Here is a 564,921-nt window from a genome sequence, read left to right on the forward strand (position 1 = left end):
TAAGTGTTCCTGTCTCTTTCATTGGTGTAGGTCTTTCATATGATAACAGGAAAAACTGACAGTACATCAGGGACATGGCTGGGGGAAGAGAGCTGTGAAACTGACTATTTACAAAGTGCAGTCAAATGCACAAAGTAAAATGACTGAACCCCACCCTAATTTGCAATGCTGAAATCCACTTTTAAAAAATCAGAAAGTTCTGGAAGAAACCACCAGTAACAAGAAAATATTACATCACATATAAAATCTGCCTTATAGTGAGAGACTAAATATGTTCAATTTATTTAGCTTAGCCAAGAGAAGTTTAAAGGATGACTTGATTGTGGTCTATCGGCACCTACATGGAGAGAGAATTTCTGAAAATGAAGGGCTCTTCAGTCTAGAGCAGTGGTTCTCAAACTAGGGCCGCTGCTTGTTCAGGGAAAGCCCCTGGCTCACCGGGCCATTTTGTTTACCTGCCGCGTTCACAGGTTCGGCCGATCGCGGCTCCCACTGGCCATGGTTCACTGCCCCAGGCCAATGGGGGCTGCGAGAAGCAGCGCGGGCCGAGGGACGTGCTGGCCGCCCTTCCTGCAGCCTGTTAAGAAAAGTTAGCACATGTGACTCCATTTTGGTTTGGGGCCCACCATTGTCTAAATGCCAGCACATCATACACCAGGAGGAGTAATCCTTAGATACCGAATCCGTGTGAAAATCCTCCTCCTTGTCTCCAGCCTGCCTTGATTTGCAGTATCTGGTTTTTGTCAGCCTCTGACTCCCTGTCTCTTGGCCTTGATGTGAGGCCTCCCATCCTGATAATAAAAGTTACTGATGCATGGCTTTAGGACCATGCTGTATAATTAACATACTGGTATAGCACGAGGAATGCACCAAGCAGGGATAGGTGGTAGATAAGACAAGGGTTTGTTTATTGGCTAAGGTTTCCGATGCACGAGGGCAACATGCTTTGCTAAAAAGTATATAACCTTTGTATAATCTGTATTCAGGGTCCCCTCCTGGCTAGCAGGGGGGCACCACGCTCGAGCGTAATAAACTTAGTGCCTTTTGGGAACTCTGCAGTTGTGGACTTTGTTTCTGTGCCTCAGCCTAGATTCGAACTGTGCGTGTCCTATCAGGTATAATTCGCAGCACTTGTGTGCGTGTCCTATCAGGTGTAATTCGTAGCACTTGTGTGCGTGTCCTACCAGGTGTAATTCGTAGCACATGTGTGCGTGTCCTACCAGGTGTAATCCGTAGCACTTGTGTGCGTGTCCTATCAGGTGTAATTCGTAGCACTTGTGTGCGTGTCCTATCAGGTGTAATTCGTAGCACATGTGTGCGTGTCCTATCAGGTGTAATTCGTAGCACATGTGTGCGTGTCCTAACAAGGTGTAATTCGTAACAAGCCCCCATTGGCCTGGAGCGGCAAACCGCGGCCAGTGGGAGCCGCAATCGGCAGAACCTGCAGACGCAGCCGGTAAACAAACCAGCCCAGCCCATCAGGGGCTTTCCCAGAACAAGCGGCGGCCCTAGTTTGAGAACCACTGCTCTAGCTCACTCAACAGATATGGGCTTACTGCAGCAATTTCTGGGTGAAATTCTATGGCCTCTGTTATGCAGAATGTTTGATTTGATCATCACATTGGTACTTCCTGGACTTAAAATCTATTAATGCTGTGGCGGTGCATGTCACATGGCCATTTTGTACTATATTGTGAAGTGTTGATCCTGCATTTATATACATCAGACACACAAAGTATTATCTCCCAAGGCAGCAGCTGAATAGTGGAAAGGCTGAGGTGATGCTAGTGAGGACAAGGCAGAACTTCCCAAGCACTCACTCTCTCTCTAACCTCACATTTTGCTGAGGGTGTCTGCTCTCAGATTGTTAAACAGCCTGCAGTTTTGGTGTTAGGCTGAACTTCTTCCTCGCTACTTCTGCACACCCAAATGGCCATATCTGTGAAAAGCATTCACAGGAAGACTCTGAGGCTAAGTCTTCTGTTTCTTTAAAACGGTATCAGGAAGGGCTACGGGAAAGTTCTAGGCTGCACCTAGGGTCGGGGATAATACTGTTGTCCTCATTCTACTAAAACTCCTCATTCAGCATTAGAAAAAAGAGACTGTAACATAAGTGGTGGAACTAAGGGTGCAGGGGAGGGGGGGGCTGCAGCACCCCCAGGTTTTACACGGGGCCCCAACCACCAGCCCCACACCTGGAGCTCCATTCTCCAGCCCCACGCTCGGGTCCCGGCCGCCATCCCCGCAGCCCGCTCCCTGGCCGCTGGCCCATTGCCTGGGGCTCCTCAGCCAGCACCCTGCTCCTAGCCCTGTGCCTGGCCCCAGCTGTGGCCCCAGCCCCCTTACCCCTGTCCGGGTACCCCCCCCCACTCAGAGACATGGCCCTACTCCTGGCCCCAGCTCTGGGGGAAGGGGGGGCACAGAGAGAGGTAAGGAGGGCATGAGGTAAAAAGTAATAACTGCTTTCAGCACCCCCACTCTTAAAAGTGTTCCAGTGCCACTGCCCTGTAATTCTCTATTATCACACAACAAAAATGGCGTCCTCTCGTGCTGAATTTGGACTTCGCCACCATGATCCGTGCATTTGCATCATCTAGCATGGACTGAACACGGGGCACAAAGGGAAGTGAGGACTAGGCCCTTGGCATATTATGAAAGGATCTTTCTGGAGAAAGGCAGCTTGCCTCTTCACATGCAGCAGCAGCTAATACTAGTGCGTTAATACTTAGCCCTTCCCTCTAAGGGCTTGTAAACCTTGTATACCAGTGCAAATCCCCAGTGTAGATGTGCTGCACAGGTGTAAAGTGGGGCTTGCACCAGTGTCATTTATCCTGGCTTTTGCTATATCGGTGCAAAAATCCCCACAGTAGACTGTCCTTATGATCACAAAGCACTTTACAAGTGTGGGTCAGATTTACCATCCCATTTCTACCACTGTGGAAATGCGGTCGTGGGGAAATGAAGAGACTTGTCCACGGTTACAAAAGTCTGTAGTAGAGCTGAGAATAGAACCCTGTTCTCCTGATTCCCAGTCTGGTGCCCTATTGCTGGTATACCCTGCCTCTAATCTCTATATTGCTGCGTTTCATAGCAATGGAAACCCTGAGGCCCTAGTGGAGTTGAATGAGTGTGTTAAAATAGCTAATGGACCTGCTTCTTCAGCTAACTCAGGAGAGGGCTACTGAATAGAGTTGCCAAGTAAGTTTGAAATGTTTCCTCTTGATTCCACATGTATGATTTTGCTGATGACAACGGGGGTCTTCTCAGGCCTCCTGGGATTGTTACATGGTCCTGTTACCTTTACCCTTCCCCAAAAACCAGTAGGCACTGCTGATGGGAATGTTGGAACATTTTAGTCCTTGCTACTATTACATCATCTTCTCCTAGTCATCACTTCTGAAGATCGGCACGGGGCTCAATGTTATTCAACGTTTTCATCAAAGATCTGGAAACAAATATAAAACCAGTGCTGATAAAATTTGCAGACAAACAATGATTGGTGGAATGTCAAATAATGATGAGGACAGTCAGTGACAGGCAATCAGAGCAAACTGGATAGCTTCAACTTGTAAGTTAAGGAAGAAGCACTGCAGACCAGACCTTAAAAAAAATGGAAAGCAGAAATTCTGAAAAAAATTTAGGGACCACAGTGGACAAGCAACTCAACATGAGCTTCAAGTGTGATGCTGTGGCAAAAAGGGCTAATGTGACCCTTGGATGCATATGTGAGGGTAGGGAGGTGATTTTACCTGTCTATGGCATTGGTGAGACTGATTCTGGAATAGCGTACACATTTTTAAAGGGATGTTGAAAAGTTGGGGATGGTACAGAGAAGAGCCACAAAAATGATTCAAGGACTGGAAAAAATGCCTTACAATGAGAGACTTAAAGAGCTCAATCTATTTAGTTTGTCCAAAAGAAGATTGAGAGGTGATCTGGTTACAGTGTACCATAAGGTGGAGAAAATACCAGATAATAAATCTAACAAGAACCTGGAAGCTGAAGCCAGGCAAATTCAAATTAGAAATAAGGCATTATTTTTTAATGGTGAGGGTGATTAACCGTTGGAAACAACTGCGACAGGAAGTGGTAGATGCTCTGGCTTTTGATGTCTTCACATCAAGACGAGATGCCTTTCTGGAAGATATACTTTAGTCAAATACAATTTATTGGACTCAATGCAGGAGTAACTGGGTGAAATTTCATGGCTTGTGATATACAGGACATCAGACTTGATGATCCAATGGTCCCTTCTGACTTTAAGCTCTATGAATCTATGACTCCTTTCTGTTTTTAAGCTTTTAAAACCATTCCCTTACTTGCTTCGTTCTCTAGCTAAGATTAGAAGGAATGCAAAGTTTTTACCTAGCTTTACTACAAACAGGGCATGTTTTAGTTATCCAATACAATTCTGCTTCAGCAGTTGGCATAAAGCTACCAATAAATAAGAGAATCTCAATTGTGCTTTATGGATAACATTTCCACAACTTCCTGCTGATATCCTCTGAGCTCCCCGAGGTATGATCTGAAAGCAACTAAGCAGAAGAATATTTGCTAGATATTTACATAGCATTTTCCCCAAATATAGTCCAAAGAGGTTTATTTCCCTATTGTCTGGAAGCTTTTATGAAGCACCATGCTGACATGCTGAGCCATAATATTTCCTACAGGTGGTATGTATTTTGTCCCTGTACAGATTGTAAATTTAATCTAAACTGGTTTAATAAAAAAGTTTAAAATTCACTGTAGATTCGTAAACTGTAGGTAATGCAACTTAATACAAAAATTATTCTTACAGGAGAGTTTTAACATAGTAATTCTGCTTGCATTAGACAAATGAACATGCCACCTAGAATATTACTGATAGAAACATTGTTCACAGGGGCTGTGGATAATTCAGAAGGAGGCGGCGCAGGGAAGGTTCAATTCATCAGGAAAAAAATATTTGCAATGAGTAATTCTGCCAGCCTTAATCCAGATCAATACACACAGTCAAATACATCTTTCTAAGTCTCCCAAGGAAATTGGGAGTTTCATCGCTTACGATATTTAAAACTAAACTGGACAAAGCGCGGGTAAACATATTCTCAGGCAACAATACATTGCTAGCAGAAGGATAAGCTAGATAAATGTCTCAGGTTTTTTCCATCTCTGATTTTCCTGACTATATTTGACTACACAACAATAGGATCATCAAACTAGTTTGGTGTAGTTGGGTTACAAATGTTAAGGCCAAGTAATTCATCCAAGTGGAAAAACTAACTCAAATACTGCTGGAAAAAACAGCGTAATGTTCCTGCTCGAGCTAGTGTTCCACAGATCTTGACGTTTGCTGGGAATGTGTGATAGGTAAGTGCAGTAAGTACATATTTGTGAAAGGACAGAAGAGGTAACTGAAAAGGGAGAAGCTCCTCCAGCCTGGGAACAGAACTTTTGAGATTTCACTTGGAAGGGATGAACTTGGTAATATTTGGGGTGCATAAGTTTTAGGAGCATTCTAAATGTTTTGGGAAGCCACAAAATTATCTTAACTATAAAAACACCCCTCCACCCCAATTCCACACCCAGATCCCATCTGTAGCTTAGGGGGAAAAGGCCATGCTGCAGATGAAAGAATTTTCTGTGGCTGGGGAGAAACACAGGGTAATATTCTGCCAGAGTGAAATTCATCCTGTGCAGAGGGCCAGCACAACGCCCAGGTTCCAGTTAAGTACCGTTTAATAAACCCTAAAAATAGGATTTCATTGATGCACAGACTTTGCACAAGGGTGAATTTCACCCATATGGAGAAAGAGATAGGATAGTTTGATATTCTGAAGAATACTTGGGAAGCAGCATGGTCAATCAAAAGAGCACTAGATTAGAATCAGAAGCACTGATCTGCTAAGCAATATAGGGCAAGTCACTGTACTTCTCTGTATCTTTCACTGTGTGTCTTTATTATCCATTTACACTGTAAAACTCCTTGGGACAGGAGCTCTCTCTATGCATTTGGACAGGGCTTAACACAGCAGGGACTTGGTTGGGAGCACCTCAACACAACAGAAATGATGACATTACTTGATTGTAATGTTTTCGTGAAGAAAATATAAAGCTTTACATTTTCTTTACACTGATTACATTTTGAAAATGCTAAATTTGTGGCTCTTATTCTTAGGTCCTAAATGGCTACAGAAAGAGAAAAAAAAAGTTCAAAATTCTTGCCAAACTATTCCATTCAACTTTCATTGACGAACTCATGCAAAATCATCTTCTGAGAACATAGTGAATTGATTTAAACAAACTGTCGTCTGTACATAATTGCAAAAAAAATTAAAATTAAACTCACCTCTAGGTAATAAGTGCACCTTGCTTAAAATGAATAGCAGCAATTTAAATAGTTACTACAGAAAGGGAGGAGAAAAAAATAAACTGTATTAGGTAAAGCTCATGGTTTGTTCTTCTGTAGAGTAGATTCAGGATAAGAATCAAAATGGTTTTAACTAATTAGTAGTGGATTTTACCCACCGTTTTCCCCTTTACATGTTATTATTCAGCTCTAGAGGCTTTCATGCCCTGTCTCCCTCGGAGGTGAAGCTTCCACTATGGCCAAGAAATGGTACATGATAAACTCTTGGAAGCTTTTTCAATGCTCCACACACAACCAATATTTCAATGTCTACGGTGTCTTCCAATAAGCCACAGAAGAACTTTTTGATTTAAGATCTTCTGAAGCACAAGTGGGCTTAAATACGAAATCTACTTACCAGTGTAGCAGGAGATCCTGGTTAGCTATGAGGAAGCAAGTTACTTCCAAAAATACAAGAACAGATAAGACTGACAATTTGAAATTGTCAGCTGTTGGAGAAATGAAGCCTACTGTAGAATACATGTCTCTGAGCAAAAGTTCCTAATTTAACCTTTTTCCCCATAGTCACTATCCACTGCAAAAAAAAACACACAGGGGAAAAAGCTTGTGATCGCTTTAGCTAGGATTAATAAGACAAATAGAGCCAGAGGGAAAGAATGCCCAAGGCATCAAACACCAGGAGGCAGTTCCTGAAGATAATCTGTCACGATGACTTTTTTTTCTCCTGATGCATGAGTTTGCATCTGCCATGTGGTTTCCACATCAAAGAGAAGAGAACTGAAAGGACACGGAGGACATTACAGGGCACTTCCCTGGCCAGAGAGCCAGCCACATTTGATCTTAAACCCAGTGTAGTATTTAGTTTTTAAAGGGCAGTATAAGTTGAAGCATTTCTAGTCACTGCGAAAGCAGATTTAAAAGAGGAAATATTATACAAATAGTTCTAGGGGTTCTGCTGCACTAAGCAAACCAGCAAATATCCACCTTCTCCAGCCCAGACCACTCGGAGAACAGAACCATATGTTCTGCCTATATAATACAGCCTGCTCTGTACTGGCATTTTAAGTCTAAACAGCTGTACAAATAAGAAACTGTGCTCTCAATAAATCAATGTAGTATTCATTGAATGATCTACTGTACTTAAATGGCCCCCCATTACCATATACCCACAGTGGGCTACATCCTCATGGGAATAGATAGGTGGCCCAGAGTACTTCACCAAGGCCTGGGCCAGAGACTTTCTATTTCCAAAGATGCTCCTTTAAGGTTCCTTCAGTCTTATGATTTCTGGTTTGCCATGCTCTTGGGGGCAAACAGAAACACAAGATTTAGCATATCAAATTAGACCAATAGTCCATCAAATCCAATATCTTATCTCCAGTGCTTATATCAGGTGTTAGGGCTTTATTTTACTTCCTCAGTGACTCCCAAGAACATCAGGCTGGCTTTTTTTATTTTTGACCATTAAACTATTACATCTCTATTAAGTGCTGTCCCTTTTCATGCCGCACCTCTGTGGTGAATACAAACACTGAGCAGAAAAGAGTAGCTGCTGGAAGAGTCAGTCAGTCACCTAAAGAAAGGAGCACCACGGAGTGGTACATAATGAAGAAACATGGCATTTCTATAGCTACCTAGATATCTGTCTCTTGAAAAACAGGAACTGAGGTTTCAGGAGTTAACCCCAGACACTCCTGTGCTTCACACCTCCATATGGCCTTAGAAATATACAGCTTTTGAATTCTGCAAAGTTGAGAAGGGTAACACTGATGTATTTTAATTAAGTTATTTAAAGATTACTTCTTACCAAGAGCTGCACACCATGAGTAGATCCATTCCAGCATATAGATCCAGCGACCTAATAAAACTTTTGACAAGCTTCTTACAAACGGTAAATTCCCCCCCAGCAATATGAAAGCAGGAACATTTGTTGGATAAACACATAAGAAACATAAATACCAGTTGGCACTGCATGTGATAGTACTAGGCAGGGAACGCGATATAAATAAAATGTAACATGGCAGAAATGTATTAATATCTGCAAAAGCAGCTGAGACTGCTAAAACTGATGAAAACAAAATCTGTGTTGAGTGGGGAAGCAACGAGAAATCAACAGAAAAACAAAAGCATGGTTTTATAACACACTATTATGTGGATAGTGAAAAATCCAAAATGCCAAACAAAAAAGAGAATGAGTTTGTTGCAGTTCAAATACATATCTGGTACAATCCTATATCTAAACATCTGTCAATTTTTCTTCTCAGAGAAGAGTTTGCCCAATGGGACAATCCTCACTAGGTATTCTGGAGATACAAGTCATTGGGTGGTCTCTTACAAGAGCCAAACAAACTATTCATTTATTTATTTAGATTTAAATAGTAAAGATACAAGGGTCTAGATCAGTAGTTTTCAAACTGCGGGTCGCGACCCAGTAATGGGTCATGGAATGTAAGGCACTGGGTCGAAGCGGTTCTGGTCAGCACCACCGACTAGGCCATTAAAAGTCCCGTTGGTGGTGCTGCCCGGCTAAGGCAGGCCAGTTCCTACTTATTCTGACACCGCGCTGTGCCCCGGAAGTGGACAGCAGCAGGTCCGGCTCCTAGGCAAGGGGACCACAGGGCTCCACATGCTACCCCCACCCCGAGCACTGGCCAATTGGGTTGGGATGGTGGTGCCTGCGGGCAAGAGCCATGCGGAGCCTCTTGCGTGCCTCTGCCTAGGAGCTGGACCTACTCCTGGCTGCTTCTGAGGCGCAGCGCAGTCCGCAGTGCCAGGATAGACAGAAAGCCTGCCTTAGCACGCCCGCCGCGCTGCTGACCGGGAGCCGCCTGAGGGAAGCCCGTGCCCCAATCCCCTGCCCCAGCCCTGAGCCCCCCCAACCCAGAGCTCCTCCTTCACCCTAAACCCCTCATCCCCAGCCCCACCCCAGAGGCTGCACCCCCAGCCCAGAGCCCTGACCCCCTCCTGCACCCCAACCCTCTGCCCCAGCCCAGAGCCTTCTCCAACACCCTGAATCCCTCATTCCTGGCCCAACCCTGCAGCCTTCACCCCAACCCTCTGCCCCAGCCCTGAGCTCCACCCCAGCACCCCAAACCCCTTATCTCCAGCTCTGTTGGGTCACAGACCTCAATAATTTTCTTCAACTGGGTCGCCAGAAAAAAGTTTGAAAACTACTGGTCTAAATGCCCTAACACCCAAATAATTTAAAATATAACCCAAGCAACATTAAACAATTATACTGTTTGATCCATTTTCAACCTCTTTCTGGGCTCATTGGACATATATTTAGTTCTTGGTCAGATCATGCAGATACTAAAAAGTGTGAGCCGTAATTTTAAGCTGTGAAAAAATTTCTTCTGGCCAGAAAGTGAAAGGACGGGCCTTAAATACCTATTCAACCCTGAGTAATGGCTCCAGCTGCCTCCAGAGACTACGGGGCAGGGACATGCTCATGGACAAGGGTCAGTGGGCATGCCTACTCAATGGAGAATCCACCAGATACACAGCAAATTGCCCCCCCCAAACTATTCAGACCAGAAAAATACATGTTCAAACGAATTAGAATAAGAATCCCCCTTTATCCAGCTGCCAAACATTCCTAAACCACCCACCATCTCATATGATATGACGGTGAGCTTTGTAGTATCTTCAGGACCAAGAGTGAGATGGCAGTTCTAGAGTCAGAGACACCTCCAGGACATTCTCTGGATAAACATAATGTGACAAAGCAGATTTTGGAAAAGTTTGTAAAAAGGGGAAAGGGCCCCCAAAAAGTAAGGGTAAATTGGAGGACATTTTGATTGGCATGGGGAGAGATAAGGCTTGATACCACACGGGGCAGGGGATGAGGGCCTAGCTAGAAAGAAATCACACTGAAAATTCTGAAATACATAATGGTGCATCTTCATAAATCAGCCAACAAAGACATTGGGTAAGGGTGATTGAGACAAACATTAGTGAAACCTCGTACCACACATTCTTCATGGAGTACAGTAGCTCTAGAATACCAGCAGAAGTAACTGGGTTCTAACATGCAGACTCAAATGCCAGTCAAGTGGGAATCATTTTTGTGACGTACCATGAGCTAGTCTGTAGGTATGACAGTCCAACTATTGACCTAGTAAATTGTAATAATGAGAATTATTAAATGACATGACATCACAGTGACACCTGCCCAAAACTGAGCCTAAGGATCTCCCTAAATCCACAACAACCAGACTTGGAACATTTAGATAACTGGCAGGTGGAAAACACTTGGTCCTTTAGATGACAGCTGAGAATCCTGACAAATTCTCTGTTAGCGCCACCATCAACTAATTCCTTAGAACCTTTCAGACTGCAGCCATCTTTTTAAATCAGCTGTGCACAACGCAAAGCTAGATGAACCAAACAAGCAGGTATTTGAGGGTCTGAAAGACTGGAGGTTCTAATCGTATATTGATGACATATGGGTGTTTTGAACGTGCAGAAAAGATCATGAATCAGAGCCTAAGATGCTATGAAAAGCAAGACAGGACAGCCTAAAATCCAGTTTTAGGAATACAGCAATTTCTGTATAATAACCAGGAATGTATTTTGAGTCAGGAAAGAGTTGCTGGAACAGGGAGAAAATGGAAATAGATTCTTTGATATAGTTAAATATATGGGGGGAAAAGTCATACCCAGGTTGTCATCAAAGCTGACATTCCGCAATTACAATAGCAGAAAAGAACCCTGGATGGCAGAGAAACTAAAAATTAGCAAAGTAAAAAAAAAAAAATCACTAATTGATAGTTAGGAAGAAACATTAGGACTCTAAAGAGTAAAAATATCTGTAGACTGATCAAAATCAGGAATGAGAGCCAACGTTATGCAATAATTCTATAGCAACACTCTATGCACCGCAGGCTCTGACAAAGACATATGAAATTCAAGAGAATAAAGTGCCATCAATTGAGATACGAAAGCAAGTCGCTGACAAGGACTAAACTACTCATACCAAGATTTTCAATGCCTCACCATGGTTACAGAGATTGTAAAAGAAGTAGTAGCTGTGGTATGTTAAATCTAACAGCTATGCAGGAAAGCAACATGGAGAAAGTGGCATCAAGTGTTCTTTAAAGTGAGGCTACTAACAGCGATTATATGAAAAAAATGACACCTTCTTACTCAGATCTATTCCATGTACATAACTGAGTTGTATCTAATCACTTCATTGACAACAAAAATAGGTTGCACTGCCCTTTACCTCTGTTGGCCTCACTTGAGCCAGCACCGCTCAGAGAAAACAAGCTGGATTCTACTTCTTCTTGTGGATCAGAATAGAATCGTTCCAATCATTCACACCAGCGTGAAACCACTAAGGGAAATGGTATCACCAGTGAACTATTTTGAAGAGAATGTGTCTGCACAAACTGAGAGGCTAAGTTCACATTGTAGGACCTGTATCATTCGTGGGGATGCAAGTAAAGGCAAGAATCAGGCTTGATTCTCAGAACAGAGAGACTGTTTGCAGGGCTGGCAGTTTAAATGAGAGCAGTTTTTTTATTGTTAAGTGAACACATTTGTGGTGAAAATCGTCAAAACTCAATAAGCACAGAACCTCACAGTGGCATTTTTATAGAGTCACTCTGCAAAAGAAATCACATTTTAAAGACACAGGGCTTTTTAGGGGAGTGGGGGAAGGTCCATTCGTAAAACCCTCTTGAAATGTTGCAGGGAAATCCCCATATAGCACAATCAACTTCTAAACTCACAGGACCAGATTTTTAGCTGGTGTAAATAGTCATGGCTCCACTGAAGTTACTGCCTCTTTACTCCAGTTTGAGGATCTGGCTTGCAATGTTTAGAGAAACTGATAACTACACTCCAAAAGAGATGTCTCAGTAGCAGATGGGAATGATGAAGTCATCCAGAAGGCTAGAAGAGATGAGATTCCACCTGGGAAATTTAGAGGCCCCCAAGACAGTGATATATCAGAGCCAAAGCAGCATCACTGATCATTCAACCAGAAGAGCTTTTTGCTGTACTCCCCCAACAAAACTTCCCTGGAGTCACAGATCTCCATTTGGAGAATGGCAGCCAGCCAGCACAATGCTCCAAGGATTTTTCCATTCACGTGTACATGATTTTCAGAGAGGCAGATACTTTAAAAAACAAAACAAAACATAATTCAACATCAAAGATGTTTTCAGTCTCTGGTCTTATTTTGTCAGATTAAACAAACTTTTTAGCTACTGTATAATTGTCCTGATGTTGGCCTTTATATACGGTAGAGCAGTCATAAACATCTTTGGTTTATGTCTTTATACCTAGGAGAGATTTAATTCTCCTGTGCCGGATCTGGCCTGCGGGCCATAGTTTGCCCAACCATAGGGAGCAGTCACCATCAGACCACGCACCTGGATGCTGAAACATAGATACCACTGAGCAACACGGTAACAGGGCCCAACCCCCTACAGGGAAGGTGGGGGCTTACCTGAATGAGTCAGAAGGTGACCGAGACTGAGAGTATTTCTAGACAGCCCACAGAAGTGAGCCTCCCAGCCTGGGTCGAGAGACTTGGGCTTGTGCCGGCACTCTAAAAATAGCTGTCTAGACAGCACTGCCACGCTGTGGGTTCAGACTGGAGCTCGGCCTGGTGAGGGGCTGAAGACACTGTGCTGACGGGAGAGAGCTCTCCCATCGGCATCATACAACCACCTCTGCGAGAGGCAGTAGCTATGTCAGAGGGAGAAGCTCTCCCTGCCAACATAGCGCTGTCCACTCCAGCGCTTAGGGAGGTGGACTATTCACACCCCTGAGTGACATAAGCTATGTTGACATAACCTGCAGTGTAGACAAGCCCTAAGAGTGAGAGTTTGTCCTGTAACTTAAGAGGAAAGCAAATCTAATTTAGCTTGCACTGAGGTGTCAGGTTAGATGAGACTAACTATGTATGTAGGGTGCTGTTTTGGAAACCTTTTGTTTTGAAATGCTTTGTTCCAACTGCTCTATAAAAGAGCTTTGTTTTAAGAAGGTTGTGGGTCACAGGATCAATGGTTCAAAAGGAGGATCAATCAGGTGCCCAAACTGAGCCAAGCACACATGGTAATAAGCACTCAGGCGCTGGTCTAAAAGTGGAAGAATGGCAAGATTCCACCCAATGCAGCCAAGGGCTAAAGGCCCAAGACCTGAGGTGACTGCTCTCAGAGCCCAGAAAGGAGACAGAGTGCAGGCAGCCCCACAGCCATGACAAATGCCCATTAAAGAGCAAATGATATTGACAAATTAAAGATATAAAGGGAATAGGGTAGAATTTTAGGCGAATGAGACTTTGATGCATTCCGTTTTCAATCAAATACACTTTTGATTGTGACTTTTTTTTTGTTTTTATCCATTTCTTGCAGCTGTAGACAGGTATCTTAGAAATGTTTTGGGATGACTCTCCCTTTATTTTTTTCATTCTTCTCTTTCTCTTTCCTATTTTCTTTTTTAATCTCTAGACTATTTTGCTAAAGTTATTTCCTCGCTCCTTTTCCATCAGGCTATTTGATCTGCTTCTTCCATCCTCTCTGATGGCTTCTCTTTGGATGGAGACCCAGCTGCTTGCTGTAACCACCTCCACTAGTTTAAACAGCTCTTACTGTTCTCTGAGCCTGTTCATTGGAGCCACTTCTGTTTAATTATCGCCTGTCCCACCTGTATAAGACTCAGTCTGTCTGCACCAATTTTTCAGCTGTATGTTTAGGTTCCTAATCTGCTACATTTCTCCGAAAAATAAAATACCGGCTAGGACAGTACAGAGGCTGTGTTCTGTGATTATATATTATGAGAAGGGCTCCCCCTTTTTGGTTACTGTTGTTCTGATAGCATTGACTAGCTGTTGAATGTGGTATAATAGATAAAAAATGTCCCTATGCAACATGATGCTGAAGTTTCCAACCGAGTGGAATGAGGGTATATTTGATCTACCTTCAACTGCAGTTCTGCTTTGAAAAGGGATTCTAAAATTAACATTGTGGGGTTCCATTTTTATTGCTCTTCAAAAAACCAATATCAAATTTGCTCAGAGTACAAGTAAAATTACATTTTTTTTCCTAGCCGCAAACATGGGATCAAGTTGGTTTCCCACTGGCATGCACAGCATCACCAGTAATAAATATTCCAGAAGCCAAGTTCTGCCTCATTTATACCTGTTCAGTCGAGTAAACAAGTGTAAATGAGGATAGTAGCTGGTCCTGTACTTGGAACTTGGCTTACAATTGTATTGATGATGCAAAGTCAGAATGAACTCCAGTTCACTCTCAGCTGTTTTGTTTCTGCTCAGCTAATTAGAGTAAAAACTAGAGCTGTCGATTAATCACAGTAAACTCACGCGATTAACTCAAAAAATTAATCACAGTTTTAATTGCACTGTTAAACACTAGAATACTAATTGAAATTTATTAAATATTTTGGATGTTTTTCTACATTTTCATATATATTGTATTCTGTGTTGTAACTGAAATCAAAGCATACATTTTTTATTATAAATATTTTCATTGTAAAAATTATAAAAAAAAGAAACAGTATTTTTCAATTCACCTCATACAAGTATTGTAATGCAATCTCTTTGTTGTGAATGTGCAACTTACAAATGTAGATTTTTTTTTGTTACGTAATTGCACTCAAAAACAAAACAGTTCAAAACTTCAGAGCCTACAAGTCCACTCAGTCCTACTTCTTGTTCAGCCAATCGTTAAGACAAACATGTTTGTTTATATTTATAGGAGATAATGCTGCCCTCTTTTTATTTACAATGTCACCAGAGAGTGAGAACAGGCATTTGCATGGCACTTTTGTAGCTGGCATTGCAAGGTATTTATGTGCCAGATATGCTAAAAATTCATATGCCCCTTCATGCTTTGGCCACAATTCCAGAGAACATGCTTCCATGCTGATGAAGCTCATTAAAAAAAAATCTGTTAATTAAATTTGTGATTGAACTCCTTGGAGGAGAATTATATGTCCCCTTCTCTGTTTTACCAGCATTCTGCCATATATTTCAGAAAATAAGACTCCAAATATACAGGGTTGAAGTGCGGCTTAAGAGAGGGCAGCATGTTATTGCACTGCTGCTGATGCAGACCAGGAAGCAGATTGTGACTTGAAGTGTTTACCTACACTAGCTGGTGCATGATACTGGGAATGGAACCAAGGCTCCAACCACTCTCCATCCATCTCTTGGAGGAGGCAGGACTTAGTTGACTCTGTTCTCGCCCCCACTCTGGAACTTGTGGTATGGATAACTGGTCACAAGGGAGAATGGGGTAAGAAGGTATCATTTTACAAGGCTGTTTTTCAAGAGTAGAACTGCACAATAAACAAATCAGTTTGGGTTACATTCTCAGGTCCTCCCAATCAGGACCAAGGTCCCATTATTCTAGGTGCTGTACAGAAAAACACAGACACTGCCCAGTTATCACTTTGAGGGTTGACAGGTTCTTGTCCCAAGATCAGACCCAGTACTATTAAAACTACTATGTGGTTGGGAACCCCGGTTTGCTCGGCTGCAACACTCTCACTATAGGAACTCTTCTATATTTCCAGATAGGTTATTAATACATTTAGCAAAGTCACAAATGCTCTAACTCAGTGAGATAGATAGAGAGATTACAGAATGTACATCTGCACATCCATATACTCACACCAACCCCTGCAGGACGACCTGAGACGTTAACCATCATCATCACCTTTCTCCTCATCAGCAGTGGCCATCATTCTGGCCCTTTCCAAGGGCTACATCTTTCTCTCCTAACCACACAGGCTGGGATGCAATTTTTATAATATGTTACCCTGGCACCACTATATCTAATGCATATTCAGTAGGGGTTTCTCCCCCTTTTCCTTATTTGTATTTCCTCATCCTACTAACGTTGAGGTGTCCTTCTCCCGTAGGTTAGTATATTGATATGTGTACTGTTCATGATCACACCTGTCACCCCTTCTTAAGCAGATTTGCGGTTATTACTTCCATGTTCCTTGCGATAGCATTTACTGGAACCTCCTACCATAGAGCAAGTTCTTCTTAGTTCCTAAAATATAAAGGTAACTGTTGATCTGTGCCAAGGGTTATGGCCTACTTAACAACACTTACGCTAACTTATGCTTCAGCTAATGTCTTACAGGACACAAGATACTGTAGGTTTCTTGCGTTACAACTGAATATAATGCGGCAAGGCAGTGAATATAGTAAATGCAAGCCTATGGGCTACAGCAGTGGAAGGGTAATGATTAAGTGAGATATACCCAGATAATCCTGGCAAGTGACCCACATTCACATGCTGCAGAGGAAGGCAAAACCCCACAAGGTCACTGCTAATTGGACCTGGGGGAAAATTCCTTCCCCCAATAGATGGCAATCGGGTAGACCCTGAGCATGTGAGCAAGAACATGCCAGCCAAGTTCCTGAGAGTAAGAATGCTCAGTGATACCCCAGAGCCCTGACACTCCCTGCCCAATGTCCCATCTGCAGCCATTGCCATCTTTGATGCTTTAGAGAGAGAAAATACCTGCATACATTGGGAGAAAAATCCCTTCCTGACCCCTGTTGATGGCTGGCTGAAACCCTGAAGCATGGGCTTTTAGGAACATAAGACATAAACCGGAACTGAGCACCAGGGCTGCTGGAACCCCGCCTTCCCCCCATCACAAGCAATCCCGTCAAACAATCAGATGCATGAATGTGACGAGCTCGCTCTCAAAACTAATTGTTTGTCCCCCACAACTTCTATTGGAAGGCTGTTTCAGAACCTCACCCCTCTGAGGCTTAGAAACCTTCTTCTCATTTCCAGTGCTCTTGGATCCCTCACTGATTCAAAGCTTTCACATAGCAGCATCCACAACTAACACTTTCTATCATCCCTGGTTGGCTAGGAGACTCTGTCCCATCCTGGTGCACGTTGATCGGGCCTCAGTTATTTATGCTTTCATCAACTCTGAGCTGGTCTATAGCAAAATGACAAACTTGAGCATGTAGCCTTCAGTGCTTAGGAAACTGCAACGAATACAACACACTGCAGCCCATCTCCTCAGCCACACAGGCTACTGTGAGCACATAAAACCTGTTCTCCACTCCCTACACTGGCTTCCCAGAGCGTTTCAAATCAAGTTAAGGCTTTTGTCCTTATCTTCAAGACATAAGAACATAAGAGTGGCCATAGTGGGTCAGACCAAAGGTCCATCTAGCCCAGTATCCTGTCTTCCGACAGTGGCTAATGCTAGGTGCCCCAGAGGGAAAGAACAGAACAGGTAATCATCAAGTGATCCATTCCCTGTTGCTCATTCCCAGCCTCTGGCAAACAGAGGCTAGGAACACCATCCCTGCCCATCCTGGCTAATAGCCATTGATGGACCTGTCCTCCATGAACTTATCTAGTTCTTTTTTGAACCTTGTTATAGTCTTGGCCTTCACAACATCCTCTGGCAAAGAGTTCCAGAGGTTGATTGTGCGTTGTGTGAAGACATACTTCCTTTTATTTATTTTAAACCTGCTGTCTTTTAATTTCATTTGGTGATCCCTAGTTCTTGTGTTATGAGAAGGAGTAAATAGCACTTCCTTATCTACTTTCTCTACACCAGTCATGATTTTATAGACCTCAATCATATCCCCACTTAAGTCATCTCTTTTCCAAGATGAAATGCCCCAGTCTTATTAATCTCTCCTCATACGGAAGCCGTTCCATACCCCTAATCATTTTTGTTGCCCTTTTCTGAACCTTTTCCAATATACCTTTTTTGAGATGGGGTGACCACATATGCAAGTGGTATTCAAGATATGGGCCTACCATGGATTTATATAGAGGCATTATGATATTTTCTATCCCTTTCTTAGTGATTCCCAACATTCTGTTCACTTTGACTGCCACTGCACATTGAGTGGATGTTTTCAGAGAACTATCCACAATAACTCCAAGATCTCTTTCTTGAGTGGTAACAGCTAATTTAGACCCCATCATTTTATATGTACAGTTGGGATGTTTGCCAATGTGCATTATTTTGCATTTATCAACATTCAATTTCATCTGCCATTTTGTTGTCCAGTCACCCAGTTTTGAGAGATCCTTTTGTAGCTCTTTGCAGTCTGCCTGGGACTTAAGTATCTTGAGTAGTTTTGTATCTTCTGCAAATTTTGCCACCTCACTGTTTATCCCTTTTTCCAGATCATTTATGAATATGTTAAATAGCACTGGGCCCAGACCAGACCCCTGGGGGACACCACTATTTATCTCTCTCCATTCTGAAAACTGACCATTTATACCTACCCTTTGTTTCCTATCTTTTAACCAGTTACCAATTCATGAGAGGACCTTCCCTCTTATCCCATGACAGCTTCTCAAGAAGCTTATCCCAAGACACTTCATTTTCTGAGCCCATGATATCTAAAAGACCACCTACAGCTCTGCGATGAAAACCACAGTGAACAATTTCACTCCTGTGGCACAGCAGAACTTTCTACAATAAGGATAAAGCTCATCTGTGTGGGAGACTGAACTTTCTTGGGGGCTGATCAGAGACTGTGGAATGAACTCCTCCAGGATCTAATCATCCTCACAAACCAAACCACCTTCTGCTCCAACTGCAAGGATTTCTTTGACCTTGCCTTCTCTAACATAAATATATAGCAATGTGTATTAACCCCCCAAGCTCTACCAAAACAAGACACTCTATTGCACACACTTCTCTTCCTGCAGAGTGGATGAGAGAACACTACATGACAGATGTTAGTCACATTGCTTAATGCAATGCTGGAAGGTGCTCAGATTCTGTGGTGGTGAATGGGATATAAAAACCTATATAGAATGGAATGGGAGGGAACCGAATAGAGGGGTAATAATAAAATGGATGAGGGTAATAATAATAATAAAGACAAATTGTCACAAAATGCTATTTATGTGCACAACTTGATAGCTCAGGATGTTTAAATCTCTGTACAAATGAATAAAATCATCTGTCTCTGACTGCCCATTAACTTAACCAGCATTAGCTGGCTGGGTTCTTGTAACCATCAGATCCTCTGTAATCTCATTTCTAGCTGGTAGTTTTCCAGTCATATCTTATTCCATCTCAGCCAGCATGCTCATGAAGCACCAATTTTATTTCCACTTATCATGTAAGCTGCGCAGCATTTAAAAAAGAAACAATATGTAAGTTTCGGTATACTTCTAACTGAAGGCAGAATGGAAGATTTTAAGGAAGTGTTAGAGTGAGATTATTTTATACTTTTTGGAAACTCTTAAATTGAATATTTCAAAATGGAACTAGGTCTAGAAAAAATACAAAGAAAAAATGAATTTGTAGAAAGGCTGACTCACCGCCCAAGCTCCCTTGGTGGTTGGGCAGGTGTCACAGGTTCTCCTAGGTTAGTGCTGCCTGCTGGCAGTTGCTCTGGTCCTGAGATGGTCTGCCTCTTCTCGCAACTCAGCCCTCCAGCTAGGTCATGCTTTAGTAACAAAGTCCAACAAAAAAACAATCCACTGTCCTTGCAAAAAATCTTCAGCCCTGCTTCTGGGCCCCAATGCCCACACGCCCTTCTCTCATGGTCTCTCAGTCATTCTTGTCCCCTTTTCAGGGGCCTCACACCACCCTCCCAGTGGCTGATGGGAGGGCCTAGGCCCTCCCACTACACTGGGTCCAGTCCAGGGCCCCTATAACCAGCAGCCAATCTCAGACTCCTTGCTTCTGCCTCCTTGGACTTTCCTACTATAGCCCATCAGCAGGTCTCTCCCATGGCCGCTCTACGTTCACCCTTCTCTCCATGCTAGGACTCCCAGAGCTCTCTCCTGAAATCCCCCAACAAAATCCCAAATTAAGCGTACAAACGTAAATCCACTTTTGACTGCCTCTAGCTTGATTTGTCTTTCCTATCGGTTCCTCAGTTGAATGCCTCCTGGGCTGTCCTCCCAAAAGTCCAGATCCTGCCCTATTATAAGGGCTTCCCATCACTGGAGCTTGCTCTACCCAGTGGATCCCATGGCCAACTCTCCCCTTCCAACTCTTCTTTCTTGACCTTCCTGGTCTCTCAGCTCTAGTCCCAGAGAGTGATTGCAAAGTTTCTCTCTGTATTCCCCATCTGCTCCAGACTTCCTCTCTTTATACTAACCATCCAATTTCTTTTTCAGTTAGGACTTATCTATAATTGGGCCAGGTCCACCTTCCAGGTACAGCCAAGTATGTTCATTGGCCTCTCAGGCCCACATTAATCCTTTCAGAGCCAGGATGAGCTATGTACCCCATCACAGAAACCTTACAGTCTGGGGTAAAAATACAAAAAATAGAATAGCAAAATACAGTTAGCAAAAATATATATATTTTAAAATGTCATTGGTTCAAAACCTTGAGGTCCTTAATCAGTCTTTTCTAGGAGCAAAGACCTCAGGATTGGGGTCATGTTTTGTAGCTTCACAGAATGGATGGGGCTGTTGTTGGAGGGCTTTCCCTTCACTCTCTCTCCCCTGGTTCTTGTCATACACACAGAAAGCAGAAGACCAGAAGTCCGAAGTGCAGGCAATGCGCTGTTTATTGGGGTTAGTTCCAAGCAAGCATATCCATAGTTCTACACGCCAGCAGAGTCTGGTTCCCAGATGTCCCAGAGGCTGTTACCCCATGTCCCCCTTCCCAGCTCTGATGCCACAGAGCCTTGCCTGTGTCCCCATTCCCATTTCCCACCTCCTTCTTAACAAGCCCAAATATACCTGCAATGCACGCCCTTAGTCCCACCCCTTACGATCATGTGTCTGAGGTCTTTATCCCACCATTTTTGTATCCCATGAGAGGGGTAAGGAGTGATTCACGGTTGTGTTCTGGCCAAGGCTAGGCTTTTTTTGGAGGGGGCTTTTAGTGTTTCTTATGCCTGCCCTGCCATCCCACCTTGCCCCTCCTAACTGGTGGCTTGAGAGAAGAGCCAGGCAGCCTTCTAGTGTATGCTCATATATTACACTCCCACCATGCCCCGTAACACTTTAACTGTTCTATCCCTTAGCTCTTCCTAGTATACTAACAAACCCATCTGACCAGGCAGAAAGACATTGTGTGTGAACAAGCAACACACACACAATTAGTATAAGCGTATAAAAAGATAGAATTTTGGGTTTGATCTCAGGCTGACAAACAGGCTTATATGCTGACATCTGTTTTCCTGCGTTCACATAAAACCCCATTGAAGTCAATGCAGTTCCTCCTGCCCCCAGGTGTTCACCCATGTGAAACTCCTTGTAGGAGCAGGATCTGAAATTGTACATGTGTGAAAAGTTATTCAGCAGCATGTTTTGTTTTTTTAAAAAAAATGCTGTTTCATTCATGTGCAAACAATATTCTCAATTAGTTTTTTCATATCTTTGAAGTTAATTTAACTTCCCTCCCCCATATTATAATTCATGGATATTAGTCATATTTGTCAGGATGAAAACTACCATTTGAAAAGAGGAACCAGTACCTTTGGCTTCACTTCATGTTTTATATTTGTGGAATGCCAGTTTAATTTGTCTCAGATATCCAAACATTTTAGATGAATTTATATATGTATGTCTAAGTAATGGCCACAATGCACATTTACATCCAAGTACTTGCTCTCTGGATATTGGAAGAGAACAAGGGAGTTTCAATTACTGGATCCAAGATTCTTTTAAAAAAAAAAAAACCGTTAAAAAAATGACAGGGTAAAATGTTCAAAAGGATATAAGTGATGTAGGAACTTCAGAGCCATTTTCAAAAGTGACTTAGGCACTTGGCCAGATTTTTAAAGGTATTTGAATTTCAATGAGACTAATGCCTACATTTAGGAACCCAAGTCTCATTTTCAAAAGTCACTTAGGTGCTGCAACGCTGAGTGGAGCAACACCTAAATTCTTTAAAAATCTGGGCCTAAGTCACTTTTGAAAATGGCACCTTGAAAAACACCTAGGTTTTACCCCCTTGTGATTTTGGATGCCCTACTTAAGACACCTTAAAGAGGCCTGATTTTCATAGGGTAAATCTGTGAAGTTTATGAAAAAATTAAGCACCTAAAATTACTAGTTACTAGCACAGGCTTTTAGGTTTCAGATCGAGGGTCTGAAATTTAATGTTAATTTCTGCATCAACTGGCCTCCACAGCCAAGATTTTCCAAAAAAAGGGCATAAAGGTATGCTTCTAATTCCATATATAAATATCCTGATTTTCAGAAGTGCTGAGCACCTAACCACTCAGACTTCAGTGGGATCTGCTAGGTACTCTATACTTTTGCAAATTAGGTCATTAATTGAGGTGTCTACATATGGATTTAACTTTAGGCACCCAATCATAGAAAATCTGAGCTCAAGAGTGGGATTTTCCAGATGTGCCTATGTGACTTAGGAGCACAAGTTCCATAGAAAGTCAGAGACATGTTCTTAAGACACTTAAGAATGTGAAAATTCCATGCCAATCTATGGGCTACCTCACCATATAAATATGGATGAATTCTCCATTATTGCATATTTATCTGAGATGTTATGTGGTGAAAGCTGGACAGTAAATAAGATGAGTACTTGTGGCACCTTAGAGATGAACCAATTTATTTGAGCATAAGCTTTCGTGAGCTACAGCTCACTTCATCGGATGCATCCGATGAAGTGAGCTGTAGCTCACGAAAGCTTATGCTCAAATAAATTGGTTCGTCTCTAAGGTGCCACAAGTACTCCTTATCTTTTTGCGAACACAGACTAACACAGCTGTTACTCTGAAACCAGTAAATAAGATGTTTTGTAATCTTTATTTAGATACAGAACACATCAGTTACAGAAACTAGACAAAGTCACCCTCTTTCTTGCCCAATGTCTGAGGATAGATCATTTACAGACAAGAAAATGGTCCAGTTATTTGTAGTGCAGCCAATGATTAAGTTACATTAAAACAGTTAATACAATCCTGTTAAATATAAGTGTACATACAGTACATAAACATACTTTTCTATTCCTTATTAGGAAGAAAATAATTCCAATGGCATACTTTTTCAATTTAAATTAATGAGTTGATGATAAAGTACTTCTATGCCCATCTTAAATACATATTAAAGCAAATGATCTTCACTTAGTCTGCAGTTTGTCTACTTGCATCTTAACTGGTTACACTTGTTACAGTACTTTAAAACAAAATAACCATCTTATTTTTTTAAAAAAAGGAGTTTGTCAGATTTCCTATCATTTAAAATCTTTGGCAATGTTTCCTTGGAACGTACGCAGAGATGGGGTCCCCCTATCGAGGAAGGGGAAGAGCATATTTGGATACTGACTGGCTAACCTAGTGAGGAGGGCTTTAAACTAGGTTTGAAGGGGGCAGGTGACCAAAACCCAGACGTAAGTCAAGAACATGGAGACTGGGAGAAGGTTTGGAATTTGGGGGAAGCATGGGCTATTATAGCAGGGATAAAGGAGAGAAGACAGAACTGGGGGGTGGGGAATCAAATGAGTATCTTAGATGTTTATATACTAATGCGAGAAGTATGGGGAAGAAGAAGGAAGAACTCAAAATGCTAGTAAACAAACACAACTATGACATAGTTGGCATCACAGAGACTTGGTGGGATAATACATATGACTGGAATATTGTTACAGAAGGGCTCAGCTTGCTCAGGATGGACAAGCTGGGGGGCGGGGAGTAGAAAAAAAAAGGATGGAGCTAGGCTGTTCTCAGTGGTGGCAGGTGACAGAACAAGGAGCAATGGTCTCAAGTTGCAGTGGAGGAGGTTTAGGTTGGATATTAGGAAACACTATTTCCTAGGGTGGTGAGGGTGGTGAAGCACCGGAATGTGTTACCTAGGGAGGTGGCGGAATCTCCATCCTTAGAGGTTTTTAAGGCCCGGCTTGACAAAGCCCTGGCTGGGATGATTTAGTTGGGGACTGGTCCTGCTTTGAGCAGGGGGTTGGACTAGATGACCTCCTGAGGTCCCTTCGAACTCTGATATTCTAGGATTAAAAAAAAAAAGGGAGGAGGTGTTGCCTTATATATGAAAGATGTATACACTTGGAGTGAGATTGAGATGGAAATAGGAGACAGACTTGTTGAAAGTCTCTGAGTAAGGATAAAAGGGGCATAAAATAAGGGTGATGTCCTGGTAGGGGGTCTACTATAGACCACCTAACCAGGAAGAAGAGGTAGGTGAGACTTCTTTTAAACAACTATCACCATCATTCAAAGCACAGGGCTTGATGGTGATGAGGGATTCAGCTACTCAGAAATCTGTTGGGGAAACAATACAGCAGGTACAGATTTTCCAATAAATTCTTGGAATTTATTGGAGACAATTTTTTATTTCAGTAGGTGGAGAAAGCTACTAATGGAGAGGCTGTTCTAGATTTGATTTTGACAAATAGGGAGGAACTGGCTGAGATTTTGAAAGTGGAATGCAGCTTGGGTGAAAGTGATAATGAAATGATAAGAGTTCATGATTCTAAGGAATGGGAGGAGAGAGAACAACAAAATAAAGACAATGGATTTCAAGACAGACTTTAGCAAACTCAGGGAGTTTGTAGGTAAGATCCCATGGGAAGCAAGTCTAAGGGGAAAAACAATTGAAGACAGTTGGCAGTTTTTCAAAGAGACATTATTAAGGGCACGAGAGCAAACGATCCCACTGCATAGGAAAGATAGGAAGTATGGCAAGAGACCACCCTGGCTTAACCAGAAGATCTTCAATTATCTGAAACTAAAAAAAAAAAAAGTCCTACAAAAAGTGGAAACTAGGTCAAATCACAGAGGATGAATATAAACAAACACCACAAGTATGTAGGGACAAAATTAGAAAGGCCAAAGCACAAAATGAGATCAAACTAGCTAGAGACGTAAAAGGTAAGAAGAAAACATTCTACCAATACATTAGAAGCAAGAGGAAGACCACGGACAGGGTAGGCCCATTACTTAATGATGGGGGAAAATAACAGAAAATGTGTAAATGGCAGAGATGCTTAATGACTTCTTTGTTTCAGTTTTCACCAAGAAGGTTGGTGGTGATTGGGCGTCAAACATAGTGAATACCAGGGAAAATGAGGTAGTATCAGAAGAGGTTAAAATAGGGAAAGAACAAGTTAAAAATTACTTGGACAAATTAGATGTCTTCAGGTCACCAGGGCCTGATGACATGCATCCTAGAATACCCAAGGAGCTGACTGAGGAGATATCTAAGCCATTAGCAATTATCCTTGAAAAATCATGGAAGATGGGAAGACTGGAAAAGGGCAAATATGGTGCCCATCTATAAAAAGGGAAATAAGGACAACCCAGAGATTTACAGACCAGTCAGCTTAACTTCTGTACCCAGAAAGATAATGGAGCAAATAATTAAGCAACCAATTTGCAAACATCTAGAAGATAATAAGGTGATAAGTAGTAGTCACCATAGATTTGTCAAGAACAAAGCATGTCAAACAAATCTGATAGCTTTCTTTGATAGGGTAACAAGCCTTGTGGATGGGGGCGGGGGGGGGGGGGAAGTGGTAGACATGGTATAGCTTGACTTTAGTAAAGCTTTTGATACTGTCTTGAATGACCTTCTCATAAACAAACTAGGGAAATGCAAACCTAGATGGAGCTACTATAAGGTAGGTGCAAAACTGGTTGCAAAATCATTCCCAGAGAGTAGTTATCAGTGGTTCACAGTCATGCTGGAAGGACATAATGAGTGGGGTCCCTATCTATTTAATATCTTCATCAATGATTTAGGTAATGGCATAGAGAGTATACTTATAAAGTTTGCGGATCATACCAAGCTGGGAGGGGCTGCAAGTGCTTTGGAGGATAGGATTAAAATTCAAAATGATCTGGACAAACTGGAGAAGTGGTCTGAAGTAAACAGGATGAAATTCAATAAGGACAAATGCAAAGTACTCCATTTAGGAAGGAGCAATCAGTTGCACACATACGAAATGGTAAATGACTGTCTAGGAAGGAGTGCTACAGAAAGGAATCTGGGAGTCATAGTGGACCACAAGCTAAATATGAGTCAGTGTAACGCTATTGCAAAAAAAGTGAAAATCATTCTGGGATGTGTTAGCAGCAGTGTTGTTAGCAAGATACGAGAAGTAATTCTTCTGTTCTACTCTGCACTAATTTGGCTCAATTGGAGTATCGTGTCCAGTTCTGGGAGCCACATTTCAGGAAGGATGTGGACAAATTGGAGAGTCCAGAGAAGAGGGACAAAAATGATTAAAGGTCTAGAAAACATGACCTATGTGGGAAGATTGAAAAAATTGGGTTTGTTTAGTCTGAAAAGAGGAGACTGAGAGGAGACATAACTGTTTTCAAGTACGTAAAAGGATGTTAAAAGAAGGAGGGAGAAGAAAAATTTCTTAGCCTCTGAGGATAGGACAAGAAGCAATGAGCTTAAATTGCAGCAAGGGAGGTTTAGGTTCGACATTAGGAAAAGCTTCCTAACTGTCAGGATAGTTAAGCACTGGAATAAATTGCCTATGGAGATTGTGGAATCTCCATCATTGGAGATTTTTTAGAGCAGGTTTGACAAACACCTGGTCAGGAATGGTCTAGATAAAACTTAGTCCTGCCATGAGTGCAGGGGACTGGAGTAGATAACCTCTCAAGGTCCCTTTTAGTCTTTGATTTGGTCATATTTGGAGTTGATGATCTCTCAATAGTTTTATTGAGCACAACATGGTCCTGAGACCACAGACTTTTTTTTTAAAAATGACTGAGCAGGCCAAACAAACCTAATATGTGAGTGCTGAAATAATAAAAATCCTACACTGTAGGTGAAAAATAAAAATGGTATAGTGGAAAGCCTTTAAATATATTAATAAACAATTTAAAAATCTCTTAAGTGACACATTAATTTAAATTAAATACCACCCATTAGACAGCAGTACTGACCTAGAGACTAAAAAAAGCTACTTCATACTCATGGGGTCAGTGGCAAGGAGTCTGAGTGAGAGACTGCTGAATGACACCATTAGGACTGATGGGATGTGCCATGGGCAGGCTTTATGGTGAGATCTGTACGGGTTCACACTTGGGTCAAGATTTCCAAAGCTGGGGGCCTAAAGCTAAGCTTCTAAGTCCTTATTTAGGCACCTAAGTATGTGGTTTGATTTTCAAAAAGTCTGACCTGCATTCACTTTAGGGAGTACTCCTGGGTGCTTTTCAAAATCAGGTCACATCTTCAGGGACTTAAATAAGGATGTGGGAGCCTCTCTTTAGGCACCCACCTTTGTTAGCCTTGGCTTTGGTAAATAGCATCAGGTGCACATCGACCTGTACTAGCCAAAGATTACCACCATGTTCTGCACTGGCCAAATATTTCTGGTCCAAATCCTTCAGCATGTTGGCAGAAGCACAATCTCAGAGGACTTTGCTATAATGCAGCAGACTGAGAACAGATGATATGAAAGGATTTGGCAATTATGCATCTTCTAAATACACACACAAATAGAAAGAGCTGCCAAAACAATAATAGAGAAATCTAAGTTATGTTTACCAGTCGTATTAAAAATATATGTAGAAAATGTTCAGGATCAATTAAAATAAATCTCACAGCAAAAAATAAATAAAAAATGTGTTTTGATGCTACTGTCTAGTGTACCTTTTTTGTAAACAGGTTTCGTCACCAAACATATATTGAAAAACTTGGCTGCAATATCTCCTCGTGATGGGGCAGGACTCACCCCTGCAGCACCTCCTGGTGGTCGTCCAGGGAATTAGTGTTTCCAGCCTCCAGAGCGCCCTCTGCAGGCCAGTGTCCCGCTTGCCACTGGGCCTGAATCCCTCCTGGACCCCAGTGCCCCTTTCAGGCCAGGATGCTTCCCCCTGGCAGTACCCCCACAAATCTGGGTCTCCCCTCCCCAGGGAACCCCCACCCTCTATCCCCACCTCACCTCAGTCTATGGCCACTGCCAGTCATCAACTAGCCCCCGATCCCTGGGGCAGACTGCAGTGTAAGTGCCACTCATCACCGGCAAGGGGGGTTTGGACCTGCTGCCTTTGCCTACCCCTGGGCCACCCTCTGCAACCCCACTACCCTTCTTGGCCTTTAACAAGGCCTGCAGCCGGGGTGATGGGGTTTCCAGGCTGGAGCTCCCCAGCTCCTCTGGCCTTCCCCCAGCCCTTCTTCAGTCTAGGTACCCTGCTTAGCTTCTAGGCAGCCAGGCCCTTCTCCCTCAACAGCTATAGGGAGAGTCCTCTGTGGCTTCTGGTCCACTGCCCTTTTATAAGGGCCAGTTGGGCCCTAATTAAGCTGGCCACAGCTGTGGACAGCTACTCACTCAGCTTCCTCCAGCTGTTCTCACTCCTCTTCCTCCTGCAGCCCTCTCCAGGGCTGCTTAAACCCCTTCAAGGCCAGGGCGGGGTAACCACCCCACTACACTCCTTTAGAAATAGCTTAAAGGCTTAAATACTTGACTCTGAAAAGTTAAAGTTACTTTTTGCCTGTCCAGTCACTGCCCTTGTATGGTCCTTGGTGGCACCTTAATATTACAGGTGCTGGGTATGTTAGTAACATACCGTTACATCTGCATTCCTTTAAAGTGCCTGCCAAGTATTTGTTTAATTTTGTCCATGCTGAAATGAAAATGAGAGCGCTGCTTAGAACAATTGTTTGAAAAACTACATGCAGTTCACACCATATGCTACTATACTGAATCCCTATTGGAAACACTTATAAAATGGACATGAAAGCCTATAATGCTGATGCCATATGGTAGGTGACTGGGGAAATATTCTGAAGGCAAGAAATATATTAGCTATTGCTCTGTCTTAAATGTGCATGGACATGAGGGGAGAGGTTTTATTTCCTCAAGAAATGTTATAATTAAATATATTCTTTAGAAAACCATTTTTATAAGAAGAAAGTTTGATAAACTCTTTTAAAAAAAATCGAGAGTTTTTTCAATTAAAATAACAACAATTTGGTTTGGGCATTCAGAGTGAAATTCAATAGAGGGGGTCCAGAAAGCCCAATACAAGCCCTCAAAATAGAGCTTTCTAATATGAAGGATTAAGTGGTGCACTGGCCTGGAGCAAAAGGATGACTTTCCCCCACAGTTACCAGCTTTCCTGGATACTCTTTTTACTTACCAAAAATGGTGGTTGGGGAGAACCAAAATACAGTAATGTGAACGTTAAATACTAATGAATGCAGAACATAATGCAAAAATAATTACTCCATTGTATATGCTGCTACAATACAAATATAGACAGTCACTCTAATCTTTTAGGAATAGGTAGAAAAATACAGCATTTCATGTATTTGTACAGTTGCAGTTAAGGATAGATTCTCAAAAGTGTTTTGTTTAGTTTTTTAGGACAGCAGTTACCAAAAATATATCAGAATAAATTACTTACATCATTATTTGTGAACTTGGATGTTATCTTGTTATCTACTTCTGCATCATTACAGAGTACATTTTTTCTGATACATGATGACATTCTGTGACACCACATACAAAGCCCAAAGGCCATAAAACACCAGGTTTTAAAAATTACTTGTTCTATGACTGGAAGTAGCATACCCTGTCAAAACTAAGGCCTTGATCCTGCAAGCTGTTCCACATAGTTGGGATAGGGATGGAGGACTTTCCTGAAGGAACTTGGTATCGTTTACATACTTCAACTAAAATGCTTGTTATTGATCTGGATTGCACAAAAAAGTGACCTTGTGCCTAATGGCACATAAACTGACTGACACTGGTGGTCTGCAGTACACGCGCTAAGCATTAAGTCCTTGACCCTGAAGGCCTTAGGTCTTCAGAACTCCATTGATGCCAGTGTGAAAAGACTGCAAGAACAGTCATAGTAATTTTTCAAAACCACATTGATTTAAGACATACTAACGCCCATTAATCAGAGCGAAGAACCTATAGTTGTTGAAAGGAAACACTTCCAGATAGTAAGTCTACAGGTCCCTAGAAACATTACTAACAATCCAAGCTATATATATTGTAACTATTATCCACTGGGGATAAATTCACCCCTTCACTGAGAGCCAGCAGAAGATCTACACACTACTTAAATCCCACCTCAGCCCCTTAAACAGGGCTTAAATGAGATGTAAGTGGTGCATAGGCATCATGTTGGTGCTGAGATGCGTGGGGTGGATTTCACCCTTTTGAGTAGGCATTTTGATTTTCTGACGAATGATATTTGGTTGCACATGCAATTCATATATAAATATTTCCCACCCTGACACCTAAACAATCCTTTCCTTCTCTAGATAGAGCAGAGGAGGCTTGAGAGACTTAACACAGAGATCTGGTCTGAAGGAGTTACAGAATGGGCAAAGGAGGAAGAGGAGGAAAGAGGTGTGTTATTGTTCAGAATTTATTTGTTCAGTTCATTTGAATATGGCCCATACCGCCGAGTACAGGCTCTATCATGATCTTTTGCTCCTAATCAGAACCCACACCCAGGAACAAACTGATTCTTGGTTCTCTCACCATTAATTGAAACCAGTCACCAAGTGCATAGTGTTCAAATCTTCAAAGGGGCTCTCTGTAGTGTTAACTAAGACTGTCACAGCAGGATAAATGATCTCTTCAACTGTCACATATGTCCCTGTTATAAAGCCAACGACTCCAATAACAGCTATACAGATGTCTTTAAGTATCATCCACACACTTAAGTTTTCCTTGTAAAATGTGAGGATTTCAACCAAAGGTGGCAGGATCAATGCCAAAGTGCTGCTGCTTACGGCGCCAACAAAAGAAATCACCAGGTCTAGGTGAGGGATCAAGACTGCTACAGCACCTGAAAGAGATAACAAGCATTTTTTATCTTAAATTTAGCATCTTCATTAAAATAAAAGCTTGACAGCTACATAAGCCAGTGAATCACAATGTAACAAATATCGAGCAATTTACCACTCATTTTTAATTCTAATCAGTGTAGAGCCCCAGACTTTACTAACAAATAAGGATAGTCTTCAACACAAAAAGAAATGAATGCACTTATTTCTGGGTTAGATAAGTTTCAGTGATAATGTAAAGTACCTCACTTGATTTTCAGATCCCAAAGTGAATTTGCAGGGCTGGCAGTTCAAAACATAATCTTTTTGTACATGTGGAATAAACAAAGTTTGCTTTGCAAATCATTGAGACAAAAGAGATCTGAAATTGCACGGTGACACTTCTACACTCATTTTTTTCAAGAGAATGACAGGTCGAGGGGAGACAGGCTTTGCAGTGGAAGGGGAGGCTGTAAGTAGCACAGGCTATGCTGGGCAAACAAACAAACACACACACAGAATCACCCTACAAACTACATCAAATTTGAGGCCCTGGTAAATGATATCCATATTAAAAAGTAACTTAAAAATTAACCAAAATGGATATACAATTTCCTGACCATTTGGGATCCCATGGCCACCGCAATCCCGTTTTATTTGGACATCTGTCTCTTGAAAAATATCAATCACTAAGACTGTTCAGTTTGTAAAATACCTTTGACAGGTTACCAATTTACCAGACAAAGAGTTCAGTCCAGACAGACGTATTTAGAAACAGGAAAGACTGAGCCTTCCAGCACCGGGTGGTTGGTCTTTGTCCCAGTACGTAAAATTCTACAAACTGAATTCATTGTTACAAAAGAATCAGGGCCTCTAATGTTTTTAATCCCTTTGTCTGGAAACTGTAACCAAGATGTCCTAGTCACAATTTAGAACCATACAAGTGTGGTAATGAATGCTTTCAGTTCTGTATTATAAAACAGTTAAGCAGAGGCTCCAATCTAATCTCCAGTGAATGGTAGGGAAAGCTGACTTTTCCTTTCACAAATGCATCTCCTTTTGGCTGGCAGAGATTAGCACAGACAGTCATGTCAGCTGCCTCCTTGGAATAGCTAAATGGAAGGAAGGGAAAGGGGAAAACCGGTATGAAAACCTCCAGTATGACAGGAATCATCCACAAAACATTTTTTGCTCTTCATTTTTATATTGCGCCACATATTTCCCAACCGCCACCTCCCTCAACTCACGCACCTACACTCAGCTTCAGTACAGTGCCTTTGCCTTCAAGAAAAATGGTAGTGAAGTAATGTTTATAGTATATGGCAATAAATAATGCAATGATTGGAATGAAGATACCTTTAGGTAGCAAGTGAGGGCAAAACCTAACTAAGTGCACCAATGTGATCTTTTCTCAGCCTGACAAGCAGCACTTTGATTTCAAACGGAACCTTACAAGTTTTGCAGACTAATATCCCAGATGTAGGCCGGTTTGGGCATATGTCTTGAATTCTGAGGACAGCTGAAATTAGAAAGGCAACTTTCTAAAATAAATGTCGTTCATGTATCACAATAAACTTGCGGCACTTACCACTGCATGATATTTGCATCACAGCAAAGACCTCAAGAAGTTTCAGAAAAGGATTAGGCTCTTTTATGATTAAGAATAGCATCTCTAGATACATTATATAACAAAGACTGGATTTATGACCCTTCAGAATATTACAGGGCTCTCCTATTATGCCACCCTATTAACGGAAGATAGCTGCAAAGTAAATGATACAGACGTCTTGTGGCAGCTGTGGTTTGTGAATTCCACAAGGTTATAAAAGAGAATGCACTGACACTCTGCCCAGAGGGAAGTAGGGGGAAAGACAGTGGTCCTAGAGAAAACCTTAGGTTCACCCAGATACGTGGAGAAAGCTTAGACTCTGTTTTATGTTGTGATGTTATTCAGTTCACAATAAAGTCCAACACCTGAAAGTGGGTATTTGCCCTTCTATAGTGTGGAGCAGATTTGGGGTGCCACCTTCTTACACACTCCATAGATTAAAGTTTAAAAGGCTACCAATTCTCAGGCTTCTTGGCATGAAGTCATTTCTCCTGTTTAGGACTGGATGGCTTTAGTAATATGGGGTTAGGGGATCCAGTAACCCTCGATTCTGGATAGCTGTAAGAGCCAAAAGTTTTGTGTGGAGGATAAATATAATATCTACTTTAAGTGATGAGTCCAAGAGAACAGTAGAGCATGTAAGTGCAGGTGGCTTGCATACTGAAAACCACTCTGAAGTGAGTAGCTGTACAGCATATCCCATTATTCACAATGGCTGAGAACACTTAAGTTTAGTTCAGTCCCTAATTTAACTCTCTATTCCTTGTGTAGCCAAAAGTCCTACTGAAAACAATAAAGTAGGCACCTTGGGTGCACAAACAATGCAGAATTGGACGCTCAGGTCTGGACATAAGAACATAAGAATGGCCATACTGGGTCAGACCAAAGGTCCATCCAGCCCAGTATCCTGTCTGCCAACAATGACCAATGCCACGTGCCCCAGAGGGAGTGAACCTAACAGGTAATGATCAAGTGATCCCTCTCTCTATATTGGACAATTGGCAAGCATTCTTAATAACTTAATACTTGTACCGTATTACATAACATTACAGTTTTCGAAAACTGAAGTTGAAATGTTTGTGCTGTGTGGTAAAACTCACAGTTAATAAATTTGTTGAAGACTGATGGAGAGAGCTGCACATGGAGAGAGCTGCACATTTTATTGTCTTGCTAGTGAAATGGATGCAGTGGGAGTGCTCATTCAATATAGCTTCTTTAACTTCTGTAACAGACCCCTTTCAGTGCAGCAGAAGTGCTGACAATTGAAAGGGTTATTCATTACTTATATTTAATTGGAATGTTTGGAAATATTCTTGATTAAAAAAATAGTGAAAGATTTTTTAAAGACAGAGTTTTTTAAAGATAGAAATACATGAAATTAAAATATATACATTGTAATGGTTCCTTTAGACTGGAGAAAGGCAGAAAAGGGGGTACTTTGGATTAGATTACGCTAAATCAAAACTCAATCCGGATTGTTTGGATCCTGGTCCTATTTTATATCAATCTCTCCTTTCCTCCAGGACAGGCAGACCTATCTGGCCGATAAAATACAAGGCTGTAAATAGACTCATCAAATATGTGTAGTATAAAAACCTCTTCCTAATACACTGTGATAATCATCAGAGGGGGAAATTTACCTGCCCCTGGAAGGCCCTGATGTACAGGGGTACAGATTGAGTGGCTCCATATCCTCCATGAAGCAGGGAGATAGTTTCCTTGGTGATCTCTAGGAGGAAGAGGCATGACTGCTGAAGGGGACTATCCATAGGGTCCTAAGGGTTAAGAAAGAATCCAGCTGTACACCCCAGAGCAGATAAGAAGAAAGTATAGGGACTGAGTTGTAGGGGTAATAAGCAAACATCACATACCGGTGGCACACAGCATACTCAAGGCCTATATTGGAAGCGTCTGTCACCACTGTTATTACAGACATGTACCTGAAACCATATATTCTGCTGAAGATTTCAAATGAGAGGAAATGTAAACAGGGTGGTAAACAAATAGCATATAATTATGTTAATGAGATCAGTTAATAAGTGTATAGCACCTCAGCAATGTAATGCACCTGGAAAAACAACGATGCATGTGTTTTTAAAAAACTGAGAGGAAAGAGAGTCCTTTGGTTAAGGCCCTAGACTGGGACTTGGGAGATGTGGGTTCAATCCCTTCCTCTACCACAGACCTTAGATAAGTCACTTAGTCTCTCTAAACTTCAGTTCCCCATCTGAAATGTGAATAGTACTTGCTTTCTCCTGCTCTTTGTTTGTCTTGTCTAGTTACAGCATAAGCTCTTTGGATAAGAGACTGTTGCTTACTCCATGCTAGGCACTTACAAACCCAATGAGCCCTGACCTTAGTTTGGGCTTCCAAGTGGTACTGCAATACAAATAATTAAAAAAAAACCCCAATAAGAATCATTTGATTTCTACCTCTTCATAATGATTTGACATTTAATATCTTAGCATGAGATAACAGAGCAGAAACCATAAGGACTGTTTCATGCATATAGATTTGTAGATCCCAAGGTCAGAAGGGAACCATTGTGATCATCTAGTCTGGCCTCCTGCAAGTCTAATGCCGGTCCTCCTTGGTGGACCCTCGGAAGCACAAGCCCCCACCAGGGGGCCCCAGGCCCCTGGTTGAGAACCACTGGTCTAGCAGAAACATTTCAGAAGTGAAACACTTCATATTTAACTCTAAGCCAAATTAGAAAAGAACAGTTTAGCCAAATAGATCTGTGGAAACACTCACATTTAACAAGTTACAGTTAACTAACTGGACATTCATCCAATAGTTCAAATTCCCACATAGCCACTCTGAACTGGAATAGGACATAATTTTTCATTTACACTGCTATACATTCTGTTTTCTGTGTACTGCGGCTTTAAATGTTGGCAGTCTCCATACATTTTGCAGGGACAAATATATGGCGGCTGACATTTTGTTTCAGTTCAGGTGCAGAATGTTACACAATAAGCACCTACATTCTCTCCCTTAGAGACACTACATTAGTCCTTTCTTTGTTGTTTGCCTTAATCTGAAATAAAAGCCACCTAGGCTGAAAATTACATATTTTAACCTTTTTGTATGAGAACACTGTATTTTGGGACTTGTAAAGCTAGCCATATTTCCAGTGTGGGTGTTTTAAATAGATCCAGTATCACATTTTTACATAATTTAAACTGTTCTTTTGCTAGCTTGGCTTTTTTAAATGAGAAATGTTTTGACTCCGTCTTTTTTCATTTCTGCTTTGGAAAAGTGGTAAGAATGAAACCTGTAATCATACTGATGGGAAAAGCAGCTAATACAAAATTCTTTAAATGAAAACACAATATCAACAGGATTTTAACTCAATACCTTTAAAATAAAAAGCAAGAAGTTTTGTCTTTATAGCATCTATGGTGAAGATTTTCAAAAGCCCCACTAATTTTCAGTGGGATTTGTGATCCTAAATCCATTAGGCACTTTAAAAAAAATCTCTTCCTATAGGACTTCCAAAATAGCGTTTCAGGGATGGGAGTAATCCCATACTAATGCACAACAGACATATAATGAGGATGACTAAGCATAAAAATGAATATAGGAGCAAGCATATTTCTTAAGCTCTGTCTACATAGGGATTTTAGCAACTCTTGTAGCTGCACCATCCAAATTGCTACAAAGACAGTTTAAATTCGTGCAGCATGATATGCACCAGTACAATTTACCCTTCTTTCTAGCTACAGCAAATCATTTTGCACTAGTGTAAACTGTCTCTTCAGTAAGGGTGTTCATTATGCAGTTACCCTTGTGGCTAAAATGCCACTGCAGACAAGGGCTTGGTTCACACCAAGATTCCCACATATGCAACATTTAATGATCAAACATAATTTATTGCAGTTTGGTTCACAAAAACACGTTAAACCCATGACAATGAAAGATAATTTTCCCAAATGTAGTTTTATATTTTAACATGAATATTGCAAGGGCACCAGTTTAAATTATTTAACTATGCATTGTCGTAGTGATTAGGTCTATGGAGAAAACACAAGAGAATAAGTTCTACGAGTTGGATGGTCATGGCTATACCCAAAATTCCCCAAGTAGATTCCTTTAATGATGGTAATGCCCTTTTTTCTAACCTGGCTTAAGTCACTTTTGTGACTTTCAGCATAGGAATGTACTAGGAATAGAAGGGACTTATATAACGAGCTACGTTTACAAACATTTAAAGGGACACTCTCAAATCAGATAAAGAATTTATTCTAAAGCTAGAAAAAATCAGGAAGATCACAACCGACATGTGGAGAACTTTGTGGGATGCCCAGGGGTACTAAGATATTCACTAGCCTAAGTACAGGAGACAGCCTCACAAAGATGCCTGACATAGGCTTGAGTATTCAAAGTACAGCTAGCTGGGATCATGGTTCTGTGACTGATGTGCTTGACAGAAGAGCAGATTCAGGAAGTTTACAAATTAGGCTTTTTTTCTTACTCTACAAAAAGGAAAGTAACCAGTAGAAACATTCCTTTAGGTTGTCTGCAGAGACACGCTTCAAAAGTTTGCATCCATGGTTCTTCCTGCCAACATCATTTCACAAATGTTAAAATTTTATATTGCTATACTGCCTTCCAGATACCAAGAAAGACCCCAATCCTGCAAATGCATCCATGCAAGTGGACCACCCATGCCCAGGGAGAGTCTCACTGAAGTCAAGGGGATTCCATTCAGGCACAGGGGTATGGCTGTGTGAATGCAGTTGCAAGGTTAGGGCCAAAGATCACAAATAAAGGAAAATCACTATTTTATAAAAATGATAATATATTTAGAAAGTCACTGCAGTCACACATCTATTATATTTCTCTTAAAATATAAAACCAAACACACAATAAATATATCTAACCGGTCACCAAGAAGACAATTTAGGTTTCATTTTGACCAAACCTAACTATCAGAATTTAGGATTTCAATAAAAGCTCTTCATTTTTAAAGGAATAATACTCCCTTACAGTCTTTACAACTCAAAATGTTGCCACATTATAGGTTCATCTGGGTACATTTCACCAAATCAATCCCCTGTCATTGAAGGGGCCTTGGACATTGGCACACCTTGATCTCTTCTATTCTCTGCCTGCGGCACACAATAATTTGGTCTCCAGAGGGCTGTGATACTTTAATCTAATCCAGATTACTGGGCTCAGTGCAGTAATAACTAGGTAGTGGTTTATGACGTGCAGGAGGTCAGACTGGATGATCTGGGTGATGGCTTCTGGCCTTAAACTCTGTGATGCTCTAATATGTAAACTAGAATGTGAAACTGAGCAGAAACCAATTATTAACCTGAAGTGAAACTGACTAATCTATTTGTATTGTCCAAGCTGAGTGTGCAAATAGTAAATAAAATCATTACTGGTCAAGACTAAAATATTTTTAACTTTTAATAATTTATGGAGTTATTCACACAGGTAAGAAATCTTTAAGCAGGGGTTTAACATGGTGAATTTTAAATAGACCACATGCCAATAAGCAACAGTGATTAAGAAAATCGTTGCTTCTGAATACAGGCACTAATTATCATAGGGCTTGGGTTTTTTTTCTGTTTATTTGTTTTAACTCATCTTAGGTACATTCATTAGATGATTTCTTTAAGTCCTATTCTGATTTAAATCTTGGGCAAATAACAATTGATTAAATCCAAATTTCTTAAATTATATTTTTACAAGTATCAATGCCGTGTCAAAAGCAAACCTGATAAAGAATAAAGCAGGAAATCTATTGGAAGCACACTACACAAGGTAAAAAACTCTACTTACATACCTGCGAGAAAAAGGGATAAGACTAGCAACTAGGACAACCACACACATCATATTGTTCTGTTTTATTCCCAGTGGAGTAAAGAACGCTTTCATCATTATCTTTCAGCAACATACTGTAGGCTGAGAGAGACTGAAATTGCTCTAACTCTACCCTTCACTTGCCTTCACACTGCTACCCACTGTTTTTGATTGATTTATCCTACGTTAACAGGATTCATTCAGGTCAAGCAAGAGCAGATAGAGTAAATGTCACTGTTAATCTTTCATAGTGAGAAGTAATCAAGGACACCCTACACCCAAGCAACAAAAACTTTGTAACCCTCATAATAGTCTGTTCCCTGAACTAGTGCACTAGTCCCTTTCTCTGTACTCTGTGCACACTATTATATGAGGGGTTGTAAAAAGGTGGGGATGAGTGTATTTTAATAAACAAAGAGTATATAAAGTTTTGCACCAAGGACCTTTCAGAAGGTGGATAAATATCACTGCTCCGTATTCCAGATGAGACAATTAGGTGGTAAATGATTTGTCCACTTTGACAGCAACTAGATGGAGGAGTCAAGGCCAGAATTTTCAAATCCAGGTGCCAAAAGTTAGGCATGCCAAGATCCTGCACCCACGAGTTCTATGAAACCCCCATTGGATGAGTTTCCTACTACTTGCACTAGGAGTCATCATCTCTCTAGCTGCCCGTGCTGTGTTTGAGTATTTAAGAGGCAGAAGTAGTAAAACCTTGGATTTCTGGGATTTACACAGACCTTATGCAGATATCCCTGGCTTGGAAGCCAGAGGGAGTTTTTAAGACTGGCTCAGGGAAGTAGTTAAGTTGGGTGCACAGGGCTCTAGACTAGGAGTCGGATAAAAGGAGCCCAATTTCCAGAGATGCTGTGTGTGGGCACTTGCCACTGACGTCAAGGGAGCAACAAGTGCTCAGCTTCCTACAGTAGGGCTGCTTATGCAACATGAAAAAACTGGATTCAGGAAGGTAGGGAAGACCCCCTCATGTTTGGCCATCCTCCCCATCTGAGAAGAGGGAGGATTCAGCTTCTATCTACTAGAATAGAAGCCTTCATGTGTGTTCTGGGGTGTGTGCATGTGTGTTCATGGATGTTCCTCCATAACAGAGCCATGATAAGGGCTGTGGCTGTGAGGGCCCTCCCCCCATGCATAGACCTCTGAAGGGTGGTGCTGACTGTGGCCCCATAAGGCAGCACGTTTCAGAGATAACAACCATTCAGAAGAGTGTGCCAGCTCACACCTCTTAAAGCTACCGTGTCATGCTGTCTGCAGACTCAGGAAATAAAGGCTGCACCAGTTACACTCAGGGCATATCTTCAAGTTTTTCTTTGCAACATTGAAAACTAGAAACTCTTTTTAAAATGAAAGTTGAGATTCTGATGTGACTGTTTGACTCCAGGAATTGGGGCCCTTGCCATGTGCCTATGCCCTATGTACTTGACCTAACTGCTTCCCTGAGCCAACCTCAATAAAAAAAACCCTAACTGGCTTCCACACCAGGGAAGTCTGTAAAAGGTCTGTGCAAAGCCTGGAACCTCAAGTTTTTATTAATTCTGCCTCTTAGATACTAAGCTCAAGCACAGCCTGGGTAGTTAGAGAAAGATGGTTCTTAACAGTGCAGGCTGCAAGAAAAACTCTTATCCTGATTGGTTTCATGCAACTAGTGTGTGTAGATGCTTAACATAGCCCACTGTGAAATATGAGCAAATGTTTCACACTTCACTTGACTGCATTCTGTGTGTTCTCATCTCACATATGGTTGGACTGTCTTCTGTGAACTTCAGTACTGTAGATTAATTTGGCTCTGTAGCAAAATTCTTTCAGTGTTGCTACTGACACTTTAAATTAAGAATCCATCTAGGCATACTTAAGTGAGATAATTTTAAATGACTGCTATATGCAACTAGAATCAATATCACAAAGCAAGCTATAAAATGCATTATTAATTGAGTCTAAATAGATAATGTTACAGCTATTACAGAGTATGGACACTGCTCCATAAACCAGTAACTCACCTCTTAGAAACCCAATTCTATGAGACCCATAAAAAGTTTGAATTAACACACACACAAAATATGCCATCCTACGCTCTGGATTTCCCACTGCATCTGATAGAAGAATTGAGGCCTAATCCGAAAAGCACCTACCAATAGGACCACTCATGAGTAAAATTACTCATGTGTAAGTGTCTGCAGGATGAAGCTCTGAGATCATAAACTTTTCAGGACAGTGCAAAGCTCAGTTAGGAAGCTATTTGCAGTGTAACAACAACGTTACTCAAATCACAAACTCACGAACCATATATATCCTATTCTTAATTACCAGTTGATGGTGCTCTTCAGATTTACTACCTATATACATATAGACGTATACATAGACACTATTTTTCTATGAAACGCTGGTAACAATTTTTATCTGGGCCACTCAAAGACTTTTTATAAAGTGTTACCAAAGTGTTTTAAAAAGTTGCAACGTGCCATTCATGCTTGTTGCTACCAAAGCCCCACAGCATGTTGTAAATTCATTGATTACAGTACACTCCTGTTTATCTGAAACCCCATTATCCAAACCTCCGCATTCTCCAAATCCCTTTCTTGTCCCCAGCATGAGGTACATACTACAGAGGGCATGTATCTCATGCTGTGGGACAAGAAAGGGATTTGGAGAATCTGGAGGTTCAGATAATAGAGCAGAGACCCCTAGCCAGGACTGCGAGGAGGAGAATAAGCCCCCTGCTACAGAGGAAGCCACCCACTGCTGAATGGCTCCTGCCCTCTCTCTTATCCAAACTCCCAATTATCTGAATAAAATCCACGTCCTCCAGTCCATTCGGATAATGGGGAGTATATTGTGATTGATATTTCTGAACCGTGGCCCCTCGTGTCTACTCAGTGTTTTATTAACACGCAATATAGAGATGGAAGATATAGATGAGAAAGTTTAACTGAATAAATACACACATAAAACGACACCTACATTTTGCTTTAAGATTTGATCATATTCTGCTTGTTAGTCACTCTTCAGAGCGAGCAAAAAATATAACTGTAAATGTAAAATTCAAATTTAAGTTACTACTCAACTTTAATATTAACTACTAAACTTTAGTCCATAAATACTGTATGTGTGTGGGAGAACCAGTACCAAAGACATGTCCAGTAGAAGTTATAATTATGATTCTTTATCCCTCAAGCTTCTTGCATTATCATTTCATAACCAAATTCTACATTCCTCTAAAGATAATTAAAAGGAGCAAATCATGAAGATAAAAATCAAAAATATTTTTCTATGCAGGCCTTTCACCAGCAGTAGAGCCCATCAAGTTGCCAAAAATTATGTTAATTGCTCTAGATAATTTATTTTCTTTAATTACCTCTTTAGTTCTATAACTTATTTAATAAGAGATTAAGGAGAATAATAAACAAGGATATTAAATTATAGAGCAAGGAGGTTCTCTTGAGTAACTAAGCTTTCTGCTCTCTCATTAAAAGTCTTTAACCTGTGTTTGTCTTTTTTATGTGCTGCTGTTCCCAATAGAATGGACACATTAATCTGGTAGAACATAGCCTATCAAACAGTAAGTGTGCTCAAAACTGACACAGAATAGTGCAATGACAGGAAGAATGATACAGGGCTCTACCTAATGCATTTTTCAACTGCATTTGTGCGGTAAAGCCTCCTCTGGGTTTATATCCTATTCCTGAAGAGCAGGAAAGCTTCAACCAGCATCTGCAGGAGACCGGCACTGCAGGGGCACTAGCCTGGGCCCAGTGGTCTATACCAGATCAAGGAAGGATGCAGTGAATACAGCCCAGCAGAGCTGACAATAGTGCTCCAGGGGAACCAGTCTGAGGGCTAAGTGCTGTATCTCAGAGCCATGAAGACTCTCAAAGGTAGTGTCAAGGTTCCTCCCCCACGCTGAACTCTAGGGTACAGATGTGGGGACCTGCATGAAAACCTCCTAAGCTTACTTTTACCAGCTTAGGTTAAAACTTCCCCAAAGTACAAATTAATTTTATCCTTTGTCCTTGGAATATCCACTGCCACCACCAAACTCTAACTGGGTTTACTGGGAAACGTAGTTTGGACACGTCTCTCCCCCCCAAATCCTCCCAACCCTTGCACCCCACTTCCTGGGAAAGGTTTGGTAAAAATCCTCACCAATTTGCATAGGTGACCACAGACCCAAACCCTTGGATCTGAGAACAATAAAAAAGCATTCAGTTTTCTTACAAGAAGACTTTTAATAGAAATAGAAGTAAATAGAAGTAAAGAAATCACCTCTGTAAAATCAGGATGGTAAATACCTTACAGGGTAATTAGATTCAAAACATAGAGAATCCCTCTAGGCAAAACCTTAAGTTACAAAAAAGACACACAGACAGAAATAGTCATTCTATTCAGCACAATTCTTTTCTCAGCCATTTAAAGAAATCATAATCTAACACACACCTAGCTAGATTACTTACTAAAGTTCTAAGACTCCATTCCTGTTCTATCCCCGGCAAAAGCAGCATATAGACAGACCCAGACCCTTTGTTTCTCTCCCTCCTCCCAGCTTTTGAAAGTATCTTGTCTCCTCATTGGTCATTTTGGTCAGGTGCCAGCGAGGTTACCTTTAGCTTCTTAACCCTTTACAGGTGAGAGGATATTTCCTCTGGCCAGGAGGGATTTTAAAGGGGTTTACCCTTCCCTTTATATTTATGACAGGTAGCTAGGGTGAACAGATAGCAAGTGTGAAAAATTGGGACAGGGGGTACGGGGTAATAGGAGCCTATATAAGAAAAAGACCCCAAAATGAGGACTGTTCCTATAAAATCGAAACATCTGGTCACCCTAAAGGTAGCCCAGAAAGAGGGTGGAAACAGGGGCGCAGGCTGAAGAGAAGCCCTTAAGGACAGAAAAACTTTTTTGTTTGTTGGGACTTTTAGCTGGGCTTTTGCCTCACTAGAAGGGGTTAAGTTTTGATTGACTTGGCTAGAGGGTTAAGCCACTCCTGCACAAGTTGGTGTCTGGGAAGACGAGGAGACCAACCACAGAGGAGGGAAACTAAAGCAGGGCATGCTTGCTGTGCCATGCTCAGCCAACAGGGAGCACTACAGAGCAGCCACACCTCAAGACAAGTTAGTAGCAGAAGTGGGGTCACAAGACCACGCTTCCATGAAGGAGGGATTATGGGGCAGAGAGATAGAGATACCTTCTTTGCCTGGGAACATTCATCTTCCCAGGCTGGTGTACCAGGGGGTGAGGGGGAGGCAGGATGGGTCTGGTGAAGCCTTTAACAAAAGTGTGGAAGACATTCTGCATCTGCTCATGGTGCAACAATAAGAGAGAGGCAGGCAATCTTCCTGCAATTTCTGGAGGATTAACAAAAGCAGCAGTGGCAGGATGTACCCCAGCACTGGCCAGTGAGAAAAATCCTGGTGTGCTTTAGGGACAGCAAGGTGAGGCACATAAAGATGGTTTGCCCCTTGTAGAGGAGAGAGAGCAGCTCCTCAGGGCTCATATGCTTTCCCTATGGGAAGATGAAACATATTAAGAGACTGTCCCACTAAGAGCTTGAACTTTGGGGAAAAGGACTGTAGCAATGAAGTGATTAGGGACCCCAGAAATAAGGAGCAGAAATTGAGCTTCAAGACACACCTGAGACAGATGGAGGCAGAAAGGAACTGATTTAAAGAACAACTGATCCACAGGCAGGAAGCAAAAAGGGATCTGAAGAATGAGATTTCTGCCCTCTACCAGCAGGTAGCAGCTCTGTAGAAAGACTTAGGGCCATGAACACAGAGAAAAACTGTGCTGATAAAGGGGTGAACACAGAAGGGGTGGAAAGGACAGTCTCTGTAATCTTGGCAGCCCTGGGTGTGGTAGACAAAAAAAGGCCTATGCAATATTAGAGTGCACAACAGTGAAAATCCTAGTTTTGGTGCAAGAAAAGCACCAGAAGGAGGTGCTCCCGCAGAGGGACTGGCTAAAAAGAAATCTGGAAGAGATGCACGCAGGCCATAAAGCAGGAGCTGACCAGCTTCAGAATGGGCAAGGAGAATCAGTGTGTGGAACCAGCTGTCTTGGAGGAAGCCAAACAACAAACCCTTAAAGAAAAAAGGAGCTGGCGGCTGGGAAACAAACAAAAGAAAAAGAAAGAAAGAAAGAAAGAAAGTCCAAGTAATGCTGCTGGAAGATAATGTGGAGGGATTGTAACTCAAGCTTTCACTATGGAGAAAGTGTGCTGGGGGAGAGAAAGGTTAATCTCAGAAGTTGTCCACCACCCCTGTAGCCGGGTAAGAAAGCAGACTGTCCTAGCTCAGCAGATGAAATAGTAGATATTGTAGAACCTACCTTAGGGGTAGGAAGGCTCTAGGGAGCGAGGACTTGTCAGAGTGACTGGCCCGTTTATGGGGAAATGGGCCAACCACACCTGTGTCAGAATTAATTAGCTGCTTCCTAGCCTGAGGGAGTGGGACTAAGGAGGACCAAGTGATAGATTAATGGACACCTAGGTCTAATAACAGGACTGAGAGTGAGATCAGTCTGGAGTTGGAATCATAAAGACTCTCATAGGTAGTCCAGAAAGGGGCTGGGACGAGAGCCCAGAGGGCATGCTGAATGGAAGCCCTGAAGGACCTTTTTGTTTGTGGGCATTTTTTAGTTGGACTTCTGCTATACGGGAAGGGGTTAAGTTTTGCTTGCAACTTGGCCAGAAGGCTAAGCCACATCTCCAGCACAGACTAGTGTCTGGGAAGGCAAGATCATCAACATCAGGGAGGGAAACTGAGGCAGGAAGTGCCAGCCATGCCTCGCTCTGCCCTACAGTACCCCAACAGAACAAGTGCTGCTGGGCAACACTTCTGCCACTGACCACATTTCTCTCTGCTACCAATCATTTACTCTCTCAGAATTGTCCCAAACCTTTGTGTTCCCTTCATTCTGACCAGGAGTTGAGGAAACAAGTTAGACTCTTTCTTCTTTATGCCCATGCCTCTTTTCCTAAGCTTTCTACAAGCAAAGAGATGTGTATATGAAAAAAATTACATGAATGGTGCCATAAAATAGCAGAATGCGTATATACCTTGAAGACCACCTCTTGAGTGAGGGGAAATGAGGGTGAGAGCTAGGAAGGGAAAAGTAAAAGGGTAGCAGAAAGGCAGCGAGGAGAGATGAGAAAGCAAGGAAAATATAAAAGAAGAGAATATGGAAGGAGGAGTACAGACAAAGGGGAAGAGTCCTAAATTGAACTCCCATAATAACAGAAGGGGTGGGTGTGGAAGGGAAAAATAATCACGCTAATAGCCATAGTTTTATTACTCCTTTTCTGTGCTGGACGATAAAATTTAAACCCCTCAGTGCCAACTGTCAATAAGTTCACTGTCATGTAACAGCACCTCCTGACAAACTCACTACACCTAACACATTGCTGACATAGTATTTATCGATAAAGAATGTTGTGTAAGGTGTTGAATGAAAGCTTATATCATCATGGTCATCACAAGCATTGTGAGAGATATGTGTGAATGTTACTCAAGAGTTGTATGTATGTACTAAAACAATGTTTAAACAACGTAAGCAGGATAGATAAACAGTTTTTCTCACACAAAGGACTGTTGATTTACCTGTCTGCCTAGGTCTCTGAGGTAAATCTAGCAGTGTGTAAATCAACACAAAAAAGCTTTATTTACATATCACGTCAACAGCAAAAGCACGTTAACAGGAGAATGAAAGACAAAATGGCGTCAGCACACGAAAGAAGAAACAGCAAGGGAGAAGAACTGTGTCTGGCGGTACACTTCACAGAGATGCATTTCAACTGTTTTCTGGACTACAGTAAAACCTCAAAGCTATGAGCGGCAGAGTTACGGACTGACCAGTCAACTGGACACTTTGTGAAACCGGAAGTAACCAACTGGGCAGCAGCAGAGACCAAATAAAACCAAGCAAATACTGTATTGAGCCTGAATTGCATCTTAAAGGTAGGTACATAGGGGCTGCCTGAACCCCACCCCACCCCCATGCATGGGGCAGCCACTTACAGCTACAGTAAGAGATGAAGGCGCTGGAGCTACCAGCCCAAGGTAGCCGGAGCCAGCAGAGCAGGAGCAGCACTGGGGTCTGTGCTGTTTTCAAACCCCTGCCCCCCTCGGCCGGGAGGGAGATGGCTGTTCTCTCTCTTTCTCACACACACACAACCAGAGGTGAAAGTAAGCCGGTCTGGTGTGGTCCGGCTTACCGGCAAGAGCCAGTACGCCGTGCCGCACCAGACCGGCTTCCACGGCGGTGATTTAAGAACTTTTAGAAGTTGGTTACAATTGCTGTTTTGATCTCATCACTCTTTGCTTAATATAAATTAAGCATTATAATAAGAAAATTCACAAAGCTGCTTTATGATTCTACAGTGTGTAGCTGGTAGCTTCAAGACAGCTCAGGAAACAATACAGAATTTTCCTTTTCCTTTATGCTTTCTGTACTAGTGCATTTCATAGAATTTCAAAAGTTAGTTTTCAAAGTGTGCCATGATTTTACAGTCTTGTGCTTTTGAACCTCTGTTCATAGTTTTATACAAAAAAGAATTGTGTCTAGAAGACACCAGATCTCTGCCTAGCCTTGTCTACACTGGAAAAATTGGTACCTTCATCACAGTAACTGGTACGACTGGTGGTAGCAACTGTGAAAGAACTGGTGTCAACACAATTCAAGTGTTTTTACCATGGTATTATATGGAAGAGATTCTTGCATATTTACTTCTTTGTTAATGAAGAACAACCTGTTCAGGTTGTTTAATTTTGAAAAGAAAGGTACTGAAGCACTTTATGCCATCTTTTGCCAAAGCTGTGAAACCCAATCCTTACATATTGCTTTAATAAGAGTATATGAAAGTCACACAATTAATGTTAATATAGGATTTGCATTAGGGAAAAGACATTGCATTTTAATAAAACATGAAATATACTTAGTTTCCACCTCCCAGAAAGGCATTAGATACAGAATGAATGAAGGAAAGTTGTACAAATTATACTTTGCCTCACAGCAATATCTGTAAAAGTGAAGATACATTGATCGAGTAACTGAATTGTGAGTAAAAAGGAGTACTTGTGGCACCTTAGAGACTAACAAATTTATTTGTGCATAAGCTTTCGTGAGCTAAAGCTCATTTGTGAGTGTTGCTTTTAGCTGAAAGTCAATTCCTAGTTATGTAGAAAGGGTATGTTTACACTGCAATCACAGGGTGCGATTGCACTTTATGTAGACATACCTGAACTAGGTATAATCTAGCTAGCTCAGGTCCCAGTAGCAGCGAAGCCGTGATAACATGGGCTGTACAAGTTGACCTGAAACCCTGGGTAATTGCTCAGAAGGCTTGCCCATGCTGCTGTAGCTTCATTACTACCAGTACCCAAAGTAGCTATTACATTCCATGACTTCAGTATAGATAGACCCATAAGTGTAATGCAATGTGACAGCGCTTTGTTTTCAGTGATGCAACACTCAGAGAACAGAATCTATATTTGCACCAGCAGTTCTTCTAAGCTCTCAGCAAGTTATTCACTCAGCAACTCTCCTGTCTGCAATTTTACTGTGCATCTTTCTGGTTACACAGCATCACTGCTGGATCTAATGCTGTTTATATGCTAGTGTTTTGTTTGTTTCGTAGTTTTTATCTAGAGTGCTAAAGAGATAGTTGAAAAGGAGACTAATGTAGACTATCAAAGGATGGAGTTGTAATAGGGTTGCCAATCCTCCAGGATTGTTCTGAAATCTCTAGTAATTAAAGATTATGTCACATGATGAAACCTCCAGGAATGTGTCCTGCCAAAATTGGCAATTCTACATTCTAATCAGCTTTGTCTATAAAATGCCAATGTTAGTTAAGTTTCAGAGTAACAGCCGTGTTAGTCTGTATTCGCAAAAAGAAAAGGAGTACTTGTGGCACCTTAGAGACTAACCAATTTATTTGAGCATGAGCTTTCGTGAGCTACAGCTCACTTCATCGGATGCATACTGTGGAAACTGCAGAAGACATTATATACACAGAGACCATGAAACAATACCTCCTCCCACCCCACTCTCCTGCTGGTAATAGCTTATCTAAAGTGATCATCAAGTTGGGCCATTTCCAGCACAAATCCAGGTTTTCTCACCCTCCGCCCCCCCCCCCCCCCAACTCACTCTCCTGTTAGTTAAGATAAATCTTTCACTTTTTAAATCTAGGCTATTTATAGCCTAGCAGATTACTGCGAAATAGCTACTCAAGATAAAAAGAAAAGGAGTCCTTGTGGCACCTTAGAGACTAACAAATTTATTTGAGCATGAGCTTTCGTGAGCTACAGCTCACTTCATCGGATGCATGTAGCTCACGAAAGCTTATGCTCAAATAAATTTGTTAGTCTCTAAGGTGCCACAAGGACTCCTTTTCTTTTTGCGAATACAGACTAACATGGCTGCTACTCTGAAACCTACTCAAGATACTTTCCACTAATCTGCATGTTAAGATTTTGAGATAAAGATATCTGAGCTTTTCAAGATGGTTTGATCCCCATCATATTCATGGCAGTCAGGTCACCTGAAACATTAAGTAATTGCCTCATAAGTGTTTTCCTCTCAAAAAACTGAATTTCAAGTAACCGCAAGCAAACTTTGTAAGTGACCTAGTGATCAGGGAGATTCCTGCTCCTTTTAAACAAAGAAATGAGGGGACTGGGACTTTGGCACCTAATTCCAATTGAATTTCAAAGAGCTGCTGAGTGCCAAACTCCTTCAGGTCTCTTTGAAAATTCCAGCTGAAGAGCAGAGTTGTGACTCTGATTTAGCAGGCTCTCTCAATCTGACAGTTAGGAATGAATGAGAATTCCCACATGCAATGCACCAAGCCAATATTCACACAAGAGATCAGAATCTGGCACTAAGGGAGCTAAGAGAAGAGTTATACAGATGTCATCTCTAGGGTCCTGCATTCTAAGGAAATTCAGTAACTGTTCCTACCCCCACTAACCTCACTTCTTGTTTTACACAACGTGTTCACTCTTTTTAGGTTTCAAAGTAGCAGCCGTGTTAGTCTGTATCCGCAAAAGGAACAGGAGTACTTTTGGCACCTTAGAGTCTCTAAGGTGCCAAAAGTACTCCTGTTCTTTTCACTCTTTTTAGACAGTTTTCAATACCATTCTATTTCTTTCCAAGACTCTTCCTGGTGCATCAAAATAGGAGAACAGAAGCAGCTTTAGAGACTTCATTCACCTAAGCAACCATTAAGTTCCAATGGTTCTTCAAATCATAAAATAACTTCTGAATCTATGGAGATAGTCAGACATATAGAGCCTTTTCCTTTAGAGGCTTCTGAATCCATCTCTCCTGTTACATACCAATCCTCTGCTCCCCACAACAAGACCTGTTAAATATTTAAAATTGGAGACATTGGATCCCCTACATATAATGGCTGTTTTATGCATTTTCCCCCACATTATTAAAACTGTATCCCAGTGTGGATAGCAATTTGGAGGGACACAATCCGAGTAAGGAATAGAGACCTTAGTCTATTTATTATCCCTGTTCTATTGTAACAATTGTATTTTAAATTAGAGAAAAATTTTGTCCTCTTAAAACCTGTAAAATCTGTAAGCACTAATACATCACCATGTATGTATACATTTGGGAATGTGTATTGAGATTCTGTCCAGCTCCTGATTCAATTCAGTAATGGATTCTGTACTATTCACACAGGGTGTCCATGGAATTCAATCACAAAAAAGCACAGACTGGATTTAAATGAGCTAATTCCATGTTTCTTGAATACTTCAATCTCTCCCTTTCTTGGGGATTTTGTCAAAAAGAAACAGGCAAGCTCTGCTGAAAAATTAAAGTCCACTTATTTAAGCCTTTGAGAAAATATAGAAATGCTTCCCAAAGCTGCCAGTACATACCTTGGAGCCATCAAAAGGGCAGATCTTACTTTTATTCTACCCATTAAGACTGCATGACTGACAGTCTTGCAGCAACCAACTACGTGAGTGTTAAAAAAGATTGAAAAAGTAACGTGAATCTCAGGATATTTGTGTAACTAATCACTGAAGGATTTGTTGAAGTAGAATGAACTGTACACACTGTGGCAAGACTGGGAAATACTAGAATTGGAAGGTTTCAGAGTAGCAGCCATGTTAGGTTAGTTTTAAAAATACCCCAATTAAATTCCATGTGAAGTAATTACAATAATTTTTTTCTAATCTTAATTTAACCAAAATATTTTGCAGTATTGTATTGCCATAGCTCTGGAATTCAGGAATCTCCTACTCCCAGTACTAAGGGCCTGCTCCAGCACACACTGCAGTCTGCAAAGGCTTTTCCACTGACTTCAATGGGAGTGGGAGCAGGCCCAAGTCAACACACATTAAAACTAAGCAATTGCAGACATACAAACACTTAAGGGATTTTGAGCTTTGGCACTAATTAGATACACAAATGCTAGGGTGGTAAACAGGTCCTGGTATCAAACATTTTAAAGGAAGGTGAAGAGTCTCATTTAAGTCAAATACGACTGTGACATGCAGGAGTTGAGGGTGAAACTATCTGCAGTCCAACTTGCGGTGATTTGGTATTATTGCTCTGAAATCCTTACCTGGCCTAATAGTGAATTTCTCTGACAACTTCTTTTTAAATAGAGTTATTTAAGTTAAGCACCAATGTTGACACAAGAACAGGTGGATATAAACTGGCCATCAATAAGTTTAGGCCATTATCTTTGAAAACTCGTGGCGAACGGGGGAAGTCCCAGATGACTGGAAAAAGGCTAATGTAGTGCCAATCTTTAAAAAAGGGAAGGAGGATGATCCTGGGAACTACAGGCCAGTCAGCCTCACCTCAGTCCCCGGAAAAATCATGGAGCAGGTCCTCAAAGAATCAATCCTGAAGCACTTACATGAGAGGAAAGTGATCAGGAACAGTCAGCATGGATTCACCAAGGGAAGGTCATGCCTGACTAATCTAATCGCCTTCTATGATGAGATTACTGGTTCTGTGGATGAAGGGAAAGCAGTGGATGTATTGTTTCTTGACTTTAGCAAAGCTTTTGACACGGTCTCTCATAGTATTCTTGTCAGCAAGTTAAAGAAGTATGGGCTGGATGAATGCACTATAAGGTGAGTAGAAAGTTGGCTAGATTGTCGGGCTCAATGGGTAGTGATCAATGGCTCCATGTCTAGTTGGCAGCCGGTGTCAAGTGGAGTGCCCCAGGGGTCAGTCCTGGGGCCGGTTTTGTTCAATATCTTCGTAAATGATCTGGAGGATGGTGTGGATTGCACCCTCAGCAAATTTGCGGATGATACTAAACTGGGAGGAGTGGAAGATACGCTGGAGGGCAGGGATAGGATACAGAGGGACCTAGACAAATTGGAGGATTGGGCCAAAAGAAATCTGATGAGGTTCAATAAGGATAAGTGCAGGGTCCTGCACTGAGGACGGAAGAACCCAATGCACCGCTACAGACTAGGGACCGAATGGCTAGGCAGCAGTTCTGCGGAAAAGGACCTAGGGGTGACAGTGGACGAGAAGCTGGATATGAGTCAGCAGTGTGCCCTTGTTGCCAAGAAGGCCAATGGCATTTTGGGCTGTATAAGTAGGGGCATAGCGAGCAGATCGAGGAACATGATCGTTCCCCTCTATTCGACATTGGTGAGGCCTCATCTGGAGTACTGTGTCCAGTTTTGGGCCCCACACTACAAGAAGGATGTGGATAAATTGGAGAGAGTCCAGCGAAGGGCAACAAAAATGATTAGGGGTCTGGAACACATGACTTATGAGGTGAGGCTGAGGGAACTGGGATTGTTTAGTCTGCAGAAGAGAAGAATGAGGGGGGATTTGATAGCTACTTTCAACTACCTGAGAGGTGGTTCCAGAGAGGATGGTTCTAGACTATTCTCAGTGGTAGAAGAGGACAGGACAAGGAGTAATGGTCTCAAGTTGCAGTGGGGGAGGTTTAGGTTGGATATTAGGAAAAACTTTTTCACTAAGAGGGTGGTGAAACACTGGAATATGTTACCTAGGGAGGTGGTGGAATCTCCTTCCTTAGAAGTTTTCAAGGTCAGGCTTGACAAAGCCCTGGCTGGGATGATTTAATTGGGGATTGGTCCTGCTTTGAGCAGGGGGTTGGACTAGATGACCTCCTGAGGTCCCTTCCAACCCTGATATTCTATGATTCTATGATTCTAGGCTTGAAGTTAGATGAAGGCTTTTAATCATCAGAGGAGTGAAGTTCTGGGACAGTTTCCAAGGGGAGTAATGGAGGCAAAAAATCTCAGTGGCTTCAAGACTGAGCTTGCTAAATTTATGGAGAGTATGGTATGATAGGACCGCCTATGATGGCACGTAGCTGATCTGCGATTGCTAGATATAACAAATATCTCCAACGGACAGAGAGAGAGAGAGCTCTGAGTTACTATAGAGAATTCTCTCTCAGGTGTCTGGCTGCTGGGTCTTCCCCACATGCTGAGGGTCTAACTTGATGGCCATATTTGGGGTCAGAAAGGAATTTTCCCCCAGGTCAGATTAGTGTAGACCCTGGGTGGTTTTCGCCTTCTTCTGCAGAATGGGGCAGGGTCACTTGCAGGTTTAAATTAGTGTAAATGGTGGATTCTCTGTAATTTGAAGTCTTTACATCATAATTTCAAGTCTTCAGTAACTCAGCCAATAGTGATAGGTGTGTTAAAGGATTGGATGGGTGAGGTTCTGTGGCCTGCAGTGTGCAGGAGATCAGACTTGATGATCATGTTGGTCCCTTCTGGCCTTGTGGTATCTTAGAGACTAACACATTTATTTGGGCATAAACTTTCGTGGGCTAGAACCCACTTCGCTTATGCCCAAATAAATTTGTTAGTCTCTAAGGTGCCACAAGGACTCCTTGTTGTTTTTGCTGATACAGACTAATACGGCTATCACTCTGAAACTTTCTGGCCTTAAAGTCTATGAGTCTATGGGGCTTCATCTTGTTGCCATTGACTTCAATGGAGGAGGACCAAGCCCACGGTAAGTAGAGAACCACACACACACACACCCTCTCTCAAACACTAACTGTGATTGTGGTTTTCATGCCTCCTGCAGTCCACTCCTTTCTTCCCACTTTTTTCCCCCTGAAGAAGTGGGTTTTTTACCCATGAAAACTTACACCCAGATAATTCTGTTAGTCTTTAAGGTGCCACCGGACTCCTCGTTGTTTTTGTGGATACAGACTAACACAGCTACCCCTCTGATAATATTTTTGTTAACTGATATAGATTTTGTCATATTAAAGTTAAAAATGTTCATAAATATTAATAAAAATATATCGGTTCTGATGGTACAAGATTAGACGGTGATGAACATGTCCTCTCAGATCAGCTGATTATATAAACAAACCACTACTAGTGGCTAGTGCTGGATCAAGTGCATGTTGAAAAGTAGAGAATTGTTACATTTTAGTGTCTTTAGAGTTTTATGTCTAGTTGACTAAGGAATTATTTATGTGTGAGAATTCCTTATTATTATCTTCATATGGTAGCTAAAAGAGGTGATTGATTGGTTGGTTGAGCCCTAGCTTGGTAGCTTGGCCATCATCATAGGCTTTCGTAGTCTATAGGCCCAGATTCAAGGTGAAAATTTGTGACAACAATCTTGTACAGTGAATTTTGTGAGGATACACGTTTGAAATTTTTGGACATTATCCCTCTGTCTGTATCCATATCTGTGTTTACTATATATATATGCCATCCCTTTGTCTTCATCAGCCTGTTATACCTTGTGTGCTTGAGTTTTGATTCAGTGATAAGGATAATAACCTGTCTGTTTCATTTTGTGTTCTTAATTAGTATTACTTGGTTTTAAGTCTTTTCAGCATTTGGGTACCATTCGGCATTTGTGTCCATGTGTACAGTAGAAGATTTCAAATGTAGATAAGCTACTTATTTACAGCAGACTATTTCAAGTGTGGATATGCTACATATTGACCAGATAGATCACTATGAAGAGGAGATTTGAAAGTGGTGCAAGCAAGAGACGGCGAAAACAACTGAGGGAAGCAGCAGCTAAGAGCTCAAAGCCAATAACTTCATTTCTCAAACCACTGGAAAATACACCTTACCCAACAAACAATGCTACAGATAATGAAAACTCTGCAACTGCAACAGGTGATATTTCAATGCCAATATCTGAACATGAAGACAGTAGTCAAGAAGGAGATGTGCCAACAGTAACAGATGCAGCAGAAGATCCTGTGTATGATCAAGAAACTCAACAGTTGGGGACATGCAGTATTCTTCCCTCCTCCTGCAGATCCTACTACTGCTAGCAAAAGCAGCAGCTTCTGCCTATCTTCATGCAGCCATGTATAACTTAACAAAAAGGGGTTCCAAGACAACAAAAGCTTTTAAAAAAAATCCAGAAGATGATAGTTTACTCACTTGAGTGCTCATTTTTCTAAAAAGTAACACTAGTTAGTAAAATGTGATGAACTGCACTCTAACTGCATGCAATTCCCATCAATGTCAGTGGGATTTCTGCATAGCTGAAGACTGCAGAACTGGGCTCTTATCCTATTTAAAAAACTCAGATATTATGAAGCTCTTTGGTAGGGACCATATGATTTGCAATATAGCCTGGTTTATTATTATGTGTATTAATGGAAGCGTTTCAAATTTTGCTCTGATTTTAGATGTAATGTTAATTTAAATTGATGGTTTTCAGGGCATAAATTCTAGATTTTCCCATTGTATCTGTCACAGGTAGGCCAACCCCCTTAGCCCAGTGTATCACCCAATACGAAGGCTGTATTTGGTCACAAGCCTGTCCGACCCCTTTTCGCCCCAATAAGAAGCTATGTTGCAGGAAAAAAATTCCCTGATTCATTTCTCCCTTTCAGAGCCTATCAGAAAGGGGTCAGAGTCTGGAGGAATGAACACCACTGACAGGCTGTTTTAAAAAAAGACTAATGAAGGCTGTGTAAATTAAAGCATGGAGATTAGGGGAAAAAAACATACTGTTGCTTTTAAAGGCTTGGGTCAGGAGAAGTCAGGGTGGGGACGAGAGATGGCTCAGTTAATGTGGAAAACTTTGAATATAAGAATAGCCATACTGGGTCAGACCTAAGGTCCCTCTAGCCCAGTATCCTGTCTTCCGACAGTGGCAAATGCCAGGTGCCCCAGAGGGAATGAACAGGACAGGTAATCATCAAGTGATCCAACCTCTGTCACCTACTCCCTGACAGTCAAAAACTGTCAAATTGTTTTGGGATAGGGACTTTTCATTTATTACGGGTTTGCACAGTGCCTGTGCAATGGGGTCCTACCCACTGTGGTGCTATAACAATATAAATAATCAATAATAATGCTTCAATATTTATATGATGTGAGCACACACAGGACTCAAACAGGATCCAAGTGCCTTTGTGTTAGGTGTGGTACAATACAAAGTCTCAGTCCCTGCTCTCCAAGCTGATTACAAGCCATTTTCAAATCTCACATCTATTCCTCTTCTGATTTCAGACAATGCTCATAAAAGCTGAGCCATCTCGTCTTACTCCTGGTTTTTCATGCTGTTTTTAAATGCTTGGATCAGTCTGCTCATATTGGGCTGTGAAAATGCTGAGAGTCTGAGCCCAGATAGTTGGGTTTTTTTTGTACTTTACTGTATGATAGGTACTATATGTTTATTGACATAATAGCAGATGGCCTGAGGATTTATTGTCACACAACAAAAGTAAACTCACAAATAATGCACATAAAGAGAACAATCATACTGCTGTGTGATGACCAGACTAATACTTGACAACAGCTGCTGTCTCAGAATAGGTTGGTTGGAGCCTGCTGTGTTAACGGAAGATTTAGAAAAGGCAAACTGTCCCGTCACTGAAGCTGTTCTGTGAACAAGAAGTTTCCTCTCAGGTGTGCTACTGTGTGTCTGTAATGCACAAACCTGTTGTCATAAATATAAAAGGAAGGGTAACAACCTTTATGTATGCAGTAACATAAATCCCTCCTGGCCAGAGGTACAGAATCACTTACCTGTAAGGGGTTAATCAGTTCAATTAACCTGATTGGCACCTGACCAGAAGGACCAATGGGCAAAGAAGATATTTTCAAATCTGGGGTGGTGAGGGGTTTTTTGGACTCTTTTGTTGTTCCCTCTCAGGACAAAGTGAGAGACCAAGCAGGAAAAAAACATCTCCTAAAAAGATCCATCTAAAATTGCAGAAATTGTAAGTAATAGCAAGGAAATGCGTTAGATTATCTTTTGTTTTAGCTTGTGAATTTTCCCTATGCTAAGAGGTAATTTTATTCCTGTTTTGTAACTGGGAAGCAAAGTCAGAGGGGATCCTCTGGGTTTTAAATCTTTTTATTTACCCTGTAAAGTTATCTTCTATCCTGATTTTGCAGGTGTGATTCTTTTACTTTTTTTTTAAATAAAATTATTCTTTTAAGAACCCGATTGATTTTCAGTGTCCTAAAAAACAGGGATTTGGTCTGTGCTCACTTTATTAACCTATTGGTTGGTATATTATTCTCAAGCCTCCCCACGAAAGGGGGTGAAGAGGTTTGGGGGGATAGGGCTCCAAGTGGCCACTCCCTGAATGTTTGTTTAAATCACTTGGTGGTGGCAGCAATACCGTCCAAGGACAAGGAAAGGAATTTGTGCCTTGGGGAAGTTTTTAACCTAAACTGGTGGAATATAAGCTTAGGGGGTCTTTTGTGCGGGTCCCCACATCTGTACTCCAGAGTTCAGAGTGGGGAAGGAACCCTGATACCTGTACATAGACTAACAGCTGTGTGACAGGATCCTCCATATAACAAATGGCAATACATTTAAACCTGTCTGCATCCAGTCTAGCTGCCTCTAGAGTAGTGGGATCATCAAAACGAGAGAAAAAGTCTTGAGTAGATTTACTCATGAACATAACATTTGGTATGAGAATTCACACAGCACATTTTTTGCAGTTTGAAGATAGCACCATTACACAGAGCCAGACTCTTTTATGCAGTGAGCTGCAGTGGGCAAGGAGGCAGATTATTTGCAAGATAGGGAAGAGGCAGAAAAAAAACTCATTCATAAAATTAGAGATGCAAAAGACCTCTTTAGTTACCTATTCTGTCCTACTGTCAGGGTAGGATTTTTTTTTATGGTACAAGTAGTACTACCACCACAATCTGTAAGAAAGCTTCCTCACATAGTAGCTTCAGTGTATAACTATTGCTTGATTCCAGACTTGGTTTGGAAGAGAAACGCCTAGTGATTAGAGGAAGAGAATCCAGAATCCTGGGTTTTATATTCCATTATCAATGACTCACCATCTCATTAGGAAACAATCCTAGAAGAAGTACTGATAGGTTTGCTCAATCTCTGACTTCCATGGTTCTGTTTAAGAAATATGCAGGAAAGCCATGCCTTCCTAACTTATTGAAAACCGTCTTCAGTGTCTGTTTCAACTCCTCGACACCCAAACCAATCCTTTAACTAAGGTATGAATAAATATGATTATAAAAAACTCAGCTAACTACTAAAATATTAGAGTGAACTGAGCAGTAGAGAGCACATTAAATGAGACTTAAAATTTTCCTCTTAAGTCTTGCATCAGCAATTGAAAGCATATTACTGCCACTAACAGATCTAGGCATCAGTCCATCCTGCAATTGGTTCAATATGGACAGACCTATGCAGAACTCTGCTTCTGTCAATGAGTTTTTGCACAAGCACACAGGGCCACCTGCATGGATATAATTGCAGGATCCAGGCCTTAATTTTTTGGGTCAGTTCTTCTCATTACACATGAAGCAATTTCTACAGTCAAGTGGCATGTAGGTAAGGCACTGCACACAGCACTATCAATGCTTTGTAATCCCAATATAACATCTTTTCTTATTCCTGTACTCAACCTTCCCAAGGTCAGTTGTGCAAAATTATATAGAACTTCTGTGACACAGAGAGGTGAATTTCAATTTCTTCTTTTATAATGAATGACAGTGAAAACTCTTAAGTAGCTTGCAAAAGAGTCCCCTTAGGTTTTCCTCCCAGATGGTGGGTGACTTTGGCCATGCCCAGTTATTTACACTGGGTGGCTCATGCACAGGCCCCAGTTTCTTACTTTTTGCAAGGGAACCCTGGCCTTTGCAGGCCTTTTTAAGTCCCTTCTGATGGGGAATCAAAAGGAAAGTTAAATGCCCCAGCGCATCAGAGAATAACGTCTTCCCGGAGCCCCTCAAAGGGGAAAAAAAGCCAACACTACAGCATCTGTGTGCCGGTTTTTGAAGAATCCCTCTGGTTGGGCTGCTGAATCGGACTCACTGTCAGGCTTACCCTGGAAGTCTGCTGCACTCCTGGAATGGTTGGGGTGGAGATCGCCTGGCTGGGAGTTCCCCCTACGCTTAAGGAGTCACTCCAGCCATTTCCTGCTCAAGGTTCTCTCTCCCGCAGCTAACTGCAGTTTCCTCCTTTTTAAAGGCCTCCTCCCTACCATAAATGACTGGCAGGGCCAGAGGGGTGGGGCTAGCCCTGGACACAGGGCATCTCCGGCATCTTCCTCATCCGTGTGGGGTCTATACACCTCACCACATGGCTACTAAAGGAGCTGGGCAGGAGCTGCAGAGGCTGGAGCTGTGCGGGGTGGCAGCCCCCAGCCCAGGTCTCTGAGCCCAGGCAGGAGCCACAGGGGTGGAATCCCTGAGTCCTGGCTGGAGCCCGGGAAGCTCCCAGCCCCGGCAGGAGCCACGGCGGGGGGAGCAGCAGCCCGGAACTGCAGCAGCAGCCCCCAGCCCGGGTGCCCCGAGCCTGGGCAGGAGCCATGCGGGGAGGCAGCCCCCAGCCCCAGCCAGAGCCACAAGGGGCAGAAGCTTTGAGCCCAGCTCTGGGGCTGCTGCAGTGCAGAAAGGAGGGTAGTACACCCTCCCTTCTGCGCTGCCTGTGGACGTAGGTCTGATCTCCCTCCAATAACAGCCATGTAGGGGAAGGACAAGTCCTGTCTCTCCCCAGCCCAACTGATTTCAGGGAGAACAGATTTCACGGGGAAGGGCTAATTTCATGGTCCATGACATGTTTTTCATGGCCGTGAAATTGTTAGGGCCCTACTAATATACTTAAACTCGTTACTGTCCTTAACTGTGGTGGATACCGATTTCTCCTTGTGTTCCTTTGCTTCCCTTGTCAATTTTCTACAATTCATAGCTTCTGATTTATATTCATCACTATCAACTTCCTCTTTCCTCCATTTTTTTAGATAGATAGGTAGGTAGATAGATGCTTTCACTTCCCCTCTAAACCAGGTCAGTTTTTAAACCAATACAGCCTTCTTCCTCTATTGTGGCTTTTTAGCTTCTAGTAAAGTGTTCTTAAACAAATTCCCAATCACCATTCACAGTTTTCTGATTAAATTCTTCCTCCCAGTTGTGCTGGCTCATAATTGTTTTCAGCTTTGTGAAACTGACCCTTTTAAAAGCACCAAGTATACATATATTACTAGTCTGAACTTTATTCTGTTTGCACATTATAAATGTGATCACATCATGATCACTTGTACCTAACCTACCATTACATTTTAGTTCTGTGATCAGTTCCTCTTTATCTGTCAACAGTAAGTCTAATATAGAATTCCCCCATGCTTGATGCAACACTTTTTTAGTTAGGAAATTGTCATCTATATATAATATTTAGAAATTCCAAGGATGTTTTAGTATTGGCAGCATGAGATCTCCAGCATATGTCACCCAAACTGAAATTCCCCATGATCATACAGCGTTTTCCCAACAAATTCTCCCTCCAAAAATAGTCAAAATAATAGAGTAAGGAAAATCAAACAATTAGGGAATTAAAGAAAAAGACAGCAATGAATATAGTACTTGAAAGCTCAATAATCCTTTGATTTTTCCCATTCCATCCCAATTGTACCAAAAACAATCCTAGACTTAGATCAGGACAATACACAGGGATAAGATTTCATGTTAAATACCAGAAATACTTACAGATGTGTAGCAATATTAAATAGCAAAGTTTTACATTAATAACCATAATCCTCCTAATAGAAAAAAAATTCTTTCCCTCTTCTTTACATCAAATCCATGGTACAGACACCTGGTTATCTTTTTGTGAAGGCAACAGAGTTACAGAAGGATCTGGCAAATAAACTGCCAAGAAAGAAATATTTTGACCAATCATGTCACAGCCTGCCACTGGATTGAATATTACTAATGGCAGATCTCATTCAAATAGATGGGAATTCCCCCCCCCCCCCGCATCTTTATATGCTGAATGATATGTAGACATATGCATGTCAAATATTTCACTTCAATATAAAATCTAAAAGGATATATATTTTTGTCTCTAACCTTTGAGTGTAGGTAGATAATATACACCCTGCTCAATAAACTCTTTTTAGTGCATATATGTACAATTGAGTAACATTACTTATAGGTGGAGATATGTAAGTAGGATGGCCTTGGAAAATCAATTTCTTAAAGCGTTTTACTTGAAATATAAAAACGTGTTAAATATATTCAATCATCATTATGGGCATTTCTAATTTAACATATTTTTAATCCTGGTTTGTTTGCTTTTACCAAAGCTCCCATTATTTTCTGTATGAATATGCTGTCCGTCTCAATGGCTCTAAAAGCATATTATATGTTAGATAATTTTTTTCAGATTATTTGCAAATCAGAAATATAAATCCTATCTCCAGGCCCACTGAAATCAAGGGCCAAACTCTGATTTCAGCCAGTGCAGGATTTCACACCAGGTCTCTCAATATCCATTGATTTACACTTTTAAATTTAATCTTCCAATTTTTCTTTCTTAACATACAGAAGAATAAGTTGCATTACAGTACCGGAGGCAGATAACTAAGAATGTATTTTAGTAGCTTACGTCTAAGACTAATGTTAAAATTTTGAGAAATGAATCTCCAAATTGTTCAAAAATCTCCAAAATGCTGATTCACTAACATTTTACCAATGAAACCATCAAATTTTCTCCCAAGTTTTCAAAGAGGAGTTCTATTTCAAAATCCATCTTGTGCATGAGGGCAGAATACGTTTCAAAAACTGCACACGTCCAGAGAAAATATCTGTACCTGAAGAATTCAGGTTGCTTTCAGGGAAGTGCTGTCTTGGAATCATGAGATTTTTCTACTTTTTCCTTCACAAAGCTCAGCTAATTGAAATTTATAGTCTAAAAGAGATATTTTGTTGACTTTTAGGATTGAACTTGTATATTTTCTTGTTCTGTAGGGGCCTCATACCACTCTCAACAAATCCTCAAATCAAGAAACAAATAAATTGGCTGTTAAAATCCCCCAGCAAATGAACTCAGCTAGCCACAGTCTTATAATGACTTTCAATACTTTAACCAGCTGCACACAATATAAATCTCCATCTCCTAATTATATTTGAAAGCTAAAAGCCAAGGAAAAACAAATGTCATTGGCTTTCCCTCCCGAATCTGCACAATCTGTAAATAAAACATTCCAATACAAATTGACCTTTCCCCAAACAAACTCCTTTTGCTGCCCCCTTGCCACAGAGTTGCACAATAGCTACCCGAACAGTCCTGATCCCAAACAATCCCAATGAGGACGAGGAAAGCCAACAATTTAAGCAAGGAAACTGATAGCAACATTATTCTTCATTCTAACATGCAATATTGCTCTCTCCACTCAGGCTTTGTCTTCACTAGGAAAAAAGGTGCATTCTTAACTCAACTATGGGAAAGCCTAGTCTTTAACGACCTCCTAACTTATGTGTAAACAACAAATTGCCTTGTCTTCATATGGATTTTACCTTGAGTTGACTATATTTTAATACATCTTTCTGTCCTAGAGAAGACAAAGCTTCAGAGATCAGCAGCTGAGTGTGGCTAGCCTCAGGAGCTTCACTATGGGCAGTAGCAACGGACTGAGATAGTTTTAATGTAGGTTTAATTTTCTGTAAGATTGCACTTGCATTATCATCTCTTCCTTAGGGACTAGGGGGGGTGGAATGTTAAAATTAGTACAGTAGGTGTCAGAAAAATATGATTTTTAATAATGATTATGTTAAATTCTAAAAATTAAGCGGTACCTCATTTCTAATTTATTGACACTTCTTCCTTAGTTTCTCGTATTGCGAATTACATGACCCACCAGAATAAACATATCTAAAGCCCCCTTGAGAAAGCCCTCATTGATCTGGCTGACCCACGTAAGATGAGATATATGGTCATTCAGAATCATCAGAGAAGAAAGCAAGTTCTTTAAGGAGATAAAAGTTGCACAAAGTCACAAAGAATCCAGGAAGACCATAGATGGAAAAATGACTAATGCATACCAGCCCATTAGAAACATTTGAAATGTAGACCTCCTAAACACCGTAACAAAAGACAAACAGACTTTTGAATGTAGCCACAGCAAGAAGATGACCATGAAGGTAGTTATCAGGTCAGTAATTTTGCCAGTGCTTTCTATGAGAACAAAACTACCTATCTAGGAACTTTTATGGCCCTCCTTACTGTAGTATTTGGGGAGCTAAAGAAGCTCATGTTCGTGGGGGAGGGATGTAATGTTTTGTCCCTTTAAGGTTTCTGTAAGAGGGTTTCTTAACCATGACCCAAAATTGGGTCACCAGAATGTTTCAAAGGGTTGGGTGGCAGCTCCTGTGGCTCCTGTCACACAGGGCTGGCTTGGCTCCGGGTATTATGACTTGGTGCACAGAGTCACAGTGCTGCTCAGGTTTGGCCCAGCCACCCCTCCATCATAACAACAGGGGGCCAGCCAGGCCAAATTTGAATGTGTAGTGCTTCAACTCCATGAGCCCTAACTCACACAAGTTTGGCCCAGTCAGTCCCCTGTCAGTAGGGTGACCAGATGTCCGGATTTCGACTGGAACACCCGATTGAAAAGGGATTCTGGTGGCTCCGGTCAGCACTGCAGACCGGGTCGCTAACTGTCCAGTCAGCAGCGCCGTGCAGCAGGGCTGGCAGGCTCCCTGCTAGCCTCCGCGCTGCGGGGCTCCTGGGAAGCAGCGGCATGTCCCCACACTGGCTTCTACACATAGGGACAGCCAGGGGGCTCCACATGCTGCGCCCGCAGCTCCCGTTGTCTGGGAACCACGGCCAATGGGAGCTGTGGTGGCGGTGCTTGTGGATGGGGCGGCGCACAGAGCCGCCTAGCCGTGCCTCCGCATAGGAGCCGGAGAGGGGGACATGCCGCTGCTTCCGGGAGCTGCTTGAGGTAAGCACCACCCAGAGCCTGCAGGCTCGCTCTGCAAACCCTGCCCCAGGACTTCCCCCAAGGGACAGGACCTGCCTGCCCCACCCCAGGGCCTCCCTTTCCCCAGAGGCAGGAACCAACTCCCATCCCATCCCATCCCACCTAAGGCAGAACCAACTCCCATCCCCAAACCAGGGCCATCCCTCTTCCCTGGAGGCAGGACCTGACACCCCCTCAAGCTTATTTACTGGGTCACAGCCAGCCATCAATATTTACAAATGGGTTGAGACCCATTGCTCCGCAGTACTGTTAACCACGTACCCCAGTACTACTGCAAGAGCTGTGATAATGCTGCTATGGTTGCTGGAGCTCAGCTAACAAAGAGTATTATCCCCTTAACCTTGTGTCTGTGCCTAGCTATTTTCCTATAAGTAGTGCTTACAGTACTCTGAAAACAGTGTATGGGGAGTGTTATAATCGGGGAGCAGCAGCTGCTTTGGTAAAACAGTGCTTCCATCAGACAGTGAGCACAATTTACATTTTTTTGTCCATGTCTGTTACCCCCTGTGACCACCACGATCCACACTTTAAGTATGGTCTACAAGGCATATCAGAAACGTGGTGGAGAGCTAGTTTCTTGGAGAACACCAGCAAGTGTTCTGCAAACTAGTTTGGGGATCTCCAAGATGTGGTGTTCTTTACCTCCTGTCCAAAACTGTTGTGTAGTGTTTCTTCATTGCAATTCAGTGGTGTGCGGGGTGATTCCTGCATACATAATTTGTAAACCCTTGAAGGATCCTTTAGGATACAATGTAATACTATCTATACAATGTAAGATATTACTGTATTATATTATCTCTTAATTAGTGGGCATTACAACAGTGATTGTCATCAGTCTTGAAAGTATCGTCTACCAAAAGCAGAAATGATGCCTCCTGGAAATGTTCCAGTAATGATGTAAAAGCCTGATAAATGAAGTAAGTATGCCTCCGGATATAGCTTACCTATGGTAAGCACTTAATACCTGAGGATACTGCGATCTATTTTATGGCACATGTGGAATCATTATCTAACTTTCCATATGGACAAAAAGCAAGCCTTGACATTTTTTCCAACAGCTACACTCGAGTTAATGTTTTAAAAAAGGGATTTAGAGCTTAACCATCAGAAGACCCCAAAGAGGCAAGTTCTCAGATAAAAATCTTTAATTAAAGTTTAATTAAATCTTGTATTATTTACTTTACTGAATAATTAATCAGTGAGCAGACAGTTAAAGGTAATAGGATTTTCTGTTTTGCTGATATAAGCCACTCTTTTACCCAGAAGTTCAATGTCAACATAAAAGGACATGCTAAAGGAGACAATATTACATCAATGTTTAGCTTCAATTTGGCTGTTTAAATGTTGGGGCATATTAGTTAAAACTTTCAGAGAATACCATCCCTTGAGCCCTAGCAGAAAGAATTTGCAATTCACAACATAAAATTCATAGGAGAAAAGAATCATCAAGAAGCTCCATCCCTCTGATAAGCACAAGCCACTCGTTAGAAAACATTCAACTTTCAGACTGATGGTTTAAGACATTTACTTAAATAGTCCAATCTTTAGCCTCACCAGAATATTAAAGAAAAATTAATTATATTTGCCATCATGTACTTGTCACAGCCCTCACCAAGCTCACTAGGCAGCTACATTTGGGCACCACACACTACCATGCCCTATACGCTTTCCTGAGCTGCAGAAAGCTCCAGCATTGTTTCTTTCCTTGGCCTCTATGGCATACTTCCTGGGCATAGACTCTGTCTGGTATCCGGGGTGCCGGTACTCTGGAGTCCTGAGGAGGGGTCAGGGCCTCAATCGGAAGAGGCATGGCCTCTAAATCCTCGGGCCCTTTAAATTAGGATTTAAAGGCCCGGGGCTAGGGCTGTGGTAGCAGCAGCTGGGAGCCCCGGGCCCTCTAAATCACCCCCTGAGCTCCCAGCTGCAGAGGTGGCTGGGAGCCTCTGGCACGGGGGCCATTTCAAGGGGGCGATTTAAAGGGCCCGGGGCTCTAGCTGCTGCTACCGCAGCGGAGCCCCAGGCCCTTTAAACTGCCAATAGAGCCCTGGGAGCCCAGCAGCAGGGCCTGGGGCTCCGGCTGCTGCTACTCTCCAGGGCCCTTTAAATCATCCCCAGAGCCCTCCTGCCGGAGCCCTGGGGTAGCGGCGGTGGGGCTCCGGCGGCTATTTAAAGGGCCCAGAATGGTAGAAGCAGCGGGAGCTCCGGACCTTTAAATAGCCTCCTGGGGAAGCCGGTCTGCCCTGGTATGGCACACTGACTCTTGCTGGCAGGGGTGACAGGTTTGTAGAAATTTTGGTGGTCCCCAGAACCTGCCCCTGCCCAAACTCTGCCCCCCCAAACTCCACCCCCCACCTGCCCAAGGCTCTGGGAGGGAGTTTGGGTTGGGGAGGAGGTCTGAGATGCAGGCTCTGGGCTCTGACAGGGGATTGGGGTGCAGGAGGGGTGCAGGGTGCAGGCTCTGGGAGGGAGTCTGGGGATGGTAATGGGTGCAGGGGTGAGAGCAGTGGGGTGAGGCTGGGGATGAGGGGTTTGGGGTGTGGCTGGGGGCATGGGCTTTGGGGTGGGGCAGGGCTGGGGATGAGTTTGGGGTGCAGGCAGGCTGCCCCAGGACTGGAGCCAGAGTGGAGGACTCCCCCCAGCCCTCTCCCCGCCAGCAGCAGCAAGCTCTGGGGTAGGGGCCTCCCTCTACCCCTCGGCAGCACACTCACCCCCACCACTGTCACTGCGTATGCTCTTAGGGCCCCTCTCAGGTCCAGGAATCTCCCTCGCCTCCCCTGTGGTGGGTGCCGTGGAGGGGGGGAGGCCATCACATGTGCACCTCATCCCCTGCTGCTGCTGCCCCTCACTGTAGCCTCACTTGGGGTGGGGGATGGGGCTGCCCCTTGCCCAGCGTGGGGCAGGAGTGGTGACTGTGGGCAGGGCGGGCGGCTGTTCTGGTGGACGGTCCTGCCGGAAAATGAAAGGTTCTGAGGGGGAAGGGCAGGGTAAGGGCAGCCTGACCTGGCAGTAGTGGATGGGGGGCACTAGGACTCTGTGGCGGCAGTTGATGCAGGGAGGCAGCATGGAGCTGCATCTTTCAATGCCATGCCCTTCTCTCTAGCTCATCCTGCTTTTGATAGTCCTTGGAAGTCTGTTTGTGTTCAGGTAGATGGGACCCCTCCCCTGCCTTCTCATCAGGCTCCTGCAGCAAGCTCCCCCAGCTTGAGCCATGAAGTGACCAGTGTGTGCAACTAGAACCCCTCCTGCCCTTTTAATAAAAGTTCTTGTTCCCTCTGTCATGTGACTCCCTAGATGAGCCTCATCAGGTGATCAAGTTTCCTCCCTCCCCCCCAGATGATTTATTGCTTGGTCACCAGCTCACCTGGAAGAACCAGTTTTCTTAGTTTGGGCAGGTCTTTGACCAAAGCTGAAGACCATCAAAGTTTAATGAACCTCCATTGCTAGCCCTCTGCAAGAATTTCTCCTAATACCTTCTATGTTCCAGGTCCAAGATAAAACCATGTTGACTGGCATTAATTATGTTACCATCCTTTAGTTCTTTACTATTTGCGTCCTATATCAGCCATCTCATCCAAGATTGATGTCAAGCTAACCAGCCTATAGTTACTTGGGGTATCACATTTACTCTTTGGAGTAGTTGTAGACACCAGTGAGGACAGAGAGAGAGATTGGAAGTATGGTCAGAAAACAAAATGGGGCCAAATTATGTTCTCAGTCACACCAGCATAAATCTATACGTCAGTGGTTTATGCTAGTGCAGGTATAGCATTTGGCCCAGAGATTGGATTACCTAATAAGCAGGCCTAACATCAATAGTTCTATGAAAAGCAGCTTCATATACTAAGGCTCTTAGTATGAAGCGATCAATATAAGCATGTACAGCAACACGATTATTAATATCTAATAAGTTCAGACTGTCATCCATCCAAGACTCAGATTGGTTTATTTTTAAAAGTTTGGCAAATCAGACTAGCAAAGATCATTTTTAAAAATTCTCCAGCCCTTGTACTTTAAATTGTAATCTCTCAAATATTTAAAATGTAGTCTTGCCAGGATGTACTTATGTAACCCGACAGACCCCGGTTGTCGGCATTGAACCTGGGGCCTCTGGAGCTTAGTGCATGAACCTCTACCAGCCTTAGCTAAAAGACAACTGGCCCTTAGCTAAGGCTGTAGAGCAAACTCATTAATCTCTCTAAGTGGTGTCGGTGCCACTAGAGGGTACATAGCACCACACCCAAGAGGTGTGTGGGTTACATACTTCCCCTAGCTGATAAAGTGTGTCCCAAGCTTCAAAGACTTCCCAATTGAAATACCGGTTGAGCCTTCACTTGTGACACCGACTGACCCTGGTCGTCAGTGGGTGGGATTGAACCTGGGGCCTCTGGAGTTTAGTGCGTAAAACTCTATTGCATGAGCTAAAAGCCAACTCAATTCTTAAAGATTTTTTCACAGTCACAATACTCAAAGATTCACAATACTCAAAGATTAGTTCATCAGATTTGTCGGGCTTTAAGAAAAGAAAAGAAAAGAAAAGAAAAGAAAACTACGTTGGCCAAGACTAATTATAATAAATTTCACCATGAAAGGAATTTTTCCATAGAAAGCTGTAAGGGGAATGAAAAATTGAAATGAAAGTGGAACAGTTATGCCAATATGGGCTCACTTTGGTGACACCACAATACATGTTAGAAAATCTCTTGCAATAATTACTCTATTAATAGCTAACAGGGTAATTTTCCATGGTTAAAATAAAAAAATAAGAATGGAATAGAACAGTTTAACTAAGATGGTAGCTGAACTTATACCAAGAGATTTTTTAAACAAACATATATTGTATCTAAAATACAGTATAGTACAATTTCATTTACTCAAAGACCTTTCTGCATAAATAGCTAAAATCATAACAAATTCAATTTGAACTAAGGTCAACATCTCACAAGTCTTACCTACATATAAAGCATGCACATACAGGGCAATGAAAGTCTTAAACTGAAAATAGACTGGTCTATACCTTCCAAAATGTAATATAAAAAAAATCGAGGACTTAGGAGGAAAAAATGATCTTCAAAAAAAATCTTCTAAACTGGAGGCACCCTTGAAAAATAACATTTAAATAAAAAAGTAGAAAATTCAAATAAAAAATAATTTACTTTGTCTGCATTCCCGTTTGGTTTTGTTTACTTTGCTTGCATTCCCTTTGGTTTTTCTGTATTCACAAGGGACTTCCCTCTTTGCTTTTTTCTACTTGACCATGCAGCAAAACCATAAAACAGGTATGTGTGACACTTCATGGTTCTACATCCCATGCTTTTCTGTTTTTTTCCCCGCATTTATGATTTAATTTAATGGAAAGGAAATGATGAAATATACATGAGGAGTAGGCAGAATTTTTAGAGATACAGAAGAGCCTCTCTAATCAGCACTTCTGTAAATTGCCAGCCCACAACTCTGTAATGAAAAGAGATTTCAAGGTTTCCAATTTAATAATGTCTACCCACTCTTTAGTCATAATGCCTAAGAGCTGCTGCTGCCTTCATGCTCACACCAACAGTCAGCCCTGCTACAGTGGAAACCAGTAAAAATATCTGCAGCAGCCTCCTTCCCCATCCCTTCCAGTAAGAAAGGAAAATGGGCAAAGGTTGGCACTAAATTCTCCCCTCAAGACAGGCAGTAGTGGTCCACCGTAGTGGCTCCCCAACTTTGGGTTGGAAATGGCAGTGGCCACTCTTTTAAGAGTCACTGCTAAAGGCTTTTAAAGGCTCCCCACCTAAGTCACTCTTGCTACTCCCTCCTGTGGTAATAGCACTCCTATAGACAATGGTGAAATTATCTGCCTCCCTTCCACCAAAGCCCCCAACCATGCAGGGGTTGGCACCACCATGTTGCATGAAGAACACATGACAAAATTACCATACTTAGAGATGGACACAAGGGGGCGGAGTGTTATGTCATTCACTTCCATCCATTTCTTTTATCTGCACTCCATTTCTTTTCTCCTCTGTTCTATTCCCTCTATTTTCTGTTCTCATTCTGTGCATTTTCTATCTTTCTCTTGCCTACTCACACCTCCTTTCTCAAATTTTTATTTCCTTGTTTCATTTCTCTAAGCCTCTTCCTCTATTCAATCCCACCCCCATTTCCTTGGTTGCCAGAATCCTTTTTAAGGTGGAAAATCCTCAGGGAAGGCCCATGACTTCTGTGTTTATACTATGTCTAGCACATTGTAGGTGCTATCAGAAACAACTGGTAAATATTCATATCCTTGCTCTCTCTCTCCCCACATTCCACTTCCCCCCTCACGCCCCCCCCGACCCACTAGTGACTAGAATCCCCCCCATTCCTCTCCATTTGCTCTGGTCTCTTCTCTTCCTTAGGCCTAGCTCTAAGGCTGCCTCTGCTCCTACAGTATTTGAATGGTCTTTTCCTTCTATTTGTCCATGAAGAATGGTAACCTAAATGCACAGGGATAAGCAGTCTAAACGTAAGGAAACATAGAGAGGATCTTCTTCCCTAAAAGGCAGGATCAGGAAAAACAAAATATAAACAACTTTTTGTGTTTTGGTTTTAAATTTCACTGAGTACAAGGGGTCATTTCATCTAGGGCAGACCAATACCTGAACTGGTACTTAAGGATGATCCCAAAGGTTAGAGCTGCCACTTTTCCATTTACTTTTGTGGAAAAAAAAAATCAACGTCATGACATGATATTTATTCATCGCCTCTCAATGCAACATTTGCTGCCTAATTAGAATCCAGAAATTTTTGCTGCTTTTTTTTTTTTTTTTTTTTGCAGGACAGCCCTAGGGAAATTAGGACAGCTGGCAACAAGAGCTTTATGAAAGGTTTGCATAGTACAAATAGAACCCATTCGGAAAGCAGGATGCATTCTAGGTTCTGTCACTCAAATTACATGACCCTCAGTCCAGGATTGGGAAACTTCAAGCACCCCTAACTCATGTCAAGCACGCTCAAGTCCACAGCTGCCACCCCACATACCCATGCAGGCCCTGGTATTTGCTTACTTATCTTTTGATTTATTATTTAAAGATAGACTCCTGGAGAAAGATACTCACTAGGTCTTCCCCCATCACTTTCTTTATGGGACCAATTGCTTCCCCAATGCCAGAAAAGAGCCTTGTCCCTCAATAGAGCAATTAGAGCAAGGAAGCACCCCTGATAGGCCAGCCAGATCTCTATTATGCATTACAAGGTCACTTGCAACTACAAAATCACTAAGAGATGCATCCAAGTAACCTAACACAACAGGACAGAAGCCCCATAATTGCAAGGTGAGCAGCCCTCAGCGGTGAAAGAACAGGTTAAGGACTATTTAGAAAAGCTGGACATGCACAAGTTGATGGGTCCAGATATAATGCATCCAAAGGTGATGAGGGAGTTGGCTGATATGATTGCAGAGCCATTGGCCATTATCTTTGAAAATTTGTGGCAATCGGTGGAGGTCCCGGAGACTGGAAAAAGGCAAATACAGTGCCCATATTTAAAAAAGGGAAAAAAGAGAACCCGGGGAACTACAGACCGGTCAGCCTCACTTCAGTCCCTGGCAAAATCATGGAGCAGGTCCTCAAGGAATCCATTTTGAAGCACTTGGAGGAGAGGAAGGTGATCAGGAACAATCAACATGGATTCACCAAGGGCAAATCATGCCTGACCACCCTGAACGCCTTCTATGATGAGATAACTGGCTCTGTGGATATAGGGAAGGCGGTGGACGTGATATATCTTGACTTTAGCAAAGCTTTTGATATGGTCTCCCACAGTATTCTTGCTAGCAAGTTAAAAAAGTATGGATTAGATGAATGGACTATAAGAAATCTGGCTAGACTGTCAGGCTCAAAAGGTAGTGATCAACGGCTCGATACCTAGTTGGCAGCCAGTATCAAGCGGAGTGCCCCAGGGGTCAGTCCTAGGGCCTGTTTTGTTCAACATCATCATTAATGATCTGGATGATGGGATGGATTTCACCCTCAGCAAATTTGCGAATGACACTAAGCTGGGGGGAGAAGTAGATATGCTGGAAGGTAGGGATAGGGTCCAGAGTGACCTAGACAAATTGGAGGATTGGGCCAAAAGAATCTGATGAGGTTCAACAAGGACAAGTGCAGAATCCTACACTTAGGATGGAAGAATCCCATGCACCGCTAAAGGCTGGGGACCAACTGGCTAAGCAGCAGTTCTGCAGGAAAGGACCTGGGGATTACAGTGGAAGAGAAGCTGGATATGAATCAGTAGTGTGCCCTTGTTCCCAAGAAGGCCAAAGGCATATTGGGCTGTATTAGTAGGAGCATTACCAGCAGATCGAGGGAAGTGATTATTCCCCTCTATTCGGCACTGGCGAGGCCACACGTGGAGTATTGCATCCAGTTTTGGGCCCCCCACTACAGATGGGATGTGGACAAATTGGAGAGAGTCCAGCGGAGGGGAACAAAAATGATTAGGGGGCTGGAGCATGTGACTTATGAGGAGAGGCTGAGGGAACTGGGGTTATTTAGTCTGCAGAAGAGAAGAGTGAGGGAGAATGTGATAGCAGCCTTCAACTACCTGAATGGGGATTCCAAAGAGGATGGAGCTAGACTGTTCTCAGTGGTGGCAGATGACAGAACAAGGAGCAATGGTCTCAAGTTGCAGTGGGGGAGGTCTAGGTTGGATATTAGGAAACACTATTTCACTAGGAGCGTGGTGAAGCACTGGAATGCGTTACCTAGGGAGGTGGTGGAATCTCCATCCTGAGAGGTGTTTATGGCCCGGCTTGACAAAGCCCTGGCTGGGGTGATTTAGTTGGTGTTGGTCCTGCTTTGAGCAGGGGATTGGACTAGATGACCTCCTGGAGTCTCTTCCAACCCTAATATTCTATGATTCTATGAATTAAAGGCCAGATAGAACTTACTTTGTTCTGGTTACAACATTTAAATTGACAGCAACAATATAGGTCAATGAGGTTTATTATCCATCTGGCCCCTGGAAGATATATACCGTAGATTTAGCAGAGATAAAATTACAAAGCAAATTGGAGATTGGATATCCGAAGATTATTAGCTTTTAAACTACATCACATAGACAAAACCCAATGTTCTCAGAGGACTTCTGTTGAGAAACATTGATTTTTTTTAAAAGAAAAAACAAATCCTATTTGCTGCCATTGTAGTTTTACTAAAAAAAAAACTCCCACTAACTCAAGCCAGCTGTCAGTCAGCTCACCATGGACAGCTCTGCTAACAAGCCAGTAAGTACAATCCATATAAGTTAAATGTCAGCTTTAATCAGTGTCATGAGTTATATCCATTGATTTACCTGCATCTGTTTTAAAGTTATTTCCCAGTAATGTTAAAAGCTATAAAACACAGCTGTAAATTAAAATGAAAATGTCATGATGAGGAACAGTGTGAGTTAATGCACTAACCAATCACATCAAAAGTGTAGCTTAAGTGTTCATTTAAGCCCTGATTCAGCAGAGCACTTAAAGCATGTGCTTCAACCTGGGACTTATGTGTGTGCTTAATTATTTTGGGGATTGGGTTGGACTTAACGTGCATTTAGGAGCTTCACTGAATTGTCACTTTTGGGCCTGATAGAAAGCCCAGTGGGCTTTGGGTCCAACCCTTAAATCGTAAGTGAAAATGAAGTTAATCGCATCAATCTAGTTCTAATGGGACACCACTCTATGTGATAAAAACAGCTGCATGAATGGCGAACTCTGCCCATGACAGGCCCCAGACTAACTGAGAGGGCTGCTGCAGGTTAAAATTGATGTGATGTGTGTGGAAGGTTGAACATACTTGCACTGTCCATACTAAAGTATAGCCAAGGATAATTCCTCGCTTTCATTTCCTAACCATAAAATGTATCCAACTCTGGAACAATCTCCCAAGGGAGGTGATTGAAATGTTTTTTGGGACACGTAACAATATATAGGACAAAGAACTCAAGAGTATACTGGAAGAAACAATCCTATATTGAGGGGGGAAAGGAAGGAATGCCACAATAGGTCTGTTTCATCTTCAAAGTCTATGGCCTGGATCTTGCAAGTTACTCTGTATGGGTCGAACACTGTGCCTGCACCAAGCCACAGTGATTTCAGCGGTGCTCTGGACAGTCACTGGGGGTCTATTCACATAGAGTATGATGCAGTATTTGGATTGAGGTGGGGGAACAGTGGGACAAGGCTAAGATAGTAAAAATCATGTAAAAAGGAAAATTAAACATTTATCCAAATACCTTAACACTCCAAGGATATAATTCATTTTAAAATTATGCATTTCTTAATTTGTTTAAGAAAAGCCAATTTCACCCTGGTTGCTCTGAAATGATACAGCACACCGCCTTTTTATGACAACAGCTCTTCAAATTCCTAACTTTCCTGCAGGCTAGCAAAGCCATTATAATTAAGTCACAGAGGACTCAATTCTCATACACTTCCATAAGTATCTCAAAACTTGTAAAAATTAATTTCAGTGCCCCTCATGATGGATGGTGGGGAAAGTGAGTAGGGGAAATGTAACAAAAATTAAAAAGAACAGCAAAGCATGACCTAAGGCATTTGGAGCAAACATAAAATTGTTCCCACCCAGCAACCTCCCCCCCCCCACTCTTTAAAAAATAATAAAGTAAAGGAGACATTTGAAAGCTGGTTGTAGAATACTGGAGAATCTGTTTATCAAGCCACTAATCATGAAAAGCACTAAGGCATCATTAATTTTGCAGTTTTTATGCTTATTCTAAGCACTGGCAGAGAAAATGCCTGGGGTGACTAATTCCAGCTATAAAATTTAAAGAAAGAAAGAAGCAATCATAGAATCATAGAATCTCAGGGTTGGAAGGGACCTCAGGAGGTCATCTAGTCCAACCCCCTGCTCAAAGCAGGACCAATCCCCAACTAAATCATCCCAGCCAGGGCTTTGTCAAGCCTGACCTTAAAAACCTCTAAGGAAGGAGATTCCACCACCTCCCTAGGTAATGCATTCCAGTGCTTCACCACCTTCCTAGTGAAAAAGTTTTTCCTAATATCCAACCTAAACCTCCCCCACTGCAACTTGAGACCATTACTCCTTGTTCTGTCATCTGCTACCACTGAGAACAGCCTAGATCCATCCTCTTTGGAACCCCCTTTCAGGTAGTTGAAAGCAGCTATCAAATCCCCCCTCATTCTTCTCTTCCGCAGACTAAACAAGCCCAGTTCCCTCAGCCTCTCCTCATAAGTCGTGTTCCAGTCTTCTAATGATTTTTGTTGCCCTCCGCTGGATGTTTTCCAATTTTTCCACATCCTTCTTGTAGTGTGGGGCCCAAAACTGGACACAGTACTCCAGATGAGGCCTCACCAATGTCGAATAGAGGGGAACGATCACGTCCCTCAATCTGCTGGCAATGCCCCTACTTATACAGCCCAAAATGCCATTGGCCTTCTTGGCAACAAGGGCACACTGTTGACTCATATCCAGCTTCTCGTCCACTGTAACCCCTAGGTCATTTTCTGAAGAACTGCTGCCGAGCCATTCGTCCCTAGTCTGTTGCGGTGCATGGGATTCTTCCGTCCTAAGTGCAGGATTCTTTTGTTTCTCTTTTATTGAGAAGAAAAAATACACAAGGATGTTGGCTATGAAATTATACTTTGATGGCTCTGAGTATTTTCTTCATTGCTAATTGACTTCAAGAGTCACAGTTAAAAGATCTTAAATATTTTCAAGCTATGCTTTTGCTACCTACAGCCTTTGTAGCTTTCAAAGAGCTACTTTTCTTCTTTCAAACATATTGTAAAAGAAACACTGTGTCCATTTTGCCCTTGCACAGCAATTTTAATATACGCATGCTGCAAAACATTTTCATTATGTATAAATTAGGAAATGCTTTGGGAAATAAAGCTTTTTTTAATTAAAAATCTGAATTTCAGAACCTCCTGCTGGTGGCAGCCATCTTGCTAAAAGGTCTTATCATTTGCAACAGCTGTAGTACTGTTGCAAGAGATTGCAAATTAATTTACATACTGCTTTGTTACTGAAGAATTTTTACTCAGTAAACATATTATTTCATTATTTAAACTTTAGAGATCCTCTGATGTTAAGCTAGTAATAAAGCAGGATAGAAATTGGTTTCATAATCTTTTATGCTGGGCCCCCACATGGTTTGTCTTAGTGAGATCACACCTAGTTACATCCTGGGCAGGTACAGGTATCCTACTTACCTCTACAAGGTGCAAGAAGCAACAGGAATTTAGAGGTAGAATACAAACATAGGCCCCCGAACCTGCAGTGAACACCATGTAGTTGGATGGAACCCTGTATCTGCAAGGAGCTCGGCAAAGAATTGGGACCATAGAGTGCCTCCGGCTGCATCAGTGACTATTCTCTTGTTTTCTCTGCCTAGTACAAGGCCACCAGCAGAAGACTATCTGCACAGTTTATACTTTGTAGACTTGAATCTATTGATACTATATATATACCGTTGGTCTATCTCACACCTTAGGGTAGTTTAATTCAAAGGTGTTACAGTTGAGTTACCTCCTTGGTTCCCTAGTGATCCCTTTCATGGCCAAGACCATGAAAACCTGCATATACTATTGCAGACAGTTCCATTATAAGGTGACACTTGCTAGACTGTTACCCATCAGCTAGCTCTGTGGCTTCTTCAATTACCCTACTTGTAGGTTAGCAATCTTCAGAGAGAAGGGTCAAAAAGCTCCTAGAATTTCTTTTTTGCATGTTAGTTCACAATTACCTGCTTTTCCTGTTTCACTGTCGGAATAAAAAATACAAAATTCCAAATCAGGAAATAGAAAGCGGGCATACAAATGCATTTAGTCAAGATTAATAACTGCAATACGTCTTGGTATTTGGTTCTGTATTCTGTGTACATTCTTGAGCAAAAAAACCCAACATTTTGGGAGGAATTTGTTTTTTGACAGCTTATTCTGAGTCTTTTTTTTTGCCCACAGAATTACTTCTCCCCCAAAGTCATGTATACTCTCTTTCCCAGGAGCACATTTCACATCCATTTTTATAGTGTACAATCTCACAACAACCTGGGATTTAATTGTATCTAAGTGACTTTCAAAACGATATTAAGTATCATCATCATAATAGCTCTCTTTACCAAGTATCGAATTCATTGTTGATTAGTCAGAGGAATTTATTTGAACAAGTGCTGACTTTCACACCAGAATTTCTTAGTATTAATTTTTTCCTCAATGGTAAGCTTCTCCTTAACTGAAGTGTATCTTTTCCAAAGTAGGTTCTTCACTAAACATGGTCTCTGTGTGTATATAATGTCTTCTGCAGTTTCCACGATATGCTATGCATCCGATGAAGTGAGCTGTAGCTCACGAAAGCTCATGCTCAAATAAACTGGTTAGTCTCTAAGGTGCCACAAGTACTCCTTTTCTTTTCACTAAATATGTGTAGTCTGATTTTGAGAGGTGCTGAATGCCCCTGGCTCCCTCCATACTAGGATGAAGGTCAATGAGAGGAGGGAGAGCTTTGTATCTCCGAAACAATTCTCAACACTATACAAGCCTTTGCTGGCTCTATGAGGGGCCAGGTAGAAGGACACAGACCAGGATGATGGGTTAATTGGCTGTTCTAGCCTTTAGGCTCGAGCCACAGGAAATAGTGCATGACTGAGCAACTCAGGTCACTGCAATCTGACTGGATGCTGGTTAGGATATGGGATAATTCTGTAAAGCCCAGGGATATGGACATGGATTGCAAACAATGCTGCTGTGTCTGCACTGAGCTGACAGTACTTTAAAATAGGGCTTTATCACGCTGTCTTTTACAACATACATCAGGGAATTAACTGCAGGAAATGTTGGTCAACTTGGCAGTCCTCCACTGGAGAAGGGGAAGGTGCTCTAGGTGAGCTACCCCGGTGTGAGATTCCTGTGCCCTATTCTGGAAAGCGAAGTTGAGTGACAAAGGATATTTAGAGAAAGGAGGGCACATTAATAAGAGGAATCTCTGCCAAATGACTCCTTCAGACTCAGCTTTTCTGTCACGCAGGCTCAGCATATATCTTTCAAATGCGTTTTTCCTTGTCGAGGCAGCTTTAAAGGAAAGACATTTATTTCATTCAGTATTTATGTCAAGTATTTTATAAAATATACTTTGTCTGTGGTATGTAAACCCAGACCATGTCTTTGGTTTTTATTATCATACTACTGCTTCAACCCTCCCTCCACCTTTCCTTCCCTCCAAAACCTTGCTGGTACCTTCTCATCAGCAGAGTCAAATCCATTGCCTACTTTTAAACTGAACTCATGAAGATTTTTCTTTTCTCTCTTATTTAGATTGTAAGCTCTTAATGGCCAGGACTGTTTACTACTCTATGTTTGTACAGTGTTTAGCACATTGGTTCCCTATTGCTGGTCAGTCACGAGGCGGTACTACAGCACAAAAATAAATGATAATAACAACAGATTACCTTTGCAGAAGAATTTAGTCTCCATCCCATGGGCCAGTGGGGAAGATAGGTAAGAGAAAATGAGGAGGGGTGAGCAGTCAGGGGATAGGGGAGATAAAAGCAGAGGGTATGGGGAGAAAAAGCCATGAGCATGGTTGGATAGGAGAAGGCGGATGAAGGGCAGGAACTGGGAAAGTGGGAGTGGATAAAAGCAGAAGGGGAAGGGGTCTAAAAGGAGATGGTGACAGGAAAAGGCGTCAGAGTGGGGCAGACAGGAGCAGAGGGGAACAGGGAAAGTCTAAGGATACCAGTGCAGAAGGCTGCCATAAGCAAATAGCTGTGATACGAATTGGCAAAGTGCGTGTCTCATTCCCCCTCTAGTGTCTGATCCACATGCAGGATAACTGCTTACTAATGTTACTAGTGAATCCACTAAATCAAGTGGCAGAGATCTGTGCTATTGATTTAAATGTCTGAAGCCTGAGGATGAACCAAACTGGGGGATCAATATAGTTGCACATGGTGGAGTTTCTGGGGTTTTTTAGTTTGTTGTAAAAAACCATAGGAAATTATGTGTGTGTGTGCGCGTGTGCATATTAACATATATAATTAAGTTATACTTAACCACACAGAGGATGCAAAGCACTCAGAAATTAGGATATGCCAGAATTAGCTTAGCCTATGCAACTTTAATGGGGCCCCCTGTGCACATGCATTCTGATATACTCTTTAATTACATATCACAAACTATTTTTTCCACAGGACCCCTGCCTCATTCAGAGAATGGGCAGTTAGTCAACATTTCTTTATATCCTCCATAGTCAATATGTGGCCCCAGGCCTATTTAAAGCACCCCGTTCAAACCTTAAACTGAATATAAAATTATTAATTTCTTCCTGGATGCTTCTATAGGGCTAGATTCACAAAGAAACTTAGGCCTGGTGATTGCTGTATCGCCACGCCTAACTTTTATATGCCTGGAAAATCACTGGGATTCAACACTAAGCATTAAACACCAGAACCCAGAGCTGATTTAGCTAGCAGCAGGCGGCCTTGAATTGCTGGCTGCCAGGAGAACACAGCACTAAGCTGACAATAAGTCAAACCTTGAGTTCATTTTTGATAAGGGTAATTAATCTCTAATACAAACCGGCTACTGGTTACCACTAGAGCTCCAAGATTGCCGACTCTTGTGAAACATTCATGTATATTGCACTTTCATAGCATTTTTAAAGGCTCCTCACAGTTCCACCTGAAGCTACTAGAAGCTGCTGATGGCAACCTTGGCTGGGTGATCTGGACTGCAATTGAGTCTCTGGCCAACGAGCAGCTGTCTCCCATGCTGGCCAGGTCGTGCAAAGCCTCAGTTCCTTAATCCCTATGGTGTGCGCAGAGCAAGAAGACAGAAACTGGACCAGGCAGGAGAACTAGCAAGGAGAAGGACCAGCAGAACTCCAGGCAGTGGTAGCTCCACCCTCCCTGCTGTAGTGGGGACAAAGGAGAAAAAGGAGGGGTGGATAGAGGGAAGGGGAGGGGAGAGGTTTAAAAAGCAGATGTGTGTCCTTTCCCCGGCCTACAAAGAAGCAGTTCTTTGAGGTATCTCTCCTTCCTTCCCCACTACTGCTCGGTGGTGAGTCATAGAGGGTGTGAAATGGCCAAAGCCACAGAGGCAACAGAGGAAATAGCCAGATAAGCCAGGGACAGGGTCAGAGGAGTAGAAAGGGCACAATGTTTGGAGGAGGCACAAGAGATGCAGGGAGAAAGTGCTCAGGGGAAGCAGAAGCTGAGGAGCATGGGAAAGAGATGGAGATACTGTCAGTGGTGGGAGCAGGAGAGGTTTCCTCCTCCTTAGTCAAGAGGCAGTATTGGTAGTGGGATAAGAGGCAAGCTGTGTCTGTGCATTGTGTGTACACATTCCAGGTTAATCTGAAATACACAGATGCAAAGGAGCAGAGGGGTGGCATTTCCTGCTAAGAATTAAAAAAATCAGAATACAGATAAAAGCAAAAAGCAATTTAAGAAAACCTCATGATTTATAAACCATTTGTGATCGTTTTCCAGGTTTCCTGATTTAAGAATTTGCAGGCTTTCAATGTAACTCATTCAGATTGCTCCTAAAGTCTGATCTACCTAGATTATAAACTCTCTGGAGCAGGGACAGTCTATTTCTTGGGTGTGTTTATAGAGCCAAGTACTACGGGGCCCTGGTCCTTGTCTGGGGCTCCTAGGTGCTAGTGCAATGCAAACAAATAATAATCTCATTCCCTGTCTCCTTTATAAACAACTGTTCTGGACTTAACATGCTGCAGGAGACAAGAAATGAAATGAAATTAAGACATATGAAAGAACCAGAAGAAGCATTTTTTGTCTGGATGAAGTCCTTTGCAGGTCTTATATGTAAGGCTAATTTTAGTCATGGGTATTTTTAGTAAAAGTCATGGACAGGTCACGGGCAATAAACAAAAATTCAAGGCCTGTGACCTGTCCATGACTTTTACTATATACCCCTGACTAAAACTTGGGGGGGCAGCTCAGGGGGCTGGCCCTGGGGGCGCCACAGGTACTGGGGGGAAGCACTGTGCGTGCTCGGGGGGCGGGGGAGAGGGTGGCCTGGGGAAGTGCCACTAGTGCTGGGATGGGCACAGCCAGGGGGCGCCGGTGGTGTTGGGGGGCAGGTGCGGCCCGGGGGGGCACCTCAGGAGCTGGGGAGGGTGGCGCAGCCCGGGGAATCGCCACGGGTGCTGGGGAGGGAGGCACGGCCCGGGGAAGCGCAGCAGGTGCTGGGGGTGTGTGGCCGGGGGGTTGCTGTGAGTGCTCAGGGGGAGTCACAGCCTGGGGGGCACCAGACGTGCTTGGGGGGTAGTCGTGGCCCGGGGGAGTGCCTCGGGTGCTGGGGGCGTAGCCCAGGGAACTGCTGCAGGTGCTCGAGGGGGGCTCGGCCTGGGAAGTGCCACAGGTGCTGGGGGTGGGCATGGCCAGGGGGCACCATGGGTGCTGTGGGGGGAGGCACAGCCCAGGGGGGCACCTCAGGTGCTGGGGAGAGGGGTGCAGCTCGGAGGGCATGGCGGGTGCTCAGGAGGGAGTTGCAGCCTTGGGGCACCGCAGGTGCTGGGGGGAGTCATGGCTCGGGGGGTACTGCAGGTGCTCGGGGGGGGAGTCACGGCCCAGGGCGGTGCCGCAGGTGCTTGGGGGGGGGGAATGCCATAGGTGTTCGGGGGAGGGAGTCGTGCCCCAGGTGCTGGGGGCAGGGGTTGGTGGGGCTGGGGCTGGTCCCTACCCAGCTCCTAGCTCCACATGCTGCCTCTGCTCCACCCCAAGCCCCAGCTCTGCAGCTCCCATTGGCTGGGATCCACAGCAATGGGAGCTATGGGGGCGGTGCCTGCGGGGGCAGCATGTGGAGGTAGGAGCTGAGGGAGGGGGAGTTTCTGTCACCTTTCCGGGGAGCTCCCCCCAGGTAAACACCACCCTGGACCCAAGCCTCCAGCCCTGAGCCCCCCACACCCAAACTCCTGATGCCAAGGGGTGGGGGGACCCGAGACTGCCCCAGCAGTAGCCAGTGCGACTGGCACAGGGGCTATCCCAACTGCTCAGGTGGCTCCCAGACCAGCCACACCAGGCTGCTGCAGAAGTCACAGAAAGTCACGGAATCCATGACTTCTGTGACAAACATGGAGCCTTACTTATATGTAGCAGATACCAATGTAAATGTCAAGCTATAGGGGCTGTCGTAAGTGGAAGATGTTAAATATTGCTCCTTCTGCCTCAGACTGCTGTAAAGGTTCATTCCACCCTCTGATATGCTTCAAGAACCTAATAAAATCATATCCTGCACTTACTATGAAGATATCTGCAGTACCATATTTTACAAGATTATCAGAAATATGCATTGCTGTTTTGGAATATTTTCTTTACAATTGTGCATAGTTAATTTGGATGTAGTTTATTTATCTGCTCTTTTTAGTCCTGTGTATTCCCAGTTTCCTTGTGGATTATATATGACTATCATATTTATGATGCATAAAATTATGACTAATACAGGGTAATCACAATTAAATTTTACCTAATTTACATAAAATTGGAGTCTCATATGGTGAACTCAAACTGAAGAATTTATGTAGTATATATGCTGTTTGTGTAATACTGTATAACTATATACAACTTTAAACATAATCATAAAAATATTGTTCTCCATTCATCTGAAGAGTAGCATGTGCTCTGTATGTATGGCCCTGTCATAAACATACAGCTAAGTGTAGCATAAAATCCCTCCTTTACCTGTAAGGGGTTAAAAAGCTCAAATAACCTGGTTGGCACCTGACCAAAAGGACCAATAAGGGAAGAAGATCCTTTCAAATCTGTGGGGGGAGGTTTTTTTTGTTCTCACTTTGTTGTGCTCTCTCGGGACAGAGAGAGGGACCAGGCAGGAAAAAAACCCTCTCCTAAATCCCTACCTGAAATAAGCATCTAAGATTACAAAAATTGTAAGTAAAGCAAGGAAATGCATTAGATTATCTTTTGTTTTAGCTTGTGAATTTTCCCTATGCTAAGAGGGAGGTTTATTCCTGTGTTTTGTAACTTTACATTTTTGCCTAGAGGGGAATCCTCTGTGTTTTAAATCTTATTACCATGTAAAATTACCTTCCATCCTGATTTTACAGAGGTGCTTCTTTTACTTTTTCTTTATAATAAAGTTCTGCTTTTAAGAATCTGATTGGTTTTTAGTGTCCTAAAAACCCAAAGGTCTGGTCTGTGCTCACCTCGTTTACCTATTTGGTTGGTATATTATTCTCAAGCTTCCCCAGAAAAGGGGGTGAAGGGGCTTGGCGGGATATTTTGGGGAAACAGGAACTCCAAGTGGTCCTTTTCCTGAATCTTTGTCTAACTCACTTGGTGGTGGCAGCAATACAGTCCAAAGACAAGGAAGAATTTGTGCCTTGGGGAAGTTTTTATCCTAAACTGGTAGAAATAAGCTTAGCGGGGTCTTTCATGCGGGTCCCCACATCTGTACCCCAGAGTTCAGAGTGGGGAGGGAACCCTGACAGGCCCCCATTCCTTTCCGTGGTGTAACTACCATTTTAGAATGTTTTGGCAAATACCCAAAAGACTAAGAAAATCCTAATCCCCACACTTCTGCTGTTCCCATCTCTTATCCTACACTCCAAAAGAGACTGCCCATTCCATTGCTTTTACAAGTAATGAAAATGCTATAAAAGTTCTACTACTACTATGCAGAATTATTAGCACAGTTCTGGACTTCACACAGTGCTGGATACATTAATGGCATTATTAAAGTGCCTCAAGATGAATGAAGAGGGGACATAAAAAGTTAAGTGGTTGTTGTCATAATCTGGAATAGCATTCCTATTTCATATGTTGACATCTCTACACTTTAGACTTATAAATGCTTATGGGTACATATCCAAAGTGACGCGCAAATATTTAATTTGGAGATTTTGCATTTAGTTGTTCATCATGATGTCTGTAAAAAACCCAACTGGAAATTTACATAAAACATTATTAATGTTTAGGTATTAATAAGAGATTGTTAATATCTTATTTGTTAAATAAAACATACAAGTTCCATTAAGCCTCAAACATTGCAGCCAAATTCCCAAAGAGAGCAACTTTCCTTAATTTATTTGTAGGATATTGTAGCCTTGATCATTTCTGTCTGAAGGTTAAACTAAGAACAAATATATTATTGTAAGTCGTTAGTAGCACTGGAGATGAAATTCACAGTATAAAATGCAATCCCTCCTCCCATTCTTAACAAAGTTTACCAGACTACAACTGGCAAGTAAAATACAGCAAGGCTGGGGTTTCTAAATTTCCTTCTAATAGTGTAGTTTGACTGACTTCTATTTTTTAAAAAAATCCTTGATTCTGTTCAGCTAAGGTTTTTGGAAGTAAGTATCTATGGATGACATAAAAATAAAAGGTTTAATTTCCTGCCCCAGTGATATACAATTAAAAGAAGGAGCAGGGGAGGAAACATCTGGGGGTATGTCTATACTACAATAAAACACCTGCGGCTGGCCTGTGTCAGCTGACTTGCAGGGTGTCTCACAGCCTGGGCTCCAGCTCACACCTGAACGTCTGCACTGAAATTTCATAGCCCCACAGCCCGATCCCAAGTCAGATAACACGGGCCAGCCACGGGTATTTTATTGCAGTGTTGACATACCCTGAGCGGGAGCTGCAGAGACTGCAATATGAAGCACTCAGACAGGCTGTCTTGACTCCTGGCTCCATAATATTTTATTATCTCATCCAGCTTGATGGAGGTTTAAGCAGCTTTTTGTGCAAATTTTCCTCAAGGTTTGAAAACAAAACAAGAACAAAAACACCACAACCTTCCTCACACCAGGTTTTATCTCAGTAGATGGCACTTTTTAATAGCGGCACACTACTAGCTCTCAGTTCAATTTACAGAGTGAATGAAGTGTGAAACTGCCTCAGTACAGCAACTGAAACGAAGAGCACACCAGTCTGAGCATTTGGCCATAATGACAATATATCTACTGTTTTAATGGAAACCCTAAAGCATTGACTAAAGACATGAAAGAGGAATGGCATGCTACAAGAAAAACAATCTCTCCTGCTTTAAAGAAGATAGAATTCCCTGTGGCAAGCTTCATTGGGAACTATATAATATAACAAATATTCAAAAGTATCAGTGAATTAAGAAGTGCTTATTTCTCCTATCATCTTAAAGACTTTGTACTATGTAAGAAAAATAGAGCTTCAGAGTCTCTGAAAGCAATATAAGCTGGGTAAATTTAAATTTAACACTGACTCAAAGTAAATCAAATAATACAGTTTCATACCAGAATTAAGAGTTGAAACCATCAAATGTTTAATTAATTAATAGTATGAAAAGTAAAGATGACAAAACATTTGGTTATTGATACAAATAATCAAATGAAACTGAGATAAGATTATTATTTCAGAAGTTTTGATACCCGGCTCTGTCTGAAGTGCTCTTAAGGAAGAGACATTTTCAGGCTGAAGGTAAGAGACATGCAGTCTCTGATTAGAGTTACTTTTGGGTCAAAACATTGTCCTCAAAATCTAGAATATGAAGTTTCCTGTGCCCAAGAGCTATTGGGTCAGAAAAAAGCACACAGGCTCATTTACACAAAACTGAAAACTTCAGGATTAAATACATAGATTCTGTAACAAACTGTGTGTGCGACTATCTGCAGAAAAGTTGGTTAATTTTAATTTTGTTTTAAACTAGTTGTTAAGCACCAACATGCTTGGTTCTGCACAAGACTTAGACAATCCTGGCCTGCACCAGCTTCCATTCTAAGCCAGAGGTTAGGACCATGCCTTCGCCGTGTTTGCACAGCACTTAGCACAATGAGACCACATCCTGACTGGAGCTCCGTGGTGCTACTTCAAATCAATATCAAGTAATAATAATGAATTCTGCTTCCTGTGCCTAACAGAAGAGATGGAAACTGAAAAGTCAAAGTTCAAACAACACCTGAAATAAAAGGGAGGAATGTGAACCTAAGACAGTCTCTCCAATGGTATCCCACGTAGCAAAACAAGTAGCTTTATGTATCTGGAGAGTGCTGAACCCAAGACTCATAGTAAATTCTTGTAAAATAAAATAAAACTCACCAAATAAATGAATGGTCACATCTCATAGGAACTGACTTATTGGATCAGTCCACCTAGTCCAGAGTCCTGTTTCTGACAATGGCCAAAACCTGATGCTTCAGAGGATATTGTAAGAACCCTTCAGATGTGGGATAATCTCCCCCCCCACACCCATCGTTCTCATCCTGGTCGCTAATAGTGAGAGATTGGCTTAAGCCCTGAAGCACGAGGTTTAATACATGTTCTGTGATGACAGGTTTCAGAGTAACAGCCGTGTTAGTCTGTATTTGCAAAAAGAAAAGGAGTACTTGTGGCACCTTAGAGACTAACCAATTTATTTGAGCATAAGCTTTCGTGAGCTACAGCTCACTTCATCAGATGCAGCCGAATAAATTGGTTAGTCTCTAATGTTCTGTAATGTTTTTTGTCAGTAATCATAACAACTCTGGATACTCCTGATATCCATATAAATATCCAGTCCCTTTTTGAATAAGAAAAGTGTTCTAGGCATAGAGGACTTCAGTATGGGGGAAGGGGTATAGAGGTGAGAACAGAAGGTGACAAAGCAGGTATCAAACCTCTGATCAGATGAATTAGCTGTAGTGAAAAACACAAAGAAGGGTGTGGGGCAATGGGGAAGGAAGTGAAACAAATGAAAAATAGTGGCAATGGTAAAGGAAGCAAATTGTTCAGTGATGCTGTATGCAACCATAAAATAATGAATAAATTATCATTATTATTTAACATTGATATTGCATTTCCACCAATTAGGTTTAGGCTCCATTTTGCTATGTACTAACATAATAAATGATAAATAAATGTTTAATTAGTTCATAAGGCCCTCTACCCTTGGGGTGAAATCCTGGCCCCATTGAAATTAATTGCCACTGACTTCAATAAAGCCAGGATTTCACTCAATGATCTTTGTGCTAACTTCCCATTGACATCAATGGGGAATCTAGTGCAGATTGTAGGGACCATGCAGGATCCTCCTGATCCATGTCTGGGTCTCCCAAGCACTGCAATTCTACAAATAATAAATAGTAATAATAAATTTTACACCAGCTCACAGACCATAATCAAAAGTGGAATTCAACCCTCTCTTCGTAATGAGAGACACTCCTGCTTTATTTGTTACCATTCTAGAAGAGTCCGTGCCTTGAAGTGTTTATAAGCGAGATAACATGCAGTGTGGAAGAAAATACATATCCAAATCCATTGTCAAAAGCAGTGATTGTGCCTCCACATAAAAGACATTTTTCAGTTTTCAATAATTCAGGAGTTGCACATTTTTGTTAGAATGCCACAAAGGAAAAAGAAACATCCTACTTCACCTGATGGTTCAACCGCCTGAAAATTATACATTTAAATATTAAGACTTTTAGAGATGACATTCAAAAGCATCCAAAACAATTTCATTTTTGGCATTCTAAAAAACTAAGCAAAAAAATAAATTTAACATAAAGAAGAGCCCTGCTTCTACACGACAGTGTTACAGTCCAAAGGGGCGTAACAGAAAATCTGACAAAGATAAATGTAGTGGTGCAACTGGACCCCTCTGTATTTAGAAACCATTCCATCTACTTTAGTTAAGTATAGAGGATAAGCCTGAACTGCTCAGCACACCATAATCAACATGCTGGAATTAATTAGTTGTGTCTGAACTATGGAAATGCGATGTTTGATGCGGGAGCAGCAGCAGAGTCGTGGCAATAGAAATATATGAATAAGCATCATATTTTGTATTAGAAGGGCTGGCACAGCAACTGTAGAAAACAACCATGGGATACAATATGCTTCTGGCAGTTTTAGGTATTATGCAAGCATATATCCTTTTAACAGTAAAAGCCAACTAGTTTTTACCCAAGCAAGCTTAAGTGTGAAGGTTGGAGGAAGAGAAAGAATTACTACAAATGTAGTGCCTGAGAAGTCTGGAGACCGGTATTGTAATCCTGTCATTGATTTTCCTCTAAAGTTTTATTCAACACTTAGCTATTACACATGCCAAAAAATAAATTAGCTTTGAGAGTTACTTTAGAGATGAGACTATATCCTGGATCTACAGTTTCCCTATGCAACAAACCTCGATGCCAACTCTGCCCACATATCTACACCAGCAACACCATCACAGGACCTAACCAGATCAGCCACACCATCACCAGTTCATTCACCTGCATGTCCACCAGTGTAATATATGGCATCATGTACGAGCAATTCCCCTCTGCTATGTACATTGGCCAAACTGGACAGTCCCTACGTAAAAGGATAAATGGACACAAATCAGATATTAGGAATGGCAATACACAAAAACCTGTCGGAGAACACTTCAATATCCCTAGACACACAATAGCAGATGTAAAGGTAGCCATCCTGCAGCAAAAAAACTTCAGGACCAAACTTCAAAGAGAAACTGCTGAGCTTCAGTTCAGTTGCAAATTTGACACCATCAGCTCAGGATTAAACAAAGACTGTGAATGGCTAGCCAACTACAAAAGCAGTTTCTCCTCCCTTGGTGTTCACACCTCAACTGCTAGAAGAGGGCCTCATCCTCCCTGATTGAACTAACCTTGTTATCCCTAGCCTGATTCTTGCTTGCATATTTATACCTGCCTCTGGAAATTTCCACAACATGCATCTGACGAAGTGGGTATTCACCCATGAAAGCTTATGCTCCAATATATCTGTTAGTCTATAAGGTGCCACAGAACTCTTTGCCACTTTTACAGTTTCCCTATGGTCAGTATTAAATTTCTGCTAAAGAAGTAACTGCGCAATTTGTGCCTGAAGGAAGATCCAGTCTAAGCATAATTGCTAATACATGTAACACTCTCTCATGCATGTCAAGGGAGGTTCACTGCTGCGCATTAATAAAAGAAGCATACGTACAACAATTAGTTTCCTCAAGAAACTTCTATTAAAAGGTTCTAAACTAGTCTTTTTAAATGGGTTTTTATTTAACACTTACACATAATAAACAAGAAAATAAAAGCAGATACAAAAGTCAACAGTCCTGCATGATCACATATAAACAACTGATTATACTTGAGAGACTTTGAGAAAATAACCAAATGCAACAGGTTGTATGCTCTTAAAATACTCTACGTTTCAAGATTACTGTCACTTGCCACGTGCTGTAAAATGACAAACTTTAACTGACTTCTCTAATTTTTGTTTCAAGAACGTGCTTATGTCATGAATGAAACCCAGCATGCTTCGGTTCTGTTTTTTATACTGCTGTCAGTTTTGTACTGATTGTTGTTTGAGTGGACAAACCCAGGGTTGTGAGTTCAATCCTTGAGGGGGCCATTTAGGGATCTGGGGCAAAAATTGTGGCTTGGTCCTGCTTTGAGCAGGGGGTTGGACTAGATGACCTTCTGAGGTCCCTTCCGACCCTGATATTCTATGAGTCTATAACTTAAAAAGAAAAATTAAAACGCTACCAAACTTTGGGGAAATTCAACTCCAGATATGAGCTTCCTAGCTGGCCCAGACCTACACTGGTCTGATTAAAAATGTATTGAAGTTGTTGGGACCAGGTTTTCACCCTAAGTATTGCTTGCTTAAAAGGCATGGTGGTTACAATTTTCAACCTTGGGTGCCTAAAGTTGCTCTATAGTAAAGTTCCACAACTCCATATTCAAGCACATAAATAAGCAGCCTGACTTTCAGATGAGTTGATCACCTGCAACTTCTACGGATGTTTAGCACTAATGAGGTAAATTAACCATACCCATGGCACACGGTACAGATATAATATCAACTGATTTAAATGTACATATCAGGAATTTTTCATACAATCAAGGCTAAATGGCACTTAGGCACCGAAACAAATCATAAATGGCTTCCTTGGGGTGAACTGACATGTAAAATTACTTGTGTGTACCCGGTACTATAAAAGGTAATTGAAATGAGGCCTCTGAATGTCTGTACTTAATCAAGTATATAGACACAGAACAGCAGTGGCACAGGGGCCAGCAAACAGAGCTAAAAACAGGGGATTTGAGTGGAGGTAGGTTGAAGGAGAAGGGATGCAAGCCCCTGTTCCTTAGAGGCAGCGAGCGAGCTCATGAGAGTGAATTTGTTTCCTGCGAGTTTGTAAGGGGAGTTTGGAGTAGTGTCGTGTGTGTGTGCATGTGTGTGTGTATGACAGCTACAGAGTCTGCAGTGACCCAAAGAATGGAAGAGACAATGAAGATGACTAGATGTGGAAGCTGTAGGATGTACATTACTCTAGAGACAGTACCTAAAAGGTGCTTAATTTGTATGAAATGCCACCTAATAGATCTGATCGAAGAGAAAATATGACGTTTGGAGATGCCGCTAGAAACTATGGTTGAGTTTTGAAAGGGATTTGAGTGGATGATGAAGGGAAGAAGAGAGGAGGCTGAAGGGAAACCTCAAGACTTCCAGATGCATGCTGGACCAGAGAAGTGTGAGGTAGATTGCTGTATGAGAAACGTGGCCAATGGGAGCATGTGACTATGAGAACAAGGCAGAGGAAAAGACTGGCAACTTGAAAAAAAATAGAGCTGAGGAACAGGTTTGCTGAGTTGGAAAACGAAGGGGAGAGGCAGACAGTAACAGAAGATGAGAGAGCAAAGAAGAAGAAAAGACCAGCTAGTCCTACAAAAAGAGGGGAAATGATAATGGTGATGGTCAGAGTCCAGAGTTCCCAGGGGATAGAAGACGACTCGTAAAAGACTGCAAGTGTGAACAGAAGACAAGATGACTTGCAGTCAGAAAGAACAGAAGGAGGAAGGCTGGAGAATCATACCAACACCAGGAAGAGGCACGTCTACACAACTGGGGACTATTACCAAGAAGAAAAAACAGGCCTGTCACTAGAGCTGATCTGGAGAACAGAAGGGTGTGCTGTCTGCCAGAAGCTAAGATATGGGATGTGTACCTGAGGTGGAAGAGGATCCTAGTGGGAGTTGTCTTTTTTCATGTGGGATCAAATCATACTGCTAGATTCTCACTGGGACACATCAAAGCAGACGATGCCAAGCTGGGGAAGACACTTAAAGAAATGGAGGCTCAGGTGAACTTCAGTGGAATTCTACCTGTCCCTAAAGGAGGAGAGAGAGAAGGTGATACGAGATTATGAAGATCAACACATGGTTCAGGCAATGGTGCTATAAGGAGGGCTTTGGGATGTTCAACTGCTGGGAGACATTCATTGACAGAAGACTGTTCTCATGGGATGGAATGAGTAAGGCGGGAATTAGATTTCTGGGATGGAGATTATATGTGCTTTAAACTAGGAATTCAGGGGAGACGGTCAGGAGATGATAATGTAATCTCTATGCCTGATTCTAATACTGAGTGGGAGGAAAACCAAATAAAAGGGTATACAACAATAGAGAAAGGAACAACAGATGGTAGGAGAAAGGACAAGAGGAAAGACAGTGCCAATGCCACTGACCATAACAATCAGGTAGGAGATTCCAGCAGTAAAATGACTGTACCTAATCAGATCTGGGTGAAGCCAAGCAGAAATGACTAAGATGTCTGTACACCATTGCAAGGAGTTTGGATAACAAAACCAGAAGTAGAACTACAAGGTCATGCATTTAGAGACTAACAACAAGAATTTTTGCTACAAGCTGGGGACTTACCAGTTGGAAGCAGCAGCGGAGAAAAACCTGGGTGTTCTGATTGATCACAGGATGACTATGATCTACTGGTGTAATGCAGTCATTAAAAAGGCTAATGCAATTCTAGTGTGTATCAGCCGAAGTATTTCTAGTAGAGATAAGGAAGTTTTATCACCAATATACAAGTCACTGGTAAAACCAAATCTGGAACACTGTGTACAATTCTGATCTCCAGTGTTTAAGAAAGATTAATTCAAACTGGAACAGGTACGGAGAAAAGTTGGATGAGCACAAGTCCATGGGGCTGGATGCACTGCATCCGAGGGTGCTAAAGGAGATGCTGGATGTGATTGCAGACCCATTGGCCATTATCTTTGAAAACTCATGGTGGTCGGGGGAGGTCCTGGATGACTGGAAAAAGGCTAATGTAGTGCCCATCTTTAAAAACGGGAAGGAGGAGGATCCGGGGAACTACAGGCCAGTCAGCCTCACCTCAGTCCCTGGAAAAATCATGGAGCAGGTCATCAAGGAATCAGTTTTGAAGCACTTTGAGGAGAGGAAAGTGATCAGGAACAGTCAGCATGGATCACCAAGGGCAAGTCATGCCTAACTAGCCTAATTACCTTCTATGATGAGATAACTGGCTCTGTGGATGAGGGGAAAGCAGTGGACGTGTTATTCCTTGACTTTAGCAAAGCTTTTGATACAGTCTCCCACAGTATTTTTGCCAGCAAGTTAAAGAAGTATGGGCTGGATGAATGGACAAGAAGTGGATAGGTGATCAACGGCTCGACGTCTAGTTAGTAGCCGGTATCAAGCGGCGTGCCCAAGAGTCAGTCCTGGGGCCGGTTTGGTTCAATATCTTCATTAATGATCTGGAGGATGGCGTGGATTGCACGCTCAGCAAGTTTGCAGATGATACTAAACTGGGAGGAGTGGTAGATATGCTGGAGGGTAGGGATAGGATACAGAGGGACCTACACAAATTAGAGGATTGGGCCAAAAGAAATCTGATGAGGTTCAACAAGGACAAGTGCAGACGGACAGAAGAATCCCATGCACTGCTACAGAATAGGGACCGAACAGCTAGGCAGCAGTTCTGCGGAAAAGGACCTAGGGGTTACAGTGGACGAGAAGCTGAATATGAGTCAACAGTGTGCCCTTGTTGCCAAGAAGGCTAACAGAATTTTGGGCTGTATAAGTAGAAGCATTGCCAGCAGGTCGAAGGATGTGATCATTCCCCTCTATTTGGCATTGGTGAGGCCTCATCAAGAGTACTGTGTCCAGTTTTGGGCCCCACACTACAAGAAAGATGTGGAAAAATTGGAAAGAGTTCAGCGGAGGGCAACAAAAATGATTAGGGGGCTGGAGCACATGATTTATAAGGAGAGGGTGAGGGAACTGGGATTATTTAGTCTGCAAAAGAGAAGAATGAGGGGGGATTTGATAGCTGCTTTCGGCTACCTGAAAGGGGGTTCCAAAGAGGATGGATCCAGACTGTTCTCAGTGGTACCAGATGACAGAACAAGGAATACTGGTCTCAAGTTGCAGTGGGGGAGGTTTAGGTTGGATATTAGGAAAACTTTTTCACTAGGAGGGTGGTGAAGCACTGGAATGGGTTACCTAAGGAGGTGGTGGAATCTCCTTCCTTAGAGGTTTTTAAGGTCAGGCTTGACAACGCCCTGGCTGGGATGATTTAGTTGGGGATTGGTCCTGCCTTGAGCAGGGAATTGGACTAGATGACCTCCTGAGGTCCCTTCCAACCCTGATATTCTATGATTCTATGATTCTACCAGGAAGTACAGAGGAATGGAGAACCTACCTTACAAGAAGAGACTTAAGGAGGTTGGCTTGTTTAGCCTAACAAAACAAAGGCTGAGGGGAGATATAATTGTTCTCAATAAATACACCAGAGATAAACGTGGGAAAGGGAGAAGAATTATTTTTAAGTTAAGGGCCAATGTTAGCACAAAAGAAATGGATATAAACCAGCCACCAACAAGTTTAGGTTTGAAATTAGACTAATGTTTCTAATCATCAGAAGTGTGAAGTTCTGAAACAGACTTCCAAGGGGAGCAGTGGAGGTCAAAATCTGAAATTGATAAGTTTATGAAGGGAATGGTATGATAAGGTTTCCTACAATGGCATATGGCCCATCTGAAACTGCTATTAGCAAATATATCCAATAGCTGGAGATGGGACACTAGATGGGGAGGACTCAGAATTCTTTCCAAGGTGTTTAGCTGGTGGGTCTCACCCAAATGCTCAGGGTCTAACTAACTGCCATATATGGGGGAGGAAGGAATTTTTCCCCAGGTCAGATTAACAGAGACCCTGGGTTTTTTCGTTTTTTGCCTTCTTCTGCAGCATGGGGCACAGGTCACTTGCTAGTCTGAACTAGAGTAAATAGTGGATTCTCTGTAACTTGGTCTATAAATCAAGAGTTGAGGACTTCCGTAACGCAGCCAGAGGTTATGGGCCTAGTACAGGAGTGGGTGGGTGAGGTTCTGTGGCCTGTAATGTGCAGGAAGTCAAACTAGATGTTCATGCTGGTCCCTTCTGGCCTTAAAGTCTAGTGCCATGATTTTAGGAACAGAGAACTCCTGTGTGATTTCAGAGTGCATCTGGTTGGGATTAGAAAAAACAAAACACACGATTGGATCAAGGTCCAAGCTTTCTCAAGAAAGTTTTTTAGGATCTGGGGTTTTGTCCAGCCCAATATAGATCTAGGCTCACTATGATCAATATTCATATTTAGAGTGGAATTTCCTCAAATTTCAGTAGCATTTGAGCTTTCCTTTTAAAATGCCCACTCATAAAAATAATCACCACAGATTTCCAAATATGGCAATGATGAATTGATGATACTAAAAGTTTGGCTGATTAAGTATATTACAGCTACGCACTTACCTTAGACTTTTGTAAGGCACTAGAGGTAATACCAGAAAACATTCTGATACAAAAATTAGCACTATACAATAAACCATGTGTTAAATGGATTAAGAACTGTCTAATAAATGGATATCAAAAAGTAGTTGTAAATAGGGAATCATCACTGAATGAGGGTGTTTCTATGTGGGTTCTGCCAGGGTTGGCCTGATGCTATTCAATGTTTTTATCAAAGAACTGGAGGAAATATAAAATCACCACTGACAAAATTTGCAGATGACATAAAGATTGGCAGAGTGGTAGATAAAGAGGAGGACAGGGCAGCCAGACAGAGCGATCTGGATTGCTTGGTAAACTGGGCCCATTCAACAAAATGAGTATTAATACAACCAAATACAAGGTCATACATCTAGGTACAAAGCATGCAGGCTAGACCTACGGAATGGGAGATTTGAAAGCAGTGACTTTGAAAAGGATTTAGGAGTCAAAATGGACATATAGATGAATGTGAGCTGCCAGTGCAAAAAGGGCTAGAGAAATCCTGGGATATAAAAACAGGTGAGTAGTGAACAGGACTAGGAAGGTGATTTTACCTTTGTCAATGACAGTGCGGACACTGATACTGGAATACTGCATACAATTCTGGTGTCCACATTTACAAAAGAATGTTGGAATACTGGAGAGGATGCAGAAAAAAGAGACAAAAATTATTCAAGGGCTGGAGAAAATGCCTTACAGTGAGAGACTTAAAGAGCTTGAACTGTTTAGCTTATAAAAAAGAAGAGTGAGAGGTGATTTGATTACAGTGTAAAGGTACCTTCGCAAGAAGAAAACACCAGGTGCTATAGGACCTAATAGAGAAAGGCATAACAAGAACCAAAGGCTAGAAGTTAAACCCAGACAAATTCAAATTCGAAATTAGGCACAAATTTTTAACAGTGAGGGTGATTAACCACTGGAAGAAACCATCAAGGTAACTTGTAGATTCTTCCATCTCTTGATGTCTTCAGATCAAGACAGGATGTCTTTCTTTCCTTTAAAATTAAAGCACTTGAGGATGTTTCTAACTTTAAGCATTGACTTCAAATCAATTTAAAAACATTCTTAAATGCTTTCCTGAACAAAGCTGCTTTTATGGATTGTGGCCTCTGTAAAGGGTTCTAGCTCAGTGCCGTGAGAAATAATTAAAAGTTGTCACGAAAGATGTTAATTGTGTAATTTTGAGAACACTTTATTTTGTTTCTCAAGTATTTGCATGCAAAACCCAATCATGTTTACTTCTGAATTTGATTCAGGACAAAATTTTAGCTACTTTTCAATGAAAGATATTTCAGAAAATATTAGAAAAATTCTGTGGTCCTCTGGTTCTCAGTGCCATTTTATTTGCAGAGCTCGTGCAATAAGGCCCGAGATGTAGGTTGCCACATACCATTCTGTGATCTCTTACCCTGCTTCTTAGTTACAGCCTCTACACTCAGAACAGTATATAGCATGTGTAAGGTCCAGCCAGTAACAATGTTATTATCAGCAACCTGAACTGTGAACATATATGGCCTCCGTGCTTGGAGGAGCTGAGATGTTCAAGAAAAGTACAAAGCATATGGCTACAAACAAAAGATTATTTAATTGATAAAGACTAAAACCACAGTGCAATTGACAGAACAGATTCCAATAAAACAGAAACCAGCCAGCTATGATCATATAACCTGCTTTTTATCAGTGGCCGTTTAGCTAGTCAGATTATAGGCAAAGAATAGTCAAGGCAATGCAGTTTCAAAACAGCAACAAAGGACAAACTGACAAACCTTTATAAATAAACATCACATTCTGTGTTTCACTCTAAGAGGTAGTATATTCAAAAGCTAAGGCACTAGAACTTAGGGAGGGGAAAAAACCAAAGTATATCGTCTGTAGATGCAGTGCTGATAGGCCAAGAGAAACCATATAATAAAAGTTCATATAACAGAATAATAGTGACAGGCCTTACACAGGAATAATTTCTGTATATTCAGATTGAGTAAAACTCCAGAAATCAAATGGCAGCTATTCCTATTGGGAACTGGCAAGATCTCAAGGAAACAGCAAACTCTGAACATCCTGGAGAGAGACCTCTCTCTACAATCAGGAATCACGACCTGGTTAAAACAAAAGCGCAAAGGAAGCTGCAATCCCTTTATATAAAAAATGGGACCAAACAAAGCAATAATCCTTAGCCATAAAGCATATAACAAATTATATATCATAGATTAGGGTTGGAAGAGACCTCAGGAGGTCATCTAGTCCAACCCCCTGCTCAAAGCAGGACCAACACCAACTAAATCATCCCAGCAAGGGCTTTGTCAAGCCAGGCCTCAAAAACCTCTAAGGATGAAGATTCCACCACCTCCCTGGGTAACCCATTCTAGTGCTTCACCACCCTCCTAATATCCAACCTAGACCTCCTCCACTGCAACTTGAGACCATTGCTTCTTGTTCTGTCATCTGCCACCACTGAGAACAGCCTAGCTCCATCCTCTTTGGAACCCCCCTTCAGGTATTTGAAAGCTGCTATCAAATCCCCCCCGCTCACTCTTCTCTTCTGCAGACTAAATAAGCCCGTGCCCTCAACCTCTCCTAATAAGTCATGTGCCCTAACCCCCTAATCATTTTCATTTTCACTCTCTCCAATTTGTCCACATCCTTTCTGTAGTGGGGAGCCCAAAACTGGATGCAATACTCTAGGGCTGGCCTCATCAGTGCCGAATAGAAGAGAATAATCACTTCCCTTGATCTGCTGCCAATGCTCCTACTAATGCAGCCCAATATGCCATTAGCCTTCTTGGCACCAAGGGCACATTGTTGATTCATATCCAGCTTCTCTTCCACTGTAATCCCCAGGTCCTTTTCAGCAGAACTGCTGCTTAGCCAGTGGGTCCCCAGCCTGTAGCAGTGCATGGGATTCTTCCGTCCACTTGTCCTTGTTGGACCTCATCAGATTCTTTTGGCCCAGTCCTCCAATTTGTCTAGGTCATTCTGGACCCTATCCCTACCCTCCAGTGTATCTACCTCTCCCCCCAGCTTAGTGTCATCTGCAAACTTGCTGAGAGTGTAATCCATCCCATCATCCATATCGTTAATGAAGATGTTGAACAAAACCGGCCCCAGGACCGACCCCTGGGGCACTGCGCTTGATACTGGCTGCCAACTAGATATCAAGCCATTGATCACTACCTGTTGAGCCCAACGATCTAGCCAGCTTTCTATCCACCTTACAGTCCATTCATCCAATCCATATTTTTTTAACTTGCTGGCAAAAATACTGTGGGAGTCTGTATCGAAAGCTTTGCTAAAGTCACGGTATATCACGTCCACCACTTTCCCCATATCCACAGAGCCGTTGTCTCATCATAGAAGGCAATCAGGTTGGTCAGGAATGACTTGCCCTTGGTGAATCCATGTTGACTATTTCTGATCACCTTCCTCTCCTCCAAGTTCTTCAAAATAGATTCCTTGAGGACCCGCTCCATGATTTTACCGGGGACTTAGGTGAGGCTGACCAGTCTGTAGTTCCCCAGATTCTCCTTCTTCCCTTTTTTAAAGACGGCACTATCTTTGCCTTTTTCCAATCATCCAGGACCTCCCCCGATCACCACGAGTTTTCAAAGATAATGGCCGATGGCTCTGCAATCACATCAGCTAACTACCTCAGCACCCTCAGATGCATTGCATCCGGACCCTTGGACTTGTGCATGTCCAGCTTTTCTAAATAGTCCTCAACCCTGTTCTTTTATCACTGAGGGCTGCTGACCTTCTCCCCATACTTTGCTGCCCAGTGCAGCAGTCTGGAAGCTGACCTTATCTGTGAAAACCCAGGCAAAAAAAGCATTGAGTACTTCAGCTTTTTCCACATCGTCTGTCATTAAGTTGCAACAATCAAAGCTGTCCCCAAAATGCCTCCATATTTCCTCCCTGAAGCCCATGAAATATTAATTCACCATAGATAAAAGTGCATTTAAAAAATAAAAATTGGCACCATTAGAGACTGGACTGAGATCTGGTCTTCTGCAGAGCTGTGCAGGAAAGAGAATTTCTGTCCTGCAGAAAATTTCACATTTCCAAAAAATTTTAATTCTGAATCAGAACAAGGAGTTGGATCTGTGAAATTTTCCATCGGAGCAACATTGTCAAAAAATTCCATTTTGGGAGAACCCAAACAGATTTTTTTTTAAAATTTCTGGGCCCATCTCCCTATCCCTGTATCAGGAGGAGGCAATGACTGAGTTCTGCTTCCATATTACATGTACTGTAATTAAGGCCCTGATCTTACAAATTACTCCACCACGGTTTCTTGCAAGATTAGGGCCCAATTGTCTACTTTTGAAACTATTGTATGCATACAGTATGGAAGAGTTATTGATGCCATCAAAACCTTAACTTTTCATGTCATTGTCATAATGGTCCAATATATTTTCATCCACTTATAATCTTTATCTAAGTTTTATTGTCTCTAATTTTATAATTTTGCTATTATCCATGGACTGTATACATTCCTTTCAGCAAGCAGCACAGCTGTTCCTAGACGCAATTCATGAGATGAGGCAGTTAATTATGAAGAAAATTTCACTGTAAATTTACTTGGCCTAGATTGGCTAGTCCCTTTTTTATTCTTGTATGTTATACTTAAACTGCCGTGTGTGGGTAATAACATTTGTTATACACATTTCATATAAATAACTTCCACAGACTTCTGGCATACACAGAGCAGTACACATACAAGATACAGATGCTCCCCGACTTACACAAGTGTTCCATTCTAGAATGCCTTGCGTAACTCGAATTTTGAATAAGTCAGAAATGTATCTATAACCATTATGCAACCCCCCCCCCCCCCAAAAAAAAAAACAACAACAAAAAACCACCTCCTATTTCTAGCTTACAGAACTTTTTCTGTAAATGCGGATTTGCGTAAGTCAGGTTTGCGTAGCCCGGGGAGCATCTATATTACGCAAACCTAAGGGTATGAAGTTGTGTGATATAGTGTTATTTGATAAACTGTATGTGATAATGGCATTACAGACTGCAACATATACACAAGGGAAAGAATTAAGGTTGTACGGGCAACCTTAACTTTTTATTTCTTGACTTTTGAGTTCAAGAGAGAGAGCAAGGAACAGTATAGATAATTGCAAGTCAAAAGCAGAATTTAATACAAAATTACACACCGTGGAATAAAGGTGCTTGACCTTTTTAAATAACCGCAAGTTTTCCAAAAAAGAACCCATTCAATTTTTAAGGCTTCACGCTGCCATGGTTATATCAAACATTCATAACCTAAGTAGTTTCTGTAACATCCATACAAATGTATTTCTTGAATGGGAAGAAAACTCAGTAACAATTGTAGACTGAATAATCATTATTGTTAAATTCTCTTTGGGATTATTTGGTCAAATTTTCATTTATATTCTGGAAGTTGGATTTGATTAAAATGTAAATACCTCACACATATTGCATTTGTCATGTTCTCCCTCTTCATTCTGACTAAAAGTTAAGTTGAAAATGGGAAATGTCATTTTAAGTTAACATATCCAGAACTGATATGCATAATAATTAAACTGATCTTAGTTTTCCTGCATATCCTAGTTTCACTGTAACTTTCTAAGCAGAGTTAAAAAGAAAAGAACTCATAATTTTATTGTATCTATTTAAATGTAAAACTTTCACATAGTTTTTCACATAAATTGTTATAAGAATCAGATTCAGTAAGCAGAGGCACAAATAGAGGGACAGGTGGTGAGATGTTCAAATTAATTCTCCATTCTACCAAATGATACTTGCCATGTATTTGTGCTTCTCTAAGCTTCTCTTGCCAGTGGAGGAGGTTTTGGAATAAACTGATAAATTAAACAGTAATAAATCATCAGGACCAGATGTATTCACTCAAGATTTCTGAAGAAACTCAAATACGAAATTGCAGAACTATTAATTGTGGTATGTAACCTATCACTTAAATCAACCTCTGTACCAGATGAGTGGAGGATAGTTAATATAATGCTGATTTTTTAAAAAGGTCTTCAGAGGTGATTCTGGCAATTACAGGCCAGTAAGCCTAACTTCAGTTGAAGTTAACCAGGAAATTGGTTGAAACTATAGTAAAAAACCAAATTATCAGACCCATAGATGACCAAATTTGTTGGAGAAGAGTCAACATGGCTTTTGTGAAGGGAAATTATGCCTCACCAATCTATTAGAATTCTTTGAGGGGGACAGCAAACATGTGGGCAAGGATGATCCAGTGGATTTAGTGTACATAGACTCTCAGAAAGCCTTGGACAAGGTCCCTCACCAACGGCTTTTAAGCAAAATAGACAGTCATGGGATAAGAGGAAAGGTCCTCTGCTGGCTCAGTAACTGGTTAAAAGACAGGAACCAAAGGGTTGGAATAAATGGTCAATTTTCAGAATGAAGAGAGGTAAATAGTGGGGTCCCTCAAGGATCTGTAGTGGGACCAATGCTGTTCAACATAGTCATACTTGATTTGAAAAAAGGGGTAAACAATGAGGTGGCAAAGTTTGCAGACGATACAGTATTACTCAAAATAGTTAAGTCCAAAGCATACTACAAAAAGTTGCAAAGGGATCTTACAAAACTGGGTGATTGGGCAACAAAATGGCAGGTGAAATTCAATATTGATAAATGCAAAGTAATGCTCATTGGAAAACATAATCCCAGCTATATATACAAAATTATGGGAGTCTCAATTAGTTGTTACCACTCAAGAAAAAGATCTTGGAGTCATTGTGGATAGTTCTCTGAAAACATCTGCTCAATGTGCAGTGGGAGTCAAAAAAGCTAACAGAATGTTAGGAACCATTAGGAAAGGAATATATAATAAGACATAAAATATCATAACTATATCATAACTTTATACATGCATGCACACCTGGAATACTGCATGCAGTTCTGGGTACCCCATCTCGACAAAGATATATTAGATTTGGAAAAAGCACAGAGAAGGGCAACAAAAATTATTAGGGGGATGGAACTGCTTCCATACAAGGAGAGATTAAAAAGACTTGGACTGTTCATTTTAGAAGAGAGATGACTCAGGGGGGCTATGACAGAGGTCCATAAAATCTTGACTGCTATGGAGAAAGTGAATAAGTGGTTACTTACCCTTTTCACAGGGGTCACCCAATGAAATTAATAGGCAGCAGGTTTAAAAAAATCTTAAGGAAATACTTCACATAATGCACAGTCAGCCTGTGGAACTCTGTGGCAGTGGATGTTGTGATGGCCAAAAGTATAACTGGCTTCAAAAAAGAATTAGTTAAGTTCATGTTGGTTAGGTCCATCAATGGCTATTAGCCAAGATAGTCAGGGACAAACCCCAAGCTCTGGGTGTCCCTAAACCTCTGACTGCCAGAAGTAGGGGACAGATCACTCGATAATTGCCCTGTTCTATTCATTCCCTCTGAAGCATCTGACACCAGGCACTGTAGGAAGAAATTACCATTGGCCAGATGGAGCACTGGTGTAACCCAAAATGGCCATTCCTATTTTATGTTCTCTGGTTCATTTATTGTATATGTGAGGGAACTGCCTTACACACAGAGTATTACGGGCTTGATCAAATGCCCACTGAAAGACTCACATGGACTTCAACAGGCTCTGGGTCAGGCACCACGTGCACACATTTTTTTGGCAAGAAGATGCACAAGCAACAATCTGGAAGGAAGATGCTGGGGTGCGCACTGCCAAAGTACAGGGTGGAGGTTGGTGAATTTTGGACAAGGGAAAATACTGTTCTGCAATATAGTTCTCGCAGTTGCAAAAACTTGGAAATTTGTTGATTTATAATAAATCCCCCAAATAGGTCACTCAAATGGAAATTTTTAGGAAATAATCTAAAGCATCATTTCCAAAATCTGGGAAATCCCCCAATAAAACTTATCATTGTTATGAAGTGATTCTGCTGTCACTGCCAATGTTGTAAATCACTGACATCAATGGTACCACACTAATGTGGGAACAGAATCAGAATCCCTTGTGTTTCTAAAGTCCATTTCATCCTAATTATTCTTAAGTACTTTATACACAAATTGATATATACTAGTTCTTTGCTGGGACCACTAAAATAGAGCAACTTTTGGAATTACACATGACTGTTCAACACAGCAAAATACTATAGCAAATAATACCAATTGATGGAATTTAGGAAGGAAGAATGTAACAACTGAAATTGGAATTCAGCCAGAACACCAATGTTGACATTTGTAAGGAATAACCACATACAGTTTGGAGACTGGTTTTTATGTCTTGAGATCTAGTACAGACTAATAGGCTAAGCTATGCATTATGTGGATGACTGGCAGTTTTTTACCTCTTGTTTCCTGATAGGTCAAGTCCGACAACTGAGTAACAAAACCTTTCGGGGGGAGGGGGTGAAAGGTGACAACATTGATAGATCTAATTTGAAATAGTTAGCAAAATATGTCAGATTGGTGAAAAAAAATTCTTAATAGTTTCTGTCATGAAGTCATAAGTATTGTTGGAATAGGTCTACCAGAGCTACACTAGTCAGTGAGTAAGAAATACAGTTTCCATTTCACATCACAAGCGTTAAATGAAATTTAACAGGTCAGAGCACAGTGTGGATGGAAGAAAAAAAGAAAGATTCTCCTGCTACAAAAATGAAAATAACATCTGTAACAATAAAAATAGAGCTCTAAGTTTATTTAAAAGTTGTCACATGGAGTTCTGAGCAGCAGGAAGAACAGTATATACTCTTACATTTTATTTAACATTTTATGAATTGTACACAATCACAGTGATTCAGGAACAAACCTGCAAATATCATTCTTCAAGATGCTGGAGACAAAATATCAAAGGGGTTAAAAACCCACTGACACAAAGGATATGGATAGTAAAAGTGGGAGAGACACCTGAAAGAACACCCAAATCTTAAGATATTTCTCTGAGGGTTTGAACCTCAGTACCCCATGAAAGTTCAATGACCTGGGTATTCTGGGTATTGGCATACAAATGAGTACACTGCAAACCTCATTCTAATTTAGAGCTCCTGTAAGTTTCAGATATGTAAAATGAGAATGAGAGCTATGTAGCTAGCAGGAGTATTGTGTATCATTTATTTCATACCTGGCATTGACCAAGTTGAAATAAAGACACCTTCAATGTTTCCAACTCTTGTGATTTTATCACAAATTCTGCAACTTTAGCCCCTGCTGCAGGCAGTCTCACGATAATGCAAAAAACTCCAGCCTTTGTGCAATTTCTGGTAACAGAGAGAGAAAACCCCACATGGCAAGGTGTACTAAACTGGAACGCCAGACTCCATGAGTTCTAGTCCTAGCTCTTCCACTCTCTGCTGTTAATATTTCTGTATGCTTCACAACCCTCTTCCTGAACCAAGACCTCATACAAGTACCTTGGAGTAACTATCATTCATCCATTTCACAGATAGTAACGCATTTGCACAAGTTCACTTCAGACAGCACTTGGAATAGAACCCAGGTCTCTAATATAAGACAGACAAGTCTCACCCACTTTGCTACACAACCTGTCAGAAGGATCATCCCAAATTAAATGTTTCTGAAACCCACACCAAAAGTGTGACTCTGTTATCTTCTAGTGGCTGGACCACATACAGTTGTTTATGAATCTGCTGCTGCTTCCAAACTAAGAAATCTGATTTTTTTTAGCTCAAGTGATTGAGGCTGATGTGTTTACCCAAGCAGGGATGTTGTTACATTGTGCTGTCTGTAACCACTAGAATATAATCTGCACCCAGAGCCAGAAAAAGAAATGAAGAATCCAAAATTTCATTAATCACTATAAATTTACAAGTTACATTGTAACTGTCATATATACATTAGGAGTGGCTGGGGGAATTCAGGAAGTTAGAAGACAAGACAAAACATGATTTATTTATTTTTAATCTCCTGATTTTGGAGTCAGTCATGCTTTTTTGCAGTCTAACTCATGATCTTTGAATGCCTGGGATTGGCAATACCGGATCAAGTATTGTGCTAGTGCTGTACAAACGCATAGAGATACTCCCTGTTCTGAACAGTTTACAATCTAAACTGAAACAAGACGCAAGAACGGATTGCAACAACCAAAACAAGGAAGTGGGAGGTCAGATGATGGTAAGGAAACTATGATCACACAGTTACATAATCAAGCATCCTATTTGCTACTTGAAGTTAAAAATACAAACCTTGTTTTCCTGCCGATTATGAAGCTCATTCCACTGCATTGGCCCATATAACCATCTCTCCCCTCCCCCCTTACTACCTAAATTGTTGTTTATGGCACAAAATGCTTTTTGTGGTGAGGGCAGAAGATTAAGTACCTCACCTTTCAGAGCTACTATCATTTACAGATTATAGGTAAAAATAAAAGACTTATGATTTTTAATGTTTACAGTATACTGGTATGAAAAACATTAACTAAGAGGATATGAAGTATTATATTAGTACGTAATCTGAACACATCCAACATTCCTACTTCAAATACATGGTTCTGAAAAGTATAGTGTTGTGGGTCTGGATACAAAACTTTTTCAAGCTTAAGACATTTTTCAAACTAATGTAATTAGAGGGATCAAAATGTGCTAGGTAAAAGCTAAGTATTATTATCACTCTATAATACTAGAAATGTATGCCAAAAATGGTCAATCCTTAATTTGCTCTTTTTAATGAAGTTACAAACCTGTAGGATTCTGGTCTCTTTTGCGACAGCTGATAAGTTATTAGTGGCAGTAATTCTCTGATTTATCACATAAATGGAGTCATGTGCAGTAATTACATTTTGCTCTTTAAATACATTGAGTTCTATCTTTCAAGAAGTGATGGTCTTGTAGAATCAATCAGAGTTAAAATGTGTGCTGCAAGGCATCTCAGTGATACTTAATCTCAATTTGCACATCTTGGTAGAAACACTTTAGACCAGTGGTGGGCAACTTGCGACCCGCAGGCTGCATGCGGCCTGTCAGGGTAATCTGCTGGCGGGCCACCAGAGAAGTTTGTTTACATTTCCATGGCCGCCCGCAACTCCCAGTGGCCGTGGTTTGCCGTTCCTGGCCAACGGGAGCTGCAGGAAGTGGCGGCCAGCACATCCCTGCAGCCCGCGCCGCTTCCCACAGCTCCCATTGGCCGGGAATGGCAAACCGCAGCCACTGGGAGCTGCGGGTGGCTGTGCAAATGTAAGCAAACTGTCTGGTGGCCTGTGATTTACCCTGATGGGCTGTGTACGGCCCTCAGGCTGCCCACCACTGCTTCAGACTCTGACAGCTAAATTCTCCAATAATTCTGTCTGTACTGAGCATGCTCCATCATGGGGCTGAGCAGCACTTTTCTTGCAATTGCTCTGCCCACCAGCTGAGGTCTGCTTTGGCACAGGTCACGGGACCTGAGAGCTTGGAGACTGTCCCTCCTGTGCTCTCACTGATCCCCCTTTCTGTGCCCAGGCACAGTAGAGGAGGAGGAAGGGCCGTGCTTTGAATGTAGAGGAATGAGGAATAGGAAGGAGATGGAAAACAGGGGGAAGAATTGGAGCAGGAAGAGAGTGAAGGAGCTTGGGGGAAGGGAGCAGAAGAGTAAGGGCTGGGGGGAACATAAGCACAAATTGGGAAGAGAGCAGCAGCTTGAGGATGGGGGAATTGGAAAGCAGCAGAGCAGGAGCAAGCTTGAGTTGGGGAGTAGAGTAGGGTTCAGTTGTAGGCACAGGGGAGACAGGCAGGATTTAAGGGGCAGGGGGAGTTGGATAGGAGCAGAGAGGGAACCAGGGAGATGGGGACAGGCTGGAGGCACAGGGACAGAAACATCTATAACCACTAGCGAAAACTCCATTACAGAACCTGGAATTGAACCCAGGAGTCCTGAATCTTTACATTCCTCTGCTGTCAATAAATAGTTGTAAAACCCATTGTCAAAATGACAGGTTTCAGAGGAGGAGCCGTGTTAGTCTGTATCCGCAAAAAGAAAAGGAGTACTTGTGGCACCTTAGAGACTAACACATTTATTTGAGCATAAGCTTTCGTGAGCTACAGCTCACTTCATCGGATGCATGCAGTGGAAAATACAGTGGGGAGATTTTATATACACAGAGAACATGAAACAATGGGTGTTACTATACACATTGTAACGAGATATTCTCATAAAAAAACAACCTTCCACACAAACTTCCTCATGGCTGGACTTTACAAAAACTAGACAAGCCATTTACAACACACACTTTGCTTTTCTACAAAAGAAAAAGGACACTAAACTTTCTAAACTACTACATGCCACAAGGGGCCACAACAGTGGTTCCCTTAACCCACCCAGCAATATTGTCAATCTATCCAGCTATACTCTTAGCCCAGCAGAAGCAGCTGTCCTATCTCGGGGCCTCTCCTTCTGCCCCTCCACCCCCATGAAAATGATACAGTACTGTGGTGACCTACAATCCTATTTTCAATGTCTTCGACTCAAGGAATATTTCCAACACACCTCTGAACAACATACTAACCCACAGAGAGCTTCCTACCAACACTACAAAAAGAAGGATTCTGGGTGGACTCCTCCTGAAGGTCGAAACAACAGACTGGACTTCTACATAGAGTGCTCCCGCCGACATACATGGGCTGAAATTGTGGAAAAGCAGCATCACTTGCCCCATAACCTCAGCCATGCAGAACACAATGCCATCCACAGTCTCAGAAACAACTCTGACATCATAATAAAAAAGGCTGACAAAGGAGATGCTATCGTCATCATGAATAGGTCAGAATATGAACAAGAGGCTGCTCGGCAGCTCTCCAACACCACTTTCTACAAGCCATTACCCTCTGATCCCACTGAGGGTTACCAAAAGAAACTATACCATCTGCTCAAGACACTCCCTGAAAAAGCACAAGAACAAATCCGCACAGACACACCCCTAGAACTCCGACCAGGGGCAGTCTATCTGCTACTCAAGATCCATAAATCTGGAAATCCTGGACGCCCCATCATCTCAGGCATTGGCACCCTGACAGTAGGATCGTCTGGCTATGTAGACTCCCTCCTCAGGCCCTACGCTACCAGCACTCCCAGCTATCTTTGAGACACCACTGACTTCCTGAGGAAACTACAATCCATCCATGATCTTCCTGAAAACACCATCCTGGCCACTATGGATGGAGAAGCCCTCTACACCAACATTCCACACAAAGATGGACTACAAGCCGTCAGGAACAGTATCCCCGATAATGTCACGGCTAACCTGGTGGCTGAACTTTGTGACTTTGTCGTCACTCATAATTATTTCACATTTGGGGACAATGTATACCTCCAAATCAGCGGCACTGCTATGGGTACCCGCATGGCCCCACAGTACCCCAACATTTTTATGGATGACTTAGAACAACTCTTCCTCAGCTCTTGTCCCCTAATGCCCCTACTCTACTTGCACTACACTGATGACATCTTCATCATCTGGACCCATGGAAAAGAAGCCCTTGAGGAATTCCACCATGATTTCAACAATTTCCATCCCACCATCAACCTCAGCCTGGACCAGTCCACACAAGAGATCCACTTCCTGGACACTACGATGCTAATAAGCGATGGTCACATAAACATCACCCTATACCGGAAACTTACTGACCGCTATGCCTACCTACATGCCTCCAGCTTTCATCCAGACCACACCACATGATCCATTGTCTACAGCCAAGCTCTACGATACAACCACATTTGCTCCAACCCCTCAGACAGAGACAAACACCTACAAGATCTCTAGCAAGCGTTCTTACAACTACAATACCCACCTGCGGAAGTGAAGAAAGAGATTGACAGAGCCAGAAGAGTACCCAGAAGTTACCTACTACAGGACAGGCCCAACAAAGAAAATAACAGAACGCCACTAGCCATCACCTTCAGCCCCCAACTCAAACCTCTCCAACGCATCATCAAGGATCTACAACCTATCCTGAAGGACGACCCATCACTCTCACAGATCTTGGGAGACAGGCCAGTCCTTGCTTACAGACAGCCCCCAAACCTGAAGCAAATACTCACCAGCAACCACACACCACACAACAAAACCACTAGCCCAGGAACCTATCCTTGCAACAAAACCTGCTGCCAACTGTGTCCACATATCTATTCAGGGGACACCACCATAGGGCCTAATCATATCAGCCACAATATCAGAGGCTCGTTCACCTGCACGTCTACCTATGTGATATATGCCATCATGTGCCAGCAATGCCCCTCTGCCATGTACATTGGTCAAACTGGACAGTCTCTACATAAAAGAATAAATGGACACAAATCAGAAGTCAAGAATTATAACATTCAAAAACGAGTCGGAGAACACTTCAATCTCTCTGGTCGATTACAGACCTAAAAGTTGCAACTCTTCAACAACAAAACTTCAAAAACAGACTCCAGCGAGAGACTGCTGAATTGGAATTAATTTGCAAACTGGACACCATTAATTTAGGCTTGAATAGAGACTGGGAGTAAAACTATTTCCCCATGTTTATTCCCCCCCGCCCCACTGTTCCTCACACGTTCTTTTCTACTGCTGGAAATGGCCCACCTTGATTATCACTACAAAAGGTTTTTTTTCTCTCTTGCTGGTAATAGCTCACTTTACCTGATCACTCTTGTTACAGTGTGCACGGTAACACCCATTGTTTCATGTTCTCTGTGTATATAAAATCTCCCCACTGTATTTTCCACTGCATGCATCCGATGAAGTGAGCTGTAGCTCACGAAAGCTTATGCTCAAATAAATGTGTTAGTCTCTAAGGTGCCACAAGTACTCCTTTTCTTTTTGTGGATACAGACTAACACGGCTCCTCCTCTGAAACCTGTCATTTTGACAATGGGTTTCACAACTATTTATTGACAGTCTCTAAGGTGCCACAAGTACTCCTTTCCCATTGTCAAAATGCGCCTCTTGGCCATCCCCTGTCGTGCCTGGTCCACATAGAGGATAACAGCATACTACTGCCTCAGCCATAGATTTCCTTTGTGTTGCCCAGGCAACCTTAATGATGACATTTCCACACTTTTCAGTGTTTGACTTTGCAATCCTAACATTCTTGTAATGGTAAGGTATATTTTTGTTGTGTTTCAGAGTCGTAGTCGTGTTAGTCTGTAACCGCAAAAAGAAAAGGAGTACTTGTGGTGTTAGTCTCTAAGGTGCCACAGTTACTCCTTTTTTGTTGTTGTTATTGTTGTGTGTGTGCATATGAAATATCAATATGTGTTTGGAAGAGTTATTTGCAATGGTGTCTTTTCAGATCCCTTTCAGATCGGAGTAGAGGACATGTAGATATTTGCTTGTACCTTCCCTTTTCTAATCATTGCAGTTATTGCTGAAACCACTCCCCATTTAACAGGCAGGAGTCTATAACCAATTTCAAGAAGCTATGCCCTTCAATCTTCACTCCTGAAATAAAAAACTAAAGTCACACTGAACACCTTATACTACTTGTTGCAGCCACTCTCAATTCCTAATGTAACAGAGGATCTATGGTCTTAAGTTTCATTGTGTGAGAAACTAATAAAATTTTGAACAGGGTCACAACATCTTAGCTAGATCTGTGCCCAGCAGAGATGGAGATTGGGTGTATGCAGCCGGAAGGGTAAACTAGCTAGCACATAAAGTAATAATGGCATAGATCAAAACTTTACCACCATCTTTAGACTAAAGAAAAAGAAATCCTCACACTTTGCACATGCAGCTTGGAGGCAGGAAGTTTGGAGAGAAACTCCTCAAAGTAATCAGAAGGAAATTGTAATGTGCACTTCCTCCCAAAGGAAATTAATGTATAAACATCAGTGAAACTTCACCCTGAGATGGACTCCAACACTTGCAAGAATGGGTGGCATGGAGAGACATATCTGAACATGTAAGTTAACCCAGCCGAAAGGGTTAGGTAAGAGATATCTGGACACAGCAGAAGAAGTTGGTAGGTGGACAGCTGGGATACTGAACAGCAGTGTCAGAGAGAGAGAGAGGGAGAGAACAGTTTTCAGGGAATCTAACCTATTCACTTTTCTTTTTTCTCTGTAATTAAGGTCTAAATGAGAAAGTTCTACCGGTTCTACCAGTGTAACTCCCCATTTGGACACCTTATTCCAGTAGAAGAGTGGATTTTTTCAGTTTATCTTCCTCCCCCCCCCGCTTCCAAAGAGACATAAATTAAAGCAAAAAAAAGGGCCACCCTTACAGAAAGTGTCTCCATGGGATTTATACGGCTGTAAATGTATCAGTGTAAATCCATATGTTAGGTTATACCAAAAAAAAAAGAAAAAAAAACAAGGCCTGAGAGGAGAATGCCATATCTTGTTTCACTTAGGAAAAGTGATATGTTAAGCAAGCCACTTATTTTCTTTTAATTCCTTTTTCTCTCTGTTTTTAACAAATCTTGGTTTCGCTTTTTATTAGTGTTGTAAGGGTAATTTCATGCAGACACCCCCAGAGAACAAAGAGCCCCATTAAGTTCTAAAGAGATGTAAAGAATTTCTAGCCCCTACACCCTACCCTCAATGAGAGTGAAAGAGCCCTGACAAAGGTTTTCCTATCCCATTGACATAAGGCTATAGCAGGAATACAAGAGGAGAGACCAAATGACCAGGCAGGAGACTAGAAATGGCAAGGGATATTGGTCACACCTCCTCTGCACCAATTAATCTTGATCACAATGTCGGCCAAGAAAAAAAAAATCTGTCAGTCTCCACCTTGCCCCCACTTATGAGGAACCTGAAATTTTCATCTGGAGCCAAATGTTCCAGTTGTGCCACATTTTACTTATCTTGTGAGTATTATAGTCAATGATATTCTTATGGATGCCTAAATCAGCACCAAAATTAACAAAACGAGTGTCACTTTCAGCAAATTGAATAAGTAAGTCTGGGTGTCATAATGATACTGAGCTCAGATCATAATGAGCACTTGCTTTGCACTATGGTTCCAAAGTCTGGAAATTTGATATCTTCCATGTTTGTTGTCTTAAAGATTGCCAGCATCTGCTTTTTGCACCCTCCCTCTACTGTTAAAGCTACATATAGTCAAGGCCACCAGGTGCTGCTGCTTTCCTTCAGGAATTAAGCTGGGTGTGTCATTTGAATTCCTATGAAATCATCATATGTGTTGAGCTATGTAAAGGTTCACATCAGGTTTCAGATTTTAGAAACCGCTTAAGTTGTTCTTTCTTCTGCAGCTGACCTGTGGGAAATCCTTCAGCCTACCACATACAATGAAGAACTGCAATGAGAAGAAATGGCCATCTTTGAGATCAGGCTTGAAACCTCATATTGAGAAATACTCTCTGTAACTTCAGGGAAGCCACAGTTCCTTTCCCTTCATCTTGATTGTCTGCTTTCCTCAAAAAGAAGGTGAATGACACAGCTGAAAGGGAATTGTGGGAGGGTGAGGGAATCTCCCTATAGAGCTGGGGCTCTATAAATTCAGCTTTCCTTCTAATTTCTTTCCTATCTAGCCATTTATAGCACATTTAACACAAAGATGTCTGAATGACCAATATCTTCAAGAGTTTGTTTGCATTCCAAGTGAGAAGAAGCAGAGTTCTGAGATATTTTAGGTGCATCAAGCTGATTTACTTTATTTGCATTTATTCTTTTTGTGTTTGCTTTTGCTGAGCAACTTAAATACATTCTCTTCTAATTCTTACATCATAAAATACCTCTTTTGGAATTGCCACCAATAATTCTGATCCCTGACCATCTTTGCCCTACAAATTTTCTGTGTGACAGTTTGCTATTTGATACATAAATCAGCAATTATAATTCCACTTGTAAGCTAAGGTGATTAGGAACTTATGATAGGTCTTGAGTACCAGGAATACCTAGAGTCGGTCAGTGGTGAAGGACAATTGTGGGTATTCACCGAGGGATTTTTAATGCAATTCCTGTCCAAGATCACTCTTTCTCACACGTTGTTCAATGTTCGTGAAAAGCTTCTTATAGATACTGCCTCTAAATAGGTGTCAAGCATCATTAATATGCAAATAATACGCAACTATATGTCTCTTCCTTGTGGATTGTGCAAGTTCAGTGTCCGCTCAGAAGGAATGGCTTGGATATGAAACACATCCTCTCACTAAATTTCATCTCTGTTCCTCCCAGTCCATTTTCAAAAACACTACCTTAAAAATGTCTCTGCTCCCAGGAATGTTTCGTCTGACAATTGTTGTCCTCCATATTTATTACCTATTCCACCTTCATTCCTTTGTTTGGCCCTTTCTTGTAACAGATACCCACCTGCACTCCTCATGTTTTAATCACTTTTGAGGTGGTGGGTTTTTTTGAACAGTGGGATAGCTTTGATTATAGTTTTATTTTATGTTTGATTTTGTTGTACAGAAACAGAAATGTCTTGGTGGTGATCTAGAAATTAATCGTATTGTTATACATTTCTAATAGCTTAGAGAGCTCCTCGATAGGCCATTACCTTTCAAAGGATGAACATTTAAGTACCATGATGGATTACTCAAAGACTCATGAACGCAGATCTTCAGTTGGGATAAATGTTTGTAGCACCCCTGAAGTCAATGGAACTATGTCAATGTACATCAGCTGAGGATATACCCCCAGGTTTTTACAGAATAAGAACATGTTTTGATATATTTCACTGCACTTATGTTAGAAACGACATCTCTAATACTCCATAGCTTAATAGGCTTCTTTCGAGCTTGAGTCACACATTCCCAGTTAAATGAAAAATTAATTCTACTGCATCACATTTGATTTTTAAGATAAAACACTGGTGCAACAGAGGGAAAAATTATGTAGAACACAAATGCTACTACAGTTATTTCAGTAAGTTTCTGGCTACACTGTTTGAGCAATTTCAACATGGGACTTCTTCATTTTAAAAAAAAATCACTGGTATTACCCATTGGTAACTCACAGGAGTGTTGAAAGGTTTAATTTTTTGCAAAGAGTTTTGGGATCCTTCATGAAAGGCACCAGGCAAGTGTGTGGGGGGGGAAAGGCAAAAAGAAGAAGCTAAGAAAATTACTAATTCAGTGATATAAGGAAACTGACTGGGACCGTAGACGAGAAAATCCATTTAGATAATTATTGTGGATAAATACATTTCGAAAGGGTTCAACTGAGAATTTGGACTCAAAAGACTGAATATGATTTTATAAATTATCCATGTTATGAATACTACATTATGTTCAATGGCCAGGATTTTCAAAGATGATTAATGATTTTGGGTGCTCAGATTGATCCATTTTAAATTAAGCGGATTTTAGAGGGTGGTGCCCAGCAGTTTCTGAAAATCAGGACCCTATGAGGTGTGTGTTGAGCACCCAAAACTTGAGGCATCGAAAATCACTTGCACAGTTGTGCATTTGATTTTCGCTTCCCAAGTGAAGAATTTTGCACTTGTTTTACTGAATTTTATCTTGTTGATTTCAGACCAATTCTCCAATTTGTCAAAGTCGTTTTGAATTCTAATCCTGTCTTCCATCGTGCTTGCAGCCCTCCCAGCCTGATGTCATCTGTAAATTTATATATACTCATCTCTATATTATCCAAGTCATTAATGGAAATATTGAGATGTACTGGACCCAGGCATGACCCCTACAGAACTCCATTAAATATACCCTCCAATTTTGACAGTGAATCATTGATAACTACTCTTTGGGTATGGTCTTTCAACCAATTGTGCACCCACCTTATGGTAATTTCATTTAGACAGCATTTCACTAGCTTGCTTATGAGACAGTCATGTGGGACTGTGTCAAAATCAGGATATATCACATCAACTGCTTTCCCTTGTCCACTAGGTCAGTAACCTGTCAGAGAAGGAAATTAGATTGGTTTGGCATGATTTGTTTTTTTACAAATACATGCTGGCTATTCCTTATAACTCTATTAATTCTCTAGGTTCTTATAAATTGATGGTTCCAGTATCTCCCCACATATTAAAGTTGGGCTGACTGGTCTATAATTCCCCAGGTCCTCTTTTGTTTCCCATTTTAAAGATAGGTACTATGTTTATCCTTCTCCAGTCCTCTGGGACCTCACCCATCCTCCATGAGTTCTCCAAGAAAATTGCTAACAGTTCTGAGATTATTTTAGCTAGTTTCTTCAGTAAACCTATGACGAATTTCATCAGGCCCTGCTGACTTGAATATGTCTAATTTATCTAAAAGTTTTAACCTGTTCTTTCTCTATTTTGGTTTGCATTCTTCTTTCCCCCTTGTTGTTCATATTAATTGTGTTGAGTATCTGGTCACCATTAACCTTTGTAGTGAAGACTGAGACAGTCACATCTAATTATAATAATAATTATTATTTTGTTATTATTAATCAGCCATATGAAGAGATGAAGAGTGATACAAACAGCCGTCTTAGAAAAGGATCAGCCATTTAAGCCATTTATGTTAAATTGAACAGGATTAACTTTGGGAAATCTGATTTGAGGAGAGAGAACCGAGTGTGCCTTGATTAACTTGACCATGTAAGCATTTAACCCTCTCCCAGGGTGATTATAGCTATTACAGCCTTACAATGCTGCACATTTCCCTTTACTTGGCTTTTGTATATATCAGAGAGACTCTGAATCAGAAGGCAAAAACTCAACCATTATTCACTGATTTTAAGGTGTTTTGTGTTGCTGTAACATAATATATGTGTGACACTGAAAGGCAGACGCTATGAGTATCAGAATAATTAGTCACATAAAAATCTATATTTTATTAATATGATAGCTAAGACTACCCAGGACATCCTACTTTTAACTATCTGCAATAAGCAGATTCTCTGTAAATGAGTTGAGAATGCCCCTTTGTCTCTAGATCCTGAGCTATTCAGGTAACGAACCAACGAAGAGGGATTTATTGCACTGCAAGATCATAACAGCAAAAAATGTGTCATTTGTAATGAGTCATATCTATGGTAATTAGTAGTAATTCTCCAGACCTCAAAAGCAACTGATAATTAGGTCTCTCTTGAGAACACTTGGACAGGGAAGTAGGTGGCAGGAAATAAGGATGGCAGGAAGAAAAAAAATTGGCTCAGCATGAATATACATTGCCGGCTTAGTGACCAATACTTACAGGGGAGTTCCGGGACAAAACAGCCAGTATCACTGTTGTATTTAATATTTCTCAGTAACTGAAACCATACATGTTGGGAGGAGGGGAGAGAGAATAGGGAAGACTATTCACAGAGAGCAGGGATAGCAAAAAAAAAAAAAAAAAAAAAAAATCCAGTTTGTTTGACAAGTACTTAATTTGTTAAGAGATTCTTTGTAATTCAATGACAGGTTTCAGAGTAACAGCCGTGTTAGTCTGTATTCGCAAAAAGAAAAGGAGTACTTGTGGCACCTTAGAGACTAACCAATTTATTTGAGCATGAGCTTTCGTGAGCTACAGCTCACTTCATCGGATGCATACTGTGGAAACTGCAGAAGACATTATATACACAGAGACCATGAAACAATACCTCCTCCCACCCCACTCTCCTGCTGGTAATAGCTTATCTAAAGCGATCATCAAGTTGGGCCATTTCCAGCACAAATCCAGGTTTTCTCACCCTCCACGCCCCCCCCACCCAAACTCACTCTGCCGCTGGTAATAGCCCATCCAAAGTGACCACTCTCTTTAAAATGTGTATGATAATCAAGGTGGGCCATTTCCAGCACAAATCCAGGTTTTCTCACCCCCCCCCCCACCCCCCTCCAAAAACCACACACACAAACTCACTCTCCTGCTGGTAATAGCTCATCCAAAGTGACCACTCTCACTTTGCTAGCATAGCTATGTCGGTTACTATTATGGGGTGGAGGGATCACACCTCAACCACCATAGCTATGCAAGCAAAATCTCTAGGGTAGATGCAGTTATACTGGCAAAAAAAAGTCCAGACCAATTACCAGCATTACACTAATAATAAATGTTTATAAAACACTTTTCCCCCCTCCATGAATGATCACATCCATGTAGGATGTGAAATTATACTCAAACAGAATGTACTATTTTGCTCTTAACAAAAAACATCTGAAATAAACGGCAAATAAAAGGGCTTTTGTTTAAAGGCTATAGAAATGCTACTGTAATTAATCTACTTTACAAACAAGCAGCAATCACAGGGAATCAATTTTAGTGGTACTAAAAATTCACAGTGGCAGTACACGCAATTTAAGAATGACCAATAGTATTCATAACATTTATGTAACAGTTTCCTGGAAATCTTGTCTGATTTCCAATTTCAGAATCAATATTTAATTCTTCCATTACTAGACCTTATTCCATCATAAAATTATGTTGCGAGAACATGGGTCAGCACTCAAGTCAGTCAATGACAAAGTTAAGCTTGCATGTACAACTGCACCAAAATATACCTTCAAGAAAATATATAGTGTGCTATTATACTTCATATGAAAAAACTAAAGTGATTTTGTTCTGTTAAAACCACTGGTATATTTAAAATAACCTCCTGTCGCAGCCTCTGTATGCAGTTATTGAACCTGGACATCATTTTTAAAACTTCACTGCTTAAATAAAATATTTTGGGGATAAACATAGTTTACTCTTGAATTTAAATCAATTACATACATTCCTAGAATCTGCTGTCATATCACAAATTACTAAGTAGCTCTGTCTGTTCAGAGAACCACAATCTTTTTGTCCTGAAGCCAGCTATAAACATGTAAGACTTCATTACAAATCACACACACTAATATTTTCAAAAGGAACACCAGGCTTCATTCAAATGTTTAGTTGCGGGCTATATTAGAAATACTGACATTATAGGACCACTGTGCCTGCGTGGAACCCCACCAATAGGTGTGTCTAGCTGCATGCATCTGATTTCAGTAATGGGACCATAGTTAGAAACATTTTTCTGAAAGGCTATAAATAAGATAGAATTATGACCACTCAATAGTAGATAATAAGGCTGCAGAGCTATCAGTTTAAGTTATACATATCATGAAAAGCAAGCTTGAGTGGTTTGTTAATTTCACTGAAATTTCTAGATGGAATTATACTCAGGCACAATTTGGGTGTATTTATTTATAGTAGCTACTAAAATATATTAATATCTTTTCTTCAACATATTCCATCTCACTTCCTCTATATCTCTTCCCTGTTATTCCAGGACATTTAACATCTTTTGCATCCTTGTCTATTTTGCTATCTTTCTTCTCTTCTACCAGGGATCCACCTTTCTCCCATTCCTCTATGGAGATTCTTCCTGATTCCAGACTTAGCCACCAATATTATGACATAGAATCTGTAAACAGTCACATCTGTGGCCTGACCCAAAATCCAGTACAATCAATGGTGTCTTTTCATTGATCTCAATTGGCTTTGGATCAGGCCCATAGCTGGGAAAATGCATTTTTTATTTTTTAAAAGAAGTATAAATCAGGAATTTAAATTGGAAAATGTAAATTCACTGTTGCATGGTAAGCATGAGAATTCACATAGAAGAAAATAAACCCTACTATTACATTGTAATTTTCAGCTATTTCATGCACGAGGATGACTGGGAAGAGATGGAGTTAAATGGAGACTCAAAGTAATTACCATTTGATCTGTAAGACATAATTGCTATCTGATTATACAGTATTTAAGTGTAAATACACAGTAATCACACAGGGCTTAATTCAGCAGAAACAGTTGTTGTGTCTTTTCTAACTTCAGCACCATAGAGTATAATCCAGATTTAGAGCGCTTTTTTTTCCTAACCTGTGAAATTCAACATTGAAAGACGACGTTTTCTAGTACTGAAACAAAGTTTTTTGGGGGGAGGGGTGACATTTGAAGTACCATATCACTGTAGAGAGCACTAGTTACTTGATATCAAAATCTTTCCGTACTCTAAGGGCCACTATAACTCGTACACACAGGCTACTCATATATGGGCAAGAAATTCGGTGAGTTTTGTCTTGCCTAGTTTCCAAAGGATTCTTCCCCTGCACTATGGGAGAAAGTAGCAGGAGGACTGGTGTCTTAGAACAGTGGTTCTCAACCAGGGGTACATGTACCCCTGGGGGTACGTAGAGATCTTCCGGGGGGACATCAACTCAGCTAGATATTTTTTTAGTTTTACAACAGGCTATATAAAAAGCACTAGCAAAGTCACTACAAATTAATATTTTATACAATGACTTGTTGATACTGCTCTATATACTATACGCTGATATGTAAGTACAATATTTACATTCAAATGGATTTATTTTATAATTATATGGTAAAAATGAGAAAGTAAGCAATGTTTCAGTAATAGTGTGCTGGGACACTTCTGTATTTTTATGTCTGATTTTGTAAGCAAGTAGTTTTTAAGTGAGGTGAAACTTCGGGGTATGCACAACAAATCAGACTCCTGAAAGGGGTACAGTCATCTGGAAAGGTTGAGAGCCACTGTCTTAGGACAATGGGAACCTCAGAAGTCTCTGTGTTCTTGCACTGGCTCCCAAACCTCGCACACCCCTCTGATCAAATTGATAATACAGCCCTACAATGACCAGAACCTGAAATTCAGGAACCTAGAAAAAGGATCTGTGCTTCATCCGAATTATTTGATGAAGGACTGGTAGGAGATTCATACTCTTGTTACATTTTAATTTGACTTTTTCTTGGCCACTTTGGTGGCTTGGGAACAGTTCCAACCCCTTGCTTAGTCAGAGTGAGTTCAGATAGCAACACAGCAAATTAGGGACCTGACTGTGCAGTGAGCACTGTGTGGGGGCAAGGCTCCTCTCCGCCTTTTCAGACAAGGTTTGCTTTTTTCCGCCTTCTTTTTCTCTCTCATTTTCTCTGAGAGTATTTAAACCTGTATTTTCTTTGTTTTCTATACTTCACTCTTTCTCATTTCCCCTGCCCCTTGTTTTTAGCTTCTCCCCGATCCTCAACTCCCCAGAAGACAATACACTGGTTGGTCAGGGAGCATGTCCACTGAGTTTTCACAAGGTTGAGCCACACACACGTCCATAAACTGATTTGAGAGCTATGGGAAAAGGGCTGTATTGATCACTTCTGAGATCTGGTAACAGCTTACGATACTTAGGGGGAATCTGTGTGTAACCTGGTTGTTACATGTGGCTTTGACCCAAAACCAGACCAACCCAAAATGAAACTCATGGTGCGTGTACATAAGGGTACAAGGCTATTGAAGCATCACTTCCGTCTGTCCTGAAACTCAACAGTATGCAGACAGGAGGAGAGGAGAGCTGAGGGGCTTCTGTAAAACTGGATTGTGGGTGGGGACAGAAGCAGCAGACATTCTTGTCTGGAGGAAGAGGAAGGAGCAAAGTGTTCCTTCTTTCCCCTAACGTGGGTTTTCAATGGGTCTTAGAGACGTAGGTATTTTCTTGAACTCTTTGTTGGTGCGCTGCAATCCTCCAGATGCCTCCTCATAACCTACTTTCAAGTTGTGCCTCTCCATCTGAGCATCAATGTGCCAAGACATTGCAGAAGTCGGTATCAATCCACTGCAAGAGATGGTCAAAATAAAAATTTGGGAATGACTGTTCTTAAGTGATCAGTGCCCTATAAATACTATGGACAAACTGGACTAAATGGAATTTAATGACTGTGGCCGGGCAACATCCGAGAGACAGAAATGAACAAAAACAGTAAGGAATGATCTTTAAATAAATCTGAGCGTTATCTGCAAAAGAATGGAATGCTAATCCATGACATGTCACCCACAGGAGCCAGGCAAATGCTAGATAATAACAGATCCAAAACAGAACCCTATAGGATGCCGGAAGAAACTGGAAAGAGAGCAAAATTTAACAAACAGAAACAGAGATTATAGATGATTGGATGAACATGATCCAAACCAAACAGGTGCAGTTCTTGTCAAGCCTATATAATAGATTCCAAATGAATCAGCTGGTTTGCACAATATGAAGTATCAAATGCAACAGAAATGTTCAGCATCACAATGGCAGCTAATATACCACTGCCAATACAGGAACAAATTGTTCACAACCATAGCCGGCAGGGTCTCTTTGCTTCAACGTGGTTGAAAACTAGATTACAACACTCCAAATGACTGTACACAAGAAAATTGATTAGCTTTGGATGCTTCTAATATACCCTTACCACTAAGGGACATGAATCAGGACAAGAACTTGAAAGTATGTCTGGACGACCCAGTAATATCTCCCCCAAGAGCAGAGGCTAATGGAACTGGCATTTAAGATCTCCAAATTTTAATTATCTGAGTAATAAGTAGAGTTTGTTTGTATATTGCTGGACAATGTCTTATTGTCCAAGGAATTAGCTCTCAGACATCTAGGTCTACACTTCTAAACTAGCTCTCAGATGTTTGAGACACCCAACTGTAAAATATAAGGGCCATATTCTGTGAGGGTGAGACTCAGTTCGAGTTATGTCGCAAAGCATTTGCCCCTGTGTGGAAGCATTTGGCAGTGTGTGGAACCAGATCACATAACCCGGCTGTTAATCTCCAAATGAAACATGCAAGATAATGAATTTAAGGCTTTATTTTCAGATGAGAGGATAAAGGGTAGGCTCACAGAAATGCACTTTTGCTAACACAAATTGTCATGGGCAACAGCATCCATCAGTGCCTGTCTGCATATGCATTTACCCATTTTGCATGTGCACATATTTTTTGACAGCACTCTCACAACCTGTTCCAGTTCTGCTCTCTGAATGGATACCAGTCTGTTCTGATGGGATCCAACTGCTGAATCCCACATGCTGCTACGTTCCCTGGGTCTGGATCACTGTTCCTGCTTGGGCTCAGTCAGGATCAATTCCCAAGCACAGACCCTGTGTCTCACACCCCTTCTGCAGTAGAAACCTGCAGTCTGGCTGTCTATACCTTGGAACCAATGCCTCAGCTCTCCCAAGTCCCCAGTTGCTTAGACACTTCCCCTCCAGAGTTCTCCTGCCTGTGTGGGCTCTGGTTTTCCTAGTTATACCCTCAGCAACCTCATGGCAAGAAAGCAAGGCTTGGAAAAGAAATTTCTTACACACAACTTTTATTCTTAAAAGAAAAATACAAGAGAGTTACAGATCTATGGAAAACAAGCCTACTCCTGTACACAATTAGGGACCTGACTGTGCAGTGAGCACTGTGCGGGGGCAGGGCTCCTCTCCGCCTTAGTCTGGCCTCACCCTCTTTTGTGAGTCTCTGAGGTTGGTCCAAGTCAATAAGGGAGGGAAGGTCCCTCCTGTCTCCACTCCTTTTTTGGGGGTCTCCAATTTTGGTGATGAAATGGTTCCCCTTGGTTTGGAGAAGCACGCCTTTTAAACCAGTCTCTGTCCCCTCTGGGACAGGTGATTAGGTGAAGAAACTGCAGGTGTCCCAGCCATATAATCAGGCCATGGAGGACAGGGGCAGAATCCCAGACCTTCCATCCTCTTCTCGCCAAAGAGGCTTATATGAAGAGAGAGTCCATTCAAAGGAAATGGCTTACTTAGACTCTTCTGGCCCTAGTGGCACAAAAGGCAACCCATTTTTCCCACTGCTATCTGTTCAGAGCAAGATGTTAGTCTCCATCAGAAGTTGTTTCCATGATGGTAACTTCCTTTTTGATTGTCCTGCAATAGGCCATACTTTGTCCTCCATGCTTTCGCTTCCCTCCAAGTGGAATCCAATCTAAGACAAACCTTGTACTTCTGCTACAGGGTAGCCCATGGCCAAACCACTGTTGCCATCTCTGTCTGATTATCTAATCCACAGTCCGCTGACCCATGTGGCACAACACTTCCACATTGGTTACACGATTGCTCAAATGAATTCCAAAGATTCTTCTCAAATAAAGCTGGTGAAGTGCATTCATCTTCCTGTTGTGTACTTCTACCTTCTGCCACATTTCTGAGGCATTTCTTGTGTTGGAAGGACAAAGGCAACGGCCCTTGTGGGCAGAAACTCCATGTAACGTCTGGTGGCTGAGGAGGGCTAGGGTGTTGTCCAGAGCAGTAGTCAAGTTGTGCGGGTGCTTGGGTAGCTGGCAGGTCAATCTATATCAAACGCAGTCCCGGACAATGGTTGGAGTTCTCTCAGGTGTCAGGAGCTGGACAATCCAATCCAAAGGGGCCAGGTCAGTGGGTTGGGGAAGTACAGGTGGGTGAGACAACAAGGTAGGGTCATGGAAGGTAGCAGGCAAGGCAGTCTAAGCAGCAACTAGCAGGCACTGTTCTGTTGCTTAGACAGCTGCCTCTTCCTGTTGGGGCCTTTAGATAGTCCACGTACCCAATGAGAGTGCTGCCTGTCCATCCAATCAGGGGCCTGGCTGCTGTGGGCCTGTAGGCCTTTAGCAATAAGGCTATTGGTCAGGGGCAGCAGTTCAATACACCGCTGTGGTGCAGCGGCTAAGGATGCTGCCTAAGGACCTGGTGGACCAGAATTCAATACGATGGCCCGGACACTCCAGAGTTCAAGCAGATGAACGCCATTCAATGCTTGATTGCCTGGTCATGCCTTTCCAGGCATAGTGAAAAGTTTCTTCTACAAAATTGAGGCTCTGATTCACAATGACTGTTGCAAATCATGTTAATAAATCAAATGTAATTTACAACTGGACACAGATGCATTCCCCAAATTTTCAAAAGCACAATGTGCATTTATAAGAGGCTGGTCCAGGGGTTAGGGTACTACAGTAAAACTTGGGAAAACTGAGTTTAGTCCTGCCTCTGAGTCCTGCCAATTCTGTTACTCACACCTTCTTGTTAACTGTTTGAAATGGGCCATCCTGATTATCACTACAAAAGTTTTTTTCTCCTGCTGATAATAGCCCACCTTAATTGATTGGTCTCGTTATAGTTGGTATGGCAACACCCGTTTTTTCATGTTCTCTGTGTATACATATCTTCCTACTGTATTTTCCACTGCATGCATCCGATGAAGTGGGTTTTAGCCCACGAAAGCTTATGCCCAAATAAATTTGTTAGTCTCTAAGGTGCCACAAGTACACCTCTTTTTTTTTGCTGATACAGACGAACACGGCTACCACTCTGAAACCTGGGATTTTCATGTCCATCAATAATTTATTTTAATCCCTTACAAATTCTCTATGGGACAAGAGTATTAAGCTTTTATAGCGTGATTTTAAAATATTAGAAGCTTAGATTTTATTTTTGTAATTATATAACATCTTTATTCTCTATTTTGAAGCAGCTAAATTGCAGCAGTTACCTATACAATTATCTCACCCTCCCCCGCCCCCTTTCCATTTTTCAGAGAGATAGGGAATCACCATATTGTTCAAAAGGAATAATAAAGAAGTATAAAGAGTATGTAACTTAACAGAAAGTCCAGCATGCCAACTTCATATCCCCTTTGATTCATATACCTCCCTGCTTGATTTTAGACAGATGAATATGTTTAAATCTGGATAATTAAGCTTACCTGTGTATTTAAATTTAGATTCATACTTACATTTTTTGGATGCTTAACATTATTTCACCACATATATCAAAAGCACTATATAATCATAAAATAATAAATGAAAAATCATGCTTTATATTCCAGCAAAATAAACTAATATAAAGTTCTGGACCCAAGCCTAGTGATAGATCCAAGTGCAAACATTAACTATGATTTTATTATATTTGTTACCAAAAGAAGGCAAAGGCAGAAGAATTATCTTTTGTCTTACATTGATTTCTACCCAGAACATTTACTGACTTATCAACAGAGATTGCTACTGGCAAATACGTTAGTAGATGCGGCTTTGTTCTGTATCTTTTAAAAGATCGGCTTTCATCTAGAATGAAGAAACAACTGTGCTGTTTTTAAGAAAAACTGGCAAAATTTTGGCAGATGAAACTGATACGAAAATAGACCAAACATCTCCTTATTAATACCAAAGAACTTCTGTCAAAATTGGAAGGACTAAAGGACAGATATGCTTAACCCCTTAGGTTTGCAGACATTGGGAATAGGACAGGAGAATAATTTGCTCACAGTGGAGGGTTGAAATTTTGTTTATGATTTGTAAGGATCTCTGCTACCAGATCACAGTCTCATCAGCAAATAGTGAAAATTCAAGTATTTCTTTGAAAAAAAGCTCTCTCTCTGTGTATGTGTGAATGATTTCTACCTTGCTCAAATGAAAAAAAATATATATTTTTAAGAATCACCTTAACCAGTGTGCTCTTTCTCAATATCCCCTTTCTCATGCTATGTGTTTTATGCTATTTGCAGTGGATTTAATATATGGGGACCAGATCTTTGACCCTGCTACTTCTGCTTTGCACCATTCCAGAAGACCAAAGGGGATGTGAAGGAAGAGATGAGGATTACCACAGTGTGAGGGAATTTGAGTATGAGGAAGAAAAAGAGGGAAGGCAGAAGGGTAATGAAAATAAGAACACATAGTGACACAGAAGCGCAATAACTTGACAGGATCCAAATCATCTTAATTTTTAAAAAATGAAATATAATCAACTATCCCAAATGATGCACAACCAGGCTATTATTGGTTGACTTATCTTTCTGTAGGAGACAGAGCAGAGATGGGGTATTTGAAGGAGAGTGTAGTGGCCTTGTGTAATTCATGAAGGCTGTTCCATGCATAATAGGACAGCAATAGCAAATATTTCCTTGACTTCCTATTTCTTAATGGCCAACAATCGGCATCAAAATTTAGGCTGCCCTGGACTAACTCTTACTACCCTTGCACACAACAATGCTCTGCGCTATCAAAAAAGGACTTAAGTGATTCTTGAAGTGCTTATTACCATCCTGTGGTTTTTTCATACAGCACAGAATTTGAATGTGCTCTTGTCAGCTCTCCAAAGAATACTGGCTGAAGCCCTTCCTTCTTTGACCACATTTAACCTGTAAATGATCACTGATGTCCTTTAATTGGGAGAAAGGTTGAGCAACACTGTGCAAGACAGACAAATCGAAAGAGTGTCTAGACCAAGACAAGCCAGTGAACCAAAAAGAAAATTACTTGTTTTCAATGTTTCTAGTGACAAGCCTTTCCACAAGTTCTCAGGGCTGAACTATAGATTTGCATTTACTGCTCAGATGCAGACAACTTATTTTCCTTATTTTCCAATTTTATTGTTCTCAGTTTATCTGACGCCTTTCAGCATTGGGACCGAGTCATTTGGGGTTTTTTTCATACAAATATCACAGTTCCAATAGAACTTTATCACTTCTCCTGCAGATGTTTTGCTAGAAGCCACTGTGTACAGCTAAATTAGACTGAGGTTAAAACTGTGAATGCTAACTAGAACACACACTTTTGCATAATGAGCAATTAAAGAATCCTTTTCTGGCGAGTAACAGTTGCACCAGCCATCTTCACAATATGTAAGTTTGCAAGGAAAATTGCTCACTCGTAAGGATAGATTGTTTTTTTAAATTAAAATGTGGACATTGTCAGAAAATTGACTAATGGCAACTTCTTATTATTAAATAGACTTCACCTCTGTGTTTTTCCAGAGACATATCTACAAAGTTTATTGACAAAAATACATTTTTACTACTTTTTTAACTTTAAAGGCAGCAGAGTCCTGTGGCACCTTACAGGCTAACAGACGTATTGGAGCATAAGCTTTTGTGGGTGAATACCCACTTCGTCGGATGCATGTAGTGGAAATTTCCAGAGGCAGGTATAAATATGCAAGCAAGAATCAGGCTAGGGATAATGAGGTTAGTTCAATCAGGGAGTGTGAGGCCCTCTTCTGATTGAACACCAAGGGAGGAGAAACTGCTTTCCCTAGCCTGATTCTTGCTTGCATATTTATACCTGCCTCTGGAAATTTCCACTACATGCATCTGATGAAGTGGGTATTCACCCATGAAAGCTTATGCTCCAATACATCTGTTAGTCTATAAGGTGCCACAGGACTCTTTGCCGCTTTTACAGATCTATACTAACACGGCTACCCCTCTGATATTTTTTAACTTTGTTAGCCTTGCCAAACCAGCACACCTCTGAAAGAATGAGCTGGATTGACATTATCTTCAGCAAACTGTTAATGAAGTTCCAAATGCAGAATCTTACCAGTCATAACGCACAAGCTTATAAGAACCTAGCTTTACTGTTAAGCACAATTTTACTCTGAAAAATTATTGTGTCAGAATGGCATTGTGAGAGGTCTTTTAGCCAACCACCGTTTTTTTAACATATGATCATCATGGCCAAACCACCATTTTAAAAAGATGAAAAAAATATTAGAAAATGGTTTATCAGTGATTTATAGCTAGAGTTGCCAGTCTTTAAAGAAGTCATGCTGAATACTTTCATCACTATTGCCATTCTTACAGTGACCACAATGTGCTAGACACTATACAAACATGAAAGGCAGCAGCATCTGTACCCTATGGAGCTTACACTTTAAAAAGACCAAACACAGAAAGCCTTTTCCCATGGGCAGGATGTGACTTTGCAAATTCTGATACCAAAAAAAATTATAAAATGTAAAGAGAAACAGACTTTTCCCTAGTCTGTTTTCCCAAGTCTGTTTCCCGTTGCCACAGTCAGTTTTGTAGAGTTCTCAGTAGAAGAAGCCTTGAGGTGGGATTTCAAAGGAGAGAAGGCAGGAGATGGGTCATAAAACAAAAGCCATCCTCTCAACATCACATTTACTTACCTTGACAGATATCTATCTTCCTATAGCGAGACAATTCCAAAGAAACGAAAGAAGCTTGTGATTATGCTAAGAGTGCTTTTGATGTTCCCCATAGTATTTTATTGACAAGGCTTTGATGTCAATTAATTAAACATCAGTGAGAATAAATATCTAATCTTACACTATGGGCTGCAATCATCAAACTTCATGATTCATTTGACTCTTAGATTCATAGATTTTAAAGCCAAAAGGGACCATCTAATCATGATCATCTAGTCTGACCTGCTGCATAACACTGGCTAAAGAACTTCACCCAATAATCTCTTCATCAAAGCCATAATTTCTGCTTGAGCTATACCATAACTGTTAGAATGATATCCAGTCTTGATTTAAAGACATCAAGTAATGGAAAATCCACTGCATCCCTAGATAAACTGTTCCAATGGTTGATTACTCTCACTGTTAAAAAATTGTCTCTGAATGCATCTAACGTCAACTTCCAAACTACTGGTCTGTGAGTGTTTCAATCCTTGTTTCTGGGCAATTGTCTTAGCTTTCTTTAGGAATATGGCGTCAAGAAGCTCCTGTCCTCTGATTCTACATCACTTCCAAATAGCATCAGAAAGTTTTGTAGAGTAGTAAGCAATTTTTATTTTTTTCTTTAATAAATAATAGGTATGATATATGTTTAACAGTACTATTCGGTCATCTGCTTCTTATGTATCCAACCTGCTGTCCTTTGTCTATTTAGATTATAAACCTTACAGGGTCCCACAACTAGACAAAAGAAAGGTTAGCCCAACAGAGAGATGCCACTGCTAGACACCTTTCAGGATTCTGAAGCCATCCCATCCAGCACAGACAAACTGTCCAACTCTTCTGACATGGGAGTTTGTACAGAAAGAAGGAAGTGGACAATGTCTACTTCTTAGAAAGTCACCTAGTACATTCCAGATACTTTGTAAATTATAAATTGTTTTGATGCTGTTAAGGAGTAAACAATTGTTTGAGCCTTGTTGTAAAGGATACTGTAAATGTATAAACAAGGAGAGAGCATTCTAGAATTGCAAACCCTTTTTCAGAGAAAGCCCTGATTTCCATCCTAGATGAGAACATAGACGAGTTAGCAGTTCCAATATTACCCATCTTAAATGCTATTGTGGAGCATTAAGTAATAGTGCCCTGAAGCAAACTGTCATATATTTTACAAGGCTTTATATACAAATATAAAAACCCTGATGCATACTTGCTAGATAAATGGCAACAGAGAGAAGGCATGACTTATTCTTGAAGGTGAAGCACCTGGAGTTGTCACGGTCTTCAGTAGCAACAATTTGTGAGTGGAAGGCCCTATATAAAGCTGTGGTGATGCATCCAAAGATCACTGTGGAGAGTTCTGCATCCAAAAGGATCCAGCTAGTGAAATACAGGAAATTTTTGTTTAACTAAATCTATAAATAATCATACCACCATAAAGCCAAAGACTTCCCATGTGTAAAAATACAGCATTGGTCTTTCTTTTTATATCTCTATTTTTAGTTCTGATAAAGTTAGTGTCCTCCACTGATGTTTGACACATGATTACTAGTCAGCTTTCGAAAGAATAATTCCATTAGGCATGGAGTGCATGAGGCCTTCAGCTAATATATTTATTGATTAACATTTGAGAATGATCTGATGAACCCACAGCTGGGGATAGATTTTCATAAGCGTTAAGCTCCCATATAGGCATATAAATGAAGTGGTCTGATTTTCAAAGGTGCTCCGTAACCATCAACTCCCACTGAAAGCAGTAAGTGCTGCTGGGGGCTGAACATTTTCAAAAATCTGGCCACTTATTTAAATGGTGAAATGAGAACCATGGGGTGCTAAGATCTCTTCAAAATGTGGCCCAAAATGTCTCCCCCCTCCTGCCCTCAATCAACTGATATGTATGGCCCTGCAGCAAAAGGCAACTATCGGACAAGGGGATGAAGACTGCGTTTGTGCAATCTTAACATTTGTAGGAAAGGGTAAAGACGCATGCTCTAAAAGGGGACAGCTCCACAGAAGAATATTTATAAGCTGCAGCCTGTAATAAGCATGATCCATCTAAATGTGAAAAAGATGTTATTTCTGTAATCACAGACAAAGCATATCTCCTGAACATTTGAATTTCCAAATACTTTTTTAGTTCCTTACAGACTTGCGATAGTTTGATAACTAAACCTACTTTCTCCCAGGAAATCCTGTTTATCTGCAGTGCCTTTTATTAATCAGACCCATGCAACATGGTATCTTTTTATTCCTTTAAGCACACCACTTTAGTTCAATTATTAGAAATTGCTCTAAATATACCAATCACCCACTGTATCATTTCATTTTAAAGTGAGGCTGGTTTCACAGATTTCACTGGGTGAAAGAAATGAGGGCCAGTTTCCATTTTACACTAATCTTGGCCTATTTTCCTGTAATTTTTGTTTTTTAAATCTTGTTTTCACTCCGTTCCCTCACCTTCTCATTATCCATTTTTGTCATCTTTCTGGCAGCTGAGAGAAACTCATTCAACCTAATGCCATGTCTGCTTATGACATTAGCAGCAGGAAAAGTCAGTACTTGTTGGTGAAGACATGGCCGTTGCCATTCAGTTTTGTAAAGCGGCACATACGTTTCTGATACTACACAAGTGCTTTAAAAACATTTAGCTTGTTTCAGGAGCAATGGGGTTCTGAGAGTAATTAGCATTCAATCAGACATTTTTTAGGCTTAGGGCAATTTCACTCATACAGATTTTAGTAAATCATCTAAAATGTTTCCCATGACTATTGAAGATTCTTCACCAAGATCTCTTGTAGACATTGAATTTGAGAGTAATATCATTTGGCATGTGTTATTAATTCCAGTCTTTTCTTGCTTAGTAATTAGTAAGTAAGTAATCCATCTTCTATATAAAGATCTGAGATTTTTGCTATAGCTATTTATTCAAATTGTCCATCTTTTTCCTGGATAAGTCTCTTAATATTAAAAGTATTTTTTAAAGTTTCCATGTACTATAACATTATGCAGGATTTTTACATCTCCCTACTTCCTTATCCCTGCCATATCAGTAGCTTATTGTTTAATTCAATAAATAGAAATATATACAATCAGGACAAATAATTTCACACAGTTAAACCCGGCCAAACCAAAGCAGTGAGTTATAGAGTATTAATTTATTAAATCTGCAATTTCAGCCTAATTCAAAGGGAAGCAAAGTGGTTTAATGTGTTAATCCCTCCCCCTCCTCCCCCAGGCTAATGTTACTGAATAAATTTCTACAAACCGACTCACTTCAAAAGTATTCTACAGTTTTACATCATAGTCCTTCATATAGTTCTTCTCTTAAAAAAATAAACCACATTCACACAGTTTTTTTCTCCTATATTCAAGATTACATTTTAACACACAAAAAACCACACACCCTTTAAAAGAACATTAAAGTTGCAATGTTCTCTCTGCAGCTATATTTTATTTTTAATAGACTAGGCTCACCCATTTTAAGTTAATGGGAAAGCACATTGGCTAGTTGTTGTTTTTTTCATTAACGGATATCAAATAAAATAGAGAGGACGCACTCAAGGTAAGCATTAAGCACTTATGTACCAAAGAAAATCCATTAAAAATATTATTTAAGTTGCAAAGTTAAGCATTCAAAAGTGAGGAAATACCTGGTTTATGTTTGCCCATTCAACCTCAGTTCTGCCATTCAGCAACCATTGTGCACTGAGTGAGTCAAGGGTATTATGGAAAAAATAGTATATCATCATGTGATTAAAGACTGTCTTGTAATTTATATGTTCAAGGGACAGAATTAAGGTTGAACAGAAACTGTAAATCTAGCATTACCAACCAACCTAACACACTGACTTATCAAACACATTTCTACAACACTGCAGCAACAACAGAGAACAGCAGAATGCTAATAACCCCTCCTAACACACACACTTTGAATCATCTCCTGGGTAAGAAGGCTGTTTAACTTTTACTTCCATTCCCCTCTCAACAGCTTTCTTGGGAAGGCGGGTGAGGGGGGGGGGGGTCCCTCTTCCCTCTGCTAGACTGAGCACAGGGTGAGAAGGTAGATTGCAAGCAGCTTGCCCTCATCCCTATTCTTTGCTAGCAGTGGGACTAAATTGCTACATTCACATGCCGGACTTGTCCTTTAAATTTGGGTAGGGTGGTGTCTAAGCTAGGGAAATCCCTTATGGAAATCTCTCTTTTGCTGCAGAATATTGAGTATGAGTATGACAACCCTTAAGGTTGTCTCCAGGAGAATTCAGAAGAGGAGAGGGGGTTCAGACATCTTGCCGATCTCCTAGAAGATAAAGGGGCATGATGGGTTCTTGAAGAGCCCAGGAAGAGGTTTGGTGTTCCCTTCCTATCTTCTAAAGGTATTGATTGGGGGGTGGAGTTTAAAATCTTCTGGATCACACCATGACCCCATCCACATTGTATCAAAGAAATAGGAACGCCAAATCCTATGCACCCCCAATGGCTGCCAGCAAATTATATGCAGTGTTGTTGTAGCCATGTCGGCCTCAGGATATTAGACAGACAAGGTGGGTGAGGTTATATATCTTTTAAAAGAGATCCACCTTGTCTCTCTAGTAAATTATATGTGATTCTGACAGACAGGAAACTTCTAGGGGACTTTGCATAAATAGTACTGTACGACATTGCTAACATTTAAAATCAGTAGGAGGAGACCTATATTGTATTAGCATCAGGAAACAATTAGCCACATATGTCTTCTCATACCGACTGTAGGATAATGGGCTCCTAACACTATATAAATCTAAAAATTAACCAAACATTTCATGAAGATATTTCTATTCATGTTTGGTTTCGTTAATCCTCCCAAGCAATCACAACCACCAAAAAGCACATAACTGGTTTTTGACTACCAAAATTTTTTTACTTTGATATTATTTGATAGTCAACCATATTCACACTTCAAATACTTGTCATATTGCTTTAAAAATACTTCAAGTCTGGGTGTATTTCAACATATTTCCTATAGCTATGACATCAGTCGAAAAAGTGGTACATGGTACCAATGGGTACAGAAACAAAATAGTTGGCATCTTTTGTTTTCACCTTCCTTTTGTACAATTATAATTAAAAAAAATTAACTATGATAAGAGAGAGAAAATTCACCTTCAAAGCCTGTGCCATGTTTAACTCATCACATTGTAACTCAGACCTGGTCTACATTAGACACTTTTACTGGAAAAGCGCTGTTAGTTGGGGACACAGGAAAGTAGTAACTTTCACAGTTCAGGTCAACTGCATCTGTATTCCCCCTCTGTAGTCCACCACAAGCATCAGCTTTAAGCTCCCAGTTCCTCAGTTATCACCTTTCTTGGACAGAAACCTGTCTCTCTCTCTCTTTCTCTCCCACCAAACAGGAGTTTTCCAGGCTGCAAAGCTCACTGTTTACAGTGTGATAGTCCCAAAAAGTCACACTGACTCAACACGCCTGAGTACGTGCTCTGCTTTCTCTCCAGAGGCTATGAACAGCATGATGGTCTGCAGTTATAAGTTATCACACAGCTAACAAGAAAGCACATTTATTCTTAAGGTGAAAGCATTGCAGAGAAAACATATTAAAAACAATTTTAAAAAACCCTACATGGAATCATGGAAATGTGGGCCTGGGAAGGGACCTCGATAGGTCGTACAGTCCAGGCCTCTGCACTGAGCAGGACTAAGTATTATCCCGACCATCCCTGACAGGTGATTGTCTAACCTGCTCTTAAAAACCTCCCATGATGGAGATTCCACAGCCTCTGTAGGTAATTTGTTTCAGTACTTAACTACCCTTACAATTAGGAAGTTTTTCCTAATATCTAACCTAAATCTTCCATGCTGCAATTTAAGCCCATTACTTCTTGCCCAATCCCCAGTTGATAAAAACTACAGTTTATCACCCTCCTCTTAATAATCACATTTTATGCACCTGAAGACTGTTATCAGGTCCCCCCTCTGTCTTCTCTTCTCCACTCAATTTTTTCAATCTTTTCTCAAAGGTTATGTTTTCTGCACCTTGAACCATTTTTGTTGCTTTCCTCTGGACCTTCTCCAATTTATCCACATCTTTCCTGAAATGTGGCACCCAGAACTGGACATAATACTCCAGTTGATGCCTAAGCAGCACGGAGTAGAGCGGAAAAATTACTTCTCGCATCTTGCTTACAACACTCCTGCTAATACTTCCCAGAATGATGTTTCCCTTTTTTTACAGTATTACATTGTTGACTCAAATTTAGTTTGTGATCCACTATAACCCCCCAGATCCCTTTCTGCAGTACTCCTTCCTAGGCAGTCATCTCCCATTTTGTGTTTGTGGAATTCCTCTCTAAGTGTAGTACTTTGCATATGTCCTTCTTGAATTTCATCCTATTTATTTCAGACCATTTCTCCAGTTTGTCAAGATCATTTTGAATTTTAATCCTGTCCTCAAAAGCACTTGCAATCTGACCTCCCCAAGCTTGGTATCATCTCCAAACTTTATTAGCATACTCTCTATGCCATTATCCAAATCATTTATGAAGATACTGAATTGAACTGGACCCAGGATAGATTCCTGTAGGATCCCACTCAACATGCCCTTCCAGCTTGACTGTGAATCATTGATAACTACTCTCTGAGTACTGTTTTCCAACCAGTTTTGCACCCAGCTTATAGTAGGTTTGTCCGGGCTATATTTCCCCAGATTCTTTATGAGAACGTCATGTGAGACAGTATCACAAGCCTTACTAAGTTTGAGATATATCACATCTAGTGCTTATCCCAATGAAAAGGCTTGTTACCCTCTCCAAGAAAGATAGTAGGTTGGTATGATATGATTTTCTCTTGAAAAAATCTATTTTATCACTGTGACGGTGTATGCACACCCTGCCTCCTGTCGGGATGGATAGTGGGTGTGCTGACACCGCGGTTACTGTCTACCCAGACTGTCTTGTGACTCACCATGATGAGGTCCAAGGGCAGAGATGAAAGTAAGCCGGTACGCCCCGGTATGGCGTACCAGTAAGAGCCGGTGCGCCGTACCGGAACCTGCTTTCCCAGAGGGCAATTTAAAGCCCTGGGGTAGCAGCAGCGGCGGGGCTGCGGCAGGGATTTAAAGGGCCCCAGAGCTCCAGCCCCCACTACCGCCACGGCCCTTTAAATCCCCGCCGCCGCTACCCCAGGGCTTCGGCAGCAGGGCTCAGGTGAAGATTTAAAGGGCCCTGGAGCTCCAGCCACTGCTACACCCCCCCTGGGGCCCTTTAAATCCCCGCCTGAGCCCTGCTGCCCGAGCCCTGGGGTAGTGGCAGCGGGGCTCTGGCAGGGATTTAAAGGGTCCCGGAGCTCCAGCCGCCGCTGCCCCCCTGGGGCCCTTTAAATTCCTACCTGAGCCCTGCTGCTGAAGCCCTAGGGTAGCGGCGGCAGGGCTCCGGAGGGGATTTAAAGGGCCGGCGCGGCAGCAGCTGCTGGAGCCCCAAACCCTTTAAATCTCCGCCTGTGCCCTGCTGCCCGAGCCCTGGGGTAGTGGCGACAGGGCTCTGGCGGGAATTTAAAGGGCCCCAGAGCTCCAGCCGCCGCTACCTCCCCGGGCCTTTAAATCCCCGCAAAAGCCCTGCTGCCGAAGCCCTGGGGTAGCGGCGGCGGGGCTCCGAAGTGGATTTAAAGGGCCAGGGCGGTAGTAGCGGCTGGAGCCCCGGAGCCCTTTAAATCCCCAATGGAGCCCAGCTGCCGAAGCCCTGGGGTAGCGGCGGCGGGGCTCCAAAGTGGATTTAAAGGGCCAGGGCGGTAGTAGCGGCTGGAGCCCCGGAGCCCTTTAAATCCCCAATGGAGCCCAGCTGCCGCTACCCCAGGGCTCGGGCGGGGATTTAAAGTGCTCGGGGCTCCGGCAGCCGCTACCACAGCAGAGCCCCAGGCCCTTTAAAGCTCTGCCAGAGCCCAGAGCCCCGGGATAGCGGTGGCAGCTGGGAGCCCCCCAGGGCTCCTCAATGATTTAAAGGGCCCGGAGCTCCATGCAGCTGGAGCTCTGGGCCCTTTAAATCACCCCCGAGCCATGGGGTTCCCAGCCACCTCTGCAGCTGGTAGCTCGGGGGTGATTTAAAGGGCCCTGGGCTCCTAGCCGCCACTACCGCAGCTGGAGCCCTGGCCCTTTAAATCAAGATTTAAAGGGCCCGGGGATTTAAGGCCCTGCCTCTTCTGGTTAAGGCCACACCTCTTCTGGTTGAGGCCACTCCCCCTGCTCAGGACTCCGGTGTACCGTAAGTCCTTTAACTTACTTTCACCCCTGTCCAAGGGTCAGAGTCAAAGCAGTGGTCCTTGAGTTCAGGGCAGCCTAGCCTAGCGACCAGAGTCAATACCATAGCCCCTGAGTTCAGGGGAGTGTGGCCTACTGGCCAGTGTCAATACCACGGTCCTCAAGTGCGGGGTAGCGTGGCTTAATAGCCAAAGTCAATACAGTAGCCCCTGAGTTCAGGGCAGCGTGGCCTAGTGGCCAGAGTCAATACTGCGGCCCTCAAGTGTGGGGTAGCGTGGCTTAATAGCCAAAGTCAATACAGTAGCCCCTGAGTTCAGGGCAGTGTGGCCTAGTGGCCAGAGTCAATACTGCGGCCCTCAAGTGTGGGGTAGCATGGCCTAACGGCCAGAGTCCATGTGGTCACCCTCAGGTACAGGGCTGTGTGGCATGGCCAATACCCAAGGAAGGAAGCGGTCCGCTTAGGGGGGCCCGGACCCACCCGACTCCACTGAGACCCAACCCAGGGCCCTAACAGTGATGGAGTGGTCTGCCACTGGGTCAGCAAGGAATCCCACCAAAACATGCTGATCTCACATGGGTGGGAGATACCACTCGTTCACCTGCCCTGGGTCACCTCCTACCGCGCTTCCTCAAGCTGCAGTCAATGGGGGCATTGGAGTCTCCAGTCTCCTCAGTCCAGATAATTCCCTGAGGCTCCACTGGCCACAGATCTCCTGTCCGATCTCGGGACCTTCGGCTCCCGCAGGCAAGGGTTGTGATGGCTCCTCAGCTGGAGCCTCCTCTCCGGCAGTCAGCCCAGACTGAACTGGGCTGCTCCCTTTTATACTAGCATAGCACTTGGAGCATGCCCAGTACAGTCTGAGGGGTGGAAATTCCTCCGCCCATAGTGTGGGGTTAACGCCTTCCAGCCCAGTGCAGAATATGCACACCCTGTCACAATCACCTTACTATTTTATAGGTACTTACAAATTGATTGTTTGATTATTTGCTCCATTATCTTTCTGGGTAATGAAGTTAAGCAAGCATACTAAAGAGCTTACCAAAAGTCATCCCAACTATAACCTCCATCTCTGGTAGGCGACAATCCTTCAAAACCCATGATTGGTTTTCCCCATGATTACAAGTTCATAACTGTCTCAGACTCAGAACCAGAACAATCATGAGTAGTTCAGTCTTTCCTTTATACAGCTTGGGCTTTTGAACTTAGCCTCATGTAACAGGGGATCAGCAGACAAAGACCCACTCCTCAAAGTGTAGCTTCAAAAGGAATTTTGCAAATCTAGAGGGAATTTGCAGTCACTTCTCCCTGGATATTCCCCAGGAAAACCACTTAACGCTTTTTGTTCCAGAAATCCATTCTTGTTTGACAAATTGTTCAGTATAGTAATTTGAACCCCCAGATCTCACATCTGTCAAAAGATACTTAAATTTAATTCAATTAGGTCTCTCAAGGATATGACAGGAAACTGCACAGCTGCCCCCCCCGGGGGGGGGGGGGGGGAAGAGGGCACGCAAGTGGGGCAATTTGTCCCAGGCCCTGGGACCCACAGGGGACCCAGTGAGAATGTCTGACGTCTGAGGTCTGAGACAGGGAAGGGGGCGGGGCGAAATTGCTTTGCTCCAGGCCCCCTGAATCCTCTGGGCAGCCCTGGGAAACTGCCATATCTCTTACAGTAACCACTATGCTCCAACAACATGTGACAATAGCCAACATCCTAAATGCCTCCAAATCAGGGTTCAGACCAAGCCACAGCACAGAGAAAGCTCTAGTGGAGCTAAAAGACCTGTGTCCCTCTGGCCATGTTCACTCTGCTGGACCACCACCAGTACTAAAATGTCAGAAGGCCTACAGAAATTAGCTCTTGGATGAAGAGCAGCTGGCACAAGCTGTATCTAGGCAAAACTGAAGTAATGCTGGTCAGAAAGGGGAACTGCTTCAAAGAACTGGCGAAGGCATTGTCTCCACCTTACATCAAAGTCATAAAGCCCCCATTTGTTAAAGCTGCGTGAAGGCTTGGAATCCTGCTTGACTCATCCCTGAGCTTCGATTACCAGGCTGCATCAGTTTTCAAAAATGCCTGCTTTTCCTTCCAGCTTTCTAAGATACTTGATGCCTTCCTCCCAGACCAGGTTTTAGACACAGTAATCCATGTATTTGTCAATGCCAGACTGGATTACTGTTACTGCTTATATCATAAGCTGAATGTGAAGATGATGCACAGACTTCTGCAGGTACAGGGTGGCTGGCAGCCATCTTCATGGCTTAGACCACCAGAAGCAAATCACGCCCATATTCAAATCACTCCACTGGTTCCCAGTCAGCTTCCAATGCCAGTTTACGGTCTTGGTCCCAATTTTCAAAGCAATTATTGGATCAAGTCCCAGTTACATCAAAGACCAAATTTCAATCTATGATCTGCTGTGACAGCTGCATTCCTCTGGGACTAGGCAGATCACAAAGACCAGGATGAAGCATGTGAGAGGTGGGGCCAAAGCATCCTCAATAGAGGGGGGGCCCGCTATCAAACAACTTTCCAAAGGAGATCATGTGATTTCCAAATTAATGTAACATTTCCCTTGATTTTATTTTTTGTTAAATGTTAAACACTATGCAAAATTCCTCCCAGCCACCCATCAATAAGAACAACACTTCAATAGAGAAAAATCTCAATTAGAGTAGGAGTGATACTAGTTTGACACTACAAGAAGTAGAGTAGCCTGCTATACCCACAGTACAGCCCAAATCAAATCCTTGCTAAACCATAGCAATATTATTCTATTCAGCTCTTATGCTCATATGGCAATTCTTTTTGAAGAGCTCTTTGCTTTAGAAATGAAGCCTTATTCAGCAGTAATAAAAGAAAATAATTACTTTCTGCAGTAATTCATGTTGACTTAATTATGACTGGGAATAGCACATTTCCCTACCTCAGTATGTGAAGGGCACTAAAAGAGGACTTACCTAAATGCAAAGTATTGGTTGAATTTTCATTCTAATTTAGAATAATTTATGTATGATTTCTCCAGCATTTAATATTTTTAGAGGCCTCTCCAATTGTTTTCTTAGGGTTTAGTATTTCTAGGACTTGTGGTCCTATTTGTTTTAAACAACTTGAAGAGTCACATTCAGTTAATTTAAAAAAGCCATCCTACACATTAGTTACCAATTTCCATATATATTCCTACTTTATGTTGATATCAAGCACTGTGCTCATGTTAGTCTTATCAATTATTTATTTTCTGTGCATCACTTATAATTTTGATATCATGCAGAAGGACAATTATTTGGACTAAAACAATTCCTAAGGACAATTTATGTGTTTGTTTATTATGATTATAAAAAACTAGGAGAGAAGCTGTTCTAGATTTGATTTTGACAAATGATCTGAAATAAACAGGATGAAATTCAAGCAGGACATATGAAAAAATACTACACTTAGAGAGGAATAATCAATTCCAAAAATACAAAATGGGAAATGACTGCCAATGAAGGAGTACAGCAGAAAAGGATCTGGGGATTATAGTGGATCACAAACTAAATTTGAGTCAACAATGTAATACTGTAAAAAAAGGGAAACAACATTCTGGGATGTACTAGCAGGAGTGTTGTAAGCCTGTAGCAGTGCATGGGATTCTTCCATCCTAAGTGCAAGACTCTGCACTTGTCCTTGTTGAACCTCATCAGATTTCTTTTAGCCCAATCCTCCAATTTGTCTAGGTCACTCTGGACCCTATCCCTACCCTCCAGCATATCTATCTCTCCCCACAGCTTAGTGTCATCTGCGAACTTGCTGAGGGTGCAATCCATCCCATCATACAGATCATTAATGAAGACGCTGAATAAAACCGGCCCCAAAACAGACCCCTGGGGCACTCCGCTTGATATCGGTTGCCAGCTAGACATCGAGCCATTGATCACTACTCATTGAGCCCTATGATCTAGCCAGTTTTCTATCCACCTTATAGTCCATTCATCCAATCCATACTTGTTTAACTTGCTGGCAAGAAAATTATGGAAGACCGTATCAAAAGTTTTGCTAAAGTCAAGATATAGCAGGTTCATCACTTTCCCAATACCCACAGAGCCTGTTATCTCATCATAGAAGGCAATCAGGTTGGTCAGGCATGACTTACCCTTGGTGAATCTATGTTGACTGTTCCTGATCACCTTCCTCTCCTCCAAGTGCTTCAAAATGGATTCCTTGAGGATCCTTACCTCGGGCGGCTCCTGAAAGTGACCAGCACATTTCTCTGGCAGTGGGGTCAGAGGGTCTCCACGCTCTGCCCTTGCCCGCAGGCACCACTCCCGCAGCTCCCACTGGCCGCAGTTCCCGGCCAATGAGAGCTGCGGAATTGGCGCTCGTGGTGGGGGCAGCACACAGAGACCCCCCTGCCTCTGCCCAGGGGCTGCAGGGACATGCCGGCCGCTTCTGGGCGCGCTGCGGAGCCAGGACAGGTACGTAGCCTGCCTTAGGCCTGCTGCACCGCCGGACTTCTAGTGGCTAAAATCTCCCGGTTTGGCTTCAGTAGTCTCCGGGAGATACAGGGAGGAGGAGGAGTTTATCAGCGAGGCCCGGGGACCCCCAGAGGTCCATGGACCCCAGTTTGAGAAACGCTGTTTCATAGCAACAATATATGGAGTCACATGGGGCTTTTGAGCATTAGCTGTTGTAGATCAAGTTGTACCTAGATTTGTTCAGCTGTGCAAGTCAGTTACAGTGCATGGCCTTTATTAGCTTACTTATAACAGAAGGTAGCTTTGTTGCAGAACATAGAAGCAGGTCATTATCTTATCCACCTTGCACAGCATGGGCTACTAGATGAGTCATAAGCAAAAGGAACAAAATTAGAATGAAAATAATATTTCTTTTAAGAATGCAATGATATTATTCTTCCCTGAGCTTCTTAAATTATAATTCAACTCTAATTGACTTCCTGATCCTTCTTCTGCCACCTTAATACCTTGTCTGAGTTGTAAGATATTCCTTGGTTGTAAGAATTTCATTTTAAAATGTATTCGCAGAAGACATGGCCAAGATGCCACATCTAATTTACAACATTTTCCTGGGGGCAGCGAAAAAGTGGTTCTGAGCAGCTGATGGAGCAGAATGGATTTGATTATATATGAATGTTAAACATAACTTTACTGCAGAGCCACAATCAAACTAAATTACTATTACTATTATGTCACACATAAAACAAATTCCTGCTAGACTTATAGCGAATCTGAATGATTTATTTTGAACTGGGAGTAATTCTTTTCTGTCCTGCTATGTAGTCAAACATCCTACACTTAAGTAAATTTGATAGGCAGAAGCTCAATAAGAGAGAATTTTTCATACCATTAGGGATAATTTTCAGAATTTTACCATTGGCATAATCAGAGACTAGGTGTTAAAGAGTATCTTTGAAATGCTACATGCATACTCGTTTTAAGTGGTGTATTCTCAGCCCAGGCTACTAATGTTAATTAAATTAATAGCTTCATGTTCTGGGCATTAGCTAAACTTGATACTCTTAGGAAATGCTAAATACAACAGTTGTGGGGAAACAATGCAGTTTAAGTTGCAGCAAGTACAACAAAAACTGGTTCATCTGCTGCTCATCAAAGAAAAAGGACTTTGGAGAAGACAAATTTCAAACTGCACTACATTGAACTGCAATATATCACAGCTCCAAACCTAAACAAAAACATGCTTTATAATACAATTATCATTTATTATTTGGACCAATAATTTCCCGAAATGTGCTGGGTGCTTTCCAAACATTAGGGAAAACAGTATCTTGACCAAAGAACTTGTAAATGGGTAAATATTTCTAAAGGGCCCATGTGTGCAACTCATACTCACCTTGATAAGAACTTATTCATGTGAATTCTCCCATTAACTTCAGTGGGATTCCTTGCATGAGCCAGTGCTCATCAAGGTGAGTAAAGACTGCTCAAATGAGTACATAATCATTAAGAACATAGTTAAGTCTACTGCAGTTCTTGACTAACAGTAGCAGGTTTTTACAGTCAACAAGAAGGCTGGTCAGCAGCCATTTGAAAATGACTCTACACAATATGGGAGTTGATATTAGTATAGCTTCTGATGTTTTCTTGTGGCTTTTGCTAAATTATCTCCATCATGTTATTTTCAACTTTTGTTAAAGTCAGACTAAAGTTCACATCCCACAAATAACTCCCTTAGGCACAGAGTAGCAGCATGTCATGTGAGAGAACGATGGTCTTGTGATAAAAACATTGGACTAGAAATCTGGTTTTCATTCCTGGCTCTGCCACATAATTCCGGTGTGACCATGAACAAGTCACTTAACCTTTCTGTGCCTCAGTGCCCCTTCTGTAAAATGCAGATGATTACACTTCCCTTCCTTCCCAGGGTGCTGAGGATAATCCATTGTTTGTGAAATGTTTGGACATTATGGTGAAGAGCACCAGAGAAAAAGCTATACGTAATTGTATAATTATGCACACGCTACCTTGGTCTTCACCTACTATTACACATAACAGAGGCCCCAAGACAGAAGTTTGAGGGAAAAAATGGTTATTCACCTTCTCGTAACTGTTGTTCTTTAAGATGTGTTGGTCATGTCCATTCCAATCAGGTGTGTGCATGCCATGTGCACGACAGCCAGAAGATTTTTCCCCTAGCAACATCCATACGGTTGGACTGGGCGCCCCCTAGAGTCACACCTTCATGGCGCCCAATATAGGGCCCTGCCAACCCGCCACCCTCTCAGTTCCTTCTTGCCGGCTACTCCGACAGAGGGGTAGGAGGGTGGGCATTGGAATGGACATGAACAACACATCCCGAAGAACAACAGTTACAAGAAGGTGAGTAACTGTTTTTAATTCTTCTAGTGCTTGTTCATGTCAATTCCAATCAGGTGACTGACAAGCCCAAGTTCAGGAGATGGGGTTGGAGTCATCCACTGATTGGAGAACTGCTCTTCCAAAGGCCGCACCGTCTCTGGCCTGCTGGGCGATTGCATAGTGCATGTTGAAAGTGTGTATGGAGGACCACGTCGCTGTGGTGCAGATTTCCTAGGTAGGAACCTGTGCCAGGAACACCGTTGAAGAGGCCTGAGCCCTGGTGGAGTGTGCAGTGATCGAAGATGCGGCACCCTTGCCAAGTTGTAGCATTCACGAATGCAGGACATGATCTATGATGAGAGAAATTGAGAGGACACAGGAAGACCTTTCATTCCATCCACCACTGCCACGAATAACTGGACTGATTTTCTGAACGGCTTTGTTCTCTCGATGTAGAAGGCTAGCACTCTGCAGACATTCAATGAGTGAAGCCTTTGCTCCCTGCCGCTTGAGTGAGGCTTAAGGTAGAATACAGGGAAGAAGATGGTCTTGGTTGATGTGAAACGGGGAGACAACCTTCGGGAGAAAAGCTGGGTGAGCTGAACCTTGTCTTTATGGAATACAGTGCCAGGGGGCTCTGATATCAGGGCCCTAAGCTCAGACACCCTCCTAGCTGAGGTTATCGCTACCAGAAATGCCACCTTATATGAGAGAGAGAGAGAGCAGGGAGCACATCACCAAAGGCTCAATGGTGGCCTCATAAATCTGGATAGGACCAAATTGAGGTCCCAAGCCAGGACAGGCTGCCTGACCTGCGTGTATAGCCTGTCGAGACCTTTAAGGAAATGGCTCACCAATGGGTTGGCAAAGACCGAGCGTCCCTCTGCGCCTGGATGGAAGGCAGAAATGGCCACCAAGTGAACGCTTATTGAAGACATAGACAGTCCCTGCTGCTTGACGTGGAAAAGATAGTCCAGTATTAGTGGCACTGAGGGGAGCGACGGAGATGAATGGTGCTGCGCTGACGAGACTGAAAATCTCTTCCACTTGGCAAGGTAGGTAGCTCTCGTGAAGGGTTTCCTGCTGCCAAGGAGAACTTGTCTGACTTGATCAGAGCAAGAAAGCTCCACTGGGTTCAACCATGGAGCTTCCACGCCATGAAGTGGAGCAACTTGAGGTTCGGGTGCTGGAGATGGCCATAATCCTGAGTTATTAAATCCGGGAAGAGTGGCAAGGTGACTGGAGCTTCCACAGACATTTCCAGGAGTGATGTGTACCAGTGTTGGAAGGGCCAGGCTGGAGCTACCAATATCACCAAAGCTTGGTCCCTCCGAATCTTGAGAAGCACCTTGTGAACGAGAGGGATGGATGGGAACGAGTATAGGAGATGGCCTCCCCACGGGAGGAGGAACGTGCCTGCAATGGAGCTCGGGCTGTGATTCAGGAAGGAGCAGAACTGCTGACACTTCCTGTTGCGTCGTGTGGCGAACAGGTCTATCTGGGAAAAGCCCCACTGGTGGAAGTTTGAGTTCACTACTTCCAGGCGAAGGGACCACTCGTGGCCATGGAATGACCTGCTGAGATGGTCCGCCAACTCGTTCTGTACTCCAGGGAGGTACAATGCTTACAAGTGTATTGAGTACTCTACACGGAAGTCCCACAGCATGAGGGCTTCCGGGCACAGGGGAGATGAGTGTGCACCCCCCTGTTTGTTGACATAAAACATCCCCGTAGTGTTGTCTGTCATGACTGATAAACATCTCCCTGTTAGGTATGCTTGGAAAGTCTGGCATGCTAGGCGTACCGCTCTCAGCTCTCTGACATTGATGTGTAGAGCGAGATCTGCCTGACACCAGAGGCCTTGTGTTATGAGGTCTCCTAAGTTTGATGCGTCTGTCACTAGTGAGAGGGATGGCTGAGGGCTGGTGAAGGGGATCCCGGCACATAGTACCTGCGGGTCGAGCCACCGTAGAAGGGAGTCAAGTACCGGGCGAGGCAGGGTTACAATCCTGTCCAAATTGTCCTGGGCTGGCCGATACACTGACACTAGCCATGACTGAAGAGGTTGAAGTCTTATTCTGGCATGTTGTACTACGTAGGTACACACAGCCATGTGTCCTAGAAATTTCAGGCAGTTCCATGCTGTGGTGGTGGGGACGAATGATGTTGCCGAGGGTCAAAATCTCACTTTGGGGAGTAATGCCCTGGCCTGTGTCGAGTCCAGTACCGTCCCTACAAATTCTATCCTCTGAACCGGGGACAGCTTTGATTTCCCCTCGTTCAGTAGCAGGCCCAGTTCGTCGAAAGACGCTCTTCTGAAGGCAACTTGCCTCGCTACCTGAGCCCTGGATCGGCCTTTGATCAGCCAGTCGTCAAGGTACAGGAACACCTGTACCTGTCGCCTGCGCAGGAACATGACCATGACTGCCATGCACTTGGTGAACACTCAAGGTGCTGCTGACAGGCTGAACAGGAGGACTGTGAACTGGTAGTGAGTGTTGTTCACCACAAACCTGAGGTATTTTCTGTGGGGCGGAGTTATCGCTATGTGAAAGTAAGTGTCCTTCAAATCGAGGGTGGGATACCAATCTCCTGGATCTGGAGAAGGGATGATGGAAGCCAAAGAGACCATGCGGAATTTGAGTTTCTTCATGAGCTTATTGAGTTCTCGCAGATCTAGGATGGGCCTAAGCCCTCCTTTGGCTTTCAGTATTAGGAAATATCGGGAATAGAAGCCCTTTCCCTTCTGCTCCTGAGGAACCTCTTCCACTGTCCCTAGCGAAAGGAGCAAATGCACCTCCTCTATAAGGAGTTGCTCGTGAGAGAGGTCCCTGAAGAGGGATGGGGAATGCGGGGTGGAAGGGCGGGAGGGCACATAATTGGATGGAGTATCCCCTCTCTACCGTGCAGAACACCCAGCGGTCCAAAGTGATACAGTAGAAAGGGGATGCACGGTAGAAAGGGGATAGTCGGGACAAAAAGGTAAGATGGGGTAGATCCAGTTCTCGATCTGGTACGCCATCCTCATGAGTGCCTTCAAAAGGCCTGTTTCTGGCCCACAGAAGGCTCGGTCTGGCCAGCACCCTGGCTTGAGGACGGGTGTGGCCTCTTCCTGCCGCTCCTATTCCTCCTCCAGGCACCGTCCTATTGGTTTTGCTGGTAAAACCATGGAAGAGGTTGCGGCCTGAAATGCCTGCGTTGTGTGCCGAGAGTGTGTATACCCAGGGACTTGAGGCGCGAGCTCCGCCAACCCAGGGTTGGATTGCGGGCGGAGGGCTGCCTCCATGAGGATAAGCCTAAGTCTCTGCTTGTGATCCTTAAGGGTCCTTAGCCGAAACCCTTTACAAATGAGGCACTTGTCCTTTTGGTGACTCTTGCCAAGACACTTAAAACAAGAAGTGTGCGGGTCACTTTTTGGCATCAACTTTCCGCAGACTTCACACGGTTTGAACCCTGGCGACTGAGGCATACCCCGGTGGCAGAGAAGAAATGGGGGGGGGGTAACCCCCACAACGAAAACTTAGAGTACTACTACTATTAACTTAAAGCAAAAACTACTACTAACTATATACAAAATACAACGGGACACTGCTAAAGGCACCTGGAAAAACAAGAGTGAGGGAAGTTCCAGCTAGCCATCACGGGCAGTAAGAAGGAACTGAGGGGGTGGCAGGTTGGGAAGGCCCTATACTGGGCACCATGAAGGCGCGACTCCAGGGGGCACCCAAGCCAACCCTACGGATGCTGCTAGGGGAAAAATCTTCCAGCTGTCATGCAGGCGGCACGCACACACCTAATTGGAATTGACATGAACAAGCACTCGAAGAAGAACTGGGAATTTACATGACACAGAGAAGGCAAACGCAAAACTTCCCCTGTACCAGGCAGAAGTTTACAGCTTACTCTGAGAGCTTGAAAATCACCCTTGTGTCTTGTGAACACCAGCAAACTACAGGTAATGTTCAATTTTGTTCCTATAGTTTAGGTCAGGGATCGGCAACTTTTGGCACACAGCCTGCCAGGGTAAGGCCCCTGGTGGGCTGGGCCAGTTTGTTTACCTGCAGCGTCCGCAGGTTCTGCCGATCGCAGCTCCCACTGGCCGCGGCTCGCTGCTCCAGGTCAATGGGGGCTGCGGGAAGCGGCAGCCAGCACATCCCTCGGCCGGCACATTTTTATAGCCTGTTGAGGGAGGCCTCAGCAAGAAAAAGGTTGAGAACCCCTGCCTTAAGATATATCTAGGCCACCATACTAGACATCGTATCTGTCATTTCAGGTAGAATGTGAGTGACAACACATCTCTTCATTATGAGCTGATATGAACAGGATTTATACTTACAAAATATAGACCATTTCTAAGAGTGAAGAGGACCCTAAGCAGACTTTTTTCAAATTACTTCAAATATAGGCCCTAATACAGCATAAACCATGCACACGCTGAATTTTAAACACGTGAGAACTCAGATTAAAATCCATGTGCTTTGTAGAATTATAGCCATACATTGTAACAATCTGTGTGTGTATGTATGTGTGTGTGTGTGTGTATGACTGAAATTAGTATAAATCTCTGTCTGTGTGTGTGTGTGATTGAAATTAGTATAAATGAACTCATTAGATTAAAGAACTACACAACGCTGTAAACTTCATTTTAAAAAATCCTTCAGCAAGTCTTCAACACCAATTTTCCTCATTAAGTCAAATTGCACAACCACAAAAATGATCATTATCGCAATATTACTTTATCTTATATTTTCAAAGGCCATTACACATCTCAAAATCAAAAGTCAAAAATAATTAATGTCCCAAGCCAGTTTTAAAAATAAACATCATGTTTTTACTTCAAACAAGTAAGGCTGTTTGAACCACATATATTATGTGGTCCTGATAATTATCAAATGAACTCTTATTAGCAGAAGTCTTAACATTTCCATCACTCCTCTCATTCAGAAGCATAATGTTTTTACAAATGAATCACTCTACCCACCACTGAAATGCAGCCACCTGTGAGGTGGACTGCTGCAGCTGTTACAACAGTACACAGAAACAACATGAAACAGATTAGGGCAGGCAGTGAAGAATGCCATAGCCAATTGAAATTACAGGGGAAATTTAAGTAGGTGGAATATAACTGTTTAAACCATAACACTTGAGAAAATACCGGAGTCATTCCCCTGCTTTTGTGATAAATGCCATGAGATCCTTAATTACTCTGTAATTTATTTACTTATTTATTACTTATAATTTATTTACTTATTCAGAACTGAAGGTATAGAAAATTAATGTTCCTTAAAGCCATTGTGTCAGTACTGACTTCAGAGGAGACAGTGCTATAGAAGCTGCTCAAATTCTACTTCCTAATTAACCCTAGGTTTCCAATTAGTTACCAGGCCAGAGCCTGCTTTGCTTATAAGAGATAAGACATATTTCTGCACAAATCCTAAATTACAAGCCATTTCATAAATGTATAATAAATTTGTGTACATCACTAATTTGTGCCAAATGAACATTTACATGAAATGAAGCAAAATGTACCTTTCTCTATTCTCATACACCACCTTCCTCCATCCCTCACTTCACCTTCTGCTTGATACAGCAGTGAACTCAATAGCTTTGTTTAAAATATCACAGTAATACTTGTGATATACCCCATTCAACATTACAACTACACCCATGAGATTAAATGGGAGAAGTTAGGCTGTGAGGGAATAAACCCTACAGCAACACAAATAATTATGTTAGTGAGCAATCGTGGTAAGAACAATTACGAAAAAAAGCACAAACAGTAAATTGGTCTCTGGCTTTTCTAGAGCAGTTATCAGCATGCTAAATAGAACATGAACATAGGTGAAAGGTTCTGTACTATGAAAATCCCTCTAAATCTTTTCTATGAAATACTAGCTTTCAGGCACAATACTCAGAATTTTAAAATGTTCTTTTCATTTAAGAAGGAAGGGTGACACAGTGGTTGGGGCATTAGCTGTGTTCATAGGAGATCCAGGTTCAGTTCCTGCTCTGCCAGAGACTTCCTGTGGGACCTTGGACAAGTTGCTTTGCCTCTTAGTGCCCCATCTTTAAAACAGGCATCATAATGCTTCCCTATATCAAAGGGGGCCCCAAGAGGAGATTGGCACCACCAGGATAAAACCCAGGGAAAATGGCATGAATAAGGCCCTACTTGAATTGAGGGATGATTGTCAAAAAATTGCAGCTGAGTGGCAGACAAGTTATGGAAAATTGTAGAAAAGTCATAACGGACCCTATTATTTGTGGAAATAAATTCCATTGTTACTTTTCCATGGTTTTCCGCTGAGAGAGGGGCCTCACTCGGCCACCTGGGACTGAGAGTGAGGGCCCGGGGCTGAGAGCAGCCACATGGGGCTTACAGTGAGGTCTCCCACGCTCAGCTCTGGAGCAGCCAGGGTCCCACTGTGGGCTTCTGCTCTCAGCCCCTGGGTGGCCAGGGCTCCCGATGTCAGCCCCGCACAGAGTAGGGTTCCCGCTGTCAAAACTGAGACGGAAGCCTAATATTGCAGAATCTGCAATTTCCACAATATCACAATTAGAGCCTTAGTAATGAAATAATTCCCCTTCGACCAAGTTGGTGACAGGTTACCACTTCATTTAAGCTCTTTGGATAAGATATCTCTGAAACATTGCCTCAAATGTCAGCCAAAATGCTCCACAAATAAAAGCTCCAGGCTCTAAATACAGAATCAAAGCATGCTGAGCTGCATCCAGTATAAATATGTACCACATGACACAAAGGCTCGACAAGACAGACTGTATTAGTACTAATCAGTGGGTATAGTCAGAAGCTTAGATATAGAAAAACACCTTTTGGCACCTGCTAGTGTTTTATTCATGCGAACTGCAGGCGGTCTGCGCTCAATCATTTTATCAAAATTGGTGTACCGGGATATGGTATATCAGCAGGCAGCACATTCAGCTGACACACTAAGAGAAAACTCTGTAGCACATGTAGAACTTTAGAAGCATCTGCTGTAAACAGCAAGTTTTATAATTAAAAAATGGACTGCTTAGTATTGAGAGAGGATTAGCCCTTTAGCTTCCACTTTACCAGAAAAGTGCCCTTTAATAAATAACCAGTTCACAGCACAGTATTGTGATTCAAAATAAAATTTTCCTGAAGTAGAAAAGATAATCTAGGTAATTTTGTTGGAAAAACCCCAGGACATTAAAAAGCACTAACTTTGAGAAAAACGACAAGAAGTTCATATCTTGCTATCACAAAATTTATTTGATTCATGAATAATTACTGCAAGCAGAATAGAAGCTATGATTCTCCATCATTTGTTGGAACCAATATATAAAACATGTTTAAAGGAAGAATATATGTTGGAGGACAAACCCTGCCCTCTGAGATTTGTGTTAATCTGAATTATTCCATCAAAGTCACAGGAGTAACTGATTTTGTTGTCATTACTCTGGATTTTCAGATGTGTAACAGAGTGAACAATCTGGCATGACAGCTCAAAAACACTGATTTATCTGCATGGAATCTAGTTGCACTCCAGAAGGATGGTGTTACGGTTAAGACACTGGATTGGCAATCAGGAGATGGGTGTTCTAATTCCCAGACTTGCCACAGACTTGCAATGTGACCTTGGGAATGACCGTTTGGCCCCCTGCTTATTACGGCTCGAGCCCGACTGGGCAGAGGGTGGAGGTGGGTGGCTCAGGCGGCGCTTGTAACCCTTGGCTCATGTATGGGGCTGGTCCTGCAGAGGCTGACTCCCCTGACCCTGCGGCTGCTGCGGTTTGAACCACGCTGGGGCTGGGACATAGAGACTTAGGGTTTTCAGGGTGGTATGGGAGTCCTTGAGGCCATGCAACTTGCTGTCTGTTTGCTCTGCAAGTAGGTCTTGGCCGTCGAAGGGCAAGTCCTGCAATGACTGCTGGGCCTCCGTGGACAACCCAAAAGAGCAGCCAAGAGACTCGTCACATGGAGATAGTGGAAGCCATGGTGTGGGCAGCAGCATCAGCAGCATCCAACGCCGCCTGGAGGGCTGCCCTGGCCACAGTCATGCCCTCATCTAGGATCGCTCAGAACTCCTTCTTGGAAGCCTTGGGGAGAGACCCTTCCAACTTGGCCATGGTTTGCCACATATTAAAGTCATTTCAGCCAAGGAGGGCTTGCTGAAGGCTGGAAGATGAATAAACCTTATGTCCAAAGAGATCCAGCATCCACGAGTCTTTATTTTTCGGGGTGGCCCTAGGTTGTCCTTGCCTCTCCTTGTGGTTAACTGCCTCAACCACAAGGGAATTAGGGGCTGGGTGTGAGTATAAGTACTCATGCCCTTTGGCTGGCATGAAGTACTTGTGTTCGGCCCTTTTAGAGATAGGGGTCAGGGAAAAGGGGGCCTACCACAGGGCATTAGTGATTTTGGAAACCCCTTCATGAAGGGGTAGAGCCACCCTGGTAGCAGCCGAGGAGCAGAGGACGTAAAAGAGAGAGTCCGAGGGCTCTTCCAGTTCCTCTGCTTGAAGCCCCAGGTTAGAAATAACCCTCTTTAAAAGTTCCTGGTGCGCTTTGGGGTCACCCTTAGGAACTGGGTGAGGGGGCCCTGTGATAGCCTCATCCAGCAATGACGAGGACGATGCCGGTGCCGCAGGAACCTCCACATCCATTGGTGGTCCAGCAGCTTGCTCCCCTGGGTCTTCCTGGACCTGTGGGATCTTACCCCCCGAAGCCTTGAGCACCGAAGGGGGACGGGATACTGAGACCGCTGGCCTCTCTGAGGCTCCCGACACCGATCAGGCAGCCTGGGAAGGTTGGGTGAACCCACAAGGATTCCATGGATACCATGGCACCGGCCACTGCGCTTGGGGCCATGGGACAGGTTTCAGTGCTAATAATGGAGTCGGCACCACTAGTACCGGGGCTTGTCCTGCAGTTAGGGAACTTTGCTCCGAGCTGGAGCTACCAGCAGAGTGGTTGGTACCGGGCAACCAGGATCAGGCTGAGCAGTGGCTCTTATCCAACTGGTGCCGGCCGCTGCATTCCAAAGCTGACCTATCTGAGCAAGACTGTCTTGGTCTGGCTCTCAGGGACCGACGGCGTTTGGTGGATCTGTGTCGGATACCCAGTGATCCATGCCTCATGCTACTCGATCGGTACCGGGACATCAAACGGGACCAGGACCTACTATGGGCCAGTTGCTGAGAGGATCGTCCTGAGTAGGGTGACCTCCTTCTTGGAGACAGGTGATGACAGCCCATCAATCGGCGGTCTCTGGTGGTGACCAATCAGTTCTGGAATCAGTACCAGGCCCTTAGAGCGGTTGCGGCCGGTCCCGGAGTTCTTGTCAGATGGCGGATGCCTCAGAGGGTCTGTGCCAATGTACCAGCGAGATATGCCTCGAGTCCCTCGATCGGTGCCCCTGGTGCGGGGACTGAAGAGGGCTCTGCTGAGCCTGCCTCTCTAGTCCTGAGGCGTGACTGCTTCAAGCAGGCGAGTGATGGCGGGACGTCCCTCTCGATGGGGATCGGTACCGCTGAGGCGGGGACACACGCATAGGTCCCAACACAGGTTTTCCCTGAGACCGGGGTACTGTGGGAACCGGTGTGGGCAGCACCAGGAGCATCCTGATCTCTTGAGCTGTTCAAAAAGCTTTGGGCATCGACAGCACCTGAAGCTGGCTAGGGCCTGCACCACTATCTGGGGTCGCAGGCGAACCATGGGATGGGCTGCACTGCTCAACTTGAGCTGGAGCCCGACTTCCCGAAGGGGGTGTTGAGCTGCCCGGCACAGGTCGTGGCTCACTCCCAGCCCTCTCCTCTCCCTTACGGGAGGTAGAAGATCTTCCCCTCCCAGTCTTTTTCAGCTTCTTCCCCGGAGCCGTGGAGGGGGACTGGTGCCGGCTCGTGGACCGTGCCAGCAGAGCACTGCGCACGGAGGCCGCGATGCTCGGTGCAGAGTCGGACTGCTGCTCTGGTGCCAGAGTGAGTGCCAACTCCTTTAGAAGCGCTTTCAGATGGATATCGCACTCCTTCTTCATCCTAGGTTTAAAGGATTTGCAGATACGACACTTGTCACTTATGTGCCCTTCACCTAAGCACCTTAGGCAGCTGGTATGTGGATCGCTGATGGGCATAGGCCGTTTGCAGCAATCGCAGGGCTTAAAGCATGCCCTGTCCCCCGGCTGAGTCCCATTTGGGACTAGCTAAAAGTTGAGAACTGCTACTAAGGGTAACTAAGAAACTACTAACTATATACAACTATATTACAGGTTTTCAAAGTTCACAAGAACAGAAAACAAAACAACGCTAGCCAAAGCAGCAGATGTTCCAGCACCATCACTGGCAGCAAGAAGGAACTGAGGTTGGGGAGAGCCGGCGGCGCCCCTTATATCATGCCATACGAGTGCCACTCCAGGGGGTGCCAGAGCCTGTCCCCTACGGATACTGCTGAGGGAAAAACTGCCGGCACCCATGCATATAGAGAGCCCACACACCTAATATGGAATGGACATGAGCAAGCACTTGAAGAAGAATCTTATCTATCAACCTGCAATGAATGTTATACATTTCCCAAACTAACGAGCATATCTGCTAAACTTATACTTAGGGCCCTACCAAATTCACGGTCCATTTTGGTCAATTTCATGGTCACAGGATTTTAAAAATAATAAATTTAATGATTTCAGTTATTTAAATCTGAAATTTCACAGCGTTGTAATTGTAGGGATCTTAACCCAAAAAGGAATTGTGAGGTGGTCACAAGGTTATTGGAGGGGGTGTTGTGGTATTGCTACCCTAACTTCTGCAATGCTTCTGGCTGCAGCGCTGCCTTCAGAGCGGGGGAGCTGGAGAGCGGCGGCTGCGGGCCGGGAACCCAGCTCTGAAGGCAGAGCCATTGCCTGCAGCAGCACAGAAGTAAGGACGGTATGGTGTGGTGTTGCCACCCTTACGTCTGCGCTGCTGCTGGCGGGTCGCTGCCTTCAGAGCTGGGCACCTGGCCAAGAGCAGCTGTTCTCCGGCCACCCAGCTCTGAAGGCAGCGCAGAAGCAAGGGTGGCAATACTGTGACCCCCCTAAAATAACCTTGCAACCCCGCCCCTGCAACTCTTTTTTGGGTCAGGACCCTCAAAACCTGTATAGTATAGGGTAAAAGCACACAAAAGACCAGATTTCACGGGGGAGACCAGACTTCATGGTCCGTGATGCATTTTTCATGGCCGTGACTTTGGAAGCTGTATACTGTAAAAAGCATTTGTTATTTAAGGATTGACAACACTGTTTAAGGTAGAAATTTTGTATATTTCTCTCTCTTGGTACTTTTGGCTTGTTATTCAAAAGAGTCTAAACGTACTGTCAATAGTCCTGCTCACTTTCTGATTTGTCTCTAATACTGTATGTTATAACTATGGAGTGACTCTGAAATTTAGTTTTAGTTTTACTTGTCCAAAGTACACATATATTACAGCACTACAGCTCACAAGGGCAACTACCAACAGCATCAAGGCAAGTCAGATTAATTAGTAATAATGAAACAGACATTTTGAACTATTCAAAATATTACAGGGAACTGACTAGCACTGAGTATCTGTGAAGTTACAAAGGTAAAGCAATTCCCATTGCCCCAATAACTAAATAACTATAAAGAAAAGGAGTACTTGTGGCACCTTAGAGACTAACCAATTTATTTGAGCATAAGCTTTCGTGAGCTACAGCTACTATGAAGTGAGCTGTAGCTCACGAAAGCTTATGCTCAAATAAATTGGTTAGTCTCTAAGGTGCCACAAGTACTCCTTTTCTTTTTGCGAATACAGACTAACACGGCTGTTACTCTGAAACCTGTAAATAACTATACAAATTAGAGAGGCCAACCTGCTACTTTTTCCATTCCAGATCTTATCTTCATTTCCCATAAATAACTGGATGCCCTCTCTTATCCAGACAAAATTGATCATATTTGGTGTATGGCCCAAAATCCAGAAGAAGGATACAAGCAACCTTAATTCAACATTATATTTGCCATCTCTGGGAGCTCGATAAATACCTATGTCACATTGAGAACACATCCCTGTTTCTTAGATTAAATTTAAATTCTGAACTTTCTTATGGAGAATTAGAAGTATTCATGTCTGAGTCACTAACATGAAAAACACACAAATCTACAATGAGAAATCAATTATTATGGATACCACCAAATTATACTCCAGTTAAATCACGCATTTTGTTTATTTTATTGATTGGCAATTTATAAGCATTTCCTGTGGTTATAAGTCACCTTGTTTAAATTTCCCATTACACTTCACGCACAAATTTCAAAGCCCACCTAAGAGTCTAATTAATTACTTAGTTTTTTACCCCTAAGGTGACTTTTCAATTTATTTCTCACCTAATACTCTTCTTCAAGTACGACAAATTGTTACTCAAAAATACCACCTGTGATTAGTGCATCTGCCACATCTAAGAAAATGACTGCATCACTTAATACTAAACACATGCATCAAGTCCTCTAAAGCAGTGGTTCTCAAACTAGCACCGCCACTTGTTCAGGGAAAGCCCCTGGCAGGCTGGGCTGGTTTGTTTACCTGCCGCGTCTGCAGGTTCGGCCGATCGCGGCTCCCACTGGCCACGGTTCACTGCTCCAGGCCAATGGGGGCTGCAGAAAGGGCGGCCAGCACGGACCTGGAAAAGATACCATACATGGCAATACATACCAGAGTGCAAGGAACTAGAAATAGAGGGAGACCAAGGATGTGTTGGATAAACATGGTGAAGAATGATATAGAACAAAAAAGGTTTAAAGACGAAAGAAGCCATGAACCTGATACAAGAAAGAGGTAGAAAGACTTCATTTGGCCCTATCATCACTGTTGAGCTGACATATGGGAATCAGAATACTTTCGTGTGCCAGTATTGACTAGTGGCCTGATTGTCAAAAGTGCTGAGCTCCGACAGTTCCTGTTGGTTTCAATGTAATAATGCTTCTGAAAGTCAGTGGCACAAGAACAGCACTACCAAAAAGGTTGAGGTTCAGAGAAATACTTCAGTGTCCAGTCCATGAATACCACAGTCTTTGTGCTTGGTGAATAAAGAAGCAGTAAGTGAACCACCCCGTGATACTATGGCAGCTTGTACTAACCAATCTGAAATGACTTTGGTAGAGGCTGTACATCCTGCTCTCCCAGGCAGGCAGAAGTCAGTCTGGCACAAGAGAAAGTAAATCTCAGCTGGAACAGTGGAGAGCAGAGGTCCTGAAAGAATAAAATGTTCACAGCCTAGGTGATGTTCACCATGTAACTGGTGTGACAAAGTTCCTCCTCTGGTGGGTCCTGCGCTTATTGGCGGATTTGCTTGCCTCAGAGGTTCACGGCAGCCCTCAGTTTGGCCACTTTCGTGGCTCAAATCTGCCATTCACTCAGTTAGCCTCATCACTGGCCAGTATGGGGAAAAGGAAGAAGAACAATCCCCACAATCTCTGCTGATCCACCTAGTGGATCGGGGAACAGGCCAGAGACCTTCCCCTCTGGTGGAACCCACAGTCCAGGTCAACTCCTCCGGTATCAAGTAGGGAGTTGGGAGGATGGAAGGAACCCGGGCCTGCCCTCTACTCCGGGTTCCAGCCCAGGGCCCTGTGGATTGCAGCTGCCTACAGTGGCTCCTGTAACAGCTACGTGACAGCTACAACTCCCTGGGCTACTTCCCCATGGCCTCCTCCCAACACCTTCTTTATTCTCACCACAGGACCTTCCTCCTGATGTCTGATAATGCTTGTACTTCTCAGTCTTCCAGTAGTATGCCTTCTCACTCTCAGCTTCTTGCACCTCTTGCTCCCAGCTCCTCGCATGCACACCACAAACTGAAGTGAGCTCCTTTTTAAACCCAGGTGCCCTGATTAGCCTGCCTGTCTTAATTGATTCTAGCAGCTTCTTGATTGGCTGCAGGTGTTCTAATCAGCTTGTCTGCCTTAATTGTTTCCAGAAAGTTCCTGATTGTTCTGGAACCTACCCTGTTACCTTACTCAGGGAAAAGGGACCCACTTAACCTGGGGCTAATATATCTGCCTTCTATCACTCTCCTGTAGCAATCTGGCCTGACCCTGTCACACTGGTTAATCATAGAGAAGAACAATTTGTAAAAATTGCCAAGCTACTTGGGATCTTTGCATGAAAATCTATATACACACTCACCTATCATAAATTATCAATGGGGGATCTATTGCAATAAAACATATGTTCTGCATCATCCTATGTTAATTAGTGTATGAGAATCCAATAAAACCTTACAAGACAATTAAAGAGGTGTTGTCAACTTAAATGTGGAGCCCAATAATTTTTAAGGCATACCTTTTTAAGACCTAAAATCAATGGAAATATTTCCACAATTAAAAAATTCCACCCAAAGAAATATTTTAGAACAAATAAAAATCCACTGTTGTATTTGAAATACAAACACTGCAACACTAAATATCTGAAAGAAAAAGTGAAAACTTTAATTTAAAACACATCTGGACTACCTAGAAGTATGTATGTATCAAATCATAGAATCATAGAAGATTAGGATCGGAAGAGACCTCAGGAGGTCATCTAGTCCAACCCCTTGCTCAAAGCAGGACCAACACCAACTAAATCATCCCAGCCAGGGCTTTGTCAAGCTGGGCCTTAAAAACCTTTAAGGATGGAGATTACACCATGTCCCTAAGTAACCCATTCCAGTGCTTCAATACCCTCCTAGTGAAATAGTTTTTCCTAATATCCAACCTAGACTTCCCCCACTGCAACTTGAGACCATTGCTCCTTGTTCTGTTATCTGCCACCACTGAGAACAGCCTAGCTCCACCCCCTTTGGAGCCCCGCTTCAGGTAGTTGAAGGCTGCTATCAAATTCCCCCTCACTCTTCTCTTCTGCAGACTAAATAAGCCCAGTTCCCTCAGCCATTCCTTGTAAGTCATGTGCCCCAGCCCCCTAATCATTTTCGTTGTCCTCCACTCTCTCCAATTTGTCCCCATTCTTTCTGTAGTGGGGTGCATAAAACTGGACGCAATACTCCAGATGTGGCCTCACCAATGCCAAATAGAGGGGAATAATCACGTCCCTCGATCTGCTGGCAATGCCCCTACTTATACAGCCCAAAACGCCATTGGCCTTCTTGGCAACAAGGGCACTCTATTGACTCATATCCAGCTTCTCGTCTAACCACATAATCATACATCTATAATACACGTCCCCTTCTCTTTGGTATTTTATATCCACACTTGTCTGTCAGTCAAGTCCTTCACTCAGAATGTAAACTTCTTTGGGCATAGACCTCAGAACATGTGTTTTTTCTGCAAGGCATTTAGTACCCTTGTGGAATAATAAAACAACAGCTTAATTGGTTTTGATTTGGGAAATCCAAAAAGTAAACCAACAACATAATGAAAAGTTAGATGAATTTGTCAAGTCCTCTCTCTTAATATCCTAATATGTTATTAGTAACAAACAATTTTTGTTTTTAGTATATGATTCTTAAGTTAGCAGAGCCCCTTTAATCAGTATACAATTTCTGAATAACCTGGACATTTCTGCATATTATGTCACTGTTATCCTGCATGAGGGATCAAAGAACATTTTTACTTTTAAAACCTGGTTTCAGAAAGATTGGTGAGAGCAAAGCAATGTTTAAATGTTGAAATCAAGTCCTGATTATAACTAGTGCCTCGCAGAAGGACAAAACTAGAAGGAGGGTATAAACACAGAAGCAGTGATAACTATGGTAGCTAGTTATGAGGTGGTGTTAAAATTGGAACAGCAGTTTAAATACATATACAGGTGCTACGCTAAGGCCTGATCTACACATAAAACTTATAGCAGCATAATACATCAATCGGGGTGTAAAAAACCATATCCATTAGTGACATAGCTACGCCAACAAAAAAAAAAAAATGCAGACACAGGTATGCCGACAGAAGAAGGCTTCTTTCGGCAAAGCAAATATCATTCAGGGAGATGGTATTCTTCTAACAGCAGAATTCCTCCTTCTACCAGTGTATGCTGTGTCTGCACTAGGGGGCTATGTTGGTACAGCATAAACTCTGTAGAGTAGATACAGTCTAAGAGACAGCTCTGTAGAGTAGATATAGTCTAAGAGACAGGTTCTCTTCCCCAGAGAGCCTTCAACCTAATAAACAAGTAAAAAAAACCACAAGGAAAACAAATTTGGACAAACAATTCAGAAGAGGAAGGTATGGCAAGATCAAAAGTGAGGAAAGCAACAAAGCAAAAATTCTGAGAAGCACATTTTATTAGAGGATTTTAAACAGAACTGAGTGGACAGCTGGTGAGGAGGAATTGGGATACTGTTCCATACATAGCAGGCAGCACAGCAAAATGTGCAAAGCAAAGAGTGGGAGGAACTGATGAAGGTAGCAGTAATGAGAGAGCGTTGGAGGAGTGACAGGGCCATAATTTAAAGCTTTTGTGTAGGGAGAACATGGGCTGCTCAATGATTAAAGAAAGAAAGGAGGGGAAATTTATTGGAGAGAGGAGGTAACAAGACAAGAAATGGTAGGGTAAGGAGAGAAAAACAGGAAAATGAGAAATGGAGTTCAAGACAAAAAAGTGGGCAAATGTGTCCCAATTCCTTCATCTTTCCTTTTCTCCAACACTATCTTTTGCTGAAGAAGAATTCTGAACCTAATCAAATATTGAGTGTGTCCCATGTCCCTTTCCATAAATATTTGCCAAAAAAGATGGTGACGTGCTCTTTCTGGCAAGCTGTGTGGAAATGCTGCAATCCCAAGTGACTCAGTAGTGAATGGTGGTACTGCCCATATGATAGGCCAATATATATCACAACAGCCAAGAGAGTAAGCCATCAGGTGCATTACATTTAATCAAGGACATTGCTACCAATCTCACTTTTATATTTTCAAGTGTTCCAGTACAACCCTGAGCCCTTCATCAGGTCCATTCTACAATCTCCCATCACTGGTAAATTTAGGCAGAAGCAAACAGCAACCTGGTCTAACTTTACAAGCTCTCACTCATTCTCTTTAAACTGTCTTTAGACCACCACCCCACCCCAAAAAACGTTTAGCATTCTCTCATTTGAAATCATTGAGAAAATGTTGATCTTGCTGTGAAATGAAGAACAAGATATTTAGTCTCAACAAAAACAGCCCTAAAACTCTGCAAAACCATAGTTCCATACAGCGAGCCAAGATGTTAAAAAAACAACAACATGTAAATGTACCACGCCCCCTTCATCAGTGGCTTCTCCCTGCTCCCCCCTTACCTATCATCCAACTGATCCCCTATATAGGCCACTACTCCATTACCCCTCCAGTTCTCCCAAAGTCTCCCACCTCTGGACTCTTCCCATTTGGTGACTACAGGCCCTTCATTTTCCTTCCCACAGTGGCTCCCATTCCAGCTTCTTCAGCTGCTGCCCCCTTTCCCTTTTTCATCCCCTTTCTGGAGGCTGTTGCCCACTTTCTCCTTTCCCAGCTACTGAGTACCCAGTGGCATGAATTAGAGATAATGTAATAAAATTAAGGCAATAAAAACTGAGGCTAAATATCAAAGAAAGTTTTTGGACAGCAGGATGGATTAGACAATGGAGTCAGCTCCACAGGGAAGTGATGAAGAGACATGCAATATTTAAAATCAGTTTGCCACTGGCTTTTCTGGTCAGAGGCGCCCTAGAATGCATTGTGTATTTCTGGACTAGGAAGTCCCAAAACGTACTATGTTCAAAGAGTGGTCAATGCCCATCAGACACTTCAGATTTAAGAAACAATTATGGTATCAGCACCAGGAAAGGGAGTAGAATGGGATGCGAGAATGTCACAGCATGACGGGAAGTAAGGGACCTCTTGGGGTTGAAAGAAATGAAGTTGGGACTGCAGCTAGGCCTATTGAAGCTCATGGAAAGAAATTCCACAGCAATGTGAACCTTGGAAAAGTTTCAGTGAGTTCAGTCAACATGGGAACAACCCAACTAGTCAATCACTGACCTTAAACTTAACGGAGTCACAATGCATGACCAACTTTGCTGAGAAAATAACAAACACTGCACAGTTCTACCGGAGATTTGCACTCCCACTAAATTGTTCAAAGGAAACCCTTCAGATCTTGTTCTTTTATCTTATGCAAAGGTGAGGATTCTGTACCCGGAATACTATTTTCTGTTTTCGGGGTGCCAATAGCAAGTTAGGTGATATTAAACAAAACCAAAGGGCAATTTCCTCTCTTGCCTATTCAAATTATTTCCTTACCATCTGATATTGAGAGCAACCATTTGTTTTATTGGACTTAATTACAAAGAGTAATCATTTGTGTAACACTCTATACTAAATGAGTGTTAGCCTGCATGTTGTATTTCCCATATACATTGTACATGAATTAGCCCATTCTCACTGACACAGGTACTAGACGCCACTTAACAACTTTTATGCATTTTAACTATACCTAGTGTAGTAGGAAGAGAGCCTGAGACATAAGCCCTTTCGTACATGTTTTGATCAAACCAACATGTACAAAATAATGGGTGACAACTAGCGACGTCAGGAGGCAGTAACTAACTATGTCATAGGGGCAGTACTAACTAGTTTGTATCAGGGTATAAATACATATCTCAAAGGGTGTATCTTTGTCTGGGCTAGGAAGGAATGGAAAGTCCCGCCGTTCACTGAGTTGGTCCATTGTTGTGGGCGTAGATGTATTAGCCATCCGGTATAGTCTGCTGGATACTAGTACTGTGCTTCGTTGACAATAAACCTGGTTAGGTGCTTTTGTCCCTTAACGTATTTTGTGGTCATTGGGCTGTTTGCTCAAGGTCTGTCATGCCAGCTGTCTGTGCAGAGATGGGGCGGCATGCAAAGGAAACACACACACGTAACCAAACATCTATCTACATCTAACCACACCTGGTCCAAAAATGATTTCCCCCCCATGAAAAATTTTGATTTTTTTTTTTTGGTAGAAAAAATATCTGAATTTTTGGTTTTCAGCAACTGCAAAGTGCCAAAAATTCAGTTTTTGATTCTGACCAAAAAAATAAACCGAATTCATGAAAAAACATAAGAATGGCCATACTGGATCAGACCAACGGTCCATCTAGCCAAGAATCCTGTCTTTCAACAGGGGCTAGTGCTAGATGCTTTAGAGAGACTGAACAGAACAGAGCAATTATCGCGTGATCTATCCATTACAGTCCAGTTCCAGCTTTGCAGCAGAGGTTTAGGGACACCAGAGCATGGGGTTGTGTCCCTGACAATCTTGGCTAATAGCTATTGATGGACCTATCCTCCATGAACTTATCTAATTCTTTTTTGAACCCAGTTATACTTTTGGCCTCAACAACACCCTATGACAATGAGTTCCACAGGTTGACCATGCATTTTGAAGGAAAATTTTCACTCTCTCTTCATTTTAACCCTTCCAGGCTATTTGCCATCTTCGGTGATGAATGTGGAAGGAGGAAATAGATTTTGCTAGACCCCCTTCATTGTCTTCACAACACCAGTTAGCTGGGCAGTCCCTCCCCCCCAGTATACAGGAACATTGATGGAAGTACCAATGCACTAGTGACTCCTACATATGGCATTTGAAGTGGAGAGGACGAAATGGAGTCTCAGATTTCAACTTCCAGAGGATGAGGGGAGGGCTGGCCAGTTAGAGAACTCTCTCTAGGCATTTCGCCCACTAAGGTGCAAAATAGCACTCCATGGGCTGGTAGTGCTCTTGGCCAAGCTGCATAGGTTCCGCTAGGTATGTGTCTTCAGAGCAGCAGGGTCAAGACTTGGTCCTCAGGATTTGGCAAGGTAGATGAATGATTTCTCTATGCAGAGCATCTACTGTTAAGTCACACACAAAAGAAGTGCATGTAGGACAGCATGGATTTTGTTTAACTCTTTCATTAAATTACAAACAAAATCTTTCATTGTAAGAAAACTGTTTCGAGTGTCTTCTGGTAGAACTAGCAGATTCACTGGCAAAAAAATATTTGCCTTGTCAGATTCTTGATCAATCCTACCAACAAAATACTGTTATAATAATATGAACCAAACATTACATTGATCAAGTCACTGACTTGTTTATAGAAAAAAAAACCCCAAAATACAGAGTCACTGAATCATCATCTTAGATTTACCAATCCCTGCTCCCCCACAAAAAAAAAAAAAATCTAATGAGAAACATTCATTCTTTCAAGCAGATCTCAAAGAAACGTAACAGTGAGCATTATTATGAAGGTTGTATGGTGTACTTACAGGTCGAGCAGACCAAGAGTATCCTGACCATAAATTCACAGAACAGCTTCCATTTTTGCTGCACTTTCGAGGTAATTGCTGGAATGATGATCTCTGCTGGAACGTAGTACTGAATTGAATAGGTCACAAAAATCCCAAAGGAATACAGAATTTTCACGGATTGATACAACCTGTTAAAAACATTTATACAAGAGTTGCGTCAGCTGCAAATATTTTGTAAAAAGCTAGTTTTCCGGAAGAAAAGGGGGATTGTTTCACATAATGAAATACTTGGGGAAGATTGCTATATATAAATAATTTTAAACATATGGTTTGATTGGATGTTTTATTCCTCTTTGCTCACCCTCCCTATGTTGCTTTTCTTCCTAGGCTCAGATCCTCTAGGAAGGGACTATGGCCCTAATCAGCAAAGCACATAAGTACATGAGTAGCCCTATTGCCTTTAACAGGGACTAAGGCTATGTCTACACAAGAGAGTTTACAATGGCACAGCTGTACCGATGCAGCTGTGCTGCTGTAAGATCTCTCATGTAGCTTCTCTATGCGGATGGGAGAGAGCTCTCCCGTCAGCATAATTAAACCACCTCCAATGAGCTTCAGTAGCTCTGTTGGCGGGAGAAGCTGTGCACACCACCACTTATGCCGGTGAAACTTATGTCGCTCAGAGGTGTGTTTTTTCATAAGTAGTAGTATAGACAAACTCTAACTCATGTTCTCAAAGTTAAGCAATGCTTTAAGCCCCAATCCTGAAAACACGTATATACATTTGATTTTTCTCATACAAGTAGTCCCATCAGAGTCAAATACATCTTGCAATGCCAGACTTCAGTGGGGCAAAGATCTCACATGCCTGCACTCTGCATAGGGGTGAACATGTTTGTACAGTGTCGAAGACAAACAGTACCTCGACACGCTACTGCAATACAAACACTTCATAATAAAAATGGGATTTGAACACATGGTCTTAAATTTTTAAGAGTGAGTAGTAATTTTGGGTGCCTAACCTGACCTTAAAAGGGCCGGATTTTCAGAAAATGTTTACTCGCCCTCTAAAAAAAATCAGCCCTTTTAAGGAGTCAAGTTGGACATCCAAAAATTGAGGCACAGTCTCTGGTCACTTTTGAAAATTGAGGCTGTAGTTTTAGAATGACTTATTTCAGACATGATGCTTACATTATTAAGCCATTCCCTGTTGGTTATCTGAGCGTTAAATATGTTCTTATTGTTTAATGCTCTGCTTCGTTGTGCTCTTTTTGAAGCACTGTGACACACAAAGTGAGCTTTATAAATCAATAATAATAAAGACGCTAATAACGATAAGAGTGAATAACAGGAAAAAAGCTGTGTGAAAAGACAAAGGGGGTTAGTAGGTCTCTTATTTACCGTAGCAGGACATAGTGGGATACTCAAAGCACAACTAAAAGTACATCAGCATAAAGTCTTAGTGATATTCCCAGTAAGCAAACAAAAAAAGATATCTCTGTGCTACAGTCACAGTTGCTATGAAATTTCACATTATGACTGTAATGCTAGGACACAGAGCCAAAGAACCAATAACCACTAATCAAATAATACACATAATGGAATCGAACTTTTACAAAAGAATGCTGTTAAAGAGGAGCATGTTACAAGTTAGACAAATTGTCAGGGGAAAGAAGATTCAAATGTAAGCCTGGTCTACACCTTGAATTTAGGTCAACACAGCTACATCGCTCGGGATGTGAAAAATCCACATTCCGGAGCCAAATAGCTATGCCAACCTAACCCCCAGTATAGATGCAGCTAGGTCAACAGAAGAAGGCTTCCGTCCACCTAGCTTGAGGATATGGTGTTCCCACACCACTAGAAAAAAGCTTTCCGTCCATGTAGGCTGCGTCTGTGCCATGGGATTATCCTGTCATAGCTACAGCACTGTGACTGTGCCAGTATAGTCCCCATTGAGTAGATACAGCCACATTCTGCACATCAGTAAACCTCTACATAGGGCCAGGCAGCTTTGGGCATTTCTAAACCCAATGCAAACTGCCAGACACGGTCTTCCAAATTTCTCTGAACACACCTTGTAGTATTAAAATCCTATGCCGTACTGGAAAAAAGGGAAAATCATGGAGGAAGCAAGATTTAGTGTGGTCTTGGACACCATGTGAACTCCTGGAAAACTGTTTAGTCACCTTGGCATTGAAAGTTTGTGCCCTAGGGAAAACGACACATTGCCACAGACATCAGGCTAGATTCACTCCTATACCAAGGCACCACTTGGCACAGAATTGTGCTGCGGCATCAGCGAGTCACGTACACCTCCCCGATTCTCACTGCCAGACCCAGAACAACTTAGAACTGCAGCCCAGCAGCTCTACGTTGTGCCACTTTTGTGGGGTCTTTGATGAGCCCTATGCCAGTGGATGACTGGCCCAAAAAAGCAGACCTCCAACAACAGGAGAGACGAGATACAGGCACAGATGTGCCCAAAGAGAGTTCCCCTCTGATAAAGAATTCGCTGCTGAACAGCTGCATTATAGCCCCTTGTGCAACATTTAACCAGACTGAAAACCTGACCATCAGGACCTATGGGCAATGCCTAGTTAAAATACATCTCTGTTTTATTTGTAGGGGCTACTTTAGATTTTAGTGGCACACACAAAAAAAAGAGATATCCAGAAGTAATTTTCCACAATAACACCATTTATATCTTCTGTAGCAACTGGGTAATAATGATTTCTTCCACATTACTATTGTCCTGCTTTACATTAGCTGGCCAAACAACATTAAGCAGATGAAAAGATACTAAATTGTTTTTCCACTGAATGCATCTGATGAAGTGAGCTGTAGCTCACGAAAGCTTATGCTCAAATAAATTGGTTAGTCTCTAAGGTGCCACTAGTACTCCTTTTCTTTTTGCAAATACAGACTAACACGGCTGCTACTCTGAAACCTGTTTTTAAAAGGGATGCTATCATCTATATATCTTGTTGAGTTAAAAGATAAATTTATTGTAGTCTTAAATTTTATGACAGAGTTCCCTAGCAAAGAAAGAAGAGGAGTCTAACCAATTACAGCAATGGGCACCACTGCGAGAATCTAGCTATATTACAGGTGAAACTTTCTACATAGAAGAAGCAGTCAATGTACAAAACAAACAAGCTAAAAAAAAACCTAGAAAAAAAATTCTCTCTCTAATTTCTTTCAACTATAATATTATTAGGTGTTACTTATAACCAAAGTATAGGTAAAAAAAATGTTCAAAGAGAAGTGTAATTAAGTTGACTGTGTCCTTTGAAACAATATGTGGTTCAATGGACCTTTTGTTCCACAAAATATCCTCTACATCTCCAAATACACTAGTGATTTGGAATCTTTTGACTTTACAGCAGCTGCCCTTGCAGATTAACAAAAATATACCAACAATCCTCTCTTGTTTCATAGTAAAGGAAAATATAAGAACATAACAGCAGCCATACTGGATCAGACCAATGGGCCACCTAGCCCTGGTCTATGCTAGGACTTTAGGTCGAATTTAGCAGCGTTAAATCGATGTAAACCTGCACCCGTCCAACCGATGAAGCCCTTTTTTTCGACTTAAAGGGTTCTTAAAATCGATTTCCTTACTCCACCCCTGACAAGTGGATTAGCGCTTAAATCGGCCTTGCAGGGTCGAATTTGGGGTACTGTGGACACAATTCGACAGTATTGGCCTCCGGGAGCTATCCATTGTGACCGCTCTGGACAGCACTCTCAACTCAGATGCACTGGCCAGGTAGACAGGAAAAGAACCGCGAACTTTTGAATCTCATTTCCTCAAGAAAAAAGGCGCGAAACGATTGTCTGCTGCTGCTTTCACGGAGGGAGGGAGAGAGGGAACGGGGGCCTGACAATATGTACCCAGAACCACCCGCGACAATGTTTTAGCCCCATCAGGCATTGGGATCTCAACCCAGAATTCCAATGGGCAGTGGAGACTGTGGGAACTGTGGGATAGCTACCCACAGTGCAACACTCCGGAAGTCGACGCTTGCCTCAGTACTGTGGAAGCACTCCGCCGAGTTAATGCACTTAGAGCATTTTCTGTGGGGACACACACACTTGAATATATAAAAACGATTTCTAAAAAACTGACTTCTATAAATTCGACCTAATTTCGTAGTGTAGACATACCCCTAGACCAGTAGCCTGTTGGGCTAAATGCTTCAGAGTGAGTGAACAGAACAGGGCAATTTATTATGTGAGCCATCCCCTGGCATCCAGTCCAAGCCTCTAGCAGTCAGAGGTTTAGGAATACCCAAAGCATGGGGCTGTGTCCCTGACTGTCTTAGCTAATAGCCATTGACAGACCTAACCTCTATGAACTTATCTAATTCTTTTCTGAACCCAGTTATACTTTTGGCCTTCACACCTTCCCCTGGCAACATGTCCCACAGGTTGACTGTGTGTTGCGTGAAGAAGTACTTCCTTTTGTTTGTTTTAAACCTGCTGCCTACTAATTTCATTGGGTGACCCCTAATTTGTGTGTAATATGAAGGGCTAAATAACACTTCCTTATGCACTTTCTCCACACTATTCATGATTATATAGATCTCTATCATATCCCTCCTCCCTTAGTTGCCTCTTTTCTAAGATGAACTGCCTATTTAACCTCTACTTGTATGGAAGCTGTTCTGTACCCCTAATAATTTTGTTGTCCTTCTCTGTACTTCTTCCAATTCTAATATATCTTTTTTGAGATGGGACAACCAGAACTGCACTGGACTTGTATAGTGGCATTATGATATTCTCTGTCTTATTATCTATCCCTTTCCTAATGGTTCCTAACATTCTGTTAGCTTTTGTTGACTGCCGCTGCACACTGAGTGGATGTTTTCAGACAACTATCCACGAGTCCAAGTTCTCTTTCTTGAGTGGTAAGAGCTAATTTAGACCCCATCATTTTGTAGGTATAGTTGGGATTATTTTTTCCAGTGTGCATTACTTTGCATTTATTAACACTGAATTTAATCTGACATTTTGTTACCCAATCATCCAGTTTTGTGAGATCCCTGTTACCTCTGTTTCCCTAGAAACCAACCCAGGGTTACACTTACATTGTTTTTATTGACAGGTTTCAGAGTAACAGCCGTGTTAGTCTGTATTCGTAAAAAGAAAAGGAGTACTTGTGGCACCTTAGAGACTAACCAGTTTATTTGAGCATGAGCTTTCGTGGGCCACAGCTCACTTCATCGGATGCATAGCATATCGTGGAAACTGCAGAAGACATTATATACACACAGAGACCATGAAACAAAACTTCCTCCCACCTCACTCCCCCGCTGGCAACAGCTTATCTAAAGTGATCCTCAAGTAGAGCCCTTTCCAGCACAAATCCAGGTTTTCTCACCCTTCCCCCCCCCCCCAAACACACACATACAAACTCACTCTCCTGCTGGCAACAGCCCATCCCCCTTTGAAACCCCTCTTTATAATGCGCATGATAATCAAGGTGGGTCACCTCCAGCACTAATCCAGGTTTTCTCACCCCCCACCCCCACCCCCCCCCTTTTTCCAAAAACCACACACACAAACTCATTCTCCTGCTGGCAACAGCTCATCTTACAATGTGCACAGCAATAATCCAAGTTTAACCAGAACGTCTTGGGGGGGGGGTTTGCAGGAAAAAAACAAGGGGAGACAGGTAGCCTGTCTCCCCTTGTTTTTTTCCTGCAAAAACCCCCCCCAAGACGTTCTGGTTAAACTTGGATTATTGCTGTGCACATTGTAAGATGAGCTGTTGCCAGCAGGAGAATGAGTTTGTGTGTGTGGTTTTTGGAAAAAGGGAGGGGGTGGGGGTGGGGGGTGAGAAAACCTGGATTAGTGCTGGAGGTGACCCACCTTGATTATCATGCGCATTATAAAGAGGGGTTTCAAAGGGGGATGGGCTGTTGCCAGCAGGAGAGTGAGTTTGTATGTGTGTGTTTGGGGGGGGGGGGGGGGAAGGGTGAGAAAACCTGGATTTGTGCTGGAAATGGCTCTACTTGAGGATCACTTTAGATAAGCTGTTGCCAGCGGGGGAGTGAGGTGGGAGGAAGTTTTGTTTCATGGTCTCTGTGTGTATATAATGTCTTCTGCAGTTTCCACGATATGCTATGCATCCGATGAAGTGAGCTGTGGCTCACGAAAGCTCATGCTCAAATAAACTGGTTAGTCTCTAAGGTGCCACAAGTACTCCTATTGTTTTTATTAAATGCCGCTATTGGATCAAACAGAAAAGGGATGGGGCTTATTCATGCACGCATACATTCATACCCTCATGCACCCACATACTGGCAGAGAGTTACTGGAGACAGCAGAGGAAGCCGAGAAGCCGAAGCATAGTAGATCTGGTGTGTCCGCCTGCGGTCATGGATCCGGGCCAGCGAGCAGGTCAAAAAGCAGGGGGCTTGTGTGCATGCCTTCTTCCTTTTATTGGAACTGAGCGGCTCCTGTCACATACACTGAGTTTCCCTTCTGTGTCTGTCACCGAGAAGCATTCCCAGGCCTCGTTCCTTTCATGCAAACCAGGTTCTTCTTTTCTTTACGGCACCCCATGATTGCCTTCTTAGGGCAGATTGCATCAGACACACCTGGCTCCTGGCTCCAGGCTTTATTCTGCTTGCAGTTCCTCTCCGCCAAGTCCCACATACACTCCCTTGTTCACACTCCCTTATCTTCCACACACACTCCCTTGTTCACACTCTCTCTGATTGCGAGATGAGGTATTGCAAAGCTTGGAGGTTTATACAAGTGATAACTGAAAAGGTTACAAAGCTTGCAAGAGTTAGAAAGCTTAAAAGGAACAATAACTAAAGTTACAAAGTTTGCAAAAGGTTACAGAATTTAATGATCATACTTGCAATGACTGAAAAGTTACAAACCTTACAATCGCATTCTGTTGGACTGAGCGGAGGCTTTACATAGCAATCCCTTGGTAACTCTTTGCCTTGAGGGTTGTACTTAACTATCCAGTAATTTTGTATCATCTGCAAACTTTGCTATCTCACTGTTTACCCCTTTTTTCAAATAATTTATGAATATGTTAAACAGCACTGGTCCCAGTATAGATCCTTGGGGGAGCCCATTATTTACCTCTCTTCCCAGTGAATAGTATATACCAAGGAGAAACTATCACATAAAAAAAAATGCACAAAATCAAGAGGAAGGTTCACTTCTGACCACATGTAAACTTTATCTCAGTTTCAGGCAGAGGTGAAAGTAAGCCGGTATGATCCGGTACGGCGTACCGGCAAGAGCCAGTATGCCATGCCGGACCGGACCGGCTTCCCCAGGCTGGCGCTTTAAAGGGCCCCAGGCTCCACACAGCAGCCGGAGCCCCGGGCCCTTTAAAGCGACGCCTGAACCCCGCTGCTGGAGCCCCTGGGGTAGCGGCAGCAGGGCTCCCGGCCGCGCTTTAAAGGGCCCTGGGCTCCGGCTGCTGCGGGGAGCCCCAGGCCCTTTAAAACACACCCCCAAGCCCCTCTGACAGAGCCCCGGGGTAGCGGCAGCAGGGCTCCCGGCCGCGCTTTAAAGGGCCCTGGGCTCCGGCTGCTGCGGGGAGCCCCAGGCCCTTTAAAACACACCGCCAAGCCCCTCTGACAGAGCCCCGGGGTAGCAGCAGCAGAGCTCCGGCTGCGCTTTAAAGGGCCCAGGGCTCCGGCTGCTGCGGGGAGCCCCAAGCCCCTCTGACAGAGCCCCGGGGTAGCAGTGGCAGAGCTCCGGCTGCGCTTTAAAGGGCCCTGGGCTCCGGCTGCTGCGGGGAGCCCCAGGCCCTTTAAAACACACCGCCAAGCCCCTCTGACAGAGCCCCGGGGTAGCAGCAGCAGAGCTCCGGCTGCGCTTTAAAGGGCCCAGGGCTCCGGCTGCTGCGGGGAGCCCCAAGCCCCTCTGACAGAGCCCCGGGGTAGCAGCGGCAGAGCTCCGGCCGCGCTTTAAAGGGCCCTGGGCTCCGGCTGCTGCGGGGAGCCCCAAGCCCCTCTGACAGAGCCCCGGGGTAGCAGTGGCAGAGCTCCGGCTGCGCTTTAAAGGGCCCAGGGCTCCGGCTGCTGCGGGGAGCCCCAAGCCCCTCTGACAGAGCCCCGGGGTAGCAGCGGCAGAGCTCCGGCCGCGCTTTAAAGGGCCCAGGGCTCCGGCTGCTGTGAGCCCTGGGGTAGCGGTGGCAGTGCTCCGGTGCTGATTTAAAGGGCCAGGGGCTCCAGCCGCTGTGGGGAGCCCCACACCCTTTAAAGCACCCACACACACACCTCCAGGGCTCCCCGCAGTGGCCAGAGTCCCCGGGCCCTTTAAAGCACCCCCCAAGCCCTGCTGCCGGAGCCCTGGGGTAGCGGCAGCTGGGCTCCGGCGGTGATTTAAAGGGCCCAGAGCTCTGCTGCGGTAGCTGGAGCCCTCGGGTCTTTAAATCTTGATTTAAAGGGCCCGGGTATTTAAAGGCCCCACCTCTTCCGGTCGAGGCCACACCCCCTGCTCAGGACTCCAGAGTACCGGTAAGTCCTTTAAGTTACTTTCACTCCTGGTCTCAGGTATTATAAAAGAAAGCCGTGTGTTTCAGATTTCCAGTGGAGCAGGATCTTCAAAAGTGCCTACGAGATGATTAGGAGCCCAACTTTCATTTACTTGCCAAGAGATTTGGACATCTTACTCCCTTAGGCACTTTCGAAAAAATCTCACCCTAGTTGGACAATTTGTATGTCCCCCACTTAGTCTGATGAAATTTTAGATTAATGAAATATGGTTTTAACCAAATAATTTCTTGATTATGCTCTGTTCTCAATTACTTTCATGAAGCTGTTACTATAGTTGATTTTTTTAAAAAAAGGATTTCAGGGCACAATTTAAGGAGTTCTTCCCTGCATCTCCAAACTGCTGTAAGCACTGGCTGAGAGAGAAGCTCTCAAAAGTTCTAGAATTTAGGGACATTTATTGACTATAGATTTCTAATAAATCAGGAGGGTTTGTAATGAAGAATAAGATCACAAATATGTAATATATGTTTAATTAGGCACTGCAGTTTCATACATTTTATCAAGAATTAGACAAAAACAGACATTTTGGAGAATGTTACTCTTCAAAATTAGCTGAGCCTTTTTGGTACTTTGTTCAATAGCTAATTTTCAGTTCTTATTAATATAGAGCCATTTCACATATTTGATTGCTTAATATCAAATAGATCTTAGAATTTTGACTGACTGCCAAAGGAGTGGCTGTATTTAATATTTTTGAAGCCTACTCAACAATCTTCCTTCTTTCTCCTGTAAATTACTCAGTACTGGTAAACATGAGAGTTGTACAAAATTAACTGAACTTGTTTAGAAATCAATTTATTGTTTCTGCACTGATTTATCTTAATTGGTACAGCTTTCTTGAGTAGACGAGACCATAAAGCAAGAAATTTACAGTAGACAAAGGTGGCTTTGAAAATCCATAGTAAGTGAAAATTAAAGTTTAATTTTATTAAGGAAGCTAATAAAAAAGAGTAAACAAAGGCTACTGTACTGCAGAATTTCTATGTTCTTTGCGACGAGGACTATGTCTATGTAAGTGGTGGTAGCAATCAGGATCTGAGCTCCATTGTGTTAGAAACAGCACTGTACCTACCACCACTTACCTTAATCAGGCTGCACTTAGAAGAGATGACTTTTGAGGAGAGATTTGGAGGAGGAGGAGGTGGTGGCTTTATGGATTTTTCCTTGGAGCTTTTTCTATTCATAAGGAGCAGAATGAGAGAAAGTACAAAAGTGCTTGTCGGAGAAATGGGTGATCAGGGCTGGCATAATTGGTGGAGCAAAGACGGGAGTTAACTTTATGCTACCAGTCAAGGTGGGGATGAGTTGTGGAAGGCTTTGAATATAAGGACAAGAAGTTTTTTTTAGTTTCAAAAACCATAGCTGAATTGCAGAGGCATTAACAGAACTGTTTCCATCTATAGACTGATGATTTGTGATATTCACTCAAACCATAAATCATGTATCTGTATTTCAAATATTTTACTTTGGGTGTCACCCCCAATTAGCCCTTCAGGTACAACACTGAAAAAGCCAGACAGGGCTAATGGCCCATTAGCAAAGACAATGGACTGTGAAAGAGCTTAATCTTCCTGTGGACGCTCCAGACAGCCTATGAGTAACGGCTGCCTCAGCCCTGCAGAGACATAGGTCCGAGCCACCTGGTACTGGACCCCACCCCTTGGAATGCCAGTGCTCTTCCACTGGGAGACAAAGGGTTCCAGCCATACACAAGAGGCATATAAGGCAGGGGAGTGATATCATCATGGTTCTCCTCTGCCTCCCCACCCAAAGAGACACTGAAAAACACCTGGAAGCAAGAACTGAATGGGGGGGAGAAGAGTTGAGCCCAAGCTGGAAGGATGTCTAGCTTGAGAATAATACCCAACTGCGACCCGACGTGGTAGTCACTGACGAGGCCCAGAAAAAGATCATCCTCGTCGACATCACGGTCTCCTTCGAGAACAGATCCCCGGCCTTCCGAGAAGCCCGAGCTCAGAAGCTAGAAAAATACGCCCCTCTGGCCGACACCCTGAGAGCGAAGGGCTACGAGGTGCAGATGGATGCCCTGATCGTCGGAGCCCTGGGCGCTTGGGACCCCTGTGGAATCGGTCGACGCTACGCACGGCTCATGCGGCGCCTCATGGTCTCGGACACCATCCGATGGTCCAGGGACATCTACATCGAACACATCACCGGCCACCGACAGTACCAGGAGGTGTGAGCCGGTACAATATCGTGCATCCACTATGGGAAAGGGTCTGAGAGGCTTTTTCATTGGACCATATGAACTGGAACCATAAACTCAATGAACATTAAATCCCACCAAATGAGGGTAGATCCATCCCCATTATCGTATCCGCTCATTATACTCTACACCTGAACATAGCCATTATATGGACAACATACCCCCACATCTCAATGTCTGTACTTTGACCGGTTAAACTTTTACCCCCAATCAGGGAGACTGCAGATTATGTATTCCTTACACCACCAGCTCCTAACCGAATTTCGCACCCCTTGATAATCTGTACCTTATTCCCTGATAACCAGAAACCTCTATGCTTGAACTCTGTACCGTTCTCTTTTTATTTCAACATTATCTTAATAAAATTATTATACCTGAGGTCTCAAGCTGGAGACCAGTGTAGCTGCCTTTCAAGACTTTCTGTAATCTGCCAGCAACAATATCTAGGGTGAGACATTATTATTTGTAACCAATTTCTTTAGTGAAACAAGCTCAGTTTGCGTGTTTTGTTTTTTTGCTTAGTAATTTGCTTTGTTCTGTTAATTATATCGCTTTAACCACTTAAAATGCACCTTTTGTAGTTAATAAACTAATTTCTTGTTTATAATATAACCCCATTTCTACAATTCATAATTGGGGGGGGAGGGGAAGAGGCTGTGCATACCTTCTTCCACATTGAGGGAGGAGGCAGATTTCATAATATACCTTTGGGTCTGCACTCCAAGGGAGGTGGACACCTGAGTGCTGGGGTAAGTCCCTTAAGCTGCGTCTTCCCAGAGCTGATCTCAGTGTCTGTGTCGTTCTGCAGTTGGATGTGGCCCTGCTTGTGTGTGTGTGCTGGAGTAGGCTTAATAGCCTGGCTCAGCAACACAGATAAAAAGGGTGCCCAGGCTGGCATAACAGGCGGGCTCAGCGTTATCCCAGTACATCAGGTGGGGTGGCATCCCAAGGGAGGCAACCTGTCACACAAATCTTTTTGCAGAGTGTTCATGGACAGTTTAAAATATTACCAGGAGTTACTCTTCCGATATTAAATACTCTATCCCCAAAAGAGTGACATTTAAAAGGAGAAATGCTTCAATATTTATATATAGCATCTTTCATCCAACAGGAACCCCATCCCCAGGATATACAGGCATATGTCTATTGATCTATGTGATTAGAGTTACAAAAAATATTATAGACACGTAAAACACATAAAAGTCATTTTACCCACCACTGAAATACCTTGCTTACTTATTTACAAAGAAACACTATGAATTCTCCAAATTGTACAATTTGCTACCATATGCAAACTTGTGTTCCTATTACTGTCACCCTTCTCTCCCTCCTTTCACTCCCCCAGACACACCGTTACTGTGTTCTCCTTTCATATGTTTCACCTCAGCCCTTTTTATACAGTAAGCTCTTTGAAACAGAGTCTATTTTAATTTAATGCACCCAGCACTGATCCTGAAAGAGGCCTCTGGGCATTAGTGCAATACGACTAATAAACAGCAACAAAGCCTCTAGGCTGGAAAGTGGAAGCTGTGTAATGTATACTGTTGCTCTGTGCTTTGTTTAGTACAGCAAGTAGAAAATACCAATGAAACAATACTGTGACTTAAGATGAAAAGAATATCCCTGAAACTGTTATTCTTATCAAAACTGTCTGCAGTGTTGTTGTAGCCATGTTGGTCCCAGGAAATGAGAGAGACAAGGTGGATGAAGTAATATCTTTTATTGGACCAGCTTCCATTGGTGAGAGGAGAGACAAAAAGCTTCTGAGTTCCACAGATCTGAGAAGAAGAGCGTGAAAGCATGTCCATTTCACCAACAGAAGTTGGCCCAGTAAAGGGTACTACCTCACCTACCTCGTCATTCCTATCCATAGCCTCTGACAGTTAATGCCAGGATGAGCATATAACGGTTTTAGGAATAGTACATAAAAGGCTAGATTGTCATTCTTAATCTGATAGTATATTTCATTCTCATGTGGTCAGACCTTAGAGTTGATGAGGATGGAGTTTAATCAAGATGAGATTTTGAAAACCAACTTTTGAACATCAGCAAATAGAGATTTTAACAGAGGAGGGACATCTAGTACATTGTGTGTCCTGATTCACCTCAGTGGACTCAAATAAAACATTGTGAATTGAATACACTGATATTTGATTATTTCTTTACTAGCAATGATCACTCTGCAGTGATATATACAGACAAATTGTGTGTTGTTCTTGGAGGAAGAAAACATTTGTTCTAAGATTAAAATACTAAAAAAATTACAGTTAGACATGGTTTCATCCTGGGCAACGTATGCTAGATCTTTATCATCTCCTGAAGACAAAAGTAAAAAAAAGTTTTACTTGCCAGAACTTTAACCAACTATTCTAAGCCTCCCTTCTTGATGTATCTGATGCAAAATGTGCCAGACTTTCCTTTAACTTTTTTTTCATGCTAACAATTGCTCCATTTGCCATACGGGAGTTATGTGTGTTCACAGTTTAGAGGAGATGTAATCCACGAGACGCTCCTTCTATTAAATTGTGTTTCAAACAACACTTGGCCTAATAATAATCTCACAACCAGCAGATGACTCTTCCATCATTCACCCCCCACCCCGAGGTAAGTGCACCCTCTGCCCCTAGCCTGCCCCTGCCCCTAGCCCTGAGCCCCCTCCCACACACTCAAACTGCTCCTGCTGAGCCAGCACTGGCCGCTGTGAAAGTCATGGAATCGGTGACTTCCATGACAGACTCACAGACTGTCATGGGTGTTGTACCTCAGAATGTTTTGAGCAATTCCATTCCCGACGAAAAATGAGTTTCCATCTTATTGACAGCGATGGGTCCGAGGAAATATGGGCTGCTGTGTGACCTATTGGCTCCAACTATGTCCATAAACGTGACATGTGCCACAATTACTGCACCAATGGAAGAACATTTCTCCTCTACCCAATTGATGATAGCAGAATGATACTGGTTCCATCAGCGACACTATGGAAGTGAAGAGTCGATCGCACAGTTTGTTGTTGCTCTAAGGAAGTTGTCAGATCATTGTCAGTTCAGACAAACATTAAGTGATGCCCTGCATGACCAATTTGCCTCTGGATTACTCAATAACCAGATCTGAAACAAGTTACCTGCTAAAAAAGAAAAGGAGGACTTGTGGCACCTTAGAGACTAACACATTTATTTGAGCATAAGCTTTCGTGAGCTACAGCTCACTTCATCAGATGCATTCAGTGGAAAATACAGTGGGGAGATTTATATACACAGAGAACATGAAACAATGGGTGTTACCATACACACTGTAACGAGAGTGATCAGGTAAGATGAGCTATTACCAGCAGGAGAGCGGGGGTGGGGGTGGAGGAAACCTTTTGTAGTGATAATCAAGGTGGGCCATTTCCAGCAATTGACAAGAACATCTAAGGAACAGTGTGTGGGGGGGGGGAAATAAACATGGGGAAATAGTTTTACTTTGTGTAATGACCCATCCACTCCCAGTCTTTATTCAAGCCTAAGTTAATTGTATCCAGTTTGCAAATTAATTCCAATTCAGCAGTCTCTCCTTGGAGTCTGTTTTTGATGTTTTTTTGTTGAAGAATTGCCACTTTTAGGTCTGGAATCGAGTGACCGAAGAGATTGAAGTGTTCTCCAACTGGTTTTTGAACATTATAATTTTTGACGTCTGATTTGTGTCCATTTATTCTTTTACGTAGAGACTGTCCAGTTTGGCCAATGTACGTGGCAGAGGGCCATTGCTGGCACATGATGGCATATATCACATTGGTAGATGTGCAGGTGAACGAGCCTCTGATAGTGTGGCTGATGTGACTATGCCCTATGATGGTGTTCCCTGAATAGATATGTGGACACAGTTGGCAATGGGCTTTGTTGCAAGGATAGGCTCCTGGGTTAGTGGTTCTGTTGTGTGGCGTGTGGTCCTTTTCTTTTTGCGGATACAGACTAACACGGCTACTACTCTGAAACTTGTCAAAAGTTACTTACTGTATCATCGCTTACATTCAAGAAGACTGTTGAGGTAGCTATTGCCATGGAAACCACAAAGATGGATTCTCTGGAATGTAGTGTGAACTGAAAAGTTCATCTCCTGAATCAGAGAGGCAGAGGATAATGGGAATGTAAAGAATGTCTGCGTGGCCATTGTGCTCAAACTACACATGCTGAGAATGACTGCTGGGCACACCAGGTCATTTGCCAGAAGTGCCAGAAGAAAGGATACATTGCTGTGAACGCTTGCACCGCTCAGCAACCAGGAACACAAAGTAACCATCCATCCAAGAAGACACCTATGAAAACTGAACCTAAAAAAGGATGGAAGTCAGGAATGGAAAAAGAAACCACTCTCATGACACTGACCACGGTCTAGCACTGCATGTGTTAACAGACGCTGGAGTCAGAGATGGCATGTGGGTCACACCCTGGATTGAGGGAGCTCCTACAAGAATGGAGCTTGATACTGGGGCTGCTACTCACAGATTTCTGCATCTACTTATCACAAGACTTTGTCAGAAGTTCCTTTGAAAGAAACCTCCATGGTTTTGAAGACTTTTATCTGGGAAAAGTTAGTCCCAAAAGGGATACTCCAGGTGAAAGGTCAAGCAGATGGACAAGCAGTCATTTTATCCTTGCATGTGATTGAAGGAACATATCAACCATTATTTGGCAGAACTTGGTTCAAGATGCTTAAGGTGAAATGGACTGAGATCAAGGCGATCACAAAAGCACCTTGAAACCCTCAAGAAATACTGGACAAACACTCCAAAGTTTCTGAAAAAGAACTTGGACAGATGAGCAACATGTCAGTAAAACTCACTGTTAAATCTGTTAAACACGGCTACCCCTCTGATACTTGTTAAATCTGACAAGTCAGTCAAAGTATTGCAAGCCCAGAGTTGTGCCTTATGGTCTGAAGCCACTGGTAGTAGCTGATTTGGACCATTTAGCGAATACTGGAGTCTTGTCACCAGTTTCACTCAATGAGCAGGCTATCCCTATTGCACCAGTGATCAAGAAGGAGGTCTCTATCCCAATTTATGGAGATTTCAAAGTGACACTGAATCCTGCTTTATGTGCAGACCAGTATCCACTACATTGTATTGAAGATTTGTTTGATACTCTTAATGGAGGACAGTGTTTCAGTAAACTGAATTTGCTAAATTCATACCTACAAATGGAGATCTGGCATCTTGCAAATATCTCACAATCAACATGGAAAAAGGTTTAATTTTGCTATAATAGGTTGCCTTTCAGTATCACATTGGCACCTGCCCAGTTCTAAAAAGCCATGGATGGGAACCTGAAGCGACTGAATGGAGTTCAATGCTATTTGGATCACATCCTAGTTACAGGAAAGGCTCATGAGGCTCAGCTTTGAAATTAGGAAGTTGTCTTGCAACATTTGGAAAATCATGAACTAAGTACATTGAGGCAATGTGAATTTTTTCAGACCTTCAGTTGAATATCTTGGACATGAAATGAATGCTATGGGCTTTAAGAAATTGCAGAGAAATAAGGTGATTCTTCCAGAATCACTGTCAGAAAACATATCACAGTTACATTCATTCTTGGGACTGCTTAACTACTATGGTAAATTTCTGCCTAATCTGACAACAATATTGACACATTTACATGAACAGTTACAAGCACAAAAAAAATGAAAATCAGTGCACACTTAAGGAAGCAAAGAAATGGTTGACATCTGAGGTAGTTTTTATGCACTTGGATACCTTGCTACCATTAGGTGGTCACCAAATGAAATTAATAGGCAGCAGGTTTAAAACAAACAAAAGGACACAACACACAGTCAACCTGTGGAAATCCTTGCCAGAGGATGTTGGGAAGGCCAAGACTATAACAGGGTTCAAAAAAGAACTAGATAAGTTCATGGAGGATAGGTCCATCAATGGCTATTAGCCAGGATGGGCGGGGATGGTGTCCCTAGCCTCTGTTTGCCAGAAGCTGGGAATGGGTGACAGGGAGTGGATCACTTGATGAGTACCTGTTCTGTTCACTCTTTCTGGGGCATCTGGCATTGACCACTATGGGAAGACAGGATACTGGGCTAGATGGACCTTTTGTCTGACCCAGTATGGCCGTTCTTTGTTCTTATATTCATTGCAACTGCACACCATATGGAGTGGGTGCAGTTCTTTCCCATATTTTCCCTGATGCCATGGAGAAACCTATGGACTTTGCTTCATGAACCTCATTGCCCCTAAGAAGAACTACATGCAAATATAGCAAGAAGCTCTCAGCATTAACTTCAGAAATACCTATCAGTATGATAGATATTTTACTTTGCTTACGGATCAACACCTGTTAATTTCAATTTTTGGCCTGCAACATGGAATTCTGTCATTAGTGACTGTTTGTATGCAACAATGGGGATTGCTACTCTCAGGTCATTCCTATCTATTCAACTCTGTGAAGGGGCTCAGCATGGCAATGCTTCTGGGCTGTCGCGCCCGCCATGCCTAAGCTCCCATCAACCCAAAGAAACTTTGTACAAAAAGAGTTTTATCTCAATTTGATGGATAGATTACCCATCACTAACACAAACATTAACAAAGAAACCACTAAGGAAGATGAAGGGAATGGTACTACAGGGTGCAGTGTTGAATAATAAGAATCCTCAATTTACACAATTCATATCATGTCAATATGAATTATCTGTGAATCTAGGTTGCATCTTATGGGGAATGTGAGTGATCATTCTGAAATCAGGCTTGACAAAGCCCTGGCTGGGATGATTTAGTTGGGATTGGTCCTGCTCTGGGCAGGGGGTTGGACCAGATGGCCTCCAGAGGTCCCTTCCAACTCTGTTATTCTATGATTCTATGATCAATTCAATCTCATGTTTTTGAAGCCTTTTGTGAGGGTCATTTTGGCATTGTACGGATGAAGGTCAGAACCCAGAGTAATAGCCAGGCATCAACAAAGAAGTTGAAAGGAAGGTGAAGTGCTGTACTACATGTCAGCAAATTCAGCATGATCCTCTACACCTTTGGTCATGATCCCAGATTCGTTGAACACGTATTCCTGTGCATTTTGCCAGACCACTAGATTATATATATTTTTGGTCATTGTTGATACCCATTCGAAAAGGCCAGAAGTTTTCAGAATGACTGTTACTACAGCTACCAAGAGCATTGGTCACCTTCGTACCTTGTTTAGCCAATTTAGTCTATCATTACAATTGATGAGTGATAATGGACCTCAGTTCTGTTCAGAAGAATTTCAGAGGTTCCTAGCTTCAAATGTAATTCAGCACATACGTTCTGTTCCATACTGTCCTGCTACAAAGAGACTAGCAGAACACTTTGTATCATAGAATATCAGGGTTGGAAGGGACCTCAGGAGGTCATCCAGTCCAACCCCCTGCTCAAAGCAGGACCGATCCCCAATTAAATCATCCCACCCATGGCTCTCTCAAGCCTGACCGTAAAAACTTCTAAGGAAGGAGATTCCACCACCTCCCTAGGTAACGCATTCCAGTGTTTCACCACCTTCCTAGTGAAAAAGATTTTCCTAATATCCAACCTAAATCTCCCCCACTTCAACTTGAGACCATTACTCCTTGTTCTGTCATCAGCTACCACTGAGAACAGTCTAGAGTCATCCTCTTTGGAACCCCCTTTCAGGTAGTTGAAAGCAGCTATCAAATCCCCCCTCATTCTTCTCTTCCGCAGACTAAACATCCCCAGTTCCCTCAGCCTCTGCTCATGTGTTCCAGTCTCCTAATCATTTTTGTTGCCCTCCACTGGACTCTTTCCAATTTTTCCACATCCTTCTTGTAGTATGGGGCCCAAAACTGGACACAGTACTCCAGATGAGGCCTCACCAGTGTTGAATAGAGGGGAATGATCACATCCCTCGATCTGCTGGCAATGCCCCTCCTTATAGAGCCCAAAATGCCATTGGCCTTCTTGGCAACAAGGGCACACTGTTGACTCATATCCAGCTTCTCGTCCACTGTAACCCCTAGGTCCTTTTCTGCAGAACTGCTGCCGAACCATTCGGTCCCTAGTCTGTAGCGGTGCATTGGATTCTTCCGTCCTCAGTGCAGGACTCTGCACTTGTCCTTGTTGAACTTCATCAGATTTCTTTTGGCCCAATCCTCAAATTTGTCTAGGTCCCTCTGTATCCTATCCCTACCCTCCAGAGTATCTACCTCTCCTCCTAGTTTAGTGTCATCTGCAAACTTGCTGAGGGTGCAATCCACCCCATCCTCCAGATCATTTATGAAGATATTGAACAAAACCGGCCCGAGGACTGACCCTTGGGGCACTTCACTTGATACCAGCTGCCAACTAGGACATGGAGCCATTGATTACTACCCGTTGAGCCCGACAATCTAGCCAGCTTTCTATCCACCCTATAGTCCATTCATCCAGCCCATACTTCTTTAACTTGCTGGCAAGAATACTATGGGAGACGGTGTCAAAAGCTTTGCTAAAGTCAAGGAACAACACGTCCACTGCTTTCCCTTCATCCACAGAACCAGTTATCTCGTCATAGAAGGCAATTAGATTAGTCAGGCATGACTTGCCCTTGGTAAATCCATGCTGACTGTTCCTGATCACTTTCCTCTCCTCTAAGTGCTTCAGAATTGTAGCGACACTTAAGCATGCCTTAAAAGCTAACAAGACTATTTTAAGTCCATTTCTTGTTTTTCTTGTCTACAGGAACACACCACATGCTACTACCCAGGAGTCACCTGCAACTCTTTTTTGAGGCGATCTGTGGGTGGTACACAGAAGTTTGGAGGGCTTTGATTCTCAGCAGTTTACACAGCTCCTCCATCAACCTGGATGAGAAGTTAGATCCTCTGTCCATTAGTATTTCCTTTGGTATCCTGACCCTCATGAAGACTTTCATGAGCTCGTTTGCTATGATAGGCGTGTTAGGCATTCATAGCAGAATGGCTTCAGGGTACTGTGTGGCATAGTCTACTATCATCAGTATATAACGGAATCCTGACGCTCTCTTCTCCGAAGGTCCCACTAAATCCATCCCTACGCATTTGAATGTGACCAGAAATGCTTCAGGATCATCTCCTACACCCATTTTTGTGAGCTCGGTGAGCAGCCCTGTGGGAACGGCTTCTCCTATGGGTCTAGGCACCATGACATTGGATGCCCCCTAGGGCTGTAACAGCATCACCATCTGCTGCATCAGGCATTCTTGTTGTGGCTGGTGCTGGGTCACCAGCCCCTGAATTAGCTGTTGTTGCTGTTGGGCCTCTTGCTGTTGCTCCTGGGCCACAGTCTGTTGTAGTATCTGCCCTTGCTGCTGCTGTTGCTGGACTGCCTGCTGTTACTGGTTCATCAGCATCCATTTTAACAGCTTTTCTGTATCCATGGCCTCTTTAGGGTCACTCAGGGTCCAATGATCCTTTCAGTAGAACTTTTATGTGCTCCATCTACACTGACTGAGCTAAGCTGCTCCCTTTTGAGCTCAACCTCCAGTGTGAGCATGCCCAGCAGCGGTGGCTGGACAGGGCTTTCTGGGCCCAGACTTTCTCCTTTACCCACCAGTGTGGGGCTTGTACATCCCATCACATTTTGGCAGAGAAACAGATTTTCTAAAATCCTACACTTACAGAAGCTTGGGAACAATTCTGGTTTAACTCAGAGTTCCTTTATTGTTTTATTAACAATGTTAGGGGTTTAGTGTCTCCTTTGGGGAACAGTTAATAACATACAAAGACACATACAGGGGATGTTGGAGGAATTTGAGCATCCTTAAATTGCTGAACAGAAGGATTTTCACACCTTCCTTTTCTTCTTTGGGTCTCTAATTTATGTGACTGGTCTTAGCTTGGAACACATTGATATTTACCCATAACTTCATTAATGATAGATGTAATCTGTGCTTTTGCATGTGGGAGGTAGTTGATCTTGATTGGCATCTTTTATGGGAATAAATTACTCTTCTACCTTGCCCCAGGGAACACTCTTATCCAATTAGGGGTTTGAGCATGTTGACTATAGCTCATCATAGTCCAATGGCCTGGCACTTTGGTCTTGGAATCACAATGAAGAGTCCAGTATAGTGTGCACATGTAATAACCTGATTCATTGCTAACCACAAAGAGATGTCTCCTGAAAACAGGATGCAAGAAGGTGTCATGTGATAAGGAGCTGATATGCAAGCTTCCACTTAGACCCCAGACATAAGTGTTTAAATATAATTAATGGCTAGTCAGCGTTGAACATTTGCTCATTTCCACACATTCTCATGACAGTGCATGAATTAAAACACTTGGAAAGTAGTTTAAAAGGTGGGGTCAGAGTCTAGGACATTTGAGTGACTTTATCCTAATAACCTTTTGCTTACATACCTAAAAGCTCTTTCAAACATTTCTTAGCTTTACTAACTTGAGCTAACGTTAACTAGAACATTTGGCCAACTAAAGGTACTCAGGCCTACATCCAAATATGGACTATGTTACCTACACTATCTAGGATCTTTAAATACCCATATAAGCTCCATCACAGAGCATCTCACAAGTATCTGAAGATAAGAATAAAGCCAAACAGTATCTTTTTCTTTCTTCTTTGCCATTCTGAAGGAGACGTAGCTTGCTTACAAATGTATTTAAGGTGAGAGCAAGTAAAGAGTGTGGCGAGTAAGCACAGGGCCTAAATAAGCCAAATTAAAAAGATGAGCTTGGATTAAATAAATAGTTTTATTGGATATCCATCCCCAGATGTGGCAGTATCTTATGGTTCATTGGAAAGCAAAGCGCTCCAAAGTAAAGGTGTCAGGGGTTTCTTTTCCAGCTTTGAAAGCAATGTCATTATATCCTAGAGCATAAGGAACAAATTCTTTTCATTCTAGCCAACATACTTCGTTATTGTTGTTCATGCTCAGATGTCTCTTCCTTTTACAAATTCTGCTAAACTATTAGCCTCAACAGTTTCTTGTGATTTCCAGGGAATTCCAAGAGTTTACAATAGGATAAGTAGCAAGGTATAGTAATTCCTTTTGGCTGTTATCTACACCTTTTCTGTCTCATCGAGTGTATGCCCATTCATGTATTATGATTCAAAACTACTAGGAGCACCCATTTGATTTTGATTAAATGATGCATAAGCTCCCTTTCAATTAACAACCTTTTTTAGCTGAAAATTTCTTTATCACAATCATCTCCTCAAATTCCAACACTATATTATCTTTTCCATCTCTCAATATATGTGGAACATTCTGTGACCATAATAAATTTACTCAAAGGTAGACGAACAATCTTTCTATGTATCTATCCAATTCTCTTATATTCCATCCCCTTATATATAAAGGACACTATGTTTTGTTTACAAATGGATATCCAAGCAGACAGTTTTTATGAGATCCACTGGGAATGCCACATTACATGGGTTTATATAACAAAAGGGTGCTTAAATTTATCTGCCATTCAGTTGGGCTTCAGGAGTTGACATGACTTTGAAATGAATGAGACCTCCAACAAACTCCTCTTGGTGTTATTGTTCCAGTCAATAAACAGTCATATCCCTCAGCAAAACTGACTGCTTTCATAAAGTCTTCAAAAAATGCACCAAACCAACAGACAATACTATTTTTTTATTGTTTAACATTTCATTACTTAAGATTTTTTATTCCAACTTTTTTTGTGTGTCCATTTGAGCAGGGAGTGTGACATTTCTATAATATTACAGTGATAAGGACACCAATGGAACGTGCTCCCATGCTGCTCCTCACATTTGGGAGGAGCTCCTCATTAACATCCAAAAACTAACCAATTACCATCCTTCAAAACCCTTTGCCCTTTACCTACAAAAAAAACTTGACAAAAGTTAAGCTACTGGCATGCTGAAATCATTACCCATCATGCTGGCCAATAATGTCTCATTGTTTCCTTGTATTCCCCCATCTCTCTGTATCCATCTGTTACCTCTTGTCTTACTCTAAGATTGTAAGCTCTTTGGGGCAGGAACCGTCTTTTGGTTCTGTGTTTATACAGCACCTAGCACAATGGGCTCCTAGGCAGTACGGTAACACAAATAAAAACAATTTAGTAATTACTGTGCATGCAGATCATATCTTTGCAACAGAATGGCCAAAAACTCAGTACAGCTTATGTTCTGCAGATATGCTAGAGATACCAAAAATTTAGAAGGAGATCCTATATTCTCAGAATTTGCAGAATTTCTACACACAGAATTCTGGCATCTCTTACTAGAAGACTGTTTAAGTGTACACATAAACCATACTAAAATTCAGCTTGGAAAAGTGCAAGCTAACACATCTGAGGAAAATTAATCTAGGTCACAGATACTCAATGATAAGGAAAAAACTGGAAACCGGTAATGCTGTCAGAGACTTAAAAGTGTAAACAGGAACACAGAGCATATCAGAATGGGGCCATATAATATAATTATAGTGCTTAAACTATTCTCATGATGTAAGAGAATTCATGTGAAACTTTAGTATTTTAATTTGAGGTGTAACTTGACATGGCCATGTAATTTCTGGATAAACTGTTCATCCTTAAATGGAACCCTAGGTGTCTTTAAAAAGTGAGGATCCATATGTGAAAATAAAAAAGGCGACTGAATTTTTAAATACCTAAATAGGTAGTCCACATATCCAGGGCTTAAATATTAAGTGCTGACAAGGATACATTAGAACAAATAGTAATGGTTCTTTTAAATCAGGTACATAATGCATCTCTGCATCCCAAGAGGAAAGTGGAACAGGTACCTCTTCAAAAAACTTCATTTGCATGTGCTAAAGATGTAAGTGTACATGTAATTTAATTTTCAAGGACTGGTAACTCTGCATATGCAGACGCCTATTGACTCACATTAACAGGGGTTGCTAGAGAAGCTAGAGCAGGCTCGCAATTTTGCAGATCATCTGGTTTTGAAAGTGTAGCTCTGTAAAGTATCTCAACTTCTGCATAAACAAACATCTTAAAAATTATGCTATGCAGTCACAACTCAGACTTGTCAATCCTCCTATTCCCTTTCCCCTACTGTATTCAGCTTTCAGTGTCACCCATTTTAGATCCTGATATAAAATACCAAAAAGTTCTTGTATTTGGAATGTAACCCTCCCTCCTCCTCCCCCGCCACCCCCCTCCCCCCCCCACAGACAACATTTAATCTTTGAAACTCCTTTAGAGTAAGAATTTTAAATCATATATGTCCACCTACCATACTTCTTGTGGCAGGTTTAAAGTTATGCTGCCTTTGATTTCATCCCCAAAGCGCAGGTATCCTAGAGTGGATAGAGTGATATACAAGGACATAACAATTCCCATGCCAATGTTCAGTGCCTGTGTGAAACGTTGGGTTTCTTTCATTCTATTTTCCAGAGGGAGCACCTGAAGAAAAAGAAACAGTACATAACAAGAACACTGAGTCAATGATTTTCAAATGCTCCTGCACTTTATCTCTTCTCTCTAAGAATTTTTTCCTTTAAAACTATTTCTTAAGCTGTCTGGTTTTTATAATAAGTAGTACTACCGAAGGATCCAAAGCAGTTCACATATTTGTTATGTTGTACACACACAATGGAAGAATCACTTCAACCACGGAAAAGGAGCCATCTCTAGAAGAAAGCAACAGCTGTTTAAAGGCACAAAGCAACACCACGCTATAGTTTCGGTCAGGTATGTCCAGATGAAAATGTAGAGTGAATTGAAATAGTCAGAATGGAAGCTATTCATACTAGAATCAGGACACAACAGGTAACACACCTAATCTTATGATGACCTATTGGTTCATCCCTAAATAATTCATCACTGCTGAAACCAAATTACATAGTAAATCACCTTTCTAGGGAAGTAGGCAATAAATTCTCACAGAAAGACGAATGATGCTCTCATTTTAAAAGAAAAGTCCAACTGGTCTGCACACACAGTATTTTAATTCATATTTAACCCATGTACCAAAGATAGTGAAGACATTCCTAGACAAGCATATTTTTGCTACATCTTCCAGAAAAGCTGTAAGAATTTATCAGAGTAAATCTGCAAAACTTAGCAGTACTGAAGCATCTTTGAAGAATGGAATATCAGGAGATTCCTCAAGCTCTTAATGTGTTGCGACACTTACTGAATAAAATCACTTACAACATCTGTGAGCTGATGCTGGCAAAAGTTTGAGAAGTAGACACCTCACTCATCTTCCAAACAAAGATCTGACAAAAATTACAGAAGGATAAGAAAAGCCACCCATTGTGGGTCAGATACTTACTTGGTGTAAACTGACAAAACTAAATGCTATTGTGATTTACACTAGCTAAGAATCCAGTCCATACAATGTGTTTGATTTGGAACCAGGATGTGAAAGGCTAGTTTAATTCAGAGCTATATTGCAAATCTGGCTCAGATCACAAACGAGTATAATAGGGACAAAAAATGAGTAAAAGAGGGTGTGCTCCATCCCTGTCCTTTGAGGCCCCAGAAATGTCTCAGACTCTGTCCAGTAATGGAAAACTTCATGTGATTTATTTACATTCACATCACCAACACCAATACAAGCTCATGCAGCAAATTATTTACAATACTTCTCTACTTTTAGCCCTTTCCCATAGGCCAGAGGGGAACAGAGATCTCCCTTCCATCAGATCTCTGAACACATTCAGCTCAGCCAGCCCAGACCCTCTCTCCCCGACTTCCTTCCAGTGTTCTTCTTATATCCCTCAGCTGATGGGCTAATTGGTTCATCAGCCATCCCAGACTGATCAGCTAATTAGCTACACATCCCTAGTCTGCTTTGTCCTAGGGAACTGATTGGTGCCAAGTGATCAGAGTGCTGGGTCACTTTTTAGCTTCTAGCCTTCTCTCACAGGACTAAACTGAGAGCAAATGTATTCACAGCACAAAACCACTTAAAAACAATATAATTCAGTTACTACTTAGAGACTCCAGAGTTGATATAGCAAAAAAAATTTTTTTAAATGCTGCAGGTAAGGATTAAAGGGCAGCTACAAAATTGCATCCTGCTCCTTTCACTGCCACTGATATCCAATGATTCCCTTAGCCTACTACCCAATGATCATGTTCTTTAAAATGAGATACAGAGGGGGGCTAGGATTGATTTTTTTATTATTTTCAATTCATAACAAAGGTAATGAAGAAAACAGAATATAAAACAATTTCATTCACCAATTAAAATACAATATACAGAATCATTATTGTTAAAAGAAAGAGACGGAGGACATGCTAACTACAAAAGAAACTGAGGACAGCAACAGGGCCACACCAAGAACTGAACCAAAAAAAGAAAAAAACAAGCAGACCAAAGAACATATAATCTCACTTGGACAGCACTGTCTTACCAATGTACATTATTCAGTGAGATATACTTTATATAAATATATTATTCCTTCATCTATTGTTATATCAAATGAAGATCATGTTTAAAGGTCTTTCGAGTGCTGCCATTTCCAACAAGTCACTCTACCCCACCTTGGTATGTGACATATAAACTCTCATCTACTTTTGAAGAATCAGTCACTTGGCTGCCAAGGTAACTTGAAGAATCCACAACTCCTGCTCATTTATTCAGGTTTCTTTTTTCTGAACTGAAGTAGCTTACAAGAATCACTTATGGCTTCAAGAGAATATCTGGATGCACACATCCCTCCGAAAAAATTCAGACCCTAAAATAATGTGGATTAAGGCTCTAGGGGACTGCCTTCACATCACAAATAGTCCTCTGTGTCTTTGATGCCAAATTTAAAATTATCAGAAGGGGATCTAAGTGGATGCAAAAGATACTGACTTCTTTACATCACACTGTATTATTCCATTTAGGAGAACCTTTTACTTCCTTACCCTACGTTTGGTCCATAGATGGTTATTTCCTGGCTTTCACCAAATACTAGCACTGCCAATACAGTACATCTATTTATATTTCTAACACACTTGCCATTCTGGGGGTAGCCAATACATTTAGGGGCAAAATGGTACTCTAAAAAGTTACCTTATTTAGAGGCATTTCAAAATTTCAGATTTTGGAAAGTTAAAGAATCTGTATGTAAGAAGGAGAAATACAAAAAAGAATCTTAACTGCCAGCACAGGTAATTTTCTTGCCACAGAGATCAAAATTGCTCACTCCTCCAAAAGGATTCAGTTTCTGTGGCAGTAGAGAACCTCTGAAGTGGTCTCCTAACGTTTTGCACTGAAAATTGCTGAGTAGAACATGTAATACTGCAGATTCTTTTGCTTTGCCGTCTGCTTAGTGGCTTGGAACAGAGATTGCTGTGGCACATTATCTTTACTGAGAATTTGGAAGAGCATAACTTTGTGTGACTTTTCTCCCCAAGTTAGTTTGTCCAGCTCCCTGGCTTTCCTACAAAACTATTCTTTAATGCTAAAACTTAATTACAATGGATGTAGGAATTATATTTCGTGCTGGGTTAGGCACAAAAGTGCTCATTTGATAACTAAATGTTTATTCTCTGGTGAGTGTGAACGGGATGAACTTTCTGCACAAGTTTGACCATGCTCACTCTCTTCAGGGAATCCCAGTATGTGCAAATTGCTACAATGGGCTGCCTCTTCCAGGCCCACCACTTCGACTCACAAGGACTTACTGCCTTTTGTTTGCCTGACTTCCAGATACCAGTAGTCTTCAAATAAGTCTTCCATCATTGATGTTTGATTTTTGATGTTTCCAACATGGGACGTTAGTCCTCTGAAAGTTTTTTGCACAAGGAAGGCAGTGACTTTAGTTTCTGCACTGTCCTAAGATGGATGTTTCAGCGGGGAAAAACATCTGGTCTTTTCCCAGAGCTTTGCTGCTGAGTTACCTCTCCTCCTCCATTTTGTCTGACAGGAGAGGACTACCAGAGAGGTTAGGTGTACTGCTTAGCCTTCTGAGAGAGACTGAAATTTTGCTGGGTTAGTCACTGGTAAACTGTGGGAGGCTTTTAGGAAAAAAGCCATGATGTAATTTCAGAATACAGGAGTCAACAGGGGGAACTCAGCTCAAAGTTCTTCCACTGACATCACTGAAAGATTCCTTAAGATGTTTTTTAAGAGGATAAAGTTGAGTTGCTATGCACTCCAGTTCCATTCCTCACAAGGAGCTGGGGTGAAGTTCCCTACTTGTTTGCCAAAGTCAGATGCAGCTGTAAGCAAGAACGGCAAACTACTATAAAAGAATAATAAATACAGTGTACAGTGATGATAAAAAACAGACACCTCTCTAACTGAACCAAACTGCAAAAGGTTTAACAGATCTTAATGTGGATAAATATCATTGTCCCCAGGAAAGTGATGTGACTTGTCAAAGGTCACAGAGGAGCTTGAAGCAATAAAACAGGGAGCTGGAAGAAATCATGATGAGAAATACAACCTAGATCTCATATTTGAATTGAAAAAGTTGAATATGTATTCTCCTTGCTACCAACCACAGCACAATGGAACTTCTTATTGGTAAATTGCAACTGCTCTATTAATCCATTTGATTACTTAGTCTACAATCTTCTTAAAAAAACAGAATTACTTTCTAAAGTTAAAAATGTGTTTGATCTAAACATTTTTTTAATTTCTTTGGAAAAACACAAGATCATGGCAATCAGTTGAATGCAGATAAATACGCTCAGTTCCAGTGCAGAAGCATTCATATATTTTTATTTTTATTTTCTGATTGAATTACAGCATCCACTGTGCCATTTTATTTTCCATTATACCATCATGTTACTCTGTGTGTTTAAACATTAATGATCATACTCTGCAATACCCATGTTTCACCGTGAAAACAAAGAATGAAGTAAGAAAATAACTCTGGCAGATTACAGGGCTATTAACGGAGACAAAGTGTGAGTCTTGCTATTTAGCTACCAAGTACACGTGTTACTCAGTGGCTCATTGACCTTTAATCATGTCACATTTTACGAACAGATGAAAGAACTTACTACATGTACAAGATATGTTCAAACATCACCAACCTCACTTTAAACACTACAACTTGTGTTTAAGCTTTGAATTTAAAGGAATACAAGCTACACAAACTGAAGAAGAAATAGAAGATAGTGATACAGTCAAAGAAAGATACAGATCCATATACTTGGGCCTTGATTCAATATGGCACTGAACTATGTGCGTCACTGATTTTAGTGACAATACTGCTGAATCAGAACTTTAATTACCAAGATACCACATCCAACTTTCAACCATGCTCATTTATGGTTCCTACCAGGCTCTGTCCAGTTTGAGCTGCCTCCATAACTGCAGCTATTGTATAAACGGTAAGGATGTGTAATATAAAAAAAAAAATCTTATTTATGTGCCTGCTCTTGTGTTGTTGCTGCTGGCCATCATAGGTCACATTGCATCTTTATTTCTCTTCTAAGCTTTTCTGGATCCAAACACTGTACTGAGCAGGAGCATGGGTTCCCAGTCACAGTTACTGCCATCAGAGTGAGATGCTTTCCTTGACAGATGGCACCAAATAGAGTACATGGACCATGACCTCATCTCATCTAGGACCAGGTTCTGGAAGGCACTGAGCATTCTCCAGTCACACTGACTTCAGTGAGAATAAAGGGCACTAAACACGATGCAGGACTGGTCTGTATATAACAAGCAAATAACCATTTATAAGAAATCGAAATCTACCTACACTGGGACTTTGTCTTAATGACAGATTTTGGAACTGACCTTTATCAAGGAACTAAGGCTGCTCAAATAGATCCAGGGAATGGCCCATGTTGCAATGGACGGAGAAGGAAAACAGGAGAACATGAAGTAGTGCTGGTTATTTCTAACATTGTATTCTACTGTTGGTCACTTATTTCTCCAGTGGTTGAATAGTTTTTCATTATCAACTTGATTCCAGCCGCTGTACAGTCCCTGTTGCGATGACTGCATGGAGCCTAACATTCTACCTGAAGGCAACAGTGATAAGGCATTTTCCACATTTTCTAGTCTCTTAACTTGATTACATTTTGGTTTTTGAAGAATTGCGTTGAACAGGCTTTTTTGCTGGTGCCAGAAATTAAGTCACTTTTCTTAAATCCTTTTTAGTGATTTTCTTTAAAGATATTAAATTTTAAACTAGATGACTGAATGGCATTTTGAAATGGAAAAAAAAAGCACACATCTGACTCACTTTAATTGAACTGTAGCACTGTATGCTGTCTGCACCAGACCATGTTCTCTTGAAGGGATGTTGAAAAGGCAATGCTACACTAATTCAGTATCTCATATTGATGGCTTTCATGCTGCTGTATGCTAGTTCAGCCACGTGTTTCTGTGGATACAGATAGCTTTCATAAATCTAGTCCAGTGGTTCCTGAACTTTTCAGTCCTGCAACCCCTCTATCACATATATAATTACTGCATGACCCACTGGTGTGATACATTACGCTAAAAGGAGAGGCCATGTGGAGCAGGGCTTTCCCCTCACAGGGTAGGGAGGGTGTCGGAGGAGAGAAAGTCAGGTATTATGTACTGGGACTTTCCCTTGCTTTTCTTTCATTTTACTTTTGTTACTCTGCCTCCTCTGTGGTTTCTCTCACCCGCTTTACATGGCCCTTTCCTGCCCCAAGCACAGCACAGAGTAGATGAGATACTTTAAATTAACCCACAGTAGTTACTCTCTAGGCTGGGTTGTCTTCCTTATGTTGTTTTTTTCCTCTTGCCATTCTGCAAAAATAACCCATCCCACTTCCTGCTTCACCAGCCTGGAGGTTTTTGGCCCATACTGTTTTCTTCCTGGAACTTAAAAGCTCGGTTCATTGATTACATACTTCTCTTCCCTGATTATATATGCCTCTTAAATTACAAAACTTAAAAATATGACCAACTTGCTCAGATCTTCCCTAAAAACCAAACGGCAACCCAAAAAATGCCTGAAATTCCTTGGCTGAGAACCACAATCTAGCCTTTGTAATAACTCAAGTAGTCAGATATGGTCACTTATGCTACACATTTTCCCCTATATTTCAAATAGTGTATAATCGTTGGAATCACTACCAAAAAACTATGTTGTATGTTCATCACCTGCCTGGAGTATCTTAGTACAATCAGACTGTGATGAAGCTTAGAAACTTCACACCAGCATGGAAAGACTTATAGAGAACCTATCGCTCAGTTAGCCCGCCTCCCTATACCTGCAGCCAATGACAGGCTTGGAGGCAGAAGAAAAGCAGAGAACCTGACTCAGTTCAGGGCTGACTGGTGAAGAGTTAGCTGCCTCCCTGCCTGAGGGGAGTGTCACTAGCCAGGACAGCGACTGGGGAAGAAGCCCTGTGTCCCTGACCGAGGGAGACTGCTGACAAGACCGAGAAGTGCCCAGCATCTGAGTGAACTGGGTGATTGAACTATAGAGATGTTGTGGGGTTAGGTCCCACCAAACTTACAGCTGCCTGCCCAGAAGAAGCTGAGTGCACGGCAAGAAGCTACCCAAGGTCCAGAAGAGGGCACTACTTGAGTCGAGTCCTACAAACTGTTAAAGGACATGCCCCAAACTTAAAGGACAGTGGTAGGAAGTGGCCCAGGGCAATGAACTTAGACTCTCTGCCAGGAGGTCCCTGTTTGGAGGTTGTTTGCACAGGGCCCTGGGCAAGGACCTAGTGGAGTGAGGACCCGGGTCTGCCTACTACATCACCTTAAGGACTGAGGCACCTCAGCCAGGGAAACAAGGGGCTGAAGTCAAGCATGCCAACCACTAGGCCGCCCAGCCTTCCATGCACCCTGTTACACAGACTTAGCACCAAGCTGCAGGGTACTGTCCAATTCCAATTTAAAATCTCCACTGCACTTTTTATATGATTTGACTTAAGAAATACAAACACAAGCAGATTCCAGATAATCAGATAAGGAACGATTTAGCTTCTGTAACCAGTAAGAATTAAGCCTAGATTCTTCAAAAGCATTTTTTAAAAAATGTTTCAATTCTTACATTTTGTTTTTCCTCTTCAGAAAACTGCACTGAAGTATCCTGATAAGAATGTGGTAACTGTCCCTCCCTTCTCTTTTTAATTATCAGTTTCAATTAAGAGCCAGACTTGGCAGATGCTTTGTTTCTGTTTCAGATACAAATTGCTCACCAATTTTCCCAAATACAAATAAAGCACAGTTAGAGAAACAGAAAACATTTATTTGCTATAATTTATCAATGTTTCCCTTTCTCACAAAAGACATCTACAGTCAAGTGCTCCTGTTACAAAATAAGTCTCTTACAGTGAGGCAAAACGTAAAATAATAGAGTATGATAGGAAAAATAGCACTGAATTTTAGGTGCACAACTATCCACTCGATTACTAAATTACAGAGATAGAGGAGCAGATCCTCAGCTAGAGTAAACCTGCATAGCTTACCTCTTGCCCATGGATTGTAGCCTATTTACACCCCAGTGACTTCCCCTTTGACCACATTCAGTGAACCTTATTCAAAAGAAGCCACATGCCACTTAAGTGTCCACCTGACTCTTTGCTTCATCTCTGCCCACCTACAGGGGGAAATGGAAAGATAATCTAGTGTGCATACACAGAAAAACTGGGGATAAAGACCCACCATTTATTTGGAGAATATGGGCCTCCATATTTTGGCCAAGAATTGAATGGTTATGTAGTCTTATCCCTACTGTCTCAGTCCTAGAGGTGGTCCTTCCAAAAATACAGCGAGTCACCCTGACTATGCCAGATGCTTTTCCCACAGCAACAGAGAAAACCAGCATCAAGCATCCCTCTCTTCCAGCTGACACAAGAGAATGCACACAACTTGGAAGTTAGTAGTTCAAAAGTCCTTTTCTTGTAAAGCACTCTGACCCCACTGTGATTACAGCACAAGTGAGACAGTGATGAACACACAAAGGGCAACATATTACTTCATGATGTAATATTCTCATGTCCTTAAAATGTCTCTTCCTTGATAACTTTTCCCCTCAGAGTCTTCAAATCCCTTTCAGAGTGATTGTTAAGAGTGAATGTTTGATTTTTAACCACTCTTTATCAGATCCAAGCAATGTTACTGAGCTGTTTCTTTCAAAGAACTTCTCCATATGTGGGGGTGCATATGTTCTGAATGTCTCCCCTTGGTTTTGGGACACCATTTTTCAATGAACATTCAAAGAGGTTATTTAGTGTGGAAGTGCTTTATGGCTAGGCAAAATACAATTCTAATAGTACATGTTATTTTTACCTTTACAGTAAAATCATCTAAAGTACACTTTGAAACAAAACTGTAGCTCAACTATGCTTACTCCAGAGAAAGAGTAAAGAAACTAAAAGAAACTAAATTCTGACACATACAGCAGATTTAATTTACAAGGCTAGTATTTTAGTTTAAGATTTAAAATACAAAACTAGAATTCTACCAGTACATAAATACTCTGCATTAATACTGCACAGTCAATAAAGAGATGATTTATATGGAAAAACAATTTCTATTTTAAATGGGAGTGTTAAAGTGCTTTGAATCCCAGAACAGCTAAGAAACTTAATAACTAAAACCCTGATCTTGCAAACTATGCAAACAGGACTACTCATATTTGTAAAGTTACTAATGAGAGTAAGGGTTTGCAGGTTTGAGGCTTAGCATAGTAATACTGACCTGCAACAAAAATAAGATTAATGGTTCCAACATAATTGTACCTGGTGCTGTGGCATTACTACAATTTTCAGATTGTTTGGCATATCTGAACTACATTGTTTAAGATTATTTTTATGGGCTTTTAGTTTATTTGAGACATGCAGACAGCTAGTGCAGTATCTACTGAACATTATTATCCTGGTGAAATATGTGTATCAACATTGCATGTAAAGTTATAAATGTAAACTGTATAACATTGCTGTAACATGTTCCAGAATTAGAAAAGCAGACCCAAACCAGTTTTTCAGTGACAAAGACACGTGTCTGGGAGTGCCAGTGTATCAACAAAGTCAAGTGGGCTATCACTTACTTAAGCTTTCTCGAGCAATGGGAAGATGTGAATGAGAAATTTACATTTAATTACAGGGCCAGTTCAGACCTCATGTCCACAAGAGACTGCTTGTCACCTTCACCCCAGCAGGAGGTAATCCTGAAAGAGGGGAGGGTGGTATAAGAATGAGAGACAGTGGCCTCGAATTTACGTCTCTCCTCCATCTCTGCTCATGACATCGTTGACTCTCAAAGAACTGAACTAAGGGGGAAGAGGCCCAGGCTGAAAGGAGACCCAGCCTGTGAAATTTACTGCAGTGTATGGTGAAGCAAAACCTTTCATTTTTAAATTCACTTAGCTTGCTAAGTTAGGTATTAGCTTGCGTTTTACTCTTTTATTTTCTTCTGTAACCAATCCTGATTTTTATGCATCGTCACTTGTAATCACTTAAAATCTGTCTCTCTGTACTTAATAAACTTACCTTATTGTTTTATCTTAACCAGCGTGTTTGGATTAAAGCGTGTGGGAAACTCCATTTGAGGTAGCAAGGCTGGTGCATATACCATTTTCCTTTAATAAAAGATGGACTTTCTATGAGCTTGTACTGTTCAGAAGGGTACTGAGCAGCACTAGATGCATATTTCTGGGAGAACAAGGCTGGGACTAAGAATTCGCGGGTGTCACCCTGTATGTAATTCATGGTGACTGGCCAGAGTGCTCATGTATTTAGCTGGGAGTGAAATGGCACACCAAAGGCTGTGTGAGCAGGCCAGGAGTGGATGTTCTGACAGTGTAAAAGGTACCCCTGAGAGGTTAGAAAATTAAGGAGACCAGCTGTTCAACAGTCCAGATTGTACCCTGGGGAATGTCACAATTTGCATCTTTAAATTTACAATAATCTAACAGTAAATGTTAAACAAACAAGATGTGCCTTTTGCCTAGCAGCTACACCCAAGGAATGGGGGGTCACATGATCTCGATTCTGTTGCCATCTCTGACACTCGCTATGGGGTCTTGGACAAGTCACTTCATCTTTCTGTGCCACATCAGTGAAATGGGGAAAAATACGTATTACAAACCTCTAGCATGAGATGAGGGTTCATTAAGAACCGTGAGATCTTCAGAGAGGCAATACGACCTTTGGGAATATGGTATGGAAGCATCCTCACAAGTCCAACACTTTGAGGTTGGAATTCGATGTAACTTTGATAACTGGATTGAAGTTGGAGAAAGAATTAAAGTCCATCTATGTTGGTAATGACTTGGGAGTTTATACAGGGCAGTACGTGCAGGGTGTACATAAGGAAACTGAAAAGGAGTACTTGTGCACCTTAGAGACCAACAAATTTATTTGAGCATAAGCTTTCGTGAGCTACAGCTCACTTCGTCGGGTGCATTCAGTGGAAAATACAGTGGGGAGATTTATGTACACAGAGAATATGAAACAATGGGTGTTACCATACACACTGTAACAAGAGTGATCACTTAAGGTGAGCTATTTACCAGCAGGAGAGGGAGGGGGAACCTTTTGTACTGATAATCAAGGTGGGCCCCCCCGCTCTCCTGCTTGTTTCATGTTCTCTATGTATATAAATCTCCCCACTGTATTTTCCACTGAATGCATCCAGTGAAGTGAGCTGTAGCTCACGAAAGCTTATGCTCAAATAAATTTGTTAGTCTCTAAGGTGCCACAAGTACTCCTTTTCTTTTTGCGAATACAGACTAACATGGCTGCTACTCTGAAACCTGCCACAAGGAAAACTGAATTTGATAAAGAATTATCAACAACCTAGCCTGAGTCTTCACTACACTTCCGCAGAAGATGAATATAGCAGGCAAGGAACGTTGTATGGCCAATAACTCAAATAGTGCATCAGCTACATAAAGCAATGCACTGTGCTCCCACCCATTTACCTATAGTTGTTGGTTTTGCAGAAGCTTGACAGTGTAAGAAAGGAGAAGATGGCCCTATCAGATAATGCTTCTTTTTGTGCTTGGATAGTGTTCAAAACATGTCCATTAATGATATGGTAACTGTTGGCTTTGGAGGTTGACAAGGGAGCCTGAATTTGAAGATATGTCCTCCTGAGAATTCCCACCTCTTTTATTTTGCACATCTTGTCAAATACCTTCAGAGAACTGAAAGACACTAATGCAGTAGATGTACACTGATCCAGAGATGCCCCAACTGTACATTAAGATGATGTCACGTTACCTGTTAAATGTCTATCCCTGACAAATCCAGTCGGGTCTTAAAAACACCAGAACAGAGTGTTAAGCTAGCAGGTTTGGGGTTTTTTTGTTTTTAAAAGGGATAATGCTAAGCTGCTAAAAGAGTTTTTGACAATGAGTGGCTTTTATCTCAAAGCCACAGTTCTAACAAGCTGCTCTGCATCTGTCTCAAAATCCAAAACAATGACATTTTAAAATGATAATTCACTTTTTTTCCTCTTTTAAATCCTAGAATTGGTTAGCTGCTGCCTAATATGATTCCAAAGCCTCTGTCTTTTTGTATACAAAATACCACTCCATCCTTTATTGCAAAACAGTGATATCCAAGTTCAAAAGCAACTTAACAGACTTCTGGAAGAAACAGGTTAAACAAAAATGAGGAGCCTTATTTTCCTACTCTGAAATTAATGTTTAAAAGTAACATAGCATTTTCTGTTCACTAAGCTAACCAGTGTACAATACTCAACAAGAAAATAATACTGAATTGCATAGATTTGTATTTAAAGGGACAGAAAAGCATGTTATTTTGTCTAAACAATATGAATCAATTTCTTTCTTTTTGTTGCAATTTTCAATTACAGTATCACCTTCACTTTTAGGTGGGGAGGGTGTCTTAAATGACAAATACTACACGAGCTTCTCAGTCATATGTGGTGAATATTTTCCTGATTATAATACACATGAACAAAATTATTAAATATTCTATTCATACTCTGTGTATTGTTAAGTTATATCTGTACTACAATATAACACATTCCAAAGGCCCAGCTTTGGCATAGTTCCAGACATAAAGACATAGTGCTTTATCCTCAGTTTTAAGTCCCATCTGCACTACAAGTTCGAGGGAGCCATGTTGTGATCAAGTCTAATGAATCTTGTATTTTCACATAAGACCTTTCTTCCTTTGAGAAAAAAGAGGATTCTGAACATGATGCTGCTGAACAAAGGTTAGTTAATTTTGCTTAGTAGCAGTATGGACAGGACATCAGATCTGCTGCAAACCTGGCATTCGCCTAGGAAATGTCATGTATCAATTAATAAAGAAAGTGTCTACAGAATGCCTACTTCCAAGAGGAGTTGTAAACACAGATTTTGTTTGACTGCATGTTCCAGTAGCACAAGTGCATTTATATGAATGTGCAATAATCCAAACGTAAATTCTGCAGTTATTTGAATTGAATGTTAAACACAAACATCCATGTTACATTTGTAATCATCCAGAAAAACATGTTTATTTGAACGCAATCCAATAACAGCAAATACTGAAAATACAAAACACAGTGGTGAAGCACCGGAATTCATAGATATTAAGGTCAGAAGGGACCATTATAATCATCTAGTCTGACCTCCTGCACCATGCAGGCCACAGAATCTCACCCACCCACTCCTGCAATAAACCTCTCACCTATGTCTGAGCTATTGAAGTCCTCAAATCATGGTTTAAAGACTTCAAGGTGCAGAGAATCCTCCCGCAAGCGACCTGTGCCCCATGCTGCAGAGGAAGGCGAAAAAACCCCAGGGCCTCTTCCAATCTGCCCCAGAGGAAAATTCCTTCCCAACCCCAAATATGGCGAGCAGCTGAATCCTGAGCATGTGGGCAAGATTCACCAGCTAGAGACCCAGGAAAGAATTCTCTGTAGTAACTCAGATAATTCTCTGTAGTAACTCAGAATGGGTTACCTAGGGAGGTGATGGAATCTCCATCCTTAGAAGTTTTTAAGGCCCGGCTTGACAAAGCCCTGGCTGGGATGATTTAGTTGGGGTTGGTCCTGCACTGAGCAGGGGGTTGGACTAGATGACCTCCTGAGGTCTCTTCCAACCCTAATATTCTATGATTCTATGAAAATGAACATGAATCGGTCGACACTGCTTTGGACCTGTCATCAGCATGGACACATGTCCTCTGGAATGGTGGTTGAAGCACAAAGGGACATATGAATCTTTAGCACATCTGGCACATAAATATCTTGCGACACCGGCTATAATAATGCCATACAAATGTCCGTTCTCACTTTCAGATAACATTGTAAACAAGAAGTGGGCAGCATTATCTCCTGCAAATGTAAACAAACTTGTTTGTCTGAGCAATTTGCTGTACAAGAATTAGGACTGAGTGGACTTTCTAGGCTCTAAAGTTTTACAATGTTTTATTTTTGAATGCAGGGTTTTTTTGTACATAATTCTACATTTTTAAGTTCAACTTTCATGATAAAGAGATTGAGCTACAGTACTTGTATTACGTGAATTGAAAAATACTATTTCTTTTGTTTTTTACAATGCAAATATCTGTAATAAAAAATAAAGTGAACACTGTACACTTTGTATTCTGTGTTGTAATTGAAATCAAAATATTTGAAAATGTAGAAAACATCCAAAAATATTTAAATAAATGGTTTTCTATTATTGTTTAACAGCGCAATTAATTGTGATTACTTTTTTTAATCGCTTGACAGACCTAGTGGTCTCTAGTGCATATTTTTTCATGGGAGTAAACAATGTACCTGGGTAAAGTGTGCTGGGAAACCTGGTGTCACAGGATGGATCACTTCCCAGGCACCTCCTCATGGCCTGGATTGTTTCTGTGGCACCTGCCTCAGCTTCCCTTATTGGACTCCTTAAAAATTCCACACAGTCTTTTCTCTTTCCATGCCACCCTGGTTTATCAACATAGAAATGTAGGGCTGGAAGGCACTTTAAGGAGCCATTCAGTTTAGCCCAGTAAAGCTAAACCATCTTGACAGATGTTTGTCCAACTTGTTTTTAAAAAGTGTCCAATGATGGGGACTCAACAACCTCTCTTGGAAGCCTATTCCAGTGCTTAACTACCCTTGTAGTTAGAAAGTTTTTCCTAATATCTGACATAAATTGCCCTTGCTGCAGATTAAGCCCATTACATTTTGTCCTACCTTCAGTGGACCTGGAGAACATAGAATCATAGAATATCAGGGTTGGAAGGGACCTCAGAAGGTCATCTAGTCCAACGCCCTGCTCAAAGCAGGACCAATCCCCAACTAAATCATCCCAGCCAGGGCTTTGTCAAGCCTGACCTTAAAAACTTCTAAGGATTGTTAGAAACAATTGATCACCATCCTCTTTACAGCAGCCCTTAACATATTGGAAGACTGTATCAGTCCCCCCTCAATCTTCTTTTCACAAGACTAAGAATGCTTAGTTTTTTTTAAGCATAAACTGTTCCAATCAAAACAAGGTCCTTAGAGTCCAAATTTCATCCTTCCCGGCCCTACCTGGCTGGAGTCGTCTTCTCCCCTGGAGTATGCTCTCTGCTCCAACTCTCTATCTGTCTCTCCCAAAGCTTCCCAAGCTTCTCTCCTTACCAAACCAGGCTGAGAGAGTCAGTGGGTAGCCCTTCCCCTGCTGATGTCTCCCTCTTTATCAGGCCCAGGTGCCTTCCCTTAAGCCCAATTGAGTAGTAGGTGATCAGGCACAGATGCACTGTACCCCATTCCCTCTTAAAAGGGCCAGTCACCTTGTGACACCGGGTTACTGAAGAAAAGAAAAAACTGTTTCACAGTGACTATTTTATGTCACCTGTCCCAATTTTTCTCAAGATCATCCTGATTTTTGTGTCTTGAAAACCTAACTTACAAGTTGGTAGGAGCCCAAAGTAACTTTCATCACCAATGAAATGATCACTATTAGTATCACTTGAACACAAAGTTCTTATGTTCCTCACTTGCCAAGGCAACATGACGAAGAAATTAAACTGTCCGTTCAATTTAACAGTAAAATATGCAGAGATCAAAAGTCCTTTTAGAGGCAGATGAACATGCACATAACTTTAATATTGGGAAATGAGTCCACTAACGTCCATAGTATCTGAAATATTCAGATGTAACAACCCCAAACAGCCCAAAATAGAGGTAATGAAACAGGGAGATGTTAATCTTTTTGGCATTATTGGTGTATTGAGCACACAAATAAATCTTTCTTCCTTCCCACTTTGTCGCTGATCTTCTGCTGAATCCTAATTTGCATGCATAGGAATTAAGGACTGATCATTCTGTCACCCTGCTGTCAGCTGTTCCTGTCAATATACATGGGTCATTAACAACCAGCTGCCAAGATATTCAAAATTTGCAGTACCTCAAAATCCAAAGGTAACCTATGCCAGACAATAGGGATCCCAGTCCTGAATCTGACTTAAATAGAAAGCAAGCAAACAAAGAAAATGTAGTCCTGGAGTGCAACACATCTTGCTATTAACACAAACAGTGATTAGCTTGTGGCCCAAACTGCCATAAATCTGCACTGAACTTCTTTCTCCAGACTGTTGTAGCTCAAGATGCAGTCAAGTTAGTCAGTTGCCACCACATTCACACAATAAAACTGTTCAAATTAGCAAACAAACAAGATTTTCAACAGATTTTGTATGAGTTATATTAACAACCTATTTTACCAAATTACCTTGAAACATCAGTTTGCACAAAACGGGGGCAGCAGCATACTTCAAAAGAAAGTTAGTAAAAAGGAATGAGTAAAAACAGCATCCATTCAGAACCCCTGTAAGTGTACCACCTGCTCCAATCCCTTAATGAACATTCAGGATCACAAACCTATCCACAAATTTCTTGTTTAAAGAGCAAAAATAAAATTGGTACGTGCTACACAACTGATGGGAAAATTCAAATGGAAGCCTTATTGGAAGCTTTGAGAACTTCTCATGTAAATCCATGGAACTGAGACAGATGGAGATATTGCCTCAAAATCATTATTCAAGATTGGCCAATTACCTGTTTAAACTTGAAAACAGCTCTCTGTATTAAGTGAATACTTAACAGCAAATTTCCAAAATGCAAAACATTTCTTGGAATAAGTCATAGAGTCATACATACATAAAGAAAGAGGTATTGGAAAGGCATTAAAGATTGTAAATACTATATTAACCCACTTGAGAGTTTCCATTGACAATTTAACAATCAATAAAACATTCCTGCTCTGTGAGAGTTATTACAGAAAGAAGTCTTATTCGGGCTCATGAAAGGTGCTAAACTGACAGTAACGAAGAATGAAATTTTCTATTTATCTAACGATCAAATAAAGCACAAGCAGTCATAATGCAAACTATCCACACATTGCTAGATTACGCATTTCATAGGGGATATCCAAAAATCATTGAATGTTTACAACACCCAACCACAACACTAGTCTACGATGGACTGAATCGAAACCCTAAAGGTTGAAATCACCAAGGTTTAATCCTTCACCATTGAATTAAATGCTAGTTTTACCACTGACTTCAGTGGGAGCAAGATCAAGTCCTAAATCCTATTATCAATCTCCCATTGGGTTGCCCTGAACCATACTTTTAAATTAAGTAATTTAGAGCTGTACTTTAGAACCCTTACTGCAGCAAATAGGACTTTACTCCATGAGCAATACCACTGATTTCACTAACACTGCTCATGGAGTAAGGTATTAGTCAACATGAATATAAGTTGCAGCTTTAAATTAAAAAAATACAATAAAAAGATATTTCATATTTGGGAGAACATTTAAATAAAGCTACTTCAGGTATGTTAGCAACAAGAAGAAGGTCAGGAGATGTGTGGGACCCTTACTGAATGGGGGAGGCAAACTAGTGACAGATGATGTGGAAAAAACTGAAGTACTCAATGCTTTTTTTGCCTCAGTCTTCACAGACAAGGCCAGCTCCCAGACTGCTGCACTAGGCAGCACAGTATGGGGAAGAGGTGAGCAGCCCTCGGGGGTGAAAAAACACGTTAAGGACTATTTAGAAAAGCTGGACATGCACAAGTCCATGGGGCCGGATCTAATGCATCCAAAGGTGCTGAGAGAATTGGCTGATGTGATTGCAGAGCCATTGGCCATTAGTTTTGAAAATTCATGGTGATCGCGGGGGAGGTCCCGGACAAGTGGAAAAAGGCAAATATAGTGCCCATCTTTTAAAAAGGGAAGAAGGAGAATCCGAGGAACTACAGACCGGTCAGCCTCAACTCAGTCCTTGGAAAAAACATGGAGCAGGTCCTCAAGGAATCAGTTTTGAAGCACATGGAGGAGAGAAAGGTGATCAGAAACAGTCAACATGGATTCACCAAGGGCAAGTCATGCCTGACCAACCTGATTGCCTTCTATGATGAGACAACTGTGAATATGGGGAAAGCGGTGGACGTGATATATCTTGATTTTTGATACGGTCTCCCACAATATTCTTGCCAGTAAGTTAAAAAAGAATGGATTGGATGAATGGACTATAAGGTGGATAGAAAGCTGGCTAGATCATAGGGCTCAGTGAGTAGTGATCAATGGCTCCATGTCTAGTTGGCAGCCGGCATCAAGCGGAGTGCCCCAGGGGTCGGTCTTGGGGTCAGTTTTGTTCAACATCTTCATTAATGATCCGGATGATGGGATGGATTTCACCCTCAGCAAGTTTGTAGATGACACTAAGCTGGGGGAAGAGATAGATATGCTGGAATATAGGGATAGGGTCCAGAGTGACCTAGACAAATTGAAGGATTGGGCCAAAAGAAATCTGATGAAGTTCAACAAGGACAAGTGCAGAGTCCTGCAGTTAGGATGCAAGAATCCCATGCACGGCTACAGGCTGGGGACCAACTGGTTAAGTGGCAATTCTGCAGAAAAGGACCTGGGGACTACAGTGGACGAGAAGCTGGATATGAGTCAACCATGGGTGCCAGGTTTGTATAATTTTTGGTGGTGCCCAGAATGGGTCCAAGCAGAGCCATCCCGTCCATAGGATTGGGCCCTGTACTTTGGGGGGCCCTGCGCTTCAGGGGGATGTGGGGTCCAGCGGGGCTGGGGGGTTAGTGGGGGACCTGGCACTGGCAGCAGAGAGTGACCCGGCCCCAGCCCGCCCCGCTCCGCCAGCTCCCGGCATTGCTCGAGGGAGAGGGCAGAAGCCAGAAAGAGGTGGGGTGAGGACTTGGGGGAAGGGGTGGAGTGGGGGACGAGCAGGGGCGGGAGCCAGTGGGGCAGAGCAGGCGCCAAGCCTCCCACTAACCCCCCAGGCAGCCCGGGACCCCACATCCTCCTGAAGCATGGGGCCCCCCAAAGCGCGGGACCCAGGGCAGTTGCCCCGGTCTGTCCCGTGGATGGGACGGCTCTGAAAATATAAACCCAAACCAGGGAGAGACAACCACCACAACACTATCCATAAATATAGCCAAACCCAAACTTCAGCCCCTTCCTCAATAGCCTGAGAAGAAAGAGGAAAGGTGAGGAGGTGTGCACTGTGCCCAGAAGGTTAACAAACCTGGGCACTGGCAGACCAATGCTGAGGAGATAAGGGAGGAGGGTCCCAAAGCAAGGAACCTGCAGAGAGCATTCTGCCAGTAACCTTTTCTTCCATAAGTTGAGAAGGTCTCCAGCTTCAGTAACTGTGCTGATCTCCTCTGTGGCAGTAAAGCCTGGAGAGTCTCTCAGGTAAGCAGGTTTCAAACCACTTAGAGCTTGAGAGGTTAAAATCGACACCTTGAATTCCACCTGGATGCTTACCTGAAGTAAATGTAAGTATCCCAGAGCACTGGTTTAATCATGTCCTCCCAAAGTGTAACTGCAGTTAATAAGCATCCTGCAGGATTCTGTGTAAACCATAGTTCTGAATGGTCCCCAGGTTGAACAGTGCATTACAGCAATCTCATTCTGAGATGACAAAGGCATGAATAACTGTGGCATACTCTGTATCACAAAGATGTCCCTGATGCCAGCGGGAGGTACCCATGGGCCCTCCAGTACCCTCACTCCCTGTGGAAAGCCCTGGAAACAGCTTGTGGGCCCTGGCTAAGCATGTCCCAGGACTTTCTTCCCCCGCCACAGCGCTACAAACCAGCCTGAAGCCAGAACTTTCCACAGGGGCTGCTGCAGGCCCACAGGGCTGCACAACGAAAGTTGCCCATAAGCGGCATGCTTGATTAAAATAGCTGAATCCCATTAACATGAAATTCAATGGGATGGGCAGAATATTGCGATTAACTGAAAGTTAATAATGGGATTGCTTATCATCAATCATTGTATTTAGATGGGTACAGCTAAACACTTACCACACCAATGCCTTCAAAAGCAAATATGGCAGTACCAAAAAAAAGTGGATATTTCTTCCAACCAGCCACAGGGGGAAGTTTTCGAGGATCAGATATATCCTGGGGAGAAAAAACACAGCATCATCACATACCGTATATCAGCATTACCCAGACTTTTGAAAGCTGAGCTCCTCTCCAGGAAAATAAACCCAATCCCATCCTCCCCGCCCCCAACAACATCACCATGTGGTATTAATAGCCTGCACATCTTAAAATGTAACCAATACCTGCTGCTCCTCGCCCACATCTCCTCCTCTCCCCAGCTAGTCCTCTGCCCACTTGCACTTGGGAAATACTGGTGTAGATATTTGTAATATGATAGTTAACGCAACACTTTAAATGCCAGCATTCTTTACTCCTGGGGAAATTCTGCACCACTGCGCAATGCAGGATTTTGCAGAAATTAACGTTCTGTGTGCAGAATTTCCCTTTTTCCCCACAGAAGTGGGCTGCAGAGATGTTGGCTACCACTAGGGGCCACTGGACCTGGCAGAGCCCAGCTTACAAATAGAAAACATGGCCAAGAGGAGGGGAAGGGAACTGGAGGGTTCCCAGCAGCTGCAGTTCCCAGCACACCCTGATAGGGAAAGGAGGCAGCATGCAGGAAACTCAATGCAATCCCAGAACCCAATATCAAGCTGTTTCTCCCTCTGGATCCCTGGGTTCTAAGAGGTACACGTTTGTCAGCTTGGGTTGGATGAATTCCTGGAGGTTTCATCAAGTGTGATTATCTTTAATTAAAGTTTAATCTTTAATTCCTGGAGACTCCCGGAAATCCTGGAGGGTTGGCAACCCTACTAGGAGGGTAGCGGGTGAGTCTCTGGGCTGGGGGGGGGAGGGGAGGTGCAGCTGTGCTCTGGGTCTGTAATCTAGTGACCAAAGAGACTGAAGTATTCTCCGACTGGTTTTTGAATGTTATCATTCTTGATGTCTGATTTGTGTCCATTTATTGTTTTACGTAGAGACTGTCCAGTTTGACCAATGTACATGGCAGAGAGGCACTGCTGGCGCATGATGGGGACTTTGTCCTCACCCATAACTATTTCTCATTTGGGGACAATGTAGACCTTCAAATCAGCGGCACTGCTATGGGTACCCGCATGGCCCCACAGTATGCCAACATTTTTATGGCTGACTTAGAACAACGCTTCCTCAGCTCTCGTCCCCTAATGCCCCTATTCTACTTGCGCTATATTGATGACATCTTCATCATCTGGACCCATGGAAAAGAAGCCCTTGAGGAATTCCGCCATGATTTCAACAACTTCCATCCCACCATCAACCTCAGCCTGGACCAGTCCACACAAGAGATCCACTTCCTGGACACTACGGTGCTAATAAACGATGGTCACATAAACACCACCCTATACCGGAAATCTACTGACCGCTATGCCGACCTACATGCCTCCAGCTTTCATCCAGACCACACCACATGATCCATTGTCTACAGCCAAGCTCTACGATACAACTGCATTTGCTCCAACCCCTCAGACAGAGACAAACACCTACAAGATCTCTATCAAGCGTTCTTACAACTACAATATCTACCTGCTGAAGTGAAGAAACAGATTGACGGAGCCAGAAGAGTACCCAGAAATTACCTACTACAGGACAGGCCCAACAAAGAAAATAACAGAACGCCACTAGCCATCACCTTCAGCCCCCAACTCAAACCTCTCCAACGCATCATCAAGGATCTACAACCTATCCTGAAGGACGACCCATCACTCACACAGATCTTGGGAGACAGGCCAGTCCTTGCCTACAGACAGCCCCCCAACCTGAAGCAAATACTCACCAGCAACCACAAACCACGCAACAGAACCGCTAACCCAGGAACCTATCCTTGCAACAAAGCCTGTTGCCAACTGTGTCCACATATCTATTCAGGGGACACCATCATAGGGCCTAATCACATCAGTCACACTATCAAAGGCTTGTTCACCTGCACATCTACCAATGTGATATATGCCATCATGTGCCAGCAATGCCCCTCTGCCATGTACATTGGCCAAACTGGACAGTCTCTGCATAAAAGAATAAATGGACACAAATTAGACGTCAAGAATTATAACATTCAAAAACCAGTCGGAGAACACTTCAATCTCTTTGGTCATTCGATTACAGACCTAAAGGTAGCATTTCTTCAACAAAAAATCTTCAAAAACAGACTCCAACGAGAGACTGCTGAATTGGAATTAATTTGCAAACTGGATACAATTAACTTAGGCTTGAATAAAGACTGGGAGTGGATGGGTCATTACACAAAGTAAAACTATTTCCCCATGTTTATTTCCCCCCCACACACACACTGTTCCTCAGACATTCTTTTCAACTGCTGGAAATGGCCCACCTTGATTATCACTACAAAAGGTTTCCTTCACCCACCCCCGCTCTCCTGCTGGTAATAGCTCACCTTACCTGATCACTCTCGTTACAGCGTGTATGGTAACACCCATTGTTTCATGTTCTCTGTGTATATAAATCTCCCCACTGTATTTTCCACCGAATGCATCCGATGAAGTGAGCTGTAGCTCACGAAAGCTTATGCTCAAATAAATTTGTTAGTCTCTAAGATGCCACAAGTACTCCTTTTCTTTTTGTGGATACAGACTAACACGGCTGCTACTCTGAAAACTAAAAAATTAGGTCAGCTTACCTATGTCCTACAGGACTGTGAAGAATTTCACACTCTGTGTGATGTAATTAAGGTGACCTGAACCCCGGTGTAGACACTGTTAGGTCAGTTGAAGAATGCTTCCATTGCTGTGTTAAGTGTGTATACTGCAGCTACAGCATGGCAGCTGTGCCACTGTAGTGTTTCTAGTGTATATATACCCTCAGTTACACTAGCTTCACATTTTGAAGGTTTTCTTCACAACTATAACCACTAAAGACTTTTTTTTAAAGTGAAATCTGAGACTCTGGAGAATATTTATTGATAATTGTTCTGTCTTTGCCTTTGTCCCAACTCAACCCTCCCACTGGCTGTCTTTCTTGCCAATCAGTGGGGGGCACACATCACACTATGGGAAATACTGCTGTACATAAAGTAGCACTTGTATTTTTCCAGTATCATCTTATGCCAAAGGTAACCCTGGCAAACTCTTTTGAACTCTGGTCACAGATCTTCTGAGGGTTTTTTTAAAATATGTGAATTTTTGTTTTCATCCATGATTCAGCTTGCTTTATATAAATCTCTCAAGACACCTTTTAGTATCATGGCAACAATTCAGTACATGCAACAATTATTCAACTGCTTAAAAGCAGAAAGTTTGCAAGATGTGATCTAAATGAGAAGTCTGCAAATGTTCAGTACTGTACTTGGAGAGACACTAGAATTAAGTTACAGTTTAAATTGCTGCCCTGCTGAACTGAAGGGACAGGCAGTGGAACAGAATCCCCAAAGCTGCAGGTGACAGGCATGGAAGATAATTTTGTCACACTCAAGGGGCAAAAGTTCTTTCAAACGTGTACTTTTTTCTTTTACTGCCTTAATGGCAGGAGCAATTAGTAGGCATTTTCCTTTCTTTTTTAAAGTCCAATTTCCCATAAATGTCACATCTTCAAAAGGCTCTCTCTTTCTGCCACTTTTTAAATACCCATCACTTTAGTACCTACAGTATAAGCCATGCTGTGTGAAAGTTAGGTTAATAAATATAAATCTAATAGTCACTTGACATTACATACAAATTCCAAATGAGATGTCACATCTTCACAAAACAATTGGGGGGGGGGGATGTATACTCACTCGAACGATGTACTGGTAAATAATTACCAGGCTGACAGCCATGGAAAGATTGGCAAGGAACGAAAGCACAGACAGGCTCTTAAGGTCACGAATGAAGACCAGAAGGATAATAAATGGCAGAAAACACAGCATGTATATTCGTAAATCAACACTCCTTTTCTCAGAGGGACCACTGGTACTAGTGTCATTCATCGGTACAATCCTGTTCTCCAAAAATCCTTCATGGACCTGGAGGGAAGATGTTTTTAAAAACATCAGCAGCACTGTATTTTATGTGAATGATTATATTTGTTATACTTTTAAAATCCCAGCTATAACATTTAAAGGCGCTTAAGGGAGAGTTAGACACCCAACTCCTACTAACTTTCAATGGGAGTTGGACACTTGCCTCCCCAATTTAGTTAAAGCATTAGTCTTGTCTACACTCATACTTGCACCAGTTTAATTAAACTGTTTTAAACTGGTGCAAACCCAGCTGTCTATATTTTAATTTAAAAGTGGGTTATTTCCATTCAACTTAAACTTGTTCCCAATCAACTTAAGCTAAACTCAAAAAGCCATTCTTATACAGAGATAAAAGTCCATGCAGAGGTTTGCACTTGCTGAACAGAATTGGTTTAGATTAAACAGGTACAATTCTCCCTGTAGTCAAGTCTAAAATATTCCTAGATTCCATATAACAATACAGCAATTTCCCAATGTTATTCAAAAGACTAAGCATGTAAAAACTCACAATTGTTCTTGTACATTAGAAAATATTTAACATGATCGATGGTGTTAAAATTTCTTTTATGAAAATCACATCAATTTATGGCATGAATGCTGTGATCAAAAGCAGTGGTAAGCCAAAACATTTGAGGTGACAGACTGCATTCCTCAAAACAGTAACAGTTTCATTCCATTTTCTTTAAAAGCTATAGTGGCTTTATCCTATAGAATGGGTGATCTCTTTTTAATCATTTTCCCACCATATTTTCCCATCTTGTACCCCGAGTATCTGATAAGGTTAGTTTGCTTGCATTGCAGAAAGCCTTAAACTTGTAGACTTGAGAAAAGGAACACAAAAAAAATATGTAAAGTTATTAATTCTATGTGATGTGAAAAGAAACAAGCACAACTGAGACGTCACTGGTCTGAAACTCAAAACAACTGCACACAATAAACTGCCTTCTAAACACCAAGAGAGACAAGGTGGATGAGGTAATATCCGTTATTGGACCAGCTTCTGTTGGTGAGAGAGAAAAGCTCGAAAGCTTCTCTCTCTCATCTACAAAAGTTGGTGCAATAAAAGATATTCCCTCACCCACCTTGTCTCTCTAATATCCTGGGACTGACACAGCTACAATACCACTTCTAAATTCCAAATCAGCCAACCAGACTACTGTAGTCACAACCTGAGCATCTAACACAAAACTGTAGCTCAGAGAATGTACTGTGAAAGTAGAGCTACTCCAGTCTCACAGATAAAGTATATTTATAATAATACATGAGCATTATGGTCCTGTTTATCTACTTCAGAGGTGTTAAAAGAATTAATTAGTCAACATTTGAACAATGCTTTTCACATGTGTACTGCTATACAAGAGCTATACAAAAGAAACAAAGATACCACTGAGCCTCTTAACAGAAAACACTTTCAGCAGTTTACAATGAAAGTATATGTACGAGTACCAGTGTCATGTTCCAGAGTATATGTAGTCACATTAGCACTAAAACAGACAACACGATACAACAGCAATAGTCAATGCATCAGTGCACACACTGAAAGAAAATACAATTTTCTATACTGTACATCCACTGTTTTCCAGTCATAAGTGACATGGTAATCACGTTTCTAAATTAAGCATGTTAATGAAGTGCATTGCGATGTCGTTAGTGAGTTTTATGGTCATCATCAAGGCCCCTCATAAGAACAGCCATAATGGGTCAGATCAATGGTCAATCTACCAAGTATCCTGTCCTCCAGCAGTGGACAGTGCCACATGCTTCAGAGGGAATGATCAGAACAGGGTAATTTATCGAGTGATCCATGCCCTGGTGTCCAGTCACAGCTTCTGGCAGTCAGATTTTTTGGGATACCCAAAGCATGGGGTTGTGTCCCTGACAATCTTGGCTAATAGCCAATTATGGACCTATCCTCCATGAACTAATCTAATTCGTTTTTGAACCCAGTTATATTTTTGGCCTCCACAACATCCCCTGGCAACAAGTTCCACAGGTTGATTGTGAATTGTGTGAAGACATACTTCCTTTTGTTTGTTTTAAACCTGCTGCCTATTAATTTCATTGGGTGACCCCTGCTTCTTGTGTTATGTGAAGGGGTAAATAACACTTCCTTATTCACTTTCTCCACACCCTTCATGATTTTACAGACCGCTATCATATCCCCTCTTAGTCGTCTTTTTTTTTTTCCCTAAGATGAACAACCCTAGTCTTTTTAATCTCTGCTCGTATGGAAGCTGTTTTATATCTCAACTCATATTTGTTTCCCTTCTCTGAACCTTTTTCCAATACTAAGATAGCTTTTTTGAGATGGGGCTACCAAAACTTCATGTAGTAGTCACAGTGTGAGAATACCAGGGACTTGTATAGTGGCATTATCATATTTTCTATCTTATTATCTATCCCTTTCCTAATCATATAATCATAGAAGATTAGGGTTGGAAGAGACCTCAGGAGGTCATCTAGTAAAACCCCCTGCTTAAAGCAGGACCAACACCAACTAAATCATCCCAGCCAGGGTTTTGTCAAGCCAGGCCTTAGAAACCTCTAACGATGGAGATTCCACCACCTCCTTAGGCAACCCATTCCAGTGATTCACCACCCTCCCAGTGAAATAGTGTTTCCTAATATTCAGCCTAGACCTCCCCCACTGCAACTTGAGACTATTGCTCCTTGTTCTGTCATCTGCCACCACTGAGAAAAGCCTAGCTCCATCCTCTTTGAAACCCCCCTTCAGGTAGTTGAAGGCTGCTACCAAATCCCCCCTCACTCTTCTCTTCTGCAGACTAAACAAGCCCAGTTCCCTCAGTCTCTCCTAGTGAGTCATGTGCCCCAGCCCCTTGATCATTTTCATTGCCCTCTGCTGGACTCTCTCCAATTTGTCCACATCATTTCTGTAGTTGGGTGCCCAAAACTGGACGCAGTACTCCAGATGTGGCCAGATGGTTCCTAACTTTCTGTTAGCTTTTTTATTGCTGCTGCACATTGAGCAGATGTTTTCAGAGTTGGAGAACTATCCACAATGACTCCAAGATCTCTTTCTTGAGAAGTAACAGCTAATTTAAACCCAATCATTTTGTATGTATAATTGGGATTATGTTTTCTGATGTGCATTACTTTGCATTTATCAATATTGAATGTCACCTGCCACCTTCTTGCACAGTCACCCAGTTTTGGGAGATCCCTTTGTAACTTTTCACAGTCAGCTTTGGACTTAACTTTTGTATCCTATGCAAAAACTTTGCTACCTGTTTACCCGTTTTTCCAGGTCATATATGAATATGCTGAACAGAACTGGTCCCAGTACAGATCCTTGGGGTACCCCACTATTTACCTCTCTCCACTGTGAAAACAGACCATATATTCCTACTCTTTGCCTCCTAGCTTTTAACCAATTACTGATCCATGAGAGGACCTTCCCTCTTATCCTATGTCTGCTTACTTTGCATAAGAGCCTTTGGGGAAGGACCTTGTCAAAGGCTTTCTGGAAGTCCAAGTACACTATACCCATTAGATCAACCTTGTCTCTATGTTTGTTGACCCCCTTCAAAGAATTCTAAGCAATTGGTGACGCATGATTTCCCTTTACAAAACCCCTGTGACTCTTCTCCAACATTTCATGTTCATCTACACGTCTGATAATTCTGTTCTTTACTATAGTTTCAACCAAGTCTGGAGCCTTTTTTAAAAAATGCCATTTCATTAGTAATACTCCAATCATCTGGCACAGAAGCTAATTTAAGCAATAGGTTACATACCATAGTTACCAGTCCTGCAATTTCATATTTGAGTTCCTTCAGAGCTTTTGGGTGAATACCATTGAGTCCCAGTGATTTATCACTATTTAAATTTATCAGTTTGTCCCAAAACCTCCTCTTTTGACACCTCAATCTGGGACAGTTCCTCAGATTTGTCAGCTAAAAAGAATGGCTCAAGTGTGGGAATTTCCCTCACATCCTCTGCAGTGAAGATCAATACAATGAATTCATTTAGCTTCTCCACAACTGCCTTGTCTTCCTTGACTCCCTCAGGTATATTCCATTACAAGATGGACCCAAATTCTTCAGCAAAGGCCTCTAGTTTCCACAGCATTCAAGTGAGGCAGACTAGAAAGCTTGTGGCAGCTTTAGATAGGTTGGTACAGTCACCCGTGTTATTTATTTTGATGCCAAATGTCATTTGTATTAGTTTGCCACAACACATTCAGTCTACACAGCTGCAGGGTTTTGTACCAACAATTAATAACTATACTAAATGGGCTTTATTTGTTTGGGTGGTGAAGTGGAAGAAAGGGAGAGCTAGAGATTTTGGTAGTTGAGCGGTTATGAGCATCTGGACAGGAACAGGAGACCGTTTGGGGCTGTAAAGCAAAGAGCAGGAAAAGTGTTGACTTTTAAATTGCCAGCTTGGTTAAGATTCAGAGTTAAAAGCCCACTGAAGATTAGTGGGACCTTTCACTCTTCTCTTTCCTATTGTTTCAGGCTGTCTGCAAACTCAGGCAGACAAAAAATCCTTTTTTTCTTTATTCCTTTTTGTTGCAACCACAAGTGGTAAAAAGAATGATTTGTTAACGGAAAACTAAGGACACAGCTCAGCAGAAGGGAGTGGATTTTCCAGCAACCATGGAATACACAGGTCTCTAGTCATTACTAGTACACCAACCAATCTGATCCTGCAAGATATTGAGCATCCTCTGGAAAGTACTAAGCACCCTTCAACTCCTGCTGAAGGTAATGGAAAATGAGGGGGCTCAGAATACCTGAAGCCTGGGTTCTTAGAAAGCAAGAGTTAAGTAAATCTAGACATGAAAGATTAAATTTCCTACAAGCTTCTCTCACTACAAATTGTATAAACTGTCTAACATTTCCCAATTTCAGTGAATTCACATACCCACAATTTCCTCTTTGTGCTGGCCAGTAGTGTGACAGACAGCTAATAAATCTGCTATTTCCCTAAACTCATCTGAAGTAAACTTCCCATTCCAAATCTCATTCGCCAATAGTAAACTTAAAATAAAAACACAGAGCAAGTCACTGTGCAAAAGCTTTAACTACCTTTCAGTTATACAAGAAAGTCTTGTGCAATTGCTCTTTCACTTTCAAACACATACACAGCCAAAGATGCTCCATACGTAAGAACATAGGCTGGGATTCTCTAAGAAATCCAGTGGCTTTTGGGCATGTCACTCCCTTAGGTTCCTTTGAAAGTCTCAGCTACCATAAATATTTAACATAACATACAGCATTTGAGCAGTGGAAGCACACACATGCATTATACCTTGCATCGTATGTAAATATTTTAGCCTGTTATGCCATTCAAAAATGCATCCTGCTATTAAATAGATAAGACAGAAAGAGATATTGCAGGGACAGAATGGTAATCTTTTTAAAACCCTCCAGTTTTAATTTAACTTTCTGCCAAAATAATTTCAAGTATTATTTTTCCTCTTAAAACAAGAAGAAATATTTTTTAAGAAATCCATACACACAATTTTCGCTTTATACAGACAAACCTCAGTAAGGAGTTCCTAAAAAACAGAGATCTCTCATTTTTCTATTAGCTGAATTGCAAATAAAAAGTGATGCTTAGTGGGAAAATGTTGCTTGAGTTCACAATGTTTTATATTTCACAAACCATTAGGGAAGTTCAAATCTATTCAGATCCCTACATGGCACCCATGCTATGCTATCTGAACACCTTTCACCTTTACGTTATGTCACAAGGGGGTGGTCATATTAAATGTCTTTCATATTTACTCATCCTGTGTTTGGCTGACAGACACAACGGGCTCATGTACCCACAAAGATACATCACATGTACACACATACAAATAATCCACAGCTGTCCTTAGATGAACACTGATGCAGATATCTGCAAAGTGATGGCTAACAAACACTATCACACTCTGGGATACCCAAATCCAAAGCTGTAACCTCCAGAGTGGCCAGAGCAATCAACACAGGTTGTAAGTGTTTGGTGTGAGATGTCTGCCTTCTGCTCCCCTAAATCTGTCAATGTGTCTTCAGTGTAGTAGGGCTATTCCTCCAAAACTTCTGACATTTCCCCAGAGTTGGGGGAGCAGAGGCCTTGGCATTGCTATGGGAGTCTGAAACATACATTTTCCCATAAAATGCAGTTTATATAGGTAAGGGACAAGCGGAACGAGACATAATATGGACACTGCCCCTTTCTGAAGGCACCCTCTCCTGGCAGAAGAAAGTGAGAGAGAAGAACCATTAATGAAGGCTAATTCTACCAGGGAAGAGTAGGCCTTGATGCCTCCCCTCACAAAGAGGTACACAACCTGTCGAAAACTAAGAAGGTTAGTAAAGCAGATATTTTTAGCACCCTTTAATGAAAATAGATCATTCAACTGCAGTTGTGGGCAATATTAAACAATATCACCTGTTACTTTCTTTCAGGAAATATTTTTCCTGATGTTCATCTCAGTCAATACTTGTACATTGTATCCCTGCCTCTGGGAAATACAGTGTAGTTTCTGTTTGCTAATTAAACCTACCCGATATTTGCGGTGCTTAAAAAAAGCCACTACACCAAGGAACTTTTCCTTCCAGTTCAGGACAAAAAGAAATTTCAAAATGTCAGAATTTCCCAGGGAAAAAAAAATCTGAGTTTCAACCAGGTTTAATATTGAAATGTATACTTTTGCATAAGCTAAATTAGATAAGGCAGACTCACCTTCAGTTAGAAAAAGAACACACAATGGGGAAAGGGGAATAGGCTATCCCAGCACAAGGTACCTTTATTGCAGTCTAACTGTTCCCACACTAAAAGCTGTACTAGTATAACTATTTGAGGTTAAAAAAAAAATTAACACCCCTAACCGAAATAGTTTTGGAACAAAAACAGTGCATAGACGAGACCTAAGGCTTTGTCTAGACAAGTTGTCAGAGATGGCCACTGAAGTCACATTGACCCTTGATAGCTTTCTTTCAAAGGTGTACTCACCAATGTCAAAGACTACATTTCAGAGACCACCCTGCTCAACATGTGAAAAAATGGCTTCTGCTGAGCCATACACGTTGCTTATTGAGGAAGTAAGTTTTGTGTTGCTGGTGAGATTTTTTCTATTGCTGGTGAGAGTTTTCAGGGGAGAGGGATAGCTCAGTGGTTTGAGCATTGGCCTGCTAAACCCAGGGTTATGAGTTCAATCCTTGAGGGGGCCATTTAGGAGCTGGAACAAAAATTGGGGATTGGTCCTGCTTTGAGCAGGGGGTTGGACGAGATCACCTCCTGAGGTCCCTTCCAACCCTCGTATTCTATGATTCTATAGCTGAAACTCACACCTGCACCTTCCTTGGATATTTAAAGTTTCAGAAAGTTATGAATAAATGGAAATTTTGAAAACTCAATTACAACAGTCCCTCTGCTTAACCACTGTCATTAGGTCTGGTCTATAGACTTTTTTTTTGTTTGTACTGATGTAACTATTTTGGCTAGGGGTGTGATTTTTTTTTTAAACCAAAACAGATCTACCAGTATAAAGGCACTTAAACCAGTATAACTTATTCCCTTTTCTGTATGGATAAATCCATGCTGGTAAAAAGCACCTTTATACCTGTAAAACTGCCTCCACCATGAGATGGTGAGGAGTTGTAGTGCTTTAACTTTTCTGGTATAGTTAAAGTGGCACAACTTTTCTGTTTAGACAAGGCCTTAGCAGTTTACCATAGGCATCACAGAAGAGGATGGCTTTGAAAAAGGTCAGGGTAATGGTTCTGCAAATGGCTTCAGAGAGGGCAAACAATATGGACGGGGTAGCCAAGGAGAGGTGAGCAAACAGGCTCTGGAGGCTAACATTATTGGCAGAGTAAAGGAAGCACAATATGATGACACAAGATTCAAGAGCAGACAAGAAAGGAAAAGGAGTAACTTTTCATTTTGCTGCTCCGAGTGGAGTGGCATGGAGGAGAGTCTGAGTGAGAGAGAGCAACATGCGAAACGCACACTGAAATTTCAGTTCCTAACTTTGTGCTATTCAGGTGCAGGCTATTGTATCATTGCTCAACCTTGTCTTTGTAAGTAGCACTAAAAACCACCACTGAACTTTTAAACAAGTCAACAAATATGAAACAACAATGTGCACCAGTTTCCCTGGCTTATATGCTGCGTAGGGTGACACAAGTTTGCCACTGATTATGTTAAGATGGACTGAATATGACACATCCTTTACCTAACCTAATCTCCTTCACAATATCAGACTCGATATCATCTTAGACAGCTATTCCTGCTAACAGTTGTTTTTAAACTACTGCAGTTTGCCTCTAGTGCGTCATTGCATTTCAGTTAGTCGTACTGGGCCAAGACACATCTGACATTACCCCTTGCCTTTTCTTTCCTATCAACGGAGCATAGTAACTCGCAAACATACTATCAGTTTAGACAATTCTCTCCACTCAAATGTCACACATAATCAGTAGGCGCAGTGCTGTAAAAACATATGGGTCTCCAATGCCCACATAATCTCTTCCTCCCCAAATCTTCTCCGTTATGATTAAGCATGCAGCAGATTTTCTCAATGGTAAAATTCAGCTCAAGAATGTGTTACAACAAGGTATGTTTGCTATTGAGCATCACCTCTTGCCTTCATTGCACTGACGCAAAGAAGGCTGGATTTCTACTAAAGAAAAGTATCCTCAGCTTTTCGAGAATTTCAACAAAGAACAGAATCTCAAGTTTGTTTTTACGTTGACCATAACATACATGAAGAGAAAGCTTAGTTGCAAAGTCAAGCGCTCAAAAATTAGGAAGTGCCCAAATTAGGGTTGCTCACACTACCTTGTGTGTATGCACTGTGTTACAGTCTTTAATTACAATGGTTAAAATTTGGCAAAGTTATAAGCAACAAAAAATAGGGTCTTACAATGGGAAGTTTCAAGCAACCTTAATAGCTAGAACCAGAAGATATATAATGCATTTTATATGGAAGGAAACTGTATTGAATCCCTTACAGGATTGGAAAGAGAAAGCAAACATTTAGACCTACACACAATGCTTACCATAGTTAGTAAATGCTTATTTAGAAGGGATTTGGACTGATGATGACTCGCTGCATATGCCAGGCTCTTTATAAAATATTTGTCAACCTTTTGTTTTGCAAGATAGCAAGACAGCAAACTCAACATAGGAAAATGCAAAGTTTTTCTGCGAAAGTACAAGGTTTTGGCCACGATTTTGAAAATCAGAAGTCCTGAATACCCAACTGCTCCCATTAAGGCAAATTTTAAAAAATATTGGCCTTTCTTCATTGAAAATTGACCATTTATTCTCCACCATTTTGTATTATTTAACTGTTAATGATTTGTGGATGCAGGCTGTACAAGAAATACTACAGCAAATAAAGTTGCACAATTGAAAGAACTCAGCTGATGCAGCATATGAAAAGTTATGTTTACAAACATTTATCTGGCATCCACTACCCCAGTACCTGGGACTCCGAAGTGGTTAAGGATCAAAGGTTTGTGTGAATTATTTACTTTATACACAGATGTTCCTGACCCTCTATGTCCCCACCGGAGCTCTATTTATCATTTAAGGGGACACAGTTATGTGTTAACATTGAAATAATTGAAGAGTGATGCCACTCCAGCAAGATATCATAGGGTATGTCTACACTGAAATTAAACACCCCTGGCTGGCCCGTTTCAACTGGCTCAGGCTTGTGAGGCTCAGGTTGCAGGGCTGTGGGGTCCCAGAGCCCGGACACCAGCCCAAGCCCAAATGTCTACACTGCAATCAAAAATAGCCCAAGCCATCTGAGCCCATATCAGCTGACACAGGCCAGCCACAGGTGTTTAACTGAAGTATAGACATACACGGAGAGACTGGTCAGCCTTTTTGACAGGCTCTGGTTCAAGCATTCCATTTTTTTTATGGAGACAATAGTAGCAACTGTTTACACCAGCCTCATCCTCAAATTTGGCACAATTACTCTTCATTGGACCACTGAAATTTCCATGTAACATTTAAAGAAAAATATTTACTAACTCTGTAGAGGAAATATTTTAAAAGGCTACTTAACTAATATTTCCCTTCCATTTTCCCTCTACACATTTCTTTGGATTCCTCTAGCTAAACAATTGCAGTTCCCACACAAGCATACTCAGCTAACATCTCCAACATAAGCCAATTCTGAAATTTTAAAATTAACACACAAGCTATTCTCCCGTTCGATATAACCAATTTGAGCTACACTAAGATTAGCCAATGGAACTGTCCGACTGTCAGCTACATCCATTTTCAACATCTTGCTTCCCCGACTCACCATCTCCACTCCTTCCAGAGATCGCATGGAGCTACGCTACATAGCAGAGGACAGGGGAAGGTTGATAATGGGGCTTTGAGGGAGGGCAAGAAAGGAGAATGAGGTTTGTATATGGGGGGAAGGGCTGACTGAGTTTGGGGAGCACAGCTGTATAGGAGATCCCCATGCCTTTGCACCAAGACTGATGTCAATGCAGAGACATGTGGCTCCGTAGTGCTTCAACCTCAGCTCTCCAGCACACTACACAGCAGCACCAGGGAAGCCAAGCTTGGAAATATCACCTGTTCAACGGATCACCACGGTGTTGCTGTGCCAGTGCCCTGGGGGCGCCAGAATAGCCAAGTCAGGAGTCCTCCAAACTAATGCTTTGTGTGGAGGAAGCAGTGTCATCGGTGAGGTCATGAGGAGAGGAAATCAAGGTGGTAAATTGGGTGCAAGAGTTGGGTGAGAACTAATTATTCCGTGGCTTTTAATGCTTGTGTTAATGGTATGTGCAACTAAGCAACTTAAATGCTTTTTCACAAAGTTTGGCTTTGGGGAGAATCAATGCATTATATATTTAAAGCAGTACCAATTTAGGTCCTTTGGTGCCCTCTACAGGACAGAGTTCTGCAATATAGATCTTTGTGGCTGTGAAGGAGACAGCTTCTTATCTCCTTATCATACCGTGGAAGAGAAGAACTTCAATTCAAATCAAATTAATTGAAAAGTGAAACCTCTGAATTTTTGATAAGTTTGATTCAATTACAGAGTACATTTCATATTTCCTTGTGGCTGTTTCTCTTGCCTAGGATGAATTTGTTACTGGATCTCTCCCCAGGGTTAAACTCCTGGGGGAAGGTAGCAAAGTATTTCTTGTGAAGGCCCCTCTGTCTGAAATCCTGTAATAAATGAGGACCCAATTTAATGGCCTTTAGAAGTGACGCAAGACACATCTGATTAGTCTTGTTTTTGCTTATAGGGTCAGTAACTAGGAAGATGTCATTGGTAGGCAGCAATGGGTCTGCTTACCTATTTGATGGCAATTGTTTGGACTTGAACTTTATACTATGATGGATGCAATAAAAATTCACACTGAGAGAGTGGGGCCAGAGAAGGAAGAGACATACTACTGAAAATAATATGCACGCTGAGATTATGAGGCATTAGAATGGTAAAATACATTTTTATAATATGGTCTCACAACTACTGACTATCAGGAGCAGAGGCCCAAATCATAGTATATATAAACTGCATATGCAGATACTTTGCACTTTTATAGCAACTTACATCAGAGGATCTTAGAGCACTTCCCACAACACTCCTAAGAGAAAGGTAAGATACCTCGGGACCACTTCAGCCACCAATGACGTATAACCAGTAGCAGTTTCAAAGCATACAGCTGTACTGCAGAATTGTCTAAGATAGGACATTAAGAACATCATATCTGATTGAAATTGGAGCGGGATTGTAGGGTAATTACCTGAGCTGAAAATTGTCAAGAAGCCCATGTTTAATGTCTCCATTCATTTGGGGGAATGCGGGACCTTGTAATGTAATGTAGTCAGGATCTAACTTTATGTCTCATCTAAGAGATAATGGTTCTTTGGGTAACAGTTCAGCACATTGCAAAAGTGTACAGTGCCATCTGCTGAATATCACCTGCAGCTCTCAGGTGTCTTATGGAGGTCTCCCATCCTAGTACTGAAATGGCCCAACCTTACTTAGCTTTTAGAGTCTAGCAGGATTACAGCATTACTGCAGGGCTGGTTGTTACTGAAGCAGAACAGCCTCATAATCTACATGTAAATCAACCACTCCCATTTCACTCAGTGATACCTTAAATTTGTGTGGAGGGAGGCTTCAGACATTTGCTGGAAGATATCATTAACCATAGACAATGTTGTCCATCTTCCCCAGTTCTTTACAGAATGCCTTTCCAATTGCCTAACAGCTTTTTCCATCCTCTGAGATGTGGCGCACACTGCTGCAGAGCTCAGAAAATAAACTGCTTTGCGTGTGGGCTCACACAAAGTATATAACTATAGTTAACTACAATCTTCAGGGCAGGGACTGTGTCTTTCTCTGCATTTGGAAACTTCCTTGCAATAATGTCCAAAATAGTGCTAACTAAATAATAAATAACAATTGCTACATATTGAGAGCAAGGTTGGGCCCAAGATCTGGATATGGAAAGAATATGTGTATACTGTACAAGAGATTACACACATTTTGGAGCACAAATCCTAAGAGTTTATGGTACCCTACTCATTTTGTGCATGAAGAAACCATTATCTAAAATTTGGCAGAACTCCTCTTATCTTTCTAACACTGTGTGTGTAAAATAATTACATCCCATGGCTAAATTGTGAGATTAAGTGTTGAAATTTAAGAAAAACTGGAGGTCAGTGATGTCGCAGCTGCTTACACAAGCGCTGGATTTGGTTTAACCTACAAAGCAAGTGGATCACTTTCTACAAAAGTTAATTAGTGAGGTATCTTTGGGGGAAAGCAAGGTAGAGTTTACACTGTATGTATTCTCATTACGTGCATTATATGAATGGTATATTTGACATGGATGCAGAAAGGAAATAAAGCTGGAAATAAAAAGCTGCAAACAAAATTATTCCCATACAATGCTTTTACTCACTTGTTTCACATTTTCTGCTAAGAACACAACATAAACGCTGCAAAATCCCAGCTGTGTAATCACAAGAAAAAAGTCAACGATACACCTAGGTGGGAGAAAAAACACACACACACACATATTGAAGTTATGATATTAAAAGGGTTTTCAAACAATTAACCCATTTCCAAATGACATACATCTAGTGCTCCTTTGTATAGTGAGGTGGAAACAACAGCTTCAAAACACCAGGTTAAACTCTGGGGCACTGAAAAGCAGGTTCTTCTGCAAACGAAACATTGCATTCCTATAAAATAATCACCAAAAAATCCGAAAAAATTAATTCACATTTTATACAATAACCAAAACACACTGCACACTATTGCTGCATCCTTGAAAATAGTAGGGCAAAGACATTTTCCTTGTGGAAAGAAGAAATTCTTTATATATGCTCATTAAAACAAATATTTATATTTAACAGCTCTAAAGTTTTAGATTTCATTATTATCTCACAATACCATAACCATTATTTAGTCTGCTGCATTATGACTCTGTTTTATAGATGGCAAAGGAAAATGACTGAGTTTCTCAAAGGGAAAAAAAATTCAGAGACAGACAACAAGTTATTGACATTTTTGTTTCATTAACATGAAATATAATAAAGATTGAACATCAAATGCAAACTGCAGAGTAAAGACATGTCAAAGAATAGGTAGCTCCCTTTCAGGATGGATATATTATCCCAGTCATTTAAGTATGCACTACAGAGTTGCTTAGAGTGAACCTTTATATGGAGGAATGTGTTTGTGGTAAAACAGAACTGAAATCCTAAATTGTTTTTATACATTAGAATGTGCAGAATGCAATTCTGGTTATACCAAATTTCTGCTTATAGAGTGAAACTGAAGTAAATTTTCTCCCACAGAATTTTAAAACTAAGTCCTTGACTGTGGGAATTACACTCTCACCCCTTCCACACAAGATGTGTAAAGTTTTTGCTAATCCACAGAAAGCAATATCATGATAGAAAGGTAAAATTCTAATATTTCACAGTTTATCCATTCCTTTTAATATTTCATTTATTAAATTAAATGCTGCAACAACCTTACCTTCCCCAGGAAGCTCTTTTTTGAAGGATGTTTAGGGGCCCTACTTCCATGGCGTAACTAACTGTGTCACTGTACCCTAATGAGGTCGTTTTCAATCTGAAATGAAAGAACAGAGAGAAGTTGATAGAAAATATCAAGGCCTAAAATATGATATTCTCTGCCATAGCTTGAAAATTTGTGGACATTTAGCATCTAAGCCATGATTCTGGTCCCAGTTAAGTCAATAGAGCAGGATCAGGTTTTTAAAGCACAGGTTTCTTATGGCATATCTACAAAAGTACTTACCGCACGGCACAGTGGGGTGTAAATCTACAGTGCTCCAGCATGCCGTGCACTGTCCACATAGACCCAGCTGCTGCGAACTAAAAAGTTCTCAATAACTTTGAGAGTATGTTAGTACGTGGCATGCTGAAGCACCATAGATTTACACCTCAGCTTGTCATGCAGTAGGTTCTCATGCAAACATACCCTGAGGGAACTGGTCTCCAGAAGGCGTGAATGCAAACATGGTGACCGACTTTGGGATTCTGGTGAGAGATACAGCTCCACCACACTTAAAAGTGAACTCTTTGCCTTATATCTATCTACAAAGCCCATTTATGAATGAGGTAAAAATTATTGATTCATAAATTCAAAAGGCCAGAAGGGACCACTGTGATCATCTATTCTGACCTCCTGCATAACACAGACCAGAAGACTTCCGTGAAATAATTTTTTTTGAACTAGAGCATATCTTTTAAAAAGCATCCAATCTTGAAGAATCTGAGAATCTACCACAACCCTTAGTAAATTGTTCCAATGATTAATTACACTCACAGTTAAAAAATTACAATTTATTTCCAGTTTGAATTTGTCTAGCTTCAACTTCCAGCCAATGGATCTTGTTCTACTTTTATCTGCTACGCCAAAGACCCCATTATCAAATATTTGCTCCCTATGAAGATACTTACATATTGTGATCAAGTTGCCCCTTAACTTTCTCTTGGTTAAGATAAATAGATTGAGCTTCCAGAGTCTACCACTATAAGGCATGTTTTCTAATACTTTAATCATTTTCGTGCCTCTTCTCTGAACTTTCTCCAATTTATTGACAGATGAAGTAAGGCAGGATACAGTCCCCAGAGAGAGGTTATATCCCATTAAACTGGCCAAAAGGACAAGAATAATTCTGTGTTTTTACACATCAAATACATTTTGATTGTTCCTTTTCACTGAGATAGAAAACCAGCAATTGTGTTCAACCACATAACAATCCTATGCTTGATGATGAGATAGATATTTGTTAAGAAAAATCAATATTAGTTGTGAGATTCTAAGGCGATCCATCTGTGAATATGAGAGAGAAATACACACTTCCCCCACCAGGAGTGTGACATTTGACTCTTCAACTGTATCATTTTAATATATTTCTTCCAGAATCTAAATGTAAAAATATCTAATTTTCCCTCAATCCAAGAAGACAGTGGTACTGTATTTTTATCAACGCGATTTAGTAGTAATTCATACTCCACTCTCCATAAAAGTGGGGTCATTTATAAAATGAATGCTTTTCAAAAGTTCTAGAATTATACTGCGGGTGGGAAATGTAGAAAATGCTTTGCACTTGCCATCCAGTTTTCTATTTTAAACCACTATTTACTCAATATGCCAAGCTGCTTGGCAATGTTTTTCTGGATCTGGCTAATCAGTGCAAATGCCACCAGTACAGTAGTTCCATCACTGAAAAAACCCTGTCTCTCTTGCTTTTCCTGTAAGAAGCAGATAAATTACAGAACTTAAACTTAGAACCCTAGAGTAGCACACCTGCATGGGAACCAAAATCATTCCTTTGGATTACAAAGGTGCCTGTTCCCTTACAGACTAGAAAAATTGATCTAATATGAGCTCTCATAGCGTTAAACATTTCCCATCCATTGACTTTGCACAAGGAAACTGGAAGGAATACCTTTTTGCAAAAAGGTCATGGTCCTTGACAATGGCCCTCGATCATCCAGTCCTCTCAGCACTCTACTTTTTCTCCTCACACTGCCAAAAGGATGCAATATTCAAAAAATGTTGGGAAGGTGGTGGGAGAGGGTATGTTAGTTGGACTGAAATGCTAGTAATTTAAAATGCTCTGCCAGAGAAGCTGTTGCTTTTGGATTCTTCCCAAAATGCATCTGTCTCATCTTCTCTCAACCACTCACTTTTACTATTAGATTGTTACTCTCTCTTTTCCTTTTCTACCCCATTTTTAATCTCTTTCTCTGAGCCTCTCTTTTCTCCATTATCTCTCCTTGTTTTGCTCAGACTCCTTCACTCTTAAAATTAGGGCTAAACAACTAGAACTGCAGTGAGAGAGATAGGGGTTGTTTTCCATTTATGGGTATGGAATAAGGTGCAAATCCATCCAAGATGAACCAGCCTATTTTAGAACACATGAACAGTAGGCAGAAAATGAACTGTATTTAAGCAAATATTGTTCAAAGCATTCTAGAAAAGACGATGCCAAATGATTAAACATTCCTGCATGCCAGCTAGAAGCCATCATTGGTAGTTGCACCAAAAGAAGTTACAGGCTCCTTCCTCCTGGGCTCTGACAGATACCTCTGAATAGATTATTAGAGCACCAAGACATTTTGCAGACTGAAGACATGAAATGAAACAGAGTAAAAAATTGAGGGACTTCAGATACCATAATGTAACAAATAGCTCCACATTTACCTCTGACACAGATGGTGGCTGCATCGTACCAAGATGTGCATACAATGAACAGATATAATTCCTATAAGCACAAGGCTGATTGGTCCAAGCTACATGGAGAAAGAAAGTAGGAAATGAGGTGTAAATACCTGAAATCCTCTAAGAAGAGTCATTTTCACAGAAATATACAGGGGGGAAAAAAACCTCTTTAAATGACATTTCACATTTTATCAAATAAGGATCACCTCCATAAAAGTTTGAAACAAATATGGTAAAACAGAAAAACAACTAAGTACTGCAAGTCCAAAGAACTTTTGATTGCTAGCTTATTAAGGACTCATGTGGCTTTTACATCAAGGACTGAGCAAAAGATGGGATGGTGAACAAAGGGAAAGAAGTAAATGCGGGTAAAGATTTTATCCCAATAGCCACAATTTCACAAAAATATTTGCCATGAAAAACGTATCACACAAAAAAGATGTGATTTTGCACATTCAAACTTATTGTCCTCAATGCTGAGGGTCTTTTTCATTACAAGTCAGCATATTTGGTGCTGCTTAGTAGAGAAGATGATGTGGTCCCTGCCCAGAGGACCTAAATACAACGATAAATATTACAAATAAAGGAAAATACTGGGACTGGTTGAAAATTTTTCATCAGAGCTATATTTTGGACAGAAAATTGGATTTTTGACTGAAGAAAATTTTGCACAGAATATCTGCTTTTGACAGAAAATTTCAAAAAAAAATGTAAACCGAGCAGCCAGAAACTGAAAAATTTTCAATTTTCAGCCAGAAATGGAACATTTTGATTTGGAAATGCTACCATGCTGCCTCAAGGCAGTTTTACTTTGGGTGCTTTATGCCCTCATTCTCCCCTATGGGCCAGGCTCCCCAACTGGACTATGTCTGCCATGATGCAAAGTGGCCATGAGGTTTCCATGAACCATCTCACCAGATCAGCAAGATGGAAGATCCTGGTGCATCACAGGAGATGTAATCCAATTAAGGAGCCCAATCTATAGAAGAGAAGGAGGAAATGAGGCACCCAAACTACAACTCACATTAGGCACCATGGCAGCATTTCTGAACCAAAAGTTTTCGATTTTCAATTTTTCACAGAAAACTTCACAGAAAGTTCACAGAATTTTCTTCAGGGGACAAAAAAAAACCACACACACACACTTTTCCAATCAGCTCTAGAAAATGCAGTGTATAGAGATTAATGTTACATAATGAGCCAATGGCCAGTTCAGGAATCCCAAATCCTAGTCTCCAGTTCTAACTAGACTCTGGAAAGGAAAACTAAGATGATGCCCTGTTCAAGTTGATATTGACATAATAGATCATATAATCAAGTTACCTAGATTTTAGTTTTATCACTCTGAACTGCAGAGATGTGCTAACGTTTTCTATGTATCTCTTCCATATGTAAAGGGGAAAAAGCTCTTACCACAATGCCTGCATTTTTTATCGCAAGTGGAAGCCCTAGAAGCCCAGTTCCAATGTTTCCTTTAAGGAGATGAGTAAGTGTTTGCACAAACCTGAAAATACAAATAATACAGAGTCACAGTGGAGGCTTTGAAGAACATTCAGATAGCTTTTCACCAATCAGTTTATAGAATGTGAAGATAAAATTTATAAGCTTTAAATGTTTCAAGGTGATCAAGGCAGTCTTGTGAAAGATACATAGCAAAAATAGATCGCATGCTCAAAGCAAAAATAGGTTGGATACTCCTATCAGGGTCTGGATTTGAGTTCTGAGAGACTGAAGCCAGGTGTTCTCAGGGGAGTGGTCCCTGATCTGGAAATTCACTTCAATTGTTGGATTTCATCTTAATTGTGCAGTGAGACTCTCCTTTTGCATGAGAGAGGGGCAACTAAGTGCAACAAACTGATGCTGTGCTGATTTTTGCCTAAACTATTTTAAAAGTTATGCCTTTTAAATGGTTGTAGATGCAACCAGGAGTCTGACAAAGAGTAACTTAAATAATATAGCAAAGAAAACTTTTTCAGACCCCCAAATTAATCTACATTCAGGTTCATTAAACTTTATTTCCAAGGTCTTCTAGATGCTTCCCATATAATTGAAATAGTATTAAAATAAATTTGATTTGTTTTGTAATAAGAGTTCCTTAGACCCTGAGCAACTCAAACACTTTATATACAGTGCAATCGTTCAAAAAATGTCTTATTTTATCATCAGTACACTGTCAAGTTCTGGAAATTGAGGGCCTACCCAAAATCGTCCTACACCAGAGCTTGGCTTACCAAAAAGCTGTCTGTGAGGATTCCCACAGCAGAATCATAAAGCCATGCTATATTCATGGGAAAATCCCTTAAAAGCACAGGGATATTTCCAAAGATCAAGTCAAATGTAATAAATTTTAAAGAGAATGACATTTAAAATAGTACATACGTGATGCCTTCTTGATTATCAAGTTGGTAATGCTTCTCAACTGGCAACAATTCATTTTCATGCTCATCATCAGAGATGCTGTCCGAATTCTGTTCTCCAATTAAAGGCTTCATCACTTCCATGTCTGTACAGTACAAGAAACCATTTTAGTACTATGACCAAATTTAGAAATATTCAGTATATGAAACAGTTCCTAATCTTTTTCTGTAACTGTTGTTCTTCAAGATGTGTTGCACATGTCCATTCTACTGTAGGTGTGTGCTTGGTCAACGCAAAAACTGAAAACTGGGGAAATGCCTTTCTGGGTGAACGAAATGGGAGATCATATCTGCGTCTCGTGGGAGTGACAAAGGAGGGCTAGTAAAGTCAAGAACCAATGTTGATGGGGCCATGCTGGGGCTACTAGTATAAGGTGAGCACGACCTTGCTTGACTTTAAACAAGACTTTGAACAGAAGCAGAACTGACAGGAAGGCATACAGCAGGCCTTTCGACTAGGGTAGGAAGAAATCATCTGTCAATGAAACCATGTTGTGACTCACTCGGAAACAAAAAACATGACGTTTTGTTTGTTCTTATTCCAAATAGGTCCATGTGGGGAATCCCCCACCAGTGGAAAATTGACCTGGACACATCTGGTGGTGGCAGCATATGCTTGAATTGACCTGTGTTTCTGGCATATGTATGGACACATCTGGATGAAGAGACCACTTGTGTGACCACTTGTGGTGACTTGTGAACGACCTGCTTAGGTGGTGTGCCCCCCCACCATGTGCCTCCTGCCCACTAGAGGTTCCCAGAGCCCACCCCATCAGCCTTGTTCCCCCACCCTGAGCAGTCCCCGGAGCCCGCCCTCCCAGCCTCGTGTACCCAGCCCTGAGTGGTCCCCAGAGTCCACCCACCCCGTGGCCTCATGCCCCTTGCCCCGGAGCCCCCACCCCAGTCTCATGCCTCTTACCACCGAGCAGTCTCTGGAGCCCCACACAGACACCCTGGCCTCATGCCGACTGTTCCCAAGTGGTCCCCAGAACCCCCCACCTTGGCTTCATGTCCTTCCCACCCCTGTCCTTCAAGGCCAGTCCCCGGAGCCCTCCCTCGCCCCAACCGGCCTCTTTTCCTCCTCAGTCCCCTTCCAGTCATCCACTTCTGCCACATCTTGGAAGATGAAGTCACAGAGGATGAGTGAGGGAGATTGTGAGGAGAGAAAAAGAGAGCCACAGAGGAAAGCTGATGGGAAATAGCTGGGTGGACACTTAGCATTTCTATAGAATCTTGGGGGGGGAGGGGATGTAAAGTGCTGTACAATCCATCCTCAACACTGTGGGTACTGTAAAGTATTATACTTGTTTTACAGATTGGAGATAACAGAGAGGTTAAATGACTTGCCCTATAGTACATAGTATGTCAGTTAGTTCTCACTGAAATGAGAAACCCAAAAATTGTTATTTCGGACATATCAGATATGGTATTTCTGAAATGAAAGTTTGTTCCCCAGGAACAGCAGCTGCTGTGTGAGATTGTCATTCTTGTCAATTTCACACAGCAGCACCCAAGGCTCCGAGTATCTGCAGTTCCAAGCCCTGCAATGCAGGCTGCCCTGGGGACACCAGCGCTTCTACTCCTATGCAAGCCTGGAGACTGGAAACCCTGGTGTTCCCCCCACATGAGGCAGCCCATTTCAGGTTCCATGACAGTAAGCCTGGAAGCCCTGAGAGCCCCAGTTAGAGCTCTGGTTCTCAGCGCTTTCCAGACTCCCAGCTGTGAAGACAGGAACTGAGTTCCAATTAGAGAGTCAAGGCTCCAAGAGTTTCCAGGCTCCCTGCCTCAGAACTGGGAGCCTATAGGTCTCAAGAGCCCAGGATCGAGCTGGGTCTCCCAGGCTCCAAGCTCCATAGCAGGGAACCTAGAAACTATGGAAACCCTGCCACATTGTCTGCCCCAGAACCAAAGACCCTGGAATCAGTGGGTCTGCACATGTGCCCCAGAACCACAGGCCCTGGAAGCAGTGGGGTCTGGACCTCTGTCCCTGTGTCATTGACCCTAGAAGCTCTGGGGTCCATGGCTCTGGGGCAGTCCCCTGAACTTTGTTTCATCAGAAAGTTTCTGACCAGTTCTACTCTCAAACATTTTCCAAAAAGGAAAGATGTTTGTCTCTGGAGTTTTATCAGTTTACTAGAAAAGTTAGATTGCATTAGCATGAGCAGAGCTAGCCACCTCCAAGAAAGTCCACCCAAAAGTCTCAACTACTGCAACATCTTCCTCTCCCCATGAAACCCACATTGCCTCACTCTAGTCTACACAAAATGTTACAATGAAAGTAATCTTCCCTGCTGGTTTTGATCACATAATTCCCCTCTCTGAATCCCTCCATTGTTGCATCAAATTCAAACTTCCTGTTACCACTTTCAAAGCTCTACGCATCCCTACTTATCTTAGATTTGCATCACTCCCCCATCTCCTCTGCTCTCACAATGTTTCCACAATTGACTACCATTTGCCAGCTTCTTACATAAAAATTTCTATGTGGTGCCCATGCATGGCATGCCTTTTCTGAGCTCCTCCACAAGACCCCTGCACTTTGTAGGGAGAAGTTTCACTTGAAACCCCAGTTCTGCCATGCTACAGACAGAGAACTGATTGACATGTACAATAAGTACAGAAGAATTACATATTGTTTCCTATACTCATAGCCTCTCTCTACTTGTCCTTCCACGTGTCCTTGGATTGTGAGCTCCTTCAGGAAAGGACCACCATTCCTTCTTGTCTATTTGGAACATCCCTTGCACGTCAACCTACCATAAAACCATACACTCCTTATACATTCTAAACTTTTACTGAACTTCTGAGTATTCTTCTTTCCAATAAAAACAACGGGGAGTCCTTGTGGCACCTTAGAGACTAACAAATTCATTTGGGCATAAGCTTTCGTGGACTAGAACCCACTTCATGAGATGCATGGAGTGGAAAATACAGGAGGCAGGTATAAATACACAGCACATGAAAAGATGGGAGTTGCCTTACCAAGTAGGGGGTCAGTGTTAACGAGCCAATTCAATTAAGGTGGAAGTGGCCTATTCTCAACACTTAAAAGTGGCAATTCTTCAATAAAAATCTTCAAAAAGATTCCAAAGAGAAACTGCAGAACTGGAATTAATTTGCAAACTGGACGCCATCAAATTAGGCCTAAATAAAGACTGGGAGTGGAGGGGTCAGTACAAAAACTAATTTCCCACTGCTGATACTTACACCTTCTTGTCAACCGTTTGAAATGGGCCACCTTGATTGCATTGGCCTCATTAGCTCTACAAAAATGTTTTTTTTCCCCTTCCTTGGTATTCACCCCTTCTTGTCACCTGTTGAGAATAGCCCACTTCCACCTTAATTAAATTGGCGTGTAGTGTTCTAGCTCAGTTTTTTAATATATGTGGGGAAGTGATGGGTAGAAACTCATGCATGCAATTAAAAACATAAGAATATGGTTAAATAGAAACCAATTCTGAAATTTTAGATAAAACCACTAGAGATTTGCACACATTTTGAGGGAAGCACAGATTTCCATTTTCCCTAGTTATCAATATTCCATCATCCAGAGCCAAGGAAATTACAGATGTTCTTTTGCCTCAGCAGCTACAAGACAGCAAAATCAGAATGATCGGTTATGTAGTATAATTTCTCTGGATTATAACATTTCTGCTCTGGGAAAGAAATGAAATGGCAGTTATTTATAAACTGTTGAACAATAGCTATGCAAATTCTAGTTTACATTATGAAGAAAACATCTATGGTACAAAGAACCACATCCTCCATGCATATGCTGCAGATGAACTATACTGCAGTCTTTTCTTCACTCATGTTCCTTACCAAAAAAGAAAAAAAAAAAAGGAAAGAAAAAAAGATTTACTACACAGTGACTCCTGATCAAGATGCAGTGCATGAGCCATTGAAATCAAGACAGCTGCCTTTTTACTTCTTTGTGCTTACCATCTTCACAAGGAGTTCAGCCTTAGGAGGTGAGGGAGCTCAGCAGGAGAAAACAAGGAGGGACCCTCTCTCCTGCGGAGGTACTGAGCTTAAGCAAATATTAATTTGTATTGCAGTAGCACTCAAAAGCCCTGATCTGCAGTCAGGACCTCATTGGGCATTGTATATACACATAATGAAGACAGTGTCTGCTCCAAACAGCTTACAATTTAATTAGAGAGTATGAGACACAACAGTTGGATGCAGACAAAGACAGCACAAGGTAACAGTGAGACATTATGAATGGTATAATAAGAAACAGCACACCAGCTGCTTAGCCATTGTCAAGTATTTTGCAGGCTTAATCGCAAAAAAAGTGAGTTTTAAGGAGAGATTTGGAGAACATAGTGGCTCAGAAGATTTTTTTTTAAGGGACCTTCTCCCGCATTAAAATGCAAGCACAGGAGAAACCATGAAGGTACTGGTGTGAGAAAAAAAAAGATTGATAAGCAATAACTTCTTCCTCTGCTATTTTTCTGCCTGGACAGGTGAGTAGTGCAGTAGCTCAGCCAATGTTGAAGGAAAGACATTAGTCTCTTAGTGAAATAGAAAAGCTTTAGCTTATTTGTTGTTTTTGTCCCTCTTTAATCAGTCAAAGTACTCTGGCTTCTTGATAGCAGCATCCTCTTCCTATAAAGTCGATCAGCCACTCCTTGACTATGGTTATCCTTAGGCACTGCCCAGCCCTGCTGTGGCTAAATCAGGATTGTTGATGGAAGAGTCGATAGCATGAGAGTCAACACAGGCAATTCTGCTGTTTAGAGAGACCTGCAGTGGAAACCTGGGCTTCACATTGGCCAGGAATTGCAAGAAAGCCTGAGATAAGCCTGTGACAGCCTCAGGAGCCGAAGTCCTAGACCTTTTCCACTGCGATATTTGCCACAGGCGTAGCTTGTATCGTTATGAATCTCTAACACCGGTACAATTTACAACGGTGCATTGTCCCCCAGTTTGAAAATGATGCAAATCATGCTGCACTGGTATAAACTTTGCCTACACTAGGTGTTTGCTCTTGATGCAGCTATACTAGAGTCTAACTGCTCTCGGGATTTGGAAAGGCTGCAATCCATAATTTATTTTTCTTTTGTTAACTCAGTGGAACCTCATTTGTTCACCCTGACTTGGGTTTCCAGTTACTGAATATTATGAATTATTACGACTAACAATCATTTAAACAAGCAAGAACAATTCATTCTAAAAGGAGTTTGTTTTAAAAATTGTACTTTAGTTTCATTTATAAAGTAGTGCCTTAATGGCAACAAAAATGAATAGGGGTATGGAACGAGAGATTTATAAGACTGGGACTTTTCAGCTTGGAAAAGAGATGCCTAAGGGGGATATGATAGAGTCTATAAGATCATGACTGGTGTAGAGAAAGTAAATAAGAAAGTGTTATTTACTCCTCCTAACACAAGAACTAAGGGTCACCAAATAAAATTAATAGTCAGCAGGTTTAAAACAAACAAAAGGAAGTATTTTTTTCACACAACACACAGTCAGCCTGTGGAACTCTTTGCTAGAGGATGCTGTGAAGGCCAAGACTATAACAAGGTTAAAAAAAGCACTAAAGTTCATGGAGGATAGGTCCATTAATGGCTATTAGCCAGGATGGGCAGGGATGGTGTCCCTAGCCTCTGTTTGCCAGAGGCTGGGATTAAGCGACAGAGGATGGATCACTTGATGATTACCTGATCTGTTCATTCTCTCTGTTCATTGGCCACTGTCAGAAGACAGGATACTGGGCTAGATGGACCTTTGGTCTGACCCGGTATAGCCACTCATGTTCTTAATATACCAGTAAATGCTCTCTATGCCATACAAAATTAAGTTTTAGGGTACATCTACCCTGCAATGTAAGCCCAGGGTTAGTGGGACTCAAGTCAGCTGACCCATGTTAGGGAACCCTGGGCTTGAGCATCTACGTTGGTTTTTAACCCCACGTTAAGACTTTTCTAACCTATGCTCAAACCTGGGGCTCTGGCATCCACACTAAAGCACGCAGACCTGAGCCAAAATAATCGTATCTCAGAGTCCCTAGCATGCCCCCAAAATGAAACACTTGTAACCCTAGATAGTGGTGCATTATGAGAAAACTTCACTGCCCACCCAGCACATTACAGGAAGTTTGAACAGCCCACCAAACACAGCCTGCTGAGCAGTCATTTTGGTCTGTGCGCTCCAAGCAACCGGAGAAGGCACCTTTTAACGAAGTTCTCATGCTTGTGCTTTCACTGCTTTGTCAGCCAAGTGGCAGAGCATCCACAAGGCACTAGTGGACATTTCAGACACATTTTCTGTCCCACCAAACGTACCTGATGCAGCTGCAGGAGGAGTACCCTGGCACCGCGGACTCACACTGGCAGATGCTGCTCAGTATAACTGGTAGAGCCGCTGATGTCCCCTACATAGACTGCAGCTTCTGGTGCAGGGCTGCAAGCACAGACCAGGGGATCACATCGGCATGCATGCTCAAGATGACCAGCAATGGATCCAGAACTTTTGCAGTTGAAGAAAGCCACATTTCTGGAGCTTGTGAGCAGCATGCCCCCACCCTCCAGTGTAAATAGACACAACTGAGGTCACCCTTGCCGGTCCAGAAGCAGGCTGACATAACTGTCTGGAAGCTGGCTACTCCAGACTGCTGTGGGTCCACTGGCACTGGTGGGGTTGGAAAGTTGACTGTGGGTTAAGTGGTGGCGGAGATATCTGAGCCTATCAGGCATGCAGTTTACCCCAAGGTGACAGACATTAAATATATTCCTGGGGTAGTTGCTGGCTTTGAGAGAATGTGGTTGCTTAACTGTGCCAGGACCAGTTCTAGGACTTGTGCGCTCACAGTTTGCCCTCCTCAAGGAGCACAAGTACATAAACTATGAACGGTATTACTCCATTGTTACACGGGCACTAGTGGACCACAGAAGCAGATTTATGAAAGTCAACTTGAGCAGCACTGGAAAAAGTTCACAATACCTCAGTGTTTCGTCACTCAGGAGTCCACATTCATGGACAGACGAGAACACTATTCCCACCACGACTGACCTAAATGGTGCTACTGTCCCCACTGTTACTCTGGGGGACCCCGCATACCCACTTTTTGCCTTGCCTTATGAAACCATACTCTGATTTCAGAGTCCCAGGCAAAAGATTTAATTACACCCTCAGCAGATGTAAAAGAGTTATTGAATGTGCTTTCAGCAAATTAAAAACATGTTGGAGGTCTCTAAAAACCCATGCCAGTATCAATGCTGTCCACATGACTATGGCTTGCTGTGCTCTTCACAACCTTTGTGAAGCCAGAGGTGAGCCATTTCCCCCTGAATGGACCTATGCCTGCAAAGGGATGCTGGATTGGTACCCTCAGCCAGAAAGTGCACCTACCACTGCTGGAGCTGGTTGCAGCCAGGCAGCAGAAGTCAGAGATGCTTTGTGTTCTCACTTATGGACTTCCAAGGCTCAATGGAAGAGGGGGAATAGTACCTGTATGAATGTGCTTCAGGAGGAAAAGTGTCATGTTCATTTTGGTTTTTTGGAAGGGTAGGGGGCAGTGCTTGGTAGGGGTGTGGACTTGATGGCAATGCAAGTCTGAATGCCATGATGAATAAGGAATATGGGTGAGAGGGCGAAGCATGAATGTACAGACTGCCTTTACTGAAATGTGAAATGCTGTACTTAGCTAAATAGAGGAATATGGTTTGTTTACTAATGCTTAATTGCTCCTGAACATGGTTTTAGCTTTATCTTCTCAAATCGTGATTGCATGATGTGATGCAGTGATAACAATAAACTTCCTTGAAAAACATAAGCGTTATTTGTGAACATGTCTTAAAATATTAAAAGACACACAGTATTGGTCAGGCCAGCTGCCATTACAAAACCACACACACGAGGGCAGAAAATAGTTAATACCCGACACCATCAATCCCTCCCCCCAGTGCTACATCTCCCCTGGCCCCAAGTTCTCCTTTCCCGTTGTGACAGGTTACCCCCTCACTCCGGGGTGCCACTGAGCCCGCCCGTTCCACCAGCCTGGGCTCCCTCACCCTGTCCTGCTGTGCCAGACCCTCAAGCCTCCTCTAGGACACACTCAGGTAACGCCACACCCAGCTGCAAAGGGACACAGACACTGAGATCAGCTCTGTGTAGGAAGACTCAGATTGGGGATTGCCCAGCACTCAAGTGCACACCCCCTCTGGGATGTAAACCCAAAATGGTATGGTCTTACGCTGCACAGAAATCCATACAGCGTAAGCTCATGAAAATCACCCCCTCTTTCAATGTGGAGGAAGATATTCACAGCTTTTTGCTCCCCAGTTATGAACTGCACAAATTTTTGTTTTCTATAAACCAGTACATTTATTAACAGCAAAGAACAGATTTTAAGTGATTATAAGGGATAGCAAACAGATCAAAGCAGATTACAAATGAGCAAATAAAGCAAACACGCAAACTAAGCTTAACACACTACAGAAACTGGCTACAAGCAGTAATTCCTCACCCTAAATGTTGTTTTAAGCTGGTTGCAGAGATTCTTGAAGACAAACTTCTTTTGCTTGCAATTTAGAATTCCAGATATTCCTTTCACAGACCAGGTACCTTCTACCCTGGGTCCAATTCTTCCCCAGTTCAGTCTTAGGTATTTTTAGCGGTCATCTTGGGCGGGGATTCAGTGAAGAACCAACCCTGATTAACTCACTCCCCAGCCTTAAATAGGATTTACATATGGCGGGAATCCTTTTTTCCCAGTTTAATCCCCACCCCCTACTCATGGAAAAATACTAGCAGTCCAAGATGGTGTCCAGCACCAGGTGACGTGATCACATGACCCTGCAGTATCAGAGCAGCATCCCAGGAAGCTTCTCACGAAGGTGGGAGATTAGCATCTTCAAAGTCCTATTGTCCTCCCTAATGGCCCATTGAGTAACCAGCCAGACTCTAAATCTAGATTCTAAAAGATTGGCAACAGCATGATTTGTGGATAAGATCTGACTTGTATATTGACCTGGGTCTGGGGCTTGGTCCTTTGGGATCGAGGGAACCTTTTTTCCTTTACTGGGGTGTTGGTTTTCATAACCATTCATCCCCCTAACAAATGTCGCTGGTGGTGATACTGGGAAACTGGAGTGTCTAAGGAAAATGCTTGTATGACTTATGGTTAGCCAGTGGGGTGAGACTGAAGTCCTCTCTGTTTGACTGGTTTGGTGTGCCTTAGAAGTAAAGGAAACCCAGCCTTGGGCTGTAACTGCTCTGCTCTAAGCAATTGGTCCTGAATTGGTACACTCAGTTGTGTCCCACCAAAGGCAGCATCGTTACAAGGATACATTGCCAGGTGATCATGTCGTGGTGTTGGGAGGATACTCTTGCAGCCATTATGGACAGCAGTTGCTGAAAGAGTTTTCTCTGTCCTCCTCCCTTAGCCACAGTTCCTGGAACAGAAACTCCTTTACAAGTGCCAGCTTCCGCACTGAAACCCTGACCCGCACCTGGGTGGCAAGCCTCAGGCTTTCCTCCTGTCTGTCAACATGCCATTGCTGCAGGTCTTTTATCCCTCTTCTTCTGATACAGGACCTCCTGGTCCGCCCTGTCAAGAGCATCTACCATAACTTCATCGTGGAAGCACTTCCTTTTGGAACAAATCTGAGAAGGTGTGTTAGGCCAGAGATCAAGTTCCTGAAGAACAGCAGGCAGTATCAGTTGAGAGTTCTGAAACAGGACCAGAAACAGATGGTTATTGTCTAAATTCGCTGAGTGGAGGAGCACAGAATTAATTATTGTGGAATCCCAAGGACATAAAAGGTAACATTTCTAAAGTGAACTAACACTTTTTGAAGGGGATGATTCAGTCCTTATACTGTCTCTGGACACAGCCTGGTTAATTGCAGTTACAGAAGGAAAGAGACAATGGTAAATTTAAGTTATAACCTTTTTCTGTTTCATAAAAATTTCATAACTAACTGAAATTTAGTGCCCTTGCTGTAATAGTATTTTTCAGTCTGTGATGGAATACACCTTGTATTCACACCCCATATATTACTGTAATAATCATTGTACAAGGTATGCCTTGTAAGGTATCATTTGAAAACGCAAATTTTGATAGTGAATATTGTCCTGATAAAGCGTGTGGCAACACTGTATGTGAAGTTTAAGATTCCCCTGTATGATGTTAAGAGTGCATGTTCCAAAACTCTCATACCACCAAACTGGTCCAACAGGCCTATCTTGAACAAAGGAGTGTATGTTTGTCGTAATTTGCATCTAAACAGTAAACAGAGTCATCAAGCAGGAAGGGAAAACAAAGGAAACTCAAATAGGTGGAAAAAAACAGTAGGGAACATCCTTCTACACAACTGTCGCCAGTTCCCAGCTGGAATGTTTTTCAAGAGGGGGACTGAAACAATAAAAAGAAGGGACAAACAGCCCTCTGGATCCCCCCTTCCCCTGCCCACCACATTCTCTTCATCTGAGAACACAAAACGAAACAGCCATTGGATGTTTGGGAGGGGTAGGGCAGTCCTGAGCTGAAGAATTTGGTCAGTAACTTTGCTGGAAGCATGTGACGAGAAATTTTCCTTGAATTTAATATAGTGTAAGTTAGACACTAGTAAGCATTATATCTATTATTCTTGTAGCTATTTCTGACTTTATGCCTCATCACTTGTACTCACTTAACATATCTCTTTGTAGTTAATATACTTGTTTTACTGTGTTATCTAAATCCAGTGTGTTTAAGTTGAAGTGTCTGGGTAACTATTTAAGGTAATAAACTTGTATACTATTCTACTTGTATATTAAAGGAATAATGGACTTTATCTATTTGTACTGTCCAGGAGAGGGCTGGGTAGTACAGGTCATACTTTTGTGGGGGGGAAATTCAGGACTGGGGGTGTGTTGTGGTCACTCTACAGTATAATCGAGACTGGTGAGAGCCAGGGTGTAACTGGCAGGCTGCACTTACACACAGACACTCAAGGTAGGGCTTGCATGCTGAAAGGCAGTTTGTGAGCGGCCCAGGTGGGAACTAATTGAGCAAGGCATTGTAAGGCACCCAAGGTCGCAAGGCAGAGATGACACAGCCTTTCCCCCACCCCCACCCAGAACTGAATCCTGATAGGTCACACTGTCATTTCAGGCCTTTCATATTTTGGAAGACATAGCAGTTCTTGTAGTGCTCTATTGGCAGAGAGATGTTATTCCAAGATGCTGGAAGGAAACCTGCAGTGTATGCAGCTGAAGTATTCAAATATATAGTAACCAAACAGCATATTTGTGAGTGGCGTGGACTAGTCAGCTATACTGGGGGCCTGGAAGATACACCCTTCCCTGCAATGTGATGAACTATCTGGAGTTCCTGCTTCAGGAAAAGTTTACAGCAATCAGCAGCCAGGACTGGGTCACAATCCATGAGGGAATTAACATGATGCTACATTAGCTCACACATGGCTTATCCTGTTATTCCTGCATGCAAACACACTGAAATCTGCAGCTTTCTTCCACCCCACATCTGACACAGTTCTGGGGAGGAAAACTGATGCCCCACTCATTCTTTGCAGAAATTATTTTGTGACTGGCAAACTGCATGGATTACCTCTAACTGAAATGGACTAGATTTGGAAATAGAATAAAGTTTCCCAAACACACACACACACACACACTCAGTTCACTGTTTACAGGCGGCTCCACAGATCCAGGAGGAGTGAGTACATAGTGGCAAATTTCTTATTACTGAAAGGAAAACATGAATGACCCTAGTAAACATCTGTGACTTAACCTTTACAGTTATTAACGTTTAAATTCCAAGTCACTGTTTTGAACTCCACATGGTGTGGGGGATAGGGTGGATGCCAAAGCACTGTGATACAATCCATCATTAGTGGCCAAACACTGGTAGCCAGTGTGTCTCATTTTTGCATTGCTTCTTAGAGCAGAAATAGCTGTGATGGAATCCCCGGCGTGCAACCTGGTCTGTGGGACTGCTGAGCTCTCTGTACCACAACCCTGGGCTACCCTCACACTGTGATGCTGATGTCAAGTTACAAACCTCTGGCAGGTACGGTACTTAGCCAACCATGGGCAGGGACATATCCAGTTGAGTTACGTGAAAGATCTCCCAGCCACTCATGAACCAACAATGGACAGGCTCCAACCAACTCCCTGCCTGTTCCCCAGTCTTGCACCCCAGAACTGTATTGTCTTGAACTGGTCAGAAGCCTGGCCAGTGTAAATTCATTATCTAGTTTGTCACTCCCTCAATGTGGAATAGACCACTCTAGCCGTTGTGGACTAAGCTGAGATTTCCCAAGCACTTCAACCAAAACACACTGTTTTAAGTAAAATATAAAACAGATTTATTAACTACAGAAAGATAGATTTTAAGTGATTATGAGTAGGAGGCATAGAGATCAAAGTTGGTTACTTAAGAAACAAAAATAAATTTGCAGTCTTAGTTCTACAAACTAAACAGGATTTGAAATAGCAGTGCCTCACCCTGACAAATGGTACAAGCAGATCCTCAATACACAGACTGGATTCCCTTTTCCACCCTTCCCCAGTCCAAAGTTTTTATCCTCCAGCTGTTCTTCCAGATTTTGAGTTGAGGTGGGAGGGAGGCCCAGTCTGTGTATTGAGGAACTGTAACCTGCTTGTACCATCTGTCAGAGTGAGAAAAGCTGTTTGATTTGACTCTTGCTAAAAGTTTAGGATTTAGAATGCGTGTTTAGTTTTTTACCTTTTTAAGGTAACCATCTCATTGTCATGCCTCCCACTTATAATCACTTAAAATCTATCTTCCTGTAGTTAATAAATCTGTTTTATATTTTACCTAAAACAGTGTGCTTTGTTTGAAGTGCTTGAGAAATCTCAGTTCAGTTTACAAAGGCTAGTGTAGATCCACACCACATTGAGGGAATGTCGAACTTGATAATGAACTTACACTGGCCAGGCTTCTGACCAGTGCAAGACAGTACAGTTCTGGGGTGCAAGACTGGGGAACTGGGGGGGGAATTGGCTGGAGCCTGTCCATTGTTGGCTCATGAGTGGCTGGGAGAGCATTCACGTAACCCAGCTGGATGTGTCCCTGCCTGTGGATGGCTAAGTGCAGTACCTGCCAGAGGTTTGTAACTTGACATGAGCATCACAGCACAAGGGCCAGCCCAGGTTGTTGGGACAGCGGGCTCAGCAGTCCCATAGTCCAGGTTGCACCCTGGGGACCCTGTCACACCCTCCCATTACTATAATAATAAACTGTAAATTTGAGTCACACACTTACCGGACTCTGGGAAGGCTTCTGTCTCCACCAGGTTTTCTGCAGGCTCAACTGAAGAGCTCTTCCAAGTAGGGACCAAGAATGTGCTGTTGATCCTGATCCATAGCCTGCTCTGGGACTGGTTTCACTGAAAGAGAGTCACTTCTTGCTCCCCACTGGGAACCTGCTGCTGGCTCCTATCAGCCTCCATACTGGATTCAGGGACCAACAGGGCACCATCCCAGCTGACCAGGTTGTCATGAAGCACAACTTGGCTTCATGCTGGGTGCATGGGCCAGAACCCAATGAAAGTTATCTCACAATGGGCATGTTGCTGGAAAATTGCTCGAGGTGCATTTCTTGTCCCTGGTCTTCCAGTACAGACGCTCCGCGACTTATGCAAGCGTTCCACTTCGGAACGCTTTGCGTAACTCAAATTTTGTGTAAGTCGGAAATGTATACCCAACCATTACGCAAAAAAAAACAAAAAAACACTCTTATTTCTAGCTTACAGAACTTTTTCCGAAAGTGCAGATTTGCTTAAGTCGGGTCTTGCATAACCCGGGGAGTGTCTGTACTCTCTGTTCAGCCTCTTAATATGCTCCCTGCACCAACCACCTGCCCAGAAAATCTGCAGAGCTGTCAGCTTTTTAGCTAGCTGCTGGTTCACATGGTCATTCCTGGTGTTTTTGCTGAAGTCTGCAGTTTTCCTGGCCTTGCACCAGAGATTCAGTAAAATTCGACTGTGATCCCGCGACTATGAAGCAGCTCACTTTGCAAAAAAACTTGATCTGTTCACTCTCCACTGCAAACCCAGGAGGCTCTCTGATAGTGTGGTTGCAGATCAGTGATCAGAAGAGAATGGGTTAAATGTTGACCTCAGTGCTGCCATTCACGTGCAGTGCGGGGCGGGGGGGGTGGGGGGGAAAGGAGGGAGGGAGGGTGGCTTCCATTTTCAATAGAGTGGATTAGAGATTGTTGGGATAGAGAGGACTAAGGAAATTGTCCCATGGAATTGTGGAATACTTCCGTCTGACTCCCAGTACCTGAATCATACAGGGCTGCGTCTACACTGCAAAGCAACAGGGCTCACATCCTGGGTCCCGGCTTACCTCGTGCTCGGACCTGCAGCCCTACAAGGTCCTGTGTCCAAGCCCTGAGTTAGCGCAATTGCAGTGTAGATGCAAGGGGGGTTACACTTGTGCCCGAGCTCAAGCACAGGCTACAGTGTAGATGTACCATTAGTAACACAGAACCTCACTTCAGCAACAACTAGTCCATGTCCGTGAGACATGAGAAGAGACAACTTGTGCACATGCAAGTTAGATGTGTGCATTTCCAGAACTGAATTAACAAGGTTCTGCCTTTAATGCACTTCACGTCAACTTCTCATAAGTCATCTCATTGCACACCAGCCTATGGCATACATTGTGAGATGAAGGCTTCAGAACCCAATGTGGTGCAGGAAACCCTCTCTGAATTTCCTCAAGAAGCCTTCTTTCCAAGACAGCTAAAAGAAAAAGGCTGCATGTGTTTCCTACAGATACAATCACGCTGTCACAGGCTGATAATCCTTCACAGAACCTCCTTCGACACACACACAAAAAGTAGCTCCCAACGGAGATGTTTACTTGCTAGCTCAGGCAGAGAAAGAGCAAATAAGGAATTTACCTTACTGACCCACTGAAGATAGGTGTATCCAAACTCAGGGAAAGAAAGAAAAAAAGGGAGTCTTTACGTAATCTCCATTACTCAGGTTTTTAGAGGTCTATTAGACTGGACCTAACAACTTTGTTTTTGTTAAGCATACATCTATTTGTAGAGTATTTATTTATATCACAACTTGAATATTGCTAGAAGGTCGCAAAATCACTTCCGTCTGTCTACCAAACTATTACAATAAAAGGGAACGTTAGATGCACAACCTTAGAATATTCCTCCGAGTCTATTTTATTCCTATTATGTACACAAGTCCTGTTTGCCTTAAAAGAAGAAGGCAAAAAAGCACAGCCAAGAATACCAGAAACAATTCCACCTTCCAAGCTCAAGGCCTATTATCAACAGCTTCTGTCTGACCTGATGACCTACTTCCAGCCCTCTCCCCTGCACTAGAAATTTACCCAGATGCAAGCCACAGATTCTGCAATTGTTTTAAATAAAGAGCCTCAGATGGTTCAGGTGGACTTGGACATGAGCTGCACCCACACTGGTAAAACCAGTACAAGAGCTGTAATTTTCCACCACTGCACCTCTACTGGTGTAGCAACGGCAGAGGCCACAGTGTAATTAAAGAACAGTAGGTGATTTCACCCTTTTCTACCACTGTGCAGTCTGGCCCTACTTTGCCAGCAAAGCAGCGTTTTCATTAATCTAATTACTGTATTACAAATGGACGTGTAAACTGCTAGTCTGAGCAAATGACTGGGAAGCAGAAACTCTAATTCAGGTCAAAGCAAAGAATTTAAATGGATTACTATATAAAAATATTTATGATGAAGATGGTAAAAAAAATGAAACCGCCCAGAAAACGGATGATGGTATAAACACCCACACTCTGTTTACATGACAGATCAACGACAGGCCTGTACCAGAGATTTTTCTGTGCGTGCACGGGCGCACACAGGGCCTCTTAGTACAGCTGCTCACAACATAAAAGGAATTCCTCAGCCAGGACCAACCCAGACTCATGTGCAACTGGAGTCATCTTGCCTGGGATTTTCTGTCCAGCAAAGAGAGTAAGCGTACTGTCTCACACCCACAGAGTAACCCTTAAACACAGGACAGGGTGTGCCTGCAGCAACCAGTACAACATGATCCCATCTCAGGACTATTAATAGAAAAACAGTGTGACCAGGTTTCCCCTGCAGCATCCCCTTTGGCCCATCAGGGTACAATTCACCCAGTTGCAGGTATCCACTGATGGACCTCCCAGAGACAGCAACCTAAGATCGCAATGCTTTGGTCCTCTGGCCAAGGCACACTTCAGTCTCTCCCTTTTCAGGGAGTTATGCTCTAGAGGAATCATGAACACGAATGCACACACACACATTCTCAACCTTTGGTGGGACCCCACACTTCTACTCAGGGCTTGTCTCCAAATATGCCATGCCTCTACCAATTCCTCAGAGCCTGGCTGTTCCTTCTACCAGCCAGATAAGCCCCCACTAAACTAGTTCAGTCTCAGGACTGCAAGCAGGCTTCTGTCCCAACAAGAAAAGTAGAGCTCTGCTCTCATTCCTGGTCAGCCCAGAACTGGGCTAAATCTCCTACTTTTAACTCCCCCTCCCTCTCCATGCCTTACAGTTGCTCCAGGTGTAGTGCTGCGGACCAGTTGGGTTCACAGGCTCTCATTAACCCACTCGTTGCCAGCATGGGGCCTGTCCACCCCATCAAAATCAGTTTCATTATATTGCTATTTTTTATATACCACTAAAGTAAAATTGTATGGGTTTTACATCTATGATTCATAACGGGGCTCCAGAGAGACTCTGTATATATGGATACAGACCAAAGTCCTAAAATCTAAACCATGCCATCCATTCACTGATCAGAGGAGGTACTGTGAAAACCAAGGGCATGAAAATTAGCATTCAAAGAAACAAACTCTGGATCAAGTATGCATTCAGGATGAACTGGATGTAAAAAATGCAAGTGTTGTGTGATACAGATTCTTAGACTATAATCTCTGAAAAGGAAGTGCTATACTACAGAACAACTACTATCTGTATAAAAAAAATCCACATAAAGTGATGTTTTATTTAATAAGTCATCTGTAACCATGATAGTAGTGTCTAGCACTCTCTTCAAACACCCCTGAAAGACAGATACTGAGGAAACTGAAGCAGAGAAAACCAGTTTACCTAAACCCACAAAATTACTCAGAGAACTGGGATTAGAATTTGGAATTCCTGCTACCCGTTCATATGATGACAGCCGTAGCCCATAGGTCGAGGTCTAATTGAATAATCTGATTCATGTGCATATATTTGCTCTGAACAGATCTAAATATAGTAGCCAAAATAAACACACCAATCAGCATTTAGCCAGTCACTGTGTGGCAACCGCATGTATCACTGGTTCTCCTGAAGTATAGTAGTGTCCTAAAGCAATCCAACTGCTCCTACTCAGCCTCCGGCCTTGCCAACTGTTTATCCTCAAGTTGACTCCTGTTGCCATCACACCTCCTGTTCATCGGGTAGTTAGCACAACTTCGACCTTTAAATCTAGTCCAGGTCCATTTGGAATGACGGGGCCAGGGCAGTTTATCAGGTTTGGGTTGTAGCAATGTATTTTGACGTACAAAGCCCGATAGGGTTTGGGTCTGCATGCCAGAATATCACGCTTCCCTCTCCATGATACTTCAGGAGTTACAGTTAGCACAAGTACTACAGCTGAAAACTCCCTGATTTTAAAAGAAGGGAGGTAGAGGCAGAGCATTGTCAATAATGTGTTCCTCAGCTCTGAAATTTACTTCCCTCCTTGGTCTACTAGAGCTGGATTTGATGACCTTCAGGGCATGCTGCAAGACATATCCATTTTTCTCAAGCTTTTCCAGGGCATGGAGAAGGATAATGATTGGGGAATAGAGCTGCTGCAAGAGGAATCATGTGTTATAGGATGGAGGATCAATTTACGATCTTTTAAACTATGGAGTGTTTTGTTTGGGCTTTTTTTAAAAAAAATAAAATAAAATACAGGATCTAGGGCACCGGATGGGGGATTTCAAAAGTGTAAACAAACAATAAAAATTACAGTTGGAGTATTGGAGGGTAGGTGTGAGGCAACATGAGTTCTTTAACTGTACTGACTGTTGGCTCAGTGTACACACCTTAAAACTCTCACCCTTAAAACTTGCTCCCTGTGACAGAGTGCTAGACAAGAAGAACTGATCCAGCACTCTGGTCACAGCAGTTCCAATCAAACAATGCAGAATGGTGCTGGTTAAACAGAGTTGTGCCTGATTTGTGGGTGGAGGAGAGCTGATAGGCTAATTAAACTATTAGGCAGAGTGTACAAACAGGTACAGGAAGAAAGTACGAAGGGGGGAAAGCAGGCAGCGGGGGGAGGAAAGAGGTTGCTCTTCCCGGCTTGGTGCAGGAGCTGGGGGCTTCCTAGGACTGTTGGAGCAGAACTGTATATAGCAGGGGTTCTCAAACTGGGGATCATGACTCCTCAGGGGGCCATGAGGTTATTACATGGGGGATCGCAAGGTGTCAGCCTCCACCCCCAGCCCCACTTCACCTCCAGCATTTATAATTGCATTATAAATTAAAAACACTTTTTTACATTTAAGGGGGGTTGCACTCAGAGGCTTGCTGTGTGAAAGGGGTCACCAGTACAAAAGTTTGAGAACCACTGGCATATAGTATTAAGGTGGTGGGACCCCTCATTATAAATAAACTGCACAAGGTGTCTGACCAGCACAAGAGTCTCTGAGCAGTTTGTGGAGCAGAGACAGAGGGCCCTGTTACACACCCTAATCTATAAAAGCGGTGAAAATCCAACCCCTGTAAAGTACACTGCAACCTTCAGGAGTGTTATGTAACTGCAAAGTATGTCTGCAATCCGGCAAACATTATACATGTGAGTTACTTTATGCTGGCAAGTAACCCCAACACAAAGTAATGCACATTGGAAAATATAATCCCAGCTATACACGCAAAATGGTTTAAAATTAGCTATTACCACTCAAGAAAGAATTCTTGGGAGTCATTGTGGATAGTTCTCTGAAAACATCGTCTCAATGTGCAGCAGCAGTCAAAAAAGCTAAAAGAATGTTAGGAACCATTAGGAAATGCATAGATAATAAGACAGTAATATCATAATGACACTATATAATCCATGGTACACCCACACCTTCAATACTACATGCAGTTCTGGTCATCCCATCTCAAAAAAGATAAATTAGAATTGGAAAAGGTACAGAGAAGGGCAACAAAAATGATTAAGGGTATGGAACAGCTTCCATATAAGAGATTTAAAAGACTGGGACTGTTAGCTTGGAAAAGAGATGACAAAGAGGGATATGATAGAGGTTTATTAAATCATGACTGGTGTGAAGAAAGTGAATAAAGAAGTGGTATTTACCCCTTCAGATAACACAAGAACCAGGAGTCACCCAAAGAAATTAATAGGCAGCACATTTAAAACAAACTTAAGGAAATACTTCTTCATACAACACACAGTAAACCTGTAGACCTCGTTGCCAGAGGATGTTGTGAAGGCCAAAAGTATAACTTGGTTCAAAAAAGAATTAATTAGTTCATGGAGGATAGGTCCATCAATCACTATTAGCCCAGATGGTCAGGAATGCAACCCCATGCTCTGAGTGTCCGTAAGCCTCTGACTGCCAGATGCTGGGACAGGACGACAGGGGATGGATCACTTGATAATTGCCCTTTTCTGTTCATTCCCACTAAAGTGGTGGTTCTCAAACTTCTGTACTGGTGACCCCTTTCACATAGCAAGCATCTGAGTGAAACCCCCCCCCCTTATAAATTAAAAACACTTTTAAATATATTTAACATAATTATAAATGCTGGAGGCAAAGTAGGGTTTGGAGTGGAGGCTCACAGCTCCCGACCCCCCGAGGGGACCCAACCCCCAGTTTGAGAACCACTGCTCTAAAGCATCTGGTATTGGCCACTGTCAGAAGACAGGACACTGGGCTAGGTGAACCACTGGTCTGACCCAGTACAGCCATTCTTATGATCACATATATCAAGTTATTTACACACTTGCAGGCCTGAAGCCTAGATTATTACTGATAAACACCAAAAAGTGACCACGACAGGCACTCTCAGCGGGGTGCTGCTGGACATGCTTTAGGTGCACTGGCAGAGCTTTGGGGGTTTGGTTAGCTGTAGCCAGGGCTAACAGATCACCCCACAATGCACATCAAATTCACCTTCACTTAATTTAAAAATAAAAATGATCACTCCTGAACTGCTGGACATAAAAGGGAAAAAAATAAAGCTGCCAAACCAAGACCCGCTTTCCCCGGTCAAAACTGGTAGTAAAAAATGAATTGCATCAACTCTACATTACCCTAATGATAACTGCTTTAACACATTTTTGATAGAAAGGAAAATTCTTCAATGTTTAAAAACTGCTGTAACAAAGTGTAATCTGTTTTATCACCAAGCATTGGAAATTACACTTCCCAGAATGCTAAATCTTGAGATGTCCAGTCACTTAAGATGCCTATTTTTAAGCAGCACTTGAAAAAAAAAAAAAATCAATTGCTGATGCAGTGACCTGACTTCCAGGTTATCCTTCCTCTTCTCTCTTGGAAAAAAGACACATTTGTACAGTACCCTGCTCTGCGATTCAGATTAAGTGTAACTTAGTAACATTCAGAATTACTAAGAACAGATAATTACAGAAAATAAATTGTGCTCTGAGAATAATTATTGTTGGCAATTCTACCTGATCAGAACATAAATCAGGAAGTACTCAGTTTTGCTTACAAACACTAATTGTCACCTATCAAAGGACTAGCAAAAGCAAAGACATTTTTATTGTTAAACTGAGCAGCCAAGGCCGTTCAGAGTCCTGCAGGATCTTATTGTTCTTTTATGATGAAGTATTTCACCACAGACCCACATTAAAATCATGATTTTACAGAAATGTACATCCTTTATCTCAACTGCTATAGATCTCTAAACCAAGCCAAGTCTTTCTAAATGATTACAACACTTGCAAATGGTGATATATCACTAAGAGGCAGATTTTTTAAGGTACAAATAGGTACCTAGTGCGATTTTCAAAAGCACCTACGTAAATGGTCAAGTCTCTTTAACCACCAAAAAAGCAAAATAACCCCCCCAAATTTACTATGTGCTACAGGTTATCTGATTCCTGTTTGAAATTAAATGTAATAAATAACTCAGCAGTGCATTTATTAGCCATTACTACCAGGGATGTGAATTGATTTACAATTAATACAATCCATCTCACTCCATAATTCCAATAAATCAAACCACAGTTTAGATAAGCTTTACTTCAGGGCTTAAAAAATTTGCTGACATCTACTAGACAGATGCTTAAAGCTGCTAGTCAGTGGTAGATAGGAAAGACAAGCAGGGGGAGCTTTGCCAGCAATGTCAAGGTACAATGCCCTGTTGTCACTTTCAACTGCAGGGAAAGGAGAACATAAAGGATTTCTACCAGGTATTTTGCACCTCTACATGCCTGGTGGCTTTATATCAACCTCTGTGTCGAGTAGGTGTCTGATAAGTTTGGATGGAAGAAAAAGGAGCTGTTCCCCCCCTCCCGTGCCCCCTCTGCGCCTCTTGGCTGCTATCAACACTGGACACTATGTCCATTATATAAGTATTTCCTCCATATTCCTATTTTAAAACAATAATTCACTATCCAACCACTCAATCATGCTCTGTGCTCTTTCGCACTATCCACTGGACTTTAGAGCAACTAAACTAATACTATTACAACAACCATGTTCTCATCATGGATCTATGAGTTCACATATCTATGCAAAACCAATATCCTATGGAAAATATAAGATGAATCTATACTGTACTATGTTTTACTTGCCTCTACTGAATAAAATCAGAACTTCTCAGTTACATATCATACCCCTTATACTGTTGACAGATAAAAGAGAGATTCTTCTTTAGCAGAACGAGCAGGATCCTGAAATCTATTCCTGCTATCATCATGAAATTCCAAGCAGCCAGGATGTATAATGACAGGACTTCACAGCTGTGCCTAGGGGGCAACCAGTTTGTTAAATATCACAATTTCCACTCAAAGTCACATGTTCCTGACACCCTGCAAGTTTTCTATTAATGTATTACGTGTTTGAGGTTCTGTTTGCTTTTCTTTGGAGATTTCTTCACTTCTACTCTTTCACCCATATTTATTCAAGAAATAGACTAAAACTGATTCATCCCTTCAATCTTCCAACACACATTCTGTTATAAAGCTGCATAAAACCCTCATTGCTGTGCTTTTCCCATGTTACTCAACATACCTGGAGGCATGTCATCCAACTGGTTAGATAAATTAACCATTAGCACAAGGCAGACTTGTTGAACTTGTTTACAGTTCAGGTTGCAAAGGAAGAGTAACACAGGTCTATATAGAGCTAAATGTAATAAAAGCTATGCCTGCAGATATGTAATATTATTACATCCAAGTAAATCACGGCTTGTGACTTGCTTGTCTGCCACAGTCATATAACATGTCTAAATTTCTATTGCTCTTCTCTGTTTATACTGAAGTTTGAAGAGAAATGTTTGTAAGATTGGCTACCGCTAAGTCTAGTGAGAACTAGCCTTCATTTCATTTTAAATGAATAGGAGCTTTCTCTGAATTTTTGACTACATGCCCCTTTAAGATTGGTGCTTTAAAAGTAGAGACCTGCTGACAATACATAGAATTTTAGCTTAGCTGAGTAGAGTTATAGATAAACATTTTTATGGCTGACTTAGAACAATGCTTCCTCAGCTCTCGTCCCCTAATGCCCCTATTCTACTTGCGCTATATTGATGACATCTTCATCATCTGGACCCATGGAAAAGAAGCCCTTGAGGAATTCCACCATGATTTCAACAATTTCCATCCCACCATCAACTTCAGCCTGGACCAGTCCACACAAGAGATCCACTTCCTGGACACTACCGTGCTAATAAGCGATGGTCACATAAACACCACCCTATACCGGAAACCTACTGACCGCTATGCCTTCCTACATGCCTCCAGCTTTCATCCTGACCACACCACACAGTCCATTGTCTACAGCCAAGCTCTACGATACAACTGCATTTGCTCCAACCCCTCAGACAGAGACAAACACAAGATCTCTATCAAGCGTTCTTACAACTACAATACCCACCTGCGGAAGTGAAGAAACAGATTGACAGAGCCAGAAGAGTACCCAGAAGTCACCTACTACAGGACAGGCCTAACAAAGAAAATAACAGAACGCCACTAGCCGTCACCTTCAGCCCCCAACTCAAACCTCTCCAACGCATCATCAAGGATCTACAACCTATCCTGAAGGATGATCCAACACTCTCACAAATCTGGGGAGACAGGCCAGTCCTTGCCTACAGACAGCCCCCCAACCTGAAGCAAATACTCACCAGCAACCACATACCACACAACAGAACCACTAACCCAGGAACCTATCCTTGCAACAAAGCACGTTGCCAACTGTGCCCACATATCTATTCAGGGGACACCATCACAGGGCCTAATAACATCAGCCACACTATTAGAGGCTCGTTCACCTGCACATCTACCAATGTGATATATGCCATCATGTGCAAGCAATGCCCCTCTGCCATGTACATTGGTCAAACTGGACAGTCTCTACGTAAAAGAATAAACTGTCACAAATCAGATGTCAAGAATTATAACATTCATAAACCAGTCGGAGAACACTTCAGTGTCTCTGGTCACGCGATTACAGACATGAAAGTTGCGATATTACAACAGAAAAACTTCAAAACCAGACTCCAGCGAGAGACTGCTGAATTGGAATTCATTTGCAAATTGGATACAATTAACTTAGGCTTGAATAGAGACTGGGAGTGGCTAAGTCATTATGCAAGGTAACCTATTTCCCCTTGTTTTTTCCTACTCCCCCCCCCCCCCCCCCCCCCCCCCCACACACACACACTGTTCCTCAGACGTTCTTGTTAAACCCTGGATTTGTGCTGGAAATGGCCCACCTTCATTATCATACACATTGTAAGGAGAGTGATCACTTTAGATAAGCTATTACCAGCAGGAGACTGGGGTGGGGGGAGAGAACACCTTTTGAAGTGATAAACACCCATTTTTTCATGGTCTGTGTGTATAAAAAATCCTCACTGCATTTTCCACTTTATGCATCCGATGAAGTGAGCTGTAGCTCACGAAAGCTCATGCTCAAATAAATTGGTTAGTCTCTAAGGTGCCACAAGTACTCCTTTTCTTTTTGCGAATACAGACTAACACGGCTGCTACTCTGAAACCAGATAAATAATGCGTGCACACAAATATTTCACATAAAGACGTGGGCACACATACATATATAAGTTGTAAGCCAGTATGTATATATAATCTTTTAAACCTACACACAAAGGACATGAACTTCCAGTTTAATCTATGACATAAGTTAACTCCATTGCCCTCATGCCATGAGGCTCTGCAGTATATCAAATGGTACTGTAACCAGGTATTTACTCAAATACCCACTGCACACCTGAGTGAAGTGGAAACGATGCGTTGCTGTAAGTACATAAAGCTTCTTAAAGGCTTCAAAAGGTGAGATTTACAGCATAGATGAGACAAATGTCAAATCAAGAGAAATAGTAACCTGAGAGTAAAAATGCCTAGCATCAAAGATCAGTTCTGGAGATCCACTATAAGGGACTTGAAGAGAAGCCAAATGCATTTGATCTAAAGCCCAGAAGAGTCAACGGGAGCCTTTATGGCCCTTAATGCCAACTGACACCACATTGTGCCTGAGTATGTACAGTCTGTAAAAGCAACAATCAGATTCCCATTTTAAAGTAAAAAAACGCCTATCCCACTGCAGAATTCCTTTTGCAAAAGGGCTTGGCAGAGATTGATGAATTACACTTCATAATTTCAAGAATAGGTGTAACAGAAGATGAATTCAGATAGTAAGGAACTTAAGCCTAAAAGAGAAGCAACGTATTTTTACACCTAAAAAGAAGTTTTATTTTTTTTCTCCAATGGTGCCAAATCCAAGATCAGAGAAAATACTATTTTTGCAAGTATAAATGAAAAGAATATAATGGGGGGAGAGAAATCTAACGACATACACTTTTGGAAGGTAGAGGCAAAGAATGAATGATACTTGTTAGGATCCTGAAGCTATGCATCAGTAAAATTGTTATATGTAAAAGCTACCACCCTTTGCTATTGAAAGGGTTTTATTCTGGGAGTCCTATTCATCATAATGGAGAGAGTTCCTCCAGAATATCATGGATGCCTAAATTCAGTAGTTGAAAAATTAAAAGGCTTTTATTTAACCATAAACTGAGATTAGTTTTAAAGAATCGCACTCATGGTGATAACGGACTGTTTTAGTCAGTGTTTTTCACATGACATCAAAGAACAAAAACATCAGTCCATTTTAACCTTCCTCAGATTGTCACATCTTAAGAGACAGGTATATATTGGGGGTTCCCACATTTTTGTGATTTACAACAAATCAGTCATAGTGAATTAATGCTTTTGGACATTTTCAAATATAGGTGTCAAAAATTAGCTGCTTAAATGAGTCTAGTGACCTGATATTTAGAGGTGCTAACTAGTCACACCTCTCAAAGTCTAAATTTAGGTGTCTAATCACGGATTTAGATGCCTTGCTTTAGACACTCCAAGTTTGAAAACTTCAGCCAAAAGCTGTAGCTGGCTGCGGAGGCAGCAGATGTCACGACGATCAGAAGAAGCCACCGCACAACCTCGCTTCGCAGGCAGCAGCGTTACCCAGCGGCTAGGCTGGGAACGCAGACTCGGAGCTGAAGCGACAGCAGTTCTGGGCCCGGTTTCCCAACCTCCCCACCACCTGCCATTGCGGCTGTGGGCACACGGCCCCGGGAGCGGGTGGGGGGGGGCTCCTCGGTGTCCCCCACATGGCTCCTCCTCAGCGTCCCCCGCCCAGAGCTCGGCCCAGCAGGCAGCGGGTCACTCGTCCCCCTTGGGCGCAGCTCCCCGAGCCCCCGCGCTAGCCAGCCTGGCCCGGCTCTGGGGAGTCAGCAAGCTGGGGGGGGGGTTACCGCCATCACCTCCCCCGGCGCGCAGAGAGGCCCGGGCCACACAACAGCGGCCAGCGGCGGAGAACCCAGCGCTCCCCCCGCCCCGCTGCCGGGACACGCCCGCCCTGCGCCCTGCCACCACGGGCCTCCCGGATCAGTGACAGGGCCCCGCACACCTCGCGCCCCTCCCCCCTGTGCAGGAGACACCCGCCCCCCGCGGGAGGCCCGGGCTCAACCCCAGCACGGGGAAACCGCAGGAGTTGTTAGGAGGAAGGGGCTGCAGTGGTTCAACCCTTCCTCCCCCCCTCCGGTGGGATGGTTTATCCCGCCCTGCAGATGCGTTACCGGCGGAGCAAACCATTCTCTCCAAGTGCGGGGGGGAGTCAAATCTCCTCAGCCCCCTTGTGCCCTCTACCCCCGCCGCACAGCAAGCCACTGCCCATTCCGCCCCGCCTCACTTTCACCACCATCCCCAGACAACGGAGCACGCTGTACCTAGCTCTTCTCTAGCCGCCGCTTCCATCTTTCAATGGTCCCTCCGCTCGCCCTGCCTCAATGTGGAGCCGGCCGGCACAGGGAGGCAGTGCGCATGCGCCACCTGTCCCTTCAGCACACCATAGAAACGCACAGGGAGGATAGACAAGATGCCCCAGGAGGGGAGGAGGGAGGCGTTAGGCCTCCAGAGTCCAGAGCTCTTTAGGGATGCGCCCTGCAGTAGGAACAGGGGCATATTCCAGGGCTGCTCTGCGGCCCATAGATGCTGCAGGCGCCTGTCTGTAATTAACTCCCGCCGGAGTTGGTTCTCCCTTCAGCCCAACTCTGGCTGCAGAGCAATAGCCCCAACCTCAAGCATTCAAAAATTTTGCATCAGGCTCTGAAAAATCATAGGATTTTACAATAGGGCACGTTGGGTCTTTTTACTTGACCTGTAGTGTTGGAACGTATAGGGGGTCCCATTGTCAAGTTTTTCCAACAACAACTCTGAGGGCTAGAAACTTACTTTGTTAAAAATGAAAGCTAAACTTCTTAGGGTATAGATAGCCTGATTCTGGCACTTGGGGGTCTAGGGATGACAAATTCATAATCCTGCTAGACACCAACAACCATGGATTTAACAAGTGTTATGGCTCATTACAATAATTTGTAACACTGCGCTGCCTGCCACCCTTTATTGCCCACTTCAAACCCTTTATGCATAGTAGTCTAACCCCCACTCTTACTTTCAAGTGACCACCTCCAATATGTGTTACCCTTTCTGCTTAATCTGTCCCAACTTGTATTTAGCTCAGAAACTGCTGCCTTCCCCAGATCTGAAGAGCTCTGTGTAGCTCAAAAGCTTGTACCTTCCACCCACAGAAGTTCATCCAATGAAAGCTATGTCTCTATATAAAATCATAAATCATAGTCACATGACTTGGTTTATCATCCCAGGATCAGTCTTACCATAGATATCAATTCCTTTTCATTAATAATCTTTCTAGATAATATTTAGTCCTGCTATGTGTGCAGGGGACTGGACTACATGACCTCTCAAGGTCCCTTCCAGTCCTATAATTCTATGATTCTCTGGTCAAATATCCCTGATTTTACTAACAACTCTGCTCCAGAGACAACACATAACTATTGGTGGGGAGAGGGCATAATTTAAAGGTTCTGGTGGTACAAAGTGGGGTTCAGGGTAGAGCATACAAACTCTGGAAAAAATCTGAGTGGCATGTGTCTCCCACACATCGCCTCTGCTCCCACCAAGGTTGCCTATGGACCCCTACCACCACCTCCAGTTCTCTTATTCCAAACCTGTAATCAAATCAGAATGTTGTATTAAGTTTTTAAAGTCAAGTTAGAGGAACAGAAATGCAGTATTACCAACTTGAAGCATTAAAAAATTATTCAAGCCTCCCCAAATATCTTGAGATTTTCAAACCTGAGAATTTTTAGGCCATCCCTTTTTCGGGATGTTAGGAGGAAGGAATTACTGACACTGTTTTTTTTTTCATTCTTTAGGGTTCACATTTTCAAGATTCACCTCAACTATAATGGCTAGAAACTTGGTTTAAAATGAAACCTGATAATCTTCCATAATCACATGACTCCTGGAGCAAAGGCTTTGTTGCCGGCACCCAGTGCCAAGAGGCAAAACAACAGCAGGGTTTGGTTCGCTACCTGGTGTGCTTCACCCAGTAATCACAATGGGGTGGAGAAGCAGAAAAGTTTATTTGAAGCTTCAAAAAGGTACAGGGAGAATAGAATCTCAAATCCTGCACACAGAGCAGGAAGTTACACAGGCTTTTATACATCCTTTCTTCAGCATACTTATCCAATAGCAAGCTGCCCTAAGTATCCATATAGCCAGCCAATCCAGTTACCAGCTAGTTCCCTTGTTTTTTGTATCATTTGTTAAACTATACATAAAGCTGCTTTATTCACCATTTTTCTTCCATATCTGCCGTGTTTGGCCTTGTTTAGTTTCAGGCAGTCTGACTCTGCAACATATTGTTGCAGATCCTCAGCATAACTGCTGCAAGTGCCTCCAGGCGGGGGGGCCAAGGACACTTGGGCCTAGTACGCAGAGCTGCTGCGAGTGCCTCCAGGCGGGGCCAGGGGGCCAAGGACACCTGGGCCTAGTGCGAGTGGGCTTCATCAACACTCGTGGTCTTCCATCCCCTCGAGTTACCTAGTGGCCATGCCCCAGTGTCCCCAACAGCTTGAAGAAACACATAAAATATCACAAAAGTTGGCAATATGGGCAGGACACATGTCTGTATTAGTGGTTATTAAGTGATGGGGTGGAAGCTTCAGTTTTTATGCTAAACCCTCTTTGATGTATTATCTTTATTCTCCCAAGTCCCTGCTTGTCTATTTATCCATCTCTTGAGTTCTAACTGACACCTAGGCCTCAATCCTTACATGTGTTGAACTCAGGTGGGCCCTTCATTCGCACCCACACACAAGCCCACTAAAATCACTAGGGCTCTGCATTGGGGTTCATCCTTCACTCACATCCCTGGTTTGTAAGCTCTGTGGCAAGGAGAGTATGAATTGGAGACATGAGCACAGAGATGGGAGTCAGGAACTCTTGAGCTGTAATAATTCCAACTTGCTGTTTGGGTTTAAGAAAGTCATTTAACTTTAGCCTGTCCAAGTTGGTTTCCCCATCTATAAATTGGAAGTCATACTTATGCTCACAACCCTCCCATAAGTTTACATTAATGATGGATCAGCACTTTGAACATGGAAAAAGCACTTTGATCTCTTGTGGCACAGTTTAATATCCTGAAGACTGAAATGTTTTAGTCTAACTAATGTGTTTGGGCTTAAAATAGGGGTATCTGAGTGAAATTTAGTGACCCGATATATACAGAAGATCAAACTAAATGATCTAATGGTCCCTTCTGACCTTTAACTCTATGAAACTATGGAATTAACATTATATATCTTGTTTCTTTTTAAATTATTCAATTGCTACAGATTTTTTTCTATTTTTTATGGATTTCACAGAGATAGTGTGTTGTGAAGTTGTATAGGAGCAATAGCCTTGGAGGCAAGTGTGTTGTTTCTTTAAATACATAGCAACAATCAAGACAAGAAGGAACTTCTGAAAGTTTTAGGCAGAAACATTATACTGAAGCATACAGCAGAATGGGTTTAGGGGATAATCCTTAAATTTCTTGTTAAAGTTAGACGAAAGCAGTGTTTCCTATCATTGTCACATAATAGTTAACAATTGTGGTTTCCAAAGCTTTAAAGAAAGGAGGAGGAGAAGATATCAAGGTGGCAGGGAGGAACTAGTATTTCCCAAAGTAGGGATATCAAATGTTTTCTCAAACTCTGCAATCCCAGCTAAGGAAACAAGAATTTCAGGACATTCAGTACCCACATTGCATAGATCCCTAATCACTCTGATTTTCAGCACCCTCTAATTTACTCTGAAGATAAGTGCTGTAGGAATTATTGTGGGGAAGTTTTATACCACAAGGTCAGCCTCAGGGGTTCTCAAACTGGGGGTCGAGACCCCTAGGGGGTCACAAGGTTATTACATGGGGGGTTGCAAGCTGTCAGCCTCCACCCCAAACCCCGCTTTGCCTCCAGCATTTATAATGGTGTTAAAAAAAGTAAAAAAATATGTAAAAAAGTGTTTTTAATTTATTAGGGGGTTCACACACAGAGGCTTGCTATGTGAAAGGGGTCACCAGAACAAAAGTTTGAGAACCACTGGCCTAGATGATCTCAATAGTCCCTTCAGGCCTTGGTATGCTCCTTGCCTACAGCACTAGAAAGTTCTAACATTGTCAAACTCATTATAGCATGCACTAAATTGAATGCTCACAGTCTGGACCTTTGCCCCTAAAGTAATTTAAACATATGAGACTTTAGCAGTGACTGCATCTATATTTGCTAGAAATCTTTCTGTAACTTGTAGCACATTTTGTTTTCTTTAAACAAAGAGACATCCACCTCCCTGATAACTTCCACTGAAAAAACATTCTTCAACCTATGAGCATTTTGATAGGACAGCCACATCCAGATGAAACTCCTCCCCAGCAAGAGATTACAAAAGCACTGAGGCCCCTTTCTTTTCTTCTGGCCTTTTAGTGGCAGTACAATACTTAAACACTCAAATCTCAAAGCAACATTTTTTAAAAAGGAGTTGGAACCATCACAACTTAAAATACTAAGCAGCAAAATTGTATACATTTATACAACAGTTAATGCCAACTGACCCCTCCCTCATCCAATTCCAGGGCATTAGAAATTTGTTATACGGTTCACCCCCTAACCTCAAAGAGATCTTTCTGTTGTCTGTGATCAGAAATGGAAGCAGCTAGGGAAAAGTAATAGAATCTAAGGTTAGAAGGGATCACTGTGATCATCTGAGTCCTGCTATTGGGAGGAGGGATACACTTGTTTGTATCACTCCCATCCGCCAGAGGAATCCTGCATCTTCTGCCTAGGTCCAAGGTGATAGTGAACAGCCCAAGAGTTCTTTTACGGAGGCTCTGGTGCTGTGGAGCAGTGAGCTTCATGTTGGCATAGAGATCCACCCACATGGATTCATTGAAGGAATGGAGCTGTAGCCAGTATTCACCAATTGCATGTGCATTTGGTTATTCCTTCCAATATCAGCCACTCTCTTTCACCCTCATTTTAATTAGTTCAAACAAAGTTTCTGCTTTAATAAGATAGGATTAATATACAGCACTATCTTTCAAAGTATCCTTGTCAACTTTATTTTGTCTGCAGATTTGATTAGCATACTTTCCTCTCCATTCTCCAAACTAATAACAATGTTGAACAGTTTTGGACCCAGAAGAGATTCCTGCAGAATCACAGTCAACACGAATGATAATAGAAGTAATACTGTACTTAAGTCTGTACTTCCACAGTGTTATACCAATAAAATAAAAACCAGCAGGATCTTATTAAAGGGGAAAAGGCAAAATGCCACATTTATTGTGAATACAGAAAGAATCATAGTAAGCAGTTAGTTATAGCTTTAACATTCCATTCAATTTCATATTTATTCACACATTCATTCATACACACACACAAACACAGGTTCTACAAGGTTGTTATCATAGTTACCAGCCTTAGAGTTGCTCATGCCAAGCCATTGGCCAGGTGGCCTGGACATGAGGAGGGAGCAGGGCCTTGTCAAATGCACATCTGATGCTCCTGGAAGTTGGTTTGCAGAAAGTTCTCACTTTCTAGAGTCCATTTTTATAGGAATTTATTCCTATGCCAGTCTATGGGAATTGCTTCATCATGCTGTTGCTGAATCAATCAGCAGATAGCACATTCCTGACTGCTCCGTGCTGCCAGATGTTATCTTGTTCTTTGGTTCTCCCATCCTTGAGGCTGTTGGGTGGATTCCAGTTTGCCCTCCAGGGGTCCTCTGGTTATTTCCACTTGACGTCTTCTTCAGCCGATGGACACTGGATTCTTAGGCTGGCACCTCCCTGATCATTCAGTTATTATCCACCACAAACATACATCCTCTATCTCTATTTTAATCATAATTGTTAACAAAGCAAGATGAATACAACAAAAGGGCAGGGAGTCTCTGGGTGCTGTTTCTGTTGTTACAGAGTATTGCTTTGAGTCTCTCTCTCTGTGAGTAGTTGTTGTTACAAAGTATTGCTTTGAGAACAGACTCTGTCTTAGAATGTACTAACACAATTAGCAGCTTGCAAGTTTCACACAGAGAGGGAGAGAAACAGTACCAAAAACCAAGAGACCTCTTAATTAGTAATACCCTGGAGTTTAAACTATGGGGAATCAAACTCATTTGTGATTTTAATACAGAACTTCTTTAATATGATCCAACAATAGTATCTTCCCTTGGAGGAATTGGAATACTTTAAAACATTAATGAATTAAGCCTTACAATATCTCTATTTTAATAGGGAAGTGTTATTCCTTTTTCACAGAGAGATAAACTAAGGCGCATACAAGATAAGTGACTTAAGATCACAGCAAGTTTCATGTTTGAACTGGAAATGGAGCCAAGATTTCTTAATTCCCAGTCCAATGCTTTAAACACTAGATTATCCTTCCTTAAAATACAGCATATTTGTTGGTTTTAGCCAGTTATATCACTTAAATATCTACCCTTCTTAGAACATTTCCCTCATTCCACATTTATCTAGTTTCTCCCTGAATGTGTGTTTTGGAATTGAAGGGATGCCTTATTAGTCTTAAAATATTCCTACATTCACTGCAATTGCTTTACCCAGTGAATGTGTTATCCTGACAGAAGAAGACATTAAGTGAATTTGACAGATGTGTTTTTGCCAGTTTACTTTATCTAATTATCGCCTATTGTTTTTCTCTCCAAGTGATTTATTAATTGCTGTTACCCAGAAAGAACAGTCCTCACATTGAAGTGATGGATATTACATGTATTCATATATTAAGTTTGAGGTTTGCCTCCTCTCTTGTAAAGCTCTTCATTGGCCCTACCTCTGCCTAAATTTATGCCCTTCCAAGTTCCATTCATTTTGGCCTGATCAAGCTTCTCTTCCAATTGCTCCTTTTGTAGCTGTGACGGGTTGGATCACAAAGACCCCCTTGGGACTGCCACCTGATGTTCTGAAACTACCTCTGAGCCCGTTTTCCCTGGCAGCTTGGGACTTCAGTACCCTGTCTTGTTGAGCCAGACACGCTAGCCTGCTGCAAACACAGACCCAGGTCTGAACTACGTCCCCCAAAAGCTGCAAGCTTAACTGAAAACAGCTTAAGAAGTGCTCCTGACTCTAGCACCCAGATACCCAGTTCCCAATGGTATCCAAACCCCAAATAAATCTGTTGATTGTTCTGTTTTACTCTGTATAAAGCTTATACAGGGTAAACTCATAAATTGTTCGCCCTCTGTAACACTGATAGAGAGATATGCACAGCAGTTTGCTCTCCCAGGTATTAATTACTTGTTCTGGGTTAATTAATAAATAAAAAGTGATTTTATTACATATAAAAATAGGATTTAAGTGGTTCCAAGTAATAAGAGACAGAACAAAGTAAATTACCAAGCAAAATAAAGCAAAAACACGGGCAAGTCTATGCCTAATACGGTAGGAAACTAAATACAGGTAAATCGCACCCTCGGAGATGTTCCAATAATCTTCTTTCACAGACTAATCTCCTTCCTAGTCTGGGTCCAGCAATCACTCACACCCCCTTAGTTACTGTCCTTTGTTCCAGTTTCTTTCAGGCATCTCTATGGGGTGGAGAAGCTATCTTCTGAGCCAGCTGAAGACAAAACTGAGGGGTTTCCAGGGCCTTTTATATACTCTCTCTTGTGGGCAGAAACCCCTTTGTTCTCCTGTGCAAAATCACAACAACAAGATGGAGTCTGTAGCCACCTGGGTAAGTCACATATCTATGGATGATTCAGCTTTTTGCAGGCCGACGCCATTGTTTACATGTTAGTTTGAACGTTCCCAGGAAAGCTCAGATTGGCGTCTCCCAAAGTCCATTGTCAGTTAAGTGTTTCTTGATTGGGCACTTACTGAGAATAGTCCTTTCTCAAGAAGCTGACCAAATGCTTCACTGAGGCTAATTAGAATCAAACAAATACATAGCCAATATTCATAACTTCAAATACAAAAATGATACGCGCATACAGACAGCATAATCATAACCAACAAATTACAACCTTTCCATAGACACCCCACTTGGCCTCCTCTGTACAAGAATTGGTACAACCATAGGACCCTGGTTGCAACCATGATCTATACGGTCACAGTTTATGTCAATAATGTCACAGTAGCATTTTCCCACTTCTGTCATTGTGGCAGATCTTAAGAGACTGTAAGTCAGTATTTCCCCATTGAACCTAATGGAGATACAATTTCTACCAGCTAAGGATCTGACCCTGAATTTTCTATCTTGTCCTCCCAGATGTCTAGATGTCCAGATGTCAATCTCCCTTCCACCTTCTCTGTATGTATATATGGATATATGCTAAATTATGTTCTTAGAATGTGTTTGGAAAGTGATGCATAAGCCCAGTGTGCCTTAGACAATGAAATATGTATTTGCATGTTTCTTGATTGGGCACTTTTTAGTGTATATATATATATATATATATATCTTCTTACTATATATTCCATTCTATGCATCCTATGAAGTGGGTTGTAGCTCATGAAAGCTTATGCTCTAATAAATTTGTTAGTCTCTAAGGTGTCACAAGTACTCCCGTTCTTTCTCCCATTTAATGTACGTCATGCCAGCTCCCTTTATAGGCCCATCTATTCCATGGTGCATTCTGCCAATGGAATACTCAGACCTTTCTGGTTTTGGACTATATTGTACCTAATATGCTTTGAAAATATAAAAACTCTTCAGTTTATAAAATCCACTACCACATAACTACACAAGCATCACTAGAATAATAACCATTATAGCAAATGTATGCTGTTTTCCCTTGACTATTTGTAGGGGCCTGAGATCATAAATATAGAACCTGGTTTGTTTGTTGGCTATACACAATGCAGTTGTACAAACATTTTTGTAGTTACCTGTGGATGTGGTTGAGGATCCAAATCTGCTCAGAGGGCGGAAATGGAAGGAAACTAAACAAAACAAGCCACAGAGAGGAGCTCATTTAGAGAGGATGTTTGCTGGGAATGAATAATCTTAGGATTTATTGCAGGTGCTGGCACAGGCAGGCCACAACTGAATTGAGGGGAACAAAAAAAAAAGACGGGGGGGAACAGGATGGATTCTCTCAGTAGCCGACAATTTAAGATGGAGAAGGGGTACATCAATAGCCTGTGTTTACCTTAGCCAGAGTTATCACAAGACAAGTCCATTCCCAGTTGAGAAGTAGCCATTTTTGGAATCTAGGTGGTCTGTTTAGGTTGGGACATGCTGGGAAATAAGCAGTAGCCTAGGCCCCTTTATTAATAGAGCCTCCTCTACATTCCCACCAGAGTGGATCAGAAAGGGAGACTCATTGACCCTGTTTCAAGAGGCCCCATACTGTTCTTCCCTTCCGCTGGACTTCCTATGCCCCTGCTGATTTGCCTGTAAATAGGACTTCCATTGTTTGGCTACCATAATGCTTGATTTACGTTGGAGACATGTAGATAGCTGCCTTCTCTCTTCTCTGGGAGAAAATCTCTTTCTCCCTTTGTCACAGACTTTAAAGCATAATATCAGTGAGTTTATAATTCCTTATATGTAGTGTTAATATATACATTTGATAATGATATTACCAGTGTGTCATTAGCTTTCATAAAAGACACTTGATACACTTTTATAATACAGTAATATTGTATAATCTGTTGATTCAGTTACTTATCTTTTGAGGTTCAGATGCCTAGTTAAGAGGCTATCTCCCCTACTTGCTAGGTTGATGGCTTTGTTTACCATTTATGTAAGTGTGCCTTTATTGTCTCTGCCTGACTACCATGCTGGTCAGCCATGCAAATACATATTTCATTGTCTAAGGCACACTGGGCTTATGCATCACTTTCCAAACACACTCTAAGAACATAATTTAGCATATATCCATAACTCTGTTCAAATCTCATACATACATCATGCAAGATATTAATGATCAGTGAATTATTTGTTTTCCAGTGATCTATTGCATGCCATCTTTGGGTATATATCAGCACACTGTGTTGGGTGTAGTGAATATGTCAAGTCTGACAAGAGTTGCTGACACAGTAGTGAATTCCCAAAGGGCCTCTGTGTCACACTAACTGATGAAGTTGCTCCTTTAGCACAAGTGGTCAAGATCTGTGCTTTTGTACTAAAGGTGTCAGATTCAGCCTCTGCTGTGTTGCTGTGCCAGAGGCTATTAACATCACTGTTGTGAATGTACTTCAGACTAAGCTTATTCAAGGAAAGGACAGTTGTGTGCAGTAGACACCCTTGCAATCCCACGGTTGCCCCTCTACAATAGCTCCTACTCTTCACATAGGAAGATATATTGATTACTACAGGTATCTGGGCTTGGTGAACAGAGTTTTTAGATGCTGGAGTCTGTAAAATATAACTGGTGAGCAATGAAATATTAAGCTTTTGATGTGTGTTGTCTCTCTTTAGACACAGAGGAAAAAGTAATTACTGAGTATGCTGCAGCTTTCAAAAAACTTGTTGATGGCTAATGCTTAAAATGGAAATTCTCAGCACAGTTCAAACATCGGAGACATAAAAGGAGGCCACCAGGATTTTCCCCTGTTTGAACCATTATTGTGTGACTGAAGTAAAATGCTTTCCACTCAGTTATTGAGAATTACAGATCCATAGTTGCAGACTAAAATCACAAACTAAAACTTGTCAGTTTAGCATTTTTAACATCAAGATCTCCTTATGCTGTTTTATTCGAGGGGCTGCCAGTGTTAGCTTTATATACTACCTTTGGTACAATTCAAAGTCAGAGCATTAACAATGTCCTTGGAATAAGTAGGGCAACCTGGGGAAAATTCTGTGCATTTATAAACACCACATCCCAGCAAACCTATGTCAGATCCTTATATCATTTATCTGAAATGTTTAAAATATTGAAAAACCAGGCTGGTCTATGCCAAACCACTAAATAAGTCTGTATTCTTAAACTTTCATTCCCAGATACACATTCTTAAATAATAAAAAATAACTTCACACAAAAAAGCATCCATTCCTTGCTAAATAAAGTACACAATCTCAAAATATTATTCAGAGACTACTACTGTAGGCAGGGCTACCAACTCTGTTTATTATTATAAGGCTCTGCTTACAGTTGCTTATACTTTTCCCAACCTTTAACCACTTAGACTTAAATTTTCCAAGTTGGGTGTCTACCTCAGGCTGAAATTTTCTGGAAAATTTCAGCCAAAGAAGTGCAGCCATTTCTAAGAACAAAGCTAGGGAAAAATATATTTTTCAATGCTAAAAAGATTCCAGCAACCTTTTCTTTGGAAAGCTCTAGAGTCCCCATGCTTTGGAACAGGCATTTGAAATTTGGCAGCAGAGTAGCCCCTGTGTCAGGGATGAGCTTTTTGCCATCTCTGAAAATCCACCCAAATTTGGCCGAGTTACAAGCTTGGAAAAATTGCAGTTAGCACATACTCAGTAGACTCTTGCTAGAATTTAGCTAAAAATCTCTGAAGATTGTTGTCAAGGTTCCTTCCCCACTCTGAACTCTAGGGTACAGATGTGGGGAACCTGCATGAAAACCTCCTAAGCTTACTTTTACCAGCTTAGGTTAAAACTTCCCCAAGGTACAAACTATTTTACCCTTTGCCCTTGGACTTCCACTGCCACCACCAAACATTTATCTGAGTTTATTTTTATTAGGAAAGCGTCATTTGGAAACGTCTTTCCCCCCAAAATCCTCCCAACTCTTGCACCCCACTTCCTGGGGAAGGTTTGGTAAAAATCCTCACCAATTTGTGTAGGTGACCACAGACCCAAACCTTTGGATCTTAGAACAATGAAAAAAGCATTCAGTTCTTGAAAAGAAACATTTTAATAGAAGACACAGTAAAAAGAATCACCTCTGTAAAATCAGGATGGTAAATACCTTACAGGGTAATTAGATTCAAAACATAGAGAATCCCTCTAGGCAAAACCTTAAGTTACAAAAAAGACACACAGACAGGAATATTCATTCTATTCAGCACAGCTATTTTCTCAGCCATTTAAAGAAATCATAATCTAACACATACCTAGCTAAATTACTTACTAAGTTCTAAGACTCCATTCCTGTTCTGTCCCCGGCAAAAGCATCACACAGACAGCCACAGACCCTTTGTTTTTCTCCCTCCTCCCAGCTTTTGAAAGTATCTTGTCTCCTCATTGGTCATTTTGGTCAGATGCCAGCGAGGTTACCTTTAGCTTCTTAACCCTTTACAGGTAAGAGGATTTTTCCTCTGGCCAGAAGGGATATTAAAGGTGATTACCCTTCCCTTTATATTTATGACAGTTGTCCTCACTGAGTATATTTGAGTCTCGTACAGCTCCGAGTGCTGACCAGGCTGCATGCTCCAGCCCATGGCTACAGGGCAAAGCTGGACCTTCCTACAATGGCTACTGCTGGCTGTGATGAGGTCAGGCACAAGAACTGAGAGCCCGTGAGCCTCTCTTTTCTCTCAATGGGTATGCTCTCAATGGGTATGTCTACACTGCAATGTAAGCCCAGGGTTAGTATGATTCAAGTCAGCTGACCCATGTTAGGGAACCCTGGGCTTGTATTTTACATTGCATTTTAACGCTACATTAAGACTTTTCTAACCCATGCTTGAACGTAGGGCTCTGGCATCCACACTGTACTGTGCAGACCTGAGTCAAAGTAACCATATCCCAGAGTCCCTAGTGCCCCTCCCCCAAAACATGGCTGCCTTAGCCCTAGGACTATGGTGCACTGTGGGAAAACTTTACTGCTTTCCCTGCACATTACAGGAAGTTTGAAGCTGTTTGCTTTGCAAAATATTTAATTGGTTCGCTTTCCGTTGCAAACCCAAAAGATCCTCTGACAGAGTGCTTGCATTACATCCAGAAAAAAACAAAAAAAGTTTGTTGCCCTAATGCTCTTATTCTCTATGGACTGCAGTGTTTACTTTTGAATGTCAGTTACATAAATCTGTGTGTTACAACCCACATAAGAAAAGCATTGACCAGAACAAAAGAAAGCATTGACATCTGTTGTCTTACTTCTTCTTGAATATTTATCTTCCACAGCCTTTATCTTATCAGTACAGCATATCAGCACTTCTAAAAGTTAATTCTCTTCTTCACCTGGAACTCTCTCAAAGCAGTATTTGGAATAATCAGAGAATCCATGTAACTTTTGCTTAACTGTATGTTTATGCTGATGTCAGTAATGATTAGTGTACATTTACTTCAGCACCATATTCTGATGAAATGTGAATCTGATCAACTGGACATCAACAGGCTGTGCAGGCTGTAATCAAAAAGCTGAAAAATAAAGTGGTGGAAGATGATCAAATTACAGCAGAAATGCTAAAAGCACACAATACCATCCCCCTAATGAAACTGAGTTGTTCAATTAAGTTTGGAGAAAAGAGACCCTTCCTGGCCAGTGGAAACATGGATCATTGTCAGCATATCCAAAAAGGGTGCTTTACTGACTGTAACAACCAAAGAGAAGTTACACTACTGTCTGTTGTAGAGGAAGCCTTCTGTAATGTGATACTACACAGGATAAAAGAGTCAGTGGACACAAAGTTTAGAGAAGAACAGGGAGGATTCAGGCCCAAGAGATCGTGTGTAGATCAATGTGACGTTCCCAGAGATACCCAGGGCATGAGACACCTCGCTACCACCTGCCATTAGCATGAGAAAGCCTTGTCTGTGCCTGCAGTGGGTCAGCTCCCTAACTCAACACAATCCCTTCACAGGCCCTGCTCTCTCTTTACAGGTTAACGGTAGGCACACTCCAACCCCCAAGTCCTCCAAATGCCCCCCTGTAGTGCCCAGCCCCTGTTCTATTGAGCACTCACAGCATTCACAGATCCACTACTCGCACAGGAACAGTACACACCAGCTTACCATCACCTCAGGATCACTGTTTTGTTTTACACACAGCACTTGGGCATGTTTATGGTAAAACCAAGAAGTTTATTTTGCAAAGAACAGAGAGTTGAGAAGAAGCAAGTAGATGGAAATATTGGAAACAAAGGGTTATATATAAACTACAATCATAACATGCATTTGAGAACCTAGTATTGCTCCCTGCATTTTTCAGCCAGATAGTCTCTGATCCCTCCTGTGTGAAACCAGCGTGCTCTCAGCTTGCCCCCTCAGGAAAGGATACAGAGTGTAGCTCTCTACCTACGTTTCTAGTCCAAAAATCCATTGTCATTACCTGTAAACAGAACTCCCTCCTGCTGGTTTGTTACTTCCAGTACGTTCCCTCTCTGGAAAATTTCACGATCACTTCATTAGCATTCAGCTCAGACTGTAATTGGCATCCATTGTGAACCATACAATACATAGTTTACATGTAGCCAGATAGACAAATATCTCTTGCCTGAAAGAAACCTGTTTCTCAACTTTTGGTGATCAGCCCCAAGTCATAGACCTTAAGGATATACATTTTTCAATATAGATATATAACTCTTTACATATTATCCATACATATCTTTCACAATGATTATGGTGACCAGTGTGACACCGGCTTTCAGTAAAGACCTTTTGTGACACACCTTGGCAAACCAGTGTATAGATACCAGGTCCAGGGTATCCCTGTACCGTATGTACCTCTGTACCCTCTGCCAGTTGGCATCAAGAGATCGCTGGATCACAATCAGATATTCACACTGAAGATCATCATAGAAGAATGTATAAAATGACAAGTTCCCCCCTCCATCAATTTTATTGATTTTCAAAAGGCATTTGGCAGCCTAACAGACATACATTGTGGAATATTCTTCAGTCCTATGCAATCCCAGCTAAAGTCATCAACATCAAGGTCATGTACAGATATGTGAAGTGGTCTGTAAGGGTGACCAACCAGAAAACGGTGTGGTTCAACACAGAAACAGGGCTGCATTTTATCTCTGCTGTTATTTGGCATTGCTATAGTCTGGATAATGAAGAAGAAGTGTACTAGCGACATAAACCCTGCTATAGTCTGGGTAGATGGTAAATGTAGAAGACCCAGACTCTGCTGAGGATATTGTGCTACTGAGCAACAGCTCCAAAGAATTACAAAGACAGACAATCTAGCAAAAATAGCAGGCCACGCAGGGGTCAGAATTAGTTGTGCTAAAATAAACATCCTTGAAACCCCGACATAAAGCAATAAGATCATATTAAAAGGCAAAAATATAAGAAAGTGGAGCAATTCATCTATCTGGGCAGCATCATATTGGCTAGCAGAGACCTCAAGAAGGAAGTGACATCAAGGATAGGAAAGGCGTCCACAGCATTTACAAAACTCAGCAAAGTTTGGGAATCAAAGATATACAGCACAAAACTGAGGATTTTAAATTCAGACGTAATCTCAGTGCTAACATACAGCTGTGAAAGCTAGAGATCTACCAAAATGTTAGACAGATGCTGTCGAAAATAAGTGCCTATAAAAGATTCTGGGCATTGGTTAGAAAGATTTCATCACCAACAGAGAGAGCTGAGAATTACTAACCAGCATCTCATTTCCACTAGAATTAGAAGGAACTGCTAGACATATTTGGGGCATGTACACCAGATGCCAACACATGAAGCTGTCAAAGTGGAAACCAACTGGTGTGGGGAAATGAGAGCACCCAAGAGAAACCTTAAGAAGAGCCCTTAGCAGAGAGAGCCGAATAGTTGATCTTAACACCGTAGAGTACATGGAAGCAGCAGCAAATGACAGAGAGGAATGGAAGAGACTAGTTTGTGCCCTGTGCACCAGTATTCATGCGGGAAGGATGTAATGTAATAATGTACATTTAATACTCAAAATTAGATTCAACTCTGGACTATTTAAAATAAAATTGTAGGCGAATGATGATTCATGCTGTACTGTTATTGATTTTCACTTAGAAAGTCGCACATGGAATGGATGAACAGGGATTGATCTTATTGTCTTCACCCCCATCCTCCCCCACTGTTTCTTTTGTCACCTCCTCCTCTTCGTGCCTCAGTTTAAGGCCTGATTCTGCACAGAGCTGAACACCTTCAACTCCCGTTGATTTAAAAACATGGACATTTGCTCTGCAGCCTAAAAGCCTGATCCTCCAAGGCTCAAATGCTTCAGGGAAGGGTTTTTGAAAGAACTATTTGATAATAAGTTAAAAAGGAGCTAGCTAGCTAAGAGCAGTACTGTACATATTTCATTTAATCTAATCTCTGGTATCTGTAGGAATAGTGTTATGGCAACAGGTGCATCCCAGGTGGAAAGGATTCTGCTCAGGGTCCTATGCCACTGATTCCCCTCGGAAGACTTTGTAAAGAGGTGGCTTTGAGGCAGGTAACAACACAGCAATGGCTTCAAAGTGGATGATGGCTTCTGGAGGGCTGTTGGCAAAGAGATGGCTGTGTAACTAGAGACAGATGTCACTGAAGCTGCAGAAGGTAGCAACATAGATGAGGAGCTCCAGGTAGGGCCCCACATCAATAAAGCTGTAATCACTGCAACTGAATTAGTTGATAGAGCCCCTGTATCAGAGCAGGCAGCATTTCCCATAGGGACTGGAGATGCACCTGCTCTGGCTCTGGGCTCTTCCAACCCCAGGAAACAAACCGTGAGTGGGGAAGGAAGTGGCGGCTACTGCAGGAATGCATTACCTTAATGGATGCTCACAGCACAACTAGAGGACTGAATTCAATTTCAGACTATTTCCAAGAGACTCAGGTGGTGGGGAGGGGAGTCTTACTTAATATATTTACAGTTATTGTTGATTAATGATTACTGGCTTTTCAAAGTTTATTCTGTGTCCCTTTTCGATCCTTTCCCCCATAAATTTCTTCGTTTCATACAATGGACTCAGTGTTTGCGTGGGAGAGATATTACCTGTTCAGGAGTTATTTAGTTTTCTCAGGTTTATGGATGGGGACATTAGCTGCGGTTATTTAAGTTTTCAGAAGAAAACCCCAGCTATCTGAACCTCGTCCTTGTTGCTGCTGACAACACCTGGTAGAAGGATTACATAGAACTAGGTATAAATAATCTGATGGTGAGAAGGATATTCTTTGTCCCGCCGGACCCAGGTGAAATATTATGACACTTAGAAGGTCCTCTCTCTTCTGAGCATCTCCACCACACATTCCTTGTAAATAAATTATCCCCAACTCACTGGTCTCTCTTGGTGGATGGGCGGGCTCAGTCAGTTCCTGCTTTCTGTAACTCTCCAGGGCAGAGTAAACAGAGATTGTGAAGCCTCTTCACAAAGGGGAAAGAAAGCTCCACCCAGCACACCCACATTCTGGAGATATTTTTTTCCTTCAGCCTGAAGATACCTGGATGTGTTAATTTGGGTTAGGAGAACCTGAATAAGTTCTAAAATTCTAAGTTTAGATTCCACCTTCCCCTCAAAAAAATTCTAAATGTTTTACCAAATCTTATAGGATTGGTTTTTGAATCTTGTAAGAAATCACTTAGTATTCGATTGGGATGAACTCAGATAAATCCAGTGAGATCAAGCACTATGGGCTTGATTCTTAATTCATCCAAGCCAGTGTTAGAGGAGTGACTCCACCTGCTTCAATGCAGTTATTCCGCATTTTCAGTGGTGTTTAGGAGACAAAAATCATGGCTAAGATCCTCAAAGGTATTTAAGCATCTAAAGTGTAAATGGGAAGGATCTGAAGCTGAAATAGGGAAAGAACAAGTTAAGAATTACTTAGACAAATTAGATGTCTTCCAGTCAGCAGGGCCTGACCAAATACATCCTAGAATACTTAAGGAACTGGCTGAAGAGATCTCTGAACCATTAGTGATTAACTCCCAGTCTGTGATTTATCCCTAAGGTGTCCTTCCTCTTCCACAACATGTGACCCACCCAGATCCAAACCACATTGAGTAGAATATACTCAAAGCCCACCAGCCTTGATATTTTCCCCTAAATACATGGGTAGTGATTGGCATTTCCTTTTCAAAGAGTGCAGTATTTGTGCACAAATTCTTTTAAGTATTCTTTGTATCATTTGGTAGCAAGGTAGAATAATAGTTGATGGGTATACATCATTATAATATGTTATATCTGTTGAAAAAGGTTTCTTTTATTCCTATGTAATAATGTTAACAGCTCAGAACAGTCACATAATGGTTAGTGTGTTGCAGGGCTTTGGTTATGATTAAAATAAATGATTGCCTTACCTATGGTTCCTTGCTAGAAGAATATGAAAAAGCCTCCCCATATACCATCTATCGAGTTGTTTTGTAAAGTTTAGTGTGGACATTACACTGTCCACAGCATCTCCACCAGTAGATACTTATCTTAGTGTTAAATTGTTTTCTTGTATGTTACTGTGTTGTTGATCTGACCTGGGGGGTTAGCAAAAGGTTAAGTCCTCTGTGTGTGCATGTGTGATGATCAGCTGGCAACAGCAAACGGGACAAAGCTCAGTTTTGCCAAAAAAGTCAGGACGTCCAAAACAGGGCTTAAAAAGCGGACTGTCCACTCAAAACAGGACGCATGGTCACCCTACTAAAAACTCTTCCTGGAGTCCATCAGGACCTAGGGTGAATGGGAAGGCACTCTTCTTCTTTGTCTGTCAGTTGTAGAGCTGTACAATTTGGAGTGCTGAAATTAATAACTAGTGAATAATTAAACCTAACAGGCCATCCACAATTGAGGGGCTCATGCACTTTAAAGAAATAGCACAGATTCCCAGAGCTTCAATGATATCTCTGAAGATCCAGCTGGTTCAGAGGACAGAAAAGATGTATGAGACACACCTGTGGATAGCTTCTCAGCCCAATGTTTACAAAAAATAAACTTGCCCACAAAGAGAACTTCAACCATCCAAGGAAAACAGATGATCTTTGTTAATTCTATACTAAGAAGAATGGAAAGAATGTTCTGCAAAGGACAAGGCAGTGTGCTGTCTCCCCAGAGCCACTCTAAAGTTGTCACTCTAAAGTTGGACAGGGATAGTGGAAGGATCCACTGATGATGATGATGATGATGATGATGATGCATATCAGCACTAATGACACTGCGCCACAGGATATCTCACAGAGTATAGATGACTCCAGGGAACTCAGAAGGGTGCTAGCAGGAGGAAAATGTCCACGTGATCTTCTTGGCGATAACTGCCTGTCCCATGAGCAAAGGAAAACAGAAGGCAGAAGATTCTCAAAGTGAACTTCTGGCTAGGTAAGTGGTGTAGAGTAAAGAGTTTTCATTTTGTGGAACACTCATCCATCTTTTACTAAAAGAGGGAGCTGTACAATTTGGATGGCCTTCACCTCAGTAGAAGGAGACAGAGTGGCTTGAGTAGTCAGGAGGGCATTAAACTTATAACAAAAGGGGACAGTGAAAAGAGAAAAGAAATGAGCACCCAAGACATTTAGCACAAAATTGAGATGCTAAGAACAAAATTAATCAAGAAAGTAAAGGATATGAAGAAAATAAATTCTTTCAATTGCCTATAAACAAATGCTAGGCTCTTGGATAACAAGCAAGAGGAACTGGAATTCTCCATTTATGAGCAGACATTCAATCTAGCTGGTATTACCGAAACATGGTGTGGTGATTTGCATGACTGGAATTTTAAAAATCAATGGTTATATCCTATTCAAGAAGGATCCAGTAGGCAAATTGGGAGGGGAAGAGGTACTCCATCAAAAATGGCATTACCAACACCAACAACTCAAAAGAAAATGATCTTGAATATTTATAGATCTATGTCCTAACAGATAAAGCACAAGATGTGATACTAGTTGGTGTCTGCTACAGACCACCAAATCACACTAGGAAACAGGATGCCTGGTTCTGTAAGCACTAACCTACAATGTGTAGGGGAAAAAAGCTGTGTGATCATGAGGGACTTATGCTGGAGGACTCAGGTTGCAGGTACTAAAACATCCTCCTTGGAATTTCTAATTATAGATGACAATTTCCTAATTCAAAAAGTGTTGAATCCAACACAGGGGAATCCTATATTAGACCATGTATTGACAGATAAAGAGGAATTGGTCACAGATCTATAACTTAGTGTTAGTTTAGGTACAAATGATCATGACTCAGTCACATTTGTTATGTGCAAACAGAATAGTTAGTGTAAGTCCATAGCCCAGAGATCAGAGCAGGAAAGAGGCAAAATGAAAATGCTTCCAGGGTCTTATACCTTTTCCCATGTGGAGGGAATGCTCGCAATCTTAGTTTATGGAAAATTACAGGCACAAGATGGAGTCCAGGGTCACATGCCCTTTCATACTTTGATGATTCACAGGTGCAGCCATATTCTGACTAAGACATCCACATAAAGGCTCTCTGGGCGGGATGAATCCTTCTATGGCCCAATGTGAGATTTGATTGCCTTCAATGGGCTATCAAGCTTGAATAGTCCATTCACAATGGCTGGCTAGACTGAATGTAAACTATCTTGTTAGTGTTGCCCAGGAATACAGCACATAGCTAGGATGCCAGTATATAGTCAATATTTATAACTACAGATAGAAAACATTGTGACTTGCACTCCATATGTTTATGGAAATATGCTTATGAGTGCAAATATAATGTAACTGGAAAATGCTTTATGCAAAAGGTCTCTTGTAAGGTATCATTACAAAGCTTATAATCTACTGAGTGTGTTCATCCTATTTGTATGTATGTAACATTCTTGTATCTAAAACTAGAAATATGAAGTTAACTCTGAGGTCCTGTTGTAATTATGCAAAGTGTGGGCCATTAATGGTGATTTAGAATCTTGATGGCATCTACTGACTGGGACAATTGGCTATAGATGGTTTATTTACCTGCAAGCCTTCTTGTGGATGTGGGGGCCAGCCCGTGGGTAATGAAGAATGAGGTCTTACAGTGACATGTGACCATGTCACCCAGTACTGGAATCCATCTTAAACCTGTGCTTTTCCATTTAGAAGGAAGGGTGGGGACCCAGAAAGACAAAGGAGTCCCATCTTGTGCCAAAGCTATAAAAGGTGGTGGAACAGAACAAAGTGGGTGGCAGTCATGAGAAATCCCCTAGTTATCACCTGAGCTGGAATTAACAAGGATTGTACCAGGGGAAAGGATTGGGCCCAGACTAAGAAGGAGTCTAGTCTGTGAAAGACGCGTATTGGAACATCTCTAAGGGTGAGATTTACCTGTATTCAGTTTCTTAAATGTATTAGGCTTAAACTTGCGTGTTTTGATTTATTTTGCTTGGTAACTTACTTTGTTCTGTCTGTTATTACTTGAAACCACTTAAATCTTACTTGTTATACTTAATAAAATCCCTTTTGTATATTAATTAACTCAGAGTAAGTGATTAATACCTGGGGGAGCAAACAGCTGTGCATATTTCTCTATCAGTGTTTTCGAGGGTGGACAATTTATGAGTTTACCTTGTATAAACTTTATACAGAGTAAAATGGATTTATTTGGGGTTTGGATCCCATTGGGAGCTGGGTGTCTGGGTGCTGGAGACAGGAGCATTTTTAAGCTGTTTTCAGTTAAGTCTGCAGCTTTGGGGACGTGGTTCAGACCCCGAGTCTGTGTTGCAGCAGGCTTGCAGGGTTCTGAAGGCCCAAACTGGCAGAGAAAATGGGCTCAGAGGTAGTCTTAGCACATCAGGTGACAGTCCCAAGGGGGTCTCTGTGACCGAACCCATCACAACATAATACATGCATATAAACAGCATAATCATACTCAGCCAGTCATAACTTTCCCATTGATACCTTACATGACATACTTTGTACAAGACTTGTTGCAATTGTCTAACACTGGCAACATTAATGATATAAATGGTCATGTTCCAATCATACAGCATCTCATGCACCTATAGTGTTTCTTGAATAGCTCAGTCATCAGCAATGTGGACTTGGTAGAAAGTCACTGACCGCTCTGAGTCCTTAGAAAAGTTTGGGTAAGTGTGCAAAAAAAGTGGAATATTTTTAAAAATATCGTTTTCAAAGTATACAGGTAAAGCAGTGGTGCTGATGGGAATGTTAGAAATTAATGTCACATGACATTACAGTTGGGTTAGTATCTTTCTCAGAAGGTTTTATGCATTACAGCTGAATTGGTCCTTCCTGTCTTGTAATCCAGAGAGAGGACTAAGTTGTCTGACTGGTTTTAAAGCACTGTAATATTTTTTTTTCTTACACATTAAGGTAACTAGACTTGTGTAAAACTATTGAACCCATAGGTTCATTACAGGAGTGTTGAACCTTTGGTGAGTGAGGAGGAGATGAAAAAAAAATCACATTACATGAATGTGAAGTTGTTTTTCTTTAATAATGATGGGGGTATTCTTAACAATCGTCCAATGGATGGTAGTTGTTGCACCTATGTACATTGCTAATTTGACTATGCACTAATAATTTAAAGTATAGATAAAGTTGGTGGCACTGAATGAGGAAGGACTCCATAGGAAGTTGTATAAAGTAGAGACTGAAAGAGGCAGGGCTCCACAAAAGCCCTGTCTGTCTCACTCAATTCTCAGGACTGCATGGAACAATTCCAGGCTTGTGTGGACATAAACACACCACTTAGATGATTGCTCAGTTTTTCATTTGCACTAAACATTACACATCTAGAGGACTGACTGTGATTTCATGGAAGTACATGTACAGGCCCACAAGGGAAAGAAGCTTGAAAATATTAGTCACTAGCTAACTGGTCCCTCCCAAAGATGCCATTCCTGGATCCACATTTCAACAACAAATCCTAATGCCCAGTACCATTGCATTTATTCTAAGAGATTGTATCAATGATTGTCTGAACCTGGATGGGTATAATGGAGCCAAAACCTTGATTAATTCTGAATTTAAACAAAGAGGAATTTGTTTTTTCTATTACCCAACTGAACTGCCACCAGCAGAAGTTCTCTCATTTATCTGAACATTGTGAAGTTTGTTCTTTTGTTTAAGATCATTTGAACTTCATAGCCTCTTCCAGCATTTAGCCTCCTACACTATGAATGAATGTCAGCAGTCAGGTTAGCCTGCTTGCATTTAGCTATTAAATGTCAGTTATATAAGCCTTTTTGTCTATAGGCAAAGAGCTGTCTCACCTCCCCACTCACAGCATTTGCACAATCCCTTTTGATCAAAACGAGCTCACTGTCCTCAATTGCTTATAATTAGCATAACACAGCACTTGAAAACATCACCACAATCACTTCTGTAAACAGCTAAATAATCCAAATGGTTTAATGCTGTGGCGAAAATGCTGGTGGTGATTAGATTGAGTACAGAATAAATTTACTCTTTTATTTAATATCACCTTACAGCTAAAGGAAAAGCCCTAATATAACTCAACTATTGAACCAACTTGAAAGAATCTAAAAAAACAGCTCAGCCTTATCTACAGTGACCCAGGCCATATTTATATTCAAAAAGAAACAAAACAAAATGAAAATCATCTCTGAAACAAGTTGGCAGCAATGAAATCACCTATCATATCATTCATTTTCATGCCTGGGTTTTCTAAATGAAGGGCATAAATTCTATGCTGCCTACATGATAACAATTGTGAGTTAATAATTATTAAGTACAAAGAAATGCATACTTAAGCACAATAACCTTAACTCTCACTCATGGATTGTTGGGGTTTTTTATGTATTATTTGTTATCTTGATTTTGATATCTAACTATATTCTTTTAATACCTTTAAATTCTATCAGTTAATGTGTATGTCAACTAACTGTATATTATTCAGTACAATACTTAATTGCTGTTTCTTGACAATAATAGCAAGATTGTATGCATGTATTTATGGTAATAGGATGTATGTTGACTGTCATTTGAGGCTGGCCAAGTGTATCACTAATGTTTCTTTTTCAAAAAGCTTTTGTGTTTTGTTTATATTTTGTGGCTACCAATGAGAGAATAGTTTTTGCTTTTGTTCAGAGTTAGCTGGTTCACTTTAAAAAAGCCTATTTTAACTAGAGGAAGATTTCTGTTAGCTGTCAGAAATTATTTAATTATTTATTGGTATTGTAGTAGCATTTAAGAACCCCAGCTGTACAAACAGAACAAAAGGACAGTTCCTTTTTATGTTTTTTCTAAGGTCAACAAGCCAATGGAAGGCAATCATTCACATGTATATATGTAGAGCCCTACAAATCCACGGATATCTGCAGACCGTTTTTGTGGATCACAGATTAGATGCAGCTATAAATTTTGTATCCACGCAAGGCTTTAAATATAGGATCTCAAAGGTGGGGAAGCAGCTGTCAACAGCTCATAGCCTATGTGACTTCTTCCCTGCGTTCAAGATCCTATATTCCCACTTCTCCCCTGTATAATACAGAGAAAGGGGAGATGATCGATGAAGACAGGCAGCAAAATCCACTATGCTCCCATACCGCAATTTAAGCGGCCAAGCAATTTAGTAAACCTCTCTCGACTTCATTGCCATATCAAGTCAGCTGGAGAGGGAGGCAGGTGCTTCTGTAAAGTAAGTCAGGAAGTCAATTTGAATTTTTTAAAATTTACTTTTTTAAATATATAATTAATTTTCTAGTACATGACCCTTCAAATAGTCTGCCCTGAATCTTATTTTTTATTTATTTTTTTAATTGCTGAAAAGTTTTTTAAATACCCTGATAACATCAGCCCCTGCTTTCCCCCTGTTTGATGTCATTTTCAGCTTTGCAACATTCACTGGTGCAACATTTTCAGATCAAAGTGTGATGGTCAAGTTAATGATAATGATGCTTAGCACTTACGTAGCTGACTATGTCCCTTTAATTTTAACACTCTACCAGGGTATGAAGTTGTTTGTCATTGATTTATGAGCCTGAGAGAATCTTTTGGAAGAACTTCATTTTAAGATTGGAACTGATATAACTAGAAATATAAATTTCAATCTTAACTGAAGGAACACAGTTCATAAATCTAATTAGTGACAGTTATAAAATCAGGTCTCCTTGAAATATAGTGAAGCTAATTCATGCAGGATCAATAACAATTTTCTAATTTTCAGCAACCACAGTGTGTCTTGAATAATAAAAAGCCTGGGAAGTACTAGAAATTGAAATAAGCTGAATACCAGCATGGAGGACGGAATTCACACAGTATATATGTATTTTATATATCAAAATATCAATCATTGCTATGCATATGGTTCCCCAAACCACATTTACAAAGCTATGTAGTACATAGATTATAAGGCCAGTATGTACAATTGCAATAATCTATTCGGACCTACTGTATAACACAAGCCATATGACTTCTCTAATCTGTTTGAACCAGAACATATCTTTTAGAAAAACGCATTCAATTTTGATTTAATAAACCATCATAGATGGAGAATCCACCACTACCCTTGGTAAATTGTTCCAATGGCTAATTACCCTCACTGTTAAAAACGTAAACATTATTTCCAGTCACAAGAACATAAGAATGGCCCTACTGGGTCAGACCAAAGATCCATCTAGCCCAGTATCCTGTCTTCCGACAGTGGTCAGTGCCAGGTGCCCCAGGGGGAATGAACAGAACAGGTAATCATCATGTGATCCATCCTCTGTCGCTCATTCCCAGCTTCTGGCAAACAGAGGCTAGGGATACCACTCCTGCCCATCCTGGCTAATACCCATTGATGGACCTATCCTCCATGAATTTATCTAGTTCTTTTTTGAACCCTGTTATGGTCCTGGCCTTCACAACATCCTCTGGCAAGGAGTTCCACAGTTGACTGTGCATTGTGTGAAGAAATACTTCCTTTTCTTTGTTTTAAACCTGCTGCCTATTAATTTCATTTGGTGACCCCCTAGTTCTTGTATTATGAGAAGGAGTAAAGAACACTTCCTTATCTACTTTCTCTACACCAGTCATGATTTTATAGACCTCAATCATATCCCCACTTAAGTCATCTCTTTTCCAAGCTGAAAAGTCCCAGTCTTATTAATCTCTCCTCATACAGAAGCCATTCCATACCCCTAATAATTTTTGTTGCCCTTTTCTGAGCCTTTTCCAATTCCAATATATCATTTTTGAGATGGTGCGACCACATCTGCACAGAGTATTCAAGATGTGGGCATACCATGGATTTATATAGAGGCAATATGATATTTTCTGTCCCATTATCTGTCACTTTCTTAATGATTCCCAGCATTCTGTTAGCTTTTTTGACTGTGTTTGCACATTGAGTGGATGTTTTCAGAGAACTATCCACAATGACTCCATCTCTTTTTTGAGTGGCAACAACTAATTTAGAACCCATCATTTTATATGTATAGTTGGGATTATGCTTTCCAATATGCATTACTTTGCATTTATCAACATTAAATTTCATCTGCCATTTTGTTGCCTAGTCATCTAGTTTTGAGAGATCCTTTGGTAGCTCTTTGCAGTCTGCCTGGGTCTTAACTATCTTTAATAATTTTGTATCATCTGCAAATTTTGCCACCTCACTGTTTACCCCTTTTTCCAGATCATTTATGAATATGTTGAATAGGACTGGTCCCAGAACAGACCCCTGGGGGACACCCCTATTTACCTCTCTCAATTCTGAAAACTGACCATTTATACCTATCCTTTGTTTCCTATCTTTTAATCAGTTACCGATCCATGAGAGCACCTTCCCTCATCCCATGACAGCTTACTTTGCATAAAAGCCTTTGGTGAGGAACCTTATCAAAGGCTTTCTGAAAATCTAAGTACACTATATCCACTGGATCCCCTTGGTCCACATGCTTGTTGACCCCCTCAAAGACTTCTAGTAGAGTCTGAGTTTTTTCTAGCTTTAGCTTCCAGCCATTGGACCTTGTTATAATTTGGGTACAGTGAAGAACCCATTATCAAACTTCCCTCCCACACCTCTTTACCTTCTCTTTCTTAAGTGAAATCGTGGTCCCTTCTGGCCTTATAACCTATGAAGACTGAGTGAGACAGAGACTTCAGGTGCTGTCTATCAAATAGTTCCACATTGTGGGATTTCTATGGTATTTAGTGTTGTTTTTCTTATGAAAAATATTACAATTAATAGGTTAAGAGATCAGTAAGCAAGGAAAGGTCAGATAACGCCTCAGGCAAAGTTGTCCACACTACCTTGTTTCCACTTTGTGCTTATGCATTATGATAAAGTCTTAATTACATGGTCCCAGACTACTATTTCTGCAGGACCTTTTTGCCATTCAGTTCACAAGATGTAGAGGGCACACTTACTGATGCGAAGGTCTGTTTTGAGCTAAATTCTGTTTGCAGTTACCATTGTGAATATCAGGTGTAACTATACTGAAGTCTTTCAGATTGGGGTAACTAAGGGCAGAGTTAGGCCCTCAGTGCACAGGAAGGATAGCGATGAGGTATGTTCTCTGGACCTCAGCTTCGTTCAGCATCCAGGTTGGGCAATGTGACTCATTTATTGCACTCCACCCAGCCAGAGCACTAAGTGAGCACAAAAATCTGCAGGACTAATAATATGTGATCATATAATTACGATGAATCATAATGCATGACATATAAGAGGACTGAATTAAGTTTTTACTGTAACCTTGGCATTTCTCAGCTGTTAAGTGTTTACATTTACAACCTTACTCTTCATTTAGATGGCTAGCTCTTGCGGACAGGGAGCATTTTTTGAACAGTACCTGGTACAATGGGGTGTTGGTCCAGGACAAGGGCTCCTAGGTGCTATGGTAATTCTAATAGTAAATAATAATAATTTAAAATAGTTACCTTAATTTTGATAGATCTGTTACATCAAACCCACATTAATACACAAATAAGAGGGTCCAACAGAAAATTAGATAATATTCACACCTGATTTTGTTTTGGTTTAAATCTAATAGAACAAAGCCTCAGTTGGTGTAAATCAATATAGCTCCATTATCCAATGAAGTCAATGGAGCTATGCTGATATACACCAGCTGAGGCTGACCCATCTGTAAGAGAGAGATAGTCTATCTATCAATCACACCCATGAGCAATAGTGCAGGTTTTTCATGAACTGCTCCAGCTGGTACCATTTCTTCCTTTGTGGAGTCTTATTTTTAGACCAATACAGTAATTATCTTGAAGTGTCCTTTAAACTTAAGCTTTTATGTCCCGTTACTTTTACTGTGTCAAAAAGAATGACAGCCTAAAGGGTAGCATGATGGACACACCAGTGAGCAATTAAAATGAAAAAAGCATGACTTTTAGCTAAAATAGTCATCTAAAAATGCAGGCAATTGGAATTGCCTGAGGATAATTTTATCATGGCATTATTTGATATTCATACTTCTTGAAACTACAAGTGGTCTAACCCCCCTTCTCCAAAATAGAAATTGGAGGGGAGAAGGACATTATATTTTGAAAGACGAAGAAATTGACCCCAAAAAAGAATTCTGGGGCCCTATTTTCTAATACAATGAGCCAGCACTTCTAAGCTTGGTTTATTCCACGTTGACTAAGGCATAGATTTTATCCCTAGTTGTGTGAAAAATTGCCGAGAACTTGGATGCAGAGGAAAATGGACCAAAGTCAGCTTTAAAGCCTATCGCTAGTATATTCAAAGGAGCATAAGGGAGTTTGGTGTCCAACTGAAAATCCCGGTCTATGACCACATAGATATTGGGTATGTTTGTGATACCACTTACAGGCATTTTGCACCAGTATAACTTAATTGACTTCAGTAGAGGAACTCCTGATTTACACCAACATAAGAGAGATCTGAATAAGGTCCAATATCAATAGTAAGACAGAGAAAGAGAGTGGAAGCAGGAGTCGCTGGGCCTAATTCATCTAAATTCCATAAATGAAGATCAGCAATAATGCTCCTTTGGGGTAAAGCGGCTTTAGTGTAAATGAGACTCAGGCCCAATGGAATTAAGATGGTGTGAAATCACTGAAATGAGAATCGGGCACCTAGTTTTTCTTCCTCCACTGACTTGCTGCCTTACTCAAATTATTAAATTTCTGTGCCTCAGTTTACTCATCTGAAAAATGTTATAATAAATCAGAAAAAATGGTGCATAAGAATATTTACTTACCTTCAGAGGCAATGGGGGTGGGGGACAGACATGCACTGTAAATTGCGCTCCCAGTAGCTGGCCTGGGCTGGGGGCAGAAGGGGCGGGACCAGATCCACTTCTCACACCGGCCAGCCGCTGCTCTGTTCAGCACAGCAGCTGCCTGTGAGAGAGTCTGGCTGGGGAGGGGCGGTGGGCCATCCCTCCCCACAGGCCTGGCTGCCGGGGACGGGGGGCCAAGTGAGCTAGAGCTCCCACCCCTTCCCCATGGCATGTTGGCCCCCTGGCGCCAGCAGCCGAGCCTGGGCAGGTAAAGATCTAGTGATCTCTCTCCTGCCATCCATCTCCACCCTGGGCTGCCACCCCTCCCCAGCCAGGTTCTCTTGCAGGCAGCTGCTGCGCTGCACAGAGGCAGCAATCAGGAGCGGCCAGCTTCAACTCTGTCCCGCTCCTCGCCTAGGCCCGGCTGCCAGGGAGAATGGCTGAACATGCCAGGAGGTGGGGGAGTAGCACAGCAGAAGGACAGAGCCTCCCCCTCCGCGCAGTTAACATGGGGCAAGGACAGCGCGAAGGCCCCGGCCTGGGCACAGGGCAGAGGAGGAGACACATGGGATGGTCACGTGTCCTCCCCTTTAGCTTGTGCCGCCTCCCAGTACGGGGAGGCACGAGTTCTATGCTTACCTTTAGGATTAAGCCAAACAGCATCAGGGACTCATCCATATTTCTACTTCTAGGCCTTGTACTAATGATCCCAAACTTGTAGGCAAGCAACATGCCTTTTCAATGCAAAATGGAAACTCAAATGCTGTATTCAAAATGTGCTCAAGTATAAAACAAACTATAGGCAATAAGGCTGAAAGCTTTCAATTTATTTTCTAGGCCTTTTACTTTTCAGGTATTCAATGCAAAAATATTGTTATGCAAAAGAGTTGTACATTTCTGAAAATCAGTATTGATTTAGCTTGTTCCTTAAACACCTCAACTTGTTTATTTTTACACTGCCTATAGTTTCTTCTGGTTTTGATTTGGTAGGTTTATATAGAGTAAGCATCATTCATCAGGATCAAGTAACACTAGATATACTGGCAAAATGAACCTACATTGGGGGTAATTAAAATGTCAGATGAAATACAGTAACTCCTCACTTAACGTTGTAGTTATGTTCCTGAAAAATGCGACTTTAAGCTAAACGATGTTAAGCGAATCCAATTTCCCCATAAGAATTAATGTAAATGGGGGGGTTATGTTCCAGCAAAAATTTTTTTTTGCCAGACAAAAGACTATATACACACACACACACACACACACAGAGTATAAGTTTTAAACAAACAATTTAATACTGTACACAGCGATGATGATTGTGAAGCTTGGTTGAGGTGGTGGAGTCAGAGGGTGGGATATGTCCCAGGGAATGCCTTACTGCTAAATGATGAACTAGCAATTGGCTGAGCCCTCAAGGGTTAACTCATTGTTGTTACTGTAGCCTCACACTCTACAAGGCAGCACGAATGGAGGGAGGGGAGACAGAATGGCAGACAGAGACAGAGACACACACTGTGTGTGTGTATGTGTGTGTGTGTGTGTCCTGCTCTATGGAGATGGGGTAAGCGGCGTGCAGGAGCAGGGGGGAGGGGGACACCCTGACATTAGCCCCCCTCTTGTTCCCTCTGCACAGGAAGCAGGAGGCTCCCGGGAGCAGCTCCAAGGCAGAGGGCAGGAGCAGCACATGGCAGTGGGGGGAGGGACAGCTGAACTGCCGGCAATTGATAGGCTGCTGGGCGGCTGCTGCACAGGGAATTTAGGAGAGCGGGGAGCTGATAGGGGGGCTGCCGGTCCACCCTGGTTCCAAGCCCCCACCAGCTCGCTGCAACGGGCTGCTCTTCCTGCAAGCAGTGGACAAAGCAAGGTGGCTGCCAAACGTTCTAAGGGAGCATTGCACAACTTTAAACGAGCATGTTCCCTAATTGACCAGCAGAATAACAACGAAACAACGTTAACCGGGACGACCTTAAGTGAGGAGTTACTGTATCAGCTGTTATCTGCTCCCCTACTTTGCTTAGGTCTGGTCTTAAATTTATATCCAGCTGCATCTGCTGGAGACTCTCTTCTTTGATGCCATATTTCCAAAGAGTCCTACAACACCAGAGAAGTCCTATCAAAAGGGCAATTTAGATAGTAAACAGAATCTTCTCTGCAGAGGGGCTGTGAGAAGGGACTCGCCAATAATGAACTGAGCCAAGCCAAACACCATTTAACTGAGAGGCACCCAGCAGCACAGCCAACAAACTAGCAAGTCCTGTCTTATACCAGTCTTGACATAGGTGATGGGCAGGACCCAAGCTCCAGTCAGCTGAGGCTCATAGCAACACAAGGCCCCCATCTCCGATGTGCACTTGGAGCCTGTGCTCGTTTCTGTAAGTGATCCTGAATCTGACCTCTTTTGGTAGGTTCAAAAATGTGCTACTAAGGCTTTTTCCCCACTGTTTCTCATTTTCATCTCTCTGTGGAGTGCTGATCAGAACCAGCAAAAACACCTTCCCCAGCCCACCAACGCAAACAATTTAGAAGAAAAAATTCTCATTGGAAATTGTTTTAATTTTTTTTATTTTTCACAAAATAAAAAAAGATTTGTAATGAAACAACATGTTTCCTTAAATTTGTATCAAAATTTTGTTTCAGTTCAAACTGAAATTTTGGTTCTGTTTCATTTTTCAGAGTTTTGAATTTGCATTTCCCCCCCTTTCTCACCACTGACCACAACAGAAAGAAGAGTATCCAGGGATTGTTTTCCTCAACTTTTTCCTTTTCCCATTCTGTAACTTCTCAAAACTTCTCCCCAAAAAATCACTGAGATGAGAATCAGTCACCTTGTGACAAAATTCATGTCTCTTTTTCCTTTTGCCACTCTAATTTTTCCAAAGAGGGAGAAGTTTTAAAAAGTTAGAGTGGAAAAACGGACAAAGAGGAAAAAAAACCCAACACTCCTCTTAACCCAGGCATCATTCTTTCTATTGCATTTAGTGGTGAAAGAGGGAAAGAGAGAGGGAACAAAAAACAAAAGATAAAATGTCTAAGATGTTTCAGTTTGAAACCTGGAGCAAAATTTCATTTTGAAATGAACAAAATGAACAAAGAATTACATTTATCCTACAAAACAAACCCTATTTTTAAATCACACCCCATTTTTCAGCCAAAAGATTTTGAGCAGCTTCAGTTGTGAAATACCATAGGAAAAGCCTCTCTGCACAGAATTTCTTTCTTGATAAAAGAAAAGGAGGACTTGTGGCACCTTAGAAACTAACAAATTTATTAGAGCATAAGCTTTTGTGAGCTACAGCTCACTTCATCGGAGAGCTCTCCTGCTGGTAATAGCTCACCGTTCCTGGTCACTCTTGTTACAGTCTGTATGGTAACACCCATTGTTTAATGTTCTCTGTGTATATAAAATCTCCCCACTATATTTTCCACTGTATGCATCCGATGAAGTGAGCTGTAGCTCACGAAAGCTTATGCTCTAATAAATTTGTTAGTGTCTAAGGTGCCACAAGTACTCCTTTTCTTTTTGCGGATACAGACTAACATGGCTGCTACTCTGAAATCTTTCTTGATAGGAAGCCTCCGAAGAAAATCCATTCTCATGAGATTTCCAACTCAATTTTGATGACCGTAGGTGTTTGGATAAGGTTCCAGCAAACATCCAAACTGTTAGGTGCTTATCCAAACAGAACCACTGAACTTTCAAAGCCATTAATGGATCTTGTCCCAGGTACATTAGACAACATCTTCCTTTCTATGAACCACTGAGATAACTGCAGTTCTCTTAGACAACATAGATCACAAAGTGTGAAAGAGAGAGATAAGACATCCTTGGTTGAAGGGACACATCTGTGGAATGAAGTTCCAGAAGAGATTAGCCTAATCCAGAGTCTGAACACCTTCAAAGCTCTTCCTCATTGATAAAGCTTTTCCATCATAATGATATTTACAACAAACTCCTCTGATTTCCAAAATGAAAACACCTTACCCAAGACAGCTTCCTATAAGCAGAGGAAGGAGATGAACCAGAGTCCACAATGTCCAACAGGGACCTTGCTATACCATTCTAATTAACCTGAGAGATACTAACATAAGAACATAAGAATGGCCATACTGGGCCAGACCAAAGGTCCATCCAGCCCAGCATCCTGTCTACCAACAGTGGCCAATGCCAGGTTCCCCAGAGGGAGAGAACTTAACAGGTAATGATCTAGTGAGCTCTCTCCTGCCATCCATCTCCATCCTCTGACAAATGGCTAGGGACACCATTCCTTACCCATCCTGGCTAATAGCCATTAATGGACTTAACCTCCATGAATTTATCCAGCTCTCTTTTAAACCCTGTTATAGTCCTACCCTTCATAACCTCCTCAGGCGAGGAGTTCCACAGGTTGACTGTGCACTAAGTGAAGAAGAACTTCCTTTTATTTGTTTTAAACCTGCTACCCATTAATTTCATTTGGTGGCCCATAGTTCTTATATTATGGGAACAAGTAAATAACTTTTCCTTATTCACTTTCTCCACACCACTCATGATTTTATATACCTCTATCATATCCCCCCTTAGTCTCCTCTTTTCCAAGCTGAAAAGTCCTAGCCTCTTTAATCTCTCCTCATTGGGACCCGTTCCAAACCCCTAATCATTTTAGTTGCCCTTTTCTGAACCTTTTCTAATGCCAGTATATCTTTTTTGAGATGAGGGGACCACATCTATGTGCAGTATTCAAGATGTGGGCGTACCATGGATTTATGTAAGGGCAATAAGATATTCTCCTTCTTATTCTCTATCCCTTTTGTAATGATTCCTAACATCCCATTTGCTTTTTTGACTGCCGCTGCACACTGCATGGACATCTTCAGAGAACTATCCACGATGATGCCAAGATCTTTCTCCTGATTAGTTGTAGCTAAATTAGCCCCCATCATATTGTATGTATAGTTGGGGTTATTTTTTCCAATGTGCATTACTTTACATTTGTCCACATTACATTTCATTTGCCATTTTGTTGCCCAATCACTTAGTTTTGTGAGATCTTTTTGAAGACTCAGATGTTATGGTGATGGTCTGCAGTACAAAGCCCTAAAACAATGAATAGATTGCTTAAAAACCCAAATCTTCAAAATTTCTGAACTGTTACTTAGAACTTTTCTTAATTAGGATACCATAAACCTACTTCAAAACTCTCCTCCTCTCCCCTTTATACTAGAATTGGTGGATGATTAACACTCCCAGTATAACATATTTAAACCCTAAAATAAAGCATTGTTTATCACATCTCCTAATAAACCAGAATGAAATCCTTTGTGGAAACAATTCCATGGTGAGGTCTTTGCTTGTTGTGTATCAACAAGACCCTGTCTGACAAGAAGAAACTTAAAAATACAGGGCTTGTCAGGCCACTGATTCAGAATCAGGCATTACATCTATAACCCCCTCTGGATGGTTGTTCATGACATACAAGAGAACCTCAGAGTTACAAACACCAGAGTTACAAACCTCGGTCAACCACACACCTCATTTAGAATCTGGGACTACACAATCAGGCAGCAACAGAGACAAAAAAACAAGAAGAACAAACAAATACAGTACAGTACTGTGTTAAAAATAAACGATTCAGAAAATAAAGAGAAAGTTTCATTTAAATTAAGATGGTTAAAAGCAGCATTTTTTCTGCATAGTAAAGTTTCAAAGCAGTATTTAGTCAGTGTTCCCTTGTAAGCTTTTGAAAGAACAACCATAACATTTTGTTGAGTTACAAACATTTCAGAGTTACGAACAATCTCCATTCCTGACATGTTTGTAACTCTGAGGTTCTACTATATTACATTAAGTCTGTAGGGGACTTACCCCTAGCCTACAGCAGCAGTGGCTACAGAGGGTCAGGACTCCAGTTTCCAGACTGTCTAGAGTCCAGGGCAGAGATAGAACAAGCTCAAAGCTGCTACAGGAACCAATCATAAGCCAGAACTCAGAGATGAAGAGTTTGGTTTTACTGTCAGTTTTGAATATTGCTAAAGTAGAGCAGAAAGAAGCATCTGTTATGAATTTGGCAGAAGCTATAAAACAGATTATTAACCAATAATCATCGGGCCCCTGTGTCTGTGCATTTCTCAGTCAGCAAGCAGGCAGTGAAAGCCCTGGGGCCATGCAGAGCAGGAGAAAGAGAGGTGCTGGTGGAGATGGGACAGTTATAGAAAACTTAGTTGTCTCAAGTTAGTAACAGCTGTCTTTTGTTTCGTGGAATATTACACAGTTTCAGTGCGTCTTTCTCCCCCACCACCCAGTCGCCAATCTTATCATTCCCTTACAAACGGGAGCCATGCACAAGGGCAGAAAGTTTAGGTGCAGGTATGGTGAGGTCCGGGAAAGGAAAGGGAACCCTGTGCCTGTCCAAAGAACATCACATCAGTCCTTTGTCCCTTGGAAGATTACAAAAATTCTTATCATCCCTTTCCCTGGTGTCTGGCCTCTCCCCATGCTGCATAAAGCGGGAGAAATGGGGCTGGAGGAAGGATTTGCTCCAATGATTGCACAAACACAGTGTGGTGTCCCATTGTTGTGGAAAGGTGTGTGGCTTGTGCTGTTGACTGAAATTTCAGGGAATGAAATAAAGTTGTGGTGTGTCTCTTTCCCTGTCCCTGTTACAGCTGTCAGCTGGATTTCCTGGCAGTGCTGGCGGGGTGGGTAACAATAGTAGTTCACTTCTCTCTTTCCAGGGAAACTCCATATGCTAACTACAAATACAGTCACTTGCCAGTCGAATTGCCTCCCAGTTCTGTAAGCATATTTCAGCAAATTTTTGGTGTAACCAAAACTCCAGCTGGTTCTTGAGGGTCAGCAGCAAACGTGCTCGGGCCACCTTCATAGCTGACCAAACCTCTGCTGTCAGCAATATGTAGAAGGGTGACCATTAGCAGAAACATCCCTCTGTCATAGATTTCTGGATCTCCACAGGCCTGGAAAGACACTTCTCTTTTCCATTCTGGTGAAAACTGCTATGTTGTCCAAAATGTTGGCCAGTCTTTAAAGAAGAAATTGAAAACTGATAACCTAGCCCCTGGAAGGAACTGAATACCCTGCCCCTTTGAGACATTGTAAACATTTTAAAAAAAACCATTACTATATGTATCTTACCATTATTCGCCTCTGATCCTTCCTCAGGGGCTGTAAAAGTTGTCTGAGAACCAAGATGGTCTAACAGTCGCATTCCTGGAATGCTGGAAAGTATCAGTATTCTGGCCTTGTACAAAATTATGTTATGTGGGGGGATTTCTTAGCTTCTTCCAAAGAGAGGTACCAGGGCAGCAAGGGGACAGAAGTCAGGTGTTCCTACCACTGTGTCATCCAGTCCTCCAAGCTCCCTGTTACACAGCCCCATATCCCCCACACCCACCAAACCATGACCAATTTCAAGCTTTGGGTGTAGCTATGCACAACACCTGCTAAGTGCACTTAGCACCACCAACAATGAACGGTTAAAAGAAAGAAAGTATGAACCTCCTCCTCTCCTCCCTCCATTAAGGAACTGCTGTGAATCAGATTGAGTGCTCCGGATAACAGTCTTGTGAACAGGTGTTAATGTTAATACAAAAAGCATTGCACAATGATCGTAATACAACCTGGTCATCACCTTCCGCAGCACAAATCCAACCCCTAAAGTGTTAACCCTGTGGAGGTGCCCTGCGACTATTGTTTGGCAGGAGGGAGAAGTGAGCAGGAACTGCCAATACTAAATGTGGGAAGGCAGTAGATGGTACCAACACCACACCGCAAGGTTGTTCTCGAAGTACCTCCTGTGATGCACGGAACCCTGGGATAGCACCCCTGAAATGGTAGCTGCAACATTGCCTAACAAAACACTGCCGCATGGATATATGTGTGTACACAGCATTGTGCTGTTGCTGGCACAAAGTGCCCGAGGCAAGCAACAGCCAGGTTCGTGGCCTGGTGTGCGTCACCCAATAATCACAACGGGGTGGAGAAGCAGAAAAGTTTATTTGAAGTTTCAATATGGTACAGGGAGATATTCACCTCAAATCCTGTACACAGAGCAGGAAGTTACACAGACTTTTATACATCCTTTCTTCAGCATACTTACCCAATAGCAAGCTGCCCTAAGTATCCATATAGCCAGCCAATCCAGACACCAGCTAGTTCGCTTTTGCTTTGTACCATCTGTTAAACCATATATAAAACTGCTTTGTTCAGCATTGTTTTGCCATATCTGCCGTGTTTGGCCTTGTTTAGTTTCAGACAGTCTGACTTTGCAACATATTGTTGCAGCTCCTCAGCATAACTGCTGCGAGTGCCTCCAGGTGGGGGGGCCAAGGTCACTTGGGCCTAGTGCGAGGGGGCTTCATCGACACTCGTGGTCTTCCATCCCCTCGAGTTACCTAGTGGCCATGCCCAGTGTCCCCAACAGTACCCATCTCCACAACAGCATATGTGGACACTCCACACAGGTATAGGAAATCTGTGCAACCATGTACACAGCCAACTACCCATGTATGCGTGCAAGTGTAGACATATCTCTGTTGTCTCTCACAGGCTAACAGGCTTGAATCAGCACTACACTAGGGAACTTTTAGCTCATGCCAGCAAAATCTACACAGGTCAGTTAGTGCACAGCACATTGGTGCACTTTAGAAATCACATCCCTCTAGTGTGCATTGCTGCTTTGTACTAGGGCTTGTCTACACAGTCTGGTATACGTACTTGCAGTTGTCATCATTTAGTTCTATCTACAATTTGCCTGCTCGTCTTTCAGTAGTCCCTCATCAACATGCCAGTGATACAGCGTCTAAGTGAAATGGATAAAGCAATGGGATTTCTGCTGCCTTGTTTATCACCATGTTACAGGCCATACTGAGTAATCTGGGAGATATAAAGTCTCCTGCAGTTTTATTCAAAAGTATCTAACAATAGTGGTTGTGAGAACCCGCAGGGCTGAAGCCATGGGGGTTCTGGGCTGCTGCTGCCTCCACATTGTCCCGGGAGGCTTAGGCTGAGCTCCCATAGGAGGGCCTCGTGGGGCTGGGCTTGCCAGGAAGTTCCACCCAGCAGGACCTGAGTGGTGGGCCCATTCACTCCCTGATTGGCTGATACCAATACTTAAACTAGGAAGCCATGAAGGGGAGCTGTCTGAGCAAAATATAGACTGCCTGTCTGGTTCTGCTCTAGACCCTGCTTGCAAGAGACCCTAGACCAGAGATGGGCAAACTACGGCCCACAGGCCACATCCGGCCTGTGGGACCGTCCTGCCTGGCCCCTGAGCTCCTGGCCTGGGAGGCTGGTCCCCGGCCCCTCCCCTGCTCTCCCCCATCCCACCCCCGCTGCCTCAGCTTGCTGCACCGCCAGCGCAATGCTCTGGGCAGCGGGGCTGCAGAGCCCGGCCTGACCCGGTGCTCTGTGCTGCGCAGCTGCCTGTCCTGGTGCTGCCAGCTACCGGTGCTCCAGGCAGTGTGGTAAGGGGGCAGGGGTGGGGTTGGATAGAGGGCAGGGGTGTTCAGGGGGTGGTCAGGGGCGTGGATAGGGGTTGGGATGGTCAGAGGGCTGGGAACGGGGGGTTGAATAGGGGCAGGGGTCCTGGGGGGGGGCAGTCAGGAAGGAGAGGAGGGGTTGGATGGGGCAGCAGGGGGGTGGGGCAGGGGTCCTGGGGGGGTCAGTCAGGAAGGAGGGGGGGGTTGAATGGGGTGGGGGGGCAGTTAGGGGCAAGGAGTCCGGGGGTGGTCAGGGAAAAGGGGTGGTTGGATGGGGTAGGGGTCCCTGGGGGTCAGTCAGGAAGGAGCAGGGGTGGGGGTTGAATGGGGCTGTGGAGGGCATTTAGAGGCAAGGGGTCAGGGGTGGGGGACGGGCCATGCCTGTCTGTTTGGGGAGGCACAGCCTCCCCTAACCGGCCCTCCATACAATTTCAGAAACCTGATGCGGCCCTCAGGCCAAAAAGTTTGCCCGCCCCTGCCCTAGACTATGGCTTCCGACTCTGGTTTGTCCTCAACTTTGCTCTTCAATTGTTGTCTGTAACCTGGCGCCTGACCTGAACCTCAGTCTGCCCTCTGGCCTATCCTGGACTCTGATCTCCCAGTGCCTGACTTGGCCTGACTCCCAACTCCTGCTCTGACCACTAGGTCTGACCACCTTTGTCCCAGTCATGTCAGTGGATGATTAGTAGCTTAGATTTCCATTTCCTGAAAAATAAGTCATTAATTTGAACTTCTATATAGTAGCTCTATGACGGAATGTACAACCCCGCACTAGGCCAGTGGGGAGAGACCAATCACGGTGGGCCCAGGAGGCCACGGCCCCTTCCCCTGCTGTGCATGCTGCAGGTGGAAGAGTCAGATAAAAGGAGGCAGCCCAGCTCAGTCGGGGCTGGCTGCGGAGGAGGAAGGACGTGTGCTGCAGGCTTCTCCAGAGGGACTGGTGAAGCTCCAAGCAGCAGAGCCTGTGGACCCAGACTACACTACATGCAACTCGTTGACTGCTGGAGACACCAAGCTGCTGCCAGCTGAAGAGATGCCTGGGATGCAACTTGTGGTAGGAGGTGACCCAGGGGATGTAGGAGAAGCTGATGCCTAAACCCTTAGCAGGAAAGTCCCTGGCTTCATAGGGCCCTGGGATTGAACCTGGTGGAGCAGGAGGGGCTGGGTTCCCCTACCACTAGATGTGGCTGCTGTTTACTCTTGGTCCCAGCCTGACGGCTCAGGGACTATAGACTGTTTTTTTTTGTTCTGCCCCACCCATGGGCTACTGACTGATTGCTGTTCTGCTCTGCCCAAGAGGTTGATTTCTCAACTGTTACTGTCTGCCCCAGCCAGGAGGCTTAGGGGCTATAGATAGTTTGTTTGCCCAGCCCTGCCTGGGGGCTACTGGCTGACCATTGTTCCATCCTACCCAGAGGGCCAGAGCTCCAAGTGTTGTTGTCGGCCCCAGCCAGAGACTCGGGGGCTACTGACTATTTGTTCCACCAGGGGTCTGGAGCCCCCTGTACTGCAGTTACCTGATCTAACAGGGAATCCTGACAACTGAGTGGTGGGGTGTACCAACCCCACACTGGGCCAACAGGGGCGGCTCGGCCCAACAGGGCCTCCCCATCACAAACGCCTTTAAAATCAAATTTAATTAATTAACCAACAAAGCTTCACATCAGTCTCGGGAGTTAGATAAGTATTGTTTACACTTATCTGAGTGGTTCTCAACAAGGGATACGTTTACCCCGGGTACATCAACTCATCTAGATATTTGCCTAGTTTTACAACAGGCTACATAAAAAGCACTAGCAAAGTCAGTACAAACTAAAATTTCAATTGACTTGTTTATACTGCTCTCTGTAATATACACTGAAATGCAAATACAATATTTATATTCCAGTTGATTTTATTATATAATAAAAATAAGCAATTTTTCAGTAATAGTGTGCTGTGACACTTTTATCTTTTTATACCTGATTTTGTAAGCAGGTTGTTTAAGTGAGGTGAAATTTGGGGGTACGCAAGACAAATCAGACCCCTGAAAGGTTTACAGAAGTCTGGAAAGGTTGAAAGCCACTGGTTTACACCATTCTATAGGGAAAGGTACGCTAAGGCACAGACAGCCTAAGGACCAGATTGCCCCTGGGCCTTGCCTGGATGCATGGGGAAGTGCAAAAAGCCTTCTCCACTATGTCTCCACACCACATGCAAAGTGCAAGGACAGTTGCACTCCCTGCATATAGGAGTAGCCTAGAGACTGCTCTCTTTGTGCCCCAAGGGAGTGGGTGAGGTGTATACTACCCCCGGGGAGGAGGAGGCCATGAACCCCCAACCCACAGTGCTGCCCAGAAGCACCATAGGGGAACAAAGGTGATGCTGCTTGCCCACTGAAGAGGGATTGGACCTCCCTTAGGTACAGTTATTCTTGAGTTCTTCTGGGACCATTCGGCTCTGCATTTCCCTTCATGCAAGGTTGTGTTTCAATAGCACAGTTTTTATCTCTCGGCCACAGAGCAAATCGGTGGTAGAGGTGGGAACAGAACTTTGGAGTACTGGCTCCTCCGGAGCCCTACTCTACAAGACAGATACTCCCTCTCCTTATGTGCCTCACCCTAAGAGACAATGTTCCAGGTAAAAAGAAAAGGAGTACTTGTGGCACCTTAGAGACAAACAAATTTATTAGAGCATAAGCTTTCGTGAGCTACAGCTCACTTCATCGGATGCATTCAGTGGAAAATACAGTGGGGAGATTTTATATACACAGAGAACATGAAACAGTGGGTGTTACCATACACATTGTAAGGAGAGTGATCACTTAAGGTGAGCTATTACCATCAGGAGAGCGGGGTGGGGGGGAGGAACCTTTTGTAGTGATAATCAAGGTGGCCATTTCCAGCTGTTGACAAGAACATCTGAGGAACGGTGGGGGTGGGGGAATAAACACGGGGAAATCGTTTTACTTTGTGTAATAACCCATCCACTCCCAGTCTCTATTCAAGCCTGAGTTAATTGTGTCCAGTTTGTAAAAAAGTCACATATATAATATTCAATATAATTAGTTTCAGAAAACAATTTAGAAGTCTACCTCAAAGGGTTAGATTTGCCTTCCCTTCCAAAACCTGATTATTTAGACTTTGTATGAAGCTCTCTGCAAGTGGAATCCAGCCCCAGACTATGGGCAGGCAACACAGTCTCAGAATTGCAGATCTCATGAACTAGTCCATTTCCACAAGCCTCCTCCCTTAAATACAACCTTAGCTTGGGTGCCCCGCCGTTCTGCCTGTTCCCAGCACCCACCATTGCTCCACTTCAGAGTTACGTGGAGCGAAGCCAGTGGCCATGTAAAAGTCTAGCCTGGCATCCAACAGGTGTGAATTTCTCTCTTATTGAATAGAGCTCTCCGTTAACATGTGGTCTCAGAACGTATGTATTGTGATCTTACATCTTAACTGAAAGGATGGAGGGTATGGAATCTTTAACATGATACCCAAAAGACCATCTAAAGCGTTGATCAAAGACTATTGTCTAACTATGCTCCCATGGCACCACAGAACTCTCAGCAGTAGAAACAAAGCTTGTCTGTGCATAAGACATAACTTTCTCCAGGATTGGTCCGAGACAGTGTTAAGGACTCCCCCAGGACCATCATGAACCTCACCACTTTTTCTCCAAGTGCAAGATGTGTTTCTTTGACATTGCCTTCTCTAGCAATGGGGTATAATTTATTAAAACATTATGAAATGGACTACAAATACTTCTGCCTCTGTTGGTGACAATGAGAAAACAAACAGCACATAACAGATGTGTAGTCACATTACTTAATCCACTACTGGAAGTGCTCAGATACTGTGGTGATGAGCGCAGTATAAAAATGTATACAGAACAAAGAAAGCCTTTCTCCAAAGTGTTCCCCAGGCATTGAAGTTAATAGGTGTTAAAAGTCCAACAGATCACTTATAGATGATTATAAACCGCGGTGGTAACACCTTCGGATGTACTTATAACTCTCTAACACAGTGGTTCTCAACTCTGGTCCACCGCTTGTTCGGGGAAAGCCCCTGGCGGGCCGGGCTGGTTTGTTTACCTGCCGCGTCCACAAGTTCGGCTGATCGCAGCTCCCACTGGCCGCGGTTCGCCACTCCAGGCCAATGGGGGCTGCAGAAAGCGGAGCGGGCCGAGGGATGTGCTGGCCGCCCTTCCCGCAGCCCCCATTGGCGTGGCGCGGCGAACTGTGGCCAGTGGGAGCCACGATCGGCCAAACCTGCGGACGCGGCAGGTAAACAAACCGACCCGGCCCGCCAGGGGTTTTCCCCGAACAAGCGGTGGACCAGAGTTGAGAACCACTGCTCTAACACATTACTTAGGACTGTAATATACTTATAACAAATAATCATTTATTAACCCTTTATAAACCATTTATAAATGTAACATTAATCTGAAGGCCTAGAAAAGTTTAAGACTCCATTGTTCCTGCATGTGGTGACAGTATCAATGGAAGTTTGTAACACGTTCACCTTGGAGCATGAGACTGAAAAATCATGAGGTTGTGGTTTCACAGGAAGTGAGGCGAGTAACACGGGACAACATTTTTTGTCCAAAACTTTTTTGGCAAAAAACAAAACCCCACAGAGTTGGTGACACAAACATTTTGTGAATTTGTGTCAGTTTCCGATCATTGTTTTGGTTAAAATATAAGTTTTAAATTACAAGTCTGAAACAGTTTAAATGACTTCATTTTGTTGTTTTCTAAATTTAAAAATTTTCAATTTTTTTGGTTCAAAATCATCTACCTTTTGACATTTTCCTTTAATTTCCAAAAACCTTTTAAAATCTAAATTAAATGTGTTGGCTGACACAAAATTGTGTCCCCCAACTTTTTAATTTGCTGAAAAATTCTTAAAATTGTTTTTGTTTGACCCAAAAAGGATTTCTTTAATTTTTCAGAATTACCAGCGAACCAGAAAATTCCATTATTTGCACAGCTCAGGTGATTAGTACTATAGTGACAGGATAAATATACAGCCAGAAGAGACACTAGATCAATATGTAACAGAAGTTAGGCCAAAACTAAAGTGTGTGAGTTTAGAACACTAACAGATTCTCTATTACAGAGAGTGGTATTAATAATCCCAGTTGGAAGGAGACCATAAGTGATCCAGAGTCAATATTAACTAAAACAATAGATATCTGCAGAGTGGCAGAAATTATTAAATTACAATTCCAAGCCCCAGCAGACCAGGAAGAAAGCAGAGAAACTGCAGGTGAAGAAGTCATTACCAATAGCTGCTAGGATGTGAACCTGCCTCTGTCCTCTGCCAGCAGAACGCAGCTGTTTCTCGAGTCTATGTCTCCGCATGCTCTCAAAGCCACAACAGAGCCAGTTGTGTAAAACTTCCAGAGAAACTGAAGGACTCCACAAAGTGGGCACTCTGCCAAATTTCTTTGAGCCTTCCTCTGAAAGCAGAGTTAGAGGAAATTGCTAGCAGTTCAGAATGTCATTATCATTACTCTTTCTACAGTGCCTACAATGTGCAAGGTCTTTACAGACAAGTTCCTGAGCTAAAAAGCTTACAATCCAATGTACCAGCAAAGAGTGGGACTGCAATGAACATCTGTGGAACTAAACAGCAAAGTTGCACATGCATCTTATTAGATGCCTGATTTTTTCTGGATTTCCTTTATGTTCTGTCCTTCACTGTTCAAGGAGTAGACTTTTTACAGGACTTTTGGAAGAGGTGCATTTGAAAAAGGGATCTGAAGGAGGAGAGGATGGTGGTATGACACATTGGGTCCAGATTCAGCAAGGAAATTTAAAGCTGCTGAATCCCCTGGGAAAACATTCATTTCACCTGAATTTCAGATGTTTTCTATTAAATAATCTCCTTTTTTCTGTCTTTGAGTGTGACCAAAAGTACCCATGTTCACACCCTACACACTATTGTAATAATCTTTGTACAGAATATGCCTTGTGAAGTATCATTTGAAAACTAGTTATTTGCTGATCAATAATATCATGGTGAAATGTATGTTGCAACATTATATGTAAAGTTATGAATTCCGCCTGTATGATGTTATCACATGTTCAAACCATACATCCCTGACTAGGCAAAAGTTTTTAAACAGGTCTATCCTAAACAAAGGAATGTGTGTTTTAAACTCAGTTTACATGTAAGCAGTAAACAGGGTCCTTGAGACACCAAGAAGGGGAAATGGCAAGAGACAAGGCAAATCTGCATTCACAGGGGAGAAGAAAGAGCATGGAGCCACCTTCACCACCAGACTCCATGCTGCCCTCTTTACTATATGAATAAACTTTGCTTTGAGGGGTAATCCTCAGAAGAATCCACTACAAAGGGTGACTGGACTACAAAAGTGAGGGGCAAAAATACCCCAGGGATCTCTCCCTATCTCTCTTTTTCACATAAGAAGACAAAGGAACCAGCCCTTTGACTTTGGGGGAGATCCTAACCTGAGAATTTGGTCAACAATGTTGCTGGGAACATGTGGTAAGGATTTTAACTTGAACCAAATCCAGCTTGTTAAGTTTTAACTACGAAGAAGCAGTTTTTTATTTTTCTTATAACCATTTCTGACTTTAATGCCTTATACTTGTACTCACTTAAAATCTTAGTTAAATAAACTTGTTTTATTTTTTTAATCAAAACTAATCAATCCAGTGTGTGTTTAAACTGAACTGTTTGGTAACTCTAGTTAAAGTGGCAAACCGTTGAATATTGACCCCTTACATGGACAACAGACCTCTAATATCTGAACTGTCCAGGAGAGGCTAGACAGTGCAGAACAGAGGTGCTGACTTTCTAATTTCCCCGGGGATGCTCGACCCCTGCTCCGCCCTAGGCCCCACCCCACCCTGCCTGTTCCTGCCCATGCTCTACTCGTGCCCCACCCTCACTCTGCCTCTTCCTGCCCCCACTCCTCCATCCCCCCCTGTGCCGCCTGTTCACCACTGAACAGCTGATCACTGGTGGGCAGGAGGTGCTGGGGAGGGAGGCGGGGGAGGACCTGATTGGCAGGGCCACCAGTAGGTGCTGAGCACCCACTATTTTTTTCCTGTGGGTGCTCCAGCCCAAAGCACCCATGGAGTCGGCACCTATAGTGCAGAACACATGTTTTGGGGAAATTCGGGACTGGCACTGTGTTGGGGCCACCCTACAAGTAGTAACCAAGGCTGCTGGAAGCCAGAATGTGACTGGAGTGTTGCTGACAGGTGGCTGGGGTCAGAGCTGCTGAACCAGGGCTGTGTCCTGGCCATACACAGACACTCAGGCTGTGAGCTGCATGCTGTTTATGAGCAGCCCAGGTTGGGAGTTACCACAGCACAGCATTGTGAGACACCCGAGGTTGCAGGGCAAGTGGTGACACAACCCTTCACTGGTCTGGATTGTATCCCAGAATGTGACAATCAGAAACAGACTAAATAAAGGTAATTTTATTTTCACCCATACACATGATAAGACACTTATCTTGTCTAGTACAGTTTGGCTTTTGTATCTTCCAGTCTCTTTCCATTTTCTCTGTTTGCTAAGCACCTTTTCAATGGGGCTCATCCACATTCAATCCTGGTAAGGAAAGGGAGAGCAATTTATGAACTAATTTTGACAATAACAAACAGTTTCCACCCCATTATATTTTTTTGATTCAGGGGGCAAGAGTAATGTTGATATAGCACTTTTATATTGGTGATAGACTAGAGATTTGGTGAGAACATTTCTATTCCTGTCCACTGTCAAGCACAGTCGCAGCATGAAGACAAAGGGCTGGATTCTGGCCTCCAGATCCTATATGGACCAGGGAGAATTCCATTAATCCAGAAGCAGCATAGGGACTATGTACTTGGCCAAACACTAACCATTCACAGACCCCTGGGGTACAGGGCATGTCAGGATGCACCAGTGAGCGCTATGGGGATTCTTGGCTGCAGAGCAGCTTATAGTTAGCCCAGTTAGGGCTGCTGTAAATTAGCACAGTCCCTGGAGTGGCACCAATTTATGCCAGGAACAAATTTGTACCCCAAAGCAGCCTAAAGACAGTAACGGACAGAACCTAACATCTTCATCACTCTGCTTACTCCACTATTCCTCATAACTTCTAATCTAAGCTGTGGATGAAAGTTGAGAAATATGGAATTGCTGCTTTTACTTAAACCTAGCAGAAAAGGCCTGCTATTTTAATAGCAAAAAAAAGCAAAGAGCCGTTGCTGAATAGATTTCTGAAATGAACAATGTCACCTGTCTTAGCTAGAATTGTGGGTGTGTATACAATATTTCTTCCAACAGTGACTTGGAATGCATTTACAGGATAGCTGGAAGCGGTGTTACTAAAGGACAAGCAAGTTAGAACAGAGAGTTTGTTGAAACATTGACTTTCTCAAAGAGCAGCTGGTTACCACACAGAGAATAAACAGATAAGTGTACGAGAATGTTTTCTGGGCATCTCTTCCCTGACTCTTTATTTGTAAGGACATTTACATATAAAAAAGAATGTTTATTTTTTCCTTTGAATTATAAAATCATCTCTAAATGCTGCTACAATGTCTAGGGAGAGTGTCAAATTGATGAGCAATCTCTGTCCACCTCTAGGACTCCAACCCACAGCACAGTGCTCTGCAAAATGTTGAGACCAAAATCCCCACCCGGTTTGGTGTTTTGTTTCCAGTCTGAAGCTCCGGCAAAGATCATTGAAAGGTTCCCCAGCAATTATGATGAACCTTCTTATAAGAACCTAGACCTGGATTTGAGCAAATGTGGTCTGGTTTATAGTTTCAGGTTTAGAGTAGGTTAAAGGGGGAGATTTCAGCTTGGATTGGAGGCGGTGGCTCTGGTGCTGCCCAGCCTGGTTTGTGGATAAACTGAGTTCTGAGTACTAAATTCACGTTTTATCCAAGAGATCTGAAACAACGTCTATAAAAGGAGCTGCTTGGAATACAAGCCTGTAGTTTACTTTTGATCGTTGATCAATAAAACATTTAAGAAAACCAAATAATCATTATATATACAATGTTACTGCCTATTATGCACACAGAGTTTATCTGTTTGGATACAGGTAAGAAGTATATATTGAAAAAGACACTTAGATGATAAGACTAGCTATTACAATGTTATCTCCTCTGAATTAAATATGGTATGCCTTCAGTGTCATTATTGTGGACTCTGCTGCCACCAAGTGGAAAACTAAATAATCACTAACTCTCCATCAGATGAAGTGAGCTGTAGCTCACGAAAGCTCATGCTCAAATAAACTGGTTAGTCTCTAAGGTGCCACAAGTACTCCTTTTCTTTTTGTGAATACAGACTAACACGGCTGTTACTCTGAAATCTCCATCAGAAGCGATCCAATAAGGTTTGGCTATGGACAAACACTTTGAATGAGGCATGTGTTTGAGAATTTCAAATACTTTGGGTACAGCATTTCCTGATGGAACTAAATATGTTGAGGTCTTGTATCAGGTAGTCCCTTAAAGCTTAGCAGAGCAGAAGGGGAAAGGAGGGAGTATGTTGACCAGTCACTTATTGCCCCATCCCATCAGCAAATGATTCCAGGGAGGCAAGTGATGGTGACCTACAAAGAAGATGCGGGAGAACAGCATGAGAGCACTGGCCATATGGAATCCTAAATGCATACCCAAAGGGCGGATAATAGTGAATCTGGCCCTTAGTCTTAAGAGAGGCTTTGAAGACTCAAACTGCTTCCGTGGTGATGGGGAAGGATTGCTGTATAAGTGTTAGAGGAGTGAAGGGTTAGCGAAGGCACAGAGTTACAAAGAGAAATAACTGTACAGCTGTTTTGTGTCACAGTGAGGGCTGCTGAGCTCTCGTGAAAATGCAGCCCTTGAAAAATACAGCCCCACATACAGGCAGCCACATCGGTGGTGCCAACAAAGCAGTGCACAGAGCACTGCAAGAGGATTCACTTTGACCACGGCAAATCTCTACACTTACAAAAACAGCAATGGAATTATAAATCTGAATAATTAACTGCACCATGCCCATGGGTGTGCTAGCTGCCTCCCGAAATGAAACAAACAAACAAGACAATGGCCCTGTGCTCTGAAAGTTCATCAGCATTGTCAAGGCTGAATCTCCACTCTGGCACCTCCAGTGCAGGAAGTGGGGGCCCGCAAGGATTTTAAAAACTAATATTGGCCACTCCAGGCTTGTATTAAACTCCCCAAAACTCTCTGACCTTGGCTTGGTAAACGCTGCTACCACCCAAATGCAAAAAAAAAACCCTTGAACCCAGGAAGGAGCACTTGGGAATTCCTCCCTGTGGGGTACCCTCAAGCCCTTTCACCTCCACCCCCTATCCCTCCGGAGAAGAGCTGAGAAAGAAAACAAAGAAAATTAGTTGTAGCTATCAGCTAATCAAACAACATGCACAAACCTCTTAGCACACAAAAATCCAACCCTGTTTTCAAAAAGGTAAATTTTATTAAAAACAAAAAAGGAAAAAATACATCTGGAACTTAGGCTTTTTGCTAGATCTTAAAAGAAACAATTAGAAAAATTAAGCACCCAAAATAGCTTTCCTGGGGGTTCAGCTTAAAGGTTACAAGCAAACAAAAGCATCTGGGGTTAGCACAGAGGAGATCCACAAGCCAAAATAAGAAATAAACCTGATAGCTAGGGCCGTCCTTACCCATACGCAAACTACGCAGCTGCGTAGGGCACCAAGAAATTTGGGGCACCAAATTGCCCCAAATTTCCTGGTGCCCTACTCAGCTGCATGCTGCTCCAGTGGCCAGCCCGATCCTCCAGACGGCTGAGCCGGCCAGGAAAGCTGCCCCTGCCCCTGCTCCACCTCCACCCCGCCTCTTCCCCAAAACCCCCGTCCCTGCTCTGCCCCCACCCCTGCTCTGCGCCAGCCCCGCTCCCACTCTACTCCTTCCCCTGAGCTGTGTCCCGGGGGACTGCAGCAGGGGTCGGGCGCCTTGCACTCACCGGGTGGCAGGAAGTGAAGTGACCCAGGCCCAGCCTGCTCCACTCTGCCCCACTGGCTCCCAGCCGCGCCGCCGGTGAGTGCTGGGGGGCGGTTCCCCTCTGCCCCTTAAGTCCCAAGGCTGGGAGGCAGGGGAGCAGAGCAAAGCAGGTTGGGGCCGGGTCACTCCACTTCCCGCCACCCTGTGAGTGCGGGGTCGGGCCCTCCCTGCAATCACCAAGTGGCAGGAAGTGGAGTGACCCGGCCCCAACCTGCTCCGCTCCTCCAGCTCATGCTGGGTGGTGGTTCCTCCCTACCCCCCAAGCCTGCTCCTACCCCCCACAGACCTTGGGTGCAGCCGCCCCCCTTGCAGAGGCCTGGGGCCAGCCCCCCACTCCCGCGGTGGGGCTGCGTAGGGCACCACAATGTCTAGGGACTGCCCTGCTGATAGCGTCTAACTAAATATTCCCTATCCAAATTATTTCTTCTAGATATGGAAAATACTTTTTTCTTTCCCATTTTAAAAAGTTCTAGCCTTCCCATTGGCTCTTTTGGTCAGGTGCCCACTCCTTTTCTTTTACCTGTGGGCTTGTTCACCCTTTACAGGTAAAGCAAGCAGAGAACAGCTACCAAGAGGGATTTTACAGCTAACTGGCTGGCTGGGTGTCCATCAAAGGGAACTACTCCACCACTTTATTTATCACAAGCATATTTGAGAGATTGGTTCTCAGATTGGTTCTCATGCCCCCCACTACAGAAAGAATGTGGACAAATTGGAGACAGTCCAGTGGAGGGCAACGTAAATGATTAGGGGGCTGGAACACATGACTTATGAGGAGAGGCTGAGGGAACTGGGCTTATTTAGTCTGCAGAAGAGAAGAGTGAGGGGGGATTTGATAGCAGCCTTCAACTACCTGAAGGGGGGGTTCCAAAGAGGATGGAGCTAGGCTGTTCTCAGTGGTACCAGATGACAGAAAAAGGAGCAATGGTCTCAAGTTGCAGGGAGGGAGGTCTAGGTCGGATATTAGGAAAAACTATTTCACTGGGAGGGTGGTGAAGCACTGGAATGGGTTACCTAGGGAGGTGGTGGAATCTCCATCCTTAGAGGTTTTTAAGGGCTTGACAAAGCCCTGGCTGGGATGATTTAGTTGGGGTTGGTCCTGCTTTGAGCAGAAGGTTGGACTAGATGACCTTCTGAGGTCTCTTCCAACCCTAATCTTCTATGATTCTATGACTATGGTCCATGAAGCACCAGTTGGTGGTTCCCTCTTCTTGTTTCCAGCAGCTAAACTGCACTAAAAGGCAGTTAAATAATATTAAATACTTTTCTAATATTAAAACGTTCCCTGTAAGCAATTGTTGCTATTGCCCTAGGAATGTTATGAGATCATAAATGGAACAGGAGACTGTCCTCGTGACTAGACATGAGAGGGGAAGTAGTTCACAAGACATTCTCTCCAAATATGGTCTGTGTGATGAAAAAGCTTTGAAACCCTGAATTAAGACATCACACAACAAATAGGGGAAGAGCAAACAAGAGAAGAATAGAGATGGGAAGAACAAGATTATAAAAGGCACATTATGCAGTGATTCACATTTTGCAGTGATTCTTAGTGAGTACATTTTAAATTTTAATTTTAGTTCACTTTTTGAAGGGTTTGTGGTAAATACGAGTTTTTAGGAGTGACTTAAATGAGACAAAGGTGGTAGCTTAATATTCTTTAGTGCGGGGATTTTTAGTGTCCAACCTGAGCAAAGAGGAGTATGGTGCTTAAACTCATTGAGCAACTCACAACATAAGATAAATCAAATTCCCTATATCTGCCACAAAAAAGGTAAAGGGCTGTGTAGCACTCCTCACTCTCCAAGGCAAGGCACCCCCTTCTATCAGTGTCGGGATGTCAGTATGCCCGCCAGAAGCTCATCAGGCGGTCTGACTTGCAGCAGCGCAAGTGCCCAAATTACAGTTCAGGTCTCCAGGAGAAGGACCAGTCAGCTGGTAGCCCAGCCTTCTGGCTGGGGTGAACAACAATTGTCTTTTGGCTCTGGCCCTCCAGGTGGGGCAGAGCACTTAGGCAAGTGGTCCCCAAACTGTGGGGCATTCACCCCTGCGGGGTCATAGAGGAAATTCCAGGGGGACACGGCAGGGCCCAGGCCAGCCCACACGAGGGAGTCCTGCTCTACCCCAAGCTCTGCTCCAGCCCCCGCCACCCCCACAGACCCTGTTCCCAGCTGCCAGTTCCTGCTCTCAGCCCGGCCCCACCCCAGAGCCCGCACTCCCAGCCAGAGCCCTCAGCCCCTCCTGCATCCCAACCTCCTGCCCCAGCCCAGAGCTCCCTCCCACACCCTGAACTCCTCATTTCTGGCCCCACCCTGGAGCCTGCACCCCCTGCCAGAGCCCTCACTCCCTCCACACCCCAACCCCTTTCTCCAGTCCCATGAAAGTGAGTGAGGGTGGGGGAGAGCAAGTGATGGAGGGAGAGGGGATGGAGTGAGCAGGGGGTGAAGTCTCAGAGAAGGGGTGGGGCCTTGGGGAAGGGAAGGGGCAGGGGTGGGGCAAGGGTGTCTGGGTTTGTGTGATTAGAAAGTTGGCAACCCTATGGCAGCATGGGCAAGCTACCTCAAGTACAAATCACCCCGGCCCCAGGAGTACATACGGTGGCAAGTTTGTGCTGCCAGGGCTACACTAGTATTTTTAGCATGCTAGCTCCATCAAAGTTAATGTAGATCTGCTTAAGCTGGAAATCACATTCCTAGCTCCAAGTGTAGATGTAGCCAAAGTGATGTAATTAGACAAATCAAAGTACTTCAGATGTGAGGTCCATACTCACCTTGCTTTCAAGTATATGTGTGTGTATGCATGTGTCGCAGGCACAGAGACACACACTCACGCATACACACACTGACCCACAGCTTTGCTGTTCAAGTTGATGGTAAGTATGAGTGAAGGTGGGTGAATGTGTGTGTTGTGCTAGAAGATTTGTGTGGATTTGTTCAGGTAATGAATGAGGAGTATGTGCTATGGTGGTGGGGCTGTAGGTGTTTGAGGTTATTGTGTGTGCTGATTGTGGTGTTGTGTGGGTGGTTGTGTTGATTTGTTTGTGTTGGGCTATGTGTGTTGGGGTATTGTGCATGCTGGTTGTGGGGTAGTGTGGGTGGTTGTGTTGATTTGTGGGTGCACTGTATTGTCCTGGGAAATTTGTGTTGATTTGTGCAGGTGGCAAACAAGGGATGTATGCTGCAGTGATGGGCTGTGTGTGTTTGGGGTTATAGTGTTTGTTGGCTGTGCCATTTCCTTCATATCACTGACTCATTACAACCAATGACATTTGCATGCAAATTACCTGTAAAGTAAAGGTCTTGGTTGACTGAATTCTGGCACAGACAGATGTCTGACTGTTTTATTACACTCTCTCACTTGCTCTTTCTCCGGATATACATAAAACCACATGTAAGTTATATGGAGAAAGCCAAAGCAGCCAGTGTGAGCATTTTTCTCCATGCAATAGTCCTAACAATCCTATCCTATGACTCTGTCTTATGGGGCATCTCATAGCAGTTGACCACAATGTCCATCCCTAGTTATTAAAATGACAAGCCATGTACCACTGCTTTTTTTTATGCCAAATATTCAATGGGCACTTAATAAATGCTGCTACGGTAGTGGCCCATTATGTCATCTATCAACCAACACACAGACATCATCCATCATTTCATCCAGTCGCATCAGCATATTAGTTTTATAGCCTTTATGGACATAAAATAACCAGCGCAAAAACAAAGGAGATTTATGTTTTATTTCTTGTGACTTTAGTATATGTTAGGGTTTGTGAATTTCAGGGAACAGAGAGCCCTGGTTAGAACAAGCAGCGTGCTGAAAGGTGATCAGGAACACTATGCTCCAACTAATCCAGGTCCTGATCTCAGAAGAGATTTCCATGCATGCCAAAACATGGTGACTTGTGTGAGAGTGAGGGTTAGACTGTCAGCCTATCTAGACACATTTAAGCAGTAATGTCTACCCAGGATTAAACTGTTTATTTAAAACACAATGTTATCCATTTGATGGGTGCCACAGGCAGCCATAAGAGCCAGGTTCTAGGGGTCCTTCTTGAAAAACTTCCCGGGTCACCTTTGCAGGCAGTTTTCCCCCCACTTACAAACACGCAGAGTCCTTTGAGAACATGGAACACGGGGATCTTATTTTGGGGGGTGAAAGGGGGAACGCAGTCAAAAGCAATATAGAAAACCCTCAGTATATATACTTATATATTCAGATAAGAAATGGAGAAGCCCAAATCAACACGTTAGGAGTTTTGTCAAATCCTCTCACTCTTGAGCCACATGCAGCTGATGGAGGTCAAGGACCTTGTCTCACCACAATCCACCCCACTGAAAACTCCACTCACAGGTTGAATCAGTCTAAGTCAGTGATTCTCAAACGTATTTGATTGGGCCCCACTTCTTTGTGTCTGTAGTCATTTATTCCCCCCTTTACGCCCCCCCCACACACAAGGACATATACAGCCACCCAGCTCTGACAGCAGAGCAGAGAGCAGCGACTGCTGGCGGGGCACCCAGCTCTGAAGGCAGTGCCACCCCAGCAGCAGCCGCAGCACAGAAGTAAGGGTGGCAATGTGAAAATATCACTTTTCACAGCAGACTTAGCGCCCCATTGCCTCCCTTACTTCTGCACTGCTGCTGCCACCCTGGGGCTGACAACTGGAGCCCTGCCACCTCCAGGTGAGGGATTGGGCAAGGGGAGGGAAGGAGAGCCCAAGCCCGGGCTGCCTCCTGGTGAGGAGTTGGGAGGAGGGGAAAGAGAACCAGAGCCTGAGTGGTGGGGCTCCAGCTGTCCCCTTTTGTCCCATCTCCTGGGTGTGCATGGCCCTTCTGCACAAGCTCCAAGCACCTGGGGCTGACAGCCAGAGCTCTTCACCAAAAAAAAAAAAAAGAAGAAAAAAGAAGGCAAAAAAAAAAAAGCAGCACACAGTTCACGCTTCCCTAGACACATCCCTGTGCCTCCCTTGGCAGGCCCTCCCCATAGTTTGAGAACCACTGGTCTAAGTGGTAGCCAAAGATATTTAGGGATGACTCCTCTCCCCTGCTGGTGCTGAAAGAACTTCTCAGCCAAGTCCTGCTCCAACGGAGCGCATATGGTCCAGTTCAGTCATTTCAGCTCACTTGCACCAGCTGGGTGGGCCAGGATGGCCGTGCCCCTGTCCCAGGGAGGACTAACACTTCACCCAAAAATCTGTTCAGGCCATTTCTTCAGGGCCCAGTTTATTCTTCAAACATAATCAACCAGTTCAACGTAAGTTCCACATACAAACCCAGTCATTTCCCCTGACCCAGGGTCTTCTGCAGGTAGGGTGGCCAAAAGTCCCATATTATAAAGGGTGTCCCTATTTAAACAGAAAATTGCCTGTCCCATTTTAAATCAGTACGGGACACCTTTTATCCTATATTTCAACAGCAGGGGGCCAGCACTCACAGTGCATCTTTTCACTCCCGTCCCAACCCTGGCCCTTCAGTGCTGCGCAGGAAAAGCAGACAGGGCTGCATTCAAGGGCCAGCGTCAGGAAGGGAGTGAAAAGATGCACCCGTGAGTACTGGGCCCCTGCTGGACAGGACCGCCTTCTGACTCCAGCCCTTGAGCGCGGCCCCGTCTTCTTTCCTTGCGCAGGCTCTGTCTGGCAGGGCAAGTGGACGGGGCTGTGTGCCTTGGAGCTGTACTGGGAGAGAGGTCAATACTCCCGGGGTGTAGCTCCCCCCACCCCCACAGAGTCTCTGCCAATGTCCCCAGCAAGGTGCACAGCACTGCAGCAGGCAAAGACCAGCAACTGCAGCCTCCAGCTCAGCTCCTGGTCCGCATGAAGACCCTAAAGAGGAGTCGCAGTGGCTGCTGTCCCAGCACCTGAGGTCCTGGGTTCTCTGCAGCATCCAGAGCTGGAGAGAGAGAGAAACCCTAGGAAGCCTGGGGGTGGAGGGAAAGGGACTTGTCCCCAGAGGTTCAAGTCAAGATTGGGGACATCTGAGGTCTGTCCCATATTTTTTAAATACTATGTTGGCAACTGTGACGATGTGACGCAGCAGAGAGAGGGAGGTGTTGACCTGGGAATGTGCCCTGGGGATGGGAGAGCTGAGAGCCTGTCACCTGAGCCAGGAGGGGGAGGGGGAGGTAACACCTCTGCCCAGGAATGTGGACAGAGGCTGCAGGAGAGAGCTTGCTGGGGGAGTTTAGTTTTCAGTTTGGGGCTGGGTGGAGGAACGCAGGGAACCCCAGGGCTGGGGTCTAAGCTCCCTGCTCTCCCAGAAGGACTGGACTGAGGGGTCCTGGTTGTACCCACAACCGCTGTTTTGGACTGTGTTCCTGTTGTCCAATAAACCTTCTGTTTTACTGGCTGGCTGAGAGTCTCAGTGAATCAAGGAAGAGGGGTGCAGGGCCTGGACTCCCCCACACTCCGTGACAGCAACCCTATCTTCAGGGGCCCAGAGGACTTTCCCTCAGCATCTCTCCCCCAGCTCCAGGACCTGCCACAGAGGCCAACCTCCCTCCTGCAGCTCTCCTTTCCAACTGAGCCACTTGCTGGCTTTTATAAGCACTTGATCATCACAGGGGAGGCAAGGCCCAAATCCCCTTAAAGGGTCAACCACCCTGCAACGCAGGATACTCTGAAGTCAACTCAGTTTTGCCACTGCCAGTTCAGTTCTACTTCACTGTGAAGTCTGTTCTGCTGTGCTACCACCACTGCTCATCCAATCAGGATCCAACATAAAGTCACCTCTGCAATGCAACTGATATTACTACCACCAGCCCAGTTGAACCTTCATCCTGCACATTCCTCCATGGGCAAATCAAGAGCAAAACAGTATTCTTGGGCACAGTTCCTGTTCCTGAAGCTAGCATACCAGGTCTCAAGAACAAAGCACCTTTCTCTTCCTTTCTTGCTATGCTCAAGCTTCATTGCCCAATCAAAGCCCATGTGTAGTAAAGTCATACTGATTCCTTACCCAAGGCATATCCTGCAAAGTGCCTATGCCCTTTCATTAGACAGTAAGGATCATCGTTTACTCACATCTTTACACATCAAAACTTAAATGTCAACTAAAACAAAACTCAGTGGATGGAATTATAGATAAACAAGATGTAAATGAAGCCGGGTAGTGCTGGCTTTTTCCCTTCCCTCCAACAGAAGAAGCAGACAGTTCCATCCACTAGGTCTTCTGGCCTTGGGGTTTATGTAAATTTAAAATATATTGGGGTGTCTTGCTGCCAATCTCTGCCTCTACTCAGGAGATCCAACATCCTTTAGAATTTACTAAACCTCCTTTGAAGCCTTAATGCAGCCAGTCCAAGGGGTGATGAGATGCATTTGGGCTGTACTGAGCACTCAATCTCATCTTGGCCTAGGCCACTTGTCTCCACAGGTGAAAGACTAGTGTGCACATTCACTCACGATCCCCTACAAACAAATATTTCAACATGAAGCATCAGAACCATAAACCATGGCATATTAACAATGATAAAAGCAATAATCCATATTCATGTCTGAGTGCTCAGTTAATGAAATAAAGCTACTCAACTCATAGTACTCTAGGTGTCCTGAACCCTAAGGCATATCAATTATTTAGCAATTGATAACATTTATTTAATCCTTATTCAGTGAAGTCTTTCACAAAAAATTCTGATAACAGCAACAGGGAGATCAACTTCCATTTGATTTTTGGTCCTTCATCTATCCACCCTTCATGCAGTTTTCCCTGCTGCTGCTTTGCGGAGACTACTGATCACTGTTGAAAGACTCTCCTGAATTCTGGTCTATGAAGACACAAAGTTCATGAGCTTATCACTCTGTGAAACTGCTGGCTCCTTTTAACTTCACACACCAGAAAGCCCATGAATAGGCCAGCTGGGTTGTTGGTTCCAGAAATGTACTATATATATGCTGCTGTGTCTGTGCCAATGGGAGGACCTTTGTATGCAAAACTGTTCATATATATTTTCAGTGTCTTCAGTCTCTGGCTGGATTGAGATTTAGGGTAGAATATTCAGAAGCGCCTAAGTGACTTAGGAGCACAAATCCCATTGACTTTCTCAGCAGAGTCTTAGTCCGTGAATGGGACTCCTAGGAACTACCACAATACAAATAAATAAATGATTTTGATAGTTATAAAAATAGATTTCCTTGCTACTTTGTTCTTTTTCACCAAGTATGTAATATTCATTCTTTCGAAAAAAATCAAGGGGAACAACAATCATGCTTCCTTCATTGTTCAGATTTTGTGTGATGATATATCAAACCATATATATGCATACACAGAGACACATAATGAAGCATCTGTGTGCTTGGGGGAAAAAATGTAAGTCTCAGTCTAAAGATGTCCTTATGTTAATAATATGAAACCTCAGCAACATGACTATTGTGAGCCTCCAAAGAACACTTGGAGCCAGAAAAGACACCCAGGTTCAATGCCAGAGTAACAAGAGAGGTTCTATGGTTATTAAAAGAGATATTCAAAGGAGGAAGAAGGGACAGTGGTGAGGCAAGCCAGGGAGTTTACATTTTGTGTGTCACCATTTCAAAGAAATTGGATGGTATCCAAAGTCAGGTGCTCCAGATATATTTGTGCAGTAATAAAAAGAAACGGTTACCGGCTTCTCCTGTGATTGTTGTTCTTGGAGATGTGTTGCATATGGTCCATTCTATTTTAGGTGTGTAGTCGGAGATTTTTCCCTCAGCAATACTCATCAAAGTGGCACATGCACCCTCTGTTGCTGTGTGCTGCCACATGATTGTATAAAGGGCAGAGCTGCCCCCAATTCCTCCCCCCAACCCAATTCCTTCTTACTGGACAGACTCTGATAGAAAGGGGAAAGAGGGTGGATCATGGAATGGGCATATGCAATACATCTCAAAGAACAACAGTTATAGAACAGGTTAGTAACCATTTTTTTCTTCTTTGAGTGATTGCACATGTCCATTCCACAAGTTCAATGTGGAGATGGGATTGGAGTTTACTTGATTAATGATTGAAGGACCACACATCCAAATCTGGCATGATTGTTACATTGTTGGGAAATGGCATAATGGGAGGCAAAGGTATGCATTGAAGACCAAGTTGCAGCTCTACAAATGTCCAGGACAGGCACTGGGGCTAGAAAGGCTGTAGAGGTTGCGTGTGATCTGGCTGAATCACTAGCAACCTGTTTGGTGGAGTAACATTGCCCATGTTGAAGCACAAATGTATGCAAGAAGAAATCCACAATGAGATTCTTTGAGAAGAAACTGGAAGGCCATTCATCCTGTCTGCAGTTGCCACAAACAACTGTGTGAGGAAGATCTAAATGGCTCAGTCCTGTCAAAGTAAAATGCTATTGCTGTCCTGAGAACTAATGGGTGGAGTCTCTCCTCATCCTTATGAGCATGAGGTTTCAGGAAGGAAGTTGGCAAATATATTGCCTAATTAATATAGAAGTGAGACACCACCACTTTTGGTAGGAAACTTGGGATGATGGGGTAGGTATACCTTGTCCTTGTAGAACAGTGGTTTTCAAACTTTTTAGGCTGCCTACCCCTTTCCAAATAATGTAGTCTACCGCATACCCCCCATCTGAGATAAGGTCATAAGGTTTTGATTAGATTGCCAAGTCCTACTGAATAAAAATGTGTTGTCTGCAATTACAGGATTTTTCTCATGCACCCGCGATGAGAGCTCCCGTACTCCTAGGGATATGCGTACCCTGGTTTGAAAACCACTGTAGTAGAAGACTGTATACAGAGGGACAGACACTAAAGCACGTAATTCATCCAGTCTCCTGTCCCGGGTGATTGACAAAAAGAAAGGCTGAGGGATGGAATAAGAACAGGTATCTAATGGTTCAAAGGCAGGACCCATTAGTTTTGTCAATACCAGTTTTAAGTGCCTAGGGGAAATAGGATCCTCTATATGGGGATATAAGTGATCCAGACCCTTCAAAAACCTGACTGAATGGGATTGGAGAAAAGAGAGCAATTATCAGTCGAAGGGTGGAAAACCAAGATAGCTGCCAGGTGGACCCTGAAGAACTAATGGCAAAAACGTGCTGATTTAGGTACAAGAAATAATCCAGCACATGTTGTATTGGAGCCAGAACTGGGGAAATCCCTTTCTGTTGGGACCAGAGGGAGAATCTCTTCCAATTTGCCAGGCAAGTATACCTAGTAGAAGGTTTTCTACTATTCAAGAGCACATCTTGTACCCCCTTTGAACAGCTCACCTCCTGAAGTGTTAATCACGGAGCATCCAGGCTGCCAGGTGAAGGGCCTCTAGGTTGGGTTGGAGGAGGTGACTGTGGTCCTGTGAGATCAGATCCAAGTCCAGCAGTAGTGTCAACAAAGCCTTGTCTGAGAGGCTCAGCAGGATGGAATACCAGTGTTGGTGAGGCCACACTGGTGCTAAGAGTATCACATGGGTGTGATCTTGCTTGATTTTTAACAACACTCCGAGTACGTGTGGAACAGGGCAAAATGCATACAGAAACTTGTCTGTCTAGGCAAACAGGAACGCATCTGAGAGAAATCCTGGACTGTGACCTCCTCACAAACAAAACTGATTACACTTCCTGTTGAGTTTGATTGCAAACACGTCTATGTGCGGAATTGGAAAATGCACTTGGCTGCATCTGGGCAGAGAGACCACTCATGATGACTGTTGAAAGACCTGCTTAACCGATGTGCCAGGTTGTTCTGGACACCCAGAAGGTGGGAGGCTTTGAGGAGGACTGAGTTGTCAATATAAAAGTCCCACAGCAGCATTGCTTCTTGGCATAGCAGAGTCAATCGGCCCCCTCCTTGCCTGTTCACATATACATAGCCACCGTATTGTCTGTAAGTATTAGCAAATTCTTTGCCTTGATATGAGGAAGGAAAGCATGTTAAGCTAACTGAATGGCTGTCAATTCTCTTACATTTATGTGGAGAGTTAAATCCTGGGAAGTCCATAACCCTTGAGTATGCAGGGATCTGAGGTGGGCTCCCCAGTATAGGGTTGAAGTGACTGTAACTAAGGTCAAAATGGGTTGAGAGGATCAAAGGGAACCCCCATGCACACATTGGAGGGTCTGTCCACCACTCCAAGGAGGCTAAGATTCATGCGGGCACCCAATCTACCACGTCCAGAGAATGACAAACTGAAGAGTACAACGAGCTCAGCCATCCCTGTAGCTTCCTGAGATGAAGCCCTAGCATGACAAACCATGTGAGTACATGAGGCCATGTGCCCCAAATGTCTGAGGCAATTCCGTATTGTTGTGGTAGGATGGGCCTCCAGGTCTAAAGAAATGGCCAGCATCCTCTGGAACTTAGTCTGTGGGAGCAATGCCTTGGCTTCCATATGATCCAAGACTGCTCCTATGAACTCTATCCTTTGTACAGATGACAGGACTGACTTTTCCTCGTTGATGAGCAATCCTAGTGGACCGAAGATGGATTGGATCACAGCCACACTGGACAGCACCTGGCTTTGGACTGGCCTCTCACTAACCAGTCATCCAGGTGTGAGTTGCCTCTTGCCTGCCCCATGAAGAGAGAGGGAAAGGAAGGAGGAGATGAGATGCCCCTGGCTTACCCTCTGCAAAGAGAATACAGTAGAACCTCAGAGTTGCAAACACCAGAATTACGAACTGATCAGTCTAACCACACACCTCATTTGGAACAGGAAGTATACAATCATGCAGCAGCAGAGACCAAAAAAAAAAAAAAAGCAAACACAGTACAGGACTGTGTTAAACATAAACTACTAAAAAATAAAGGGACAGCATCATTTTTTTTCTGCATAGTAAAGTTTCAAAGCTGTATTGAGTCAATGTTCAGCAGTAAACTTTTGAAAGAACAACCATAACGTTTTGTTCCGAGTTATGAACATTTCAGAGTTATGAAAAAACCTCCATTCCCCAGGTGTTTGTAACGGTGAGGTTCTACTGTACATCCAGCAACAGAATTTACTCCTGTATCTTGTAGTTTAAGAAGTGCCATCTTTCTGGAGTTTCCTTTTGGCTGCCCGTGCTTTAACTCTTCCTTAATATGCCAAACTGAACCACTATAGTGTGTGGCTACTGGTGCCACTCTCTTTTGGTTTGTTACCATTTCCCCTCTGTTAGTGACTGTCAATCCTAAAAGGCCTCCCTTCTTGTTGCCTTTTCTCCTTTTTGTATTAAAAAATTACCCTACACAAAATGTTATATCTTTATCTTTGAGGCAAACATTTTCTTCTTCAAAAGACTAGCCTCTCTTCCTTTCTAGCTTTCATTTAGCAGCCTGCAAGGATTCTTTGTGGGTAGTTTTTTTGCCAGGACTGCCATCTTTCATCTCTGCAAGCTGTTTCACTACCCATAATCCTGTAGCCATGGGGGTTAGGGAACAGTTCCTGGAAATGCCTTTAGATGATCACAAATGGAGTCAGACCCTTTCCTTTACAAAGATTTATTTGTAGAAATGAAATTCCAGCATTTTTCACATTGAACCAAGATTTTATTACAGTTGGGGAAGACTGCACCCGGAGGCAATGCTGACCAGTATATAAGGCACTGACCTGTGACTCACGAGACCTGGATTCTATTCTTGGCTCTCCATGTCACCTCTCTGTTTCTCTATCTATAATATAGGGAGGATATCGACCCCTCGCAGGCCTCCCTTTCTTCTGGGGCACTGGGGATTCGGACTGGTGCCAGTAGTCTGCTTGTGTGCAGAGCCGTGGCAGTGCTGAGCGTCTCTCGAGGAGTCCTTCCTCAGCCCCAGCTCACGTGTCGATGGTGACGGTGTACTACGCACCAAGGAGGAGGTGCTTGGGGTGGGATCTGCCAACCCTGGGTCAGATTGTGGGCAGAGTGCAACCTCCATGAGGAGGATCGTAAGCCGCTGCTCCCTGTCCTTAAGGGTCCTGGGACAAAGCCCCCAGCAGATCTTGCAGTGGTCCTTCTGATGACTCTCCCCCCAAACACTTCAGACAAGAAGAGTACAGGTCGCTCCTGGGCATAGACTTGTCACAGTCCTCGCAGGGTTTAAATCCCGGGGAACGAGGCATGCCCCAGTGCCGGGAGAGTGTTGGGGGGAGAGAACCCCCCAAAGGAAACTTATGAAAACTGTAACTAACTGCTAATACTAATAAACTACTACTAACTAAACTACAATTATGTACACAGAAAAATGGAGACTGCCAAGTAAGTCGCTTGCCGAGGCAAGAGCTACGGGATGTTCCAGTTAGCCATCACTGGCGGTAAGAAGGAACTGAGGGGGTGGCGGGTTGGCAGGACCGTATATCGAGCGCCATGAAGGCGCGACCCCAGGAGGCACCCAGGATGACCCTACGGATACTGCTAGGGGAAAAATCTTCCGGCTGTCGTGAACACGGCGCGCGCGCACCTAATTGGAATTGACATGAGCAATTGCTTGAAGAAGAAGTTTAGTAGTGTTACTGGCTTGGTATATCTGATGGTAGAATAACCACCAGTCTGGGGTGTGTCTGCCCTATTTCTCAGCAGTTCATCCTGAATTTGGCATCCTCAGCTGTGACCCACTGAGGCATGGTGACTACTATATGAAGCTTAATTCTAGATGTTAACCCCACAGGGAAAAGACTGCCTCTTTACTACATGTCTCTGCAACGCCTAGCACAGTGAAGTCCCAGACCATGACTTGAGCCTTGTAGGCATAATAAATAATTTGTGCTTCACTGGTACACCTCCCTATACAGGCCCCAATTCAGCTATGTACTTAAGCACATGCCCAACTTTGAAGTCACTGGGACTATTCATGTGCTTAAAATTAGGCGCATGTTTAAATACTTTGCTGAATCGGGGACTTTAAGCATCATTTGTAAAGCATTCTGCCACAGCTTAAGTGACACCATGAGCTTCACCTATTGTAATGTAGCTGTCAGCCAGTTTATGAGCTGACACAGGTGTATAGAGACACTTTCCAAATGAGATCTACCAATAATAAATATTGGAGTCCGCAATTTATAATACATTACTCCAGAAAATATGGTCACCTAGCAGCCAGCTACCATATGGTCGTCTTGTTTCAAAGACTATGAATGCCAGACTGCCGTAATGTGAACAAATCATGGCATTATCCTAATAAATTGAGGACTACATCTGTTAACCTACACTTGCACCACTTGCATAGTGAGGCAACAGAATGATTTATAGTTCCAGACTTCACATCATTATGAAATGGTACATGAATAGACATGTGTGCAGTCAACAGCTCCTGGAACAGATAGAAATCTAGCCATGTCATAAACTTCAGACATTATTTCCTGCTAATGCTGAACCTCTTTGGAACTATTAATATAATGACCAGATCTTCTCAGAATGACATCTGGAAACTAGTGACTCACGAACATCCATATGTTCCCAACTGTAGTTTGATGACAAATTATAAGAAATACTGAGTCTAAAGCACCTTTGACAACAGTAGCTAATGAATAACTTCTAATAGTTTGATTCATTTTAACTCATCATATGGAGCCTACTCATAAAATGTGTGCACAGTGCAAAGATGAAAATCCATTTCTATACATGTGGCTTTTGTGTGCTAATAAAAAGAGATCATTTCAAGCTATTTCTATTTTGCATTTTATTTAAAGGAAAGAAGCAGTGCGGCAAGATTTAAAGGTGTAGCTGTAGCTCAGAAAGAACTTATAAGATAATACAGAGATAATTTACTACAAAACTGCCGCGGCCAATGGGAAGTTTTACCCACTACTGGTTCCAGCCCCAGCAACAAAACATATGCATCATGTTACTCCTGGGGGAATTCTGTGCCAAAAAAAAAATTCTGCACACAATCTTTTAAAATTCTGCATATTTTATTTGTCAAAATAACACAACGTAATCACACCAGTTTCAATTGCTTTAGTAATTTATTTCAAAATACCTGTCAGCAAGTATGACTGTAACAATACAAGTATCAGAGGGGTAGCTGTGTTAGTGTGTATCCACAAAAACAACGAGGAGTCCGATGGCACCTTAAAGACTGACAGATTTATTTGGGCATAAGCTTTCACGGGTTAAAAAACACTTCTTCAGATGCAACAATACAGACACACAAAAATTCTCCTAGGAGTACAGAGTTAAAGAAACCCTACAACAACCCAGTTCCTGTTACTCTGCCTCCTCCCCCCCAAAGCCCAGCTGCAGGGCACCCCCCCAGCCGAGACACCTGCACCTGGCCCCCCCAGGGCCCAGCTGCGGAACCCTTCCCCCAATCCAGATACCTGCACCCCAACTCCCAGAGCCAAGGGATACAGAGGGAGAAACAGCCTGACGTTGGGTCCTGGACTGGTATGGAGTTTCCTGCATGCTGCCTCCTTCCTTCAGGGCATGCTGAGAACTGCAGCTGCCGGAAACCCTTCAGTTCCCTCCCCCTCCCCCCAGCCGTTTCTTCTATTTGCGAGCTGGACTCTGCCAGGTCCAGCACCCCCAAGTGGTGGCCAGCGGCTCTGCAGCCCACTTCTGTGGGGGGAAAAGGAAATTCTGCGCACAGAACATTAATTTCTGCAAAATTCTGCATTGCGCAGTGGCACAGAACTCCCCCAGGAGTAAAAATGTGTTGAATGAAAATATGCTGAGGCCTAAGGTTTCTTTTAATTGTCCAAGAACCAAGAGTTTCTTTGCTTATTTTTAAATTTTTCTTCATTTTATCTATCTGCCTTAGAACTTGCTTACACCCCTCTTCGCTCATCTAACAACGTGGTACTAGTTGATTGTATAATAACATATTACCATGAAATTCATATTGATTACTGATCACTTCATCCAGCCTGCACAGGAGAGGGGTGCTGCATAATCCTCACAAGTAAGTTAGATTATAGCCTGTTTAAAGGCCATATAAATCAATGCAGCCAAGGTGATTATGCTTTTTGTTGATTCCAGGAGTTTATGGTTAGATACTAAAGGTGGAGCCATTGGAAATGCAGATTAGTCAAAAGTGAAATGTTCTATAGTAGTGTAATGATATCAGCTAATCTTTGGTTGGAAGCCTGCCTGGTGTCCTGGCAGCTCCAATGCCGCCCCAGGTCCTTTGGTGGGCTGCCACTGAGCTCCCAGGGCCTCCAGGCTCTCAAGTCTTTGGCAGCTCACCTTGTGGGCTGCTGCTGAGCCCCAGACCCCAAGTTCCCCAGCTCTTCAGTAAACAGGAGCCTGGAAGCTCCTGGCTCCTCCATAGCTCACCTGGCAGGTTACCATGAAGCTGAGGTTGCCAAGAAGCATATTTCATTTTTAAAACTCCAAACGTGCTTACTATGAGATTATTTCAGTGTTTCCAAAAATAAATATTGCAAACTTTCTCTTCCCAAAACATCTCTGAGATTTTGTCTTTTCAGCCTGACCTGGGATGACACTTTTCCCCCAAAATCTTGAAATTTTTAATAGAAGTGAAATTCACTTTCCTGACCAGCACTTTTAGATACAGATCTTTCACTGGTAGATGAAAGTTTATTAGAGAGAGGTGCATAGATTTTTGGTGACTTAGGGCCAGATTTTAAAGGCATTGAGATGCTGTAAATTGCAGATAGGCACCTAGCGGAATTTCCAAAATTGCCTGGGCAACTAACACTCATCAGTGAAAGTTAAGTGCTTTTCAAAATCCTACTAGGTGTGTATCTGCATCTTTAGGCACCTAATACCTTTAAAATCTGGCCCTTAATGTTGAAAATGAACACTTGTGAATTCTTTTTATTGCTTCTATGAGAACTTCTCTGTAATAAATGTCAACTTTCCCTACATTTGGCAGGGGGGTTATTGGTTTTTTGAAGAGTTAATACATTTTGTGAGGATTATTGCTGTTCAGAGGTGTTTTGGAGCCTGGAGGGTGTTTTAATTGTGGATATTGAATTAAGAATTCACAGTATATTAATAATGTTTCCCGTAAATTAGTTATGCGTAAATGGGAACTACTCTCTCAAAACACAGGGTACAGGGCTAAATTCTGCCTTGACATATACCCCATAAAATCACATTGACTTCACTAAGACTGCACAGGTTGTAAATCAGCTCAGATTTGGACAATACAAAGAAACAAATGTAAAGCTCCGGGGTTTATAACTCACTAATTTTATTTTTCTATTAAAATTTCTTCAAGAGCTGCTTCTCTTTTTTAGCAAGATCATAATTCCCAGTCAACAGCCTCTGCCCCAAGGGAGAGGAAAGATGTGGCCACTAGACCAGCTTTATTCCTTCAAATGAAAATATGTCTTCACTTTTATTAGTTATTTAGGGCCTTATCCGGAGCCTGTTGAAGTCCATCATTTATTTCAATGGGCTTTGGTGAAGGCCTTTAATAGTGGTAAAGAGACTATGTCTCAAAAACTGATCTTGATTATTTTTATCTTAGCTTTTCTGTAGTGTGGCATTGTCTGATTACTTTTATCTGACTTAGATTTTCTATAGCATGGCATTTCTATTACACTGTTTAGCACTAGTCTGTCTCAGAAGTTATATGGTTTTTTTTTATTGCTACTAATTAACTGTTTCTTCATACAAAGAACAAACATTCTTCATACCTCATTCACTGTACTGCTCTCCCCCCCATCAAAATAATATTTACTTTCCTATTACACTTTTATTACTTCCAAAAAATCTTTTCATACATGCCATTTTATCTGCAAATAATCTTATTCTGAAAGCAAGTGGGAAAGTTTAGAGAAAAGCACTTCATGTTTGCTGCAAACTGTCTGATCTGGAAAGAATATAGGAACCTTGCTGTATGAAATTCTAGGACAGGAAGCTATTTTTATCAGGATTAAAATTTTCTAATGCAGATTATCAAAAATATACCAGCAATGGAAATCAAAACCTGGAACTGCTGTCAGATTATTTCTCTATAAAATGAATCATGATTTTACCATGAAGCTCATGGTATTTGGTGTTTTTCTTCAGATATGTCTACACTTCAAGCTGGGGTGAAAATAGCCATAGCAATGGAAGTAGGTAGCTGCCCTGAGTATGTGCCTGGGGTCTTGGATGGGTACATACTCGGGACAGCTAGCCTGGTTGCAGTTCTCACTGCTGGGGCTACATTCTCTTTTTAGTGCACTAGCTTGATGAGAGCTAGTCCAGGCATTTCTTCTCAAGACAGGAATCTCACCGCCTTAAAATCCCAGCTTCCTGGAATCCAGCAATTACAAAAGAATCTCAGTTTTCATTTAAAACAAAAGCGCGTTTCTAGCCCTTGTAGTTGAGGAGAAAAGCTTGAAAATGTGACCCAAGTGCATCCTAAAAGCTCAAAACAAAGGGCAGGGGAGCAAAGAAAAAGACCCCAGCATTCATTATTTTTTAAAACCTCATGATTTTAAGCCACTTATGATTTTTTGGGGCCTGACTCATGATTTTTGAACTTTTGGGTTTGGCAACACTCATATATATGCTGTTGAATAAAAGGCTGTTATTATGTCACTTAGGGCTTTATTATACTCTCATTTACACAAGTATAACTCCACTGACATTAGTGGAGTAACTCCTGATTTTATACTGGTGTGATTCTGGTTCTTGGTCCAGTTCTCCTTTATGTTACAGCCCCTTTACACTACTCGGGAGCGTAAAGGTGTTTTAAACCCATTGGAATCACCCCTCAGGGAATGCCCCTGTGTGAGTTGGTTCCCCAGATGATGCAGAACCACAGAATAGCTCTTAGCCACTATTCCTGGCAGTCTCTGGCATTAGGGACATGTAGAGGAGAAAGTGGGTGTGGCCTGAGCATAACCTTAATGACAAATGAGCCCCAAGAAGGATGCTGCAGTAAAGCATAAATCGGAATATCCCCAAGGCTCTCTAACTTATTAAATGAGGCCAGACCCAGAATAATAGAAGTACAAAGATGGTTTATAGCCATCTTTGTCCCACTCTGCATTTCTGCACCATAGCTCAGCTGGAATGAAGTATCTGGCCCTTAGTTTTGAAACTATCAAAACTCCATAATGCAAAGTTTCCCTCATCCTCCAATTCCCATCCTTACACTTCCTTGTTAATAATTGAGTTTCAGTCTCTTCTCACACATTACCGCTCCAGTCCCATTTCAAGCACCAAGTCAGAAGTGTTGTGTTCCAGCTGCTTTACAAGACTGTGATGTAAATATCTCAATTTTTAAATAAAATTTCCACCTGTTTCTTCTCAAAATTCTAGTCTCCATTTCAATTCCTCTTTCCAAGCCCAGTTCAGAAAACATATGATTAATAAAAATAATACTTTGCTCTTATTTACCTCCTCTCATCTGAAGATTTCAAAGCACTTTAGAAACATTAATTAATCCTCATAACACATCTCTAAGGTAGGGAAGTATTTGAGATATAAACAGGTTTCAGAGTAACAGCCGTGTTAGTCTGTATTCGCAAAAAGAAAAGTAGTACTTGTGGCACCTTAGAGACTAACCAATTTATTTGAGCATAATCTTTCGTGAGCTACAGCTCACTTCATCGGATGCATACTGTGGAAAGTGTAGAAGATCTTTTTATACACACAAAGCATGAAAAAATGGGTGTTTACCACTACAAAAGGTTTTCTCTCCCCCCACCCCACTCTCCTGCTGGTAATAGCTTATATAAAGTGATCACTCTCCTTACAATGTGTATGATAATCAAGTTGGGCCATTTCCAGCACAAATCCAGGTTTTCTCCCCCCACCCCCGTCCCCACCACACACAAACCCACTCTCCTGTTGATAATAGCTTATCTAAAGTGATCACTCTCCTTACAATGTGTATGATAATCAAGGTGGGCCATTTCCAGCACAAATCCAGGGTTTAACAAGAACGTCTGGGGGGAGGGGGTAGGAAAAAACAAGGGGAAATAGGTTACCTTGCATCATGACTTAGCCACTCCCAGTCTCTATTCAAGCCTGAGTTAATTGTATCCAATTTGCAAATGAATTCCAATTCAACAGTCTCTCGCTGGAGTCTGGTTTTGAAGTTTTTTTGTTGTAATATTGCAACTTTCATGTCTGTAATCGCGTGACCAGAGAGATTGAAGTGTTCTCCAACTGGTTTATGAATGTTATAGTTCTTGACATCTGATTTGTGTCCATTTATTCTTTTACGTAGAGACTGTCCAGTTTGACCAATGTACATAGCAGAGGGGCACTGCTGGCACATGATGGCATATATCACATTGGTGGATGTGTAGGTGAACGAGCCTCTGATAGCGTGGCTGATGTTATTAGGCCCTGTGATGGTGTCCCCTGAATAGATATGTGGGCACAGTTGGCAACGGGCTTTGTTGCAAGGATAGGTTCCTGGGTTAGTGGTTCTGTTGTGTGGTATGTGGTTGCTGGTGAGTATTTGCTTCAGGTTGGGGGGCTGTCTGTAGGCAAGGACTGGCCTGTCTCCCAAGATTTGTGAGAGTGTTGGATCATCTTTCAGGATAGGTTGTAGATCCTTAATAATGCATTGGAGAGGTTTTAGTTGGGGGCTGAAAGTGACGGCTAGTGGCGTTCTGTTATTTTCTTTGTTAGGCCTGTCCTGTAGTAGGTGACTTCTGGGAACTCTTCTGGCTCTATCAATCTGTTTCTTCACTTCCGCAGGTGGGTATTGTAGTTGTAAGAATGCTTGATAGAGATCTTGTAGGTGTTTAGCTCTGTCTGAGGGGTTGGAGCAAATGCGGTTGTATCGCAGAGCTTGGCTGTAGACGATGGATCGTGTGGTGTGCTCAGGGTGAAAGCTGGAGGCATGTAGGTAGGAATAGCGGTCAGTAGGTTTCCGGTATAGTGTGGTGTTTATGTGACCATCGTTTATTAGCACTGTAGTGTCCAGGAAGTGGATCTCTTGTGTGGACTGGACCAGGCTGAGGTTGATGGTGGGATGGAAATTGTTGAAATCGTGGTGGCATTCCTCAAGGGCTTCTTTTCCATGGGTCCAGATGATGACAATGTCATCAATATAGTGCAAGTAGAGTAGGGGCGTTAGGGGACGAGAGCTGAGGAAGCGCTGTTCTGTGGGGCCATGCGGGTACCCATAGCAGTGCCGCTGATTTGAAGGTATACATTGTCCCCAAATGTAAAATAGTTATGGGTAAGGACAAAGTCACAAAGTTCAGCCACCAGGTTAGCCGTGACATTATCGGGGATAGTGTTCTTGACGGCTTGTAGTCCATCTTTGTGTGGAATGTTGGTGTAGTGTTGGTAGGGAGGTCTCTGTGGATTAGTATGTTGTTCAGAGGTGTGTTGGAAATATTCCTTGAGTCGGAGACGTCGAAAATAGGATTCTAGGTCACCACAGAACTGTACCATGTTCGTGGGGGTGAGGGGGAGAAGGAGAGGCCCCGAGATAGGACAGCTGCTTCTGCTGGGCTAAGAGTATAGTTGGATAGGTTAACAATATTGCTGGGTGGGTTGAGGGAACCATTGCTGTGACCCCTTGTGGCATGTAGTAGTTTAGAAAGTTTAGTGTCCTTTTTCTTTTGTAGAGAAGCAAAGTGTGTGTTGTAAATGGCTTGTCTAGTTTTAGTAAAGTCCAGCCACGAGGAAGTTTGTGTGGAAGATTGGTTTTTTACGACGTCTCCGACTCAAGGAATATTTCCAACACACCTCTGAACAAGATACTAATCCACAGAGACCTCCCTACCAACACTACAAAAAGAAGTATTCTAGGTCGACCCACCTGCGGAAGTGAAGAAACAGATTGACAGAGCCAGAAGAGTTCCCAGAAGTCACCTACTAGAGGACAGGCCTAACAAAGAAAATAACAGAACGCCACTAGCCGTCACTTTCAGCCCCCAACTAAAACCCCTCCAATGCATTATTAAGGATCTACAACCTATCCTGAAGGATGATCCAACACTCTCACAAATCTTGGGAGACAGGCCAGTCCTTGCCTACAGACAGCCCCCCAACCTGAAGCAAATACTCACCAGCAACCACATACCACACAACAGAACCACTAACCCAGGAACCTATCCTTGCAACAAAGCCCGTTGCCAACTGTGCCCACATATCTATTCAGGGGACACCATCACAGGGCCTAATAACATCAGCCACGCTATCAGAGGCTCGTTCACCTGCACATCCACCAATGTGATATATGCCATCATGTGCCAGCAGTGCCCCTCTGCTATGTACATTGGTCAAACTGGACAGTCTCTACGTAAAAGAATAAATGGACACAAATCAGATGTCAAGAACTATAACATTCATAAACCAGTTGGAGAACACTTCAATCTCTCTGGTCATGCGATTACAGACATGAAAGTTGCAATATTACAACAAAAAAACTTCAAAACCAGACTCCAGCGAGAGACTGTTGAATTGGAATTCATTTGCAAATTGGATACAATTAACTCAGGCTTGAATAGAGACTGGGAGTGGCTAAGTCATGATGCAAGGTAACCTATTTCCCCTTGTTTTTTCCTACCCCCTCCCCCCAGACGTTCTTGTTAAACCCTGGATTTGTGCTGGAAATGGCCCACCTTGATTATCATACACATTGTAAGGAGAGTGATCACTTTAGATAAGCTATTACCAGCAGGAGAGTGGGGTGGGGGGAGAGAAAACCTTTTGTAGTGGTAAACACCCATTTTGTCATGCTTTGTGTGTATAAAAAGATCTTCTACACTTTCCACAGTATGCATCCGATGAAGTGAGCTGTAGCTCACGAAAGCTTATGCTCAGATAAATTGGTTACTCTCTAAGGTGCCACAAGTCCTCCTTTTCTTTTTGAGATATAAAGAAATTGAAAGTCAGAAGTTAAATGATTTCCCCCTGATCACCCAGTAAGTCAGTTGCAGTGCTTAGAACACAATTAGCAATCCTGAGATGCAGTCTCCTACTCTAACCACTACACCAATGCTTCCTCCCTCCAGACACTGATCTTATTTATACAGGAGTCAAGATGGACTAATCCCATTGAAATGAGACTGGGGTGTAATTGAGATGAGAATCTGGCCCTGCTGGTCTTCTCTTTCTTTTCACTTCCCCCATTATCATTTGCCCTTTTTCTCAACGATAATACGCAGGTTCCATGCTAAGCCTATCATACCACTGCCTGATTATATAAATGGTCTCTGAGAACTCAGTACACTGAAGCTGAGAGTGGAATGCATCACTAGGGAGAGACAGACTCAATATGAGCAGTAAAAAGAGGCCAGCTGTAACTATTTCACTTTCTAAACTGCATTTAGAAATGATATTATTTGTACAGTGGCACAAAAGGTTAGGTCTCCCATTTGAAGAGGCAATAATGCAGAAACTTCACTGGGATAAGAGTCTTCAGACAAGTTAATTGCCTCATAAAATGAGAAACCCGATTCTTTTATTCCTTAATTAAAATTAGAACAGGAAAAGAATCTTAAATTGATTTATCAACCTGTCATTTGCAAACATAATAATGGTTTCTCCACAGGATGAGTAAGAAATAAAGCTAACAAGTAGGGTCTTTCCAGGGACCATTGATTTGCAGATTCAGCGTTCTTGTCTGTCTTGTTGGAATGCATACCAAGCATGATCACATCACATAATATATTTTTATTAATGTACTCTGTTACTAATTGGAATGGTGCAAATTCAGTCAAGACATATAATGTGCTCTGAAATACCAGCATGGATTCTCTCAAGGCTGTTTGCCGAGTAGCTGTCAAAGGAGTTTGCAGGAATTAGGCAACATCAGCTACACAGAGACCTTTGTTGACATCACAGTGAACCAGTCTATTGACTTTCTAAAGGCTATCTTTGCTAAATTTACATTCTGCTTATTTCAAGGTCTTTTTTGGTCTCTTGAACCATTTCATTGCTATATTTGGTCACTGAATTATTATTACAAGTCATTAATATAATGGACCTGTTATAGCATAAAATTAGAGAGGAAAAAAGCTTAGTAGGACATCTTGTCCATTTCCCTGTCAATGGACGAGTGTTTCTTAGAGCTCATTCTTGAGTGCTTTGTGCACTCTACTTCTAAATTCCTCAAGCAATAAGGCTGACACAGTTACCCTTTAGACAATATCCAGTGTAGCAGACACGCTGTTAAGGTTTTCCCTGACAATAAGTGTCATTTTTTCTTTGCTCAGTTTCAGTCCATTACTCATAGTTTCGCCCCGGTGGTCCACTCTAAACAATTCCTCTTTCTCTTAGTTGATTAAGCCCTTCAGTCAAATAGCTGTAGATAGACAGATTGTCACCACAACCCAAGCCATGAAACTCTTTTACCCACTTAGCCAACTATATATAATGGGACTCATTCTCCCTTACTTTTACACTTGTGCAAAGGCGTTGTAAAATTTTACCGCATCGTATCTTTGTATTCATTTTGCACAGGACTAGATGCTAATCTCCCACTGGGAAGTCTTCCTGGGGATGCTACAAACAGCCTCTGAGTTATGGCTGCAGGGTCATGTGACCAAGTCACCTGATACTGGACTCCATGATAATATTAGTATTTTTCCACTAACCTGGGGTGGGAACCCCACTGAGAGACAAAGGACTACCGCCCTATGCAAAAACTATTTAAGGCAGGGGAGTGACATCATCAGGGTTCATTCTTTATTGACTCCCCACCCAACAAGGAAGACTGCTGAAAACACCTGAGAAAAGACTGAATTGGGGGGGAAGAACTGAGCTCAGCCTAGAGGGTTTTCTAGTGTGTAAAAGGAATATCTGGAGTTTTAAGCTGCAAGCAAGTCTCTGCAATCTGCCTAAAACATCATTTAGGGTGAGAATTTGTTGCTTATAACCAATTTCTTTAGTATATTAAGGTTAGATTGCATGTTTGTTTCATTTGCTAGGTCATCTGCTTTGATTGGTTGACTATCCTGTATAATCACTTAAAATCTATCTTTTGTAGTTAATAAACTTGTTTTGTTTAAAACCAGTGTGTGTGGAAATCATAACTTGGGACAGAAAGCTGTGTATCTCTCTCTCCACACTGAGGGAGGGGGCGAATTTCATGAGTTTACATTGTATAGTTCTCTGTGCAGTGCAAGACGGATACATTTTGGGTTTACACTCCAGAGGGGATGTGCACTTGAGTAACTGGGCAATTCCTAGCTAGCCATCCCATGCAGAGCTGATCTCAGCATGTGTGTGTATAGCTGCAGCTGGGTGTGTCCCTACTTGTATGTGTGCTGGTAAAATGCAATCTGAAGCTTGAGGGAAGGCTTGGCTGGCTTGCCTCAGCAATACAGTGTAAAGGGAGCCCAGGCTGATAAGTCAGGCGGGCTCAGTGGTACCCCAGTTCCAGGCGGCACCCCGAAGAGGTGCGGAAACCCACCACAGGCATCTTTTATTTTCTATGTGGGAAAACAGACAGCAAAAGGAGAGCAAAAGTCTATGTTCTGCAGTCTTAGAAAATCATCAAACATTATGTGCGAACATGGAAAAGAAGTAACAGTATTTCTTATATTGTTGCGTAGATTGGGGTTCAAAAATATCTCTGGTGTCCTTAAATATGTCCTTTATTAGTCACTACTTACACTCTTCAATTCTTAAAGCACAAATACACTTTCACAGTTACACAATAAAACAAGGTTCACAATATTGCAGTTGGGCTCTCACTTCACTTCATTCTTAGATCTCACTGACTGGAGACATCTCTTATATACTCATGAGGGCATGGCTGACAACATGCTAGGAGGTTCAAGGAAAATGTAGTTCTCAGAAAGTTTGGAAAGTTCCACGAGATTCTACAGAGGTCCAGAACATTCGAGGAGGTTAGTGAAAAATGAATCCACATAGAGAATACCTGAGACATTTTACTTCAAAAAATTCTATTTTCCCTTTTGTCACTAACAACAAAAACAGCACCCTGAGCCTGGCGCCCCCCCAAGCCCGGCACCCTTGACTGTTGCCTGGGTGCCTGCCCCTCAATCCGGCCCCGCTGACACCCCTTTGTCTGCCTGCTGATGGATGCCAAAACAGCTTTCTCATTCTGCTTATATTTCCAAAACACTGTTGTATCTGTTTCAAAAGCGGGGAAGGCTTCCTGGGGTTGCAGGCTCCACCCCCCACTGTGCTCATTAAATGGCCTCCCCTCTCACCACATTTAGCCTTATGGCTTTGTTTACCTTTCCTGTGCATATACTTTTCATTGTCTTCTGAAGTATTACCTGGCTCAATTTATATTGCAGCCACAGGAAAACGGACGAACCAACATTCCTTTGTCTCGGACAGGCTGGGCTTTTGCATTGCTTGCAAATCACCTTTTAAGAACATATTTCTAGCACACATCTATAATTCTCTATATAGCACCTAGTACATACATCACACAATAATAATGATCAGTGTGTTACTGATTTCCATACGATACCTTACATGACACCTTTTTAGATATAGATTATGACAACAGTATTTTGGGGCAACAGCCACAGCAGGTTGAGACAACAGAGCCTCAGTGCCTGGGCAATCAGACCAAGTGGACATGCCACTTCCTGACAGCAGTAGTGCTGATGTTCCACGGGAGCCCTGAAGATCCAGGTGATAGCGCTGGCACCTCAAAGACTAGTTAAACATTGGTGGCAAGTTTAGTTATTAGGTTGAGTATAAGCATTTGTAATTGTTATATTAATGTTTGGTTGTTTTAAGAGTTACATTTGGGTTTGGAAGGGAAGATATGGTATTGGGGAACTATGCCTTTAAGCATTAGTCTTCCTAAACAGAGTTTGGGCAGGGTACTATGAAGCTCTTGTTGTTATTCACAGACAGACACAAAATAAAGCAGATTTCTTGCAAGCATCTTAAGCACTGAGGCCCAGATCCTCAAAGGCATTTATACTCCTAATTCATGGGAAGTTAGGAGTGTAAATACCTATTGAGGATTGGGGCCTGAATGATCATTGAGCACCACACAGGTAACTATACTGTTAACCTGACATCAATCCTGGGCAAAATAATGGAAAAGCTGATTTGGGATTCAATCTATAAAGAACTGAAGGATAGGAATATAATTAGTGCCAGTCAACATGGGTTTATGGAATAGGTCTTGTCAAACAAATCTGATTTCATTCTTTGATATCAATGATTAAAAGTTTGATTGATAAAAGTAACTATGAAGATGTAACAGATCTTTGTAAGGCATTTGACATAGTACTGCATGCCTTTCTGATTTGAAGATTTAGCACCATATAATATCAAAGCACACATTAAATGGATTAAGAACTGGCTAACTGACAGAACTCAAAAAGTAACGGTCAATGGGGAATCATCAAATGGGGTTTTGCAAGGATTGGTATAAGCCTGAGGCTATTCAACATATTCATGAATAAAATGTTCGATGACACAAAGATTAACGGAGTGATAAAATAATGATGGCGACAGAGAAGTCATACAGACAATTTGGATCATTTGGTAAGCGCCCATTGGGCTCATTCAAACAAAATGTATTTCAATACAGTCAAATGCAAAGTTATACATCTAGGATCAAAAAATGTAGGTCATACCTAGAGGATGGAGGACTGTATCCTGGAAAGCAGTGACTGTGACAAGGATTTAGGGGTCACAGTGGACATACAACTCAATATGAACTCCCAGTGCAATGCTGTGGCAAAAATGGCTAATGAGATCCTTATAAACAGGGGAGTAGCAAACAGGAGTAGGCAGTTGATTTTACTTCTGTAAACAACATTGGTGAGATCAATACCAGAATACTGCAAATAATTCTGGTGTCCATATTTTGAAACGAATCTAGAAAACCTGAATGGTGTGCAGAAAAGAGACACAAAAATGATTCAGGGCCAGAAAAAATGCCTTACAGTGAGAGACATTTGGAGCTAAATCAGTTTAGTTTGTCAAAAAGATAGAGAGGTAAACTGATTACAGTGTTTAAGTACTTTCAACACTTTTCTTTTCAAGGAAAGAAAATACTGGTGACTGAAGGGCTCTTTACTCTAGTGAAGAAAGGCACAAGAACCACCAGTGGGCTGACAAATTCAAATTAGAAATTAGGCACAATTATTTAACAGTGATGGTGATTAACCATTGGAACTAACTATTAAGAGAAGTGGTAGATTCTTCACATCTTAGAGTCTTCAAATCAAGACTAGATGGCTTTCAGGAACATATGCTTTAGCCAAACCCAACTTACGCTTCAGTCAAACACAAATTATTGGGCTCAGTGGGTGAAAATTAATGGCCTGTGATATATGGGAGGTCAGACTCTTGATGTAATGGTCCCTTCTGGCCTCAAAATTTATGAACTTATGAATCTTCATTCGGTCCCTCCTCATGAAGGGCAGTCTACCAGGGCATGGACTCAGAAAGACCTGCTGGAGAACACAGACACCATTACCAGATCATATAAATGCAAGAGGTAATAGTATGAACTGTAATGGCCCAAAGTTATTCATTTTCTCCACTTATTCCTAACAATTAGTACCATCCAGGAGATTTCAGTTACTTTCCTTATACTATAACTGTAAATTCAGATTATAATATCTATGTACAATCTAAAAGATTAACAAATTTTATTGGTATTGGAACAAGGATGCCAAAGGGTGCAAGTTTCATCCGATGAAGTGAGCTGTAGCTCACAAAAGCTTATGCTCAGATAAATTTGTTAGTCTCTAAGGTGCCACGAGTTCTCCTTTTCTTTCCTCTGGCTAGAATCCATTACACCTGGCAGTAGGTTGCTCTACTATTTTGTCAGCCTCTGGCTAGCACTCCATCTAGGCACTGGGGTTTTCTTGTTACTTTACTCCTTAAAGATGAGCAGCCTGACTGGCTCCTAAACCAAGCAATATTCAAATGTAGCCTCTTGCTCAAAAAAATCAAGTATTATCACAGATGTTCAGCCCCTTTAATAATCAGGCGTCTTTAAAGTGTCTGAAGTTAGCCACCCAAAAATAAAAGCTCCCAAAAGCACTAGTAACTTTCGAAAACTCAGGTCTGTATCTACAGTGTTAAAGTTTAGAAATAAACCATAGATGTGGATAGGAACATAAGAATTGCCCTACCAGATCAGACATGAGGTCCATCTAGTCCAGTATCCTGTCTTTGCCAGTAGCCAGTATCAGGTGCTTCAGAGGAAGGTGTAAAAACCCTGCAGTAAACAGATGTAGGATAAGCTAAGACCCACATTAGGTCTCATCTGATATCAAATGATTAGAGACTGTTAAGCCCTGAAGCATGAGGTTTAATAGCCCTCTGAAAGTTTTATCATTAATTACGATAATTCTGGATATTCTTGATAGCCATATAAGTGTCCACTTCCTTTTTAAATTTTCCTAAATTCTTGGCCTCAATAACATCCTGTGGCAATGAGTTCCTAGTCCAATTATTTGTTGTGTGAAAAATTTTCCGTTTTTTGTGTCAGTTCTGAATTTTGTCATCTTTTAAATTCACTAAACATCCCCTTGTGTTATGAGACAGGAGAACAGAAGTTCCTGATCTCTTCCCTATACAATTCATTTTGTGAAGATGCTATGCTGATTCTATACAAACAGGGGAACAGTATCAGGTCTAGATAATACTTAGTCCTGCCTTGAGTGCAGGGGACTGGCCTAGATGATCTCTCGAGGTCCCTTCCATTTCTATGATTCTATTTGCATAGAATGAGTTTGATTCTGAGCTTGTAAGTGGATAACCAAAGGACTACACTATATAAAGAGAGGATGCAATTGTAGTGTAATTGCCATTGATTCTGTAGTGGGGTAAAAACGTTCAGATAAGGGCATTTAAGGGGAGAAACAAAGCTAAAAGGGTATAAAAATATGGAAGGGGACATAATCTATACAAGGGTAGGAACAAAGTTTGAACTGAATATAACCAATATAGTGTTCTCTTCCTAATATGCAGATAGCCTGAAACAATAGCTCTGAGAGGTGTGAATGTCCCCTATTCATCTCAATGGATTGTTAACGCTGAAACCCAAGGGTGACAATCAAAATGCTAACATTGTTAGTTATTTCACTACACATCATTTTAGCAGAAATATCCATCTAGTGTGTTTATATCACAATCCCAAACTGCCTCACATATCTTCCAAGGTTCCAAAAGCCTCAACGGTCTCCTACCCAGCTGCCAAGACTCAAAGCTCCCCTATCAAAAACAACTTCTCCAATGTATAAAAACCTATGCCATTAAAAACTGAAAGGGTGGAGATGGCATAAAATAAATTAAATTTAAGATTAAAATAAAATATACAGTTGACATGCTATGTATTCCATATTCACTTTGAATGCTTACATTCAAATTTATGTTGCAGAGAAGACAAAATAGCTTTTTCTAGAACTTGCCTGTATTAACAGGAATAGTTTCGTTTGTGTGTGTATGGGGGTGGGGGGGGGGGAGAAAACCTGGATTTGTGCTGGAAATGGCCCACCTTGATTATCATGCACATTGTAGGGAGAGTGGTCACTTTGGATAAGCTATTACCAGCAGGAGAGTGAGAAAATGGTGGGGGGGGGGGTGAGAAAACCTGTATTTGTGCTGGAAATGGCCCACCTTGATTTTCATGCACGTTGTAAGGAGAGTGGTCACTTTGGATAGGCTATTACCAGCAGCAGAGTGAGTTTGTGTGTGTGGTTTTTGAAGGGGGGTGAGGGGGTGAGAGAACCTGGATTTGTGCAGGAAATGGCCCACCTTGATTATCATACACATTGTGAAGAGAGTGGTCACTTTGAATGGGCTATTACCAGCAGGAGAGTGAGTTTGTGTGTGGGGGGGGAGGGTGAGAAAACCTGGATTTGTGCTGGAAATGGCCCAACTTGATGATCACTTTAGATAAGCTATTACCAGCAGGACAGTGGGGTGGGAGGAGGTATTGTTTCATGGTGTCTGTGTATATAATGTCTTCTGCAGTTTCCACAGTATGCATCCGATGAAGTGAGCTGTAACTCACGAAAGCTCATGCTCAAATAAATTGGTTAGTCTCTAAGGTGCCACAAGTACTCCTTTTCTTTTTGTGAATACAGACTAACACGGCTGTTACTCTGAAAACTAATCTAATACAGGCTAAGCTGAATTTTTAGTGTGTTCTTGTATGGCGAGGTGATTTGTAGCACAATATGGCACCATATGAGAATACTTTCCACAGTATGCATCCGATGAAGTGAGCTGTAGCTCATGAAAGCTTATGCTCAAATAAATTGGTTAGTCTCTAAGGTGCCACAAGTACTCCTTTTCTTTTTGCGAATACAGACTAACACGGCTGTTACTCTGAAACCTGTCTTTATGAATATAATTTAAATTCAAGTCTCACCTCTTCCACCGACAGCTGTTAATATTTCTGTGAACTTCCCAACCGTTATTATTGAGAAAGTCTTCACACTTCTCTCCCTGTGATGCAGACAACTATCATTCCCCCCATTTTATAGAGAACTTCTGCCAGAGCAGGGAATAAAACCCACATTGCTAATATGGCAGACCCAGCTCTTTGTCTTGTCCCTGTCCTGTTCTGGGGGAGAGACATTCCTCTTCCCCTCACCCACCACAGGGCCTGACTCTAGCTTTCCACTGCCTTTTATTTATATATAGGCTCCAATAACTCTAGTTAACTTGTTCCCTGGCTAATTTGAAATGAGGTATGTGTATTCCTCACAAGTTCTTTATTACTGTATATCTTTGTAATATATTCCTCCCCTCACCCCAGTCACTCCAAACACTATAAGGCATCTCTTCTAAGTAAGGCCAACAAAACAAAACAAATTTTGTGATTTTAGCCCAGCTATTTTGGAGAGATGAGCAAAAATAAACAAAAACATTTCTGAAAAAGTCAATAACAAGGACATTTTAGACAACGGAGCCGAGCCTTTTCAAAGGCATGTAGGAGATTTAGAATCACAACTCCAGCTGATTTCAATGGGAATTGTGCTTCTTAGTTCCCTAGGCAGCTTTGAAAACCTCAGCTTATAATTTTAATACTATTTTTCTGTTTTTCCCCCCAAAATTCCCTGAAAAACTCTATTGGAGTAGGAAATGTGGTAGTGAAATTTCAGAATGATTAGTTACTCTGGAAAAAATTCATGTATGTAGGTTGAAAATTGGGCTTGAAAAGTTAGCTTCAACTGCTCCATAATAAATAACAAAACCAAGAGACAAATAATTAAATCATTAAAGTTTGCTGACATTTAAATTTGTGAAGTTATTCCCAGGACATGAATTTAAATCCTTCTGAATGTGTTTTTAAAGGTGTCCTAAACCAGAAGAATATAAAAATCCATAGTTTGAGCCATGACCATTATATTTCAAACACTTCAGGTATGTGATAAAAATAAACAGCTTGCCTTGGTCAGTTCAAACTAATTTTGTTGCATTAAGTAAATATGCCAAAGGGGGTTCAACTAAGAAGGTAGCATGAAGCATTTCGAAGACATTATAAAAAAAGAATACTAATGAAAATAAATTTTAAAAATAGAAAAATTAAGTGAACTCAAATTTTCAAAGTGGAAACATAATTTTTAGTGACCTTCATGGAAGCTGCAAAAGAAAATTAGCTGTCCCACGAGGTACTTGTTAGTGATCACTGAGCTAAAGAATGGGAGGGAGCAAACTTTTTGGAAATTTTGCATTTCATTTTATTATTAGCTAGTCTTTAAAATTTTATTTTTTTGTAAAGAACATGGTTAGGAAGGAGAGTGTGAGCTGGAGGGGACGGGGCAGGCAATGACAGGTTTGGGATGGGCAGGGGAGGGGCAGGGTGTGAGGGGACAGGGCCGGCAATGACAGGGTTGGGATGGGGAAGGGAGGGGGCTAAGTATAAGGATTTGGGGCAGGCAATGACAGGCTTGGGTGCGGGAAGGGAGGGGGCAGAGTATAAGGCAAGGACAGGCAATAACAGGGTTGGGGTGGTGAAGGAATAGTACTGAGTATGAGGGGCAGGGCATGGAAGGCCTTGGGCAGTGAGATCAGGGGTTCGGAGACAGGTTAGAGTGTGATAGGTAAGGTAACCAGGTGTCCAGTTTTTTACCAGAACACCCGATAGAAAAGGGACCCTGGCGGCTCCGGTCAGCACCACCGAGCAGGCCGTTAAAAGTCTGGTCGGCGGTTCTGCGGAGCTAAGGCAGGCTAGTCCCCACCAGCCCTGGCTCTGTGCTGTGCCCCGGAAGTGGCCAGCAGGTCCAGCTCCTAGGCAGCAGGGCCACGGGGCTCCACACACTGCACCTGCCCTGAGCACTGGCTACACACTCCCATTGGCCAGGAACCACAGCCAATGGGAGCTGCGAGGGTGACGCCTGTGGGGGAGAGCAGCGCGCAGACCCTCCTGCCATGCCTCCGCCTAGGAGGCAGACCTGCTGGCCGCTACCCGGATGCAGCGCGGTCCGCAGTGCCAAGACAGGCAGAAAACCTGCCTTAGTTCCCCCGCTGCGCGGCTAACTGCTTAGCCCCCTCCCCGCTGCACCCCAACCCTGAGCCCTAACCCTCTGCCCTAGCCCTGAGCCCCCACAAACCTGGAGCCCCCTACTGCACTCCAAACTCCTCATCCCCGGCCCCACTCCAGAGCCCAGAGCCCGCAACCCCAGATGGAGCCCTCATCGCCCCTGCACTCCAACCCCCTGCCCCAACCCAGAGCCCACAACCACAGATGGAGCCTTCATTCCCTCTGCACCCCAACCCCCTGCTCCAGCCCAGAACCCCCTCCCACACCCTGAGCTCCTCTGCTCCATCCCCAGCTGAAGTCCCCTCCTGAGCCCCTCATCCCTAGCCCCAACCCAGAGCCTACACCCCCAGATGGAGCCCTAACCCCCCCTGCACCCAACCCCCTGCCTCAACCTGCAGCACCCTCCTGAACCCCTCATCTCCATCCCCACCCAAGAGCCAGCACCCCCTCAGCCAGAGCACTTACCTGCCAGCCCCCAAACCCTCACACTCAGCCCCCTCCCCTATGCTCCCCAACCCTGTCAGTGCCTGCCCCGTCCCTTCCCACTCTGCCCCCTCCCCTCCCCTCCCCTGTCAGTGTCTGCCCCGTCCCCTCCCACTCTGCCCCCTCCCTAACCCTGTCAGTGCCTGCCCCGTCCCCTCCCACTCTGCCCCCTGCCCTCCCCAACCCTGTCAGTGCCTGCCCCCTTCCCTCCCACTCTGCCCCCTGCCCTCCCCAACGCTGTCAGTGCCTGCCCCGTCCCCTCCCACTCTGCCCCCTTCCCTGCCCTCCCCAACCCTGTCAGTGCCTGCCCCGTCCCCTCCCACTCTGCCCCTTCCCCAGCCCTCCCCAACCCTGTCAGTGCCTGCCCCGTCCCCTCCCACTCTGCCCCTTCCCCAGCCCTCCCCAACCCTGTCAGTACCTGCCCCGTCCCCTCCCACTCTGCCCCTTCCCCAGCCCTCCCCAACCCTGTCAGTGCCTGCCCCGTCCCCTCCCACTCTGCCCCTTCCCCAGCCCTCCCCAACCCTGTCAGTGCCTGCCCCGTCCCCTCCCACTCTGCCTCCTCCCCTGTCCTCCCCAACCCTGTCTGTGCCTGCCCCCTCCCCTCCCCAACCCTGTCACTGCCTGTCCCGTCCCCTCCCACTCTGCCCCCTGCCCTCCCCAACGCTGTCAGTGCCTGCCCCGTCCCCTCCCCCTCTGTCCCCTCCCCAACGCTGTCAGTGCCTGCCCCTCTCCCCCATTCGCTGTCCCCTCCCCAACCCTGTCACATCCCCACCCTGCTCTGTCCCCTCACCGCCCCGTCCCCGACAACTCCCCTGGTCGCAGACCCTGAGCCTGACCCTTCGCCGGCCCCGCCCCGCCCCTCAGCCCGCGCCTCCGCCCCGTGGCCTTTCGCGTTGCCCTGGTAACGGAGGAAGCCGCCGGGCCCGTCCGGCAACCGCCGCGGGGTGCGGGAAGGCGGCAGCCGGGGCGGGCTCGCGGGTGCCGGGGATCTGGGGTCGCGCTGCGGCCGGCGCACGCCCGCCCGCAGGAGCAGAGCAGCAGCCAGGCCGGGAGCTGCCCGCGTCCGCCCTGGGGAGCGGCAAGAGCAGAGGGATCCTGCAGCGCGGCGTCGGAAGCTGAGCAGCCGCCGCAGCCCTGGGGTCTGGAGGCGGCTCCACCGCCAGCTCCCACCCGGCGTGAGCGTCCCCCAAGGGGTGTTCCCCAGAGCCAGGGCCCTGCCCCGGTGCCAGCGCCGGCCTCCCCCCGACTGCTCCCGGCCCCCTCCCGTGCCCGCGCCGGCCTCCCCCCGACTGCTCCCGGCCCCCCCCCGTGCCCGCGCCGGCCTCCCCCGACTGCTCCCGGCCCCCCCCCGTGCCCGCGCCGGCCTCCCCCCGACTGCTCCCGGGCCCCCCCCCCCCGTGCCCGCGCCGACGTCCCCCCGACTGCTCCCGGCCCCCCTCCCCGTGCCCGCGCCGGCCTCCCCCCGACTGCTCCCGGGCCCCCCCCCCGTGCCAGCGCCGGCCTCCCCCCGACTGCTCCCTGCCCCCCCCCCCGTGCCCGCGCCGGCCTTCCCCCGACTGCTCCCGGTCCCCCCCCCCGTGCCCGCGCCGGCCTTCCCCCGACTGCTCCCGGTCCCCCTCCCCGTGCCCGCGCCGGCCTCCCCCCGACTGCTCCCTGCCCCCCCCGTGCCAGCGCCGGCCTCCCCCCGACTGCTCGCTGTCCCCCCTCCCCGTGCCCGCGCCGGCCTCCCCCCGACTGCTCCCTGCCCCCACCCTCGTGCCAGCGCCGGCCTCCCCCCTACTGCTCCCTGCCCCCCCCCCCGTGCCAGCGCCGGCCTCCCCCCGACTGCTCCCTGTCCCCCCTCCCCTGTCAGCGCCGGCCTCCCCCCGACTGCTCCCGGTCCCCCACCCCCCGTGCCCGCGCCGGCCTCCCCCGACTGCTCCCTGCCCCCCCCGTGCCAGCGCCAGCCTCCCCCCGACTGCTCCCTGCCCCCCCCCGCCAGCGCCGGCCTCCCCCCTACTGCTCCCTGCCGCCGCCCCTGTGCCAGCGCCGGCCTCCCCCCGACTGCTCCCTGCCCCCGCCCCCGTGCCAGCGCCGGCCTCCCCCTACTGCTCCCTGCCCCCGCCCCCGTGCCAGCGCTGGCCTCCCCCCGACTGCTCCCTGCCCCCCCGTGCCAGCGCCGGCCTCCCCCGACTGGTTCCTTCCCCCCACCCCCCCCCGTGCCAGCGCCGGCCTCGCCCTGACTGGTCCCTGCCCCCCCCCGTGCCAGCGCTGGCCTCCCCCCAATGCTCCCTGCCCCCAGAGAACCAGGTCCCTGCCCTCGTGCCAGTGCCAGCGACACCCTGACAGGTCCCTGCCCCCTTGCCACTGCCAGCCTCACCCCAATTTGTTTCTGCCCCCCCACCAGTGTCAGTGACACCCCGACAGGTCCTTGCCTCCCTGTACCAGTGCTAGCCTCACCCTGACTGGTCCCTGCCCACACTGAGCCGGGGCTGCCCTCCTCCTGTGCCAAGTTCAGCATCACCCCAACTGGTCCCTGCCCCCACTGAGCTGGGGCTGCCCTCCTCCTGTGCCAGTGCCAGCCACACCCTGATTGGTCCCTGCCCCCGCAGAGCTGGGGCTGCCCTCCCACCCCCATGCCAGTGTCAGCCTCACTCTGACTGCTCCCTGCCACCACAGAGCCATGTTCCTGCTCACATGCCTTGTGTCAGCCTTACTCTGACTGGTACCTGGTCCCTCAGAGTCAGTGGTGCTCTACATATAGTGTATAGTCTGATCTGCCTCTGCAGAGCCAAGGAGCTTGGCTGCTCTGCACCCCAGTGACACATTCACTCCAACTGGAGCTGCTCTACACCCTGTTTTCACTCCTCGTTTGATCCACCTTTACCAAAGTGCTGGGTCAACTCCACACCCCAGTGTTACTTTTCCTGTTTCTTGTCCTTCACTCCACAAAGATGAGGCTGTTCCAAACCCTATTGTCATGCTGCTGCCACCACCATGAATTCAGGGCTTCTCTGAATTCAGGTTTTGCACCCACCCCAAGTACTACCACCAAGAGTCCGGAGTTTTTTTCAACATTAGTGTAACGTTCATGACCTTTCCCGCTCTCCATCATAGAGCCAGAGCCTGTGTGAATCAGAGTGTCCTGTGAATCCAGGGATGCTCTGAACTAGGGCTGTCGATTAATTGCAGTTAACTCACGCGATTAACTCAAATAATTAATCATGATTAATCACAGTTTTAATCGTACTGTTAAACAATAGAATACCAATTTAAATGTATTAAATATTTGCACTGTAAAAATGATAAAAGAAATAGTATTTTTCAATTCACCTCATACAAGTACTGTAGTGCAATCTCTTTATCATTAAAATGCAATTTACAAATGTACATTTTTTTTGTTACATAACTGTACTCAAAAACAAAACAATATAAAACTTTAGAGCCTACAAGTCCACGCAGTCCTACTTCTTGTTCAGCCAATCGCTAAGACAAACAAGTTTGTTTACATTTATGGGAGACAATGTTATCCGCTTCTTATTTACAATGTCACCTGAAAGTGAGAACAGGCGTTCCCATGGCACTTTTGTAGCCAACATTGCAAGGTATTTACATACCAGATATGCTAAACATTTGTATGTCCCGTCATGCTTTGGCCACCGTTCCAGAGGACATGCTTCCATGCTGATGATGTTTGTAACAAAAATAAAGTTTTAATTAAATTTGTGACTGAATTCCCTGGGGGAGAATTGTATGTATCCTGCTCTGTGTTTTACCTGCATTCTGCCATATATGTCATGTTATAGCAGTCTCGGATGATGATCCAGCATGTTGTTCGTTTTAAGAACATTTTCATGGCAGATTTGACAAAATGTAAAGAAGGTACCAATGTGAGATTTCTAAAGATAGGTCTAGCACTCGACCCAAGATTTAAGAATCTGAAGTGCCTTCCAAAATCTGAGAGGGACGAGCTGTGGAGCATACTTTCAGAAGTCTTAAAAGATCAACACTCAATGCAGAAACTACAGAACCCAAACCACCAAAAAAGAAAATCAACTTTCTGCTGGTGGCATCTGACTCAGATGATGAAAATGAACATGTGTCAGTCTGCACTGCTTTGGATCGTTTTTGAGCAGAACCCATCATCAACATGGATGCATGTCCTCTGGAATGGTGTTTGAAGCATGAAGGAACATATGAATCTTTAGCGCATCTGGCACATAAATATCTTGCAATGCCGGCTACAACAGTGCCATGCGAACGCCTGTTCTCACTTTCAGGTGACGTTGTAAACAAGAAGCGGGCAGCATTGTCTCCTGCACGTATAAGCAAACTTGTTTGTCTGAGCAATTAGCTGAAGAAGAAGTAGGACTGAGTGGACTTGTAGGCTCTAAAGTTTGACATTGTTTTATTTTTGAATGCAGTTATTTTTTGTGCATAATTCTACATTTGTAAGTTCAACTTTCATGATAAAGAGATTGCACTACAGTACTTGTACTAAGTGAATTGAGAAATACTATTTATTTTTACAGTTCAAATATTTATAAAAAATATAAAGTGAGCAATGTACACTTCGTATTCTGTGTTGAAATTGAAATCAATATATTTGAAAATGTGGAAAACATCCAAAAATATGTAAATAAATGGTATTCTATTATTGTTTAACAGCGTGATTAATTGTGCAATTAATCACAATTAATTTTTTTAATCGCTTGACAGCCCTACTCTGAACCCGAGTGTCAGGACTTCTCCAACTCATTGCTGCAGAGCTAGGACTGTGCCAAGCCTAAATTTCACACTCACTCCAACTATTGCCACCACAGGACTGGAGTTTCTCTAAACCCTAGGTTTGTTGCTCCTCTCTAGCCTGTGCTGCCACCACACAGCTGGAATTGATCCAAACCCAACTGACATGGTGTCTCTACCATGGAGAGGGGCTGCTCTATCCCTAGAGTTACCTCACAGCCACCAACCAACAGAGCCAGGGCTCCTCTAAACCCCAGTGTTGCATCAACTCCAACAGCTGTTGTCACAGAGCTGGGATTACTCCAGATCCCAGTGCCATACTCACTGTGAGCTATTCCGCAGAGCTACTCCACAATTCAGGGTGTGTGGGGTATTTGCAATTGAAAAGTTACAAAATTTAAAAAAAGTTGAAACACTCCACATGTAGTGAATGGCTGTATAAGTATACACATAAGAGTCTAAATTATTTTATTTCATTGTTTTCTTTTGACAGTTTAAAAGAACAATCTGGAGGGGGAAATGGAGCAGAAATTGCAAGTGTTGCAGGAACAATTTGTGGTTGGGTAAGCACTGACTTCTGTTTTGGGGGTTGGAGCCCTTAATGGAATTGAATTTTTGTTTTTTTAAAGATGTAGAAGATAATTCTTCTCCCATACTCTTCATTGTTTTTTCTATGTATATTATGGAGAAGTAGTAGTCACTATTAGGTAGGGCAGTACCTATTAGGGTACTCACTCCATGGTAATTTTAATAATCTGATGCCTGTCTGTCGTTTATTTAAATTTTTAAAACTATTTTAATTTATATGGACAAAAGAAAGATGTGTGAGCTATTTTTGGAATCCCTAAGTATTTTCTTTAAATTGTTTTTAAAAAGAAAGGACAGTTAAAGTTGCTAAGCAACAGTAGTATAGATACCTATCACATCATTTACAAAACCCAAGCTCTTAAGATCAAGGAAATTAAAAGTTAAAGATATAATTAATGTTAGGTTGCCTACATAATAAACATAAGTACGTTAGTTTTATCAAGTATTAAGAAATGCATTTTTATCACAACAGAACAGTCTTAACTCTGACAAAATATATACCATCATTTCATCTGTAATCTCAATATACAACCTTTCTAAAGAAGACATATAAACACGGGCCAGATTGTGAACCTCTTAATTGGTTACTGACACAAATAGTATCATTTAAATCAATGCAACTTGTTGCAAAGCACTGTACTAATAAACATAAGGGTGGCAGAATCTAGCCCTACATATGTACACATTGAGACATTTATCAGCTTCAAATGCAAGTCCGCATACATATAGCCAGACAATGGCTCATCCTGCTCGCTGCTAGAAGGGAGCAGGGGGTCATAAAGCATCCTTTTACTCTTTTCCACCAGTGCCACATACCTCTGCTCAGGGCCGGATTAAGACCTTTCGAGGCCCTAAGCACTGAAAAGATTATGGTGCCCCCCCATATGTAATTCAAAATAAAAACAATGCTATACCGTAAAATAAAATTTTATTTTTTGAAATGACATAAAACTTACATGTATGCTGAAATTAAAATAGTTTCTTTCTAGATTTTCTGATTGCAAAATTCTGGATAAGTTCATCGGAGCTGACTTGACGAAGCATGTCCGCTTCCATACACAATAGGGAAAGTGAATCAAGTCTGTCCTGACACATTGTTATTCTCTGAGGGTTTTTTATTCTTTGAGAAAAAGAGCGTTCTGCAGAGCAGTTAGTAATCATCAATGTTAGAAAAATATGTAGTGCGATCTCTACATTTGGAAATACACATTGTATTCCCTCTTTCAATATTGTGCCATGAAGATCAATGGGACTGAATTTCATTTTTCCTGTTCCATTAAACTTTGTTTGCATATAACAGTGGAACTGCCATACTTCTCCACAGAAATTCGTGTTCAAGTCAACAGGGTATGAGTCAACTAGCTTCTGGGAACCTTGTGAATATTGTTCGTCCGATAAGTCCATATCGTTTAGAAAAGAAAATCTACTTGATACTTCTTTGTACACTTCACCTCTGCTCTTCATATGAGCTTCAAGTATATCAGTTATAGCGTAGTAAGTAGATACGTGAAATTTGTCTCTAGGATTCAATGCTGTTTCTGTTGCACTGCTATCATTTGCTTGTTTTTTCCTGATTCGCTTGCGGGACTGGGCTTCTTTGTAGTTAGTATCAGGCAAGATATCTTTTGATATGTCTTCAAATCTTTCGAAATCATTCCTCAAAGTGTGTAAGTGGTCTGCTAATGATTGACAGAGGTCTGCACATGTTTTCAAATCCAATTCTTTTTCTTGGAGAGCTTGACTTGTGTGGTAAAAGTGTTGTAAAATTTCATTCCACATGGTCAACATGAATACAAACTCTAGTTCTTGCATCTTGTTTGCAACGTTTTCTGCCTCTTGTACAGTTTTTCCCTTTTGTGATTGGTGTTCAGCTATACTTTCTAATGCATCCACAATCTTCGAGTAGGACTCCAGAATTGCACTTGTTGCCGCTGCATGTGCCTCCCAGTGAGCATTAGAAAGAGATTTCAACACACGATCATTGCCCAAATATGTTTTAAGAACTGCCCATCGGTGTGCTGAGGCAGAGAAAAATGTATAAAGTAACTGGACTGTTGAGAAAAAACTTACTGCCCCTGGACAACTAATCAACAGCACTGCGGCCAACAAGATTGAGAGAGTGTGCAGCACATAGTATGAATATGGCATATTTGTTCTGTTCTAAAAGGTTCTTCTGCATTCCTTGATGGCGCCCTGACATGTTGGCAGCATTGTCATAAGATTGACCTCTGCACTTTGAGAAATCTATTTTGCAAACTTGGCACAGATAATGCAGTACTTGATTTGCCATTTCTTCACCAGTATGGCTTTTCAAATTGAGGAATGTTATAAATCGTTCAACTGGTTTTCCATCTGTGGGAGACACATATCTTAGTACAGTACTCAATTGATCAATACGTGAAAGATCATGTGTAGAGTCGACAGATAAACTGAAGTACCCAGCAGTACTTATTTCATCCACAATAGCTGAACAAACTTTGTCACTCATCAGACCAATAAATTGATCACATATTGTCTTGGATAAGTATGATGGGTTACCTTTGCCAGCATTCCCATATTTTGAGATATGGCCTTTTAAAAATGGATCAAACTGAGCCACAAGCTCCAACAATCCCAAGAAATTTCCATTCTGCAATTATCCAAATGTGTCATTTGATCCCCGGAAAGGCAGACCACGTTCAGCTAATGTTTGAATAACAGCTATAACACGCTGCAAGACATGTTGCCCTTTAATTTGTTCTTCCAATTTTTGTGTCAGTCCAAAGCCCGGTCTTCGATTTAAATATGTCAACACTGAATCTCTGTGAGTAGTGCTATTTTCATGTTGTTCAATTAAAACAGTATTTCGCCAGTCACTAAATCCGTTTGCAGCAAACCGGGATGTAGAAGGTTTATATGCAACAAAACAGTTCACAGACCCTGTTGATGGTGAATACAGTAGCCATTCTCGAGTGCATTTCTCACCATTTGCTTTCATGCCGAAAAATATTTTTTGTGGACAATATCTTGTTTGTTTGTCATTGGTAAAAGTCCGACGTGATTTTTCAAATGGCCCAGTGTGGTGTTGACAGTCATTTGGTCCATGATCTATCCAGTAAGCTACATCATCAGTACTGAAATCAACCCACATACCAGGATCTTTTCTCCTGTTATTTACAGCATGAGCAGGTTCAGTCTCTGACACATCCACACCTTCTAGAACAATGTCTGTTTTACCACCAGCAGTAGGATGATCAATTACAGTCTCAGACACATCCACATGTTCTGGAATGGTGTTAGTTTCACCAATAGAAGAAGGGTCAGTCTCTGAAACACCTACAGGTTTTGGAATGATGTCTGTGCTGCTGAGAGAAGATGTTCTTTTTGATGGATTCGCTTTGAAAAATGATGTCAGCTTTGGAAGATTTTGGAAAATTTCACTAGTTTTTTGCTTCTTTTCTTCCGCCAGTTTATGTTTCTGTGCTCCACTCGGTTACGTTTCATCTTTCCCCTTATCTCAGTTATCTGAACTTAAAAAAAAAATTACACAATGTACACTATTTTTATGTGTATATATATAATATATATATATGAGAAAAAAATGAATCAAGTATGTATAACTCAGAAGAATATATCAATAATAAAACATAAATTTATTGCAGTACATGACGGGATCTGATTTCCTTGCATTATTTCAATCTACGTTAGTAGGATGCCCCCCTGATTTAGGTGGGGATAAGTAATAAAAAGAGAACAGAAAAATGGGGGAAGAGTGTGTAGTGGAGTGTAAGGAAGTCTAACAAAGTTCTGATTTTTCCCATGATGACTACTTCGATGCTTTTTTCGAAATATCAAATATCAAATTTTTTCCAAAAAAAATTTCTTTTTTTTTTTGGTGCCCTCTGCTTTGCTGGTGCCCTAAACATGTGCTTACTCTGCCTATTGGGTAATCCAGCCCTGCCTCTGCTTTCCTTTGCAGAACCACTCTGTCCCTGTCCTCACCCAGGTTGATGGATCCTTGATTCCACACGTGGTGTAGTTATGTTGACACATCAGGGAAAATATACTGCAAATATAGAGAGACCTGGGATAGTTTATTCCCTTCCCAGAGCAGCAGGAGAACCAAGAGAGAGATTGTGGCTTCCTGGGGTTTTCCAGGAGCAGCACAACAAAGCACCACCCTTTATTATGGGTTAGACAACAAACTGATGATCTGGCCCATAATTTATAAATAAAAAATGTTATATGTTTTCCTATAAAGCAACATATACAGCATTGTTAATGTAAAGTAATTACAACTATTTTATAAAAATATTCTGTCTATAAATATAATTGAAAAAACTTTAAACATAAAAGTATTCCTTAAAATTATACAAAAATCAATATAACATTAAAAATGTCATGGGTCAGAATAAAGATTGTGTTGTACTGAAAAAGGTGTTTGTTTACACTTGATAAGAATAACATATGTATGTTTTGTATAGAATATGTTTAAAATGTATTATGTTACATATACAGTTTAATATGTCTTGAATTATTTTTCTTTGCTTATATGTGCTTGGATTTTGTAAATGATCTGATAGGTAAGTATGGTGATGTCACACAACAATCTTAACTGTCATTTTTAAATAAAACGTATTGGTTTTTAGACTATATTTTAAAATTAATTGGAAGGATATTTTGAAGGTCAAATTTGGTCTCCTCACTCAAAAATGTGAAGAATATTTTACTTTATTTTATCAACTGGTGGTTTAATGGCCTTGGTTGAGATTTCAGACATTTTTGCAGTTATTCACTTCACATCAAAAGCAGTTTTGATCTAAAAGTTTGCAAATTTTTTAGCCATATTATAAACTAGTTCCTTTGGCAACAAAAAAAATCCATCAGCCAAAATATTGCTGTCTTAAAAAGCAGATACTGCTCTTTCTTAAAGATTTTAATATGCATAGTTACTGCGACTAGCACAGTGTATACTCAGCCATCAGTATCCTAGGAAAAAATATTCCCTGAACATTAGCAAGACAAATGGTGTACGGGTTAGCAAAATAATGAAGATTATTTCACAGCTGCAAACACTCAGAATACACAGATTACCTATCCACATAGGTGTATGAATGATAGAAAGAGTGTAACTGTTAAATAACTGAGCTCTGACTAATGCAATTAGGTTTTGGAGAATTAGATTTTTTGTATAATTTTGACAGATAATACTGGTGTTTTAAACATTTTGATTTGTATCTATTTACGTTTTCATAGTTGTACAAAATTATGAGTTTTAAGCCTTTTTTAATCAATTTAGATTTTCAAATTGTGGGAAATTGTAGAGGAACACAACAGTAATTGTTTTATGACAATGGACTTTGAGATTCAAAAAGTTAAACCTAAACTGTTAAAAGTTAATCCATTAAAACATGAATTGTCAACATCAAATGTCAAAATATACAGTGTAAATATCCTTAAATCAAAACTCTAATAAATTCTCAAGCAACATTTTTCTTACTTTGCCTATCTGGAAATTTAGATTATCATAGATGGAAATATTTTTTCATCAGTTTGTGTATGTATGGTTAAATCAGTGTTTACTGATATTTTCACATAAAAACTAATCCATCCAAGCCTAAATTTTGTGGAATTTAATAGCAGCAGATTGGATGGGCTATTGTATTAATAATCAGATTACATTATTCGTTTTTTAAAAGCTATAATAAGGAAAAATACATTAACACCATAATTCTAGTATCTGGGTTAAAGATCTAAAGACAAATGAACTTATGATTTAAGATGAAACTGTCCTTAACCTATATTGTTGTGCATAGGCTTTGGTTCACATTTACGTACATAATATCATAGGTAATGATCCAGATATCTGCGAAACCTAAGTATAATGAGGAGAGAGCACAAAAAGGAAAGAATGGTTTTCTGGACATAGCATTTTTTGAAACATAAGGCTTTAATTACAGTTTCTAAATTAAAATTTTAACTATTATAAAGAATAAGGACAACCAGGTTCTTGTTATGTCTATTTGGAAACATTAGGAAAATTATACAAATTGTCTAGAAACCTACACAAGAAGGAGAATGAATGGAATTGATGATTGAAGAAAGGGGCATGACTAGTGGGTAGAATCAACTATCACTGATTTAGAAGAGAGAGGAGTGGTCATTGGTAATAGGTTATTAATTATGATCATTGTATGTATTATCATAGTGCCTAGAATCCCCAGTCATGGAGCAGGTGCCCATTGTGCTAGGTGCTGTAACAACACAGAACAAAAAGATAATCCCTGCCCCCAAAGAGTTTATAGTCTAAGCATAAGACAAGAGACCACAGATGGATACAGACAGATGGGGAATACAAAGACACAGTGAGACATTATGGTCAGCATAGTAGGCTGTGGTCTCAGCACATAAGCAGCATAACTATTGACAATGTTTTTGTAGACCTCAAGGCAAAGGAGAGTTTGAAGGAAGATAATGAATTGGTTTAGCAGATGTTTACTGGGAGCTTGTCCCAAGGATAAGGGTGCTTGTTTGAAAATTTAACAAGTGGATGATAGAGGCTGACATCTTGGACTAATTTGAGGTCGGAGTTAACGTTTCGATACTAAATGAGAGATGATAGGTAAGGTAGGGATAGGTCATGAAAGACCTGAAAGTGAAGACAAGAAGCTTATGTTTTATACAATAGAGAAGAGTGAAGCAGTGAAGGGATTCAAAAGAGAGGGTGACATAGTTAAAGTTTGCTAATCTAATTCTGACCCAGTTCTGACCCAAAAGTTGTTACAATATGAAAGATATTTTGTGGTTTATGTGGAAAGCTGAATTGGTATTCATAGTGGAAAGTTGTCCACAGTACAAACCACTATCCAAAGCTGTCATTTTTGTTGGAAGATTTAGTACAGAAGCCTGATGAAAAATTACACATGGAGGGTGTGGAAAGATGGGATTTAAGCAGAATAAAGTAAACAACTTGCACACAAACACTATTTGCTTTTTCTGGTGCAGCCCCTCCCTTCCATTCGGTCATCATGTAAATTACATCAATTTACTGATGTGGAATTTACTGCATAATTTAAATGGGTTTTGCCCTGGTTACCTCACAGCCTCTCTCTCTATGTGATACCACAATATATGGGTTCAGCTGAGTTGCTGAATCTAAACAGCTCATAGCTTTATCCTACAGAGATTGTTGGGGCAGGAAGTTTTCAGTAAGGGGGGGGTCTCAATTATAGATTCATAGATTCAAGGCAGAAGGGACAATAGTGATCATCTTCTCTTTCCTCCTGTATAACACAGGCCATAGAACAGGGGTGGGCAAACCACGGCCCGGGGGCCACATCTGGTCCTCCAGACGTTTTAATATGGCCCTTGAGCTCACACCAGGAAGCAGAGTCCAGGGCTTGCCCTGCTCTGGCGCTCCAGCTGGGGAGCGGGGTCGGGGTCTTGCCTCACTCCGCACGGCTCCCAGAAGCAGCGGCACGTCCCCCCTCCGGCTTCTACGCATAGGGGCAGCCAGAGGGCTCAGCACGCTGCCCCCGCAGCTCCCATTGGCTGGGAACTGCTGCCAATTCGAGCTGCAGGGGCAGTGCCTGTGGACAGGACAGCACTGTTTCTTGGAAATGCTTGAGGTAAGCCTGCTACCCTGCCCCCTCCCATGCCCCAATCCCCTGCCTCAGCCCTGATCCCTCTCCCGCCCTCCGAACCCCTAGGTCCCAGCCTGGAGAACCCTCCTGGACCCGCAACCCCTCATCCCAGTCCCAGAGCCTGCACCCCCAGCCGGAGCCCTCCCGCCCTCCACCCCCCAATTTCATGAGCATTCATGGACCACCATACAATTTCTATACCCAGATGTGGCCCTCGGGCCAAAAAGTTTGCTCACCCCTGCCATAGAACTTCCCCAAAATAATCCCAGAGCATATCTTTTTGAAAAATATCCCATCTTGATTTAAAAATTTGTCAGTGATGGAGAATCCACCATGACTCTTGGTAAATTGTTCCAAGGGTTAATCATGCTCACTGTAAAAAATGTACACCTTATTTTCAGTCTGAATTTGTTTAGCTTCAACTCCCAGCCATGGGATCCTGTTATACCTTTCTCTACTAGATTGAAGAGCCCATTAGTAAGTATTTGTCCCCATGTAATTACTTATAGACTGTAATCAAGTCACCCCTTAACCTTCTTTTTTTAAACTACATAGATTAAATCTATCCCTATAAGGCAGGTTTTCTAATCCTTTAATACTTCTTTTGGCTATTCTCTGAACCCTCTCCAGTTTTTCAACATCTTTCTTTAATTGTGGTCACACTACTCCCAGCAGCAGTTGCAGCAATGGGGGGTGGAAAGGGGAATAGTTTTACTTTGTGTAATGACCCATCCACTCCCAGTCTCTATTCAAGCCTAAGTTAATTGTATCCAATTTGCAAATTAATTCCAATTCAGCAGTCTCAAGAAAGCTTATGCTCAAATAAATTTGTTAGTCTCTAGGGTGCCACAAGTACTCCTTTTCTTTTGCGAATACAGACTAACATGGCTGCTACTCTGAAACCTGTCATATTACATAGATGCTTAAATATGGGGCTTGCAGTAGAAGCCACAAAAGACAGGATGAAAACCCTAGAAGGCACAACACCCCAAGAAGTATATGAGATGCGATAAGAGCAAAGGAGAAAAGGTGGCCAGGATATCATACCCATATTGAAATGCATTTACTTTTGGAAAAAGCATGCGCGACTAAAGGAGCAGTGCCCTCAGCTAGGGCAGCATTGCATATGGCAATTTGAGCCATTTTGTCAGTGTATGCAAGAGCAGAGGAAGGTTTCAAAGATTCAGTCAGATTTGTACAAAAGGGAGGTAGACAGCAGTGTTGACATCATGACTCTCTCCTTGAGTCCAAGAGCATATCAGGTTCAGGCTGTTGGGACACTAAGGAAACAAAGGACAACACCAACCTCTGTGCATGCAACTCTGTTAATAGTGAATGCCCTCTGCAATTTCAGCTGGATAGTGGGGCTTCCTGCGGTGCGATTCCTCAGTGTGAACTGGACTCAGACACACTCATTACAAAGGGAAGGCACAGTCTGCTAATGTACAGTGGGAGCATAATGTAGTCTATAGGAATATGGACCACATAGTAACGAACCTGAAAAATAACAGATGGTATCAACTGTAATTCACTTTGTGGCCCCTAGTTCTTATATTATGGGAACAAGTAAATAACTTTTCCTTATTCACTTTTCTCCACACCAGTCATGATTTTATAGACCTCTATTGTATCCCCCCTTAGTCTCCTCTTTTCCAAGCTGAAAAGTCCTAGCCTCTTTAATCTCTCCTTATATGGGACCTGTTCCAAACCCCTAATCATTTTAGTTGCCCTTTTCTGAACCTTTTCTAATGCCAGTATATCTTTTTTGAGATGAGGGGACCACATCTGTATGCAGTATTCAAGATGTGGGAGTACCATGGATTTATATAAGGACAATAAGATATTTTCCGTCTTATTCTCTATCCCTCTTAAATGATTCCTAACATCCTGTTTGCTTTTTTGACTGCCTCTGCACACTGCGTGGACGTCTTCAGAGAAATATCCACGGTGACTCCAAGATCTTTCTCCTGATTAGTTGTAGCTAAATTAGCCCCCATCATATTGTATGTATAGTTGGGGTTATTTTTTCCAATGTGCATTACTTTACATTTGTCCACATTACATTTCATTTGCCATTTTGTTGCCCAATCACTTAGTTTTGTGAGATCTTTTTGAAGTTCTTCACAGTCTGCTTTGGTCTTGACTATCTTCATTACTGCAAACTTTGCCACCTCACTGTTTACCCCTTCTCTTTATTGAAAATGTTTAAATAAATTTTAAAAATGAGATGATATCCTGACTTATTTGTAATTGAGAAGGCAACAAATACTGAGTTTCTGATTACACTTCCTCTTACTGCCTTTAATATCCAGTTCAGGGATGTAAATACAGGGCTAGTTAGTCTCTGTTCAGATCTCTCGACATAGCCTTCCTGCTTATGAAGAGTCATGACCTGGAAGTAACATTATAAAAATGTCATTCATCAGTGTCAAAGGAGTCCTGTTGAAAAGGATGAATTTCAAACTTAACTTCAAAGGTTCGGAAACCTTACTACTTTGTGTTTGAACATATTGTACAAATCTGCTTTTAGGAACAGCACAAGTACAATGGAAAAAGGTTTCTTCATCTCCTGAAGAGGACATTTTCTCATGAGTAGGCTTTTTTCTCTTTTTAGTGAAAGTAAAACTGCTGATTTAATAGGAGATGCTTTGTTGCTTGAGCTCTTTTACCAGTCAGACTGGGAAAGTCACATAACTAGCAATCTTATTAACTAGACTTAGTTTTAACAACCTTTTAGCCCTCACATTAGTCAGCCAACTGGTCACAAAGACCTCTAAAATACTTTTGTTGTTTTGGTCACATTCTGGAAGTTATTTCTGTACAAGGACTGCAGGATCTGAATGATTGCTTCAGTTTGATAGTGGGAAAACAATGGATATGTGTACACCAGAGCAGGAGGTATAATTTCCAGCGGTGATCAGGCTAGCACCCACCATACAAATAGTAGTGTCACTGCAGCGGTGCAAGTGGCAGGATGTTCTAGCTGCTTAAGTATGCATCTGTGTTTCAGATGGGATCATACTCAGGTGGCTAGCCCATCTTGCTGCTCACATCACCAGGGCTACACTTCTATTTTCAGCACACTACCTCAATCAGAGCTAGAGCAGGTATGTATATCCACATACCCAGTGTCTGTCACTTTCTACTGCACTATGTGAAGAGCACAGTCTGTATACTACTCAGAGATGCTAATCACATCAATGAAAAATTAACCTGCTTGAAGCAAGGTGTTTTTTAAACTTAGATTATCTAAGTGTCTGATATTGTAACAAAAAATAATGCTGTTAATATATCAAGCTTTTCTAATTAAAATGTTTGTATATTAAAATAGTTAATCTGTTTCTGAAAATATCAGTTCACTTATATGTGATAGAGTTAACTGTTTTCTCTTGAATAATTAGAATAACCACCTTTTCTTTTGGGTAGGGATATCTGTGCTTACTATGTGCAAGCTTTCTAAATACTCAGCTAATGTAAGTCTTGCCCTGTAGGATTTTCAGGATAGGTTTTGTTTAAATGCCCAAATTAATAGAAGGGTTCAGTCAAAATATTCCCTACAGCTGGCTTATCAAGCTTGACCATGCTGATTTTTCAGTTCCTCTCTTTTGGTAAGGCTGGACTCACAACAATATTACTCTAGTTTTACACTGGAATAAATCCACAGAAATGAAGTTACACCAGTGTAAAACTGGAGTAATGCAGCAGTGAATCAGGTTCATAGTTAAAGAAGAAGACATAGCTTTTCAATGTGAGAGGGTGAATGGAGAAGAAATATCATATGACAGATGCTGGTCTTCCTGTTTATCCTTCACTTTGGAAGGCACCCACGTCCCACAGTAATGGGTATGGTCTAAACAATATAGAATAGAGGCATAGGGATGGAAGCACTATCTCACAGCCCTTCTTAGGGCTCCAGCAAATAAAGATTGGGAACCATTACATTAGCTATGGGTTGTATGACCAAATCCAGGTCTGGCAGGATGTAGTTTGGCACTCTCCACACTTGGGATTTTGAGAGATGGAACTTGGTGGAAATGAAAATTTACTATTCAGCAAAGCATGTTATTTATATGACCTACTATCAGATCTGCAGGGGAAAATATCAGTTTGACAAAAAATAATGAACTCAAGCTGCTACTTCAACTATATATTGTTCATATGGCAGCACTATTGTGTGGCTACTATTGTTGCATTGATTCTTCCACAGTAGTCCACTGCCTGATCAAATAACATGGATGGTAGACTATAATCAGGAAGTATGATAAGGTATTTATACTTGATAGGAGGTCCAGAATACATGCTGGAACCGCCATGTGTAGGGGCTTTGAAAAAAACACTGTAGCCTCCAACCCTAACTTCAAACTAAGGTAAGAATCATGAACTGGGATTCTGTCTACGTTGAAGACATCCTTTAGCTTTAATGCTCCTCCCCTCCTGTCCCCACCCCCTAAAGACCTGATATTTTGATGAGAGTAAATAAATTACAGTAATCTGAATAAAATATTTTTCCTCTCTAAATCAATATTTTAAAAATTTGTGTTTATATTATTAGAGCTTCTCCATGTGAAGCTGAGCTTCAGGAATTAATCCATCAAATTGATATCATGGTAAACAACAAGAAACTGGAATGGGAAAGGAAGGTGCGAGCTTTAGAGGCAAGAATGGATGTCCGGGATCAAGAATTAGCAAATGCCCAAAGCAAGTTGGATCTGAAAGGTCAAGAGGTACGTACATGAATACCATCTCCTATAAAGAAAGCATTTAATTCTGGGAGTTAGTTAATAGCATACTTTATAAATATGCCTGTTAAGTGTATCACATCAGAATACAGAACAAATTCTTTAAAGATCAGTAATGATCTCTGATATTTTGTATTAAAATGTGGTTCTGCTCTGAAAAATTACTGTAAAAATGTCATTGAGTAGTCCAATGTTTAGTGTGTCTCAGTTATGTCCAGTTCAAATATGTCCACTGTTTACAAGTAAAAAGTTGATTTGTTGGTTTTTCTAAATGCCAGCCCAGCTAATTCAATCTGGGATTTTAAAGTCAAAATGGGTTCTTTCCTTCTTGTGTATCTTCACTAATTATAAAGGTTCTCCAGGCCAAATTAAGCCTTCATTTACACCTGGGCAACTCCATCATAATTATTATTTATATTGCAGTACCACCTAGGATTACTGATCAAAGATCAGACATCCTTTCTGCTAGACACTGTACAGATGCACAGTCATATCTGCAGAGTGTACATTCATAGACAATAGTGCAATCCTAGTGTCTCCCAACAATTTGCATATGTGTAGTTCAAGTTTAGTAAAGAAATTTGGACAAAAATCCATCTTGCGAACTCTTGGGTATGTTGGCTCTGCAGAGTTAATAGGAGTAAAAATTAGCAAAAAAAATATTTTTGTCACTAATGAAAGCAGGTGTGATTTTCTGTACACACATGAAAGACTATCTGTTTAGTAAGGTTCTATTTTACCTTTTTCACTATCCACAACTGCAACCCCTTCTGTCATTCAGACTTACCTACATTTTGTTGCCACGATGCTTGTGAGTTTGTTTCATTTTAGTGGGATGTTTGTTTGTTTGTTTTTGTTTTTAAGTAATGCATAAACATGTGCACATGTGAAGATAAAAATGTAAAGAGGTTCATTGTTGTCTTAAATGAGTGATGGGCACTGCTTATTTATGAGGCCAGTCCAGCAAAAATTTCACGCAGATGTGAAGTTCTGCTAGTTCTCAACTCAGCTACTCAGGTCAGCTGGTGGTCTAAGGAATTGCTCCTAAAACAAGATCTTTCATTAAGCAATTATATAATGTTATAATCAAATTATAATGCAAATATGCAATGGACTTTTTCGGTACAAAATGTCAAACTTAAGCAATTTAGTTTTGTGGTATCTAATTTTACTTTTTAATAACTTGTTAAAATAAGTACAATAAAAATATTTACCTTTGGTGCACCAGTCCTATTTACAATTTTGTCTATGTTAAATATTAGCCTCTTAGGAATTATTTGGAAAAAGTAAAACTGAATGTTTATTCTAAATGTAGGTAGGGATACTTCGACAGAAGTTAGACAGCTTGCAGAAGACTAAATATGAGATGGCTCAGGATTTCGAAGCTCAACTTCAAGCACTGAAGTCTCAAGTAAGGAAAAAGTCAGATTCAGTATTTTACAGTGGTTCAATATTTTCAGGTTAGTTTAGTAGATTTTGAATAGTTTTCTAAACTTACTTTATCACTTTATATTTCCATTTCTAATCATATCAGGTAATATTTCTTTAGAATTATTTAAAGACTTACTTTGTGTTGAGAATTTGGTTTGATAAATATGAAGTATTTTTGTACTCGTTCAATTTGTGTTATCTACATTTAAAAATTTTATCCTTAACTATTTTCTAAAAAATGTTTCTAATATATAATTTAATAGATGTGTCTTCATGGATTTGTGAATGGTAATTTGTCACACTTTTTAACTTTGGGTGACCATATCCACTTTCATGGGTTCAATTATCATTTCTATAAGGAGAACTCTGAATCTACTTCTCCATACTGGACTTATTGTGACAATGTGGTCAAAGGACATGGAGAGAGCCTCTGTCAGATGTAAGACCTGTGGACTATGGACTAGGTACCTTGAAGGGCTGTAATCACCTAATCAGGGTTATGATCATTAGAAGCTGATGCACACAGGGAATCTTGATTTGAGATATGTCTGTATGTTGAAATGTTTTAGATTACTCTAGGTTGTCTTGTTTTTAAGTTAAGTTTATTTGTGTTATGAAGGCTACTGAAAAGCTCTGGAAACAGCTTTCAGGTTCATAGCTCCAGCTATGAACAAATTGGTAGTATTCCATGAGAGGAGGTATAAAAACCAGAGGGAGGAGGCATCAGGTTGGATTCATTTTTGCTTTTTGATTATTTTGTTTGCTCCATGTCTGTCCTTTTTCTCTGTTATTCTCTATTTTCCACTCTTAGCTATGAGTCTAATGGGTGTCAGGTTTACTGAACTTCAGTCCATAGTGTTTCTCAGGTTTAACAACGTAGCGTAGACAGTCCTAGATTTGGTCTTTTCTTTCTTATCTGATGGTGTCTTCAATGTTTTCTGCTACTGGGAAAGGGAAAGAAACAAAGGCTTGGGCTATACTTAAAACTTATACCAGCATAGCTATGTCAGTCAGCGGTGTGAAAAGAGCCACACCCTAGTGACATAGGTTTGCTGATAAAACCTCCAGTGTAGATACAACTATGCCAACAGAAGAGTGCTTCTGTTGGCATAGATAATGTTATTTGGGGAGGTGGTGTTCTTACACCAGCAGAAAAACTCCTCCTGTCAGAGCGCATACTGCGTCTACACGAGGGGCCTGTGCCTGCATAAGCTCTGTAATGTAGACATAGTTTGTTCAACAACCAGACCTCTTCACCAAATCAGCCTTCCAGTCAAACCTGAGATGGACCTCGAACTTGGCATGCCAAGTAAAGAACTATAATTTTGACCTGATGGTGACAATATTCCTCACGTACATATCACGAGACCATAAAAAGGAGCATCTGTTTTTTTTTTTAAACTTTCATTTCCCTTTCTCAGTCTTCTCTTTTATCTGTGTTTGCCTATATTTGGTTGGAGAAATTGACTTGACAGACAAACAAACAAACAGCTTTGTAAATAAGCTGAGAATGGTTTGGTTGTCATCTAACTACCACTTTCAGTAATTTTAAGAAATCAGTTATGAAACAAAAGCTGTTTTTGTAACTTACAGTGTTTCCCTGCATTGTAAATATAGATACAAGATTTACATCTTGGTGTGGTTACTGAGAAGTTAAGCATTAGACCGTGAAAAAAAAGAACTCTAGTTTTCCTTTGAGTGATTCTGTACATATATATTCCACAGTATATAAGTCTAAGTCCAGTGCACTAGAGTCAGAGACTTTTGCCACCATTACCACCAAGTGACTTATACTGCCCTGCTTTCCTCATGCTCAAAGCCAATGGCATAAAAGGGGCATGGCCATCACATCTTTCTCAGGTTCTTTTTACCATCTGTAGCAAGAATTGGAGCTCCCCATCGCTCTTCAGCTTCAGTTAACCAGCCACTAATCAGAGATTTCTCTAATTGTACAAGGTTCTGGTTATAGTTAGCCTTAGTATAATTTAGTTTATTAGATAGAGTCCTTTTATTTAGGAATTTAGAAGGAACAAATCCCCAAGATTCAAACAATGTGCCACATGCTGGGCCATGATTTTTGTTACAGATAGGCACAAAAGCTGCCTAATTTGCCTGGGTGAGAGGCATGTGAGGGACAAATGTCCTATCTGTACCCCCTTTCCAATGAGGATGAATAAACAGGGATTTCCACCTCAAAGTCCATCTTATAAAAGAAATAATGCTTCCCTCTGCAGTGCGTGACCCTGATCACAAGAGAACTAACAGCCCGGCCACAAGGAGCACCCTTCCAGCTGCCCCAGAGTCTAAGCCCAAGTCTGCTGAAAAATGCTGCTCTTCTTTTTCTCCGGTGGCCTCCTTAAAACTTTTTAAACTTTCTTCTTTATCTGAGAGGTGGTTGAAGTTTCACTCTTCACCCCACATGAGTCCTCCACTGCCACGTCAAGGTCAGGTCACAAATACTGACACTTACCAGCACTGTCAACTCTGTTTCCACTGGTGCCATTGAGCTTGCGGTCTTCACTGTTATCAAAAACATATTTGTTTCCAGCACTGTTGGGTCCAGTACCCCCAGCACCTGCAGCAGAACACTTGCCTCTTACCTTTCTTTACAGTCTCCACCAGGTCGGTGCTACCAGCATCATTTACAGTCACATATTCCTCATTTCCACTGGCTTCTTCATCACAACCCTCAACGAAGGCACTGTCAGCACCACTGAGACTGACCTATTCTTTTGCCTTCTTGCCATTTTGCCTGCTTCCACCAGCTCCGTCATATACATCCTCTATGTCAGTACCTTTAGGACAGCACCAGGTTTTGCTGGTATTGAGACTTCCACGAATGCCAGGTGGAATGCTCATCCATTCACTAAGGAGAGTTATACCTCCTCTTCAAATTTGGACCATGATAGACCTGTATTTCTTCCACAGTCTTTCAGGTCTCCTTTTAGGTCACACTCTAGTCATGCCAGAATCAAGGGGCAAGATTGGCATTTTTACAAGGAAGTCCTTGTATTATGCCCATCACCTTCATGGGCAGTTCAAAGAGTGGAATCCCCCCTTGGCTTTATTGCGCATCTTGGACTGCCCCAAGAGTGTCTAGACCACTGTTGGAGTCTCAGTGTAGGAGATGATTGCATTCTTCCTTTCTGGAAACTTCAAGGGAGGATCCTCCTACCATCCCTCAGTCCCCTTCTTTGCTGAAGCTCACAGAAAAAGATGCAAGAGAAGAACACCTAGATGTTCCCATCACCATACTTCATCTTCTTCCATGCATAAGGCCATCACCCCACAGTTGACATCACCCCCCTCCCCACCCCACTCCCAATGGAGGGCTTTAAAGTGTTTCAGGACCTCATGGCCACATCTCTAGGATTGCAGGCAGAGCTTGTGCAAGACCACCTACACAAGTTTTTTGATATCTTATAAACACCTACCACAAAATGGGTTGCCCATCCCATTAATGAAGCCTTTCTGGAACCTGCAAAGAACCTCTGGAAGTTGCTGGCCTCTGTCCTGCTTATACCTAAACACGTGGACAGGTGTTATCAGGTTCCCCAGCAGGAATTTGATTATTTCTTCACCCACCCTGTCCTAGAATCCCTTGTGGTTATGGTAGCCAATGAGTGTTCAAAGCAGTCTCATCCTAGGGCCACTTCAAAGGATAAGTTTAAAAGATTGGATTTATAGTGCCTTTCTGGCACTATCAATCGGCCTATATCACTGTGCTCCTTCAGATGAGAATGTTGAATTATCAGGCACTGTTGTTGAAATATACCTTTATTAATTGGTGAGCAGTTTCCAATTGGGGGACAAAATTGCCTGAAGAATACAAAGAACAGTTCTTGGCCATGATCTCTGAAGGACATGTCACTGCCTGAACATCACTCCAAGTGGCCATCAGTGTGGCCAACACTACCTTGTTATGTACAGTGGATTGTATATGTGCACAATCACGTAGGAGGAAGAACAGTTATTTACCTGTACAGTAACTTTTGTTCTTCAAGATGTATTGTGCACATATACATTCTTCAACCCTTCTGCCTTCCCCACTATTCTGGATATTAGATAGGCAGTGGTGTGAAGGAACAGAGAGGGAAGCTGCAGTCACACCCCTTTTATGCCATCACTCTGAGCACGAGGAGAGCAAATGCTGCCTGATGTGCTGCCTGGTGATTATGCTGGCAGAAGTCTTTGGCTCCAGTGCACTGAGCGCACTTACACTTACAGTGAACTATGTATGTGCACGACACATCTCGAACAATAGTTACTGTACCAGTAAGTAATTGGTTTTTTTAGCACTAGTTGTGGGGTGGATTTTGGTACAATTAAATAATCCATAAATGACATCAGATCTAAATCCTCCCTTACATTGTCACGTTTCCTGTTATCGCTGTGGTATCTTGGATGGCTTGCCATCATCTCAAGTTAAACATGATCTAAATTTTTCTCCAAATGCTCTCCACTGCCATCATTTTCTGTTTCTGCTAACAACTTCACCATCCTCTCTGTTACTGAGACTCACAACTTGGCAGTCATAGATTCATAGATTCCAAGGCCAGAGGGGACCATTGTGTAGTATGACCTCCTATATAAAACAGGCCATAGAACTTCCTCATAATAATAAATAAGAAATAATAATTAATGAATAATGAATAATTAATGTAGTCTTTCATGACAGTTGTGCCCTTGAGTGTATTTCTTTCTTCTGCACATCCAGGCCATGAGCAAATCCTACCTGTTCCCTTCATAATATTTTTAAAAAATCTAAAAAAAATCTGACCATTCCTATCCATCTTAACAATAGTCAAATTAATTTCTTTCTCTCTGGTCTTGGGTCTTAGCTTGCCAAAATTGTCTTTATTATCCAGCACTCAGACCATTTCAACCCCTTTTTGAATCTTCTCACTGATTTCTTATTGCTGTACATGTATGAAGTGCAAACTTCTTGTTCTGGCTTGCAAAGCCATACATCACTCTCTCCTGGCTTCAATTGCCACCTGCCCCTTTTGCTTTCTGCAACTTCCTTTGTTCTGCCAGACATGCCATACTTGATGCCCCGTTCATTACATTTTCCTTCTTTTGCTTCTTTGCCTTCTTTCATGCATCTCTTTACATGGAACATCCTTCAAATTCTGATTCACTAAGCTACCACTCACTCTTTCCTCATTCAGATCCCACCTAAAAGCGCAATTCTGTCCTGAAGAAGATGAGTATAAAGCCTCCCTACCCCAGATGTATCAGTTTATATACATGGCTAAAATAAGTAACCACATGATCTGATTAGTGTAATCCTTTTCTGACCTCATTTTGTTCCCCTCCCCTCCTCTGTTTACTATCCTCACTTGTGTGTCATACCTAAACCTATAATGTGAATTCTTCAGGGCAGAGACATGACTTTTATTCTGCATGGGGCCTAGCATACTTCTGAGTGCTGAAAAATACTCTATCATAATAATATAGGGTGTTAATCCTGAGGCCCTGCTAATTAAGATTAACATTAACTCAGGGCTAAAATGCACTGAATGTAAACACAAAACTCTGGTGGCTGAGGGACTGGCAGCTACTACACTTCCAGATTATTTGGAGAAGTGTCCTTGGTAAAAATTGTAAAATATTGGCAAATATGGTGATAATGGCCATTTTAAGTATGGCCCAGTTACTTCCACCTCAACCCCTCCGTGAATCCTCCTGCTACTGCCTGATTCCCTCCCTCTATTCTGTCACCAGTGTCTTCTGCTGCTTAGCTTACCTTCTTCCCTCTTGTTCCCAGCACCTGAGTTGTTCTTTGTCCTCCTGTTTGCTACCTCCCTATTCTTTCCATGGCTCCAGAGCCATCCCTTCATTATAGGTATCAGTATGCAGAGTTATATTTGGTATTATTTGGTACCTGATGATCCCAAGGTAATGGGACCAATATATCAACAGTTTTAATGTTAAAATTAAGCATTTAAATACCTTAAACTGCTAAAGGTCTTCACGAATAAGTGAATATAAACCAGTTAATCCCTTATTCTGGTTACTGAAGTATTTTTAAAAATTGTCAACACAAGATGGCACTAAACAAATGTAAAACAATTCATATAAATACAGTACAAGAATTTACTTTACATGGTTAAAAATAAAAGTGCCATACAAAATTTCAATAAAAAAAACAACTGTGAAGTACATCTGTGTTTAACTGGGCAGTTAATAAACACTCAGGGTTATACGAAAGCTTAGTCTTGTTCATCTTTAATAATTTAGTTTTAGTAACTGGTGCTTTGTTACAGAGATTCACTAATTAGAATGTTTAAACTTCACTGCATTTACCAATTATGACTTAAATAAAAGATTATCTGAGATAGAAGACACATATTCTTAATATTCATATTTCCTTTAATTTTTAGTTTTGTAAACTGACACAAAGCTATGAAAAACTACAGTTACACCAGATAAAACAAGATAGGGTTCACAGTAAAGAAATATGTGCAGAAAATCTGGAAACTCCATTTGAACTGAGCAATTTAAACCAGAAATTGGAAGTAAGTATGTTTTGCTGTTATAGTAGACCTAGTTCATCTTCAGGATTCATACTTGGTTTACAGTTTCAGGCTGTAAATCCCATAAGCATGTACAGTGTTTTGTATAAAATATGGAAAGAGCCGTGTGTTGACAGTGTTTTCTGTTCTTCAGAGGCATTAATTTTATTAACACTGTTTATAGCCCTGTTAATATAGATCAGCCAGCTCATAAATTTAAATTTGAAATAAACAATTACTCTGTTCCTGATCTATGAAAGACATATTATTCAATAAGGCAATGGTTCAGGAGAATTTTTGCATTCAGGGGGATGTTCTAGGCTTTTCATGTTATGGTCATTATTAATTAGTTGTAATAGATTTCAAGACTAGAAGGGACCAATCTGATTATCTAGTCTGACTTCTTGCATAACACAGCACATAGGATTAACTCCTCCCACCACAGACGATTGTTCCTGCCTGATAGGGCACATCACTAGCCCTCCTGTAGAAGTGTGGCTATCTCTTCCACATGGCAAAGCCCACACTATTATAAAATCTGTCACTTGGAGCCCACCAGAGTGGCTAACAGTTGTTACTACAAGAGTAATGCATGGTTTATGCATCTACCTAGGGCTAAATATATATCTTCCATGACACTCTCACAACCTGCTAATCTGAGAATGACCTTATCCAAGGTTTGAACATGAATATAATGCAACACAGTGCTACCAGTTAGTAAATTATGCAGTATAAAAAATGAATGCTTGGAATGTGTTCAGCAGAGTCTAGTTTTAAGAAAATAATTACTGTATTGAAAATCTACTCAAGCTCAGCAATACTTTACTAGTGCCTTGAACCTGTAGTCCTCACTTTGTAGTCAGATGAATATGCATTGTATCTGATGTTGTGAAGAAATAAAAGTTGTTTATATTTGCTTATAATTCAGAAACAGACAGTAGTAAAAGTATAGAAAAATTATGGATCAATCAGCTTCATAGGGCATAGATGCAGCAAACAGAATCTGATTGTTCAAAATTCATAAATTACACAGAGTTAAGGAAACTGCACAAATTCATCTAGGTCTCTGGACCCTACATTTTCATTTGGAAAAATGAAGTTCCTAGTCTGGGTTTTAAAGATATTTTAGGGTGGTTTTTTGTGTGTAAGTCAATGCATTGTTACTTTGATTCTTTATCCAAGCTGAAAAAGCAACAATCTACAATAGCTATGGAGTACTACTAATTATTTTATTGGGTATAATCTTCAAAGTCTAGTTATGAATATTTAAATTCTAAAACCTTTAAACAACTAACTAAAATACACTCAGCTCTGTTACAGAAATATGAAAATAACAGAAATTGCTAATCAGGTTTGGGTTTAAATTCTGTGGACTCAAGGCAGGAATTCCTCCTACCCCTTAAAAAACCTCAAAAAAACCATTACCAGAATGAGCGGCAAGAGAGGAAATGTTTCCCCCTTAGCTGCCCTCCCACATTCTTAAGAAAAAATATAAAAATTCCAGCACTGAAATTGTTCATCTGAACACCAAGAGCCTGACTTACTGCTGCATTATTCCTATTTGTACTGGTGTAACTCCATTGAAATCAAAAGAATTACACTGTATAAAACTGGAGTAATACAGTGGTGAATCAGGCCTCTAAGGTCTACAACAACTGAAGATATATGAAACTTTAAAAATGTTTCTAACATTTTACTTCAATTATTGTGCATGTTATTCAGCTTGCTCAGAATAACAGCTTTTTCAAGTGCTGGAATTTTCTCTTCTTGCAAGAAAATGAAAAACCTTTTTTTACATTTGCTGACTTATTTTCTTTCCACAGATTTGATTGTCCCTCATTATTAATAATAAATATATATTAATTACACAAGTGACTTTTCTTAGAGCTATAAAAAAAATCTGAGTGTTCATTATGAAGAGTGCGCTAGTGCAACTTGGAGAAAAATGATTTCAAGGCTTAATGACCTTGTGTTGCTTTTTTTCAGGAATTTAAAGCAAAATCAAAAGAATGGGATCAGAAGGAGACACTATATCAAAACCATCTCATTTCTTTAGATGCGCAACGAAAATTATTGTCTGAGAAGTGTAATTTATTTCAGGTATAATTCCTGCCTTCCTGCTTTAGAAAAATATTAATTGAATCATGAGCTCAGCTAAAGAGCTGTTTTAACTAATGCTAAAATGTTTCTAAAACACTGTTTGCAGTGGTGTTGTAGCTGTGTTGGTCTCAGGGTATTACAGAAACAAGGTAGATAAGGTAATATATTTTATTGGACTAATTTCTGTTGGTGAAAAAGGTCCTGTATATGCCTATCACAACATGGTATATCTCATCCAGTGCACTAAGTGCCCGAATAACAACTATGTGGGTGAAATGAGACTATGTTCTCAAATTAACTCACACAGAAAAATGATAAAAGACAAAAGCACCATATTGCCCCTGGGTGAACACTTTTCAGAAAACAATCACTCTGTATCTGACCTCTCAGTCCTCATCCTCAAAGGAATCCTTGTCACTTTAAAAAGATGAGCCTGGGATCTTAAATTCATAACTTTGATAGACACTAAAAATCATGGACTCAATAAAGACACTGGATATATGGCTCATTACAACAATCTATAACCCACTAGCCTCCTTTGTTCAATGACTGCAGAGACGTTAACTGCCCACTTTACCTTGAACGGTCTCTTACATGTTAACTCTTTATGCTAAACGATCTGTTCCACCTTGTATTTAGCTGTGACCCTCTGAGTAACTTTCCCAGACCTAAAGAAGAGCTCTATGTAAGCTCAAAAGCTTGTCTCTATCACCAACAGAAGTTGGTCCAATAAAAGATATTACCTCACTCATCTTGTCTCTCTAAAACACTGCTAAATTTACCGTGACTCTAAAGAAGAATTAATGTACACAAATTGCTGTAAATCCTGGAGAATCCTCTCTGAAACAACTAATACTTGAGACTTGGAGCAGTTTTTATTTAAGTTTTTCTTGTACATTGTGAGTATGTACCAAGGTGAGTATTACAATATTTGGAATAGATAAATATGGGAAAATAATGTATACTCAGTTTTACTTTAAAAAAGCGTGATGCATAGAGGATCTTCTTCAGGTTCTTGTCTAGGTGACATCTCTTCTATGCTATTTATTAATATACAGTTCATTAGGATGATCCGTACTACAAGAAAACTTGCAAAGTGAGTAGTGCAAACTATTAGTGTTCATCCAGTAATTGTCTATATTGATCTGCATTCATGAGAACAGTGCAGCCCCAGAATTCAAACTCAAAAATCTTCTAGAAAGTAATGTTTGATGTGTCCGCTCATCCTTCTCTCCTTGCTCTGATATCTGGGATTATAACAGTTGAAGTGGCTTGGCACACCTTCCAGTCGTCTTGACCACCAAAGGTTCAGCAAGTTGTCCTCTGTTCTCTCCTCATTGGCTTTGGGGGTTACTGTTTTGTTTATATAGTTACTCGGTCAGTCAATTTTTTATTTTTTTATTTACTTTAATCCTAGCACAAAGAGTAGATTTTTTTTGGAATCTTGATAGATTATACAACTATAAAAGCCTTCTTGCATAAAGATAGGTTCCATGCCATCCAGGATATAGGCTCCAGGCTATCAGTCTTGTGGAGAAGCCTGGCTGGGGCCAAGATCTGGGGTGGACTCTTCCCTCTCAGGGCCTTCCAGAGAGAAGGAAATAGTTTATATTTCTTTGCATTTATTTTGAACTTTGGGTACCCTGGGAGGGGTGGAACTGCTGTGTGACCTAACTGGAGGGCTAAATCATCTGGAAGGTATTGGAAGCTGGATAGATCAGCTGAAGGCCCTGAGAGAAACAGAGGCAGAGTCACTGCTGCACCAGTCTATCCCATAAGAAGGCATGCTGGTACTGAATATGGCCACAGGCAGATAGGTGCCTAAATACTTTTGTTGATCTAGCACTTTGTGTAATATGAGGATAAAACCTTGGGTCAGTTTACCTCAGTTTAGAAGGGTGTTAAGTCACCAAAAGATATCAGAACACACAAAATAGGGCCTAAGACAGTCTATAGTATGCCTTCTCATTGCCTCCATCAACAAAATATGCTACTTGTAGCTCTGTACACTTTTTTATGCAGCATTACTCTTTCAAGTGAGCTCTAGATCTGATGCCCAATTTGAAGGAGCAGTTCTACTGTCATTTTTCAGCTAATTCAGACCCATCTTCTGGATAATTACTGCTGCTTGTTAATCTTCCAGGAGTAGGGGTCCACATGGTCAAGTCTTGAAACAGTGAAAGTGGTTACCATAGTAACTGATTTTCCAAGGTGACTGTGGATCCATAAACACTGCCTACCTTCCCTAACTTTCAGTTCAAGGATTCCCTAATTAGTAAAAGGGACTACAGGATGGTTGGAGGCCAATCCCATTATACCAGGGGTGGCCAATCTGTGGCTCCAGAGCACATACGGCTGTTCAGAAGTTAATATGCAGCTCCTTGTATAGGCATTGACTCCGGGGCTGGAGCTACAGGCACCAACTTTCCACTGTAGGGGGGGGAGGCAGGTGTGTACTCACTGCTTAACTCCTGGCTTTGCCACAGGCCCTGCCCCCCACTCCACCCCTTCCCAACCCCTCCCCTGAGCCTGCTGTGCCCTCGCTCCTCCCCCCAGAGCCTCCTGCACTCCACAGAACAGCTGATTGGGAGGTGCGGGGAGGGATGGGGAGGCACTGATCAGCGGGGCTGCCAGTAGGCGGGAGGCACTGATGAGGGGGAGCTGATGGGGGGCTGCTGATGTATTACTGTGGCTCTTTGGCAATGTACATTGGTAAATTCTGGCTCCTTCTCCTGCATTATACCTTCAACTCAGATCCCTGTGTAACAGTGCTTTCTAGAAGATTCTGAAGGTACAATTATTCCCCAGTTGAGTGGATCCAAGTGGACAATCATCTCAGAGAAGCACAGTTACTGTGTAACTAACTGGATTTTTTATATGTGGATTGTGTGGTGTTAGCTTAAAAGTCAAGGGCAAATTTCTGCCCTCAAATGCACATACACAACTCTTATTGAGGTTAGTGTATTGGAGGGCAAAATTGCCCTCAACTAATTATTTTTCTGTAGCTATTTGGTCCAAATATATCATTACATTCACATTAGTATTTACTCACATAAGGTCTCTATCTTTCCCTTCTAGGGAAATAAGCACAAGAAGGGAAAACTCTTTGAGAAATTCTGCAAACTTAAATTTTCAGAGTTTCTACCACATTCTTCCACTGAGGGCAAGGGATTTGAGGCCCAATAAAGAAAGAGTGAAACATCCCTTGTCCTTTGGAGAAGCAGCAAGGAAATCCTCCAGCATGCACCAGCCTCTCGTGATGCTCTATCCAACTCCCATTGTAGTTAATGAAAAGACCGCTATTGATTTTATTGGTAGTGGACTGGACCAAAGGGATGAAATATAATTTTTGAATTTCACTGAAATTATTTCCTTGTTCTATAGAAACAGACACAGAATTATCGATTCCAAATCAGCAATAAGAACCAGAAACAGGAAGACGCAGCTACCTCCAGCCAATCCAAAATTGAGAGGGATGAATTCATTATTGAAAAATTAAAGTCAACTGTGAATGAAATAGCAATAAACAGGAATAAGTTACAAGAGGAAAATCTAAAACTACAACAGGAACTAACAGTGTACCAAACACAGTGCCAGGTAATGACTAGTAACAGTATTTCTTCTCTATAAGTACAGTGGAATAAAGCTAAAGGAATTAATGTTGAAGCATTAATTATTGAGGAATACATTTTCAAAATTCCTTTGGAATGCTTATATGGAGGATTATTATGTAGAGTACTTTATTTACAAAACCATAATGTGCTGCCAGATGTACCATCTTTTGAATGACACACAAGAGAAAACAAAAATGTTTTTGATATGCAGTACTGTCATTTATTTTATTTTTTGTCTGTTTTATACCTCACACTTTACACCTCACACTTCACCAGAGAAACCCAGCTTCATTCACTGTATCTTGTGTATCAATAGCTTTCATGAATTTTGTTTGTCTGGCTTATGTGGAGTAGTACACAAGATGCTATGAAATTGTATCTAAGTATCTAGAAAAAAATGTATGGTAATATATTTTGTTATAGGCAGAGCTGGTAGCACAACCTGCTATTAGGGTTGGCCACCACCCTTGAGGCCTGTCAAAGTTGCGGTAGCCTATCCCCTAGTTTTGTGGGTTATAGTGCTGTCCAGAATCTCTGCAGTGCTATATACTGCAGCCCCATCTGCGATATACCCTTCTTTCCCTCAGCTTGCCTTCCATGCCAGAACTTGGGAGGGTATCTTTGGAAGGCAGTCTTACTGGTATCTTTTTTAGTTCTTCTTTGACTAGGGTCCCTATGGGTGCTCCAGTTCAGTGTGATTTTTGGTAGTAGTGCCAGCTATGTAGGGCTGTGTGGGCAAACTGCCTTCAGTTCCTTCTCAATCACCTAGGCCTCAGAGTATTTAGCATGCCCACGTTAGAGCTGGTCAAGCTTGCCTCTAACTTTCAGTTAGTTGTAGTGTTTTGTTTAATTTAATGTAGTATTTAGTATTTATTTGCTTTATTCTTGAGAGTCTTTACTTATTTCCCTCAAGCATCCTCTCACCCTCTCCTCCTGGGAGGTCTCCCTCCGTTTCAGGAAATATGCCAGGATCATCGGGACTCAAGCATGTGTGACTTTGATGCAAATTATTTGCAATGTCTAATTAAAGCATTTGCATGTATGCAAATTATTTGTATTTTCACATAAACTTCTGCTTAACAACTAAGCAGCACAACACTTGGCAACTGTGGCAGGAGGGTGGGTGCCTGAAAGGTAGGTTGGTGCTGTTTTGGAGCTGCCTTGGTGGGGAGGTAAGCTGCGGTACATGGATTTGTGGGATGGTCAGGGGGCTGTATGGGTGGAGGTGGCTGAGAGATGCTGCGACATATCTGAGGTTTATGGGGCTGTTTGTACAGAAGATGGGGTAACTGTGGTATGGTAGGGGAGGCTGGATGAAGCTGTGTTTGTAGGAGTACCCAAGAGGAAGAAGACGGGGGTAAAGTCATTGCATGAGGGAAGATGGGTGGTAGAATCCTAGAATATCAGGGTTGGAAGGTATCTCAGGAGGTCATCTAGTCCAACACCCTGCTCAAAGCAGGACCAATCCCCAGCTAAATCATCCCAGCCAGGGCTTTGTCAAGCCTGACTTTAAAAACCTCAAAGGAAGGAGATTCCACCACCTCCCTAGGTAATGCATTCCAGTGCTTCACCACCCTCCTAGTGAAAAAGTTTTTCCTAATATCCAACCTAAACCTCCCCCACTGCAACTTGAGACCATTACATTAGCTTAGGGAAGATAAATTTGTGGGGGTGTCCAGGAAGATAGTAGGGGAGGTGTCTGGGAGGAAGAAGGGAAGAGCTGGAGAGGGCATCTTGGGAAAGTTGGGATGTGCTAAGTGAGGGTGGTGAAGGGTTAGGGGAGAGCTGGGACCTATTGGGAATGAGGGAGAGAGGAAGCATGGATGAGGGGGACTGGCTGGTTACTATGGCGGGTTGCCTGGGGCTTGTATTGGGCCCCCCTCACCTTCTGTCCTTCCCACCTTTGGTTGCCTGCTCCTTCTGGCTGCTTTTTCCCCCACTGGGCTCCAAGAGGGGAGCAACGAGCCAGAGGCCAATTGGCTGCCTGCTCAGCAGGAGCAACAGCAGCCGAGAAAGAGATCTTGGAGTCATTGTGGACAGTTCTCTGAAAACATCCAGTCAGTGTTCAGTGGCAGTCAAAAAAGCTAACAGAATGTTAGGAACAATTAGGAAAGGGATAGATAATAAGACAGTAAATATCATAATGCCACTATATAAATCCATGGTATGCTCACATCTTGAATACAGCATGTAATTCTGGTTGCCCATCTCAAAAAAGATATATTAGAATTGGAAAAGGAACAGAGAGGAGCAATAAACATGAGTAAGGCTTTGGGACAGCTTCCATATGAGGAGAAATTAAAAAGACTGGGACTAAGGGGGGATATAATAGAGGTCTATAAAATCATGACTGGTGTGGAGAAAGTTAATAAGGAAGTGTTATTTATACACCTTCACAAAACACAAGAACTAGGGGTCCCCCAATGAAATCAATAGGTAGCAGGTTTAAAATAAACAAAAGGAAGTACTTCTGCACACAACGCACAATCAACCCATGCAACTAATTGCCAGGGGATGTTGTGAAGGCCAAGAGTATAACTGGGTTCAAAAAAGGATTAGATAAGTTAATGAGGATAGGTCCATCAATGGCTATTAGTCAACATGGTCAGGGATACAACCCCATGCTCTAAGTGTCCCTGAGACTCTGTTAGATTCTGGGACTGGATGACAGGGGATGGATCACTTGATAATTGTCCTGTTCTGTTCATTCTCTTTGAAGCATCTGGCATTGGCCACTGTCGGAAGACAGGATACTGGGCTAGATGGATCATTGGTCTGACCCAGCATGCCTATTCTTATGTTCTTTAATAACCATAAGCCATGATTAAGGCTCATTCCTGCAGCTTGTTGAACTCAGACTGGGCTGTGGTCTGGAAATATTTGAGGTATGGCCTGTATGTGTGTGTGAGATACTTGGCAGATCTGCGTAGTTCAGCTGATGGTAGTGAATTCACTAGTGGTAATGAATTTACATGACAACTTTGTCACACACATCTAACAAAGAAGTTGAACAGGTACAGGGAAGAGTTAAGAGTAAAGTTGGTCAGAAATTTTGGAAAATACTAATTTGTCAAAACTGAAAGTTTTTGCAGGAAAGTGCTGGTTTTGACTAATTATTTGACTAAGAAGAGTTCAGAAAAAAGTTTTGAAATTTTCTGAAATGTTTCTTTTGATATTTTCAGCACACAAAAAAATCACATTTTCCGGTTTTAAATGTCTTTTTGGTTTGAAATTTAAGCTAATTAGAATAAAAAACATTTTGAAAATATCAAAACAAAATGGTCTAGTTAAGGCACCTAGTGGACAAATGAAGCACTGTTTGTGAGAGAAACTGCTGGCTTGTTGAAGGTTTAAACGTAGCTGCAGTCTGGGTTCTTTGAATTATAAAAGTGCTACTGCTTTTATTATTTAATATCCATTCCTGCTCAATTCCAAAGCAGGAGTTATATGATTATAAATATAGTAATAAGAATTTCCTGAGTTTGAGTCCACTCACTATCGCCCCACAAGGAGCTGACAGATTCCTGGAATCCAAAACTTTCCTGCCTGTTTGGAAGCAATGACAGTGTTATACAGGGAACTTAGCTGAAAAGCATGCAGGATCCAGCAGCCAAACTAGAAGGCCTTGCAGAATTTCTGGGCTATAGTAAATGCTTGACAATACATTCATACATTTAAAATCAATTCTTAAAAGAATCAAACTCTAAGGTAGCCATGAGTAAGTCCTTGTAGCCTCTATTAAGAGTTTATTAAATTTAATTTTTACTTGGATATGCTCAGAGATGCACTTCGGTGTTTAACTAAAGCTTTTAACCCTTTAAACAAAGGGCCAGCCCAGTGGTGGAGTTGTAGCACAATGCTTTGAAATGCTAGAGATCTTATACACAGTTCAAGCTTGGTCCACCCCTCTGAAGCCAACAAAGACTGTGAGAATTTAGTCAGTATGCCCACCTCCTGCAGGAGAGAGGGAGTGCTTCACATCACCCTTCAGCAACCCTTTCAGGCAAAGAAAATCACAGTCCTCTCCTTTAGTTAGAAGAAAGGTCACTCTAATCTGAGATTCTCTTCCCCCCGCCCCCCTTTCTGGGGGAATAAACCCTTTGAAGGGACTCACTTGCAATAGCTGTTCTGGATTCACTCTTCTGAGATGTGAATTTCCGTGGTCATTTCTGAAGTTTAAAAAGCTTTCTTTTCACTTTTAAATGTATTGAAATAAAATGAAGAAGTGATGAAAAACACTTAACATTTTCTTAGCATACTATCTTAAAGGCAAAGTCCACTACCATTGGAACATCCTTGTTTCTTTTATCTACTACTTGTTTTTTTTTGCCAGTGCTCAAAAGTTATGTTTTCAAATTATATGCTCATATTTTGGTATAATTGTGCTGGTTATAATGAGGGCTTATACATAAATGTTATTATTTCAAGCATAATACTGTTGCCCTTTTTGACCTAAGCAGCTAGTCAGAGTTTGGGGCCCTGTGGGTGTTCCAGTTGGGAGTAGAAATTAGTGTTAGGTATTTCTTTGATGCAGTTTTGTGTATTTACAAAGAATGTACAAAGTCCTGTGGTCTCTGAATGCAGAAGGAATCAAATAGCAGGAAACAGCTTCTTTTGCTTACAGCATCAAGAGCACTCTTATGAGCCTGCACTCTGACTCAAAAGTCTCTCCCCAGGTTTTTTCCAGGATCAGCCACCACGTTCCTTTAGGCTGTCTTTTTCTTGTCTGTTCTCAGCTTTTTAGTGTAATCACACACACACATCCATGCTTGCTCGCTTCTGGGCAGGTTCACACACTCATTTTGCCTTACGTGGGGCTTATGCTTACAGTTAGGGTGAGTTCACACCTATCAGTCTCAATCCCATAACAAGCTTTCAGCAAGCTCATAACAATATGATGTTTACGTGTCAGTTGTTTGTCACATTTTTAACGCCAAGAAATGAAAGGTGAAGAAGGATCAACACTAGAGAAATCCGAGGGCAAAGCTCAATAGTGATCGTTTGAAAGCTTGTATAGTTCATGCTATAAATAAATTGTCATCTCTGACTAGCTTATGCTCAAATAAATGTGTTAGTCTCTAAGGTGCCACAAGTACTCCTTTTTTGGGGGGGGCGGGGGGAGGGAGGAGATGAATGAGTGCATGTTTTAGCTAGACAGATTCTACTTCAGAGTGGCCTCTGCATGTTCCCACATGTAGAATCTAGTCACATACACTGCAAGCTTCTGGAAGCTTTTAGAGAGTGTCTGTTGGAGCCATTCACCTCCTTCCTAATCTTCTCCTTATTCAGGATTCCAAGGATATAAAATGTTAGACCTCAATGTTAGGAAAATATAAAATACCACTAAATGATGCCACTGAATCCTGCATCGTAGAGTGTGATCTAGAACAGTAGTTCTCAGCCAGGGGTCCGTGGTCTCCTGGGGGGCCACGAGCAGGTTTCAGGGGGTCCACCAAAATAAACTGGGCTTCAGCCCTGGGTGGTGGGGCTCAGGGAGGGAGCGCCACCTCTACCCCCTGTGTCACCTCAGTGGGCCACCCAGCCTGCAGGTCAGCACCAACAAGAAGTTTCACACTAAGTTAAAAAATATATATATTAATTTTTTTATTTTTGTATTCTCAGAAAGAAAAGGAGTACTTGTGGCACTTTAGAGACTAACAAATTTATTTGACCATAAGCTTTCGTGAGCTACAGCTCACTTCATCATGAAAGCTTATGCTCAAATAAATGTGTTAGTCTCTAAGGTGCCACAAGTACTCTTTTTCTTTTTGCGACTACAGACTAACATGGCTGCTACTCTGAAACCTGTTATTTTTGTATGTATATTATGCTTTTCTTTTTATATTATATATATGTGTGTGTGTAACTGTATAACTGTCAATTTAATTCAGCTTTTAATCTGTTGGATATGCAGAAAACAGTTGTTGTGGCTCAGGTGGGTCATGAAGTTTTTATAACATATTGGGGAGTGGGGGTGGGGGTGGGGCTCAGAAAAGAAAAAGGTTGAGAACCCGTGGTCTAGATAGAACTTGTAGCAAACTGAAACTGTTCTGGAAAACTTAAATAAAATGAGAAGTTACCATAATGCTGTAGAAGGTTTCCTATGAATATGTCAGAGACAAATGCATCTTAGCACTGCATGACTTAAAGAACTTCAAGTATCTTATTTTTGAGCGACATTTTTGGAGAGAGAGACTGACTGTTGAAAACCTTACAAAAGCAATGCCTTCTCCAAAATAGGAACTGGCCTCAGAATAAAAGCAATTTTTCAAATAAAAATTGCTTCTTAAATTCATATTAAATATGTAATATAAAGTATATGTCAGCATATTTATGCTACAAGACCACTGAATTTAAAGCCACTATTGAGTCATTTTGATCATTTATTTATTTAGAACATGGAGGCAGGACTTTCAGAGATGAGAAATGAGTTGCAGTCACGTGATGCCCTCTGGAGAGGGATGGAAGCAGAATTCCAGCAGTTGCATAAAGAATTATTGAAAATTGGAGAATGTAAAAACATCCAAGAAAATCAAATGAAGTATGTATTTGAAAGATATCATTTATATTGTAAAGAATTTGTGAGCTAAATAACTTTTTTCTTCCCTTTGGTTTATATTGGGTTTTTTTAAAAGATCTTGTAGATTAGAAAATCAAATTCATGTTTGAATTAATATTTTAGTAATTTTATTTTATGAGATTGTAATCAATAGCTAGACACACAGTTAAACAGTTTTCATGATGCCTAATTGTTTAAAATATGTTTTATATGGCTTTATATGCTCATTTGATTAAAGGAAAACCTTTCCTTTGGTCTAGGTACTCTAAGACAGTTTAAAAAAATACATTGATTAAAAAAACAAGACTCTCTAACACTCCCACTCCCTGATAACAATTTGTATGATTTTTACAGCTAGGCTAGTAAATGTGTGTTTTGCTGTAGCCATGTGGCATTATATGGCATGTGGTTCACAAGTGATTTCAGGATTCTTTCAGCAGACAGATGGTCCATAGATCTACCAAGCTCCACCCTGGTTTAGGTGACCAAATCTCCTGCCTTTTCCATAAGAGGGTAGCCCTTCCCTGATTGAATGGTGAGGCGAAAACTTCTGTAAGCTGTGGCTCATGGCATTGTCTGCCCACTTCATGGGTTTTTCTTATGTAGGGAACAATTTGACCCTCAATAATTATTATTAATGCTTTTTTATTTAAAGGCTTCAATCAGCCTATGCACAATGTATTCAGGAACTGGAAGACAAAAAAGCGGAGCTATTAAAGTTAGAACAACACCAGGAAAGTCAGCAAAAAGAGCTAAACAAGGTATTCCACATTTGTAAATATTTTGAAATCTTAGTTGTAATAGAGTTTGTTTTTTTTAAGTATTAAGGCAAAATCATGACCTTGCTTATATGAATACACCAAAGTGCATAGGAGAATAGCTGCATTTTCACAGGTAGGAAGGAAGCTTATGTGTGTACTGTATTCCCAGAAGGAATAGGACAGCTGTACACTCAACACTATTGTGCACTGGGCAAACACCAGAACTGGGCGAAACATGCAAATAGAGGCAGAGACCCATGTCAAAGGGGCACAGTCATGGAAATAACTCCCCTACACAGACCATTTAGGCCGAAACATAAGCTGCGCTGGCTGAACAGTTGGAGCAAGTTAGCATGGGCAACTTGGAATACAATACACATAACACAGCTCAGTGCAGGGCTTCTTTGGTTGAACTGTTTTCAGAGTAGCAGCCATGTTAATCTGTATCCGCAAAAAGAAAAGGAGGACTTGTGGCACCCCTTAGAGACTAACAAATTTATTTGAGCATAAGCTTTCGTGAGCTACAGCAGCTCACGAAAGCTTATGCTCAAATAAATTTGTTAGTCTCTAAGGGGTGCCACAAGTCCTCCTTTTCTTGTTTTGGTTGAACTATGTGCCATACTTCTCCTACAGGACCCTGGTGAGGTCAGTGTAGCAGTGGCATGAGGTGACATATGGCTTGGCGGGTCGCTATACCAAAAGTGGCTGTGTTACTCTCTCTGGTGTGTAGGGGATGCCCTACCCTTTCTTCACACACACAGCTTACGCTATGACCAGGGATGTGAGCAGCAGCATCTGCAACTGGGAGCAGCCTACGTGGCTGCTGAAGCAGATTTATAGTGACTTTGACATGAGGTCATGATCTATCCCTCAGATGTTTATATCTAAATTTAATTGCATTAAAATGTTTATATTTTTGTAATAAAATGAAAATATCATCAACTATTGATCATGTGCATTATTATGGGAAACTAATTAAAACAAATTCAGATGTAGTTTGACTGGTTTTTGTTCTTGCTCCTAAGTAATATGAGAATCTTCTGGTGTTGCATTATTTGTTACTGGCAGAAGGATAATGTGACCCACAATCTCTTTATAGACACTCTGGAGTACAAGACAGAGGAAGGTTTTGCAGAAAATATTACTTTAAATGTTATGTATTATAGCAGCAGTAGCTATCATAAAGTGACTTTGGTGGCAAATTTTTATTCTGTGATAGCTAATACTAATAAGAGCTCTGTTCCATAATACTGTATAAGCTCTTTATATCTGTGATTATTTCTCATAAAGAGCTTCTGTGGGTTCATTTTGAGTTAAATGAGTGCTTTTAAGACAGCCTAAACTAATTTAGAGGTAAGGTAAATACATCTTAGTAAGTAATACCTTTCAATAGATTTATTTTGTCTTAAGGTATAATTATTAAAATTAATATTTTTACAAACCCTATGCTTATTGTTTGTTTGTTGTTGTGAATTTAAATATTATTACCACCTTTGACATCAGGGAAATAGACAAATGAACTAAAGAATAAATTATGGATTGTGAAAAGATGCTGAATAAAGAAAAAAGTTAATTGCATTGAATCATGAAGACAGTTTATTTTAAAATTGCCTTAAAATTACTGATATGGTTAGAAGAGTTGGTGTACTGGAATAGGGAAGGAAAAAATCACTAGTAGGTGATAAGTGATGTGATCTTATATACTGCATAAACATTGTCTTTTGGGAACATATTTGCTACAGATAAGGGACCATCTTTATCAAGAGAAGCAGTCCCATAGCTCTGAGCAGGAAAGAATGAGGACAGAAATCTCTGACCTGACAGAAGAGCTTCATCAGAAGGAGATCACTATAGCAACTATCATGGAGAAAGCTACTCTTCTGGAAAGAAAGTTAAAAATGGAGTTAGAGATAAAAGAAAAATTGTTAGCAAAACAACAGGTACGCAAGCAAGCAAAAAAAAAAAAAAAAAGACTAGGTCATTCTCCAGCTCAGTACTGATAATGACATACATTGCTTAAAAAATTAACATCTTGTGCTTTAGTTTTCATCAGCCTGCTATTATATTCAAGCTTTATGAAATAATAATACGAAAATAAAGCGAAAATGGTGCCAGAACAATAAAGGACCAGTAAATGTCATTTGTGCAACATCTAACTTTAACATATGGTCCATTTAGATCATCAGTACTGTAGTTACATTTAAGCACATAGAAGATCTTGAAAAATTCTAGGTTGGTTTTATTATGCCTACTACATCTTAAAATTGTTCATTAGATTATCCAGAAAATTTGTCTAATTTTGACAGCTCTTTTTAACCTATTGATTAAAGAATGTTTATGAAATTGTTTGGAGAAGCCTGTCAGTTGTAAAGCTCGATTGTTAATCTTGCAGTATTGTAAATCATTGTAAACTTCAGTTTTAAAAACAAATAAGCTCCATCCCTTACTCACATATTTGAAAACATCTGGGTAGCAGAAACACAATTTACCCAAACCCTTGAAATTTGGAGGTGCTCATTTCTGCTTATGTTGGGAATTTAATGCTTCTTGTATTCAAGAAAAGCTTTCACTATATTAGTGTCATGATTCTTTATGAATGTTTTGAGTAAAGTATAAAATTAAACTTATACAGAACTATACTGAATATTTTATAGCTCATATTGTTAAGTTCAACTAGGAATTTAATTTTTCCCCAGTTGTCAGAGATGAGATATGAAGCTATCAGATCGGAAAACACACATTTGAAGAAGATGATAGAAAATTTGGAGTCTAGAAGATACATGGTAATTTTTGTAGCTGTAAAATATACAAAGCAGTTATTTATGTTTGTTGATGTAATGATCTCTGGGTTAATTAAATAACAAACCAGTGAATGAGAAAGGAATAAGACTTTAATAAAAGAAACTGGAGAGCTTCTACACACAGCCATGTGGTGTTCCCAACCCTGGCCTCTAGAGAAAAACTCCAAATTCCTACACTAACAACATAGTCTCTTATGAGGGAACATCTCCAAATCACAATCTTTCATAAATATTGTGAAAGTTTGTCCCCCTTTGGTGCCCCCTGATGTGCTGAGATACCACTGAGCCTGTCTGTTATGCCAGTCTGGGCACCCTTTGTACTTGTCTTGCTGAGCCAAGCTATTACGCTTCCTCCAGCACATAGGGTTATGTTATAAACAAGAAATAAGTTTATTAACTACAAAAGGTGAATTTTAAGTGAATATAAGAGATAACAGACAGAACAAAGTAGATTACTGAGCAAATAAACCAAAGTACGCAAACTAAGCTCAATATACTTCAAGAAAGAGAATCATAGAATATTAGGGTTGGAAGAGACCTCAGGAGGTCATCTAGTCCAATCTCCTGCTCAAAGCAGGACTCACACCAACTAAATCATCCCAACCAGGGCTTTGTCAAGCAGGCCTTCAAAACCTCTAAGGATGAAGATTCCACCACCCCCCACTGCAACTTGAGACCATTGCTTCTTGTTCTGTCATCTGCCACCACTGAGAACTGCCTAGCTCCATCCTCTTTGGAACCCCCCTTCAGGTAGTTGAAGGTTGCTATCAAATCCCCCCTCACTCTTCTCTTCTGCAGACTAAATAACCCCAGTTCCCTCAGCCTCTCCTCGTAAGTCAATTACAAAATGTAATTTCTTACCCTAAATGTTATTTTAGGCAGGTTGCAAAGTTTCTGTGGTTCAGGGTTCCAGTTATATTTCTTTTCAGACTGGACCCCTGTCTCAGTCTGGACTTTCTCCCTGCCTCCCCTTCAAGTGGCTTTAGCGGTCTTTCTTCTTGGGCACACAGGCCATGAAGAGGAGTCCCGTTTGCCTTCCTCCCCACCCTTAAATAGGATTGACATAAGGAGGGTATCCTTTGTTTCCCAAACTTGACCCCCCTCCCCCTTCCTTCCAGTGGAACCTTAGAAGAAGTCCCAGGTAATGTTTAGTATCAGGTGACAAGATCACCTGACTTAGTAGTGTCACAGTTATGTCCCCGAACACCTCCAGGAGGGAGAGAGATTAGTATCTTCATGGTTTTGTTGTTCCTTCCTGATAGCTCATCAAAGTTGATGGCCTGTTGTCTGGTGGGTGTCTTCCCAATACACACCCAGTTGTAATTGTTACATAGTCCAGATTTCTAATTTTAGATACAGAAATGATACATGCATACAAATTGGATAATCACATTCAAATAAATTATAACCTTTCCAATTGTATCGTACAAGATCCATCTTGCATAAAGTACATCTCCATTATGTCATATCCATAACATAAGCATATTTCCAAAAATTCTAAGGCATTCTAATTCAGCTTAATGGAGCTTCCCAACCATTATAAATATAAATATGTAGGTGTCTATATTGTATCTCATTCGTACACTTTTATTTTAAACATTTATCAGTGAAATCTATAGACCTTTTTTCCCCTTTAAGAACCAGATGAATTTATTCATTAGTAGAAAACAAACATTATTTGCAACTTTAATTACTAACATTATGACAAACTATACATAAAAAGCTGCTTATTTTGAAGTATTTCCTTCATGGATTTTCATTTGTGTTACATTAGAGCCCAATTCTTTGATGTACTAAGCACCTCCAGTAGAATTCAGAGCTTCCTCAATGTCTGTGGAAGTTAATGGGGGTTAAAGATGCTCAAAACTATGAAGAAGATGCCCAGCATTTTGCAGATACTAGCCTTTAACTAGTTAGCCCTTTTGCACCTTTCCAATTCTTCTAACGCCAAAAATCTAACAAGAGCTTCTTTTTTGTACTAGTTGTAATTTTGGTTGAATCAGTGAGCTTTTGGACCTGCCAAACTAATTCATTTTACAGTAGCTTTTATAATGACAGTCTTTCAAAGTCACCTCTGAGGGTAGTGTTGGAATTGGATTTCAATCTCTAAACTCAGTTACCATTTTTTTTTCTATTGCATCTTTTTGAACTCCAGGGAAGCCTGTTTGTTTATAAACAAATGTCTAAGAAGACTTCTCCAGATTTTTTATCAATAGTCTGACATGTCTTTCTAGATGTTTTGCCTTTAACACCAATGTATTGCTACTATATATAGTGTTTAAACGAATAGTCTGATAATGCCTTTTTTCTTATTATTCTTTAGTGGAAATATTACTTGAGGAAGAAATATAGTTAAATCAACTGCAAGCTTTGGCAGCTAAGGACTGCTTTCATAGCTTAGTTTTTCAAGGAGAGTAATTCAAATACACCAAACAATTTTACTACTCTACTGCCTTGAATGCATTGTTTGTGGAAAAATTCTAATTTAATTTCATTGTGTTTCAAAGGCTATTATTCCCTGTATCCCATTTATGTAGTTCTTTTTCTCTAGAGGCATTTCTACTGGTGTATCATTTACTATGAATGCTGTTTCAGAGTAGCAGCCGTGTTAGTCTGTATCTGCAAAACGAAAAGGAGTACTTGTGGCACCTTAGAGACTAACAAATTTATTTGAGCATAAGCTTTTGTGAGCTACAGCTCACTTCATTGGATGCATGCAGTGGAAAATACAGTGCAGAGATTTTATATACACAGAGAACATGAAACAATGGGTGTTACCATACACACTGTAACGAGAGTGATCAGGTAAGGTGAGCTTTTACCAGCAGGAGAGAAAAAAAACCTTTTGTAGTGATAATCAAGAAGGGCCATTTCCAGCAGTTGAGAAGAACGTGTGAGGAACAGTAGGGGGGAAAAATAAACATGGGGAAATAATTTTACTTTGTGTAATGACACATCCACTCCCAGTCTTTATTCAAGCCTAATTTAATGGTGTCCAGTTTGCAAATTAATTCCAATTCAGCAGTCTCTCGTTGGAGTCTGTTTTTGAAGTTTTTTTTTGTAATATTGCGACTTTTAGATCTGTAATCAAGTGACCAGAGAGATTGAAGTGTTCTCCGACTGGTTTTTGAATGTTGCAATTCTTGACATCCGATTTGTGTCCATTTATTCTTTTACGTAGAGAGTCTCGACTGTCCGGTTTGGCCAATGTACATGGCAAAGGGGCATTGAGGGCACATGATGGCATATATCACATTTGTAGTGGGACTGGGAGTGGATGTGTCATTACACAAAGTAAAACTATTTCCCCATGTTTATTTTTCCCCCCTACTGTTCCTCACACGTTCTTCTCAACTGCTGGAAATGGCCCATCTTGATTATCGCTACAAAAGGGATTTTTTTCTCTCCTGCTGGTAATAGCTCACCTTAACTGATCACTCTCGTTATAGTGTGTATGGTAACACCCATTGTTTCATGTTCTCTGTGTATATAAATCTCCCCACTGTATTTTCCACTGCATGCATCCGATGAAGTGGGCTGTAGCCCATGAAAGCTTATAATTCTTGACGTCTGATTTGTGTCCATTTATTCTTTTACGTAGAGACTGTCCGGTTTGGCCAATGTACATGGCAGAGGCGCATTGCTGGCACATGATGGCATATATCACAAGTACTCCTTTTCTTTTTGTGAATGCTGTGTGATTACATATGGTAACTAAGTATTTAGCAAACAGTGTTGCCTTGTGTTTCATGTTAAAAAATATTAATTCTAGTTACAGTGAAAAAATGCCCATTTAATGATGATTTTATTTTCTTCCACAGACCATAGATTTATCTAACACAGAACATGAGAGTTACACAGCTTCCATTCATGAACTGGAGTGTGAGAATGAAAGGTTACGAAATAATCTTGGTAAATTGCAGAGTGATTCAGAAACATCAATATTGGCTACTCTGGATAGATATGGAGAAACAAAGCACGCTAAGCAAATCCAATTAGAAATGCAAGAAAAGGAAGAGAGGTAAAATTTAAGTTGCAAAGATACATTAATTTTTCCATAAGCGTTTCGTAAGCGTCTTTTAAAAGAATCAAATCCTGAAGTCCTTACTCCATTTTTGTTCATTTAAAACTCCTACTACCTCAATAGACATTTAGTCCTATTAGTAAGCAAGTAAGGCTGCAGAATTTGGCCAGAATTTAAATTATTAAAACATCTGTTTATTATTTATAGATTATTTTTGTGCTGTTTCTTCTCAAATCAGTAAAAATTTTGAAGATAACAAAGTACATTGGCACCTAATACTGGAGACCCATGGAAGCCAGTGGGAATTTGCAACTGTTTAATATTGCAGAATTGTACCCAATGGATATAAACTCTGGTTTCTGACTTGCAGGCAATATTACAATATAATAACATCGGAAATCTGATATAATAAATTTAGCAATAAATCAGGACTATAATTATAATTTTAGTGTTGATATCTGCTCTTATACAAAAAATTCTCATTTTTGTTTGTCCACTGGTTATGGTGCAGGAACTCCAGTGTGTGCTAGGGTGCCTAACTGAAGAGAATAGAGGAAATTTTCAAGACAATATAGGACTACATCTAATTTTCATATACATTTATATTAATTTTATTATCAAAATATACACAACCATAATTTGTGTTTGCCCTCAATCTTCCTTGATAATATACTAATAGAAATATTTTTTGTTTGTTCTGAGCAATAAAAATTGGCAGTTTATTAGTTTTGTCTTCACCCTGCAGTCACAGAGATAAGTTAGTCAGGAACACATTTTTATGGCTCCAGGGGATACATCTGAACTCTGACACTAACCTGTGCATCTTATGTTGTTCAAATATGACGGGAAATTATGGTTCCATTTACTTATTTAGATGTGTATACACACTAAAAAAGAGCAAATATCCATGTGTTATGGGCACCCAGAACATAACTGAAATGTATATCTATCTATCTATAAAAATACTGAAACATATCTAAAGTACAGCAGTACAATTCAGTATGGCCCACTACCAGCAAATCAAGGAATTCAAAAGCTTAAATCGCCCTCCAACAATTCCCCACTCTGACATTTCCTCCCCCAATTTTGAATTCCTGTGAAAAGATGAGCTTTTCAGAATGCCCTGAACATCATCAAGTTCAGGCTACTTGGGCCAAAACCTTTCATCCCAAACTATTTGCCCAACAAAAAAACAAAAATATACATGTAATGGTGGAGCACCCCCTTATGGCCAGGGATTGTTTTACAAGAACCCTCTCCCTATTAGCCCCCTCTTGCTATCCCCTTTAAGCACTACACACTGTCTTAGTTGTGGCTTACAACACCCCTTTCTGGGTCTGGTTTAATATCAAATAAAGTTCACACAATCCTCACGGTCCTTAATCACAATGAATCCCACACATAAAGTCCATAACTGTAATTTAACTGTTCATACTTAGCTCCCATTCTTGAGCCACACCCAAAGCTCTTCCTCTGTCAATCTGCTCCATCCAAAGCCAGTAATCCTGTCTGGGTGGAGCTCACTCTTTTGGGCCGGTCTTCCCTCTGCATCAGTATCTCCCTTCATCTGACACAGAATGCAATCTATATATTGTCCTCCTCGAGAGAGCTCCTCCTGATTGGCTGGAAGAGAGGCGAGCCCTGCCCCGTCAGACATTACAGAGCTCCTGATCCTAGACCACTAAAGGAACTGTGTTCAAGGGTTTTTCCCACCTCATGCAACTCCTAATATCAGTTTCTGGGTCCATTTTTCATTCCAACACCTGAAACCAGGTCTTCTGGCCCCCGTATTCTTAAAGGGCTAATATGCCCTGTTACATTACAGGAATCACATCACCATTAAAATAAAATGCAGCCATCATTAGGATGACTGGATGGCAGCCAAAGGGCAGCCACCATATAGTATTTTGCACAACAGTGGACATAGCTGAAAATGCACCAAAGGAAATTCTTTTCTCTTAGAGAGTACCATAGGATTATTATTAATTATTATTGATGTAACGCTTCTGCTAGGTGACATCGACAGCACCAAGGGTCTGTTCCATATCTAGGGGTTTCTCTTAACATTACAAAACCAAATTGTCTCGGGCCTCCATCCAGAAATCTGGAAAAACTAAACACCACCCCTGGGTGCCTCTAAGAGGCAATGTTTCCCCACTTGCAAGCACTGAGTCTGTGGATAACAAAAGAAAACTTTATTAAAAGCAGAGGGATACATAGCATTAATTTGGGAAAGCACCACCACAACAACTCAGAAGTAAGTAAACAATAAGTAAAGTAACTAATTAAAGTACCCTCCCCACAGGATCTTGGGCAGCAGTCCTTTGCCTCAGTTTCCCACCTTGTAATGTGAAAATCCAATGAATGAATATCCCTTAAACATACCACTTCCTTTTTCCCTCCACTGGACCCCACTGATGGTTTGTTGTCTGAGGTTAGTGAAGTGCCACAGTCTAGGGGTGAATTCAGGTGGGACAACCTCCCAGCCCACCGTTGAGGGTTGGCAGAGTGATGCTGCTGACTCTGCTCACCGCTGTTGCTGCCACCTCTGTCACTACTTGCAGTCATTGCCTCCTCTTGCTTCTTGCCAGCATTGCAGTCACTGGCATTGTTTGCCACTGTCACTCCACCAGTCCATTTGTAATTTCAGCTCTTACTGATTTCACAGGGTAGCAGGCAACTTCACTGATACTGCCTCGTATGCATTATATTTTGTCACAATACTGGCCACACCATGAGGTCTAAGGCTCAGGGTCTACCCCAGCTTATCAGAAACTTCAGCTCTAGCAATCACATAGAAGAAAGAAGGATTCACAACTGAGTCTGATCAGCTCTGTCCAAACACTGGAGAAGGAAGGTCAAATGGTTTTAGTACCCTTTAAATAAGTCCACACAACCAGATAAAAACACCTGTCCACAGCCATCTCTTTCACTTGGATTTGGCATCACTACCACTCACTTAGCGAGTTAATTTAGGGTGATCCTCCTCAATTAAGGCATATTAAATATAGTTCTACTGCTCTTTACTCATACAAGAAGGATAGTGATATTACATTACCCCTACATCCAAGACTAAAGTGAATTTTAACCCAGACCAGCCAAAACTGATCACTTGGCAAAGCAGGCTGGTCTGCTGATCACCTAGGTAAAGTAGGTGTGTCTTTGAAAATAAGGTCTTCTCCTGAAGTCTTTCCCCCCAGTTCATCAATTGATGGCAGGGGAGAGCTCATTTAGACAACTACGTTTAGATTGTGATAGCACCTAGGAGCCCCAGTCATGGCTATGCCCCCCTTGTGTTAGGCACTGTACAAACACAGAACAAAAACATGGTCCTTGCCCCAAAGAGTTTACACTCTAAAGATCTTCAGTGACAGGCAGACCAGACAAGAGCACAGTTTTTAAGGATTCAGCAGAAAAACCCACACAAATTAAACTCTATAAAACTCAGTTTATGCTTATCAGCTGGTTGAAGAGCTGTATTTATATTCCTTGAATTTTAGTCTTAGTGAGTCTGTTTTTTTCTAACTTGAAGCTTAGAGGAAAATTGTGGCTTTGAGTGCTCTGGAATGCTGTGGTATTGGAGCAACTTTGTGTGTTTTAGAGGGAAGCATAACTATGGTGGTCACAATGCCTCCAGGGGCATTGGAGGAGCCTGATGAGGAAAGATGTGGTCTTCTCTGCCTATATTCTTATATTGACATCAACGAGACTACTCCCATACAGTTAAGCAAGTGCTTAAATGCTTTACTGGACTGAGGCCAGAGTATATACTGCCATGTGAGATCATAATGAGGAAGTATATTCTTTGTGCAGGTAATGATGTACTTTGTCGAATCCATTATCATAATTTGTAAGAGGAGTCTTTTTGTGTCTTTTAAATAGTAACTGTTGAATGTAACAGTTGAATTACACAGTTTGTGTACTTCTAGCAAGCAGCACAGACTAAATAGTGCTTTTCCCCCACCAAAAAGTAGCATAAACTGAGATTAACACCACACAGCTAATTATAACCCAAAGAACCAAGGAGAAACAAACAATCAATTACCAGCCCAACCATTGCTGATTTTGTTAGGAGACTCAAAATCCTGCTCACTCTATACAAACAGTCCAATGTCTATACAATCATAAAATCTTACTGGGGAAGTTAACTGTCTATATGCTGCAAATTTCATTCATTGATTAAATCCTCATATCCATATTATTTTATCATCTTTTCACTTTCTCTATAACTTTTTTCATGTGTAACAGCATAGTTTGAAAATATAACATTTTTGAGTCTGTATGTGACTCATCTCTGCCAAATGGAAACTATTGTGTTGTTTCATTGTTCTGTAAAGGGCTCTTTGTATTGGTATCCTTTTCTTCAACTGTGTGGCTCGAATAACGGCAGCAAGATCTGAAGTGAATGACTATTAAACATATGAAGCTTGTCATGGTCTTATCTTAGTTTACTAAGATAGGCAGAGATGGGTTCCACCTAACGAAGAGAAGGAAGAGCATCTTCGCAAGCAGGCTGACTAACCTAGTGAGGAGGGCTTTAAACTAGGTTCACCGGGGGAAGGAGACCAAACCCCTGAGGTAAGTGGGGAAGTGGGATACCGGGAGGAAGCACGAGCAGGAGTGCGTGAGAGGGGAGGGCTCCTGCCTCATACTGAGAAAGAGGGGCGATCAGCGGGTTATCTCAAGTGCCTACACACAAATGCACGAAGCCTGGGAAACAAGCAGGGAGAACTGGAAGTCCTGACAAAGTCAAGGACAAAGTGATTGGAATAACAGAGACTTGGTGGGATAACTCACATGACTGGAGTACTGTCATGGATGGATATAAGCTGTTCAGGAAGGACAGGCAGGGCAGAAAAGGTGGGGGAGTTGCACTCTATGTAAGACAGCAGTATGACTGCTCAGAGCTCAAGTATGAAACTGCAGAAAAACCTGAGAGTCTCTGGATTAAGTTTAGAAGTGTGAGCAACAAGGGTGATGTCGTGGTGGGAGTCTGCTATAGACCACCGGACCAGGGGGATGAGGTGGACGAGGCTTTCTTCCGGCAACTCGCAGAAGTTACTAGATCGCACGCCCTGGTTCTCATGGGAGACTTCAATCACCCTGATATCTGCTGGGAGAGCAATATAGCGGTGCACAGGCAATCCAGGAAGTTTTTGGAAAATGTAGGGGACAATTTCCTGGTGCAAGTGCTGGAGGAACCAACTAGGGGCAGAGCTCTTCTTGACCTGCTGCTCACAAACCGGGAAGAATTAGTAGGGGAAGCAAAAGTGGATGGGAACCTGGGAGGCAGTGACCATGAGATGGTCAAGTTCAGGATCCTGACACAAGGAAGAAAGGAAAGCAGCAGAATAGGACCCTGGACTTCAGAAAAGCAGACTTTGACTCCCTCAGGGAACTGATGGGCAAGATCCCCTGGGAGAATAACATGAGGGGGAAAGGAGTCCAGGAGAGCTGGCTGTATTTTAAAGAATCCTTATTGAGGTTACAGGGACAAACCATCCTGATGTGTAGAAAGAATAGTAAATATGGCAGGCGACCGGCTTGGCTTAACAGTGAAATCCTTGCTGATCTTAAATACAAAAAAGAAGCTTACAAGAAGTGGAAGATTGGACAAATGACCAGGGAAGAGTATAAAAATATTGCTCAGGCATGCAGGAGTGAAATCAGGAAGGCCAAATCACACCTGGAGTTGCAGCTAGCAAGAGATGTTAAGAGTAACAAGAAGGGTTTCTTCAGGTATTTTAGCAACAAGAAGAAAGTCAAGGAAAGTGTGGGCCCCTTACTGAATGAGGGAGGCAACCTAGTGATAGAGGATGTGCAAAAAAGCTAATGTACTCAATGCTTTTTTTGCCTCTGTCTTCACGAAGAAGGTCAGCTCCCAGATTACTGCACTGGGCAGCACAGCATGGGGAGGAGGTGACCAGCCCTCTGTGGAGAAAGAAGTGGTTCAGGACTATTTAGAAAAGTTGGACGTGCACAAGTCCATGGGGCCGGATGCGTTGCATCCGAGAGTGCTAAAGGAGTTGGCGGATGTGATTGCAGAGCCATTGGCCATTATCTTTGAAAACTCATTGCGATCGGGGGAGGTCCCGGATGACTGGAAAAAGGCTAATGTAGTGCCCATCTTTAAAAAAGGGAAGGAGGAGGATCCTGGGAACTACAGGCCAGACAGCCTCACCTCAGTCCCTGGAAAAATCATGGAGCAGGTCCTCAAGGAATCAATTCTGAAGCACTTAGAGGAGAGGAAAATGATCAGGAACAGTCAGCATGGGTTCACCAAGGGCAAGTCATGCCTGACTAATCTAATTCTATGACGAGATAACTGGCTCTGTGGATGAAGGGAAAGCAGTGGACATGTTGTTACTTGACTTTAGCAAAGCTTTTGACACGGTCTCCCACAGTATTCTTGCCAGCAAGTTAAAGAAGTGTGGGCTGGATGAATGGACTATAAGGTGGATAGAAAGCTGGCTAGATTGTCGGGCTCAACGGGTAGTGATCAATGGCTCCATGTCTAGTTGGCAGCTGGTATCAAGTGGAGTGCCCCAAGGGTCAGTCCTGGGGCTGGTTTTGTTCAATATCTTCATAAATGATCTGGAGGATGGTGTGGATTGCACCCTCAGCAAGTTTGCAGATGACACTAAACTAGGAGGAGAGGTAGATACGCTGGAGGGTAGGGATAGGATACAGAGAGACCTAGACAAATTGGAGGATTGGGCCAAAAGAAATCTGATGAAGTTCAACAAGGACAAGTGCAGAGTTCTGCACTTAGGACGGAAGAATCCAAAGCACCGCTACAGACTAGGGACCGAATGGCTCGGCAGCAGTTCTGCAGAAAAGGACCTAAGGGTTACAGTGGACGAGAAGCTGGATATGAGTCAACAGTGTGCCCTTGTTGCCAAGAAGGCCAATGGCATTTGGGCTGTATAAGTAGGGGCATTGCCAGCAGATCGAGGGACGTGATCATTCCCCTCTATTCAACACTGGTGAGGCCTCATCTGGAGTACTGTGTCCAGTTTTGGGCCCCACACTACAAGAAGGATGTGGAAAAATTGGAAAGAGTCCAGCGGAGGACAACAAAAATGATTAGGGGACTGGAACACGACTTATGAGGAGAGGCTGAGGGAACTGGGGATGTTTAGTCTACGGAAGAGAAGAATGAGGGGGGATTTGATAGCTGCTTTCAACTACCTGAAAGGGGGTTCCAAAGAGGATGGCTCTAGACTGTTCTCAGTGGTAGCAGATGACAGAACAAGGAGTAATGGTCTCAAGTTGCAGTGGGGGAGATTTAGGTTGGATATTAGGAAAACTTTTTCACTGGGAGCATGGTGAAACACTGGAATGCGTTACCTAGGGAGGTGGTGGAATCTCCTTCCTTAGAAATTTTTAAGGTCAGGCTTGACAAAGCCCTGGTTGGAATGATTTAAATGGGGATCGGTCCTGCTTTGAGCAGGGGGTTGGACTAGATGACCTCCTGAGGTCCCTTCCAATCCTGATATTCTATGATTCTATGATACTGTTAGTATCAGTTTTGCTTTTGGCTATTCTTATTAAAAACTGTATTGATAGTCATAAATATTACATTTTGTAACAGGGGCCCAGCTCCATCCTTGTCCCCTGCAGAATTCAGACAGACTCCACTAGGTATGCTCTTAGTGACACTTTATTTCTATTTCTTTTCACCAATATCACCACAGACCCCGTGCTCCCACCTATTTACAATCTTTGCTGGGCTTTATGGTCGCTGAGATCTTCCTATTCTGGGACCACTGCATTGCCAGGCTCAGCTAGCCCTGTTTCTCCCTCTCTTTCTCCCCACTACTCACCTCCCCCTCTTCTTATACTTCCTTCCTGTGCCTCTTTTATCAGGGGCCAACTGAATGTTTACCCCACCCAGCCCATCACCGTGATTAGATAATTAGTCTTATTCAGCTTTTCCTGGGGCACTAATTAGCCTCCAAGTGATCAGAGTATAGGCTTACCTACTTACTCTCTAAAGAAAGACTTTCTTAGTCCTGTTTCAGAGTAGCAGCCATCTTAGTCTGTATCCGCAAAAAGTCCTTAGAGACTAACAAATTTATTTGAGCATAAGCTTTCGTGGGCTAGAGCCCACTTCATCGGATGCATGCAGTGGAAAATACAGTAGGACGATTTTATATACACAGAGAACATGAAACAATAGTTGTTACCATACACACTGTAATGAGAGTGATCAGTTAAGGTGAGCTATTACCGGGGGTGGGGGGGGGCAACCATTTTGTAGTGATAATCAACTGCTGGATATGGCCCATCTTGATTATCACTACAAAAGGTTTTTTTTTCTCTCCTGCTGGTAATAGCTCACCTTAACTGATCACTCTTGGTACAGTGTCTATGGTAACACCCATTGTTTCATGTTCTCTGTGTATATAAAATCATCCTACTGTATTTTCCACTGCATGCATCTGATGTTGAAAGCTTATGCTCAAATAAATTTGTTAGTCTCTAAGGTGGAACAAATACTCCTGTTTTTTTACTATGCTGTATGATTCATATGTCAACGTACATTACTGTACCAAGTAGCTAGCAGGACCTGGATCTAAAATATTAAAATAACCTATAGCTCTCCAGCTGCAAAACACCCATATTTATTTGTCAAATAAAGGTCATGTTAACAACAATTCTCTCCTTTCCCACACCTCACACAATTCTTCATCCCCTCAAACATTTAGAAAGCTCTGCTGAGATCCTTTACATATCATACACTAATGTTTTACTCTTCTTTCATTAAAATCATAATGCAAGACATTGGTTGGGGAGTATCAGAGTTGCTAAATTACTTTTGAATTTATTCTAACATATTAATATGGATACAAATTTTGCATGAAACATTTTACATACATTTTTGTTTTTTCTAAAAGACAGCCTTTTACAAATGCAATATAGTGTAAATGTTTATTAGTAATGGAGACTGACAGTATTCTAGTAGTTTTCCATTAAGTTGTCTATTCTAGACAAAATCAGTGGACCTGATTCTGACAACAATCATACCAGTATAAACCAGGAGTAAAACCTTAGTCAATGGAGTTAGGGTGGTGGAAAACCAGTATGAGTAAAATCAGAATCTGACCTAATAGGTATTTAAATTAGGGCTGCCAATTAATCACAGTTAACTCAATTGATTAATGCAAAACAAATTAACTAGATTTTAAAAATTAGTTGCAGTTAATCAAAGTTGTAATCACACTGTTAAACAAGAATAGAATACCAATTTAAATTTATTATAAATATTTTGGATTTTTTCTACATTTTCAAATATACTGATTTTATTTACAACACAGAATACAAAGTGTTCAGTGCTCACTTTATATTATTACTTTGATTACAAATATTTGCACTATAATAAAGATAAACAAAATAAATAATATTTTTCAGTTCACCTGAGACAAGTACTATAGTGCAATCTCTTTATCATGAAAGTGCAACTTACAAATGTAGAATTATTATTTTGCTTTATTTTTAGTGATTATGTAAAAAACCTTTAGAGCCTACAAGTCCACTCAGTCCTACTTCTTGTTCAGCCAGTCACTAAGACAAACAAGTTTGTTTACATTTGCAGGAGAAAATGCTGCCCAGTTCTTATTTACAATGTAACCTGAAAGTGAGAAAAGGCATGGCACTGTTGTAGCTGGTGCATGGCACTGTTGTAGCTGGTGTTGCAAGGTATTTACGTACCAGATATGCCAAACATTCATATGCCCCTTCATGCTGCGGCCACCAGAAAGGCAATTCCTTAAGGTATGGTAGGCAATTTGTTAACAAGAAAATGGGTTCATCCCTAATAAGTTTTATGAGTATTCAATGCAAAGAAATATTTGCTGTTAAGGCCCTGTGTAGCAGAAGTGAAGTATTGGTGAGTCCTGACCATCAAAAGATACCTGGGTATCAAGAGAGCCTTCCTCTCTCTGCCAAAATTCAGGCATGAGACACTCATCTATGTACAAGGCAAGTAATTTTTTTAATGGCTTATTCCCAGCCATTTCCTGGGTCCTTTCCTACTCCTGAGACAGCATGTGGGTGTCACTATAGCAGTAGGGATGAACGAATGCTCACAGGCCTTTTGCAGTTGGATAGCTACATAATATAGGTTTCAGAGTAGCAGCTGTGTTAGTACTTGTGGCACCTTAGAGACTAACAAATTTATTTGAGCATAAGCTTTCGTGAGCTACAGCATCCGATGAAGTCAGCTGTAGCTCACAAAAGCTTATGCTCAAATAAATTTGTTAGTCTCTAAGGTGCCACAACTCCTCCTTTTCTTTTTACATAATATAGGGAGCTCTTGGGTACAAGAGAAGGTGGGATGCTGTGACGCTTCTCAGGGGTACCCAGGGTTGTGAGGCACCTTACTAACAGCTACCCTTAGCGGGAGGAAGCCTTGTTTCTGTCTTCCAGGGTTCAGTTCCCTGACTCCACCAGCCACAGGCAACAAAAGCACGCCCCTCTCAGCCTACGAAGGCTTGGCTGTCCCTCACCAGGCAAGCAATAGGCACACTCCAATCCCCCAAAACTCTCCCTGGAGTGACCAGCCCTACACTCACAGAATTCACAGATACGCTACTCCCAGTGCAATAACACATCGTAGCTTACCAGTTTCACCTCTGCTCAACTCACAGCACTTAGATTTGTTTACAGTGAAAACAAATAAATTCTATTTATCAAAGAACAGTGATTCTAGAAGAAGCAAGTAGAATTTTTAACTAACAAGACATTCTCCTGTCTCTTAAAGGAGAGTCTTCAATCACTTGATTAGCATGTTGCTCAGACTGTAAATATGTGTTCATTGTGAAGTATAGGATACTTAGATTACATATAGCCAGACAGGTAGATAAGCATTTCCTGCCTAAAGGAAACTTGTTTATCACCTTAAGAGCATCATTTTCAGTATAGATATTTAACTCCTTACATATTATCCATGAATACATTTTGCAATGTGTAGGACACAGGCTTTCAGTAGAGATGTTACCTGACATCTTTTGACAAACTGTTATTTAGAGACCAGACCCAGGGAATCACTGTAACTCTGTGCCCTCTACCAGTGGGCACCACAAGGTTCGTGAGTCAAAGGTACATTCACATGAGCTCTCTGGCTCCCTTCACATACACAATAACTCCTGTGGGATGTCAGGTTTTATTACTATGACATTGCCAGACGTGCCCATGGCAGAGCTCAAAAGGCCTCCGAACTTTTTTGCTGCATAAATTCCTTTGTTACACAATGTCAGTTATGGAATTAAACTCTAGTTATGCATGGATGGGTTTCTTTAGTGTCATAATCATATCAATAGTTTTACAATAAATCGACATAAATTACCTTTTATCTTACTTTTTTTTGCATTTGATAATATCAATTACCCCATTCAGTACATCTGAGTCAAATTGTTACCCCTTTCTGGATGACTGTAGGAATTTGCTAGGAAATAATGCCCTAGAAATTTCCTACTAGCGTTCTGTATTGTTTAGATATACAAAAAGCTGAATATAGCATATTTTAACAAATTTTTTTAAACCTTGTTTTGTATTCTGTTTGTATTATTCTTTTGCTATTCATTTTGCAAAATAGTACAGGCTATATTAATACTGCCTGATTAAAAAAAAAACATAATGGGGGGATATACAAACCAACATGAGAGGTAAACTGCTCTGCAGGAGATTATCTTAATAAGCAGCTAGAACTACAACTCCTGCTGCAGAGCCTTGTGTCCTGCCAGTTTCATTTGTTGGAAGTTTCATTAAATGCATTTTAATGCCTTGTCTGATTTTGGTGTTCTTCAGTGACCTAATTTTTAAAAGAAACAGCATTTCAGATGTCCTGAATAAATTATCACATTAAACTCCCTGTTAAGGGGAAAATAGTGAGAGATGCAAGGATATTGTGTATTCAGACTCAGAAAAAAAGCATATTGTAGATATATCTATAGTTTTCAATTCATTTTAGCCAGTGAAGAACTAAATTACCCCAAAATATATAATAAACATTAAATTGAAAATTAAAAGAAAATTAAAATAATTAAAAGAAAAGTAAACTACTTACTAACATATTTTATGCAGTGTAGCAAAGTAAAAGTGAATTGAAAGATAAAAGTTGTGATTTTACCAATTTGAAGAACTTGCGCAACAGCAAAATTCCAGGAAGTAAAGATTTGAATAATTTGTAGGCACAGATTTTGTAAGGTTTAGGTTTTCTGAACCTGTATATTTAATTCTTGGCTATTTCTACTTTCTAAAAGTTATTCTAGTGCAATATAATAATAAATTTGTCTAATTATCTTCTTATATTCTTCAGCCTAAAATTTCCTTTTCAAAGTGAATGTATTGTTGCTATTTTTAATCATAACATTTACGATATATTGTTTCTGGTTGCACCAACCATATGCTAGGCACTGTACACATAAAAGGAGGTATGGTTATTTCTTAAAAGAGCTTTAAATATATTTAGAATTTTATTTTCTTACTTGTTGCTCAGGAGCATCTTAGTGTTAGAGGCAATGGAAGAACCCAGGTACTTTATAGAACTTTTATTTTATAATCATCTGAGATCTATTTAATGTTATTCCAAACTGTGAGTGCTGATCTTTCTCTCATAATGGAAATCTAAAAAGTACCTGTGAATAAAATATAACTTTAATTCTAATTAGCATTGCTAAGCACTTCAAAGTAAGACCCTCCCCAAATCTTTGCTAAAACTTAGATATATACCTACAGAGTTTCCCTTCATCCATTAATCTTGTAATTTGAGAAGCCAGGGGTGGGCGGTGGAGAAACAGAGCGGGGCGGTGCATTCAGGGGAGGAGGCAGAGCGGAGGTGAGCTGGGGCTGGGCGCGGGACGGGGAGCTGCTGGTGGGTGCTGTGCATCCACCAAATTATCCCCATGGGTACTCCAGCCCCGGAACACCCATGGAGTCGGCGCCTAAGGTGCCACTTTTGGCCAGTTGTTAAATTTAGAAGCCCTTTTAGAACCAGGTGTCCCTCATGGGACACCCGGTTCTAAAAGGGCTTCTAAATTTAACAACCGGTTCTAGCAAACCGGCTCCAGCTCACCACTGACTAATTCCGTTTGAGGAATAGGGTTTAGGCCACACCCCTCCCATTGACATTTCCTACTGGCTAGCTTAGGCAGCTCCCTGCTCAGCCTGCTGGCTTATGTAAATCCTTTTTTTAGATGCCTAATTCTTCCCACGCATTTATGGTAGCATGTGCACCTAACTCAGGGCTGTGGATTCCACTAGGTATCAGGATGCCTAAAAGTTAGATATTGTAGGTATATCTACACTGCAATAAAAGACCCATGACACCAAGTCTTAGAGCCCAGGTCAATTTACTCAGGCTTGTAGGGCTTGGGTTGCAGAGCTAAAAATAGCAGTATAGGCATTCTGACTTGGGCTAGAGCCCAGGCTCTGAAACCCAGCAAGGTGGTAGGGTCTCAGAGCCTGGGCTCCAGTCCAAGCAGGGATGGCCTACACTGCTTTTTTTAGCCTCTCAGCCAAAGTCCTGTGAACCCAAGTCAATTGACCCAGGCTCTGAGGATTAGTGCCACAGGTTTTTCTATGCAGTAAAGATATACCCTGTAATGCTGAGTCTAAGTTCCTATTGAGCATCTAGAGCTTAGGAGACTAAGGGCCATATTTTCAAAAGTATTTAGGACCTTAAAGATGCAGATAGCCCTCTAGGACCATATTTTCAAAGGTATTTAGACACATGAAGGTCCAGATAGACCTAAGAACATAAGAATTGCCATCCTGAATCAGACCAAAGGTCCATCTAGCCCAGTATAATGTTTCTGACAGTGGCCAGTACCATAAGCTTTATTGGGGGAATGTACAGAACAAGGCAATTTTGGAGAGACCCACCCCTGTCTTTTCCTCCCAGCTTCTGGTAGTCGGAAGTTTAGGGTTGCCCCAAGCATGTGGACTGGTTGGCCAAGCAGCCTAGTGGTTAGATTGCAGGGCTCTCAGCCCCCTGCTGGGCTGAGTAGTCTTAGTCCTTAAGGCTGAGTGGGTGGTAGGGGGATCCGGGCCCTTCCTCTTCACCAAGTCCCAGCTCAGGACCTGTGTATATCAACCCCTAAACAGTTGGTGTCTCTCCTGGAGGGGAGTCAGAACCTGCTGTCCTGGGCTAATTCCTACAAGTCCGTCCCCCCTGTGCCCCCCCCCCCGGCTACTCTCTGCCATCCCAGGAAAAGAAGTTGGCATTCAGGTGGGCTCTTCTAGTCCAGTATTGAGTGCAAAAAGAAAGGGGCTAGAGGGAGAGGTACCACCTTCATATTCTTCATGGCATGTAGCCATTGGAGAGGGGCATGGTTGGTGACTAGAGTGAAGTGAGTGCCCAGAAAGTAATTGGAGTTCTTACTTCATGGGCAAGAGGGTAAGGGTTTTCCCTGACCTTAACTCCCGGTTCCATCTGAATATTGAGGGTTATCAGGTGGTGTCAGGGTTCCCTCCCCACTCTGAACTCTAGGGTACAGACATGGGGACCCCCATGAAAGACCCCCTAAGCTTATTTCTAACAGCTTAGGTTAAAAACTTCCCAAGGCACAAATTCTCCCTTGTACCTTGGATTAGGTAATGCTGCCACCACCAAGTGATTTAGACAAACTCAGGGAAAGGACCACTTGGAGTTCCTACTCCCCCCTAATCTCCCCCCAAACCCCCTCACCCCCTTTCCTGGGGAGGCTTGAGAATAAACAAGATGAGCACAGACCAACCTTGGGTTTTTTTAGGACACAAAAAAAAACCCCAATCAGATTCTAAAAGAAACAGAACTTTATTAGAAAGAAAAAAGGTAGAAGAAGCACCTCTGTAAAATTAGAATGGAAGATAATCTTACAGGGCAATCAGATTAAAAAACACAGAGGATTCTGCTTCCTGGGTGCCTTGGGCACATAGGAGATGCAAGACATATTGGACTGTGTTGTTGGCTTGAGATGACTGCTCTTCTAACGTTTCCAAAACGAGGTCTAAAATCCATCACAGTTGCCATCCATATAAGAACTCAGATAGTGAGAAGCCAATGGAAGACTAGGAAGCTTCTCACACCGCAAATAGAAGAGGAGAAAGTGTCAGACATCCATAAGGACGAACCTTCAGAGCATCTTTTTTAGTGTTCTGTTAAAGCGCTGCACCTGGCCATCCGTTTGGGGATAGTATACAGATGTCTTTAGGGTCTTGATTTTCAGTAAATGGCAAAATTGCTTCATCAAGTTTGTTCCTTAATCTGTTAAGATCTCCCGTAGCATCCCAACTCAAGTGAAGATTTTCATAAGGTCTGTGGCAACAGTTTTGGCGTTCATGGAGCGTCCGGGTACCAGGTTGCGTAGACTACAACTAAAATGAACTGGTATCCTGTAGCGCTCTTCTCCAGTGGGCCGACTATGTTGATTCCAATCCACCCAAAGGGTACATTCATAAGCGGGAGGTGAATCAAGGAGGCTTTCTCGGTTGGTTGAGATGCAGTGATCTGACACTCCAGGCATGAGGCACAGAAATCCAGCACATCTTTGTAGACCCCAGGCCAAAAAAAACGGGCCAGAATCCAGGCTAGTGCCCTTGCAAGGTGCACAGTGAAGGGTATCGCAAGAGCCAGTTGCATAACCTCCTTCCAGTAGGGTCAGGGCACCAAAAGATGATTCCAAACCTCCTCAGTTTCTCAGTCTTTCTCTGTGTGATATAGATGGTGGCCCTGAATCTCAAAGTGTGGGAACAGTCCCATTTGATGGGATTCGACAGATTCCCCATTCATTGCTGCCACCTGGGTGTATGCTCAGCTCATTGTGTTGTCTGCCCATTGCTCTTCCACAAAGTTGGAGAACTGAGTCAGAATCTCTGACTCAGGTAATAGAGGGGGCTCCTCATCTGGTTGGGACAGGGTTTGGTCTTGCTGGGTTGGCTCTGAAGAATAGGAAGTCCCCTCGCCAGCAGATATAGCATGGCAGGGCTAGCTGAACCCAAAGGTTTTCTTTAACCCTTGCTATGCCTGCTGGTAGTTTCTCTGCTTCATCACAGGGACCTATACTGAAACTATCCTCCATGAACGTATCTAAGTCTTTTTTGAACACAGTTATACTGTTGCCCATCACTTTTGGCAGTGAGTTCCACAGATACTGTATGAACAAGTATTTCCTCTTGTTTGTATTAAACCTGCTCCCTTTTAATTTCATCAGGGAACCCCAGTTTTTGTATTGTGGGAAACAGGGGTGCTGGAATAATTTGTATAGTGGGGGTGCTGAGAGCCATTGAACTAAACTAAACTCTATATATGATGGAAATCTTTTCAAGCCAGGAAATGCGGCAGCACCCCCAGTACCCCTATTTCTAGCACTTATGGTGGTAAAGGGTAAATAGCTCTTCTCTATTCACTTTTTCCACACCAATCATGATTTTATTGACCTCTAGCATATCCCCCCTTCCCTAATCAACTCTTTTCTATGCTGAACAGCCCCAAATAGAATCTCTATGGATAGTAATTCCATGCTCTAATAAGAATATAACAGTAGGGATCTATTATCGACCACCTGACCAGGACAGTGATAGAGAACTCAGAAATAGTGGGGGATTTCAATTATCCCCATATTGACTGGGTACATGTCACCTCAGGACGAAATGCAGAGACAAAATTTCTTGATACTTTAAATGACTGCTTCTTGGAGCAGCTGGTACAGGAACCCACAAGGGGAGAGGCAATTCTCGATCTAGTGCTGAGTGGAGCGCAGGATCTGGTCCAAGAGGTAACTATAACAGGCCCGCTTGGAAATAGTGACCATAATATAATAACATTTAACATTCCTGTGATGGGAAGAACACCTCAACAGCCCAACACTGTGGCATTTAATTTCAGAAAGGGGAAGTATGCAAAAATGAGGAGGTTAGTTAAACAGAAATTAAAAAGTACAGTGACTAGAGTAAAAAGAAAAGGAGGACTTGTGGCACCTTAGAGACTAACAAATTTATTTGAGCATAAGCTTAAATTTATTAAGCATAAGCTTTCGTGAGCTACAGCTCACTTCATCGGATGCATTATGCTCAGATAAATGGTAGTCTCTAAGGTGCAACAAGTCCTCCCTTTTCTTTTTGCGAATACAGACTAACATAGCTGCTACTCTGAAATCAGTGACTAGAGTGAGATCCCTGCAAGCTGCATGGACACTTTTCAAAGACACCATAATAGAGGCTCGACTTAAATGTATACCCCAAATTAAAAAAAACAGTAAAAGAACTAAAAAAGAGCCACCGGCGCTTAACAACCATGTAAAAGAAGCAGTGAGAGATAAAAAGGCATCTTTTAAAAAGTGGAAGTCAGATCCTAGTGAGGTAAATAGAAAGGAGCATAAACACTGCCAAATTAAATGTAAAAATGTAATAAGAAAAGCCAAAAAGGAGTTTGAAGAACAGCTAGCCATAAACTCAAAAGATAATAACAAAATGTTTTTTAAGTACATCAGAAGCAGGACGCCTGCTAAACAACCAGTGGGTCCCCTGGACGATCGAGATACAAAAGGAGCGTTTAAAGACGATAAAGTCATCGCGGAGAAACTAAATGAATTCTTTGCTTCAGTCTTTACGGCTGAGAATGTTAGGGAGATTCCCAAACCTGAGCCATCTTTTGTAGGTGACAAATCTGAGGAATTGTCACAGATTGAAGTGTCACTAGAGGAGGTTTTGGAATTAATTGAGAAACTTAACAGTAACAAGTCACCAGGACCAGATGGCATTCACCCAAGAGTTCTGAAAGAACTCAAATGTGAAATTACAGAACTATTAACTATGGTTTGTAACCTGTCCTTTAAATCAGCTACTGTACCCAGTGACTGGAAGATAGCTAATGTAACGCTCTAGAGGTGATCCTGGCAATTCAGACCGGTAAGTCTAATGTCAGTAGCAGGCAAATTAGTTGAAACAATAGTAAAGAATAAAATTGTCAGACACATAGAAGAACATAAATTGTTGGGCAAAAGTCAACATGGTCTCTGTAAAGGGAGATCATGTCTTACTAATCTATTAGAGTTCTTTGAGGGGGTCAACAAACATGTGGACAAGGGGGATCCAATGGACATAGTGTACTTAAATTTCCAGAAAGCCTTTGACAAGATCCCTCACCAAAGGCTCTTATGTAAATTAAGTTGTCATGGGATAAGAGGGAAGATCCTTTCATGGACTGAGAACTGGTTAAAAGACAGAGAACAAAGGGTAGGAATAAATGGTAAATTTTCAGAATGGAGAGGGGTAACTAGTGGTGTTCCCCAAGGGGCAGTCCTAAGACCAATCCTATTCAACTTATTCATAAATGATCTGGAGAAAGGGGTAAACAGTGAGGTGGCAAAGTTTACAGATGATACTAAACTGCTCAAGATAGTCAAGACCAAAGCAGACTGTGAAGAGCTTCAAAAAGATCTCACAAAACTAAGTGATTGGGCAACAAAATGGCAAATGAAATTTAATGTGGATAAATATAAAGTAATGCACATTGGAAAAAATAACCCCAACGCTACATACAATATGATGGGGACTAATTTAGCTACAACTAAACAAGAGAAAGATCTTGGAGTCATCGTGGATAGTTTTCTGAAGACGTCCACGCAGTGTGCAGCGGCAGTCAAAAAAGCAAACAGGATGTTAGGAATCATTTAAAAAGGGATAGAGAATAAGACGGAGAATATCTTATTGCCCTTATATAAATCCACGGTAGGCCCACATCTTGAATATTGCGTACAGATGTGGTTCCCCTCATCTCAAAAAATATATACTGGCATTAGAAAAGGTTCAGAAAAGGAAACTAAAATGATTGGGGTTTTGGAACGGGTCCCATATGAGGAGAGATTAAAGAGGCTAGGACTTTTCAGCTTGGAAAAGAGGAGACTAAGAGGGGATATGATAGAGGTCTATAAAATTATGAGTGGTGTGGAGAAAGTGAATAAGGAAACGTTATTTACTTGTTCCCATAATATAAGAACTAGGGTCCACCAAATGAAATTAATGAGTAGCAGGTTTAAAACAAATAAAAGGAAGTTCTTCAGTCAGCGCACAGTCAACCTGTGGAACTCCTTGCCTGAGGAGGTTGTGAAGACTAGGACTAAAACAGGGTTTGAAAGAGAACTGGATAAATTCATGGAGGTTAAGTCCATTAATGGCTATTAGCCAGGATGGGCAAGGAATGGTGTCCCTAGCCTCTGTTTGTCAGAGAGTGGAGATGGATGGCAGGAGAGAGATCACTTGATCATTACCTGTTAGGTTCACTCCCTCTGGGGCACCTGGCATTGGCCACTGTTGGCAGACAGGATCCTGGGCTGGATAGACCTTTGGTCTGACCCAGTATGGCCATTCTTTATGTTCTTAATCTTTTTAGTCTCTCCTCTTATGGAAGCCACGCCATACCCTTGGCCATCATTGTGGCCCTTCTCTGAACACTTTCCAGTTCCACTACATTCTTTTTGATATGGGGTGACCAAAACTGTACACAGTATTTAAGGTCATGTTAATGGGCACTATAGGGACAGAAATCAAAACTGAAGAAGAGAAACTGGAGAAGGTGGACAATTTTACATACCTTGGAAGTACCATCAGCCAAGATGGTACTAGTTCCGAGGAAATAAGAAGAAGAATCAGGAAGGCAAATGCTGCATTTGGAAGACTCAAAAACATCTGGCAACTCAAAAACATCTCCCTCAAGACAAAACTGAATGTGTACAAAGCAATTGTTATTGCCATCACAACATATAGCAGTGAGACATGGCAACTTACCAAGAAAGATATGCAAAAAGCTGGATGCATTTCATCACAAATCTCAGAGAAGAATATTGGGAATAACATACAGAGATAGGAAGACGAGGAAGACCATGAATAACATGGAAATGAACAGTTCTGAACGACATCAAGAACCTCAACATGAAATGGGAAGGTTTGGAGAGAAGGGCAGTTAACAGGCAAGGATGGCAAATGTGGGTAGCCCAATGTGCAGCAAAGCATGGGCTGGACTAAGATCTAAGGTCTAGCCATGGATTAAAGTGGCATTATGATATTTTAAGTGCCTAGGCACCTAATTCATATTGAAACCAATGGGAGTTAGGCACTAAGCTCTTCTGAAAATACCACTAGGCGTCTGCATCTTTAGGAGCCAAAAACTCCTTTGAAAATATGGCCTTTAGGCACTTTTGTAGTGTTAGAGGCAATGGAAGAACCCAGTGGGCATATAGAACTGTGTTTTTTTTATAACCATAACATCTCAGAATAGAAATCCAAACAAATACTTCAGAATAAAATATAACTAATTCTAATTAACAATGTTAAGCACTTGGAAGGGTGACCAATTTTGACATTATAGAACAGTTTTTTGGCTACTTCTTTGTGCCCCACTTTCTCTAGAATTTCAGATGCAAAGGAACTGGCCAGTGGGTGACATGAGCACCTTTCCTAGATAAGTTTGTAACTGAAGTCACTGTAGTTAGCATGCCAACAAGGGGGCCAGGGGAGGCTGAATTACCGCCTGTTCATGCCTGTATGTTGGTGCAGTGCAGTGTCAGGTTTGAAGGAGCCAGAACTTTGTAGTTGTTGCACATGGAAGTAGAGAACATATTTTCATGAGCTAAGAGATTTAGGGCTTCTGTGGCTGGCCAAAAAATTCTCAGAGTAGGTCATGAAGCTACTAGGATACGTGATGGCTCTAACTGGTAAATCTTGGGTCTGGTATTCAAGAAGTAAAGGGCCCATGTGTTTCCAGTTTAAAGTCTAATTTACATATTCAGTTGCCATAAATGCATGCACAAACTGGGTACTTGTGTTGACAAATATGATAATTGTCCATTTAAATCAAATGTGCAAATTCCACATGTATTTTGTATGCACATTAACATACCAGACTTTTTGAAAATCAGGTCCATTGTGTGCTTCTAATTCTGTGTTCCCAAACAAGGAACTACATCAACATTTTCCCAAACAACTACAGTTAAAGTTTCAATCATCAGATGAATGCAGAGGAACCAGACAATTGTTGCTGGTTTATTTTGAGGCTAGGACATGTTTTATTTTATTGTGAACATAAACTATGTTATTTCTGTTTTAATTTGCTCCTGTTTCCATGGTAATTATGACATCGGAGAAAGGGCAAAAATATATTTTTTTAGATAGTAAAAATAGAAACATGTGGTGCTACAAATTACAGTTTGGGTCATTACATTTTGCCTGTGTACATTTCCCGTGCAGTTTCAGTTGGATGGGGGGTACTTTGTGTCCACCACAACAATGAAATTATTCCTATGCTGTATGTGTATATATCAGTGATTCCATCCGAGGCCAAATGATAATACAAATAATAAGCAAAATGCAAAAACTTGATAAATGGTTAACCTGCACCTTTTTAGAATTTGACTTGTCTGTAAAAACAAATAGTCCTGTTTTCACAAATTTTCAGATCTTTTCATACCTTTAATCTTGTATTAAAATTAGAACTCTGTTTTTACACATTATGATACATTGAATTGGCAGAAATTTAAAGTCAAAATGATCAAACATGAAAGTCTAAAGTTAGGCTACAAAATCTATAATAAAGGCACCTAAATATAGGTGGCCTGTTTTTCAAAGAGAGTGAGCAACATAGGTCCATTGACTTCAGTGGAGACTGGGGTTCCTAAGCACCTTTGAAAAATTAGGCCACCTATATTTAGATATGTAAATATTTTTTGTTTTTACTACCTTAAAAAATATTATAACTGCAGACACCCAGGTTTGGAAATGATGGCCTTTGTGAAGTAAATTTCAGTATAAATCAGTAATAACTATTATTAAATACAGTGATACAGGAGGACTAGAGAGCAGTGGGAGAGTGCTAGAAGGGAAATATATAAACTCAAGGCTAATTAAAGTGTGTTTCCCTGTAGACTAGGGAAGGTGGCTGCAGGTTAATTGGAGCACCTGCAGTCAATTAAGGCCCTGTTAGGAACCTAATAAAAACCCCCTGCATCAGGCAGACAAGGGAGGAGGAGGCAGGATTGGAGCTTGGAGGTGTGTTGAGAGATTTGGAAGTTCTGAGAATTGAAGTAAGGGAGATCCTGTCCCCCAGCATCTGACAGAGGGTAACCCACCTAAGGGAGATGAGGGTAAGAAACCCACAGGGGTTGAGAGGGGCTGGGACTCAGAGTGAGGAGCAAACCCAGACCCCTCCGCTGCTTCTCTCCTCTATCACCTTCCCAGGCTAGTAGTGGGGCCCTTGGCACCCAAGAGCAGGGGCAAAGGGTGGTATCTTAGCTCCCCTACCAAGAAAAGCTCAGGACTCCCCAGACTAAAATTGGCCATCTTCTCACAATACATAGAGAATCAGGTTTGAAAAAACAGATCACAGAGACCTTTGCTGTGGGCTTTTAGAGGAAATTACTTTCAAAAAGGTCAAAACACAAAATGAGCAATTCCATGTTTTTATTATTCAAGCCAGCTCTCTTCAGCAGGGTGTCTTCTTCACTGTGCCTTTACTCAAATGGTAGACTAAATGGGCTCTAAAATGGTGGGGTGGGGAGGATTTATTCTGTGCTCCAAAGAGCAAACTGTATGTATTCAGTGAGTGGTAAGGAGTAAAGTGGAAAATTCTATGAAAGGTAGAGTAAACATAGGATGACTCTGTCTTACTTTCAGAGTATCTCGTCTTGGAGTGGATAATAATTACAGCATTCCAATTGTACTACACCTGAGTATTACATTCTGCTTATTTTAATCCCCACTTCATTTGTAATTAGAGAAGATATTCTTCATTACTTCTTTGATGTGGCCTTTACATAATCCCATTTGTGGGATGCTCCCTGCCCCCACAACTCCAGCGAACTTCTAGTAAAAGAGTGTTTTAAAAGTTCCTAGTATTACTGCATACACAGTGCCTCACAGTATCAAATATTCAAAATGATATTATACAAGGGCTATGTGGTTCCTAACTGTCTCAATTCCTTCCTTTCTGCATCTAGCTATGGGAACAGGGACCTTCACTCCATGCTTGGAGACTTTTTTGTATACTAGCATATTACATTAGTAAAATGCTTTGGGATCCTTGGCGATTTAAGTTGGTATACAAATTTAGGATTACTGTAATGTTTGAAGTAGGTAACATGGAGTATCTGTACTTACAAAAGCAGAACACTTCTTTGTAATAACCTCATTTTTTCTTACATAGCAGGTTTTTCTCTTAGAATACTTTTTGTAGTGGTAAAAGTTTCCATTGTATTAAAGTCTGAGCTTATCAGATTTCTCTAGTTTTCACACTTTGGTACATATTACAAATAAAGATACAACTGGAAATTATTCTAATTAAGAAAGCATGTGTATAAGTATGAAGAAATCAAAACCACATGCTATTTCTCAATATGTTTTTAGCAGTTGCTCAGACAGCTACCAGGAGAATTTGTTTGCAATGCATAGCGAGTAGATTTCTTTTCTTATTCAACAGTTAATTACTTGACTGAGTTTCAGGTAGATTAAAAAACATACAATTTCAAATCTACTATGGATTACACCATCAGTAGGGTCCAAAGATTATGGAGCACCATAACACTGTACTTAGATTCTTGAATCAGCTTGAAGTTCTTCAGTTATTATTGTTAGAGAAAGAAATACCCTTGTTCAGTTTAAATATGTATTTAATGTTTGTTCTCTTCTCATTCTTGTTTTGACTCTGCACTCATTGAAGTCAATGGCAAAGTTTCCTATTGAGTTTAATGGTGCAAGATCAGGGGCTCCACATGCTAAAGCTTTAATTTTTTTTAAAAGCATTAGGTCTAAATCCTAGGCACCTGCATGTATTTATATCCATAAGACATTTGAATGGATCAAAATCCACTAACCAAAACACCATAAATAAGGTGTCCCCTTCCTATCTCTTACACTCACAATGAGCTACAATATGAATCAGTTAAAGCATGAGAAAATATAGATGTTAGCAGACCTGCAGGTCAGCTACATTGGACTGTGTCAGACCAAGGTGGGGAATAAATTTCAGAGAAATTTCACTTTCAGAGAATGACAATTGTACAGACTACTGTTTTAAGCTGATTTAAACTTATCTGTCATGGAACTCATACATGAAGCTGTTTGAAAAGCAAAGAGGACAAAATTATATGAACAGAAACCATGACCTAACAACTATATTTCATAGTTTAAGTGGTCTTCCTATTTGAAAACACTATTTTATTATTTTAAACTTTACAAAATGAAATTGAATGGCAAATGAAACCTATGCAACCAACTATCTTTGAACTCTACAGAAACCAAAATCTTACTCTACATGGTCAAGGTGATATCATTGGTACTAAAAGTGGCAGCAGTCTACCATCTCAGAGACTTAGCAGAGATCATGACCAGAAACTAGATGGTAAATCTCCATCACCACCAATGTTCTATCCTTCACACTACAACAGCCCATTTCCTGAAAAGCATAGGTGTGATGTTGTACTGAGCCATGTGTACAGTGTGGAAGAAGTCAACCCAATGGTGAGTAGTTAGTTTCCTTTAAACACAGAGGTAGCCAAAGTTCAGTCTATAGGCCAAATGTGATTCATGGATTCCTATAATATACTTTACACTTGCTGTTATGGTATATTTCATGCTTAGGCATACCTCAGTGTTAATGGTGATGATGGTTATCATCCGCTATTATGAAAATATGGTGTGATCTTCAGGCTTTTAGCAAGTTGCTAGTATGGCCTTCAGCTGGGGCACCCTGCTTTAACAATTCTATCACAGTAAATTCATGACAACTCTAATAAGGACCCTAATGTGCTGTTAGAAAATAAAATTTCTACAGAAGTAGATTAATGGATAAAATGAAAGGAATCTGTGTACCTGTTGTTCTAGGTGTAAACTATTGTATCCAAACATGAAGGAGAAAATCCTGAATGTTGTAAACTCTCTTTTTCTTAAAGGGAAAGAGTAAAATTGTAGCATTGTCAGTCCTCTCCATGTTACTCTTCACAGTGGGGTGTTAACCATCTCTATGGCAACTGGGGGCAGACCACATCTTTGCTGCAAGCCTGGGTTTAGGACTGCCAATCAAGAAGAATTCCCTAGAATTCTCTGCCTCCAAACTGCACATGCTGCAGGCTCCAGGCCTCCCTTTGTAGCAGAACTTTTGCAGAAATTGTGTGTGTGTGCATGTGTGTCTATCAATTTCTTCATTGGCTTTAGATTTTTGTCCTCAACATTGTTAAACAGGAAAGAGAAATCATATTTTGGCTCTCTGAAGTGGGTTTGAAGGACAGCACCTCTCCTCCCTGTCTCCCTGCACAGTAAATGGCAGACAAGGACAACAGGCCAAAGGGAAACTAGCTCCCAGCCAGTGCATGGGCTAGGTCCATGTTCTGACAATTGAGAAGACCATTTGGAAGCTGCCTTCATTGAAACCAGGCCAGTATCTGTGGCATGGGTCATAGAGTAAGTTTGTTTTTTTCAAAGCCCATCCCAGCCCCTATGCCCCATCCTCCCCTAGTCATAGGGTCCCTATTTCAACAACTTGTAGAGAAGGGAGGAAAGGTTCACTGGAGCATCCTGACTCTTGCAGAGGGCAAGTTCTCCCCGTAGCAACCAGAAGGAAAAATTTCTGCTCCCAGCCAGTCTGTAAGCAAGGTCCATGCCAAGGTGCTTGAAGACCACAAAACATGCCCTCTTCCTACAAGTACTTTTACCTGTAAGGCCTCAGTTGCCATGAAAAGTTAGATTCAATGACCCTTGTGATTCTGTCTGATCTTATGATTCTATACCAGCTCCTGTGACCTTTCTGATACCAACGAGTAATTTGCCTTCAATGGCGCCAGCTCATTCCTCATTTTGTGAAGTCAGTCCCTAATCAGCACAGATCTAGCAGCAGGGAGCATGGGGTGAAGTGATTCAGATCCTCTACTGTGGGGAGGTCATAAAATGGCCACTATTTTCCTTAAGAAGATATGCAGGATACATGCCTGTAGACTTTCCTTACAATCTCCCAGGAATAGCACTCTCCCCTTCAGGGGGCCCCTCCCACCTTTTCCCAGGGATTTTTGACCCAGGGACTGGTGAAGGATCTTAGCATTAAAAGGGACAGCATAAGAATATAGGAACAGTCATACTGCGTCAGACCAAAGGTCTTTCTAGCCCAGTATCCTGTGGTGGCCAATGCCAAGTGCCCCAGAGGGAAAGAACAGAACAGGTAATCCTCAAGTGATCCATCCCTTGTCACCCATTCTCAGCTTCTGGCAAACAGAGGCTGGGCATACCATCCCTGTCCATCTTGGCTAATAGCCCTTGATGGACCTATCCTCCATGAACTTATCTAGTTCTTTTTGAATTCTGTTATAGACTTGGCCTTCACAACATCCTCTGGCAAGGAGTTCCACAGGTTGACTGTCTGTTGTGTGACAAAATACTTCCTTTGGTTTGTTTTAAACCTGCTGCCTATTAATTTCATTTGGTGACCCGGAGTTCTTGTGTTATGATAAGGAGTAAATGAACTTCTGCCTTTATTTTCTCCACACCAGTCATGATTTTATTGGCCTCTATTATATCACCCCTTAGTCTTCTCTTTTCCAAGCTGAAAAGTCCCAGTCTCTCCTCATATGGCAGCCGTTCCGTACCCTTAATCATTTTTGTTGCCCTTTTCTGAACCTTCTCCAATTCTAAATCTCTTTTGAGATGGGGTGACCACATCTGCATGCAGTATTCAAGATATGGGCATATCATGGATTAATATAGAGACAATATATTTTCTGTCTTATTTATCCCTTTCTTAATGATTCCAAACATTCTGTTAGCTTTTTTTGACTGCTGCTGCACATTGAGTGGATGTTTTCAGAGAACTACCCACGATGACTCCAAGATCTTTCTTGAGTGGTAAAAGCGAATTTAGACCCCATCATTATTATATATTCATAGCTGGGATTATGTTTTCCAATGTGCATTACTTTGCATTTATCAACATTGAATTTCATCTGCCATTTTGTTTCCCAGTCACCCAGTTCTGAGATCCTTTTGTAGACCACCTTCATGGTCTGCCTGGGACTTAACTATCTTGAGTAGTTTTGTATCATCTGCAAATTTTGCCACCTCACTGTTTTACCCCTTTTTCCAGATCGCTTACGAATATGTTAAATAGGACTGGGCCCAGTACAGATCCCTGGGGGACACCACTATTTACCTTTCTCCATTCTGAAACTGACCCTTTATTCCTACCCTTTGTTTCCTATCTTTTAACCAGTTACCAGTCCATGAGAGGACCTTCCCTCTTATCCCATGACAGCTTACTTTGCTTAAGAGCCTTTGGTAAGGGACCTTGTCAAAGGCTTTCTGAAATCTAAGTACATTATATCCACTAGCTCCCTCTCATCCATGTGCTGCTGACTCCCCTCAAAGAATTCTAGTAGATTGGTGAGGCATGATTTCCCTTTACAAAAACCATGTTGACTCTTCCCCAACAAATTATGTTCATCGGTGTCTGACAATTTTGTTCTTTACTATCATTTCAACCAGTTAGCTCAGTACTGAAGTCAGGCTTACCGGCCTGTAATTGCTGGGTTCACCTCTGGAGCCCTTTTTAAAAATTGGCGTCACATTAGCTATCCTCCAGTCATTTGGTACAGAGCTGATTTAAATGATAGGTTACAGACTACAATTAGTAGTTCTGCAGTTTCACATTTGAGTTCCTTCAGAACTCTTGGGTGAATACCATCTGGTTCTCATGATTTATTACTGTTTAGGTTATCAGTTTGTTCCAAAACCTCCTCTGACACCTCAATCTGGGACAGTTCCTCAGATTTGTCACCTAAAAAGAATGGCTCAGGTTTGGGAATCTCCCTCACATCCTCAACCATGAAGACCAATGCAAAGAATTCATTTAGTTTTGCTACAATGGCTTTAGCATCTCAATCATAAGCCTAAAGTCTTAAATTCTCTGCCGAGATCCTCTAAGGAGGAGAAATCTCTAAAACTGAGGCTCTGAGCAAGATACATCAGACTCTCAACTAAGTTTTTTCCAGAATTAAGCACAAATGGGGGTTTAGCTTCATAAGTACTTATTTTCTTAGACAATGAGACACCAATAAATAAATAAAAATGGGAATGTTGATGAAGAGGTGTGTGATTCTTCCTCTGCTGGTTTATAAAGGAGTGGGAATTTCTCTATTGAGACCTACTCGTACCTAACGACTACCAATTCTTCATTACTCTGCCTCAAATTAAGCCTGCTGCATCCTTAGTAAAGGACATAGTTAAACTAACTAAGGGCATATTTCTGCCAAATACACAACAGGAAAATAAAATAATTCAAACAAAACTTGGATACAACTGCCTCAGGGCTGATAGTATTGCCTGCAGTCTCTTATTTTGGGAGGTCTATGCTCAACGGGGAGGCCACTGTGAGTGTGCATAAAGAAAAACATGACACAAAATCTATTTTAAACTAAGCTTCCCTAGCAACTTTTTCAAGAATGATGCTTCACCTGACTGATTTGCTATACATTCAAATATGTTCTAAGGTCAACCATAGCTTGAAGGAATTGGAATAGCATTCGAAACTGATATCCTTCTAAATGTTTTGTTGGTAAGCTCTTTAGGGACAAAGCAGTCACTGATGCTTTAAACAAGGGAATAAGGGGTTTCTGAAGTCTGGGCAGATTTCCCCCTTTAATTGTCATCTGGGAGTGAATCAGCTAAGAAAATGAGTGCTTGAGATGCCCCAGAGTCAAGTTTATCCTTTCCCCATGTATGTTAAAATAAACCAACACTATCAATAAGACCCTTTGTGATATCAGAAGATTAAAAGTGCAGTCAGCCATCTTCTACTCACTGGAACAACAGAACCAGCTTCATGAAGAAACAGTTATTTTGTAAAGGGCACAAGATTCTTTATGGTAAAAGAGAAACAATGGCATAGAAATCTCAGGTGCCTCAACAAGTCCATAAGGAGATCAATATTTTAAGTGGAAATACTGAAATCCATCATTGCAGAATTTTCTTCCCCAGACCTCAGAATAGAAAAATAAATTTCTTGTAGTCCCTACTGATCAGGGAGAGTCACCCAGAGATACTGTAGCTTCAGCAACACAAGAAGCATTTTCAATACAGAGTACTCCCTTTTTGGACTTGTAACTGCTATGTGGTATTCACAAATGCCATATTTCATCCCTCCCTTCAAGTGAAAAGGATACATGTCTGTCTCTGGACAAAAGCTTATGCTCAAATAAATTTGTTAGTCTCTAAGGTGCCACAAGTACTCCTTTTCTTTTTGCAAATACAGACTAACACGGCTGCTACTCTGAAACTTCTCATCATGATACTCAGGCCTCAGCAGTCATCACAAAATACCTTCAGAAACAAAAGTTTGAGTAAACAAGTGGAAGGGCCAATTACAGCGCTCACAAAATTCCAGCATTTAACTTATCTTCTAAGATAACCTTTATTTTAGAAGAGAGACAGAAGAAAATAAAGTCTGACATTAGCAGACCTCTCCTAAGACAAAATCTCTGACAGCTCCTGGGCTTTTTGGTCTCATTTATACCCAGCACAATTCTTTCTTTGCTTCCAGATAGCAATTCCAGCAAATAAGTATATAAAGATCTTGGTCCAGATCCAGTACTAGCATCTCATGTTGAATTCAGTCTTAATATTATTTAATAGCTACCTGAGGTCAGGTCTAAACTACAGATAACAGATGCCATGTGGACTCTTATGTGAGGGTTGTGGTTCAAAGATGAGACACTAAGTATAACCTGTCTCATACTATGGACTTTTGACTAGGTCCCAAGCAGTCTCTGCGGCCTTTCTAGCTAGCATTTCCATATTAGACATTTTCAAAGTGACAACCTGCTTGTCTTGTCATATATTTACCTCTCACAACGGACGAGTGGTTCAATAGACTCCTAACCCACCTCCATTTGGAACTGCTTGTGAATCCTGTATAGTGGAATGGACATATGCAACACATTTTGAAGAACAGTTACAGGAAGGTTAGTAACTGTTCTTCTTTGAGCGATGGCATGTCTTTGAGCAATAGGTGTGTGTGCACTCGAGTGCACAGTTGTCAGAGTTTTTCCCTTTAACGGTACCCATTGGGGGGCATCCTCTGCTGTATCATGCACTGAACGCAGGCATAACAGAGCCAGCCCTGACCCCTCTTCAGTTCCTTTCTACCGGAAGACTCCAATTGAGAGGGGAAGGAGGGTGGGTCATGGAATGGATATGTGCAATCACTAGAAGAAGAAATGGTTTCCGTAACTGTTGTTCTTCAAGATATATGTTGCATGTGTCCATTCCATGACCCACCCTCCTTCCCCTCTCTATTTGAGTCTTCTGGTAGGAAGGAACTGAGGAGGGTCGGGGGAGGAGGGGGGCTCCACCCTTATGTGCACTGCATGAGCAATGAACGCACAGACAGCAGAGGACACTTGTGCCATCCTGATGGATAGAGCTAAGGCGAAAAGCTCTGCAGCAGCTGTGCACTGGAGGACACACACCTAAGTAGAATGAACATGTACGACATCTCAAAGAACGTTACAGAAAAAATTAGTAACCGTTTCTTCCTGATGGGCAGTCCTAAGTCCAGCTCAGACCAAAGATTTGGTCTGTTCCAGTTGCCACGGAGATGGGGAACATTCCACTGTGAAGACTGTGACATGGAGGTCCTAGAATAAAAATTAACTGGTAGGAGAAATGAGGTGTAACCCACACCGGGTTAAGGCTAATACTAAAAAGAAAAGGAATACTAAAGTTTTTCTGAGTGTCTTGGTTGCCGGTATTACTGAATTAACATTCTTTTAGAGGGCCATCTATCTAACTTCTTAAGATGCAAAAAAAAAAAAAAAAAAAAAAGTCTTTTTTCTTTTCAATATATCCCATCATTTCATACAGTGTTTGCCAAGAGGCTACTCTAAATTACACCAGGGACTGAAGTGCCCTGTGACTGGCCCAAGGATCTTGAGGATAGCAGGGGAGCCAAATTGTGACCAGTAGTACATTTAAATATGTAGTGACACACCTAAGGCCTAAGTCTATGTTTTAGTAGAAGATGGTAACTTTGCATATTTTCTAGCTTGTAAAACTTATGAAAAATTTGTTTTATGCTTCAATAATGTAAAAATATTGCTGTACTTTCAATTCTGTACTACCTGTGCCTGCTCTATGTATTGTTCAGGTTCACCCAGAGATGTCCTTACCTACAACTTCAACAGAAAAGTTCTTTCAAGAAGAAGAGAAACGAGCAAAAGAATTTGAAGAGATTTTAAATTCACACATTGAAGAACTACAAAGGCATTCTGAAAATACTGTCAAAAAATATGCCAGGCTAAAGCAAAATAGACATATATGAGCCTTTTAGCTTTTTATATGCAGTTTAAAAACAAATAAAGGTATAACCAAGTAGTTACTCTTCTGATTCTCAAAACTAAAATCTGCTACCATTTTCTTGAATTTACACAGAAGACAGCTAATGTCTTGTAATATAAATTTTGGGGTGGGAGGATTTGCATTCCTATATTAACATGACACATTGTTCTGTTATTGCTTTAGTTACAGTGTATATTTGCAATCTAAGACATATCTAGAAATTAAATATGTAATTTGTTTTTGTCTACTTGTGTGCTCCAGAAACGCATTTGGACCACTGTAAATTAAGTAAAGATACATGAAACTTGATTGGGTAAGGGAGCTATCTAATCAATGGAGCTGGCCACTTGAGACTATACCTAGTCTAAGGGGATTCTCTAGCTTGCATAGAACTGGAATAACAGTTTTACACTGTTCTGTTCACAGCTCATAGCATCATGGGCATAGCTGTGCTCTGGTTATTCTTGGCAACAAGAATAGCTGTTTATGTCCATTGCAGCTGAGCCTGCTCTAACCCATGCTTAGGACCAGGCAAGCCCACAGCATGGTCAAGAGTAGGGAAAGGGCAAACATACCTTGAATTCACCTTTCCCACCACACTTTGCTTTGCATTACTGTGATAAGCAGAGTTCAGCTGGAACAGAGCATCTTACCTATAATTAGGGCCTGACCAAATTCACAGCCATGAAAAACACATCACAGACTGTGAAATCTGGTCATATGTGTGCTTTTACCCTACACTGTACAGATTTTACACGGAAGACCAGCGTTTCTCAAATTGGAGATCCTGATCCAAAAGAGGGTTGCAGGGGAGTGAGTCGGGGGGGGTGTTGCAAGGTTATTGTAGGGGAGTCGCAGTATTGCCACCCTTCTGCGCTGCCTTCAGAGCTGAGGGGCTGGAGAGCAGCTGCTGTTGGCCAGGTGCCCAGCTCTGAAGGCAGCGACCCGCCAGCAGCAGCGCAGACGTAAGGGTGGCAACACCACACCATACCGTCCTTACTTCTGTGCTGCTGCAGGCAATGGCTCTGCCTTCAGAGCTGGGCTCCCGGCCAGCAGCCGCCGCTCTCCAGCTGCCCCGCTCCGCAGGCAGCCCCGCCACCAGCAGCAGTGCAGACGTAAGACTAGCAGTACCGCAACCACCCTACAATAACCTCGTGACAACCCCCCCCCACCAATTACAACCCTGAAATTGCAGATTTAAATCGCTGAAATCATGACATTTAGAATTTTTAAAATCCTATGACCGTGAAACTGACCAAAATGGACCGTGAATTTGGTAGGGCCCTACTATAATGGTTTACAAGTTTTTCATTAATATTTAAATATCTGAAAAAAAATGTATTAAAAGTAAATCTTTCTGCAAAGCAAATATTGGTGTTTAAGTATAATGTTGGCCTATTGTTTTTATCTCAGTGTAGAACATGTAAAACCTTTGTCCTCAGACTATATAGATTGCTGAACATCCCCTTTGTGAAGGCTCTAAGCAGTTACTACTTTTCCAATTCTCAATCCTTCTTCCAACCCAATGCTCTGCATCTTGAGTAACTCTGTGTTTCACATGGCCGTTCCTTTTATTTGCCGTTCATACTAAATTCTATTGCTATGTAAGTGGAACAGTCAGAAAGTACAGGAGACAGATTAACAATTGACTTTAATGGAATAGTTACAGAAAAGCTACAGTACAGCATGTAGTGCACTTGCTGTTTGCAACTTCATGGAAAAAGCTGGATAAAAATAATACTGGTGAATCAAATAGGCTGGTTTGTGAGTAACAGAATTATCATTAATATTCAAGCCCACTCTAAAATGTGAATTGTTTTTGGAAGCGCTCTCTCCAACATAGCAAAATGCACTATTTCACACTTAGACAAAATAGCCAGATTTTAAATACTAATTTGCTCAGTTTTCAATAAAGTGAGTAATGATAATGAAAATATAAAAGAACCATAAACTCAGGCAAATAAAACTAAAGAAAGCTGGAGAGCAAAGAGTGAACAAAAAGATGATGAAAGAGTATTTGAACAAACTAAATAAATGTAACTTCAGTTTAAGAGATGATGCATCTGGAAGTTTTAAAAGAACTATGGTAGAAATTTAGGAATCTCTGGAAATAATGTTCAGTAAATTATAAATCAGAAGTTGTCCCTGGAGACTAAGAAAGCAAAAATTTGTCTTTAAGAATGATAGAGAGGAAGATAATAGAAGATATTGACATATTAGCCTTGTTTCTTTTCCAAGCAAAATATTCAAACATATAACCAAGTCAGTATTGCCCAGATCCTCAAAGGTACTTAGGTGTTGTTCCAACGTGTGTCACAACACCTAATCCCTGCACAGTCCAGTGAAATCCTCAGCCCTAAGCATGGGGAGAGTTAGACCCCTGAGGCCAGATTCACAATGGTACTTAAGTGCATTAAGTACTTAACTGCCTCTTTAAATGGCAACATTTAGGTACTGCTGACATTCTCAAACCACCACTCAGATGTCACCTGATCTTGTAGCATTGCAACACCTAAATACCTTTTGAACCCAGCCCATAGGCGCCAACTCCGTGGGTGCTCCGGGCTCAACCATGGGGAAAAAAAAGAAGGGATGCTCAGCACACACCAGCCGTAGTTGTTCAGTGGGTGGGGCTGCCAATCAGCTGTTGGGCGGCTGGCAGGGAGATGCTCATGGGAGTTGCAGAGAGCAGCCAGCAGCGGGGTGGGGTGGGAAGAGGAGACCTGAGGCCAGGGTCTACGGAAGAAGGGGCAGGGCCTCGGGGAGGGGGCAGAACAGGTGCAGGAAGAGGCGGAGCAAGGGCAGGACCTCGAGGTGGGGGAGGGCAGAGTGGGTGTGGTGCCTCAGGGTGGAGCACCCACCAGGAAAAATAAAAATAAAAGTTAGCACCTGTGACCCAGCCCCTAAGAAAGGGATCCTCAGTAGTCAGCAAGAGGGGCTTAGGCATCTAAACTGCTGAGCTTTTGTACCTGGCTGATGGGCCAGAGATAGGTATTTCCTTTTGCTGGGGATCCTCAGCTGCAAACCTTCTCCTGGAGTTAGGTGCATAAGCCAGGTCAGCTGTTTACGTAGTCCATGCCCTAACAGTTGATACCATCTCTCTCACTGCCTCCTCTTCATGGTCAATACCTCTCTCATGCTTGCCCTATGTTTCCCTGTGCCCCCTACCTATTGGTGGCCTACATCTGGACCATCTGCTGCAGGCTCTGACAGGTATGTGCTTGCTCTGAGCATGCCAAAAGGATCAGCCTCTCCTAGTTTGAGAATCCTGCTTTGGGGCCTCTGGGGCTTCGGGTTGAGTTAGGGCTTTGAGCTGTTCATTAGCTGTGAGCAGCATCACGGGGTAGGTGGCTTTGTGAACGCCAACCAGCAGAAACTTAGATGCCACCAAGGTTAGTGGCATCTAAATGGTGGACTGAGGTCCCTAAAGAGGTAGACAGACACCTAAATATTTTTGGAGATCTGGGCCTATGTGACTATTTAGAAGAAAGCTGTCCAACAAATTAATTTATTAAAAAAATACATCTGGCCAAATTAGTAACTTTGTTTGCTGCAATTACTCATTCAACTTCAGTATGGGTTTCTTGCAGGTCCATATACCATAGACTGATGGCATTCTGGTGCGCTGTGTACCATTAGTTAGTGCACATAGAAACCTACTTGCTAACCAATGTTTGCTGCGCAGATCACATTATACCTGATAGGCAATGGTTGTCATACAATTTCTAGATATAAATCCAAGTGCGGGTTTTGACCCACTCACCTGAAATGTGACCTTTTTCCTGGTGTAATAACTTCCCAGATGAAATCAACTAAGGTTGCTGAATTGACAATCCCCTACTTTAAACAGGAGGGAGTTGCTGGTAGAGCAATTTCATCAACAGATCCTAGACTCTGAATCTGCGCCATCTAGATTTGACAGAACTCCAGTTATATTGACCGTCAAGGAAAACTGTAAAGCCTATTTGCACTCCATTCCCCGGAGGTGAGGACCAGGGAGTGGTAAGGGAATGTACTTTGTTCATTGTGAATAGGTGAGGAGTTCACAACTTAATTTGATAACATTTGTAAATGCAAGGACCAACAAACTATGCAGGGGCATATTTTAAAAATCAAAATAAATTTTATATTTTTATTAAGTATGTAAAAAAAAGGTGAAAACTCAACCATGATCAGATTTATTGGGAGGTGCAGTCTAGAAATGGGGCACCTAAAATACTTTGTGCTCTAACTGCCACATTTTAGGAAAGTTAGTGGGAAAACTCGGAAAATGTCTGGTGGTCAGCAAATATAATGACGATTGAAATATAATATACGTGATGACCAACTGGAGGAGCTAAATTTGTATAGTCAACAAAAAATACTCAAAAGGGGACATGCATCAGAGGCTATATAAACTTGCAGGTAACAATATAAATTTAAAAGTTTTAATAAATTAAAATTAAGAAATAATTATGGATGATTATTCATAAATTCAGTCAGAAGTTGCTAGGACAGGGTGCAGTGACCTGATGCTAAAGTTTACGAAAACTTGAGCATGAGCAATTGGGCAATGGAGCAGATATTTAAGCAGCAATACTGGTTTTAACATTTTTCAAAGGCCTCCCAAAAATATTTTTAGCTCTCCAATTGAAAGGCTCATTTGAAATAAAAAGCTGCCAGCTTCCTTTGCAGCAGGAGAAATGAAGATCAGCTGTGTATAGTTGCCAACCTGTTTTATCAAGGGATAATTTTGAAATAGATGGTGGCCTAGGGACTGCTAACCCACCCTATCCATTTTTCCAAGACTTACATTGGAAGTGAGATCTGTCAGTGAAATAACAATAAAGGAGCATAAATATATTAAAATCACTCACCTGAAAGTTGGGTAGATATTTTCTTTCTCTCCTTCTCTTTCTTTAGCCTCCTCTTTTTCTTACCTTCCATTTCCCACCCATTCTGTCTAGCTCCAACCCAATTTTCTCATTTGTGTTTTCTTTTTTTTTTTCTTCTATCCAACCTCATCCCTAGGGCTATTGGTGGGGCTATTCAACACACACACAGTCACCTACAAGTCAGTCCAGGGGCTTCCAAAAACCCTGGTAATCCACAAAGTTTGGATTACCAAAGGTCAGTCTTTCACAGCCATGTTGAGAACTAGGAAAAAATCCTAGTGATGGGCTCACAATGTGAAGGTTAGCTTTGCAACAAAATGAAATTCATCTCTCATTTAAGTGAGATGGGCCTTTTTTTTAGAGAGTCCTAAAGAGCATGTGGCCAAAGGCCAGCTCTGTAAAGTGACAGGATTAACCTGTCTGGTGCGCTGAGCTAAAGCTAACAGTGTCAGGCCCCCACATTCCATTCCACTCTAAGGGCAGGAAGTAAAAACAGCTTGCTCCTACAAGTCACTCCAGGAAGGATATCAGTCATAGTAGATCTGAACCTGGCTAACAGGCAAAACTTATAATGAGTGCAAGAACAAGTCAGACGCTATGTCTCAGTGATCAGCGAGCCATGCAGGGAGTGGCTGTAAAAACCCTACCAAGTCAAATCAAACCAAAGATGGACAAATGTTATGAAAAATCATCACGGTATCACATCTTTCTTGGTTTTTTTAAACCTCTGAATGTTGGACTTTGACACTGACTTTGGCTTATCCAGCCAAAAGTTAGTACATTGCTCTGAACAGAGGTACTGGAGACTCTGAGGGTATGTCTAGTCTGCAATGTAAACCTAGGATTAGTGGGACTTGAGTCAGCTGACCTGGATTCAGGAACCCAGGGCTTGAGCATCTACACTGAGAGAAAATCCCTAATGTAGGGTTAACAAAAAAAGAGCTTGAACCTTGGGCTCTGGCGTCCATACTTCAGCATGCAGGCTTGAGTAAAACCAACCATATCTCAGCCTCCTTAGCACCCTCCTGAAACACAGCCACTCTAGTCCTTTGACTGTGGTGCACTGTGGGAAAACTTGACTGTCCACCTTACACATTACAGACAGTTTGAACAGCCTGCCAACACATCCTGCCCAGTGCTCATTTTGGTCTGTGTGCTCCCAGCTACTAGAGACAGCAATATGGAGGAGGCGCCTTTTGAAGGACTTCTTTTGCTTGCACTTTCACTCCCATGTCAGGCAACAAGCAGCGCTTCCATGAGACACTGGTGGACGTTAGTGGCGTGTTCTGAGCCACTAAAGGCACCTGGCACAGCTTATGATGGAGCAGGAAGAGGATAACACAGACATGGCCAACTCAAACTGGCTGATGCTGCTCATGACACACAGTACAGCTACCGCTGCCCCTTATGTAGCCCAGTGCTTCTGGAGCAGGCCACAAGCACAGGGAGTACATTGTCATGCAGACCTGGATGACCAGCAATGGGTCCAGAATTTTGCATGAAGAAAACTACATTTCTGAAGCTTTGTGAGCAGCCTGTCCCAACCCTCCAGTGTAAAGTCACACAACTGTGTCACTCTTGCCGGTCCAAAAGCAGGTTGCTATAACTGTCTGGAAGCTGGCTACTCCAGACTGCTAAAGTCCATTGCCAACCAGTGTGGGTTAAGTGGTGGCAGAGGTTTCTGCACCAGTCAGGCATGTGGTTTACCCCAAGGTGGCAGGCATACAATATATTTTTGAGGTAATTGCTGGCTTTGAGAGAATGGGGTTTCCTAACTGTGCTGGGGCCATTGATGGGATTCGCGTGCCCATAATTTTCCCTTCTCAAGGAGCACACAAGTACCTAAACGGCAGAGGGGACTACTCCATTTTTCTTACAGGCCTTTGTGGACAACAGAGGTCAATTTATAAATGTCAAGGTGGGCTGCGCTGGAAAAGTTCATGATGCCAGGGTTTTTCGCCACTCAAGAGTCTGTATTCATGGACCTGCTGGGACACTATTCTCACCAAATGACATTGTCATAAATGGAATTACTGTGCCCACCATTATTCTGGGGGTCCCCTGCGTACCTCCTTTTGCCTTGGCTTATGAATCCATAACCTAATTTCAGAGACCCTGGCAAAAGACAGCTTAATTACATTCACAGCAGGAGCAGAATGGTTGTTGAATGTGCTTTTGGCAGATTGAAATCCCATTGGAGATGTTTACAGACCCATTTGGATGCCAGTGTCATTAGTGCTGTCTGCATTACTGTGGCTTCCTGTGCTTTCCAAAGTTCCCTCTACATTTTCCCATGCATGTACGGAATTAATTTTCTTATGTGCACCAATATGGAGGTGATGTGTGGTGAGGTGGGGCCGAGGGGTTTGGAGTGTGGAAGGGGGCTCAGGCTAGGGATGTGGGCTCTGGGGTGGGGCCGGGGATGAGGGGTTCAGGGTGTGGGATGAGCCTCAGGGCTGGGGCAGCAGGTTGGGGTGCAGGTGGGTGAGGGCTCTGGCTGGGGGTGAGGGCTCTGGAATGGGGATGAGGGGTGTGGTAGGGGGCTCTGGGATAGGGCAGGAGTTGAGGTCCAGGGGGGCGACGGGCTCTGGGGTGGGACCAGGGATGAGGAGTTTGGGGTGCAGGCTGCACCAGGGTGGCAGGGAGAGAGGACTCCCCCCAGCCCTCGCCCTCTCTGCCCGCAACAGTTCTAGGGCCGGGGGAGAGTGCCTCTCCCTGCCTCTCCCCGGCTGCGGCAGCCCTGGCGCGAGCAGCTCTCCCCGGCCACAGCAGCTCCGGACCTGGGGGAGAGCATCTCTTGTGGCAGGTCCGGGACTGGGAGAGAGGCCTCTTCCCACCTCAGCCCTGAGCTCCTGCACAGCCCTTGATAGCCCGGTGCACGGCCACACAGCTTAGAGGGAATGAAGCTCTGCACCATATTTGTGAAGCCAGAGGTGAGCCATTTCCCCCGACTAACCTATGAGAGCGATGGGCCACTGAATTGGTACCCTCAACCTACAACTGCTGGAGCTGGATGCACCTGGGCAACAGCAGTCAGGGATGCTTTATGCTCCCACATTATGGACTTGCAAGGCCCAATGAAAAAGGGGATATTGTACCTTCATGGATATGCTTGTGGGTGACGGGTATGGGACTCATTATGGGGGGTTTCAGTGCTTGGGGGGGTTGATTGGCACGCAATGTACTTACGAATAACCTGACTGCTTTTGAATGGGAAGGGGGGGAATGATTCACAAAATGGATTAATGTGAAGAAGTGATGGAAGTATGAATTGACGTAGATAACTGTATTGAGGAATAGTGTTTGTATATGGATTCCTAATTGTCCTTGATCATGTGTTTACCTTTATTATTTTAAATACACATTGTATGCTGTGGTACAGTGATAGCAATAAACTTTAGTTATAAATGTGTGGGAGAAGTACATTAGCCCATTGCCAGGCCCACATCAAAACAGCAGTAACAACAGAACCTTTAAAAAAAATAAAAGTGCATGAACAAGTGCAAACAGTGAAACCATGTACAAGGCAGAAACCCCGTACTACTGCATGTCTCCTGGTCACCTGTTCTCCTTTCCCTTCTTTCCCCATTTGCCACACACTTGGTACTAGGAGGGGGTAGGGGTGGAGGTATCCACAAAGGAGGGGGTCAATATGGAGGGCTGCATGGGGCAAAGATGCCCTGCCTAGCCGCTCATGGGGCCACCCAACCATGGAGCTCATCAAGCTATTTCTGGACTGCATCACAGAGTAACACTCAGGGGATTCAGCCCTGGGTGTGGGTGATGCAGCAGGTGCCTGTACTCTTGTGGCCATTAGTGACAGCAGCCATTCAAACCGCTCTTTCTGCATCTACACTCCAATGTAAGCCACTGTGACTTTAAGAGCACCCCAATGCCAGATGGCAAGGGTCTTCCTGATATGTAACAGGAAAACTTAGCTGGCCTGACTAGCTGAATACACCTCACACACTGTTGTCATGATATTTATTTAAAAGATGAGAACATCTGAAAACGAATAGCATGCTGGTCGGTAATATAACTGTGAAATGTATGTAATGAAGGTGTATGTGAAATTATGGATACTCTCTGATAGTGGGTTTTGGAGTCTGTAAACAGACCAAGGAGGCAAAACAGTGACGAAGAGACAAAGGTGAATGGCCAGTACCTTTTTGGTTCAATTGCAAACCAAGCCAGGTGTAGCCATTTGCATAAGAGATCACAGGAAGATCATTTACTTTGTAAAATCATGGAAGATTGCAAAATTAAGTTAGCATCAGCTCCCTGACAGACACACAAAGCTGAGCTCTGAGGAGGGCTTCCTGCAAAGACTTTTGGGTACCCATCACCTAGGAGACACAGGAGAGCAGTATTCTTTTGAGTTCATGAAAGGTGGATCCTCTTGGCCCAGGAGGTCAGAGTAGCTGGAAACTGACAAGGTGAGAAATCTGCTTAGACAGAGCTTGTAACTTGGTGAAATTAAGTTTTAGTCACTCGAAAGCATGTTTTTCTTTGTTTTACTTATCGCAATACCCGTCGCTTCCATTCTTACTTGTTATCACTTAAAATCTCTCTGTTAGTAAAACTTATTCTTGTTTTATTACAATACCCTCTCAGTGCTGTGCGTCAAACTGCAGGGCAAAATCCTCAGCCTCGCTAACATGTTTGTGTGCTCTCTCTCATTGGAGGCAGCAAACTTGATAATTTTCATGCGTGTCAAGCGAGAGGGACTGGACACGACAGGGGAGACTGGTTTGGGGAGACTCAGGACTGGAAGGGCTGTTGGTGTCCCCTTGAAAGGAGTAACCAGGCTGGTGCGAGCCAGGGAGAGGTCATTGTGCTGTGTGCAAGCTGCTGGTGTCAGTGCTCCAAGGCAAAGCTGCACAGCACAGAAGCGCCCAGCATTACAGGGCAGGCAGTGACAGGAGCCCTTACTGGTCTGGGTGAATCCCAAAACATCACTGTCACCATATGGCAATAGTGAATTTATGACTAATCTGGGGTTTTCTTTTCTTGGTCTCGCTGTGGATGTAGATGGTACTGAAGACATAGAACATTCCAATGTGGGCCCTGGAGGTAGATGCTTCCATTTATATGGTACCAATGGACTCACTGAGGGTGCTTCCAGAGACAGAGGTGTGTCTGATGGTACCTGTCCAGAGTAATGTCTCTCCTTGCCACCCCTGTCATGCCCAGCTGGTACCAAGACTCACTCAGAGCCACGTTTGCTCTTGGAGGAGCATCTTGGTTTTCCAGCCCTAGCAGTATCTTTTTATTTTTGCCATGGCACCTTTTAAATCAGTATCTGGTGTCCGGTAGGGCTGTGTCTTGGCCCCTGAACACTTTTGTCAGACAACTGATTTCATAATGCAGCATTCCGTCAGGTCCATATGCTTTAAGATCGGTGACCTCTCTCTCTCGCTCTCTCTCAGACCTTGACTATCCTGCTTACACGATTCTTCTAGTACAGAGCCTGACAAGTTTCATGAGGCACTCCAACAATTGGAGGAGGAGTCAGCCAAGATCAGCCTCCATGTTTCATGGTCAAAGACAAAGCTGCAAAACGTAGGATCAAGTCCACCTGTGACTCCAATCTCTTTGAATAATGAAACTGTTGAAGCAGTCTACAACAGTCTATTAACTCGCTTATGGAGGTTCTTCACCGGATTGGCATTACAGCATCTGCTATGGGTCGTTTACAATGCATATGGAATCACCATCATCTCAGCATGACAACCAAGTTCAGGATCTATTCAAGCAGTTTCCTCTTCGTACTGCTGTACGGTTGCGAACCATGGACACTATGCTGGTCAGTCTGGGCAAAACTGGAGGCTTTCCACACAAAATGCCATCATCATATATTGGGCATAAAGTACAAAAACTTCATTCATGACGCAGATGTTTCCCGTCGCTCTGGTCTACAGACTACTGGGGCCATTTTCCACTGCTGGCATCTTACACTTTTCGGACATGCCGCCAGAATTCCTCAAGAAGTTGTGGCAAATGCCATTCTCTGGGTGGCTTGTAACATCCAGGATAAAATTCCACCAACCGATGGGTGGAGGCAGCCCAGGGGCAGACCCCCTATTACACGGGTGCATCAAGTCTGTTCCAACATTGGACTTTCGGCCCATCAAGACCTTGCGGCTGCACAGGAACAGACCAAATGGCCAATGATCACTACGGCTGACTCTTCAGCTAAGCGATGAAGTAGTAGTAGCAGCCTCCATTGTACCAGACCTAGACATCAGTGATTCCGAGACCATCGACTAAGCAGGAGACCGAGATCTCTTTGGAACAGTCTCCTTATGAGGTGAGTCAGAGTCCCTCTTACTGGGGCCTTTACAGCCCTCGGAGGCAGTTCTCCTTCTTGGAGAAGTGTTGGACCAAAGTCAAAGGGGCACTAGCTCTGGCCGGACCAGGGCCGGCCTTAGGAGTGGGCAGGTTGGGTCCCTGCCCAGGGCGCAGTATGCAAGAGGACGCAGTGCTGGTACCTCCCATCCACCTGACCTGCTGATGGCCAGCAGGGCTTAGAGGCAGCCAGGCAGGCATAGCAGCATCTGGAGTGAAGGAACAGACCGAGCTGCTAGGGGGTTGTGGGGAGAAGCTGGACCAGCCAGGTAACTCCTCCTCCCCTACTGCCTTGCTGTCTGCAGCCGCCGCTGTTCCTGTCCCCCTCCCCCAGTCCATGGAGCTGCCCCTGGCCATGCTTGGACCTGGAGCCTCCCTCCTGTGCTGTCTCCCCCCACCTGTGTACCTGATCTCCGCTGAGCTGGGGTGGGGGTCAGGAAGAGCATGTCTGTGAGGCTGCCTCTGGGTGCAGAGTGGGAGCTGCTGCAACTGCTGTTCCTGCATGATCTGCTCAAAGAGACAGTGACACAATCACTCAGGCACACATACACTCCCCCCAACACACACACACACACACACACACACACACTACTCCCAGCACACATTCACCCTCTCACACACTGCCTCTTACACACACACACCCAACACACACACACACACACACACACCCTCTCTCTCACACACACCCCCCAGCACACACAATCCCCCAACACCACCCCCCCACACACCTCCCAAAAATCAGAGCTGGGTGCCCGGCCAGCACCAGCTGCTCAGCCAGTGCTTATTTACTGCCAGGGCTGAGCCCGGCCCCTCTCTCAATATAAATTAAGCACTATGGGAGGCAGTGGGGTCTGGAGGTGATGGGGGGAGTTTTTGGGGTCAGGGGCGATGGCAGGGAGCTGTGGGAGTAAGGGGCAATGAGGGGTGCCTGCCAGGGCACCTGCCAGCACCAGAGATGCCAAAATACAAGTTTGCCCAGGGCACCATTTTCACTAAGACAGGCGCTGCCGGAGACTAGTGTACAGGGGCATTCTCCTTGCCTGGCTCCAATCCAGGACAAAGGGAGTGCTTCATCATAAGAACTCTCAGTTTGATCTCTTGGTTCTTCCTGGCCCTAGATTACAGAGCTAAATAGAAGCTACACTTCTGTGGGATGTGTAATTCCCCTAGGCAGTGGAGACACCTGGAGTGTCCATAGCCAACTGGGATAGCCTCCCAGCAAGTGACGCAATGTTTGAAGTCTGGAGAGCCAGGCATGCTCTCCCAAAGAAAGCAAGTCTCCCTGATGAGAGAAGAAGAGGGAAAAAAGGCGTTCCTCTCACTAAAAACTAAACTAATAACTTAATAAGCTAAACTAACACTAAGAAAAAATTCTAAAGATGAGGCATGCTAGAAGCAGCTCTATCTTGGGTGAAGGTGGTTGAGAAGGAATTGAATGCAGTTCACCCACAGCATGGGACACAAGGATATGTACGGTGCATGTGTGGGCTGAAAGGACACAGCTAATGAAAATCTCTAGTTGCATGAGCAGCTGAAGTGGATCACCCACAGAGACACTACTTGAAGAAGAACCTGACTTATGAGGAAAGGTTAAACAAGTGATTGAATGTTTAATCTTGAGAAAAGAAGACTGAGGGGGGAACCTGAAAACAGTCTTCAAATATGTTAAGTGTTGTTATAAAAAAAGACAGCTGTCAAGGTTCCTTCCCAACTCTGAACTCCAGGGTACAGATGTGGGGACCTGCATGAAAGACCCCTAAGCTTATTCTTACCAGCTTAGGTTAAAAACTTCCCCAAGGTACAAACTTTGCCTTGTTCTTGAACAGTATGCGGCCACCACCAAGCGTTTTAAACAAAGAACAGGGAAAGAGCCCACTTGGAGACATCTTCCCTCAAAATATCCCCCCAAACCCTACACCCCCTTTCCCGGGAAAGGCTTGATAATAATCCTCACCAATTGGTACAGGTGAACACAGACCCAAACCCTTGGATCTTAAGAACAATGAAAAATCAATCAGCTTCTTAAAAGAAGAATTTTAATTAAAGAAAAGGTAAAAGAATCACCTCTGTAAAATCAGGATGGTAAATACCTTACAGGGCAATCAGATTCAAAACATAGAGAATCCCTCTCGGCAAAACCTTAAGTTACAAAAAGACACAAAAAACAGGAATATGCATTCCCTCCAGCACAGCTTATTTTACAAGCCATTAAACAAAAGAAAAATCTAATGCATTTTCTAGCTCAATTACTTACTAACTTTACAGGAGTTGTAAGGCTGCATTCCTTATCTGTTCCTGACAAAAGCATCACACAAACAGACCAAACCCTTTGTCCCCCACCCCCAGATTTGAAAGAATCTTGTCCACTCATTGGCCATTTTAGGTCAGGTGCCAGCGGGGTTACCTTAGCTTCTTAACCCTTTACAGGTGAAAGGATTTTTCCTCTGGCCAGGAGGGATTTTATAGCACTGTATACTGAAAGGTGATTACCCTTCCCTTTATATTTATGACAACAGTGATCAATTGTTCTCCATGACCACTGAAGGTAGGACTATGAGTAATGGACTTAGTCTGCAGCAAGGGAGATTTACGTTAAAACTTTCTAACTACAAGGATAGTTAAGCTCTGGAATAGACTTCCAAGGGAGGTTGTGGAATCCCTGTTCTTGGAGGTTTTTAAGAACAGTTTAGACAATCACCTGCCAGGGAAGGTGTAGGTTTATTTGGTCCCGTTTCAGTGCAGGGGGCTGGACTTGATGACCTCTTGAGGTCCCTTCCAGCCCTACATTTCTGTGATTCTATGCGGTGACAGGTAAATAAATACCCATAGGTTCTGACCCTGCAAAGACTTAAGCATGTTTAATTGTATGTACGAGTAGCCCCATTGATTTAAATGTGACTACTCACCTATGCACATGCTTGGGGGTTGAATTTTTAAAAATGTCTAAGTGACTTAGACCCCTAAATACCTCTGAGAAGCTGGGCCTATATGCCTATCTACCCCCTTAGGCACCTAATCCACCATTTAGGTACCATTGACACTTTCAAAACCAATGCTCAGCTGCCACCTAACCCCATAAGTGCCTAAGTCCCTAGGGCACATAAGTTTCCACACACCTAAGCCCTGATGCTGACCCACACATAATGAGCAGCTCAGGGCCCTTGCTCAAGCTGAAGCCCCAGAGGCCCCAAATCTGGATTCGAGAAGCAAGTAGGGGATGCCCTATCTCACCAGCAGAACCTGGTCCTGTAGGTATGCTCTGAGTATGCTTAACACCTGGTACCTGTCAGACCTCAGAGCAGAAAGGCTGGCTGCAGGCCAGCAATAGGTGGGAGAGCAGCACAGCACCCTCCCTGAAGATGGGGGGCACAGGAACTCAGAGGGCGAGTGGGAAAGAGGTATCAGGCAGGGATATAGTTTCAGCTGGTTGGGCCAGGGCATCATATTTGCATTCAGGTAAAATAAAATTAATGTAAAAAAAATTAACAGTAAGGGAAAATGCATTTAGAATTGAGAGGGACACTCAACTTCAAGAGGCCCAATGTACTTTTCTCAAATCAATTGGTAAATTTCATGTAATTTTTCAAGACTTTGCTCTACATATTCCGCACAAAACAGAAGCTTAATCGTAGAGCCAGTCGGAGAATCAGATCTGTGATTGGAATATCCTTGGGCCATCTGTGTATGTGATCTCTGCAGATGCAGCATGCTCAGCTCTCAGGATATTCCCTGCACTGCTCCCAGTTCTGTGTTGGTTGTGTGGCTCTTCTTTACTGGTCATGGTGAGATCTATGATGAGCCTTTTTTGCATGAGAGGGAAAGGCTACATGGCGTCTTTGTGAGAATGAAGAGAATGCAGGGGACTGGACTAGATGACCTCTCAAGGTACCTTCCAGTTCTAGGATTCTAAGAGGGATCATTCCTCCTCTGCCAAGAGACTGCTGGAAAGTATTTTTTTTAAATGTAACCCAGGGTCATTCTAGCACTCACTGCTCAAACCCTGCAAACAACCAACTGTGCCTGTTCATTGGCATTGGGGAAGGAAAAATAATTTGAAACTTACATAGAAGATAAAGACTAAGTTAAGAAAAAATGAACGAACTATTGTTTGCAGTGTTGTTGTAGCCGTCTCGGTCCCAGATTGTTAAAGAGGCAAGGTGGGTGAGGTAATGTCTTTTATTGGACCAACTTCTGTTGCTGAAAGCAACAAGCTTTTGAGCTTACACAGACAAGTTCTGTGGAAGTTGGTCCAATAATAGACATTACCTCACTCACCTTGCCCCTCATGAAATAACAAGTAGTTCATTACAAGGATTTAACTATTCATTGCTATTTTATAAGTACTATTTGCAAGACAACTTCAGGCTGGAGAGCTTTAACCGTACTGAGCCTAGTTTGGATGATCATATATATACTGTACAAGTTTAACTTCACTGATTGCTGTGCAATTACTCCTGATCTACATTAGAGTAGTACTGTATTGCCACCTTCAAACATTCAGTGAGATCAGTTTAAATATCCTGAGATTTAAAAAGAAATACTTTTTTTTTAAATTTACCTTCTGGCTTTTGAACCTTCAGGCTTCATGTTTTCAAGATGTTCTCTGCACTGTGAAGGCTACAAAGTTGCCTTTTTTTTTTTTTTGGTAAGTAAAAGCTGAGATTTTCTCTTGCAATCACATGACTCCAGAACCTGGTGTCTTAAATAAAAGACTACATAATGTGGGAGCTGGCAGCACTGCTAGTGGGGAGTCTACATGAGCTACATTCTGTACAGAATATGGCCCTAAATGCTGCAACTTGTTGTGCAGGGGCAGACTGCAGCACCTGCAAGGAGCCTATTTGCTCCAGTGTAGTTCCTCATGAAAGCAACAGCATATCCCAGGTCTGCATAGATATTTTTTGTCTATGCACTCTCGTATACATTATTCCTTTTTTTAAAATGAAGGCCAATTTCATATTTCCACTATTAAACTTTGCTAAAAATAATTTTCAAAGTGAGGGTTTAGAGGGGCAAGCATGCTCCTACTGTGTGATTGAACCAGAAGACTGAAGATCAAGTGCTCCCGCATCTAAAAAATGCGTAGTTTTACCCTCAAAACCCCTTGCAGTGTCAGTTGTTTTATACGCTTTGGTGACAGGGAGTAAGATCTTGTTTGAGAAACAGCCACTTACACCGTTCTATGGGTATTTGAAGTAACTCCTTTACTTTCTTTACACTTCAAAGCCATTTATAAAAACTCCATTAAAACCTTGATCTTTAAGCATTTTACTTATATTTGATTTATGCTTTGAAAATGGGCTCCTAATAAATTGCTCCATAACTTGATTTATCAAAAGGAAATGCCAGGTTTCTAATGACTCGACCTGCTAAAGAACACTCTTGGAAACCATATCACAAGACATTGTTGCAGAAATACCTCAGCATGATTTCCTGGTAAAATGCTCGTAATCAATCCTTCAATTTTGCCACAAGCCACTATATGCTGGGAAACATTTGAAATCTTATTTCTAAAATACTTTTGAAGTCTAATGACACTTGGATTAATACATAGATACAATTAAACCTTTGTCCGGAAAGTTCAGAATAGTTGACATTTGACCAGCTACCATTAGTTTAGTTCCTGATGCTTAAGTGTCAGTGATTTATGTCAATTTTACACATGACAAAGGAAATACATTTTTCTAATGCATATTCCCATATGCTGTAATTAAAAGAGATCTCATTAAAAGATGCCAAAGTTGAGGTGCAAAATATGATCTTCACAACATAAAAATATTGACAGGTTTACAATCAATTTTTTAAAAGATTTTTTAAAAGTTTCAAACTAAGGCTATTAATTTATTCTACGTTATTTTACATAATGAACACCTCAATAAGTGAAGTGTTCTATTTTACTCCTGGATGTAGCATTCTTTAAAACTGCACATTCCAGTGCATTGGAAATACTATCCTGGATATTAGAATACAGGTTCCAGTAAACATTTTGATCCATATCGTTGATTATTTTGATTACCGTAGTAGCACTCCGAATACATTATGTGTGGCCCAGAGTGACATGCTGTCTTTGTCCTAAAGAACTCACAATCAGAGAAGATAAGTGACAAATGAGGAGAAGAGAAGACATGATCAATAGGGGGTCATTATTAGTTAATTAATTATTTGCGAGTTATGGCAGAAATGAGTCTTGACCGATTGTAAAGGAATAGCATAGTGGCTTTGTGTGCATAGTTCAGAGGGGGGGCCTTCTGGGTCGATAGTGCTTCTCAGGGTGGCAAGGAACACACAACAGACCAACAGAATCCCTTTGTTGAACTCAGAGGGAAAACTCATGGGATTTAATATAGAGGACACGCAAAAAGCAGCCCAGGATAGACAAGGATGGCAGAGCCTTGTCCGTGCCTTAAGCAACATCTGACAGGGTAGGAAGGATTCAGATTCAAGGCTGGTCTTTAACTAAATGCAATTTTACTTACACTTGAACAGGCTGACCAACGACAGTGCAGAATTTGTGTGTAGGTTGTGTGGTGGTTTGTTAGCTTCCTCAGCCACAAATTTCAATTCATTCTTATTTAAGGTAACCAACTTTTATCCAGTGAGGACAATGTACAACACAGAAGCATGGCTGTCCCTAATAGAGAGGTAATGCTTCGTCACAGGAAAGTAGAGGAAGACAAACATTATGCTAAAAGCCATGAGGACTACAGTAACAATTGACAGGGGGAGCATCAGAAATTGACCAACTCCAGCACAGACATCGTTTAGATCTTTCGCTAACCACACGGGGACATTCCCTCAATATAAGAGGTCCAGATGATTCTTCAAGAACAGGAGATGCTTTGAGCAAGAAGTAGTAGTACAGTGGAACCTCAAAGATACGAACACCAGAGTTACAGACTGACCGGTCAACCGGACACCACATGGAACCAGAAGCAAGCAATCAGGCAGTAGCGGACACACACACACAAAAAAAACCCCTAAAAAACAAAAAACAGGAAACACTGTACTGTGCCTGTATTGTATCCTAAAGGTAGGCACATCTGGGCTGCCTGTCCCCACCCCTATTCACCACACAGGGGGAAGCCCCTTACAAATAGAAGGTGAAGACACTGAATTTCACAGGCACAGCTATGAGCCCCCTGAGCAGGCAGAGGAGCAGCACCAGGGTCTGTGCCACTTTCCTGTAAGCTATGGGTGCAGTTCCCTCGCCAGGAGGGTGATAAGCGTGCAAGCTCAGTCCCAGTTGGGGAAAGAAACTTCCCAAGCTTCAGCTGGAACCTGGCCTGGTGTATTTGCTGCTGGAGCTGGAACCCAAGCTCCTGCCTGCCTGCTGTGCTCTGGAGAAGCAGCTCAGTTTTAAAAAGCCACAGCCTTCACCACGTGCCCACTGTCACCGTGGTGCCTCAGGGTGCCCCACTCATCCCCCTTGCAGTCAGGAGGCTAGAACCAGCTGCCTGTCCCCACCCCTACTCGCCAGGCAGCTACTTACAGGCAGGAGGTGAAGACCCTGAAGTTCGCAGGCACAGCTGTGAGCCCTCACTCCAAGCAGTCCACCCTGAGGAGCATCCCATAACGTCTTGTTCAGAGTTACAAACGGTTCAGAGTTACGGACAACCTCCATTCCCGAGGTGCCCGTAACTCTGAGGTTCTGCTGTACTTGGTCATTCATGAGAGAGCACATCTGGGACAGCAGTGATTCAAGACCCAGCCTGGAGCTAGTGGTCACTGTGCAAACATGTCAAGTGAGTAGCAGGAGAGAGATCAGGACCACTTTTGATTGTTAAAGTTCCCAGCTCTTTTTCCGAGCATAAGGATTTTAATTCCCACGTCTTAAACCAAATCCAAAACACATTTACATTTTGCTGACCCAAAATTTCTCCTGCAGTTTCAGATATGGCATTCTACACAGTAACATCTTTACCACACAAGAGTGCAGGGAGTGAATAGGGTCCTAAGCCTGCATGTGAATAGTCCCAATAGCTTCACTGGGACTGTCCAGGTGCTGATAGTTAAGCACACGCAGAAGAGTTTCCTGCATTAAGCGACCGTGGGAAAATACTGATACACAGCTACTGCATTGCATTCATCCTCAGCAGCATCTGCCCTGAAGTGATCCCTGACCTAACTCCCTGTGTTTTGAGTGTTTTGGGGGTTCTAAGTGCTTTGAGATCCTTGGATGAAGAAGGGATGGGCAGTAAAAGTGCATAGAATTATTCCAGGAATTTTGATATACTTTTCTTTTTAACTTCCTGGAGTGCACCTGTGGTGGTTTGATGCTAGGTTCTAAAGAGAAACTGGGATCCATATAAGAACGGTCCATTTGAATAAAGTGTTTGAAAGCCTAACCTACATTATTTCACATTTTCCTCATTTAAGAACAGAAGATTCAAGGCCTGTGACTGTGTCTTTATATTAGCTACTTTGCCACGACAAACCTGTGGAATCTTTCTCTTGGGCTTCTGCAAGACTGTTCTGGTAGATCTTATATTCTATTATTCACTTTGAATGTTCAAGTCCCACAGGAAAAAGAAATCCTTTGTAAGTACTCTGTATAGCAGCGGCTGTCAAACTTTAGCTATCAGAGGACCCCCATTCTGATTTAAAATTTTTCGCAGACCCCCAAGCTCCCCCGCTCAGCCCCATGGCCTGACCCCACCTCTTCCTGCCCCTGCTTCATCCCTGCCATTCCTCCTCTCTCGAGCACGCCCCGTCCCCGCTCCTCCCCAGCTCTCCCAGCGCCTCCTGCACGCCACTGAACAGCTGTCCCCCAGCGTGCAGCAGGCACTGGGGAGGGAGGGGGAAGAGCTGATCAGCGGGGCCCATGGGGCCCCTAGGATACCCTCATGGATCCCCAGAGGTCCACGGACCCCTGTCTGAGAAACATTGCTGTATAGCATTTAAATGAAAAGTATTACATCATCAAGCCACTTTTTGGCAAAACAAGATGAAGATTCTAAGTAAGATTAATATCTTCTTTATTCCAAAAATATATATATATTTTAAATCAGAGCATTTCAAATGACATTAAGCACAAAGAAGAAGTGTACTTCTTTGGAAGTTGTGAAACAGACAAACAAAAACTCATGGGAGCAACATTACAAATTACAGTGATAAAATCTGAAAGCTGATTTATACAAATTTATAACACAACAGAGTTTCCTTTCACAATATAGAACTTCAAATAGCTTTAAGAAAAAACACCATTTTAAAAGTCTGAAAGGCACATCAACTGGACCATAAAACGTATTGGCACGCTCACGAATCCGTTTTATGTTACATTCCAAAACAGAAATCCTAGCACTCCAATTAAGTAGAAGACTGAAGATGACAGTAGGTTCCTTTGTAAACTACTATTAAAATGTGGGATATTGGAAGAAAGGTTTGGGAGGGGGGTTTTTGGCTCTTCATAAAATACGAGTATTAATACACGAAGTTAGAGAATTTAAAAAGCGGCATCATTCAGTTGTATTTGGGCGAGTTGCCACATAAACGAACACAACAATTAAAAGCACTACAACAGCCATTGTGGGAAGCACTACGGTGATGATTTGTTGTCGAGCTTCTTGCATTGCCTGCTTTCTCTCCTTTTTATCTTTGGAGGTCTCCTTTTTGGGTTTTCCTTTCAACTGCCTCATTCTTCTCTTAGGCTCTTTTGTTGTGCCCCCGCCAAAACAAAAAACAAAACAAAAAGTTGAGTTGCAGAGAGGGGCAAAGGAAAGTCTTTGAAAAGGGGTGAAACTTCAGATGTTGGTACTTCAGATGACTGCCTGTGCCACAATCTGTAAAAGGGAGAAAAACAAAACAACCCTTTCAGACAGGATCAACGTATGTTCTGAATAGCGATCACACACACATTTTTGGCTCCCCTTTAATATCACTTTTATCTAACGCACACCAACATTTACACAGCTACTGTCAATGAAGGCCTATTTCTGAAGAGTCTCACTTCATTCATTACACTGGCCACGTGAAAAATTATAGCAGTTCATCAGGGTGTGTACATTTTTGTTCAAAGGCCACTGAACCTGTACTATGTTAAGTCAGATACAATGCAGGGCACCATACGTTGGATGCACCAAAGCAATCAAGATAACAGAACTAAAGACAATAATAATAATAAGAAGAATTAGTTTTCTGTCACTACATAGCACCAGCACATAGCACTATTACCAACAGGAGAGTGGGTTGGGGGGGGGGGGGGGGATGTGGATTTGTGCTGGAAATGGCCCAACTTGATTATCATACACATTGTAAGGAGAGTGATCACTTTAGATAAGCTATTACCAGCAGGAGAGTGGGGTGGGGGGAGAGAAAACCTTTTGTAGTGGTGTCAAGGTTCCTCCCTCACTCTGAACGCTAGGGTACAGATGTGGGGACCTGCATGAAAACCTCCTAAGCTTACTTTTACCAGCTTAGGTCAAAACTTCCCCAAGGTACAAAATATTCCACCCTTTGTCCTTGGATTGGCCGCTACCACCACCAAACAAATACTGGTTACTGGGGAAGAGCTGTTTGGAAACGTCTTTCCCCCCAAATACTTCCCAAAACCTTGCACCCCACTTCCTGGGCAAGGTTTGGTAAAAAGCCTCACCAATTTGCATAGGTGACCACAGACCCAAACCCTTGGATCTGAGAACAATGAAAAAGCATTCAATTTTCTTACAAGAAGACTTTTAATAGAAATAGGAGTAAATAGAAGTAAAGAAATCCCCTCTGTAAAATCAGGATGGTAGATACCTTACAGGGTAATTAGATTCAAAACATAGAGAATCCCTCTAGGCAAAACCTTAAGTTACAAAAAAGATACAGACAGAAATAGTTATTCTATTCAGCACAATTCTTTTCTCAGCCATTTAAAGAAACCATAATCTAACACATACCTAGCTAGATTACTTACTAAAAGTTCTAAGACTCCATTCCTGGTCTATCCCCGACAAAAGCAGCATATAGACAGACAGAGACCCTTTGTTTCTCTCCCTCCTCCCAGCTTTTGAAAGTATCTTGTCTCCTCATTGGTCATTTTGGTCAGGTGCCAGCGAGGTTACCTTTAGCTTCTTAACCCTTTACAGGTGAGAGGAGTTTTCCTCTGGCCAGGAGGGATTTTAAAGGGGTTTACCTTTCCCTTTATATTTATGACAAGTGGTAAACACCCATTTTTTCATGCTTTGTGTGTATAAAAAGAAGATCCTCTGTACTTTCCATGGTATGCATCCGATGAAGTGAGCTGTAGCTCACGAAAGCTTATGCTCAAATAAATTGGTTAGTCTCTAAGGTGCCACAAGTCCTCCTTTTCTTTTTACATAGCACCAGCTGCCTCTTCTTGTAACAGTAGGGGTTTCCTACCAGAAGTCTAAGGCTTCCCACAGATTTGCATTACAGATATCATGGGGAGTAAGAGCATACCTTGTCATTATATTCAAAGACATCACACATTTATTATCCCCATAAGGCATTTAGTAGAATCAAGGGCCTTCTGATGGAAAAAAAGAATTGGAAAGATGCATTTAAAGCATGGATCTTGTTCTCTGGCAGTGAGAACAGTATTAAAGCATGCTCTGAAACAATGCTGTGTCTGTGATTTTATTAAATTTGGCATTTTCAGAAGGAGGAATTCATTCGAAGTGATAACCCTGGAGGCAAACCAGACTGTTCTACACATGAGGTCATTGAAAATAAGCTGCTGTGAAGCTTCTACTTTCTAAGCAAAGTACCTGTGAGGTGAGGTTAATAAGCAGAGTGCACAATGCGCAAGTCTCTCTGAGATGAGAGGAGTGCGGCCACACTTAGGTATCACTACCCGTGCTTTTTAGGCGTGTGCAGGTGCATGACTAGTCTGTATGTGAAAACAGACACACATGGACCTGTTCTGCCACATTCACACGCAGATCCCTTATTTGTGCGCACACCCATGGTTCTGTGCCAGCACTGTGCACAAATGTCTGCTCCGACTGAAAATTAGGAGTGAAGTAACACTTGGCCCTTTTATTTCTGTATTCACCGTAAATTAACAGATCACTAGCCAACCTAGTAAATGAATCTTTAAAAGATGCCACAGAGCACCCCACCATGGAAATTTCCCAGGGATTTAACAGTTACCTAAATGTGTCATTTAAGCCTCCCCATTAGCTAGGGCAGGGGTGGCCAACCTGAGCCTGAGAAGGAGCCAGAATTTACCAATGTACATTGCCAAAGAGCCACAGTAATACGTCAGCAGCCCCGCATCAGCTCCCCCTACCCTGCTCCCAGTGCCTCCCGCCCGCCAGCTGCCCCTCCGATCAGCACCTCCCCCTCCCTCCCTGCACCTCCCAATCAGCTATTTTGTGGCATGCAGGAGGCTCTGGGGGGAGAAGCAAGGGCACAGTGGCTTAGGGGAGGGGGTGGGAAGGGGCAGGGCCTATGGCAGAGCCAGGGGTTGAGCAGTGAGCACCCCCCCCCCCGCACATTGGAAAGTTGGCGCCTGTAGCTCCAGCCCAGGAGTCAGTGTCTAGACAAGGAGCCGCATATTAATTTCTGAAGAGCCGCATGTGGCTCCAGAGCCACAGGTTGGCCACCCCTGAGCTAGGAAGAATCTGAACATAAGAATGGCCATACTAGGTCAGACCAATCTAACCCAGTATCCTGTCTTCTGACAGTGGCCAGTGCCAGGTGCTTCAGAGGGAATGAACAGAACAGGGCAATTATCAAGTGAACTATCCCATCATCTTGTCCCAGTTTCTGACAGTCAGAGCTTTACGGACACCTGGAGAATGGGTTGCATCCCTGACCATCTTGGCTAATAGCCATTGGTGGACCTATCCTCCATGAACTTATCTAATTCTTTTTGTGAACCCAGTTATACTTTTGGCCTTCACACCATCCCCTGGCAACAAGTCCCACAAGTTCAGTGTGTGTTGTGTGAAGAAGTATTTCCTTTAGTTTGTTTTAAACCTATTAATTTCATTGGGTGACCCTAGTTCTTGTGTTCTATGAAGGGGAAAATACTATTTCCTTATTCCATTTCTCCACACCAGTCATGATTTTATAGACCTCTATCCTATTCACCCTTTAGTTGTCTCTTTTCTAAAATGAACAGCACCAATACTTTTTAATCTCTCTTCATATGGAAGCCATTCCATAATCTTAATTAATGTTTGTTGCCTTTCTCTGTATCTTTTCCATTTTCAATATATCTTTTTTGATATGGGGTAACCAGAACTGCACGCAGTATTCAAGTTATGGGTATACAATGGATTCATATAGTGGCAGTAAGATAATTTCTGTCTTATCATCTATCCCTTTCCTAATGGTTCCTAACATTGTTAGCCGTTTTGACTGCTGCTGGACATTGAGCAGATGTTTTCACAGAACTATCCACAATGACTCCAAGATCTCTTTCTGGAGTGGAAAAAGCTAATTTAGACCCCATCATTTTGTAGATATAGTTTTCCAATGTGCATTATTTTGCATTTTCCATCACTGAATTTCATCTGCCATTTTGTTGCCTAGTCACCCAGTTTTGCGAGATCTCTTTGCAACACTTCACAGTCAGCTTTGGACTGAACTATCTTGAGTAATTTTCTATCATCTAGAAACTTTGCCACAACAAAATTTGCCCCTTTTCCCAGAACATTTATGAATACGTTGAACACCAGTGGTCCCAGCACAGATCATTCAGATCCCTGCATCGGATCTCCACTGTGAAAACTGACTATTTATTCCTACCCTGTGTCTCCCATCTTTTACCAGTTACTGATCCACAAAAGTACTTTCCCTCTTCTCTCATGACTGCTCACTTTGCTTAAGAGCCTTTCATGAGGGAACTTGTCAAAGGCTTTCTAAAAGTCCAAGTACTGTATACTATATCCAAAGGATCACCCTTGTTCACATGTTTGTTGACCCTTCAAAGAATTCTAAGAGATTGATAAGACATGATCTTTCTTTACAAAAGACATTTTGATTCTCCCCCTACAAATTGTGTTCCTCTATGTGTCTGATAATTCTGTTCTTTACTATAGTTTCAACCAATTTGCCTGTAATTGCCAGAACTGCCTCTGGAGCCTTTTTAAAAGATTGGCATTACATTAGCTATTCCCCAGTCATCTGATACAGAGGCAGATATAAGTGATAGGTTACATACTACAGTTAGTAGTTCTGTAATTTCATATTTGAGTTCCTTCAGAACTCTTGGGTGAATACCACCTGATCCTGGTGACTTATTACTGTTTCATTTATCAATTTGTTCCCAAACCTCTTCTCCCGACATCTCAATCTGAGACAGTTCCTCAAATGTGTCACCTAAAAAGAATGGCTCAAGTGTGGGAATCTCCCTCACATCGTCTGCAGTGAAAACCGATGCAAAGAATTCATTTAACTACTCTGCAAAGGCTTTGTATTCCTTGAGTGCTCCTTAAGCCCCTTGATTGTCCAGTGGCCCCATTGATTATTTGGCAGGCTTCCTGATTCTGATGTACTTAAAAATTTTGCTCTTAGTTTTTGTGTCTTTTGCTAGTTGCTCTTCAAATTCTTTTTTGGCTTGCCTAATTTTAATTTTACACTCGACTTGCTACAGTTTATACTCCCTTCTATTTGCATCCGTAGAACGTGACTTCCAATTTTTAAAAGATTTTTTGGGGTCTCTAACAGCCTCTTTTACTCTGTTGTTTAGCCATGGTGGCATTTTTTTGGTTCTCTGACTCTTCCTTTTTTATTTGGGATATACATATAGTTTGAGCCTGTATTACAGTGTTTTTAGCAAGTTTCCATGCAGGTTTCAGGCATTTGTAACTGTTCCTTTTAATTTCCATTTAACTAGTCTTGTCATTTTTGTGTAGTTCCCCTTTTTGAGTTAAATACTACTGTAGTGGTTTTCTCTGGTATTTCCCCCCCTGCAAGGATGTTAAATTTAATTACATTATGGTTGTGGTTACCAAGGGGTTCAGCTATATTCATCTCTTGGACCAGATCCTGTGTGCCACTTTGGACTAAACCAAGAATTGCCTCTCCCCTTGGGGGTTCCAGGACTAGCTGCTCCAAGAAGAAGTGATTAATGGTGTCTAGAAATGTTACCTCTGTATCCCATCTTGAGGTGACATGTATGCAGTCACTATGGGGATAGTTGAAATCCCCCATTATTGTTGGGTTTTCTGTTTTTGTAGCCTCTCTAATTTCCCTGAGCATTTCACAGTCACCATCACCATCCTGGCGAGGTGGTCAGTAGTATATTTCCACTGCTATACTCTTATTATTCAAGCATGGAATTTCTATCCGTAGAGATTCAATGCTATTGTTTGATTCATTTAAGATGTTTACTATATTTGACTCTATGCTTTCTTTCACATATAGTCTCACTCCCCTATCAGTGCAACCTACTCTGCCATGCCTATATATTTTGTATTACCATGTCCCATTGATTATCATCATTCCACCAAGTTTCTGTGATGCCTATTATATCAATATCCTCATTTAATATCAGGCACTCAAGTTCACGCATATTGCCATTTACATTTCTTGCATTTGTATTCAAGCACATAAAATTTGTCAACATTTAGTTTTCTGCCATCATGTGATGTAATTGAATGGGACTCTTTTTCATTTGTCTGTTTCTCTTCAGTTCTCACCTGTACTTTAGCAACTTCTATCCTTCTCCTCTTTACTGGAGGGATAGTATCCCCTTTAATAATTCCTCCCCTAAAGGATGAGTCTGTCCAAACCACATGCTTCTCTGCACCTGTCAGCTTTCCCCCAGACCTTAGTTTAAAAACTCCTCTATGACATTTTTAATTTTAAGTGCCAGCAATCTGGTTCCATTTTGGTTTAGGTGGAGCCCATCCTTCCTGTATAGGCTCCTCCTTTCCCAAAATGTTCTCCAGTTCCTAATAAACCTATTTATTAGGAACTCCCAACACCTTTGTCTCATCCACATATTGAGACCCTGCAGGTCTGCCTGTCTAACTGGCCTGGCATGTACAACTGGAAGCATTATAGAGAATGCTACCATGGAGGTCCTGGATTTTAATCTCTTACCTAGCAACCTCCAGGACCTCTCACCTACTTTTCCCCATGTCACTGGTACTTTCATGTACCACGACCACTGGCTCCTCCCCAGCACTGCACATAAGTCTGTCTAGATATCTTGAGAGATCCACAACCTTCGCACCTAGCAGCCAATTCACCATATGGTTCTCCCAATCACCACAAAGCCAGCTATCTATTATTTCTAATGATCGAATCCTCCGTTACTAATAACTATGGTCCCCTCTCCCTGGAGAAATATCCTCAGTGTGCAAAGATGCCATGAGATCATCTGGAAGGAGGGTCTGAACTACAAGATTGTTTCCCTCTTCTCCAGTTTGATCTTTACTTTCCCTGAGACTTTCATCCTTCTCAGCAGCGCAGAGGCTGTCGGACTGGGGTGGGAACACTATACTGCAACCCGGAAAGTCTCCTCTGTGTACCTCTTGGTCTCCCTTAGCTCGTCCAGTTCAGCCACTCTGGTCTCAAGAACCCATACTTGGTCTCGGTGGGCCATGAGCTGATTGTGCTGAATACACACAAGCAGATAATCATACATGCTGCTTTCAGTGCAATAAGCTGGCTAGCCCCCCACTCTGCTGCTGGACTTCGGCCTACATTCTTTTTATTCTTGCAGGGTCTTTTGTGGGGGGGGGAGTTTGTTGGAGAATGGGGGGGTTATTGGACTAAGTTTAGAGAATGTTTATTAGGTGTATCTGGCTCTCACATTCCCTCTCTAAATTCCCCTCCCAAAACTCCCCTGTTCACCAGCTCCTCTGGTTGCTTAGGGTTTTAAAACCCCTGTTCTCCCTGAGTTAACACCGCCTCCTTGTCAGGGAATCCTAAAGGGATTAGGGATGAAAGGATGGCAGATCAGAGCCTCGCTGGGAAGCTCTCAGTTTTCCCTAGCAGGTCACTAGACACAGCACAGAGTGCCCCCTCAACCTCCCAGACAGACCACACTATAAACTTCCATCAAGCAGGCACATGGTAAGCACACAAGAACACAGAAACTAACACAACAAACTCAGCCCAAGGGCTACATAGTAACTCCTCCTTCACCTGGAGAACTCCCTTGCAAAATTCCCATTTGCTGCTCCTGTTTGCTAGCTCAGACTTCACTAGGGATAACTCAACTGTGCTTATGGCACCTTAGAGACTAACAAATTTATTTGAGCATAAGCTTTCGTGGGCTACAGCTCACTTCATCGGATGCATGCAGTGGAAAATACACTTGGACGATTTTATATACACAGAGAACATGAAACAATGGGTGTTACCATACACACTGTAACGAGAGTGATCAGTTAAGGTGAGCTATTACCAGCAGTAGAGGAAAAAAACCTTTTGTAGTGATAATCAAGGTGGGCCATTTCCAGCAGTTGACAAGAACGTGTGAGGAACACATCCACTCCCCGTCCCACTACCAATGTGATATATGCCATCATGTGCCAGCAATGCCCCTCTGCCATGTACATTGGCCAAACTGGACAGTCGAGACTCTCTACGTAAAAGAATAAATGTACACAAATCAGACGTCAAGAATTAGAACATTCAAAAACCAGTCGGAGAACACTTCAATCTCTCTGGTCACTCTACTACAGACCTGAAAGTAGCGATATTACAACCCAAAAAACTTCAAAAGTGTTTAGTTTAATATAGAGAGGGACAACATGTTGTGAGAGGCACCTCCAGGTTGCAGTCCAGGTAGAGCCTATAGCCAAGCACAGCTGACAGGTTTCAGAGTAGCAGAGTAGCAGCCGTGGTAGTCTGTATCCGCAAAAAGAAAAGGAGTACTTGTGGCACCTTAGAGACAAACACATTTATTTGAGCATAAGCTTTCGTGGGCTACAGCCCACTTCATCGGATGCATGCAGTGTTAACATGAAGGGGAAAGGAGTCCAGGAGAGCTGGCTGTATTTCAAGGAATCCCTGTTGAGGTTACAGGGACAAACCATCCCGATGAGTCGAAAGAATAGTAAATATGGCAGGCGACCAGATTGGCTTAACGGTGAAATCCTAGCGGATCTTAAACATAAAAAAGAAGCTTACAAGAAGTGGAAGGTTGGACATATGACCAGGGAAGAGTATAAAAATATTGCTCGGGCATGTAGGAATGAAATCAGGAGGGCCAAATCGCACCTGGAGCTGCAGCTAGCAAGAGATGTCAAGAGTAACAAGAAGGGTTTCTTCAGGTATGTTGGCAACAAGAAGAAAGCCAAGGAAAGTGTGGGCCCCTTACTGAATGAGGGAGGCAACCTAGTGACAGAGGATGTGGAAAAAGCTAATGTGCTCAATGCTTTTTTTGCCTCTGTCTTCACTAACAAGGACAGCTCCCAGACTGCTGCGCTGGGCATCGCAACATGGGGAGTAGATGGCCAGCCCTCTGTGGAGAAAGAGGTGGTTAGGGACTATTTAGAAAAGCTGGACGTGCACAAGTCTATGGGGCCGGACGAGTTGCATCCGAGAGTGCTAAAGGAATTGGCGGATGTGATTGCAGAGCCATTGGCCATTATCTTTGAAAACTCATGGCGAACGGGGGAAGTCCCAGATGACTGGAAAAAGGCTAATGTAGTGCCAATCTTTAAAAAAGGGAAGAAGGAAGATCCTGGGAACTACAGGCCAGTCAGCCTCACCTCAGTCCCCGGAAAAATCATGGAGCAGGTCCTCAAGGAATCAATCCTGAAGCACTTAGGGGAGAGGAAAGTGATCAGGAACAGTCAGCATGGATTCACCAAGGGTAGGTCATGCCTGACTAATCTAATAGCCTTCTATGATGAGATTACTGATTCTGTGGATGAAGGGAAAGCAGTGGATGTATTGTTTCTTGACTTTAGCAAAGCTTTTGACACGGTCTCCCACAGTATTCTTGTCAGCAAGTTAAAGAAGTATGGGCTGGATGAATGCACTATAAGGTGGGTAGAAAGTTGGCTAGATTGTCGGGCTCAACGGGTAGTGATCAATGGCTCCATGTCTAGTTGGCAGCCGGTGTCAAGTGGAGTGCCCCAGGGGTTGGTCCTGGGGCCGGTTTTGTTTAATATCTTCATAAATGATCTGGAGGATGGTGTGGATTGCACTCTCAGCAAATTTGCGGATGATACTAAACTGGGAGGAGTGGTAGATACGCTGGAGGGCAGGGATAGGATACAGAGGGACCTAGACAAATTGGAGGATTGGGCCAAAAGAAACCTGATGAGGTTCAATAAGGATAAGTGCAGGGTCCTGCACTTAGGACGGAAGAACCCAATGCACAGCTACAGACTAGGGACCGAATGGCTAGGCAGCAGTTCTGCGGAAAAGGACCTAGGGGTTACAGTGGACGAGAAGCTGGATATGAGTCAGCAGTGTGCCCTTGTTGCCAAGAAGGCCAATGGCATTTTGGGATGTATAAGTAGGGGCATAGCGAGCAGATCGAGGGACGTGATTGTTCCCCTCTATTCGACATTGGTGAGGCCTCATCTGGAGTACTATGTCCAGTTTTGGGCCCCACACTACAAGAAGGACGTGGATAAATTGGAGAGAGTCCAGCGAAGGGCAACAAAAATGATTAGGGGTCTGGAACACATGACTTAGGAGGAGAGGCTGAGGGAACTGGGATTGTTTAGTCTGCGGAAGAGAAGAATGAGGGGGGATTTGATAGCTGCTTTCAACTACCTGAGAGGTGGTTCCAGAGAGGATGGTTCTAGACTATTCTCAGTGGTAGAAGAGGACAGGACAAGGAGTCTCAAGTTGCAGTGGGGGAGGTTTAGGTTGGATATTAGGAAAAACTTTTTCACTAAGAGGGTGGTGCAACACTGGAATGCGTTACCTAGGGAGGTGGTAGAATCTCCTTCCTTGGAAGTTTTTAAGGTCAGGCTTGACAAAGCCTTGGCTGGGATGATTTGATTGGGGATTGGTCCTGCTTTGAGCAGGGGGTTGGACTAGATGACCTCCTGAGGTCCCTTCCAACCCTGATATTCTATGATTCTATTCTATTCTAAAAACAGACTCCAACAAAAGACTGCTGAATTGGAATTAATTTGCAAACTGGACACCATTAAATTAGGCTTGAATAAAGACTGGGAGTGGATGTGTCATTACACGAAGTAAAACTATTTCCCCATGTTTATTTTCCCCCCTACTGTTCCTCACACGTTCTTGTCAACTGCTGGAAATGGCTCATCTTGATCATCACTACAAAAGGTTTTTTTTTTTCTCTCCTGCTGGTAATAGCTCACCTTACCTGATCACTCGCGTTACAGTGTGTATGGTAACACCCATTGTTTCATGTTCTCTGTGTATATAAAATCGTCCTAGTTGTATTTTCCACTGCATGCATCCGATGAAGTGGGCTGTAGCCCACGAAAGCTTATGCTCAAATAAATGTGTTAGTCTCTAAGGTGCCACAAGTACTCCTTTTCTTTTTGCGGATACAGACTACCACGGCTGCTACTCTGAAACCTGTCAGCTGTGCTTGGCTATAGGCTCTACCTGGACTGCAACCTGGAGGTGCCTCTCACAACATGTTGTCCCTCTCTATAATAAACTAAACATTTTTGGAATCCAACATCTAAAGAAACTCAAGGGTTGGGGCTTTTTATTAGGTGTTTGTTTTTTTTAACGAAATCTGATTACAAGGAAAGCAAAATAATTGTGATTATCTTTTTATCATGAAATATACACATTGTACTAACGGGCATGCTCGCATAAAAAGTTATCCTCGGTAGGAAGCAGCATAAACCCAGCAGAGCAGAGCTGCATACGTCCTCCAGTTCTTCAGACCCAAGCTTTTTTGTTTTTGCGTCTCTGGTTGTTAGCAATTAATAGCTTTGTGATCGCTTCATCACAGCTTTAAAAAGACAGAATATTGATCATTTCTATCCATCTGGTGTTCTTGCTACACATTAAGGTACACAATGTCACGCCAGTAAGCTCCTGCTGATAGAACAGAAATCTGCATAAATGGCCTCCCTATTGACTGGAGGATGTAGCAAATTACTACAAAAAATAGTCTAATTTTACTGCATGTGGGTTTTTTTTAATTTTCACCACTCAGCCCAAGTTCATAGCTTGACAGAAGAAAACAAAAACAAGCTAAAAGCATTTTGATTTACAGAGTAAGCATCATTTTAATTCTTCTATGTGAGAAACTGCACTACAAAGGAATTTTCGCATCCTCTCCCATAAGTAGTAATACACTGACTGGTGAGGTTCTCATCCAGATTGACTATTTCACTGAATAAAATCAGTGTGGCATAATCCTACAGTTTATGGAAACATTCAGAATAGCACAGCGAACACATAATACCAGGACACTAGATATAAATCAACAGGCATGTGTTTCTGTCAGAGTCAGATTCTGCACGGAGAGAGATCACAAAATGGGATATTTGGGGAGTTTGTCTCTCTCATGTTGTGATGAAGTAGGGATTTTCTGTAATATTTTTATAAAGCCTACGTGTGCCTTGGTTTCCCCTGTATTTTGCATGGTTACCCAGTGCGAGGGAAAGGACTAAGGTTGCTCTGGGGCAGACTGAGAGACCTAAGTGGGTATGCCACTTAGCTGTTCCTCCAAGAGACTGTTCTAAACTAGGGGTGTAGCACCGATCCTATGGGTGGGTGACACTTTTGACTGGTCTCATATCACCTGTTCTCAGTTTCCAAACAAAACAATGTTTCTTCTGACTGGAACACCTGCCAACTCTCATTCGGAGACAAGCTGGGTTTTTCCCCTCTTATGTTCGATGTTCAGTGAACTTCAGGATGGGTGACAAATCCTACATCATTACAACACTGAGATCACTCGACTTCCTGGATTCCCAGTTTGTTTCTGAATCCTCTTTAAATGGGATTGCCCTGTTTTTAAATCACTGCATATACTTTCTTCAGCTCACCGTGGCTTCTCACTCCCTTCACATGCTCCCACTGCTGTTGATTAGGGTGAGGGTCTTTTACACTCCTGAAACAACCTTTTTATATCTGCCTCAACTTTCCTCCTTTTAAACCAACTGTAAAAGAAATTTCTTTTGTCCCTTGCATTCCTCAATTCCTCCCTTTCTCTGGTACTTAGCTTTATTATTTCACTCTAAACCAGATGATGTACAAAAGAAAAAGTTTTATATTTGCCACTCAGTATAACTAGATGATCTGATATTACATTACAGCCTGGAGAGAGAGAGAGCAACATGAAAATATTGTTTCTATTATTAATATAAGTCACCATGTTTCATATTTTTGTTACTTAAGGGACCAATGAAATGACCGACAGGAAAAGCCTTTGGGACTTCCTATGATCCACAGCAGCACACAGAAGTTAAAATGAAACCAATTTCTCACTCAAACAATAAATGTGTGCCTCGTTCTGTACAGCATAAACCATCATTAGAGACCGAAAACATCAATTGTTTATAACCTCTCTAAAATGAATATTTCATCCTGAAACTAAATTAATTAAATCCTGAAGGACTGGAACAGAAGGTTTTCCATAAATGTCAGTTCCATTAGAATTACAGACTACTGCTCCCAAGTTTGGAACCTGGCGTCAACATACAAATAGGTTTCCAATAGGTTTGGGTCATTTGGCTTCATTGCTAGCAGAAGCTGAACTTATACAGATATCCGGCCGGAGGATTTCAGGGAAGGTTAGTGAGGCAATTCTTAGGGTTTCAACCAAACTGAACTAAATCATTTGCTATAAAAATGGGGGAGGTGGATCTCCTCAGGTCACTGCAGGACCTCTGCTGCACCTTTTACCAGGGATCCATTCATAGCTTCCAATAGTGAAACAAACATCGCAAGACAGAATTTGTCCAAGTCACTCAGGACCCAGCCATGGGAGAGTTGTGCACACATTCTGGTGCAACGTAGCACTTACACAGGATTTTACAAACAATAACTAAGCAATAGCTTGGGTTTCATAGTGTTCACTTGTATAATAGGAAAGAACAAATCTCCACACTGCAAGAATTCCTGGGTGAAATTCCTAGGCTACGCGAGTGAGACTAGATGGTCATAACGGTTCCTTCTATCTTTGAAATCTATGGTTACACACCCACATCCACTCCCCTTGGCCTCACTGTAAGGCCAGTAAGTTTCCCCATCTGTAGATTGGGAACACTAAGACAGAAAGGTTAAGTATCTTTGACCAAAGCCACAGAGCCAATCAATGCCAGAGCTGGGATTAGAATGGAGTCCATTGTTCTCAATCCCATTCTTAGCCCACTAGAACACATTGCCTCTCGTTACTGAGCTACCTCTTCCTGTGGCCAAAGGTCATGCTGTCCACTCAATACAAAAGCCTAATTCAGGTGGAAGTAGAGTCACTACAGGATATGAGAAAGACAAGGTGGGGGAGGTAATATCTTTTACTGGACCAACTTCTGTTGGCGAGACAAGCTTCTGATCTTACACAAAGCTCTTCTTGAGGTGAAAGCAGAAAAGAGCTTGCTGCATCCTAATGCTATCGGTGGCAGCATGGGTACTGGTGATCCCCACAGGTCCAAAATTATTTGGGTCTTCCTCAAAATTCAAAGGATCTGTGCACACTGTTTTCACAGACCATAAGGGCCATCAGCCCGACGTGACTAGGTGGAGATAAGGGGCTAGAGATGGATCATGAACGGTCTGAGCTTTTGGTCAAATCATTCATCTTTCAATCCTAGTGTGATCAACTGACTCTCTTTGTAAAGCAAAGAACTGGAAACTTAGCTTTCTGTTTAAAAGAAAAGGTAAGAGTCTCCTTCACATTTCTAGTTCCCTAAACCAGAGAGGCCTCACGGCTGCAGGTCGTGAGTGTCCCAAAGCCTTGCTCTGTTAGCAGTCACTCATCTCTGGTCCAAGCTTTCATCAACGCTGGAACTGAAACATCAGACCAGTTCAACTAACCGGTTTTGGAAGAGGGATCAGATGCGTGTAAACAACTCGACAGATACTCTTGTGGGAACAGCACTGAAAACAGTTGCCTTTCTTGTTTGTCAGGATTAATGACTAAATTATTAGATAGAAAGAAATCTTCTTAATCGCTAATCTGAAACAAAACGACAGGGTGCTGCAAGAAGTGGTACTGGTTATTCCATACGGGGCACCATTCCCTCTGAAAAAATAATATCCCAGCACACCCTGCCCTGGAAAGACCATCTTTCAAGCAAGACTTAAGAGAGTTCTAACTACTTGGGGTCGACTAAAGAGTCCATGGTATCCTCACAGGTATAAAGGTTTTTATACACAGTGCCTGGCCAAAGTCCAGCTAAGGTAATATTATACTGCTGTCCCCTCCTCCACTGCTCCTCACCAAAATTCTTTCTGCAGTTTCAGTTGGTATTCTTCACTTCCTGTCCTAAATTGTTGTGTAGGGTTAAGTTGTACCAACTGTTGCCCTGAAGTGGCTACGTTTCAAATGAACATGTAAATCCTCTTTAAAGAAAACCAGCACACAAGGAGAGAGCATTTCAGGTTCCACGGTACTGTAGTACTTCAGGACTACATAAAATGAAAGCTATCTATAGTAATCTAAATAGTTAAACCATACACTATATAAACAACTAGGACCAATTGCTATGAGACAGGAAAGGCAAGGCTGTTTCCAGTTATTCTAACCAATGACTGCTCAACTTTACAATCTCTACAGCTCTTTCTACACACAAAACACATGCACAGAAGACTGTTTACCTGCACTTAGTATAATCACATCTAGACATCTGAAGAATTTATTACAGCCAGTTTTACACCACAAATGTATTAGCCACGTGAATCTGAATAATTTCTTCTATCTCCTAATCAAAAAGAGTTTGCAAACCAAACTGGATTGACCAGGCCTCGCTGTCCTGTGTAACACTCCCTGAACAGCTGCACCACTTGAAATTCAAACAAGAACTAATATTTATAATTTAAGGTATCCCTCGGGGCACCTACATATCAATAAATCACACATTAACAAATTAGCAATGAGGCAGGTTTTGCTCCATTGAAGACAGTTGATGGCAGTGGGAAAAAGGGATGCTAGGAACTTGAACAGACAATGCTCTGCAGACTATTGTAGTGGCACTTGGGGATACCCCTTGCCAGAGCAGAGATTAAACTGGGAATACACTCTAGCCTTATTATAAGGACTACATTTTCCACTAGGAAACATGAAAAATTGCCTTTGTTTACAACACTCCTGAAGCAAGATACAAACCATATTGACAAGAGATTCTGTGGGAGCGTTTGCTTACACTTCAGTGAGTTTGCCTGCATATAAGAACAAAGATGGCTCTACCATGCAGCCAGAGGGAGCAGTTACATGGCTCAGCATTTTGGTCTCCTCTGCTCAGGGCTTAGCCAGCATGGCTGAAACTCTGTTATGGCTGAAGGAGACGTTACCATATTGGGTCAGTAAGAGCAGTTCAGTTCCTGGGGGAGAACAGAGTAGGGTAGGTCTGTACATGTGTCCATGAATGTGCTTTTGCCACAATCCCCCTTTTGACCACATCTAAGCCCCAGGAGCAAGTATCTGAGGACGAGTAAGTTAGCACGATTGAAAGGTGTTGGTAAGTACACACCTCAGGCTATGGCAAGGCCCTGTACCCGTGCCAGTGTGCAGTATACACAGGGGAAAAGGGCATATGCCAGATCTCAAGTTTCAGCTGTCCTCCACCCCCACACCACACTGAACCCTTTTCTGCCTGACCCTTACCCAAGCTATAAAGGTCCCTGTCCCCCCTCCCAGTCATCATAACAGCTTTCCATTGCAAGCTTTACAGATTAATGCAGGTGGACATGGGCTGCCACTTGGTCCACCAACCACACCAGGGTGCTGATCAACATGTGGTCGGAGTGCACTGTTCTTCCCGACTTGGCCTGGAGTGGCAGGAACATTCACCTGTACCAAGAAATTTCACAGAGGCTGGAGCAGACGGATGTTCAGCAGACTCCAGCCCAGTGCCAGGAACACACCAAGCACTGGAGACTCCTCTACAGGTGGGCAAACGACTCCAGGAGTCATTCTGTGAGGGCTCATTGTACATGGCTATGCTATGAGGAGCTGGACCGGGTGACATCAACAGCTCTCAGTGCAGAGTGTGAAGTGGCTCACGACCCCGTCCTCAACCCAGCCAGTCTCACTGCTCCACAGGATAGTGATGAGGGCGTGAGCCAGGAGTGCCTAGAAGCTCATAGACTCAGACTGTCAGAGTTGGAAGGGACCTCAGGAGATCATCTTGTCCAACCCCCTGCTCAAAGCAGTCACAATCCCCAATTTTTTTTGCCCCAGATCCCTAAATGGCCCCCTCAAGGATTGAACTCACAACCCTGGGTTTAGCAGGCCAATGCTCAAACCACTGAGCTATCCCTCCCCCCGATACTGCAGACATGGGCCAGTCTGGCTAGGGCAACAGAACCCTGAAGAGCTGGTCTGTATAGAAGATTAACATGGAAAGAGCCACTGAATCATCCACCTGCTCCCTTTTGGACCAACTCACCCTTCAGCAAGACCTAGGTGGCTCCATGATTCAACCTGTGGTTCCGATTACATAACAGAATGTCTGCCACTGAAACAGGTATGTATATTTAAAACTGTGCCCGTGTTATCACCGACAGCTACTGTTTACAGAGGGAAATGGTAATTATGAGCCTGATTATGCAACCTTTACTCACACGAGTAGTCCCATTGAGAGGGCTACAACTACTCCTGTACATACTGCCCAGTAAGAGTCACGCAATTTAACCCTAAATGACTGAAAGCAACATGAATAAATCTTATCCCTGCATTTTCAAATTAGTAATCTGGGTTATAGCCATATGACTTATTCAGTTCAAAACAGGCGGGACACAGCTAAAATCATGCACAACCAAGAATTTAGGAGTTAAATGTTAACAACCGCCAGGATTTTGAAACTACCACATTTCTGTGACATTTTTACCATATGGTTTCAAAAAGGGCTAACATTAAGACATTGATTAGAAGAGAATATTGGACCTGGTGAAAAAGATCAGTTCTCTCCTCTATAACATAAAAAGACAAATTTTTGTGATAATACAAATTTACCTCAGTCCATTTCACTGTGTCAAAGTATTATGATTTGCTCCTACAACCCTTCATTTTGAAGGGTAAAAGCTTTTAGTTGCATGCATAACAATGAGAGAAGTATTAAGGTAGTGTACAAAATCAGTCTACCTTTGTCCTTTAGCAAGGTTTTTTTTTTTTTTGCCAAATTACAGTCCTAAATCAAAATTGACCCACCATTACTAGAACATCACATTTACAGTAAGTGCTGCTTTGAGAGTCTCTAAACTATTCATTGCATTTGGAAAATGAAAACCATCACTATATTTTTCCACAGTGTCAGAGGGGAAAAAAGGTTGTCAAAGTAAAAAGAGTTATTTCAATATGATTGTAACAGTTCTGAAGACCTGATATACAAAAATAACCCGTACTCGGGGGTGGAGGGGAGGGTGCGAAACATTTATATATCTGGGAAGATATAGTTCTTAAACATAGGCCAGGTGCTAAAATTTTTGGCACATAAGGCCGTGCTATTTTGTGGTTTTATTCCATTAACAGAGCAGAACTCCATGAAAGAAGAGAAGAGAGACAAGCATTTTAGGCTCAGTTAATTCGTGGCATCAGAAAAAGATTTTTTTTTGTACATAAAGATCAGTATCAAGAAGTCTCTTAGGTCAGGTTCTAGTATGAAATCGTTTTCAGTAGAGAGAGAGAGAGCGAGCGCGCGCACACACACAAGTTAAAAATAAACATGAATTTGTCACAGAATGTATTAGTTTGGGGGAGGTTGCCAAAGAAAAGAAAACCTTGCCATTTCCTATTTACACAAACAGAGATCTTATTAAACTTAAATGCAATATGCTGCAAGACCCAGCAAATGACTTGATAATATGTTTGCTCAGCTGTTTTCTTAATAAACTGCAATTTTCTTCTGCTGTTACTGACAAGAACTCTCTGAAAACAAGCTATTTCTCTTACTGGTGCATTTGTTCAGTTCAGTCAGTTTCTAAACACCACCAACAAACAGGAAGATTTAAACCAGTCACTGAAAGCAGCCTGCAGTGATTTCAAACAACAAGCATTCAGCCTTTGTGAGAATGAACAGCAAAGGAAACCAAACGTGAAAATAACATGGGTTTTCCAATATAACCATGTTAGGGACACCTGTCCACTGGGAATTTGACTTTCACTGCCAACTCCTCTCACAAACTCAACAGTCATCATTCGTCCTTTGAACTGGTGATGACCTAAGATGGGAAATACTCTGTTTCCTATCATCCCATATATATATACACTTTGTTACGTCTTTCATTCAAACTACCAGATTCCCCAAAAATCCACTCTGTGAAACTGCCTAACCATAAATCTATATATGAAACAGATTTATAAGGCACAAGCACAGCAAAACACCAGGAAATCTGAAGCCTGATGTTGCAGTTTTGTAATATGAAAGGACTGTCGATACTTTTCATTATAATCCCCTTTATTGTCATTAAAACTTTGGCACTGAAAATGACATTCAGGCTCAAACTTGGCAGGCAAAGTCTATGCCCACAGCAGGAGGGAACTGTTAATTCTAAAAAACAAAAAATAGATTTTTTTTTTTTTTTTTTGGCAGGGAATGGGAGAAAAACAGAGGAAGCGATCCCTCAGACACGGGGACAAGATCCAACAACAACAGCAGGTCAACAGCCTTCTGACTGCAAGCTGGCTGGGCCTGTTGGATCTGAATTAAAATCATAGAAGATTAGGATTGGAAGAGACCTCAGCAGGTCATCTAGTCCAACCCCTTGCTCAAAGCAGGACCAACACCAACTAAATCATCCCAGCCAGGGCTTTGTCAAGCCAGGCCTTAAAAACCTTAAGAATGGCAATCCCTTAGGTAGCCCATTCCAGTGCTTCACCACCCTCCTAGTGAAATATTGTTTCCTAATATCCAACTTAGACCTCCTCCACTGCAACTTGAGACCATTGCTCCTTGTTCTGTCATCTGCCACCCCTGAGAACAGCTGAGCTCCATCCTCTTTGGAACCCCCCTTCAGATAGTTGAAAGCTGCTATCAAATCCCCCCTCGCTCTTCTCTTCTGCAGACTAAACAAGTCCCCTCAGCCTCTCCTCATAAGCCATGTGCCCCAGCCCTCTGATCATTTTCGTTGCCCTCCACTGGACTCTCTCCAATTTGTCCACATCCTTTCTGTAGTGGGGGGTCCAAAACTGGAGACAATACTCCAGATGTGGCCTCACCAGTGCCAATTAGAGGGGAATAATCACTTCCCTCGATCTGCTGGCAATGCTCCTACTAATGCAGCCCAATATGCCGTTAGCCTTCTTGGCAACAAGGGCACATTGCGGACTCTCATCCAGCTTCTCATCCACTGTAATCCCCAAGTCCTTTACTGCAGAACTGCTGCTTAGCCAGTCAGTCCCCAGCCTGTAGCGGTGCATGGGATTCTTCCAATCTAAGTGCAGGACTCTGCACTTGTCCTTGTTGAACCTCATCAGATTTCTTTTGGCTCAAACCTCCAATCTGCCTAGGTCACTCTGGACCCTAATTGTCTGGGGAAAGGCTGATTACTCCATTCAGGACATAAAAGGCCATATTGTGGCTGGAAGTTATGGAGCAGCCTGGGGAAGAGCTCATGTGAGTGAGCTCCTTGTGGGGCTTCAGTACACCCAAGCTGGGATGCTGTTTACTTTACTAAGTATCTTGGAGATACCCACAGATTTAAAGTGAGACGAGGATGCTGCCAGGGCATTTTGAGTGAGTGATCCTGGTCTCAAGCTCACTCCTTCAGGGCACGTTGGAAGCCCTGTTTCTGAAGGCTTCTCAGAGGATAGCTGTGGAAAGCCTTTGCTGGCTTCGTGCCCGTCTGCTCCTGCTTGTGCATGCACCCAGAGACATCTGATTAGCCCGTTAGATAAGTACTGCACGGTTTATAAATAAATGTAAAGCGAATCCCTCACCCCCAATACAATTATTGACAAGGGCAAGCTGGGAGCCAGGAGACTCTCCCTCCTAATTCCCGCAGGGATAGGGACTCTCCCCACCCCCCCCACCAATCACCACGTTTTCAGGTTGGATGGATATTTCAGAATGTAAGCGAAGTGATGGCTTTGCTGGTCCGGTTTTCATCTGTGCCCTCCTCTCCAAAGCACTCACTCAGAGCCAGGACATTACCGAGGGGTGATAAAGAGAGATTCTTCTCCCTGTCGTGCATATCTGCACACCCAAAAACCTGCCTTCCCCACATTAAAATAATACCAAGACGTTAGGTGAGAACTGCCCAAGCCACGTACACTCAAAGCAGGGGAATCCAGGCCTGCTGAAACTACTCTCAAGTTCTTGTTTCTCTTACATGCTTGATAATCTTTCAAGGTAGTGTTTTCTGCACTCAGCCATTAGAATCAGAGTTTTCACAGGCATTTTAGGGTTTTTCCCTCCAATTTACTAAAATCTAATTCAATCTGCTCTCAAGCTTACTCCTCCATTCATGTTATATTTGACTAAACTATCCCACGCGGTAACAAAGCATCATGGCTCCTCCGCCTTCATTGAACCCACCTGCAAGGTGACACATCATTACATAGAGCTGGGTCAGGCTGATCAAATCCATGTTAGTTCTCCTCAATTTACACATAAGAAGACAGGGCAACAGTAATGTAAACGAATTCAACTTTCTGCATTTAAATTAAGACCTAATAAAATAAAAGAGACAAAGGAAAAGCATTACATTGTCTGTTTTCCCAGCATAAGTGTCCTCTAACGAGAGCCCATGGGGCTTAGGAACAAAAAACTGCAGACTCGTTTTGTCTCATGAAGGTAAAATCTAATCGGTTCTGCAACAATGGCTCACCCAACACGTTTATTTATTGAGGAGTAACACTTGAGTTAGGAATTTCCAGCAGCACAAAACCCGTTGACAGCAACAGATGGCACAGAGCCCAGTGGCTAATGCATCAGTCCATTACCAAAAAGCATGAGAAATGCAGGTGGATATCAGAGAGCATCTTGTAGAATACTGGTTCTCAAACTTTTGTACTGGTGACCTCTTTCACACAGCAAGCCTCTGAGTGTGGCCCCCCCTTATAAATTAAAAACACATTTTTATATATTTATCATCATTATCAATACTGGAGGCAAAAGAGGGTTTGAGGTGGAGGCTGACAGCTTGCGACCCCCATGTAATAACCTTGCAACCCCCTGAGGGGTCCCAACCCCCAGTTTGAGCACCCTTGTTGTAGAAGTTCTTCTGGAAAGTTCAACAAACAACTACAGGTTCATACCACAACCCAGAAAACAAAATAGAAACACAAAAGTGACTTTTTTTAAAAACCGCTTATCAAGACCAGGACTTCAGTTCCCCTGATGTAACAGAATTAAAAAAGGAAGGAGGAACAAAGCACAATACATAACCCTCTGCATGCACTACTTCTATAAACCGTACTTAGTATTCCATAACCCTGGGAGGCAAACCCCAAGGATCTCAAAGTACTTCTAAACCATTAATTAGCCTCACAACCCTGTGAAGCAGACACTATTTTCATCCCCATTTTGCATATAGGGAAGGTTATGGTCCAAACATTTTCAAGTGCATGCACATTTGTGCATCTGAATAATCTAAGGAAAACTGCTCAGGACCACATACACGTACGAGTACATGTGCATGTGACTCCCTAAGCTGCATATACACATCTGGTGTTTTGGACGCAAAACCTAGACAGGCACACTATCTGAAACGCTCATCTAAATGGCTTAAGACCACACAATGAATCCAATGCAGAATTGGGAATGGAATCCAGGAATCCCAAATCCCAGACTCCTGCTCTTATTAGCCCACGCTCCCTTTTTTTCTCTCACACTATATTTTATAATAAATACAAATTGGGGTGGGAGTTGAATATATTTGCGTATTCTGATGTACGCACCCACCCACTGCCCAGGATGCATGTTCACTTACAGGCTGTGTCTGCACCAGCATTTTTCAGGAAGCTCCTGCTAGTGCAGGATAGTGCTGGGAGTACTAGTGCAGACAGAACAGAGGCGTAATTGCCACAACGTATCACAGCAGGTCTTCTAGACCACAGGGCTAAACATGCTTGTGCTCTGCAACACTGTCGTGGAAACAGGATGGTTGTGCCACACTTGGATATTTTCCAAAAAATCGCAGAAAAAGCATTGAAAATACAATAATTTAGAAATGGCATCCAACAAATTAAGCCCTCCCAGGTTCAACCACATCCCACCAAAACTCTCAGTGCTCCATCCAATCTTCCACTCTAGGAAGAAAAGGGCCGTAGATTTCATATTCCTTTAATAAAATAACTGACTTCTTATTCCGAATGTCTCTTAGCCCCATTTATGTTTTGCCTTCTCTGGCAGTATAGTTATTTAAGTCACTTCTAAGTCAGGACCCATAGTAATTTTTCTTGTTTTCATTCCATTGCAATCTTCTAAACCATCATAAATAAGTGCTTCCATTCCATTGCTTTCTACTTATAATACTACAAATACCTTTCCTTCTTTGTAGATTTATGCAGATTGTTCCAAAAGTCCTCGTAAGTTATGGCAGTTTCAAGACACATGCCAAAAGTAAATGCTAAAAAGTAAATTTATTACCTAACGGATGCTACTGACCGATTTCTTAAAATACTGCTCCCTCTGCACAAAACTGAACTGAATCAGCTTTTATCTACTCTTAGCATCTCTTCTGGAGATTTCAGAACATGCCAAACGCTCTCCCGCTATGTACCTTCAATTACACCACACTTCCCAGATAGCCTAAACCTGGATCACAACCGAAGGTGGTGTAAGCACGGTCAGCATTTGGGAGTGTGGGCAATGTGAGGATCTCAAAGAACCTTACAATATCAAGAACCTGATCCAAATCCTAAAGACCAAGTCACTGGATTAAGTAGTACCTGACCTTACTATATACCTATGTCATTTTCAGAGGTTCTGAAGACCCAGAGCTCTTTCAGGTGCCTCTAGTCTGACATCCAAGATTTGAAACACACTCCGCATTGCTGAAACACAGTATAGGACACATTTCGGATTGAGAAATGAGAAAGCTCCAACACACACTGTTTGCCAACAACAAAAATAACCTTGATATTGCTGATATTTCTATCTCAGAAATCAGCAGAATTTTATTCTTTAGTGTGGGAAGGAAAGAGAAATAAATCTTCAGGATCTCTTTGGACATCATAAAGAAGGGCACAAACCCAATCCTCCCGCCCCCACCCCCCTTTTACAGGTCACCTTTAAAGAGAGCATACTCCACGTCTCTTTCTAGCCTCTGGCTGACACTTAGAAGTTCCCATCCCACATCATCTCCAGCTTGCATATATAAGAATGCATATATTTCATTCTTCTATTACTCCTTTTCTATCCTCCAGGGAGGTTTTTCATCTGGTGTCACAGCAATACCCAATAAATCTGCAATGAGAAGCCATGCTGTCTATAATCTATATTTCTGAATCTTTAGCTAAGGTTTTGGGCTTTGAAGCAACTAGGACAACTTAAAATGGCAAGCGTTGTTCTGTCTACCCATCCATAAATTAGGAGCGACAACAGCAGATTATTACTCATTCACTCCAAGTGTTTTTGGCCCTGAGAGAACTGGCTTTGTTCCAAGAGCTGGCAAACACTGGTTAATATACATGTAAATGTATTATTTCTCTCAGAGTAAGCGATTTCACAAAATGAAACACCAAATTAAAGACGAGCCTAGTTTTCCTGCTGATGTGTATCTCAGATGCAGCGTTGCTGAAAGCCTCTGCAATCTTTTTCACACTGAGTCAACAGGGAAAAGCCATCATTTCATTTGATAGTGAGACAATTTCACTGTGGAAACATGAAAGCATTCTGTATAAATATTAATCACTGAAGTTCTTCTGGAGTTAAAGTGGGATGGAGGCTAGATTACATAAAGCTCCTGTACTGACCTGACAGACCAATATATGCTGAGGAGATATTGCCAGCACTGTTCCAAATTAGGATGCTCTTCAGTACAATTATCAACCCTAGAAATTGATCCAGAAACCCCAATTTTTATCATGAAAGCGTATCTTCAAATACCTTTCACAATTTGTAAGAGGCATCTTGCCATGTCAGCTTCCAAATTTCAGGGCTGAGCAAAATGAGTATGTTGTTTTCTTAGCAAATTATTACTAACCAGGTGGGGTGAGGGGAGAATGCCATAAAAACCACAAAACATTTAAAAAGAAGAGGTAAATAAACTAAAGCACCAAACCATGGAGAAGGGAGAAAATGAATTTGTGTAGACATGATCTACCTAAGTGCTTATATCATGCTCACCACTCTTTTAAGAGCCCATGTAGCTTGAAAGCTTGTCTCTCTCACCAGGAAAAGTTGGTCCAACAAATGATATTACCTCACCCAACCTTGTCAGGACACATCAAGTCAGAGGTACATCCTGCCCAATCCAACAGAATGGGTGAGGTCGTGCGGTACAAGCAGCTCATCTGGGAAGCCCCGTACCTAAGTGTACACCCTTCACCGCTCCAGTGGGGCTCTCTTCTCTGTCAAGCAGATAGGGCTGGGGATGAAGGCAGGGAGATGGATCTACCAACCACTGATCTCTGTCGCCTTACAATAGAGGTGCATTTGCTATGGGAGCTACTGCAGCTTGAAGGCTCCAACAGCAGTCATAAAGCAACCTTATGGGTGGGGTTAGTGTTTACCCACTAGCACTGGGAAGTGCTCCAGCGTACAGCCCCACATGAGCCTGGGAGAAGGCTGAAGTGCACCTGGCATCAAGGGATCCTAATACTGCGTCTCAAATGCTCACTGAGTCTCTGTAGAGCAGAAACACCAGAAATATTTACACACTTCAGAAGAAGTGGACTTAGAAGGAATGCAAAATGAGCTAGAGAAAGCTGGCTGGGATCCAAATAACGTATTGGAAATCAGCAGTAGGAAGTGAAAAGCGTTTCAGAAACAACTGGGGCAGCTGCAATCAACATTCATCTCCATCAAGTGAAAAAAGGACACACGCGGAATGAAAACAAATGGCAAGTAAAACAGCTATAGACAGGAGACGTTTAAAGAGAGAAAGAAACTGGACAAGACCTGGACTTATGGGGCTACACATATACAGATGGCGTCAACAGCAAGGAGGGAAAGAAATGACTTAAGTCCCAAATTGTTCCACGTTGATAGACCCACGTGCTAGTGCAGAGCCCCATTCATTCCAGCCGAGCTCCCACAGGGGCATGAAGGTCCACTCCCAGGGAACAGGATGTGAGCTTTACCATAGTAAAGGCGATGTAAACTAGGATTAATGTGATTAAATTTAGAATGGGAAATGTTAGAAAGGGTTCCTGTTCAAGCCTACCAGGAAAAGGCACTATAATTTCCTGACCAGATATATAAACATTATACGAACCATTTAATAAATTAAAATCACATTCAGAATACTTCTAATATTTATTTTTTAAAATAGTGTGGATTTTTTTTTTTTAATATCCAATCCACAAGATATTCTGGGGCTCATTATTGCTGAAATAATCACATGACTCGAAGGTTGATGACATTCAGCTTTGAACCTTGTATCTAACTGGGCGTTTTCCCACGGTGTCTTTATACTAAACACATCCCCCCTCCCCATCGTGTATGGCGGCTTACATGGTACATATGATCACACATGGAATCTGCTGAACGGAAGGGTGACATAGCAGCATGAGCCAGGGTCAGATAGAACAGAGGAAAGGATTTTAAAATTTATTGTAGGATATCACTTGAGAGCTCAACTTTGTACGTGCAATGAAAAAAACCACACTTGACTAAACTGCTAAAGAAAACACCTCTCAATGAAAGAAGATGGCACTATTACTAGATAAGCTACCCGTGAGACATTACTGATCACCACACCTGACAAAGATTTTAACTGTACTTGAGAAGTGATAAATAATCAAAATTCTTAATAGGTTTCATTCAGTTCCCGTGACAGTCATACATACTGCTTACAGGATTTGGAAACAGATTTTTCCTGCAGCACACTATTCTACTGCTGCATTTTATCGTCATTTTGGCTACTGAGGCTTAATGCTTATCTAGGAGAAACAGAGATGGGACACCACAAGTTATAGGAATGGTCAGGAAGAGGTTAATTAGTACATCCAGACTTTGTCAAGATGGAAATAAAGTTGACCTGTGAATAAAATCAAGAGCCTAGAGAAAGAAAAAAAAAATTGTTTTCTTAAACAGGTATCATAATATAACTCAGGTTTGGTTTTCTGTGTGTGTGAGGGGGGTAGGGTAGTGGGCTTTTGGGGGGATTGTTTTTGAAAGTTTGACGTTAAGAGTTAATTGAACTTTACAATTTCTTTCTTTTTTTAAAAAAAACACAAAATAGAAACAGATTAGTTACATGCAGACAATATGATAGGAGACCTCCCTTTCTTTCATTGTTCTGTGCCACAAAGTTAACAAAACTACATAGGATTTTAAACCTTGAAATGGAAATGTATTTTTATTCTCCATGCTGCTTTAGCACTCAAAACCCAACGCATACTTCCCCCAACTACTTCAGCTGTTTATGTTGCTCTCAACACTTTTTTAGAAGGGAGTTTCATTAGCATGCAAAGACACAGCTCAATATTACTACTATTGTTTCACAAAGGGACACGGTCAGTTTCAAGAAATGAGTTAAATGTTGTCTGAAGTCTTACACCTGCCTCCAACTCTCCCTTACAACCTTCCTGCTTTTCCAACCACATTTTCCTGTTTTTTAAATATTTGACTCAGAACAGCTTAACTGTGTGGCATAGGTCCTACCCTGTTAACGCCCCGAGAGATTCTCCTTTACCTCAAGTGATAGGGTCTGTTCTTTTAGACCAGGAAGATAGGAGTTTTCTATTCCCCTCTGCTGCTGTGAAGTACCACGCAGCCATGGTGTGTAGCCCAGTGACAACTGTGAAGGCCTCAGGGCCTATGAATTTCTCAACTTTCCGCAGCTATCATTTTGACCCACTTATTTGATTTAAGTCTCCATGAATGTTATACCTGCTTAGAGAAGGCCCGACACAAATGGAAGCAAGCGTACAGTGACAAACCTCAGCACCAGGAAAAGCAGAGGAAGAAAGCTCAACTGCTCCTTGTTCGCAGAAGAAAGGAGATAGCTGTGTGTTTCAAAATGAGTAAAAGGGATGATAGCAGATCCAGGGAAACTTTTCTTAATCGTGAAGAACATGAAGAGGACAAGGCTGTCACAGAATTAGAGAATGAGCAGCAACTGAGCTCAGGTACACGAAATGCATGGTCAGAAAGGGATATTAAAACAAAGGGCAAACATGTTCCAGAGAAATGCCAGAGAAATTCTAGACAATAGGAGCAGAAAATAATTGGATAAGTAAGAAGCAAGTAAAACCAGACAAGAATTCAGAGCCTTAAAACCTTTATGCTGTTTCTTAGCTCCCTAATGTTTCAAGGATTTACTTATTAAGATGTGATGTTAAAGCACCCGAATGTCAGGGAATGGCTTCACAGACGGTTCCTGAGCCAGTGGCTCTGCTGGATTATTTTCCACTGGCCTTCAACCAAATAAGTGACGCCGAATTTTGACAGCAGACGCTCTTGCACTGAAACACAGAAGGGATATGTTTATGTTATATTCAGGGCTCGCTAGAATTTTGCAGCAGCAATGCTATATTTGCAAGACTTGCCATTGGCAGGAGAATTCCAGAGAACTTGGAAACATCCCACATGATGGAAGCATCTCCCAGCCTCTCTGATACTGTGAATTCCACGAGGCAGAGTTAATGAAGGGGCACTCCAATGCTGGCCAGGAATACTGGCAACCTCAGCAGCTCCCCAGGGCGATGGGAACTAAGGATAGCCTCTGACTCCAGTGAGCTCCTTAAAATATTGTGGTGGTAAAAGTTAACTGCCTCAGCTAGAATCCACTTTTTTTTTTTTTTTTTTTTTTTTTTTTTAAAAGAAAACCAGGAGACCTTAACAAATTCAAAAGTAAGTCTCAGAAATACTGCAGTACTGAAGAAGCCAAGAGTCACTTAATCCCCCATTTCTTGTACTGTCTCAGCTTCATAGGTTGGAAAAGAATTCCCAACCCTTTCAAAAGAACTAAGGGGCCATGGACATGACTCTGAAAATTAAAGGTGCTCTGCACTTCAGCACAGCTAAGGATAGTGACTGGGTCCTTTTAGCGTTAATACTGTAGATGGAGCTGCTAGCGCCCCCCAGAGTTAAGGTTGCCCATTACTTTCCATGCTTTCAGCTGCTTACAACTCTGCCAAACTTTAACCATTTGGACTGAAATTTTCCATCCTAGGGGTCTGCCCCAGGCTGGGTTTTTGGTTTTTTTTTTTTTTTTTTTTGGAAAGTTTCAATTAAAATAGTTCAGCAATTTGCAAGAATGAGAACAGGGGAAAATATGTTATTTTGCCTAGGTTTAAACAAAAACACACACAAAAACTTACAACCATTTCACTGAAAAGCTCCAATTGAGGTGGTGGTAGAGGAGGAATAATATGGGACGATGTAGTTAAAGACTGTGTCATAACAGAGACACCCAAGGGGCCTGAATTAAGACTCTACAGGCAAGTTTAATTCTGGCACTTCCTAATTTTTGAGAACTTGACTTTGCAACCTTAGTGTTCTTTTAACGTAATGTTTTAAATCTATACATACAATACAGCAGAACCCATAGCACAGAGTGAAATTAGAGCCCCATCTTGCCAGGCGCTGTACAAACACGTAGTGAGACACAGTTCCTACCCAAGAACTCACAATCTAAGCCAGTGGTCTACGCACAAGATCACTTTTTGAATTTAAGTGCAACCCAGGATCTACCCTGCCCCTTCCCTGAGCCCCCGCCCCATTCACTTCATCCCCTTCTCCCTCCGTCGCTCGCTCTCCCTCCCCCACTCACTTTTACTGGGATGGGGCAGGGGGTTGAGGTTTGGGATGAGGTGCGGGCTCTGGGCTGGGGCTGAAGGGTTCAGAGTGTGGGAGGGGACTCTGGGCTGAGCCTGGGGCAGGGGGTTGGGGTGCAGGAAGGGGTAAGGAGTGCAAGCTCTGGGAGTGAGTTTGGGTACAGGAGGGGGCTCCGGACCACAGCAGAGTGTTGGGGTGCAGGAGGGGGTTCGGGATCTGAGAGGGAGTTTGGGTACAGGAGGGGGGTCAAGGCTGGGGTTGGGGTACAGGAGGGGGTATGAGGTGCTGGCTCTGGGAGAGGGCTCAGGGCTGGGGCTTGGGATGCAGGAGGGGGCTTGGGATGCTGGCAGTTAGGGTGCAGGCTCCCACTGGGTGGCACTTACCTTGGGCGGCTTGTGGTCGGTAGCACAGAGGGGCTTAGGCAGGCTCCCTGCCTGCCCCAGCCCCTTGTTGCTCCTGGAAATGGCCAGCAGACCCCTGTGGCCCCAGGGGGTGGGGACGTGGCTCCATGCACTGCTCCTGCCTACAAGCACCGTCCCCGCAACTCCCATTGGCCAGTAATGGGGAACTGCAGCCAATGGGAGCTGCGGGAGCGGTGCTTGCAGGCAGAAGCAGTGTGCAGAGACCTTTGCCCCTCCCCCCTGGGGGGGGGGGGGTGCTGTCTGCTTCTGGAAGCAGCGTGGGGCCAGGGCACACAGGGAGCCTGCATTAGCCCCACTGCGCCGTCGGACTTTTAGCGACCAGAGATCGCGATTGACTAGCAGAGGCTCCAGGATCGACCAGTCGATCGCTATCTACGGGTTGGTGACCACTGATCTAAACCGACAAGACAAAGGGTAGCAGGGAAAATAAAGGCACAGAGAGGTGAAATGTCCTTCCCAATGTCACACAGCAGGTCCGTGGTAGAGAGAGAAATACAATGCAGCTCTCCTGACTCCCAGTCCAGTGCCCTATCCACAGGACTATACTGTCTCTCCCTGATATTCCCTTCTCCATACAGAGCTTTCTAAATGCTAAAGCATTGAGAATCCAACCATCACACCCGCACAAAGAATCCAAACCTCTCTCTCTTGCAAGAGTCAGAAACTTCACAGGGTAGTATCTACAGAGCCCATCTTCTACTCAGCTCTGGAGCACAATTCCACAGGAAACCTCATGCACCTGCCCAATGCAGGATTTTTTTTATGACTTAAACATTCAGGGGTTATATATTTCAACAGATATGCCAATTTCCTGCAATATCCTTGACATACCGTATTGCATTAGGTTTATAGATCACTGGAGGCCAGAACTGTATGTAGCCTCTCAAAGGGGAAGATGTAACATATATTGCAACCACACGCAGTATCTTTAGAATTCATCATATTAAATGAAAGGTTTATGTATGACTGTGCTCTACTCCACGGGGGAGGGCTATCGCAGCTCCTCTAGGAACTGAAAGCAATGGGTGGTGACTAAGACAAATCAGCCAGGTTGTAACCCTCACAGAGAGGTATTACCTCCGGGGACAGTTTGCATATACTAGTTCAAACTGGATTCTCCAGAGACCAACACACAAAGGAAAGACTTTTGGATAAATAGCCTAAGTTTAAACTAATAGGGGTTGGGGGAGGACTTCCCTTTTTGATCCAGCAAGCAGAAAGGACCTTCAGTTCAATGGGGGCCCCAATCCTTGTGGAGGGGATGGAAAGGCTTGACCTACTCAGTCCCCATAAGACTGACCTCTGGTTACCTTTTAGCATGCATATTGGAACATTTATTGTTTTTTATGTTTTCTCTGTAATGCTTTCACCTTAAGAATAAATGTGTTTGCTTAGGAAGAGCAGTGGGGTAACTTATAACTACTAGCAACTACGCTGTTCATAACCTCTGGAGAGAAAGCAAAGCACAGACACTGGGTGTTTAGGCCATCTGGCTTGCTGGGGATATCACAGTGTAGGCAGGAAAAACCCCAAACAGGAGGAAGAGAGACGTGGGTCTCTAGCCAAGAGAGATGACAGTGGAGGAGGAATACAGGTACAGTTAACCTGAACTGACACAAATATAAATTTCAAACATACACTAGCAAACTTCCACACACAAAAATTAAGTTACAGTAAAGGTTGCTTCAGTGTTTACTAGAACTCTTACACAAACTACAGAAAAAGAACACAGAAGAATAACACCACACACAAACGACCAGTTAAGGTAATTCTTATAAATAATCCATCCTCATTACATTTTGTATGATCAGTGAATTACAATATTCACATGTAAAAAACTACCCCGTGCACTGCACAAATAAACTTCTCTTTGACACACAAGAGAGTAACAAAGTCAGGACGTACAGCCAAGTTTCTGCCACATGCCCAACTAGTACATATAATCTAGCAAAAGCACAGTGCAGAACACATACTTTTTTATTAAATTAAAAGGTTAAAGGTTTATTTATAAATGTTTTTAACCATTCCTTTTTTGAGACTATATATTTTGTTGACCGTTTTCCTATATTGTATTTTGAAATGTTCAGTAATATCAACCTATTATATAGCTCTTTTCATCAGTAAATCTCAAAGTGCTTTGCAAAGGAGGTTAGGGCCATTACTCCCATTTTACAGATGGGAAAACTGACATGCCAGAGAGCTTAAGTTTAGTGTCTGCCTCCTGTGGCTGTTTAGCTCCCAAATACTGCCAAGTGCTGGAAAAATCACGTGGGAAATGTTTAATGCTCCAGCTACTGCTACTCTTATAAGCGAAAGGGGGAAGGGGACTGAAAATATTAAAATTAATTCCTTGGGCTAATCACAATCCATCTTTTCTCCTATGCTGCTCTCCAGTGCTCGTGGGGGTTGTCAGAGCCTGAACTGCCAGCATACCTGTCTGTCTTCAAACATTTTCTCTTTCAAAGTGCTACAGCTCCAGTTCTGCACAGGGAGTCTTTGAATGGACTCCACTCTGCTGCATGCTAGCTAGGTCAGGCATTAAAAAAAAAACAAACCAACCCTCAGCTCCTATTTAAAATGATACTAGAGTCTAAATAGACAGCTTTTAATGTTTGCTTTTTCAGATAAAGTATGGAAAGAAGCCAACTCTCTTCCAGAGGAGCCCGACTCAGAACTCAGGCACTGACAACAGTGCCATAAAAGAAAACCAAAAACACCACAGTCTCAAGCAACCCTGAAAGTACTCGGGCAAAACCAAAGGGGAACGAACAGCGAAGAGAAGGTCCAGACTGACAGCCTCCCCCCCAGACACACACTTGAAAATGAATTCTTCAGCTCCTTTAAATATTAAGGTTTCAGAGTAGCAGCCGTGTTAGTCTGTATTCGCAAAAAGAAAAGGAGTACTTGTGGCACCTTAGAGACTAACCAATTTATTTGAGCATGAGCTTTCGTGAGCTACAGCTCACTTCATCAGATGCATCCGATGAAGTGAGCTTTAGTCACGAAAGCTTATGCTCAACTAAATTGGTTAGTCTCTAAGGTGCCACAAGTACTCCTTTTCTTTTTTTAAATATTAAATATCATTACATTTGGGGTCATGCATGTCAAGGTGCATCACCGCTAGGGCTCGATCTTTCATTCTTCAGGCACCCCAAATTCCCACTTAAGTCAGTGAAAATGCAGGCATGCAAGGAATACAGCATCAGGCCTCTGCACCAGCATGTGACATCCAGCGATGCCAGGTATCCAGCAGAAAAGCCACAAGAGCTCTGGGCTCTTTTTACTGTCACTGTAAAGACGGGGAAAAGGGCCTAAGTAGCTAATGACTGTAGACTACACAGACCTTGATATGCAATCCGAGAGTCAAATGCACAGGCACTTCTATTTCCCTCTTAAAAAGAAAACTAAGGGGGAGATTTTCAAAGGCACAAAGGACCATAGGCACTCAACTCCCATTGGAAGCTGGACACCTAGCTGTTGCTTTGGGTCTTTGAAATCTCCGCCTAAAGGAATATGAAAATTAAAGCCCCTTTAAAAAAAACAGATCCTCATGTGTTTTTATAATAATAATACACTTGATTATTAACAGGAGAAGGATTTTTAAAGTAGAGTTTATTTTCCCCCATTGTGCCATTTAATTTTTGCATTGCACTCAGCTTGGACACAGAGATAACAGACAGGTTTCTCTTTCCGGTTCTCTGACCAGCAGAGTGTTGCAGTGTTTGAGTGGCAAGCCTCACAGCACACTGTTTGTATGTAAACATCAAACGGATTACAGTGACATTTTTAAAACATCATGCAAGGGTTTATTAGAATTAGGTCCTTTAAAAAACTAAATACACAACCTAAATTGTGAAGATAAAGGACACCTGCAAGTGGATTAGCTCGAAATCTAGTTAATTTAAAATTGAGTTAAAAGTAATTTCAAGCAGCAGACCGCCCTCCCTCCCCCTGCAGCATTCTGACAAATTTTTTGATTTTACAGTCACCATTTCCTATTTTGTTAGATGGGTCTGTCCCCCTTACTGCTGTTTGTGAGAGTCTTTCCTTCAATGCTGGAAACCAGCTAGGGCCTTGTCTACACTATGGAATAAATAGCCTAGATTCAGCAACAATTGTGTCTTCTATAGCCTCTCCATTACTGGAGGTTTGCAACCATGGTAGCCCAATTCTGTACAATATGCTAATCTTTGTGGATGAATAGTCCTTTTGATCCACCCAGGATACCACATCATCAATCCAAGATCTTCTCTTTCTGCCTCATGGTCTTCTGCTGTCAACTTTCCCTTCCAATGCCTATAAATGTGCATCGCGTGCTGAACCACTTAAAAGGTGTCCTACAAATCGAATCTTTCTTTTCATAGTATCTCTGAAGAGCGTCTGTGGCATTCCAGTCATCCCCAGTCCTTTTTCACTGGTAAATTGCTCTATTCAGGATATTTTCAGAATTCTTCCATAACACCGTAATTCAATGGATTGCAATTTCTTTATAATCGATTCTTGGCATGTCCATGTTTCACAGACATAAATTAACACATACCAAATGCAAGTTTTAAAAAGTCAGAAATTAGTCTTTAGATTTCTGACCCTTCTCATCAGGTATTCTTCTAGCATGTCTCTTTTGCTCTTGCTATTTTGGTGCGGACTTAAGTATCTGATCTTCCATCTTCTGTAATGAAGCTTCATAAGTAATTTCTTACTTGCTATAAGTCTGTGTTGTTCACTGGAATCTTACATGTTTTCCCAGGATCCTTGCATACTACCATGCTTTTTGTCTTGTCCACATTCAACTCTAGACCATATTCTTTGCCATACTCACATATAATCTCCACTAACTTCATCAGACCTTCTTCTGAATCAGCCAACAGCACTCTGTCATCTGCATAGAAAATGTTATTCACCCATTTTCCATTCATCTTAATACCTTCTTCTATTTCTTCGACTAATTTCATCAAACACTCAAAAATGTTGAATAAAATTGGTGACATTATACAACCTTGTCTCACTCCTCTCTTGATCACTACTATTTTCATTTTCATCTCCCATTATAATTGCCTTCTCATTCTTCTATACTTGTTTTATTACTCAGAATTTGTATCCATCAATCCCTACAGATCTTAATATGTTGAGCAATTTGTAGGGGTGGATTTTGTCAAATGCTCTTTGGAAGTCAATGAAACACAGTACCATTTTCCCCATTCAACTGATCTTTCTAATATGAGCTTCAAGTTCACAACGGTGTACATTGTGCCTTTTCCACATGTGAAGCCATACTGTGGTTTGCTTATTTCTTATCAATCTTTCCTTGTATTTGGTAATCATCTCTTGTATTCAGCAACAATTAGTTGCCAGCAACCAATGTAGCTGTATCAGTGTTGACCCCGATTATTTAGTCCAGGGCAAGCATAATTTTACCTCCTAGATCAATCACTGCATGTCTCCGTCTACACTTCAGGGTTAGCAAGAGTGGAGCTACACTGATTGCTGAAGTGCAGCTATTCCTGAGTGTTGACAAGGCTTCAATGATTAAGTACGGTGAAAACAGTGAAGCTGCTGTCAAATGCAGTACACAAACTGGAAAAAAATGGAAATATTTTGTTCTTGAGTCTCAGTTATAGTAAATCTTAGGTCTTACTTGCAACAATGGAAGATAAAAAAATTCAGTCCAGAGTATGACTTAAATTGAAAGTGTCCTAAATGCAAAAAAAAAGAGTTAATAACTTGTTGTGGCTGAGATTCTGCACAAGAAGCAGGAAACATAACATTATGATTCTCATTGCAGTTATTGCTCAGTCATATTTTGTGAATACATGCAAATGAAGGGATGAATTGTGTCCTTGGATACCCTCATGTAGATACACCAAATTCTACAGGAGCCACGTGCTGTGCTCCAAGAAGCAGAATTTGGCCTTAAGGTATTAAAGCTAACACCGTATCCAACAAGACCAGACAGCAGCAATAGGTGAGGTTACAAACACTGGATTATAAAAGCACAATTTGACTGCACAGAGCTGGACTTTGCCCCTCAGTAAGTCAAACAAGAGAAGCAGAATGAATATAAGGAAATATCTATTAACAATTGCCTGCAATTCAATACAGGTAACTGCATTCTGCCTGTTAAGAGAGCTTATTCCTCCACTCTCCCACTTCCCTTGTCCTTCTCGCATTAACAGAGAGCAACAATACCCGAAGTCCGAAGGTGCAAACAATTTGATGTTTATTGGGGTCAACTTCCAGCAAGCTTAAATCCAAGTTCCTTTTTCCTTATTTTCAAATCCCAACTTACTTCCTGTTTGCCCCTAATTTATACAGTAATATTCTCAGCTATACCTTAACCAATCATTCTACTGAAATTTACCTAACCAATCCTAACATATTGTAACATGATTAGCTAACCAATTATATCCCACCACCTTAATTAGTTTACACCCAGCAAAATTAATTATATAGCAGACAGAAACAATCACAGAACCAGACAGAAACCATGCCAATAAACAACAGCAAAGTGGGAACTAGAACAACAAAACAATACAGAAGTGAGGATTTCACAACTACATCTATAAAGACATAAGGGTTTCGCAGCTGTGTCTATTAATAAGTGAGTTCTTACCAGACAGAAAACTATCAACCTAAATTTCTTTTTACATCTTCTAGGCTCTTCCCTTTCTCTGGAGGTGATAGATCGGATCACCTTCCTAACAGCCCCATATTGACTAGTTTGGAATGTGAGGATGTAACCGGTCGCTTCCCAGCTTATGGCTGCCTCTGCTGCTTAGCCAAAGGCATTGGCCTCAGAACAGGGCCTCAGACTGTCACAGTGAGAGAAGGCCCTTACACAGATTCTTTCTTGTATACCTCTATTACTAGCTAAATGATAAACATATACCTACATTCTTAAAGTATAAGCCTTTACAGGCAGGCCTGAATATCTATATCCTAACACTGCCAACCTAAATTCCCCAAGCCTTTTCAAACTGGATAGTTTATTCTTCAGTTTCTGTCCTAACTTGTCATGCTGCTGAACATCGTTAAACAGCTGCTGCCTTTATTCCAGAGGTCGCTCCACTGTGGTGGTAATAAAGTGATTCCAGTTTCCATAGAGACCCTGATCCTGCAAACATGCAGGTAAGCAACTTTATACATGAACTCAGTGGGACTACTTTGTGTGTAAATGACTATAGGATTGAGGCTATATTTATAAAGCACCTTAAGACCCCATAGAATGGAAAAGTGCTACATAAAAATGTAAGATGTTACCAGCATCTCCTTCTGACAGCGAGCCATGCCAGGAAATGAATTATAAAATCCAATACATCTATGTTGAGTTTTAATAATAGTTTGTTTATAACGCTCCTCTCCAAGCCCTGGCACTTAAGGCACTGTACGATATACATAGAAACACCCTCAAAAGTGTCAAACGAGCAAATTGACACAGGGAAAAAGGGTCCAGGGATAACTTATTAATATGGGGGAAACTGCCTGAGAACTGGAAGGACTTTGGTGTAATTAAGCGGTGGATCTGAACTCCAAACCCAAGGGCCCAGCACATCTAAGGCATGATCACACATACACATAGGGTAGTGGGAACCCCAAAATGAAGACAGGTTGAGGGTGAGCATATGTCCCCATCAAGATAGGTGCAAGGAGAAAGTCTGGAATAAAGAGTGCCCACAGCATTAAAAGTTACCATAACATTTTAAAAAGTAATATTTGCTCAAGGTTTTTTCCAAGTTTGCAGAAGTTTTGATCCTGGCTCTTTAACCTTAGAATATTTGCTCTCTAATCAATTTTTTTGGTCCTGCTGATGGGCAAAAAAATCACAGGTAGGTAAGTGCTTGTAAACAACAGGATTGAGGCAACAAACAGATTCAGTCAAACTGTTTTGGTTCTGTGGCATACACACTGTAAAACAGTGCACAATATAACTCACTACCATGGGCAACAGCACTCCTTCCTCTCAAGGAGTCATTTGTGCCCTGGGCACAGGCTGCCACATTCTTATTTTCCTTGCGACAAAGACACAAGCACATTGGTTTAGGCAGAAGCAGCTTTTACAACTGATGCTGCTCTTTATTCTCCGCTCCTTTTGTACAATACAGAGACAATTCTGAGCAAAGCCTTTGGGGAAAGAGCTTTAATCAAAATCACTAGTGCTCTGTCTAGCACAATGAGAGTGGAGAATGCAGATTAGTTTCAATAAAAGCAGCTGGCAATCAATAGGGGAGGGCTGGTCTCCTAGAGTGAAACTAGCTCCTTTGAGGATAAAAGTTGAAAGGAGTAAAACATAAGGCAATGAAAGCAAAGAAAGAGCAAGTGTAAACAAAATTTAAAAGAAAAAAATAAAAGAAGTAAAACCAAGGGGTGTAACTAAAAATAACCAAAAGAGGAGTGACAAATAAAGAACACATTTGGGGAAAAGTTACGGGTGAAGAAAACACACAGAATAATGAACGTACAGAGCAAAGCCTCATTAGAAAAAGTCTAATCAGAAAGACCTGCAATCCGCACAGAAGATAAAACAGAGATCACGAAAGGGAAGAGGATCAGAGGCTAGCTAGGACATTGGCTAAATGCCCTAGTCACAAGTTCAGACTCTGGCCTGGATCATAAGCATTACAGAGTTTGTTAATGAATCTCAAAGCTTGTCTTCTCATACAACGCTCCGGTGCACCACTGTAACGCCCTAGTGAAGACGTGACTACACCACAACCACTGGGCTGCTGGAACTAAACTGAGGGTACGTCTACACTTAAAACGCTACAACAGCACAGCTGTAACGCTGACGCCGCGCTGCAGTAGCCCTTCAGTGTAGGCACTCACTGCAGCCATGGGTGAGGTTCTCCCTTCGCTGTAGTTAATCCACCCCCTAGAGAGGTGATAGCGAGGTCAACAGAAGAATTCTTCCATTGACCTAGCACTGTGTATGCCAGGGATTAGGTCGTCATAGCTACATCGCTCAGGGGTGTGGATTTTTCACACCCGTAATCAGCATAGTTATATTGATATAAGTCTGTAGTGTAGACCTGGCCTCAGCCTCCTTTCTGGTGCTCTTCTGGCTAAACCAAAAAAGCACCACACACTGGTCTCTTAGCACCTTCTGCCACACTGCACACTACTCCAGCAAATCTCAACTATCCAAGTGCGCCCGGCACTCACTCTCTCCATTCATATTCCTCCTCCAAATTCACCACCCCATGGAAAGCCCACAGATGCTAAACCATATTAGTAAAATATGATGAAAGTGAAAGTGCCCCCATCACAACCACCATTCCCTATGACAGCAACTTCCACCGAGTCTCCCACTGTGTCCAATTTGTATCATCATTTAGACAGTAAGTTCTGTGCCTAAGATAATAAATGAGAAAAATAATTTGGCACATTTGGCAGCCTCTGCTCAGGAGAGTACAGGTCATCGCAGGTCAGGACTGAAGAGCATTTAGAATGCTGTGTGTCAACGCTTATTTATATGTTGTTTGCCTGCCCAGCCTACACCTGGCTCTGGGTCTTGCTTTTATCAATATCCCACACAAAAAGCTTGGTTAACTTAGAATTTAGGTCACCATGCTGCAGATCCCACAACACTGCATATCACTGGGGAATGGAGACTAAGTCACTCAACTGCCTGTCATCCCAAATGATCCCAAACAGTGGACAAACGAAGGATACAGGATTACCTTATCCACCCCAAAATGCAGCCAGCTCTTTAAGAGGCAACTGTAAGCATACAGCAACTATTCAGGACAGGAAATGTCTACAACATCCACCTGAAATCAAAGGGGGAAGTCAAATCAGCACAATGTAATTATTTATTCAGTTTAGAATTTTACCAATAATGGTAAATCTGTGAGAAGAACCTTTGTAAGCTCTATATACACCAAATGTAATTTAGCTAACTTTGGAAACTCAGTACCAATGTGGACACAAGAACAAATGGATATAAACTGGCCACTAGGAAATTTAGATTAGAAATTAGACGAAGGTTTCTAACCATCAGAGGAGTGAAGTTTTGGAATAGCCTACCGAGGGAAGTAGTGGGGGCAAAAGATCTATCTTGCTTTAAGATTAAACTCGATAAGTTTATGGAGGAGATGGTATGATGGGATAACATGGCTTTGGTAATTAAATATTCATGGTAAATAGGCCCAATGGCCTGTGATGGGTTTTAGATGGGGTAAGATCCAAGTTACCTGGGAAAGAATTTTCTGTAGTATCTGGCTGATGAATCTTGCCCATATGCTCAGGGTTTAGCTGATCGCCATATTTGGGGTCGGGAAGGAATTTTCCTCCAGGGCAGATTGGAAGGCCCTGGAGGTTTTTCGCCTTCCTCTGTAGCATGGGGCACGGATCACTTGCTGGAGGATTCTCTGCTCCTTGAGGTCTTTAAACTACAATTTGAGGACTTCAATAGCACAGATATAGGTGTGAGGTTTTTTTGTGGGAGTGGTGGGTGAAATTCTGTGGCCTGCATTGTGCAGGAGGTCAGACTAGATGATCATAATGGTCCCTTCTGACCTAAATATCTATGAATCTATGAATCTATGAAATTTAAAGAGTCATTTGGGCAGGGGATCCCCTACTCTTGTGAAAAGGGCCATGGAGTTTTTAATTACTAAAATAGTCAAGACTCTTTAGTCCCTTCACTTTCAAAAGCAAAAATCTCACATACAAAAAGGAAGAGATGACAAAAGTCACAGAGCAAGAGCACAAAAAAAGAGGTGCAAGAGACCAAATGGAGCAGAATAGGAAAAAAGGACTAAATAACTCAGGAGGGGAAAAAATTACGGAGACCAACGGAACATACCACATTCTCATCCCCTCAAGGCTCAGGTACGTCTAAAGACCCACAGCAGAAGGAACAACTGAATTCATCTTCCTGTGGCTGAATATATAAGGCAGCCCCTTAGCATCCGATTTTCAGTTTGTCAGCACTAATGTACAGAGCCTACTTCCTCCCTCCCCCATTCTCAGCAGTTGTTTTAGGGCTTATCTAGACTACAGAAATTTGCACCACTGTCTCTGCACTGATGTAATTGTGCCAATGCAAACCCCTAACCTAGACATACTGCATCAGCACAAAAAGGAGCATGTTGTTATGTAGAGGGCCTACACACTGGGCCGACGCAACACGGCAAATACGTTGAAGCAATTATACCAGCACAAATTTCCCTGTTCTAGACAAGACTTTCATACCCATGGACAGATATACTAATTTGAAACGGCCTCACTATTACCCACAAACAGGGTTAACTATGAGCTTCATGGATCGTCACAGAGCCCATCTGCTGCCTTAGCTCTTCTGCGTACGTGCAGAAAGCAAGAGAATTTTTCACCTTTATCGAGAACTGAATGAAAAGTTCAGGCAAAAAGACAACGCAGCTGCCGGGCCAGAGAACATCGGCACAAAACAATGCACTCAAGGAGATTCCTAGGGGGTTTCACATGCTCAAAAATGCCACGTCTGAATAAAAAAGCCCACATCTATATTTTCAGAGCTGCTACCATGAAAACAGCTAACCCTGCGGTAGTCGTGGAGGCCTGTGCATGCATAGCAGGGAGTCAGAAGGCAATGCAGTTGCTTCATTCCCTCCTCCAAATGCATGTGTCAGCCTGAGACAGTCTCCGGTCTCACTGTGAGACCCCACCAGGGATTTGGCCACCGGCCCTTTCTCCTGATGTCATGGTGCAACTCCCATCTCCACCTCACAAGAGCCGTAAGAGGAGGTGGGAGTAAGATACTTTAATGAGCAAGTGATTTTAAAAGCAAGTTAAACTTGAGCCAAGTGGAATGCCACACCCCAGCACCTATCGCTGCAGCCAGCATTATAAACTCCAGGCACCAGCATTCAGATTTGGAATCTTATGTGTGCACAAGGGCTTTGTCTGGAAAACTAGGGAGTCTCTTGGAGGCACCTGGAACCTCACTCTGCCATGCAGCCCAAGATGCTAAAGGCCAACATGGATACATCTTGCTGTGCAGGGTGAGGGACAAGGAGACGACTGGCTCAATGAACCACACAGACCACAGAAACTGGAAGAGGAGATGCCAGAGACATTGCCAGGAGCTGTGTGTGCAGAACTGGGATTTAGTCATGGCAGCAGAGACCGAGCCCAACTCACTCCAGGAGGGGAATCAGGAGATGAGGCGCTGTCTAGGTCAGGTAAGTAGCTTTTCATTATCAAGCGTACCAGCGAGAGCTGATTTTGCAGGCTTGGACCTGGCAGAATTTTCCAGGTTCTAATGAGCACTGCCATCACTGTAAAAGGGTAGATACAGCCTCCTATGAGAACAGGAACATCCATCTCTCCCTTTGCTCTGCCAGTTCCCATTCCCTCTCCCACACACACACCTCCACAATGCAAGTGGCAGCTACCAAGTCCCTCCCCAGCCCAGCCAGTTTGGTTTCTCTGTAACTCCCTAGGGTGGGAAACTGGAGACCCCACTTAGCAGCATTGACCACTACTCCCAGTCAAGGTGCTCGATCTGGTGTGAACAGCAGCTGGTCAAGTCATGTCATTTGTCCAGCAGTGAAATGGCAAGAAGAAGAGGATTAAACGCAACACAAACTGCAATTCAGAAACTACAATGTTATTGCAATAAGTAAAATTTCAGGCACCACAGCCAAAGGATTTATAGTACAGTGCATCTATCGTCCCATGTGCCAGATCATGGCACCTCATTAGCATGCTGCTTTTACCTGCACATATCACATTTCACTGTCTTCCTATTTAATGTGTGAAAAATATTCTTAGGTATATTATCCTAGCAAACTGACACACGCCACAAGTGGGGAAATAACTACACAGCCTATCCCACCTGTTGTTGTGATCACCACCATAACAGTAGTTACCACTGTTCATTTCCCAGCCACAAACTGGTGCCAGCTCTCACAGGACAATCTCCACTCCTCCTGCTTCACTGACTAGCTCAACACAGCAGTGTAGTTCTAAACAAAGAGATACAAAGGTGCTGCAGTTATGTAGCTACAGCTGTGGGTCCCAGGTCTTGAGAACAACTGAGTCCCACCAGTCTGCGGTCATGGACCAGGCCCCAAAGCAGCATTCTACCTGCTAAAGATCATCCTCAGGTACAGCACACAGACAAACATATATTCAGACATTGGTGGAAGATGCACAATAACTGCCTGACATAGTTGGAAAGCTACTCATCTTAGTCTCTGCATCTCCACTTCAACTGCCAGCATCCGCTCTACCACCTCACTGCAACCACCTTGCACTCACTGTTGAAATGCTTCAACAAACACCTCCTTGCTGAGCGGTACGTAAGCACCGAGTGTTCCATGTTGACGAAATACCTGGGAAATGGGTACTGCTATGGGAATTTCTCCAGGTAATTACTGAAGTTTCCCAGTGAATGAAGGGAATTTGACCTCTGTTCCCTAATTTTCCTTTTGCAGAAGGTCCTTCTAAAGCCTAGGGCAGGGTTGGCCAACCTGAGCCTGAGAAGCAGCCAGAATTTACCAATGTACATTGCCAAAGAGCCACAGTAATACGTCAGCAGCCCCACCCCGCTCCCAGCACCTCCCACCCACCAGCAGCCCCGCCAATCAGCACCTCCCCCTCCCTCCCCGCACCTCCTGATCAGCTGTTTTGTGGCATGCAGGAGGATGGGCGGGGGGCACAGCAGGCTCAGGGGAGGGCGCAAGAGGGGGTGGAGTGGGGGCAGGGCCTGTGGCAGAGTCGGGGGTTGAGCAGTGAGCACCCCGCAGCACAGTGGAAAGTTGGCGCCTGTAGCTCCAGCCCTGGAATCGGTGCCTAGACAAGGAGCTGCATATTAACTTCTGAAGGGCTGCATGTGGCTCCGGAGCCACAGGTTGGCCACCCTGGCCTAGGGGGACACACTCTGCAATTAGTACTTACACTGGTGCAATATCACTGGTTCAATTACCAATAATTCAGTTCTCTAGTGCAGATATTACCTGAAAGTCCATAGCCCTAGCACAGTTCAGAAACACATTTCAAAGACACTTTGTTCTCAACTATACCGCAAGATGGTTATATGTTGTAACTAGGCCTCTAAAATGCAGTTAGGATCTAGCTCAACAAGACACTTGAGCACATTTCAGCTTCTTTTTTTTTTTTTTTTTTTAAATAGCTCAAGATTTGTAGCAGAAGCCAACAGTAAAATAATTGGCAACACACATCTGGGATTTGAGAGTTTTATAAGAAAAAGGACAGGAAACATGCTAAGGCCCTGCTGCTGCAATGTAATCCAAATGCATGTAGGAGTGAGTCTGTGCAGACTTCACAACAGAACTGGGACCACAGAAAGGGAAATCTCCATTGACAATGATGGGGTTTTTTTTTTCTTTTTCTTCAATATAAGATTTGAAACATTAAGAATTAAGTGGTTTATAAACACAACAACAGTTTCTTGTAGGTAACTGACAATCAAAACACAAAAAAGCTATAAATTAAACTTGCCTCAGAACACTACTCATGTCTTGCCCCTACAAATTGACACATTAGGCCTAGAAACTAGACAAAGCCCCATTACTTAAATTTAAAATGGATTAGCCTACAGTTTACTGGGTCTCTTTATAATCCTCTCCTAAGATTTTCAATATGCCATTTCAATGCAAGTCTCAATGATTGTTCAATTACAACTGTACTGCAAGTTTGGGGAGCTTAAATCCAAAAATTCAACAATGAAGACATTTCTTATTTAATTATTTCCTATTAATGTCTCAGAACTATTTTCAAAGGGAGTGACTGAATCTTAATAAAATTATCGAAGGGAAGTCTACGATTTGTCACCAGCAGCAAATACTGTAATTCTTCTTAGAATAATGAAAGGAAATGCATAATTGATATTGGTTTAAATTACTGACAGTACCAAAAAAACCCCACCCCAAATCAGTGAGCACAGAAACCGGCAGCAACAAAAACAGTGATTTCTAGTGAAATACTGTCCACGGAAATTTCATTTTAATGATTAGTAGTGCTAAAGGCCTTGACTCATGGTCTGTTATCTTCACTGGATAAATCAAGAATGAAAGAATTAACAAGATTCAGCTAATTACTCTAAATTAATAATAAAGCAGCCTTTACTCTTCACTATTCAGAAAGGACTGAAATGTTAGCCAGCAGTTCTGGACTGTCACTTAGAGGCTCCTCTTCTTACTCAGATTTCCTACGGCCAAGCTAAATTTACTTTTACAACTACCAACGCCCCCCCAGACTAGCTCTCTGCTAAGATTATTACATGCCTATGTGCTTTTTTTAAAAAAAAAATGTAGCTGTTTGAACCACAACTATCCTTCCCTACCGGGTAGGAGCGCTTAGAGTATCCAGGTCCGTCCCCAGGCACCAGTAAAACACTGAAACGTTCCCGGGGACATGAAGAAAGATTCCCCCAAAGCATCGGACTCCCTCTGGAACCGATTTCCTTGTAGTTTCAGTTTGGTTGTAAATCCAACCACCAGGCTATTGGGAGGGGGCTCTGGCAGCAGCGGCAAAGTCCCCAGGAAGTTGGCCTGCACGACTCCACACCGGGAGTTAAATCCACGTAGTGTAGGCAGGAGAACAGCTGTCTGGCAGCCCCACGTTGGGAGTCTCCCCAGTCACACCAAAGCACCTGCTCCCTGCGGCTCCACACCCAGCCCTGATCTGGGCACCCCCATGTTCCCCTCTGTCTGCACAGCGACCTGCCCTGACACCCCCTCGGTAACTCCCTGGTGCCTGCCGAAGCCCCAGCAGCCATGCCCCCCACCCCCATGCCTCTCAAAGCCCTGATCCGGGACTCTCATCTCCCTTCCCTGCAGCCCCAAACTCCCTCCCTGCCCCTCTCCCTCCTCGCCCCCAGCCCTAACCACACTCCCGCCCCGCGCCCGCCCTCCTCGGCCCCTTTTGTCCGCAGCGCCCCGTGCAGCCGCGGGGGGCTGGCGGGTCCTTACTTGGAGTTGTCTTTGCCGCCAGGGGTCCGGGCTCTGCCGCCTCCAACTTCCCAGCGCCGGGCACCAGCAGCAGCTTCCCGCGTCCCGCCCGGCTCCCCGCGCACGTGGGGCTCCGGCTGCCGCGCCGCGCCCGAGTCCGAGTCCCGGCTCAGCCCAGAGGACGTGGCAGCACCAGCGGCGAACCGGCCGCGCCGAGGCGAGCGGCGCAGGAGGCTCCTCCCGGCTCCGCTCCAGCGGAACGCGGGGCGCCCTCTGCTGAACACAGGCTGGACCCGCTGCCCCGGCCTCCAGCCTGCCCTCCCCGATCCTGCCTCGGCCCGGCCCTGCCCTCCCTGCGCCGCTGCCCGGCCCAGCTCCCCCCGCGGACTCCTGCCGAGCGTGGGAGCCCGAAGCCAGGCTTGGCAGGCTCCGGGAAACCGCCAGCAGGCTCCGTCCGCAGGACAGAGCGGCACCCTGGAGGCTGCTCTCAGGGGACACGGTCCGTTTCAGCATCTACTCTTATTCCTGTAGATTGTGGTCACACAAACGCGCCCCCCAGCTCCAAACCCTGCAAAGAAATTCAGCCCCTGCCCTTCGCCAAACGCATGCGATAGAAGGTGAGTTTTACAACATGTCTAGGAAGTTGCTTAGCAAACCGAGGCACTGCTAGGCCCAGGGGAGAGGGAATTTCCCGAAGCTGAAAGACTTTCACAGAAAATGTCCTGCCTGCACCTCCCTCCTGTTTCAAGGGAGGGAACGGAACTGTGGCAATATTGCACAGGGAGAGGGGCCATCTCTCAGGTAGTCTGGTCCCAAGCCAGTTAGGTGATGTAGATCTTTGCTCTCCAAGGGACTCTTAACCTAAATTCTGCAGCAAAGGACACGGGCCCTGGAGACAGAACGTGATTTAGGTTGTTAAGTCAAGCACTTGACCAGGTTCAACCTCACTCCAGCCCCCTTGGGCAGTATGAGGGGTTCTCAACCTTTTTCTTTCTGAGCCCCCCCCCCTTGCCCCCCTCCCAGCAACATGCTATAAAAACTCCACAGCCGACCTGTGCCACAACAACTGGTTTTCTCTATATAAAAGTCACAGCCCACATTACGGGGGAGCATTTGCCTGGGGCCCCTGTGGAGCCACATTGCACAGGCTTCGGCCTCAGCCCCAGGTGGCGGGGCTCAAGCCCCATGGAGTGGAGCTTCAGCCCCATGGAGTGGAGCTTCAGCTTTCTGCCCTGGACCCCAGCGAGTCTAGTGCTGGCCATGCTTGGCGGCCCCCCAGGTGGCCCCTGGTTGAGAACCACTGCAATATGATGCAGTTTTTAATTACGTGATCACATACTAATTTTTCTACAGGCCCCCTGCCACATGGAGTACTACAGGCTGGATACACAAGAGGGCAGGATTCAGGTTGCATGGGCAACCCTAAAGCTGCTATTTCCTTCCTTTCAGTGCTTGACATGCAACCTAAAAACATTATTTTAATTTGTTTTTTGTATGTAATGTTTTATTAATGAAACGGGAGAATGTTAAGAGTATAATCAGTTATCATAGTCTTTACCTTGACATGTGCCATTGAGATGGAGGAGCTTGATCCAGAGCACAGAGTTGATCCAGTTGTAGAATGATTGGCCCAAAGTAAAACTGGAAAGGGACCTACAAATCTCGCCAGGAGAACAGAGGCTGAAGGGGGAACATAGGGCGTGGATAGGGCTTAACGTTGACCCTCTCACCTCCATGTCAGTAAGGCCCTGAAACAGCTGGCTGCTACTGCCTCCACTCCAATGGCTCAGAACTGGCTATGCACCAACAGGGAACAAGGAGGCTAGAAGCATGGACAGTCTTCCTGTCCTCGGTGCAGTACCAGTGCCTCCAACACCGCAAGGCTGGGAGGAATCACTATGGGCAAATCTCAGAGCTGGTCTACACTGAAAATTTACATCAGCATAGCTGTGTCTCTCAGGGGTGTGAAAAATCCACACCCCTGAGAGACACAGCTATCCCAACCGGACCTAACCCCTGGCATAGTCAGCGCTAGGTCAATGGAAGAATTCTTCTGCTGACCTCGCTGCCACCTCTCTAGGCGGTGGATTAACTACAGCGAGGGGAGAACCTCACCCATCATGCAGTGAGTGTCTACACTGAAGTGCTGCAGTGACGCAGCTTCAGGGCTGCAGCTGTGCTGTTGTGGCATTTTAAGTGTAGACGTACCCTCAAGTTAGTTCCAGCAGCCCAGCTGGGTGCCTGAGGGAGTCAATGGTTGTGGCTAGTAGAAAACAGAAAATCCAAGAAAGCCACTTTTTAGGATAATAAATAATGTAAAACAAGAGGTTCAGGCCCTATCTAGTCAAGGACCATCACTGGGGCCAGGCTCTAAAGACTGAGAAAGCTTGGCCGAGAGATTTACACAGAAATCCTGAATGACAAGAATTTCCACCCCCCTTGTTTCACAGTAATAGTAGCTGCAAAGCTCTCCCAATCCATCTCACATTCTGAGAATAGTTTCCTGGGTGAATATTTATGGCAGGCACCTTAACATCCGTTTCCTAATTGAGTAATATTAGAGCAGCATGAGTTGTGACAGTCAGGGTCCAGACACACAAAAGGGGGAACAGTGCATATAAAAATATGTCGAGTAAGGCCTTTTATGAAAATTTGTAACGTTCTGAACTTGATGGTCATCATGAGATATGTATACAGACTGTAGTTATGAATCTGTGCATTTATGTATATAGAATACTATGTTCAAGACCAGTATTACCATTTCAAATACACCTCACAGCAGGGACTGGAGGGGTTCCTCCCAAGCCACATGTTTACACAAAACCAGATGCAGGTAGCAATCCATGGTACAACCCATGGAAAAGACAAATGATGGACCATAATAGTTAATGGGAAAATACTGAAACGCACCAGCTATTGTGTCAAGAGGGACTTGCCCCACTCTGCTCCCCCTGCTCTGAATAACCATGAATTACCACAGTCCAAGAGAAAGATAAAAGGAAACCTGCAAATCCTGTTAAAAGGGAAGGAGTTTGAAGTGAAAAGTATCCAGAACTAATGGAAAAGTATCCAGATCTGATGCGGGGGAAGAGGGAAGAAGGTCTGTGATTGCTGGATCCCACCCTTAGGGCTAGGGGCATTCTGGGAAAAGGTTCAGGGGCAACAGGTAACCGGTATTAGAAAAGGGAATTTAACTAATATATAAGAGTAAAGCCTGAAGTTGCATCTTTATGTTTAGTTTCTCTGTAACTTGTATGTGTTTTCTTTCCTTTGTTATTCCTTCTTTGAATCTGTGATATTTATTTTTATTTTTATCCCAAGCAGGTCTCTGGTGTGCAAACTGTGCAGTGTGTGTTGCCAAAGTGAACTGATAACTGAGGGGGCAGTTTTCACACCTTCAAAAGTGACCAACCAAAGGGGAAAAGTCCAAGTGTCTGATACTTAAGAACTCAGGGTAGACGGATCTGGGGAGACTCGGCACCGGAAGGGCTATTGGAGTTACCCTACAAGGAGTAACTAGGCTGGCGGAAGCCTGGGTGAGACCTTTTTACTTGTTGGCTGGCTACTGGTGTTAGAGCTCTGAGCCATGTCAGCATATCATTAAGTCACCCAAACATGAGCAGCAGGTGGAGCCCCCCCTTAGGGGAGGCTAGGCCCCAGCTCTGCCCCTTCTGCCTGCACGCTCCCCTCATCTCCCCCCAGCTGGAGCCCTGAGGCCCCCTCCCCTCCACTGTTGTCTGAAGAAGCTTTTCATATGCCCCATGCAGGTTCCGAGGTGGTTTAGGAGGTGGTATTGTCTACTCAGCTGCCTGGGTTCATCGGTAATCTCTCTGGAGTCTAGGGAGATTACCAATGAACCCAGGAAGCTGAATAGCACATACTGCTTCCTCAGCCACCCTGGAACCTGCATGGGGCATAATAAAGCAAAAACTTCCCCCCAAAATCCTGCAACCAGGGGTCCAGCAGCGGTGGTGGAGCCTCCCCTGGCCTATTATACCCACTGCCCATGTGTAACCCACACTCCTCCTGAGTGTGGTGCTCTGTCTCCTCTAGTGGCACAGAGACCACTTAGAGATTGAGTCTGCTACAGCCTTAGTTAAGGGGTGTATGGCTTTTAGCTCATACAGTAGAGGCTCATGCATTTAGCTCCAGAGGTCACAGGTTTGATTCTGTCTGCCGACGACTGGAGTCTGTCACCCCATTACACATGCACCCAAAGTTATAAGGCAGGTGGTGACAGAGCCCCCATACTGGTCTGGGTGATCCCCCAAAACATCACACAGGTATTAACTCATAGTCCACATTTTTCATTTCTGTAGAGAACCTCAGTTCTTTCCAGTTGTGAGCAAATTTCTAATCTCCAGCCACACTGCTCCTTTGAGATTAGAATCTGACTTTCAGGATGCAAAGAAATACTATTGCTGATGGTCAAGTCACACTGAGCTGCTTGGGGATAGAGCAGAGAAGAAATAAAACTGTATTTTCTAAGGGCTTGTCTACACTTGAAATGCTACAGTGGCACAGCTGTACTGCTGTAGTGCTCCAGTGTAGACTCTACCTACACCGACAGGAGGGGTTCTCCCATTGGCGTAGGTAATCCACTGCCCCGAGAGGCAGTAGCTAAATCAACAGAAGAATTCTTCTGTTGACCTAGTGCTGTCTACGCTGGGAGTTAGGTCAGCTTAACTAGGTCTCTCGGGGGTGTGGATTTTTCATCATCATCATCATGTTCCTATTAGGCCTCTGGCGTTTAGGGCAGTGACGAAGCTCCTCCACGCCTGTCTGTTTCTGGCAAGTCTTTCAATGGTTCCCCAGCTGTGCCCCAGGTTTTTCAGCTCGGCTTCCACAGCTCTTCGCCATGTTGTTTTTGGGCGGCCTCGTTTTTGCTTGCCTTCAGGTGTCCATCTTCAGGTGTCCATCCGAAGCACATGACCGATCCACCTCCAACGCCTCCTGGCAATGACGGTGCTCAGATCCTCTTGGCTGCACTGTGCCAATAGATTTTTCACAACAGGCTTAAAACACCTTTCATACTAGGGGTATCTCAAGGTGCTTATGAAGTAATGTTATATGGGGTAGTGCAGTGGTTGTGTGTACAAATGGAGTAGCCATTCTACTTCCCAAACACATATCTTGGGACATTAGACTCTGCGGGCCCGAACACCAGCTTACCCATAATCTTTTAAAAGTACCATTAAATATTTAACTTTCACCTGCACAGCCATGGGAGATGGACAGAAGGGATCACAATTTGAAACTGGCACTGAAGGACAGATTATAATTACAGTGTTCCAAATTCATCCCAGTGTAGCTTCAACGGAGTTACCTAAGGGATGAATGTGGCCCAGTATGTCTGACATTAAATTGAATGGGTAAATCTTTCTTTCTATTTTTGATTCTGTGAATTATTTATTAAAGGTCAGGCTTTGTACAACCTTTATATGAATGGGATTAAGGATTTTATATATTTATGTACAATTGTGAGAGAAAGTTATGTGAATAAAATACAACAGCCACAGCGTAAAGGTTGTATGAATGCTGGTCACTGAGAATTTTCTATGTAATTGTCTGGGACCGTGACCTAAGAATCTATGTTTGTGTCAGAACTATTCATAGGCCCTAGGTTTGTGATTTTCATTCTTTTTAATATTTGTGTTTTTAAAGGACATGTTTAATGGTACATCTTTACATGAATTGCACTTTGTAAACTTAACTTAATGAAGCTTTTTGTTATTTAATTGCTAGTCTGGTCTGTCTGAATATTTATTATAAACCTCTAGTTTAAGACAGTGCTACAAAATTTCAAAAATTTTGCAGGTTTCACACATCAGATTGTATAATAGCTACAGTCTTTCACCAAAGGATCTCAAAGTGCTTCAAACATATCATTAATTAATTCTCATAACATATCTGTAAATATTATCATACCTATTTAATAGATGGGTAAAATTAAGTACAGAAAGGTAAGCAACTTGACCAACATTACACAGCAAGTCAGTAGCAGAACTGGGAAAAGAATGCAGAAATCCTAGCTTCCTGTCTTTTGCTCTAATTCCTGCACACTCTTCCCAATGGAATATCAGTGTAGGTCAAAGATCAGAAGGGCTAAAGAAGTCAGAGGATATGTTTCTGTAATATTTTTGGACTTTTAAATGCATAATTAGTTGATTATTTATTAAGTTTTATTGTGTATTTGTGCTGAAATACCACAATAGGCTATCTCAAAACTTTACATAGATAAATCTGTCTAATACTGGCTGATATATGATGAACAGTTATTCTAACCTTTATAACTTCAACATTTGGCTGTAATTTACATAGATTTTATGTCAGCAAAATGATGTAACACCAGGACATTGTCAGTTATGTAATAAACAGGATCATGTCTAGTTATTCATAACAATGATTATATGAGGGTAAATGGGATTTTCCCCATCTGCTCCTATCCACCATAAATATGATTAAGAAAATTTTGGTTTGGTTATTGATTTATTTACCTGTTTTCCTCTGAATGCAGGGCATGTGCTATACATTTTGTTCAAGAGAAATAGGGCAGTTTGGGGTATTGATTGTAGTCAGCAATTCAGTATAGTAAGTCAAAAGATTTGGCTGAAATTTTAAGATATTGACATTTGTGTTATAATACTCTTTAAAAATTACGTCACTTCTCAGTAAAAACCTCTTTTGGTTTCATATACAAAACCTAATGACAGGAAGAATTATTATTATTATCTTTACTATTTTATTCAAAAATCTGGAAAAAAGTCTGCTCAGGCAATCTGGAGTTATGAAAAAACCCTACTTAAAAATTGCTTATAATTCGTAGATGATTTTGTATGCTAACATAACTCAAAGATTTTTAAAGCATTTTTATTTTAACAAAAAGTACAGTATCTCCAGTGAACCAATAACTCAATATTAATAGCATCCACCAAAAAACAAAACCAAACCCCATCAACAACAAAAAATACTACCATCATGTGACTGGGTCTGCTCCTCTTTCTCCTCCACGTAAATAAGTGCTATGGGGAAAGACTGTTGGACAGCTGCTTGTGAAAGAGAAGGGGAAGATAAGCAAGTAGGGCTCCACACCCAGGGTTTTAGAACTGGGATGAATGCCAAGCTGGGAGGCACTAATTAAGTCACTTTAACTTCCTTGTTAATCTTTGAGGAAAAGACCTTGCTGACTGTAGCTGCAGTATTTTTTCTTCCTGCTGAGTCGTTCCTTGCTTGGAGGAATTTTCCCAATCAATTAAGGTAATTACATCCCTCCTGTGTCCATGCTTATAGTGGTGGACTGTTCATAGGAATGTAGGAAATAGGACTGGAAATGACCCCTGGGTCACCAACTGCCTAAGACACAATGGACAGGCCTACACTACAGAGCCCCCGCGTAGAGAACACAGCATAAGCCAACAGGAGAAGTCCCTGAATGACATTAGTTAAGCCAGACACAGACTTCTGTTGGCATAGTTGCATCTATATTGGGGGTTTTGCCAGCATAGCGATATCAGCTAGAGGGTGTGATTTTTCACACTCCTAGCCAACACCACTATTCCTGCAAAACTTTGTAGTTCTGAACTAAACCAAGTTCACCACCAGGTACTGTTGTCCAACATAGAACGCCTGGCAGGAATGGCAGGTAGCCTGCCTACACTGGCCCCTTGAAAAGCCAGAGAACTGATTTATATACAGTTATATATAAAGTATGTGCAGGCTGGAGTCAGCTTTTGGCCAACAAGCAACACAGGAAAAGTATTTCTTGGACAGCATCTCTGTTCAAATGCCGTGGAAGGGCAGCAGAAATGGAGCAGGCAAACGTGGGATTAAAACGCAGTGCAGACCCAGGGAGGAGTTAGACAAGAAAGTGCAGCCCATATGGAATTTGGGGATAGGACTGGAGGACTAATGGCTCCTGAGGTTGATTTAGCCTACATTTGCTCTGCAAAGTAAGCAATTTGCCAGCCTGGGCTGAAGCAAAACCGGAGCTCAACCCTATACCTCAGCTGTGCCTGCGAGCCTGGGCTTCAAGAACCCTCAGGCCTGGGTTAGAGGTTTTTCTGTGTGATTGAAAAGGGGGGGTTAGGGACAACACCAGGCTGTCGCCTGGGCTAACTCTGCAGGGAAGACGGACCCCTCGTGGAGGGTGAAAAGTAAAGATTAAAAAACTGTCTGGCTGCCAGAAAGGAGCAGTAGGGAGGCCAGAGCCTCTGCCCAAAATTTCTGATGGAAGGAGCAGCTCTAGGATGGCTTTGCACAGTCCTGTTGGACAGAGTCCAGAGGGGTATTAGCCTTCCGCTCCTCTTACACAACGGCCTTATGATTAGCATTCCCATGAGCATCTCTCCTGTCTCCTGTCATTTTATTGGCTTCTTGAAGAGATAATGATGCTACAGCCCTCAATGTTCCCTGTATGCTGACAGCACCCATCTGTGTCTCCTCCTCAGTCACAGCTTTCACACAGATGTGTGAGTGCCTGAAAGAGAGAAGCATAGCTGCATGTATGAAAATCAGCTGTCTCAAGCTGAGCCAGTGCCAGCAGGAAATGCCAATAGCTAGCCAGGACATTGACCTCACCATCTGGTGACTGTGTTTAGCCAGCAGTTATCCAGATAGCCTGTATTCTCTGGGTGAGGTTGGACTCCTGAACACTCAAAGTAGGGGACAGAGGTGACAGATGTCAACTTCTGCTTTTGGCCAGCCAGGAGGTCAGACATCTTTTCTGCCAGAGAAGGTCCTCCCCACAATCATTAATTCCAGGTTGGACTGTTGCAACTCAGTCTACCTGGGGCTGAAGGAAAAGGCTTCCCAGAGACTCCCAGTTGTTCTACATGCAGCAGCCTGCCTTTTGAACAAGAAAAGTGGGCAAGAACACCAGTGTTCTGTACACTCCTTTGGCTCCCCATTCAATACTAGATACAAGATCCTGGGTCCTAATCTATAACTCTCTGCATAGACTAGAGACCATGTCTCCATCTGCAGTTCCCTGAAACAGCAGCATTCATCAGCGATGCTGAAACCCAGAGTGAAACTTTTGAGAATGCTGTGCCTCCAGCTCCCCAAAGAAGCCCCAGATTGTGGAACTTATTATCACAGGGCATGAATCCCAGACTAACAATGTTCAGAGAGCAATGGAAGAGCCACCTTTTCACGAAGGCCATTCCATAAGGGCAGAGCTAAAGAATGACCCAGTGCTTCATAGATTAAGGAAACTGGGGAAGAGGAAAGAAGAGGGAAAGCAGAATATTGTTTTAAAACCTACATAGCACCAGCTAAACCTAGCACCAGGTATCAGCATCCTTTACAGTAAAAACTTCTCAGATAATTTATTTTGGGGTTTCCCTCTTTCCCTATTCTCCACTCAGGCCTGTATCCCCACAGGAATCTCTCTACATTGCACCAGCAGGACCATTTCTCTCCCCACAGTCCTCTCTTTCTCTCTCACACAACTTCACAGATTTGTTTGCTGTCAAGATGTGTTTTAAACCTCCAAAATGCCTGACAGCATTGAGGGCCTAATTCTGCTCCCAGTGAAGTCAATGGCAAAACTCCCATTGACTTCAATAGTGCAAGATTAGTCCCTGCATTTTTTTCTCCTAGTGAGAGTGGGTAACTTAGGTGAATGACAGTACGTGCCTTCCCTGCTAGCTAACCAGTTGAAATCTGCTTCAGGTCAAGAGTGACCAAACGTTATTACTATGTGGAGAAATTCCATCTAGTTCTTAACTGGTATTCTCGACGACAACCTCATTAGAGAGGCCACTGACTGAACTAGCTAAAAGACTGCATTACTCCCTCTCTCTTCTGGAGGAGATTACTCCAAAAGCAGGCAGATCCATATTGCCAAGGCAATAGGAGCGTCATGCATTGCTGCTGTTCCTGCTGGACTTATTCTGCAAACAGCAGACTACAGTCTCCTGGGCTGCCTTTCTGATGCATCCCCACAAACACTAAAAGTCACTTAATACATTCCTTTAGTTTGGAGACTAAAACATTTGCAGAATGCAATTTACCAAAGAAAAGCTGTCTTTAGAAGAACATGTGAATTGTGACAGAAAATAAAGAGCCAGCTCCTCAGCTGGTTTAATGTAGCATAGCTCCACTGAAGTCAATGGAACTACGCTGATTTACACCAACTGAGATCCTGGACCATTGACATTTAAAGTAAAGAGTAAAACATGGAAACTCTTCTTTTTCTCTGCAACTCCTCATTATGCCTCCATAGTACAGGACAAATGAACAGCAAGATTCCTTTCACAACAGGAATACTGCGTTGAAAGATACAATACTGCTACGACCACCACCATCACGTTTGTAAATATCACTTTTCTCAGTAGATCTCAATGTGCTTTAACAAAGGAGGTCATCATCCCCATTTTACCAAGGGAGAAAACAAAAGACAGAGGTTAAATGACTTGCCCAAGGTCACCCAGCAGGCCAGTGGCAGAGCCAAGAGTAGCCCCCAGATTTCTGAAGTCCCAATCCAGTCATCTATCCACTAGGCCACATTCCTCCCATTAGAAATAGTACATCATAACAATAGCTGAATTTACCCTGAGGGCATAAAACTATTATCTAGCCAATGCTGACAGCTGATTTACCATTTATATCAGAGAGACAAGGTGGGTGAGGTAATATCTTCTACTGGACCAACTTCTGTTGGTGACAGAGACAAGGTTTCGAGCTTACACAGCTCTTCTTCAGTACCTGAATATCCAGTAATATCTTTTACTGCAAATAAAAAGTCCACTAATATCTTTTACCTAAAGAAGAGCTCTGTGTAAGCTCGAAAACTTGTCTCTCTCACCAACAGAAGTTGATCCAATAAAAGATATTACCTCACGCACCTTGTCTCTGTAATATCATGGGACCAACATGGCTACAACACCACTGCACATTACCATTCCTGTGTTATATACACTACAAAAAGTAATATATTTTGTAGGCGAATTCTGTTCTAGAAAATTTACTCTTTTTGCTTATTTACAGTTGCATTTTTCATTTAAAAGAATCATTTGTAAATTCTATTTGAGAATAAGCAAGTATACCATCTGCTTTCAAAGGCCCACAATTCCAAAACCAGGATAGACATAGGCTGTAAAAGCAAAATTTATGGTGTTATATATTTCATGCAACTAAATATTGTGACTAAAATTCACATTATACAGAAGATAATGTGAAAAATTATAAGTAGATCTGATGGTGTTTATTTCAATGTACTGTAGTGAAGAAAGCCTTGTCAATGTGCATGACATATCTCTTCGCTTCTGTGACACATGGTGCATGTAATTTTGTGCCACTGACACGACATAAAACTTACAAAAACAATGCCTAAAGCTCCCTAAATCACCTACTTACAGTTTCATATTCAACCACCAGAAATATGTTAGTGTGTAACTGATGTTGTATCTCAGAAAAATAAGCCTGTGAAGATATACAGTATAATTTTCTCTTCAACCTTTCCTCTCTTCTGAAGAACCTGTCATATCTGCAAGACTGTTAGAGTCTGTACCGTGGGCTGGATCCTGGGTGGTGCTGAGCAACTTCCTGCAAGATGCTAAGCACCCTCGACTCCCATTGATCTCAGTAAGAGTTGAGGTGACTGGATAATGCACAGGAAGAACTCAGTTCTTTGCAGAATTGGGTCCAAATAAGCTAAATTATATTATGCAGTTTTAGTTACTGTTGGTTGTAGTTTGACATTTCCATCACACCTTCCTTTTTATATCACAGAAATTTATTTAAATGGCAAACACCTGACTTTGCTTCCCATGGGGTTTTTCACACCAATAGTCAAATTTTTTTTTTTTTTTAACGATATGTTCAGTGTCAGGAGGGCAAGATTTTTTTGGAGAAACTTAGAAACAAAATCCTTTTTGTTTTAAAAGATCCTGTGCTGCTCACGGACTTTCAGGAGACAATTTGACTCCTCTGCGTATAAATATACCGCTACTGTGGATCCACTTCTAATTTTCCTAAGTCATAGCAAATAGGTGTCCAGATGGCTCAGCCATTTGGGATTTTTTTCTCTAATCACTACCTTAGTCCCAGCCCATAGTTATTGGCTGTTCAGTGATCTGTTAAAAGACTCAATGGCATTTCAGGGTATAGGTATGGCTTTTGCAGCATGCCCTTAAAGCCACCTCATTCTGGCACCTACCAGTGCGTTTCTTTGATGGACACCTTACTGAGGCTGGGAAGATGGAATGATGCAATAGAGGGTGTTTTTGATTCCACAGAGGCTATGTCATATATCGGCTGTGTCCAGAGTTGCTTTTTTCCATTTTGATCTGGCTCGGAGATTGGTACCCTTCTTTCTGGATGTGGACATTGCTGCAGTTCTCTGTGATGGATCTTCAAATGTGGAACCTACTTCTACCTCTTTGGTTCAAAACAGCCTGAACTGATGACATTTAAACCCCACCATAAAGCACAGGCTATTGGGGTGGGAGAAGCATGACACAGGCACTTGTCTATGTTAGGGAGGGGACTATGATCACGCTTTATTTTTATTTAAGTTGGCTATAGTTGCCTTGGAGAGTGGCTTTACTTTGGTTGGCTGCAATGAGAGATTTTATGTAAGGTGCTAGGATAGACAGGTTTTCTCTATATTGTTATAAACAGAAATAAATTAGTAAGTAAACAGAAGTAAAATAAATTAGTGATCTCTGCTTATCTCCTAAAGGACAGGAGAAGTCCACCTAGACAGAAACACCACAATTAGCACTAACTAGAATCCTTGGTGGCACTGGCCTCGGAGTCCCAGGTCTGGACTGGCATGCAGACTGAACTAACCCTGCGAGGCATGTCCCTCACATGGCTATGCAAGTTTAATTCCAGCCTAGAACCCTTTCATTTATTAATGGCAGGGTTTCCATGAAAGATATGAAAAAATCGGTCTGCATCAATAACCATCTCTGGGCTCAATTCCAAAGTTTCTCTTCACATTTTATTTGCAGAAGTTCATATCGGTTCAGTCCCTTGGATTCCAGCAGATAAGTCTCTAACCTCTTTTGATAATATCTCCCCAGGACTCACATTTACAATGCAGACACATGTTATATTTCATCGCAGTGCTCACCTCACCACAGTTTGCTGTGGCAATAAATGATAGAGAGTGATTCTCTAGTTGTGCAAATGTGGTTACAGAATCAGGCTAATAGTGATTAGAGATGGGCACAAAGTTCAGCTTTGAAACTGGATCCAAATCCAAACTTCCCCAAAGTTAGGGAGTTTGACAATTGTGTGTGTGTGTGTTTCAGATCTGGTGTTCTGGTTTGGAACCATTCCTCATAGTGAAAAGCATCATTAAGAACCTTAATAGTTGTAGCAGTGTCTCCTCATATCTTGACTTTTTCTATTTCCCTTCCTAAAAATATTAGGAATTAGCCTCTTTTCCCTCAGTCCATGCAGTTGTTTTCTTCTATAAAATTCAATAACAAAAAAGAAGAAATCCAAGGCATTTACGCTCACAGAAAACCAGTCATGCAAAACATTAGTTTATGAAAGAGAGATGGTTATACTGAGTCAAAACTAACACAATTACCTACTTGAACAGGCTCAGCTGCTCTACGCATTACCTAATTTTGCCTCTTTAGATTCTTACTGTTTTTCTGTTGTTGTGAGGTTCTTTTGTGCATTCTTTTATACCTTTGTTTGCCTGGACCACCACTAGCTAGAAATATATTAGTAGAAGCTGTTGTCATGGGAAATCTGAATTACCTCTACAGATATAATCTCGCTGTCACTGCTAACAAAAATGGATGCAAGATCTGCAAACTATACTTATAAATCTGAGCTTGTCAGGAAAAGGGATTTTCAGTCCCATGAAAAATTGAGATTTTGAAAAGAAAATTGTTCCAAATCAGAACAAAAAAGCCAAAATTTCAATTTTTTCCTCTAAATTATATTTTTCAAAATGCATTTTGGGTCAGTCAAAATTTTGTGTTTTGATTTTGACCCTTTTCTGTTTTTTTTTTTTAAATAAAGAATAAAGGACATTCTTAAATGAAAAGTTTCAAAACAAAAAAATCAAATTTTTTTATTTCAAACTTTTAAACAAAACTTCATTGAAATCAATATGATTTCATGAAAAAAATCATTTAATCAAAATGGCATTTCCCTATTTTAACATACATTTTCTTATGAGCTCTATCATGTAGCTCTGCTCCTGTGAGGTCCTGAGTTCCTCCAATGAGGGCTCAGGCAAGCTGCTTGCAGGAACTTAGAGAACTGAACCTTTGTATGTCTTGGCCACCTCTGCTGAAAATTATGACCCAATATGGTTGTGTCAAAGGTAAACTACAAACTAAATGCAATGGCAAATAGGCATCACTTCATCTTAGCGTACCTTCTTGGGTTCTAAAATTTGCCACAGCCTGGCCTTGTCACCTTGTAATGTAGTAGCAGATGGTATAATAGATTTTTCATTATTCTCTATGTCCAGGCATAGATGTTACTATCTTATTCTTCTTCCTTTGAAGTCATTGGGCGCCTGCTCCTCAGTCCCACTGCACAACTAGTAGTAGAATTTGGCCCTGCAAGTGTGTAACTCAAATGAATGGGAAAGTGTGGACTGAACTGCCCACAGCTTGAAAAAGCTGAATATAGTGGACTACGTGCTACCCTCTGTTATGCAGTTCAGTGAGTAGTAAAATGTGGCACATTTTTACAAAACCAAAAGGGGTGCTGATCAGTATCCTGACCAAAATTCCAGTCTGGGAAATGACACACTGCCTGCCTAGAATTCACTTTGTACTTTCTATTGGATACTGCAAAGGGATCTCACTAAACTGGTTGACTGGGCAACAAAATGGCAGACGCACATTGAAAAACATAATCCCAACTATCTATACAAAATTCTGGGGTCTAAATTAGCTGTTACCACTCAAGAAAGATCTTGGAGTCATTGTGGATAGTTCTCTGAAAACATCCGCTCAATGTGCAGCGGCAGTCAAAAAAAAAAGCTAACAATGTTCGGAAGCATTAGGAAAATGATAGCTAATAAGACAGAAAATATCTTAATGCCACTATATGAATCCATGGTACGTCCACATCTTGACATTCTAGTCACCCCCTCAAAAAAGATATATTAGAATTGGATAAGGTAAAGAAAAGGGCAATACAAATGAGTAAGGGTATGGAACAGCTTCTCTATGAGGAAAGATTAAAAAGACTGGGACTTTTCAGCTTGGACAAGAGACGGCTAAAAGGGGATACGATAGAGGTCTATAAAATTGTGAATGGTGTGGAGAAAGGGAATAAAGTGTTATTTACTCCTTCACATAACACAAGAACCAGGAGTCACCCATAGGCAGGTTTAAAACAAACAAAAGGAAGTACTTCTTCACACAACATACAGTCAACCTGTGGAACTCATTGGGACACCCAGAGCAGGGGGGACTACAGACACCCAGAGCAGGGGGTGTTGTGAAGTCCAAAACTATAACTTGGTTCAAAAAAGAATTAGATAAATTCATGGAGGATAGGTCCATCAATGGGTATTAGCCAAGATGGTCAGGTATATAACCCCCTGCTCTGGGTGTCCGTAGTCTCTGATTGCAAGAAGCGGGGAATGGACAACAGGGGATGGATCGCACGATGATTGCCTGTTCTGTTCATTCCCTCTGAAGCGCTTGGCATTGACCACTGTCAGAAGATGGGATACTGGCCTAGATGGACCATTGGTCTGACCCAGTATGGCTGTTCTTATGTATAGTGTTCTTCACTTCCTACCGTATGCTGCCATGAAGTGTTGCTGTGCACATGAACAGAGTGTCTTTTTCCCTTCCAGAGGCTTCTACATTTCAGTACTAGGAGACATAATTTCAACATAAAGTTTGTAAAGCAGTTTGGGATCTTGGTTTTATGATTAAAGACCCTATAGAAATATAAGGCTGTATTATTTATAGACATTTGTGGTGCTGACCATAACAATGGATTTATTATCACACACTACACCTGTAAGGTAGGGAAGTATTACCCCAATTTCGCCAATGAGGAATTAAGATGAATTAAGAGAGAGTCTTGCCCTACAGCACAGAGGAAGTCTGCGGCAAAGTGAACCTAGATCAAGTGTGTCCCAATCCAGTGCCTTAACCACAAGACTATCCTTTCACATGTTATCGTTGTTATTTAGTTAGGAATAATTACTGCAGTTTTCCTTTCACACTGAGGGAATGGGGCATGAAGTTCTTACTGCTCACTGTGTAGTTAGAAGAATGTGAAGAAATAGCTGCTCAGAAAAGTATGCTACTGAAGATCTACATTGGTTCAATCAGTCTGCAGCTCACAACTGTGAAATGGCCTGTTTTCTCGAGCTCTTCAACAACGTACATCATTCACTTGCAGGGCTGGCCTTACCATGAGGTGAACTGAGGCGGCCACCTCAGGTGCTAGACTGGGGCGGGGAGGCGCCACTAGGACCCAGAGGGTAGAAAATTGTGTCTGCTGCTGGTGCATGTGTAGAATGTCTGCTCTAGATGCACAGAGATGGTGGAGTGCTGTGCTGGAGGAAGGAGGGCACAAGAGACATAACAGGCAGGCAGGAGAAAAGGTGAGAGGGAATTACAGAAAGCAGCAGGAGCTTCAGGGAGAGAGAGGAGGAGGAACCCCTTAGGTACCTCTCTAGCACCCCCAGGAGCCTGGACTGATTAACACCAGCTTCTCAGGGAGCTTTCTGTTTCCTGCTGCTTCCCTGAACCCACTTGACAAGAACAGGCAGTCAACTGAAGAAGTAGGAGCCAGTTAATCCCTTAAGATGCTGATATCTTCCCTCACTCAGGCCCTGCTACCAGCCTGCTTATTTGTTCCCTTCAACTGAGTGTTGAGAGCCACTATAGCTGGCACAGAACAGCAGTCATGAGTGAAAGAAGAAAATGCCCCTCTGGGGCAGCATTCAGAAAAAGAAAGAAAGCAAAGGAAGCTTTTCTATCTAAGCAGGAAGGAGCTCTCCAGAGATACATAGACACAAATGTTCACGGTGAGCCTTCTGGCTCCAGTGAGGACGTGAGTGGTGAGGAGATGCCTGATCTTCCAGTTAGTCAGAGTGCAGGTGACCTGGCAGCTACTGCAGCATCCATATCTCCTTCTCAAATGGATGTAACCATGCATGTTCCTGAAGAAAAGTGTAGATCAGAGAAGAGTGTGGTGGAGGCTCAAGAAACAGCTGCTGCTGAGTTTAGTTTCTTAAGTCTGGATGATCCAGGACTGTGGACCCACTTGAGCAGTAGCCTGAGGGACTTCCTTGTACTGCATGACTGTCCAGTTTGACCAATGTACATGGCAGAGGGGCATTGCTGACACATGATGGCATATATCACATTGGTAGATGTGCAGGTGAACGAGCCTCTGGTCAAACTGGGCAGTCTCTACGTAAAAGAATAAATGGACACAAATCAGATGTCAAGAATTATAACATTCATAAACCAGTCGGAGAACACTTCAATCTCTCTGGTCACTCGATTTCTGACCTAAAAGTGGCTATTCTTCAACAAAAAGACTTCAAAACGAGACTCCAATGAGAGACTGCTGAATTGGAATTAATTTGCAAATTGGATACAATTAACTTAGGCTTGAATAGAGACTGGGAGTGGTTGAGTCATTACACAAAGTAAAACTATTTCCCCTTGTTTATTCCACGCCCCCCCCCCCCCCCCACTGTTCCTCAGACGTTCTTGTTAGCTGCTGGAAATGGCCCACCTTGATTATCACTACAAAAGGTTTTCTTCCCCGCCCCCCCGCCCCACTCTCCTGCTGGTAATAGCTCATCTTAAGTGATCACTCTCCTTACAGTGTGCATGATAAACACCCATTTTTTCATGTTCTGTGTGTATATAAATCTCCTCACTGTATTTTCCATTGAATGCATCCGATGAAGTGAGCTGTAGCTCACGAAAGCTTATGCTCAAATAAATTGGTTAGTCTCTAAGGTGCTACAAGTACTCCTTTTCTTTTTGCGAATACAGACTAACACGGCTGCTACTCTGAATGCTATCACAGGAACTGTTTGTGGGAGAACAGTGGCAGAGGAAAATGGAATCACCAGAAACATACATAACTTCAAATTTCTGTGTGGCTTAGTGTTGTGGCATGACATACTGTTTGAAATAAATGTTATAAGCAAGAGACTCCAAGGTTTTGACCTTGATATATCTGGAGCAATGGAACAACTGGATAAAGCAAAGTCATACCTACAGTCTTACTGGTCAGATGAGGGATTTCAAAACGTTCTGAAGAGTGCACAGAAGTTGGCAGAGGAACTTCACACTGAAGCTATTTTCCCACCCATTCAAGAATACAAGAGTCACCGAAGAAGAAGACATTTTGATTACGAAGTTCGGGATAATCCCATAAGAGACCCCAAACAACAATTCAAAGTTGAATTCTTTAACCAGGTGCTAGCTTGTGCAATACAGTCAGCTGAAGAACGTTTCATGCAGCTCAAGGAACACAGCAGTATATTTGGGAAGTTGTATGATATTCCAAAACTCCTCACTATACCTGAAGAAGACCTACACCAGCAATGCAGGGCACTAGAGACAGTGTTGACACGTGATGACATGTGCGATACTGATGGGAGTGATTTAGGTGATAAACTGAAAGCCCTTTCAAGATACATTTCAGCAGGATCAACTCCAGAGGCTGTTCTGGAATATATGTGCACAAATAAGATGACCACCCTCTTTCCAAATGCTTTTCTTGCTCTGCGCATACTTCTAACACTTCCTGTAACAGTTGCCAGCTTCTCCAAGCTGAAGTTAATAAAAACACATCTACACTCCACAATGCCACAGGAGAGGCTGCTTGGCCTTGCAACCATCTCAATAGAGCATGAGCTGGCCCAGACTGCGGACCTTCAGCAGGAAGCAGTTCAAATCTTCGCAACCAAGAAGGCACTGAAAGCACCACTTTGATTATTCAAACAGATAAAAATACCAGTGTTTACTATGCAGACAAGAAAAGTTACATTTGCTGTTCAGGCATTTGAAAGTTAAGTGTTACTTTAAAATTTTTGAACAAGGCATTTTAAGTTGTTAGTTCTCCTTTATTGGGGTAGGTAGCAGAGCAGTATCATGAGAGGAGTAGAACAGGAAGAAGGCAGAATTGAGACCTTTCAAAGTTTTGGCCCAAGCAAAGGGACATGGGGGCGTCATTTGAGCTCCCTGCCTCAAGTGCCAAAATGTTGTAGGCCGGTCCTGTTCACTTGACAACCCATGGAACTTGAATTGGCTTATATACAGCAATTTCCAGTTGAAGCGTTGGTTAAATTGATACATTCACAGAGAGAAATGAAGTAAGGATGTTCTCTCTTTATTTATTGGTGAGGAAAGTCCTTCATGAATATCCTCCTTAACTACTAAGAGCAGAGGAAAAGTGTCTGTGTATGAGGGGAAAGATGGGGGGGAAAGGGGAAGCAATTGTAATGCCGATAGACCCCATGATCATCAGTGGCCAGGATCAAACCTGAGACCTATGGAGTGTAAGGCATGAGCATCAACTGCATGAACTAAAAGATGTAAATTCTTTAGCCAAGGCTGTAGCAGACTCATAAATCTCTAGCTAGTCTAGCTGCCACTCGAAGAGGACAGAGTGCTACACCAAACAGACATGGGTTACACAATAAAGAGGAGAGAGAATGTTTGTTTTGAGCAAATTGCTTTAATCTTTTCCTTATTGTTCTTATCTCCTTGTTTGAAGCCAATGAGAACATACATTCACCACCACCACCACCCCCCCCGCCCCCAGCCACTGCACAACTAGTGGTAGAATTTGGTCCTAAATGTATAACTGCAATGAATGGAAGGAAGGCGTTCCTTCCTGAAATGAGTGGAAGGTGGGCTGACTACCCTCTTGAAAGAAGACAATCATTTTGGTAAGTAGGGAGAGCCCAGAAATTCATGACTATTCCTCACCAGCTAGGAAGGGCATGTGTCAGTCTCATCAGGTGGCTCTGATATTTTATAGTTCTTCTAGGGTTCCCTGTGTGAACGGTCCAAATTCTGTGAAAGAGGGCATGGATTTATGGCTTATATGCACGGCAATCAGTTCTCTTAATCCTGCCTTGGATTCAGGTGATTTTATCTGCAAAGCAGGCTGGAAATTCTTCCCAGTGAACAGTGCTGGATCTTTGTAGAGCTTAACAGGGGATTAACATTGCAGTTTATGATTCAGGATAGTTCTTCTGAGCATGACTTCATGGCTGTTCTGGTGTATGAAAAAAATAATCTCTTGGCGTTTTTTTCTCCTGTGGCATACCACAGGAGGAATTCCTTATGCTTTAGGTTGTCAGTGGCTGCTAGTGTTTTCTGCCACTGACATTCATTCTCCTTCCTTATAGTCAGAGCACATAACAACTCCCGTACATGTTAGCAAAAGAGATCAGACTATGTGCTTTATTATTTAACTAGTTGGCCGTAGCTATGACAGAAAACATTTTTCATTCCTGTTTCTGCTGAGTGAAAAATATTTCACTAAAACCTTTAAATAAATTAAATACCCACATTGTGCATCATTTAGTTTCAGTCTCTTTTATATTAAAATCATTTTTGCACAGCTCCTGTATGTTTAGTAACCATTTTCAACAACTTACTATCATGCAGTGCTAAACAAAGCTTTTACATGGTGGGCTTATTTTACTTCCAGCACAGATACTGGTCCTTAATTACCCCAGTATTGTTTTAAACTCCCTCAACACATTCCTGTCTGGTGTTCTGCGTTGGAATAACACTTTCATTTTATAGTATGCATTTACAGTCGGAGGCTTGACAGGAGGCAAAGGCAATCAAACCACATTGTCTGGCATAACAGTGGAGGAACTGCCATGTTTCTTATGCAGAAGATTAATAATAGACTCTCCTATCTGTATAACACAAAATATGTCATGCTGAAAAGTTGCATCCTGTGTGATATTGTCACTTATGGGAACCCAACATGAGACATTCAAAAGAGGAATTTTAATCTTTAATCATGAAGCCTATTGCTTAAATATCAAACAATAAAGCTCTTCTGCTGATGTCAGACTAAGATGCTAAGTTCAGACAGAGGTTATAAACAACATCCCTCTTCAGCAAGAAGGTGGCAATTAGCAGGTTGCTCACAAATAACTATTTTAATTAAAAGCTTTAGGGGCCATATTCTGCTCTTCGATGCACAATGACCATTACGCTGTAGTAGTCCATTATGCTGTAGTAGTTGCAGTAGTCCGGGTGGCAGAAGATTGTGGCACGAGCTAAGGTATTAGTATGGGGAAGAGAGAAAGGGGCAATTTTATAATTATTATTGAAGGAGAATAGACAATATTTGAAGAAAGAAAGAAAGAAAGAAAGAAAGAAAGAAAGAAAGAAAGAAAGAAAGAAAGAAAGAAAGAAAGAAAGAAAGAAAGAAAGAAACCATGATTGCAAGCTTAGAGTGAAAGAAGGATAATGGAGTTGTCCATGGTGTGGGATGGGGAGACAGTTTGGGAGGAAGGCTACAGAGGTCACTTTGCATCATGTTTAATCTAAGGAATTAGTGGGGTGTCTAGGAGGATATACTGGACAGAAAGGAAGAGCTGAAAGCCTTGTGATGAGGTCGGAAAGATCAGAGAGAGAAAAATAAATTTGAGTCCTCTGCACAGAGCTGTTAAGAGAGACCATGGGAGCAGATGAAGTCACCCAAGTCACCTCCTTCTTTCTATGGATGAGTTTGATCCATCCTGTCTTTCCTGTGATCCATCTTGTCCAGAACATTTGAATGAACAGTAAACCAGCACTGCAACACTCAGTTTAATTCAGGTATCAAGACAACTTCAGCCAAATCCTCAAAACGCAGAAAGTACTAACAGAACGAGAAAAGGCTAACCAGGGAAAATGTAGGGGTGTATGTGTGAAAAAGTCCTGATAATAAGCTTGCAAGGAATTTAAAGTCTTCCTTATAATGTTCAAAGCACGTCCGTTGGCTTGAATCCAAGATATGTAACAGTTTGTTCGACAGTGATGGAGTACACACTCCACATTAATTCCTAATGTATTATTGCAAAATGTTCTGTAATGATGACGTGCTTGAGCTGTTAATTGATTATGAAATGCCTTAAGAGTTTTATGAAAGGCATAAGATACAATTAGTTATTATTGGATCATGCAGCTCATTAACTGTAAAGAAAATAAATATGCTGAGTTCCAATTTGCCTGTGAATCTCTTTTGTTTGGAAACAGATTTGTGTCATTTTCCTTTTCTCTGCTAACATCAATGTCTGCTGCTTGTTAGAATGGAAATGTGTTCAGAGAGATTAAAGGCTTGAACCAAATCCCATTGAAGTCAATTGGAGTCTTTCCCATTGACTGCAGTGGGAGTTGGCTCAAGCCCTGATTGACTTGTCCAAGCTCAAGCAAAAGATCTGGGGGGGGAAGAGCTAAACATAGAACCTATCTTTTCTCTTCTCTTCTGGATAGGTTCAATTCTTCCACATCTATTTGAGTCACAAGATATTTATAGTATAGACTCCCTTTGAGATTCTGTCCATATCCAGGACTGGACTTTACATTTTGAAGCTGGTTTGAGTTTTTGGTTCAGGCCCATCTCTCTTTACTTTGTCAAAAAGGTTTCTTTATAAATGGCGAGATTAAGGCAATTAGGATCAAATTTTCAAAAAGTAACCTCTAATGTTGTGTGGTGTGATGGGTGTGATGCTCTATACCTCGGGGGAATAACTTGCACTCCCATGTTCATCCTTATAATATGATTGTGTGGTATCCAATACAACGTTTGTCATGTCAGGTATCTTCAGAAGGCTCATGATGCACTGAGCATTGTTGATATAATAATGTTATAGGTTGTAATTTCATGTGTATAGTTATGAGGCTGAAAATGCATCCTCATGCCTTAAAACAAACCCAGGCAAAACTCTCCAGGAGCAGAGGGACAGTTCATGCCTCATCAGGGCATGTATGGGACAAAACCAGCCCAGCCTCACAGGAACAAAGGACACTCATCTAGGCAGCAAAAAGGATCTGGTGGACTCTCTCAAGAGTCACCCTACTTCCCTTGGTCAGTTTGGGACTACGATGAGGTAATGCTCACCTGACTCTGAAGGGGGAGAGGAGCAAAGCCAAGAGGAAAAAAAGAACATGATAAAAGGGAGCGACGTTTGCCATGCTCTCTCTTCCACCTCCATTTACAGACACCACCACCAAGCGGCTGAAGCGCTAATCAAAGGGGAGATCCTGACTGAAGGGCAACAAGCCAGCCTGTGGTGAGAAGCATTTAAGTTTGTAAGGGCAATGAAAGTGTTAAGATCAGCTTAAAATGTGTTTTGCTTTTATTTCATTTGACCAAATCTGACTTCTTGTACTTTGACTTATAATCACTTAAAATCTATTGTTTGTAGTTAATAAATTTGTTTGTTTATTCTCCCTGAAGCAGAGTATTTGGTTTGAAGCATGCCAGAGACTCTCCTTGGGATAACAAGCCTGGTACATGTAAATTTCTTTGTTAAATTGACGAACTCACATAAGCTTGCAGCATCCAGTGGGCATAACTGGACACTGCAAGATTGAGGTTCCTAGGGTTGTGTCTGGGACCACAGATATTGGCTAATGTCATTCATTTGCACAATCCAAGCAGCTGCTGGCCAAAAGTGCTCACTCACGTAGCTGGGAGCAGCTTACATGCTACGGGCTGTGTGTGAACAGCCCAGGAGTGGGGGTTCTCACAGCGAAGCATGGTAAGGCTGTCTCCCAAAGTCAAGGATTGGAGTGACCTAACAGATCACCAGTCCAGCTAACACCAGGGGAATGTCACAAGGGTTGGTCCACTCACTGCTAGGGTGGCACCTCCTCCTCGCATTCTGGGGAATAGCTAGCCAGATCAACACTCCTTCTCGCAGTTACATGCTGTTCTCCACCTCTCTCTCTGAGTGTGAGGCCCCTCTCTCACTCCACGAGCTGCTGCTGCCTCTTCATGACTTGGCCCTCCACTCAGGTCACCAAATGGCTTCCCCTTCTGTGATTGGAAAGTCTTTCCTTGCCAACGGTCCTAGGTAGTCTTCCCATTCACTGCCTCATAGCACCACTTCCTCAGTGGCTGAGAGGGGAACCTGGGCCCCCTACTCCAGTTTCTGGCTCAAGGCCATCTACCCAGCAGTCAAAATCTGTTCCCTTCTAGACCTTACTGACTTTCCCTGAGCCCCATCCCACCTTCCTGGCTTCCCCCAACTCTGGGTTTGCAAGCCCAAGCCCAAGCCCACGCCCATGCCCACGCCCACCTCCCTCATCCCAGGGAGTGATTGCAGGCTTTCCTAGCAGCTCCCTCTGCTTCCAATTTCCTGTCTTTGTAAGTTCAGCCCAGCTCATTCCTCCTCAGTTGGGCTTCCTCACTCAGTCATGGGATTACTTGGCCACCTGATTCCCCTCAGCTGTGGTCCATTGGGTTAATTAATCCCCTGCTCACTCTGTATTAACCCTTTCTGGGACAGTGTGGGATAAACACCCCATCACGTGGTAAAATTGTTTTCAGACATGAATGCAATAATTGTGCAACTCCCCCTCCCCCCATTTTAAACCTGTGGAAGCCCCACCATTAAAAAACTGTATGTCTGGGGAAGCTGTGGCTTGGCGAGAAACCACTCTGTTCCATCACCTAGGAAACCCAAGAGGAAATACTCATAGGGACTAATGCTCACCTTGGAAGTATAAATTTGCCTTGGTTCCTGCTCCATGCTTTCAAAAAACCCCAATGGAAGCCAAGAGAGCATGGCCCAAGAGAGACCCAAACTGCCCAGGTTAAAGGGAGCTTCAGAAGTAGCGTGGAGAAGCCCTATGTCAATGGCCCAGCTCTCCCTCATCCTGTGAGATCTGGATGACTTGCTTGCAGACCTCCATGCACTAGTGGATCTTGAGACATTCCACAGGTATGTAAACCTCAGTCTTTGCACACATGATGCACGATCAACTCAGAGTACAAACTCATTCTTACATCTGTCCAGCTCACAGGAGGGCTGTTATAGCTCTTAGCTCTTGAAGGGCAACTGTTATCACTACACTTAATTGCACAGAAGAATAAATGACTAAGCAAAAGTATTTCAGGCCTCTTAAATATATTAAGAAAATAACAACGAAATAGGAGTTACTATCCTGACTCAGGAAACACAGTTCAACATTTGGTAGGAGACTTTCTACTTTGTTGTACAGCAAGGTTGTTGTTAAATTAATAAAACAAAAATTAAAATTAGAATTCATCTCACATTATCAGTGAGAACTGCCTGCCTGTCTCATGCATTCAAATGCTGCCATCTGAGACACATAAAAATCCCACTTGATAATGAACTATATCAGGAAAAAGGCATCTCTCATTGAGAAACATCAACAGCACCACAGATATGGAGATAATGAAACAGGGACAGATGTTTCTCTGAGCCCTTTTCCAAACTGAGTTTTGAATATGGATTAGTAGTTAATAAATATTTATTTGTCTACTATACTGTAACATTCATCTAGATAAGCTACTATAATCACAGCAGTTTTCCTTTAAGAAATGCTGGCTTTGATTTTGTGATTATTGAGGTGTTCCCAGCCTCTGATTCTTATCTCCATCAGAAGTGTGTGGAAATGGGCAGTAATCCCTGGAGTGCTGCTAAAGTCCAAATGGATTTAATTTTCTAACTCAAAGAATGCCTTGCAATTAATTTTACATAATTGGTTTTCTTGTAGATCTTACCTTTTGAGGGAGCTTAAGTGTGACCGGCAATTTCTATTTTTTAAAGTTCTTCATTTTTTCTTAACTATTTTCATATTTGGATTTTTTTAGAATTAATATTTCAAAATGTAAGATGTTCTATTGCGTTGTTTGTTTTGTTTCAAAATTTTTGTAAAAGGGGTCGTAATTTTTCAAGCTTTTCCAACAAAATAAGAATATCAAAGCAAGTGAAATATTAGTTGTAGATCTCAGTAATGTGGGCCAAATTCTATATTGATTTACACCGATGCAATCCCATTGATTTTAATGAGTCACACTAAGTTTGTTTACTGAATTTCACCCTGTATCTATTTCTTACCGACGGGGAGTTTGGGGAATTTATAAATATAATGTTAGTACTTTCTAAAATGAATTTAAACTCCTGGGGTAAAATTCAGCCCTCTAGAAAACCAGCATATGACTGTGCAACACAACTCAAAATAAAGCAAACTAATGTCCCACAATAAGCGGGAATTAGACTTATTTTGAGTGGGACTTAAGTGTCTTGGGCTGGTCCTCTGTACAGGGGTGAATTTTGTCCCTAGTTCCCAGGCTTGTAGCGAGTCGGTGCATTGTGATTGACAGTTTGGTACTTTGATAATGGCTACATTAGAAATAATTTAGATATTGCTTTACACCAGGGCTATCCCCCCGACGACTATGGAATGATCAGACATGTTGCACAAAGATTTTGTATTTTTGCAGAAATATTTTAAAAACTCTATTTCCGCAATGCAGTCAGTCTGGAGAACTCAGTGCACTCACAAGCAAGCCCTGCACCCAGAGGCAAATTACAGTTTCGTGGGGCCCTGGGCAAGAGCAAGTGGGAGCCCCTCCCCACCCCTTCTGCCTGCAGTCCCCCCAACCCCTCGCCCAGCACTCCTGCCGGGGAGCAGGTTTGGGGTGCAGGGGCTTGCCCTGCTCCGCTCAGCTGGCGCTCCTTCCGGGGATTGGGGTCGGGGCGCGGAAGCAGAGTCAGGGCACAGGGCCTTTCCCCGGCTCAACAGCAGAAATGCCAGGCAGGCGGAGCAGGGCAAGCCCCCATGTCCTGACCCCGCTCAATTTGTGCTAGGGCTTGCCAGGGCTGAGCCTCGGCACCTCTTTCATTACAAATTAAGCACTGTACATGAGTATACCCAGTGTCCCACTGTGCTTCAGAATTCAACAGAAAACAAACAAAATCATGCATTTGCATATAAAGAGGCTCTTAATTTCCATTCTTTGCTCATTAGCAGCCTTCATAAACCCATCTGTCTTTGCTGCTGTTAAATTTACCCAGAAAAAGTCACATTTCTGATCAAAAAGAATCATAGAATATCAGGGTTGGAAGGGACCTCAGGAGGTCATCTAGTCCAACCCCCTGCTCAAAGCAGGACCAATCCCCAACTAAATCATCCCAGCCAGGGCTTTGTCAAGCCTGACCTTAAAAACTTCTTAGGAAGGAGATTCCACCACCTCCCGAGGTAACGCATTCCAGTGTTTCACCACCCTCCTAGTGAAAACGTTTTTCCTAATATCCAACCTAAACCTCCCCCACTGCAACTTGAGACCATTACTCCTTGTTCTGTCATCTGCTACCCCTGAGAACAGTCTAGATCCATCCTCTTTGGAACCCCCTTTCAGGTAGTTGAAAGCAGTTATCAAATCCCCCCTCATTCTTCTCTTCTACAGAAGTTCATCCAAAAGTAATTTATTTCTCCTTCCTTTATTTCCATAGGACTTAGACCTTTCTAGACACAGGACAATTATTTCTAGACACAATTGAGAAGAGAATTCAAGATTCTGTTATTTCTTTTGTTAAAATTTTCCAAGCTAGTGGTGTGAAGACGCTATTTAAATACAAAGTGCTATTGTTATAGAACAGGGAACCAGGATCTAGATAATATTTAGTCCTGCCATGGGTGCAAGAGACTGGACTAGATGACCTCTCAAGGTCCCTTCCAGTTCTATGATTCTATGATCTCTTGAATTCTAGTTCTGACTTTGCCACTGACTCATTATTTGACCTTGGACAAGTCACTGAAATGTTCTGAAAATGATACTACTTTCACTTTACTGGTGTAAATCCAGAGCAACACCACCAAAGTTAATTGAATTACACTTTAAAATACAGTTTAAATGTGGTAGAAAGAAAAAGAGAATCAGCCCCCTCTCTTTGTTACCCATCCGTAAATGAGCTTAATATTATTATTCATAATAATCATGTTTATGATAGTAGTGCCAAAGGGCTAACCAAGACTGGGGCCCCATTGTGCTAGGCACTGTACACAGTAATAGACGGTCCCTGCACCTAGGGTGTACAATCTAAATAGACTAGACAGACACAGGGTGGGGGCAGGGTCTGATACACAAGCAGAGGCAGCAAACCACATGGTAGTTCCACAATTTTTTTGCGGTGGGTTGAGTTAGGAGGGACTCAGCTAAGTGGAAAGGGAAGAGGAGGTGAGTGAGGGGGCCAGGGCAGGGGCGGAGAGAATAACACAGGCAGGTGTGGAGTGAAGCTGAGGTGAAGAGAGTGTGAGGGAGGGGGATGGAGCAAACGGCCATTCAGCACAGGGTAGAGAACATCCAGTCAGTACTGTAGAGGGTTCTCTGAATGCCCAGAGGTCCCTGCTTTGGCTGCTTCTGCCCCAACTGGCTGGAGTCTCTGGCTGGCTCCTCTCTGCAGTTTTCTCCAGAGATCACATAGAATCATAAAAAGAAAAGGAGTATTTGTGGCACCTTAGAGACTAACCAATTTATTTGAGCATAAGCTTTCGTGAGCTACAGCTCACTTCATCGGATGCATACTGTGGAAAGTGTAGAAGATCTTTTTATACACACAAAGCATGAAAAAATACCTCCCCCCACCCCACTCTCCTGCTGCTAATAGCTTATCTAAAGTGATCACTCTCCTTACAATGTGTATGATAATCAAGTTGGGCCATTTCCAGCACAAATCCAGGTTTTCCCCCCCCACACACAAACCCACTCTCCTGTTGGTAATAGCTTATCTAAAGTGATCACTGTCCTTACAATGTGTATGATAATCAAGGTGGGCCATTTCCAGCACAAATCCAGGGTTTAACAAGAACGTCTGGGGGGGGGGGGTGGTAGGAAAAAACAAGGGGAAATAGGTTACCTTGCATAATGTCTCTATTCAAGCCTAAGTTAATTGTATCCAATTTGCAAATGAATTCCAATTCAACAGTTTCTCGCTGGAGTCTGGTTTTGAAGTTTTTTTGTTGTAATATCGCAACTTTCATGTCTGTAATCGCATGACCAGAGAGACTGAAGTGTTCTCCGACTGGTTTATGAATGTTATAATTCTTGACATCTGATTTGTGTCCATTTATTCTTTTACGTAGAGACTGTCCAGTTTGACCAATGTACATGGCAGAGGGGCATTGCTGGCACATGATGGCATATATCACATTGGTGGATGTGCAGGTGAACGAGCCTCTGATAGTGTGGCTGATGTTATTAGGCCCTGTGATGGTGTCCCCTGAATAGATATGTGGGCACAGTTGGCAACGGGCTTTGTTGCAAGGATAGGTTCCTGGGTTAGTGGTTCTGTTGTGTGGTATGTGGTTGCTGGTGAGTATTTGCTTCAGGTTGGGGGCTGTCTGTAGGCAAGGACTGGCCTGTCTCCCAAGACTTGTGAGAGTGTTGGGTCATCCTTCAGGATAGGTTGTAGATCCTTAATAATGCGTTGGAGGGGTTTTAGTTGGGGGCTGAATGTGACGGCTAGTGGCGTTCTGTTATTTTCTTTATTAGGCCTGTCCTGTAGTAGGTGACTTTTGGGAACTCTTCTGGCTCTATCAATCTGTTTCTTCACTTCCGCAGGTGGGTATTGTAGTTGTAAGAATGCTTGACAGAGATCTTGTAGGTGTTTGTCTCTGTCTGAGGGGTTGGAGCAAATGCGGTTGTATCGCAGAGCTTGGCTGGAGACGATGGATCGTGTGGTGTGCTCAGGGTGAAAGCTGGAGGCATGTAGGTAGGAATAACGGTCAGTAGGTTTCCGGTATAGGGTGGTGTTTATGTGACCATTGTTTATTAGCACTGTAGTGTCCAGGAAGTGGATCTCTTGTGTGGACTGGACCAGGCTGAGGTTGATGGTGGGATGGAAATTGTTGAAATCATGGTGGAATTCCTCAAGGGCTTCTTTTCCATGGGTCCAGATGATGAAGATGTCATCAATATAGTGCAAGTAGAGTAGGGGCGTTAGGGGACGAGAGCTGAGGAAGCGTTGTTCTGTGGGGCCATGCGGGTACCCACAGCAGTGCCGCTGATTTGAAGGTATACATTGTCCCCAAATGTAAAATAGTTATGGGTAAGGACAAAGTCACAAAGTTCAGCCAGCAGGTTAGCCGTGACATTATCGGGGATAGTGTTCTTGACGGCTTGTAGTCCATCTTTGTGTGGAATGTTGGTGTAGAGGGCTTCTACATCCATAGTGGCCAGGATGGTGTTATTGGGAAGATCACCGATGGATTGTAGTTTCCTCAGGAAGTCAGTGGTGTCTCGAAGGTAGCTGGGAGTGCTGGTAGTGTAGGGCCTGAGGAGGGAGTCTACATAGCCAGACAATCCTGCTGTCAGGGTGCCAATGCCTGAGATGATGGGGCGCCCAGGATTTCCAGGTTTATGGATCTTGGGTAGTAGATAGAATATCCCAGGTCGGGGTTCCAGGGGTGTGTCTGTGAGGATTTGATCTTGTGCTTTTTCAGGGAGTTTCTTGAGCAAATGCTGTAGTTTCTTTTGGTAACTCTCAGTGGGATCAGAGGGTAATGGCTTGTAGAAAGTGGTGTTGGAGAGCTGCCGAGCAGCCTCTTGTTCATATTCCGACCTATTCATGATGACAGCAGCACCTCCTTTGCCAGCCTTTTTGATTATGATGTCAGAGTTGTTTCTGAGGCTGTGGATGGCATTGTGTTCTGCACGGCTGAGGTTGTGGGGCAAGTGATGCTGCTTTTCCACAATTTCAGCCCATGCATGTCGGCGGAAGCACTCTATGTAGAAGTCCAGTCTGCTGTCTCGACCTTCAGGAGGAGTCCACCTAGAATCCTTCTTTTTGTAGTGTTGGTAGGGAGGTCTCTGTGGATTAGTATGTTGATCAGAGGTGTGCTGGAAATATTCCTTGAGTCGGAGACGTCGAAAATAGGATTCTAGGTCACCACAGAACTGTATCATGTTCGTGGGGGTGGAGGGGCAGAAGGAGAGGCCCCGAGATAGGACAGCTGCTTCTGCTGGGCTAAGAGTATAGTTGGATAGGTTAACAATATTGCTGGGTGGGTTGAGGGATCCATTGCTGTGGCCCCTTGTGGCATGTAGTAGTTTAGAAAGTTTAGTGTCCTTTTTCTTTTGTAGAGAAGCAAAGTGTGTGTTGTAAATGGCTTGTCTAGTTTTAGTAAAGTCCAGCCACGAGGAAGTTTGTGTGGAAGGTTGGTTTTTTATGAGAGTATCCATTTTTGAGAGCTCATTCTTTATCTTTCCCTGTTTGCTGTAGAGGATGTTGATCAGGTTCCGCAGTTTCTTTGAGAGCGTGTGGCACAGGCTGTCAGCATAGTCTGTGTGGTATGTAGATTGTAATGGATTTTTTACCTTCAGTCCTTTTGGTACGATGTCCATCTGTTTGCATTTGGAAAGGAAGATGATGTCTGTGTATCTGTACAAGTTTTTTCATGCAGTTGATAGATTTCCACTCCATACGGCTAAATGCAGTGCCTTGCATAATGACAGGTTTCATAGAATATCAGGGTTGGAAGGGACCTCAGGAGGTCATCTAGTCCAATCCCCTACTCAAAGCAGGACCAATCCCCAATTTCTGCTCCAGATCCTAAATGGCCCCCTCAAGGATTGAACTCACAACCCTGGGTTTAGCAGGCCAACGCTCAAAACACTGAGCTATCCCCCCCACAACATGATGGGGATTGTAGGAGAATGCACCATCTGGGTCCTAATGCCCCCAGAAGTGAGGGAGGGGGGCTTACCCCTTACTTTTCTAGCTCATGGGAGTGTTGCGAGGCTAATTTGGTTAACATTGGCTCTGTACTGTATCAGATGCTAATACATTACAACTTTTAGTGCCAAATATGTCCTCTGTAGGGCAAAATAAATAGTTGACACATAGAACAGTCATGCTTAAACCATTTTGTTGAAGAAACATTAAAATGTATTGGCCTTCATTATAGCACCCATGGCAAATATTCCCATTATTATTTTTATTAGGGAGAGCAGAGTGGTCTATTACATTAGGAGAGCCTCTGGATGCATATAAATAAATTACCACCAAAAAGTTACAAGGTGTAAAACTTAAACCTTGTTTGTGCACAGGTCAAAAGAGAGGCGTCACAAGCTGAAAATAAAAAGTTTGGGTCTGCTAAATAATTTGTTGTTATACATTGGGAGAGAGAAGAAAATCTACACACACACAAATAAAAAGACAGAAAGGTAAATTAGTACTGCTAGAAATGGTCTAGACTGCCTTCCGTCTATCCTTTTAACACTACTTTGCCTTGTTATATCTGAATAAAAATGAGAAACTTTTTAGTAGGAAGAAGCAAGGATAATACTGATACCAAGCATGAAAACCTTAGTACATCTGATACAATGCAAACAAGCAAGAAAATAACTATTTATCTCCAAGTGTCCCAACATCTGCCACCTACAAAATGCTACTGACCTGAGGCAAACCATCCTTGAACTGTGGACATGTCAGATCTCACAAAGCTAAGTAGGGTCAGGTAGGAATGGGACAATACAATAATAAGAATACTTTTCACTCCTATGTAGAACTCTATATCCATAGATCTCAAAGCACTTTACAAAAATGTGCGTCAAATTATCCTCATTTTGCAGATGGGGAAAGTGAGGCATACAGGTTAAGTGTCTTGCCTAACCAAGTCAGTATAACAGCAGGAAATAGAACCCAGGTCTTCCAACTCCCACTCCAGGGATAGATTCACTGCAATTGGATGGGAGCCTTCACAGGTGCCACAGGAAAACAGCCTTGGCGATTTGATGGCACTTTTTCCTCTGAATCAATGTGTCAGCATAGCATCAGGGGGTACCAGGATACTGAAGATGATGGCATTTGGATCTTATGAATACTGTTTTCCCTGTCTTCCTTCTGCCATTCCTTCCAATTGTTTGTTACATCCCCTTAGTGCATCATGTATCAAACTAAAGCCTCACTACTCTATCCAAAGCTCAAAAGACTAAATTCCAATTAAAAACATTCTGGGCTGGTAAAATAATATGACTGAGATACTCAGTGAAGAGAGGTTTGCAAGGAATACTACATTGTGTAGTTGTGCTGAAGCTAAACAATTATGGCAAAATATATACATGTGTAAGCAGAGTCAGGATGAGCTCCACCCTCACATCTGGTGGTGAGTTGTGGCAAGTTGTGGAAAAGAACTTCAGGGGCTGATCTCATTTGCAAAGGCACACCCACCCTGCCTAGCATGAGCCCATAGCTGCCCAAATGGTCACTTTGGCTGCTGTGGGATCCCCAGTTTCTCTGTTATTGGGGCAGGAAGAATAAATTGTTATTATCCTGATTATGTGAATCAAAGATAGTGGAACTGTACTTGGCCTTTTGTTATGATGGAGGGACTCGCCATCAACTAAGTAGCACTCGCCAGGCAAGGGACATGGGTTCCAAAACTCAGTGAATGGAGAGAGAGAGGCTGGGGATAGATATTAATATGTGGTGATATGGGCCTCTGTTGAGGGTCCTACATGCTAATTGCATCTTCTGCTCTCTCCAGTGTGGAATATTAGAGCTAATATTGATTCCCTTAGGAGTCTAGTTACAGGCTGTTGAGCTGAATTCACTTTGGGCTAATGGTGCACCAGCCCTAAGGCTCCCCTACTACAAGCTGAAATCATGATAGAGCTGAAATCACTGAGTGTTGTGTTAAGTAGCGGGAGGGGCCTGAAGATATATTGTGGAGCAGTTTGTGGGATGGCTGGCGCAGCTCACAGCGGGGGTGCTGGCAGAGCAGAGCAATTTCTGGGACAGCTGGTAGAGCGGCGCAATCAGCTTCGGACCATGTAAGGTGCCCCTTAACCCTCCCATTTCCACCCAGGTTGGGAGGTAAAGCGCTGCAGATAAACTTTCAAACTCTGCACTGACCAGGGACAGAGACTTTTGGGTTGTTGGACTTTTGGGACTTTGGGTGACTTTTGGATTGCTGGACTCAAGAACCAAAGGGAAAGAACACGGCCCAATTAGCTTGGGTTGGGTTTTGCTTATGGGTTGTGTTATGAATCCTGTTGGTGGTGTTTCCCCAACATAATGCCACATTGTTTCTCTCTGTTATTAAAAGGCTTTTGCTACACTCAGACTCTGGGCTTGCGAGAGGGGAAGTATTGCCTCTTAGCGGTGCCCAGCGGGGGTGGGGGCTCGAGCCGGTTTTGCATTGTGTTATTGGAATGGAACCCCTAGATACTGAACCCGGCCCTTGTTGCTGCCAACTCTGATGGGCAGAAGGGTTACACATGCAAACATTTTGTTCCCAAAATGACTCTTCTGTATATGATTATATTAAGGAAGAAAATAATGTTATTTTCAAAGAAGTAATTTAGCAAAGAGATGCATCAAGTGACTTGTTTATAGCCTTTACAAATTAGCAATACCATTGGTTTGACCAACGTGCCCTAAAATGAGCTCATTAAGTCTCACTGAAAATGCCATAAAGCAAGTAATCGTATGATTAAAAAACCTCTATGAATTTTATGTCCAATTAGAAAAATACTCTGCAGTGCTCAGCACTTGATTTCAGTTGTGAACGTCTGCCAAAAAACATTTAACTAAAGTGCACATATAGGTTAAATTAATACTCTTTGAGATAGAAGCAGCCCTGACAACAGGGATGTCAACTATTAAAGGAAATAACTCAAAGATCGCAGCAAAATTGCTTGTTAAAAGCCCTCATAAACTGGTGGAAATATCAATGCTTATTTAAAAAACGTATTATCTTAGATTTAAATGGATGGCTTAGTGGATAAAGTGATGAAGATTATCTTTCTTTTTTCACAGCTCCCAGCTTGACCACAGTGCATCAAGAGGAGTGACTACATTCCTTGCAAAAATAAAATAGGCATTATTTTGCTTTCCTGCAATCAGAAAAAGTGGTGTATAGGGAGAAGGAATACCTATTTAATGGAGTGGACTACAAGGATTGAAATTTCTTTAAGTAAGAAGCCCAGTCAGCCTTTCTGGTCTGTTAGATCAGTGACCAGGCTATACACCGATATTGCCAAACATCCTAGATTTCAACTCTCCTCTCAAACTTCCTACTATATTATTCTCTTCTGGAGCCAGGTTAAAATCAGAAAAAAAAAATTGGTACATACGCCCTTGCTTTGTCCCTTCTAGAATGTGGTCCTGCTCTTTCTCTCTCTGTAAAATATTTCAGTGCAAAATTTTCAAAAGGAGGTTTTAGTACAAATATCAAAATAAATATAAAATCATGGCCAGTAGTACTCTCTTAATGAGTCTTTAGTGGCAGAACTATATGTTAGAGCAGGAGTTGGCAACCTTTGGCACGCAGCCCATCAGGGTAATCCGCTGGCGGGCCGTGAGACATTTTGTTTACATTAACCATCAGCAGGCTCAGCCCTCTGCAGCTCCCATTGGCCGGGAATGGTGAATCCAGGCCCCCGCCGCCCCCCGCTGGGGCTCGGCGAGGGAAACCTATCCTGCAGCCCCAGAGCTGCTGTGGCGGGGAGAGACGCCTCTCCTACCCAAGCCCAGGTGCTGCTGTGGGGAGAGAGAGCTGGGGGGAGTCTTCTCTCCCTGCCATAGCCCCGGAGCACCCTCCTGCACCCCAAATCCCTCATCCCTGGCCCCATCCCAGAGCCCGCACCCCGAGCTGGAGCCCTCACATCCCTGCACCCCAACCCTCTGCCCCAGCTCTGAGCCCCCTCCCACACTCCGAACCCCTCAGCCCCACCCCCACCATATTAATTTTGTTATGTGCACCAATATGGAGGTGATGTGTCACACATCACCTCCATATTGGTGCACATAACAAAATTCATTCCACACATGGGTGGGAAAAATAAGAGGGAACACTGGCTTGCTGCTTATCCTAGATAGCACAGACATCCTGACTCCAGCATAATGTTTGTCAAGCCCCTATTTACAGCTTAATGTTCCAGTCACCTTCCCAATTATGGCCACTAAGAATGAGGCAACTTACTTAGGTCAAGCCAGGCCTATAGTACTTATGTGGCCCCCATTCAGAAACTAAGGCCCATATCAATAGGAATTAGGAACCTAAATGCCTTTGAGGATTTGGGCCTAAGTAACTTGACTAAGGCCACATGGGAAGCTGGGTACAGCAGGGACTTGAACCTACGTCTCTAGAACCTGATACTAGCATCTTAAGCAAGGGATCATTTGCCCTAACAAAGGGGTCTCAAACATGTGGCCTGCGGGGTTATTTTCTGCAGCCCGCCAGCTCCCCGCGGCACCCCCGCCCCACCAGCATTTACCTAGAGCGGCTCCGGCCCGGCATGCACCGGGGGCAGGGCAGACTCCCTGCCTGCCTGCCCTGCCCCCATGCCGCTCCAGGAAGCGGCTGGGACCTGGGGGACAGGGGGCACAGGAGTCCGTGTGTTGCCCTGGCTGCTCCTCCAGGTACCTTCCCCGATGCTCCCATTGGCTGCGGTTCCCCGTTCGCGGAAGGTTCCTGGAGGAGCCCCCTGCCGCACCCCTCACCCCTACCCCCTGCCCTGAGCCCCTGGTGCACCCTGCACCCCTCCTGCACCCCAACCTCCTTCCCTGAGCTGCCTGCCGAACCCCCTGCCCTAAGCCTCCTGCTGCACCCCACATCCCCCCTGCACTGCAACTCCCTGCTCTTAGCCGCCTGCCACACCCTGCACCCTGACCCCACCCTGCACCCCGACCCCCTGCCCTAAGGCCCCTGCTGCACCCCTCCTGCACCCCAACCCCCTGTCCTGAGCCCCCTGCCACACCCCACACCCTTCCTGCACCCCGACCCCCTACCCTGAGCCCCCGCCGCACCTTGCACACCTCCTGCACCCCAACCCCCTGCCCTGAGCCGCCTGCCACACCTTGCACCCTGACCCTGCTCCACCCTACACCCCGACCCCCTGCCCTGAGCCCCCTGCTGCACCCTGCACCCCTCCTGCACCCCCTGGGGGCAGGGAGGGGGCAGAGTTGAGGTGGGGATTTCAGGGAAGGGGTTGGAATGGGGGCAGGGAAAGGGTGGGAAGAGGCGGGGCAGGGAGGGGCCTCATGGAAGGGGTGGAGTGGGGGCAGGGCCAGGGCAGCAGCGGGGGTGGTCAGTGGTGCGCCCCTCGGGCCAATGTACTAGTCCTTATGTGGCCCTCATGGTCATTTGAGTTTGAGACCCCTGCCCTAACACATGCTCTTTTGCTGCAGCTCTCTCATCCTCCCGCTCTTGAATCTAGATTTACCTCCTCCCAAGCTCTAGCAATCTCCTGTTTTTTCACATCTCCTCTCATTTCTGTGTTATTCAGCAGCACACCATAGAGAGAAATCAAAGGGCCTTGTAAGTATTTCTGAGGGGTTCCGTTTCTAAAAACTGAACCAGTATTGGAATCTATGCATAGCTACTCTACAGTCACTGCATCTTTACACACACTCTTACTCTCCTTCCCATTGCTCATGCTTCTCCCAAATGCTAGTTCGTTCCTTTATCTTGTCTTCACAACTTCTCCCATGCTGCTCCTCACACTCAGAACTCCAGTCCCATACATGCATTAGCCTTTAAATAGAGAAACAAGACACTGGTCCAGTAAAAAGATATTACGTTACCTATCTTGTCTCTCTCATGTCCTGCGTGCAATATGGCTACAACACTGCAAAGAAACCTTTTAATGATAATCCACCTGTGACCCAAAGCACCTAGGTATTCACACCTTATACATTACTGTGAAAATCTTTTGTACAAAATATGCCTTATGAGATATCATTTAAAAACGAATAACTTGCTGGTCAACAATACCGTGGTAAAATGTATGTTGAAACATTATATATAAAGTTAACTCCCCCAGTATGATTTTACTAGAACATGTGAAAGACCAGGTGGCCTTGCCTAGGTAACGGTGTTAAATAGGTCTGTCCTAAACAAAGTAATGTAGGTTTGCCTCAATTTACATATAAGCAGTGAACAGGACCATCAAGAGAGCAGGGGGAGGAGAATGGAGGAAACAGAACAATTTGCATTTTAGCAAGCACCAGCAAAGGAAAAAAAACAGCATGGAGCTTCCTTCACCACCAGACTCCATGTCACCTTCCTCTCAGCTTGAATAAAATTTACTTTGAAGGGATAACCTTCAGAAGAATACATTGCAAAGGTTTGCAAGTCTAGAAAGGGCAGGGGACCAAACAGGGAGAAACAGGTTCCGTCCCAAACAGGAGCGAAGGCAGCTATCTACCTGTCCACAATGAGATTAAGCATGGTGTAACCAAAAACAAGAGAAGCCCCATTTATACAGAAATCAGCAGAGGGGCGAGAAGTCCACAGGAAGGGAAGAACAGCATGAGGTCATCCTGCCTCTTGAAACAAAGTCACTGAACTTTGGAAGATATAAGCAAAGACAGAAGCCATCTTTGGCATCCATCACTAGACAGACACAAGGAAATAAGGAACTCTTGAAAGCAGAGAAAGATGGGCCCTTCAGCCAAGGGTGAGAGGATGGGTCTGAAGTCTCTGGAAACTGAATATAAGTGAGACACCAGCTTAGGCAAAGAGCTTTCATCTAGTATGATAAGGGAAGCCAGCTTCTTGGTACTTCTGTAAGGTCCTGACTGAGAGAAAGTCAGCTATGGCTGGGAAGAAGAATGACTGGTGAGAGAAACCATCTTGAACAAAGTCTGTGCCTTGCTAGATTTAAAATGCTGCACACACTGACACAACATCCACTGATGGGAGGGATTCTCCTGTCAGCGTGTGTAATCCATCTTCCCGAGAGGTGGTAGCTAGGTTGATGGAAGAATTTTTCCACCGAGCTAGTACTGCCTACCACAGGGACTAAGTCAGCATAGCTCCATCCCTCCGGGGTGTGGGTTTTTCACACCCCTGAAAGACTTATAGCTATGCTGATGTAAGTTCCAAGGGTATATCAGCCCTAAATTGTAGACATTTAGATGCATGTTTTCACTTTTATTTGCCTGTAACCCTTTCTAACTTTATTCCTTTTACTTAGCATAACTTAACCTATGTCCTGTTGTTAATAAATTTGTTTTAATCTTACTATAAACCAACTCAGTGTTGTCTTTGCAGGGAAGGGTGTCCTTACTCCAGCTAAGTTAATAAACTGGAATGTGCTTTTGTTTGTTCTAATAAAGATTTATAAGAACAAACAAACCTTATTATTTCTCTGAACTGTCCAGGAGAGGGCTAGACATTGCAGAGCACACCGTTTGAGGAAAATTTGGGACTGGCCTGAAGTGGTTTTGGGATCACCTTGCTGGTTGTAATCATGGCTGGAAGCCAGAGTGTGACCGATGTGTTACTGGCAGACTGCTGGGGTTATAGTTGCTGAACCAGGGCTGCAGTTATACACAGACACTCAATGGGTGACCTGCATGCTTGTTGCTGATTGTGAATATCCCAGACAAGGAGTTACAGTAGCAAAGCATTGCAAGACAGCCAGGGATACAGGGTAAGAGGGACACAACCTCATGTTTTATGTTTGAATAGGGGGAATGCTGTTTACCTTTATATTTTTTACAATGTGCTTACTAAACAGTCTCCACTTTATAAAATTCCCTTTTTTCTGCCACGTGCTCTTTTAACCTATCTTTATATTTTTCACTTTTATTTAATATTTTTAAATGCTCTTGTCTTAACCTACCCTTATATTTAATATTTTAAATGTTTCTTTATTAACCTACTTTTATATTTTTTCTTTTAATATTTAATTTATTTTAAAATAACTCCTAACTCTTTTAAAATGCTCTTTTCTTAACATACCTTTATATTTAGTATTTTAAAGCTTTTTAAAATGTTTCTTTATTAACCTACCTTTATATTTTTACCATGTGCTTACTAAACAGTCTCCGCTTTATAAAATTCCTTTTTCTGCCATGTGCTCTGTTTTAACCTAACTTTATATTTAATACACCCTTTAAATTTATCTCAGAATTTTTTATTCTTTAATAACATGCCTAACTAGTCCTTTAAAATCATCTCTCCTTAATAAACCTGATCAAGAATCTTTCTTTTCTTTAATAACTTGCCTCTACTCTTTCAAACTAACCCTTTAAAAACAAAAATCTTTATTTTTCTTTAGGTTGTCTCTTCCTATTCTTTAATAACATTCCAAACTAGTCCTTTAAAAGCATCTCTCCTTACTAAACCTAACCAAACAATCTTTCTTCTGTTTAATAAATTTTCTTTCCTTTTTTTTTCCTAAACCTAACCAAAGCTTTCTTTTTTTAAAAAAACAACCCTCCTTTCCTTTAAACTCTCTCACTCTATTCTTTCAACCTTTTTCTCTAAACAATCAACCAAATGTCTCAAAACACAAGCACGCAACATTCCCCCTATTCAAACATAAAACATCATTTAAAATTTTAACAATCATAAAAAAAAATGTAAATGGCCGATGGCGCCAAACCTTGACACCAACGGAAATGGGAATGGAGGGTGAGACATAAGCCCAAAATGGGGCATGGAAACCTGTCAAAAATACATAGTGATGAATGTTATCGAGGTATATACTACTCCCATGACACCATTTAAGAAAGAAACATATTTTAAAAAAATCTCTAAGATACTTTGTGACAGGACTGTCATTTGGGGTACTGGCAATTGACTATGCTCTATCTGGTTTAGATTGTGAGGGTCTTGGTTGAAGTAGTGTCCACATCTTCTGCTCTTTTGTCTGTTATATACGGCTGTTATTCCATAAACAACAATAATGCATTGCAATACATACCTGGTGAAAGTGCGCTGCACCTCTATGCAGGGTGACTTGGGTTCAATTGTTAGTCACAATTTCTTACTGTTGGGCCATGTAGAGCAGAATTTGCTACAGAGTTCATGCCATGATGGCAGTGCCCAACATCCACTTTTCTAGCTGCTTTAAGAGTGGCTGTTGAGACACCAAAAGGGATCCCCAATGATATTCAGCCAAAAAAACAGATATTTTCCTATTAGGCAGCTTTTCATACTATTCAAGAGAATTTGCTGCAGTGTGTTATATTCAGTTGTTTCAAAAAAGGACACTGTTCCAGTTTATTCTCTGCTTAAAATTATCTGGTCAATAAAGCAGGTAATGTTCACGTTATAATTTCTGAAATTAAATAAAGTAAGTATTTTAAGTAGGAGAATTAAAGGAATGTTAGCCAAATAGAAAATGGTACAATAGTTCAAGACGAAGTGCAGAACAGCTGTAGGCTCATTGGATTGAGAATAACTAGCCTATTTTGCACATAATTATTATGCACATAATAATAATTGGAGAAAAATCCCTTTTATGGCTTCAGTGTGTTTTACAACTTAGGGTTGGTTGCAGAGTTTTTGTTAAAATATGTGCACATGAACAAACAAGTCCATGCTGTATAATTATGCATATGTTTATATTTTGAATAATTCTCCTAGCTGGTTCCAAGGACATGCAAACAGTGCAGTTAGACATAGCTTTCCCTTACTCATATGCACCTGGGGCCAAACCCAGTTCAATCCCACTGGCTTAGTTACTGTGATGCCTAAATTGAATGTCCAAATCCAGCATTTGGTATACTCATATAAGCACTGAAGCATGTCAATATATCCATATGGACCTATAAAAACACCATTCATATTCACCCAAGTGCTAATCTGAGCATCCAACCACAGGCTATGGACCAAAAAGACACCTGTGAGGAAGTATGCACTGGTTCTTTCAATCTATACTAAGAAGACAGCGATAGGGCCCTGGGAAAGGTCCTAAGCAGAAGTTCTACACTGAGTCAAAAGAGAAAGCAAGCAATTTAAAGGTAATACTGTTTTCTTTATTCTAATAAAGTAGGATTGGGCATTTGACCAGTCCAAAACTATTGGTCAATTGTCCATTAAAACATCGGGCAAATATTGTCAAATACACCGGACCCTCACTAGAACACGCGTCTATATAGCGCGAATTTGCATATAACGCGGTCGCAGCCATGGATCCCAAATTTAATTACTTTTTAATTGGAATTCATTTTAATGTGGTCCCCACTATAACGCGGTCCCTGCGTTAATGCGGTACCGTGCATGGATCCCAAATCCCGCGTTCTAGTGAGGGTCTGGTGTAATGTAAAAAATGGTCAAATATTTTAAAGACGTAATAGTCTTCAATAATCTTAGCCTTAGATAGATACTTATACCTAATTACAAAAAACAAGTTATTTAACTGAGTTATTTTAGCTCAGAAAAATGTAAAACACAATGAAATGAAGCTCTAAAATATGAAATAATTATTATAATTGATTTTAGCAACATTAAGTTAGGATTTAATTGTGAATGTCATTCAAGACTGAACAGTTACCAAAAAAAAAGAAAAATTACATAAAAAAGAAATAAAACAAACATATAGCAGCTGTAAAAAAAATCTCATTTTAAAATGCATTTATGCTAGGTAGACCAGCAGGCCAACTCGTCAAGCATCTTGATTTTCATCATCGTCTCTTTATCAGCTTCAACTGCTTCATTTGTGTTTTTGTTGTCATCTTCATCAAATCCATCAATATCCCCTTCTTCCTCTTCATGTGATGAATACTGAGTCAGTGCTTCATCTGCCACTTTCTTCTTTAATCTTAAATTGTGAAACACAGTCACCAGCTTCCCGGTCGTGAGAAGTCTTCAGTCTATTTCTGGTTTTTAAATCGATGATTCCCCAGCCTGACCAATTTTGTTCCACACTCGCAGTAATACACAGAAGTGTTAAAAGAATTTCTGCCACTGTATCTAGATTGCAAGGAGGCCACAACCTTTTTCACCCTGATGGAGTAAGCTGTTTTGATTCAACTGCTGAGATAGCACTCCACATTGTTTTATGACTGAACAAGCTGCTTCTTGTTTTACAGTTTACTACCTCCGTCAGAACTGTTTATATATCCTTTGAAATTTGCAACAGCCACTAGGCACTCACAAGCTAAATTAGGTTCATCATAAACATCTTCCTGGAAGTGTGCATAAAGAAGGTAGGCAGCATTATGTGTGGGAGAGATCACTCAATTTTTCTATGATATTGTTTTATTATTTTTTTCTTTTCAACTTTTATGACTGTTTTCAGTATCCCCACAAACATTTCTTAAAGTTCAGGAACTCGTTCTTGGCATCAGACATTGTACAATTGTCATTTTTCTATATTCTCAATGGACTGAGCTATGGGTTCAAGCAGTGAAATAATTTTGAGTTTCACATCCAAAAGACATTGTCATCAAGAATGTCAGTGCAGATTACTTGGGGGCAACCTCTGGCAACCCCTCCTTCAACAGCTGCTGAATTAAGAACCTTCTTGCATATCTGAAGATCTTTGAGACATTTAATAGAAGATGCCCGTCAAGCACAACAAGGCTTACTTGGTGTGGATGAAATTGAGTACTTTTAAAAAAAACACGCCGGAAAACAGATGCTGGTATTTATTTGTTTTTGAAAATCTTGACAATGCTTTTCACTTTTTACACATGTGATGAGAAAGTTGTCAGATCTTCAACATCACCAGTGAAAAGGTGCATTGTATGGGCAGCACATCTGTAACATAGAAGCTAGGGATAATCATTTATCAACAAAGTCCAACCGGCTTTCATATTAGCTATTTTGTTGGTCACAACCAAAATAACTTTCCATGGACCCACTGATTATATTTTTAACTTGTCAGCAATATGCTGGGCTATGTGGTGATGCTGAGTTATACATTGGAATGAGTAAAACATTGGTTGTGGAGTTGTTATCATGAAGTTGATGATGCCCTCTTTGAGGGTATTGTGCCATTCATTAAACTCTGGAGACATGTGAGGAGCTTGTGCAATAAGAACACCAACTCTCTTTTTCACATTGTCTACTTCAGCATTCAGAAGACTTCTTTCAAGCCATTTCCTACTTGATACTTGGCAAATTGGATTTAACTAATGGAAAAATTCTAGCATATAAGGATTTTCAACTATATGAAATAGTGTATTGCCAACATAAATACCCCTAACGAATCTACAGTCAAGTTCGTTTTTCTGGCCATGGGACATTCTACCCGAAAACTCTTAATACCAATTGGATGAACGTCTGAAGACTTTCCAGGAGTAGTTTTTGATGCTGAAGAAAATGAAGTAGCAAAATTCTTATTAGAAGATGAAGAAATGGAATTAGCTTCACTTTCATTGTCACTCATGGCACTATCTTCATCAGTAGACTCCAAGCTTCATGATGATGTTGCCAAAGACAAAGTAGAAGGAGAATGCACAGAATTTTTCCCTTCTTGCTGTTTGACTGCAACAAGCTATGTTTGAGAGTAGCTGGACACGTCACAAGAATTCAACAAGTGTTTCCCCATTCTATCTACATGTGTTACGTATTCAGAAGAACAGAACTTCCACTGAGCTTTAACAGTTTTTCCATGATCGGGTCTAGTAAAAATAAAAAGTCAATACAAATTATTTTAGCTTTCCAGGCTCCGCATAATTTTATGTCACTGTTATTAATGTCTCACTACTTCTGGAATGCTCTCTAGATTATGAAATATCTTCTGTATTTCAATCAACCAAGAGCCATTCAGTTCTGTTTTTAATTGCTGCTGTTCCAGAAGATTCCAACTAATAAAAATATTTTCAGGAATGCTGCCCTTTCCCTCCCAGAACCCTTACAGACTCCCCTACCACATGCAGGTGGTCCTTCCTCCCTGCAGCAAATACAATGGTCTCAGCAGCAGCAGCAAGAGGAACAGAGCAGCAAGGGAGGATCATCTACAGATATGTAATGTCAACCCCCTTCATGAGCATAAAACATTTCATATTATCAGCAAGATTTGGCTGGGGACACATGTGGGTGGGCAGGTGCGGGAGGGTGGGTATGACATTCCAGGGTGCAATCCAAACAAGTGAGGGTCTGTGTCACCACTTGCCCTTTGCCCTGCACCTAGGGTTGCCAACATTGTATTTCAAATTTAAGGGACTCTTTTCTTAGAACCCCCACCCCATCCCTCCTCCTGATATTATCATTAATAATAAATAATAATAATAATTAATAAGCAGAACTCACCTACATTCACCAAGCATGTTTCTTGCTGCTTTTTGCAGCACTCAGCAACTCCCGATCTTGTTGTACAGAGAGGAAAAAATAAGGGACGTCCCTTCTAACAAGGAACTGTTGGCAACCCTATGCTCATCAACACTTGCCCTGGTTTGCTGCTGTAGCTCCTCACAAACAGCATGCAGGTCACATCTGAGTGTCTGTGTATAGTCCCTGCTCTGGTTCAGCAGCTCTGACTCCAGCAGCCTGTCAGCAAATCTGGCTTCCAGCAGCCCTGGTTACTGTTTTCAGAGTGATCCCAACACACTCCTAAGGCTGATCTACACTATGGGGAGATTGACACTGCTGCAATCGATGCAGCAGGGGTCTATTTAGCAGGTCTCGTGAAGTCCCGCTAAATCGACTGCAGAGCATTCTCCAGTCAACCCCGGTACTCAGTTGGAGTAACATAACTTAGGTCAGGGATCTCAAACACGCGGCCCACGGGGTTCTTCCCTGCCACCCGCCAAGCTCCCCGCGACCCCGCCCCGTCCCCTCCCCAGTACGCCGCATCCCCAGCCTACCTCCAGGCCAGGGGTGGGCAAACTATGGCCCCAGGCCAGATCCGTCTCCTCTGGGCTTTGGATCCGGCCCATGGATTTGCCAGCCTCGTGGTGCTGAGGAAGTGGCGGGCACCGTTTCCCTGTGGCCGCGGGGGGAGAGGGAGCAGAGAACTCCGTGAGCCGTTCTTGCCTGTGGGTACCTCCCCTGAAGCTTCCATTGGCCAGGAACGGGGAACCGCGGCCAATGGGAGCTTTGGGGGAGGTACCCACAGGCAAGAACAGCTCACGGAGTTCTCTCCTCCCCCTCCGCCCGGGACCGCAGGGACAGGGTGTCCACCACTTCCTGGAGTGGAGTAGCATGGGGTTGGGGCCAGGGCCGGGGCAGGCAGGGCGCCTACCCTGGCCCTGATGCGTGCCCCTGCCACCCCAGAGCCACTCAAGATAAGCAGCTCCGGGCTGGAACCCAAACCCCTCCCACACCCCGCACCCCAACTCCCTGCCCTGAGCCCCCTGCCTGCACCCCAACCCCCTGCCACACTCCACACTCCCTCCTGCACCCCAACCCCCTGCCCTGAGCCCCCTGCCACACCCTTCCTGCACCCCAACCCCCTGCTCTGAGCCCCCTGCCACACCCCAACCCCCTGCCACACCCCACACTCCCTCCTCACCCCAACTCCCTGCCCTGAGCCCCCTGCTGCACCCCGCACTCCCTTCTGCACCCCAACCCCCTACCCTGAGCCTCCTGCTGCACCCAGTGGGCAGCGGTGGGGGTGGAGTGGGGGGGCAGGGGCAGTGGGGGGGTGATGCAGCGCTCGGGTCAACGTACAAGTCCTCATGTGGCCCTCCTGGTGATTCGAGTTTGAGATCCCTGACTTAGGTCAACTTACCCCGGTAGTGAAGACAAGCCCCTAGTCCCAGATTTTCCCCCCAAAAAGTATGTTCTGCACTATACAGCCTCTCCTGACAGTCCAGACATATTAGGTCCATTGCCCCTCTAAGAGGATTAATATACAACAATCTGCTACGTTAAATGACACGGGATTCACAACACGGGATTAGTTTTAATTAAAGAATAAAACATGTTTATTTACTTACAAAGTGAGAGATTTTAAGTGGGTAAAAATAATGAGGCATTAAAGACAGAAATGCTTACAAGAAAAATAAAGATAAAAACTAGGGCTGTCAAGCGATTTAAAAAATTAATCAATGTTAATTGCACTGTTAAACAATAATAGAATACCATTTATTTAAACATTTTGGATGTTTTCTGCATTTTCAAATATATTGATTTAAATTATAACACAGAATACAAAGTGTACTGTGCTCACTTTATATTTATTTTTATTACAAATATTTGCACTGTAAGAAACAAAAGAAATAGTATTTTTCAATTCACCTAATACAAGTAATGTAGTGCAATCTCTTTATCATGAAAGTTGAACTTACAAATGTAGAATTATGTACAAAAATGACTGCATCCAAAAATAAAACAATGTAAAATTTTAGAGCTTACAAGTCCACTCAGTCCTATTTCTTGTTCAGCCAATTGCTCAGACAAACAAATTTATTTACATTTGCAGGAGATAATGCTGCCCACTTCTTGTTTACAATGTCTCAGGTGCAGAATGAAAGCTGAATACACTTTGGGTAGACTGAAGGGACTCTGGTGATACCGAAGACTTTGAGACAACTCTATTTTCCTTTAAGCTCAGCACTAAAGGCATTACTTTGCCATCATTAGCTGAAAACGGGGAAGAGTTAGGTGAACTAAGCTAAATTGGCAAGAAAATAAGGTGGTAACAGCAAACCATAACACTGAGGTAAATAAACTGACAGTTGGAATGTGAATATACATACTGTAGGAATGAGGCAATTGTTTATAGTTTGGTATGTGTGGAACATTGGCATGCATCCAAGTAAAGAGTGGAGCATGCTCAGTACAGAAGGAGGCTAAAGGTCACTCAGACACTGAAAAGTAAGTCAAGCAAGCATGTTCAGTATAAATACAGGCTAAGGGTCACAGACCATAATATTCAGTAGACAGACCATAATACTCAAATGAGGTGAACAACAATGACTGACAGTTATGTTTCCAACAATTATATTTGGAGGATAAAGAAAGGATTGAAAAATAACCATCGCAGGAGACCTACCATTCCCCTTCCCCGCCCCCATCTCACCAGCCAGTTCCATCAGTGTACAAGGAGGAAGACATGGAGCCGGTACCACTGGTTCCAGTCAGAGCCTCCTCATTGCTGGATGATGCAGCCATCCTGTTGCTGCCTTCTCCTCCAGATGACTACTGGCAATATCAAGATCTATTCCAGAGGGTGGGTAGTGATCTGCAAATCCTGATGGAGGAGATCCAGGACCCTCAACTCTGTCTCCTGGATATCCTACAGCCACAGGGACCATCCAGGATGGCTTCCAATAAATGAGGCCATGGGGTTCATTTTGATAGTTTTTAATTACCTAAGTTTGAAAATTTTGGCCGAGTTTTCATATTAGATGCAGGCTTTTGTCACTAAGTGCTTCAGCTAGCCCAGTGTTTCTCAAACTGAGAGCACTCCAGGGGGGTCTGTGGGCCCCGCTGATCAACTCTTCCCCTTCCCTCCGTGAACTCCTTCCCTTCCCTCCCAGCACCTCCTGCATGCCGGGGAACAGCTGTTTTGGGAGAAAGGGGTGGAGTAGGTGAAGTGGAGGCAGGGCCTGGGGCTGAGTGGGGGGGTTGGGGGTCCACAAAAAAAATTAAATCAAAATGGGGTTTGTCAGGGTTCCTTCCCCACTCTGAACTCTGGGGTACAGATGTGGGGACCCACATGAAAGACCCCCTAAGCTTATTTTTACCAGCTTAGGTTAAAAACTTTCCCAAGGCACAAATTCCGCCTTGTCCTTGAACAGTATGCTGCCACCACCAAGTGATTTAGACAAAGAACCAGGGAAAGGACCACTTCACTTGGAGTCCTATTCCCCCAAAATATTCCCCCAAGCCCTACACCCCCTTTCCTGGGGAAGGCTTGAGAATAATATCCTCACCAATTGGTACAGGTGAACACAGACCCAAACCCTTGGATCTTAAGAACAATGAAAAGTCAATCAGGTTCTTAAATGAAAAATTTTAATTAAAGAAAAGGTAAAAGAATCACCTCTGTAAAATCAGGATGGTAAATACTTTACAGGGTAATCAGATTCAAAACACAGAGGATTCCCTTCTAGGCAAAACCTAAAAGTTACAAAAAAATGGATAAACCTCCCTCTAGCAAAGGGAAAATTCACAAGTTGAAAACAAAAGGTAATCTAATGCACCTTGCTTATTTACTTACTCTTTTTGTAATATCAGAGACTTGTACAGGATGGTTTATAGGAGAAGGATGTTTTTTTGACCTGATGCTTCTCTGCTTTCCCCAGAGAACACACACTAACAAAGCCTCCCCCCCCTCCCCAAGATTTGAAAGTATCTTCTTCTTCCACTGGTCCTTTTGTCAGGTGCCAACCAGCTTCTTAACCCCTTACAGGTAAGGTATTTGAGCTTCTTAACCCCTTACAGGTAAGGAGCGATTTTATGATAACCTTAGCTGTATGTTTATGACAGGGGTCCTTGGGTTGCTAAAGTTTCAGAACCACTGAGCTAGCCCATGATTTAAAAAGACATGAAAACCCAAACCAGAACAAAAAAAAAAAAATCAAACAAAGTTTCAAATATTTTTATTTGTGAAGTTTCTGGAAAAAGTAATAAAAGTAATAAAGCAATAAAGCTTTTAAAACATTCAGAGTTTCAATGTGTGCTATTCTTACAACATCTTTATTGCTAAAAATACTAAACACAAAATTTCCTAACATATATTGAAGCTCAGGGCTGAAAAAAGGTGACTTCATAGCTGATTTAAAAATATATATGTATTTCAGGATTACCACTATCTCTGGGGTCCAGTTTGATTAAGCAATTAATGGATCATCCTGAATTGCAAAAAAAACTACAAAAAGCTCAGAAAAATGCCCAAAGGGTTATGATTACTGTTCACCACTCTAATAAAAAAACTGAACGTACTGAGTGTATAAAAAGTGACACCAAACACAGTTGGTGGGAAGTGTTTTTGGGATGGTCTCCCACAGCAACAGGATTCTTTAACATAATTTTACATTCTATTGTGATAGTCTTAGCAGAATAAATTGAGGATCAATGTATGGTTACAAGTAAGCCAGTATTGGAGTGCTTGGGGTAACAGCTAATGAAACAAGCCACGATGTTGTTGTGAAGCAAGGGCAGAAAATAGCAGACCTCTTTGAGCCCAAAACCATTGTGAGGCCTCAGTGTGAAACTGAAGTTCCGGCAATAGATCCTGCAAAGTTTGACTTCGGAGATTCACCATTGTCTGAGGAGTGGAAGGATCGCCTGAGGAAGAAATTTTCTGAAAGATCCAAGGTGTTTTCACTGCATGAGTGGGATGTGGGATGTGCAAAAGGAGTGAAACACATCAGACTACAAGACTCCCGACCCTTTAGGGAGAAATCTAGGAAGACTGCTCTCTGAGAGATGGAAGATGTGCAACATCATCTTCAGGAACTGATTGCGAATTGCAACATTACTGAGTCGCACAGCCTGTATGCTTCACCCATTGTGGTGGTCCATAAAAAGAATGGGAAAATCCGGATGTGTATTGACTACTGCACCCTAAACAGCCGCACTGTAGTTGACCAGTACACCATGCCTCGAGTACAAGATGCCTTGGATTGTTTGCTGGGGAGCCAGTAGTTCTCAGTATTGGATCTCAGAAGTGGATACTACCAGATCCTGCTGGGAGAGAAGATAAGGAGAAGACAGCCTTCATCTGCCCAATTAGGGTTTTATCAGTTTGAACGCATGCCTCAAGGGATTTCTGGGGCACCTGCCACATTTCAACTTCTTATGGAGAAAGTTGTGGGAGACATGAACTTACTGCAAGTCTTGGTTTATTTGGATGACCTGAATGTATTTGGAAGAACCTTGAAGGAACATGAAGAAAGATTTCTTAAAGTGCTTGACAGGTTGGAGGCCTATGGACTAAAGCTTTCAATTGATAAATGCCAGTTTTGCAGAACATCAGTGAAGTATGTGGGTCACATCATGCCCCAAGAGGGTGCGAGTACTGACTGGATAAAATAGAACCACTCATTACATGGTTCTGCCCAAGTAATTACAGAGAGCTTAAGACTTTTCTCAGAGTTAGTGGCTACTATTGCAGGTTTGTGAAGAATTATGCTATCATCATGAAGTCTCTCAATGATACCCATTGAGGGGATACCCATCCAGAAGAACAAATCTAAGACCAAGAGTAAGGGGAGGCCCCAGGGCCTCCTAAACAGAGACACTATGGCCAATTAGAGCCCTTTAGAGCATGATGGGACAAGAAACATGAAAGGGCTTTTTGAGAAATCATTAACTGCCTAACTCATGTTTCAGTCCTAGTCTTTGCTGACCCAAGCAAGCCATTTATCTTTATATACAGATGCCAGTTTGGAGGGTTTAGAAGCAGTCCTATACCAGGAAGTTGAAGGCAAATGTAAACCTGTGGCCTTTGCCAGCCGAGGGTTGTCTGATACTAAGACTCACTACCCCATCCACATCCGCTGGAGTTCTTGGTCTTGAAATGGGCCATCACTGAGAAGTTTTATGACTACTTGTATGGTGCGCAGTTTCAAGTGTGGACAGACAATCCGCTGACTTACATGCTAATAAGTGCTAAGCTGGATGCCACAGGGCAGCGATGGGTGGCCACCTTGGCTAGCTACGAGTTCAGCATTCAGTACCGATCAGGGAGAAGCAATGTAGATGTGGATGCACTGTCCCAGCATCTGCAGGCATCAGCGGTTGCTGTGATTCCAGTGGATGGAGTGAGAGCTATTTGCAGTGGGACCTGTCAAAGAGCCAGAGGCCCAGGAGAGTCTTTATGGTTGTGTTGCAGAAACTCTGGGCCTATCCCCTGAAAGTGTGCCACCTGCCTCAGTGAACTATATTGTGTTGGACCAATCTCTGTTGCCCTGCAATGCTGCCAACTGGCAAAAAGCCCAAGTGCAAGATACTGACATTCGTGACACATGACTTGCAAAAAGGGAGTGGCGAAATCCTGCTGCAATTATTCCATATACCTCTGAGGGTAAACTTATATTGAAGGTATGGAGAAAACTAAAACTGATACAGTGAGCACTATACTGAATCCTTTACAATATCAACGAACACAACTAGTGCTGCCAAAAGAGTACAGAGCCCTGGTCATGAGGGCCCTGCATGATGACTTTGGACATTTGGGAGTGGAGAGAACCCTGGAACTTATTCATAGTAGTTCTATTGGCCCCAGATGGCTGCGGATGTTTGCAAGAAATATGAGACATGTGCTCAGTGTGTTCAAAGAAAAAACTCTGCCCACTAGAGTGGTGTATCTGAAGAATATCACCAGCAGCAAACCTTTGGAGCTGATGTGCACTGATTTCTTGTCTTTAGAAATGGAGAGGAGGAATGTTGGGAACCTTTTAGTAGGGACCGACCATTTTACATGGTATGCACAGGCAAAACCCACACTGGGCCAGAAGGCCACCACCATTGTTCGAGTGTTGTGGGAGAAATACTTTTCACAGTGTATGGATTCCTGGCTCGGATACTCTCTGACCAGGGATGGGACTTTGAGAATCACCTTCTGAAGGAGGTGCTGATGTTACCAGAGGTTGTTTTTTTTCACTTGCTTGCCATCTGTGTAAATTGCAGCACCTTGGATAGGGATACTGACAGTGGAGGTTGGGTGGAAGGGAGAAACATTGTGAGTAATTTACCTCTCCCAATTAGCATTTCAAAGGTAGTGTTAGCATCAGAGTGCTTTAGTTTGTAGGGGTCGGTAGTTAGTTTTAGGCTAGATGCTTTAGGTAAGTTATAATTAATGATAGTTTGTAGTTAAAAATTCAAAATGGTGGATGCATTAACTTTCTATTAGGAATTCTCAAGATGGAGGACACAGACTAAATTGACCAATAGCACGCAAGGAACAAAGGTCGAACAAAGTTCAGGAGTATGACTCAAAACACCTGCTGGAGAGGGCAGGCGGAGGAGTAGCTATGATGTCAGCACAAAGCTGATTGGCTGAATGAGTTGCCATCCATGCAGGTAACAGGCAGCTTGAAAGGTCAACCAATCAAAGAAGGCTAGAAAAGTGAATATAAGAAGACAGCTGGCAAGCTAGTGTGTGTGTGTGTGGTTGGTGAGAGAACAGAGAAGAAAGGAGATCAGAAGGTGAAGATCAGCAATTAACCAGCAGTAGCAGAGGGAGAAGATCATGAACAGCAATAGAATAGATAGAGCCAAAGGACCATCATGATCAGAGGGAGTGAAAGAAGGAGTGTAAGTCTGATTTTTGTCTAGTTAGCGTGTGTGTGTGTGTGTGAATAAAGATGGATGCCTGCTGCTGAGTGAGAACTGCTCCACCCCATGCTGTGAGCAGCTGGCCACTTCTTGCAGAATAGTAATTGTTAATTGTTCCCTGTTTCTTTAATGTTATATTGTAGTGCTTTTTATGCATATGCATTGGGTACTTGTTACATTGTAATTAGTCTAAGGTTATTGTATTATAGGCCTTATGCATATGTATCAAAGGTTCAATGTATGCTGATATTGCAACATGGTATTTGTCTTACGGTCTCTGTAGTCTCTTGTACCATTTAAATGTATGATCTTTAAAAATAATCCAATTTTGCCTTATTGCCTACTATACAATTTAATTTTTTTCCTTTCTTTTTCTTTTGTTGCTTTACTAGATATATTGTAACCACCTAACTTTCTCTTAATAAATAAGACTTTGTTTTCAAAGCATTACTGCTTGTGTGCCTCTTCCTGATCAGAGGGCTGTATCCGTGGCCTTTCAAGGATTAGCCTGCTCTGGAGAGTTCTCTGCGGGTCAGAGGCAAACTTCCTGGCAATATCCTGGAAATTCCCTTAGGGCAGGTCACTACCTTTCTCCCCATTTGGGCAGAATAAATTAACAAATCAATTTATAATTATAGGCAGACCAATACTGAAGTGTCTTGGGCCCAAATTTTGGGGAACTTCGAGGATTTCAGGAATTAAGAAATCCAGGACAACGCCTTATCACCCACACGGTGATCCTCAGCCAGAGCGTTTTAATCAAATGCTGTTGGATATGCTGGGGACTTTATGTCCAGAGCAGAAAGCAATTGGAGCCATCATGTTGCCTTTTGGTGCATACCTACAATGCCGCAAAGAATGATGCTACAGGAGTCACCCCTTATCTCTTGATGTTTGGGCAGGAACCAAGATTACCCATAGACTTGTGCTTTGGCATGTCAGAGGATAAAGATAGCTACAAGATGCATCAGCAGTATTGTCAAGGTTCCTTCCCCACTCTGAACTCTAGGGTACAGATGTGGGGACCTGCATGAAAGACCCCCTAAACTTATTCTTACCAGCTTACGTTAAAAACTTCCCCAAGGTACAAACTTTGCCTTGTCCTTGAACCCTATGCTGCCACCACCAAGCGTGTTAAACAAAGAACAGGGAAAGAGCCCACTTGGAGATGTAAATACCTTACAGGGTAATCAGATTCAAAACATAGAGAATCCCTCTAGGCAAAATCTTAAGTTACAAAAAGACACAAACAGGAATATACATTCCATTCAGCACAGCTTATTTTACCAGCCATTTAACAAAAGGAAATCTAACGCATTCCTAGCTAGATTACTTACTAACTTAACATCTGTTCCCGGCAAAAGCATCAGACAGACCCTTTGTTTCTCCCCCCGTCCCCATTTAAAAGTATCTTGTCTCCTCATTAGTCATTTTGGTCAGGTGCCAGTGAGGTTCTTAGCTTCTTAACTCTTTACAGGTGAAAGGATTTTACCTCTGGCCAGGAGGGATTTTATAGCACTGTATACAGAAAGGTGGTTACCCTTCCCTTTATTTTTATGACAAGTATGTTTCCCGACTAAGAGAAAAGCTGCTGGATGCTTATTGCTAAGTTACAGCTGCTGCCCACAAGAACTCAGATCGTAACAAGCACTGATATGATGCTAGGATGTATTTGCAGGAGTTCCAGCCAGGGGACAGAGTTCTGCTGCGAAATTTGGGTGTTGCTGGGAAACAGAAGATTGCTGACAGATGGAAGACAATATCTTACCTGCTGGTGGAAAAGCTGGGCGACCTGCCAGTCTACAAGATTAAACCTGAGTTGGGGCCAGGGCAAATAAAGACATTACATAGAAACCTCTTACTACCTGTGGGGGAACTGGTAGGCACCTCTTATGGAATGGACCATGATATGGTACCAGGATGGAAAAGAGGTGTTAGACCAAATCCACCACCCAACATGTGCAGTAGGTCCCCTGGGACTAACCCACCCTTATTTAGTGCATATGAGAGTGAGTCTGAAGAAGAGGACACTACCACGGTGTACCCTAGATTGGAGACCAGATTCTGGCCTTAAAGGAATGAACTGGGGGTGGTTGGGGACTCCTATGATTGGTGCAGCAGGGAGTCAAACCCCCTTCCCATAGCCAACTTTAACCCTCCTACGAGGAGGGTGGATGGTAATAAGGTCCCAGCAATAGATTTGCTGGAGGGACCTGGATGGAAAAAGAAGGGGAGCTGCATGGAAGTAGCATTTAGGTCTGTTGCTGGCACACCCATACCAACAAGGAGACCAGCTTAGAATAATGAGCTTGTTCCACCAACATTCCCAGACCTCTTGGAAGAAAAACAAGCCTGTGATGACACACCTAGGCTGTTGGACAGTGGGGACATACAGATGGAAGGTGTCCCCGGTGCCCTGGACCTTCCAGTACCAGAACAGCAGATGCGCATTTGATCAAAATGTTCACAAAAGGATCAGATTAAGAGAGAACCCTCTTAACCTGGCTTGCTCCAGTATGATCAGGTAGGATCTGATAAATACCTATAACAAGCCTGGTTCTTTTATACAGTGTAACAAACAAGTGATGTCAGATTTATTGTTGCTATCTTAGCTAAAAACCAGGTTTTGGTTGGTTTGAGTCACTACTGGTGCAACATGCATAATCCTTCCTATTGTTCAAACTAGTTAGAACTGTCCCTGATAATTGCAGCCTTTTTTCCCCAAGAACTTTTCCTCTTACCTTATCAGTTATCTTTCAGTTTCTCCAAGTAGACCACATTCCAAGCCCAGTATTCCAATCAAGCATACCATCTTTCAAAGGCCTTCCAACTGCTAACTGCAAACCATATTTTTTTCCAAGCTAATTTAATCCTTTTTATACCTATTTAATCCTACAATATACATAAAGGAAGGGAGTAGAAAATCTTCAGAACTTTGAACGAGACAGACCCTTTAATCGAAACATCTTACCCAGCAGCATCAGTTTCCTTATCTCAAAAACTGGACTCATGATCAGTTTGCTATAATATAATTCTAGAGCGTAGATTTGACCTTTTACACATATTTTTCTGTGAAGAGAGTTCCAAAAAAATCGATAATCTCAATTATTTCCTTAATAAATTATTCTCTGTTTATACCTGCTTAATTGCAGGAAGCAAGCTATTTAGAGAGGATATATTAAGTGGAGAGCATGTCATAATGAGGAGTTTAAAGGACAAAAAAACCACTAAGATCTAAGGAGATTGGAAAACGGATAGCCATTTAGAAAAACACACTTTTCAAGTTTAATTTATAAAACATGCATATTGAACATCTGGTATCCTCAATGCACAATCAAATATTAATAGCCATCAGTTTGCTCACAAGCCCCAAACACTCAATTCACAGCAAGACTCTCGCAACTCACTGCACCTCATGAATTTTAATCCACAAATAAAGCAACATAGCCTGGTAATAGTAAAAATAGGGAGGTAGCAACAGCTGCCCCCCTTTTTTAATGCTTAAATCCCAAGCAGCCTATCCTTCATCCTTCCCAGGCCGAACCATCCTACTTACATCTAAGATTTTGCAGGCCTATGTAATTCCAAGGCCTAACCAAGGACTGCAGCCCCATACAGGCTACTGCACAAGGACACAACCTCAAGTCCTTTTGCAGGGAAGTGGATACCAACCCAGACTTACCCTGGAGCAGGTGGGTGAAAGGCTCAGGCTGCTGGTGCAGGTTCAGTGGATCCACCAGTTAGAGGCTGGCTAGTAGCCGTCTCATGCAAGGATGCTGTGTAGGAGCCGCACTGCAAGCAGGTCAGCTGAGCCCTGTGGAGAGGAGCATAGTCCTCACTTCATCTCCTGTGACTTCTCAGACCAGTGCAAGGAGAGCAGTGGTCAGCACCGAAATAACTTCTGATACAAGAGGTGTGATAAAAAAAAAAGAACTAGCATTTTACAGGAGGGGAAAACTAGGGTTCTTCCCAAGGACTGGGCCCCACTCCAATTACACCTCACTTACTCTGGGACCAGTACTACCCTGTTTTGTCAATAGGCAATGACTGCTGTTTGAAGTTTTTTGGGAAAGAGTTCACAATACCATACAATGGCTCCAAGATTCATGTGGCTCAGAATGTTTGCACATTTACAGTTGGCAAGAGCTTGTACGAACAGAGCACTGCTGGCAAAGAATGTATTCTGCGACCCAGGACTGATTGTAGAGACATCTCTGGGGACACTAGGATCAATGTAGTGGCTTTCCCCAAGCGGGCTTGGGGAAAAACTTCAGTGAGGAGCCAGCCAGACTCCAGCAACTGTAGGAGGAGCAACTGCAGAAGCAAGCAAAGCAGGGACCTTTGGATGCTGATTAAGTCAGTTCTTTCTGCAGGACTTCCCCTAATTAAACCTATCCAAAAACTGAAAAAGGAAGAAGTGGAACTAACATTGCATTTGCTGCCAGCGATACTGGAGAAATTTTCTAGTCTTCATTTTGTGTGCCTATTCTCTACTCTGAATATGCAGGAGTCACTCCACCCTACAATGGAAGCTGTAGATCATGAGCATGCTTGCTACAAATTTGGACATATGCCTGGTAGTAAAATTTCATAAAATGAGGTATGGCCATGAAATATATAGCCTGAAGCATGAGCAGTAGGGTCAGATGAGGTAATCATGGCTCTGAAGTAAAAAACAACGTGAGTGAGCATGTGCAAAATGAGGTAATGTATAGCGATGAGCATGTGCTGTCTGAAGATGAGATAATGTGTGTAGGGGTGCCAATTTTGGTTGGATGAGTTCCTGGAGATTTAATCACATGACATAATCTTTAATTTAAAAGATGAATCTTTAATTTCTGGAGACTCCAGGCCAATCCTGGAGGGTTGGCAACCCTAAATGTGTGTTAGTGAACATGCTCAGGAGGGGTTAAGAATAGCACTATAAAAGAAAACTCCAATAAAACAGTACAAAAGGCAAACGATCAGCAGGCAGTTGTTCAGCTGGGAGCCAGTGAGAAGAGCTGCTGGAAAAGACTCACCAAGAAGACAGAATAGTAGCTGAGAGGATTGAAGAGTTCCAGAGACAGAGTAACGGATTAGAATCCTAAATAGAGCACTGCTGAAAAACGACACTTCAGCAAGCAGCAACATTTGTGACAACACAACAGAATCAATGGATAGTATAATCCTGTTAATTCTAATTATAGTTGGCATAAAGTATAGTTTAGTATTAGTCTGCCTGAGTATGTGAATGAATGGTTAATTGTAATTTTGTTACATAAAACTTAAAATATAAGTTAAGAATTGCTGTCCAGGGCCAGGCTTTGGGGTGGGCTGTCCAGGCCCCCGCTCAGGGCAGCCTGCCAAAGACGGCTCCGTGCACAGGGTTTGGATTCCCACCTGACCGGCTGAGGGCCAGCTGGGTTGACGGAGGCGGCAGGCAGGCAGGTGAGCAGCAGCACTCCAGAGGGGGCAGTGGGGAGAGACCCGAGCTGCCAGGGGCACTTGAATGACCAGCCATCCGAGCCAGGTGACTCCTCCGGAGCAGGGGTTCCCCTCCTCCCCCATGCTCCATGTGTGCAGCCGCTGCTGTTCCTGTCCCCTGCCCCCTTCCTCCCCAGAGCCGCCCCTGGCCACTCCAGACTGAGAGCATCCTCATGTCTGCTGGGGAGGGAGAGGGGGCTGATGTCGGGACATCCCCCTCACCCGTGCACCCAATTTCCATTGAGCTGGGGTGACGGGACAGGGGAAATCTGTGTGTGTGTTGCTGCCTCTCTGGGTCCAGAGCTGCTGGCGGCTGCTTGTGTCTGAACGCAAGCCTTCAGGCTCCTGCCCCTGAGTGCTTTCTTAAAGAGACAGCGCACTCATACACTCAGGCGCACACACATTCCCCTCAACACAACACACTCGGGTGATCACAGCCAAAGACCTTAAGATGGCAGTCTTGGAACAATCCGGCCTATGGCAAGCATGCAGGCTGAGGTTAGACAAAGGTCACTACAAAACCTGAAGGGAGGGGTCAGTCAGGCAAGGCACAAGTTTACAGTTAGGTCCGGCTCTGATTGACAGACAGATCTAGCAGCTATGATCGGTTTAAAAGAACGGACCAGTCAGAGAAGGTTTAAAGATGATTGGAGGAAAGTATGCTAATGATGAGGATTGAGGGAATAACCAATCAGAATAGGCCAAAAAACATATATAAGGCAGAGAGCGGACAGGCTTGGGTCAGTAGAAGGAAGAGGCTGGAAGTAGAAGGATGAAGTCAGCAGAAGTGAGAAGAGTCAGGGTCAGGAGCAGGAGAAGAAGAGGAAGATCAGCAGAAAAAGTGAACTCACTGAAGAGGGTGGAAGAGGATTAGGTTTTGCAATGGACCAAGAAACCAGTGGCAGTAGCGGCAGCAGAATGACAACAAAGAGAGCAGGACCCCTTCTGACAGACAAGAGGACAAGAAGACTACAAAAGTGAGCGTGTCAACTATAGTATAAGTTATAGAGAATAGGGGGGGTTGAATGTGTATGTTTGGGATAATAAAGTTGGATGTCTGTGCATGTATATGTAACCAGGGTCTGAATGATCTCTCCCCTGACAACTAGCTGGGGAGAGGAAAGACTTCAGGAGCAGACTCGATTTACATGAGCACACCCACTCTGCCTAGGTATCCAGCAGATAGAGCTGTGTTGCCAGATTGGTAAACTTTGGCTGGCGTTTGGGTTACAAATCACTTTAGTACTGAATGCAGGGATAGTGAAATGTTATCAGCGTTATCTGTATTGTATGAGTAAAGAGCAGCAGAACTGTGCTTAGCCTGTCCTGTTTAAGGGGGTCACTCTCAACTGAAATGAACTCACTAAGCTGGGGGCTCGAATGCCAGACCCCTGTGAAAGTAAGAAGGGGTGGAGACAGGTGTCCCTGCCAGGAGGTGTGGACTCTACCAAAGAGCCCTAGGTATGGTTCAACCTGCCCCTCCCCAGTGTTCAAAGATAGAGCTAATTAAGGCTCCATGCACAGTTTTTTGTTTTCTTAAGTGATCACTAAGGCTGAAATCACTTGCTGTGGGACAGGGATTCTGCCCAGTCTTCTTCAGCAAGGTAGTTCCCCCACTAAGAGCTGAAAATCACTAAGAGTTGGGTGGAACCTCAAGAGACTGACCTGCAGAAGTCACAGCAAAGAGGCAGGTGGTGGCAGAAGGTGACAGATGGTGGGCGGGCGGAATAGAGCGGAGCGGTGGCTGGCGGGGCAGCCAGCGGAGTGAAGCGGTGGCTGGCTAGCAGAACAACGATGCCAGATTAAGTGCTCAGATGTCAGAGCAAGCAAGGTGCCTTCTTCCCCCCACCCTGGGTGGGAGGTGAATTCACACAGATGTCCCTCTGAATCCTGGGGTCCTCACTGACCAAGGACAGACAACCCATGTGAGTGGGGTGTGGTGAGGGAGCAGAGAGGAGCATGGCAAAGGACCTTCTGGTTGTAGAACTCAAGAACCTGAGGCAGAAGACACTGCCCAACGTACTCTGGGGTGGTGTTCTGCTCACGGTGTTGTGTTTATGAATCCTGCTTGTGGCATTTTCCCAAATTAATATCGGCTGACTTCCCTCCTTTCATTAAAAGTTTCTTATCTACACTCAGGCCTGGTCTACACTGGGGGTGGGATTGATCTAAGTTACACAACTTCAGCTATGTGAATAGCGTAGCTGAAGTCAACGTACTTAGACCTACTCACCGCGGTGTCTTCACTGTGGTGAATCAACTGCTGCCGCTCCCCCGTCAACTCTGCCTGAGCCTCTCACGGCGGTGGAGTACAGGAGTCGACAGGGGAGTGCTTGGGGGTCGATTTATCGCGTTTAGACTAGGTGCGATAAATCGACCCCTCCCCCCCCTCCCCCCCGGATCGATCGCTGCCCGCCAGTCCAGCGGGTAGTAGATGTCTATGCCTCAGACTCTGTGCTTGCGAGAGAGGAATTATTGCCTCTTAGAGGTCCCCCAGGATGGTGTGTAATTTTCCCAGGTTACTGGGTGGGGGCTTAAGCTGGTTCTGTGTTGTATTGTTGAAAAGAGACTCCTAGATATTGAACCCGGCCCCGGTTGCTGCCAACTCCACCTGGCAGAAGGGTTACATGTGTTTGTTGCTATGTATAAAGTTTAGTGTTTAATCAAAATTGCTGTCAGCATCCTACATGTGATTGATCACCACATGTAGAATGTAATCATGTAAGCCACCTCTAACTATATGACCAGTGGTGCAAGTAAGCCAGTACAGTCAGGTACGCTGTACCATTAAGATATTTATTGCCGGTACGCCATACTGGAAAGAGACATTTTCAAGAATTAATAATAAATACTGGTTTTGTAAATTAACCATTGTCATGGACTCATTTTGTGTAATGTGCCAGGTGTCATAGCCATCCCAGTACGCACTTTGTGCAGTGTTTTAGGGCAGCTGCATGAGACTAGTCCATGGACTAGTTCCTCTTGTTATCCTCATAAGGAAGAGTGCGCTGGCACATGTGTCCTCAGTAACTCCTCACTTAACATCCTCTCGCTCAACTTTGTTTCGATCTTTCATCTCTGCTCAATTACAGAACATGCTCCATTTAAAGTTGTGCAATGCTTTGCTATAACGTCTTTTGACGGCCTGCTTTGTCCACAGCTGGCAGGCCCCCATCAGCTCCCCTATGCCCCCCCCACAGCACCTCCCACCCGCTAGCAGACCCTGCGGATCAGCGCCTTCCCCCTCCTCCCTCCTGCCTGCGGCAATCAGCTGGCTTGTGGCGTGCAGGAGGGAGGGGGGAGGAGTGAGGACGCCGTGTGCGGAGTAAAGGGGGAGGAGGGGGGGAAGAAGAGGCGGATTAAGGGTGGGGGCTTGGGGGAAGGGGTGGAGTGGGCAGGCCAAGGCTTCAGCCCCCCGCCCCTGGTGCTTGCAGAGTAGGGGAAGCTGCCGCTGCTGTTGTGCAACGTGCTTCTCCTAGCCTACAGCACCTTCAGCCTCCTTGCCTGCCTCATTGTCTCCAGTGCCAGTGGGCTGTGCCTGGGTGAGGCAAGGTGGGGGCACCTCCCAACTATAATACTGTACTGTATGTACAGTATGTTTGTAAACACACAACACGTACACACTACCCCCACCCCCAGCGATTCACTGTTGCTTTGTGGTCCAACAGCCCTGCTCAGGAATAGGACTCTACACCAAGCACTTGCGAGGCCACCAGCTACCTGCAAAGCAGCTGCGGGTGGTGCACAGCAGAGGCCCTGCCTTGCTGTCTTGCTACAGAATACACAATGTTTTATCTGCTCCCCCGCTTTGCTGGAGGGAGGTAAGAACACAGGGGGCAGCAGCCCGCCCAAAGCAAGTTACAAGAATAGCATTCCAGTGCCTGCTTTGCTGTAGCAAGGGGGAGAAGTGGCGTAGAGATGCACAAAACATGGCCCTGCTCCCATGAAAGTCTGTGAAATCCACAGGAGCTTTGCCATTCACTTTAATGCCAGCTGCATCTCTCTGCCCCTGCATGCACATATCAGAGAGGAGCACAGCCGTGCAGCAAACGTTATATTCCTCCTCTTGCTACATTGGCTGCAATGCTGCCCAGGTGCTGAGTGCATGGTTACTAGGGGAGATACAGCAGGCCCATTTTTCCAGGGCACCCTGGAAGACAGGCCTTTGGTCCTCCAGCAGGGCTCCTGTGAAAGTAAGAACCTGCAAGAAAGTAAGAACCCCCATAACTAGTCCTAGCCTAAACCCACAGGGCTTCCAGTAGGGGAGCAGATTACCATGGAGAATGACATGGATTTTCCAAATTCTTTCCCTTGCAATAGTTGATTGATGCTGCATGACCCTGCCCATTCCATGCTGAAGGGAGTGAAGAGTAGCACATGCATGCGCAGCCGGAGGAGCATCACCCAGCATCATGAGTCAAAAACGTCCAGCAAGTGATAGTGGAGTGCCTAGCAGTAGCAGTACCACCAGCAGCAAGAAAACTAGGAAAATCATTAGTTTGGGTAATAAATTAGACATTTTAAAGCATTCTGATTCAGGCGAGTGTGCAGTAGACATTGGCATCGCTCCAGGTCTTACTCCAACCACTGTGAGAACAATTTGGAATGATGCTGACAAGATCAGGGCTAGTGCTCAGTGTGTAACACCGCTTAGTACTACTACAATAAGTCGATCAAGAAGTAGTTTGCTGGAAAACATGGAGGGTCTTCTCTCACTGTGGATAGACGATCAAAACCAGTGGAACATACCTCTAAGTTTGCTAGTGATACAAGCTAAGGCAAAAAGTTTGAATGACAATTTGAAGAGAGACCAAGGTGAAGGTGAAGGATCACAGACAGAAACTTTCACAGCAAGTCGGGGATGGTTTGATCAGTTCAAGAGGCACTTTCACCTGCATAATATCAAGATGTCCGGTGAGGCGGCTAGTGCTGATATTGCAGCAGCTAAAAAATTCCCCGACTATCTCAAGAAAATAATTGAGGAAGGTGGCGATTCCCCTAAACAAGTCTTCAGTGTCGATGAAACAGGCCTGTACTGGAAGAGGATGCCTGAGCGGACTTAACATTTCCTGAGAGGACAAGACAGAGCCCGGATTTAAAGCAGCTAAAGACCATCTAACCTTGCTTCTAGGTGGTAATGCTGCCGGAGACATGAAGATGAAACCACCGAGAGTGTACCAATCTGAAACACCACGTGCCCTCCGGTCATTTGAAGATACAATAAGAAGGCATGGATGGCCAAGTTTGCGGAGCTCCTGCCACAAGACTGTCATGCGGCGTTCTCTGCACTAGTTGATGGAAGGGAAGCTAGTCTTCCAAGCCTTCCTACAAGCAGCTTTGGATGCAGCAGACACAGCCTCGCGCACACTGGCCACGGGAGTGGTGATGAGGTGGGGTTCTTGGTTGCAGGTCTCTGGACTGCCACATGAGGTCCAACAGACTATCCAGGACCTCCCTTCGAGGGCTTGTCCCTCTTCTCCGAAAAAATGACAAGAGACTTCACAGTCTAAAGGACTCTAGGGCCACCCTGCGCTCTCTAGGGCTTCACACGCCAGCTACTTAGCACAGGCATTTTAGACCTCAACCTGTCCCGCGAGTCTACCAGACGCAGAACCGCCAGGACACACCTTGTAGGTGGAATAGGAGTGGTAGGAGGAGGCAGCATCCCTCCTCGAGGGAGAGCTCTGGTCAGCCCAAGCCTCCACCCAGCTCCAGACCGCCCTTTTGAAGGTGCGGTTGAGGATGGCTTACCACTTCAGACTCTGGATCCATCCCCTCTTACCTTCTCGTCACGTCTATCCCCTTTCTACAGTGCTTGGTCCCATATTACCTCGGACTGTTGGGTGCTCCACACGGTAGAAAGGGGATATTCCATCCAATTCTGTGCCCTCCCGCCCTTCCCCATCCCTCTTCAGGAACCCCTTTCACGAGCAACTTCTAATTCAGGAAGTGCATTCCTTCCTCTCGGTGCGGGCAGTGGAAGAGGTTCCTCAGGAGCAAAGAGGCAAGGGTTTCTACTCCCAGTATTTCCTAATACCGAAAGCCAAGGGGGGCCTCTGACCCATCCTGGACCTGTGGCAGCTCAACAAGTTTGTAAAGAGGCTCAAGTTCTGCATGGTTTCGCTGACCTCCATTATCCCCTCATTGGATCCAGGAGACTGGTACTCCTCCCTCGACTTGAAGGATGCATATTTCCACATCACAGACGTTACCTCAGATTTGTCGTGAGCAACAGCCACTATCAATTTGCCATCCTCCCTTTTGACCTGTCAGTAGCACCTCGAGTTTTCACCAAATGCATGGCAGTCGTTGCGGCATTCAGGTGCAAGCACCAGATTTAGGTTTTCCCTTACCTCGACAACTGGCTGATCAAAGGCCACTCCAGATCCCAAGTGAAGGATCAGGTCGTCTTCATAAAAAGGATCTTCCTCGAACTAGGCCTCCTTCTCAACAAGGCCAAATCCACTCTGTCCCCGGTGCAGAAGATAGAGTTTATAGGCGCAATCCTGGACTCGACTCAAGCCAGGGCGTACCTCCCGGAAAACAGGTTTAGGTTGCTAGGGGACATTATACTGGGCCTCAGGCAGTTCCCCATGACCACAGCAAGGAACTGCCTGAAACTGCTGTGGCACATGGCTGCGTGTACCTATGCAGTGCAGCATGCCAGATTCACTCCAGTCATGGCTGGCGTCAGTTTATTGACCAGCCCAGGACACTCTGGACAGCATCATAACCCTGCCCCGCCCTGTACTGGACTCCCTCCTGTGATGGCTCGACCCACAGGTGGTTTGCGCGGGAGTGCCATTCACCAGCCCTCAGGCATCCTTCTGTGATGGATGCCTTGGATCTGGGATGGGGAGCTTATTTGGGAGACCTAAGGACCTCTGGTCTCAGGCGGACCTCACTCAGCATTTCAGTGTCAGAGAGCTGAGAGCAGTGCATCTGGCGTGCCAGGTTTTCAGAACCCACATACCTGGCAGGTGCATTTCAGTCCTCACAGACAACACCATGGTGATGTTTTATATCTACAAACGGGGGTGCACACTCCTCTCCCCTGTGCCAGGAAGCCCTCATGCTGTGGGACTTCTGCGTAGAGCACTCAATACACCTGCAGGCTTCATACCTCCATGGGGTACAGAACAAGCTGGTGAATAGTCTCAGCTGATCTTTTCACAGCCACGAGTGGTCCCTCCGGCTGGACATAGGAGCTCAATTTTCTGTCTCTAGGGCTCTCCCCAGGTAGACCTGTTTGCCACACACAGCAACAGGAAGTGTCAACTGTTCTGCTCCTTCATGAATCACAGCCCAGGGTCCATCATGGACACCTTCCTTCTCCCATGGGGGACTGTCTACTTTACACGTTCCCACTGATACCGCTGGTCCACAAGATGCTCCTCAGGATCCACAGGGACCAGGACCAGGCAGCACTGGTTTACATCACTCCTGAAAATGTCCATGGCGACCCCGCTCACCTTACCACTGGTCCCAGACCTGATCACACAGGACCACGGCCGCTTCCGGCACCCGAACCTAGCGTTGCTTCACCTCATGGCCTGGATGCTCCATGGCTAAATACTGTGGAACTGACCTGTTCGTATCAAGTCAGGCAAGTTCTCCTTGGCAGTAGGAAGCCCGCTACAAGGGCAATGTACCTTGCTGTTGCCGGCACCCAGTGCCAGAGGCGAACAACAGCAGGGGGGGTTCGTTACCCGGTATGCATCACTCAATAATCACAATCGGGTGGAGAAGCAGAAAAGTTTATTTGCAGCTGCAAACAAGGTACACGGAGAATAGAATCTCAAAGCCTGCACACCAGAGCAGGTCATTACACACACTTTTATATTCCTTAATGCTACTGCACTACACATTAGCCAATCAAAACTTTGCACAAATACTCCTCCTTCCTTATATGGGTTACAACAATGTTTATTTCCTGTAACTTCTAACAAGCATTCCTAGCAACTTAAACAACCAGCACATTCTGTCTGGCCTTGTAGCTGTCTCTCCTGTTATCTTTAACTTGGCGTTAGCAAACCTTACACTATAAGGCATTATCTACAACTGCAACATTGTTTTAAGAGCAAAAGAGCTTACTCAAACGAGCCAGGCCTGAATTCTATTAAGGGGGGTTGAGAAGAAGCCCTTAGGCCTTCAGCAGGGAGACTTCCTCGACCCTTATGGCCTTCCATCCCCTCGACTTAACTAGTGGCCATGCCCTGGGGTCTCCAACATTGCCAAAGTCGAAGAGGTTCTCTCTCTGGTCGGAACAGCACAGTCACCGACGCTCGCCCTGATACCATTCATACTGGACTACCTCCTTCATCTTAAACAACAGGGCCTGTCCTCATCGTCAATAAGAGTCCACTTGGCCACCATCTCTGCCTTCCACCCAGACAGTGCAGACGGCTTCTCAGTCTTCCTGAACCCTATGGTTAGCCGTTTTCTCAAAGGCCTTGACAGACTCTACCCACAAATGCGTCAGCCTGTCCCAGCTTGGGACGTTAACCTGGTCCTCGCCAGGCTTACGGGCCCTCCATGTGAGCCACTGGCGACGTGCTCCCTGTTCTATCTCTCTTACAAGGTGGTGTTCCTTGTGGCGATAACCTCAGCGAGGAGAGTGTCGGAGCTCAGGGCCCCTACATCTGAGCCCCTTACATGGTTTTTCATAAGGACAAGGTCCAGCTCAGGCCTCATTCGGCTTTTATCCCTAAAGTTGTCTCCAAGTTCCACATGAAGCAAGACATCTTCCTCCTAGTGTTTTACCCCCAGCCACACTCCTGCGATAGGGAGTGTAGGCTCCACTCGTTGGATGTATGCAGAGCGCTGGCCTTCTATATAGAAAGAATTAAGCTGTTCCAAAAGTCCATCCAGCTATTCGTAGCAGTGGCAGACAGAATGAAAGGCCTCCCTGTCTCATCCCAACTCACCTCGACATGGATCACATCATGCATTCGGGAATGTTATGACCTGGCGAAGGTGACCGCTCCACCGATCACCCCACCAGGGCTCAGGCCTCCTCAGCTGCATTCCTGGCGCAGGTCCCCACCCAGGAAATCTGCAGAGCAGCAGCATGGTCCTTGATACACACGTGTACGACACATTATGAGATCAAACAACAGGCCAGAAATGATGCAGCCTTTGGACGAGCCATGCTCCAATCAGCAGATGACTCCGACTGCACCTCCTGAACTTTGGCCTGTGAGTCACCTGGTTGGAATGGACAGGAACAAGCACTCGAAGAAGAAAAAACATTACTCACCTTCTCGTAACTGTTGTTTTTCTAGATGTTTTTCATGTCCATTCCAATACCCACCCTCCTACCCTCTGTTGGAATAGCCGGCAAGAAGGAACTGAGGGGGTGGGGCGTCAGCAGGGTGCTATATTGGGCACAGTGAAGGCGCGACTCCAGGGAGCACTCAGGATGACCTTACCGACGCTGCTAAGGGGAAAATCTTCCGGCTAGTGTACACGCAGCGCACGCGCACCTGGTTGGAATGTACATGAACAATACATCTCGAAGAAGAACAGTTACGAGAAGGTAACTTTTTTTTTTGTTCTGCATAGGAATCTCAATAGCGTTATATTCAAAACTTAGCTTTGTTGAAATGGACGTGCAGAAACTAAGTCCCTCTTTTCTAAAAATACAGACCCCCCAACCCCTGTAGTTCCTCAATCCCGCAGGAGTATATCATAACCTGGCAGACTGAACAAAAAGTGTATTTATTAGCCAACTATTATCAGGCTCTTTCCCCCCATTTCAAAGATGGCTTTCTTAAATTCCTGTCCATGCGTTATTATGTGTATTCCAGTTAAGGATCATTAAGACCATGTTATTTAAGATGTATTATTGCTTTCATTTAAAATTGCGTGAATATGATTTATCAAGGGGTTGTCTAGCTTAACCAGGAGATCTTCAATGATCTGAAACTCTAAAAAGTGGAAACTAGGTCAAATTACAAAAGATGAATAGAAACAAATAAGTATGTAGGGACAAAATTCGAAAGGCCAAGGCACAAAATGAGATTAAACTACCTGGAGACATAAAGGATAACAAGAAAGCATTCTACAAATACATAGGATGCAAGAGGAAGACCAAGGACAGGGTGGGCCCGTTACTCAAGGGGGGCGGGGGGAAGGAACAATAACAGAAGTACTAAATAACTTTTCTGTTTCAGTTTTCACAAAAAAGATTAGTAGTGATTCGACACAGTGAATGCCAGTGAAAATGAGGTAGGATCAGAGGTTAAAACTGGGAAAGAACCAGTTAAAAATTACTTAGACAAGTTAGATGTTTTCAAGTCACCAGGGTCTGATGAAATACGTTCTAGAATATTCAAGGAGCTGACTGAGGAGATATCTGAGTCATTAACGATTATCTTCAAAAAGTCATGGAAGACAGGAGAGATTCCAGTGGACTGGAAAAGGCCAAATATAGTGTCAATCTATAAAAAGGGTAATAAGAACAACTCAGAAAATTATAGACCAGTCAACTTAACTTCAGTATCCAGAAAGATAATGGAGCAAATAATCACACAATCAATTTGCAAACACCTAGAAGTTAAAACAGTGGTAAGTAACAGTCAGCATGGGGAAGCAGTAGAGGTGATATATCTTGACTTTAGTAAGGGCTTTTGATAGTCTTACATGACCTCCTCATAAGCAAACTAGGCAAATACAACCTAGATGGAGCTACTACAAGATGGGTGCATAACTGGTTGGAAAACCGTTCCCGAAGAGTAGTTATCAGTGGTTCACAGTCAAGTTGGAAGGGCACATCAACTGGGGTCCCACGGGGATCAGTTCTGGGGCTGGTTCTGTTCAATATCTTCATCAGTGATTTAGATAATGGCATAAAAAGTACAGTTATAAAGTTTTTGGATGATACCAAGCTGGGAAGGGTTGCAAGTGCTTTGGAGGATAGGATTAAAATTCAAAATGATCTGGACAAACTGGAGAAACGGTCTGAAGTAAATAAGATGAAATTCAATAGGACAAATGCAAAGTACTCCACTTAGGAAGGAACAATCAGTTGCACACATACAAAATGGGAAATGACTGTCTAGAAAGGAGTACTGCAGAAAGGGATAGGGGGTCATAGTGGATCACAAGCTAAATATGAGTCAACAGCGTAACGCTATTGCAGAAAACCCACTAGCGGGAGTGTTGTATACAAGACACGAGAAGTAATTCTTCTACTCTGCTCTGCACTGATATGACCTCAACTGGAGTATTGTGTCCAGTTCTAGGCACCTCATTTCAGGAAAGATCTGGAGAAATTGGAGAAAGTCCATAGAAGAGCAACAAAAATTATTAAAGGTCTAAAAAACATGACCTATGAGAGAAGATTTAAAGAATTGGGTTTGTTTAGTTTGGAGAAGAAAAGACTGAGAGGGGACCTGATAACAGTTTTCAAGTACATAATAGGTTGTTACAAGAAGGAGAAAGAGAAATTGTTCTCCTTAATTTCTCAGGATAGGCCAAGAAGCAATGGGCTTACATTTCAGCAAAGGCAGTTTGGGATGGACATTAGGAAAAACTTCCTGTCAGGGTAATTAAGCACAGGAATAAATTGCCTAGGGAGGCTGTGGAATCTCTGTCACTGGAGATTTTAAAGAGCAGGTTAGACAAACACCTGTCAGAGATGGTCTAAATCAGTGCTACTCAAAGTGGTGGTCTGCGGACCGGCATCGGCTGCTGATCCGCGGCAAGTTTCCAGGAAAGAAATAAAGAGAGAATAGTATAATTTAAAAATCACAGCAGAATTCCACCAATAATAATTATCAGTCAATAAAGTCACCAATATTAAATAATATTATGTTTTCAGAAGCACATATTATAATATTGATAATTATGCCATAGCGCTACAGCATGTTTTGCATGAGATGTGTGAGCACGCGCTTACCCCACTCCTTCACATATAAAGACCCAGCCCCACCGGCAGTTACCATTGAGAAGTTGAATAAAGAGCGTCATACGGATCTCTGTGCGTTTGTCATTTGGGACCCCGTCCGAACCCACTGATCTGAGAATGTAAGTACTAATAATATTATTAATTTTAAGTATTATTTTCTATTCTATCCTGCTGTATCCCTTACAAGGTAGATAGAGACGATTGAGCACCACACACCTGTAGCCAAATAGACAGTCCTTGCTTCCTCCATATCCATATATCATTTCATACATGCTCTCATTGTTCTTACTTATAGCCTTCCCCTCTTCTAGAATCAAACCTACGTGTTTCTGCCAGGATGTTCTCGAAATTCCTCGCTTTCTCACTCCATATCTTTCAGATATGTGTTGGATAACGATGCAATGAAGCTGTCAAACCTCAAGAGGCATTTAAATACAAAACATAATAAAATTAGTTCAAAGCCGAAAGAGTTCTTTGAAAGAAAGCATGTTGATTTAAAAGGCCATCAGAAACAGATCTTTGAAGTGTCACACAAAAATACTTGTGCTTTGCGAGCTTCTTATAAAGTAGCGCTTTGCGTTGCTAAGGTTAAAAAGCCATATGCAATCGGTGAGACACTAGTGATAGGCTGTATTAAAGATATCTGCATGGAAATGCTGTGCAAGCCGGCAGCAAAGAAAGTGGCTCAGGTGCCACTTTCAAATGACACTATAGCTCGACGAATTCACAATCTGGCTCATGATATGGAAGATCAGCTTATAGGACAGATTAAATTAGCAAAGTGCTTTTCTTTGCAGCTTGATGAATGTACAGACGTTGCTAATATGGCAATTCTGATGGTGTACGTGTGCTTTCAAGATGAGGGTGATTTGAAGGAAGAGTTTTTGTTTTTTGCTTCACTACCAACAAAAACAGCTAGTTCTGAAGTGTTCAAGACTCTGAGTGACTACATCATTAACAAATGTGGGTTGGATTTCAAGTTTTGCGTAGACATATGTTTTGATGGCGCTGCCGCAATGACAGGACAGCATTCTAGAGTGGTTTCCCAGATTAAGGCGCTTGCACCCAAATGCAAGTCACAGAATCACAGGGTTGGAAGGGACCTCAGGAGGTAATCTTGTCCAACCCCCTACTCAAAGCAGGACCAATTCCCAATTTTTGCCCCAGATCCCTAAATGGCCCCCTCAAGGTTTGAACTCACAACCTTGGGTTTAGCAGGCCAATGCTCAAACCACTGAGCTATCCCTCCTCCCTCAACGCACTTCCTTCACCGAGAAAGTCTTGCAACAAAAAAAAAGTCAACAGAACTAAACAGTATGCTCAGCAAGGTCGTAAAAATTGTGAACCATGTAAAGGCGAATGCTTTAAATTCGAGACTATTTGCTACATTACGTGATGAAATGGGAGCTGACCATAAACAGTTCCTATTGCATGCCATGTACATTGGTTATCGAGGGGAAAAGTCCTGTCAAGAGTACAGGAATAGTATGGATATTCATTCTCCATTGCACGTGGCACTGTCCTCAATTGAACCATGACTGGATAAGCTGACAAAGAAAAAGCAGGCTCACCTTTCACATTAGTAAAGGTTAAGGTTTTAACATGCCTATTATTGTGTTAATAAAATAGCTTATCAATTTGATATTTAAGTATTACGACATATTTTCAAAATTATGTCTTCAATTTAACGTTACCTATTCCTTTCAATCTTATTTTTTTTAACCTTTACTTTATTCATTATAATTTTTGATTTTATTACATATATAAAAAAATTTTATATCTTTGTTAGGAGACTTACCTGGTTTCATTTTTTAATATTTTTTGTATTATAATATTGTATTTGTTTACAAAAAAAATAAAAAATGTCTGCCAACTTTTATTATATTCATTATATTGTTTCCGATATAAATTAATATTACTATGAATGTTCAAATAATATTTTCTTGGATCGTAAACGAATAATAATCATTTTACACTATCCGCACAGATGCACAGCCTTTCAGTCAGTCTTCAGTGTATTTAAATGGGAATATCTCCGCGAATACACTACACTTGGTATGCACACTCCCATTCCAATTAATACAGTGAAGAATGTTAGTTTTTCTGATCTGATGTGTTACGCGCCTACGCGAATACGATACTACTATGGCACAAATATGGTACCGGTCCCTGGCACATTGGAAAAAACTTGCCGGTCCGCCACATCAGATAGTTTGAGAAGCACTGGTCTAAATAATACTTAGTCCTACCTTGAATGCAGGGGACTGGACTAGAAGACCTCTTGAGGTCCCTTCCAGTCCTATGATTACATGATCTTTAGATATTTTTCTGCTGCTTTTGCTATGATTTTACTCCTTTTACATTTTTCATCCCATCTGCAAGAAGCAGTTGACTACTTCTATAATGAACACTATAAACTTCTTTCCCTACAAGCAATATTGTCTCCCATTCCTCTCATTCTCCTCTTTGATCAGAGATGTGTTCTGCTGCCCCTGTACATCTTCTCTCACTTGTATATTTTACTTTTTCTGTTTCCTGCAGTGGATACTTTTGGTGGCCTCCACATGTACTTTATGAATAATTAAAATTTTTGGTATTTTTCTAGCTTATTCTGCTACTGTACATCCTTTTTATGCTGAACTGTGCTTTCCCCCATAATTACTGCATTTTGATTGTTCCTTTCATACATTTCTCATGAGTGATTTTCCTCTACATTTACTGCACCTCACTGTTCCCTTACAAATGGCTGCTTTATGTCCAAACCTTTGACAACTATAACACCTCACAGGGAGAGGAATATATAGTTTAACTCAAAAATTGACAGCCCATTTGCATCCTATATGGAAGTGTCCCACCTTTAAGTGTTGTCCATATAGTCATAAATGGCTGGTTTTCTCCCTCTTTCCTACTAAGTAGCTGTTTAACTAACCATATTTGGGTAAATAGCTACTTATCCTCAGACAATCCTAGCTGCACTCCACACATAACATCTCTTGCTTCTGTCGGGAATTTAGACACTTAACAAGTAACTTTCATTTTCCCTAAAATTACAGTTAAGGAGAAAGCTGAAACATTTCTTATGTGTACATTCTATCACTAGCTCTCTACTCTGCATTGCTCTCTTATCTGCACCGCCGGTGGTTCCAGAAATACTTTTAAAATAGATTGGAAAATATTGTAGATAAATGTAAAGGTAAAAATCAATGTGATCCTTCCATGTTAGTTTGCTATCAAATGTCACAGCCAGGAATGTGTAGCTTTTACCTATACCTAATTGCTGTCCATATAATTTTTTTTTTTAGTGACTATCAATCCTTTAATTTTGTGAACTCAAAATTTAAAGCTCCATATGTTTCCCCATTCCCCACTTTTCCTAAGAGCTTCATTTATTCTCTTCTCAGCTATTTTCTGGTTCCTGTTTTTATGGCGCTGTCATCTGCAAACAAGGAAATGCCTATTCCTGCACTCATCCTTTTTTTGGGGGTGGTTTATCATGTTGAATAAAGTAGGGTTGATTACACTCCCCTGTGGAGTATTGTTTGCAATTTTATATATGCTAGAATAGGCTTTCCCTACTTTAACCTGCATAGTTTTTACTGAAGAAATCCTTTGTTTACCTAGTTTCAGAGTAACAGCCGTGTTAGTCTGTATTTGCAAAAAGAAAAGGAGTACTTGTGGCACCTTAGAGACTAACCAATTCATTTGAGCATAAGCTTTCGTTTTGGTTAAGGTGCCACAAGTACTCCTTTTCTTTTTGTTTACCTATATATTCTTCTTTTTATGTAAATGGATGTTATTTTATGCAATAAGCCCTCTCTCCAGAATACATCATATGCTTTTTCAATGTCTTGGAAAGCTACTTATTTCTCATACTTTTTTGTGTTTGTCTGTACTCTACTATATAATCAGCTGTACTCCTTCCTCTCCTGAACCCACTTTGTATGTTCTCTGTAAGTACATTTCTCTTTATATATGTTGTTAATCTTTCATTCTTTCCATGGCTTTACCCATACATGATGTAAGGGCAAGTGGCCTGTAAGCATCAAGTCTTGTTTGCAGCTTACGGAGTTTCCACACTGGGACTACAAACGCATGTTTCCACTCCATTGGTAGCTCATGTTTCCCCCATATATTGTTGTACAGTTTTAGCAGTATTTTTAGACTCCATCCAGATGTTTTACCATTTCATTACATATGCTATCCTCATCTGGTGCAGAGTTTTTGCTTTTAGCTATAACTTTTCAAAGCTCCCTCATACAGAAGTTTTCAGTTAATATCATATCCTCATCTTCCTCCAACCTCTTCTAGTTCTCCTGATTCTCTTTAATGATCCCACGTCGGTCCACCAGAGATTTCTATACTCTGATTTTCACCATTACTAACATTGTAGACTGTGACACTCTGTACCTCGGGGGAACACCCTACACCCCCATGTCCATCTTTATAAAATGATTGCGTGCTAGCCAATAAAGTTTGCCATATTGGGTGTGTCAAAGTCAGATTCAGGACTCACATAATTTATCAGACCACTCTGTTTATTAGCAAAGCGCCTTGCTAATGCACCCAGATGTGAGCCCTGAATCTGACTTTGACAATTTGGAGGTTCCACCGAGATGGCAACCATCTTCACTGGGGCCGTGTGACTCCTGACTGTTCTTAGGACGGCCGTGGCAAGCCGGCACCTGGGCATTTGGCCTGAGCGGTCCTCCACCAGAACGGAAGGGTGCATGACCACAGTGAAGTCTACGCCATCGAACCTGTTGGTTCCCACTCTGTTCTGGTAGGGATCCCGGGATCTGACATCAGGAATCTGGTCAGGTAATTATTTCTGTGTTTTGTCCAGACTGAGGATTGTCTTGTCTCTGTGTCTATCTGTCCTCCCTGTGGTGTGTTTGAGTCTGGGCGCCATCTCCATCTGGGGATTGGCTGACCAAAGGGTTCCTGTCCCCACGGTCTGAGTGAGTGAAATCTGCACAATCGCAGCCGCACCGCGCCTTGGGTAAAACCGTTGGTGTGAAAGCAAGGGCGATTGAGGCAGTAGCCTGTGGGCTCCTTTTGTGTGTTGCACCGGGCAGCGCTCTGACGAACCCGACTTTCCTTCTTGTGTGATTGGTGTGTAAAGTCCTCCTGTATGGGTAACCAGATGTCTAAGTCGGGACAGTTCCCTAAAGGAACGCTGGCTCAGTTTATGTATTTTAGGAAGAGTCCGGACTCCTGTAAATTTCTGGAAAAATGGTCTAGGCTAAGGGGGTCAGGTAGAGTGACTACTACCAGCACTATGCTTCTGTCCCCAGAAGCCTTTACAGCTATTCTGAGGGAAAATGGGCCCTTTTCCCACAGAAATGATCTATAAGGGACTGCTGCAGGCAGCAGGCAGAGAGAGAATCTAATCAAAATTGTTTGACTATTGGGTAATGTAATCAAAATCACTAAAGGATGTAAGGGTGTTCTACTGGAACTTAACTGCCTCAAATGTAAAAAGGGAATGTAAGATGTAAAAAAAAAACAGAGCAGTGTGGAAGGGATGTTAAGGGAAAGAAAATGTGTATGTATCTGTCTGTGTGTGTGTAAATATGTAAAGTTTTAAGGACCAGTTGGTTGTTTTTGTTTTAAATAATGCCACTAAAAATCCATTTGACTCTTTAATTCAAAGTTGCAAAACTGACAGACCTTTTTGCTAGACAAACGTAATTAGTGTTGTTTGGCTTTGGGATTTGGCATTGAACCCTTAAAAGGTAACTCAATGCTTTACAAAATTTAAAATGTTTTTAAGTTGTGGCTGCAGCAGGGCAGTCAAAATCAGGAGAATAGCAAAATAATTCTGGATTCTTTTTGTTTGTTTGTTTTTTGTTTGTTTGTTTTTGTAACAAAATAGCAGATGAAACTTGTAGTAAAAAAAAAATAAAAAAAAAAGACAGTGCCCTTCTGAAGCAACAGCAGGGGTAAAGTGCACAAAACAAAAAGAAGCAATGTTAGAAACACTGAGTCTTAAAATGGCTCTGAGTAATCAGACTGTCACTTTGATAAAGGTACATGAAAACTCTGTAAGCAAAAAAAAAGAAATAGTTACACCTTATGTAAAAATGGATCTGGATAATGTTATAGAAGTTAAACTATGGAAGGAATGTGCATTTGCCCCAAATCATGTGCAGGGTATATTGTAGAAGGGGCAAAAGGAAATGCAAACATACCATGCTACTTAATTAAAATGCTATTAGGGCTCCAAAGGGAGCCACAATAGGTTGGGTTTTCTTTTTCAGATTGCTGTGTGTTTTGGAAGCAGAAGTTAAAAGTAATCAAAACTCTGGCGAAAGTTGATTGTGTCCCTTTTAAGATAGAGTCTCTGAGCTGCTGATGGCTTTAAATCCAAAAGCAGGAAGTGTCTGTGAAAATGCAAATTACCTAAATGATAAAGGAAGGAAAGAACTAGCAGCACAAAGGAGCTGCAGATAAAGGACACACCTGGTCAGCAAACAAATTGTCTAAATAAAAGGCATGGGATAAGAAGATAATTTTAATAAATTTAATGATAATAAGTATCCCTGTAACAACGTATAGTGTGTATGATTTTTGGAAAAACCCTTTAAGGTCGTATGGTAATGATGCTTCTCAGCTATTACCTGTAAATAAAACTTAAAGCTTAACGCAGCAGGAAAAACATTATAAACTTGGTCTGCTGTATAAGAAGGAAAACTCAGGGATTTAATGACTAAACAGTGGAATAATTTCCCCATAAACCTTAAAAGATAAAAGCCATTGAAACCTAGCCTGCCTATAGAACAAAAACAGGAAAATGTGGGGGCAATTCCTCTGTTTTTCCTGCAATTAGCAAGGAAATTTGTAAGAGAAAGTGGTATTATTATTAAGCAATAATCTGTCCCCACCGGGGGGTGGAAATTGTTTCTTTTGTTTTTAGACTCTACAAGCAAGCTGGCGCCAGTGGAAGAATAACTCAGAATACCATGGATCTATGTTTTGTGTTGTTTGTCTGTGGTGTTTGTCTTGTTGTGTTTTAATGAACAGAAAACCTCATGACATGGGTGGGGGATGGCTTCAAAAGGCTGACTTTGGGGGGATGGGGGGAAGATGTGTATGGGAATGCAAAAGGCTAACTCAGGAGAATCCCAAAATTCAGTGGCCACTGTTAGGATCTTGGGACAAAGACCGAGTAGACATCCTAAAAGACAAACTCGGCCAACCTAAAACTAAATTGGCAAAAGGAGAGGTTGATTGTTTCATGCAGTGGTGGGAAGAGGCAAATCATAGGTGGACAAAAAGAAAAGGAGGACTTGTGGCACCTTAGAGACTAACCAATTTATTTGAGCAGGAGCTTTCGTGAGCTACAGCTCACTTCATCAGATGCAGAATCAAAACTTGCCTCTCTCAAAGATTCTGGCTTCTATCCCACCAGATACAACTCATTTTACTGTTGTTGATTTGTGCTCTGCTTTCTTTTCTGTTCACCCTGACTCCCAGTTCCTGTTTGCCTTTTCTTACAAGTGGCAACAGTACACATGGACCACACTGCCCCAGGAGTATACTGAAAGCCCGTCATATTTTTCCCAGGCATTAGCCTGAGACCTTGCTGACCTTGTTTTCCTGTCCAGGTCCACACTAGTCCAATATGTAGATGATCTACTCCTCTGTTCCCCTTCATTGTCTACCTCTGAACCTGACTCTTTAGTGCTCCTTACTGCCCTAGCAAATAAGGGTCACAAAGCTTCTCGCTCTGAACTACAACTCTGTCAAGCTTCTGTCACATACCTTGGCTTTCTCCTCTCCCAGGGTTCCCGTGCACTTTCTCTCACCCGCGTCCAAGCTACCCTTAGCTTTCCCCGACCCTGCTCCCCACGCCAGGTCTGGAAGTTTTTAGGCATGGCTGGATTTTGCAGACAATGGATTCCCCAATATGCCTCCCTTGCAAAACCTCTCCAGGAACTCACTCAATTCTCTGTGCCTGACCCCATGCCGTGGCCCCCTGAGGCCAATTCTGCCTTTGTTTCCCTCAAACAGGGTTTGGCTTCTGCCCCTGCCTTAGGGCTGCCTGACTGTTCTAAGCCTTTTACCCTTTTCTGCCACGAATAATCTGGGTGTGCGCTTGGAGTTCTCACTCAGATGCATGGAGAAAAGAACCGCCCAGTGGCTTATTTCTCTGCCACTTTAGACCCTGTTGCCCAAGGCTTACCCCCCTGCCTGCATGCTGTGGCTGCTGCAGCACGCCTAGTCGAAATGTTTGATTCCCTTGTTCTCCGCTCTCCTCTTACCCTCCTGGTCCCTCACTGACCTCGCCCTGCTCCAAGACTCTGCCCCAGAACCCGAGAGAGAATCCTGGATTGCCCAAGGTTGCTCTCAACATCCCGATTCTCTTTGGCGCTCGCCTACTGGCGCCTTTGTAGCCCCCTTTTCACTCTACCCGTCTCTGGCCGCCCTGCTACACGGTGTTTCGCATGTCGGAAAGGAGGGGATGGTCTCTGCTGTAACTAAGACAGGATGGTGGGCCCCCCCATTTTAGCTCTTTTGCAGCCCACCACTGTGCAGCCTGTACCATTTGCCAAAGCCATAATATTGGTAAACCTGTAAAAGTGGCCCAGGGGTTCCGGGACCTGCCTCAAGCACTGTTCTTGCATTGGCAACTTGATTTTGTACAAATGCCTAAGTGTCAACAATATGAATTTATATTGGTTATGATATGTTTATTCTCTGGTTGGATTGAAGCCTTTCCTTGTCACAAGGCTGACTCACTGTCTGTTACCAAATGTTTGTTAAATCATATTATGCCTGCCAAGAGAATTCCTGCTACTCTGTCCAGTGATCGGGGTACACATTTTACTGGACAACTTGTTCAACACTTGGACCGTATATTGCATATCAAACACCCGTTGCACTGTCCCTACCACCCACAGAGTGCAGGTGCAGTTGAAAGACGAAATGGTGTACTTAAGAATAAGCTTGCTAAAATTTGTAACTCTACAGGATTAAGGTGGCCAGTAGCCTTACCATTAGCCCTTATGGACATGAGATCCACTCCATCCCAAAGGCATAAATTAAGTCCCTCTGAAATTGTTATGGGACGCCCTATGCGAGCTATGACTACTATTACTCCTGTTCCAGATTTGAACTTGACTCACAGTGTGCTCCTTCAGTATTGCAAGGGACTAATGCAAGCTGTAAGTCACTTCCATTCACAGGTTCGAGTCGCCTGGCCCACGGAACCCACCTCCGATGCTTGCCACAACCTCGAGCCAGGTGATTGGGTCTACGTACGGCGCCATCATCGAAAGCACACCTTGGAGCCCCGGTGGAAGGGTCCTCATCAGGTACTGCTTACTACACAGACGGCTGTTAAACTATCTGGCATCGCAGCTTGGATACATGCTTCACAGTGTAAGAAGGCACCATCCCCAGAGAACCAATCATCACCTCAGGACAACGCAGAGTCAATTTTGACTCCAGAAGAAGACGTAGAGGAACAGTCTGCAATACCTTACAATCTACGTTCTCGTAAGGGTTGCCAGAAGCAGACGACAAAAAAAAAAAAAGCAGTAGCGAGCCTAGCGCCTACTGCCTGGTGGACGTAAAACCGTGACTGCGGTTCCCTCAGTTGAGGTTGTCAGAACCAGAAGAGCCTTGCCTCCAACATGCACCTCTGCCTGTTCCTCGGCTGCTGGTATCTTACGGTCTGGGGAGACCATGATGACAATTCGTTTATCCAGCAGCAGGTGTGGATAGCTCAGACCCTTAATATTTCTAATTGCTGGGTCTGCAGCCACATCCCAGCCCACTCTCACACTGGTGTTCCTGTCCTGGCTATCCCACTCAAGTCCCCAGACCTCACTGGAGGGCCTCGTCCGTTTAACAAAATATGGAACAGCAATGACACTTGGGAAGCGGTGGGAATAAATGCAACTAAATGGATAAGTGTGGTGGAGGGAAAAGGTCATTGGTGTTGGGTGTGTAATGGGACAGGGCTGGATCTGGGGAAAAGCCGTTGCCTTCAGCATATTGTGGCCAATGGTGTATGGGATTATTCAAACAAAACTAAAAAGTGGCGGGCTGGGTATGGAGATATGAATATTTTCTCAACCTGGGATCAAACAGAGAAATCAATCTCATGTTCCTGCTACAGTAACCTTAGTGAAAACAATACAATCTTTCAATGTCATGCAAATAACACCACTCCTCATAAGGAGAATTACCCTGTACCCTTTGGGGGATACTACTCCTCCTTTGCAGACACCTATATGACAAATGGGTGCAACTGACCCTTCCTGGCCTTTATAGGCCATCACTGGGTGTGTGGGACCAGAGCTTACACCGAACTAACAGCTAATTGGTCAGGAACCTGTTATCCTGCCCGACTCTTCCCACAATGCCGAGTGCTAGGAACCTTCCCTCGAGAACGCCTCTGCAATTTCAGGTGAAAAAGAAGGGACTTAACAGATGCCCAACAGCACGTAAATAACATAAGCCCCTTAACCTGGGAAGAGGCCACTGGCAGTTCCTTAATACCATTAGGGGGAGTAATACACCATGCAAAAAGGCTCCTAAGGTTACAAGCAGTAGTTGAAATAATGGCAAATGAAACCGGAGAAAGTTTAAGAGCCCTGTCCAAAGAAACAGGGGCAATCCGACAGATGGCCCTCCAAAACCGTCAGGCATTGGACATAGTGCTGGTGGCAAAAGGAGGGACTTGTGCTCTCATTGGAAAAGACTGCTGTGTGTATATACCAGACAACACCAATGAGGTAATAGATCGTGTTAGCCACTTAGAACAAATCGCATCTCTTCCCCACAAAGAGCCAAGTTCTTTATGGAAGTGGCTAAGTAACCTTTTCAATTTCTCTGGCATAGGAAACTGGTTGTTTCAGGGAGCCCTAACTCTCCTGTTTGGAATCCTAATAATTTTTGTATGTTTTCAGTTACTTTCCTGTTGTATCCAAAATTGTGTCAGGCATGCTACACAGATAGCTGCCCCAAACCAGAGTGCTAATTTGATGATTTTAAATATCACTGATGAACAAAGAGATAAAGAACGCTTGATATGTGGAACCCAGTAATTGTTGGTCATTGCGTAGCTTGACCAAAAGGAGGGATTGTGAAAGTAGAATGAATTATATTGAAATTATAATTCATTAAAGAAATGCTACTTGAAGGGTTTGTTGAAATATAGTTGTCAGGAAGAGAAACATTAAGGAGTGTGAGACAATGGGTCCTCAAACTAATTAACTTAGAGCTCCTACTGAGCTAGGAGGTTGGTAAACGGTAGTATGCAAATAAGATATGTATGTATATTTGTCAGTTTCTGCTTTCTTTTGTCTCTTATGTTAAATTGGCTTTGGCTTAGCTGTATAAATAGGTTATCTTGGGCCTCAGAGAGGGGCTCACATCTGGGTGCATTAGCAAGGCGCTTTGCTAATAAACAGAGTGGTCTGACAAATTATGTGAGTCCTGAATCTGACTTTGACAGGTGTCTTCGGAAGGCTCATGATGCACTGAGCGTTGTTGTTAAGTGATCTTAGAGTAATTGTTACAGTAATGTTATAGTAATGTTCTAGGTTATAATTTCATATATGTAATTATGAGGCTGAAAATGTATCCTCCTGGCTTAAAATAAGCCCAGGCAAAAACTCTCCAAGAACAGAGAGGCAGTTCACACCTCATCAGGGCAGATATGGGACAAACCCAGCCCAGCTTCACAGGATATTGAAAGTGTTAAGATCAGCTTAGAATGCGTTTTGCTTTTATTTCATTTGACCAAATCTGATTTGTTATGCTCTGATTTATAATTAATAAATCTTTGTTTATTCTACTCGAAGCAGTGAGTTTGGTTTGAAGTGTGTCAGAGTCTCCACTTGGGATAACAAGCCTGGTACATATCAATTTCTTTATTAAATTGACAAATTCATATAACTTGCAGCGTCTACCAGGCATAACTGGATACTGCAAGTTGGAGGTTCCTAGGGTTGTGTCTGGGACCAGAGGTATTGGCTAGTATCATTTGGTTGCACAATTCAAGGAGCAGTTTACATGTCAGAGACCATGCGGGAACAGCCCAGGAGTGGGGGTTCTCACAGCAGAGCAGGGTAAGGCTGGCTCCCAGAGTCAAGGATTGGAGCGACTTCGCAGATCACCGGTCCAGATAACACGAGAGGGAAACGTCACACTCATAGCCTCATATTTCTACTAAGGTTCCCATTTTTCTTCATTAGAGCTTTTTATCTCTTGGCCATAGTATTACTTATTCTACACTCAGCCCTGCCCACTGCACCTGCGCAACCAGGGACAGCTGCCAGTGAGCCTGGTGCCTGCCCCAGTGGGCAGAGTTGGGAGTGGTTCAGCCACCCTGCAGAAGCTGCCGGTGTAAACTCATGGGAGCAGCAGCTCCCCCCTCACCCAGACTGCTGCTTTTGCCATGGTGATTCCTGGTAGAGCCCTGCAGCTCCATGGATACTGATTTATAACCACAGATATCCACATCCAGAGATATACATTTTGTATCTGCGCAGGGCTCTATTGACCTGGGGCCCTGATAGGGCAGGATCCCACAGCTGTATCTCCAGGGGAATGGACCCATCCACTGCAGATGCAAAGGTGGGACCAGTCGGGAAGCCGACCAACCCGGGCTCTTTCTGAGCTACAGCACTGGCTCTGCCTTGTTCCTATTATTTGAAAAATGTATGAGGACCCAGGTGCAAAAAAGAACCCATGTTCTGGAAAACCAAGACACATGGCAACCCTCTTTCTATCCTCACAGCCCTCCTTGACTAACGACTGCATTATTATAACAAGATTACTCTTCCCTGCCTTTCTGCCTGTTGTTTCTTTTCCAGCTCTGGCACAGCCACCCATTTCTTTTTCCTAACTTCTGACCGGCCTTCCCCTCTGCTAGCGCCTTCATTTTCAAGCCTGGAGTCAGTATTCTGCCTTATAGCGTCCATTGCCCCACAAAGCACAGTTTACTAGCTGGGACCAGAAATATTGGCTAGTATCATTCGGTTGCACAATTCAAGGAGCAGTTTACATGTCTTTGGGGGAGGGATAGCGCAGTGGTTTGAGCACTGGCCTGCCAAACCCAGGGTGTGAGTTCAATCCTTCAGGGGGCCATTTGGAATCTGAGGCAAAAATTCATGATTGGTCCTGCTTTGAGCAGGGGGTTGGACTAGATGACCTCCTGAGGTCCCTTCCAACCCTGATATTCTATGATAAGCCCGGCCAGCCTTGCCCCACTGGGCCCCATCCCTGTAACAACCC

General features: G+C 42.6%; 2 protein-coding genes, 2 long non-coding RNA genes and 1 other non-coding gene across 6 annotated transcripts; 3 read left to right on the top strand and 2 right to left on the bottom strand.

Annotated features, from left to right (window-relative positions):
- Nucleotides 1-23,061: 23,061 nt before the first annotated feature.
- Nucleotides 23,062-255,628, bottom strand: SLC36A4 (solute carrier family 36 member 4). Its single transcript, XM_007069478.4, has 11 exons — nt 255,520-255,628; nt 229,028-229,151; nt 228,062-228,152; nt 226,631-226,719; nt 223,928-224,023; nt 222,843-222,927; nt 209,707-209,934; nt 205,917-206,015; nt 185,976-186,145; nt 162,041-162,210; nt 23,062-31,052 (listed from the first exon to the last, which is right to left on the bottom strand). The coding sequence occupies exons 1-11, from the start codon at nt 255,545-255,547 to the stop codon at nt 30,745-30,747; spliced, it is 1,488 nt and encodes a 495-aa protein (XP_007069540.3). The 5' UTR covers nt 255,548-255,628; the 3' UTR covers nt 23,062-30,744.
- Nucleotides 117,589-138,575, top strand: LOC122462964. Its single transcript, XR_006285881.1, has 3 exons — nt 117,589-117,600; nt 120,400-120,404; nt 138,405-138,575. It is a non-coding gene; the product is annotated as an uncharacterized LOC122462964 (long non-coding RNA).
- Nucleotides 191,904-192,044, top strand: LOC119565321. Its single transcript, XR_005223913.1, has one exon. It is a non-coding gene; the product is annotated as a small nucleolar RNA SNORA8 (small nucleolar RNA).
- Nucleotides 255,629-339,138: 83,510 nt separating the features above from the next.
- DEUP1 (deuterosome assembly protein 1) lies at nt 339,139-415,808 on the top strand. Of its 2 annotated transcripts, none has more exons than XM_037889568.2 (14): nt 339,139-339,400; nt 343,444-343,513; nt 355,713-355,884; nt 357,215-357,310; nt 363,717-363,851; nt 365,835-365,948; nt 369,333-369,545; nt 375,958-376,103; nt 376,777-376,882; nt 378,625-378,822; nt 379,579-379,665; nt 383,505-383,704; nt 407,974-408,199; nt 414,864-415,808. In XM_037889568.2, exons 2-14 carry the CDS (start codon nt 343,470-343,472, stop codon nt 415,035-415,037), a joined length of 1,911 nt encoding a protein of 636 aa, XP_037745496.1. In that variant the 5' UTR covers nt 339,139-339,400; nt 343,444-343,469; the 3' UTR covers nt 415,038-415,808. The 2 variants fall into 2 exon arrangements, with proteins under 2 accessions (XP_037745496.1, XP_043384739.1); XM_043528804.1 differs by having other exon boundaries at nt 339,165-339,418.
- A 19,426-nt stretch (nt 415,809-435,234) lies between these two features.
- LOC122462966 lies at nt 435,235-482,217 on the bottom strand. Its single transcript, XR_006285882.1, has 3 exons — nt 481,847-482,217; nt 481,480-481,802; nt 435,235-436,055 (listed from the first exon to the last, which is right to left on the bottom strand). It is a non-coding gene; the product is annotated as an uncharacterized LOC122462966 (long non-coding RNA).
- Between the last annotated feature and the right edge of the window lie 82,704 nt (nt 482,218-564,921).

Source organism: Chelonia mydas, chromosome 1 (genome assembly GCF_015237465.2).
Source record: "Chelonia mydas isolate rCheMyd1 chromosome 1, rCheMyd1.pri.v2, whole genome shotgun sequence".
Classification (NCBI taxonomy): domain Eukaryota; kingdom Metazoa; phylum Chordata; order Testudines; family Cheloniidae; genus Chelonia; species Chelonia mydas.

What these genes read in the sequence shown, in the direction of transcription:
- SLC36A4 (XM_007069478.4), bottom strand. Translation starts at nt 255,547, where the DNA reads ATGGAAGCGGCGGCTAGAGAAGAGCTAG. An exon ending in GGCGGCTAGAGAAGAGCTAG is followed by an intron (nt 229,152 to 255,519) that starts GTACAGCGTGCT and finishes TGTACTGTACAG; the next exon opens with ACATGGAAGTGATGAAGCCT. An exon ending in TTTACCAGTACATCGTTCGA is followed by an intron (nt 206,016 to 209,706) that starts GTGAGTATACAT and finishes TTTTCTCCCCAG; the next exon opens with GATATATCTGATCCTCGAAA.
- DEUP1 (XM_037889568.2), top strand. Translation starts at nt 343,470, where the DNA reads ATGGAGCAGAAATTGCAAGTGTTGCAGGAACAATTTGTGGTTGG. An exon ending in TGGATCTGAAAGGTCAAGAG is followed by an intron (nt 355,885 to 357,214) that starts GTACGTACATGA and finishes TTCTAAATGTAG; the next exon opens with GTAGGGATACTTCGACAGAA. An exon ending in ATGCAAGAAAAGGAAGAGAG is followed by an intron (nt 383,705 to 407,973) that starts GTAAAATTTAAG and finishes TGAACTCTACAG; the next exon opens with AAACCAAAATCTTACTCTAC.